Source organism: Lissotriton helveticus, chromosome 12 (assembly GCF_964261635.1).
Source record: "Lissotriton helveticus chromosome 12, aLisHel1.1, whole genome shotgun sequence".
Lineage (NCBI taxonomy): Eukaryota > Metazoa > Chordata > Amphibia > Caudata > Salamandridae > Lissotriton > Lissotriton helveticus.
In genome coordinates this window covers 211681073-212257788 of record NC_136073.1, presented here as the reverse complement: position 1 = coordinate 212257788, position 576716 = coordinate 211681073, and the positions used below count along the sequence as shown (strand labels likewise).

Genomic DNA, 576716 nt, shown 5'->3' with positions numbered 1-576716 from the left:
CGCAAAATACGCAGATGTGTTTTACTTCACCAAATTTCATTTGTATATTTGGCACCATCTCCCTGCCCTCTGGTCCCGTTACTTCCGGTACAACAGATCTTCTGGCCATAATAGGGAGATTATCTAGGTCGTTCCGAAACTGTGCAGCACTGTAGTTGTTAGGATGCCACCTAGTCATATGGCGATGCATTGTGTAGTTTCCGAAACTGTATTTTTTCTCGGTTCCTCTGGACAGTCTATCTTGACATATAAGGCAAGTTACGTATCTTGCATTTACTTTTTTCTGACCTTTGGGAATTTAAAAAAATTGCCAAATGAAGTTTTCTTTCCGGTGAGACGTCCTGGGCTGCTCAGGCAAAAACTGCCTCTCTTCGTGCTCGTCGTCCTGTTCCTCTTCTTCTTCTTCTTGTTGAATTATAACTTGAGCAGGTGGTCCACTCTTCCTTGGATGTGGTGGAGGTGGTGGGGAAGCACCAGCTGAAGCTACTAAAGAAGCCATTGCTCAGTGATCACAAAGGGTCTTTCTCTCACAATGATGAAAGTCAGAGTGAGGAAAGAAGGAGGGATTTTCATCATTTGGGAAAAACAAGAGTTCTCAACCAATCAAAAGTGTTCATTTTAGATTATATGACCTAGTCTTACATCATTAGGAAACCAAAAGTGAAATGAACCAATGAAAAGTGTTATTACCAAGTCACATGACTTGCTGTGTTTACGTTAAGCGCTTTGCAGGGCCTCCCGGTTTGCTTCCAGAAACCTGCGCTTTGCGACTCGCTTCGCGTACCAGTTCGCTAACGTAGCACGTCATATGACGTATCACGCGACAACGTGAAACGTCATGCGGACGGGAGGCGTCACGATGTTGTTTTCTAACGCGGCACTTGCGGTAAAGAAACGTTTACCGGCTCGCGGTCTATTTCGCGGCATCAAGGTCAGCTAACGGGAAGCTTCCCGATTCGCGAAGCGGGAACGAAGAAAAAAAAATATTTAAAAAAAAAAATATTCATAAACATATAAAATATATTTTTGGATTTAAAGAAGAATACATTTTACAGCTACAGATATTAGCTGTTAAAAAACCAATGAAATTCACAGAAAAAACCATAGGTTATAGACCATATATAGTTAGGAATTAGCATTTACAAAACCTTGAAAATTCACTGAAAAAACCATAGGTTATAGACCATATATAGTTAGGAATTAGCATTTAGAAAACCTTATTTTACTCACACAAAACCATTGAAATTCCATATATAGTTAGTTGCACTAACTATATATCGCGCACCCGCAATCCACTGCTGATGATGTCACATATTACATCATTCATGACATGGTCAGTGACATCACTGATGACATCACTGATGACATCTCAAATGACATCACTGATGACATCACTGATGACATCTCATTTGACATCAATGACCACATCACTGATGATATCATTCATGTGACAATACAATGCATCTCCTCACATTTTAATATAACCTCTGTTTCACCCAGTGTTAAAAAGAGAGTATAATTTTTGAAACCATTGACACACCAATACTAGTTACTACATACGCACTCACTGATTGCTACGTCTACACACACCTTCACTCATTCACCCATACAATCATTCATACATACAATCACTCATCTTTACAACACTATCATATGCACTCATACACCTATACAGACACTCACAGTCTGCCACTCATCCATGGAGTTACTCACACACCTAGTCAGTCCTGTAAAGAATCAATGACACTTCCATTTTCTTGTCTATACAGTTAAACATAGAGCACCTTACATTTTCAAACATATACTAACACATACTTACCTTCATATACAATCATTGATACAAGTACAGATTGATCTGCACAGAGTCACACACCTCCCAGCTAGCCACACACACACTCAGTCTCCCATACAAATACTTGGGCAATCAATCAATAACCCATATAGTTACTCATATAGCTACTGATCAACACATGCAGCAGTTTACAGAACAACAGACATAATGATGCACAAATTAAGACAGTTTAGTCACTAACCCATGCAGTCAGTGAGACACATTTAATCACTCACTCATACAGTCAGTCATGCACCTACTAAATCCTTCGTCCAGACACTTACACATCCACTCATTCTTCAATATGTAAGACATATTTAAACTTTATAGAAACAAAAAATCACTGGATGTTGTTATCAGTGATGTCATCAGTGATGTCATTTGAGATGTCATCAGTGATGTCATCAGTGATGTCACTGACCATGTCATGAATGATGTAATATGTGACATCATCAGCAGTGGATTGCGGGTGCGCGATATATAGTTAGTGCAACTAACTATATATGGAATTTCAATGGTTTTGTGTGAGTAAAATAAGGTTTTCTAAATGCTAATTCCTAACTATATATGGTCTATAACCTATGGTTTTTTCAGTGAATATATATATATTACCTACTGGCGGTCGCCAGTAGGTATATATAGTTAGGATTTTTTCTCTATGGGTTTTTTGAAAATTCTATGTCTAATAACTTTGGCGTTTGTGGACGGAATTGGCTGAAATTTTCAGGAAAATGGCACATTTTGTTTCTGAGCAGCCCCTGAAAATTTTGAGGGGGTTCGTCAAGGGGGGGCCGAGAAAAAAGGGGGGTCCCAAAACGCGTTTTTCCCATGTTAATTTCCATAGGGCGGTTGGCCTCACTTTTAGCCCGAACGGCTGAATGGATTTGCACGAAACTTGGCAAAATTGTAGGGACTGGTAGCCCGATGTGCCTTTTGTAGGTCTCAATATATGTGCTGCAGTGGATTTTGAGAAATTAACGTTTAAAAAAAGATATATATCTGTAACAGCGGACTGGGCAGCGGCCCAGGACGCGGACTTTTCGCGTTACGGAGCTTTGCGAAGCGAAGCTGATTGGCTCTCCGGTGTCTGTAAACATTCCAAACAGTACGTAGCGGCCGCCATCTTGTCTCTCGGTAGGATCGAGAGACAAGAGGAGGCCAAAGCGAAGGGGCAAATGACCATAAGGGGGCATAGTAGATCCTCGCTGACCCCCTAGGTTTGATGTGGAGGTTTTAAAAGGGCCCCGCGGGGCAAAAAAAAAAAATAATAATAATAATCGAACGGCTGAATGGATTTGCACGAAACTTGGTAAAATATTAGGGACTGGTAGCCCGATGTGCCTTTGCTATGTCTCAATATATGTGCTTCAGTGCATTTTGAGAAATTAACGTTCAAAAACAAGATATATATCTGTAACAGCGCTCCGCTTCGCGGAGATAAAATTATATCTGTATTACCTAGCTGTTGCTGACACCACTGACGGTTATAGACCATATATAGTTAGGAATTAGCATTTACAAAACCTTGAAAATTCACTGAAAAAACCATAGGTTATAGACCATATATAGTTAGGAATTAGCATTTAGAAAACCTTATTTTACTCACACAAAACCATTGAAATTCCATATATAGTTAGTTGCACTAACTATATATCGCGCACCCGCAATCCACTGCTGATGATGTCACATATTACATCATTCATGACATGGTCAGTGACATCACTGATGACATCACTGATGACATCTCAAATGACATCACTGATGACATCACTGATGACATCTCATTTGACATCAATGACCACATCACTGATGATATCATTCATGTGACAATACAATGCATCTCCTCACATTTTAATATAACCTCTGTTTCACCCAGTGTTAAAAAGAGAGTATAATTTTTGAAACCATTGACACACCAATACTAGTTACTACATACGCACTCACTGATTGCTACGTCTACACACACCTTCACTCATTCACCCATACAATCATTCATACATACAATCACTCATCTTTACAACACTATCATATGCACTCATACACCTATACAGACACTCACAGTCTGCCACTCATCCATGGAGTTACTCACACACCTAGTCAGTCCTGTAAAGAATCAATGACACTTCCATTTTCTTGTCTATACAGTTAAACATAGAGCACCTTACATTTTCAAACATATACTAACACATACTTACCTTCTTATACAATCATTGATACAAGTACAGATTGATCTGCACAGAGTCACACACCTCCCAGCTAGCCACACACACACTCAGTCTCCCATACAAATACTTGGGCAATCAATCAATAACCCATATAGTTACTCATATAGCTACTGATCAACACATGCAGCAGTTTACAGAACAACAGACATAATGATGCACAAATTAAGACAGTTTAGTCACTAACCCATGCAGTCAGTGAGACACATTTAATCACTCACTCATACAGTCAGTCATGCACCTACTAAATCCTTCGTCCAGACACTTACACATCCACTCATTCTTCAATATGTAAGACATATTTAAACTTTATAGAAACAAAAAATCACTGGATGTTGTTATCAGTGATGTCATCAGTGATGTCATTTGAGATGTCATCAGTGATGTCATCAGTGATGTCACTGACCATGTCATGAATGATGTAATATGTGACATCATCAGCAGTGGATTGCGGGTGCGCGATATATAGTTAGTGCAACTAACTATATATAGAATTTCAATGGTTTTGTGTGAGTAAAATAAGGTTTTCTAAATGCTAATTCCTAACTATATATGGTCTATAACCTATGGTTTTTTCAGTGAATATATATATATTACCTACTGGCGGTCGCCAGTAGGTATATATAGTTAGGATTTTTTCTCTATGGGTTTTTTGAAAATTCTATGTCTAATAACTTTGGCGTTTGTGGACGGAATTGGCTGAAATTTTCAGGAAAATGGCACATTTTGTTTCTGAGCAGCCCCTGAAAATTTTGAGGGGGTTCGTCAAGGGGGGGCCGAGAAAAAAGGGGGGTCCCAAAACGCGTTTTTCCCATGTTAATTTCCATAGGGCGGTTGGCCTCACTTTTAGCCCGAACGGCTGAATGGATTTGCACGAAACTTGGCAAAATTGTAGGGACTGGTAGCCCGATGTGCCTTTTGTAGGTCTCAATATATGTGCTGCAGTGGATTTTGAGAAATTAACGTTTAAAAAAAGATATATATCTGTAACAGCGGACTGGGCAGCGGCCCAGGACGCGGACTTTTCGCGTTACGGAGCTTTGCGAAGCGAAGCTGATTGGCTCTCCGGTGTCTGTAAACATTCCAAACAGTACGTAGCGGCCGCCATCTTGTCTCTCGGTAGGATCGAGAGACAAGAGGAGGCCAAAGCGAAGGGGCAAATGACCATAAGGGGGCATAGTAGATCCTCGCTGACCCCCTAGGTTTGATGTGGAGGTTTTAAAAGGGCCCCGCGGGGCAAAAAAAAAAAATAATAATAATAATCGAACGGCTGAATGGATTTGCACGAAACTTGGTAAAATATTAGGGACTGGTAGCCCGATGTGCCTTTGCTATGTCTCAATATATGTGCTTCAGTGCATTTTGAGAAATTAACGTTCAAAAACAAGATATATATCTGTAACAGCGCTCCGCTTCGCGGAGATAAAATTATATCTGTATTACCTAGCTGTTGCTGACACCAGTTAGCGACGGCTAGTAGGAGATAGCGACCATCTTGGGTCCCACTTTGCATGTGAGTGATATTTATCACTAATGACATGCAAAGTGGGCATGCCAAGATGTTAGCGACTGGAAACAGTCGCTAACATCGCTATCTCCTAGGGACTGGTAGCCCGATGTGCCTTTGCTATGTCTCAATATATGTGCTTCAGTGCATTTTGAGAAATTAACGTTCAAAAACAAGATATATATCTGTAACAGCGCTCCGCTTCGCGGAGATAAAATTATATCTGTATTACCTAGCTGTTGCTAACACCAGTTAGCGACGGCTAGTAGGAGATAGCGACCATCTTGGGTCCCACTTTGCATGTGAGTGATATTTATCACTAATGACATGCAAAGTGGGCATGCCAAGATGTTAGCGACTGGAAACAGTCGCTAACATCGCTATCTCCTAGGGACTGGTAGCCCGATGTGCCTTTGCTATGTCTCAATATATGTGCTTCAGTGCATTTTGAGAAATTAACGTTCAAAAACAAGATATATATCTGTAACAGCGCTCCGCTTCGCGGAGATAAAATTATATCTGTATTACCTAGCTGTTGCTAACACCAGTTAGCGACGGCTAGTAGGAGATAGCGACCATCTTGGGTCCCACTTTGCATGTGAGTGATATTTATCACTAATGACATGCAAAGTGGGCATGCCAAGATGTTAGCGACTGGAAACAGTCGCTAACATCGCTATCTCCTATTATCAACTTTTGGAAATATTCGAGATAAGCGCGAATATCTCCAAAAAGTAACAGCTGCCCTGAGCAGTTCTTAGCCATGTTATCCAATGGGAGGTGGATAACATGGCTAAGAGCATTAGCTCGGTAATGCATGAATATCGCTGAGTTTTCAGCGATATTAATGCATTGCGGTCGTTTTTTATCGTATTTGCGATAAACCTTGATAATAGCAAGGTTTATCTGCGATAATTTCTGACGGTAAAAAAATCTTTGCAATGCATCGTTAGGGATAAATATCGCTTAACTTTGGTAATATGCCCCAACGTCTGTTAACGTTCGATTCGAAGGAAATCAGGAATTGTTGAAAAACATTGTGTGCGCCATCTTGTCTTTTTTCAAATGCCACACTTTTGTCGTGCACGGCAGCCATTTTAGATGCCTTGACCAGACCCACTCTGTGCACGCTGTCGATCCTTAGCATGGCTCCCCACCCTCGCAAGCATCTCACCCAGGCAGTGGTCACCCCCGCTCTCTGTCTTATGCATGGGTAATAAACCTCCCCCCATCTGCGCTGCTCTTCCCTGAGAATCACACCCTGTGCCCGCCCGACACCTCCCTTTCGCCCTATTCACTAACGCACCCTCTGACACTCCTTTTCCTCTGTGTCCGATTGTCCAGGCCGGTCCTAGGCTATCAGCTAGCCCTGCAGATGTAGTTTATGGCCACAGCTGTAAAGAATCACCCCTCTTCAAAGGAGTTATAGTAGATCAAGGCCCACACTCGATGAGATCCGTCACAGCAGAAGCGTTGCTATTATCTGAAAACCATCCTGTATTGTGATTGGGGAGGGGACCGAGCGTGAAGCGGAAGATTCCAGGGATGACTCTTTGTACATCAAAGTTTTTACAATTATGTGTCACATTAAAAATATATAGCACTCCGACAAAGTAGTAAGATTATAAAACTTTAATAATTTATAAATATATACAAGAAAACAAAAATAGTAATAACATATAAACATTTTTAGGGAAAAACAACGAAGTAGCGGTCGGCTGTGCGAATAGTCCCAACGCAGCACAACGTCCAGATTTCCGGCGTGGGGCGTCGCGGGGGGTGGGTCATCAGTAGCAAACTGTTGTGCGAATAGTTCCAAGGCAGCAGAACGCGCCGAAATCTAGATGACACGAAAGTGATGTCTAGTAAGTTGCCACCCAGCAAATAACGGCGTGGGGCGTCGCGGGGGGTGGGTCATCAGTAGCAAACTGTTGTGCAAATAGTTCCAAGGCAGCAGAACGATGGCACCAAGGTGATGTCCAGTAAGTTGCCGCACTGGTTTTGGTATCCTACAATGCTGCTCCGAATAACGGCGTGGGGCCTCTCCAGGTGGAGTCTCATCTGTTTTAGTGGGGCGCCCCTTTACCGTTTCAGTTGCCATTCCGTCCGCTTTTGGTCCACTGTGTCAAAATCCGCCATTCAGCTGAGTTGCGCCCACTCTTGCGGTGCAGCGATAGGCGGCTGCCACAGGACTCTCAAAATGGCGGCAGGCTCTTTCCTTTTTGGGCGTGGTCCACTGAAATGGCCCTGGGACACCTTGGAAATCGGACGCTTGTCTGCTAGGTCTTGGACCCCATTCTCGAAAGCGTCCCCTCCGCCTTGAGAATTCATCAAAAGTTTTGGGGGCCCCGACTCCTGCAGGCTTCTGGTGGGGAGCGGCTGCCATGATTGCTCGCGGAATGACCACGACGGAGCTACGAGATGGTGGTGCTCTCATGCTGACGCCAGTTTAGTCTGAAACATCCAGAAACAAGGTGGGGCTTTCATCGTTTGGGGGAAAAAAAGTTTTCATCCAATGAAAAGTGTTGTTTTTAGGTCATATGATCAAGCCTTCCATCATTAGGAAACCAAAAGTAAAATGAACCAATGAAAAGTTTTATAAACAAGTCACATGACCTGTTATGCGGCATAGGGTATAAAATGCGGAGAAAATACGTTGGCACGTGAGGCGGCGTCAGTAGCGGACCGATGTGCGAATAGGCCAAAGGCAATACAACGCGCCAAGATCCGGATGGCACCGAGGTGGTGTCCAGCAAGTTGCAGCACTGGTGTGGCCATCCTACAATGCTGAAAGTCGGCGTGGGGCGCCCCGTTGGCCTGTGAGTTTGCGTCAGTAGCGGACCGATGTGCGAATAGGCCGAAGGCAGCACAACGCGCCAAGATCCGGATGGCACCGAGGTGGTGTCTAGTAAGTTGTCGCACTTCTGTGGCCATCCTACAATGTTGAAAGTCGGCGTGGGGCGCCCCGTTGGCCTGTGAGATGGCGTCAGTAGCGGACCGATGTGCGAATGGGGCCAAAGGCAGCGCAACAATATTTTCTGACTGACACCACAAGGCGCTGAGATGCCAAGATCCGGATGGCACCGAGGTGATGTCTAAGTTGCGGACTGATGTGCGAATGGGGCCAAAGGCAGCGTAACAATATTTTTTGTATGGAAGATACCACTAGGCGTTGAGATGCCAAGATTCGGATGGCACTGAGGTGATGTCTAGCAAGTTGCTGTACTGGTGTGGTCATCCTACAATGCTGAAACTCGGCGTGGGTCGCCCCATTAGCCTGTGAGATGGCGTCAGTAGCGGACCGATGTGCGAATAGGCCGAAGGCAGCACAACGCGCCAAGATCCGGATGTCACCGTGGTGGTTTCATAGTTGAGAGGCACTTCATCTGCAGTGGGGCGCCGAGATCCGGATGGCACCGAGGTGATGTCTAGCAAGTTGCTGTACTGGTGTGGTCATCCTACAATGCTGAAACTCGGCGTGGGTCGCCCCATTAGCCTGTGAGATGGCGTCAGTAGCGGACCGATGTGCGAATAGGCCGAAGGCAGCACAACGCGCCAAGATCCGGATGTCACCGTGGTGGTTTCATAGTTGAGAGGCACTTCATCTGCAGTGGGGCGCCGAGATCCGGATGGCACTGAGGTGATGTCTAGCAAGTTGCTGTACTGGTGTGGTTATTCTACAATGCTGAAACTCGGCGTGGGGCGCCCCATTAGCCTGTGAGATGGCGTCAGTAGCGGACCGATGTGCGAATGGGGCCAAAGGCAGCGCAACAATATTTTCTGAAGAGAAGACACCAAAAGGTGCTGACATTCCAAGATCCGGATGGCACCGAGGTGGTGTCTAGCAAGCTATGCAGTTGAGTTGTGTGCGCACTTGCGGCGAATAGGTCGAAGGCAGCATAACAATGTTTTCTGAATAGGAGACACCACAAGGCGTTGAGATTCGGTTACCACCGAGGTGATGTCTAGCAAGTTGCCGCACTGGTGTGGCCATCCTACAATACTGCTCCGAATAACGGCGTGGGGTGCCCGAAGGGGGGGGGAGCCGGCGTGAATGGGCCTTCCTAGGTGGAGAAGTGTGGCTCACTGGTTAGAGCAGGCAGACCCTGAAGCAGAGGTCAGACCCGGGACCAGGGTTCAATTCCCGACGCGGCAGGGTCTTGAGCTCAAATGTCCATGGACTCGATAATTCTCGCTTCGGTGCCTGACCTAATCATGGGTTTACACTCTGCAACTCTGGGCATTAAGCTTGCTTAATCTCCACAACGGCCCCCCTGCGGCGGGATGCCTGGCTTTCACCTTGGGGATGCCCTGTAGGGGCTATCTCACAGGGAAAAGCCAGGACGGGTTCCCAAGGCAAGCGCGGAGATACCCCTTCGGGGGTCGATTCAGGCGCTATATAAGAAACATAATAATAATAATAATAATAATAGGTGGAGGCTCGTCTGCTGTAGTGGGGCGCCCCTTTACCGTTTCAGTTGCCATTCAGCTGAGTTTCGGCTGCTCTTGATGCTACAGCGACAGGCGGCTGCAAGAGGACTCTCAAAATGGCGGCCTGTTCTTTGGATTTGGGCCTGGTCCACTAAAATGGCCCTGGGACACCTTAGAACTCGGACGCTCGATTTTTTTTTCCTTTCCTGTACATGCAAAAAAAGGTAAATGCCCGGTACGTTACACGCTTCATCTGCCACGATGAACTCTCCAGAGGAACGGAAAAAAAATATAGTTGTGGTAACTATACCATGCATCGTCATATGGAGAGGTGGCACCAATTAATTATAGTGCTGCATAAAAGAGAGATTTGGAGGAGAACCCCTGACCTGCTAGTACATTCATCAAAGAAGTGGCACTGAGAGCTTCAGAGGCAAGGGAAACGGTCCCAAATATTTAGAAGAACTTTGGAAAGATTAAAATGACATGTTTAGATTGTGGCAAATTAATTTCATGTGGACAGATGAGTGTTACTCTAATAAATACAGCATATGAACATCATCATAGTCGATGGTTGGTAGAGACATTTTGACTATATCCTGGACCTGCCCGTCCTCGCCCAAAATGGCGCCGGAATAAATGGGACTCGTAACTCCTTGTTGTGTACTGGTTGCAGAACCTTGAAATCACGAGATACGTATGCAGTTTTGAAGCACATGGCGGGCGGGGACGAGAATTGATTGAATATTTCGACATCCCTATTGATATTAAGTTCTGATGTGTTATTGATTACTGTACTGTTGAAAGTTCGAATTAACGTCACCCATGGTACTTGCCCGCAAATGTATATCTAGATAATTTTATTGTAACTGGCCCTGTCGTATTTTAATTATAAAATGTACGTCCACCGATTCCGTAACTGTTAGACACCTTAGTTCTTGCAACCTAATGGCCCGCCCGTTACGTTCCTCTACAGTGTAAATGTCTATTCATCATATACGATTACAGTTTGCTCTGTGGCAGGCCCACGTGGTTATAGGCTCGTATTTGTATAATGAAATTTTCACAATAAAGGTTTTTAAAAGAAAACATGGTAGTAGTATATACATTGGTAAAGTTTTTAATAATAGTGACTGTTTTAGAATCATTAAAAGGCAAGTGAAATAAAGCAGACCAATTACATGAAGGGTAAAAGGTATAATACGAAGGAACGCAGTAAAGATAAATGGTCAAGGGCTGTTGTGTTTTCTATTCCTGCAACATAAAGTGATCGATAAGAATCTCATATTCAGGCGTATCGGCGACTAAGACAGCAGGTCGACCCTCTTTTGCTCAACGGCTCCGTCATGGGACGAAGAAACGCTCTTTTTCTCGAAAAAAGAATATATTTTACTTGCAGGACAGTTGTAAAATTTCCGGGAAAGTACATTAGCCTGGAACATTATAACATATATTTAAGAAAAAATAATGTTCGGAAGTAATGAAAAGCGTAATTTTTAGGTCATATGACCAAGCCTTTCATCATTACAATACGAAAAGTAAAATGAACCAATGAAAAGTTTTATTAACAAGTCACATGACTTGTTATGCTTACGTTACGCGCTGCGCGCCCCGGATGACTTCCGGATGCGCTAACGCGGCGCGTCATATGACGCATTACGCGACAACGCAGGTACAGAATATAGTCAAAATGTCTCCACCAACCAGCGGTCGGAACACAACCCCTTTCAGCAGGCTAAATAGTTCTGTTAAATGACAACAGAAGGGACAGGCAACAAGAACCATCAGTCAAAGAGGGGAGGGCTAGTTCTTCTCTACCGGGTTACATTGGGGCGCTACCGGAACTGATCGAATTGGTAGTCTACAGTGTTTCTGGATGTTTCAGACTGAAGCTGGGGTTAGCATGAGAGCAGCACCATTTCGTAGCTCCGTCGTGGTCATTCCGCAACCAATCATGGCAGCCGTTCTTTATCGTTATTTTGGGCGGGGTGGGTGGCGGAGCCGAGCTGTTTTGCAGCCATCATTGTGTGGAGTTCAGTTCATCTCACTAGTTTTGTATTTGTCATGAGGGGTTGTTCCTAATGTTTCTATTTTAGCGAGGTCAAAAAGAGATCCCATTAGTGGCCTACTGATTTTGCTCGATTCCTTTTCTTTTTTTTTACACGATTTTTCGTTATCTGCAAAGACTAAACAGAGTATTGCGACTCTGTGTTTGTTTGTAAATAGAGAATGAACCAAAGAGAACTAATTCTAAAACAGTAAATACTTGGATAACAATCAATCAAATGGAGAGAGAAGCAGGCACGACGGATTACAATGGGGGCAAAGGCCTGCGTTAACTACCTTTCACTATCTGCAAAGAGAGAGTACTCCTAATAGAAATGAGGGGGGGGGGGCACCATTCAAAGCAGATCAGTGTGCATAAACACGAAAATGTTTTCACTTACCACGTACTTGACATTCGACAGCTTATGATATTTGCTATTAAAAAACCATTGAAATTCACTGAAAAAACCATAGGTTATAGACCATATATAGTTAGGAATTAGCATTTACAAAACCTTGAAAATTCACTGAAAAAACCATAGGTTATAGACCATATATAGTTAGGAATTAGCATTTAAAAAACCTTATTTTACTCACACAAAACCATTGAAATTCCATATATAGTTAGTTGCACTAACTATATATCGCGCACCCGCAATCCACTGCTGATCATGTCACATATTACATCATTCATGACATGGTCAGTGACATCACTGATGACATCACTGATGACATCTCAAATGACATCACTGATGACATCACTGATGACATCTCATTTGACATCATTCTTGTGCTAATACGATAAACCTGTTCAGACTCTAATATAACCTTAGATACACTCAGTGTATACAGACACTCACACACTGCCACTCATCCATGGAGTTACTCACACACCCAGTCAGTCATGCAAAGAAACAATCTCACCTCCATTTCTTCAACTATACAGTTAAACACACCTTACTTATTGAAACATATACTAACACATATTTACTCTCTTATACAATCCCTGATACAAGTTCACAATGATCGATACAACTACTCACTCATTCAGTGGCTCTCATGCACAGTTATTTATATATGCCAACTCTCACATGTACTGTGTTTTACATATGTACTTACTATGACATGTAGCATTGAGATATCCATTCACTCATCAATACACTCATGCACACAGTCAACTGCCCATGTAGCTGTTTCCACATGCACTCTTGAACTCATACACCTAGTGAATAAACTGCTCACACATCTATGCATAGAGTCACACACCTTCCAGCCACCCCTACACAAACTCAATCTCCCATAGAAATACTTGGGCAACCAATTAATAACACATATAGCCTCTCGTATAGCTAATGATCAACACATGCAGCAGTTTACAGAACAACAGACATAATGATGCACAAATTAAGACAGTTTAGTCACTAACCCATGCATTCAGTGAGACACATTTAATCACTCACTCATACAGTCAGTCACGCACCTACTAAATCCTTCATCCAGACACTTATACATCCACTCATTCTTCAATATGTAAAACATATTTAAACTTTACAAAAACACACAGACACTAGATGATGTCATCAGTGATGTCATTTGAGATGTCATCAGTGATGTCATTTGAGATGTCATCAGTGATGTTGTGGTATATAAATAAATAATACCGGATCTATTTTTGAATGAATGAATGAATAACAGATAGCTCAATAAATAAGAGTCAAGATTCGAGGTAGTAGGAGTTTTGCAGGTTTAATACAGCATAAGGACAGGAACAGGACAACCTGCATAGGAATAGGATGACAGGGCCCAGCAGCTGCTGGGGCTGGGTCTGGGATGAGCGCGCTAACTTTTAATAACAATACACGAGCATATATACATAGCGCGAACACATAGCATTACATTGCAGTAGGCGTAGCAGTGGGTGGAGCAGAAGGCGTGACGCGTAGCAGTCGCGAAAGATAAGAGTAAAAAGAGGTGTAACTGGGCGTATACATAGACATGTGGTGCAGACGTAACAGGATATGTCATGAATGGGGCGGAAACATAGGAGGGGGCTACCTAAGGAGCCGGGACCTCTAACCTGGTGGTGCGCGAAAACTGGCAATGACGTGTTACTAGGAGAAGCTGGGGGCTATGAACTCTGTGCTAGGAGCAGAGACTAAAGTCTGGAGGGTCGGAGCGACATGTACCTAAACCCTATCTGGTATCTAATGTTTAGGGAACATGTTGATATAAACTAGAAGTCATGAGGGGAAAAGCTAATTGACTCTAAGACCAGAGCATGCATTTATTCTACATGTAGTGCGTGATGAAGAATATTAAATGACCATTAAATACAGTATTTCTCTTAACATGGAGCCGCATAGGCTAGACAATGACGGAAACTATTGATGCAGTTCAGTAGCTTAGGAATGCAGAGAAGGAGGACTAAACTGATAGCTGGAATCATAACATAGTCTTGGCAGACTCAGAGGCAGAGCCAAGTTGCACCGGGCACTGCGAGGCAGGAAGTAAGTGAAAGGTCGAGGATACAGGTGGGGGCTGGATCGCTCCTCAGCGAGGCTTCAGGAGACAGGGGCTGAATCTGATGTCCGGGCCCTGTTGAGGCCTAGAAACGGGGACTTTATAATGAAATAACGTGCACACTGAGAAGCGTGGCAACATTACTTTACATAGGCCTGATATTCGTAGTATTCACGAGAACTGGAAACTAGCATACTAGAGGAGGACACAGCTATAATTGCGTCTTGAATCGGACATGGGGAATAACATATGCATATTGGTCATGCACACATAACATATGATGGATGACACGTAGGGACACAGAACATGACAAAATTTACTTTTCCACATTCCCTCCTTGTCACTACGTTTCCATCAGGAAACATCAATATTCATGATACCATCTATCATTTCATACAGTACCATTTGTTCATCTCGAATTGTCTTGGAACGAGATTTAGAACGAGGCTTGGGACTAGGAATACAAGAGGTAGCACACATGCCGCAAATCGCAGGGCCACACTGTATACAGAGGCAGCAGCTGAATATGATCGCTACTGCGATACCTAGAAAGGACAGGACTTTCCATCCCCAGGCGGAAATTATATTCCAGAACCAACCGGACCATGTCCAGGTGCCTGGATCTTGGTGTAACAGATGGGCAATTTTATGGAGTCTGGTTATAGCTGAATAAACAGACGGCGCGTTATTTGGAATGAAAATGCAGCAACTGGATCCGAGGACTCTACAGGCCCCGCCCCTATCGGCCAGTATGACGTCAAGGACGAGACGATTCTGGAGCACGACAATTCTCATAAAGGATTGCTCTTCGGTTAAGTTACCTAGAGCGGAGGCAGTCTCATCTACTACTGCTTCAAGGGTTCTTGTTAACCTACGGATTAGCTTACTATTTACAACTGTACCTAAATAAGGGAACACACCTTTATCAATATCAATGAATTGCTCTGCAGCAGTTTCAGTATAATCGACAATCGGGAGGTTTCTCTTGTGTCTGGTATGTACTAGGAAGGAATTCCTATGGTAGTCAGGTGGGGCTAGAAAAACAGGTGGCAGTAGGAAGGCAATGTAACAGGTTCCCTCCCAATCGAGGGGCAGACGAGCATATGCAGTTTGACCACAAACAAAATAAGAATGACGTGAAGCTTTAAAAATAGATTTCCCACTGTCACTATACTGGATAATAGTAGTACAATCACTATGTCCTACGTGTATAGAACCATAATTACGGACACATAATTCGCCTTTGACTGGTAATACTGAAATAGCAGGTGAGTCTGGAGTAGTATCAGATTGAACATTCAGGACCATGAAATTCGACGAATAGTTACCTAAATTATACACTTCATTTTCTAGGTCTAAACCTGTTCTGTGGGGAAGACCTTGCTTGTCTGGGAAACATGTGCTGTTAAGAAAAGACATATCTGTTAAGGATGACGTTAACGTGGACCATGCTCCACACGAACCATTATGTGAAAAAGGATAAGGAAAGAGTGGCAGAACTCCCTTCGACGTCTGGAAAGGGGGGAGTCGACCACACACCCAACAATTAGTGGCATTGCTGGTCTGGTGTGAATGATGTAACATACGGATGAAGGTATTGTTACGCATAGCGAGGCGGTATGAATATTCGTGAGGAGGCAGATCACTAAACGTGTGCTCTACGGTAACATTAGAATGCTTATTTACATGAGGAACTGGAAAACACAGGAAAAATGCGTAACTAGTGCAGGAAATCATTATGCTGATGAATAATATGAAACTCAGAAAAACGATACATTGGTTTGAGTTTTGACTAACTCTCTCACTATGGGGGTCTATTTTATACATGTCAGAAACAGTCTAACCGTTTCACCTAGGGGAGGACTTATACAATCAAACTGACTGACTTATTTTACTAGACCGGAGTTTTTGCTTATACTCCTGCTGCGGAGTTTTCTCTAACAGGGGGGGTTTTGAATCAATGTCATTTGCGGGACAGTCCTTAGGAACAATGTTTTGACAAGTCTTGATATCCTGGGAAATGTTTTTAGAGACCGGCTTTAATCCGTAGAATTTCTTGACGTGCGAAAGGTGCACCCAGCCGCGGCGTCCTTCCAATTTCACAGCTGTACGGGTGGTGAGGAGGACCTGATGGGGCTCCTTCCAACGTGGCTCCAGCGGACTTGATCTGTCAAAGTTCCGGACGAGCACCATCGAACCTGGAACGATTTCATGCGGTGCCACCTCGGTATTGTCTGGAAATGCGGCGGCAACCTGTGAACGACATGAGTTGAGGGCAGACATCAAGGAAGCTAGGTAATCTGTCAGCATATTACATGAAACATCAGTAATACTTCGGGGTCTAGGAGTACCCCACATGTTAGGGGGGCGGCCGAATACGACCTCATACGGGGACAGACCTGATCTGGAATGTGCGACCATGCGCATATAAAACAAAGCAACTGGCAGAGCTACTAGCCAGTCCACACCCTTATCTTTACACACTTTAGCAATTCGAATTTTCAGAGTCTGGTTATGTCTCTCGACTAGACCGGCTGCTTCAGGATGGCGTACACAATGAAACTTCCACTGGTACCCTAACAACAGGGAAACGTGCTTCATCAGTTCAGATGAGAATGGCTGACCGTTATCAGAATATACGACTCTAGGGAGTCCATATCGAGGGAAAAATTCACGAACCAACTGCTTGGCAGTGGTCGCGGCTGTGTAATCTGGAACTGGATATGCTTCTGTCCATCTGGACAAAGCGCATACAACTACAAGGACATACTTGAAACCTCGACATCGCTCCATCTGAATATAATCCATCTGGAGGACCTCAAAAGGGTGGTCAGGAGGCTGGAAACCACCTTGTTCCACCGGGACACTTTTACCTGGATTAAACTGACAACATATCATACAGGTACGGACTTTCTGCTTGGCTGCAGCTCGTAAATGCTTGTTGAACCAAATGTTCTGGATACTGTCTAACATTGCTTTTTCTCCTAAATGTGCTGGACTATGTGCGGTATTAATAATGACTTGAACCATAGAGTCGGGGAGAAACCATGTGGCTCTACCCTTTGTTAACCATCCTTGATCTGTCTGGACCCCTCCTTGTTCGGACCATTTCTTGATTTCATCGGGAGTAGCATGTAACTGGATATCTATGACATCTTGAGTAGGGTCCTTAACTGTCATACATGTAGTCAGATCTGGAGTATGTGTCTGTGTCGGATTAACTTGAATGGCTGGAGTCTGTGCTGTAAGCTTGGCTGTGCGATCTGCTAGATCATTACCTTGAGAAATAATGTCAGTAACTTTCGTATGTGCTTTGCATTTCATGATAGCGATAGATGTCGGTAAATGTATGGCATCTAACAGAGCTTGGATAAGGATACCATGCTGAATCTTGGTTCCATGAGAAGTCATGAAACCTCTCTCCTGCCAGAGCACTCCAAAGTCGTGTACAACTCCGAATGCATAGCGTGAATCTGTGTAAACATTAACTTTCAAGTTTTTGGCGTGTATACAGGCTTGTGTCAGAGCAACTAGCTCTGCTGCTTGAGCGGACAGAGTATCAATATGGTGTGTTTCAATAACTTCGGTGTCAGTAGTCACTGCATACGCGGCTACTAGTTCTCCTGTACTAGTTCTCATACATGAACCATCCACATAAAGTGTCAGGTCAGGATCTGGTAACGGAATGTCTGTCAGATCTTGTCTTGGCTTTGTCGTAATGTTAACTACTTCCACACAGTCGTGTGTGGCAGAATTTGAATTAACTGATGGTAACAGTGTAGCAGGGTTCAGAACGTTGCAGCGTCTGATTTCTATGTGTGGCTGAAACAGTGTCAATTCATAACCTGTTAAACGTGCAATTGTCAAGTGTTGTGTTTGTGTTCGGTTTAAAAGAACTTCCACGGAGTGTGGGACTTGTACTGTCAAGGTATGTCCTAAAACTATGGAATCACTTTGTCTGATAGCTAGTGCTGTGGCTGCAACTGACTTGAGGCACACAGGCAGAGCTTGGGCGACCGGATCTAATGTGCTCGAAAAATAAGCACAAGGCTTGTATTGTCCTGCTTGGTCTTGTGTGAGAACAGATAATGCTGTACCTTCACGTTCTGTGACGAAAAGTGTAAAAGGCTTACTGTAGTTCGGTGTAGCTAGAACTGGAGCTTGGCATAAAGCTTTCTTTAACTCGTTGAAACTAAGTGTATGTTCAGATGTCCAAGGGAGGACAGTCGATACGGCTGCCTCCTGTGTCGTTAACTGTATCAGTGGCTTGGCTAGAAATGCATACTGAGGAATCCATTGTCTGCAATAAGAAGTAAGGCCAATAAAAGCACGCACCTCCTTCTGGGTCTTGGGCTGTGGAAGACTCGCTATCAACTGGATACGGTCTGGTGTCAACTGCCTACCCCTCTTGGACAGTAAGTGTCCTAAGTAGACCACTTGCTGGACACAGAATTGAAGCTTCGAAGGGGATACCTTGTGCCCCATCTCGGCTAGGAAATACAGAACCGTCAGTGACGCTCGCTCGCAGTCACGTTCAGAACGAGCTGTGATCAGTAGATCATCGACATACTGGAGCAGGGCAGTGTCAGTTGGCATGTGAATATTGTCTAGTTGTCTCTTGAGTGCTTGACTGTAAATACTAGGACTTTCTGTGAAACCTTGAGGAGCTCGTGTAAACATATAGCTCCTTCCATTTAAACAAAATCCGAAAAGAAACTGGCTGTCTGGATGAATAGGAACACTGAAAAATGCATTCTTGAGGTCTATGACAGTGAAGAACGTGGCTTCGGAATCAATGGCTGTCAATAGGGAAGAGATATCTGGGACAACTGGGTACTGAGGAATAATACATTTGTTAAGTTCCCGTAAATCAATCACTAATCGATATACTGGGGGTGCATTTGGATCAGTACGTTTCATGACTGGAATGATCGGAGAGTTACATACATTGGAGTCAGTTTCTACAACTACTCCTTGAGCGATGAGCTCGTCAATAATTTTGGATAAGGCCGCTACAGCCTCAGGTGGCAATCTGTACTGCCTGATTCGTGGTAACACTACACCTGGTTTGAGAGTCACACGATGGGGTGTGATTTGCATGTAACCTACATCAGTTGGACCTTGCGCCCATAAATGCTGCGGAACTTTAGACAGTCTGGGATCAAAATCTCGTAATACATAGTGACCCTTAAAGTCACGTAGGAACAGACGTATTCCCTCCGGGGAACAACATATAACGGCACCTAACTCTTTCAGTGTTTTAATGCCTAATAGATTTTCTGGACATGACTTAGTAAGTAACAGATCAGTAGTGCGGGACAATGGACCTACTTCTAGAGTGACTGGCTTTGAAATCTCATTAACGATAGGCTTTCCTGAAAATCCAAGGGAAACATTTCTTGAGCCTGAGAGCGGAGCCCCTGGAACTTCGGCATGACTAATTGTGGTCCTACTTGCCCCTGTATCAATCAAAAACTTTCTGTCTTTCCCTAATACTTGACTGTGAACATAGGGACCCTCTTGATCTACAGGTATCTCGATGAGAGGCAAGCCTACCTCCCTCTCTAGGCTGTTTCATGAATATGGCTGGTACTCTGGATACTCAGACTGTGCATACTGGTACATCTGCGATGTAACATGCTGTGTTGCAGCAATAGGCTGCGGTGCTGTAACTGTCTGTTGTGCATTCTGTGACTGAGGAGTCTGTGAAACTTGTTCTTGTCTAGGCGGACGTGGTCTTTCTTTAGTCTTACCAGTAGCTATGTTATGTTTCAGAACTGCACACTCATTTATAAAATGACCTGGCTGTTTACAATAATTGCAGTTCCCTTTAACGGGAGCTGCAGGATGACTGGCTTGATTCGGACCCCTCTTCTGACTGTCTTGAGGAACAGATTGTGCAACTAGTACTTTCATCTTCGTGTCTTTCATACGTTTTCTCTCGTGTTCTTGCTCTTCCCTGATTCTATTCTGGTGGTACTGGAGCATCTGGAGCATCTGGGACGGAGTATTTGCTTGCCAGGTGCTTTCGACTTTCAAAACTCGGTTTTTAATTGGTGGACTTGAATTCTCGACTAATTTGGTAACGAAAAGGTGAGGGTATGACTCACTACTTGTCTTGAGGCCACTGTTGATACTAAAGCACTTTTCAAACCTCGAATAAAAATCACTAATATCTTCATCTTGTTTCTGTTTACAGGCTGAGATTGCGTCCCAGTCTTCTTTTCTCGTTGTTAATAATCTGGGTAAAACTTGAATCAATAATTCTGGTAATTCTTTACATTTCTCTCCAAGACCAGTACCTGGTACACGTATCTTATCTTCTGCTTCTAGGACTGCCCAATCGATCTTTTTCTCTCCCACCTCCCATTCTTTTTCCTTTAGCTTTTCATACACCCCTGCGGGTAGCAGAACCTTTAACATTTTAATGATATCTGGGTAAGTGTATTCTCCCATACGGAGCATGTCTTTTAATTCTCTATGGAACCCTGCTGGATCTTTGTCATGACAGGGAATTAATTTCTTCATTTCGAGGAGTTCCATCTTTGTGATCGGAGTGTATACAAACACTCGTTGCATTTCGCCACCCGTTCCTCTGACTGGGTGGACTTCTCGTAACGGATTCTGTCTGTCTATGTAGAATGATTTACTTTCTGGGGGTGAGACATGAACAAAATGCTGGTTCAAGAATGTTCTATATTTGTGGCGCTGTTCTAGAATGACACTAATTAAATCGGTACCTAGACCTCTCCATCTATACTGGAGTAATTCATTCAGGATATCGTGTAACGGACCTGGATCAGAGTGCTGACCCTCATACAGAGTAATGAGGTGCTGGATCATATACATACCCACCAGTCGCTGCTCGGCTGGGGGCATTTTCAGGAACATTTGTGCCACTATTTCGTCTGGAAAAGTGGTAGAATCAGTAATCCATCTGACTGCTGATCGGGCTAGTTCTTGTTCATGCATAGTACTTAACTCACTATAACCGATTCGTGATTTCAGAATGTGATCGGTAGCTTGAAATACTTGTTCTAGGGAACCTTGTTCTGGTGCTGAATGATGGAAAGTAGACTTGGGTTCTAGACGTAAATGGCGATCTGGAAATCTAGGTTTTCCTACATACGCTATTCTGACAGTATTCTCATCGTCTTCCTCTTCAGGATCAGAGGTACTTTCTTTCTCGCTTACTTGTGCTGCTTTACGCTGTTCGTGTATCTTTATTATCTCTCTACGGATTTTCTTGTACATACTTTCCATGGCACCAATGGTATTGTGCTTTCCTTCGGCTATATTATCACTCCATTTTGTTAGAGTTTTCATTTCTTCCGGGTCTTTAGACGGGTAATCCTGTTCTCTTATTAGACAGTTAATTAAGAACTTTAATATCATGCGCTGAATCTCGGCTTTCCTTTGAGACATGGCATTACTGATACTTTCTGGATCATCCCCTGTACGGATGAAACGATATATTCTGTCTAGATCTTCTTTCATATTCGGCAAGGTGACTAGATACTCGGTCACCCTCCTTATGCGTACGGAATATAAAACCATATTAAATTCGCCTGGAACTGGGTCATAGACACATTCGCCAAGGGTTTGCCTGATTTCTGCAACAGACTTATTACTTTTAGGAGTACGCTGTGATGCTTGAGCATGTAATTCGAGTGCTGATAAACGCTTGTATGGCGGCGGGGTTTGAGGAAGACCTCCCCCTGCGGCCCCTAAACTAGAATCATCAACTGATGCTTTTCGTCCTGGCAGGGTCGGTAATTGTAACGTGGGCTGGACTTGTATGGCGGGCTGACCCAGGGGGGCTGTTAAGGGCACCCCGGTGTCTGGAGGAGCAGGAATTACCTGATTTACAGGGACTGGCGGAGCGCGAACAGGATTTGCATATTCGGGGACTGTGTCGTCCAGATAGGATGAAATAAAAATATCAGCTGCGGTCGGTTTGTGACGTAGCTTGGTCGGAACTAATGGTGGCGGGAAATTACTGGATGCCTCCGGGGTCGCTTTTGGCAAGCCCTCAGCAAGAAGAGGATACATACCCTTAATGAGGGCATTCCTCTGTCTGTCTGACTGTTCGGCTTTGACTTGTTCACCTATCTCGATTAATTCTTTTTCTTGGGCTCGTTCTTGGGATTCTCTACTTAGTTCTGACTTTCTGATTTCTTTTTCGGTTCTCTTATGAGCTTCTTTGCGCCATAACTCGATGGCGTCTTTCTGTGATTGTCTGGCTTTCTTTTTCCATAATGCCTCCTCTACTCGCATGATGCATTCGGCATCCCATGTACCCGATACGGGCCATCTATACTTTTCTTCTAACTGTTTGGTATACTCTACCCATAAATCTAGATACAATATGGCGCTTATGCCATGCTTCTGATACATAAAGTGACCTGGACTGTCCCTGGGCGGGACAGGAACTGCTGCTTCCAGCAGACCCTTTCTCGTTTTTAACTGACATAATTTTGAAAAGAGCGGCATGACTGGACTATAATCTGGACATAATACAATACACACTGAAAACACGAAATCACGTCGCACTCATACCACAACATTAAAATACATGAAGAACATTTAAAATAACAGTTCGAACAGAATACTACCTGGAAATACTGAGAACAGAACACATGAATTTTCTCGAGAACAGAACTGACTAGAACAGAAACTAGATGCACTGCTGAAACAGTACGAAACTTACCGGTCTCTTTAAAGAGACACGTCAGGACCCGCATCCACCGAAGTGGACACTTCGTTTGTGGGACTGTGTACCACCAACCCACAGACCAGAGTCAATTAAATTGACCCTGTCTAGATACCACCCCAGTAACGGTACTCACCGGGCAGCAAGAACGGAAGGCCTCGGACTGGACTGGACTGCTACGACGACGAACTTCGGACTTCAGTTACGGGTGGACCTCCGGATACCTCGGACCTTGGACTCTTGGCTTGGGCTCTGGTCGGGACTCGCCGCGTTCCTCCACCGTCTCGTCTGGATGCTGGACCGCCTCCTCCGTCTCCTCCGTGGGCCTGAGGGATACTTGAGCAGAAATATCTGCCACTGCGCAGAAGAGTTCCGTCACGACTGCAGAGGGTCAGGGGGTCGGCGTGGCTTCACCGACGCGTGGGGAAAGGGCAAGTCCCTGTTCGGGCGCCATTATGTGGTATATAAATAAATAATACCGGATCTATTTTTGAATGAATGAATGAATAACAGATAGCTCAATAAATAAGAGTCAAGATTCGAGGTAGTAGGAGTTTTGCAGGTTTAATACAGCATAAGGACAGGAACAGGACAACCTGCATAGGAATAGGATGACAGGGCCCAGCAGCTGCTGGGGCTGGGTCTGGGATGAGCGCGCTAACTTTTAATAACAATACACGAGCATATATACATAGCGCGAACACATAGCATTACATTGCAGTAGGCGTAGCAGTGGGTGGAGCAGAAGGCGTGACGCGTAGCAGTCGCGAAAGATAAGAGTAAAAAGAGGTGTAACTGGGCGTATACATAGACATGTGGTGCAGACGTAACAGGATATGTCATGAATGGGGCGGAAACATAGGAGGGGGCTACCTAAGGAGCCGGGACCTCTAACCTGGTGGTGCGCGAAAACTGGCAATGACGTGTTACTAGGAGAAGCTGGGGGCTATGAACTCTGTGCTAGGAGCAGAGACTAAAGTCTGGAGGGTCGGAGCGACATGTACCTAAACCCTATCTGGTATCTAATGTTTAGGGAACATGTTGATATAAACTAGAAGTCATGAGGGGAAAAGCTAATTGACTCTAAGACCAGAGCATGCATTTATTCTACATGTAGTGCGTGATGAAGAATATTAAATGACCATTAAATACAGTATTTCTCTTAACATGGAGCCGCATAGGCTAGACAATGACGGAAACTATTGATGCAGTTCAGTAGCTTAGGAATGCAGAGAAGGAGGACTAAACTGATAGCTGGAATCATAACATAGTCTTGGCAGACTCAGAGGCAGAGCCAAGTTGCACCGGGCACTGCGAGGCAGGAAGTAAGTGAAAGGTCGAGGATACAGGTGGGGGCTGGATCGCTCCTCAGCGAGGCTTCAGGAGACAGGGGCTGAATCTGATGTCCGGGCCCTGTTGAGGCCTAGAAACGGGGACTTTATAATGAAATAACGTGCACACTGAGAAGCGTGGCAACATTACTTTACATAGGCCTGATATTCGTAGTATTCACGAGAACTGGAAACTAGCATACTAGAGGAGGACACAGCTATAATTGCGTCTTGAATCGGACATGGGGAATAACATATGCATATTGGTCATGCACACATAACATATGATGGATGACACGTAGGGACACAGAACATGACAAAATTTACTTTTCCACAATGTCATCAGTGATGTCACTGACCATGTCATGAATGATGTAATATGTGACATGATCAGCAGTGGATTGCGGGTGCGCGATATATAGTTAGTGCAACTAACTATATATGGAATTTCAATGGTTTTGTGTGAGTAAAATAAGGTTTTTTAAATGCTAATTCCTAACTATATATGGTCTATAACCTATGGTTTTTTCAGTGAATATATATATATATAAAAACATATTATTAAATAAAGATATATAACATTTTTAGCGTAGCATAGAAAATGGTTAAAATTTATTGTAACAACTATAGTGAGTTCAACATTAGCAAAAGTGTTGGATAGCGTAGAGGTAAAATTTACTATTCCCACTCCAGTGGGTGCAACAGTAGGGAAAGCGCTGGATAGCGTAGGGGTTAAAATTACTATTCCCACTCCAGGGATGTATGACGTTACAACGCATACTTTTACAACACCTACCATTACATCAAAACTTTTACAACACAAAAACTTTTACAACTCATACATTTACAACGCAAGATTTTACAACGCATATACCTTTACAACGCATACCATTACAACGTAAGTATTGGTAAGTATATAATATTTTTTTAATATAAATTAATTTAAAATATTATAATATAATTTTATTTTATTTAATTGTATTTAATTAATGTAATTTAAATGTAATTTTACTTTATTTTTGCAAAGTACCCCTGTACCCCAAAAACCCTAAACTGACCCTGAACCCTAAAAATACCCCTTTACCCAAAAACTGAAAACTGACCCTGAACCCTAAAAATACCCCTTTACCCAAAAACTGAAAACTGACCCTGAACCCTAAAAATACCCCTTTACCCCAGAAACTGAAAACTGACCCTGAACCCTAAAAATACCCCTTTACCCAAAAACTGAAAACTGACCCTGAACCCTACAAATACCCCTTTAGCCAAAAACTGAAAACTGACCCTGAACCCTCTTTACCCCAGAAACTAAAAACTGACCCTGAACCCTAAAAATACCCCTTAACCCAAAAACACCCCTTAACCCAAAAACTGAAAACTGACCCTGAACCCTAAAAATACCCCTTTACCCAAAAACTGAAAACTGACCCTGAACCCTAAAAATACCCCTTTACCCTAAAACTGAAAACTGACCCTGAACCCTACAAATACCCATTTAGCCAAAAACTGAAAACTGACCCTGAACCCTAAAAATACCCCTTTACCCCAGAAACTAAAAACTGACCCTGAACTCTAAAAATACCCCTTTACCCAAAAACTGAAAACTGACCCTGAACCCTAAAAATACCCCTTTACCCCAGAAACTGAAAACTGACCCTGAACCCTAAAAATACCCCTTTACCCAAAAACTGAAAACTGACCATGAACTCTAAAAATACCCCTTTACCCAAAAACTGAAAACTGACCCTGAACCCTAAAAATACCCCTTTACCCAAAAACTGAAAACTGACCCTGAACCCTAAAAATACCCCTTTACCCAAAAACCCAAATATATAACAATTTAAAAATAATTATATACTTAGCAATACTTACGTTGTAATGGTATGCGTTGTAAAGGTATCTGCGTTGTAAAAACATGCTTTGTAAATGTATGCGTTGTAAAAGTTTTTGCGTTGTAAAAGTTTCGTTGTAATGGTAGTGCATAGTAAAAGTTGCGTTGTAAACGTTGCATACCCACTCCAGTGGGTGCAACAGTAGGGAAAGTGTTGTATAGCGTAGGGGTTAAAATTACTATTCCAACTTCAGAGAGTGCAATAATAGGGAAAGTAAATACTTCACAAATAGATATAAATAACATAAATAGTAATACCAATTACAAATAAATCAAATATATTGTGTATAAAAAATATTAAATATTTTTTTATAAATACAAAATAAAATTATTTAATTATAAAAATTGCCTACTCATACTAATTAATTACCTATTAACAATAAATTACTTTACAATTTCAAAATTAATAAATTAATTTTAATTACCAATTATATTTTAATTAATTACCTATTAAAAATTAATTAACAATTAATTCAAAATAAATACCAATAATTTAAATGACATATTTAATTAATGAGAATTACATTATTTCCCACCCTATTCCCCTATAAACCCACAACCTGCTACAGAAAATAAATGAATGAAATTAACATATTTATCAATTAATCAATTAAAATTATTTACCAATCATATTTTTATTTATTACCAATTATTATTTAATTAACAATGTATTCCAAATAATTAAGAATAAATAAATTAACATATTTAATTAATTATAATTAAATTACTTCCCACCCTATTCCCCTATAAACCCACAACCCGCTACAGAAAATAATTTAATAAAATTAACATATTTATCAATTAATCAATTATAATTAATTACCAATTATATTTTAATTAATTACCAATTAATACATAATTAACAATTAATTATAAATAAATATCAATAAATAATTTTAAAAATTTAATTAATTATAATTAAATTACTTCCCACCCTATTCCCCTATAAACCCACAACCCGCTACAGAAAATAAATTACTAAAATTAAAATATTTATCAATTAATCAATTATAATTAATTACCAATTATATTTTAATTAATTACCAATTAATAAATAATTCACAATTAATTATAAATAAATATCAATAAATAAATTCACATATTTAATTAATTAGAATTAAATTACTTCCCACCCTATTCCCCTATAAACCCACAACCCGCTACAGACTTATATTACACAAAAAATTAAAATTATTATTAACTTACCTTAAATTCGATATTTTTGTTGGCTATATTATGTCTAGTCGATATTATGTCCATTCTATATTTTTGATTCGATATTATGTCCATTCTATTCGATATTAATTTTCTCTAGTCGATATTTTTGTTGTCTATATTATGTCTAGTCGATATTATGTCCATTCTATATTTTTTACTCGATATTCTGTCCAGTCGAAATAAAAGACTCGATATTATGACTGCACACCATGTTGACTAGGTCTCTGCCGAATATACTAGACTTAATTGTGAGTGCCAGCTAGCTCAGAGGTCACTAGAAACTTTCTCGAATAAACAAGAAGGGATTAGTCTCTGACAACCATATAACATGACAACTTTGTTTCCCCAGAATGAAACGTATCTCTAGAGTCGCGGAAACAATAGACGGCTATTTCACTCAGTCAGATGTACATGCTTCGTTTCACCAGAGTTGCTTAGAAATAGAGAGACGGGCGTTTTCAATAAAAGAATTTATTGAACAGTCTTATTTCTTAAGCATAAGAAATGCACTGCTACAATTGAAATGCTAGTTAAGAAGTACAATGCATATAATACGAATAGTATTATAAAATAGTACTGTAAAAGCATGATATGGTTTCTAAGCCATAAACATAGAATACATAAAATGCATAAAATACATACAATAATAAAAGAGTGGCTAAAAGTACTGAACTGGTGCTTCTAACATACGCCTACCCCGGTGTACCTAACCTAAGCCTTGTACATGGGAAGAAGTAAGTGAGGAGTAGTTTAAGTTTTAGTATTTCTCTGCCAAGAATCTGTTCAAGAATTCTCTAGGGATCTAATCAGCTCTGTACCTTGGTTTTAGGATGATAGAGGTCTTGTATCTCTCTCTCAGGACTCGATCTCCCAGCAACCCGCAAGGGTAGCTTGGAAACCACGGAGCTGGATTTCTCGGCAGGAGAAATGACAGAGTCTCTCAGTGCGTCAGTTGGAGGGTCGGCTTCCTTCAACACTTGCAGCAGCAGGGCGTCGGGCAAGTAGTTAGTCGATCTGCTCCTGAACCACCGTGTGTTTGACTGAGAAAATGTAGGCATATTTATACCCCTGAAGGTGCCGAGTCTGACGTAAGATTGGACATAATATCGTCACTGGTGCCTCAGTTCCTTGAAAACTCCCGGATTTCTTGGATAAATTAGTATTCAAGCAGGGGGAAGTTCCTGACTGCTGAAGGCTGGTTTTACCACGAAATCAACGTGGATTCGCGGAGTTTAGTGGAAGTAGCCATGCCATATTAGGGCTGCACAGGCTATAACCAAATAAGATAAAGGTAGGGAATCTGCTCAACAAAAACCTGTACCAACAACATAATATCTCAAAAATACAAAGGAAAGCTATAGAGTCGCTGTCCAGAGACACCCAAATAATTATAAAACCGGCGGATAAAGGAGGGGGGGTTGTAGTTCTTGATACAGAGGACTATAACCAGAGGGTTCTGTCCCTCTTATCCAATGAGTTACATTACACCAGGGTACCCCTAGCCAGTTTAAAGGCACTGGAAAAGGAAGTAGAAACTTTTCTTTAGCCCACTCTGCCACCCCAGTTCAGACATGGCGATATGCAAATCAGTCTGACCCTGTGCCTCATGGGAACAGTCCAGCCCGAACTGCCAAGCCATGCCTTCCCTGAACCGGAAACAAGCTTGCGAGGACCGGTTTCTGGCATTACAGCCGTCTTCAGCCCGGCTTGCTTGAATCCAGTGGCAAGGTGAGCAAGGGACTCACGTCTGAGCATACCCTGCCACACTTATGGCGGCCAAAGCGGTACAAAAGGGGGTGGTGATGGACGGAGCAACTGAACCAATCAAACACTCACACCTAGTCAAAAGATCTGGGTTTGATCCATCACCGTTCTTTAGCCCACTCTGCCACCCCAGTTCAGACATGGCGATATGCAAATCAGTCTGACCCTGTGCCTCATGGGAACAGTCCAGCCCGAACTGCCAAGCCATGCCTTCCCTGGACCGGAAACAAGCTTCCGAGGACCGGTTTCTGGCATTACAGCCGTCTTCAGCCCGGCTTGCTTGAATCCAGTGGCAAAGTGAGCAAGGGACTCACGTCTGCGCATACCCTGCCACACTTATGGCGGCCAAAGCGGTACAAAAGGGGGTGGTGATGGACGGAGCATCTGAACCAATCAAACACTCACACCCAGTCAAAAGATCTGGGTTTGATCCATCACCGTTCTTTAGCCCACTCTGCCACCCCAGTTCAGACATGGCGATATGCAAATCAGTCTGACCCTGTGCCTCATGGGAACAGTCCAGCCCGAACTGCCAAGCCATGCCTTCCCTGGACCGGAAACAAGCTTCCGAGGACCGGTTTCTGGCATTACAGCCGTCTTCAGCCCGGCTTGCTTGAATCCAGTGGCAAAGTGAGCAAGGGACTCACGTCTGAGCATACCCTGCCACACTTATGGCGGCCAAAGCGGTACAAAAGGGGGTGGTGATGGACGGAGCATCTGAACCAATCAAACACTCACACCCAGTCAAAAGATCTGGGTTTGATCCATCACCGTTCTTTAGCCCACTCTGCCACCCCAGTTCAGACATGGCGATATGCAAATCAGTCTGACCCTGTGCCTCATGGGAACAGTCCAGCCTAAACTGCCAAGCCATGCCTTCCCTGGACCGGAAACAAGCTTCCGAGGACCGGTTTCTGGCATTACAGCCGTCTTCAGCCCGGCTTGCTTGAATCCAGTGGCTAAGTGAGCAAGGGACTCACGTCTGAGCATACCCTGCCACACTTATGGCGGCCAAAGCGGTACAAAAGGGGGTGGTGATGGACGGAGCATCTGAACCAATCAAACACTCACACCCAGTCAAAAGATCTGGGTTTGATCCATCACCGTTCTTTAGCCCACTCTGCCACCCCAGTTCAGACATGGCGATATGCAAATCAGTCTGACCCTGTGCCTCATGGGAACAGTCCAGCCCGAACTGCCAAGCCATGCCTTCCCTGGACCGGAAACAAGCTTCCGAGGACCGGTTTCTGGCATTACAGCCGTCTTCAGCCCGGCTTGCTTGAATCCAGTGGCAAAGTGAGCAAGGGACTCACGTCTGAGCATACTCTGCCACACTTATGGCGGCCAAAGCGGTACAAAAGGGGGTGGTGATGGACGGAGCATCTGAACCAATCAAACACTCACACCCAGTCAAAAGATCTGGGTTTGATCCATCACCGTTCTTTAGCCCACTCTGCCACCCCAGTTCAGACATGGCGATATGCAAATCAGTCTGACCCTGTGCCTCATGGGAACAGTCCAGCCCGAACTGCCAAGCCATGCCTTCCCTGGACCGGAAACAAGCTTCTGAGGACCGGTTTCTGGCATTACAGCCGTCTTCAGCCCGGCTTGCTTGAATCCAGTGGCAAAGTGAGCAAGGGACTCACGTCTGAGCATACCCTGCCACACTTATGGCGGCCAAAGCAATAAGGCACAGGGTCAGACTGATTTGCATATAGCCATGTCTGAACTGGGGTGGCTGAGTGAACTAAAGAATGGTGATGGATTAAACCCAGATCAGTTGACTGGGCGTGAGTGTTTGATTTGTTCAAACGCTCCGTCCATCATCCCCTTTTGTATCGCTTTGTTCGCCCTAAGTGTGGCAGGGTATACTCAGACGTGATTCCCTAGTTCACTTGGCCACTGGATTCAAGATAGCCTTGCTGATGAGGATTATGAATCCGAAACCGGTCCCAGGATGCTTGTTTCCGGTCCAGGGAAGACATGGCTTGGCAGTTCGGGCTGGACTGTTCCCATAAGGCACAGGGTCAGACTGATTTGCATATAGCCATGTCTGAACTGGGGTGGCTGAGTGAACTAAAGAATGGTGATGGATTAAACCCAGATCAGTTGACTGGGGGTGAGTGTTTGATTTGTTCAAACGCTCCGTCCATCATCCCCTTTTGTATCGCTTTGTTCGCCCTAAGTGTGGCAGGGTATACTCAGACGTGAGTCCCTTGTTCACTTGGCCACTGGATTCAAGATAGCCTGGCTGATGAGGATTATGAATCCGAAACCGGTCCCAGGATGCTTGTTTCCGGTCCAGGGAAGACATGGCTTGGCAGTTCGGGCTGGACTGTTCCCATAAGGCACAGGGTCAGACTGATTTGCATATAGCCATGTCTGAACTGGGGTGGCTGAGTGAACTAAAGAATGGTGATGGATTAAACCCAGATCAGTTGACTGGGGGTGAGTGTTTGATTTGTTCAAACGCTCCGTCCATCATCCCCTTTTGTATCGCTTTGTTCGCCCTAAGTGTGGCAGGGTATACTCAGACGTGAGTCCCTTGTTCACTTGGCCACTGGATTCAAGATAGCCTGGCTGATGAGGATTATGAATCCAAAACCGGTCCCAGGATGCTTGTTTCCGGTCCAGGGAAGACATGGCTTGGCAGTTCGGGCTGGACTGTTCCCATAAGGCACAGGGTCAGACTGATTTGCATATAGCCATGTCTGAACTGGGGTGGCTGAGTGAACTAAAGAATGGTGATGGATTAAACCCAGATCAGTTGACTGGGGGTGAGTGTTTGATTTGTTCAAACGCTCCGTCCATCATCCCCTTTTGTATCACCTCATTTTCCATGGCAAGACATTTTCATTTTTTCCCTTTCCTGTCACTCCTATATGCACCTGTGCCTGTCCTGTAATCACTGTCTTAAACGCTACCCAGAGTATTACTTTTGAGTCAACGGAACCCACATTTTCTTCAAAGTTGTGTTCTGCCCCTTTCCTTAGGGCCACCATGAATTTTGGGTCTTTAAGATTCCATTGGTCAGTTTGGAGGGAAGGGTATAATCTTTCTTAGGGCCCTCTAGAGTTACCTCTACTGGGAGTTATCTGACACTCCTCGTGCTATGTGGGTTGCTCTGCAGAAGTCCCTCAGATCCTGGGCCTGAGTACGTTTATAGTCAAGGTTAGAGAGACTCCCGTGGGATGCCAGGACATGCGTATACTGTTTTACCCCAGGGTGCTGACGCCTCCAAATATTGCTGAGTCCCATGTTTCGGAGGAACTCACCCAAAGGGCCTAATTCCTCTCTGCCACTGCGCCTCTCAAGGTGTCTAGATCTCCCGAGACAACATCATTCATATCTCCCCCAATTATTAGTCATTCCTCTGGGAGGGCCAACAGTAAGAGACCCAACGAGTCAAGAGTTGCTACTTGTAGGCCCGGGGGAGTGTTTACCAAACACAGATTAATGGTCCTGCCCTCCCATTGGGCACTTACCGCCACATATCTACCCAGTGGGTCAGACCATTGCTTCACTAAGGTGTATAGAAATGATGCCTTACACAGTATTCCCACCCCCCTGGACCCTGTTGTGTATCCTGCATGTGCCTGAAATGTGTATCCATATCTATTCAGTACCTTGCACTGATTACCAAGGAGGTGGGTCTCCTGAATCAGGACAATGTCCGGTGTGTGTTTTTTAATAAATTGCAGCACCATTGTGTGCTTCAGACCTCCATTCAGTTCATTGACATTCCAGGACCATATTTTTATAAGTTTCAGTTGAGACTTGTTTGTTCTCCCTCCTCCTTCCCCGCCCTTTGGTGGGATGTATGTTAACTGGAATGCCGATCTGTCTAGTTTTGTAACTTCTCTGCGTCATCTCTTGAGCTTTAACCAGAACTGTATTACTACTACAATGGTTTATTCCTAACAAAATACAAACACCCTCCTCCCCCTCCCTGCTAAATAGTTTGAACATTCCCAATTCGTCAACCCGTAGAGTGCCTGTCGCCGAAATACTAAAATATTTCAACACACTGTAGGGAGTGTCCCAGCCGCAAGCACGTACCACTCAGTCTGAGCTGTATTTATAATCCTTGTTTTTACTTTTGATAATCAAAGTCTCTCATTTACATATTTTGTGCATCCCCCGTCTTTCAAATGTTAACTACCTTTAATGCGATGGTCTAACTACTCGCCCCTCTTTGGGGCACCTCAGGGCAGAATTCCCATCTGTTCAACTTGCTGTATCTCCTGCTGCATTAGAATCTCTTACTTCCCCCTCTGTGGCCTCAGGGAGGTGTGTTCGTTCCCTATTATTCTGACCTCGGTCTGGTTCCCTTTGGTCCTGCCATTATCCTCTTGCTTGAGTTCAGCTTCCTGGATAACACCCCTCCAGCCTTTCCCATACCTCTTCTGGATTGATAAAGTACCATGTCTTACTGTCTATTATGATTTTGAGCTTGGCTGAAAAGAGCATCATATACTTGATTCCCCTCTCACGTAGGTTTCTCTTTGCCTCCTTGAATCTCCGGCGCTGTTTCTACACCTGTACGGTGAAGTCTGGGGAAAACGTAATTTGGGTGTTTTAGAGCTGTATTTCTCCTTCAGCTCAGGCTGCTTGGAGGATGGCATCCCGGTTGCGGTAATTTGGGACTCTTTTGATTATTGTCCTTGGAGTGGCCCCCCCGCTGGGGCGGCAGGATCAGGCCCCAATGCGTCCTTTCGGGGAAGAAGAACTTGGACAGTCTCTTAGGTTTCAATTTGATCATGATAAAGTCCTCCATGAAGAGCTCTACACTGGAGCCTTCCATGCCCTCCGGAACCCCCACCACTCTAATGTTGTTTGGCCTGGCTCTGCCCTCCTGGTCTTCGAGTTTGGCCGTCATCATTGTGGTGTGGTGGGTTAGTTTCTGCACTTGCCCCTCTAGCTGCTTTGTCACTGATTGTAGCTGAGCGCTTTGCGTTTCATCATTCGTAACTTTAGCTCTGAGTTCGATCATCACAGTCTTTGGCTCTAAGGTGCATTTCAGATCCTTTATGGTGGCCATTATAGCATTCAAGGAGGGTTCCTCTGCTTCCTCACCTCCCACTTCAAGCGGGGGTTTCGGGATTGTGTAGCTGTCCGTTTTGTTGGACTGCGTTACAGACTGTTGTTTAGGCTTCACCATTACAGGTTTAGAGGCTCAAAGTCTGCTGCGGCCTCTCTCAGCAATATCTCACTAAACCCATCTCTCAGCCCCCGAATTCATACACCGCCCTCCGGGCCCAAGACTTTCAGGATTCGCGTATTAGCACTCTGGCGGTGTGTTCTCACCTTGCTATATTGTATACTTAATTTCTTGAGGGATCCCCCATCGATCGTAAGGAGGGCCTCCCTCCTTGTATCCGGAACCTCGCTCTGTCATATCTTATGCCTGGTGTTGGGGCCTTATTCTATGTGCCCCAGAGTCAATAGATCGAGGCAGACACATGCAGTCTCCCCATTGGCGCCCAACGCCTTCACGCTACTCGCCTCTGCTGGCCAGCCTCCTCTGGCAGCCCTGTGTCACTCGGTCTTCTCAGATCTGCCCAAACTCCTGTGGGCAGGGAGGAAGGACAAACCCCAGCTTCTGACTCCCAATCTGAGGCCCTGGACCGCTATTGTATACGTCGCTGCCAGGTATTTTCAGATAGCCCATCCAGTCAGGGTATGTGCTTTATTTTCCCCCATTTTTAATGGCATCTGTTTCTCCCACGCAACTCAGATCTCTGGGCCGCGGCACCTCCCAGCACCACGCTGTCCCGGCCTATGCAGCAGGAGGGCTTCATGCACTCTTGGGCCCTATGCAGCCTGCCCCCGTACATATCATCTCAACCTCAGGACTCATTTCTCACTGCCCAGCACCTCGCCAGGGAACAAGCGCCGCCGCCACAGACTCCGGGTCCTCGGTACGATTGGCACCTCCTTCCCCACAATCTTTGGTCAGGCTCAGTCATGGGACCCGCCACCGCCCCCGAGGGCTCCCGAGATACCTTTCTCCTCCTATGCAGATCTCCAGGTGGGCACTTTCTTTCGGATTCTAGGGTTGCGGGAGCTCCGGTCCGCGTTAGCACTCAGTCTTGCTGCCTTAGTTTTCGTTTTCCTGGCCCTCACTGTTCTCCTGTCAATCTCCGTTGTCCCTCGGTTCTCTCTGGTCTATAAATATTCCCGACAATCAGGATGGTCGAGAGGTCTTCGGTGTTTGTACAGATGGCAGGATTAATCACTGTTAAGTGCGGAGCTCAGCTAAGAGCGTCCATCTTTGCTCGCGGCCAAGCCATGCCCCCTTTTAAACCACATTTAACAAAAAACTATTTCTATCCACAAAAAAATATCATAGACTTTGAGCGAGTCATGATTCTAACCATTTAAAAAATTCACCTCCACACAGCCATACAAGTCTGTCACTATAATTTCAAGAAGAGCATTTGGAGACACCTTCAACAATCTGAACTAAAGCCCTCATTACGATGGCGGTCGGATGAGCGTCCGACCACCATCGCCTTGGGCAGGTGTCCAACCGACTACATGACGGTGGTCCCACCTGCCCGATTACAATGTGACTGCTATGCAGGCGGTCAGAAAACTGCTCTTTTCCCATTGTGGGTTGTGCTGCGGCCCTAGAAAAGGGCTGCAGCACATGCCACAGTGGAAAAGGTCACCAAGTGGTGCCTGGCAAACAGTGCATGGATGTTTGGGGGTACGGCATGGGCACACAGGCCACATTCCAGTGGCCGACAGGATATGGGGGGTCCTGCTTGGGGCCCCCAAAGTCCCTGTCTGTCAGCCTTTACATGACGGTGGGACCACCATGTAAAGACTGAGGGAAAGGGAAGTCCTAATCCCTAAAGCAGTGCATCCTCAGGCACTGCCCCCATGGTTGAGATAAGGCTCTGACCGCCGTCGTGACTGGCTCGTTATTCTACCTGCCCAAATTGCTCTGACCGCTAGAATTGGCGGTCTGACCAATACACTACATCAAATGAGGCCCGATGTGTAGAATATTCTACAAACAGGTAATTATCCTTTGAAATAACAAATAAATGGTAGCACTTGCCTATGTCCCTGTCACAGTGGTAGTTAACTATTGCAATTTACTAATAAAAAGCCCTTTCTACCAACAAAACAAAGACAAACTAAGCCCCCTACTGTATTATTTCAAAGATTCTTGGGTTTGTTGAATGCACTGCTCCAGACCCAGGCACCAACCCAAATTCCAAATACCATGGTGGAATGTCTATGACAGAACCTTGGCAAAAGGCCTTCCAATTTCCATTAGGGAGAACACAACTTACGCTCTATAAATGTATAGAAGCATTGCAAAATGTGCAAAACAACTGTGAATGGCACAATCTGTTTGTCAAATTGCACCTAAACTTGGCCAACAAACCAAAATTTAGGGTCAAACTCTTCATAAACAGCAACGGAGTATATTACTTAGAAAAAATAGCCAGAAACATATTATAAAATGAATAGTAACCTACTGAAGTCCCGAAAAACTGTCACATAATCTGAACCAAAAATACAAATCATTCTTTATATAAACATAATATTTTATTACATCAGTCTAAAAATGTAATAAAACTCCAATGTTAACTAAGACTAGGATAATAAAATAATACATTAATTACTTAAACAAAAAAATGCAAACCTCACCAACTGAAAAACAAAAAAATGAAACTCAATCCATCACATAAAATAACAAACACAAAATATTTACACAGACAATAAAATATAATATTTCCTAACCAAAACAAATGAAATAAAGAAGACTTAGAGGGTCATTACAATGGCTGTCAGATCTCAGCAGGATTGGGACCACTTGTCAAGTAGTCGGTGGTCCCATCTGCCAAATTATGGTGCGACCGCCATTTAGGCAGTCGGAAACATACCTTTCACTATTGCAGATTGTGCTGCGGCTCTGAAAAGGGCCACAGCTCAAGCAGCAATAGTAAAAGGGATGTTTTTACACATCAATGCACAGTCTGCCAGGCACCATGTGGTTTCAGGCACAGGGTGCATGGATGTTTCGAGGGGTACCACATGTGCCTCCCTGACCACACAGCGGAGGCCTGCCGGGGACGGGAGCCCTGCTAGGAGCCCCCAAAGTCCCTTTACGACAGCCTTTACAAGGCAGTCGGAAAAGGACATGTTAATCCCTATGGCGGTACCCCGCCTCCAATGTAGGGATTAGGCTATGACCGCCGCACCGCCTGTCAGAGGCACAGTCTTTCTCTCCGCCCAAATCGCTCCGCCTTCAGGCATTGTAATCTGGCGGTCGGACCAATACTCTGGATGTCGGGCGGACCGCCACATACGACCTGTGAGTGGTGGTTTGCCCAACTTCGTACTTGGGCCCCCACTGTTCTGTAGCTGCAGATCTTCCTATGTATCCACATAGTCAAAAATAATAATCAGCCAAATAGTGTCTAAAAAGCCCTAAAAAATGCAAAAATAACACAAATCTAATTGAGATCCCTAGAAGCAATCCAAAGTGTGTAGAAACCATGAAAGATCCAAAAAGTGTTTAAAAATGAAATGTTTCAGGAAACCTGATAAAAAGAAATCAAAGTAAAAACAATTGTTTTTTCATAAACAAAAAGTAATTTCCTTTTAAATAAAAGCGGAAATTCCCATTGCCCGTATGATAGGTTTGTAGACAGAAATCTCTAAAGTAAACCATATTACATTCCCAAAAAATAAATATACATCACACTCAATGATCAAACTATAAGTAGCATAACACAATTTAACATAACATAATGATACATTACTAAAAGAGTGCACAAAAATCCCAAACTACAAACTAGCGGAAAATACTACTATTAATACAACAAAATCTACAAAAAACCCACACACAGCACTATAACTAATCTCTAGACCTCCCCCGTGCTCCCCTACGCTCAAAACCCTTACAAAATCCTAATAAATGGACTTACCTGTTCCAATGAACAGCAGCACCTTACCGTGACCTGTGTCCTAGACTATAGACTAAAAATGACGCAATAGATTACAAAATAGAAGGTAGTGGTACAAAATGTTGAAACAATGTAAAAGTGTTGGATAGTAAAGATGGACATTTACTATTCCCAACCCAATCTAAACCAATTTGGGGGAGGTGTAGGACACTAAAAGACATTTTCTATTCCCTCTCCAATATCTACCAATTTGTGGGAGATGTTGGACAGTAAACAGTAATACTTACTATTCCCATTCCAGCCTAACCCAATTTAGATAAGATGTTGGACATTAAAAGGGTTACATTTACTATTCTCACTCCAATTTAAATCAATATGAAGTGCTGGACGATAACAGGGTGACATTTACTATCCCCACTACAATCTAAACCAATTTGTGGAAAGTGTTGGACAGTAAAGTAGTGACATTTACTACCCCCACTCCAATCTATACCAATTTGGGAAGGTGTGACATTTTATATAAGGTAATACAAACTGAACATTTTATATTCACAATCAATACTCCATACTCACACACATTTTTTTATCTATAAAAGACACTAAAATGTAATCTAAAAACACACTAACCAAAACTACAAACCTATATAGTCATATTTAAACATTAACATATAAACATATTTTTATTGCTATTGAATAGTTACTGAAATATTTACTACCAGTCCTAAGCTTCAAACCATAAAATAAAATAACATCATAATCCAGAATTAAAAATCATAAAATTAAAAAATATATAAAACTATTTTTTAAATTAAAAAAATTAAAAATATGTTTTTGCATGAAATTATAATTTTAAACTAATTTCTTTTTTTAAATTATATTATGAAAATTTATTTTTTCACCAAAAATGTTAAACTTTTATACAACAAATTCTAGTTAGTTTACTATATTAAAATTATTTGTATATGGATCTAATTTTAAAACATGTATTATAATTTCATTATTTAAATTTTTTTTTTTAAATGTAATACCATTAACATATATTTTAATTAAATATAAATGATAATTTATTAAAAATCAGAAATATTACAAAGTTAATACAAATATGCTATTAATTTGAATATCAATAAAATAATTAACATAAACTTTACTTTCAAATCTACAATTTTTCAAAATCTCCCCACCCTTGTCCCCTTAAAACCCAATATCCAGCTGCTAAACTAAAACTAGAAATTAAAAATCCATTATTTTTATATATAAATACAACTGAAAATACAAATTTCAACAATTAATTATCTCACAAAAAACCCCGAAAATATATAAATACAAACACAATGCAATAAATGACATACCAATTAACATTTACAAACACTATTACATACGACTATACTTTCTACAACAATATTTTTCCCAACAATTTTAAAGACAACAGTTAAAATTATATTATTCCTGTCGACAATATCTTTGGCATCCCGATATTCTTGACACAATATTGTCTCCTTAAGAGGTTTCCAGGTAGGAGAAACAAACCACAAAAGGTGAAAAACCTCCTTTGCTATCTTGTAAATCTTGATTGAAGATGAAGATTAATATAGACGTTTTTAGGATGGTAAGAAACTCTTTGATATCAGTGAAAAGGAAGAAGCCAAATAAATATGTTCAGAAGCAGACCCAGTAGAATTTTCAACTGCAAGAAGCAACACACAGACAGACATGGAAGAAATGGGGTAAGGAATGCAATGAAAAACATGCATCACTTGTAAATGCCTTATATATAATTGAAATGGGATTGATATAACTGAAAAACAATCTACTTGATCTTGGATTGAGAACCTCGAATAACGTCATATGGACGGACCACCATCTATTGAAGGGCAGCTTATAAAGCCTGGCCAGGCCATTTGTTAAAAATCATGGCATCAGATTAGGAGACAAAGAAGTCCAAATTGGACATCCTTTGCCCAGTGCTGAATTCTGCAGTCCCGCCACCATCCTTCATGTCTGATGCTCTGCGTGACTCGCTGAACACATCCTGAGTGGTTACAAGTGCATAAACACCAGTGTGGTTTTGCAGGCGAGGTTGCGTCACCATACACTTAACATGGCATCCAGCTACATGCGGCATGTCTACGCAAGGAGCACATAATCTTCTCCTGAATGCATGCAATCTCTGTTACACTCTTGGCATATATGCAATGGATTTCTGTTGAAGAAAACTCATTCCAACATGCCATAGATGTGCACCCAAACAGTGTGATGCACATGTGCCATGTGATGTGTGCATCTTGACATGTGCATCATGACACATATGTGTGCACACATCGTGATGTATAGAGGACATTTATAATTTACTGTTCTAATAGGTTAACCAGGCTTGTTAGAACAGTAAATGCAAAAGGGGAAGCAAGTGGCCTGGAAGTATCTTGTTGCTGCCGGGCAATCCACTAAAATAATTATTTTTTTTAAACTAATTTTACAATTAAACACAGAGCGGGGTGAGGAGCAGGACAAGAAGTGGAACAGAGTTTTAGGGAGTGAGTGAGAAGAGAGCACGTGGGGAAGGCAAAGATAAAAGCAAGAGGAGAAAGCGAGGAAGCATGTTCTTTCATGGAGAGCTCAATATTAAAGGAAAAAAGAGTCCTTGAATTAGTAGTAGGATACAACTCACCATGTCAGAAAACCATGAGAGTAAAATGCTCTTGGGCAGAACAAACGCAAGAATAAGGAGGAAAACCATCAAACAAATAATAGATATCTGAGAAAGTGGCTGACCCAAAGCACAGTCCATATGTATGATATGTATTGGTAAGAAGAGGTCCGTCTACACATAGTTAAGCCTCTCTGTAACTGAAGCCTAAAAAATGGGACATTCAGACAGAGCTTTGGCATAAGGACATGGTATCATATATCAGCACACAACTGTCTCATATTAAAGCAGTACATTGTTTTTAAACATTTCAACACCAGGTCAGCCTAGATCGGGTTTACTTATGTGTCATGTTACACCCATATTTATTGTCTTAGTTATTCATTTATTTTGATTACTTATAAAGCTTGTGATTATTGAAAAGGTGTCCTGGTGTTGGTAGACATGGTCAAAGCATAAATTCCAAGTTTTAAGTTGTTTTCTGAAAGCTAAATAGTTGGGTAAATATCTCCAGGTGAGAGGCAGGAAATATCATGCCTTTGCCACCTATAAATCGAAAGTTCTGCACCCTTGTCAAGACTTCCTTATCTTCAGTATCTTTGAGAGACAAGCTGATGAATACCTCAAGGTGGGTGCTGGGGGTGATAGCAGTGCGGCCATAGACAAATGAACTATAGTCCTTTGTCTAAGACAGCAAAACAAATATAGAGAGTTTTAAAATGACTGCATTTATGAATCGTAACCCAATGTAGAGACTGCAAATGTCTGGAGATGAAAGTGAAATTTTAATCAAAAGGCAGGCCGCCACCATTTATACTCACTTAAACTGATGAATAGTACATGAAAGTTGAACCAAGTACAAAGTGTTTGCATAATAGACTCTAGTATCAACGACTGCTTGGAGAAAATTATAATATGGTTTATCTGTCAAGAAAGCTGAGGGTTTTTCTTTAGATCTTAGTTGAAAAAACAGAGGTAAAGAGTTGGGTGACCTGTGCCTTAAATAACAGCGAATCATTGAATTTCACTTCCAGATTTATCACAGTAATAAATTGCGGTGGACATTAACCTAATGTATCAGGTGTCCAGCCATATAACTAGATCAAGGGTGATCCGCACAACACCATGATCTCAGTTTTATTCAAATTAAGTTTCAGACAATTACTAGCCATCCTGTCAGCTACTGCTCTAAAGAATCGAATTCAAATGAGCCTCCTCTCTGTTACCATGTAACTTGAGAATCAGGTAGGTCAATGCATCCCAAACTTTTTAGATTCACACTTAGGGGCCTATTAGGATCACAGGCGGATTGCCACCGTGATCCGACCCCGCCACCACCCATTTTCCCCCACTATATTACTATGGCAGGGGACTGCGGCAGACAGAAAGACCGTCCGCCGCTTTTCCGCCCAGTCATCGAGTTGACCGGGCGGAAAAGGGTTTAATATGGTGGCGGTGTCTGCTAGACACCGCCAGCCATATTACCATGCGTGCGGAAAGATGCCTTTAAAGGCATGCCGGAATGGACTGTGGGGGCCCGTTGCGGGCCTCCAGGTACTCTGGGGGGTTGGGGGCACACATGTGGGGTACCTAATGTATCCCCCAGCAGTTCCATGCACCACATGGCAGGCACCGCGCGGTGCCTGCCATGTTGTGCATGGAAGTGCACAGCATGCCTTCCTGGCATTGTGGCGGGCGGTGCTGAGTGCACCGCCTGCCACAATGACAGGAATGCAAGATGCGCCTGCCACTGTGGCGGGCGCATCCTAATTGCCCCCACTGGACCCCCGCCCTTATGGCGAGCGGTTCGTTTCCTGATAGGGTTGTCCGCCCGCCATCCTAATGACCCCCTTAGTTTTTAGAACAACAAAGTTTCGCAACCCACCTAGCTTTAATGGACAAGGTGGGCGATTTTTTTATGTAACTGAAGCATGGTGAGGCAACACACTGTCATTAACAGACAGATTATCCATTGAAATGGCCCCTAAATTTACACAGATATATAGTTTTACCGATAAAACAATATTGCACAGAAATGATATTGTGTGGAAATCAGGTTTCAGTGAACACTTAGGGCCTCATTCGGAGGCTTTCCGGGCCTCATCGTGGGATTTACGTTAGACCGCCGCATTATGGTGCAGGCGGTGGAAAGTGAAACTGGCCGGTCATTCTTGGTGGATTTTGATGGGCTCAAGGAGCCCGTCGGCCAGTCTGCGACCAGACCGTAATCCCTATGGATGGCATTTCTGCCGTAGAGATTACAATGCTCGGTTTCCAACAGGCTTTCCATGCTGGGCTTTCCGATATGGAAAGCCAATCAGAAAGCATGCTTGGGGGCCCCTACCAGGGTCCCCTTCCGGACCTCATCGTGGGTTTCACTTTAGACCGCTGCATTATGGTGCAGGCGGTGGAAAGTGAAACTGGACGGTCATTCTGAGTGGATTTTGATGGGCTCAAGGAGCCTGTCTCGGCCAGTCTGCGACCAGCCCGTAATCCCTAAGGACGCCATTTCCGCCGTAGGCATTACAATGGTCGGTTCCCAACAGGCTTTCCATGCTGGGCTTTCCGACATGGAAAGCCAGTCAGAAAGCATGTTTGGGGACCCCTACCAGGTCCCCCTTCACCCTGCTGGGTCCAGTTGGAGGGCGAGGGGCACCCATGTTGCCCCCCTGTTAATACCTGCACTGTGTGGCAGGCACCTTGACGCACTTTAGCTTACTGTAGGTACCGGGGGATTATAGGGTGTCTTTCCCTGATTCCCTCTGTTGGACTTGGCCCTGCTTGCAGGGTCATCCCGACATTTTCGCTTTTCCCCCTAGACTTTTTACTGACAAGGTGTGTCGGAACTGAAAATAATAAATGTTGTGCAATGGTGTACGCACCTTTATTTCCACCATTGTAGAAATACACCTTTGTAAAATGTCACTTTTAAAATGGAGTGTTTTGCCATTATGCAACATTCCGTCCATCATCGTGTCTGTTTTGCTGTTCACCCTATGTGGGAAGGGTATGCCCAGATGTGGGTCCCGTGCTCACTATGCCACTGGAGTCAAGCTATCCTGGCTGAAGACAGCTGATAGCCAGAAACCGGTCCAAGGATGCTTGAATCCGGTCCAGGGCAGACATGGCTTGGCAGTTCAGGCTGGACTGTTCCCTTGAGGCACAGGGTCAAGGCTGATTTGCATATGGTCATGTCTGAACTGGGGTGGCTTGGTGAGCAAAATAACGATGGATTAAACCCAGATCTGTGACTGGGGTGAATTTTTTGCCATTGTGCAACATTCCGTTCATCATCGTGTGTGTTTCACCTTTAAAATGGATGCCATTTCTGTCTGCTTGTGCCGCCTGCCTGAGGTGGGTTGGCGATCAAGTGTTTGAAGTGACAAGGTGCTCTACACTTCCCCCACAGTGACAGTTGAGGCTGGAACTGCCAGGGACCTTCTAGAAGCTTCCAGCCCTTTCTGGTTGGTGGGAGGAGGGGTGTATATGTAGAGAAGGAGAGATGCCATATGTTAAAACTGAGAGTTGACTTGATTGAGAGGGGACACTTTGCCAGGCGGTACCGCCGCAAGGACCTGTGTGTTGGCCCCTGAGCCCATCTGGACCCCTCTACTGTCCACAGGGCCAGTGAGAGCCTTTGCTGGAGTGAAGACTGCTATGTCAGGAGGAGTGCCACTTTATGGGAGATGACTGCTTCAAGGAGCTGCTGTCCTGTACTGATGAGTGTCCACTGTCTGCTGATCTTGCCCAGCCTGGCCTGCCTGCTCTGCTGCTCTGCTGCCCTAGCGCCTCGTGAGCGCTAAACGTTGACTGCCTGTATTCCAAGGAGGTGAGGAGCGTGGGCGCTACTCCCAGGGGTGGGACCCCGGGAACTGTGAGTCACCTAGTGCCTGGTGAGCGCCATATTTGAAGTGACTGTGCTGCTCTGCCTGCACTCTAGCGCCTGGTGGGCACTGTTTTCCTGATTACCAGAAGAGGTACACTATCTTCTATCCCTGAAGCTTCTAGTGGGACCTAGTGCCTCGCAAGCGCTATATTCAAGGTGCCAGGGGAAGAGGAGCTGACGCCTGCAGCGCTGTGCTGTCAAATCGCTATATTTCAATTCCCCTGCGTATGGGCTGAATTGGGGTGCTGCCAGGGTGCCATATTCGCATTGACTGTGCTCTGCTTGCTACAAAGGCGCTACAACTGTGCTCAGGAGAAGAGGAGCTGACGTCTGCAGCGCCGGGATTCTAAAGCGCTACGAGGGAATCCCGGTGTGTGGAATTCCCCCCTGCCTGCTTGGTTGACAGCGGGCAGCTGCAACATTGTGGGACACTCTTAATTGCAGAGTCCAGAAGAAGGACTCCAACGTCCCAGTGTTCTTTTGGGGGAAGTTTTGAAGTTAGTAGCACCTGAGGGGGGCTACCAGAACACAGTGGGCCATTTCTCCTGGTACTCAACACAGCTGCGCTGCAGAAGAGAGGGCGGCTGCACAACAGGGGGCATCTTTAATCTTAGAGTCCCGGAAGAGGGGCTCCATTTTCCCCAGGCCTTGTGGCGCCACAGGCTAACCTGCAAGGCTGATGGCACTTATAATGTGTGCCGCTTTCCCTCAATGAGTACATGGCTGTTAATGTTTTATGCCCCCCCCTTAAAGTGACTTACGCTAATGTGGTGATCCTAGTGCATTTATTATGCTAATGTGTCAATCGTAACGCTTTTATGCTTATTGCATTGCTGCTAAGGTTTATGCTGATGTCCAATGCAGTGAGGCTGATCTATGCACATTGTGATTAAAGCCTAGTGACAGTATTGCCCCCATGCTAATTGTGTTTCATGCCTGCATGACTCAAGTAAGATGCTGCATGCCAATGCCCTTCCCTAGTGCTGGCACTGATTGCTAATGTATTCCTAGGCCTAATATATTCATGCCTAATGTCTTCCTTAATGGTTGCAGTACTGATTTGATGCCTGACGGCTTGGTTATGTTTGCAGGTCCACTTTGTTCGCCCTAAGTGTGGCAGGGTATGCTCAGACGTGAGTCCCTTGCTCACTTGGCCACTGGATTCAAGATAGCCTGGCTGATGAGGATTATGAATCCGAAACCAGTCCCAGGATGCTTGTTTCCGGTCCATGGAAGACATGGCTTGGCAGTTCGGGCTGGACTGTTGCCACGAGGCACAGGGTCAGACTGATTTGCGTATAGCCATGTCTGAAATGGGGTGGCTGAGTGGGCTAAAGAATGGTGATGGATTAAACCCATATCAGTTGACTGGGGGTGAGTGTTTGATTTGCTCAAACGCTCCGTCCATCATCCCCTTTTGTACCACTTGGATTCATGCCATGCTGCTTTCCTATCAGACCTAATGCCAATGTGTCCTAATGCTGATGGACTTTACATTTATTCTAGTTGTGATGGCGATGGTTCTGGCAGCGGCCCGATTGGCGCTGGCCTGTATATAATCCCCTGTAAATATTGACCTGGCGCCAGTTGGCGGAGTACAGAGGTTACTGTGATTATCCTGTGTTTTACATAATCCAAAAGTTATTCTTACATAACCTTGTGTAGCGTCTCTTTGTAGTGTGCCTTGTGCGTCGCCTGTGAGTGTGCTGCGCTGATGATTTACACATTTCCTCCGGAGTTTTGCCCACCCGCTCTGCACCACGCTACCCGTTTCTAACACCCTCTTTTCTACTTTCACTTCATGGTCCTGACGAAGCATGCTAGGATCCTTTAGGGCCCCACATGATGCGCGAAACATGTTGACCTAACTCGCACTTTCCCACTCACTTTTTTAGATTGAGAGCAGCAGGAACACACTCATCCCTATGCCATATTTGCTTACAGGAGGGGCTCATATCCACTGTTTTTAAACCTTATCTTCCGGACCCCTGAACTAAACTTATTTCTGGGTACCGTGAGGGTAATTTTAATTCACCAATTCACTTTATTAGGCCCACACACTGACATGCACAACTGCAGCACCTCCTGAAAAAGATCTCCGATTAAGAACCCTCTCGCAGGGCCCGTGGGGGACAGCAGCACCATCCGCACGAGGAGCTAAGCCTGATGATGAAGCATGACACTCGCAAGGGTGTTGGAGGGCACTATGGGTGATCGCATTGTAATTGCGGTGTCGGGACTGCCGACTGGAGGTCGGTCATTCCCAAGACCACAACGGTGTCGGCAGGGGCAACTCTGACTGACATCGTGACCTTAATATTTGTGCATCAACCAAAGTGTCTTGATTTGTTTTGAGCCTATTAAAATCATTGATTCCATCACACTTCAGAATTTTAAAGAATTTGCTTCATTTTTGCTTTCCAAACTGCTGAAATTGTGCAGTTCATTTACACGTATTTACATATTGTTTTGTGTTACACAAAATGACATCGGACAGCCTTTCCATTCACACTTTACCTCAAAAAGGCTGTCACATAAATCACTTTCCTTTTCTTTCTCTGACTGCAAACTGGGAGTAGTTTGTAAACACCAATCTCTGTGTTAAAAACATAAGCAGCAGTTTGTCAGAAGACATAGCCTGATATTTGATCTGTGTCCTTGAAGCGAAGCAAATGTGACAAGATAAAAACCACGTTTTAAAGCATCTTTATTGCTTGGACTGTCATGAAGCACCAAAAATCAGCTCATGACCCATGAGTGGGTCGCGGCTCACAGTTTGGGAAACACATCGCTAGGTTGTTGTCTGCATAACAGATAGATGTCAGATAGAACTCACTGATAATCCCAATGAGATTGGACGACAAAAGGATTAAAGAGTGTAGGGCTTAAAGGAGAGTTTTGAGGATCTCCCTAAAGTATTGAGCTAGGGGCAGTCCTGAAAGGTGGCATGAACAGTGTCCCTTTTTTTCCTGTCAAAAATGAGCTAAGATATTGCACGGATTAGCCCGCCCCTGACCGCCGCCTCCCCACCCTCTGCCCATCCCACCCCCACCTCTCTTGAGCCTTCCAACCACTGTGGCATGACACACTGTACAGAAGGATGTAGAGAGATCTAGGCGCGTAGGATCTATGGCCCCAACCTGGTCTAATATCATTCTGACTTCCTTCTGAAAAGCTACAAGCTAACAGGGGTGTAGGAGACACTAAATTTCTGAGGGGGGACAGGGACAACCTTGTGGACTTTACGGTGACCCTATACAAATCACTTGCTGGGTGAGACCGCACCCAACCCTGTTAAACAAATACAATTGCATAATTTTGAAGTGAAATATTGAGAAAGGTAGGCATGTAGTCACAGTTTGCAAATATGCTTTATTGTTATTTGCATTCAGAAAGTAATTAAAGCAAATGTAGAAAAATCATGTACATTTTGCATAGAGCTACTCATAGATCACTCACGCTCAGTTCTGTGACCTGCATGGTACACGTTCTTTGCAGCAGGCACATTAACCCTCCGTGCTACATTACAATGAGCCAAAACTTCCACTAAACAGAATTGCAAACTCAAACTAGTAGGAATATTAATCAACAGAGTTCTCTTGACATTTTTATTGTTGCCTCAAACCTGCCTGCTGCACAAGGAAGTTCATATGCGTTTAAACCAAAGAATATTTGTAAACTCAGCGCCCCACTACCAAAGTCAAAGTCAGCTGAGGATGCACTGGTCGCACTGCCGTAAAGCCGGTCCTGCTCCCAGCAATGAGGCAAGACCAGAATTTACAGAAATGGGGTCAGAGTTAACTTAATAGCAATTATATGAGGAAAAAGATCTATGCAAATGGTGGGGTGTGATACTTCCCCAAAATTCCAGTAAGCAAAACAATTTAACAGATTTCTTGTAGATGATTTAAGGGAGAGTAGATTTCTCCCCTGAGAATTTTCTGAAATTTTTGGGATCAAATTTCTAAAATGACACAGACCGTTAGTGGGCATTCATGAAATGTTCCAGTATTTTCATGGTGCGCCAGGGAAGCCTGTCTTTTCCTAGGAGTAGGTCTGACTTTTTCAAATGTCTTTGTCAGTAATTACTTTCACCATACCCAGGTCCTCATTTTTTCATGGGTGAGCCCATTATGCCAAGGAGTACATTCAATAAGACAGTGCCAAAAATGTACCATGGGTACTTTCTTTTTGGTGTACAAGGGTCAGCATTTTGCCATTGACACCCACTATAAAATGAACACAGGAAATCTTATGACAAGGGTTGCCTCAAATATTAGTTCCAACATTTTTCTATGGATCCACCCCATATGCTAAGAATTACGTACATCATTTCAGGGCCTTCGGCCAGGTATGGTGGCATGTGTTATGTGTCCCTGCTACTGGGTATGACTGGGTTAGCAGCTTTCTCAGTTAGACAGTTCGAGTCGCAACAGCCAATGATGGTGTCTTTATTCCTCGCTTTCCAGTCACCACAATGAATTTTTTCCGGGACATGTTTTTTTTTTTACATTGCAAGTTGGAGCTCTAAAACCCCAAAATACAAAGTGTTACTGGGTAAAATCAATGGTTGTCGAAGAAGTCAAGCATTTCATAAGATTAGTTGGATGCTGGGATATTACATGTTAGAATGTGGATCAGTTCATGTCCAATACTGCAACTGCTTTATCCACACAATGAACCAAATATAAGCCCCGCACAGCTATTTTAGAGCAGCATACTTTTCATTTACATCATACTTGTAACAAACATTGATAAGGCAATATATTATTCTTTTTTAATAGTGTATAGAGAATATGGTAATGAGGGATGGGGGGTGGAGGAAATAAATAATGTGCTGATCCAGCAACAAACTTTCAGTCTCCTGACTAGGGTCGCCAGCTGATCGTATTTCTACCAGCTCCACCTGTATTTTGAAGTCCTAGCCAGTACAAAAATAAGCAAAATCACCTAAAGCCGGTATTTTTAGCACTTATCTGAGCATACTTCAAACAGCTCATTTAAATAGAAAGCACCTTTAAAAGTGTTGTAGGGTGCATTAATGATCCATGACCAGGGCTTTAAGTGAGCCGGGTCTCACCGGGTCGGAGTACCAGCAGTTTTTTTAAGGGGGCCTCGAAACAGGTTTCTATTGGGCTCTGTTTTGAGCCCTTGCACAGGCAGTCAATTTTTTTTTCCCGGACTGCAGTGACAGCAGGCACATCGATGTGCGCGTGGTGAGCGTTGCAGAGGAAGGGAAATCCTTTACAGAGAGTCATTTTCTCTTTGGATTTCCCTTCTCTTTTTGAAATGTCACCAGGGCTTGAAGTGGAAGTTTTTTCAATATTATATACAAGCCATAGTTGCTACTTATTTATCTTATGCAACTAACAACAATTGACAAAGCCAATAGTCCTGCCTTGTTGTAGGTATGATGTTACTTGTTGTATCATATATCTGGATGCAATGACAGAAACAGCAAAATACAAGTCGGGTAGCTCACTGTGCTAAACACAGATTTTTAGCTTACGTGTTTTAAGCCACGCCGTTGGTTCCATTGACCAAGCCCCTTTGAGCGACCCTCCAGTTTTTTCATCCCACTTAAAGCCCAGTCCATGACTAATAATTACAGTTTAAGTTTAATTACACAAAAGGAAACAAATACAGAAAGTCATGTTACAAATGAATACTTACGATTGTATTTACAGCCCTATTTAGTAGCAAGTTGAGGCCATTGCAGACTCTTTAAACAACAACAAAAAATTGCCATTATTCTTCTTTTCGAAAAGTGATCTCTCGACTCTGAGATGACTTTTCACCAAATGCATTCTCCCACTGAGGCAATAAAATTCAAACTGAAATGTAAGAAATAGCGAATAGGTAGAGTGGGGACCCAGGAGGTACTGGAACCAGTGGGAAAAAAAACAAAGCCGCCTTACCAGTTCCAAAGGGATATAAATGGTCTTTTAAAGACCTGTAAAAAACTTGGGTGTGGTGGAGATATGACTCTAGACACACGCCCAGCCGAGCCCACAGCAGCTGAAGCTGCAGCATCCCAGGCTGAGAGACAGGATGAGGTGTGGGGGGGGGGGGTGTTTAAGCCCTTTTAACCCTATGGGCATTGCACGCCTGATCTGAGGTAAAAGGCGGCAAGCCAAGTGCAGGGCCATTATAAATAGTGCTTTTACGTGCCAATGACCCTCAAATCACAGAAGGGAGAGGGGAAATTCTTTTGTCCCCTCCACCCTTGTCTCCCCCACTCCAAAATCTGGGGCGGGATATATCCCCTGCATCCCCCACACTTCCTACGCCCATGAGTGCTACTTCCTTTACATGATGAGAATGGGTGCTGGCTTGGGAATTAAGCAGGGAGTTGTTCATACTGAATTTCGAGAGCTGTGAGTTAGCTACTCATCCCACTAACTTGGTAAAGCTACGAGATTGGACGATAATTATTTATTTCTGAGGGGTCCAATAGAAGCCCTTTTCCAATCAAAAGGAAGGGTGCCTGACTCAAATGAACAATTCACCAGTGTACACATTATTGGAGCAATGGCTGCGGCAATCAGATGCACATAGGACAAGGATCATTCAGTGAGTCAGATTTGGGAGCATTCATAATCTTGATGAATTGCTATATCCATTCTAAAATACTGGCTTATTCTTTTCCCAGAATAGGCTATGGCCACGTTGACTAGCACCCAGATGCCCTAGAATATTAGGTGCTATATAAATATGGCTATTAAGTATTTATTTATGTATTTATGAATAACAGACTGCAATTGAAATGGCATACAGGCACTAGGAACAGCGAAAGAAGAAGTTAGAGGAAACACTGACTGAGAACATGGGATCCAAAGGCCTCCTGGAACATGTAGTAATCAGAGATTTGGTGAAGCGTGTCAGAAAGGCATTGCGAAATTACAGATCTAGAGTCCACGCACTCTACTTCCACAGTGCACCCTTCTGAAGCCTGGAACCATTAGCAGAATTAAAGAGGCAGAACTCAGTAACCAACTGATTGATAAGGTAAACAAGATAGGGAAGAACTACAAGGCCAGATCTATAGACTGTTGCCTGAACAAAGCAGAGCAACTTAAACTGGATATTCTGCTTTTCCAGCATCTAGTAAAGTGCAGGATAAGCTGCAAGTCAAACTTCTGAAGCTCGTTTGCCAGATGGACTTCCACGTTCTCCGGCCTTTGCAACTTTCCTACTCCCAGCGGTGGCTCCTCTGCAATGGCGGAGGAGAGTCACCCCACCGGCTCAGAGCCAGCAGCTGAAAAAGAAAACAGTATTTTATTATTGTTTTATTTTTTAGCCGCTGGCTGAGCAGGGAGGGGCCGGGCCATGGGAGGGGGAGGAGGAGTGGTTGATGCACTTTTAAGTGTGCATGTCAGTTTGCCAGGCCGTCTTAGAACGGCCAAACTGACATGCACACTTAGGTTTCTCCAAGCCAGCTGATGTGCACAGCCAGGTTGGAGAAACAGGCAAGCATTAATCCAGCCCACTCAGGCTAATACCCATGCTGTTCTCATGCTTAAGAACAGTGCGGTGATTGGATGGGGAGTCGGTGATGCTGTCCTAGGGACTTGTGGGACCAGGAACTGGAGGCAGAGGAGAGCGAGACAGCCGGCAGCACCAAGTAAGTCTAAAAATATTTTGATAATTATTGAACCCCCGCCGCGTGCCCCCCCTGTGCCATCCACCTGTGCCTCCCCATGCCCACTCCACTCACCTAAACTCTCTTTATCTTTGTTGCCAGCCACTGCCCACTCATGAGTCAGACAAATCGAAGCAGACGGCATTGTCATTATCGAGGTCAGAGACTAGTTGCCCTGAAGGTAGATACCCACCTTCTCTCTGAAGAACAAAGGCAGGATTTTATTCAGCACCTTTAGCATCCAAAAACAGGAGGACCAAACATTGGGGACCTTTGCAGCAGTAGCAGTAGCAAGCTGAAGACATGCCAACCTTGAATTAATTCCACACTGGTTATGGTGACCTAAAATGTGCAAAGAGAGTGCAAGGAGAGAGCGGAATATGTAACATTATGTGTTGCTTGTGTGCTCACAAAGTCTTCCACAGAAAAAAACAAATGGGTCACTAATGACATTATCAAACTCAAATAACTTTATCACAAAAAATAATTATATATTTGCTTGTGCCAAAATACAATACTATACCTATATCTTTCATGGAAGTGGATTGCCAGAATTATTATCTATATTGAAATAGGAACATGCGCCTTTAAACGAGGCCTGTTGCTTGCATTGTATTCCCTTTGTGTTAGTAAATGACTAGGGAATTACATTTGCATTATTATTCTGGAGGATGTTGAAAATTATCAGTGGTAGATTTGCATATCCCATCAGTTGGTCCCAGAGAGAGCTAATAAGAATCAATTACAATGTTAAGCCCTTAAAACCATTGAAAAAAAGATCACATTACAAGGTTACCCTACAGGTTATTGAGTTTTATATATCGTGCTACAAAAATAGCTATCACAATACAGTGAATCTAAGTGTGTAGAGGCAAGTATGGATGCATTATTCTTAACGCAACATACATATAATATAAGGTTAGGAATAATACATCTATTCTTACTTACAATCATGATAGTTTGGTAGTCTACGTTTTAGCTACAATATCTGTGTTGCACAGTATTTTTGTACTCCATATTTTGATATACAGCAAGAGATTAATCTCATCAGAAGAGAGGCAACCAACTAGCCCTTCTGCCACAGTCAGAAGATATCCAGTCACCGACATGATAGAGGAGGCTGTGCTGTCAAGGTATGGGGAAAAGGTGGAAGGCATGGCACAAATGAATTTGCAACACTTGACTTGTGGGTGATCTCCGGTACACAACATGTGCTAGCTCCATATCTCTACAGGTATGAAGACCATCCTGTAAAATTTGTTTGTTAAAATTAACGAAGAAAAAGCAATGATTCAGAGATAAGGTTGGATTACAAAAACCATACTATCTATGGGGGCTACTGACTGAACTATCCAGATGTTTGACTTTTCAAGCAGAGCTAGAGAACTGGAGGATGGTAAACTGGCCTTTTATGAGGCATAAAAACTAAATAATGTGGACCAGTAAGAGATATTTCACAGTCTGATTTTTTTATGTAAAACCCCCAAGACTAGAAGCACAAAAATTGATGATTGAGCTCTAAATGGTTCGGATACTAGAAGCAAGGGAGGAATCCAACATTAACCTGCATGATAGATGTTTTGGGCAAAGCCTTTCTAGAAATTCAGTCATGAAACTTTGAAACACAACATTCAGAGGGTCCTTAGAACACCCTTGCAGCCATTAACAAAGAAGCAAGGACATAATCCAAGGTCCATTATTGTCCATCTAGATACCCCTTTGTGTGAGCAGCTATTCAGTTTCGCATGGGCTAGCAAATCAAGTATTTATGAAGGGATGACCCTCTTTCTAAGACTAGCTACCAGTTTAGAAGAAATTTCTCAGTGTCATTCCAGGAAAGGCAGTGGTGCTGTTTATTTGCAGGCCCCGGAAAAGTGGCATCTGAAGGGAAATGCCTCTTCTGTTTGAAATCAAACAAGGATAGAAGCCTGCTCTCAAAACTCTCATCTGAATCTGGAATAAACAAACTCTACACATTCACAGCCCAATTCGTAGATAAACACACAGAGCACACAGTGGGAGAAGAGAGATGTTGTTCCTCAATTAGCTCAAATCATATAACTGAAATAGGCCCAGATTGCTAAACCTGTGTCATTTTATGGCTATTTTGAATTCAGTATACATTTGATATAGCCATTTTGAGTGGGGTGGGGTAGGAAGGAGCGCAGGTCAGCTAGCTTCTAAGGTCATCATCAGCCTAGTTAAGAGTAGGCCTGAGGGGTAGAAGAGAAGTTTGGAAAGGGGGTGGTTATTTGGTAGTGGGCCTGGTTTGGAAAATAAATGTAAGGGTAACGAGAGAGGGAGAGAGTTGTGGGTGTGGGATAAAAAAGCATAATACAAACTAGAGACTTGCTACTATAAAGAATAGTCGATTACCTTTTGTTTGTAGACTCTATCCTGAAATGAGGGGTTGTGTTTTTTTGCAGATGGCTCAAACATTTTTAACAGTTTCCTCAATACTTCAGCCTTGTGGGGGGATTAGAAAAACAACATGGGATGCGATTGGCCTGCATTGTTTCTAGAAACAGATTACACTGCAAATGAAGCTGGAATTCCTACATGAAGATATTGTTTGCTTACATGAGACCCATCGTAATTATAAGGTCTGTTTGATAATGCATGAATATAAGGCATAAATGTTCTGAATCACTTTACAAATTATAGTACTAAAGAAGTAGCCATTTTGGTACTTAGGAAAGGTATGGCACTAAAAGACACAGGGCTTTCTTTAGAGTTTGGTGGACAGGGTACTCCATTACTTAGTACTTAGCGTTGGCTCGCCGTCGTTGTGACTCTTCATCTCAGGCATTAAGGGACCTCCATTGGTTACCGGTCCTTCAGCGGATTGATTTTAAATCTTTATGTATTGTATTCAGGGCCCTCCATGGACAGGGCCCAGTGCCACTACAGAATATGTTTTATTGGTACACTCCGTCCAGATCCCTTCGCTCGGCATCTGCTTACCTTGCCGTGGTACCTAAAGTTTTGAGATCGCGACTGGGCGGACGATCTTTCAGCTTTACGGCAGCCAGGCTATGGAACGCTCTTCCGCTAGGATTGAGAAGCATAAACGATCTCAATTCTTTTAAGAAAAATTTAAAAACACATCTTTTTCCTAAGGCTGGGATTCACTAGCCTTTTAAGTTAGCACGATGTGAAGCAGGCTCCTTTTTTAGTCAAAGCGCCAGGATACCCGTCGGGTGACAGTCATGCGCTATAAAAGTGTACCAATACAATACAATACAATACAATCTCAAACATGGCCGATATCCCTTCCACCACATTATAAGTGGCATTTACTACAGTGCACTTGTAAAACGGCGGACCGATTATCCTCCACATTTGTGATAGAATACCTTGTCTGACAAACTATAAGTAAGACCCACAGTTTCATACTCCTCGGAGAATTGAATTAATATTTATAGAAGGCCCTGATATAAAGATATGCTTTGCAGTTGAACAAAACAACTTTCCACTACCATATATGTGGGATTGGGACTTTATTGTGATACTAAATTCTGAACAATATTAGCTACTTCAAGCCAAACTATACAGGTCAGATACTCCTACTAGAACTTGTTAACAGCTATTAGATTTATAGCCTACTTTTATTTATGTAGCAAGTAGAAAGAGGATAATCCACAATCTAAAATATTTACCTTCTATTCAAATCTTTTTCCCTAATATATATATACCGCAGTTCTAGAATATACTGTTCAATCTTGAGTTCAATAGCAAATCAATGGCATAGTAATATTCTTCCTATAATGTCAGATGATGTGGAGGTTACCTTGCATATATCATATAGGCAAATCTTATTATCAAGAGCAGATGGAAATTTGTTTCCAAGTCCTCGACAAACAAAGTACTGATGCTTCGCATATGAGCAACATGGATTTATACTTATCAGAAATACAACTAATCATACAAACATGGCAGTCAGATTCCTGGTTATTTGCCAGACTGAGGGAAAACTCTTGGTGGTGGCTCCTGTGGACATTGAGGAGGCCTTTTACAAGGTTAATTCAACTCTTTTTTTGGACAGCTATCTGTAAAATTGGGCTTCCTGGTGAGTTTAATCTATCATCGAAGCCTCATATACTGACCACACTGGCAACAATGTGTGTCAATGGGACCATGTCTCTGAATTTTGTGTTCTAGGGCGGGACTTACCAGGGGTCTCCTTTATCATTAGCTCTTTTTGAGTTATATATGGATCTTTTGATAGGGGTAATTCATATGACAATAGACTTTACACCATTTAAGTTAGTAGATCATACCTTTTGTAATATGGGTTTTGCTGAGGATGTCTCAATTGGAACAGAAGATCCCACTCAAACAATGACATACGTCTCCTGACTTGCAATCCAATTTAGCATACATCACAGCAAGCTCACATGGTGAGTATATCATATCAGCAAGGAGAAAGAGAAAGCTGCACACGTTGCAAAAAATGTGATCATTAAGTGCATGGCTCAATACAGAACATTAGAAGTGACAACCACAAGTCACTTATCCACAGCTCCGTCCTGGGATACCTAGAGAGAGTAAGGTATGACATGTCAGTTTAAAAGGAAATATTTTAGATCCTTTTTAAAAGAAGGTAGTGAGGTAATGGTGGAAGTGGTAAGTGGGAGAGTGTTTTATAATTTAGGGGTATACCTGGAGAAAGATTGCCTAGACATACGTGTTTTACCAAAGACTGGTTTTCCTAGTAGTAGAGAGCCAGAGCTGCGGAGTTGTCGAATGCTGCTGGGGAACTTTAGTTCCTTTGCCAGACAGTGTGAGTGTTCAGGGAGGATCAGTTTGTGGACTACGCATGCAATTTTGTAGATGAACCTACAATCAATAGGTAATTGGTTTAGAGAGTTGAGGACTAGGATAAGGTGCCTGAAGCATCTGGCACCAGAGATCAGATGTGCTGCTACAAGGAGGTGCTGGCATAATTGGTGCCAGATTGAACACCAGAGAGGACGTCAATTCCCATAATTTAATCTTGAAAGAATCAAAGCATGAAATACTTCTTTGAGGTCTTGTTCCTTTAAGAAAGACTTGATTCTTTCGATAAATCTCAGCTGATGAGTCGCATCCCTAGTCATGGTGTTGATATGTTTGTGAAGATTAAGTCGTGGTCCACTTTCCAGCTGTGTATGTGGCACTTTTGTTGCTAGATGGACAGCAGTCTAGTATATTTGTTACATATGCTTAGCTTGGCTGGCTTAATGGCACCAATGCAGATTTGCACTAGCTTTATACATATCAAGATTGGTTTTAAAGGTTATTTATCGATGAATGTATAGCTCTATCCTCAGAATGAGAGACTGCACTTCTTTCTTATCTTATCTTCAACTTTCTGATGTTTTTATTACTGTAATACTGCCATGGTTTCAAATTTGCAATATTGCTATGGCTTTAAATAACCAAACAATAAAGAATTCACTCTAGGATAATTGTTAACCTCAGCTATGATTGAACTAGTGTACAATTTTTGTGTGGTAAAACGAGTAAACATTCAGTTTTTTGGTGAATCAGTTTGAGGTATTGAGCAGTCATTCAGGACTGTATATTGCTAAGAGTCTAAGCTAGTAAGGAGATATCTTAATAAGAGGCACTTTCAGATATCCTTGGATGTCATCAGCACATTGGATGGTACGATATGCCAGATGCTCTTGTGATGTCTCACAGGACTGCCAGATAGAATTTCAGTAGTTTCAGACAGAGGCTGAAGATAGCAGGGTCTAGAAAGGAGCCCTCAAGAACATCTTATGATACAGATACTGAGTTGGAGAGTGAGATGTCAATTTTGATCAGCTGTGAGCAATTTGTTAGTTAGGATGCCAGCCAATAGAGAACTTTACCTTCAAACACCATACTTGTCAAGGGCTGAATGTGTAGACATCTCAGGCAGCTTGATCTTCCAGTGTCTGAGGAATTGGTGATGCTCTCTGATAGCCATTTTGCTCCTAGTAGAATGTGGAAGGACAACATGTGTGCCAGAGGTCATTGAGATTCTCAGGAGGAAAAAGCCACAAGGCATAAAAAACCTCCTAGCAAATCTTGGGTGTGGACTCCAAAAGTTGGCAGAAAGAGGATCACGAATGACCAAACCAACAGGACTGAATACAGGATAGCAGTGCAGAACATACAGGAGTCAAGTGTGGAACTGATAAAAAAAAGCGGACTGCTTTGCGACACAGATAGTTGCTCTACTCACAAGTCTTTTAAACCTAAAAAGATAAAAAGTGGAGAGAGATATAGGAAGTAATAACCACCCATCATGATTTGATAAAGTATCTTCTGTCAAAATGGACACTTGGTGAAAGTTGGAAAACTAATAAATCCTGGCATGGGATATTCAGGAAAGAAACAAAGCCTTTTGGCAAATGGCCAAAGCCTTTATGGCATCCCTACATGCCTATTGTCCTGAGGAGCTCCACCTAGCGTGCCACCAATCCCACATCTGCTCCAGACAGCGAGACGTCTGACCCTACTGCCACAAGCAACAGTGAGAGGCACAGAGCGTGTGCTCAGCACACCGAGTGTAAAAACAAGGTCTAGATGTACATGGGGTGGCCAAGGACCCAGAGAATGCCATAAACAGTGGTGAAATAGACCGTGTCCCTTGGGCAGTCTTAGTAAGCTTCACATCAGTGGTGCTGCTGTAACAATGTGCTCTTTAAGTGTGCAATTGAGGATATCATGAGTGGTAGTATAAAAAGCTGCCAAAAGACAGGTAAAACCAACATACGTGAGTCACTGCTATGAAGCATCCTAAAAGCATCATCAATGATTTGCAAGAATCTTTCTCTGTGCAGCAGTCTGTTCAGAAACTGGACTGAACATAGTCAAGAAGTTTGTTAGAATGGATAAACTCTTTTAGCTGATTGTTCATGAACGTTTCAGAACAATTGAAAAAAAGAAATTGAGGGAAGGTTGTTGACATTGTCATTACGTTTTTTTAGAATGGAAGACACTTGTCTCATTATCAGGATGTATTGAATCATCCCTTGTGCAACAAGAATTCTTGCAGTTGCTGCAATATAAGGCAATATCACTCAGCATCCCTATTTTAGCGGGTGAGGGTCTGCAAAGTGATTCCAAGAATTAATTCTGGAGATGGTGCTGCAGAGTTCAATCTGTGAAATTTCTGTGAAAGTTGACCATCTGTTATTTTCTGCATGTGACTGCATTTTCTGTCAAAACGCATATTATCATAGCTGGTGTGAGGGATTACGTTTAAGGTTGTGGAGTCATACTAAACCATGTTTCCTCCAAGATCATAAGATCCTGTTCCATGTTAACTAGTGTCAGCAATTTCTATCAGATGTATGACTCTCAACCTACAACTGTGTATTAGACATCATAACATGGAGGTGATAGTAGACTGATAAAGCAAGGCATCCAATGGGATTTCAGTAAGATTTTTAGCTTTGGGTCTCTTTTTTCTGTGACTATTATTGGGAGGAATCCTCTCGGACCTGGATATTGCAAATGTCTGAAAGGTGACTCATCAAGAGTCAAAAGAACATTATGAGTATTGTGAATTTCAGGGTGCTTCTAATTCACCCGGTATCCAGCAGCGCGGAAATGGTAGTAGACAAGTGGTGCATTGATTTCTCAAAAGAGAACTGGAGGAGCCATTCTGTGAGGGCATGGTAAATGCTTCCGTCTAGGGAGGAAGTCCTGTTTTCAGTATGTTAGGGTTGAGGGACCTAAATGCTCTACCAAGGATTTCTAATATAGCTTGTTAAAACAAGGCATTTTGGACAGTTAGTGGCCTACTCTTATGATAATGGCTTTGTTTTGTCTCCTAAAATACAGAAAGGTTCGGAGAAGGTGTTATCCTTCCGAAGTGCAGCTGCAAATGGATATAGTAAAGGTGGAGAGTTTAGGAGACATAGTATGTGAACAAGGATTTGAGTTGTCTTTCCCATTCCACAAGGACAGGGTATTATGTTGACATCTGTGGGCTAGTAATAGAAATTATATACTTCAAAAGCTTAAGTTTCCCCTAAACCAAATTATAATGGTGCAATCATTTGTTTAAGTTCAGCAAGCCTGCTTACTACAAAAAAGTAAGGTGCAAGACCAAATAAAGTTATATTCTCATTTTGAGCAATCATTGTAGTGAATTTAACATCGCAAATCTAATACATCTCTTGACAACTTTAAACAACAGACTATGCTCAATTGGTCAATATTGTGAAAGAAATAGGATTTTCTTAATCGATCATGTTTCTGAAAGAGACAGCACTGCCTGATTGAGTATATTCAAAGGCAACTCAATACGTCCTTTATTAATGTTCTGGATGACTTCATTTGCACCTCACTAATGGTGCCCAAGGAAGACAGAGCACATGGATTCCTCTTCAAAAGAGATCTGGCCTATCAGTTGGGTGGCCTTGCTTCCTACTGAAACTCAGTTTCCTAGGTATTATTTCTGGTATTTCATAGTTTGGGTTAGCAAAAACCCATCTAATCCAACATACACAAAGGGAGAAAAATTGCTATTCAGGGCAAATTAATAAAGAAAACAATGAAGGTAAGTGGGTGGCTGGACCCCCCAAAATTGACTGCAGAGACCATCAGATTAATTTGTGCCAACACTTATAGTATCCTCAGTACATAACATTACTAAATGGTATTCAAACATTGGAGCCTACTTTCTGAATAGGGAATTCATTTTGAGAAGCCGCTGTTTGTTTTCAAGCAAAATGAAACCATCAGAGATCGCACTGTTCAAACTTTTAGTCATGCATTATCCAATAATTTAATCACATCTTGCAACAGGGTACTAAAAATTAGGAAAATGCAATGATTGTAAGCTCACAACCAACATGAAATCTGTTCACCCTGAAATGAAATACCAACTAAACTACTACAACTGAAAATTAGACTATCAAATGTCTTTGTAACTTTGTGTACCTGGGTCAAATGACACACACAGTGAGGGAAAGGATTAGCCAGTACTACAGCATCCTTTTTTGGCAAGACACAAAATGCCTCTGTTAGGCCTGCAAGCCTTTGGGGCTCATTACGATGGCGGAGAGACTGCCACCGCCAGGCCAGCAGTGGCGGTCTCTTCACCATCTGGCTCCCATTACACCCCCCCCCACATTAGGATGGCGGGGGAATCGTGCCACAAGCGTAGCGGGCACAAAGAGCGCCTGCCACGCTTCTGCAACAGGCAATCGTTGTGATTGCCTGGCAGACCAGATCTGACCGGGGATATGGTGGCGTGCCTAGCAGGCACCATCGCCCGATCACAATGCAGGCATCAGCCAGCCTTTCGTGGCGGTTGAACCGCCATGGAAAGGCTGGCGGAAGCTGGTTTCGGAGACCCGTTTCGGGTCCCCTCGGGAGGGGGGGGGGGCAGTTGTGCACTTGGGGGGTACCCATGGTTTTCGGATAAGGGGAGGGTCAGCAACAAGGAGGAGGCTCCAAGATTTTGGCAATAGGGGTGACTGAGCCTTCCAGCAGCCCCTGGTCCAACCCAGTTATGCTGGTTCCCAAGGCCACCCCACCAGGCCCCACCCCAGAACTTGAGTTCTGTGTAGACTGCAAGGGACTCAATTCACTCACCAAGACTTACGCTCATCCCATCCTGGACAGGCTGAGTGCTGCCAAATTCCTTAGTACCTTTGTTTTCACATCAGGGTACTGACAGACTGCTCTGACTGAGTGGACACCAGAGAGGTCAGGCCACTTCCAGTTCTCGAGGACACTCGGAATAGAGAATGCCCCTGCCACCTTCCAGAGGTTGGTGAACAGGTCCTGATTGGGAAAGAGGCCTTCTGTGCTACCCACCTGAATGACATAGCTGTCTTCAGTTCCAACTGGAAGGAACATGTGCACCACCTCCAGGAGGTACTTCAGGCCCTTCAGCAGGCAGCCCTGATAATCAGGGCCAGGAAGTGTCAGATAGGGCTGTTTACCTTGGTATATCTGGGCCACCTGGTGGGTGAGGTAAAGGTGCAGCCTCTATAGGCCAAGACTGAGTCTATCCTGGCTTGGTAAGCCCCCCAAAACACAGACTGAAGGGAGGGCCTTCCTGGGCCTCACAGGATATCCTGTATAGTTTAAGGCATATGATAACATTGTTGCACCCTTAACACCTTCGCTGCGGCAGCTATTCCGCCGCAATGCTAAGAGGGCCGGGGGCCGCGTGGCGCGCCCATGCTGGTGACGGAACCGCTCCGTCACCAGCCTCGGTTGAGCTGTGCTCATGACGGAGCGGTTCCGTCATGGCCCCGCCCACTCAATAGAATGCGCCACGCAGGCGCGAAATCAGCGCGTTGCAGGCTCGTCGAGCGGGCCATGACGGAGCGGTTCCGTCATCAGCACGGAAGGGGTTAATTACGCTGACTTCAAGGAAGCAGTCAAAAACGTTGATCTGGAGGGAGGCATGTCACAAACCCTTGATACTCTCAAGAAGGACATGAGTACATCACCTGTACTCAAGGCTCCTGACTTCTCCAAGGAGTTCATTGTGCAGATGGATGCTTCAGAGAATGGCGTAGGGGCTGTCTTTGTACAGTTAAATGAGGAAAGCCTAAACCAACCAGTAGCCTTCATTAGCAGGAGGTTACTTCCCCAGGCAGAGAGGTGGAGCCCTATTGAGAGGGAGACCTTTGCAGTGGTGTGGGCAATGAAGAAGCTGAGACCATACCTGTTTGTGACTCAGTTCCAGGTTCAGATAGAGCACAGGCCACTCAGATGGCTCATGCAAATGAGGGGTGAAAATCCCAGGCTGTTGAGACGGACCATCTTACTATAGCAAATGTCCTTCACGATTGAACACTTCCCTAGGTCAGACCACGCCAATGCGGATGGTCTATCCAGGCTCTTCAGCATTAGTGATGAGAACTCCAAGGAGGTTGGGTAGTTCTGTCCACTTTTAGCTGGAGATCAGGGAACACATGTTAGACATGTCAACCTTATGGTGGTCTTTCCCCAAATGTTTTGCCTTACTCCTCCATTTTTGCTGATCTTGTTTCTGTTGGCCTTTGGACTCTGTAAAATGTACCACTGCTGACGAGTGCTAAAGTCCATGTGCTCACCCCCTTAAACATGGTAGAATTGGTTTACATCCGATTGGCACATTTAACTTACCTGTAAGTCCCTAGTGAAGGGGTACTACATGTACCCAGGGTTTCTAAATTAAATGCTACTAGTGAGCCTGCAGCGGTTATTGTGCCACCCACTTAAGTAGCCTTTTAAACATGTCTCAGACCTGTCATTACCGCCTGTGTGTGCAGTTTAAAATTAGCATTTTGGCTTGGCAAAATAAACCTTTTACTAGGTCTGTACCTTCCATTCTAATGCATATGTCACCCATAGGGTAGTCCCTACACACACCTTTGAGCAGTGTGCAGTGTATTTAAAAAAAAATACAAGTACTTTTAACTTCTGGTAGTGAAAAGCCTTACATTTGTTTTTCACTACTTCAAGGTCTACAGCTCCCATATGATAAAATTGGTTTACCTTATTACATTTAATAAGTGATAACTTTCAATTGGGAGCAAGTAGGAATGTCGAGATTGGAGCCTACAGAATTGTGATTTAAAACTCTCTTTAATGGTAAAGTTGGATTTTGAGTCGTAATTCTGAAAATGCCACTTCTAGAAAGTCCTCAATAGTGTAATCAATGGAACATTGATGACATCCCTTGGGCACTCAAACTGGTGAATCCCTCCTCTAATGATAAATTAGAAGGTAAGTATTTTCAATTGTTGTTTATTTGTTTCAGTAAATGGTATTCAATTCATATCCATTTTCGAAATTTTCCAAAAGAATCCAACTTCATATATACACATTGTTATGTTGTGCTCCAATGCATTTCGGGCCTCCGCCCTTCATCGGGGAGCCTCTAAAATAAAGACGAGTATATTTGTAACCATCATATAAACAATGAAAAAAGGGGTGAAAACGGAAAGTTCCTTAACCCAATGAAAATACCCCGATGTGAGTTGGTATAATATGGTCCTTAGTGAAAGATGTAATCGTTAAACAATGACTGGATTTATGGTATATAACTAAATCCACTTTAAATCAAGTGCAAGAGTAACGTAATAGCAAGTGTTAGATAATAGTGGGTTTGCCGTAAATATATAGTGAAGCTAAAACTGATAAGGATCCAAGTGCGATCAGGCTGATAACAAAGTGCTTATATTAAAACGAGGGTGAATAGCGCTTAAGAAGCGGTAGTCGCGATTATTTATAACTTACGAAGTTAGAAGTCGGAACTGGTTCCGGACGCCGACATGAACCGGCGATAGTTTAACCGGAAGCGTGAGTACGCGCTTGATAAACAGAAAACGTAAGGGTACGCGAATCACGTGATAGGGTAGTGTAAAGCTAGAAAAGGGACAACGGTGCACATGAGGATAGGAAAGGAAGTGGGTAAACGGAATGGCTTGAATCTGTGTGCTCAAATGAAGCATAATAATAGTAGAACATAATGTTAAAATTATATCGTGCATTCAGATATATAAGCGAAATAATATTCACAATAAATAACATTACTAAACAAATGTCTATACATGAGATGATATCCACAGGTAGGAGGCAGAGTCAGAACTAAATTGCACCAGAAAAGTGCTGTCATTCAGGGTTTATAAGTAACATGAAAACTCAATGCGTTCTAGAAAGTTGGCATTTTTTGTCCCAACCATTTGGTGCCTGCAGTCTGTATCCTAGGTCACATGTCTAGCTGTAGCTGTCATTTGGTCTTAGTGTATTGCTCCCAGACAGACAGTAAGACAAAGGGGGACTAGGTGTTGGCATGATAGGCCATCTCTGACTTAATAGGAAGAGGAGATGACAGTTGCCACACTTGCACATCACAAAGGCTCTGTCGTAGCACACTCAAAGAGGGTGTGACACTAGTCTTTTGTGCCCCCAGACAAGCTGGGGGCAGGGCAGGGAGGGAGGAAATTCCAAATACCTTGGGATGGAAACGTCCAGACCCCTGTCCTCCCTCAAAACTGGCACCAAGAACAAATATTGGACCCTCAGACTCAACTCTTCAGTACACCTCTGGACCTGTGGAAGACTCAGAAGGACTGCTGTGCCGATCGGTTGCAAGAAGGTTTGTTCTCTCCTAGATAAGAGGAAAGGAAGGTGACCCAAGACTGAGCATCAGGAAAAGATGATGTCCAACACAGCAAATGCAATTGTATTTGGGTCAAGAATATCTGTATCATATTCGGAACTCCCGCAAACCTCTCAGGTGTTGCAAGGGAAATTGACGGAGGTACCATTACAGAAATATTTTGGGGCAATGAGGGCCCTAGAAGACTAGCGCCTCCACTTGGAAGAGGGATGATAGTAGATTCAATTCTGGCTACTTTATTTGCTAATGTTGATATCTCCGCTCTAGTGCCTACCATTTCTTGTTGTAGTGTGTCTAAAGTATTGAGTACATCATCTAAGGAAGCCATTCTGAAGTTTGTGTCACACAGGAGAAGAAAGTGATCATGGGCTTACAATTCTGCCACCTCTTCAGTATACCTCTGAACCTATGAAAGACTCAGAAAGACTGCTGTTCTGCTCTGTTGCAAGACGGATTGCCACACTGCTGCCTTGCTACTCTGCTGCCTGAGTGAAAAGGACTGGATCTGCCTCCTGAACCCAGGACCACCGGAGGGGCTCCAAGGGCTGGTTGGCTGGCCTCCTGATTAGAGACTCAAGGACAGAAAAGGATCAGACCACCATGAACCAGCACCTAGACTCTGTGGGCTGTGAATCATGCCCCCCAAAGTTGTAGCACTCCAGTCATGGACTGCCAGGTCTGTCAGAAAGAATCTGACGCTTTTCAGGAATGGCACAATGCTAAAAGGGACCCCTCCCTCTTTCCAGGTACCACTGAGTTCCTGAAGGATACTTAACACAGGACCCTAAACAGGTGAGAGGAAGGAGGGAAGGGGACTGCTGGGAAGGAGGTCTGAAACAACAAATGTAAGAAAATCAAGATAGTATGTGTATGTCTCATATTCTATAGTCATATATGTGCACTTATTGTATACTATTTGTACCTCCAAGAAATGTCTTGAAAATCTGTATTTCCAGAGTTGTATTGGTTCTCTTAATATGATTCTTATATGTCGTTCAGGAAATGTAGAGAAAAGAAAGCCTTGATACAATTCCTCTTTTTTCCAGATGGTTCTCTCATAAACAAAAATAACACATAGCTTGGATCTTGTAGCTATGATAATCTCTCATGATTGTCTTCTCAAATTGAGTGCACTTTACTTAGCGTTATCAATTACATATGCCCTATGTTCTTCACATGACCACACTTACATCAGCGCTTGTTAATTCTTTGTGTCCTTGAATCTCCAAACAACTGAGCTTTTCCTCAGCTCTGGATGCTTCATTAATATTTTTATAGTTTACCTGATTGGGGCGTTCCTCAGCGCTTGTTATTTTGAAAGCGATGTAAATTATATTTAATCTGTGTTTGTGTTTGCCAAAGAAAAATGTGTTGCTCCCAGAGTTCGCCCTTGCATGCAATTTATACTGACACTTTCCTGGAGCTTCTTGAAAAAACAATGTACGCCTTCTTTTTTCTTGAAAGAGTTAATCATTGATAAAAGTCTTTTAACTTTTGAAACTGAATGCAGTTAACAGCGTTTGCTGCCAAATACAAATGCACCTTCTTTGAAGAGTTAATTGTTCCTAAAAATTGTTTAACTTTTGAAACTGAATGCAGTGAACAGCATTCACTGCCAAGTAAGAGAAATGCACTTTCCTTAGGTTTCTTGATAAACAAAGTGAGTCTTATTTTCCTCTGAAGAGTTAAATGTTGGGAAAAGTCTTTTAACTTTTGAAACCTAAATGCAGATAACAGCATTCCCGGCCAAGAAAGGCAAATGCATTTCTTCCGAACTTAAACAGAAAACAAAATTAGATAAATTAGATATTCTAACTTTGATTTCTCCAAAACAAACGTGCTTCCACAGCGCTGATTAACGCACAGCAAAAGAGTACAACAGAAGCCCCATTCACTTAACTGATGTACGAGGGACTGAGTTGTAGTGTAGTTCCTATATTCCCAATAGGCTCTGCGCATTGGAATAATATATCCTGCAGCTTAGATGTAGGACTTATGTTGACTGGATCACTGACATAATATCGACGTCACAAATATCGAGATACACAAATATCGAGTGAAAAATATCGAGTGACAAAATATCGACTCCCTATCTACAAACAGGTAAGTACCAAAATATCGACTCCAAAATATCGACTTACAAAAATATAGACTGTCAAAATATCGATTTTTTTTAAATGTCTTAAAGTTAAGTTAAAACTAATATAGTAATAAATATATTTAATATAAACTTAGAAATAATTATTTTAAAAACTTTAATTTTAATAAATAATTTCTATAATTAAAAAAATTATATCACCAAAAATAATATATATATATATATATATATATATATATATATACATATTATTAAATAAAAATATATAACATTTTTAGCGTAGCATAGAAAATGGTTAAAATTTATTGTAACAACTATAGTGAGTTCAACATTAGCAAAAGTGTTGGATAGCGTAGAGGTAAAATTTACTATTCCCACTCCAGTGGGTGCAACAGTAGGGAAAGCGCTGGATAGCGTAGGGGTTAAAATTACTATTCCCACTCCAGGGATGTATGACGTTACAACGCATACTTTTACAACACCTACCATTACATCAAAACTTTTACAACACAAAAACTTTTACAACTCATACATTTACAACGCAAGATTTTACAACGCATATACCTTTACAACGCATACCATTACAACGTAAGTATTGGTAAGTTTATAATATTTTTTTAATATAAATTAATTTAAAATATTATAATATAATTTAATTTTATTTAATTGTATTTAATTAATGTAATTTAAATGTAAATTTACTTTATTTTTGCAAAGTACCCCTGTACCCCAAAATCCCTAAACTGACCCTGAACCCTAAAAATACCCCTTTACCCAAAAACTGAAAACTGACCCTGAACCCTAAAAATACCCCTTTACCCAAAAACTGAAAACTGACCCTGAACCCTAAAAATACCCCTTTACCCCAGAAACTGAAAACTGACCCTGAACCCTAAAAATACCCCTTTACCCAAAAACTGAAAACTGACCCTGAACCCTAAATATACCCCTTTACCCCAAAAACTGAAAACTGACCCTGAACCCTACAAATACCCCTTTACCCAAAAACTGAAAACTGACCCTGAACCCTACAAATACCTCTTTAGCCAAAAACTGAAAACTGACCCTGAACCCTAAAAATACCCCTTTACCCCAGAAACTGAAAACTGACCCTGAACCCTAAAAATACCCCTTTACCCAAAAACTGAAAACTGACCCTGAACCCTAAATATACCCCTTTACCCCAAAAACTGAAAACTGACCCTGAACCCTACAAATACCCCTTTACCCAAAAACTGAAAACTGACCCTGAACCCTACAAATACCCCTTTAGCCAAAAACTGAAAACTGACCCTGAACCCTAAAAATACCCCTTTACCCCAGAAACTAAAAACTGACCCTGAACCCTAAAAATACCCCTTAACCCAAAAACTGAAAACTGACCCTGAACCCTAAAAATACCCCTTTACCCAAAAACTGAAAACTGACCCTGAACCCTAAAAATACCCCTTTACCCAAAAACTGAAAACTGACCCTGAACCCTACAATACCCATTTAGCCCAAAACTGAAAACTGACCCTGAACCCTAAAAATACCCCTTTACCCCAGAAACTAAAAACTGACCCTGAACCCTAAAAATACCCCTTAACCCAAAAACTAAAAAACTGACCCTGAACCCTAAAAATACCCCTTTACCCAAAAACTGAAAACTGACCCTGAACCCTAAAAATACCCATTTACCCCGGAAAATGAAAACTGACCCTGAACCCTAAAAATACCCCTTTACCCAAAAACTGAAAACTGACCATGAACTCTAAAAATACCCCTTTACCCAAAAACTGAAAACTGACCCTGAACCCTAAAAATACCCCTTTACCCAAAAACTGAAAACTGACCCTGAACCCTAAAAATACCCCTTTACCCAAAAACCCAAACATATAACATTTTAAAAATAATTATATACTTAGCAATACTTACGTTGTAATGGTATGCGTTGTAAAGGTATCTGCGTTGTAAAAACATGCTTTGTAAATGTATGCGTTGTAAAAGTTTTTGCGTTGTAAAAGTTTAGTTGTAATGGTAGTGCATAGTAAAAGTTGCGTTGTAAACGTTGCATACCCACTCCAGTGGGTGCAACAGTAGGGAAAGTGTTGTATAGCGTAGGGGTTAAAATTACTATTCCAACTTCAGAGAGTGCAATAATAAGAAAAGTAAATACTTCACAAATAGATATAAATAACATAAATAGTAATACCAATTACAAATAAATAAAATATTTTACTTGTGTATAAAAAATATTAAATATTTTTTTATAAATACAAAATAAAATTATTTAATTATAAAAATTGCCTACTCATACTAATTAATTACCTATTAACAATAAATTAATTTACAATTTCAAAATTAATAAATTAATTTTAATTACCAATTATATTTTAATTAATTACCTATTAAAAATTAATTAACAATTAATTCAAAATAAATACCAATAATTTAAATGACATATTTAATTAATGAGAATTACATTATTTCCCACCCTATTCCCCTATAAACCCACAACCCGCTACAGAAAATAAATGAATGAAATTAACATATTTATCAATTAATCAATTAAAATTATTTACCAATCATATTTTTATTAATTACCAATTATTATTTAATTAACAATGTATTCCAAATAATTAAGAATAAATAAATTAACATATTTAATTAATTATAATTAAATTACTTCCCACTCTATTCCCCTATAAACCCACAACCCGCTACAGAAAATAATTTAATAAAATTAACATATTTATCAATTAATCAATTATAATTAATTACCAATTATATTTTAATTAATTACCAATTAATACATAATTAACAATTAATTATAAATAAATATCAATAAATAATTAAAAAAATTTAATTAATTATAATTAAATTACTTCCCACCCTATTCCCCTATAAACCCACAACCGCTACAGAAAATAAATTACTACAATTAAAATTTTATCAATTAATCAATTATAATTTATTACCAATTACATTTTAATTAATTACCAATTAATAAATAATTCACAATTAATTATAAATAAATATCAATAAATAAATTAACATATTTAATTAATTAGAATTAAATTACTTCCCACCCTATTCCCCTATAAACCCACAACCCGCTACAGACTTATATTACACAAAAAATAAAAATTATTATTAACTTACCTTAAATTCGATATTTTTGTTGGCTATATTATGTCTAGTCGATATTATGTCCATTCTATATTTTTGATTCGATATTATGTCCATTCTATTCGATATTAATTTTCTCTAGTCAATATTTTTGTTGTCTATATTATGTCTAGTCGATATTATGTCCATTCTATATTTTTTACTCGATATTCTGTCCAGTCGAAATAAAAGACTCGATATTATGACTGCACACCATGTTGACTAGGTCTCTGCCGAATATATTAGACTTAATTGTGAGTGCCAGCTAGCTCAGAGGTCACTAGAAACTTTCTCGAATAAATAAGAAGGGATTAGTCTCTGACAACCATATAACATGACAACTTTGTTTCCCCAGAATGAAACGTATCTCTAGAGTCGCGGAAACAATAGACGGCTATTTCACTCAGTCAGATGTACATGCTTCGTTTCACCAGAGTTGCTTAGAAATAGAGAGACGGGCGTTTTCAATAAAAGAATTTATTGAACAGTCTTATTTCTTAAGCATAAGAAATGCACTGCTACAATTGAAATGCTAGTTAAGAAGTACAATGCATATAATACGAATAGTATTATAAAATAGTACTGTAAAAGCATGATATGGTTTCTAAGCCATAAACATAGAATACATAAAATGCATAAAATACATACAATATTAAAAGAGTGGCTAAAAGTACTGAACTGGTGCTTCTAACATACGCCTACCCCGGTGTACCTAACCTAAGCCTTGTACATGGGAAGAAGTAAGTGAGGAGTAGTTTAAGTTTTAGTATTTCTCTGCCAAGAATCTGTTCAAGAATTCTCTAGGGATCTAATCAGCTCCGTACCTTGGTTTTAGGATGATAGAGGTCTTGTATCTCTCTCTCAGGACTCGATCTCCCAGCAACCCGCAAGGGTAGCTTGGAAACACCGGAGCTGGATTTCTCGCAGGAGAAATGACAGAGTCTCTCAGTGCGTCAGTTGGAGGGTCGGCTTCCTTCAACACTTGCAGCAGCAGGGCGTCGGGCAAGTAGTTAGTCGATCTGCTCCTGAACCACCGTGTGTTTGACTGAGAAAATGTAGGCATATTTATACCCCTGAAGGTGCCGAGTCTGACGTAAGATTGGACATAATATCGTCACTGGTGCCTCAGTTCCTTGAAAACTCCCGGATTTCTTGGATAAATTAGTATTCAAGCAGGGGGAAGTTCCTGACTGCTGAAGGCTGGTTTTACCACGAAATCAACGTGGATTCTCGGAGTTTAGTGGAAGTAGCCATGCCATATTAGGGCTGCACAGGCTATAACCAAATAAGATAGAGGTAGGGAATCTGCTCAACAAAAACCTGTACCAACAACATAATATCTCAAAAATACAAAGGAAAGCTATAGAGTCGCTGTCCAGAGACACCCAAATAACTATAAAACCGGCGGATAAGGGAGGGGGGGTTGTAGTTCTTGATACAGAGGACTATAACCAGAGGGTTCTGTCCCTCTTATCCAATGAGTTACATTACACCAGGGTACCCCTAGCCAGTTTAAAGGCACTGGAAAAGGAAGTAGAAACTTTTCTCCGGACAGCCAGAAAGAATGGGGAGATCAGTGAGGAAGAGTTTAATTTCCTGTATACAAGTAACCCCAAAACACCTGCGTTCTATGGACTGCCAAAAGTTCATAAGAACCTTGAGAACCCGCCGTTAAGACCAATAGTGGCATCTATTGATTCACTATTAGAACCTCTGAGCAAGTATGCGGATAGACACCTTAAACCATTAGTACAGGAACAGAAGTCCTATATAAAAGCTACATCTGATATGATAGCGAAAATAGAGGGAATAAGGTTTGAAGAAGAGAATGAATTTATGGTGACTCTAGACGTGGAGTCATTGTATACAAATATACCTCAGAGAGATACAATCGAAGTTATAAGGACTCTTCTGGAAAAACAGAAATCATGGGTGCTAGTAAGGATTTTATCCTAAAATGTGTATCTATGGTACTATTGAATAATATATTCCTGTTTAGAAAAGATCTGTACATCCAGCGAAAGGGCACCAGTATGGGTGCAACTTGTGCACCGAGTCTGGCCTGTATCTACGTAAGCATGTTTGAAGAGAAAAACATCTATAATGAAATCAGCCCATTCTATGAGAACATCAGGAATTGGGTGCGATTTATAGACGATGTTTTTTTCATCTGGTCAGGCACAGAAGAAGATTTAAAAGAATTCCTAGCCTGGATTAACCTAGGAGATGAAAACCTGAAATTTACTGCGTCCTATAGCAGCACGAAAGTAAACTTCCTTTACATCAGTTTTAAAAGCGAGGAAAAGCAGCTAAGGGTGGAACTTTATAAGAAGGAAACAGACCGTAATACAGTACTGCATTATAGCAGCTACCACCACAAAAGCCAGAAGGATAACATACCCTTCGGGGAATTCCTACGGTTAAGAAGAAACTGTACATCCATTGATGACTTTTATAAACATGCAGAAGCAACCATACAGAAATTTAGAGAGAGAGGCTATCCTAAAAAACTAATAAATCCCTCGTTAAAAAGAGCACGTTACTACAATAGGGATAGCTTACTCGAAAAGAAACAAGAGAAGAAAAAGGAGGATGATAAAATTGTCACGGTGAGTCAGTTCTCAGGTATTACGAACCAGATAAAGAACATAATAAACCATAATTGGAAAATTTTAAACGAAGGGGCAGAGACAAGTCTTCCACGACCAATGTATGCCTATAGAAAAAATAAGAACTTACGCTCTAGGTTAGTACATACCTATAGAGAAGATATAGTGGAAAACCAAAGAACCATAACAGGGGAAAGAGCGGTCGGCAACCATAAGTGTGGCACATACAGCGCATGTGACCTATGTTTAGTGACTAAAGAAGTGGTTCTTAACTCAGTGACACACAGTATAAACACATTGAACAACTGCAGAAGCAAAAATGTGGTGTATTTGATCCTGTGCCCTTGTGGCAAAGGGTACATCGGGGAAACAGGTAGGGAGGTAAGGCTGAGAATAGGTGAACACAAGTCAGCTATTAAGACAAACAAAGAGAATGCACCATTAGTGAATCACTGAAAGGAACAAAACATATTGAGAAAGATATACGGTGGGTAGCCCTGGAAAAAGTAAAAGAACAGACGAGAATGGAAGACAGTAAAAAAAGACGCAAGCAACAAGAACAGTGGTACATTATTAAATTCAACACCATTAAATGTGAGTTGAATTCGAAGGAGGACTGGGAAACGCTGATCTAACAGGTAATGAGGTGCAAATGTAGAGAATGGGAAGACTAAGAATGTTCATGTTCGCATTTAACAACGAGGGGATTAGATACATTCATCAGGCATTGTTACACTCCAATATGGCGGCCGTAGTCTCAGATACGGAGCGGAGGGAGAAATATCATATGTATAACCAGAGGATGAGGTACCTACACCCCTATATATAAATTGGTAATGATAACAATAACCAAGATAGCAAGTAAGTAAAGTATTTAAATAGATGGAAGGAGATATAAAGATAAGGATAGAGATAAAGATACAGCAACCGCTCCGTTCCAAGATGGCCACCGATAATACTGAGGCTAGAGCGCCGTACACGCATGCGCGTGGTACGAGTAAACAGCTGAAAATAATAATGTTCATCAGACATCTGAATAAAAGGAGGACGTTAGCGAACAGCATTTGTAATTGAAAAAACGAGGCAGAAGCGAAAACCCACGAAACAAGAGGTGAGTGCCCGAACCAGAGAGCAGAAAAACGCGAGTCTTAGCTTAGCCTGGGGGTAGGCTTTATGATAACAGTCCGTACAGAAGCAAGTAACGCGTAGGGGAGGCGAGACTGGGAAAGTGTAGAATACGCCATGAGAGAAGCGGTAAAGCTCCCATGGGGAACGAGCGAGATCAATCCAATAGACGCTACCTGAAGAGGCGGGAATCAGTGCAATGAAATACCCGCATAGATAGAGTGGGCGTACATAGTAAAAATTCAAATATCACATTAGTTTGCTTGCTTGTAAAAAGGAGGGTGGCTTAGCCCTGAAACCAAGGGGTACATTATATAATTTTGAAATAGGATAACATCGAACTTGACGATAACTAATAAATAGGGAGGGTCGAGAATAAATAGGTAGATAATAATGGTGAAAGGATACTGAAAATAAAACAACAATGTAAATATGATTGACCCATAGAACATATCCAGTTCAAACAACAGAGGGACCTTCAAAAGTGGAGCAATTTATAGTCCACCACTATCACTCGTTGAAACAGATGTTTTAATTTGCAAAGGTAAGATCTAAGGCAACATGATAAGAAATGAGAGACGGATAAAGGGAGAGGGAGTAGTAACACCTTATTATTAATACCCCTAGCAGACAGCAGCTCCAGATATCTATAATGGAAAGGACGTAGTGACGAATCGGAAAAGCCACGGAATAAACACTACCCGACCTGTTCTAACACCTGAGAGGTATGTGACTATAATACAATATAATATAATAGTAAGAAGGAGAGGATACAACGAATATAGAAAAAAACCCTCATCTTATTTTTGTATCCAGGTCCACTCTTGATCAGAGAGTAGGCAGGCACGGTAAGAAGGATCATACTAATTTGCTAATATAACGCGCCCGACATTTCGATCTAGAGGTTAGTATAGTTAAATAGTGAAAATGGTGTGTTAAATGAATGACTTATAACCGAGGTGACCACTGAAATGTAACGGAGGGATGGGAAGAACTTCCCCCTGATATAAAGAAGTGTAAGGGTGTATCATAAAACATCACACATATATAATCTCCCTGAAATTTTGTGAAACAGGCTACATGCATGGATAAATATAGTGGTTATACAAAAAATGTAAAGGAGACGTTTCTATAAGCAATGAAGGGAACGCTGTACGAATATCATAAGACAGATACTGAAGATAAAAACTCATTGAAATATTATCTTTCTATACAGACGGATTCCTATTTGGGAAGACGGTGAACCCCTTTAAACAACTGTTTTGTCCTGAAGAAGGTGTTCCCGCATCCAGGGGGCTAACACCGAAACGCGTCGACGCATTTGACTAAATACAGAATCCAAGTGGAGCCTAGGGAAAAACAGATACTCGTGAATTTTTGATACTGTGACTCCCAGTTGAATAGATAAAAGGCAATTGGATCAGGCAATCTTGTAGCACAAATACTGAAAGCTACCACTTTTTCTGGGGGGTTGTTTGCAGATCAGTGTAATGTGTTGTTCGTTAAATGATTAGGATTTTACTAATGTTTTTATTTTATCTGTGTCCATAGTGTAGGAAATGATGTGGATAATCTCGCCCAAATGTCATGAATTAAAATGTACAATGTTTTTTTTAAAGTATTGTTTTATTCAGATATGTTTTCAGGAAAAATCTTTTTTGCTGGAATTTTAAACTGATGTGTATAGGATATTTGTTCATCCTATTTTTTTTAAATAAAAGACTGTATACGTTACATTCTAGTGTGGAAATTTTAACTGAATGTTTCTTCTTGAATAATGTATGTTGGACGAATGGGACATAAATACTAGGTAGTACCTTTAGCCCAATAGCGAAGTAGTTTCTCCAGGGATTCTCCTTTGACTTATTTATTTGACTAAATAAGGCAATGATTCTATATGCCTATATAAGGACTGGGTGAATTATGCCTATATATGGGCATGAATCGGGAGAAATTACACTAGGGTCCTAGATTCCCCCATAACACCCACTCCACGAATATTAAGTTCAATAATACATAAGCACTGAACATATTTCAAAGCAAAGTGTTTACAATCCCACCCCAAAATACAAAAATGCATTTTTTTTTTAAATAGGTTCGTCCGCATGAAATGAGCATACTGTATTCAGAAAGTCATAGGTATCACATGAAATCAAGTATAAACTATGAGCATATATCTTCCCATTATATAAAACGAAAGTACAGTCATTAATCGATACCTAAGATCAGTCCCATAGCATAAGTTTTTAACTGTGTTTGTTTTCTCTTTTTATCTCTATCAAGGTTGAGGCCAAATATTGTCATTTTAAGAAAGTTCAAAACACAAAATCTTGTTCTTTAAGAATAGTTCTACTTCAAGCAGATTATTCCGTGCCAAAAGGTTCTATTTAAGAAAGAGTTCAAATTAGTTGATTGTTTTGAAAAATGAAGGCCGAATTGCAGAGTTCAGGGAACGCTGTGTGAAATAATCAAAAGTTATTCTCAGGAGTGTCAGCAGAGTCGGGAGAAAACATCAGATCATCTAGGCTCGAAAAGAAGTCGTCTACCGTGGTAGGTGAAAGTTGAACCACTTCATCTAGTAGGTCAAATGTGCAGAAGTGGGGAGCATTGCCGTCAGCGTTTGATGCATTAGCAATGTCCGTAGTAGATGTTACCTGTTTGCCTGTAGTTCCTCGTATCTCACCCTCAGCCAAACTTGCCGGTGAGATCTCAATGAATCCCGTCATCAGAATTGGCAGCCGTTTGGGACAACACGATGCATGAGCCGTTACAGGACCTAGCAAAGCGTCAACATCCGCAGGCAGGACTGATGGAATGGAAGACATATGTCCAACTTGCATTCTTCTCCGCAAAGCAGGCATCGAAGAACAGGTAAGATGCAATCTTGCCAGATTGGTCTGAACGATAGAAACCAGATGGTGTTCAGATCTCTTAAGCGAGCCATGCCAAGAATCTGGGAAATTCTCTCACGATATCTAATGGCAAGGAGGCATTGTTCCATGGTTGTCTGATTGTTGTCGGCTGCTGGACTTGCCATAACGGAGCAGAAGGAATAAAAATAGAATTCTCGCTACCAGTCCTAGGATGAGAGGAATGCCGCCGAACACAGAGTGCACGAAATTTGGAAAAATGCAGAGGACTGCTTCAAATGGTGCTAACAGTCCCGAAAAAATCGTCTTAAATACATGTGCAATGCCGCTGGTATCAGACATGTTTAAGATTTGGCTTAACATTTCTGCTAAATGCACTGGGCAGTTTGCTGATAATAATGTATGTATCTCTACAGAAGCCCTTGCTACTTGAAGATCATACGTTTCTCTAGACGAGGTCAGTGGCACTTTTTTCTGTAATAGAATGGTTTTCTTCCTGCTTTAAGTATCAATTCGTATAGAAGAGATATTCAGTGAAGGCCATATAGCCGTCTCCCTTTTTGACTCTGTTTTTGGATACAATACTTGCATACAACAAGTGACCGTGGACGACACAGTTACGAGATAACTTTTTCCTGGCAACATGCCAGAACAGCTGCGATCATTCAACATAACGTAACTGCCATTGGATAGCTGCCTGAAAACCGGTATTATCGTAGGAGAGGGTGAAGCGTTCAGGTGGCATGAAAGGTTATTTGCAGTACCGTCACAGGCCCCATGTAAATTAACTTCATTGCACAGAAGTGTACCACTTAGTGACTTTTTGCAATTATTGCCACTAAGGAAAACTTCATGTCCCCCATTCCAACACTTGTGTGTATATGGTAAAACCCAGGTTGACTTAATATATCCTTTACCCAACCTTTCATACAGGCCCGCTGGTATATGCTCTAGACAATACTGAAACCGGAATGTCGTGACAGGAATTGAAATGGAGCCATGAATTATCCACTCAATCACAGGCTTCTCGGAAACTGTCAATTTTAATCTATCTAGTTTTTCGATGCTCAGCACCATATAGTCTGCTCGTCTTTGTGCCAGAGAGATTTGTTTATCTGTAAGGTAAAATACAGCAAACAATGACGTTGTATTGATTAGATGCCATGGCACATAGCCAGAACGCAGATTTTGCAACGCCCAGCCTAACAGCATGATAGAACGCAAGTCTTGTTCTATGATGTCTATAGCAGATGACACGATGCTGTCCACAGAATATATTCTGGAGGACAGAGTCGTTAACCCATTGTCCACTACAGAGAGTGCTTTCTCCAAATTAATACGATCAATTTCTCGTATTTTTTCTGCAGTTTCTATTTGCGTCACTTTCCAAGCTTCGTTGTATGCCGCATATATACCGGCATATATGAAACATTTTTGCCTTGACTTGTGAGGTCCCATTAAGAAATCTCGCAAATCATTGCTTTCTTTAAGTAAAGATAAGTGTTGTTTTATTTCTGGAAGTGTAGATTTCTGAAGCCATTCAAGGCAAGGCTTCCCTACACTGTAAGTAGTTACCATCCCTGGATGTTGTCTCTGGGAATATCTTGGATCTGGCCTATTCCATCTGAATCCCTGTGATTTGTTCAGGAATCTTTCATGACAGTTATTAGTGTCTGTTTGCCAGATTAACCATTTCTTCCAGTTAGGATCAGTTCTGTTTTGTTTTAATATATAGGTTACGTCAACCTCCTCATCTGAAGCGTTATTACTGTCCGGTGCAGGTTTTGGTATGGACGGTTTATTTAAATCTTTTATCTTAGCTAAGCCAAGACAAGAAGTCTGTTGCACAGTGTCATTTAAAAACAAAATTTGTTATGGTATAATGCAGGCTCTGAAAGGTGCTTCTAAACCTTGTACCTGCCAATCTTTCATGCTCCAGACAGTTTTTGTCTCGATGTTGTCTTTCCATTAGTCAAACCCTAAAGTAGACAGTTGAGCATAAAAGTTTGCAGAATACATTTTTTTAGTATTGGTCAACATTGTTTTCAGGTGAGAGGTGTGGCGCCGCGGCCAGGGCGACTGGCGCTGGAATCTGGGGACCACGGTTCGATCCCCGGCTCCGGAGGCAGGTTAGCCCAGCACCATGTGACTCTGGGCAATAGCTCGCTTAATCTTCCCGACGGCCCCCAGCGCCTAGAGACCCTTACGGGTGATTGTGCGCTTTACAAATGTGGACTTTACATTCCTGTGTTATTTATATTTTTAAAATAAAACATTTCTGGATTTGTAACATTAAACCCTGTAAAGTATGGACATTTTTCAAAGAATTTTCTCGAACTGCCTTTTGGCGGTGTTGGACAATGTTCCCATTGATTGTAATAAAACACATTTCTAGGGCTTGCAGATTTATGCAAATAATGATGACCATAATGATTAAAACAATACATTTGTTCATAATCTGATGACCCTTCTAAGTAGTCATGTTCTGTAAATTTAGCTGACATTTCTAAATCTTTCATCATGTTGTTAATAGTCTCAAAGTCCCAATCATCAGAATTCAATTCACAATTCATTAGTCTTTATTCGGTACTTAAAAAGACACCATAAAAGCACATACACAATATACACTTAATAATAATTTTTCCTTAAATTAAAAACACATATTTCATTAAGTTTAAGAAAAAGAAGTTATCCCTACAGGTAAAAATAGTATTATGGTCAATTTTCTCTTGTATTCCTTAACCGTAATGCAACTCAAATAAAATTCACAATACAAAACAGTGTATGGGCATCTGGGGCTTCCTGTAGAAATTTCAAGGCCTTTTTTGCTTGTCTGATTTTTGTTTCTTTCAGAATCCCTACTAAAAACTTGCGCCTTGGGGCAGAGTAAAAAGGGTATAGCAAAACAAAGTGAAGGGTATCCTGCGGAGACCTAGCGTCGCAGCCGCAGGTACCCTTCGCCTCCACTGTGAGACTGAACCCAGAGGGGACCGAAAATAAATGGTGGAGCATATTCAGTCTAAAACGGGTCATATGATAACGATCCTGGGCATTATACATGACCCTCAGGTTTGGTTCCAGTCCCTGCTTCACTGTTAGTTGGCAGTACGATAAAACAGTGGGCTTTCGTCTTTCCTTCTCCGCCCGAATCATACTTAACCGTTCCGAGAAAAGTTTTTTAACCATTGTTTTGTTCTCAGTGGTTAGGGTTTCTGGATCTGCAAAGAAATTTTTACAATCAATGTCCTCCATCGAGTCCTTAATGTACTTCAGCCAAGGTATATGAGCCCATTTATCCCGTTTGAGGCAATCTTTTATAATTTGCCTTGTGAAGGATGCATCGGGATTGGTCCAGATTTTGACCCAGGCTAAAAGAGGTTTGCTTCTAATCCGATCTTCGATGTACGACTCTCCAACTTCCTCATGTATAATGAAGGCCGGTACACTCTGTGGAACCTTTAAAATTCTTCTGAAAATTTATTTTCTTCCACCTGTATTAGTTGCAGTTTTTTGTCAATAAAGCCCCAAACTTCTGCACCATAGGTGACCTTGGCACAGCATATTGATCTATAAAGATTTAATATTTGCTCTGGGGACCATCTGCCCAGTCTTCTCCCGAACCCCATAATAGCGCCAGTTGACGCCGCCAGTTTGATTGCGTGTTTCTCCACCAGAGGTTTAAAAGTCAGTTGGTTGTCAAACAGTACACCGAGATAAGAAAAAGTCTTAACCTGCCCAATTTTGTGTGAACCAATATGGTAAATAGTTTTCCCTTTTTCCTTGGGTCCTGTTGACATAATATAAGATTTTTCCAGGTTTGTTGATAGATCAAGTTGGGCCATAAAATCAACAAACCCGTCAATCAACTTCTACAGCCCCAGGGGGGTTCTGGCTAGCAATACTGCGTCGTCGGCATATAATAATACCGGCACCGCACGATGGCCAATTTGGGGCGAATCTACCTGTAGCTTAAGAAGTTCTTTTTCCAGGAGGTTTATATATATAGAGAAAAGGAAGGGCGCTAAAGTGCAGCCCTGCCTCACTCCACTGGTACATACAAAAGAATCGGTTTTGCTTCCCTCTTGGTTATATCTCACACTTGCAGACGTATTCCAGTGTAGATTTTTTAGGGCGTCTACAAGGGGTTGATCCACTCCTAGATGTAACAATAATGACCAAAGTTTTTCTCTGTTTACGCGATCAAAGGCCGCGGAAAGGTCCATAAACCCCATATATATATTCCCACTGCCAGCGATGGTATATTTTGCTGCTAGTAGGTACAGATTCAAGCATTGATCAGTGGTGGATCTACCCTCCCTGAAACCATATTGAACATCTGATAGGACCTGGTGCACCTCAGCCCATTCCTGCAGACGGCGTAAGATGACACATCCCAAAACTTTCGCCGTCACGTCTATGAGGGATATGGGGCGATAGCATTGTGGGTCGTCACGATTCCCCTTTTTATAGATCGGCACTATAGTTGCTGTTGACCAAGAGCGAGGCAGACCTGCCACCACTGCCTCGTTCAAAACCCTCGTGAGCAGCGGTGCCCAAAGATCTATATTGCTCAGGTAAAGATCGGGGGGTATTCCATCAGGGCCGGGTGCTTTATTCTTACTAAGCCCAGCTATAGCCGATGTTACTTCTTCCAGGGAAAAGTCCAATTTTGTACGTTTTATTTCCCTTAATCCTTCCCCTTGATTTAGGTATCCTGTATAGTTATAAAGGCTCTGAAAATGAGTCTGCCATTGTTCAGGTAGGATAGTATTCATTACTTTTGGTGCTCCTGGGTCCTGGAAACATGGAGTATTAATGACTTTCCAAAAAGCTGAAATATCTCGCCTTTCTGCAGCCTCCTCCCAGGCTTGATTTTGTAGACTCTTTTTCCGTGTATTCAGTGTTTTTTTGTATTCAATTCTGTTTTGTGCTATTGTCAGCTTGTTTCTGGGTCTAGCGTGAAGGCTAAGTTTCAGTTTTTTGTGCGCCTTGGTGCAAACAGCATCAAACCACCTTGGAGTGGAAGGTACTTTGTTATTTTTTGATGACCTCAGAAGATTATCTACATAGCATGCGATTTCTTCAAATGCGCTAACCACTAGCGCTCCTTCCACTAGGGGATCAAGGCATACATTTATGGCGTTTAGACCCTCTGTTATCAGTTTTTTGTAAAATCTATCTCCATCAATCTTGGCCCATTTAATCCTTCTTCCCTGATCCACTGCCTTTTCCGTAATATCTAATCTCTTAGTAGATTTTTTAAAAACTAGCCCTCTTAACACAATAGTCAGAGGGTTATGGTCACTAAAGATGCTAGTGTCTATGGCCATGTTACTAATGTTTTTCTTTAGTAGGGTTGAAACTAAAATGAAGTCAATATAAGACTCACAACCTCTACCTTTAAAAGTTGGGTTTAGGTCTCCCTTTTCACCCAACTTGACAAGGTCCAGAGTGTGAACCAGATCATACCTTTTCATTAGTTTCTCTAAATCCCATCCCTCCATTACATGAGCAAAATGTGGCCCTTTCAAGATGGTGCATCTTGACCAATCTCTGTTGAACGGTTTTAAATTATCACAGAGATGACAGTTAAAAATCCCCCAGGAATATTATATTTGGGGGGTTTGGTGTCTTATTCGCGAAACTCAACTTTTCTAAACAGGAGTCCAGTTCCTTAACAACGGACCCCTTTCCCGTCGTACCAACGGCATTATACCAATTTAAAAAAATAAAATTGAGACTTTTAGATTGAAATCCTACAACTTGAATATTGTGTGAGTCCCAGTTATAACTAGACCATACACCCTGAATTTGAAGGTTAACATACATTATTAGTCCTCCCCTTGCTCTCCCCCATGGTGAATTTATGGCTGGGACAGCAAAGCATTTATACCCTTCTAAGCTATATGGATTGGAATCAACAGCCCATGTTTCTTGTAGGCATATGATTTGGAATTTAGTAATATAATTATGCCAATCCTGGGAATCAAATTTAGCTGCTAGTCCAGGAATATTCCAGGATAAAATTCGGAAGTGTTCGTGATTTCCCCCCGTGCATTGTTCTATTGGACCCCTTAGAGAATGATCTACCTCTATAGTTGATGTATAAGTACTAGCTTCAGGGCTGATATCACTAGCTTGTCTGTTCGGCACTGGGGTTTTTTCATGAATTAAGTATTCATTTATTTTATTTCTCCCTTTTTTTAACTTAAGACTCTTTTTACTGGGTCCCTTAACATTATTGTATCCTATAGTACTGGGGGTTCCTAGATCTATTGCGCTTGACCCTTCCTCCTCAAATCCTATAGGAGTTTCAAGAGCACAAGATTTATCCTGTATATGTCAATCGACCTCTTCAAGTGCGCTAAACCTATTCCAGTGCGCATACTGCGATAGGGAGTGATCATAGGTTGGGGTTGCTGCTTGGTGGGGCATTTGCCATTGGGCCGGTCTGGGCTGGAAATCCATCTGGTGGGCCCTATTCATCGGAATTGTAATTCTCTGTAAAGGTCTTTGTTGTGAATATGGATAAAAGTATGATAAGTGTACGGGGTGGATTTGGGTTTGAGATGTACTAGTGTGGAAAATGACAATGTATATGTACATAAGCGGCGTTCATTTGTGTTCACCATACCCCTCGCTGTAAGCAGAACGAATACCGCGAAGCATTGCCCGCATCATCTCGCCAGTACAGGCCCATGCACGCACGTATACGACAGCCATTTTAGGCACCAAGGCCTCTCTGCCCACTCCCGATAGCCAGCGTCTCTCTCTCCCCCTCACTCCCCAGCCTCGCAAGCATCCCCGACAGCCCCCGGTCTCTCATGGATAGGCCATAAAACCCTCTCCCTCTGCGCGACCCCGCTCTAAAAGTAACACCCCTGCCTAACCGACACCCCCTGCATTCTTCCCAGGAACACCCTTCCCCTCTTCTGATGACCCCCCCCCCGGCTACACCTGGCCTCCCGACCCGGTCCCAAGTCATAAAACCAAGCCTCATGGATGTACCCCCCTGGCCCCGCATAGCAAAGCGTGATACACCAACCAAAGTGCCCGATCTTATCGCCTGCCCAACCTTAGATCTGACCACCCCCTCTTGCCCTCGTGTCCTGTTGGAATGTCCGGCTGTAAGATTACAATCACATGTTACATTTGGGAGGGGAAACGACATTCGAACGACTGGTATGGGAATAGGCCTGAAGCTGGGATTCCAAACATGCCTTTTCGTACTTCAAAGTGCCTTTATTGCAGTAAGGAATGTTTGTACATCATTTGTGTATAAAAGACGAAGCCTCAAAGAAACTTGTTAGAGCACCTCTTGAAGACATTGTGCGTGTGTCCGAAATGACAGGCTCTCCTCATGAGAAATAAAACTCTGTTCTTGCACTCCCGCTTCCAGCGCCCGTCTCTTTATTTGGTAACTGGTCAAAATGGGAACTAAGAGGCGTCGTGTGCCAGCAGCCTGGGCATCGGTTGTAAATTGGGCTGTTTTTCCTCAATTGGCGTCCCAACGCGGGGCCCATCAGCGACATAAGGTCCGGTAAGAGAGGTCCAGACGATGGGGTGAACATCTAAACGATTGGAGTATACCTGCCTTGAGAGGGCCCTCGTCCGGCTGCCGATTGAATGAACTTCACCGATTCCGAACGGACCTCTCTCAAGTGAGCTACTGTCCTGACTGGGATCCCGCTGCGGTAAAAACATGGAGTAAGAGAACGATCGGGCGCTGGAAAGGGAAGGCGAAGAACTGTCCACACGGTCCGGTCCGGGTAAGGTTAAGTAGGACGTCTTTACGTCTGATTGATTGTTTATATTGGAATCGGTATTTAAATACTGGTATTGTTCATTGATTGGTTCATTTAGCCTTGGTTGCTACTTGAAGTATTGGTTCTCTTTGAGACATTCTCTGTTTGCAAACAGCGACGAATAGGAACGTTCCTCTCTCTTTGCAAATAGTGAAGGATAGGTAATGCGGACTTTTGTCCCCCGTTGTAATCCGTCATGCCTATTTTTCTCCACACTGATTGATTGGTTGCTCTGTTGCTCTTTGAGACATTCGCTGTCTACAAACGGGGAAGAATAGGAATATTCTGTCTCCCTTTGCAGATAGTGAAGGGTAGGTAATGCAGACTTTTGTCCCCATTGTAATCCGGCATGCCTATCTTTCTCCCCACTGATTGTTTGTTATCGATTTTTATCGATTATCGCTCTTTTGAGATATTCCCTGTCTACAAACAGAGAAGAATAGGAATATTCTGTCTCCCTTTGCAGATAGCGAAGGATAGGTAATGCGGACTTTTGTCCCCCGTTGTAATCCGTCATGCCTGTTTTTCTCCCCACTGATTGATTGATTGTCTGGACATTTATTGTTCAAGGAATAGTTCTTTTGAGGTATTCTCTGTCTGCAAATAACGTGGAATAGAAATATTCTGTCTAGTCTTTGCAAGTAGTGAAGGGTAGGTAATGCGGACCTTTGTCCCCCGTTGTAATCTGTCATGCCTATCTACTCCCCACTGATTGGTAAACTAGTTCCACCCGGACCATTTATTAGAGGTAGACCATCTGGCTCAACCGGAGGGCGCCCCTAATAAAAAGGACATATGTAAAATATGAAGTAATCACCGTATCCTGTTAACAGAAACTTTAGCGCAAAAACACACTAGAAAAGGAAGGAAAAAGAAATTGAGCAAAATCAGTAGGCCACTGATGAGTTTTTTTTTACTTCGCTAGAAATAAGAAACGTTAAAAATAGCCCGCAATAAGAAACATGAAAGTGGTGAGAGAAGCCAAGCTTGACATCACGGCAGCCACGAGGTAGCTAGGCTCCGCCGCCCCTCACTGCTCCAAACATGTCTGTCCCACCACCCGCCATGCCCAATAACGGTAACATAAGACAGATACAAGTCAGCAGATACCTACCCCCATTCCGGAAGCTCCCGAAGTGCAACAGGTCCACGGTCACACCCATCCGGAAGACGAGGCCTCGACACGTGCAGGGCGGGGCCCGGCTGGCCGCCCTCGGCCGGAGAGGAGACGGGGTGGATGGCCCGGGATGTACTGGTCTTCCCATCCTCTTCTTCTAGCGCCTTGCAGGCCACGGGGGGGGGGATGTCTTGCTTATGCCTCCGACCCCCCCCCTCTCTCATCATCTGGTCCGGCCACCACGAATGTCAGCGGCCGGAGAGGTCGTGGAGTGGATGGGCCGGAATGTACTGGTATTCCCTTCCTCCTCTTCTGGCGCCTTGCAGGCCACGAGGGGGGGATGTCTTGCTTATGCCTCCGACCCCCCCCCCCCTCTCTTATCGCCTGGTCCGGCCATCACGAAAGTCAGCGCCGGGAGACGGCGTGGGGTGCACTGGGAGGAAGAGGCGGCGCGGACGAGCCTCTCCCACCTCCCCAGGTGGAGGCCCCTCAGCTGCACCCCCAACGCTCCACTCAGCCGACAAGGGTTCATCCACTCTTGCGGTGCAACACCACGCCCGACAGCCTGGAGTCCGTCTGCCCTTGCGATCCAACGACTGCCGGTTGCCGCAGAACTCGTAAAATGACGGTCGACTCTGCAAGATTGGACCTGGCGTGCAAAGATGGCCAGGTCGCTTGCCAGCTAGAAAATGAGCCCCCCCGTCCAGAGGCGTTCTCCTCAGCTTTGAAGATTCTATGAGAGCCGCAGGGGCCCCCGACCCCCGCGGGCCCCCGATGGAGAATGACTGCCATGATTGCCCGCGGAACGACCAAGACGTAGCCACGAGACGTCGGCGCTCTCATGCTGGCGCCAGCCTCAGTTTGAATGACCGAAATCCTGCCGACTACCAATTTGATCAGTTCCGTTGGAACACCAGTATGACCCGGTAGGAAAGATTGTTGCCTCCCTCCCCCCTTTGACTGATGGTTCTTATCGGCGGCCCCTTCTGTGCCCTTTAACGAAACTTTTGGACTGCCGAAAGAGGCTCTGGTCCAACCACGAGTTGGTGGAGACATTTTGACTATACTTGGACCTGCCCGACCTCACCCAAAATGGCGCCGGTACAAATGAAACACGCAACTCCCTGTTGTGTTCCGGTTGCTCAGCCTTGATATCATGAGATATATATGCAATGTTTGAAGCGCATGGTGAGAGGGGATGGGTACTGATCGAACGTTCGGGCAATTAATTGATATCAAGTTCTGACGCGTCACTGTTTACCGTATTATTGAAAGTTCGAATTTTCGACACTTATGGTACTTACCCACAATGAATTTTCGATATGATTTTATTGCACTTGTCGCACCTTTATGAAATCAACGGTCACCGACTCCGTTCAAATAAATTTCCCCTCAGGTACAGTTCCAGTCTGCTCCGTGGCTGGCCCACGTGGTTGTAGACCCGTATTTGTGCGCCAACATTTTTAAATAAAGTTTTTGAAAAGCAAACATAGTTGTAGCGCTTAGATTGGTAAGTTTCGAATAAATGGCCACTGTTTCCGATATAAGTAAAATACAGGTGAAATGAAGCAACTCGATTACTTAAAGGTTAAAAAGCAGAGTACACAGAAATATTGCAAATGTGAATGGTCCAGGTTTGTTGTGTATATGTTTTTATTATATATTTTTATTTTTGTGCAACGTAAAGCAATCGATAAAGGTCCCGGTATTTAGCCTTTACCTTATGTGCCACATGTATCAGGGAAGTTGTTTCAGATGCCCCTAAGCCACTCCAAAGGAATGCCACCTAGCCCCTCTAGTCTCCGTGCCTAGTGAACAAAAACGACCCTGTACCACTGTAGACCATCCCTCCTCCTCGAAGGAGAGCACGAGTTCACCCCCCACTTTACACTGACTGCCCTTTGTTTTGACCCTTCCCTACACACGATCCGTAATACCACACTTGGGCGATCTATGCAATACACAGTCCATCAAAGATTATCTCTCCCGCACTACCGGTCCCTCTGGGCTTAAACGCCGAGATGAAAGGGATTGCATCCCGCGGAGATAGGTCGAGTATGTGGTAAGTAAAAGCATTTTCGGGTTTATGCGCGCTGATGTGTTTTAAAACGCTGCCCCCACCCCCTTCTTTTTCCCTTCTTTATGCAGGACACATCGGAACGTCGACTGAAGTATGGAGAAGGCCTAAACAACACGCCATGGTTCGGCACGGGAAAATTGTATATTGTCTATGGGGAGTTGGGGACTGCCCCTGAGAACGTGACGAATTTGTGTGATGTGAATGTACGCGTGTATGCCCTGATGTGTATAGCTCGACTGAATACGCGTTGCACACGTTTGAATTGATAAGAGAAATGTTTTATGTATGACTTAAGTGATGATCGAACGGCCGATGGAATGGGGAAAAGGGGTCTGAACATGGTGCCTATACACGACGAACAAACAAAGATGTAGCACTCCCTTACTTAGAAACGACTGTCTCTCTCTCTCTGAACCCAGCAACTGGGAGGGTGACCTGAAGCAGAAACTTGACGGGTTATTGCAGTATGATGAAATATGACTCCAACCGGCACCCCAAATAATGCAACCAAGAATGACGTGCACCCATGAGTAAATTCATACGGTGACTAAATAGGGAAAAGTTCAGGAATGTTCCGGGGTAAGGTTTGCCCAAGTACCCTCCTCCTGGAAGACTAGGAAAATTGTAAATGTTTAAGATTTACCACCTCCTTCTTGCACCCTCATAGACATGAAACTCAAAGCTGCCCCATTGTTCTCCCGACTGACACCCTCTGTTGCCTCAGCCTGGATACCCATTCGCTAAAAATGATTCGAAGACCCCACCGTGAGTATTAGCCCGACCAGGTTAGTTCCCGAACAATTGACAAAGGTGTAAGTATTTGCAACAGAGGCCACCAGCAAAGGCAGCCAGATGAATTAAGTAGGATACTAAGGATGCGCAGCATGCAGGAAGAAATCTTTTTGGCCAAGTACTGTTCTATGTTTTGTCTTGGATTCTTGTACGTAATGTATGGATCTACGTCGTCCCTCAGTCTGTGTTTCTATATAACTTGACCCCTGCTGTTCTGTGTTGTGTGCGCATTAAATGGCCTATTATTGTACACGTTTCTCTCTCTCTCTTTCTCTCTCTCCATGTCGGACGTGTACCGAATAGTTCGTTTAAAATGCGGACGACTCTCTCTCTCTCTCTCTGAGGGTCCCCCTGTTCCCTCTTCCTTTGTGTGGTAACGTTGTGCCCCGCCGGCACAAGCCTAATTGGTTTTTTAACACAAAGGTGTTCGGCAAAATTGACAGAAACTAAAACAATTGTAATTTGCCGTATTACTACCTCTCCTTTCTGTAAGATGATGGAACTTGAATTGGCTAAGAAGGAAAGGACAGGTAAGACGACTGATGTCCCCTAATCTGGCTTTTATTTTTTTAGGGGGACTATATGTCAGTGGCCTTCTGTTCTCAGTTTGTTAGAAACGCAATCCCCAATGCCCTGATTGCCCCACCTCTCTGCACCCAAGTACGGATGTCCAAAGCGTCCTCGTTTCTCCCGATTGACCCCAGCTCCATATCCCGAAGTATAACTGATGACCCTGATTAACCGTTGCTCCCCGAGAAAAGAATGTTTAGCCTCTGTCCCTCTCTCATGATGATAGAAGACTGCCAGGGCTTGGGTTAGAAAGACGAGTCTCTACCGAAGGATCCGATTTCGAGTTTGATGGAATACGCAGTTGATAAGAGTCTGACTTCTCTCCATATACGTCATGAATGAACGCCAAATAGACTTAGTACAAGCTCAGTAGAAATGCCCGCATACATACTCCATAGTGATAACTTCTGACCGTGACCGATGAACGCATCCCCAACTACTTAAGATTGGGGGAGGAATTGAAATGTATAAATGTCTTCTCCTGCCAGTTCTCTAAAGCTTGTTTTGTACCCATTCAAAGATACACAATCACCGGAGGAGAGGGGCCGGACGTGACGCACAGCCTAGCTGCAGATCATGAAGCACATGTGACCTCGACCAAAGGTGGAGCTGCAGAGCAATGAGACGCAGGACGAGGCACCACTCTCAAACCCGGAAAATGAAAGGATGAAGGGCTGCCTTGAAGCCCTCTGCTTGCTGACCCACGCGTCCCAGAAGTCCCCGCCCCTTTGAGCCCGATTGACGGGCCTGCCTGCTCGTTACCCTTTGCTCCCTTGGTCTGTCTCAAAGATCTGATCCCACTCCGCCCTCTCTTCCCTCGATTATCCGACAATCCCCCCTTTCTTTCACATGGATTTTGACTCTGAGAAGAAGAACAGCATTTAGGTAGAATAGGGTTTGCCACGAAAGGAGAAAGAAATGCAGGTGCCCAGCATGAGGCACCCTTAAAAAGAATAGTTAGGAAACAGGACTGTGGTCTAACAGCAGAGGACAGATCGCACCCTGCGACGTGTAAGGATGGATCCGAGCTGGACCTATAGCTCCACCGCCGGTGCTCAACAGCGCCAACGGAAGAAAACGAACTATTAGAACCTACCAGTGATGGCTCGCTGCTAAAAAGACACTGTGGCGAAGACCCCCCCTCCCCTTTCTGGACTTTCTACCCCCCCCCCTGGACTAATTGCTTGTATTGAACTGAATTCCTCCCTCAACCACTTTGTATTGCTTACAAAATGTTTCATCGGTCACTTTTAACTGTACATTGATACCGCCGGAGAGAGAGTCAGAACATGGTTCCATAATGTGTACATAACACGACAAATGTAAATTCATCTGTATTGCACCTCGTCTATCGCATCAACTGCACATGGTTATATGCAATCCGCCAGTATTGACAAAACGCTATTTCATTGACCACTCATGGCTATATGTACACCCCGTCAGTTATGATAAACACGGAAATGAACTAACTTATGTTAAAAAGCGGCGACTGTGGAAAATGACAATGTATATGTACATAAGCGGTGTTCATTTGTGTTCACCATACCCCTCGCTGTAAGCAGAACGAATACCGCGAAGCATTGCCCGCATCATCTCGCCAGTACAGGCCCATGCACGCACGTATACGACAGCCATTTTAGGCACCAAGGCCTCTCTGCCCACTCCCGATAGCCAGCGTCTCTCTCTCCCCCTCACTCCCCAGCCTCGCAAGCATCCCCGACAGCCCGCGGTCTCTCATGCATAGGCCATAAAACCCTCTCCCTCTGCGCGACCCCGCTCTAAAAGTGACACCCCTGCCTAACCGACACCCCCTGCATTCTTCCCAGGAACACCCTTCCCCTCTTCTGATGACCCCCCCCCCGGCTACACCTGGCCTCCCGACCCGGTCCCAAGTCATAAAACCAAGCCTCATGGATGTACCCCCTTGGCCCCGCATAGCAAAGCGTGATACACCAACCGAAGTGCCCGATCTTATCGCCTGCCCAACCTTAGATCTGACCACCCCCTCTTGCCCTCGTGTCCTGTTGGAATGTCCGGCTGTAAGATTACAATCACATGTTACATTTGGGAGGGGAAACGACATCCGAACGACTGGTATGGGAATAGGCCTGAAGCTGGGATTCCAAACATGCCTTTTCGTACTTCAAAGTGCCTTTATTGCAGTAAGGAATGTTTGTACATCATAAACCTGTGTATAAAAGACGAAGCCTCAAAGAAACTTGTTAGAGCACCTCTTGAAGACATTGTGCGTGTGTCCGAAATGACAGGCTCTCCTCATGAGAAATAAAACTCTGTTCTTGCACTCCCGCTTCCAGCGCCCGTCTCTTTATTTGGTAACTGGTCAAAATGGGAACTAAGAGGCGTCGTGTGCCAGCAGCCTGGGCATCGGTTGTAAATTGGGCTGTTTTTCCTCACTAGGGGGTGCATTACATATGTAATTAACTGCTGCAATGTCTCTAAAGTTATCTGTTATTATATCCCCTCCTATTGTTTTAGTTCCTTTCCCAATCCAATCCCCCCTCCTTACTGTGAGGATTTCGCCACAGATATTATGGGGTAGGGGTCGATTTAACTGCAACCACTGTACACATTTATTCTTTAGTTCAAAATGTGTTTCCCTTTTGCCCTCTCTTAGTGGTGGAACTCCTGTCAACACAACTACAAAGGGCAAAGCTTCAGGGGGAAGCTTAAATGTCCTAAAACGGGTCGATGTAAATTTGTTTTCCGAGGCGTTCGCTATCGTGATAGAATTAGATTTAGGATTATCATTTGAAGTTTGAACTTTGTTTCCATTTGATACTTGAGCGATACCTTGGCATTGTTGTTTAGTTTGGGCCTTTGCTGTCTCATTAGTGCTGGCAGGATTCAGAGGTTTTGATAATTTTTGTACATCTTGAGCGTTCATTTGTTTTTCTCTCGTTGGTTTGCTTGATGCCAGTTTAGTAGTTGATGTTACATTATCTTTTAATTGTGTTTTGGATAAACCCCATCCTGTGTCGGTTTTGCCGTGGTGCCGTCCTGTATTAATTGTCTTGCTGTACTAGCTCCCTTATTATTTACCAAAGAGGTTAGTCTATCTATTTTTGACATAAGGGGTTTAATTAGCGCTGTAATGGTATCTTCTAGATCAGCTTTCAGGTCAGCCACCATATTTGTGATCCAGCAAGGTCTTCCCGATGTGGGCGGGTTTATAGGTGCCACCAAATTGTGGTTTGCAGTCTTACTTTGACCTTTTTTCCCCTCCTGATTTGAGTAGTCTTTGGGCCCTTTTCCCTTTATGTTATTTGATTTAGCTTTTTTTGTGTTTGTATTCGATGTCTCCTTTTTCTGCTCGGTAACAGCCTGAGCGCACGGGAGGTCCACAAAAGAGGAAGAGGTAACACCAAAACTGATATCTGGTCCGTCTAAAGCCTCCAAAGTAGCTACAGAAATATCCGTGACCCCCTCCTGTGTGTCTGGAACGATAATAGTCGGCGGTAGGGACATCCTTCTCTCCGTATTTGCTATAGCATCAGCTACAACCCCTATTGTCTGCTGTAGCATTTTGTCAATGGCAGTTAAGGTAGTACAGATTGAGGGGTGTCCTTTTTTAGTTGTTTAGTGTTCGACCTTAGTGTAGGCATCCTTGTGCCTTTAACCTGCTTCCTCATAATAGGTTACTCCCCCACTAGTGACAACACAGAGTAATTAATTTGGTCTACTCGTTCTAGTATACTAAATGCACAAATACCTTTTCTCTCAATGGCTTAAAGAGGGGTGCCCCAGCCCAGCCTCCTTTGGCCGCTGAGGGCCGTAGAGGGCCCGCCCTTTGCCCGGGCTTAGCCCCGGGCGTCCCGCGACTCTGGGGGTTCTGGTTCTTATTGGCCCCTCTTGGCGCTCTGTTCGCATCAGGGAACGCGCCGCCGCGAAGGCTGCCGGGATATGTAGTCCCGGAGCGGCGGCGCGGCTGGTGGCGGTATGACGATATGGCCTGTTGCGCTCCTGCGCTCAACTGTCCTGGTGCTGGTACTTGAACCGAGTTGAAACGGCTCTGTTCCCACGTCAATGCAGGTTTGTAGGACTCCCAACCGCTCCACTGAGGGCTCTGGTTCTTATTGGCTCCTCCTGGCGCTCTGTTCGCGTCAGGGAACGCGCCGCCGCGAAGGCTGCCGGGATATGTAGTCCCAGAGCGGCGGCGCGGCTGGTGGCGGTATGACGATATGGCCTGTTGCGCTCCTGCGCTCAACTGTCCTGGTGCTGGTACTCGAACCGAGTTGAAACGGCTCTGTTCCCACGTCAATGCAGGTTTGTAGGACTCCCAACCGCTCCACCGAGGGCTCTGGTTCTTATTGGCCCCTCCTGGTGCTCTGTTCACGTCAGGGAACGCGCCGCCGCGAAGGCTGCCGGGATATGTAGTCCCGGAGCGGCGGCGCGGCTGGTGGCGGTATGACGATATGGCCTGTTGCGCTCCTGCGCTCCTGCGCTCAACTGTCCTGGTGCTGGTACTCGAACCGAGTTGAAACGGCTCTGTTCCCATGTCAATGCAGGTTTGTAGGACTCCCAACCGCTCCACCGAGGGCTCTGGTTCTTATTTGCCCCTCCTGGCGCTCTGTTCGTGTCAGGGAACGCGCCGCCGCGAAGGCTGCTGGGATACGTAGTCCCGGAGCGGCGGCGCGGCTGGTGGTGGTATGACGATATGGCCTGTTGCGCTCCTGCGCTCCTGCGCTCCTGCGCTCAACTGTCCTGGTGCTGGTACTCGAACCGAGTTGAAACGGCTCTGTTCCCACGTCAATGCAGGTTTGTAGGACTCCCAGTCAATCATCAGAAAATTTACTGGGTGCAACAAAGTCACTCAAAGAAACCTTAAATTGGTGCGGAAGCTTCAGAAGCTCCACCGGACCATAGATGTCATAATCAGTTCTGTCCCATGCTATACCACCAGGCATAGGAGCGGCTGTGATGTTCACTGCTGACAGTCCTCTTTTTTCACGATAAGATGATTTGTAAGGTTTCAGGACCGAGTTGATTTTCTTACTTGCTGTGTCCATAGTACTGTATTTTCCATCAATCATCCTTCCCAAGCTCAATACTAGCACGAGCCAGAGCAGGAGGAAAAGTACACCCAATCCAATCCAAAATTCCACCCATGGTGAAAACAGATATGTTTTTTTTCAATAGATGAAGGAGTTTTGTTACTTTTACTTTGAGAGTTTTGTTTGCTGGCTCATCTTCAGGTTCACTGGGATCCTCAGAAAAGTTATCGAAGTTGATAAAGTAGCCAGAGGCAGTTCTGTCAATTGTTGGTATTGCATCAGGATTACTTGAAATCACTGGCGCTGTCTCTTCCCTTGTCATATTTGTATACTCAGACGGTACATCATTGTAGACAGGTGTTTCTTGACGAACTGTTATTTGGGTCTCACAAGGCATGAGTTCCATTGTTTTGTTACATAGTCCTTCTTTTCTTACTGTTCGTTTATCAAAGGTGATAAGTCTTTCAGTTTGAACCTCTTGAATAGTAGCTAGGTTTGGTCTTCTGCTACTTCTTGGGAGTCCACTGGGCCTACTACTTATTATTGGCCACATGATTGTGGTTTGACCAGGTCGATAGATACAACTCTGTTCTCCCTTTTACCAGCAAGGGGCGGTAGTACTACTGATCTCGTTCCTTGAATGGCCAAGACAGGTACTGCTTTTCTGTAAGAAGGCCCAAATTCCTTCTTCAACGCAATTTTCTTCCTTACCAGATCCTCAATCTTTGGAATCCAGACAGGCCTTGCTGGGACAGGTGTTTTTTCTTCAGTGGGCGTTTGCTTCTGTATAGTATTACTCAGACTTCTTCCTGTTTCATTTAAGTCCTGTAAAACAGTCAAACGATCTTTGACATCAAAGGGATTTTGTTCCAACTATCGAGGTCATCGATTATCATTCTAGTACCAAACATTCATTCATACGGAGTGACTCCACCCGGAGAATTTCTTGGCAGATTGTTAAGACTACGTTGGACACTTGTTAAATGTTTGACCCACCCATCACCCGAACCTAATACCTTAGCTGTTGTGGATTGCTTTATGTCACGTTTTTTTCTTTCCACTACCACATTACCCTCAGGATGGAAGGGACTAGAATACCGCAATGCAACGCCCAAGCTAGCCATGGCCTCCTTGTAAGCTCGAGAGCTAAACGCAGGACCCTGGTCAGAATGTAGCGTGCCAATTGCGTATGTGCCGATAAAGACTCGCAAATCCTTTATAACAGTACTGGTGTCAGCCGAGCGCTGTGGCCACATCCAAATAAATCTTGTGCATGAATCCACTGCGACCATGATATATTTATAGTTGCCATCCCTTGTTAAGGGACCACAATGGTCCAGGTAAACACACGCTAGTGGTTTATCTGAAATAAGAAAGGGCGTCTGTGCAGGGCGCTTCACTGTAGAAACTTTCATTTTTTGGCAGATTTCACATTCCAGAACATAGTTCCTAGTTTGTTTTCTCATGCGAGCCCACCAATATCTCTGTTTTAATAAAGATACTGTGGCGGAAATGCCTGCGTGTGCAGATGCCAGTCCTTCATGTGCTGCTAAGATCAGTCCTAACCTATGTTCCATGTTTGGAATTGCCCTATCCCCCACTCCAGGGATTTGAGCAAAAGGAACATTATTCGCATCAGTTATATATGAGTACTTTATGGGAAAACCCTTTGGGAGTGTCTTACCACTGTCTTTGACTGAAGCAGTGACAGCTTGCATTATTTCGCTGTCTATTTTTGTTTTTGACCGAGTAATTGCAGCTACGGAAGCCGTTTGCACAGCTGTCTTCGCGGCTTCATCAGCCAATGAATACCCTGCAACGTGAACGCCATCACGTTGATGACTCAGTATATGAATAACGTGAGTCTTTTGTAGTTCTTTTCGTAAAAGAACTACTTGTTCCCAAAGTGTTTTATGCTTAATTGTGCCCCCTTTTGCATCTTTGAAACCGTTTTGAACCCAGTTCTGCAGATACTCTTTGTAAGATTGTATGCAGTAATACGAATCGCACACTATTAGTGTGGGGAATTCGCGATCGGTATTTTCAAGCGCCATCTTGAAAGCCTGTAGTTCAGCTCGCTGAGCTGTACAGTCTCCGAGTGATTGAGTTTTAGTGATCATAGGTCTGAATTTACCTTCGCGCCAACGACCTTTAACGATCGCGCACGCAGCACTATAGGCTTGTTTACCCCCAATTGCGGGTTGTGCTGATCCGTCTGTATAGATTATACATCCGTAATGTTCCAGAGGCAGAATTTCGGGCGGCATTGGATATTCATACTCGTATTGCAGGAATTCTTGTGTTTTTAAATAAGGGTCAAACACGTATTCAACGTCTGTTGCAGCAAGAGAATTAACCCATTGTATCCATCTCAGATGTAAAGCTTTAGCATTTGGAATGCTCGCTTTCGTCACTGCCTCTAAGGCAGGTACAGGTGTAACGATCATTATGCGTTTACCCTGCGCGAGAGCTCTCTCTTTTGCTACTGCAGTTTGAACCGCTGTCAGAATTTTTTCTGTTGAAGTGAATTTCATTTCAGCTTGTGTGTACAAGTGTGATTTGTATGCAATTGGTACCTTTTCTCCTTCATTAAAGGTCAGGTATGTGAATCCGCATTTCCCTGGGATGATACGGATCACGAGATTGCGCGCATTGTTGCTTGTATCTAATTGTGTTTTTGCTAACATGTCTGTTTGTTCTGAACGCAAAGTTTCTGTATGTTTCTGAGTTCAATTTGCTTGTTTGAAATCAGGTTTGATTAGTTCGTAGAGAGGTTGAACCCTTTAATTTAGAACATAAGTTCTTCCAAAATTCAGGAAACCTAGAATTGACTGTAAGTTTTTCAGCGTCTTTGGAGGTTGGAGCAGCGCACATTTCTCAAGAAAGTTTGCTGCCAGGCTTTTGCCTTCACTTGACAACTTGTATCCTAAGAATAGGACATTGAGGTGGGCATTCCTGATTTCTTAAAATTGAATTTGTACCCTTCAGAAGCGAACCCAAGTATTATGGTGTTCACTCTTTTCAAGTGCACGTCCAAATCATCATCTGTAAGATAGATGTCATCGACATAGGATAATGCCTCATCGTCGTACATTTGTAGTATTTCTGTTACTCTGGCTGAAAATAACCCTGGACTATTCTTGAATCCCTGGGGGAGACGGCAAAATTGTCCCAGTGTCCCCGAGATTGAGAAAGTGGTCAAGTGCCTACTTTACGGTGCAATATTTTGACAGAAAACCCCATTTGAAATGTCTAATGTGGTTTTATATTTTTTGCGCACAATGTTATTCATCAGTGCTGCACTATGTGAATTTTGTACTGCAAAAGTTTTGCAACAAGAGTTCAGGTGTCTGTAACCCAAAACGAGACGATATGTATTGTCTGGCTTGGAGACAGGAAACAAAGGATTGTTCATAGATGAGGTGCATGTTTCAATCACCCCTTGATATTCAAGTTGATCTAAGATCTCCCTGACTTGTTTTTTAGCTTCTTGCTTGACTGGATACTGCCTCTGAGCAGTAGGTTGATTTTTTAACTGGATTTTGTGGTGAGTAGAGTCCTCATCCCATCCTACGTGATTTTTATATAATGCTGGAGCTTGAGCTACTGCCCATTTCCTGGCATATGTATATTTTTTATGAATTGGAATGTGATTTGAGAAGGCTGGCATAATTATCTCTTCGCCGTGTGGGCACTCCCTAACAACTGCAGGTGGCCAGTCTTTTTCAGCTAGAAGTATGTCATAACCCTTGGGAAGCTTGTCCCAGAAGAGAGCTTTTATTTTTCTAGTTATGTCCCCCTCCATCCGGAGTGCCACTTCATATAACTTGTGGGGTACACTAACTCTGGTGTCGACAGTTTCAACCTGAATGTTTTCATTCAAATCCACTGTCTCCAGATGATCCTTCAGGATCTTGCAAACTATGGTTACTTCTGCTGCGCTGTCTAGCATTGTCTGGGCCCATTCCCCGTTCTTGAGTTGTGTCCTCAGAATCCTCGGCATGTCTGATCTTTATGCTTGCTACCTTCATTTTGGAAAATTGAGCTTTTTTACTTTGGTGAACGGGTTCTTTGTCTTTGGACTTGATGCGTTCTTCTTTGTGTTCTGACCGTCCTCTTCTTTCCGATTTCTGCGAGGAAGTCTGAAAAGATCGAGAGAGACGTGTGTCATTATCTTGATATCTATCAGGTTTTTTTAAAGTATCCCTATTTCCAAGGTTATACCTTTTTTCAGAGGGCTCTCGTTGGGGAGACCTTCCTCTGGACTGAGAGTGTTTGTCACATTCTAGCTCTAAGTGTGGGTATTCCGCTGTATGATTGTGATGGGGGGTAAACTACATGTCCCAGAACTCCAGGGACGGTGAGTCTCCTTTTCTATGTCTCCTACCCTGCTCTGCCTATTTCACCATTTCCTGTCTCTGACTCAGGTGCTTGTCACCTGATACCGTAGTGATGCCTTGTTCATAGTAACTTCGCTACAGTGGAGCCTGTTACCATGTTTCCCGAGAATCTATGGCGGTAGCGTATGTACGCGCTGGAGTCCTGTAAACCGCGAAGACCCGTTGCATTCGTCAGCGCATTGCCGCGCTGACACCTTGAAGGATGGAGACGCGCTGAACTGTGAAGCGCGAGGAATCGCTTGTTCGTCAGCGCATTGCCGCGCTGACTCTCTGCAGTACGAGACGCGCAGTTCTGGAAAAGCAAGGATTGTTTTGTGTTTGGTCAGTGCATTGCCATGCTGCATCACAGAACCGTTTAGAGATATAGTTAAGCGCGTGCCGCGCTGGATTAGAGAGGTTGGGTCGAGACTCTTGTTGGAGTATTCTGGGTTGTACGGCACATTTGGAAAAGCTCAGAAGACTCATCTAAGCCTCAGTGACCAGTATATATGCTCAGAGGCTTCTCTGGTTGCAGATAAGTACTACTGTTGGGTGTGAAGCAACATCCATGCAAGTACAGTGAACTACCATTGTTTTTCTCCTATCTGGAGTTACGTTGAAGTACCTTTCTGTTATTTTTCTTGCTTTATTTTTATCTTTTGTGCCTTTTCTGTGGAGATTCTTGCGGCAGTTTAAAGCGTAAGTTATATACACACATAGTCAGATTGATCTACTCCGCAAGGTGTGTATGGTCTGTATGACGTGTTCTATCTCCCCTGCAGGGTTCATGGCTATTGAGGAGTGACTCCCAGCAGCTTCCAACCAGCCCGGAATTGCTGATTTAGACTGCTGCAACTTTATTGTTTCTTTATCCATTTTTCCCCTTCCCCTGGGGTGGTGCCCTCTGTTGGAGTTTCACAAATACTCACAGGAGGTTCCACGTAGGGGAGGACGGAAACTAGCATCGGTCATCGCTCCTGCTGTATCCGGATTTGGAGGTTAGTTAACCTGGGTTCACATCGTGACAGAGTTTCTCTTTAGGAGGTGTCTGTTTAGTATTTTCCCACTTCTTTTTAGGAGTAGTGAGATTATTTTTATAAAAGTTCTTTCAGGATTCTCTGTTAATTGTGGTTTTAGTGCTTTCCCACCCAAACTATCTCTACCTAGTTCTTCATAGGATTTTTCAATAATTCTGGCAAGCTCATAAGGTTGCTCAGTAATGTCTGTTTCTTTTAATTTCTGGCGGATTGCCACTGATGCTGCTTCACCTTTAATGTTGGCTAATAGTATAGCCGAGACCTGTTTAAAATCTTTCAGTAATTTCATACCTAGATTTAAAGCCGGTTCTGGACCGTATTCATTTTGAATCTGTCTTAGAGCGTCTGGTATTACCGCCATGGACGGAACAGCGTGTGTTTTAGTGTAGATTGAAGCAAAGACTGTACCCCAAGTGTCACAGTCCTCTATGTGTGGTGCAATCCCCATAGGTAAACAGATTGTCAGACTCCTGTGTTTCTCATGAGGCGTACTATCAGGAAATACCGCCTCTATTTGAGTAATTTTTTGTGCTAACCAGAACGGGATTTGTTCTCGTTTTGCTGGTAGTTTACCAATGACTGACTGTATAGTCTGTGCTGTGATTTTGTTTGTGTTCCCCTGGTGAGGGGTGTGCTGTGGAATTCTTACAGCTGGTTGGACTGTTAATGTCCACATGACATATTGAACCAATTGTCTATGTATTTTAATTAACTGTTTTAGCTGAGCTAATAATTCTGTATCTGACATCCTTTCAATGTCTGGATGTGGTGTATAGCTGGCTAGTACCGGCCATGTTGCTCCTGGTCTACCTAGTGGACCGAGCCTGGTAATGTGATTTTGATGTTTTAGGGCGCCTTTAAACCAGAGCTGATGCTCTTGGTAAGTTAATGGAATTTCAATGTCCTCGAAAGAAACTTATTCCGCTGGAGGTTCCTCTGCTTTGTAGTAGTGGAACTCTCGTGTTCCCGCATTTGCTGCTGGAAACTGAATCCATGAATAGAATACCTCCGTCTGACGATATTCATGTGCCTCTATGACAAAGATTACTCTGCCACCTCTTGCTGATACTCCATTATTTATCAGTTTGTAAGTTATACTTTTCTTTACATTTACCGGGAGCAGTCTAGCTAGGATTTCAGCGTCATCTAAGATCGATTGAGCTGCTGCTGCAGCTCTATCCAATTCGGTATCACTATCCGGCATTTTAGTCGGCTGAGAGTTTGCAGAACAAGTTTCAAGGAAACAGAGATTAGGTGCATAATATTTTGGAACACTGTATCCTTCAACGTTGTATAAACCGAAAACTAATACATAGGATTTTTCGCCCTACTCAGTTTTGGCGGATATTATCCTTTCACCCACTCCAGACGTCTTTTGGAGTTTTTACGGGAAAAAGGGGTCTGTGTGAAAAGCACGACTGAGTTACTCTAGTATCTAGTGTTAAATTATCGCCTTACCAAACGGCTCTGCGCATTGGAATAATGTATCCTGCAGCTTAACCGTAGGACTTATGTCGACTAGGTCTCTGCCGAATATATTAGACTTAATTGTGAGTGCCAGCTAGCTCAGAGGTCACTAGAAACTTTCTCGAATAAACAAGAAGGGATTAGTCTCTGAGAACCATATAACATGACAACTTTGTTTCCCCAGAATGAAACGTATCTATAGAGAGGGAAACAATAGACGGCTATTTCACTCAGTCAGATGTGCATGCTTCGTTTCACCAAAGTTGCTTAGAAATAGAGAGACGGGCGTTTTCAATAAAAGTATTTATTGAACAGTCTTATTTCTTAAGCATAAGAAATGCACTGCTACAATTGAAATGCTAGTTAAGAAGTACAATGCATATAATACGAATAGTATTATAAAATAGTACTGTAAAAGCATGATATGGTTTCTAAGCCATAAACATAGAATACATAAAATGCATAAAATACATACAATAATAAAAGAGTGGCTAAAAGTACTCAACTGGTGCTTCTAACATACGCCTACCCCGGTGTACCTAACCTAAGCCTAGTACAAGGGAAGAAGTAAGTGAGGAGTAGTTTAAGTTTTAGTATTTCTCTGCCAAGAATCTGTTCAAGAATTCTCTAGGGATCTAATCAGCACCGTACCTTGGTTTTAGGATGATAGAGGTCTTGTATCTCTCTCTCTCAGGACTCGATCTCCCAGCAACCCGCAAGGGTAGCTTGGAAAAACCGGAGCTGGATTTCTCGGCAGGAGAAATGACAAAGTCTCTCAGCGCGTCAGTTGGAGGGTCGGCTTCCTTCAGCGCTTGCAGCAGCAGGGCGTCGGGCAAGTAGTTAGTCGATCTGCTCCTGAACCACTGTGTGTTTGACTGAGCAAATGTAGGCATATTTATACCCCTGAAGGTGCCGAGTCCGACGTAAGATTGGACATAATATCGTCACTAGTGCCTCAGTTCCTTGAAAACTCCCGGATTTCTTGGATAAATTAGTATTCAAGCAGGGGGAAGTTCCTGACTGCTGAAGGCTGGTTTTACACGAAATCAATGTGGATTCTGGGAGTTTAGTGGAAGTAGCCATGCCAAATTAGGGCTGCACAGGCTATAACTAAATAAGGCAATGATTCTTTATGCCTATATAAGGACTGGGTGAATTATACCTATATATGGGCATGAATCGGGAGAAATTACACTAGGGCCCTAGATTCCCACATAACAGAGTCTCACGAGGATTATGATTGCTCAGAGCATACAAACTCTACTTTCAAGGTTCTACGGGTCTGTCAAGGGAAAGCCAAGAAGAGCACTCCTTCTCTCTTTCCAGTGAGAGATTTTTTCTAATACTAAGCATTGGTAACTCGGTGTGTCCACCTTATAAACAGGAGATACCGAGCCAGATCAGGGTAAAGGATCCTGGTACTAGTAGTCCTTTAAAATGAAGGATTATTTTCTTGTTTTATCATCTTTGTCTATGGGGATACACATGAAACGGTCATAAACATTCCTGATCATGACTGTATTCTCCTCTCAAGACCGTTTCAAGGGGCCAGGTTTTTGCGGATGGTGAGAATAGAAACGTGTGGTATTGATTTGAAGTACTGAATACCAGGACTGCCAGACTTTAGAGGTGAATTGTGACACTTGAGTGGAAATTATTTTTGGTGGAAGTCCATGAAGACACACTTTGTGGACCATTAATATAAATGCTCGTTCCTTGGAGGTAGGATCCTGTTTTCGAGGAATGTAATAAGCCATTTTTTGTGAGACTGTCGACTACTACCAGTATGGTGTCTTTTCCTTGATCTTTGGGTACACCAGTGATGAAATCAAGAGAAATATGTACCCACGGTTCACTAGGAGTTGGAGGAGAAAGCAACAATCCTCAAGGTTTTGAATGATCTACTTTGGTTCAAGCATACACATCGCAATATTGGACGGCTTTATCAATGTCTTTTCATAACATAGGTCATCAAAATGGTATCTGAACATGATCCATCCTCTTTGTTATACTTGGATGACCTGCTGTGGAAATCATGTGATGCCAGGTAAATACAATTTTTCTGAGTTCTTTTGTAGGAAGCAACAGTTTTTGTTCTTGGAAGGGTTCATTATTGATGATCTTTTGATTGCTGTGTTGTTTTACCCATGCTTGCAGTTTGGTTCATGGAAACTTGCGACAAACTTCAACCAGAAAGGTTTCATGACTGGAAACACCGATTACCTGTTGAGGTATTTGTTCATCTTTAAATGAAGTATCCCCAGTTTCTTGTCTTGTCAATTAATATGCATTTTAATTCGCATTCCTGGTTGAAAAGTGACAATAAAATCAAACTCTGAAAGGAAAAGCATCTATCATAAATTGTGAGGTGTGAGAAATCTGTCTGATCGTATAAATTTCAAATTACAATGATCAGTTAAGACAGGGAAGGTGTGTTTTGCTCCCAATAGATAATGACGGCAATCTCTGAAAGCTTCCTTAATGGCTAATAGTTCCTGGACTGTCAGGTCTGTCAGAAAAGAATCTGACGCTTCTCAGAAATGGCCCAAAGCTAAAAGTGACCCGCTTCCAGACACTACTGGGGTCCTGAACGAAACCTACGCAGGACCCCTGAGATTCCAGGTTAGAGGAAGGAGGAGGGAAAGAGACTGCTGGGAAGGAGGTCTGAAACAAGAAATTTAAGAAAATTAGAATAGTATGTGTATGTCTCAAATTCTATAACCATATATAAGCATATATGCACTTATTATACAATTGGTACCTTCAAGGAATGTCTTGAAGATATATATTACCCAAGGTGGATTGGCTTTCCTAATATAATCCTTATTTGTGTTTCAGGAGATGTAGAAAGAAGAAAGCCTTGTTATGATTGGTCTAAACAAAAATAATACATAGCTTGCATCTTCTAGCTATGATAATGTCTCATGGTTGTCTTCTCAAATTGAGTGCGCTTTACCCAGCATTATCAATTAGTTATGCCTTAAATTCTTCACAAGCCCGCACTTACATAAGCCCTTGTTAATTCTTTGTGCCTTTGAATCTCCAAACAACTGCGTGTTTCCTCAGCACTTGATGCTTCAATACTATTGTTATAATTTACCTGAATTGTACTTTCCTAAGCACTTGTAAATTTGTGAACAAAGTCAATTATACTTTGATCTGAATTCGTATTTACCAAAAGAAAAATGTGTTGCTCACAGAGTTCACCCTTTTAAACAATTAATACTTGCACTTTCCTGGAGCTTCTTGAAAAAATGTGAGCCTTTTTTTTCTCGGTAGAGTTAATTGTTTATAAAAGACATTTTGAAACTGAATGCAGTTAACAGCGTTTACTGGCTAACAAGACAAATGCACCTTGCTCAAGTTTCAGTAGAGTTAATTGTTGATGAAAGTCTTTTAACTTTTGAAAATGAATGCAGTTAACAGTGTTCACTGTCAAACAAGACATGCACTTTCCTCAAGTTTCTTGAGAAAGAAAGTGAGCTTTATTTTTCTTAGAAGAGTTAATTGTTGGTAAAAGTCTTTTGAATTCAGATAGCAGCGTCCACTGCCAAGAAAGACACATGCATTTCTTCAGAACCTAAAGATGTAACTTTGGTTTCTCCAAACAAACGCACTTCCACAGTGCTGATTACCACACATCTAAAAAGTAGAGCAGAGACCCCATTCACTCGACTGATTTACGAGCTACTAAGTCCCATGGGGATTCTGATTGCTGGGAGCTTGTAAATTCTCCTTTCAATGTTCCACAAGTTCGTCAACTGAAAGCCAGAGACAGCACTACTCCTCTCCGTTCAGTGGAGTGATTTCTTTCTAAGAGTAAGAGTTGGTAACTGGGTATCTCTACCTTATAAACAGGAGATGCCAGCCGGATCAGGGCAAAGGATTATGGTACTAGTAGTCCTGCAAACTAAAGGTTTTTGTTATTGTTTTATCAGTCGTGTCCATAGGAATACGCAATAAATGGTCATAACCATTCCAGACCATAACATGGACGCTTGGAAGTGGCTCTGAAGGTGCTTTACCATCCCAGCTGTGGGTAGATCCGTTGGATTGTGATTCATCTCCTTGCATTAACTGACCTCTGCCTTGCAGTTAGAGTGGCCGAAGCTCCATTTTTAGTGGTAAAATTGGGTTAGAACACTTAACTGTGTGATGTAGCAGGGCTTGGTGTTCTCCTCTATTAGTGCCATGCTCTCTATTGCTGTTGCAATCAAGGCATGAAGACTGTAATTGAAGATGCATGTTTTTAACAGCAGATGATGGTGCATTTGGAAGATGTGTGTGAAGGCAGCAAGCATATATAGAACTGCTTAATCTTTAGATGGATCTGGAGAGCAAGTTAGATACTAGTGGTGCCTAGACAGAGGTACTAAATCTAGACTTGGCAGTGCCCGCGCAAATCCCTTTTGCAAGACAGGAGTTATAGAATACCCACCAATGAAAAAGCTAGTGGTTGAAAACCTAGGAATTTACTTCTAACAAAAGTTCTTAATTAGTACTCAAGTGGATGAAGTAGTGAGATGCTGCAACTCCCCGATAAACCTTTCTAAAATCTTCTTGCTATTTCTTAATTTTTCAAAGAAGGCGGGTCTGATTAAGGCACATATTTTTGCCAGGCTATAGTATGCTAATGCAGTTTACACAAGGCTTCCACTATATCAACTACATGGACTGCATAAAGGGGCTGCCAGTCGCATATTAAACTTATAAAAGATATGTCATATGAATTTATGTGAGAATTCGTTTGTAGTGAACCTAGCCATGGCAGCTGGTAAGATTATGATGCAAGATTGTTTACTCAGTGGAGAGGTAGCACTCAAGTCATAATGGGAGATAAAGTTTATAAGGCGTTGAATTGGAGTGTTCTTTCGAGAGGTGTCCAAAGAACTGGTGGAAGCATTCGGTCTGATGATAAAAATAAAGTGAATAAAAAGTACCCCAGCTGAATCTGGTCAGGTACTTCATTTCAAAATAGACTCTTCTGTATAATAACCTACCTTAGAGCCTTCTTGTCATCGATGATCATCTCTTCTATAGAATACACAAGATGGTGTATTTTAAAGTCAATATTTTCCTAGTTTACTTTAATCTGTGGTTTGAAGTCAGTAAAGACAGGTTGGGCATTTTGCGATCTAGCCTAATTTCTCCAAGCAGCCTTCAGGAAGCATCTGTATGGCAAAAATACTGTTCTGAAAACATACTGTAAGAAATTGGAAAGTTAGTTGAAGGGGGTGAGAACCTACCTCTAATAATAATAAAAATCCTTGTTAGAGTGAACCACTACATAAACCTGTGCGTAACCTTCTGATAGGTTGGCACAAAGCACTCAGGTTTAACTTGGAGGCATCATGTAAAGTACTATACAATACTCAAACAGTAATAAAGTGAAAACACAATGCAAGGATAACCAAAGCCAATTTAGAAAAATAGAGAACATTTTAATAAAAAATGAATGACAACAAACATCCAATAAATACAAACTGAGATATGAATTTTAAATGTTTGAAGTAAAAACAGCACTGAAAAGCCTAAAGCACCAGCCACAGTCATCAGGTCACTCTTGACCAGGTCAAAGTCAAAAGTTAAGACCAACTGTGGTGGAGAGCGGGTCAGATACCAGGACCACATTCGTCCGGGTGGAAAGTTTACTTTCTGACTTAGCAATTTTTACGCAGTAAAAGTGGTCATTGACGAGTCGCCGGCAGGGCCCCCAGGATCCGGAGTTGAGCTCGATTTATGATGGCAGGTTGCTGCAAAGAGTGTGGTTGTCAACGAAGTCCAGGAAGACTCCAAGTGGGCGAAATCCGAAGTCTGTGTGTCACGGCCTTTCCACCTCAGGATCAAAGCAATGCTATATATGGTCCAATTCCTGATAGCTTCAAGTCTGATTCGCAAAAAGCACAGACTATTAAAGTGATCGGGCGAGGGAAGGAAAGGTAGCGAACAGAGGGGAAGGAGACCTGTAAAACACAAGGAAAAGGCAGTAGAAATGGTGGATCACTATAACCTCTTATCCTATTCTTTCTACGGATAACTAGAGGTATGAGTATGAGGATACCTGTAATACAATGAAAGCATGCCCTGGCGTCATGTCATGAATCACTGACCAATGAAACTATTCATATTTCTAATATACTAAAGAAAGAAAGAAAAGAGAAAGAATGGATTCAAACATACCAATCATATCTATTTGAACAGAGTTCCCCCGCCCTAATTCTGGCAGCCATAACGATAACCAAGAGGATGCCAATCTTCACACACCTACCCTCAATTTACTGATGCCAGGGATCACAGGGGAGGGGAGCCACTAACTCTTGATGCGCTAGACCAACCCCTGTTAGCAGGCACAAAAAAAATAACTGAAGTCAGTCATTGCGTATTTGTTGCATAGCACCTAAGTCCTTAATTTAATATTAAAATAAATGCCAAGATCTTGTGAAACATCCAATATCGACTCTCAGCTTTCCAAAAGATAACCCAAGATAGAAATGCTGCCCCCACCAATTGACATTGTTCAAGCATAATTAGAAACGAAATACGCTCCAAATGAGTTAATATTAAAAGAATCCCAAGCACATACTTATTTTCATCACCGAATTAACAATATTTTTACCGCATAGATCGTCTATGAGCGGCCTCACACGGAGACTAATTAGCCAGTACAAGATACCGGCTCACTCTGTATGAGCCGTGTGCATGCAGCTCTCCAACAGAGTCGGACGGCAACTCCAGAGTTCCTCCACCTTCTCCTGGGAGGAGGACCAATGTGCTAGAAGGTACGAACTAGAAAACATTTTAAAGTACTTTCACGTAGGAGAAAGCAAAGGAATTGGTGCACTCTGCACCCTTACTGGACCATGTCTTCAGACCGGAACTTTCCTCGCAGGTCCAAAATAATCGGCAGCGAGAAAGAATCCAGAAGTTCTTTTGTTTTTGCTGCCGACTCATGTATACGCATGTGCGTCAGGAACTTGCAAGTGCTCATGGAACTTGCAGTGTTCTTGGTTATGTATTCCTTTTCGATAACTTTGAATCAGTACTATCGTTCGGTGACCATCTTCTCTACTGAGCTACCTTACATCTTGCAGTGTTAAGGTTTTTGCACTAAGAACTGATGTGCTGTGACACTGTGCACAAGAAGAGCTCTATGTCGATCGGATGCTGCTCAGCATCGGTCTTGATGAAGCCCTCTACGTTCAGACTTAGAAACTTTTCTAGAAGTTGGATCTCCTTCAACGGAGCACAACGGGAAGTTGAGGCTGATCTGTGACTCCCCATCGACAGCTGCAGGTTGAACGGCAATCCTGGTCTACGTCGGTTCTCCAATTAAAAAGTTGGCAAAAAATTCTATGTCTCACTACATGGGGACAAGAGGAGTACACACTAACACCAGCAAGTGTCCAGGACTGCGGGAGCTATGACTCTGGGGGGATGGGACTCACTCACACAGAGTCCATGTTAAGTGCGCATTCCTCGAGTGTGCTCGTGACTGCACAGGAATTCGTCCCATTCACCCACAGCATCTCTAACACCGGATGCAGGTACCACAACTCCCATGAGGCCTGATGCGTCACGCACAACGGTGCAAGAGACTTCCCATAAGGAGGAAGTGGAAACCGACCAGGCGTCGGAAATTCTTTGTTTCTGCTGTGAATGCTTCTTCCCGAGGTTCCCGGGAGAGGTCTGGTAAGGGTGCTCTGCACCAACGCTCTCTCTCTGTCTTTGCTGGATTACAGTTATGTTGCCTACCGTCCTCCGTTGTTGAGCCTTTCCGCTCGTGTGGAGGAAGGTCCTTGGGTCCTTGTTTTTGAATAGCGTTTGTCTGCCAGTTGGAATGATTTTGACTACGGCACAAGTAGTTCCTGACAACTGGTGGCAATTGTTATGCAACTGTACTTGGTGGTGCAGTTTCAGCCCTTGTTGTTTATTTCTACTTCGAGTGGATCATATCAATATTGGTGAAGTAACCTTACATGCGGATTGAGATACTAAAGACTGTGTAAATTGCTGGATCATATAAATATTGGTGAAGTAACCTTACATGCAAATTGAGACACTAAAGACTGTGTAAATTGCCTGGATATATTTCTGGTGTAAGGTCTATATTCAATTGTTTTTCTAGTTCTATTTTAACAGTGGTAATAGGAGTGGTATAGGACTACGCTCTATCCTTGTGATGTAATGTGGAGGTTAGAAAGGGTAGGTTGCTGGTAAAGTCTACTCATGTGTATCCTTACTGTTGTGCCCACCCTGAACATTATGTGGTATGTTCAATGAATGGTTTTTACTATGTTTCCCTCAAATACAGCCCTGACAAAGCAAGTGGTATTACCACACGAAAGTCGCACTCTTTATTGAAGTATCTCATCCTACCGGTGTCATTCGTTTTTGTTATAGGTATAAGAGGTGGCACTATCCATGTATAGTATTTATATGTATGCGTTATGGAAACCATGAAAGGAAGGTATTTATGATTGTGGTTGTCTTTTCAGGTCTCCCTCCCTACTGTTCCCTTCCTTTCCTTCCCTCACTTGATCCTCCTACTGACCTGTGCCATTACGGGTGTTTAGGCTTGGGTAGATCAAGAGGTGGACCATTCCGAGCGAAAAAACGATCCTGAGGACAGAACGATCTAACAGGCCAGCTGCAGGGTTTATGGTAGGTCTAGTTGGAACTGGTCCGCTGAGCAGTTTCAGGGAGCGATGCCTCTGGAAGCTTGTGTCTCTGTACCTCAAACAAGTCATCTAGTTGGTCCTTTGAGTCACTTCTGGGATCCTGGCTTCAAGTCAAGCAGGTCCACTCTTCCTTCAGGTTCTTCAGACAGCAGGGCAATCCGTCTTCTAATTCTTTATAGGTCCATGAGTGTTCTGAGGAACAGTCTGTGATGGTCACTTTTATGGTCAGTGCCAGCCTATGGGTAGAGTTCAAGCATTTATCCACTCCTTAAACCAATTCTGGTATGTTCCTCCTCTCTCTTGGTTTGGTGCTAGCCAGACTAAAGAGACAAAAGGGGACAGTCCTCGGTAAGAGCTTAATTTGCCAGTGGCAATGTAGGCATCCTTTGAAGCCCAGTGAAGGACTTAGCACAACCCTTAGCACAACCCCCAGGCCATCCTGTCAAGGAGCGAGTCCTCCTTCCCACACCTTTGTCCCCTGTTTAGGATAAATACACATCACACCACAGAGGAGACATTAAGGATCAGGGAGCAGCTAGACACTGGCAGGAAAGCCTTATTGTTTTGGGCAGGAAAATTACAACTTTCTAAAAGTGCCTATTACAAAATAGTAATAAGAATTCCAACTTGACCATTAAACTGGATTTTAAATAAATAAGTCATTGAAGCATTTTCTAACTATCCCCAAACAGAATGTAATGCTTATTTAAGGTACTAGTGTAAACTAGTGTTAACCTATGGGAGAACCAGCTTTTAAGGTTTTTCACTGCCAAGATATGTAAAACATTAAATATACTTTAGTAATACCTAACACCATGCCCTTTGGGCTTTTAAGGCCTACCTAATGGGTGACTTATAAATATTGAAATGGGAATTTTAGGCTTTGGCAAAGATTCGCTTTGCCAAGTCGATATGGCAGTTTAAAACTAAACACACACATTGGAGTGGCAGGCCTGTTGAAATGTTTTATAGTCCTACTTTAGTGGGACTATACTTCACCATAGGGAATATCTCCATAGTCGGGGGAACCTCTACATGAGAAAGTATAGGGAAAAGTAAAAAAGATTTTCCACTTTTTCAACTTTGTCTCATTTTCTGATTAAATATTAATGTAAATTAATTGTATTTATTAATTCTAAATGTAGAATTAAAGAAAAAAGACACAGCCATTTTTACTAAATTTTGAATGAAATATTAAATTATGTGAATGTAATAAATTATATTTGGATATTTTATCAAGTCTAATAAAAAAGTGTCCACATAAAGTAAAATAATTATTATTTTATTATCTATTAGCAATTATTAAAAGTGACGTATGGGGTTGATTAAAAATGATTTACTTATAATTAAATAACATTTATTGTTACATTAAATTTTAAAGTCAAACAGTTATTAAAATATTTTTGAATTAAATGATAAATATGTACTCTTTTTATATATTTTTAACATGTTATTTTTTAACTATTTGACATAATTCAATTTAAATTAACATTATTTCCTATGGGGTTTACATTTAAGTCCCTGCCTCCAATATTTTCTATGGGAGAGTGCTGCAGTACAAGGGGTTGGCCTTGTGTGGTGCTAGGCTTAATACTGTTTTTTTAGTTGTTAAAAACACTTGTAAGATAGGCTGAAGCCCGTTTTCTATGGAGTTGAGATGTGTACGTCTACACTTTTAAATACCTTTACACAAGGATTTTGTGAATAGACAAAAATAGTAAAATTTGTCAAAAGTATGAGTAAATTTACATGTGTAAATTACTCACAAGAGTAACTTCCCTTTGCGATCAGCCCTAGGTGTGTCTACATTGCTTGAGCAGGTCTAGACCTACCCTTGTCATGTGTCATGCAAATCTGTGACCACCTGTCTCTTTCTGGCAAGGGTTCAGTGCCTCAACACTGATGCTGTAAAGCATGCCAGGTCTGAAATCTGTACCTCGGTTCCCTGGCTGTTCTCCCACTGGAAAATACATAACCGCATTCCCTTCACTCATCCGGGCCATGAAAGATGAAGGGGAAGGCCTCGCTTGCAGGACTGCTGTCCCTCACCCACAGCACATGACTGGGGTTTGTAGCTGCCACCACCCTTGCAGAATGACTGAATCTTCCACACCGGCAGAAAAGTCCACTCAAACACATGGTTCTCTCCTGACTGAGAAGCATACTCGGACTCTTGGCTGGGTTCCCTGCAGGAACACCAAAGTTCAGCCCTGTGACCTCAGCAAACAAGCTTAAGTCACTCAGCACCACATCAGCAGTATCAGGAGGTCTGAGGACTCCCATCTGGAAAACCTGCAGCATATTACCTTCAGAAAGCTCAATCTTTGGGGGCTAGCCCAGAAACTCTGAAACCACTCAGGGTCAAAGGAAGACTGATGTATCCCTCAGGAAGAACCAGGAGCATCCTCCTCTTGGCTCCTCCACCCATAGGAACCAATACGGGAACATAGAGCTCCCTCTCTTCGGAAAGAACAGGGTCCGTTTCCCCAATACAAGGATTCTCAAGCCCCATAGGGTCAACTAGGAGCACACATAGGCCTTGGGTCAGCCTCAACTGGCACCCACCAACTTTAAGTAACTCCCTAGCCTCCAAGCAGTGGAGCTGGAGACCAAGTAGGGACCCTAAAGATTCAATTTTTCAAATTTGACATGTCACCCAGTAGTCACAGAGTGCCCTTCCACCACACTCACCTCAAGGGTTGTCCTAGCCAGCTGACCTCATGCATGGAAAACCAAGTCTTCTTAGGGGCCTTAGGGATTTTCGCCTTAAGGCTGCCACACCCACAGTGCAACAGGCAGGAGTCTGCTATGGCAGAGTCCTCTGCAGCCTGTCTTTCCGACAGCTTAGAGTACCAATACCTAATAGAATCGTTCAGCACCTACCCAGACTGATGCTCAAGACCCACTCCTGATGGAGCAGATTACAACTGGCCATCTGGTTGTACCACTGTAGGGCTACCTAATGCCTAAACCACCTCCTTCAACGGGGACTACACCTTAGGGTCTAGACTTGTCTATAGGGTCTGATACCACAAGACTTACCTGAGTGGACACAAGGCAATGCATCGCTACAGGCGCCACTTCAGGATTTAGCAAAACAGTCTTTAGGATGCTATCCTCCACTGCACTCAGGACGTCACCTATCATGCCCTCAGTCTCAGGGTACAAACCCACCTCTCATATCTCCTCGGGGTCATTTACTAGCACACTTGGGGAAACTAGGGAATTTACTACCCAAACTCCCTTTACTCAGGGGCTACCACTCCACCTACTATCACAGCAACCATCCCCTTCTAGGGTGACCCACCTTTATAGGCACTCTTGGGCAGCTCTCCACGCCATCAGATAACCTACGGGGAACTCAGGAACCACAATTTTTTCTCATAACCTCACTGAGGGAAAAATTCTTGTGAACCACCCACCCTACTGACAGGAACTCCTAAGTGTACCACTACTTCCTGGCACTCCCCCACCCCACTTTGTCAGTGGTTTTGGTCTGCACCAGCGGCAGGAAGCCCTCTGGAAATAGAATGATTTAATGCAGGTTCATTCATGTGAAATGTGCATTGCCAGTAACAGCTGAAAGAATTTTCTGAAGCCCTTCAATCATATCCTTCGACCCAAAAAAACAGGTCCCATCCATTCTTCCCAATCTATTATGTGGGTACTTCCTGCAGCATCTAAACCTATAAAGAAACACCCTTCTCATACAGGCCTAGTGTGTGTAGAGCCAAGGTTCATAGAACACTATTGCCTGAGAACAATCTAACGCATTGACCATCAAACTTTTTAATGCCGTGGGAAAAAAATCACTGGGCCCCCCTCAAACAATTTCACTAATATTCTATTAAACTGGCAATGTTTAAATATGTCTAGATTATTTTTTAACATTGCAGTTAAGTTCTGTAACATTTTTGAAAATGCAAATACATGATTGCCAAACATACTATTCTAGTCAGACAGCAATTCCTAACGTGTAAATGTATCCACAGTGTGATATTAAAAATGTGGGTGGGGGGTTTCAAGAATATTTGGAGTCCCTTCCCTTTTGATACCTTCTCCCAGCAAAGATATAAATGACAAAAGAAGTCAGTTATGGCCCATTACAGAGCGGCTTTTTCTGCTGAAACAAAAGCACTGTTATCAGCATAATGCTTCTTTTGGCCAGAGAAGCATGTGTGTCCTTCACCAGTAATAAGATCACAACTTCCCTTTTATGGGAACCTGGTTCCCCACTGTAGCATTTGACTCTCTCAGTATAGATAAGTAGAGGAGTCAAGGGCCTACTGAGGGGATGTGGTCTCTTTCTGTCACAGAATATGTATATTCCCATAATGTGAACTAAACACACAATGTGTGCCCCTCAGGACAGATAAGAAAGGGCTCGACCTCTGGTTTGTCTTTTGTGAAGGCGTAAGACGCGTGCTAGTAAGAATTCAGCGTAGTGGAGGTGCCTGGAAGGTTAATGGAAGTGAATGCAGTTGTTCAGAAAGGGTGGGACTGTGCTCTCTAGTGCTTAGTATGCGTGGATGAGGAATCTGAACAATACACGCTTGTGTATCTGGAGCCACTGGAGCTACCTTACGTGAGGTGTGATGTGAGACTGGCATGGCAGGTTGAGGACACGTCTGGCTGCTATTTTCTGGATGGTCTTCAGTCTCTTCATGAGATGATTGGTGATCCCTACGTAGAGAGAGTTCCCATAGTCCAGCTGCTGGTGATTAGGGGCTGGGTGACAGTTGTTTGATGTAGTTCAGTAGGAACGTCTAGCTCTACTTGAAGGGCTCCTGTGTGTCAGCGGAGCCATGGACCAGTCAACAGAAGTCTCACTGGAATCAATCAGGGTCCCCCACCAGGTCCATTCTCCCACCTGTTCCTCAGTGGGGTATTATCGTACCAGCACCCTTGGCCCTGGAGAGATCATAGTCCTGGGGGCTAGCTAGAGATTTGAGGCCATATGTACAAAATTTCCATTTTGCATTTCCTAAATAGTGAATCACAAGAAATCGCTATTTAGGAAATACAAAATGGAATGTACAAAAATAGAGAGTTCCTAATAGCAATTCCTACACTGTAGGAATCACTATTAGGAAATTGCTATTTAGGAAACGCGAAACCATTCATGCCTATGGGTATGAAAGTGATTGCATTTCCAAATTTGCGATTTCCTAATAGGAAATTGCAAATTTGGAACTGCAAAACCAAAGGTGCCTTTGTACCCCCCCCCCCAAACAAAAGTGGTGCACAAATGCTGTGGGGCATGCATTTTGGGTGCTTTTTAGGTCTCGGCCTAGAGACGCGCGAAGCACGTTCTCGGCAGAGAACTATTGTGATCATGTCAGCCGCCAAAGCCGACAAAAGGAGACAAGAGCTGGGCACGCGCCCAGCAATCCTAATGGGAGAGGGAGCGACAAGTGCTGGCCACGCCCGGATTCAGTCGCGCGCACGCTCACGGCGCCAGCGTCCCCGCCGCTCGCCGATCACTGCTCTCTTTCTGGCCCGCATCCAGAAGTTTCGCAACACAGTGAGGGCACTGAGAGGTAGGTGCTTGTGATATTTGTACTTTTCCTGAATTAATAGAATTGAGCGATCCCTGTATTAGTTTGGTTGTTTATTGTACCCTTAAAGTTCCATACCTATCCGATGCCACCGTTCTTTTTGTACAGGCTTTTACTGCTTTGAATCTTGTTTTAAACGACGGCTTAGCTCGCACAGTAACTATCGTTGGGACACTTTGTAACCTGTCTATAGAGCACTATTTAGTAGATCATTGCTTGGATTCTGCTTGACCACTGACAAACTAATGCAGTGAATAGTGTTGCCAACATGTATTACTGTTTTCACCTCCAGGTGATGCTCACTACATCTGCCAATAGACATATATTCTTTAAAAATAAAAAATAAAGGAGGCTTGTTCCACTTGCAGGATGCACAAGCTACATTCAGAGTGTGAGTGTGTGTGTGAGAGTGTGTGTGTTTTTCCTTCGTACAGAGCATGCTGCAGAACCATGCATATAGCTACACCGAAGTGGGAGAAAGACAAAGCTTCACAAGCAATACTGGAATAGGGCAGAAACCAAGCAGCTGCATTCCGGTTCTAGCAGCCATAACCGAACCAGAACCTTGTCCAAGGCCGGTGCTGGCACACCTCCTGACTGCTCCACTGCAGTCTGCCAGCATAGAGACACATGCCTCTAGCACACTTAAGAGTGTGGAACAGCAGGCCGCAGGGGGCTGCGGCAGGGCTACTGTATTCCCTTCTCGTTTGCTTGGCACAATGCCTGACAAAGGACAATTAACCCCTCAAGATGTCTTCTGGCAGTTGGAGGTCAAAGGGCCACAATAGTACCCTAGCAGCAGGCTGTCAGTTTCAGTTGTTCTCTCAGCAGAATAGGGAGTGGGCATCTGTCTGAGATGCGAAGGCAATTTTTATGAATTTTTTCAAGTATGTCTTTATGGGGAGTGAGTCTGAGCACGCTCTGTAAGAATGTCAGGTACATGTGTCAAAGTGTATGTACCGTACGATTTTAATTTTTCTAGCATTTTCTACGAAGTGTTCATTACTAACCAAAAAAAACAGTTTTACCACCCTTAAAACAAGCATTTGTAATGCAATAGGTCTTGCATTATTTAAGTATGAGCTTTTGGCATTGCTAAATAATGCAACACCAATAGCTCAAACTTTAATAATGCGAGAGCTATTGCATTGAAAATGCTTGTGTTTACCTGTATTCGTCTTAACAATAAATATGACAGCAGGGCCGTGCACCGCATAGGAATGTTTCTGAGTGGAACATTAGGGCGAAGATCCAAGATGACCGACTGCTGCAGGTGTTTACATCTGACAAGGTGTTTTACTGCTGGGAACCAAGCGTTTCAGGGACTCACCTACCCTGAACCCAAGAAGCAGGCAGGGAGCGAGGCTGTGGACAGCAACAGAGTCGGGTTCTGCTCACGACAGAGAAGGCGACCAGGTGCTGTGTTTTCGCCTCGCCAGCCTAAACCCTGTTCGTGTTGGAACGTAGTTCTTTCAACCGGTAGGAGTGGGCTTTATATGTTACTAACATTCTTGTTATCACCTGATTGGTCGGTGTTATTTCACAAGCCTCAGTGGGTTGGCAACCTGCAATTTACATCCATGACGTCATATCGGCGAATTATGGATGTGAGTCACAAACATGACATCATTTTGATCAGCTGCAGATTTCCAGCCAAGTAGAATCTTAAACATGTTCTCGTCAGTCGTCACACGTAATGATTTCTTATTGCCCTTTGATGCTTAGTTGCTCCGTGGTCCTTCACAACACGTTCGGGCTCGGATTTCTCATCTATTGTGGATGTATGCCACTGGAGCCCTCGAGACACTGCAAGGCCATGTACAGTGGTAAAGTGTCGGACTTGCTTTGTGCACAGAGCGGGCACACACCAAATATCTGTATTGCGCATTCGTACCATATATTGCCCCAGAGGCACGCCTGGAACACTGCCAAATTTTATTAAATGCAGCTCTAAATTAACGGGACCCTGACGCATTCACGTGTATCTGCTTTATAAATATAAGTAGTAAACAACCCATTTAAAGCAAAATATGGATTAGCAGAGATGCCAATTTTTGTATTGGAATGGCATATGGAATATTCTTCGAATTACAGTTAACTGACCCACCTGTCCTTGGTTTGCCTTCACTGCTCGAGATCTACGTAAAAACAAAACCAGCATATGTGAGCAACAGTGCCATTAATTTAACGATTAAGCTATTGGCAATGTAAGACCATTGCATTGTAAATGCTTGTTTTTAAATTGCTATTGACGTGGAGTCAATGGTAATAGTATTTCCTTAATGCCCATTGCGCATTTAGGAAATGCTTTGTACACAAGCTTAGGAAATCACAAATAGGAAATCCCTATTTGCGATTTCTTATTTATGGAATCACAAAATGCCATTTCTATTGGGTAGAAATCACATTTTGCGATTCCTATCTGCCTTTGTACATATGGAAAGGCAATTTAGCATTTCTTAACAGAACAAAATTGTGATTTGGTCCGTTAAGAAATGCTAAATCATTTCGTACATATGGCCCAAAGTCCTTCAGTCCATCCTTGCAGTGGCATCAGGTGTCTTCTCCTTCCAGCAGACCATTCTTTCACTTTTGTCATTCCTAGGCCCAGTAGCTTCTAAAGAGTCTTTCAATCATTCAGTGTCTTTTAAATGGGGGTGGAAAGTTATAGAAACCAGGCATCCCTGGCCAATCAAAGGGTACCACATCATCACATCACCCCAGTCATAAACCTCCTGCACAGGGTTTTAGGACATTTTAAGATGATGACTTCAAGTGGTCTATGTAAGTAACTTCCCTAGGAGTCTCAGCTCTGGCACAAATGCCTGACCCCTTCCTACTAAATCTTGAAAGGGGAGTTTCTCTTGTGTTTGGCGCCAGAGGTCTCGCCTTTTTCCTTTGTTTCTGTTGGCTTGGACTTTTCCATCCCAGGTGCAGTGTGAAGTTAATTAGCAGATGCAGATTTCTTCCCAATCCCTTCCTTGCGTAAGAACTGGGTCAACCACTGTTAAACACCTCTATTGCGTGGTGAGACTTTTGATTCTCCGGCTTGCCTGCAGAGTATGTCATTTATCACAGTAGAGGGGATAAAAGCCTGGAATTTGATTATGGCTAAGTCAAGGAATTATGAAAATTCTCATAGTGCCATAAGGAGTATGATTATGTTAAAAGGGACTGTGGATCTGCACGTGGGATGCATGTTTACCCTGAGATTGATATCTCACTGGACCCTCTACGCCTAAGTGGGGCGAAGCTGTACTTTGGTGCAGATTTCACCTATAATGTTTAAATCAGTTAAGTACCAAATACTGTCAGGAAGAACTACAGACCTACACTATGAGCGCCCACTCACATTATAAGGCCTATCCCAGGTCAGCACCAATCCTTGAAGGGCCGCTAATGCAATAGGCTGCCTTTGTGCTGATATCAGGCTGTGCAAGACTGTAGTCTCTCTCACATGTGTAGCCTGCAAGCGTGGCCATACACCTGTGCTCACATGTTTGCATGTTGCTAGCCAAGAGGTACTTACTCCAGCTGACCAGAACTAGCCTTACCTAAAAGGTAGACACTGGGACTTAGCACTCTCATTCCATTTCCATAGAACTTACTATCGGTGGGGCTCTGGTGGTGAGACTCATTGACAGTAAAGGTCCAAAAAAGGACAGTCAAAAGGGAAACATCTAGGGGGCCAAATGGGCGGAACTCATTTTGCTACACCAGGGAATTCATTTTTCTCTACTTCTTGGAAATTGTGCTGTAACAAATTCATAGTATTATACTTAGCATAACTTCAACTAGAGACTACCAAACTGAGTTTTCTGTAACTGTCCAAGTTTTCTGCTGTCAGGCGAAGTTACACTGGCTGTGAAGAAACAGTATAGTTTGAATTATTTACAGCTCAAGTACTGTATCCAGTATGAACACTCACAGATTGTTTGTAGCCTTCAGCTCAAAAGCCTATGTATGGATGTTCCTTAGAACGGCGCTACCACAAATGCCTTTGTTAAACACACACAAAAACTTCTCCAGGTACAGAGAGAGCCTGCACTCCACGACTAGGGATAATCCAATTGTTTAATTGTATCAGACAGCAAGAAAATGAATCCATCAATGCCTCAAACGACACAGCAAGAATCCATTTCTCTGGCAATTTTAGTGAAAAACGAGTTTTGGCTAATCACAGCCTTTCTCATTTTAAAAAAAATTGGCATTTTAAAACGCTAAAGCGTGATCTTCAAATATACTTGTCTTTTGCTAAACCTAGAAGACATACTTTCAGATTTTCCTTGCATTTACAATCATAAAAAGGATTATTAAACATGAAATGCCCATGAGCACTTCTAATTATATCCAATGTTTCATAATATCCACCTTCATAGACAATTTCACAATGTTTATTGCATACGTGGTTAATGTTACAATCTGTCAATCGTTAGCTGTGAAAATGTCAGTTTTTCAGCCTTGCAATCATAAAGACAGCATACGTCTGCAGCTGTTATTCCTACCGCTGTATTCCAAATATCATTCAACTTGAAACTTCTTGCAGTCCGATTTCCCAACAATATGTATATCCTCAGCAGGGGCACAACTAAACCCGAACTTTGTGGGGGGGGGGGGGTTTAAGACTCCCAGCCGGGGCTGCCCTATCACTGGTTGCGCACGGTGTAACAGTCTTTTTTGCCGCCCCTCCCCCATTTCCTGCTTCTCCATGAATTCCCTCACTACCACTCACCAACGTTGCACCTCATCTCTCAATAGCCCCTTTCTGACAAATATTTCATTTTCTTTTATAGGGCTACTCGTAGTTTACTCACACTCAGTTCTATGATCTGCATGGTATACATTCTTTGTAGCAGACACATTAACCCTCTGTGCTGTACAGGGGACAGGAGTACCCATGTGAGTGCACGGTGAGTGATGCAACAGTGTGAGAGTAGATTGAGAGGCGTGACTGCAGGGTGAGTGAGATGTCCGTATAAATTTGGGTGCAGATGTAAGTGCAGAGTGGGATAAATGTATTTATGGTTAGTGATGGGCTTGTCTGAGTGAGATTGCAGAGTGAGCGCTGAGGGGGACAGGTGAGGGAAGTGCCCCATTAGTGCAGGGTGAGTAGAGTGCTCATGTGACTGCAGGGTGAGGTACAGGGTGAACAGCGCAAGTGCATTGTGAGTGCAGAGTGAGCGGTGTGCTCATGTGACTGCAGGGTAACTAGAGGGATGAACGGTGTGAGTTCATGCTGAGTAGCATAAGTGCTGTGTGGTCATTGTGTGTGCAAGGTGAATGGCGTGAGTGCATGGTGATCAGTGTGAGTGCATTGTGATCGCTGTTAGTGCAGGTTGAGTTTGAAAGTGAAGGGCGAGAATGAGGAGTGAATTGTCTGAATGCAAGGTGCATTCCCAGACACTTGAAGTAACTCAGTATGTTATTGAGGGCTGGCGTAGAGTTTCAGATATCACTTTAACTATTGCTATTATGGCATTATTCAGGTGCAGGACTGGACTGGCTATAGTGAGCACCGGGCGTTTTCTCTGTTGGCCGGAAAGGTGGGGGCTGGTTTTGGTACAGGGGACAGGTTTTGCAGCAGTGCTGCAATAGTGGCCCCATGTACCAAAAGCAGCTGCAGTGTTTTCCACGCCCCGCGCTCCCAGCCCCCACACCCCTCCTCCGCGGCCGGTCCGACTCAATTGCCAAGGCTGGTTTGCATTCCCAGTTCAGCCCTGCTCAGGGATCGATGGTGGATGAAATAAATATTGTGCTCATCCAGCAACAAACTTCCAGTCTTGCGATTAGGGTTGCCAGCTCATCATATTGATGTCCCAGGTGGTACAAAAACAAGCAGTCACCTAAAGCCTATTTTCAGCACTAAACTGTGCATACTTGGAACAGCAAATATACATAGAAAGCATTTTTCATTGTGTTCTAGGACTGCCTGAATGATCCATGACTGATAATTAAAGGGAACAAAGACAGAAAAGTCACATTACAAATGAATACATACCTTTTTATTTATAACCCTATTTTGTGTCAAGACGAGGCCTTTGGAGGCTCTTTAAACAACAAATGGCTGGCATTTTTCTTTTGGCAGCCCTACTTTATATTTCTTTTCATGATCTGCATTGTCCCAGTAAGGCAGTAGAAGTAAAATCAAAATGTAAGGAATAGGCAGAGTAGGGGTCCAGGAGCTACTGGGACAAGAAAAAAAACTAAGCCTTGTTAAACAGTTTACAATAGTATGTAAATATGCAAATGGTTTTTCAAAGACCAGTGAAAAAATCAGGCGTGTCGGAGATAAGACTCCAGACACTGCCCAGCCGAGCCCACAGCAGCCTGGGCTGAGACACACGGCTGGGGGGGGGCACTGTTACATTAAGATTTTTATATTTCTCTCAACTGTTGGGCTGTCTTCTATTTTTATTTTGAATTTTCTACTTATATTCACAATGTGTAAATATTAATAATACCTTTTTGATTAGGGTTTATCCCTGCTATATATTTCTGTTGTCATTCACCGACATTGCTGACTTCAGTCCCTTCTTAGTGCCCCCACTGCTCTTGTAAAACTTTTCTTTCTCCGCAACCAAATATGCGATCTTTAGTAAGGTCACCTTAATCAGTTATATGGATTTCCTTCCCTTTGCATTTATTCATTTTTAATGTAACATAAGCTGTAAAATGTATATATTCATAGAGCTTTTGTTAATTAGGGATTATCCCTTATATATCATTCTGTTGCAAATTCACCTGAATGGCTCCATTTAGCTTGTTTACTGCTTCCTTGGCGTCTGTATTGTTTTGCATGCTCTTTTTTTCTGCAACCAAATATGTGGTTTTTGGTAATAGTTCCCTAATAATATATATGTATTTACTTTCCACTATATTAATTCCTTATCACCAGGCCTGCTAGCAACTGTTATTCCGGTTACCCTGCATTTTATGACTTGGTGATGTTCATTGTTAATTTGCAAGACCGTGATACTGATGCTGAAGTTTGCATGGCTGTGCCTTGTACTCTTTGTTACTAGCATGTATCTTTCATCGGTTTTGTGCCAATTTTCCAATGTGCTTCATCTTGACAAAGTTTATTAAATATGCCACAGCAGGCATACCCACGGCTACATTTTTTATTGTTTACACTTGCACTTTGCAGCGCTTTGTAACCAGGTTGGTGATTTCTGTGATAAATAATACAAGTTGATAAACAAGCACCTGCAAAGCTAATAGGCTGGCTTGCATTTTGAGTCCTCACTAAAATATTTTGAAGAAGTCTGCCGTAGTGAAAAAATAAATGTTTTTTGCCTGCACAGCATTTACGATATAAAGAATTTGATGCAGGTTTATTCAGTGTACCTTTGAGATGTAAATAATATCTTATGTATTTTAATACGTACACTCCACCGGAGGCAGAATGAGACACCACACAGCCAAAAGTATGAAGTGACTGTATAACTCCCTGTGGGGCTGAGCCACAGAACATTCTATGTACAATATAAATAAACAAACTTATCTGGCTTCAGTTTCTTCTTTTAGGATTACATCTTGAATGTTTGGTAAAGGGCAGAAACAAAGGCGACAGTAACCAGGGGACTGGCGATCCTCTGTACCCCACCTCCCGAAGTGCATCAAAAGCCCACCTCCAGAGTCGACAGCAGCTCCAGGCTGAAGTCTACCAACTTTACAAGAATACCTAACTTTACTACAATGGGAAAGCACTACAAGAGAAAAAACAAGAACCCGAACCTCAGAAATCAGGATGGGAAAGAGTGGAGAAAGTGTACAGGAAAACGGTAAGCAAAAAGGGGAAGGCTGCAAGAAAAGAAGAAAAGAACACCTATAACTAGGCCACAAGTGTCAACCAGTTCACACAATGTCCCATCATTCCCACACCACATCTGTGGCTCAAAGTGTCATATGGGGCTCTGTATTGTCCAATTATATTCCAGTTGAAGAGCTGCAGCTTTAAGTTACAGTTTAATCCCATGCAAACAGGAGAGATCTGCTTCCACACCTGCAAGAACGGGTACTTATGTATTATACTACACTTTTGAGTTCTGCAGGGATAGATGCTGCGGCCATTACACCATAACTAATTTATTCTCTGCATAGGACATGCAATTGCTGCTGCTTTTGCCTAGTCAAAGCACAAGAGACGTATCCTTTGCCATCCTCCTGGAGGGATTCTTTCAGTAACTCTATCCCCAGTACCACTGGATCCCTCAGATACCAATTTGATCAAGATCACCAAGATGGTTCCGTCGCTTTGCAGCCCTCGATTAGGGCCTATATACTTTCGGCACCAGGTCTCGCCTATCTCTGTCCGCAGTGCCATGAAGGTGGGGACTTAGTTTGTTGTTAATGAAGGAGCACATCACCCCCAAAACTGATGTCTAAAGAAAAATAAGAGGGAATCTGTTAACAGTGGCAACTCTCTTTTCCCTCGCAACAACCACTTCCATCTTTTGTTTGATGCAGCGGAAGCATTGGGGGATTTTTGTCTGCTCACTTATCCACACCAACCATTATACAAAAATCAGAAGCGTAACAATAATGACGGGCCCATAAGTAATTTATCACTCAATTAGCAATATCAAAGGTCCACCGATGAATCTTTGGTAGAGCGGAAAGGGACTAAATAATGAAAAATGAAATGCTATTTCCCCATGAGGACCTACAATGAAGAAATATGCTAAAGATTGGTCTTTACAATCATTATCCCAATAACTCAGTAACTCAATAATAAGGACAAACACTATTCTTTTCTATTAGCTTTCTTGTTATTTCATAAAATGAATGGTCAAGTACAATATACATGTTACAATGTCATTATTCAGTTATAAAGTACAAAATAGAGCCACAATAATCAACTCAATTAATTCATGAAACATCAGAACGTCAGGTAAAGAGGAGTGAGAGAGAGAGAAAGAGAAAACATCAGTGAAACAATTCTTCACTTTACGAAAATAAAAATACTAATGCACAACGTGCAATTAGTCTGAAAAGTTAACCCAAAGGCCGTTAGGGATTAGAGAGAGCAACACCATCAGCCGACAATGTGCAAAGTCTCTAAAAAGTTTCTTAGGATCAGCAGATATTGCCAGCCAGAGGAATCAGGAATCAGCACGACATGCAGCAACACAAACGAAGGACAGGTCACCATTCATGTGAACGAGCCGAGGAACTCTCCCCCACAGGAATCTTTATAGTATGCTACTTCCTTTCTTCTGCTAAAATGTTGCATTATCTGCTCTCTACAAACGTTTTTATTGCCTAAACACGATGGTGTGGCTGTCTACTGACAATAACCTAACTAATATTTTCTGTACATTTCTTTGTCTAAATCACTACACAACTTCCTTCAGAGGAAGAGGAAATAATATAGCTACTAATGAATTTAAATTCTGGTACAGTTATATCAATGTATTATACACACCTCGCCTAGACAGGAAAGAAAACTTAAATTGTATTCAGAAATAGGCTAATAATCTGCACTCTAAGGAAGTATTTGAAACATTTTGGAGGACAGAAACTCTAAGGAAACACTTGATACATTTTGAGGAATGGGAGCACAGGAGCACGGAAGCACACCCCCTAACATTTCTTAAGGTCTACGTTTATTTTAGCAAAAGAGAGAATTATTTTTTAAAAACCTACACTACTTTCACAAGAATAAAGCGGTAACCTTTGTCGTTTATTTTTCTGCAGTTTGGGAAAACCGAATAACATTGTTAGCAATATTTACATTATTTTAGCCAAGAAAAATAAACTATTGTGCCTTGTGCACATTTCTCATGTTATACACTCTGTTATATTAGTAGTTTTGCGTATGTTATAAAAATACATGCACTTGAGTGGATTTTATCAAGCAGTTTTTATTGTCAGAAATCGTGCTCCATCATGTTCTAAATGGCACACCTGCTGCCGTGCCCCTGAAGTTTTTCTACTCTTTAGCCATCTCCTCTCTTCCTCCAATTTTATTTTCTAGGTAGCATACTTTAGCTTCCATTGCTTTCCCCAATTTTTTTTTCTCCAGATTTATATAGCACAAACTCGACCCAAAGGTATTGGAGCACTATACATGAGCACCAGTTAGGTGTTACACAAGGACACATTCTTTTTTTTTTTAGGTCTCGCCTACGCAGCGTGCATGCATTGCTCTAGGAGATGACCTTTAGAAACTGGTCTGCTCTTTTCCACACACTCGTGCATGTGGCGACATCCACCTTGCGGGAGCGAGCAGCGGCCGCGCAGGGGCCATCTGTTTTCTATTGATTTTTCACTTAAGCACTTGTTTGAGCAGCGGCGTGTGCAGGGGCTATCTGTTTTTTTTTCTAATGACGCGCAGGGGCCATCTGTTTACAATTAGCGTGGCAGCTCGCGCTTGTTTTCATTCTTTCCGGCTCGACATCCTGTCGCTTTCACTTTTGTTCAGGGCCATGCTTGTTTTTTCTTCTTATCAGAGTTGTCCTTGCCTACGCGGTTACATCGGCAGATATTACCATATGAATCCACGGACCTAAACAGATGACGGCATGCCGCTGGAGTTTTGGTTTCTTCTGTTCCTTTTGAAATTCATTTTATTGCCGGTTGCTGTCACGCAATGTCCCTCTCCCCTGATCGTTTTTGTTTTATTTTGCGGCCTGTGTGCAGCTGGGCCTGCTGTTTTGTAAAGCAACCATCCGGCTTGCCCCCCCTACGGTTTCTGACGGTCACGCGCCTGCATGCCCCCCCCCCCGTGCAGTCATTCCTATATTAAGAATGCCCAGGCCAGAGCCAGCGCGTCTGCTCTCGACTCATGGTGAAATGCACGGAAGGTTTCATATATCAATGGACATAACTCTGGCTTATGTGTAATTTCAGTCACATATGCAAAATCTTGTGAAACTCATCAAAGTTCCTGAAATTTTGCTTCGCATGATTTTTTATGTGTTTCAGGTGGACATAAAACGCATTCTTGCCGTGTTAAGCCCCCTCCGTCCCCACATCTAGAAGGGTCCGTACATGTCTGTTACCAGGGACCTATCTGCGCGAACAGACTTTGATATCACTGTGGTGTATGCTGCTCCGTCAGGTGCATCAAATCAAACAATTCGCTCGGACAGTCACTTGGCATGTCATAGTAACCAAACATTTGTTTTATCGGCAGCTTCCAGTGGTACTGCGGACACCCTTGGCACCTCTCTGCTATCGCTTCCGTTCCCGTGACCACGACATCGCTTCGAAGCTTCCACCTGGGAGTTCAAGCGTTGTAAAGAATGTAGTTTAAAAGATTAAACTTCATAATTTTGTGCGATCACGGCTGAAAACAGTGAGGTCAACTGACAGGTGTTCAGTTCCCTACTTCCCTGAAAAAGATTTCACGTGAACTGCAAATGTGTTTAGTACCCCGGTAGACACCGACATCCCGCTGATGTCTGCGATGGATAAATGAATCAATGGGAGGGTAGATGGATGCATTCATTGAATGAATTGCAAGCGGCATAGTCGTGGGTGTAATTCCGTACACAACTTGCTGGAGAGAAGCAAAATTACCAGTCTTTCACTTGGATATAATTAACTTTACTGCTGAAAGCAGTTAGTTTTACACTTAAGCAACAGAAAACAGGATATATGGGTGTAGGGGAAGTGAAAAGGTATAAAACAAGGGAAAACAAGCATTGGCACGGCCAATAGGTCTCGCCTTTGGGACCTTATAAGTATTTAGTTATGCAGCACAATATCTTTGGTGCAACAACATCAACTGTAGCATGGCTAAACACTTATAAGGTCCCAAAGGCGAGACCGATTGGCTATGCCAATACTTGTTTTTGGTAGGCACAGGGAGATTACGTGATTTGCCCAGAATCACGGGATGTGGAGTCGACTCCGGGGCTGGAACCTTGGTTTCCCAGCTCCAAAGTCGGTAGTATAGCCATGAGACCACATCCTCCCCAATGATTCTACTCCTTTCATGTGAAGCTCCATAGCCTCCAGCTTCACCTCCATTCTAGTAGTGGACTTTTTCATCTTCTCCAACTTTTTCAAAAGGGGACTCAAGGCTCCCATCATCTTTCTGGTCCCTGCCTAGATTCCAAACCAGTATCTTCATCAGCTGCCAGATTCCTAGTAAACGGTGTAAAGAGATGCGCCGCCTTCTTCTGTGGTTTGCCTGCCAAACGTTGTTCTCACCACTCTGACAAAATACATCTGAACCCCAGAAGTGCAGTCGATGACAAATCCGAGACCCATGCAAGAAGGGTGCCTATTACAATAAAGTGAAGCGCTTTCGGTCCAAAGAAGTAGCAGGAAGGCGCAGAATAGATGCACTTACAATCACCAATATATAACTTTAAAGACGAGAGCAATAAGCTCTGTTGTAATTAGAGCTTATTTCATTAATTGCCGGAATCTGTTAAGAAGACCTTAAAGATTTTCTGCAGTACTTCCGAACGCTGTTCTCCCTATTAAATGTGCTATACGCTCCGTTCGTCCTAAAAACACATTACAATACCGATAAGGTCATCGGTTGAACTGACATGTTCTGAGTTCTCGCGCGACTCCGTAGCGTCTAAAAGAAAACCATAGTACGCGTGCGCAACTCGCACAACTAACATTTCAGTTTGGGGCTGACAGGCTCATCCATGTTAGAGTCTGGCAAAATGTCAGAAGGCATTACTGTAGTTCTAACTTGTGCCTGAAATGGAAATATGGAACTATTTAAGACGTGCCGGTACTCCAATTAAATCTATTACATTTTTCTTAAGAAATGCCAGTACTCTCCCTTTCAAAATAAAAAAGCGCCGATACTCACTCAGTACCGACCCATTAAAAGAAAACACTGATCGTAACCTGGGAGGAGAAGGTTAGCCAGGCCCCTTCAGGCCTCTTAGTGACAGCACCACGCCTATGGAAGCGTCATCTCGTTGTCAAGCGTTTGCGCCTGCGTTCCACGGGGAGCCTGAACCTTGCGCATGCGCTTTGCCCCTCCTGGCCTCCCACCCACTTCTCGCGCAATCGCAAATGTATCTACGCGAGTGTCAGTGTGTGCGGGAGAAGATGGCGGCGGCAGGAGAAGCAGCGTGAGATTCATAGAGTGGACCTTCGGGAGTCCAAGCAATATGGCTTCCGACAGCGCCCAGGTGAGTTTGAGTCCGCTCTCTGTTCTAAGAGTCACCAGACCATTTGACTGTCCCAGATTGGGTGCTTCCCTCTGCTGCGCGCCCGTCAGGCCTGGGACTTTGCCATCTCATTGATTGGAAGCTGGCTGGTGCAGGTTTTGGATCACTCGCCCAACTCACGTTTATGACTCACGGGTACCCCTGTTGTATCCCTTTCTCCTGCCCCCTTACTGGTGGTTTATATGCCAGTCTGAACTCTATCCCTGCTTGCCAGGGCCTGGAGCGGCGCAAATGGGCCTGCTGCCAGAGATGGTGTAAGGTAGCTGCCAGGCGCTCGTGAGCGCCTGCTGCCAAATGGAATTTGAGTATTGCCTGCTTATACGATTGGGGTACCTTGTGTTATCTGGGGGGGGAGCGTGAAGCGGAATGTTTGTGAGGCACCTGTTGCCAAGGGATTGGGATGTATGCAAGCCTGGTGATGCCTAGCAAACGTAGGCACACTGTTTTCGGGACCCTTGGTTGCTTTGAAATGGTAATGTGTGTTAGTCCGTGGCAAACACATGCCTTGTCAGTCCTGCATATGTTATTACAGACGCACCTTAATGGTTAATATCCCGTACCTTAATTGAGGATAACTTCATGAGTGTGGTTATGTTTTGCCTATGGCTTGTTTTGAAGTTATCTAGTTGAGTAAACCGACAAAAAGTAAGCCGTTGTCTACTGCTCCTTTGTCATAATTCGGAAGAATCATTTCAAGTATGCGTACACTTTGATATTTTTAAGCGTGGCTCCTACGAATTGCGAAACATTTTTTTGCAGGCAGTCTGTTGCAGACAAGTCGCCGATTTTGTGTTTTTGCTCTGCTAAGGGTGGGCCCAGTGTCAGGTTTTGCTGTCGACCAAGGTGCTAGTTTTTCGCGGTTCGGCCGCCTAGAATAATTTAAACGTGACCAGTCTGTTACAGATCAGGTTCGACAGACCATTCCCTGTCACATTATGCAGTCTTGCTGCTTGCCTGTTGATTCTGTGTTTTGTTGTGAAAAGCCAGCTTGACTCATTCATATAGTTTAGAAACTAATTTCGTATAGACCGACCTCTACAAGAGCTACAGTGAGATTTGTTAACGGATAGTTTGATCAACGCTGCATCACATTTAGTTCAACTTTTCCCATGCTCTTGCCCAATTCTTTATATGTTTAATAACTTCTAACTTTTCTGAATCATGTCTTTCATCTTCTTAGCTTTTCCACGCTGCACTTTATTGCTTTATAGTACCCCGATACTGGTAGGACTCCATATATTTAACACGCATTTGCAATGCCATGCAGCACATTGCCCTGGATGCTGCAGCATGGAAGTTTAAACACTAATAGGAACACCAATAAAACATTGCATGCTTTCAACACAGTACAGATCAAGCAGGAACAACACTAACTCTACTTTTTAAACTAACTACTGATGACACCAATGTTGGCATACTTCAAAGTATGGAGTAAATGAGAGCTAACTCGGAAGCATTTGTTAGTGTATTAAAAAAACTACGGTAGATTTAGCTACATTTTGAAAGTCTGTCAAGACATGTATTTAAAGCCTTGTCAACAGTTTGAACACACTCCAAAATATGCAGTGCCACTTAATTCCCTCCATACAGAATTATGTAGCGTGACCAGATGCTCAAACTAAATTGTACTTAATTAGCAGTAAGGGATTTTTTGATGGGGTGGTGGTTACAATTTCAGAACTACAATGGGAAGGAGAGTCATCACCTCTAAAGCACAGTGGGCTTATTAGTGGTGCAGCACCTATACGCAACAAGCCCTCTCATTCAGACATATGATAGATTTTAATGTACATGGACTTCTCATCAAATTAATAGGCCTCACAATGCAGTCCTTAACAAAGCAATGCTTCGTGGGTGTCCCAGCACACTGTTATTATGGGACATGCAGTTTTGTTTTGACGTTATAAAGTTCAAAAAAACATGTTGCGTGATCCCATGCAACAAACTTTCATGCACTACAATACACCAGTTCCCAGTGTTTTTTATGTTTTCCTCACCAAACTGCCGTGACCAGCATCATGTTCACACCCGACAACCGGTTGCTGCTTCCCGCCGCTATAACTGTGCTGAGACCCCAAGCCTTCCACAAGTCCACCACTTCCGGGCTCTCAAACCACCGCCCGTAACAAGTCCTCATAATCCCCATCACAAAACTAATAAGAAAATGAACTCTGCTGGTAGCTGCAAATAATAATAGGACAGCTTAAGAAAAGTAAAATGCAAACCCACCAGGGGGACTGTTTATGCTCGGAGGGTGAGGAAGAGTTATAACGCGACATACCCTGTATGTGACCTCTGCAACAATCAACAATGTCACATTTGTAAAATCCCCTGGTCATAGGGAACCACTGTGGAGAAGCAGCAAGCCAGGGGGGTTGCTTACCGTAAACTGGGAGCACTAGTTCAGCATGCCAGTGCACAGTTAATAGAAAAGCCTCCATGGTGCCAGGACTGGATGATTAAAAAACCAAAACACTGGGGTTTCTGCACGTCCTGCGAGACCCTTGGGGCAGTAGCTGCATATCTCTGTGCACGCAGCTGCTATCTTGTCACAAACTCCGGCCCTGCTGGCAACCAATGGAGGTGGTGCTGCCTCAGTCCTGGTGCCAGGAGGGGCATCTACATATCGCCAAAGGGAGCGAGTGCCATAACTTTTTGATGTGTGTCCTACAGCAACTACAAATCAGGGCGGGTTGCAGAAGCTGGACAGCATCTCATGCCTGCTACATCAACTGCAGTAAAGAGCTTAAGTAACAATAGTGCTCACTATCTGTTACTAAAACATACAGAGTAAGGACACATGTAAAAGGGGCTGTCCTCGCAGGAGGTTACAACAGTAGAGAAAAAAATACTAAGAAGGAACTACTAAACAAATTTACCAATGAAATGAAAACAATTCCAAAAGACACTCAAAGGAGTCAGTAAATAAAGCCTATGTTCTGAATACAGCATGTCTCGAAGAAACATGGCAAGTGCTGCCTAGGTGAGACACTGCTCCCTTGTGTTGTTGGAAAGTCATCAAGTCAATACCTCTGCAGTCTGGCTTTTTCATATGTACCACCCATGTTTGCCGTGTGAGACACTCCAAATGAGTAATGTTTTGGGCACCCAAGTCTAGTTTTTGAATGTGCAGACAAAGCACTTGCTGTTTGACCATACTGTATTGCAGCTTGGCTTCAGCCAAAACGAGGAGGATTCCATTTGTCCAAAGGCACCCAATACAGGTTGGGCTGATTAGGTTTGGGCACTCTCCCTACATGATAAATATATTCACCCCAGCTTGAGGTATTTACCTTCAGTGCTAAATACCTTTTATATTCTGGGGTTTCAGTTTCAGAATAAGGCATAAGTTGTGGAACCTGTTTATAATGCATTTCATAATTCATGCTTTGACTTTCACGCTTATAAATTTCGGCAAGTTTGACCTGCTGAAATTTACCATGTATAAAATTGCCGGAGTTCTGTATCATCTGCTAAACTCCTAATTGCGGTATGGGCAACGGGAATAATAGTTACCACACATCAGAAATACCCCAGCGTCACATCAGTCTCCAAAGACCATATTTGTAACAAAATCCATGTATGTGTCCCACATGAAAAGTTTGTGTTCAAAACTCCTTTTTTTATTCTGCTTCATACTCTCCACTGTAAATGGTTTTTCAATCCTCCATGTGACCTACTGAAAAAGTTTTGTACCTGTCCTCCATCTTTCTTGCATACCCCCAAATCTGTTTCCTGAAAACTTTCCCTTCTGCTTTTCCTCAGATCTGTTTCTTCTCTTGTCAGTCTTTGTTAGGATATTGCAGTACCTATTTATTTTAAGGAGTGTGGTGAAGCGAATACCAAGCTCAAAAGAGTAGCACAGCACATTACAGAGAACATCTGTATTGTAGCAGGAGCATCTGAAATATTCAGTGCTGTACATTCACAATACATCTGTCCTGTGTTTGGTTTGCAGAAACAAGGGGCATGGAGATGGGTGCTTATGTACATTGTATAGTACTATGCAAAACACGCTGCAGTTTTTACTTGTACGATACATGCCTGCACAATTTGTAAATGTTATGTTTAAATATTGTTACTTAACACACATTTATAATTTTTGTTCTTACGGAGATGTGATTTTGTTCATAATCACTTAGAATTTAGTTAAGTTCATATGCTAACTTTAGGAGCTAGATTGCCTAGTTCCAAAGTCATTAATTTGGCACTTAACTACATTTTCCTGTTTTTTTTTTTTGTAGTAGTAGTAGATCATCCATACATTCACTCGAACATCATGCCAGTTGTTAATCAATATGATTACCTCCAAATTCCAATTGTTCCTGCATGCCATTGTGGCCTACAGCAAAAGATTCAAAGTTACGTTTTAGCGTTGCACATGTTGAATTGATGCACTAGCTAGGGCCACTGGAATTATGTGAAGGGTAGACTAAATTATGTGGCAAGAAAAGTCAAATTACACGGCATAATATGGCGCATTGTTTTATAGTTTCACTTAATTTGTGATTTTTAAACACAGTAGTACTGCGTGGGCTGCAATTTCACTGACGAGTACAAGTTTAACAACCAAAACTGGATTTAAGCAACTGAAAGATCACAATTTACTCTTTGGGAAGGACCTTCCACAGCGTGCCAACACATGCAACCATGTTCGGAGTATTTTTTAATTAGTTTGAGCTAGAGACATTTCTTTGTTAAAATTACAATGACATATGTGGCAAATGCTGCAACACCAGATTTGTCCGTAAAAAAAGCAGTGAAACAGAATCACCTCATTGTAGAGGCCCTGATCATAGCCTTTTTAGAGTTAGTTACCTATGTATCTGATTGCGTTGTGTGGTTGCATAGAACCAGTTATATACAGGTACATAAGGCAGCATCTCCATAGTTTATAGCTCATGTAAACTGTCTCCATGGGGTCATCAGTTGGGTAGTGGGCGCTCTGTCGTGTGTACGTGGTGTATTTAATTGGTTGGCAAAATACATGTTCGATTGACAAAGTTGAGAGAACACTGCATACTAAGGAGACCTGCGAGAAAAGTCACCTCTGGCTAGAGCATTCGCTTTTTGCAACTTTTTTTTTCAGTGTTAACCTCCTTTTCATTCATCCGGTTGTTATTGCTAACCATATTATTTAGTGTTTTCTCCACTGTTTGTTATACAACTGTTCCTGATTTGAATTGCATCTTAATAGCAGTATTTTATTCTTATCAGTGTCGATATTGGAGATAAAACATTGAAAAGTCATGTCTTCATTATATGCTTCATAGATAAACTTTCCTTTCATTAATCTTTTGCCTTTTTCCCAAATTGTATCTTTGAAAGATTTTCCATAAAGTTGAAGAACTTGGCTTAAGCATTAAATTAGAATACTATCTCTCCATTAGACTTTCTACCCTGTAATTTTATAGTCCACATTTTCTCCCTAGATTGCAACTGACTCCTTCCTCAAAGCACCCTGCCCATTTGGAGCCTTTTTTTGTCCTATAATTTGTCCCACCCTGCCACATAATCTGGTCTTCTCTCGCCACATACTTCTAGTGGCCCTGCTTGTGACTATAGACACCTTTGAACATTCCTTCTCAAATGTCCTCATTCTCCTGTGTAGTAAAGAGTAGCAACTCTCCCCACTTTCAAAAGACAGTTTATTTGTAGGATTAACAATGCTTTGAGCTCATGACATCAGTCATTATCATCAGTTAAGCTTTTTTTTTAAAATCTTGTAGGCATAACCAATTAAATATGTGAATAATTGGACATTTTGGGGTGGGGTGCAATGTCTACATCCAAATATAACAAGCACTACCTACTGGGGTAAGTGAAGAGACATCGCACTAAAATGGACGAGCCCCATTTTCAGTGATTGGCTCGGATGAGCGCCACCCCACTTCCTTGAAGCCGTAAAGGAAAACATATAATGATAATAATGTAATGTTATCATTTTATTTTGTCCTGCTGCGGCAGGTTAGCGTGACGGGTTGGGGCTGCAGAGGATTGGTAGCACCTTCCTAAGTGTGTGAAAAACAGTCATACACACTTTCCCTATTCTCTACAGCCTGCATGGAGAACATGCCCAGACCCCCAGTCCCTGGCTGAGCGCCGAACCACGGTGCTCAGACCAATCACAACGCTGCATTGCAGCGTTGTGATTGCTGAGGGAAGCCTAGCTTGCCTACCTGCTTCCTGTTTCATTCCCGATGCGAGGAGAGACGACTGCAGCGAAATGCGGTGGTATGGATTTTTTCCTTTATTTTGTATTAAAAAAAATATACCCTAAAACCTCCGCCCGCCAAGCCGGATTCATGCCGGCCACTACTGCCCACTTTGTACCAATGAATAGAAGAAATCTGGCTGCAGGTAAGCACTGGTACACAGCTGCAACAGAATGGTATTTAACAGGTGAGACTGCCAGTCTAAATCCCTGGTAGCAGAGTATAATTATAATCCCCCACAACATCTACTTCTTCGACCAGGTTTTCTCCTTTAGTCAAAGAATCTTGAGTTCCCGCTAAGTGATGGGGAAGGCCCTCTCCTATTGTCTGTAGTAGCCATATAAGCCTGTTAACTTTACAGAGAAACTTACTGTCTTTCCTAATCGCGAATATGTGAAGTTTTCTACCTTCACATTATACCACAATTTCCTATACAACATATCCATTATTGGGCTTTCTTCATTGTTCAGCCAATGCTAGGGGGCTAATTGAAGTAGCCCACTAGCTGCATTATCGGTCTTAACACTTATGTTTTTTCAGTGTGTCTTAATCAACCAGAGTCCCATTATTACAAAACTGAGATAATGTAGTATGGGTTGTCACAGAATTAATCTAATGACCACCAGTACATCTTTCCAGTAACTCTTAATTTGGGTCTTGTTTACTACGTGCTGCCACTGTTACACATTTGACTGTCCCTGCTTCGTTGGATATAATGTATCAAGAGTCTCACCCGGCTGTTGCAACTTTACAGCATGGAGCATGAGTCATGAGTCAACATGGCTCCCTAGTGTTTTCGTTTCTTTGTCTCATTTTTCTTTGCTTGTTCCCTTTGAGGTAATCAATGGTTCATTTTTGCAACCCAGTAATCTGTTGCAGGTGCCAGTAGTTGACTTAAATTGAACAAACACTTTTATAATTTCTTCATTCTCTTAAACAGTAGCCCCTGTCCACTTGTTGCCAAAACAAGATTGGCATTTTAGGTGCATTGATCTAGCCTGAAATACTATGTCCATGACTCTATATTTTATTCCACTTTTGGGGGCATTCTCCCCTGTTAAATACCACTCTGTTGCAGCTGTGTACCAGTGTTTGCCTGCGCCCAGATTTCTGGCATTCATTGGTACAAAGTGGAACTCCTCCATTTTAGTGTGTTTCTCCTAATTTACCCCATTAGGTAGTGTTTGTTATATTTGGATGTAGACATTGCACTCCACCCCAAAACTCCCCATTTTTCGCTGTACCTACAACATTTTGAAAAAAAGACTAACTGATATCATGAGCTCAATACATTGTTAATCCTAGAAATCAACTTTTATACTGATAGATCGTAGGCTTCACAGTTGATCAGAACCATTCTTAATATTTAATCTACACATATTCTAAACTATGTTTCACTTACACGTCTATAGGCTATTATATCTGTGATTTTTGTCCATATGTCCCTAGAAATGCAAGTGGCAGTGTTTTTTTTGTTTTGTTTTTTAGTTGTTGTAATTTTATTTACCAGATAATCTGCTACTCATTGCTCTTTGAGTACCCAGGAATCATTTGCGCACTGAAACTTGTATTTTGAATTACGATTTGTATAGTGTGTAGAAATTTGTATGTGGTCTGAAAGTAGGGAGAGTGGCTACTCCTTCACTACATAGGAGACTGATGACATTCGAAAAGGGGTGTTCAAAGGTGTTCATACTGACAGGAGTATATGCCTGCCAAGCCACTAGAAGTATGTGGAAAGGGAAGACCAAATTATGTGGCAGGGTGGACTAAATTATAGGGCAAGAAAAGGCCAATTATTTGGCATAATGGGTCACATTCCGTAGCAATACTTCACATTTTTGTCATTTTAAAGCACACATATACTGCCTGGGCAATGGTTTGACCTAATTGGCACCAGTTTAACTCGTGATTACAGATGTTCTCACCTAAAAGACGAGCAGTTAACTTGCAAATGTTATCTGCTAATGCGGGACCCCAGGTGTTGTTCTTTAGGTAACATTTGATCCGTTTGAACTAGAAACCCAAAAAAGTTGACATTTGCCTAATACATGCAGAGATGGTGCACCATGTGGCAAACTCAGTGTATCGTGAGTGTGCAGGAAACACAGCTATAGCAGAATCACATAATTCCAGTGGCCCCGCTTTTAAGATTGGAAAATACCTTTTGTTTAAGCATGCACACTAAAGTTCGTCCATCACTTGTTTAGGTATCAACAGATAAGTTGTATTAAAGATTTAAAAAATAAAATGTTATTGGGAAATTATAAATTATGTATTTTATCTTTTGTTAAAATGTTTTGAAGTGGACAAAAGGTATTGCTGAATTCACCATGCATACCTTTATGGTGCACTGAAACAAATTTGTATAACACCACAAGAAGGCCTTTTCATGCCCTTTCATATTTGGATACCACCCAAAATTAGGAGCGATCTTGTCACTAAATGGTAGTCCCATTTAGTGTGCACATTCACACCATTCGAGCACAAATACCTTAGATGGTAATACAAATATATTTGACCATTACAAAAATAAACAATTTGCTTCACTTTTAAATCTGTAAGGCTATTGTTAATGCAACAGATTGCTCATTCATGTTTCTTGCCCTGAGCTGCGCCGTCATTGGGTGTGGCGGACACTGGACGGTCAAATTTTACTATTCTACTTCCAGTCTAGAATATTCGGTGAAGAGCGATTTTTTTTTTTTTTTTTTTTTTTTTTTTTTTTTTTTCTTCTCCTCCCAAATATTCTAGGAGGTATATTTACTATCCTAGTACCAGTCCTGGAGTATTTTTGGGAAAGTTATACATTCTATAAGTATTTTTAAGAAGGTATTAATTTTGAGTGCCTGAAAGTGCTTCCCTGAGGGGCAGCTCAGCGCAAAAAACTCTGAATACGCAATGGATCTCCAGAAAAGTATAACGAGCCCTAAATTTGTTATTTAGTTTACAAAAACCCAACTACTTTGTTTGTTCGCCCCCGTGATGCGTGTTGGGTGCTGGAAATAAGGCATGTTGCTTTAGCCACACCATTTGAGCTACGCAATTAAGCATGTATAACTTCCTTTCTCCGATTTAAGTAATTATTTCTCTTTGAGGCAGTGTCAAAATTGCAATGTCAGCTGAATGTAAACTGTTGCCATAATGTTCTATCCAGTATCGAACAAGACACTTCTCTTTGACTGTTGCTCATTGCTATCCAGCACTCTTCCTTCGTCTGTACCTGTCAGTCTTTGGCGTTGATACAATCTGAGACCACTCAATAGATATCCCCTCCCTTTCTCTATAAAGCTGCTGATCGTTACTTTTGCTTTGAGTACTACTTAACATCTGTACTAATCACTATTTTGAATATAATGTTGAATGGTCTTGGTGGTTCGGAACGTTGATAAGTGCATGCTGAGCTGCTCGAGCATCTCTGAATCTGCCTTCCACTATTTGCAAACTATTTCTGAATACACCCCCTAGCAATTTAAATCGGCCAACACACACTTGTGCAAGTCCTCGGGGCTTATCGTGGTGATCATTTTCTTTTAGGCTCATAATGTCAATGGTTTGCTAATTTTGCCTCTTGGAGTGCTGTGTTTTTCGGACAGCTCATAATCCTTGCATAAATTACCTTAGTTTATGCCTTTCGTAGTCTGACACTGAGTGAGCACCTTGATGGTCACCCATTTGTTTTTAGGGCTTGGGACCTATAAGCTGCGAAGCAGCTTCCGGTCCGGAGATTTAATGTGACTTAGTAGGGCTTCAGAACCCGCCTCCCTGCCCTGTCTCTCCACCATTGGCTGGCTTCCTAAACGGAGGCCAACCATTGGAGGAGAGAGCCGTCCCTCCAAAGAAGCTCCGTCTTTTTCGGATTCGGGGGCGTGATTTTTTGCGTTCTTTAGCCCTGTGATGTTGTCTGTCACTCAGGGCGCAAAAAACACGCCCCCGAATCTGAAAATGGTGGCGCTTTTCTTTAGGCCATTTCACAACTACCGCCGCCCCAAGAAGTCGCAGCCTCCTCCACCTAGCAGTCTCTGTGTGCCCAAGAGTACACATCGCGCCGTCTCGTTTTCTGTGGGCAGACAGGCGTTTAGAAGCTTGACCGTAGCACACAGCGCTGGATGCTCGGTCCGATTCCTGATCTCCATGGACTCCGACCCTCGCTGCCCCGGACCTGCACGTCCTTCAGCCTCAGGAGCACACATCGCGCTGCAGCAGTCTCGTTGGGCACCCTGGCACCCAGCCTTCTCCACCTAGCAGTCTCTGTGTGCCCAGGAGCACACTTCGAGCAGTCCCGCTCTCTGTGGGCAGAGCAGTAGCAGGCAAAACAAAACCACCCAAATCTACAGCATCTTTGCATCTTTATCTAACCAACGGGAATGTTTTCCGTTTACTGCATCGTGCACACGCACAAAACACTAATGTCTGAACTCTGCCGTCTCAGGCACATTAAAGAGACAGACCTCATGCGCGGGGTAATGCAATTACTGCTACTACCGCTCATTTAGCACTTTTTAGGAAAAGCCATGTTAAAGGTGTACGTGCAATGCAGAGCACTTCAAGCCCAAGTCTTTCAAGGTCTCTGTTTTTTTTATTCTTTAAACGCTGAAATTCCATAAGATTTGCTTCACCGCTCCATAAAGGGTACAAGCTGTGCGTGGCATTTTCGGAAAGCGTGTTCAAGGTTTCCTAACCATGAAGAAATCTCCCGTAGTTAATTCTTCCGGCTAGATTTATATCCGCTATCCTACTCGGAAACGCGGAGATGGACACACAAATTGCGCCTCATAAAACGGGAGCGGAAGTGCGGCACCCGCCAGGAGCCTGACGCAACACACGCCACCCCAAAGTTGCAGTGCTTCTCCTTAAACAATTTGTGGTTCGCCTGGCACACACTACAAACTGAGGCTTCCGAGGTCTCCCCCTGGCGGTGCCCCCTCTCCTGGCAGCGGAGGTTACCCGGGCTGGGTGATCATGAGGGTGGGTAGAGCCTTCGGTGGCTGTCGGAGCTGTGAGACTCCGGCTCAGGAGGGAGGGAAACTTTCCGCCTCATACAAAACTTTCCCCGTCCTCCCCTCTCTCAGGGTGATGTGTGCCCCGCACAAGACAGGCGTCTCTGCACCGAAGGAGTGCTCCAAGGCGCTATATCGCGGCGGGTACAGCCGTGGGTAGGGTGATTGCGTGCCGGTCGCCTGCCAGGCTGGCACGGGTCCCGATCTGAGAATGGATTAAAGATGAGCAGGGCTGCTCCGGCGAGCCAGGGAAGCCGATCCAAGAGTGACAGCGGAGATGCGACGCCTCTCTCTCCCCCCTCTGGCCCCACAAGTCTGTAGAGCAGGTTCCGCTCAGAAGTCACCCTAGGCGCTATTGTGTTGCAACTTGCCCTGCTGCGGGTGCGGGCGATTCCCACGGGCGGAGCGTAGGCGAGACACTGCTTGCAATGTACAAGGGGAGAGACAGGCAAGGGGCTGTCTCCTACAAGTGACCCTACCACAGACTCATCAGAGCCCCACCAACCTGTCTTTCGCCCTGGCATCCGTCTCTCTAATAAAATGCGTTCTCTGTCTATGGTTTGAGTGAGGCCTTTCTAGGCTGTCTCTTCCTACAGTCTTTGTCTTTCTACAGAGTACCTGTGTGGAGGCAGCTGCATAGGCCGTCCCTTCCACTCAAGCCCGTCTCTGAGTATGAGAAGTGGCTCTCGGGTGTCTCTTAGACCCCGACACCGCCTCTGAGCGGGAGAAGTGGCCCTGGGCGGTCTCTTATAGTCTCGAGTTCACCCCTGTCAGAAGGAAGCGCACTGCGCTGCCTGTGCCACAGTCTGTGGGTGTGAGGTGCTATGTGCATTGGACCGTCTCCCACACCCATCCCGTGATGGGCTGTCTTTTACAACCCGGAACAGTCATTTGAAGAGAGAAGAAGCACCGAGTGGGCTGTCTCTTACCCCTCTCTTACACCCATGCCCCGACACTCGCACTCCCCTCTCCCCCCAGGGGCGCAGGGGCACCCCGAGTGAACCTACGAGGAGCAGTTCAAGCAGGTCATGCATTTGCGAGCGATTACGCTATTGGCATTGTAAATAAAAATGCAATTTATTTATGATTAAAAAAAAAAAGTCATGAGCAATGCCAATAGCTCTACCTTTAATAATGCCGAGACCATTGCATTGTAAATGCTTGTTGCTTTTCCTGTCCCTGTTGACTTTTGTTGTGTGTGACCCTGACGTCGAAGAAGTGCTGACCCCCTCCACACCCCACTACTCACAGCAGTACAGCAACCACTTTCTAAATTTAACAGATTTTCTTCTAGTTTCTGCCAATTAATCTAGGGCTGTACTGAGAAATTTGTGCCCTGGAATATAGGGATGTTCTGTTGGCATCTTGTGACTATTGTTTCCCACCATGTGTCTCTTGTCCCAACTGCTGCTGGACAGTATCATGACGAAGTCCCTCATCTTGAATACATGACACTAAGCGTCCCAGTTTTATTTGCATCCACATGCCTGCTAGGTGCACACATTTCCAGCTAAAAGCAGGCCTGGAAACATAGCTGCCATCTAGTACTACATTGTTAATGGGAGGTTGGGGGACCACTTACTACACAGGTTTACTCTTTTCATGAAGCTGTCCCCCATAGTGCATTGAAGTTTTGTGCACTCATGCCGGTTACAGCTGCTCTTTGGTGAAGCAAAACCTGAAATATAGCCTATGCTGATACCCTGGGAAAACAGTTGTATCCCACAGTTTGACTTGCTCTGCTTCTCTCCACACGTGTGAAGTTAAATCTGTTTTTGTTACACATCCATATTGTCAATGAATAAGCTCCTCAAGATCCAGTTAGTCTCGCCTAGGACCCAGCCCAGAGTAAACACTAAGTTGCTTTTTACTTGTAGAAAACGTTAGGAGGTTACTTTTTTAGGAGCCGTTCAAATCGTATTATACCAATAAATCTGTCTACTTCCTTTAAGGTAAAACCTTGGAAAGAGACTTTGGCTAAATCTGTATTAGATTGGTTTCTTTGATGTGCTGAGAATGTTATCCCTTTCTCACCTTTTGAGATTCTGCTGTCCAAATGTCAGAATACTTGAACATCTTTGTTGCTTTACGGCATAATATATATTTGCCTCTTTTTGGCAGAACATTTTAGTTTAAAGCTTTGTTTCGATTAATATTCGTTATTTGGTTGTGTGCCCTTTCATTCAGAATATGATGCACAGAAATGCATGAAGAGGGTATTTTTTTCTTAAGTGTTTTGCGTTTAACCTCTAATTGGGTTCACTCCGGTACTACTTTTAACGTGCATCTTTTGATATCCGCTGCCTCTAGGCATACATACGCATTTATTTACACCCCTCATTTTTAGTGGCATGCTAATCTCAGTTTATGGCTTTCAGTCCCACTATGCACTCTGTTTTTGTCCACTGTTCTAAAGACCAAATATTAAATCTTGAGTTCCACTATAATAACAAAGTCCGCTTTTGTAATTAGTGTTAATATTTTACTATTTCTGTAACCTGCACCTGAATACTTGAGTACAATTATTGCTGCTTATGTATATTTTTGGTCTTTGGTTGTGAACTCACACCCATTCCCCACGTGTTTCAACGACTAAAGACATATTTGGGCAGGACAGATTGTATTTTCTGATTGGTTGTAATTAAAACAATATTTTGAAATGGAGTCTACATATTACTCCATGCTTTATTTTGGTAAAATACTTGCATAGGTTTCCAATGGCTGGTTTATATTTTTCTCGAAACGGTATTGCATATACCTTTTCGCTGTTTGGCATCTGGACACTGTTTTGTAATGTTTGAAGAGCTTTCTTTGTGTGATCTTATAGGTGCCTGCTGTTTGGGACAGTGTTGTCTTTGAACAGAACAAGCAAGATATTTTAGAGTTGGGGGAGAGACCTCTTGTAAACAGAAAAGGACCATTCCTAACACATGAGCTGGTATGTTTTGTCCATGTTCACATCGCGTTCTCCTTCAAGGTTGCTCTACTGCTGTCGTCAGCTGGTTTGCGTCTGTGTTCATTAGATTGCAACCCTTTCTGCTCATGTAGATGTGTTTTTTCCCCCCTCTATTATTGTAGCTTTATAAACAATACAAAGCTATGACTCATGAGGGTATTCAAAGAACAGTTAAATCAGACTTGCAGAAGCAATATTCCAAGTATGCTAGCATCCGTGGCATGGGTTTGTGCTCGACTATTTTGGTTTCTATATTTGGTTAATCTTATAAATCTTTCTTTTAAACTCGGGAGGTGGGAATGGTCAACTATTGATTCCTAAAGCACACTGTTCAGTGTCATGATTTGCTGACTCCTATACAGCATACTGAGCAATACAAAAAGTCAGAAATGCTGGTGTAGTAGTTTTCTGGCACTAGGCCATAGGATTAGTCATTTGTTACCGTAGTGCTATTTCAGCAGCATAGATGAATTTCCAAACACTCGTGCTAGAACTGCAGTTTCTTTTTCTTTTTGTGGACATTCTTTGTCTGACTTTTAAACATACAATCGTGGATTAAGGAATATTGCGCTGAACAAAAGTTGTTGGTAGAACAGTCTCGTGGAGCACTTTCACAGTCCATGCAGATCTGCTCATAAAATATAAAGTTATCTTCTTTTATAGAATAAATTTGTTAAGGACAACGTTATTCAATTTATGCATCTGGCGTAATATATAACAATTTAGCGATAATACAACTAAGAGGCTAATGCATGATTAACAGAATAGAAACGTTTTCAAAGGATTGCTGAAAGATAGGAAATAATGGATTTAATCTCCAAGAGAGGATCAGTCCAAAATTGGGGATCAACCAGAAAAATAGCCTGACCACCAGCCTTAGCTCTTTTAACACATGTAATGGTTAAAAAGTAAGTTACAGAATATAGCCTTCACCGGATTATGAAGTGTAGAACGAAATGCAAGTGGAACTTCTCTGTGCCTTAAATAAAAAATATGTTTTGGCGTCAGACACAGGGCCCTAAAATGATTTTGTGGTTTGACAAAAGATAATGTAAACCAGTCCGAGCTTGAGTCACTTGATAAGATTATTTTGTGACCCACACATTACTCAAATAGCGAGACTATTGATTCTTGGTAACTGATTAAATTTTTTTTATGAAACCCACAATAAAGAACGTTTAAATAATCAGTCTTGAATAGTATGCAAACAGAGACCACTTGTGCGTGAAACTCTGAAGGATGGAAAGGAAGAATTTTTCATAACGCTTTGAGGCAGAAGCATCAAGCTGATTAAACTGCATTCAATGGGGAAGCAGTACCTGAGTCTGCGGGCCACTAGACTTTCTTGTCAAGGGAAGACCAATTTATGTGGCCGGTTGACTAAATTATAGTGCACACCGAGATCTGCTGGCCGGCTATTACCCACCCTACAACAGAGGGGCGATTACCACCACCTGAGGCTGGAACTGCTTGGGGGGAGAGCCCTCCAAGAACGAGAAGCCCCGCAGGGGGGGTCGAGGACGCAGGTGAGGGTCGCTCCGGGGGCCACGGAGGGAGAGTGCCCAGCAACATCCGACTGACCCACGAAGACCTGTTTCACACGCCAAAGTAACCCGTGGGTGAGAGCCCCCTTGGTGGCGAGGTGGTCCTCCACCGTGTGACCGCCTGCCCTTGCTCCTGCCTGGCCCGGATGCGGGGCCCTATCACCGTGATCCAAGGGACTACTGGAGGCGAGCAACTGACGACAGCGGAGACGGTCAGTCCTTCCTGCCGCCGTCGGCCGGGGATCCAGCTGGCTGGACAAACGAGAAGGAGACCCCGCGTTCCGTGGGCACAGCGAGCTGAGGCTTCTTCACCTGACACCCTTGGGAAGACGCGGAACCGGCGAAACATCCTCCAGATTGCGAGTGGAACCCGGGGCGTGGGGTGCCTCGCGATCCGCCCAAGATATTCGACGACCTGACCTAGCGAACCATGGGGAAAAGAGATATCCCGCCGAAAGTGCCCAAACAGGGGACCATGGACAACTTCACTGCCCCGCGCACGGCCACGGTGGGCCCCAACGACACGGCTGGTACGCGCTTGGACACCGCGCTGCTGATGGAGGCCATCCAGGCGTCACGGACAGATATCCAGGAGTCCAGGGCTGCCCTGGAAGTAAAAATAGGAGAAGTATGTTCGGAGGTGACACTTCTGCGACAGGACTTTCGGAACCTATCCGACAGGGTTAACTCTGCAGAGACGCGAGTGGGTGAGGCGGAAGACTCGATCACTACCCTGCGCAAGGACATGGCAGAACTGCAGGCATCTCACGCCAACTTCTATGGAAGGTCGACGACGCTGAAAATAGAGCGCGACGGAACAACCTCCGCTTTGTTGGCTTAAGGGGGGGAATTGAGAAAACTGATATGGTATCCTTCCTGCACACGTGGCTCACAGAGACCTTCCCTGCGGTGCAATTCTCCCCTTGCTTCATCATAGAGAGGGCACATAGGGCCCTCCTGGCGAAACCTCCGGAGGGAGCAAGACCACGACCAGTCATAGCACGCTTTCTTAATTTCGCCGACAGGGACCTCATCCTGAGAGAGGCAAGGAAACTGGGCGAAATACGTCTGGAAAATGCTCATATCATGGTCTTTCCAGACTACAGTCAGGAGGTACAAAAACCACGCCGCGCCTTCGACTCCGTGAAGGCGAAACTCGGAGACTTAAAGATCACATATATGCTCCTCTTCCCAGCAAAACTCAAGGTGATATATAAGGACCAGTCACTTTTCTTCACTCCCCCGGAGGACGCTTGGCAATGGCTGGAGGAACGCCCGGTCCTAAACAGCAGGGAAAGAGCCAGTAGAGATACGTCAGAAAGATCCCTACATAGTGCAACCCACTGGGAATTTCCGAAAGCACAAAGGCTGAGACTTTCGAGGAGGTCAAGGAGGCAATTCCAGACGACACCCTACCGCGGCCGTGCTATGGGAACCTCGCGGAAAGGGCGTTCGGCCTCGCCGACTGGGACTGCCGGGACAGGCTCACGATTTGCTGGACTACGGTCGAATGCTCGCTCGGAGGACGGAGATGAAGATGAACTGGCGGGCCACACGTCTGGAGAGGAGGAAGTAGGTGAAGGAAGTCAATCCGCACACCCGCTGGTGGAAGAGATCCGAGTGCTGGAGCAGGACTTCTCTGGACAACTAAGTGCGCCTGAATCCGAGACGCAGGACTCCAAATCATGAACTGCTGAGATATGGACCACTGAATGTACTTAGTGGAGCGCAGATGTCCCCACGATGACCCGCTCTTTGAACGGTGGTGTGCATGGGCCATGGGAATGGCAGCCAGACAGAGGAGAGGTGAGCACGCAAGTTGACACGCTTCCTTGTTTCACAAGTTTTATTGTTTTTTGATTCTTTGTTACCTGGGTTCTTGATAGGGAGGGTGTTTGTGGGTGGGCGAAAGGCCTACTCCTGCGGAAAGTTATGTCCTATCCAAGGATAATACTCGAAGGGGGGGGAGAGAGGGAGTTCTCACGTTTGTTCGGACGACGGTCCGGGGGGGGGGGCTGGAAGGTTGGGGGGGGGGTTACGATTTCACTGAACTCACGCTTCACCTACACATGCCGGGGCCAGGCCGCATGCAGATACCATGTTTCCCAATGGCAAGTACCGTAGTCACTCCACGAAGGGGAGATAGGAGATTGAGCATCCTGACATGGAATGTCAATGGTCTGGGTTCTAAGATCAAAAGAGGCCTGGTGAATGCCTACATTAAGAGGGTGGACCCAGACTTTACCTTCTTGCAAGAAACACACCTCAAGGGTACTCTGTGCGCCTTTATCGCTCGGGGGAGACACAGGGTTTTAGCACATGCGGGGTACACCTCTGACTCTAGAGGGGTGGCAGTCATCGTTAAAAAGACCTCCCCATTCTGCATCACCCGCACCTGGCTGGACCCACAAGGAACCTACGCCGGAGTGCAGGGCACCTGGAAAAGACGCACTTACACGCTTGTCTCGGTCTATGCACCGCCCAAACTGCAGTCCCGTACACTCACAGCACTTAACCATATACTATTAGAGACCTCTGATACGATAGAAGTGGTGGGAGGGGACTTTAATGATGTCATGCACACCGGCCACGACAGATCTGGAGACATGGCTAGAAGCGAGCACCAGACCACACTCTAGTCAGATGTCCGCCATAGGACTTACAGACATCTGGAGGTGGCTTCACCCGATACAACAGGCATACTCATACTACTCCGGGGCGCACAAGGTGTTCTCGTGACTCGACTATATTTTTATGTCCCGCCAATACCTGAGGGCAGATGATATTGCAGAATACAGGGCCAGGGGCATATCGGACCACTCGCCATTGTATGTTAGGGTAGGACAGGACCAGAGTAGACACCCGGAATCCTGGCGTCTGGCGGCCTGGGATTTACAAAACGCGACCATACTTAGAGGCATACGGGCTGACATTAAGGTGTATCAGGCAAAAAATGAGGGTACGGTTAAATCCAGTGTTACTCTGTGGGAAGCCCTGAAGCCGGTACTTAGGGACAGGATAAATTCTAGGTTGGGTGAAGAAAGACGGAGACTCCAGGCTGAAGTGGCTGCCCTGGAACAGGATATCCTGGAGAGGGAAAGGGACTATTTGGCCCAAGCAAACGCCGAGACCCTTAGACGGCTTCTAGATACTCAGAAACAATACAGGGAACTGGTGACTGACGAAGCGAAGACCCAGTCCCTTGCCACCCTTCACAGGCTCTACGATGTAGGGGACAAGTCGGGGAAGCTCCTGGCGTGGCTCAGCAGGAAAGAACGGGCGGCGAGGTGGATTGACCGTGTTAAAGCCAACGGTGGCGATACTGTCAACACTGATACGGAGATAGCCGAAACTTTCGCCAGGATCACTGGAGTCCCTCTGTCTAATGTCATCCTGATAGTATCCGTCACATCTAACAGTGCGGCCTCCGTGCAATGTGATGCATGGAATCCAGATTGCGAGGGATTCAAGAGGGGATTTTGTTCTAGATAGCGGGACAGCTGTTGGTTCACCAGAGTTTCCAGAACCTTCGCACAACAGGGGAGGAGCGAAATAGTCCTGTAGTTCTGCAACTCAAACGGATCCGCTGTCGCCTTCTTTAAGAGTGGCTTAACCCGGGCACTTTTCCACTTATTTGGAAATGTAGCCGTCTCCAACGAGATGTTGTTGTATATTTTAGAAAGCGCATCTGCTAAGACCGGGCTGAGTATTGACATAACCGCCGGTTGTACAGGATCAGATGGCGAGCCCGATTTTACACGGCTTAGTAGAGCGCCTACTTGCTCTCTAGTTATATCGGTGAAGGAATCCAGCCCACAGGAAGAACACTCTTCCTGCGGGGGATCTCTAGGTACTTCTCACTCCACCTGTTCCTCTATGGCCGTATCAAAGGACTGATCGAACAGGTCGATCTTGTTGGTGAAATACCTGGATACATCTTCACATAGTTCCTGTGTAGGAGGGGGTGCCGCATTGTCAGCCTTAGGATTTGTAAATTCCTTCAGTATCCTATATAGTACCCTGGAAGAATTTTTGGCCTCTATAATGCGTACACCCAGATGTGTCCTTCTTGCTGTATTACAGCTATTCAAAATGTGCAACTAGCTGGGTGTATATAAGATGACTGTACACTAATGTCCAAGTATGCTCCTTTGAGGTCAACATAGCTGATCATGTGAGAAATTACTTGGGTGTTTCACAAGGATGTCATGGTCCACAGAATGAAAAGCCTTGATAGGTGGAGCAGCAGGGTAGCAAAGTCTCACTGATCCACAGTAGATCTTAATTCATCTTAGGCAATCATGCTTTATGTACTTCTACCTGGCAGAAAACCCAAATGCCAAGAATCAAGATAATCTGACTCCTCCAAATGAAACAATTGCCTGGGTACTACCTGCTTATTCATTTTACTAAGGACTAGGTAGGGGGTGATCTATTTATAATTAGTATCTTTTTGAGAGTAACAGCCACACCCGCTTCTTTCGAGCATGTTCCCTACAAGCGCAAATATTTGCGATGAGGAAAAGGAGGGATTCATTAACCAATCCGGGTTGTGTAGTGGGACCTCCCATTGGCTCACACTCGACTTAGCCTACAACAAAACGAGCAAAGAGTGGGCTATTTTCTCAAATCTGGTAGGCTTGTATTGTTGATGCTCTTGTCCGATAGTGCATGGGTTCCCAGACAAGGTGTTGAACTAAACTCTCCTGACTTCTTTAAATTTTTCAAGCTCTGTAAAGGTTAAAGGAGTGAAAGTGTACAAAAATGTGTTGTAGATTCTGTTGCCTCGTGCAAAATTTGTGATCTTGTCTTGAAAGCAGAGACATCACTCCTTTTTAGGTCTCGCCTAGGGAGCGCTTTTGCAGTCTTTGAGACATGCTGTTTTCAGGATATGGGCATAACACTCTGTCCACTTTCCACCCATCTTTTTAATTGGCTCCTGTCCTTTGTAAATGGTGACTTTTCATTCATCAATTGGCTTAGTAGTCCCCCCTTAGTACTGCCTTGTCTCTTCTTGTAACCCCCCACGAGGACACCCCCTGTTACATGTGGTGTTACTCCTAGGTTTTAAATGCAGCCTCAGAACATTAGTTTCTCAAAGAGCTTCAGACCGAAGACACGCTTAATCCAAGGCAAGGTTGGCATTTATATGAGACCTTTTATAAAATTCCCGTTCATCAGCTATACACAGAGTACAATGTGGTAAATGAATGACGCACAGTCCACTGTGTAAGTTAAGATCCTTTATTGCAAGTTCCTTCCAAGTCAGGTAGACAGGTCAAGATCAGAAGTAACCCCACCAGGAGCCAGCTATTAGCAGCTCAGCCTGAGATGACCAACTGCCACAGTAAGTTAGAGAGAGGCACTGTGAGCCAGAGGGACACCCAGGCATTTTATGATGTCACAGATATCATAGTACAGTCTATCCAGAGAAGAACAGTGGAGAGGACATTTACTACACATCCTCTTCCCTTATGGAATAAGAACAGAATAAAGAAACGATAGGCAAAATACCTCAAATGCAACATCAGCAGGAAAGTACAAAATTGAGATGAACCAAAAGTAATAATGTACGACATGAGATGACGTTAGCATGAGGTATCATTAGCAGAGAAATGAACAAAGAAAACTACATTATGTCACTATATGCCTCATCCCCCTCCCTTAACGAAACGGAATGGTTTCGAAAAAAACAAGGCAAACAGCTAAGTTAGCTGGCAACACTCATAACCTCCCCACACATGGGTACACCAGAGGGTAAACACCCTAGAAACAAAAAATGAGTGTAGTCTGGGAGACAAGGGGGTTGGCGCGGCGCACTGCGTATGTTTGAAAAAAAGTTCAATTCAAAATGGTTGGATTTTGTTGAAGATAAAGGTGCTCCTACAGGTGACGCAACTGTCCGAATGCGTCTAAATAGTTGAATGTGTTAAGTGCGCTACTAAAGCGTAGGCGCATCCCTGTTGGTTGGGCACACTTGTAAGGTTCAGTACGAGGCGTAACTGACTCCAGGAAAGTTCAATAAAGAAGTTTCAAAATCTCGAGTTTGCTGTGTTTTATTTTGAAAGTCTCATTCTCATATTTATCATGTGTAACATCAAACAGTTCATTTGGATCAGTGTAATCCAGGTTAATCGAAAATGCTCCAATGCATTTCGGACTCGAAGAGTCCTTTCTCAAGGAGCGCTGCAAAGAGGAACAAAAAAATACAACTCAAATCAATGGTTTATGCCATGGGTATAGTTAACGTTAAACATTCAAGTTGCCGTTAGTGCATAAAAAATTCAACCGCATGCATTCATAAAGGAGTGTATGAGTTACCGTGATTAAACAATCACAAAACAATGTCCGTGGTTGGTGTGATAAACGGGGGTACCAATGGGAGGTGAAGGTTGGAGTGGTCCGCCGATGCGTTCCAACAGTGAAAGTGGAGGGAATTTAAAAAAGATTTAAAGGTGGGTTAACTATACCCATGGCATAAACCATTGATTTGAGTTGTATTTTTTTGTTCCTCTTTGCAGCGCTCCTTGAGAAAGGACTCTTCGAGTCCGAAATGCATTGGAGCATTTTCGATTAACCTGGATTACACTGATCCAAATGAACTGTTTGATGTTACACATGATAAATATGAGAATGAGACTTTCAAAATAAAACACAGCAAACTCGAGATTTTGAAACTTCTTTATTGAACTTTCCTGGAGTCAGTTACGCCTCGTACTGAACCTTACAAGTGTAGTCTGGGAGAGACACGATAGGGGTAAGATTCACTTAAGATAATCCAAGAGAGCAAACCCCTTTCACAAGAATTCACCAAAGAAAAACAAACAAAAAACTACCCCTGATAAAGATATGCTGACACTAAACGTATGACAAATTCACAGCTCAAAATCTTACCAATAAGAAACCCTGGCCAGGGGTTGCAAGAAGGTAGACTTCGACCAGAACATAGTGCACAAACAATCTCCACCAAAAGCAGGGAACAGCGCAGAGTATGGAGAATGGACTACTCGCGAACACTCAACCTCCCCTGAAAAGGGTACACCGCAGGACAGTAATCCTGGGAATAAAAATGGGCGTTGACTTCCCGGAAAGACTCGACCTCCCCTGAAAAGGGTACACCGCAGGGAAAGGAAAATAACCCTGGAACGAAAGATGGGCATGGACTACCCGCAAACACCCAACCTCCCCTAGAAAGGGTACACCGCAGGACAGAAATCTTGGGAACAAAAGTGGGGCATGGACTACCCGCAAATAATCAACCTCCCCTGAAAAGGGTACACCGCAGGACAGTAATCCTGGGAACAAAAGTGGGGCATGGACTACCCGCAAATAATCAACCTCTCCTGAAAAGCGTACACCGCAGGGTTAGGACAATAACCCTGGGACAAAAGATGTGCCTGGACTACCCGCAAACACCCAACCTCCCCTGAAAAAAGGGGACGCCGCAGGACAGTAAACCCGGGAATAAAAATTGGGGCATGGACTACCCGCAAACAGACAACCTGCAAAGACTACAGACATGCACACAACAATGGGGCATGGACGAACCAAAATGGGGCATGGACTACCCACATACACACCACCACTCCTATATAGAGTACACAACAGAATACCAACACTGAGAACATAAATGGGCATTGACTGGCCGCAGAACCTCCCCAAAGAAGGGTAATTATGTGTTATCAAGGAAACCAAACCACAAGAGAATGGCCCAAGGAGCTGACAAAACAGTTTCCACCCACTCGACCATAAAATAGGATGCAAATAGCTACAAATATAAATGAATTAATTGAGCAAGCCACGCAGATGTACAGTATAACCAAGATACATAAATAACTTGTGCTCTGGTGAGCGACTTCTCACCCGGGTTCTCCCCGCAGACACCATTCCTATCTGTACTTAATGAATACAAAATTTCTATACTCAGAGCTAAGACCGAGTATTTCTCCGGACGCATTCTAGCGGCGGAATGCAAATCGCGTGAGATCTTAATGAATACAAAATTTCTATACTCAGAGCTAAGACCGAGTATTTCTCCGGACGCATTCTAGCGGCGGAATGCAAATCGCGTGAGATCTTTTCTACGGTACATGAATTAGCTTCATCGGATAGAGCCTCACCTAGAATTCCCCCTTCCCAGGCCTTATGCGAATCACTCAATGATTTCTTCATTGATAAAATTGCTCTGATTAAAGCGAACATCCCTCTCCCTTCCCCCACTTTCTTTCCCCCTCAACCTCCTGAAAATCACTACTCCTTGACCTCTATTCCTCCACTTGCCAGAGAATCGCTGCTCTCCCTACTCAATCGAGTTAAGTCGGGCTCTCCGACCGACATTGCCCCGGCACGTATCCTCAGCCAATTTTTTGCGGCTTGCCCTTCACCAGTCCTGGCCTTCTTGAATAGCTGTTTCACGTCCGGACAGGTTCCGGCCCCCCTCAAGACCGCCATAATTCTCCCAATATTAAAAAAACCCGGAGTGGACCCCTCCTCCCCTGCAAATTACCGCCCCATATCTCTCCTCCCTTATTTGGGTAAAATAGCAGAATCCCATGTTTCCCAGGTGCTTAGCTCCTTTATTGAAAGTAGCAGCTATCTTGCACCTTGCCAGGCGGGCTTTCGCCCCCGGCACTCTACTGAGAAGGTGGTTATCTCAGTCATGGACCAACTTAGGGAGGGCCTAGACATCAACATTCCCCAAGCCTTGGTCCTTCTGGACCTCTCCGCCGCCTTTGACACGGTAGATCACTCCATCCTCCTGTCCCGTGTCAAGGCGGCGGGCATAGGGGACCAGGCCCTCTCCTGGGTAGGCTCTTTCCTGAAGGGACGAACCCAGGCGGTTCATCTGGCCGAATTCTCAGCTTCTCCCAGCAAGGTGAATTGTGGCGTCCCCCAGGGCTCCTCCCTTTCCCCTCTTTTGTTTAATCTTTATATTTTCCCCCTTATTTTTGCACTTCAACAAATGGAGGTCACAGTCTATAATTACGCTGACGACCTCCAGCTTATATTTAATTTTTCCTCTGCTTCATCTGCTGCCACTAACTTCCAGTCGGTCCTTCTGTTTATCCGAGGTTGGATGAACGCTAACCATCTAAAGCTCAACCCGGATAAGACAGAACTGATCTTGACTGGGGGGAGTGGCAATCTTTGGTCACCATCCTTTTGGCCTGTCTCTTTTGGTCCCTCTCCCACTCCTTCTCACTCTGTCAAAACTCTGGGCATTATGCTCAATAATCAGTTGACACTCCACACCCACATTAGTTCCGTTGTTTCCTCTTCCTTTTTTGCTTTACGTACTATTAGGAAAGTAGCCCGTTTTTTTTCTCCCTCTGCACTAAAAATGATTGTTATGGCCATGATTCTATCAAAACTCGATTATGGCAACATCATTTATAACGGAGCCCCGGCCTATGCACTCCAACGCCTTCAGCTGGTGCAGAACCAGGCAGCTCGCCTGGTACATGGCCTCTCAAAATTCCACCACTCCTCCCCTCTTCTTTTCGCCCTTCACTGGCTCCCTATTAAGCAAAGAGCCCTCTTTAAACTTGGCTGTCTTACCTTTCAGGCTCGAGCCGGCACGGCCCCTACTTTCATCAATGCGGCTATAACTAACTACATTCCCGCAAGAGAGTTGCGTTCTTCCTCCGAATCTCTGCTAGTCACTCCTCGGTTTAAGAAGAGCCGCTCTGGCGGCCAGAAATTCTCGGTGCAGGCCCCCATTTTCTGGAACTCTCTTCCTTTTTCCCTAAGATCCCTGTCATCCTATACCGAATTCCGAAAAAACCTTAAGACTCTGCTGTTCCAGCAAGCGTTCAGCTCATAAATCTCCCCCCTCCCTTCCTCAGATTGAAATCCTATAGCGCCATGAAACTGCTAGTGAACGTGCGCTTTAAAAATAACTCAAAATTCAAATACACCATTGAGCTCCCTGCAGTCGCTGTTTAATTTCGCCAGAACAGTATGTCACCCAGTCTATGATTAAAGTCCGTTTTGCTCCGTTGCTGCGCACTCTCTTCAAACGATACATCTTGTTTGCCAATATGAAGAAAGTCCGATAAACAAACGTATACCACCAATTACAAAATGGCAGCACGCTGCCCCACGCCGTGCCGAGAGGCTCACGGCACGTTCGAGCAGTAGGGGTTTGGACAGCAGAGCGTGAAGAACGACGACGTGTCCCAGTCGATGTCACGAAGAGAGCATGACAGAGGTAAGCGCGCGCGCTATGAGGATGTTTGAAAAATACAGCTCGCGCTGAATGTAAAGTTCCAAACAGCTACGCCGCATTTAGAATTTCCAAATGCGCAATGCGCAACATGAAAGTTACCTTGATGTCACTTTCCAGGCTACGCAGACACAGCCACAGTGTCTATTGCTCGACCACAAGTGTTCAGGTTGTTCCGACTCGTTGCACAACACCACAAACAACCTTGAATGCACTCACCCACGATAGTGCAGCGCCCGCTTGAATCCGCTGGCCAAGAACAGAGAACGGCGCCAGACCCTGAATGCTCTGTGCTGCCAATAAGCACTGATCAATACCTCAGATGCTTTCCTCCAAAGCGTAAGGCACCGCTGCAAGACTCCCTGTGAGCGCTGCCAAGCCAGTGAAGTAGATGCGACGTCTCTCACTAGACCGATGCCTTTCCCCGATGTGTAGGGCACAACAGTGATACCGAAACACGCGCTCCTCAACACAAAGCAGATAGAGTTTCCAGATTACAACAGAGACAGCCAAGATGACGAACGCCAGGTTGTAGGTTGTCCATACAGAAGCAGATAACAAATAAAGACACACACCCAGGGTAAAGGCTGTCCGGGTGGAACAGGACACTGGTGAGGTCAGCTGGGCGTTACTTTTAAGCTTAAGTATAATTTCCAAATGTATTTAGTTCATTTTCTTGTAGTAGCTTCCTCGTTACTTTTTAGCGGAAGTATAATTTCCAAATGTCTTTAGTTACTTTTCTTATAGTAGCCTCCTCAGTTCACACGTAGGTTCATCCTCTTCAAAACGTCGCCAAGTTGTGGTAAATGAATGACGCACAGTCCACTGTGTAAGTTAAGATCCTTTATTGCAAGTTCCTTCCAAGTCAGGTAGACAGGTCAAGATCAGAAGTAAACCCCACCAGGAGCCAGCTATTAGCAGCTCAGCCTGAGATGACCAACTGCCACAGTAAGTTAGAGAGAGGCACTGTGAGCCAGAGGGACACCCAGGCATTCTATGATGTCACAGATATCATAGTACAGTCTATCCAGAGAAGAACAGTGGAGAGGACATTTACTACATACAACTTAATCCGGAATTAATATAATAATTCTTTTGCCACATTTCAAAGCTACTAATTTTATGAATGGGCTTGCTATTTGAATGGACTTGTAGTACTGTCTTGCATGCAATGCATTATGGGTAGGGTGGATTTGCCATACCTACTGCAGGGTGCAGTACCATATATGACCAAAAGAGGTCCCATGGACCTCTTTTGGCCACATACGGTACTGCACCCTGCAACATAGCTAGGTAATAAACATTGGCATTTATGCCAATAACTCCAACAAATGCGAGACCAATTGCATTTCAAATGCAATAGGTCTCCCATTTGTTAAAGTTAGAGATGGTGGTGTTGAAAATGACAATGTTTTTTACTTTTGCATTTTCTTTATACTATTGGCAGTAGTGCTACAGAAATAAAAACTCCACTGCAAATAAAAAAAAGTAAAAAACATTATTTTCAATGCCCTATATCTTTGGAATGAACTGCCATTGCAACTATGCACCTGTGACAACGCTTGCATTTCAGAAAATCGCGCAAGAGCTACCTTTTTAGTTTGAGGCTGGGCAGCCCATGGTTGCTCTGCGAGATATGCTGTATTCGAAGCATGGAGGTGAAGATCCGCCCATATTTTTCATTGGCTTGTCATTGGTAAATGTTATCTTCTGATTTGTTAATAGGCTTTGTAGTCCCTCCTTAGTACCGCCTTGTCTTCATTTGTAACCCCCCCTTGGCGACACCCCCATTACTTGTGTTGTTGCTCAGCAGGCTTTAATTACAGCCCGAGCACTCTTTGTTTAATGCTTTTCCCTGCCTGCGGGACACGTTCTTTCGTTGGACTTCATTTATTTTTTCCATAGCACAGCACACCACAGTGGCGGCCGCGGCTTTGGTTTATTTGCGGCGTTGAATGCGGGCGCATGTCCCCCCCCCACCCCATTTTGTAACTTTAATTTGTGAAACCGCCCCATGCTGCACTTTTACGTTAATGGCGGCCACTCCCCTTTTGTTAGACGAGCCGCGTCCTGGAAAGGGGCACAGTCGCCATTACAAGTGAAAGCGCTGCATGGGCGCTTTTGCAAATAACCATTTGCAGTGCACTAGGTCTCTCATTTTCGAGGTTTTAGTAAATGCAAGACCTATTCCATTGCAAAGGCTTGTGTTTGTTTCTGGCTGCCTCGGAGTCTGAGCTCCCACTCAAGATCACTCAGCCAATAGGAGGGCTTGTCTCACAAACCTCTGCAACCCGTGGTATCTGAGGAGCCATTGGTCCACGCACTCAGGCGTGCCCCCTCCTTCATAGCTAGCTGATTTCACTTTCAGTGACGTCCAGGGTGAGAGTCACTCTGGTAAATCCTTGAGTCCTGCCAATGCGCCAGTTCCGGGAGGTCTGAGATCAGCAAATATTGAAGAGACGCAAGTGGTGGCAACAAAGTCAGTGAGTAGTTGAACATACAGGACGTGATTTTAGCCTGCTTTTTTTAAAATTACATTTTTAACTGCAACACGCTGGCAATAAGTGCTGTTTACGAGTAGATAGCAGATCTGCCACTTCTCAGTCAACATCTGACTGATCCTCACAATACTTCAGCACGCCGATTTTAAGCTGCCTCGCTGTCATAAATGCAGTGGGCCCTCAACCCATTTTGTCTCATCGATAAAATGTCGTAAACGCATGGAGTCCGATGTTCATTCAGAAGTTACTTTTTTTTTTTTTTTTTTTAGGAAGCATGAAGTAAGAAGAGAATATGCTGCAGCACTCGGGATAATGTGCTGCATGGCTAAATACTTATAAGGTCCCATAGGCGAGACTGATTGCATTAAAATGCTTGTTTGAATGCCTTTTCTTTTGCCTGTTGCCCATCGTCTTAGTCCTGCACTGAGATACTCCTTTGGGGGTGATTCTAGTGTGTAATATTTTAAAATAACATAGCACAATACTGCAAATGCTTATTTGTTGTAAGAAAGAAATATATGATCAAAACTAAAGTATGACATTAACATCACTATCAGTAGTGATTGAAACACAGCAAATGTATACAAGCATTTCTTGCAATAAAAATGTATGTAAATTGTGTAATGTGAGATGTACGTTTTAATATCTGTGATCGAAATAAAGTTTTATGATGGCAATAAAAACAAGCATTTGCAATGCAATAGGGCTCGCATTAGTAAAGTTAGAGGTATTAGTATTGTAAATGACAAATTTTTTATTCATGTTTTGGTTTTGAAAATAGCTAAATTAATAACTTTGTCATTTACAATGCCAATAGTGTTAACTTTTGCAAACGTGACACCTATAGCATTTGTAATGCACTATGTGTTGTATTTACATGACTTAGATGTATTAATATTAAAAATAACAATGGGTTGTATTTTTTTCAATATTTAATACTTAAATAAAAGTTATTGTAATTTATAATGGCATTAGCTTAAACTTTCGCAAATAACTTTTTGGAAGATTATGTTTAGTTTATTTTATTGTGATGAAAATACAAGAACAGAAGTGAAATATTAAAAAATGTTTGTGAAATTTGTAATAAAGTTTGAAACATTGAGAGAACATATTTGAATCAGTTGTTGTTGAATGGTTGCACAGATTGATGCTGTGGTGGCTCTGAGTGATGCTGTGGCGTTCAGTGATGCTCTGGTAGCGCATAGTGATATTGTGGTGCCCCTGAGTGATGCTGTGGTGATGCGATGGATAGTGAGGGCGATAGATAGATAGAGAGAGGGCGAAATATAGATAGAGGGAGGGCGAAAGATAGAGGGAGGGCGAAAGATAGATAGATAGAGGGAGGGCGAAAGATAGATAGATAGAGGCAGGGCAAAAGGGCGAGGGATGGAGTGTGGGCGAGGGATGGCGTGTGGGGCGGGGAGGGATGGAGTGTAGGGCGGGGAGGGATGGAGTGTAGGGCGGGGAGGGATGGAGTGTAGGGCGGGGAGGGATGGAGTGTAGGGCGGGGAGGGATGGAGTGTAGGGCGGGGAGGGATGGAGTGTAGGGCGGGGAGGGATGGAGTGTAGGGCGGGGAGGGATGGAGTGTAGGGCGGGGAGGGATGGAGTGTAGGGCGGGGAGGGATGGAGTGTAGGGCGGGGAGGGATGGAGTGTAGGGCGGGGAGGGATGGATGGATGGAGCGGGGGTGTGGAGTTGAGCGGGGGTGTGGAGTTGAGCGGGGGTGTGGAGTTGAGCGGTGGTGTGGAGTTGAGCGGTGGTGTGGAGCCATAAAAGCACTTCTTCTATAGCAATAGGCGCAGGCTAACTATTATTGTGCGTGACGTGTTACCACGAAGGTAACAAATTTGAAATGTGGCTCAGCGTCAGGGCTGGATTAGTATATCATTGCGTCATATTGGGTATACAAATAAGCAGTACGACATTTATTTTCATAGTTTTATAATGCACTAGTACCGGCAAATGAACTGTGTGCACATTACACACGTGTTTTTTAATATGGTGTGATAACGGCAAATGAACTGCGTGCACATTACGCACATGTGTTTTTTAATACCAGACGTATGCTGTGCTAGCAATTTAGCACAACATGCTCCTAACATATAGAGCAAAAGGGTTAAAGGCAACTTTATATACAAATGTTACTGAAGCGCTAGTAAAGGGAAATAAATCACCAATATGGCGCTAGCTGGACGCGCCACATTGACTGTCTCGATGTATTTAAAAAGAGCGAAAACTGAAGGGTGAGGCAACTTTATAGTCAAAATGCTATTAACAAAGCAAACTATAGGGCTCACCACAGAAAAGCTACATATAAAATGCTAAGAAACGGATAACTAGTAGATTATTGCAGCATAATGGGCATACAAATAAGCATTACAGCATTAATGTTATGGTTGATAAGGTGGGCACAAGGAAGGCCCTGATTACAACTAAAGGTTTAAAAATCGCCTTGTTCCTAAGCGAAAGGGAGTGCCAAAATAGCAAAATACAATTTATCTGAGTTTCTGAAAACACTTCTACAAGATCTATAAACACCATGGGGCTTATTTACAAGCCCCTAGCGCTAAAAAGTGATGGAAAAGTGGCGCAAGGGGCTTGTAAATCTGCCCCCATGTTCCGTTTAGCGCACCTTAGATTTGTGATGTTTATGCAGTAAGATTATTCTCTGACAGCCTCTCTGCTGCCTCTTGAGGCAGGTATGTACTAATTCAAATACCTAAAAGTAAAATGAATTAATTGACCTTCTATGCAGGAGTGAGCCCAGAAGTTGCATGTGTCTAACAGATTGCCTAACTTATGCCTGAGATACCGATAGGGGAAGTTTGACTGACTGATTATTTGGGATTTTTCTAATAGAATGTATGATGCGTTCTCCTCAAAAAGGGTTCCACAGTTCCCCTTCCAAACGCAGTAGCAGGTCGAAGAGTCAGTTTTTAAGAACATGAGCAAAGCGTAGCCCACAAACAGGGATCCCCGAAACTGGCTACCAAGCATGTAGTGCGTGTAAACTCTGTTTTAGTGGGTAGGGAGAACTGAAAGTGCAGCTTTCTATTGCCTACGGATCCATGACAGAAAATACAAGCCAGGATGCTGTTCACAAGTGGAGCGTGTTCTTCTGATAGTGGTGTCAGAAAAACCACTAAAGGGCTTCTGTGCCTGGATCTGAGGAAGTGTAGTTTAAAATAGTGCAGAAAGCTATTTCTGTGCCCGAGGACTCCTGCCGATAATGCTCCATCACCAGCAGGGGGTGCCTTTTCACCCGCAGTTACGTGCCTTGATCTTGGTTTGAATGGTTTTATATGTTTGCTCTTTCAAGTGCTTGCGTGCAAGGCTAACGCCCTTTTAAATAACCACGCAAGCAGTATTAATCACTGGCTGATGCAAAGATCAGCAGACAGTCTGAAGGAAGAAAACAGGTTCCGATTGCGGCAGGGCCTACTTGGGATTTCATCATTCTAAAACAGATGAAATCTGGAGCAGTCTTTTTCTACACTAGACGTTCTTAAAGCTTTTGAAAAGTAGGTGACACTGACTGACTTTAGGGTTTCCATGTTCAGCAGACTGACTGCTCAAGCGAACTTCAGAGGGCGCATTCATTATTGGGAGGATGCTCATGCGGCAGAAAGTGCAGTCGGTGTGAGGAGGGTGCAAACTCTTCCTGAAGAGTGTACTCACTCTGGGACGATGCACGTGCTCTGTGGAGACGGCGCATACATACATTTGCTAGAGCCAGCCAGCTGTCTCGGAAGGTTGGCAGTGCGCGCAGTCTGGGCCAAGGGCACATGGTTGGTGCCGGTTGGTTATGGGCTGTGGTGAAGATGAATGGATGTTGAAATACTAAACGTCCCTCCCCCGGTCTACTAGGCGTTTTCCCCCTCCGCTTGGACCACAGAGCACGCAAGTTCAGATTAGTGCTGCTTCTGTTATGTGGCTACATGAAAGTCGGGAGCAGTCGGACCCCACTGAAAAAGTATAGGTGGTGAGACCCGTACTAGGGGATGGCAAATGCGTTTGCGCCCTCTTTAAGCATCATGTGCAACGTGCTGCAATGGTCACGCATTTTGTTATTAATTGTAATATTCATAGAAACAATAATAAAAAAACAAAAAATAATGGCATTATTAATAACCGCAGCGAAAATAAGTAAGTGTGTTGAAAGAAAATATAGTAGTCCAATGGCATGGCAACACTAACATCAAATCGCTAGATAAATACAGAAAGTGACATTTTCCGTGGCTAAGATCTTAACCTTGAGGACACTGATTTAAGGCAATGTATTCTGTTTTTGTTAACTCTTTCTTGCCATCAGATTTCAACCAATAATTATCGTCCAACCCTGATACAATTCACCTTACACCATGGGGCAATTTATACCGAATCCGCAACGTATATTTAACTTGTTCAGAAAGCGAAAACATAATGATAGTAATGTTATTATAAAGCGCTTCGCAAGAGGGGTTCAAAGTACTGTACATGGCAATGGGGGTAGAGTGAGCTCCAACTTCAAATGAAAATCCGCGTGCGCCTTTCTTACCGATTAGAAGCATTTCGGGAACCCGATTAGTGGGTGAAATCCATTCTCGCCCCTTACTCGGCAGAGTAAGGAGAAACTCTCAGATCCAATTAATGAAAGCACGAGCCGCGGGTTTACCCAATGTGCATGTCTGGCTGTGAGGCTATCGCATGCGTGTCTCCTTCCCAGGAGACAGCCCCTGGCCGCAGCGCTCGTGCGCGTGTCAGTTTGGAATCGCCTCCAAGGCGATGCGCGCGGCCAGGATTGTCTCCTGGGAAGGAGACACGGCCACAATAAGTTCTCGGCGGAGACGCGCTTCCGCGCGTTTCAGCCGAGCCCTAAAAAGTGGTCTCCATTTCTGTTAAAAAGGGTTAGCACACATTTTCCATATTCCATTGCTTGTTCGGAATAGAACCCAGAGAACAATTCATGCCATTATTGAGCCCTTGAAGGAGCAGCCAGTGAACTAGCGAGCATGAACAGAGCAACGGCATAGATATTAGAACATTGGAATGTTGGGAGCTCCATTGCAGGCAATGGAGTGCTCCCTGCTTCTACGGGCCGGTAAACGCCCGCAGAGCAACATTCCAATGTTCTACAAAGCCTTCTAGAGGGGATTTATATCCCCTCGCGCTTCGAGAACCCTTTGTTTAATTTGTTAGAACATTCTTCCCTCTAGTGGCAGAATGTTCTAATAGCCTTATAGCCCTTCGTAGCAGGGCTATACCGGCTATTAAGTCCCGCTGTCTCGTTAAAGTCCCTCGCCTTCGGCTCGGGCCTTTAACGATTCAGCGGGCCTTTAATAGCCGGTATAGCCCGCTACGGCGGGCTATAAGGCTATATTAAAAAACTTCACTCCAGTTATCACCGCTAACAAATAACTTGGGGGGGGGGGGGGGGGTACAGTTCATTCGAGTGAAGATCCGCTCCCAAAAGTTCAAACATTCCTTTAAATGAAGAAGTCTCATAGTAGTAATCCTTATTTGAGCAATGTAGATCTAAAATGTCTGAATACAAAGTTGTGCGGGTAGCAAGTGCTTAGAGACCACAGGTGCCGCAAGGGCTGCGTAGTTGACACTTTAAGCTGATCATATCGAAAATAATAGCTCTGCAGAATTCAAATCTGCCCGTTATTATTCCCTCATGGTTAAGTATTGTTTATCTGCTATGTTGGATTAAGGTGAGACTTTAACTGGATGGAGAAAAGGGACAAATGGGTAAGCGGTTGTTTAATTTAGTTGTGGAGCCGCCAGATAAATGCTGTATCCTCTGCCTGCTTGAAATCCCTCCGCATACTCCAAAAAAACATCATATGGAGCCCATCAGAATCTAGAACAAGCATTTGCAATGCAATAGGTCTCGCATTAGGAAAGTTTGAGCTATTGGTATTGTAAATGATTTTTTTTTTATTTATGTGTTGGTTTTGAAAATAGCGAAATTAATAGCTTTGTCATTTACAATCGCAATAGTTTTAACTTTCGCAAATGTGACACCTATAGCATTTGTAATGCAATTTGTGTTGTATTTACGTGACTTAGATGTATTGATATTAAAAATAATGGCTTTTTTTTAATAATACTTAAAAGTTATTGTAATTTATAATGGCAATAGCTTAAACTTTTGAAAACAACTTTTGTGAAGATTATGTTTAGTGTATTTTATTATGACGAAAATCCAAGAACAGAAGTGAAATATTAACATCTTTTTGTGACATTTTTAATAAAGCTTGAAACATCGAAAGAACATATTTGAACCATTTGTTGAATGGTTGCACAGATTGATGTTGTGGTGGCGCTGAGTGATGTTGTGGTGCCCCTGAGTGATGTTGTGGTGCCCCTGAGTGATGTTGTGGTGCCCCTGAGTGATGTTGTGGTGCCCCTGAGTGATGTTGTGGTGCCCCTGAGTGATGTTGTGGTGCCCCTGAGTGATGTTGTGGTGCCCCTGAGTGATGTTGTGGTGCCCCTGAGTGATGTTGTGGTGCCCCTGAGTGATGTTGTGGTGCCCCTGAGTGATGTTGTGGTGCCCCTGAGTGATGCTGTGGTGCCCCTGAGTGATGCTGTGGTGCCCCTGAGTGATGCTGTGGTGCCCCTGAGTGATGCTGTGGTGCCCCTGAGTGATGCTGTGGTGCCCCTGAGTGATGCTGTGGTGCCCCTGAGTGATGCTGTGGTGCCCCTGAGTGATGCTGTGGTGCCCCTGAGTGATGCTGTGGTGCCCCTGAGTGATGCTGTGGTGCCCCTGAGTGATGCTGTGGTGCCCCTGAATGATGCTGTGGTGGTGCTGAGTGATGCTGTGGTGCCCCTGAATGATGCTGTGGTGGTGCTGAGTGATCCTGTGGTGATGCGATAGATAGAGGAAGGGCGATCGATAGATGGCTAGATAGTGATGGCGATAGAGGGAGGGCGATAGAGTGAGGGCGATAGATAGATCACACTCAGACACATGCGAGACCAATAGCACACATCTTTAATAAGCACAGTGACACTGGAACATGCCAGACAGTAGTAACTGCCTCCAATAATTAACAACGTGACACTATAACAATCCAGAGACCAATAACTACCGCCAATAAAAAGCATTGTGGAACTAAAAAACACCAGAGACCAACCACTGCCAGCAACAGGCGCCATGACACTAAACCTAAACTCAATAACTGCCACCAATAACAGTGACTCAAACACACTCGAGACCAATAACTGACAGCAATAACAAGCAACCCGGCAATGGATCGCACACAACAATAACTGCCACCAATTACAAGCACCGTGACACTAAAACACACCCGAGACCAACAACTGCCACCAATAACACACAAAGGGAAGCTAATACACACGGACAATAGCTGCCACCAAGAACAAGCATTTGGTGGCCACATTTAGATGGTGGTCTGTTTTTCCTCTGTTTCTGTGAGATATTGTAGTATCTGTATTTTAATAATGATTCTTACATGGGCAGAGATGCATCTTGGTTTACTCTGTGCTACATATTGTGTTGGACTCCGTAAGTGGTCTAGGACAATGCATGAAGTAAATGTGTAAAGGTCACTGGCCTGGACTGTGTTGGAGAAACACCTTCCACATTTAGGTTGCTGCAGTAAAGTAGACACTGGGATATTCACTTAAGTAAAGTTACGACAGCTGCCTGTTCATATATGATCACGGTCAGCCATTGTGAGTGACTTCTATGAGCATTGCTTGGGAGTGTGCTCTCGTGAATAATTCACTTCCTGTTCTTTTTAGAAGATACCATTAGTATTTCATTACACAGGCATAAGCCCTTTGCGGATTGTTTGGGTACAAAAATCAACCATGTTGCTTGCAAAAATCGCTCACAACCAAGAAAACTGAAAAACACACTTGCACACATGAACCACAATATGATGAGATTGTATCTGTGAGCCGCGCACACACAGTTCGCTAACTCTCATGGGTTAAGGCAGGCTCACTGCAGACAATCTCATGCCATTATTTCAAGGGGAATAATGAAATTTCATTTAATTTGTCAAGAAGAAAGTGCTACTGTTAAAAGCTATTTAATAAACAAGCATTTGCAATGCCATAGGTCTCGCATTCACGCAAGTTTGAGCTATTGGCATTGTAAATGACAATGCCTTTTATTTATGTTTTGGTTTTTAAAACATAAATAAAAGGCATTGTCATTTACAATGCCAATAGTTTAAACTCTTGCAAATGCAAGACCTATTGCATTGCAGATTGTTTAAAGGTGTGTGTGTTTCATACAGAAGGTAGCAGAAGGAACACAGACTGGGAGGGTGTGGGGAAGCAAAAATGATGGCGTGGTGTGGTGAGGGAAAGGGCATGGAGGGCTAGGGAAGCAAACAATAGAGCAATGTGGCGGCAGGGGGAGAAAAGCAAATGAGCGAGAGCAACATTAAACTGGGGGTGAAAGCACACCCTTTACAGGTAATCGGAGCTGAGGAGCAAAGCGCAGCGAGCTGCCACTTTGGAACTGCTCAGTAAAACGCTCCAATACCTTCTGGTCAGGTTTGCAGGTGCGGGAGAGTGTGTCCAAAGAGACATCTCAGAGCGGAACAAACTGAAACAAGCTCCCAGAGTTCGACAGTGTTTTGATACTAAAGGTAAGAACACAGACAGTGTTTGGTGAAAGGTCCGAAGACTAGACCCACCCAGTGATACACTCTTCACTTGTACAACTATGAACATGCGTGTCTCTGAGGCCAAACTGTCCAAGAAGTTGTGGAAAGATGTACACGGTGCTAACAGAACCCCAGTGTTGTATGCCTCCGTATGACCACCACGAGATTGAAACTTCGAGGAAAAAGTACAGTCTAATGACTTACAATCGACTATTCTTCCACACCCTCACTTTCATACACACTTGGGTCTCATATTCCGAGAAACACAAGAAGCTGACCATCACACCGGAAAGGACACATCACGTGCAGCGTCCCCCATGTCTGGTTTAAACGCAGGAAATTAGGGAGTACCACTGCTGCATTGGTATTAAATGGACCCCAAGGCAAGCATCTTTCTAAAATATAATTGTGTGATACATGCTTATGTAATGTCTCTTGGTACATGCAGAGCCTGTGCACATCACACACCAAATTGTTCTCAGGCAGAAGATGAACACTCATAAAGGGTGGACGTGCAATATGTAACCCCCTGAAAGAGAATCTTTGTGTGAGTGAGACAAGCCGACCCGGGAGTGGAGCAGACCCACTTAATTAAAATAGTGACATAAATCAACACTTCACAAGATCTCTTTGTACCCAACAGGCACCTACTAGATTGACAGGGTGCCTGAACGGGGTGATCCAGAATCAGGGGTATTATGTTTTTTTAGGAATGACCATCTTGGGATAAACAAAGAAGTTGCCGCTATAAAATGCCTTAATCGTACTGAAATGTCACATACAAAAGAATAAACTCCCAGGCAAGGCCTTCATGTACTCTGTTCTTGCTCCTTTGCATAATGTACTAAATTTATAGTGGCACCGTTTGTACCTGATTCGCACACGCAGAGGACGGGGGGACGTCCAACTAAAGAAGCACATCTGGAAAGAAGGGCACTATAAAAATATGAAATGAAATTACACCCGCAAACACTCCACGATAGCATGTGCAGTGCACAGGGTTCTGCAGTTCGGCCCTCTCACCACAAAGTAAAATAGCAAAGACTGAATTTGCTTTCTTGAAGAGAGGTAACACATTGAAATCGATCTAGAATAGCTGTGTGATGTTAAAGCCAGAGTTATTTTAAATTTTACATCAGTAACAAAGTGACGTTCAGCGTCAACAGAACCGTGAATTGTAATGCAGCTTATCGCTGTCTGTGGCATAAAAAAGGTGCACATTTTGAAGGCTCAATAACCACAATCAAATCAAACTTGAGCTACAGGTTTATTCAACAGAGATAATAGCTAAGATCAGCTGAACAAACTAGAGGCCTGAGCACACCAAACAAGAAGTCAGGAAAAATGTATTTTAGACTCTGCATTTTTATAAATCTGAAAACTGGCGCTCTTTCCATAACTCGTGAACACATTCTAAAATACAGCACAGTTAAATTACCACAAAAGGAATACTATACACCGAACATGCACGAGACTTCATGGGGAAATAATGGCCTTTGATGCAATAATAATAACAAGCCCCATTCCCCCCCCCCTCCAGCTCAGAGAAGCAGCCCCTGATGGAGACCCGATGGCTGAGATCACTTACCCTGCGCCGGCAGGACTGCGTCTGCGGCCTCCTCCGCCGTGGCGAGCTGGGGCATCATATACTGAATATGTGGGTGCACCCCCAAATCCACCTGCTCTGAGACCGTGGGACAGGCGGATGCAATTCAGGCACGACGTCATCCTCAAACAAGTCGGCCTGGAGCGGAGAACAGCCTAAGAGACGCGGGAGGGCATGAGCGTGACGCCGTGAGCGTGCACGTTGACGTTCTCTGCTGCTCCTGCCAGTGGCGGCCCTGCAAAGCTAGAAGCGCGTTCACAGACCTGAATCGGCTCGAGCCCATACTACAATCGGCTCGGGCACAGGTCTGTCTCCAGGTCTGTCTCCCTTGGAGGCAAACATGGCGACTAGAAGTCTCGTTGGCGGCAGCGCTTCGCACTGCAACGCCAGCGAGACCTAAAAAGCACCTGCAGAGTTCCTTGTGTTTCCAACAGGTTTCATGTAGCAATAAAAATGTCAAGATAACTCTGATTAATATTCCTGCTGTACAGAAATCTTTTGTCTAGTGGCAGTTTACACTCATGATAAAGTAGCGCAGAAGGCTAATTTGCCTGCTGCAAAGTACGTGTGCCATGCATATCATTGAACTGTATTTTATGTGGGTAGCTTTGTGAGTTACTGTTTTTGACCGATTCTTTTGATACTTGCAGTTCATAAGTTACAACCATAATATAGCACAGTCTATTACGAACGGGCATCGAAGCGCTGCATGCAGACTGCATGGGATAGTTTGGAATGTTATGTTTTCCCCTAGTCTCTCATTATCTTAATGTTGCTAAAAAGAGTTCGTTCGAGTAGAAATACAACCTTATTAGTAAAGTAAACACCAGCCACCGTAGTAAATTTTAAATCCTGAGTTTGAATCCCCAGACCAAACATTATTATAATACACTGCCTACTAGTATTAATGACATGTAATCCTCATGGTTTTATGCACAATTTCCTATATACTGATTCACGCGTGCATGATTCATTGGCTCTGTATAATGTGTGTGAAGTAAAGTGCTCTTACACTACACTGGTAGTAGCGCTATAAAACATAATTAATGCCTTTTAGAGAGACAACGGGACCTGGTGGAGCGTGGTGGTGAGGGAGTCCATTTTCGGAGGGGAAGGCAACAAAAATTATTTCACTGGGCGCTACCAGCACTATGGCCGCCCTAATAATACATAGGAGATACGGATACATGTGAAGTTATTGGGGGGAGGTTAATTGTATGAAACTTCATTTTTAACGTTTTAATTTCCCAAGAAAGACAATAATAGCGTGTACCGGATTTACTTTTTTTAACCGACCTTCCATATAGCTCAAACCTCGTTTGTTCCACGCAAAGCAAAAAACTCACCCAAAGACACACATTTACCTAGCAGCTCTGACATCACGCGGCAAACAAAGCAAATAACACATGCCCTCATGAGGATTAATTCTCACCTGCCTCCATGGGTTTGTTTTAACTAGGCAACAGGTGTTCCTACATTTTGAAACATGTTAAACTTTCCATTCCGGACAACGCAGGGCACATGAGTGAAAGTCAAGACCCACCCGCCCTTCCCCGCACCTTCCGTCCACAGTCTTTTTTTGTGACATCACTTTTAGATCCAATCACTATGTAAGACAACCGGTCGAAACCCAACTGGTTTGTAGGAAGTCTATAGGTGGAGTTAGCCAGGTGCCGCTCAGCAGGCGCACTCGTGCTGCGAGCTGCATGGTACCGGGTGCAGGCAGAGGTCTTCGAAGCTCGAACAAACACACATGCGAAGAAGGGCACATCGTTTCTAGAAGGGAGCAGAAACAAACCTCCAAAGCGCAACACAAATATGCTAAAACAAACAAGCCTCACCTCTTAGTTTCTCAGCCATCTTGCAGAGTCCGTTACTACTATTGCATCACACGCTCCGCCCACTGAAGGAGGTGCCCAGCCTGCGTCCCATTATAGTTTGCACCCTCACGCACTGCATCGAGTCATTTGTATGTCTGTGACTCGTTGTCCGCATCTTCAATCGGAGACGAGAGGAGTTTACCGTGATAGGCGAAAAGAAATAGGTTTATCCTCAAACAAGTCGGCCTGGAGCGGAGAACAGCCTAAGAGACGCGGGAGGGCATGAGCGTGACGCCGTGAGCGTGCACGTTGACGTTCCCTGCGGCTCCTGCCAGTGGCGGCCCTGCAAAGCGCGTTCACAGACCTGAATCGGCTCGTGCCCATACTACAATCGGCTTGGGCACAGGTCTGTCTCCAGGTCGGTCTCCCTTGGAGGCAAACACGGTGACTAGAAGTCTCGCCAGCGAGACCTAAAAAGGGGCAACACATTGAAAGGAAGCCTTTAAGTAGTTGCTTCAAGTGTCTTATAGGCCACTCACCAGAATATTTACATTACCGTTTTGGGGTGCAAGGAGGCTTGCACTGATTCCATCACTTCGGCTAGGACAGCAGCATGGCAACAATTTAGTAGTTCTCAATATCTTCATTCTTAGCCCAGCCCCTCTGACCTGTGCGCCTTGCCTTTTTTACAGCAGTGTAGAGTAAATATAAATGTTATTATTACACAATGTAATAGTACCCAGCGTACCTACTTGGGAAGTTTCTAAGGATCCGTTAGCATGTCAGGCATACGAATTACTGCACGTCTCAGCAGCGAGCGTTTAACTCAATTAGACAGGCTGCCAGCTACAAGGGTGAGGGGACGAGGAGCGGGCTGAGGCTTACAGGGGGTAGGGGGAGCAGTCTGGGGAGTTTAAAGCTGGCTGTGCGAAGAAGGGAGGGAAACATTCAAGGGTGTTCCTAGTTAGAGACCAACCACGAGCACAGCTGTGGAATCACGTCACCGGGTGAAGCAGGCACGTGTGGTGAATGCCTTTTCAAGCTGTGTGAAGGTGACCTTGTGGAAATGCCACGTCCTTTGATGCTTTTCATTCCTGCTGGGCCATCTCCGCTGCGAACACGGTGTACTTTAATATTTCTCGTGCATAGAAATCAGCAGCAGAGCGCAGGCGACTGGCGCGTGCCCTTGATGCTGAAATCAAACAAGGAACATCAGCACTGGAACCTATCAGCAAGTACAATGAAACCAGTATAAATAAACATCGTATAAGTTTTTTCCCAAACCAGTTCCTAATCACCTTGACGCACCATTTTAACTGTGGTGAATTAGTCCCCTGGGCACCGGCCCGAAGTGCTCTTCAGTGCTTAAAGTAACCTTGTCCAGCGTACTGTTTAGGGCTTCTTTGCAGATGATAAGGAGCACATTTTTGGTCAACATCAAACAAACCCATGAAAGGGAAGTGCCATTCATTGTGGCGTTCGAGTTGGAAACAAGTTGGTGAGGAAAGGCAACGGACATTAATTTGTTGGCAAATGACTCCCTCTTCTGGAAAACATTCACACAAATATTTAGAGTAGAAAATAAGCCTATCTGTCTGGCTTTAAAAAAACTTACAGAACCCCAAGAGACACAGCTCGAGTTTACATGAGACCCTGAAACAGCGGAGGCACGTGCAAGTGAAACAAGTCGGATGGGGATGCGGGGCAGAAGGGGAGTGAGCGAGTGGGAGGGAAGTGCTGGCGAAGCGTCGCGCTTCAAGAGCCTGGTGGGGGGGCGGGGGAGCCAGCGAGTGGGAGGAAGGGAAGGAGCATATGGGGATGGGGTGTGAGTGAGGGGGAGCAGAAGCCTTTGATGTGGTGTGCGAGGCAGATGGAATGACTGAGGCCAAGCGCGCGCTGGCGAAGCGTCATGCTCCAAGAGTTAACATGCATTGTGAGAAATCCGTGGAGAAATCCGCTTGTTCAAGAGTTTGTTCCCCTGCTATAGGTTCGAGCTATTAATCCCTGCAGGATTTAATATCTCAACCTAAAACTTGTCACGCACACTCAGTAGTAGACTGGACTACAGCAACGCTCTCTACGCCGGAATCAACAAAAAACTTCACAAACTCCAGACCATCTAGAATGCCGGAGCCAGAGTGATCATAGACGTCCCCGATCGCAGCCACTTCACCCAACACCTCCGCAATCTCCACTGGCTCCCTGTCAAAAGAAAAATAACCTTCAAACTCCTCCCTCACGCATACAAGTCCCTCCACAAAACTTGACTCCTTCCACGCACCCAAAAGACACCTACGATGAGCTGACCTCTCTCTGGCCACCATTACACGTATCTACAAGACTGGAACGGGAGGAAAGTCCTTCTCCTACCTCACAGCCAAGGCATGGAACGACTTCCCCTTCCGGCAAGCCCCCACACTGCTCCAGTTCAGGAAGGACCTCAAGACCTGGCTCTTAGGATGACCCCCACACTCAACGGAGCGCGCCCCCCCTTCCCTGCCACCACACCTCGAGACCCTCCTGTGTGAGCAGTTGTGTTTTACCAACCCTGATTGATTGGCTTAATTCTGCTCACTTTTAGATAAGTTCAACCTTACGTTAGTTGATTATGGATGTATAAATGGACTTAAGTCCATTAATATGGCTCTCTAAGCACCATTACTTCTTAATTTCTTTATTTGGACCATTGTGCCGTAAATTAGATAAACATGCTATTATAATTTGCTTACATCTGATGCCACTAGGTCTCCCAATGCCTTGTAATGCCTTACTGGAGGTCCTGGCTGGCTTTCCTTTCTATTGCTGCTGCCCTGAAGAGATGAAGGGGAAATAAGGAGAAATTAAGTGGGGTGAATCTCTGAACTGTGTAAAAGCTGATGCCAGGCGTGATGCATCGGAAGAGAACCTACCTCTAGGCCTACTCTTCTGCCTGGGACCCTCTTCTGCCTTGCACACATGTTCCAGAACTCCAGTACACCGGTCTCGATCACAGTCAAGACCTAATGTGTTCTGAAATGCTTGTGCACAGTCTACCTTTGAGATATACTTCTAGTCAACTCAGTTTAAAGTTGCTACTCATCGAAGCCGTAGGACGCTTCACATCCAATTCTCGCCTAATTTGAAGTAGAGCTTTTTTTTTACTAGCTAATGTTGATAGATCGAGGTTAGGAAAGACAACTATCTGTTTTCCCCCAGAATCCACGGTTTGTACTTAATTTGGCCCACGGCTTGTCTTGGATGCCTGCACCAATGACATAGATCACCCTAATAGTTTAGAGACCTCTGCTCCCGCAGGCACAGGACTTGCCGCGTCTTCCCCCACCAACTGTGCAGGTTACATCAATTACACTCACACTCTTCACCATTTGGAGAGTAAAATTGACTCTTTTGATACTGATCTAGCACATCTTAGACACTGACTATCAATTCAGGCCATCCGTTCCTGCTCTCCCACCAATGAGTCTGCAATGGCCTCCTCACGCAGGCATAATGACGGCCTTACAAGAGCCATACGCCTGTCGTTCTCACTGCCCCATATCTGTACCGGAAGCTATTGCTCTCAGCGAATCTTACACCTCCAAGCCCCAAACCAATGTTCTCACCCCTCCCTCCTCATTCCAGTAATAATGTGCATTGATAGAACCCCTGTTATTACAGACTCACCTAGACCCCCTACCCAACTGATCACCATCCATCCCTTACAATCTGCAATAGACGATCCCTGCCTGCTATCTTGCAAGTTCGCAAATTGCAGTTCGACAGCCACGACCCAGACCATGGAACACAATCCCGCCACTATCCCAACACTAGTAGGCTTGAATAAATCCCATGTAACTACTGACTCGCCCAGACCTCCTGCGCAACTCACCACCATTCAGAATCTTCAACCTGCTAAAGACATTCCCGCCCCTTTATCCTACATGCTCGCCAACTGCAGATTGGCAGCTCAACACGCTGCAGATATCGCTGAAACCTTACCCAGTGAGGGAATTGATATTGCTTTCCTCACGGAATCCTAGCTCAATGACCACTCAAATGCTATACTTGACCTGCTAACCTCTCCTGGTTACTCTATAAGACAAGATAGACTGGAAAGAACTGGTGGAGGCCTAGCCATTATCCACAAAGCTGAAATCCTTCTATCCTTACTAAATAAGGCAGAATACTTGACATTCGAGTACCCCTGCGTCTAAGTTAAAGGCAATGGATCCCCACCTATCAAAGTACACAGCATCTGCCAACCTTCTGGAAAGCGTGCCCTTTTCGGCGAAGAGTTATCGGACCTACTAACTCGATACTCCCTAACTGACATGAAGGATGTGTTTCTGGGAGACTTTAACTTGCACTGAAACAACCCCGAAGACCCCACAATCTGGCACCTCATGAACCTTCTAGAAATAAACGACCTAAAGGAACTCTGCAATAAATCATCACATATCAAAGGCTTGATGTGAATACCAACAATTAACTGATCTCCCTTAACGCCATCCTACCTATGGACTTGTCAGAGCACCATCTCATACTGTTCAACATTGACACCTCCATCAAACCACACTTTGACTCATCAAATAAACCCAAGCATTGGGGAAGAAAGCACAAACTAGTCCCTTTCACGGACCTTGAAGCCAAGATCTGTGAGCAAATACGTCTCCCTTCCTCGCATAAAGTAAATGACCTGATCACCCACTTCAACACTGCTACAACGGAAGCTCTCAACCTTGTTGCACCTTTCAAACTAAAACCACTAAGATCAATTCAATCAAAATCTTGGTTTACCTCGGATCTCAACAACGACGGAAGACTTCTTAGGCAAGCTGAAACGACCTGGAGACAAAACCCATCGTTGGTACATCTTACTCTCCTCAGAACGTCAAGGATGAATTATAAGAAGCACATCTTCAGAGAAAAAGCCACCTTCTTCCGCAATCAACTTGACTGTGCAAAGAACAGGCCCAGAGAACTCTTAACATCGTCAAACAACAAACCACTTCCTTCTCAGCACATGAAATTATAGACTCTAAAGAACAGTGTGAAGAAATTGCCAGTTTCTTCAAAGACAAAATAATGAAAATGTATCTATCTTTCCTTCAAGTCACAACCCCACCCCCCATTCAAGTCACAACCCCACCCCCCCCTTACAACCAATCTGTTTGGACACTCCCTGTATACCTCAATCACTCTTCAGGACCTCACCATAGACAAAATAGCTCCTAATGGAACTAGCAGCAACCTCTCAAACATCCAATTGTAACAACCCAATTGGTCAATCTTCAAATTCATGACATAACTTGAGGTTTTCAATATTATTGTGAAACTAAAGCCCACTTCTCACACCAAAGATCCCCTCCCTGACAAAATGGTACATAACCTTAATTATATTATTGCCCCGTATTGGACAAAAATCATCAATTCCTCTTGTCTCCTGGTTGTGTACCAGAGTCCCTCCAACTAGGTCAAATCGCACCCATTCCCATGAATCCCAGGGCTGACCCTAATGACCGCAGCAACAGCAGCCCTATCTCCAACCTCCCATTCCTAGCCAAAGCCATGGAAAAATGCATATTACAACAACTCGACTGACACATTAAGGATTCCAACTTACTTGACTCCTTCCAATCTGTGTTCAGAAATGGCTGTAGCACAGAAACTGCCATGCTTAATATCACAGATGACGTCCATAGATCCTTAGATGATGGTGATGCATGCATACTTATCCTCCTTGACTTTTCAGCGGCCTTCGACACTGTAAACCACACAGCCTTACTGGAATCCTTGTAGATCTGTTCCGGTATTGATGGCACTGATTTTAAAATGGTTCACTTCTTACCTTTAACACCGATCACAACAAATCAAAATCAAGTCTTTGCTCTCGAAACCCACACCAGTTTCTTTTGGCGTACCCCAGGGCTCAATCCTCTTCCAGTCACTGTTCAATCTCTTCATGGAATGCCTTTTGATCATCCTGAAGCAAACGTGAATCCAATTCCACCTATATGCAGATGACACGCAACTCCACTACAAAATTAAAGCTCCTAGAGACATTCAGCACCTCAATGTCACACTGTGTATTATTCAATTGTGGTTTAACTCTAACGATCTAAAATTAAAGCCCACCAAAACAGAAATTATCCTGTTCTCCCCCAAAAGTAACCACCTTCCTATTAAAGACTGGGTCACTGACCTGAAGGCTCTAAAATGTACTCTAGCTCTCTCAAATTCGGCTAAATCCCTTGGATTCACCGTGGATAAAGACTTGTTAATGAAGGAGCACATCAAAAACTCAGCCAAAGGAGCGATGTCAACACTAAAACACTTAAAAAAAATTCGACCCATTCATTCCCTCGGATGATTTCCAAGGCGTCGTCGAATCTCTGGTTCTCTCCAAACTTGACTGAGAATTTTATCCTCACAGGGACTCTGAAATCACACCTTGCTCCCCTCAGATCAGTACTAAACATGGCAGCCAGGCTCATAACTGATATGATCACATCATGCCTGCACTTAAAACCCTCAAACTGCTTCCTATAGAAGTAAATTGCAATGTCAAGACTGCCTGTATCACCCACAAAGCCATTCACTCGCTCACTCCTGAATATTTAGATAACAAACTCATTAAAGCAGGAAGAACCAGATCACTGAGAAGCTCCAACATCCTTTTTCTTGTCTCTCCCAAATTAATAAAGAAATCTACCCAGGTTTGCTTGTTCTCGGGTAGCGCTACCAGCATATTGAACTCTCCCCCGAGGGACTACAAATGCACCCCCCCTTCACGGACTTCAAAAGAGACCTAAAACGCCATCTCCTCAACGAACACTGGAAACACTTGAGCAATTCTTGACCTCAGTTCTAACAGTCTCTCGTTTTAACCAGTTAATCAATTGGCAGTTTTTCTGTTTTCCCTCCGTATACCATGATGGTCGTTCTCTCACTGGACTCAAAACTGCTGACTTGCCTGTTAACAGTAACCGCCCTCAGGGCCTAGCTGCTGTCTATGTACAAATTGTATTCCACCCGCTTTGCCAAATATTTCCATGTGTATTTACTGTTTGTTTGTACATGAGCCTTTGTTTGTTGTGTGTCATTTATAAAGTGACTGACTTATGGCCTGGCTTTTGATTCTGTAAAGCGCTCTGATATCCCCGGGTCTAGCTAGCGCTATATAACACTTGTAAATAAATGACTCCGTATGGAATCTCTTCATGTTATTGTTGCCACCATCACGGTTAGACCAGTACCTGCCATTTGCTTTATGGGGTTTGGAGTAAGCCTAAATGATTCCTTCACGATCGCAAGTAACTCCTTAGGCAAAATGTCCCAAAAGTCCTCCACCTCAGATAGTATCTCAGCAGAAACACACCGAATTTGCAGGTTGTCTAGTATTTTCATCTAGCTGTACCATAGCTGTCAAAGCGTTCTCTCTGAAACATTGGGCCTCTTGTGTCTCCATCTGTGATTCTCCCTCCAACACTTTGACCCTGTCCTCTGTTGATGCAAATGGGTGCCCCTGCTCTCTCCATCCACACACCAGGACTTCCATTTCTCCTCTCTTACACACTACAGAGCCCGCCGTAGATGTTTAATCCCCCAGGACTGTTTGTGCGTCCTGAATTGAGTGCTGGAGGGTCTGCTCATCTCTCAACAGTTGATTTTCACTGGTGGTTTCCGCAAAACGATCCTGCTGGAGCATCTTGAGGCTGTCCCTTAGAATTTAAAACAATTCCACTCTCTTCTTCACGGCAGTGTTCGTCACCTCCAGATGGCAGCGTTGAATTGAATGATACGCTTTGCATCCTCTAGAGTGTGTAATAAGCGCTGCTTGCAGGGGGGCCTCCCCCTGGAGGAATGATTAAAAGCAGGCTGCTGGCCTCGGATAATTGAAAAGCTGCCTCCAACTGCTCAAGGCAAAAAAGTTACTCTGGCTGCGGTTAGTGCTGCGTTTGGTGTCAGCAGTTATAGGAGCCCGTTGTCCTCTACATACCAAGCTCAGGCGACACCCCTACTGACACTTCCACAATCACACTCCTTCTCACTCGGTTACGGCCTTAGGTGGGATAACACCATTAGCGTACTCTAGCTCTCATCAGTGCACATCTCGCAGTTCTGGGATCAGTGATAGCGCCACCAACCTCAGGATATCTGACATAGATGAGGCGTCCTCTAAGCACCTTGGTGTCCGCAGTCTTGTCAAACAAGGGGCCTGGTCCGGGACTGCAGCGAATCGCAACTGAACCCACTACTATTTTTACAATTCTTAGTTTAAACCTTGCTGACCATGAAACGGAGAAAAGCAACCCAAGCATGGTGGTTGCCATTTTTGCCAGGCCCAGTTTCTGTAAAGTACTATTGATTAGGAAAACATGCCCAATCCTCTTTGTAACAAACTCTTCTTCCTGAATCCAATTCCGGTAACTTGTGCACACATGGGTCCACCACATAAATGATCACGCATTGCCCTGCCACCCATTACGCTTTCTCCAAATTGATTAGAAGCTAAAGTTAATTAAAAATGTTGACATTATTTGAGAGAATTGGTCATAACCTCAGTCTTGCCTACCCTTCTTACTAATTTGGACCCCCCAAATCTCCTTTTAGAACTCTTCCCCACTTCATCCGATTCATCCAATTAGTCGTATATTTCCACCGCACCTAAAACCATTGAACATCAAGTAGCACAAGAGCACAATTACCACAACTAATCCACAATAAAAAAGAGAGCACGTATTACTAATATGCTACCTATTTTAACTCCAACCTGGATTCTGGGGTAGCATGATACTTACTGCAGTTCCCTTTTCAGGGTAAGTAAGTGATATTTAACATTTACAATGTTACTTCTGGGTAAGCACCATAGGCATCACACTTTGCATGCAGCTTTTTAGGTTTTGACTAGCGAGCTGCGCACTGCGCAGCTGCAGGGAAAACATTATGAGAAGAGTAGAGTGGCTTTGGTCCCGCCTCTGTTTCCATTGGCTAGCTCCATAAATGGAGGCTAGCCATTGGAACAGACATCTGCTCGTCATCCTGAGAGCAGATTTGGGGGCGTTCCGGCCATTTTTACTCATCCTGCCCCTTTCGAAATAGTCATGCGGCGGTAGGCGTGTGCAATTTTTTTTTTGGTCTCGCCATGTTTTCTTCATTTACACCGTGTCTTTCGCAGGGGTGGGCTGTGCACTGAGGCCGCTGATCAGGTAAGCAGCATTTTTTATTAATACTTTTGTTTTTATCCCGTTCCCGACCCCCTCTCCCGCTCTCCGTGTGCCCGTTCCCGCCCCTGCCCCCCCTCCCGCTCTGTGTGCCCGTTCCCGCACCACTTGTAAATGCTTGTTTACAGTGTGCGCAGCCACTAAGTCTCCAGTTCCGGGACTAAGACAAGGGAGGCCGTGGGACTGACCGGGAGTATGGCAGTGCGAGATGCAAGAGGTACCCGGAGAGAGGGGGGCGATGGTAACACACATTCAGAGTCACACTTTGATTTCCGCCGCAGCCCGGAGCCCATTACCTTATAGCAGGAGATGGGAAAGAACTGGGGACGGAGACCCCTAGAATGTGACAGCAGACAAGAAAACACAGGTCCCGTGTCATTGACCCGCCGGCCGCTTACTCTCAACCCAGCCCAGCCTCCAGTTTTACACATACCCGATACCCCACACTCCTACCCCTTCCTCCCAGCCTCCCTTTCAGACTGGGAAAGCCCAGCACACATGTAGCCCACTCTTTGAAGGGTGCTGCTGTCTTTGGCAGTCAAGAGCTGGCCCTGGGCGCTGCGGGTCCCCATGGCACATGTACCCCACTCTTCATTGCAGCCCCTTTCACACTTGTTTGTTGCCTGTACAATCCCTTGTACACCGGATGTTACACAAAGAGCTTCTCCCACCCAAACCTACCCATTATCTACACACTCCCTCTCAGACTTCTTGCTGTGTACAACCCTTTTCACACTCCTCTTGTATCTGCACAATCCCTCTCTCACTCCTACATCATCATCTCTCTCCCCAGTCTGTCACCTTTGAAGTCCTTTTTACACCTGTTGGTTACCTATGCGGTCGGTTCATCTCTAACAACAGTGTATAACTTGCACAGGGGGGCTCTCAGTGTGTGGGGGGCTCTGTGTGGGGGGCGCTCTGTGTGGGGGGCGCTCTGTGTGGGGGGCGCTCTGTGTGGGGGGCGCTCTGTGTGGGGGGCTCTGTGTGGGGGGCTCTGTGGGGGGGGCTCTGTGTGGGTGTGTGGGGGGCTCTGTGTGGGTGTGTGGGGCTCTGTGTGGGTGTGTGGGGGGCTCTGTGTGGGGGGGCTTTGTGTGGGTGTGGGGGGGGGCTTTGTGTGGGTGTGTGGGGGGCTCTGTGGGGGTGTGTGGGGGGGCTCTGTGGGTGTGTGGAGGGCTCTGTGGGTGTGTGGGGGGGCTCTGTGTGGGTGTGTGGAGGGCTCTGTCTGGGTGTGTGGGGGGGGCTTGCAGTGTGTGTGGGGGGGCTCGCAGTGTGTGTGATGGCTCTGTGTGGGTGTGTGGGGGGCTCTGTGTGGGTGTGTGTGTGTGGGGGGGCCTGTGTGTGTGGGGGGGGGGGCTCTGTGTGGGGGGGCTCTCTGTGGGTGTGTGGCATTTGCGAGAGATTAAGCTATTGGCATTGTAAATGACAATGCCATTTATTTATCGGTTTTCAAAAAGAAAACCTAAATAAAAAAATTGTCATTTACAATGCCAATAGCTCTAACTTTTCCAAAGGCAAAACCGTTGCATTGTAAATGCTTGTTTAAGAACTGGATTGATTTGTGTTGAAATCATTAGACGGCAGTACATAGAGACAATTTTTATTTCATTATTTGCATCTGCTGCAGAATCCCAACATTTTATTGCCCCTATAATATCTGTTATATATTGGTTCTCTACAGCTCTGTCTTCAGTGGAATGTTCATATTTCTGTATATCAATGTCCTCTGTACATTTTAAACAATTCATGGTAAATGCTTCTTTTTCTCTTTGTAGTACATCTTTGGGGAGTTCAGCCCAGATGAGTTCAATCAGTTCTTTGTGACTCCACGTTGCACAGTTGAGGTAAGAAATACTTTAATGCAACTGTGATGTTAATCCTGTCCGGGTTCAGATACTGAAAAATGATTAGAGTTTAGAAATCTGATCCCATTGTAGTATGTGAGTGGGACAGATTTGTGCTTCTTTATTTTTATATGTTTGCGTAGTGGCACTAAAGTGCCCCTAGGCTGAGCTAGTTTTATTTCAAGAAATAGACTTGTTGGCGGGAAGTTGCTGGATCCATCACATATCCTTCCTTTGCGGAAAAAGTGCATTGCCTAAGTAAGGTGGACTCGGCAAGAGCTATGCAATTGTAAGGTATATGGTACTAATGCAGAGGCCAGGTTGTTGAAGCTGCTTTGTCGCTATGGTGGTATGTAGTGGTGGAAGGGGTTCATGACCCTTGCTGGGGCCAATGCCTCCTCTCTCCTGACAAATGTTGTGTATACCATTAGACATGTACTACCAGAATCTTTCCCTGAATGTAATCTGCCTTCCATAGGGTTGCTTGGTTCTAGGCCGTCACCCCTCGTCCTGCTTCTGACCTGTTAAACACTCTTATACTTTTGTCCAGTTGTGTATTGGGGAACTGCATAAGTGCTCGTTCCCATACGTCCTTTTCCAAGTGCCTCCTTCATCTACTGTTGTCAGGCTGATTAACCTGGCTTCTGATGACTCCGTGCAGTAGCATAGCAATGATGCAAGCTTAGTTACCTCAATGCACCAACATGTAGCTACAAGTGTAGCTTTCCTGTGAGACAAAGTATTGTAATTACATTTATTTAGAACTCATGACGAGACATTTAACCATTTTACTACGGGTCGCATCCAACTCCAAAACCCAAGGTTAATAGTTAGTAGAGTGGTTATTAGATCTTGGGATTAGTCTCCTGCGCTGAAGAAAACCCTTTGATGGAGTTGTGTGGTCATTAGTGTGATTTCAATCACTTTGTTGGTTGTATGAATAGTTAGGCAAGAGGAGATTAAGTATTGTTAGGTTGCAGGGATATGGTTTCAAACTGAGGATGCAGGGTAAGGAAATTATGGGTATGAAGGAGAGAGAACAATCAACAGTTTTGCTTTTCGGTCAGTTTTTCATGCAGGAGTTTGGGAATACGGTGTTTTGAAGGTTCTTGAGATCATATTAAATCTAAGGATGCAAAACTGTAGAAGTAAAAAACCTTTTGGCCTATTCACAAACTGCATTTTGAAATGCAAAAAGTAGTACTAAAGTAGTACAATTCGTGACCTGCAAAATGCTACTCAGTAACTTACTTGTGTACCAATGCCTTCTCTATCTTTTCTGTGCACATAACCATGCCTCAGTGGCAGATCTCTTCACTCACTGGTGTCTATCAATTATAAATGTGGAAGGGGCTGGGAAATTGAGAATAATCCTAAATGGGGGAGGTTTTCAGGAAAAATTAAGGAGGGATTTAGGGAGCGATATCCACAATAGTAAGCCCACTGCTATTCACAAACTCTACTCCTAAAGTTTCTCCAGCCCTAAAGGTGTAAAAAAAGACGTAGATGTACTATAGCTCGGCCTTGGAATAAGTCAAGTGACATTATGGCCAACCACTGGTACTGCCCCACACTTGCTTAGAAAACAGTAGAGACCAGGAAATTAAACAAAACCCCATAAGAACTAGTATAAGATTAGTTCAATGAATTTCACACTTAAAAATATATATACAATTTTGATGAATTGTAATGAAATTATTAGTTCATTTTAAAAGGTAAGCTTACTTAAAAAAAAAAAAATTACACTTAGATTGCTTACACGCATAATTCAATTTTTTATTCTATCATTTTTATTGGGTGTGGTTTTATTAATGGTTTAAACAATTAACATATTTAAGTGAATTAGTTAATAATCGTAATTTGAATTATTGTGCTCTAACATAGGTTTTTATTAGTTCTTTGCTAAATAAAAAACAAAAAACATTCAATCTTATTATTTTGTTTAATTGATACACTATATTAATGTTCCCTATGCTTTCCCGTAGGCAGATCACCACCCCTGTGGCAGGGATTTCCACTATTGTGTGCAAAGTTACTAGTAGTAATGTTACATTTATAAATACTGTTTTCGAAGGTTCTACCCCCTCATTTGAAGGAGTGGAGACATGCAAGTCCACATATAGGTGAAAATCTACTTTTAGAAATAGTGAATCACATTTACCTTTGCAAATGGCTCCCATTTTTTTCGTGTAAGCTAGCATATTGTATTGTACAATGCACGTGCCACTATACCTCTCGTGTGGGGCTCTGGTGCCTAATCACACAGATGGCACACTACATAGTTACGTAAAATGATGCAGATTACCTCCTACTCTGCAACAATAAATTGTATGTCTGAGCAAGTGCTTTTTGCAAGTTTACATTAAAGGTAAGGAATTATTACTATTACTGAATAAATATTTCTGATTGATACTTACAACCGCATATTCCTTGGCTCAAGAACACACTCAGACGCCAGACCGGACCCAGAGACTCTCTGCGCAGGCCTAAAAAAATAATAAAAATGATACCAGTCCTGCTTACCAAATGACTTGGTTTATTCGACTTAACTAAAACGCTCTGGGCCAGTGATCCAATCTCAAATCGTGTGATACTAGGCAAATATTTTATTCCACCCACCCTTCTTTTTCTACACTATCAAATATGAGAGCACCTTCAAATATGTGAAGATCAGCATGGCTGCTGCACAAAAACGTGTACGTTTCATTTAAATAGACTAAACCTTTGTTCGGTGTAGAATAAGGATCTAGCCCACATAGATGGGTACATGTGACCTCTGATTTGTCTCTTAGTTCACTATTGGCATTGTCAGGAATGTTGCTCAGTTCATTTTGAACAACCCTCACTTTAAATAAATATTTTAAAGCTCAAAGTTGTAATACTTTGTCAATTATAGACCACATATCTTTTATTTGAAATTGACACACAATTTCTCAATGACATACATTTTTACTGTTAATTGTATAGCCTACAGACTTTATGTGGAAATTGTTTTTTTTAGCAGATATTTATCATTTTTGCATCAAGTAAAGTTAACTGATTTTAGTACTATTACAATCTTTGTTTCCATCACACTTCAGATTTACAAAAAGTGCTATTCTGACGGACATAATTTAAATTAATTCAGAATCTTTTCAAACTTTTTAAATGTTAGAAAACTAACTGATCTCCTACAGCCTTACATTTCACACTCCCTATACCCCAGCACGATTGTCAGACAGCTCACTTTATAGACTCTAACTGTGCAGTCGGAGAAATAAAAGTGAACGCCAATCACCAATCTCCAAGATGAAATAAGCAGCATTTTGTAATAATACATAATTTGTCCTTTTTCTTCGAATGCACCACAAATGTGCCCAGATAAAAACAAGTTTTTAAAGGCATCTTTATTGTGCATTCACTCTCTGAATGACCAGAACACCTGTTCTTTGTGAGCTCTCCAGAATGGGCCAGTAGGCTCTAAAAATAACTCCAAGATAAAAACGGACTTTCCATAGTAATTGGGCAAATTAATTTTTTGAGGTTTCTTTCTCTGCAGTGCCCTCGCATGTTAGTAGACCATTCCACACTACCCCACAAGTGATGGAGCAGAGCCGCACATATGCGACTCAACTGTCTGCGGACACCAGCTTTTTCTCTCTGTTGCACTTACTGGGCTCAGAGCTGTGATCCCAACTTTGTGGTGGGTTTTCCAAGGGCTTTCACATTCCTAACTATAGATGTCCCCAGCGAAAACAGGATTTAAGCTTGGCAGAGACTGCATGAAGCAGGTGTTTGTCACAAATCTGTTCAATGTGCATTTGTTGTACTTGGGCTGTGGCCACAGTGCTAAATTGTGCATGATGTGTGCTGTCCTGCCTCTAAAAGTCTTCTGTAATTTGAAGTAAAGCTGTACTTTGCCGAACATGAGACTCGGTCGAATCATAGTTTGCCCCATACTTGCGATCCAAGCTCCTGATCCGGCGCCGACTGGTACCTTTATGCCCCTGTTTCTTTTAGTAAAGCTGTACTTTGCCGAACATGAGACTCGGTCAAATCATAGTTTGCCCCATACTTGCGATCCAAGCTCCTGATCCGGCGCCGACTGGTACCTTTTTGCCCCTGTTTCTTTTAGGCCAGATTGGCAATAAGAGGAGGGTGAGGAGGACTGGAAGGGGTCTGGAGACCCTTTAACTGACCAGTTGGATTATGATCCGGACTGTAGAGATGAGGGGGGGTGATGCCAGTGGTTTGGATACCTCCCCAAACCTAGGCATGTTATCTCCTCTTACCGTGGCTACAGAGGAGGGAGCGTTTTACACAGTGGTGTTGCGTAGCGCGGCCGAGGCTCTCAAGCTGCCTGTGTTGACAGTCAGGACTAACCTCTGGACAGATGCTTAAGCAGACAGCGAGCTCTTTGGAGCCCCTGCTGCCGTTCAACGAAACCCTCACTGACGTCCTTTTGGGCACTTGGTCTAGGCCCAACACTGGGGCTCCAGTGAATAGGATGATTGCTTGATGCCACTGCCCAGCACAGGGCCACCCCATTTTCCTCTCCCAACACCCCACCCAAGAGAGCTTGGCGGTCCAAGCCTCCATGTGCAAAGAAAGCAACTTCCCTACTGCACCACCTGATGGGGAAATCCAAAAAGCTGGACCATCTTGGGAAGATTGTTTTCTTCCTCCAGCTTGGGACTGCGGTCCGTAAACACTATGTCTGTTGGGCCATTACACCCACCCCGTGTGGGATACGGTGGCGCAGGTGCTGCCTCAGTGCCCGGAAGAGGCCATGGCAGTTCTCTCCCATGCTGTCGCAGAGGGGAGAGATGCAGCCAAGTTTACAATTTGTTGAGGACTGCATCTAGCCGACTCACTAGCGATACAAAAGGGGATGATGGACGGAGCGTTTGAGCAAATCAAACACTCACCCCCAGTCAACTGATCTGGGTTTAATCCATCACCATTCTTTAGCTCACTCTGCCACCCCAGTTCAGACATGGCCCTATGCAAATCAGTCTGACCCTGTGCCTCATGAGAAGCTTGTTTCCGGTCCAGGGAAGACATGGCTTGGCAGTTCGGGCTGGACTGTTCCCATGAGGCACAGGGTCAGACTGATTTGCATATAACCATGTCTGAACTGGGGTGGCAGAGTGAGCTAAAGAATGGTGATGGATTAAACCCAGATCAGTTTTGACTGGGGGTGAGTGTTTGATTCAGATGCTCCGTCCATCACCACCCCCTTTTGTACCGCTTCTAGCCGACTCACTAGGCAGAGCAATTTCACCGTCGGTTGCCCACCAACGCCACGCATGGCTAGGGTGGACTGGTTTACCCGGGGATGTCCAAATTACCCTGATTGACATGCCCTTAATGGCTGTCACCTATTCGGCGATAAGGCAGACAGTGCACTAGAGCGCTACAAGGACACCTTGGCTATAGCCAAATCCTTGGCCTCTCCACCACCCGTCCTGCACAGTCTGCCTTTCGCTCCTTACTTGGCTACGGAAGGGGTGCCCGCCACGTTCCAGCCAGAGCCACAGGCTGGTGCACGCTTCTCTGCCCCTGCTCGGCTGGGGAAGTGGGACACACCTTCGTGAGTCGGGGGGCAGTGAGCAGGCCAGTCCACCACCGCACCCTCTGCAGCAGTCTCCAGACCCTCCTAGTCACACTTTTCAGGGCTACCAATCGCCAGAGGGTAGCAGAATGCGCCCTCACTTCCCCCCCACTGGTGCACCATCACGTCGGACAGGTGGGTTTTGCAGATGGTCCGAAGGGGCTACCCCCTCCCCTTTGAGACTACCCCTCCATCTATGCCACCTCAGTACCATCGCATGTCGGAGGATCATCTGGCCATTCTCCAACAGGCAGTTTCGGCTCTCTTGGCCAAGGGAGCCATCGAGCGAGATCCTGCCCCAGAAGATGGTTGTGGTTGCTATTCCCACTACTTTCTGTTGCCCAAGTAGGACAAAGGCCTGTGTCCCATCTTGGATCTCAGGAACGTCATCCACTTCCTCCGAAAGGAGAAGTTCAAAACCTTAACGCTAGCTTAGGTCCTGTCTGCTCTTGACCCAGGAGACTGGATGGTAGTATTAGACTTGCAGGACGCTTATTTTCACATCCCAGTCTTGCCAGGCCATGGTTTTACCTGCGGTTCACTGTAGGCCACAAGCATTTTCCGTTTACCATGCCCCCTTTGGCCTTACCAGCACCCCTTGGGTGTTCACCAAAGTGATGGCGCTGGTTGCAGCTCATCTGCGCAGATCAGGGGTTCCAGTCTTCCCCTCTCTCGACGACTGGTTGTTTAAGGCAGGGTCGCCCCAGGCAGTCGTCTCCCACATCCAGACTACGGCTGACCTGCATTCGATGGAGTTCACTATCAACTTGCCGAAGTCACACCTGACTCTCTCTCAGAAGCTCCTTTTCATCGGAGCGGTTCTGGAAACAACGCTCCTTTTCATCGAAGCGGTTCTGGACACGACGCAGTTTCGGGCCTATCCTCCGAGTCCGGGGTATTCGGGCTATGATTCCCATCTTTCAGCCTCTATCCCGGGTTTTGGTCAGAATGAGCCTGAGGCTGCTGGGCCTCATGGCCTCCTGCATCCTGCTGGTAGATGATGCCGTATGACATACCGCTATCAATATCTTTGATCTGCATATACTTACCTTCTATAGGTATATATACTTTCAATGTACTTATGGATCTATATATTTATCACTTTCTTCTAATTTAGCATTTCCAATGCACTACCCTATTTCTCAGCCTATATTTCTCTCAATCTATCTTGTAGCCCAACTTTGACTCCTCTAAAACTGCTTTCTACTAGTTTTTCCAATGCACTACCCTATCTCTCACCCTATACATCTATCATTATATCCTCTACACCTACGCTCTCATTTATCCCAAACCCCCTGCGACTACTATGTTCCCCCCCAAAAAAACTTTCTTGACTCTCTCCTACTCTACCCCTCCTTGCATCATCTGACACCTCATTTACTATTCTGTTCCCCTAAAACAAACCTTTCTTGACTCTTCCCCTCAAAATACCCTTTTTACTCATCCAAAAGCCTCCTCCTCCTCCTACTACTAAGAAAATAAATCCTTCATTCTTCTATCCCTCCACTATCCTTTCCAATCAAAATAAGACTAGCATGTTCACTTCTCCTATTCATATTTCACTATACTAATTCACCATTAATCCTTTATGGGTTCCAGAGTAGCGTGCTACTCGCCAACAAAGCGTTTCAACACATCAGGGTTACAAGCGCTATATAAATGCAAATCTTTTTTCCTTTTTTACCCCTCCCCAACCCTTCTCAATCCAAATAACTGACTAACATATCCACCACTCAAATTACTTCATATTTCACTATACTAATTTTCAACACTAATTCTTTATGGGTTCCGAAGTAGCCTGCTACTCGCCAGAAAAGCACTTCAACACTCGATCAGGGGTACCAGGCGCTATAAGACTGCAAACCTTTCTTTCCCTTCTATCCCTCCGCTATCCTTCTCACTCCAGATAACTGACTAACACCCACCACTCTAATTACTTTTATATTTCACCATACTAATTCACCACTAATCCTTTATGGGTTTCCGGAGTAGCGTGCTACTCGCCAAAAAAAAGCGCTTCAACTCCCCATCAGGGGTTAGACGCGCTATATAAATACAAACCTTCTTTCCTCTTCTATCCTTCGGCTATCCTTTCGAATCTAAATAACTAACATATCCACCACTTAAAATGTACTTGCATGTTTCACTATACTAATTCAACACTAATCATTTATGGGTCCCGGAGTAGTGTGCTTCTCGCCGAAAAAAACGCTTTGACGCCTCGTCAGGGGTAGTAAGCGCTATACAAATGCAATTACAATACAATATGTGGCCTCTGCAGTGGAACCTGAAGTTCAGGTAGGCGCAGCATTGGCGGAACCTGTCAGATTGCGTCCAGATCTTGGAGGGCACTGCACGACACTTGCAGTGGTGGCTAAGGCACCGGGATTGGGTCAACAGCAGATCCCTCTCCATTCCCCAACCAGAATACACAGTGGTGACGGACGCATCACTTCTGGGATGGGGCGGCCACATGGGAGAGGCGGAGATCAGAGGGCTCTGGTATCTGGCGGAGTCTGGGCTCCACATCAATCTTCTGGAGCTCTGGGGTATCCGTCTTGCACTAAAGGCATTCCTTCCCTCAGTTCGAGGAAGTGTGGTGCAGGTGTTCACGGACATCACCACCGCCATGTGGTATTGCAACAAACAGGTTGGAGTTGGGTCGTGGACCCTATGTCAAAGAGGCTCTCTGTCTCTGGACATGACTGAAACATCAGGGCATATCCCTGGTGGTTCAACACCTAGCAGGTTCTCTGAACGCTAGGGTGGACAAACTCAGCCGTAGGTGCATGATGGATCATGAATGGCGTCTTCACTCGGAGGTGGCGCAAGGTCTCTTTCAGCAGTTGCGAGAGCCTTGGGTTTGATCTATTCGCCACCGAAGAGAACGTACAATGTCTGTAATTCTGTATGTTGTAATTACCGAGGCGGCATTTGCTTGTGGACGCTTTTGGCTGCGAGTGGAGTTGCGGTCTTCTGTACGCCTTTCCGCCTATACCAATTCTGCCCAGACTGCTGAAGATCAAGCGCGACCGGGCCCAAGTCATTCTTGTGGCTCTGGATTGGGCATGAAGTCTGGTATCTTAAAGTGGTTTCCAAAAAACCTTTAGTTCAATCTCCTGCCCTCATAGGATACAGGACTTCTGTCTGCCGCTTCCAACGCTTTGTCGACCCATTTTGGATCAAACAGTTCTTCCTTGATCATGGTCATACATGCCCCAGAATCCACCAACAGCTGAAGAGATTTTCCATCCACAACTACATCGAGCAAAGAATCCACACATTTGTCTTACTCATCCTTAACCAAAAGAATTAAAATCATTCATAGAGCTCACCACATCTGCAGACACATCTTATCGTCATCAGTGTAAACCAAGTTGACTTTATCTCATGATACATATACCTTTGCAAAAGGCCCCGGTTTAGAACACTTTTGACAAGAAGAGTTCCTTGCTGGGCAAAATTGGCTATTGACATAATGTGAAGGAAACCCACATGTTGTACAGACATTTTTTTTTTGAGCCGAGAACTTCTTTTCTGTTCTAACTGCAGGTTTCTTATTGCACCTCTGTTTACTCAGTTGCTTTTCCCTCTGATCTCATTTCTTTTATAGCTCCTACAACATGCTCTTGACGATGCTTATGGTCTCCTGTAATGACTGATCTGATTTTTTAATGTCAGAAGTTTTTCCTGTACTTTCTTGTCTCTACATCGTACCACAATTTGGTCTCTTATCTGTTGTGGTGTAATGTTCAAACTCCCACTCGGACGCCAGCATACACAGCGCCGCTACATATGACACTGTGCTCTCATCAGCTTCTTGTTCCCTCATGAAGAACTTGTGTCTAGCTACAGCTAAACTACCTAACAGATGGGTCTCCTGGAAGCTGAAGAAAAGGTGGAGGAGCTTGTACGTTCTGCATGTTGTCCATTAAAATGAGTCCGTTATACTAACCACCTTTATACAAGAAAAGAATTGAGAAAAAAAATGTTTCTTCGAAGTCAAGAGGGATGACCGTTGCCACTTGGAATTCGTCTAAATCAGTCCAATACCATCATCTCTGTCAAGGAAATGGCAGTTGGCACTTAGACATTGTTTAAATTATGCAAATACCATCAAGAATTAAATCAGCAGGCTTCCGTGTGCCAGTGGTCGAAGTTGTAATTCTAGTTGCTCCTCCTAAGATAGGTGTGAGCACGTCACAGACCAGCCGTCCTGCACCCATATATTCCAACTAAATTAAGGAACGCAGGTGCGTCACAGATCAGCTGACCGGTATGCGAAGATTTGCCTGCGTCATCACACTGGAGCGATGCCTCGGACTGTGTGGACCTCCCTGATCCAACAACACTGTCCCCCTCTTTGCTCACCGCTGACAGGCAGCCACCTGCTGCGCAGCTCCTCAGCTTCAACGCAACCCCAGTAACTAACTCATTGTGCAGATGGAGAAACAGCAACCCTAGATTCCTGGACCGACCGACCTAACCATTCATGGCGTCCAGCTGCCGCTATCCACACAGGAAATCTCCACCGCAGTAGAGTTCACTACCTGCTCTCCTGTTTCCAATCGGACAGTCGTTGGATCATGTCGCTGACAGGGCACTGCACACACGTTGCTCATAAGACTACGGCCTGAGCCCTGTAGCCAAACACATCAATGGTATTCTCCCGTGAGAATTAAGCGGGATAGGTCAGAAGAGATCGGACTACACACGTGGGTGGAGAAGGAGAAATTTCTATCTAAGGTTGCAATAAGCACCATGGTAAGGGAAACAAATGCAACCTTAAGTGGCAGTGTGCTGCGGCGAGTTACGGCGCTGTAGCTGGATTTTTAATCTTCTCTAACAGCTGACTACTAGCTGTACTGTTTTAATTTATGAAATTGTTATTTAGCGCTAACGCGCATTTGTGTCTTGCTAACTATTGGGCTGGGGCTTATCTTACCTGTTTCCTCTGCTCTGGACCCCGTTCCGCCCCGGCATTGTGCCGTTTGCGCGGAGGGTCGCAACATCGAGCACCACTTCCTGCCCTACCCCACTTCCGCCCGGCCTCTCCATCGTGCAGGTCAGCAGTATAGTGGCTCACTTCCCTCTTGGATATAATGGCGACCTGGCGGAAGCGCAGCGGACGAGCGCAGCGGGAGCGCCGACTTCGCGCCAAAGTTGCGCCAAAGTCGTGCCCGTCTGCGCTCGTCCGCGGCCGGTCGGGGCCTGGGGCTATCCCTAATGCCCAATTTACAAAATTTTCCTCTTCAGACCTTTTATTGCTCCGGCGTCCTTACTCCTTACCAGCTCACACAGTACAGACCATATTAAACTGTGGTATTTCTGCCCCCCTCCCCCAGTGCTTTCAACCCTGTGACTGTGACTCCATGCTCCGTGCCTAAGTCCCCTCGTCGTAATCCATTCTCGCTGAGGGGTTTGCCACTGTCCGTGATATACCTCAATACGCGGTCCTTGGTGAAAGACCAGCTGGAAATTTTCCAATTGTTGGATGACAGGTCGGTGGATATTCTCCTTCTGTCAGAAACTTGGCTGACTGAAGACTCCGTCCCTGACATTCTCGCCGCCATCCCTGTCGGCTATTACATCCTGCAGGCCAATCGACTCGCAGGACAAGCCGGAGGGGGTGTGGCTGCTATCATCCGTTCTCAATATGTTTTTACCACTTTGGACTGTGCAGTGATTCCCAGAACTGAGAGCCTTACTGTCAAATTTGTGTCTCCTAGGTCCTCTTTTGTAGTCGTTCTTGTTTATCGACCCCCTGACCATATGTGTTCTTTTCCCCGGCGGTTTGGTGATCTCTTTTCTCAACTCACTATTAATAATGCAAGGGCCATGATCGTAGGTGACTTTAATTATTGGCCCTCTGACCCCCGGGAAAGCCATCTCTCAGAGGAATTTTCTAATCTTCTCTTAGGCCTGAACTTCCGCCAACATATCACAAGTCCCACTCACTACAAAGGTCACACCTTAGATCAGGTGTGGACAATTAACCTTGATATCTCACTTCCTGTTGTGGCCCCATGCACTTGGTCAGATCACTATTTCATTACTTTTGCTCTTAATTTAGCTACCCCCTCCCGCCCTCCTCTCGACTAATTTTACTGCCCGTAATTGGAAAAATGCCAACTTAGTGGAATTTCATTCCATATTGGCCTCTACAATCACTCCGCTCTCCACCCAGGTCTCTCACCAGGCTACCCTCCTGGACCAATGGCTACTATCTGCCTGTAACACCACTGCCCCTTTGAAAACTATCAAGACTAGGCGCCCCCATGACGCTCAGCGTTGGTTTACTGACCAGCTGAAGGCGGATAAATTAGCCCTGCGCCAGGCGGAGTGCCGTTGGAGGCGTAACTATGACCCCCAGCTGAAAATTGATTATGTTGATGGTCTGAAAGCTTATAAAAAATCAATCTTATTGGCCAAAACGTCCTATTTCTCTCAAAAAATCTTGGAATCTGCCTCTAAGACAAAAGACATTTTTGCCATTTTGAATGAGCTCTCCCTACCAGACCGAGTTACCCTCCAACCTCAACTCTCTCAACCTTTGTGTGACTCACTAAATGTTTTTTTTAAGGACAAAATTACTATCATCAAAAGTAATATTCCTCTGCCTTCTTCTCCCCACCCTCCCCCCTTGCCTCCCAGTAACCTTTGCTGCCTGGATGTTTTTCCTCCTATCTCCTTAGCTGAATTCTGTTCGCTCCTGTGTAAAGTGAACTCTGGCTCCCCTACCGATCATTGCCCTTCTCAGATCCTCAGGGAAGTCTTTCTGGCCTGCCCTGGTCCCCCCTGGCCCTACTCAATAACTCATTGGCCACTGGGGTGGTCCCAGATTCCTTCAAAAGAGCGGTGGTGACACCCATCTTAAAGAAGACCAATGCCGATCCAACGGTCTTGAGTAATTATAGACCTATCTCTCTCCTCCCTTACCTGGGAAAATTTTTGGAGACTTATGTCACCCGCTGTCTCAGCGCTTTCATTGAGTCTTCATCCTTTTTGGAGGCCCAGCAAGCTGGATTCCGCCCTCTCCACTCCACCGAGTCTGTCATCGTGGCGGTCATGGACACCCTCAGAAGGGGTGCCGACAACAACATCTCCCAGGCTCTTGTCCTGTTGGACCTGTCAGCAGCTTTTGACACGGTCGATCATGTTATTTTGATCGACCGTGTCAGGAACGCTGGCATTCGGGGCACTGCCCTGGAATGGATTCGGTCCTTTCTGGAAGGCTGTTTCCAGGCAGTGCATCTGTCCACCTTTTCTGCCGCTTTCCTTCCTTTGTCCTGCGGTGTACCTCAGGGCTCCGCTTTATCCCCTTTATTATTTAATTTATACATGCAACCTTTGATTTTCTCCCTGCATAAATCTACTGTCACCACCTTTAATTATGCAGACGACTTACAGTTAATTTTTCCCATTGATACTTCCCTTCCCTCTCGAGTCACTTTTCAGTCTACCATGTTCAAGAACTCGGAATGGATGTGTCATAGCCAACTTAAGTTGAATCCCTCCAAGACGGAGATTGTTCTGGTGGGTGGAGTAGCCAACCCCTGGAACGACAGTTTTTGGCCCCCTTCACTTGGGCCTCCTCCTTGCCCTGTTAAATCTGTGAAGAGTCTCAGTGTGGTCATCTCCAGTGACCTTTCCATGGGGCCCCAGATCTGTGCAGTCACGTCATCCTGCTTTTTCCATCTACGCAGGATACGTAAAATCTGTAGATTTCTTACCAGAGACGCGCTGATCCTTGTCATCATGGCCCTGGTCACGTCGAGACTTGACTACGCCAACACTCTGTATGCGGGTATTCCTGCATACCTTCTTCACAGATTGCAACTTGTGCAAAACCAGGCAGCCCGACTGGTTTATCATCAATCTCGACACCAGCATGTATCGCCACTACTGCGAAGCCTTCATTGGCTCCCTGTAGCTCAGCGCTGTATTTTTAAACTGGGCTGCACTATTTTCAAAGCCCTTTCTGATCTTGCCCCTATTTTTATTTCTTCCAGATTGATATGTTATGTTCCCTCCAGAGACCTTCGCTCGTCCGCCCACAATCTATTGGTTGTCCCAAAAATCAAACGGAAAAAACATGGCGGCTCTTGTTTTTCCTTCTGTCCCCCTAAGACCTGGAATTCCTTCCCGCCTGCCCTTCGTCTTTGCTCTACCTATGAAGGAGTCCGTAAAATATTAAAAACCTTCCTTTTCCAGTCTGCTTTTGAATAACACTCGTCCCCCTCACCCTGCATTAGTTATGAGCGCCATGAAACCGTTTGGTGATCGAGCGCGGTATAAAACTTTTTAACATAACAGTGCTCCCACAAGAGAATATATAATGAAGCCCAGGGGACCAAAATGCTAACATTAGCAAGGTGACCAATTAGTCAAGAGAAGCGTTTACAATGTTACATGGACTAAATAATCCAGCAGGGCTCAGAGAAGCCCCAAACACCACCTCGAAATAGTGTGAAATGCTTTTTTTCCAACCGTAAAACAGCAAAAATGCAAAATATCATCAAAAACCACCCACAGACCTACCATTCTCTCCAAGTTTACTGGCTTTTTGTGTGTCCTTTAAGCCCAGCCAATTCCAAGATAGAGAAACAAATACAAGCTTAAAAGTTACCAATGAATCGTTACTAGGTTTGTGCATCGGAATGTCTGAACACTTTATTTTAAATTAGTCTCTCAGTGGTTTCCTTGGACGTTCTGAAATAACCTATTCTCCCATTCCTTAAGTAATCTGCAGTGGATCCTGAAGCCCTGTCACCTAATGTGCTGATTTGAATTCTGTCCCACTCCAGTAACATCAGGCAGCTGCCCAAATTGGTCAGCGTGGAGCTTTTCTCCTACTTCTGTGAGAGTGCACAAACTGCAACCAAGCTCCTTCTGGGCATTTGCACTAGTCTCATCTTCAGGGAAGTCAGATGTGGCGGTCTTTCAAGCAAGAGCACCAGTCGTGATAGTAGTGAGAACAAACCAGGTGTGCTGGTGTTTTGTGGTCTAAGGGGCCTCTCACATGTCAATGTTTTATCAATGCACAGGCCAACTTGAGGGTCAACAAGACTTCTCATAGGCCCCCTCCTTCTGCTAGAGGTGACTCGAACTTGACAGGGCACTCTGTCACAGCGGCGCAAGTGCTGTTTTTGTGTCACTGCGGCACAGGTCAAGCCTTAGTTGTCCTTGTCATAGCGGCATTTGTCTGGCGCAATTATGTTCTGGTCACTGTGACACAAACATGCTGGAAACCGGCTAGATATGCCCCAATTCCATCCCATTTCTTGGTTGGTAAACTGCCTGCCGTTCCTGCTTCCCAAGTGGTAATTCCACTCTAGAGACTGCCTATTTTCATCATAGTCCAACCCTTTCCCTTGACAGCTGAGACCTAGCCATTTTGACTGATTTCCGGTGGAGCAACCTCGCGAGCTAAAGGGGAGATGGGCTATGGATTTCCTCCTTGACCATCACCTACCCAGCTAGTTGTTGGGCAAACCCTCGTGCGTCTCTCCTGACCTCATCTCCCTCCTCTGCCTTCCCCCTGCCCGCTCTACTCCTCTCCTCTTTCCAGCTACTGACCTTTGCCGTCACCTGTCCTTAGCCCCCACCCTGTTTATCTGTGAACTTTCCCTCGTCAATTGAGACCTAGCTATTTTGACTGATGCCCGATGGAGCTACCTTGTTTAACTAAAGGGGAGACGGGCCGTGGACTCCTCCTTGGATGTCACCTACCCAGTTGGTCTTTAGACAGACTTCCTTTCGTCTCTCCTGTCGTCTCTGCCATCATCCTCCCTCTTCACAATTCCCCTTTCCCCCTTCACTATTTATATCTCTCCTCTCTCAATGTATTGCTTATTCTTTGACATAATGTGTAATTGTTATCATTTTCTGTTACATTGTGGAACCTAATGTAAAGCGCTCTGATCCCTTCGGGTCTAGCCAGCGCTATATAAAACTCTTTAAATTAATAAATCTCCATTACCCTGATTAAGGTTATCCTCCTCCCAGTCCTTACAAAGTGAAGTAGTCTTGCCTCACGAATGGCTAGTTCAAAACGCTAGTGTTTCTTTAAATTGTTATTATATAAGCCCCTCCTACCCACCACCATGCCTGTTATCAAGAAGTCCAGACACAAACACAGCGGAAGGGAGGGAGAGAAAAGGACTGGAACAAGGAGAAGCTTAAGCGGGGTAATGAAGATTACTGGTAAGTAACGAAACTTGACCCCCCTCATATATTTCATAGTCCTTACAAAGTGAGTACCTCACAAGCAGACACCAGGGATCCATGCAAAAGTACAAAACGTTTAATCAAAGAAATGATTCAGACACAACAGCATTCAAGACGCCAAAAGCAACATTGTCCACAGAGGCATACCAGACATAAAGCAGATAATTCCGAACAAACATATGATAGAACTGCCCGGTAGCCGCCCTACAAATCTCACTGGATTGAAACCTCAGCCCAGGAAGTGGATACAGAATGTGTTGAACGCCCCTGAGCCAGAAGCGGCAAACCCACAGACTTATAGGATTGGCAAACCGCCAAACGCACCCATCGACTGATGGTGGAAGTAGACCCCTTCTTCCCCTTGGCCACACCCCCACAGGAAACAAACTGGGCAGGAAAAAAATTAAACCTCAGGTTACTTTGGAGGTAAACCTGAAGGGCTCTGCAAACATCCAATGTAGAAGAAAAAAGCATGTGTCCTTGCCCAGGAAAATCAGGAAGAACCACCTCCTGCTGTGAATGGAACTTGGGGGAAACTTTAGGGAGAAAAGCTGGGTCAAGCCTCAAAACCACCCTGTCTTGCATGAACTGCAAATCAGGAAAGGAAACCAGCGAAGCACCCAATTTGCCCAACCGCATCGCAGTCTACACAGTTTAGTAGACAACCACTACAATTCAGACTCCAACAAAGGATAAAAAGGGGGATACTGCAGACCCCTCCGAACAGTCGGCAAATCCCAAGAAGGCACAATCAAAGAAGCGATCGGATGACAGCCAGAAACCCAGCAGAAGCTGACTTGCCAAAGAAGCAATACCCTCCAAGGAGGCCCCCTGACCCCTACATGCCTGAACCACAGCCCACTGAGCAGACAAAGTAGAAGTGGGAAAGCACTTTAAAAAACCCATCTTGAAGAAAATCAAGAATAGAGGCCGGACCGACACCATGAGATGAGCACCAAGAGACAAAAGAACCCCAATGCTTACCGTTGCTCTTAAGGGTAGAAGGCCTACATGACTGCTGCATATCACAGGCCGCCAAAGAACAACCCGAAGCCTCCAACATCAAACGTTCAAGAACAAGGCCGTCCATTTTAACCGACGAAGACGAGGCAAAGACAGAAGAGGAAACTGAAGGGGAGAACGGATCATGTGAAGCTGGACAAACCTGCCTCGGGCCAGCTGCATCAACAACGGAAACCAAAGGCGGCAAGGCCTAAAAGTAGCAACCAAGAGCACATACACCTTCTCCCCCTGAATCTTCCACAGCACCCGCGGGAGGAGGGGAATCGGGGGGGGGGGTAGGTGTACAGAAAGCCCAACAGGCAAGGAATAAAGAGGGCATCCACTGCTTAAGCCTGAGGCCAAACTATCTCGGAACAGGACCGATGGAGAAGAGTTGTGAGGGGGAGCAAAAAGATTGACCCAGGGCGTCCCCTACCGAATACAAAGGTCACGTAATAGAGAGAAGGAACTGGACCGATGATGGAAGGTGGAGGCTCAAGCGGTCTACATGAAAGTTTAGGTGACCCTGAATGTAAACCACCCTCGATGCCAACAGGTGAGACTCCGCCCAGGTGCAAATCATGGAAGCCAGCAGATTCAGAGACTGATACCCCCCTTCCCCTGGCAGTTTAAGTAACAAACAGCAAGCCACCTGCTTGACGGTACGAACAAACAGGTTTGCCCCTTGAAGGGAAACCTGAAAGAACTGCATTGCGTGCAAAACGACCGCCAACTCCCTCCAATTTGAGGAACAGGCGAGTTCTACTTGAGACTACTAACCCTTGACCTCCAAGGACCCCAGCTTTGCCCCCAACCCCAAAGACTGGCGTCTGTAGTCAACAAGAGGAGGAGGAAGCTGAAAACACACCCCTTCTCCAGATTGGGATTGCATAGCCACCAGCTCCAGTCCCGAAGCACAACAGGGGAGAGATGAACCAGAGAATCGTAACCTGCATGGGAAGGGTCCAAATGAGACCAAATGATTCACCAAAGGCTTGAGGTGCTTGCAAGCTCGGGGAACCACAGCTGTGGTTGAAGCCATCAACCCCTGGCCCCGCATCCAAACCTGAACCGGAGCAGATGGGCGACTCAACAGGTCCCGCAGAAGAAGCTGTAGGGATGATATCTGAGCAGGAGGGAGAAACACCGACCCTAACACAGTGTTAAAGCACCCAGATAAGCTGAAGTCTCGGAACCGGGTCCAGATTAGATTTAGCCTGATTTAGCTTGAACCCCAGACCCTGGAACATGGCCATCATCTCCACTTCCAGAAGAGCCTTAGGAAGGGAGGAAGAGGAGATCAAACAATCAATATAGTGAAGCAAATAGAAACCCTGCGCTGCAAACACCCCACAGCAGGAGCCAATACCTTGGTAAGTTTGGAGAGCAGTAGAGAGTCTGAAAGGCAATACCCAAAACTGGTAACAGCCCCGTTCACCATAAACCGCAGGAACCACTGGCTTCCCGGATGGACAGGAACGTGAAATTAGGCATCTTCTATGTCCAGAGAAGCCAAAATATCGACCTTTTGGATGAGGGGAATGACTAACTGCAAAGTGACCATCCGAAAATGATCCAACCGAACCAATTTGTTCAGAGCCATGCGATTCAGAATCAGGCGGTAGGAATGATCGGGTTTTGTGACCAAGAGAGTGGAATAGAAACCTAGGCCCCATTCTGCCTCCGGAACCTGGAGAACAGCGCTCTTTGACAGCAGCATGTTCACACCTGACAACATAGCACACCTCCTCAGGAGATCTTGACAATGGGGTAACCCAAAACAGTCCAGAGGAGGAAGGCCATGGAACGGAATCTGCTAACCCTGATCGATGACAGACTGGACCCAGGGTCGGAAATCCGAGTAGACCGTTGATCCAGGAACAAATGGAGCAGAGCCCCCACATTGGCATAGTCCCTGCTGCCCAGAACCCTGGAGCTGCTGCTGTTGCTGAGGCCGGGATTTATAATGGGACGCCGACCCCTGACCACGGGCCTGACCACAAAAGGGCTGAGAAGAAGAAAAAGCACCTTGAAAGCCTTGCTTATGGAAAAGGGACTTCTGCGCACTCTGCAAAGGCTTCAACAACTATTTCTCCTCCCTAGACCACTGCATCATAGCGTTCAAATAGTCTCCAAAAAGCTGGGGACCATCGAAAAGTAGTTCATGAATCAAAGCCTTCTGAGCAGCGTCAAGACGCCAAGTCTTTGTCCAAAGAGACCTCCGACCAGCCACCGCTGCCCTGGCAGCCAAGGAGAAGCCCCACAGTGCATCAAAAGTCACAATGGACAAAAACTGCGCCAAGACCTCCATCGGCGCCAAGATAGGAGTGGGATCCCCCTGATCTTGAAGACAGTCAAACAACTTCTCAAAATCCTTGATAAGAACCTGCTAGGCATAGGCAGAGTAAGTGCTAGCCCAAACCACAAAATGAGAAGCAGCATAAGAACGTTTCAAAGCTGACTCTACCTTTTGCTCAACCGGATCAGCAAGGGAAGCCTCCGAAGACAAAGAAGATGATGAACACATTGAGAACAAAATAGAATTGATTTGACCTACTTGAGGAAACTGGGAATCAAACTCCGCCAAGCGATACCTCTTCCCCCGAAAAGTGAGGAATCCCCTGCTTGTCGACCTCAAGCCGTTCCTTAGCCATTATGTCCTTAATGACATCATGAAAGGACAAGTCATCCAACACCGAGGTCCATACAGGGAACAAAAACCATCATCCGCTAAGGATTTAGGATCAAACCCCAGTACCTTTTTGAATATGGACCTGCATGTCTCGAGAAGCCTTCCCCTGGATATACTTCCCCTTAAGGGAATTGTCAATGTCCTCATCCTCTTCCACCTTAGATTTTTTGGCAGAAGGCTCAAGCATTGCAGCCTGAACAGCAGAATTAATTCCTGCAAATCGGACCTGGAAATTTGCAACAGGTCATCCTCCTGCAGATCCTGTACATTATTTCTTAGAGATTTCATAGGCACCGGAGAGGAATCCTCATTCCCCCCTCCCCCCCCCCCCTCCCCCATGGCCAAAGCAGGAAGTACAAAAACCACACAGGAACCCACAGAGCAAACCAGGAAGTGCCCAGCAACTCCCCCTAAATACCGCCTCCCAGATTAAGTCTTCACACTCACGAGACCTGAACCTGCCTCCCCACGGCCACATATACAGCGAACATGGCTGCGAGAGCTGGTTGCCGCTGGACACCCCCAGCACCGGAACGACCCTCAAACTGAACGCACAGGAAAGGTCAGCGCCCCAGCCAAACACAAACACTGGGAGGGCGTTCGGTAAATGGAGCAGGGACACGTCCGGCCAGAGCACCGGTAAGGTCCGCGTCAAACACAAAAAAAAGTCAGTACAAAAACTACCCCCCTGCCTGAAACGGCAACAACCTACATGGAACAGCAAACACCAACGCTCCGACCGCCGTGTCGGACAGGAAGAAAAACTGGCATGGCGGTGAGTGGGAGGGGCTTATTTAAAAAAGCTAGCATTTTCAACTAGCCTGTCGTGCGGCTGGACTCCTCACTTTGTAAGGACTGGGACGAGGAGTACATAGGGGGTAATGATAATTGTACCCTCTGTTGAATGAGACAGCCATTTAGTCAAGTTGTGCTATGAAGGACACAGTAGTATATAGAGTACAAAAAGAAAGGCTAGAGAATCTTTGGTGGCATGGAGTTGACAGAATGATTGATCACTGGTGTTATGTATAGTAGGAATAATTAGCCAGGAAAGGCTTGCAATGGACATTCTGTGCTTGACCTTAGACCTTCCGAGTGACCAGAAGGCTAGTACTGGAAATTGGCAACTGACATGATGGGAACTCTTTATATACTTATAAAGTTGTATATTGTCGATTTTATTCTTTCCAGTAGCTGCTGCCTGGATGGTTGGAAATGTAGTCACTAATGTCTTAACGGGATTTTTAGAGGATTTAGTTTTCTGTAGGGCAGAGTTAAGACCAGAAATAGTTTCTAACAATGTTGGTAAAGAAGTGTGGTGTTGAATATTTTATTATAGCATTGTATGACATATAGGCAAGTGGTCAGGTAGAGCAATTTAAAATAGTAAGTCAATTCAATTAGCTCTTAAATCGGGGATATATTGGAAGAAATACTTACAGGTAACCTTTTACATACGACTCTAAATTCTGTAACCGTTAAGACACCTTTTGAATTATTGAAGCGGGGGGCATAAATCAGTGGGCAAATTGGTTATGTGCAGGCTCATTAATAGACCGAAGCAGAAACGTTAGGGGTTATCAAATTAAGATTGGAAATGAGTAAGAAGGTAAAAAGAATACGAGGAGAGGAGGTCTTTATGAATTGTAAAAATTATGGTGTTCTAAAAAGCCTGATGTTATTGGTCATGATATGAGAGTGAGCAAGCCAGCTTTTGTTGAGAAAATAGTTCCCAGTTTGTCTTAACCACAGAGAATAGTGTTAACGTCTGACTGGTAGGCAGGCATAAAATTTACACCAACTATCATTTTTTAATATGTTTTTATAAGCGATATGATGGGAGATGGATTCGAAGTTCAACAAGAGGATGGAGGTCTTTTGTGGACAGTAATCAATCGGAGGGTTCTTGTAAAGCGTGGCTTGTAACCCCTAACGTCCTTGATCAGAGAAGCATGTCTTGAACCTTTTTCTGAATTCCATAAGCAAAGGGCAGGTGCGGAAGCGGAGGTCGTTCCAGGACTTGGCAATGTAGAGAAGGAGTAACCTCCGCAACAGTTCTGGTTGATGCAGGGGGTGTGTGGGCTAGGTCAAGGGAGGAGGAGCAGAGCTCCCTGCTGGGACGATGGAACATCAGGCAGTAGTTGAGGTAGGCAAGTCCGATGTGAGCGAGGAGCTTGAAGAGACATTTTTTATGTACGGGAGCTAGTGGAGGGTTCTGAGGTGGTGTGAGGTGCTGGTACTTCTAGGGAGGTTGAGGAGAAGTATTGTTGCGGTGTTCTGGATTGTCTGGAGGCGGTTGAGTAGTTGCTTGGTGGTACCAGCTTGATGGTACCAGCATAGAGTGCGTTGCCAGAGTCTAGGTGCCTAGTGATGAGGCCGTGGTCACTTTTACTGGTGGGGATGGGGATTCATCTGAAGATTTTGCGAAACATGCGGAGGGTGTGAAAGCAGGAGGAGACTACTTCGTTGTCTTGGTTCTTCATGGTTAGTTGGCTGTCCAGGACACTTCGCAGGTTGTGTGTGTGTGTGGTTGGAGGGCACAGTTGCAGGGCCGAGAGCGGTAAGCCACCAGCAGTCGTTCCAAGGGGATGGGCTGCTGCCAAAGAAGAGTACCTCTGTCTTATCCGAGTTGAGTTTTAGGCAGTTGGCCCTCATTCAGTTGCCAACGTCTGACATGGTGTTCTGGAAGGGAGAGTATGAACTGTGTTGGTAGCATATGAAATTATGTTGAGTCCTTGGGTGCGGGTGATGTCTGCAAGAGGCGTTGTACACATGTTAGGGGGTGGGGCTGAAGGAAGAGCTCTGGGGTGCGGTGCAGATAATCTTGTGTTCGGAGAAGAAATGAGATGGATGGATCCTCTGGGTTCGGACGGAGAGGAAGAAGGCCATCCAGTTCAGTGTTGTGTTTGATGCCGAGGTGGCGGAGTCTTGTGATGAGGGTGAGATAGGTGTCGAAGGCTTCTGAAAGGTCAAGGTGGATGAAGCCAGCCGTTTTCCCCCGGTTGAGGAAGTGGATAATAGGCATGGATTGAACTACAGAGGTGTCCCCAGTCTGTGGTGGATGCTCAAGTAGAGTTTTGAAGTAGAAGAGTAAATGCGCCATTAACTTTGACTTGTGTGGGCAATTGTCGGGGTGATATCCATGTTGCAGGTTTTCTGTGTTTTTTGTTTTTGTTTTTTTGCAACTGGATGTGAGTGCGCGAGAACATAAATTAGCTATCAATTATTTTGTTTTATGTTAGTCTTGTGATTTAGGACTGCTTAATTGTTTGGGTGTTCTGTTCATTGGTATTGTGTTGTAAGGGAGTTGTGTGGTAATATGGATATAGTATGTGGTTGTTTGTGGAATTATGGATGTGTTGAGTGGATAGGATGATGGAATGGAATATAGAATGTGTGTATGGTGAAGAAGTAAATGAGATGGCTTGAGCGGTTGGTGCAGATGGTTGGAGAGGTTCTATGTGTTCGAGGCATGTGGGCTGCTGAATTCATATCTGTGCATAGATCGCCGCCTAGTGTTGGGTCCGGATGATTGCCCATTGTTGTCCTGGAAGAGTCTTCGAAGTATCACGAGATAGGTGGCTCCTCCCCTGGACTACAGTGCGCATGGGCATCCTGTCCATCCTCAGATTGTTTTTTTTTCCGCCTTTGGGTTCGGATGTACTTTCCTTTACTCGAAGTTCGGAATCTTAAATACACTTTCTAAAGGCCTTTGGTCTCGTCGGTATTGTTTCGAATCGGTGCCGACAGCTTTATCTACAATCTATTCAACTCTGGACGTCGTATCGGGCCGCGGGCCCTTCTCGACGCCTAAGGGACCAGTCGTCGATGGAACGAAGTCCATTTAAAAGATGCCCTCTTTGTAATTCGAAATACCCACATATAGATAAACACCCTGTATGTAATAAGTGTTTATCTCCAGAACATAATGAATCCGACTGCCTAGCCTGTGCCCCATTTCGATCTAAAAAGACACTTCGGACTTGACGGGCCGCTAGGCTAACCATGCAGAAACCAGCACCAGAGCCAGAAAACATCTTCGACGATGAAGACGATCTCGTCGAAGCTGAAGAATCGGATCAACAGTCGGATCAAGATTCGGAGCATGACTACAACTAGTATATCGACGAAGAAGACATCGTCTAGGTAGGAGACGACGAACAAGGGATCGGAACTCCAGTGATGAAACGGGGCCAGCCGTGAGTACGACACCCCGAACATATACTTCTATGGTTCCACAGGCTCAGGTCGAGGCATCGTCTGATGGCCTTAGCCAAGAGCTCGAAACACATTCTATAGCCCCGCGACACAGCTCGGCTAAGAATATTGAAAAAGAGCCATCGGATCAACGTACTCACAAATTCATGATGTCGAAACCGAAAGTGATTGAACCAAAAACAAAACCGAAACTCATCGACTACACGGTCTTCGGACCAAACCACGTCGATCCATCGGAGTCCAACACAAGGGTCGTCGAGCCGAGGCCCAGCGCACCCATATCCACTCCAAAACAAAGGGCCGTCGAACCGACAAGATCGGCGCCGAAGAAGGTTGTCGAACCCAAACCGAGTCGATAAACCAGTGGCTGTGCAACCAAAGACAATCGAGCCGAAGAAAATCGACCCGAAGAAAGTCATCGAGCCGAGGCAAAAAACCATCGGTTCGAAACAACAGGTTACCAAGACGCAACAAGGTCAAAAAGGGACTATCGACTCGACAAAAAACGTCGAAACGATAAAAACTTCGGCTCTGAAGAAACAAGCACAACCTAAAAAGACTGTTGGAACACCGAGGGATCTCGGACCAATCCAGTTTGGCCTACCAACTTCCTCGAAAACAAAGGCGGTCGACCCAAAAAGTGTCGCACCAAAACAAGCTAAACCAAGAAAATTGGCAAAAACGCCCAGAACTGCTGAGCAGGAGATCTTACATCCAGACCCCTCATCAGAAGAACAGCCAAAACTTTACATTGACCCTAATTCTGGGAAACTCACACTCTACAAAAGAAAGATCAGACCAGAAACTGATAAACAGTCTTATGTCATCCCACTCAAAAGGAAAGGGGACTGTTCAACTTTACCTATTCTATTTGAGCCTATTAGGCCAACTAGGCCTGAGCCATACACATATACAGCCACACACTCGGATGAAGAAGTGGATGATGAATATAATGAAGAATACAATTACCCAGTAGACACTGACCAAGACACTCAAGGTCAACCATGGGTTGATCCAGTACATCCTGGTGACTCTCAACCCATTCCAGATACACCTGCATATCCTGCTAGGCCTTCTCCTACAGAGGATACAGCTGCTTTTAATGCACTAATAGAAAGGGCAGCCCTCCATCACAACGTGGAAATGCATGCAGACCCCATCGAGGAAGATTTCCTCTTTGACACCTTTGTCACATCAGAAAGATCTGTAAAAACACTGCCTATGTTAAAAGGGGTGATTAAACATGCAGGTGACATATTTAAGGACACAATTAGGGCACGGGTCATTAACCCTAGAATAGAGAGAAAATACAGGCCAGCACCGGTAGACTCCACATATATTAAGGGACAACTGCCTTTGGATTCTTTGGTGGTATCCAATGCATGAAAACGTGCAAACTCCCAAACAACTGGAGAAGCACCACCTCCTGACAAAGAATCAAAGATCTTTGAGGCATCAGGGAACAGGGTAGCTACTCAAGCTGCTAACATATGGCGAATATCTAACACGCAAGCCCTGTTAGCTAGGTACGACAGGGCACACTATGACACCTTAGAGACACTTCTCCAGTATTTACCTGAACCTTACAAAGAACAGGCTGAAGACCTAGTACAAGAGGGAAAGTTGATAACTAACGCCTCTATTAAATGTGCCCTAGACGTGGCAGATACAGCGGCCAGATCTGTTAACACCAGTGTTATACTCGGGAGACATGCGTGGCTTCGCATTTCAGGTTTCAAAAATGAAGTCCAGTCTACTTTATTAAACCAGCCAATAAATCCGGACTACTTATTTGGTCCAGCAGTAGATGCAATACTGGACAAAATAAAAAAAGACACGGAGACGGCTAAGTCTATGGGAGCCTTACAGTCCCAACAACATAAAGGCTCCTTTCGTCGCTCCAATTACAGAGGTGCTGCAAGGGGTAACTCATCACAGCAGACCACAAACTACTAAGGGAATACGCAAACCACCTACAATAAAATCAGGAAAGGCTGCAGCACTGAAACCGCCATGCTTAACATTATAGATGACATTCACCACTCCCTTGACAATGGCGAATCTAGCCTACTGATCCTCCTTGATCTCTCCGCAGCGTTCGATACCGTTAACCACTCTGTTCTTCTCAAAGTCCTTAAAGAACGATTCGGCCTTAATGGCATGACTCATAATTGGTTTGTCTCATACCTGCAGCACCGCGCTCAGCAAATTAAAATCCACAATTGCCTTTCGAACCCCTCCCCCATCTCTCTAGGAGTTCCACAAGGATCCATACTATCTCCCTCTCTCTTTAACCTCTTCATGGAACCTCTCACCCTCATTCTCAAACAAGCAGGGATTAACTATCACCTCTACGCTGACGATACACAACTCTACCATAAGATAAAAACCCATGCTGACATCCTCCACCTCAACAACACCCTCATCAAAATTCAAGCCTGGTTCCACTCGAACCATCTCAAACTTAACCCAAAAAAAACTGAAATTATTCTTTTCTCCCCAAAAAACAACCAGCTCCCCATTCAAAAGTGGATCACAGACCTTAACGCCCTCAACTGCTCCCTGTCCCTAGCCACCTCAGTCAAATCCTTGGGCATCTCCCTTGACAACCGACTAACTCTCAACGTTCACATCAACAACTCTGCCAAAGGAGCCCTCCTTACCCTCCGTAACCTTAAGAAAATTAAGCCCTTCATCCCAATTGATGACTTTAAACTGGCAGTCCAATCGCTTGCTCTATCGCGCATTGATTACGGCAATGCCATCCTCACCGGAATTCCCAAAACCCACCTGGCACCTCTTAAATCTGTGCTCAACCTCGCGGCTAGGCTTATCACGGACTGCAAACGATTTGACCACATCTCTCCCGCCCTTAAATCCCTTAAATGGCTCCCCATTGAAGGTAGATCCACATATAAAACCGCCTGCATTACGCACAAAATCCTCCACCAAAACACACCGGCATACCTCTCCAATAAACTGACCAAAGCAGGCTGCACGCGATCACTGAGAAGCTCCAACACCCTCCTACTTATTCCCCCCATTCAGAAAAAGAATTCCACTCAGTCACGCTCATTTTCAGGCAATGCCCCACTTATTTGGAATGCCCTCCCTAAAGACCTCCGCTGTAACCAGTCCTACCCCAGCTTCAAAAAAGAACTCAAACTTCTTCTCCTTAATAAATACTGGGGTTTCTAATCCCTCCCTGGTAACCTCGCCCCTCTGCATCACCCCACCTATCTGCTCTGCATATGACTTGTGACCACCCGCCTGGCCAACTCCCTTTCCTTCTATCTGATCACCTTACCTCCCCTCCTCATGACGGTCAGTTCTCTTGCATGTTTTTGTATACCTAAGTGAGGCTTCCCGCCAAACTGTGACCGCTATTTTGTATGACTCATAGTGTCTAGCAATTGTTTTTACTTTTTTTATCTAGATGTCATGTATCCTATGTGGACTTGTTCTTTTATTATTCCGTTGTCTGTGCTTATACACACTGTACCTGTATGGAAACACCTTGTAAAGCGCTCTGATACTCCTGGGTCCAGCCAGCGCTATATAAAACCTCTTAAATAAAATAAAATAAATAAATAAAATAAAAAACAATAGAGGTGGATACCGCGGCAATAACAAAGCAGAGGGCGAGGGAATAATACCACCAGATCCTCTACCAACACAAAACCGTGACTCCTTACCGCTACCCCCAGACCATACAACACCGGTCGGGGGACGATTACAGTAGTTCCTACCAGTCAGGCAAAACATCACTACAGACAAATGGGTAAGGCAAATTATCCAGAATGGCTATTGCTTAGAGCTAACCTCCACACCACCCAACATACCACCAAGACACCGTCCTATGTCGGTAGAACACCTAAACTTATTGCAGCATGAAGTCATCAGCATGCTGCAAAAAGGGGCCATAGAGCTGGTACCACTAGAACATCAAGGTACAGGGGTATACTCACTATATTTCCTCATCCCCAAAAAGCACGGGTCTCTCAGACCAAATTTAGACCTCAGGCCCCTAAATCAATACATTTTACCAGAGCATTTTCATATGCTCACTCTACAACAAGTCTTACCACTGCTGCAACAAGGAGACTTCCTTCCAACTTTGGACCTCATAGACGCATACTTCCATATACCGATACATCCTGCTCACAGGAAGTATCTCAGGTTCACAATACTAAATCAACATTACCAATTCAAAGTCCTTCCATTTGGTGTAACAACAGCCCCGAGAGTGTTCACCAAATGCCTAGCGACAGTTGCTGCACATTTAAGAAGACAACATATTCACGTCTATCCGTACCTGGGCGACTGGCTAATACAAGCAAAGTCGGCCCAGCAATGTGCCAGCCACATGTCCCACACTATTCACCTATTGCACAGCCTAGGCTTCACGTTAAACTACCAAAAATCTCACCTTCAGCCATCCCATGTACAGCAGTACCAGCGAGCAACAATAAATACTCTGACAGCAAAAGCATACCCAAACGCTGCAAGAATAAACAGTATGCAGCTACTAATCCAAAAGTTCAAGCCACAACACTCGCTCTCTGCCCGAGTGTTTATGCAACTCATAGGCATGATGGCTTTGTGCATCTTCATAGTCCCTCACACCAGACTACACATGCGTCCGCTACAGAAGTACTTAGCACGGCAGTGGAACCAGGCTCAAAGACAATTGAAAGACCTAGTGTTGGTGAACAGTCGTGCATACAACTCTCTGCATTGGTGGAATCCACAAAACCTTTGCAAGGGACGACTGTTCCAAGAGCCTGTACCACAAATAGTGTCGACAACTGACGCATCCCTGATAGGATGGGGAGCCCATGTCCTTCAGTACACAGTGCAGGGCCTATGGACAACACAACAAAAGAAAATGCACATCAACTTGCTAGAGATGATGGCAATTTTTCTGTCAATGAAAGCGTTCAAAGTACATTTATGCAACAAAACTGTGTTGATCCGGACGGACAACATGACAGTAATGTACTACATACAAAAACAGGGAGGAACCCACTCTCCACAGCTATCACATCTAGCCCAAAGCATGTGGAAGTGGGCCATCCAAAGAAACATTTTTCTCATGGCGGAACACCTCGCAGGCAAGGACAACCAAATAGCGGATCTGCTCAGCAGACACAGCCAACAGATGCACGAGTGGAAGATTCATCCCACAGTGCTACAACCATACTTTCAACAGTGGGGACAACCAGAGATAGACCTGTTCGCCACAAGGGAAAACTCAAAATGCCAGTACTTTGCTGTCAGGTTTCCACATCTGCAGTCGCAGGGCAATGCAATATGGATGAACTGGTTAGGCAGATTTGCGTACGCTTTTCCCCCAGCACCGTTAATACCGCTAGTGGCACGCAAACTACGCCAGCATTCACGGACACTAATCCTGGTTGCTCCAACATGGGTGAGGCAACCATGGTACACAACATTCCTAGAACTTTCCGTGGTGCCTCATCAAAGACTGCGGCTAACACCCACTCTCCTCACTCAGAGCCATGGAGACATACAGCACCCAGATCCGCAACAACTGAACCTTGCATTCTGGCTCCTGAAGTCTTAGAGTTTGGGTACCTAAACTTACCTCCTGACTGTATGAACATTATCAAGGAGGCAAGAAAACCTACGACCAGAGCTTGTTACGCTGCAAAGTGGAAGCGTTTTGTCATTTACTGTAATAACAATGACATAAACCCACTAGATGCTTCAACGCAAAATATCATTTGCTATCTTTTGCACCTACATCGTTGCAATCTAGCTTATTCATCTATAAGAATACACTTAGCTGCCATTGCAGCTTATCTTCAGAACAGACAGCATCTTTCGCTATTCAGAGTACCTGCAATTAAAGCATTCATGGAGTGACTCAAAAGAATAATCCCCCCCCCCAAAAAAACACCCACCTTCACCTGTCTGGAACCTAAACGTCGATTTAACCAGACTAATGGGACCACCATTTGAGCCATTGCATTCATGTGAATTACAATTTTTAACATGGAAGGTGGCTTTTCTAGTAGCAATTACTTCACTTAGAAGAGTTAGCGAGCTACAAGCCCTAACTATTCAAGAGCCATTCATCCAAATACATGCAAATAGGGTAGTTCTTAGAACAAACCCTAAATTCATGCCCAAAGTGGTATCCCATTTTCATATCAATCAGACTATAGAACTGCCAGTGTTCTTTCCAAATCCAGTCAGTACCTGAAAGGGCTCTACACACACTAGATGTCAAAAGAGCACTTCTATACTACATTGATAGAACTAAGGATTTTCGAAAGACTAAACAGTTGTTTGTTGCCTTTTCACCACAACACAAAGGCAACCCCATTTCAAAATCTGGGTTAGCCAGATGGATAGTTAAGTGCATTCAAATATGTTATCTAAAAGCAAAACGCACTTTAACAGTTCCCCCAAGAGCGCATTCTACACGCAAACTAGGGGTATCCATGGCTTTCCTAGGAAACATTCCTCTAGAGGAAATATGTAGAGCAGCCACATGGTCTACCATACATACTTTCACAAAACACTATTGTGTAGATGTACATTCCAAACAGCAAGCGGCTGTAGGACAGGCTGTTCTAAAAACTCGGTTTCAAACTGCTGCAGCTGGCACAGGTAGCCACCGCTAAGGGAGAGACTGCTATACATTCTATGCACAGATATGAATTCAGCAGCCCACATGCCTCGAACGGAATATGCTACTTACCAGTATGCATCTGTTCTTGGCATGTAGGGCTGCTGACATTCATATCGCCCACCCTCCTCCCCGGTGCCTGTCGCAGCTGTAGCATTCTTTCTTACTTTCTTACTTTCTTGCATGGACATCTCTTACTGTACCATACTCCATCTCTGCCACAATGGCGAAAAACAATCGGAGGATGGAGAGGATGCCCATGCTCACTGTAGTCCGGGGGAGGAGCCACCTATCTCGTGATACTTCGAAGACTCTTCCAGGACAACAATGTGCAATCATCCGGACCCAACACTAGGCGGCGATCTATGCACAGATATGAATGTCAGCAGCCCTACATGCCAAGAACAGATGCATACTGGTAAGTAGCATATTCCTTCTCCAGCACTATCCTTGCCTGCTTACTTGAATAAATGCCTGATATATCCACGTTGACCAGCCTTGCAGGTTCTTGAAGGTCTTTCAACCATGGCCATCCATGACTCTGACTCACTAATGCACACAATGCAAGTACCACACATGCATCTTATACAAACCTGCACAATACGCGCTTGGGAGGTTAGCGCTAGGGTCCAGGTTAATGCATAGAAGTGAAATTTAAAAAATGCAAAAAGAACAATTGATGGACAGAATGCTGTTCAGTATGCTGTTCTACATTCACCCCAGTAGATAAATATGGGTCTAAATCCATCATTTTGTTTGCTCCTGACCGGATGTAAGATTTAGGACATAACCTAAATAGATGAGAAGCAACCAGGCAATTGTCAGGTGGAATGTGCGTGGTCTTAAGAAGGACGGTCTTACTTGGGCAGTGGGCACACCAGCCTGTAAGCGCAGAAGAGGCGATATGGCGATGGGGCACAGTTAGTATGTCAGATTAGAGCAGCAGCTTGTTATTTTTTAATTCGCTTGTTTTTTAAAGACGGCAAAGAAAACCTGAAACAATATTATACACTCTATCAGTATAGAGCTGTGTACAGCTGAGACTGAGTTTAGCCACTTCCCACTCCTGCCCCCCACCATGTAGGGACAGCACCAAATCCAGTAAGGTGGGTCTCGGGCTTGGTCGCTGTAATGCTGTTCAGCTTTTCCTCAACCACCTCTAATTTAAATATTAAAAAAAAAAGCATTGCCCTGAGCACAAAGTGAGGATTGTTGGAAAATAGTTTTTAAAAACGAGCAGTGGTAATTTAAAGATAAGAGATTGGGGTTCAGGGGTGGGGGTTTAAACACCATTGATAGTGAGAGGGCAGGGATGAAGACTGCCCAAAAAAGGATTTTACTATAACTGGGGTGGTTGTGTGTTTAATAACAACTGAGTGGAAGGATGGCGGTGAGGAAAACAGCCCTAAAACTAGTAAAATATCCGCATCTGGGGTGGCTGCTGTAGCCAATGATCTTGCTGTGACACAAGACAAACAAGTGGCAAGAAAGAGAAATACCTGCTGACCCATACTGCTGCAGACGTAATCAGTTTTCGGAAGGAAGATGCAGCAGAGTTCATCCGGAGCCGTGCACACACTCAAGGCAGTTTGCGGCGACACAGGGTCCTCTGTTGTCATTTGTTTGCTAATGCTTTGGTAAAGGCTCAGTTGTGCCAGTTTGGCGCCCAAAATCTTTTAACTTGCTGCACATTTTTTAGGCTGGTAATTTGGGGGGTTCCTTTTTATTTTCTACGAGTGTTATGTTCTTGCTGGAAAAGTTTTAATAATTGAATTTGGGGGGAATGCTTCTTTACTGGTGAAATCTCTGCTGCTTATGTAATTGGAGTGTGTTATACTCCTTTCTTTTCCGCATTTTTGCACTTTCGAGGCTAGTCCCGGCTAGCGGCCATCTTGGCGTGCCGGCAGCACTCTAGTTGCTGCACGTAGCACGCCCCATCAGCCTCCTCTACTTAATGGCCTCCCCTCGGATGTACGCAGCGGACTTGCCAAAGGCGCACCTAAGGCAAGCTTGTCTGCGCCTTTCCGTGCCAAGTCAGGGCCCAGGGCCAGAAATGCTGTCCATGGGGGGGCTGCAAGTAGAAAGAAAGTCCATTTCAATAGTGAGTTCCTTATAAATTGTAGACCCTCTCCCTGTCCCTCACATTGTTGCTACTCACCACTGTCTAATATGACGTTTGTCTGTTCGGATTGCGGGTTTAGGCCTACATGTGTTTCTTCTCTGAGCACTTTGCCTAAAAAATCATCTAGGCCACCGCTCATTAAGGCTGCCCTGATCGATGCCAGATCAATGAAGAAGCATTATGTGGATATTTTTGATCTGGTCTCGGATCATTCATTGAGTTTTCTTTTTATTACTGAAACGTGGCTGGACGTTTCATCAAACCCTATTGTCACACTGGCTACTCCTCCGGGCTATAAAGTACATCGGGCTGATCGCGGAAAGGGAGGTGGCCTTGCCATTATGTATAGAGCAAATTGGGCTCTTCATAGTGAAACCTCTAGCCTTTGGGGTGTGTGTGAAGCTCTAGATTTTAGTGTAAAGCTTTCAGCCCACTTCACATTGGGGGGGCACTTATTTATCGGCCCCCTGGTACGTCGAATGGTTTTCTTAAATCATGTGGAGAAGCTATGCAGAACTAGCTTTGCGCTTCTCTCAGTATGTGATCCTGGGGGATGTTAATCTCCATTTGGATCATCAGGAGGCCTCGGAATTGGCGGCTTTCCTTGATGCACTTCAATCGGTCCAATTAAGTCAATGGGTCACATACTGTAATCATGAAGTGGGTCACACTCTTGACCCCATCGGTTCAAATTTTGCGATCCAGGTGGATAAACCTTTGCCTGTTTCTTGGTCGGACCACTCCTGATCTTTTTGCCTTGGGAAGTGGCGCGGCCAGCTCAGTTGACTGGCTGCCACCGTCCTCCGGCCTATAGCAGAATTGATCTTCATCAGGTTATCAGCTCCTTGGCTGCCTCCAGACCTCTCCCCCAAGATAACTTGGAGGGATATGTTAATGGGTTTACAACTTGGATCTCGGATTCAGTGTCCGCTTTGGCTGCTCCCTGCCGATCCAAGTTGGCAAGAGACTCTACCTCTAAACCATGGTTTTCCCAGGAGTTGAGGGACCTCAAACATGAATGCTAAGTTTTGGAGCTGGCTTAAAGTTATTACACGTCTATCGTTGCCGCAAAAAGACTCTATGCCTCACGAATTGCCTTGGCTAATATGAATTCGAAGGAGATCTTTGCCATTGTTAAAAATGTCATGGCACCTAGCGCACTAGTATGAGCAATGCCAGTCTCAATCTTCTGGTGCAACACGCTTTCTCCGTTTTTTTGTGGACAAAATATGTAGCATTCAAGTTTCTTTCTCCGCCCCGGCGGGAGGGCTCACAGCTTCCGCACCTGTCCATTTGACAGCTGGAATGTCTAATATGCTGTCAACCTTTGCGCCGGTTGAACCATCTGATACGTTAAAACTTCTTAAAGCCTTGAAGTCGGGATCTCCTAATGACCCTTGTGCCGCCAGACTCCTGGCCGCTGCTGCGGACATTATTAATCCGGAAGTTAACCAAATTATTAATATGTCCCTCAGTGACGTCACGGTTCCCACGTCATGGAAGCAGGCATTGATTCTCTCTCTCTCCTCAAGAAGCCTTCTCTCGACCCTTCAATACCTAGGAATTACAGGCCAATCTCGCTCCTGCCCAGTTTAGCTAAGGTTTGCGAGAAAGTAGTCACTAATCAGCTTACTAACTTTGAGGCATTCGGCCTGCTGCACCCAGCTCAATCTGGCTTCCGGGCGGCCTACAGTACGGAATCAGCCTTGGTAGAGGTGGCGGAGGCAATCCGAGAGTGTTTGGATGCCGGCGGGAGTGCAGCATTGGTTATGCTAGACCTCTCAGCGGCATTTGACACAGTGCCTCATTCACTGCTCCTTCACCGCCTCTTGGAAATTGGCATCACTGGTTCCGTCTGGGGTTTGATTAGGTCCTTCCTCGAAGCCTGAACTCAGCAGGTCTGGCTCCCTCCGTGTGCCTCGGAGCCTCAGCAGTTGGCTACAGGTGTCCTGCAGGGGTCATCCCTTACTCCCATTTATTTAACATTTGTTACTCCGCTGGTTTCTCTAGCGGAATCACTGGGGGCTAAGGTGATGGCCTATGCCGACGACACCCAGCTTTTTTCTTGGGGAAGAGACGATGAATCTGTCCAGTCAGCACACAATTGTCTTGCCTCTGTTTTCCATTGGCTGGCCCAGGCCCAGCTGAAGTGTAACAAAGGGAAGTCCGAGGTTCTCTTCTATGGGACCTTTCTGGTCGACTTCAGAGCTAAGTTGTGGCCTCCTGGTTTTCCCCTGCCTAGTGCAGGGAATAATACTGCACAAAATCTAGGGCTATGGGTTTCTGAGAACCTGAATTTCTCTACACAAGTTAAGAAACTTGTCGGGACGTGTTTCGGCACCTTGAAAACCCTGAGAAAATTCCTTCCCTTTCTTCTAGGACCTGCCAAAGAAACCGTGGTCAGCGATTACATTTTATTTCGCTTGGACTACGCGAATGCCCTGTATGTGGGCATTCCTGGGTACCATTTAAGCAAATTGCATGTTGTTCGAAACTCTGCCGCTAGACTCCTGCTTGACTTGTCTAAAAGGTGTAGTGTGCGTGCGCGTTTGCGCTATTTGCACTGGCCTCTTTTGGAGGCTCGAAATCAATTCAAAATGCTTTCCATTGCCCATAGGGCCCTTTATGGTGAGGGACCTAGCTATCTTCAGAAAAGATGTCTTTTACACTCCAGCTCGACAGCTGCGATCCTCTTTGCAACTTTTGCTGCAGCAGTGGCGTCACTAGGGTTGGTGTCACCCGGTGCGGGTAACTCATGGTGTCACCCCCTCCTGACTTACCGCATGGGCTCGTGTCTCGGCAATGACGCTGAACATCCTGTGATTCTACGCAAATAACTTAATCTCCCCGTGCCTAACAAAAAATGAATGTGTCTTCATGTAATGCAACTGGTGCTATGTAAAGCACTCGGATGCCCGATTCGGGTCAAGTTCGCGCTATATAAAACTCTGTATGATATCCGATTCGGGTCAAGTTTGCACTATATAAAACTCTGTAAAATAAAACCATAAGATGTAATATTACTTCTGTCGGCTTCCACCACCACGCCCCCCTGCTCATACCTGTGCAAGCCGGTACTGGGTCTAACTCGTGACTGCACAGTACGTCCACATCTGGCAAACTGCTGCAGGAGTCCTACTACTCTTGTACATTGAGCCTGTGAATAATTCTTATTTTGTCCTGAGTTCCCTTTCTTTTGGATTTCCAGGAAAAGTTAAATTTTTGCTAGAGCAGTACCGATGGTGTCCTCGACGAGCGGCCTCATCTATCAGACTTTGCTCCTTCATCTTGGACAAGTATATTTATAAGATTTGGGTAGTTGCTTCCAGAACATGTTCTTTGTTTTGTCCCACCTAAAATCACCACTTGCCGCTGACGTATGCACATAGCAAGAAAAACACAAGAAGCTTGTGAACCTCACATCGACTGTGCTTAGGTCATGCACAGAATAGTAAACAGTCTGTCCCTACCACAAAGGTGACCCCGACGGACATTACAAACATTGAGCACTGGCAAGGGGAGCAGTCACCAGCGTCCATTTGAAAAACTGATTACAATCATTGATATGCGGAGGTACGTCATTTTAGCGTGATGTTATGTAGATTAGCTCAGAGCAGGAACTTTTCCAATGTGGCAACTCAGGCATACTTTGGAAAACAGTTAAGGACGCATTAACTTTTTCTTTACGCAACGTTGCGCAGCAACAGAACTTGCTGTGCTGTTCTGCCTGAAAGGAAGGAATCAAAATGTCTCCATATTTACAAAGATATGCAGCATTTATGCTCTCTTCTTGCTCTGGCTCACTGTGAGCTGCCTAACTCCACTGCAGGCACCTTTGCCCATAGAACAGGATTGTCCTTGCGTAGGAAAGGAAACCATCCTACACAAAAACAATCTATACATGGAAAGAGCAATTAACAAGGAGAAAAAGATATTTCTGCTCGTTACGTCTGTTGGGTAGGCAAACCATTTTGCCGCAAAGTCTTTGTAAATCTGGGTTTGTGTCAAAATACACGGGTGGATGCAAGCGAACACCCATGCTGCACCCATATAATGCCTACAAGACATAAAGTAGGGCAAGGCAGCACTTTGCGCTGCCTTGCGTTACTTTTTGTATTTACTAAAGTACTCAACCACGAATCTGATGTAAATTCGGGGCTAGATGCAGTTAACTGTTGTGATTCACACACAACACTATCCAGAAAAATAGTAATCGAGGGGACATTTGAAAGTCAGGATGCTCTCTGTTTTGCACAGCAGTTATTCTGATCTCAGATGGTCAACAAAGGGATCTGCCAGACAAGGAGAGGCAGATTGGCAGGGTGGGCGATGCATGCCAGACAGAGCCTTGTGTGGTGGACACATTGTGTGGTGGTCAAGAGTTCAAATAAAGCTGGCATCTGCTGTAATTGCTTCGAAATGCGCCCAGCGCTGATGATCTGAATGCGTTGTCCTTGTATTTTGGCACACAATGATGCTGTCTAATAAAGATAATTAAGAAAACTGTTTTTCTACATCAATCACTTTGGAAAAGGCATTATTTAATCCAGACCAACCACTGTATCGTCGGTCCTTTTGTTATTAAATTAAAAACGGCACCTTAGGATATGTTTTTAATGTTGTGTAATTGTAGAATCAGGTCATGCATTGTTACCTTTTCAATTTACATGTGCTTTTATTTTTGTATTGTTGACGAAGAATTGAAAACTTTTATGCCGTGTATGCCGTAATAAATGTATTTACTACTAAACAAAAACAAAAATGTGCACTGTTGACCAGCTATGTCCTGCACCAGGAAAAAGCAAGGATTATTAACTCTGTGCAGTCCAGGACAAACGTCATGAATGTAAAAAAGACGGGCCTATTGTTATAACAGGTTACAGATGCGATGCTTAAACTAATGGCAGTAAAGTGCCTGTGCAGAGAGGTTAGCAATGATGACAATTATGTCTAAAAAGGCTGTCAAACATAATGAACACATGTTGTATTCGCAGGTTTACAAATGATAAAATCACAGTCAATTCAAGGGAGACTCACAAATATATACATCGCTATAAAGATGGGCAGCAGTCGATCTTGATATTAAAATGTAGTTTATTTAATTCATAAACTATGGACCCACCGGAGCAGCAGGGCAAACATCCCAACTCTCCAGAAACCAACCGCCTTCTCCCCACAGCTCACAAAACACTAACATTCTAAGTTACATCATGTAATTCCACAAATGACATAAGCAAGTTCTACAAATGATAAGGCATAACACACTGTAATAGACATAGAGAAAAGATACGACCTACTACCACATGTCTCTTTTTACAAAAACAACAAAATAAAATAAATCAAACATCCAAGATATAATCGTCAAATTTCTTTGGAATTCTAGAAATCCTTTTGTGAGACAAAGGACTAACCTGAGGAGAAGATTCAATAGACTCCTGTGGGTTGGAAGCAGGAACAAAAGAAGCTTCAGAACCACTCTCACCAACAATAGGACACTCAGAAGAAACAACATTTTCAGTACCAACATCGTGTGCAGTGCCATCAGTGAACACATCAGTTGCATGAAACTTTTTTTCTTGAACAAGATCATTCCAAGTGCAACCACCATCCTCATCTTCAGCAAAGAAACGTTCTTGCCCAGGTTTAAGAAGAATAACTGAACCCTTGCTCCACCAACCCTTCTCAGCAAGCAGAACAGCAGAATCAGTTACTCTTTCAACCTGAAAAGGATTGGAAAACTTGGAAGAACCTTTGCTAGATAAAGTGGGTTTCAACACACGTACCCAATCGCCAACCTTGATGAACTTATCTTTGGACTTGCGAGAGGCATCATGATAACTTTTGCCAGCAATGCGAGACTCTTGAATGTTTTGTTTGACTTCATCAATAATAACTTTCATGTTGACCTCAAGCCCAACACCTTTAACAAAGTTAGGTCTTAAGACAGATTTTGCCTGTCTGCCTCTCATCAGTAGATAGGGTGAAAAACCAGTGGAAGAATTCGGAGTAATGTGGTAACTCCACAATTTCTCCTTCAAGAATTGTAAAACATCCAACTTGCTCTCTAAGGCAGCTTGAATGCCCTCCTTAATAAATCTATTGGCCCTTTCGACTTGGCCATTGGCCCTGGGACAATACAAAGGGGTGGTTTCAGACTTGACTCCAAACTTTTCCAAAAATCCTTTCATTTTCCTGGAAACAAATTGCACCCCATTATCGGAAAAAATGAGATTAGGAGCACCTTCCAAACTGAAAACAAAATCCAAAAAATCAACAACAGCATCCGTATTGGGATGTTCCACAAAGGTATAATAGATCCATTTAGAAAAATTATCAATTAGCACAATAGAAAATCTCTTCTCCCTACCAAGACACTCAAAAGGACCAGAAAAATCAATAGAAACTTTATCCCATGGACCAACAGCTCCTTCTCTGAGAGACAAAGGTTGAGTCGAAACCTTCCAGTGTTTATCAGCTCTGACACAAACAGGACAATTATCAATCACTCTCTCAATACCTGCATCCATTCCAGGCCACCAATAGTGGTCCTTCAGAATTCTTTTTGTACCAGAGATGCCAGGATGACCAGCGTGAGCAAGTTTAATGAGTTTATCCCTTAAGCCATTAGGAGGAATAAACAAATTTTGACACAATAAAATATTCCCTTCAATGCTAAGCTCATCAGCAATCTGAGCAAAACTCCTTAAACAATCTTCCACATTCCTAATAGGAGGCCAACCAACACTAACTAAATTTTTGACTTTATTAAGTAACAAATCCCTGTCCATAGTCTCAATCCAATCTTCCTCAGAAATGTTCAACTCAAAAGAACTCACAGCATCGACCAAAGCCACAGCACATTCATGTTCATCCAAAATATCATTATTATCTTCCTCAAAAGGAGGAAGTCTGGACAAACAATCAGCAGTGAAATTTTTCCCACCGGGGATATGCTGTGTCTCAAAATTATACTCTTGTAGTCTGGCAATCAACCTGACAAGCCTCGACGACGCCTTGCCACTCCTGACACCATCCATCATGAATACAAGCGGTTTATGGTCAGTGACAAGAACAAAAGACCTTCCCCACAAGAAACCTTTGAATTTTTCCACAGCCCAAACGCAAGCTAAGGCCTCCTTCTCAATGGTACTATAGTGCTTTTCAGCACCCCGAATCGCCCTAGAAATGAAAGATATGACTCTTTCCCTACCATCAACAATTTGAGAAAAAACAGCACCGAGGCCAATGGTACTAGCATCCACAGTGACAAAGGATTTACCCTCAGGATCGAAGGTCTTAAGACCAGGTGCTTTTGCAATAAGCTTCTTTACATTGACAAAAGCTTCATCATGGATCTTGCTCCAAATAAACTGAACACCCTTTCTAAGAAGCTGTCTGAGAGGTTCTACTACTAACTCATACCCTTTCACAAACCTTGAATAGTACTCTCCCAAACCTAAGAAAGAGCGCAAAGAATCTTTGTCCTTGGGTGTACTAATATTATCCAAAGTGTTGACTAAATCTTCTTTGGGAAAAATGCCATCATCCGTGATTTTGTGACCCAAATAATTTAACTCTTCAACAAGAAATTTGCACTTTTCCTTGCTGACAGTCATGCCTTTAGTACCAAGAATGTTAAGAACCTTATTGAGAATAACATTGTGTTGTTCAAAAGTTTCAGCGAAAATTAATATATCATCCTGGAATGACTGAACACCAGTGATACCCTGAAACAAATTCTCAATAAGCTTCTGAAAAACACTGGCCGCTGATGCGAGACCAAATGGCATCCTTTTAAATCTATACAACCCAAAGGGAGTAGTAAAAGTGGTAAGATCCTTAGAAGAATCATCCAGGAGCACCTGATGGTATGCAGATTTGAGGTCTATGATAGAAAAATATTTGGCACCATTGACCGCTGACAACATATCTTGAATGCGGGGTAAAGGATGCGTGTCAACGACAATGTTCTTATTAAGGGACCTCAAATCTACACACAGCCTCAAATCTTGATTCTTTTTGAGTGCCAAAACAATAGCCGACACCCATTCAGAACTATCAGTTGGTTCAATTATACCTTCTGAGCATAAAGTGTCAAGATGGACCTTCAATTTCTCCCTCATACCAAGTGGAACCATGCGCACTTTATGTTGAATGGGAATTGCATTCTTTTTTAACTTAATTTTATGCATATAGCCTTTGACTTGACCCACAACATTTTTAAAGACATTTGAATGTTTCTTAAGAATCATTTCTAAGCTATATTTGTCCATGTAAACATTGTTAACATCAAATTCTCTAAGTTGCAGAGGACGTTCAGAACCAGGACATAAAATTACACCAAGCCTACCTAAATCAAACCACCCAACTATATTCTTCCCATCAATGGCAACATAAATTTTAGTAAAAATTTTCCTAGATTCAAATTCTAACGAATCTTCGAAGTAGCCTAACATGGTTATATCAAAGTTACCAAAAGCTTTTGGATTAATATCAGATTTATGGAGAATGACGTTCTTCCAATTTTCCTTGAAAAACACATCAGACAAAATAGAGATCGGTGAACCAGAATCAGCCATGGCTTGAAAAGAAACATCACCAACCAACACAGTGCCTAATGGTGCTTTAAAAGGCAAATTGATGTTGTTCACAGAATAATCAATTGTCGTAGATGGTTAACAACATGTTCTGTAAATCTTCTTCAACAACATCAAGATTATTAACACTTGAATTTGAAGAATTAGAAATTTTTTTAGGGGCATGGCAAACAGAAGAAAAATGGCCAACTTTACCACAATTAACACATTTTCTCTTAATGGCAGGACAGTTGACATTATTAGCTAAATGTGTTTTGGAACCACATCTATAACAGGATGATTTGTTAATAGGAATTTGTTTAAAACTAGACCTTCCTTTGTTAGAAGATTGCACTACACAGACAGATGAATCAGAAGGTGAGTTGAATGATTTAGAACTTTCAGCAGAAATGACTCTTGAAGATAAAATGGATCTCTCAATCCCTTTGGCTAAATCAACAGCTTCACTTAATGTGGGATTGCGACAAGCTAAGAGTATTTCCTGAACTTTTTTAGATTCACATTCAAAAATTAGTTGATCCCTAATGCAGTAATCAACAGTTGCTCCATAGTCACAATTAGCGGCTAATACTCTTAAAGCAGCAACATATTCTTCAATGGTCTCATCAGGAAACTGTTTCCTTTTATGGAATGCATGCCTTTCAATAAGAACATTAGGCTCTTCTTGAAATTGTTTCTCAAGTCTGGTAACAGCTTCCTTATAGCAGTTCCATCCATCACCACCCCCACTAGGTGGTGGAATAGGAATTACGTTTTTGAAAATTTCAATAGCAGCAGAACCCAAAAAACTGAATAAGATGGCCTTTAATCTTTCAGAAGAAAATTTGGATCCATCAATAGCCACAATGTAAATACTAACATTCTAAGTTACATCATGTAATTCCACAAATGACGTAAGCAAGTTCTACAAATGATAAGGCATAACACACTGTAATAGACATAGAGAAAAGATACGACCTACTACCACAATCGCAATTAATTTTGCTAGGTCTGAAATACAGCAAATTGTTGGTGCTAGAGTCCAATTTATCTGAAATGAAGAAAAAAAAGGTTGTGCAGTGTGTTATAGATACGTAAAATTCACTTATGGCAGTCATCCAGCCATACTGCATAATACTTAAGAAACAATCACAGGTGCTAAAGACTCACTGTGTGTCCAAACACAGATTGCATGTGGAATCCTGGCAGGTGGCAACATTGCTAAATGCCTGTACTAGTGTGGTAAGGTGCTTGTGCAAGTAGTTATGTATAAAAAATACCTGTCGACCGTGTTATATAATATTGAACTCTCCCACATGAGAAGCGCACATTATTTTCAAATAGGTTAAGGAGTAGTGAAGTCTCAAATCAGTTCATTGTGCATTCACTGGAAGATTCATCACAGTGAACTTGATTGACATTTCGTTGTGAAAGTGTAAGAGCCCAAATGATCTAGTATGAAAAAGTGCTTGTGCGATTCTTAAAAGGTACCGGTAACTGGCTAGAGGGAACTGTCCACCTTTATTGCCTGACACTGAGGTCACCAGCACATATTGAAGGACACCCCGAAATTCTCAGGTCTCGCTATTTTTCAAATATCAGAGCAAATGCAGAGAGCATTACCGGGTGAAAACCTAGGCTGTGCTGACATTTTAGTGTAATAAAGTGTTCTTATCCAAAAAGGGCTGGTGCAATTGCTCCGAGCAGCAGATGCGATCTGATTGTTGTGTGCCACATTTCTGAAAGTAGAGTTCATAATATAAATATTTCTCACCTCGGCCTCCAGACCCAATACCGGATGAAGGGGAGACGACGGCCAGCGTGCGATATCAAACACCGACCGACAGAGGTGACAATTTATAGCAGCGGTGCTGCGCACGCACTCCCTGCCTAGACTGTCTCTCCACGACGACGTGGTGCTGGTGCGCTACCGCCGCGACGCGTCAGAGAGGGGAGCACAGCGAGCTGGGGCTATCCCAGGGCCGTCATTGGACTAGCGCTAAAGATTGACGGCCCCACGGCCCACAAACTGGGTACGCCGGGCACATCACCACTTTTATAGTAGGAGGTGCGTGTGTGCGTGGCGACGTGCACTGTCTACACTGACTGCAGTATTTTAATTTGCAACTAGAAGGTGCGTGCACTGCACACCGTGTGCTTGCACTATTATAAAGCAGAAGAACCGAACAGATTTGAGGCTGCACTGCAGTGCAGAGCTGTGTTTTTGTTACACAGCGAGCCAGCAGTGTAACCAGATTGGTGGCACCCCATGATGGGGTGATACCCGGTGCGGTCAGCAAGCCCCGCACCCCTCTAGTGACGTCGCTGTGCTGCAGACCCACAGATTCAATCGTCACAGGTTGGGTGGCTGTTCACTTGTCAGAAAAGCTAGTCTGGCCTGGAATGCTTTACCTTTGGCGCTACGGAGCATTCAGGACCATGCGATGTTTTAAAAAAAAAAAAAAAGCTTAAAACTTTCCACTTTTAGATGACCCTCTGGTTTCTTTTGCCTTTCCCTTTGCACCCGCTGTGACACTGTCGAGTAGCTGAGTGCGATATAAATTTATTTAACATAACAATGTTGCTGACACAATTTCTTGGAATATAATTTCAAAACAAAGCTACGCCATAGTCTTACCTTTTCCTACAAAATGGTGTGGTTTCTTCCATTTTTATTAAATGGGTGTAAGGTCTTTTCTGACGCTTTTTGCACGTTTCTTTCTTTTTCTTGATGTGAGAAATGTACAAGTTCAGATGGCGTCTCCCAGCCTATGCCAAGAGTATTTGAAGAGAAACCACTTGTGCTGTATTTAGGTAATTGTCGGTTCTGGACAATTCTTTGCACAACTAGAATAACCATAAAAAAGAGCCTTTGGGGGCGCGGCAAATGAAGCAGCCGCACGGCTTTCTTAAATGAACATGGCTCCCATAGTGAACTGAAAACAAAACACAAATACAGCTCCCAAAGTAAACAAGAGAGCACGGCTGCCTTGAAGAAAAAGCTAGCACGCAAATGAAGTCATGGACCTTTAATGAAGCCAGTGTACAAAGTATACCAAACACAAACACTTGTCACTACAATCCAAAAGCCCGAGCAGAGCAGCAAACATAAGAGTGCTCACAGAGTATCATAAATGAAAAAAAGAGTAAGGGCACATGTAACAGGAGCAGTCCTCTGGGAGGTTACAAAAGTCCAAACTAGGGACTATTCAGCGTATTCACCAAACAAAAGCCGGCCTTTACAAAGGACAGTAAGAGGATCCAATGAAAAAGATTGGCAGTGCTTGAAGCCCATATTGTAGGTACAGCATGTCTCGAAGAGGCTAGGCTTTAGTCCAGGTTGCCGCAAGCTGGCAGAGCTAGAACGCTCTGCTTGTGAGCACTCTAAGTACGGTGTACATTTTTTTTTCTCACAAACAGTAAAAAGTGCATTTTCCTAAACTGTCTTTTAAATTCCGTATGGTGACATTTGCCTAACTCTGTACCAAAACACACTGTTCCTAGGCCTTGGACCGAGAATCAATTCTCTCCAAGCAAAAAGCGCAGACCCAACCATGTAGAAGTTCAGGGTCAAATACCGAACATCGCTCTGCCTCCAAAGAGATAGTCCCTCTTGTCTTCCCCTTTTGATTTCTGAGACCTTGACCATAGACAGTTGTATGTTCCAATTGTAGAACTTTTAATAGGCAGGCGTAGCGGTGCCATCGCACAATCACTGAGAGCATGGGTGAGTTATGATTGGCTGCAGTGTTTGTCAACTGGCTACATTTCTTCCCACAAAATAGCCTTGGAGATACATACACATGGGCCACTTGCAACATTATTTGACCTCTCTTCAGGCACAGGATTGTGCTAAAAGCAGAATTTCAGTAATTTTTTAAGAAAAGTATAGTCTTTTACTTTACGGCCAACAAAATTATGATTTCGCACCAGAACAATTCATACCATCAACCCCTAGTTAAAACTAGTCAGTCCCACAAGGATAACACATAAGCACTCAATTATATATTCGAACAAATGTAAGCACCAACCTGCACAACCTACGATTTTTCGAATCGCTATTGCAAATTTTATTTTTTGGGACCAGTAGACACCTAAAGATTTGTAATGTGTTCTGCACCTCTGTATAGCACGTTCTTTACACAGTACAAGGAAACTATAAATGCATTAGCTGGAGAGTACCAACCCTTGCCCTATAATATTGGTAAGGTTAATAAAAATCAAAACATTTTAAAACAAAATTCACTAAGAGGAAGTCTGTTACATTTATATCCTTGTTCACAATTTTAGTTGTTAGTGTTTCCAAAGTCACATTTCCAAACAGGATGGGTGTACTTCTCAAGTTTTTTGGGTGACCGCATTCTCCTGCAAAAGAAAATGCACCATTTTATGGCTGAACCTAGTGTGCCTCCGGCCTATGTGTATGCATGTGATTGTTACACAATAAAATCCCATTTTAACTATAATTTGATCAATTGTATTTGTTTCTTCAAGTACTTTTTTTTGGCATGATCTTTTTTGGATTTTAACATCTCTTAATTTTTTATACAGCTCCCGCCATTCAATGAAAGCACTTTGTGCAGTAGTCAGCCTTCAGATGATCTCAGTGATGGTAAGTAATTGCGGTTTAAATTCCAGTTCTTTCTGATCTGCCCAGGTTTCTGTTTTCTGTATGTTGAGTGATGAAATCCATTCCTAATTTTTTTGGTTTCATTCAGTGCTTAGAAACCATGTCATTTAACGTCAAATCAAGGTGTTGAATAGTTTAGCAATTTAACTGAGAATGTAATCTCTAGTTGTTTTGGCTAGTACAAGATTTCAGCACTTTTGGGTTGAAGCTCTCCGGAACCATGCCATGCTGTATTTTGCTTTGCAAGTTTTATGACTTTTTTTTTATCATTTTTCGATTTTGCTCAAATTCATGGTTGTCTGCATTTCTCCAGGTTTGTTTATTGCTTAGCTGCATGCTGTTTAATAACTTTTACATTTCAAGAACTGTTTATGAATATTAATTTTCCTCACACAGCATACCTAAGGGTTGACGGAAGCTTGATTCTTTCTTAATATACTGAATCTCTGGTCCCTACCTCCTGCAGCCAGTTCATATTTCCCTGTCTCAGAATTACTACTTTTTTTTATTGTCTCCTGAAAAAAGTTGACAAACTTCCTCAAGCATGAGCTTAATTCACAAAAGATTAGTGTAAACTGCACTTGTCAATGCATAACATCTGCGAGCGTGATGTTACTGCTGGATTTCCGAGGTTAGTGGTTGGGTAGTGGATGTTTCTGGGAATTGGAGGAGGAAGTGTTGAGGTTTGAAGAGCTGAGTAAAAGCACACAGACTTCGAGGTTTCTTGGTATTGGTCATTTTCCACATATCTCCCACTCGGGTAGAGTGCAAATGTATTTCCTCAATGCTATCGGTTGGAATCCCTCCCAAATTCAATTGGGATGTAGGGCAGTGGGTTTCTTCATTGGAAAATATTTTCCCTTCAAATGTCCTTTTTGAATGTTCTAGAAACCGGACTCCTATATTTGTATGGTATTGAAAGATTCTTTCCTCCCATGAAAGTTGCAAAATCTCACAGAAATTCATATCCCCTTTACACCTTTAGTTTCAGGCACCTCTCATGTTGATTTGGGGGGTGGTGGGAGATGCTCCAGATCAGAGATCAAAGGTAATGAAGACTTGTTTTTTTTGCTTAATCTTGTTTTTCAGTGTTTGTTTCCATGCGTTTTGGCTTCTGGTATGGTGTAGTCCACCTGAAGTCGTTAATTTATCTGCCAGGTATGAAGGGGTGCTGTTTAATGTGGCCTTTTATGTAATGCAGGTTGGTTACTCTCACTGAAGAAATATAAGATATATTAAGTGAGATATCTGAATAGATTACTCACAGTTCTGACCTCTTGCAGGAAAGAACTGTTTACACAGTACTACTAATTCTATAGTAACTTTCAGGTGAAGGTTTTGAGTGTGATACACATTGGGAAATAAATGATCTTGAATGTAAGCACCATCATGTGTTTTTGACACACCAGTGCTTAACACTCAAGTTTAAGAGAAAAATAAACTTGCTTCATCCAGTAGATGGTGAAAATCTTACATACCTTTAATACTCAACCGAATTTATGTAATATTTTAAGATTTTTTTTATATACTTTCTCGATCTCAATTTCTCTCACCACCCCCGTGGAATGCCCTTCTTTGGTGGCATTGGGGAGTGGTTTTACCAGCTTTGTGGGATGAGTTTTGTCCTGTCTTTTAGGGCACTTTCTCGGATATCTTTTCCAAATATTTGTGTAAAGTTTTTTTCCTACAGGTGTTTTTTTATCCTACAGACACTCTTTCAAGGTGGGGAGTGGGATGGCCGGTGGGATGGTGGCAGCCATACATCTTTCTGAATGTTGGTGGTGTAGTTTCTTTTTTCTGTTTTTGTGTTGCTGCCCATGATTTTAGCAGCACCTAGTACTAGTCCCTTTTTAATCCAGTGGATATTTAGCCATGCGCTTGCAACAGACTTTTGATGCCACTCGCATGGCATGCTTCACTTCATACTTTAAAATTAAAAAAAAAAGGATAAATGTTGCTGCCCATGATTTTAGCAGCACCTAGTACTAGTCCTTTTTTAATCCAGTGGATATTTAGCCATGCGCTTGCAACAGACTTTTGATGCCACTCGCATGGCATGCTTCACTTCATACTTTTAAAATTTAAAAAAAAAGGATAAATGTTACCAACGGAATGCAGTTAGATCATGGGGTTCTGTTTGAATGATCATGTACACATGTTTGGTAAATAAGCTAAATGAATGTCTGTTTTGGTTCATTGATAGAGATGCTATTTTGCAGTGTATGCATCTATGGAGTGAGTTTCCAGTAAGTGATTGCAGTATACATTTGAAAAATAACACAGCTACCCATGTTAAATGTTCTGTGCCTACTTCCCAAACGACAACTTTTCTTTCTGCAGTAATTCTCTACCTTTGTTTAAATGTATTTTATTCTTGAAAATACAAAGGATTCTAATCTTTTTCTTTTTTCCCCCCTTTAGGGGATGACGATTACCAGAGAATTGAGTTTGGTGTGACTGAATTCATTAATGCTGATATTTCTTTGCTGAACAACACAGACTACAGTATTTCAAGTACTCTAAACCCCCAGGCGCCAGAATTCATTCTTGGTTGTACACCAGCACAGAAAAATCATGACGACGACCTTCTTGATGAAAATAACTACGAGTCTATTGACTGCCAGTTCACAGAGCATGCCCTTTCTTTGGATAGTAGTTCAAATCCTGATGAAGGGATAGGTAGTCTAGGACAGAGGGAGCGAAAAAAGAAGAAAAAAAGACCTCCTGGATACTACAGTTACTTGGAAGGTGCCACTGATGGTGGGCCTCCAGAGGCCCTTGTTAATGGTCATGTCGGTTTGTCAGGACTAAACAGTATAAGCACAGAGGATTTGGAATTTACATCTGATGTCCTAGCATCTTCAGTCTCTCCTAGGACTTGTAATACACCAGAAAACTCTCTGGACTTCAATGAAGCTCTATCTGACGATGCTTCAGTTTCTAATGCACTAGACAATACCAGGACTGCTGAGCAGCCCGACTTAGACAGTGTTATAAATTCCGAACAATCTTACATCCCTGCAGAGAGTGGAAGGGAATGTATAGAAAGGACGAATGTACAGCCTTATGCTGTTATTGATACTACTGAAAATCAAGACGTTACCTATGGTCAGACACTTGAATGTCCCGAGGAAGGGACCACTGCCAATGGATTTGAATCAAACACTGCAGAGAGCACTTGCTCAGAGTTAGCCAATCAAGAGGAGACATCTGTTGCTGAGGCAGCAGGAGCTGCTCCTGGATCGGCCTACAGTAATCAGCCTGCTAAGTCGTGGGCTAGTCTTTTTCATAATTCAAAGTCATCTGCATCCACTACTGCAACCTATGTTGAAACTAAGTATGCCCCACCTGTCACCACATCTCATCTAGTCCCTGAAAAACAGGTTGAAGTTAAAGAGGGGCCTGTTCCAGTTTCAGAGGATCCCGTAGCCATAACAATTGCAGGTATAGTTTACTCAGACAAGAGTAAATTGAAACACGAAAGTCAACACAAGCCTTGGAGCAAGGTTCATTCTGATTTCAAGTAGTGTTCATCATTGTTTGAGATGGGGCAAACTTGTTTGCCTATTATATTTGAATACCAAAGTAGTATAAGAGTGGGGGTGGAAACTGAGTTTGATTTAGAGAGGTTTCTTTAGAGAATTCAGACCACTTGAATCAGTCTTTTTTTTAAATTTGTATTTACGTTTAAATGTGTCTAATAACATTGAACTAATAGAATTTGAACAAGTGTTGAACCCTGGAATATCCCTTCTTGCAGTTTTTTGTGCTCATGTTATAAAGAAGCCAATTGCTCAAATCATTATGGCACAAGAGCCGTACTCCGGCAGTCTGTATAACAACTGTGCTGTTAGTTAATTGTTTTCATATTTTTTTTTTGTTTGTTTTTTTGTTAAAGAAATATTGAGGTCGCAACTGTTCATATTTGTTTGTGGTACATCACTGTCCAGAAACTTTATATTCTGTTACGTTAAGAAAATCATTGATGCAGTTCAATTATTTTTTGCACTGCTTTCTTTTATACATACTTTAGTTTTCCATTGGAAGCAGAATTCTTGTTGTCTGATTAATGTGGCACTGTACTTCCACCATGTGTATAGACCACTTTCAACAAGAGTGGAGGTCTGCAAGCCGCCTACGAAGTGTTATTAATGATGTCCTTTATCACTGGTAGTGATGCAGAAAGACATCTTTTCTTCACAGGTTAAATGCTTATCCTTGTGGTTTGTGTCCTCCCCCTCTCCTGCTGGCTTGAAAATCTTAATATTTCCATTTCCTAGGCAACATTTCCTTGCACGTTGCAGATTCTTCGAAGTGCTTTATTGCAGATTGCTGCCATCAGTCTGTACAACCCATTTTTGTATTTAATGTGGTTGCAAACTAATATGTGTGCATATTGGATACTATTTCTTAAACTCAACTCCGAGATGTGTTGTGGCTTTTCTCAGCTTGTGATTCCCTAGAGCATCTTCGCTTTACTCCTCCACTTTAGCCTAAAACAGGGGTTCTAAGTATGAATCATACTTCTATTTTTTTTTAATGCGCTGGCCAGTGCAAGAGAACCAGGAAGCCAGTTTTCTCTGCTCTTTCAAGATGGTGATAGTAAGGTAATGCTTTAAAGTAAATTGCCCTGTAATAGATTGCTGCATTGACTGAGAAGGGAAACATTTTCTTGTCACAGAATGGCTTGGTGCCTGGTTGGATGTGTCAGACTATTTTTGCTTGAAGGCTTACTTGTCCCTGCATCAATTGGTTTACATGTTCTTCTAGCCATAGTTGCTTCTACCCTTTGGATGAAAGTGTTATGCATTCCACTGAAAGTGACTGTTCAGTAGATCATTGGCAAGACTGATTTAATGCTAAGATTATGCCGCATAGTGATTTGAAGCATAGAGAAAGTTAACTAAAGAAAAAATATACATAATATTTTGCATATCCCCTCTTCAAAGTTTATAGCACCTAACTCAAAGTAGCCATAGGGGTACAATGCATAGAAGTAATATAATCGAACTAGTAGTATTGGCCAATCCATGTTTTTAGCTTACTTTTAAAAAAAATATATATTTTTTGGTTGCTGTGTTTTCGGTCCACCTTTTGTGTGCTTTTATTTATTTGAAATAATTCAACTAGAATACTGTACTGCTTTCTTTTATTAATCTTTACATTACTTAGTTATATTTAAACCTTTTTCGATATATCTCCTGCTAGGAGATGGTAGTTAATTAAGTGCTGACACGCCTCTGATTTGAGAGACAAAGTTAGCCTCTTTCGCTACTACAACTTAGAGCTGAGTGCTATCTATTTGTTTACTTTTAGCTTTCCAAAACATTGGCAGTCTCCTGATCACCTCGGAGTACATCTTTTTTATGATTTTATGGGAAATTCAGTGATTGATTTTAAACTGATGTCGCATACTTTTAGTATCTGCCTTCCACACTGGATTGGAAGGATTCTTGTGAGTTGTATGAGCTTTCTGAAACAGCTACTAGGAGAACCAGACCTATCTCTGCCATGTGTTTAATCCCTCTCAATACCAACTAAAAGCTGAAATACTTTATAGAAAATGATGCTGATTCGAGTTCACATTTATTTGTGTAGGATTGCTGTGTTACTATACAAATTTGGTACTTTTCAAAAGAGGGATGTAGTTTTATTTTACCATGAAATCACTTCAGCTTGGTTAGATTGAGTTGCTGTTCCCTGACTTGTTTAGCTGACAAGCTATAGCCCCTCTTTCCTATTGCACCAAATAACAGCCGTTGATTACTACATAGTTGTTTGAAGTATGTACTGTAATGCAAAAGCACATCTAATTTACAGATCTGTTCAAAGTACTGCTATAATATGTAGTGGCTGTTTAATAGTTATATAAAAACGTTATTAAAACTCATAATTGTTGTGTGATCTTTGCTCTTGCATGAATTGCTAATTCATTTACTAGATTCACGTACATGTATGCAAGTTTGAAAACATATCTGATCACATTGTCAGATTGTGCAGGGATGGAGGGGTATTGAAGCTGTTAAACAACCCAGGGAGATAGCGAATAATTTTGTTGTAAAACATTTTTTTATTCATTGTGGACGGGTGAGGGTATGTTTTTTTGCCTGGAACACTCTATTTTCAGTAAACACATTGTGAAAATCCAAATAAGAGTAATCTAGAAATAGCAGAACATGTACTGTATATTTATTGATGTGTTTTTAGAAGGTGGGTTCAGGTTTTGTAGAGCTTCCTTAAGACATTGTGCATACCACATAAGGTTCAGCACCTGTTCAGCAGCATGCACTAGCATTGGAAACGCCTTTAAATGTTTGTAAGATGTGGCATGTCATCTTTGCTTTGGTTACCACCCCAGCCCTCACACTCAAGCTTTTCTTTTACCTAAATTCCCATGTGGGGATTTGTGTAGTGGATTAAACTTATTCATTCACTTCCTCCTTTTATTTACAAAGAAATGGGTCTCGCAATGTGCACATTTATAATGTTCTCTTTCAACCAGTATAACCTCTTTCTACAGCATCTTGAGTACTTCCAACCACTACAATAGTTTTAAACTGTACCTGGCTGCAGTAGAAACGTCTTTTTAGTTGAGCTGAATTGCTTACACTCGCTACAACTACACTTCCTTGCATCTTCATTTTGCACTGATGTTGTACTCCAAGCTGCTTTTCTGTCTCTTCTTTGTTGCACAATGAATGTAATGAAAAGGTACAACCAGGAGGAAACGTAACTTCATCTTCAACTGCTATGGAGCAGTTCTAGGTAAGCGGGACATGTACCGGGTAGTATGCTATAGTCAATCTGAGGTTCACAGATTTCTTTGGAACAGAGCTATTTCTCTGGTCATAGCGGAGCATCAGTTGTCCCTATCGGGATGAAATCTTTAACATTCCTTAACTATTCTGTTGATATACGATCTGGCTTCTCTAGTGCTTATGAATTTATTTCTATGCAAAGCACTGTTTCTTTTGTAGCAAAGTTTCTAACCACCTTGGAACTGATTAGGCATCAGTCAAATCAGTCACAATAATAATGTAACCGAGCAAGTGTCCTTTCACTGGGAAGTATAAATCTTCTCTTTCCGTAGGCAGCCATTTGCCCTATTTCTTTTTATCCCATATTATTTGCACAAAGTTCTGATTAAGTAAAGGTTTTACCTCAAAATGATTTATTAGCTTGAATCAGATGCAATAAAGATAAAAGTGAATAGCATGGAGAAAACACATTGCTTCTTTGCACAGTCCTTTCCATCGTTTTAGGGTCAAATTAGCTATACAGCTTTATTACATAAGGTTAACTTCCTTCTCTCTTAGATGATCAACCTCTTTCAACGAGTACAACTGTAATGCTCAACATATTCTTCTAAGCCTCCCTGTATCTGTTATGGCCAGCGCCTACAGAGCTTCTGAGACCCTTTCCCTTATGTGGGACATTTGCTTCTGTGGTAAAATAATACCTGTAAAGACATGTCATGAGGGGCTAAAAGTCTTAGGAGACTAGTGCATGATTAAAAGATTTCACTCCAGTCCTTTCAGGAAGGCCAAAAATATATTGGCGGCTTGCATTTTGAAGGTAAAACGTCTTTTCACTTGAGAAGCAACCCTCATCCCTTATTATTTAACTTGTGGACCCCGCAGCAGCCACCCATCTTCCCTCCCCATAGCCTCCAGATCTGGGAAGGAGATTTAGTTTCAGTATGGCAATGTCATAGAATCTGATGGTTCCATTACCTAAAGTAACACTACTATGTATTGATTAAATTTAAGAGGACACTGATCACTTATTTTGAAGGAATTAATTTAAGAACCGGTGGGGAGGATATCAATTGCAATGGGATTATTCATTGCTATGTAGTGAGTAGAATTAACCTTGCCTGTTAAGGCTGTAAATAAGCAGTCAGCCTGCCGTCTTCACAACAGCAGATTGTTTTTTCTCTAACTTTCAACTGCAACCCACCCCCGTAATCCAAGATTTTATTTTTTAACTAAATGCATGGTACTTGGTGTTTATGCAGCTTATTCATTGCCTAATATTCAACCTTCTGCATACAGTGCAGTCTGGCTCATGCAAATTCAACTGTATTGAAATGGCATGCTACTGTCACTTCTTTTCAATCTCGTTGATGTCTCCAGTGTGTTTATCACAGTTGGACACATCTCCGTGGTTGGTGTGTGCCTGCCTATGTGTGGCAGGCAAGCCACTCTGTTCTTTTTCCTTTCCGATTGCTCTTTCTCCTTCACCTCACATTTCTCACTCTTGACATCTATGCCGTACCAGTTGGTGTACCCCAAGCCTTGGTCCTGAGAAATCTTCTGGTAGATCTAAAAGACACCTTCCTTGGTACTAATTTTATTTGGCTTCTCTTTTCATCTCTAAGTTGATGGCAACCAGTTCTTTCTTCTCACTTGTACCTCCAATCCCATAATCTCAACAATGGTTGACTCCTTTTGCTGTGGGGGAACGCCTACAAATCTGAAATCTGTCCCCCTACCTCTTGGTGAGCCCAGCACACACTTTCAACACCTCCGTTCTATCCTGGAACATATCAGGCCAACTTGAGTCTACTGCACACCTTAATTTTAATTTTTTTTCTCATCATTCATATTCATGACCACTGAAGCTATGCTGTAGTTAAATACTAGGAAATGTTGCTAGTGATTCCACTTCAAAATGATAAAGGCCCTAATAAGTGCATATGTTAAAAGCAGGCTGAACTTTCGAGTCGGCTTAATTTTGGGCTCTAAATAGATTCACGCTTACCCTATGAAAAGATAATCAATGTTGCCATCAAGACATTTTACATTACATGAATATCACCGCCCTGACTTTACTGTCAAGGTGGTTCTTTCTCCCAACTAGCTACTCCCAATAATGAATATTAATCTCCTTGTTGTCCCTAGACCGGCTTGAGCCCCCGATAGATTCAGAATAATGAGGCTATTGCGTTCCCTTCTACTGAATGTCCTACTCTGCCATTCCACCTACATAATGACTTGTTGAGATCAAAGATGACATCAAGTGCAGCCTGCTTATTTGTAATAGTGTATTCATTTTAAAATACATTATTAGTGTGGTCTCACTCTCACATCAGGTTATTCATAAAAACTCTAAAACCAATCATAACACATATATAATAGAGCCCCCTCTACTCCCTTTCACTTTCTTTATCGTCCTCTTCCACCAAATCAATGTTGGCACGTTCAATGCGTCTTCCATCTCAAAAGTGTTTCTTTACAACTCACAATATAGTCTTCAGTATGTGATAGTTCCAAACTTTTCTATTAGTCTGTTCGAAGTTGCTCTGCTGGTTTGCATGTACACCATGTTCAGGTTAATTTATCTTCATATTGTTTGAGTAGTCCCCGCAATAACGGCTTGCTGATCAGTCCAACACCCTTGTGTGGAACGTATTTTAAGATTTTGCTGTTGTCCTATTTCAAACATCTTCCTACTATCTCTTGAGTCCCTGATGGTCTCTTGATAGACTTTCATAACATTGAGATACATGTGTTTGCCAATGCTAGACCCTCTCTAAGCAGTGTACACAGAATGGATATTGGTACGTTTCTCTCATTCTTTTTTTTTTTTTGTCTGGCTGAATCCTATGGATTACTTCCGTTTCATTGCATGAACATGAAGCACTGCTCTACTTACACATTCTGCACACTAATGAATCCTCACTCTTTTGTCCCATTCGGTCCCTTGGCACACATGTATTTGAAGGCGTATTACTGCTTTTACTGTATAACATGCAATGTAGAAATCTAAAATAAGCCTTGTCAAAGTCAGTAGTCTGGCTTGAATACAATAATGCATGCATAGGCACATTAAAGTTGGACCTCTTGACTTTGCCAGTACTAATTTTGTGTGAAAACAGGCCTGTCGAGATTCTTTCTCCTGAATATTTATGCTAGAATTGCAATTATCTGCTCCAAAAATAATTGATGATCTCTCCATCCTCTCCTTAAACCATTGAATGAAAGTCTGCGTGGGCCAGCTCTCTGGTGTGCCATAGATTTTCTGGAGATCCGTCCCAGTCAGAGATGTGATCTAATTCATTGAACGTTGTGCTTGCCACCACTGTTGTACTGCACTGTATTATGTTACACTATTACTCTTTACTTATTCAAGAATTCTGCGTCCATAATGCTGTTCATTTGTTTTGTATGGTTAAGCCCACCTCTGTGGCAATTGAAGTGATTTACAACGATAGAGATCACCTCACTTCAGTTAAATGTTCTTGTGAAGGCCTGTTCAAGTTGAGAGAATATAAGAGGAGGAAAATGTCAAGTGGATGATATTAGGAGTTGCCAGAGAGGTTCTTGTGACCGAGCATATAGGTGACACTTATAGGAAGGCACGTGGTACCCTGGCTCATCCCTGGGGTGGCTTCACACCCTTTCTAGTTTGGCTAAGTAGTGTGAGCTGGTGCCTATTTATGCATATTTTGCATTGTTTTCTGGCTAGAACAGTCTCTGATTCACCCAGTGCAGGCAGCGTATAACCACACCAATGTTTAGCACGTGGACAACACAGGTATTGCATGACAACAATTTGTTGTGCTCTACAGTCTGGTATCACGCCTCTACGTTTTTTTAAAGCTTTTTACTGTACATGCTATGTAAAGGTCCTGTCACTCAGGAAGCCTTTACATTTTTTTGCCTCCGCTAGAAGGTACAAGAAACAAAGATAGATGACTTCATCAGGCGAGGCGTAGTGTCCTTGAATGTCAAGTGGCATTTTCAGGCACCATGACCATCAGTTATCTTGCCACAAAGCAGGCCTTTCTGCAGATGTCTACCTTCAAGCTGCAGCCTCAAGAGAGAGACAATAATTTACTATTAGATCATAGAAACTCTACAGCTGCATGCTTGAGGTCTCGTAGCAAAACAAGGACGTCTTCTCTACTCTAGCTAATGAGTGCTTTCCAAATTATGATCAATGAATCTTTGAAATGAGCTAGCCTTTTCATACAAAATAGCAATGTTGAGATCTCTGACTTTGCTGATGAGAGGCTTCCTCTTCTTGTGGTCTGCAATCTTTACATGGATATCGTGAAGCAGTATGTAGTCCATGGCAATGTGGGTCGCACACCTCATTGCAGATGTATGCCTTTATTCATTAAACCAATGAGGTTACTTGGCCCTCCTTTACCTCGCTGTATGAATGGAAGGGCTGAAGTGAAAATCACCATTACTTGGTGGAAATGTTAATTCTACCTCAAAACACCTTCACTCCCACTCATTAATTGTGAGTTGAGATTGTTTCAAATGTCATCACCCATGCAAATTGTTCATCAATGTTTAAAAGTTGATCACTTACATCACACTTCGTCCAGTGTGGTTGCCAGGCTTCCATCAAGTTTCAGCAAATCGCCTGAGAGCGACCAAAGAGCACTTAATCTGGGCAAACACCCTTGTGCAGCCTTCTTAGTGGCTAAAGTTCACTTGTTTGGTATAAGTGACATGGTGGTTTTTAAAGACGGTCCATGAAAATTTGAACTGGGAATGAACTTCCAAAAGCTGAAGTTCTAGTGCGAAATAGAGGAACGGAAAAAAGCAGCGTCTCAGGGCTGACTGCTAAAGAGTGAATGGGTGCAGTGAGCCACATGCTCAGACCTGACTTCTATTAGTGAATTACCGCAATTTAAATGGACAGATATTGCCAGGTATCGGACACTTGCACTTTAAATTTGAAAAGAAGTAAACGAGCGCTTCTCAGCAGGGCAATAGCACTTTTTAGGTGAAAACACTTGGTGTTTCTTTGTAGCAACTAGGTATTCTAAAATACTTCTACTGTCTCTAACTCCAAAGTCACGAATCATTGCAGGGAAGTAGGAAAGGTTCAAAGGCTTCGACAGAGGAAGACCAAGTCAGAGTAATCAGACTACTAGTAAGTAATTGCTTCATTACTGTCGCTGATTCTGAGTGGTTGCTGCTCGCATTAATGTGAACTTAAGTGCCCGTCTGGGGTTGGACTACGTCCCCCAGACAGCAGAGCTGCCAGTCTGGGCTCAGTGAGGAAGGAGGCGACGTGCTAAAAGTGTGCCAAATGAGTACCGTAACTTGGGCTGGTTCTGAGCGTTTTCCTACCTGCATTACTGTGAACGTTGGTATCGATCTAGGGTGGGGCTTTGTACCCCAGACAGCAGAGTGGACAGGCGGGGCTCAGTGAGCAAGGAGGTGACATGCTACAAAAGTGCCAAAGGAGTACCACAGTGCGGGCAGACAAAGAGCAGACCCATCAGCGCCTGTCCGTGGCTGGGCCCACTCTTTGGCCCATATATTGTTTGGGCCTTGGGGGAGTAACAACCTATACAGTGTCTGCAGAACGTGGGCGTTCCTTTTTTATTAAACATAGGCAAATGTTAAACTGTTGGGGTAGCTTCTGGGCCAACTGCCATCCAACGTACAACAGTGACAATTGGAAGCATGCTTGAAAGAGCTATGGGGATAATTGCAAATGAGATCACACTCTCTGAGCCTAGGCTATCATTGGAGTATCGTGCCATGTTAACTGAACCTGGTGGTTGTTCCCCTACCAATGGCAACATATCGAGGCCTTCTGATTCTGGGACCCAGGCATGAATGCATACTGCAGATAGCATACACGACGACGTGAATGGCAATTAAGGATCGGACCCAAAGCCTTTCTAACACTTTACCACAGCTGGGGCCTGTTGTCAAGAGGAAAAAACGCATAGGAATGTAATGTCCACGATGGCAACCAGTAAACCTAATGCCCAGCATCGGGAGACAACTGTCTTTTTAGCTTCAAGTACAGAACTGGTCACAGTTAACTCAGACATCAGACTCTAACCCTTGACTCCTTGAATTTTGATTCTGTATTGGCTCCAGAATTTGCTCACTCCCTTTGGGTTATTTTTATAAACCAAAAATGATGACTTTCCTGCAGGGCCCACTCGACCAACCTAATCCTGGGTTTTCATTGGTACATTAGAACAGGTTTTTCGCCTTATGTGAGCTGGATGGGATTGACTGACTGGAATCTACATCCATTCCCAGGGAAAAAGCAATGGCCACCCTGACAGTAACCGTTCCCAAAATGGATACTCAATCATTTTTAGGCGACCTCAATGGTCTCTTTGGTACGTGTCGAAGATATTAAATTGGATTGTGCCAGTATTTCAATCTAAGATGCTTTTATCAGAATGGCAAATGTTTATAAGACAGCATGATAATATTGTGCTTCAAGAAACTTGGGCAACTCAAATCTGATAATTGATGTTTTTTAGTGTTATAGTATTGCGGCAACTGTCTCTCGATCTGGTTGTGCATCAGGGGGCTTAGCCACCCGGGTGAATTTATCTGCTGGGGGTTGTGCTAGGTCGATTGAGACTTCTAATAATAGTTTTCAGGTTGTGAAATATAATAGGGGTTTGACTTTATATTTAATCAATTTCTATAATGGTGATTTATCTATTCTAAATTTCCAAATCTATTAGACTATATCACTTTACTGTTGAGCAATATTGTAAATAATGGGTTCTTGGCTGGCCTTTGCTTGGCGGTGATTTTAATGTAAGACTTACTCCCCAAATTAATCCCTTGTACTGCCAAAGGAGTTGTGACAAATAATCTGACAAAGCATTGGTGAGCCCTGACACTAGAGGCTTGGAGCTGATTTCATAACTGGCCTCCCATTATTTGAATAATGTAATGGACACGGCAGGTTTAATTATCTATTGATACCCACATATAGGGGAAGAGGCTGTTCCCCTACAAATTGATTACTTTTTTATATTGACTAATGTGATAGAGCCTTTGCTGTGTGGGAAAGTAGTTCCCCAAATTTTGAAGGGTCATAATCCTATTGAGGTAGCATTCTCGATGTCTCCAAATTCACAAGATCGAGTGGATCGTGGAGCCTCAGGTGCCAACCAATTTTTTTTTCATTGAAGTGAACAAGGAGTTTATGGAACTGGTTGAGGTTTGCCTAATGGAATATGCCATCAGATGGTAAGTTCTTAAAATAATCTCTGCACCAATAAAAGGAAAACCTTACTAAAACCATCCCGGCCCATAAACAATGAACCTAGGTGGTTTGACCGCAATTGTTCTGTGGTAAATCGGTTACAATGTAAGGCCCTCATGGTGAAACCTAGGTACTTCACATTGGTGGCTTCCTTACCAACACAATATTAGGCAAATAAGAAGAATCGTAAACTTCTGGTCTGCAGTATCAGATATGCATCGTAGTAATCAAATTGTGTCCACAATCAGTTGTCATGTTACCAGCGAGACATGGAAGGATTATTTTACATGGTTTTGCTGCTAAAGCTGTTGCGATTCAAATGTGAAAGGGGCCTAAGAATCCCATGGCTAGCTGACGTGGAAATAAGTAGTATTGGCTTGCAACATGTTTTTCCAGATCCCTAGCTTCATATTAATATAAACAAACACGTAGAGCAAGCCTTGTATAATCTTGATCTCGCCTCAAGAATGAATGTATAAATGGAGAAAACTAGCGTGGTCTATACGAATATGGTTGCAGAAGCCCAACCCATTAGATACCTTATTAGAGCAATACGACGCTGGGAACGCACAGCTAAATAGCTATTGTGCTTTGCACTGGGCTTCCCGAAGAATCTTGACTTAAGTCCCTACCCTTGTGATGGGAGATCTGCGCAGTCCATGCATCACTTTACATTTTTTTTGTAATTTTTATATTAAGTACATGAAGCATTCCTTCCATTTATTAAAAGACTTCACATTACTTAAGGGCAGCGTTTAGCCTTCTGTTACAACTCCTTGATAAGTTTTCATGTTGGTGCTTTTTTGAAAATGGCGGTCTAGGCTGAGCTCCGTGTACACCGAATAGGTCTGCACTATTGATTTGAATGTAGTGTATTAACTAATGCTGCTATGAGCTGGATTGTATTTTGTTAATGTTTTTATTATGTATTTACGTTTTTATTGTATGTACTAGGCTTTTAAGGATACTTTGTGCATCCGAATAGTTTTTATGACTGACGGACAATCAGTATGTGGTGAAGTCTGTTTGCGCCTTTATAGCCACGGCTGCAGTGTAGCATGCTAATTAGATGACCTTGGTGAACCCACACTTCATATTCTCATGTCTTCATCCGGCTTGTCAACGGGCAGTAGCTAATGGTTGTGGTAGAATGTTCACTTAAAATAAACCCTCTTTGACCTTTTGGTTCGTTATTGGTTGTCTGTAACATACTATCTCCAGGTGTGCTTTTGTCCCCACCACTAACAAGTATTCATCTAATAATGGTGTATAGTTAGGTGGTGAGTGCCATTTCGACACTTAGCTTTCACGGAAGTGTCCTTTCAAGCCCTTTGTTTTCTGTGCTCCTATTGACTCGAGTAGTAATGCCTTATGCTTGCTAAAACCCAGATCTGAAAGAAACAGGTAGTATTAGATTCCTTACATTATAATATACCCAGGTGTCCGACTGGATCCAGAAAATTTTGCGTAGCAGTGCCCCTGCGCATCGGTAGGCGTCATCTGCGGCTCCGTCGTTGGCGCCGGGATGACGTCGTCGGAGTACTTAGATGCCGCTCTCGTGCGCTGACGTCCGTTCTTCTTTTTTCTGCACCAGCAAGCGCAGGTCCGGAGAAAGTGGTACCCTTTAGTCATTTCTTGACTAAGCTTTTTCGATCCTTTTTGAGTCTATAATGCAACCGACTGATGTCGGTTACCGACCCCTATCGCCGATGCCTACATTGCCTGGGGCCCGACCACAATGACAAGTCGTGCCCCGACTGCCGGGCCTTGACGTCGAAGGCTAGGCGGGAGCAGTCCCGTAAGTGCCTCGAGCTCCGGCAGTCGACCCCGTGCCGCTCGAGGTCCCGGTCCGGAAGGAGGTTGAGGCACCGCTCGTGGGGCCGGAGTCATCACAGCTCTGCGAGTCGACACCACTCGTCTGGCTCCAAGTCCTCAGGTAAGAGGCACACTAAGTCGAAGAGGCGACATCGCTCTTCTGACTCCCCGCCCCCGACGCTCGCGCGATGCGGCCGGGGGTTCGGGCTGACACCGCCCACGCGGCTCCACTGGAGCCACAGGTGTCGCGCCCTGCTTCATACCCGCCGACCCCTGGGCAGAACGCGACGCCGCAGGAGTTCGATGCCTTCATGGCCATGAGGTCGCTCACTCCGTCTGGTTCCGCGGCGCCTTCGGGCCAAGCGGCCACGACTGGATGCCCAAGCGGGCCGGGTGCTTAGGCCCCGGGGGCCATCGAGTGTTTCGGCCCCGGCGCCGTCTGCAACTTCGGTCCCGACGCCGCAAGGCCCCACTGGATCCGGTTCCGGGTCGCCGCTGGTCGGCCTTACGACCCCGCCGGCGTCGACCCCTAGGGTGTCACCCCCAGCGTCGTCCCCGCACGATACCGTGCCTGGTCCAACCCTCGGTCTGGCGCCGGAGCGGCGTCGCTCGACGCCGCATTCGGCATCGGCCGAAGAGGAATTCTTTGAGGATCTGGGTCCATCCTTTATCCCTGAATTTCAGGACATGGACGACGAGGGAGACTGGGGGTTCTGAGGACCCCCTGGCACGTGAGTGCCAGTCATTTCAGGACTGGACACAGGAACTAGGGGAAGCCAGTGGCCTGGATACCTCCCCAGACACTGGTTTTGTCTCCCCTCCTACCGTGGCTACAGATGAGGGGCCTGCTTATAATGTGGTGCTGATGAGGGCAGCCAAGGCCTTGGCTCTTGAGCTCCCCGTCGCAACAGTGATATCTAACATCCTCACAGAAGTCCTTAAACCGCAGGTAAGCTCCCCAGAGCCTCTACTGCCGTTTAATGAGGCTCTCCCGGACGTCCTGTTGGGCACTTGGTCCAGGCCCACTGCAGGTTCCCCTGTAGATAGGAACGTCGCTAGGCGCCACCGCCCTACCCCGGGCGACCCTAGTTTCTTTTCAACCCACCCCACCCCCCAAGAGCCTGGTTATCCAGGCCTCTACTTCCCTGTCCGCATTCCCAACTGCGCCACCAGATCGGGAATCCAAGAGGTATGAACAATTCGGCAAGAAGATGTTCTCCTCCCTTAGTTTGGGATTGCCGTTGGTTAACACCGCGTGCCTCTTGGGCCGTTACACACACACTCTGTGGGATATGGTCGCGGAAGTGCTGCCTGAGTGCCCGGAGGGGGCCCGGGTGAAACTCGCTCAAGCCCTCGCGGAGGGAAGAGACGCAGCGCGCTATTCAATACGATATGGACTGGATACCACTGTCTCGCTAGGAAGAGAGATTTCCACGTCTGTGGCGGTTCACCACCACGCCTGGCTGAGGTCCGCCAACTATTCGGCCGATGTCCCGAAGACCCTTATGGACATGCCGTTCGATGGCAGCCACATCTTCGGTGGCAAGGCAGATAGTGTGCTGGAACGCTTTAAGGACTCCAGGGTTACGGCCAAATCCTTGGGCCTCTCGGCCCCGCGCCAGCAATCTTCTGCCCAGAGCTCCTTTCGTGGCCACGGAAGGGGTGCCCCCACACTTCCTGCCAGCCACGGGTCGCAGATTAACATCCAGCGCGGCGGCGGACATGGTTACCGTCACGGCGGTAACAGGGGACAACGGCGCGGCCAGTTCACATCCACCCCCGCAGCATCTGCCTCAAAGCCTTCCTAGTCTGACCTTTCAGGCCCATTTGACGCCAGTGGGGGGCAGGGTTCGCCATCACCACCTCAACTGTCGCTCCATCACATCGGACAGGTGGGTGCTGCAAATCGTCCGAAGGGGCTACTCCCTCTCCTTCGAGGCTACCCCTCCAGCCATGCCACCACAGAATCACCTCGTGTCGGGGGATCACTTGAAACTTCTGCAAGAGGAAGTTGCGGCCCTCTTGGCCAAGGGGCCCATCGAGCGTGTTCCTGGGCCAGAAGTAGAGTGTGGTTGTTACTCCCACTACTTTCTGGTTCCCAAGAATGGCAAAGGGGGCCTACGCCCTATCTTGGACCTGCGGAACGTCAACGGCTTTCTCCGGAAGGAGAAGTTCAATATGCTGACTCTCGCTCAGGTCTTAGATGCCCTGGACCCGGGAGACTGGATGGTAGCGTTGAACTTGCAGGATGCTTATTTTCACATCCCTGTCCTGCCGGCCCACCGGCATTCCCTGCGGTTCACGGTAGGCCACGAGCACTTTCAGTTTACCGTGCTCCCCTTCGGCCTTACCAGCGCCCCACGGGTGTTCACGAAAGTGATGGCGGTGGTCGCAGCTCATCTGCGCAGGTTAGGGGTTTCAGTCTTCCCCTACCTCGACGACTGGTTGTTGAAGGCGGGCTCGCCCCAAACAGTCGTCAGCCACCTCCAGACTACGGCCAACCTCCTGCACCTGCTGGGGTTCTCCATCAATGTGCCGAAGTCGCACCTGTCTTTTCCTCACAGAAGCTCCTTTTCATCGGAGCGATTCTAGACTCTGCGCAGTTTCGGGTTTATCCTCCCGAACAGCGGGTTTGGGATATTCGCCGTCTTTCAGCCGTTATCCCGAGTCTCGGTCAGGTTGACGCTGCGGCTTCTGGGGCTGATGGCCTCTTGCATCCTTCTGGTGCATCACGCCCGGTGGCGGATGTGGGACCTGAAGTTTCAGTGGGCCCAGCATCAGAGCAACTTGTCCGACCACGTCTTGATCTCGGAGGGCACTGCAAGACAGTTGCAGTGGTGGCTTACGGACCGCGATTGGGCAGATCCCTCTCCCTACCCCAACCAAAGCACGCAGTTGTGACGGACGCTTCCCTCCATGGCTGGGGGGGCCACATGGGAGAGGCGGAGATCAGAGGACTCTGGTCTCCGGTGGAGTCCCGGCTCCATATCAACCTTCTGGAGCTGCGGGCGATCCGGCTTGCACTGAAGGCATTCCTCCCCTCTGTCCGAGGGAGTGTAGTGCAGGTGTTCACGGACAACACCTCCGCCATGTGGTACTCCCAACAAACAGGGCGGGGTTGGGGTCATGGACCCTATGCCAGTAGGCTCTGCGCCTCTGGCAGTGGCTGGAACATCAGGGCGTGACCCTGGTGGTTCAACACCTGGCAGGTTCCCTGAACGCCAGGGTGGATGAACTCAGCCGTCAGTGCATGATGGATCACGAATGGCATCTGAACTCGGACGTGGCGCAAGGTCTCTTTCAGCAGTGGGGAGATCCTTGGTTAGATCTATTCGCCACAGAAGAGATCGCGCAATGTCATCAGTTCTGCGCGTTGGAATTTCGAAGACGGCACTCGCTTGGCGACGCCTTTCGTTGCGAGTGAAGTTGCGGTCTGTTGTACGCCTTTCCGCCTATACCACTTCTGCCCAGAGTGCTGAAGATCAGGCGCGACCGGGCCCAATTCATCCTTGTGGCTCTGGACTGGGCACGAAGATACTGGTATCCCGAGCTACTCAGCATGTCAGTCGATCCCCCGATTCGTCTGCCTCTTTAGGAGGACCTTCTGTCGCAGCAGCAGGGGACGATCCTCCACCTCCATGCGTGGAGATTGTGCGGCGACAGTTGAGGCCATTTGACTTGCCTCTTGAAGTCTGTGATGTTATTCTGACAGGCGTCCCTCCAAATAATCGGTATACGCCTGCAGGTGGAACAAATTTGTGGCATGGTGCACAGCAAAGGCTGTGGAACCTCTCTGCCCCTCTTTCCGAGGTTCTCCTCTTTCTTATTTCTCTTGCCCAGCAGGGCTCTGCTCTGGGCACTATCAAGGGCAACCTCTCTGCCGTTTCCGCCTTCTTAAGGCTACCTGATCATCCCTCTTTGTTCAAGTCCCCAGTTGTAAATAGGTTTTTTAAGGGCATCACTCATATGTTCCCTCCTGTTCTTTTCGTGATGCCTCAGTGGGACTTGAACCTTGTTCTGACTTATCTGATGTGCGCTCCCTTCGAGCCACTTCATAACTGTCCTCTTCGTCTTCTTACCCTTAAGACTGCATTCCTGGTTGCCATCAACTCTGCCAGGAGAGTGAGTGAGCTCCTGGCCCTTCCTTCTAAACCTCCTTTCCTTTCTGTCCATCCAGACAAAGTTGTGTTGCGGACGCGACCCTCTTTCCTTCCCAAGGTAGTCACAGCCTTTCACATCGGGCAGTCCATCCCCTTGCCCACCTTCTTTCTGCCTCCGCATCCCTCGTAAGAGGAAGAGAGGCTCCACCGTCTGGTCCCAAAACGTGCGCTCTCCTTCTATCTGGATCGCACACGCCAGTTCCGGGTGGATGACCAACTCTTGGTTGGTTACGTGGGCGCTCAGAAGGGACGGGCGGTGCACAAACGAACCATTTCCTGATGGGCCGTCTTGTGCATCAAGGCTTGTTATTCTCTGGCAAAAAAGGAGCCTCTGTGGGGCTGCGTGCCCATTCCACTCGGGCCACGGCGGCGACCACTGCCCTGGGTCGTGGAGTCCCCTTGCAGGACATCTGTGAGGCAGCTACGTGGGCCTCACTGCACACGTTCGCAAGACACTACTGCCTAGACAGCCAAGTCCAGAGAGATGGCTTTTTCGGCTGTTCCGTTCTCCAGGACTTTCTGGTGTGATCATTGGTTCGCAGACCCACCACCGGGGTTGGTATTGCTGGGGTATCTATTCTAAGGTAAGGAATCTAATACTAACCTGTTTCTTTCTGATGCACAAGTTACTTGCAATCGGTAACAATATAGCTGTAAGAAACAGTAGTTAGTATTAGATTCCTTACCGCCCCACCCATCCTCCCCGTTCTGCGAACCGATATCTAGGGTTAAGGTCATCCCCTTTCAGGGCCCTAGTTTCATGGCACCAGTGTTGGTTTTTATCATGGCACTGCGTTTCTGGCGCGGAAAAGCTGTGTATAAGAACTGACGTTAGCGCGCGAGGGCGGCGTCTAAGTACTCCGGCGTCATCCCGACGCCGACAACAGACACGGAGCCGCAGACGACGCCTACCAACCCGCAGGGGTATTGCTACGCAAAATATTCCGGATCCAGTCTGACGCCTGGGGATATTCTAAGGTAAGTAATCTAATACGAACTACTGTTTCTTACAGATATATCGTTACCGAAGGTAAGTAACTTGTGAGTTAGGCAGCTACAGGTACCTAGACCGCTAATTATTCCAAGATCTCTTTAGTTGTTTGCCCCTGTGTTGTTGTGGTGGTAGTTGTAATGGAAGAGGGGATCCGCTTTATTTAAAAGCTGTGTAGTCGCAGTGGTGCACTGGATGCATTTAAACTAACTGACAAAATGCCAACATGACAAGAAGTTCTCTCGCTGGGCAAACAGTCTGGGGACTTGAGTCCTCACTGGTGGCCTGAAATGTTAGGTAGTCCCCCAGAACCCAAATGTGAAGTAAAACATTTAGGAATCTGGGTGGATAATACTGTCCTCTAAGGACAATTTAAAGCACTGTTATCTTGCTGTTATGGGATGTTGCAGAGTGTGAAGAAACTCCTAGTCCCCCACACGCCAATCGTTTTAAAAGAGGATTGAGGCCATGATTATTTCCCAAATAGATTACTGCAGTGTTCTATATCTGAGTCCAACCAAATATGCTAAAAAAAACAATAATTCAGAATGCAGTGAGTAAGCTTTTTTGCCATGTGCCACAAACTCTATCCATGGCTCAGCAATTCCATATTTTAACCTTGGCTTCATACTACCTGTTCATGTTGTTAAGACCTGTGGAGCTTAACATAGTAGTAGTCGTAATCCCACTCTTTAAGAGGGCAAGGCGGAAGGTCTTTCTGCTTATTGGCGCCTTTCCTGGGGAATAAACTCCCAAATCACTTAAGGAGAGTGTCTAATTACTTCAATTTCCGGAAGCAATTTAAGACCTTGCTGTTCCAGCTGTTCCAGATGTAAGTGTTGCACTCTATTTCTTTTTTGCCCTGGGAAACCCTGTGGATGGGTAGACATGCGACAATGATGTCAACTACTTTACGATTACATGACTGTATGACTGCCCTGAGCAGCTGTATGAGCAGACATTCCCTAAAGTTGAACTCCAGTAAAACGGAGGTTATACTATTTGGCAATCTCTGTCCAGCATGGTTTCTGCCTGATGACCTGAAAGCCTTGACAAGCCTTCCCTGCTGGTGACCAAAGCTCAAAACCTAGGCTTTATTGTGGATGATAAGCTCAGATAAGAGGCCCATGTGTCTATGGTAGTGTCCTTTTCATTCTATACCTTCAAAACCTTAAGGAAAATGTTCCCTCTTATCCCCAGAAACACCAGGAAGTCTGTGGTCTCTGCACTAGTAATGTCAAAGCTAGACTATTGTAATGGCTTGTATGTGAACCTCCAGGAAAAACGACTTAGGAAGTGCCAGGCGGTGCCAAATGCAGCAGCCAGACTTATTCTGGACATTCCCAAATAGCAGTCTGTATCTTCAGGCGTCCGGGCACTACACTGGATCACGATGCGACAGCTAACTCAATTTAAGGCACTCTGTGTGGCCCATAAGGCCTTTCATAGAGAAGGTCTGGAATTTTTATGGAAGGCTTTTAATTGGCATACTCCAAACAGACTTCTTCGGTCAGCTAGTGCTAGATTGCTTACCACCACAAGAGTCAGAAAAGAAAGTGAACTGGGTTAGAAGGAGCTTCACTAACTGCACAGCCAGGCTGTGGAACTCTTGCACTACATCTTGGGGCCATACCCACCCTCCTTGCCTTCAGACAAGAACTTAAGACATGGCTATTTAACAACTAGTAATCTCCAGGCTCAGTATGCTTATGTTCAGCAAGCGCCAAGACACCTATGGGTAGACTTGCGATATATAAGTCTGGATAACATAACATGTCTCAATCCCTTTTAGCATCCCTCCCTGGTGATCAGGGAGAGGATAGTTTATTTTAGTATAAACATTTATACTTGAAGGTGGTCCTTGTGACCATTCTGTGCACTAAATGGTGGTCTATAGTGAGGGTTTTACCACGCCGGTTTTCTCTACATCTCCTCTGAATGAAATTTTGGCTAGAAAAGAGTACTTAAAATTGTGTACATTGGTAGTTACTTGGGTGTGTCAGGTGATGCAGTTTTACTGTCCAACACTTGCTCTTTACCAGTGTCTCTGTGGCCCTGAGGATATTGAGCTTTTCACTGTTTGTGGTGTAAATAGTTAAGGAGTCTATCACTAAGTTCATGACCGTAGTTTCTTTAATAGAAAATGATCATTAAACCTTTTTGTCGTAAAGTAATTGTAGTGGCAAACAATTGCAGACGTGCAGTTTAGGCCTGTGTCTTTATTTTGGACATGCTGTAGTTGAATGTGTGCAAGTGGATTTTCTCTGATGCATGCCACAGTTACAGGTGAGATGATGAAGACAGACTGGCTTGTGAGCATTGCCTGCCTAATGTATATATCCGAGTTTGTTAAAAGGAGCAAGTGTGTGAAATCTGGTTTAGAATGGATAATACATAAGCATACTCCTAGGCAACTACTGTGCAAGCCCATTGAATGCAACCAGAAGTCCAGATTCTATTTAGTAGTCCCATTTCAAAATGTTAATAGTAATTTGACCTAACCTAGTACACAAATGTCTTCAGTCCCATCCTCCCCCCTCCAGGCAGTTCCTTGTTCTCGCTGCAAATGAGGCCTTTCTCCCTATCTAGGCATTTTATTGTATTCTTAGAAAACAAAATTGCATCTCATTCTCTGGATAGGACTTTCCTTTTTCAACTCCATCACCAAGACGGAAAAGTCATGAGTCCCTGCAATACCTTAAAGATGCGCATTGCGATCTTCTCTCAAGACCTATTCAGCACACCATTAAATTGGATATGTCCAGTATTTGTTTGTACGGCCAATATTCTTTATAGGGAGCCAGCCCCAGATTACCCAGTTTACAATAGTCTTTACCTATCATTAGAACATGGAAAAACCCCAAGGTAGAAATATGTCAGCTGCAGTTGGATTTCGCAGTCACGCCAAGGTAAAAAATAAGTCACCCTGAATTTTTCATTGACATGTAGTTGACTGATTGATATATGGTCTTGTAATACAGCCTTAATATATACAGTCCTTTGTATTTATGTATTGTAAAGTGTGTGCGACTGATATCCTGGTTCACATGAATGGCGTATTCCTCTTAGTATAATCCCTGGCATCTAGTGACGGTAGTTAAATCAGTTGGAAGGCAAGAGCAAGGTTTTCTTCAGACTTACTTTAGCCAGCTTTTCATAGAGACAATAGTTCTCATAATCCACCCTTCTATTTTGGTTACCCGCCCATTAAAATGTTTGAGAATGATTTTCCATCCTGCATTCTTTAACGTTACTAAACGTTTAGGTTGCTTAACAATCTAACTTCAAATTGCCATCAGTTTGTCTTAATTGGGCACCATGCAGCCAGTGTAGTCACTTGTAATAGTTTTCATCTGGATAAATAACTAGGCATCAACAAGTCCTTCACTCACTGGGTCAGCTAGGATGTCGCTTTACCATTTCACTGTGCACTGTTAGGTATGCATTTGTATCCTCACTTCTTCCAATAAGGTGTCCTCCTGCCTTTAAGTGTGGCTGTTGGATCAGTATTAATTCTTCGCACTATCTTTCTGTGTTCTAGTCGAGTCCAAAACAAATACAGGTGGTTACTTAAAGGCCCTGTACTGTCTGAACCTGACTTTCCTTGCTGATATTCATGCAACCAGAAAGCTTTCAGTTTAGGGTTTCATAGGGCTAGTGTCACAGGGTTTAGAATCATAGAATATAGTACAGTGAACAAGACCAGTCGTTATTTGATAGCATACATTAGAATCATAAATTGATAGTATTATCTTTTAGTAAAAAAAAAGTACACAATGGGCAGTGGGTTCATAATGCAAGCAAAACTATTCTTGACATGAATAGTTTTTAGGTGTGCCATCTGTTGGGGAACACTTGACATATTCCCTTCGATGGTTGATATGAATGTGGTAACCTACAGTTAGAATCTCAAGCCACCTGGTGCAGTTGAACTATCTGCCAAGTTAAAATTGATTTCATAGTCATTGTCAAACCAATGCATTAACTCTGTGCCTACACGTTGTGCATATTCCTGATGGTCTTGTCTCAAATGAGGCCCATTAAATTGTGTGGGTGGAGTGATTCCTTCATTAACTGTTTTGAATAGGATTCTTCCTTTGTTGCTAAGGTACTTCTAAACCGGTAAAGACAGCCTTCACAGAGATTGAACCAAGAGTATGACTTTCTGACTGGTTGACATAATTGGTCCCTGTGCAGTAGAGTTTGTAGGATGAAAGTTTTAATTGTTCCATTGGTTTTTTTTATGCAGGTTTTGCATTTTCACAATACAAATAAGTAATGTTTATTTTTTGTAATTGTTTTTGTGACATGAGCAAAATACAAGAGGGGGGACGATGAAAGGGTGCAAAAAAAATACAAACAAATTCCAAGTCTGAAGTTACATGTTTGGTAAGGTTAACAAGCGAAAAAAGTGTAAGATAAGTCATAAATATCTGGGTGGAGAAGAGCAATATTGAAATACTAATAGAATACTGACTGGCTATGAGGAGCAGCTAACTCCGCTAACCACCACTGACTGGCTCCCATATCCGGCCTAATCGTTTCCTCAAAGGGCCATTCTCAATTACAACCTTTTCTAGCCGACTTATATTCAAGAGTTCCTGCCACCAAATCCAGGGATCAGGAGCCCCGCTGGAGAACCAAAATCTTGCCAGAACCAGTTTAGCTAAAGTAATTGTGAAAAAATATAACCCAAATAGACGGACCGGGATAGCTGGTGAATGTCCCAGCATGATAAGCTTTGGATCAGCAATGATCCTTATTTGAGAAAACCCCTAATTAGCCAAGGACAAATTCCCCGAAGAGATTTAATGCTGGGCAACATGCACAAACATGAAGGGCGTCCACCCCAGTGCATCCAGTGAAAGCAGTGATTATCCGGCCAGAACTTCATAATATTAAGACCATGGGGAGAATAATAGCAGTCGTTACTACATTTGAAATGGTGAACCTTAATACGAGAAACATTCAAAGCTGAGTGGAATAACCTATTGCTATACCTAAGATCTGCACAACTAACTTTCCTGTTGAGCCGAACACTACACTTATGAGCCTTCTCCTGAAACGCGTCATCCCTTTGGTGATAAGATGAAAGATAAACTAGTTTCTAGACCAGCCGTATATTTCTCATTAGTGGAGGATTCCTAAGAAGATCCAAACAGGGACTGTCCACACAACTCAAATCGGCTTCCTTAAGACTAAAATGAAAAGACGTGTCTGAAAAAGGCTGTTGCCGGAAGAGGGACCCTTTTCTGTAAATTAGCAAATGGAGAGGACTAAACCAACAAATAGTTTACCTAATGTCAGGAGTTTGACTTTTCCAAGGTATTCATCAACTCCTCCTAAATACACTCCGGAAAAATTCTAGTTACTAAAATATGTAAACTTATTAAAATTGTGACGTCATAAAATATTCTCATGAAGGAATCCCAAATAAAATTATAGACTTTTAGCGTCTTTATCTGTGCATATTTAAAATATATATAGTACTAACCGTAGTTGTGAGAAGGATGCCAAATGATAGAACCTAAGAACTGGAAGTGAAAGCCCTCCCTCTTCCTTTCGACTGCTGCAGGAATTGAATCTTACAGCGGGGCTTCCGGTATGACCAGATAAACTACTGCCATAATGACTCAATTTTCATTAAAAAAGCAAATTGTAAAAAAAGGCTGCTTTGCTTGTGGCAGAACCACGCCGTCATAAGACACGGGCGACGTGATGTCATGACGGCGTGGTTCCGTCATGCGCACGCAAGGGGTTAAGCAATACCTCCACTGAGTGTTGAAACAGTTTACTGTAGTTGTTTTATATGATCTCCAGATTGTAGAGAGTTAAGGTAACCCCAGTTATACCAAAGACTTCACCCATCTCCTGTCCTGATTTGGAGGGACCACATTAGCTGAAAAATGGGTCTTCACGTGGTTCAACTTTTAGCCTGCGACTGCTACAAATGACTGAGCCGCCTCTACCTATGCCTGAAAACCAATAGGGGTGGACAAAGTCCAGAAAGGCTATGTCACCTGTGTAAGCTAAAATCTTCACTTCAAAATTAAGTCTAAGGGGTTGTTACTCAAATGATTGTTTGAGAGAATGAATAAATAGTTCAATGCAGAAAGTGAATAACTGAGGGGAGAGTGGAGACCCCTGCCCGGTCCCAATGAGATTAGAAATACGATCTAATTGGTCTCCCCCACTATGTAGCCTAGCATTGAGACCAGAGTAGAGATGTTTAACTCTTGAGATAAACACTGGTCGGTATCCATGCCCCCTCCGCCCCCCACCCCCAAAGGAAGGGCCTAGAGACATTATCAAAGGCCTTCTCTGCGTCCATATATATACCGATTGACTCACCCCCAACTGAGGCTACCTCCAAATCCGTAAAAAAGTATTAACGTGAGATGATGTGTCCCGTCCTGGGATAAAACCATGCTGGTTTGGATCTACCAGATCAACAATGAAACCCAACAGCCGATTAGAGATGATCTTTGAATCCCCATTAATTGTAGAGAGAGAACTGCAAAGTATGGGATCTTTTCCCCTAGGGATGATAGCAATATGTGTCTCCCTCCATGACCCAGGAACCCTATCCAACAAATCAAAATAATTTAACAAATCCTTCAAAACTGATGCTAAGTGCTGCAAAAAAGTTACCTTCGGGTAGGATGAGCAGTCCTCTTTGTACAAGTCTTGACAGAACCTGTGAAAGACTTCGCAAATTCCTTAAAGGTAAGTAACTAGGGACCCTGTCTCATCCATCATCTGCCGAATACTAATAGAGCTGTATCTTATCACTCACCCTAAATAATAAAATGCGACCCATTTCCTATATTCTTAAAATAGGTCCTCTGTCGAGCCCTCCCATTTTTAACTGCTCAATTCCAAATTTGTTTGCCCAGAGCGGCTATATGAATAGTAACCTGCTCCCAGAGGCTATCAGCCTGTGGCCCATCATTGACTTTTAAACAATATCACATGTCAGTTTCTAAAATACTAAGAGTGCCTTTTAAGATAAGTGAATATTATTGAAGTTGCTACCCCCTCTCCTACATTGATCCGAACCTAAGCTGGAACACAGTAAGACATGCAAGTATCTTACTCCCTCAATAGTTGTATCTGCATTCCTGGATCTCTAAAAGTAGAAGACAGCAGGTGCAATTAGGCGAGAACTATCTGTTCTGTATTGATTCAAAAATATGAGGTAACAACTTAGTGAACCGTGTACTAGCCCTTTGAGTGATTGTGCAACTCTTTGGATCCAAGTCAGTGTTTTGGGTAAATGCAGTATGTGGAGTGGAGTGGAGTGGAGTGGAGTGTGCTGTACTGGCCCTTATTATCCATGGGTGAAATTCCAGAAGCCTGGTGTGGGCAATTGCTAGCGCTGCAGAGATGCAACTAGACCTTGTTCCTGCAGTGTGCAAGCTTCATGGTGATCCCAATGCCGTTGTCGTACCTCACCACTGGTTTGGCAATCTGGGTCATCTCCCCAGTGGTCTTCCCTACAGTTCTCCCGCCAGCGTGCCAACCACTGTAGTTGTCTTGCTAGGTAGTCTAGTTCAAAGTCTGACCCCAGTGTCTGCACCGCCTCCCCCATCGTTGGCAGTTGCAACTTCGTCAGTGCTGTCCTTTTCCTGTCAGTGCCCTATATTAACTACAGGATCATAGCATCAATATCTCGGAACACCACCTTAGGGCTCACAATTGGAAGGGCGTAAAAATAACATAGTCTAGGAGAATGATTCTTTGATAGGGCTATTCTGCCCCTAACAGAGCAGGAGTGTCAGCCAAAAACGGACAGCCAGGTGTAGTGCTGCCACTACAGCCTACATATTACCATCTAGAAGTTGGTCCACTCAGTGATAGATCCGGACTCCTAAATATTTGATCACGATAGGTTCCCCATAGTTATTTATCCCCCAGTGCTTCTGCCGCCCCCCACCAAAAAAAGCAGGCACCAGCAGGAATGCAGTGTTTTTACCAACTGACCTTTAACCTGGAGAGTATTCCATATTTCTCCAGTGTACCAGGGGCTCCTTGGATATATGCTGCAGAGATTTGTGTATACAGTAGTGTGAGAAGTTAGCCTGGCATATGGTGTCCACTAGTTCTAGTGGGTACCTTGCACCAGTCTAATCCACCCTTATTGATGGTGGTTGTAAAGTCAACCTTATAGAAAGCTATCCTAGTTGTAACATGGACCAGCAGTCATCAGGCTAAGAGTTCAGAGAGCGCATTAGGCAAGTTGTTTTACCAATTGTAATCCCTTGAGTACCAAATGAAAGCACACCACACAAGGTATATATCAAATATATATGTATTTATTCTAAACACAACCCCTCTGCACTCTTTGAGGTCCGAGGTGAAGGTACAATACAAGAATCTCAATTAGCATACGATAAGTTGCACAGTATATGTTTTGCCCTAGGGGCCTCACAAACCATATACTCAAATAGTGATATAAGAACCACGTGAGAATTATTAGAGAGCAGGCCTGGGGCTACTCTAAACAACCAAAGGTTAGGAAGTAGGAGGCCCACGGGAGACGCGTGCAGTGTCTAAACACAGCAGCGGGTTACCATTGACTTTCTATGGGAAACTAACCAGTAACAGTTTTGCAATTTAAGGATACTTCCGAATGGACTACGATGGGACCCTTTTAAACTTACACTAGGAGGGCCAATGCCCTAGAGACTACCAGAGTACTCGTGTTACCTCACCCACGGAAGCTGGGTGCATAGGTGTCTTTTGGTGTCTGGTTTCGTCGTCTATTTCAATGGAGAGCTGCAAAGAAGTGCTGCAGGAGACCAGAGGAAAAGTGTCCAGGTGGATCCAAAGGTGGATCGAAGATCTGAAGAACCTAAAAGCAGAAGGGACAGAGTCAGGGTCACTTTCCACTGTCCAGGATTGCGATGGAAAGCTGCCACCCAATGTCGGGTGATTTCAAGTGAAAAGGTGGAGTTTGTCTCTTCAGCTACGAGGTCCAGGAGGCGCCGACGACGACCAGGAGCTGGATTCAAGCTGTCCCACGAAGGATCTAGTTGACTGCGGTGTCGGTATCTGGATTGGACCCAACAAGCCTTGGCAAATGCAACCCATGCAGGATGTAGAGATTGGCTTAGGTGCAGACCAGCAAGGTCTGTGGTGCTTTTCCTTTGTAGGGATGCTGGAGCAAGCCTGGAGCAACCAGGAAAGCAAGTTAGATTCAAAAAGAAGTCTTCGGGGCGGACGAGGTACCGCGAAGACGCGTCGAGCTGAAACGCAAAAGCGGGGCCCACGGGACACTCGTGGAGTGGTGGCCTCTGAGCTTCGGTGCAAATGGTGCTCGGGTCTTCAAGCACCCCAATGCACGACTTCGAGATACCTCGTGAAGTAGGTGCAGCTTGCAAAATGCAGGATGTCCAGGAGTTCCAGTCCCACGTCTCTCGTGTCCACCACGGGTCTCAGCTTTGCTGTGAGCGAAGGTCTGGGTCGGAGATGTCTGGAAGTCCGTGTCCTGTGTCGCAGATTCTTCCGGATCAGGCTCGAGTCTCGAAAATGCAGACCGGCAAAGTTGCTGTTGGTGCCTGTTTGAACAGGGTGGTCACTCTTTGACCACAAGGGAAATGTCTTCCGTCTTCCAGTCGAAATGAAATGTCGAAGGTCCAGGATTTATGTTTCAGAGTTTCGTCCAGGGTAATCTAAAGTCCTAGGGACTGGGTTCCTATACTTATACTAAGTTTAGGGGCTGGACTACCTTTAAGGTCCCTCCTATGGGAGGACCTGGGAAGGAGGTGGTTACACCCCTATCCCTTTGTCCAGTTTCGCGCCAGAGCTGGGGCAGAGTGCCCCAGCAACCTGTTTGAACTGAGAAATGCATGGAGCACCTAGTGTGCCCCAGGCAGTGTCTGGAAAGCGTTCACTGAATGCAGCCCTCCCTGCCTCAATACACTAAAGCCTGTCTGGGATAGGTGCTAGCACCTCCCTGGACAGGAAACCTATTGTCCAGGCCTCCCCTACCGGAGTTTTGTCCAGCAGCAGGAGGGCAGACTCGTGTCTGTGGCAGCAGCATCCATTTTATGATGCTGAGGCTGTTTAACTTTAACTGGGTTTACCAGTAACTACATGTCTTCTCCCTCTAGAAGGGTGGAATGCTACCCCCGCCGCCAGGACTGGCGGGTCGGGGTGGGGGGGGGGGGTAGTATTCCAAAGTGTTTGACACCTTACACGACATGTTTTGATAAAGCCAAACCAAAGTTAGGATTAACCGTGAGGATTATAATGCACTTAAGAGTATAATGTAAGGTTTTATCATAGAACAGCTATAAGGAGATGGTTCTGAAAGCTGCAGAGGGGCTCAGCTCATGCTAGGGCACCCTCTCACATAAAACCAAGCACTCTACCTCCAGGATTGTCGAGGTCTGCCTTAGGAGTGACTTATAAGTGCCTATGTGGCTATATAGGTATACTATATCTAAGTAAGGGGTGATTACACCACCTTACCCAGGCTGTGTGAACAGACCTGTGGTATCAGTTTGGAAGGCAAACCAGGGGTGGCACAATAGATGCTGCAGCCCCTGGTAGGCCTAGGGTGCACCTATGCCCTGGGTACCTAGGGTACACTATACAGGGGCTCACAAGGGTGACCCAGTAACAAATTTGGAAGGGTCCACTGACATCAGGGGTTCTGCCAGGCCTGAGTGCCTCTGGGGCAGTTCCTTCACAAGGGGTAGGGTCAGTCCCGTGAGGAGGCTGACCCTCACCTAAAGTCTGGTGGGAGGGAGACTTTTCTTCTTCCCCAATGCTCTCTGTCTGAGTGGAGTGATCCATAGTTTCAGGCTTCACAACACTAAAATCTGTCTGGGTTTGGGCTGTGGCCATCACAGCCCTACCAACCTTTTCAGGGAGGCCTACCATTTTGGAATGGGTTTCTTTTTCTATCTCAGCCCAGGCTGAGATCTCAAGATCATTGCCCAGTAAACAATCTACAGGCAAGTTTGTAGACACTGCCACTCTCTTTGGGCCAGTGACACCTCCACAGCTGTGATTTATTACTGCCATGGCATGATCTGACCTGACTCCATCAATATTGATCACCTGGTATGTGAACCCAGGTAAAAGCTGTTCTGGGGGCACTAGTTTCTCTGTCACCATGGTGATACTAGCCCCTGTGTCCCTATAGGCTCAGCTGTCTGACCATTGATGTGGGGCTCCTGTCTGTACTTGCCCAAGGTATTGGGACAAGCAGTGAAGTTGGCAAACCCCATGCCAGCATCACAGACTAGAGTGGCTGTAGTAGGGGACCTGGTTAGGCCAGAGTCCACCTGAGTTCCCCAAGAATACCCAACCAAAGTTTTGGGGGCACTCCCACCACCTGGGGGATTACTACTAGTAGTAACAGGAGGTGTTCGAGTATTACTTAGAGGAATATTTTCCTTATTGCTGGCTTTTGTGCAACTGCTGTCAGTTTTCAGTGGCCAGGTTGCTTACATACATGGCAATAAGGTTTCTTAACAGTAGAGAAAGGAGTTTGGGACCCACCCCCTCAGAGGAATTTTGGGGCCCTGTTGTGGATTTATCTTTAGATGTATCCCCACCTTTCTCTTGTGGTTTGGTAGAATCTTTCTTCTGGTCACCACCCTGATTTGTAGGCCTAAACCTGGTTCTGACCCATTTAGCAACCTTCTTACCCAATTCTTGGGAAGAGGTCAGATCAGAGTCCACCAGGGGCTGGTGTAGAAGCTGGTTTTGACAATTATTAAGGATCTGCTCCCTCATAATCAAATTATACAATCCTGTAAAGTCTTGTACTTTGTTGCCCAGAAATCAGCCCTCCAGAGCCTTAGTAGCACAATCTACAAAATCAGTTCAGTCCCGAGTCTGTCTCTTCTGGGTGTCTCTGAACAGCAACGTATACTGCTCAGTGGTTAAGCCAAACCCATCTATCAGAGCACTCTTCAGAACTTTGTAATTATCAGCTTCCTCTTCTCTGACAGTGAGGAGCTTATCTCTACCTTTGTCTGCAAAGTAGAGCCACAAGATTGCTGCCCACTGCTCCTGGGGTACCTTCTGTACTTTGCAGATCCTCTCCGGTGCAGTAATCCATTTATGGATGTCATCCCTAATCTGATAAGGAGGGACAATCTTGTTTAGGTTTCTATGGTCATAAGACCTTTCCCTACCACTAGGTTGTTGCTGCCACCAGTGGGCTCTAGCCCACACAATTTTATCTCTTTCAAGAGCCAGGGTCTCTTTGGCAAGGGCAATCTTTTGCCTCTTAATCCTAAGCTTGACTTCTTTCATTCTAGCTTTGTGCTCTCTTCTCTGAGGGGAAGTCATTCTCCTTTGAGCAGAGGCAGAGGACCCTACTGATGAATCAGAATGTTCAGATTCATCTGAAAGAGATCTGTGTCTTCTGATCACATCATTAGGCATACATGGAGGGATAGAGGGAGGCCTTCCTAGGCCCTCTCTACCCTCAGGTAGTCCTGCGCTTCCCAGGTTAGGTTAATCAACCTCAACCTGGTCTGCATCCTCCTCATCATCATCATCCTGGTTGGGAATCCCACTAGGATCTTCTGATGAGGGATGGCCTCCTCCTTGCCCCCTCCTTGCTACCATGTTAACCACCTTCCTACAAATAGCATGTCACCTGCGTACAATGAGAGGTAAAGTGGGGTCCATTGATACGTAGCCCTTGTATTGTGTTCCCTGGTGGATTACATTGGTCAGATGTTCGAGTGCCAGGCCGAACAACATGGCAGGGTTTCCCTGCTCACTCTGTAACGGTCTGATATAATAATGTCAGTCTTCACTAGGGCAGTTGCGTTCGTGAGGTTATTCCATTGTTGAGGAGTCTGGCCATTTAGATACCTTCTATGTCCTGCCTGAGGAAGCATGGACTGGTACATAAGCTGTTGCTTGCAAGGATATTGTGTTGAACAATGGGCTTGGAGCCCACCCATTGCTTATTGCTTACCGTTTGTGGGCTTCATTGTCACTCATTTGCTGCCTTCTAATTGGACAGCGTGAGGCGGTTCCAATTCCTCTTCTTTTGGGTGGAGCACAGACCAAATACTGATTGTTTCATCTTGATTGGGATCCTTTCATTGCTGGCACTGTGATTGAGGGACACTTTTTAAAAACTTATTTTCTTTCCTTTTGCCCTGCTGTCTTTATTACTTCTTCTCTTCCCACCCGATCCTGCTGCTTCATCCTCTCCCACCCCTGCCAGTGTTGCTTATTCCCGTTCCACCACCCACTGTCTGTGTTGCTTATTTCCATTCCACCCAATCTCTGTTGCTTATAAGTGCTTATTCGCCTCCTAACCCCCTCCTATGCCAACACCCCTCGGCCCTATTGCGTATACCCCTTACCACTGTTAATTATTCCATTTTCAACGTCCTTATTCTCTTGCTCATCATCTTCCACCCCCCTCCCCCGCAGCACCCATAAGTGGATAAAATGCTATGACACAGCCTTTGCTGGCTGCTTCATAGTGTTTATTTTATACAGACCTGTTAGCCCTTCCTCTCGCCTGCATATTGTCTACCCCCACCTTATTGCCAAAGCCGACAGCTGGTTGTACTCTGCTTTATCTGGGTATTTTTCTAGTACGCCTCACCTAATGTGAACTGGACTATCTGAAAGAGACACGTTAGTGATAGATTCCTTACCTTAGAATATCCCCGGGCGTCAGACTGGATCCGGAAAGTTTTTCGTCAGCCGTGCCCCCGCGTGTCTGTAGCAAAACACACAAGATGATGGACGGGATGTTGCACAATGGCACAACATTCACCCCCAGTCACAGATCTGGGTTTAATCTATCGTTATTTTGCTCACCAAGCCACCCCAGTTCAGACATGGCCATATGCAAATCAGTCTTGACCCTGTGCCCATGGGAACAGTCCAGCCCAAGCTGCCAAGCCATGTCTTTCCTGGACTGGAATCAAGCATCCTAGGACTGGTTTCTGGCTATCAGCCGTCTTCAGCCAGGATAGCTTGACTCCAGTGGCTTAGTGAGCAAGGGACCCACGTCTGGGCATACCCTTCCCACATAGGGTGAACAGCAAAACACACAAGATGATGGATGGAATGTTGCACAATGGCAAAACATTCACCCCCAGTCACAGATCTGCGCGTCGGTAGGCGTCGTCATACGGCTCTGCATACGTCGTTGGCGTCGTAGTCGCCGAGATGTCGCTGGAGCTACTTAGACGCGCCCATGCGCACTGACGTCCGTTTCTTTTTCCGTGCCAGTAAGTGCAGATCCGGAGAGAGCTGTACCCCAGTCACTTTTTGAGTTATTTTAGGGACTTTTTGTCTGTTTTTTGAGTTTTTGACTCCTGGTGTATAGGGATGCCCGGTTTTAAGTCTTGCGTGGCTTGTCCCCGCACGATGTCTGTGATGGACCCGCACGTGAGTGACCACGACTCCGAGTCGTGCCCCCCACTGTCTGCTATGGTTCCGAAAACTTTACGGGAGCGGTCCCGAAAGTGGCTAGAGGCCCGGGAGCCGGCTCCGCGCCGTTCCAGGTCCTGGCCCCGTAGGAGGTCGAGGGACCGGCCGTGGAGCCATCACCACAATTCGAAGTCTTCGTACTTGGAGGCGGGTAAGGCGAAGCACAAGAAGTCGAAGAAGCATCATTGCTCTTCGCCTTATCCTGGCCAGTCACGCGACGCGGCTGAGGGTGCAGGCGACTCCGGCCCAGCTGCAGGAGTTCCTGTCAGCCATGGCCTGTGTCTTTGGACCGTCTGGCCCTGCTAAGTGCCTTCGGACCTGACTGGGGGTCCTCGTTCTTCGACGTCGCCGGCTCTGGCCCGATGTCATAGACTACTTCGGTCTCGACGCTGAGAGACCCCATAGATCCACGCATGGAACCCCATCCATGTCAGTTGGCCCGGTACGACCTCCACCGACCGTGCCGCCACCGCAGTCAGCCACGATACCGGCCAACGCCGTCCCTGGTCTCCTCCCAGACTTGGAGACGGTGTCGGAAGGGTTTCGACTGATGCAGATCCCGGCAGCGTTTGGGAATTTCTTTCCCTTTGTTCACCAACCTCCTTATGTTCCACCTGTTCGGCAGGCTGTGGAGGACTGGGAGGGGTCTGAGGACCATCCTACAGCACAATGTAAGTTCGACCTGGACAGGGAGGAGGATCTGGGGGATGCAGGTGACCAGGATTATACTCCTGAACCTAGCTTGCGGTCTCCTGCAGCTACGGAGGAGGGTGGTTTCTACTCTATGGTGTTGCATAGGGCGGCCGAGGCTCTCCACCTCGAGCTCCCTACCGTGGCCGTCAGGTCTATCCTCCTGACCGAGGTGCTGAGGCCGGCATCTTCTTCTACGGAGCTGCTGCTGCCCGTTAATGATGCACTCTTGGACGTTCTTTTGGGCACCTGGTCCAGGTCCAACACTGGGGCTCCTGTCGATGAGAACGTGGCCCGACGCCATCGCCTGGCCCGGGCGACCCTGTTTTCCTCTTTCAACACCCTACCCCTGAAAGCTTGGTTGTCCAAGCCTCTGCGTCCCCAAGCGCGTTCCCTTCTGCACCTCCGGACAGGGAATCCAAGAAACTGGAGCAGTTTGGGAAGATTTTTTCTTCCTCCAGTTCAGAACTGCGGTCTGTGAACACTGCATGTCTCTTGGGCTGTTATTCCCATTCTGTGTGGGATACAGTTGCGTTGGTGCTGCCTCAGTATCCGGTGGAGGCTCGGACAATACTCTCCCAAGCTATTGCTGAGGGGAGAGACGCAGCCAAGTTCACCATCCGTTGTGGTCTCGACACTGCAGACTCGCTGGGCATGGCGATTTCCACGACAGTGGCGCTACACCGCCACGCCTGGCTGAGAGCGCCCGGCTTTTCTGGGGATATCCAGAACATATTGATGGACATGCCCTTTGATGGCACTCGCCTGTTTGGCGATAAGGCTTATTGCGCGTTGGAGCGTTTTAAGGACTCGCAGGCTTTTCCATCAACGTGCCGAAGTCGCACCGGATTCCTTCTCAGAAGCTCCTCTTCATTTGAGCAGTTCTGGATACTTTGCAATTTCAGGCTTATCCTTCTGAACAGCTAGTCCAAGATATTTGGGCTATGATTACGATCTTTCAGCCCTGGTCCTGGGTTTCAGTCAAGACAACCTTGAGGCTGCTGGGCTCATGGCCTCCTGCTGACCAACCATGCCAGATGCCATATGCAGGCTCTGCAGTGGGACCGGAAGTTCAAGTGGGCCCAGCATCAGGGGAACCTGTCTGACTATGTCCAGATCTCGGAGGGCACTGAACAATTGCAGTGGTGGCTTACGAATCCGCATTGAGTCAGCGCCAGATCCCTCTCCCTTCCCCAGCAGGAGCACACCGTGGTGATGGATGCGTTTCTCCTGGGATGGGGTGGCCACATGGGAGAGGCGGAGATCAGAGGCCTCTGGTCTCTGGCGGAGTCCCGGCTCCATATCAGCCTTCTGGAGCTTCGGGCGATCCTCCTTGCACTGAAATGATTCCTTCCCTCTGTCAAGGGGAGGGTGGTGCAAGTGTTCAGACAACACCACCACCATGTGGTATTGCAACAAACAGCGCGGGGTGAGGTCATGGGCACTGTATCAAGAGGCTCTGCACCTCTGGATATGGCTGTAACATCAAGGCATTTCTTTGATGGTTCAACACCTGGCGGGTTCTTTGAACGTCAGGGCGGACAAACTCAGCCGCAGGTGCATGATGGATCACGAATGGCGTCTTCACTCGGAGGTGGCGCAAGGTCTCTTTCAACAGAGGGGAGGGCCTTGGTTAGATCTTTTCACCACCTTAGAGAACGCGCAATGTCATCACTTCTGCACGTTGGAGTTTCCAAGGTGGCACTCGCTCGGCGACGCTTTCCGTCACCCGTGGAGCTGCGGTCTATTGTATGCTTTTCCACATCTACCCAGAGGGCTGAAGGTCAGGCGCGACCGGGCCCAAGTCATTCTTGTGGCTCCGGACTGGGCTCGAATAGTTTGGTTTCCCGAGCTACTCAGTATGAGCATGGATCCCCCGATCAGACTGCCTCTTCGGGAGGATCTTCTGTCGCAGCAACAGGGGACGGTCCTCCACCAGAACGTGTCCAGCCTCCACCTACATGCGTGGAGATTGAGCGGCGGCACTTGATTCCTTTTGACTTGCCTCCTGAAGTCTGTGATATCATTCTGGCAGCCAGGCGTCCCTTCACAAAATCGGTATATGCCTGCAGGGTTGAACAAATTTGTGGCATGGTGCACGCAAAGGCTGTGGATCTCCTTTCTGCCCCTCTTTCAGAAGTCCTTTTGTTCCTTCTTTTTCTGGCCCAGCAGGGCTCTACTCTGGGCTATCTTTCTGCAATTTCGGCCTTTCTCAGGCTCCCTGATAAGCCCTCTCTTTGAAGTCCCCTGTTGTAAATAGATTTCTCAAGAGTGTTACTCACCTTTTCCCTCCTATTCAGTTTGTAATGCCACAGTGGGACTTGAATCTAGTTCTTACCTATTTGATGTGCGCTCCGTTTGAGCCGCTTCGCAACTGTCCTCTTCGTTTATTAACTTTGAAAACTGCTTTACTGGTTGCCATCACCTCCGCTGGGCGTGTGAGTGAGCTTCAGGCTCTTTCCTGTGAGCCTTCTTTTCTGTGGATTTATCTGGACAAGGTTGTGCTTCGCACTTGTCCTTCCTTCTTGTCAAAGGTTGTCACTGCCTTCCACATCGGGCAGACTATCACCTTGCTCGCTTTCTTTCCGCCTCCGCACCCTTCCAGAAAGGAAGCGAGGCTCCACCGTGTGGACCCAAAACTTGCACTCTCATTTTACCTGAATCGCATAAAACAGTTCCAGGTGGATGACCAGCTCTTTGTTGGCTACGTAGGCGCCAAGAAAGGCGGGGCTGTACACAAGAGGACTATAGTGTGCTGGGTTGTCTTGTGTATCCAGACCTGTTATTCTCTGGCTAAAAAGGAACCTCTGGTGCAGTTGCGTACCTATTCTACCAGGGCGACAGCAGCTACTACTGCATTGGGACGTGGTGTCCTCCTGCTACACATCTGTCAGGCAGCCACGTGGGCCTCGCTGCACACTTTTACCAAGCATTCTTGCTTTGACAGTCCAGTCCCGAGAGACTGCTTCTTTGGCCGTTCTGTTCTCTGACTTTTTGGTGTGATCTTGGTTCGCAGACCCACCAACGGGGTTGGTATAGCTGGAGTATGTATTCTAAGGTAAGGAATCTCCTCACTATCGTGTCTCTTTCAGATACACAAGTTACTTACTTGTGTAACAATGTATCTGTAAGAGACATTAGTTAGTGATGGATTCCTTACCGCCCCACCCATCCTCGTTCTGCAAACTGATTTCTAGGGTTAAGGTCATCCTTTTAGGGCCCTAGTTTCAATGAACCAATGGTCAGTATTTTGCATGGCTCTGCATTCCTGGTGAGGAAAGTTGTGTACAGAACTGACGTCAGCGCGTCTAAGTAGCTCTAGCGACGCCATCTCTGCGACTACGACACCAACGACGAGCCTTATGACGCCTAACGACGTGCAAGGGTACTGCTGACGAAAAACTTTACAGATCTAGTCTGACGCCTGGGGATATTCTAAGGTAAGGAATCTATCACTAACTAATGTCTCTTACAGATAGATCTTTACACAAGTAAGTAACTTGTGCGTTCGATGCTGTAGCAATATCGCCTGGATGGTACACGTCCTACGAAGCCAACACCGATGGATCTGTGACTAGAGCTGCACTGTTTAGATGTCTCAAAGTACTTCCTAAAATTTGATTGGTAAGTTAGATTTTACTGAAAGCTGCTAAACCTCTAAAGTCAGTCTGACATTGCTCTCTATTCTGAGTGCCAAAAGGATATGCACCTTAAGTATCCGTTCTGCACTTGATGATAGTCTAGTTGTTAATAGCTAAACTGCAGCTGTCTTGCCAGTCTCCTTAGCTCTGGAACGGTTATACACCTGAACTTCATAATCTCGTCGGACCTATTTAGCATCCACTTCTGTATCTTTGGTGTAAAGAATTTGTCTCATGTCTCTCACTTCAGTCTTGGTTTTCATGATCCTAGAGACGACCCCAGCTGCAAGTCAAATCCATGACCTACTTTGCCCTTCCAACTTGGTTAATCCTCAAAGGAATGAAGTGGTCCAATGTGAGCACCTTCTCGGTGCTTGGCTCCATTTCAGTCACAGCAAAACTTCCAGCCACAGACCCATTGTGCAATTTCCATTGCCCAGAATTGCAATGTACATATCTCGTGGCTGACAAGCACATAAAATGTATTCTCAACTGTTTGTCAACTTTGCTTGTTCATTAGCCTCTCATCGTGCCAAATGTTGTGTATCCCTTTTTGGGTTGGGGTTGTTTCACATGTGGATTAAGGTGGAGACATGGCTTTGGAGCTTAATTACCAATCACACACTAAATTTCACTTTCTTATTCAGCTTCTTCCCTCGATAGTCTCTCCCTCTTTTAGAGGGCTAATCTTTATCTGCCAGAAATGTGCAGTATGCTAGTTCATGTAGATTTGTGCCCTTCACTGAGTTTAGAGTGATGCAGTAACTCTGCATTGATGCTGTAGTATTTCCATATCATATCAAGAAATAGCTAGGAATGAATAGTCAGTGTAAGGCTGGTGGAAGTTGCCTACAAAGAAACATGTAGAAAAAAGCCATCACACTGTTCCAAAAATGAATTGCCCTCAAATTTCCACAAATGACTAGCTTTGGGAGCAATGCTGACCAGTAGCATCATTACCATTCTTGCCTACCTCCAAGTTTTGCACTGATCGCTAAATAAGGTTAAGTTGTGGGAACTAAGGCAAATCAATACCTCTGTGGTCTTTCCTTGAAAACAAACCAAAGCATGTGTAAAACCTGTATATGAACATATGTTGATATTATGTATGTATTTGAGCTTGTAAAGCGCACTGCTACCCGTCCGTAGGTTTCCTGGCGCTGTATAACTTTGGGGGAACCCGTCCTGGCTTTCCCTGTGGGATGGTCCCTGCTGGGAGTCCCCAAGGTGGAGCCAGGCATGCCCGGAATTAATGGGGCCGTTGTGGAGATTAGGCAAGCTAATGCCCAGAGTTGCCGAGTGGAACCCCTGATTAGAATAAGCACCGAAGCGAGAATTATCGAGTCCGCTGACCCAAGTCCACGACCCTGCCGCGTCGGGAATTGAACCCTGGTCCCGAGCCGACTTCTGCTCCCGGGTCTGCCGCCTCTAACCAGTGAGCCACACTACTCCACTACTCCATATTATGTATCCCTACTGTCATTTCTGGAGGACTCGAGCTAAGATTTTTAAACCTGCTTGCTGCTATGGGGAAATTAGCAGGATTACAAGGCAGTTTTAGTCCACCCTACATGGGAACTTTTGGGGTTCCTCAAAAAGGTGATGTATTCATGCATTGGTTCTCAAGTGCGTGGTTGATCCACCTGTGATTAACTCTTAAGACAACATTCCATATGTTCTAAAAAACTGACTGTAGACTGTACCATACCCAGGTTGTACAAAAGTATTGCAATGATTACATGCTTACATTGTATTGCCTACATTACTATGTTATTTACTGTCTGCATCCCATGTTGGACGCAGATAAAGAATCTTAGAAGAAAACCCCATCAAGACTGCTTTCCTGTTGTACTCTTAGGTTCAAAACAATTGCCTGTTGCACTGTACGAAGTCTTGAGCTTGGTGTCAAGGCTGTGTTCAAAGGATTTCTTTGTGTTCCAAACAATGGCTTAAACTTGTGGTGTCTAGAGGGAAGAAAAATAGTTGATTTTAATTCGACTGTCCAATGTTCCATGAAGCTACTTGGGGATTCTTTCAGGTTAATTTCCTTGAGGGTCAGAAGCAGAATGTTAAAGATTGTAGGTACTTTTTTTCTGGTTTAGCAGATAATGTTTTGTACCACCCTACCTATTTAGTTTGGTTCAAATGCTTGCAAATCATTTTGATCGCAGATGTTTAAGCAAGATGTGTGTTGTACTCCTGCTTAAGATGTTGGTTAACAACTCGTACTGGCTGGTAGCCCTTCAAATATTTACAGGAGCAGCCATTTTTTGGATCAAAAGTGCATTATCTTGTGTCGCTAACTCTTTTTTGGAAGTTCATGTGAAAAGGTAAGTCCAGCTCTCCATTTCTTTCCTTTCTTACAGTACAGACCTGTACAGGCAGTCGTCGGCTCCCACCAAAGCCGTTTTCCAATAAAGATTTGTCGTGCATTCTGTTGATAGTTTGCTCATTGGAGGACTGCTTTGTATGTTGTTGCTATCCGTATACATTCCCATATCAGAGTATCTCTTTCCCTTTTGTTAATCAACCAACACTGGATATTTCAAAGATTTACAGTGTCTAGAAAAATCAGCAGTCCCTAGACAAAGCTGTTGAACGTTCTTTATAAATATTAGCTTCTTTACAACATTGCTGCATTGCTTCTGCATTTAGAGTAATTTGTTTGTGCTAACTTGAACACTTATTTTTGCTTTGGGGTCTAGCTGGTAAGGTCCATCTAGCTGTATTTAGTACCAGTAACATTTTGTTTTGCAAATGCTTCTCTCAAGACTGCTGATTCGTTTGTGGAGTTTTTCAAGCTCTTGAGTTGTTAATTTTTATAATTTGATTTGATGATACAAATATATTCTTAATTCAACAGAATTGTTGGAAAATATACAATTAATACACAAGCCTGTGTCTTTACAACCACGGGGGCTGATCAACAAAGGAAACTGGTGCTATATCAACGCTGTATCCTTGTCTGTGGGCCAGTGAAAAGAAACTGAAACAAGTTGTTGTTTTTAGTCTGTATACTGTTTCTGAGATGCACAATGCGACATTGTATGGTTTTCAGATATGAGCTGCCTCAAATATAGACAGTTGTGGTGCTCTCTGAAATTAATGTTTTGCGTAACTTAAGGCATGTAATTGTGTGCTGCCTTGAGTGCAAATAGAAAAGAGCCAGACTCATCCTAATTGTTTCCCATTTTTGTAGTGTCACCAGACATTGCTGCAAATATTCACTCTTTAAATCATTGTAGGAATGTCTTCTGTTTTGTTTGGTTTTCACGTGCAGGTTTCATGTCGTCTTGCTGCCTAACGCTTTTTATTCATCGTGTGGTTGTAGAAGTTCACACTTAATAAATAATATGAACAGGCCTCATTAGTTCAATGGATATGTCACTATGCATTTCTTACAAACCCACTTAAAACCTGAGATGATGCATCTCTCAGTATCTGCCTTCTTGGTTAGCTGATGGAAAGCCTACAATTTGCGTTCTAAATAATACGATGAAGTGGGCAATTATTAGAGAAACAAAAATTCAGCTCATATAAATAGAATAAACAGGAACAAACTAAATAAGCAATTGGTGCTATGGCTTTTGGCATTTCAATTTCTAAAGAAGTTCTTTCCCTACTGGGCTTCAATATTTTACAATTAAACTCTTGACTTTTGAATATTGACGTCAAATTCTCCAATAACATTGTGGCCGAATACTTAATTAGTATACAAGTGTATTTTTAGAATCCCAGGTTAAATTCTGAAAATGATGAATGAAACACAAACTTACCCTGGTCTTCTGTTGACAATGGTTATTTTAGCAACCTCTCTCCAGCTATGACCTACATGAATGCAGGAGATTGCTTGGGTGCTCAGTCTCTCCAATTTGTATTCTTTACCTTCACAGCCGTAATCAAAATTGCCATATTTATAGATGTTACTGTGGTAGATGTTCTCTGCTCCTATTACAACTTGAAAGCAATTTGAAGTTGCTTCATCTTAATGTTCTTCATACAGTGTTTTAGGTTATAGAAACAAATAGCAGCTTATCTATGCAACTGTTCTGAGTACGTATTCTTCCTTCATTAAAAAGACCTTGAAAAACCGGTGTACATCTGGGCTCCAATTATGGCAATATGATTGAATATCAAAAAGATATCACAGTTTGCCACCAGTCCTTAAGGAGAATAGTTTGATAGAATACAGCATATTTCTCAAGTTAACATCTTTTGACTTTTGCATTTGTTTGTCTAAAATGCAATTTTTTAAAAGCTACACACATGTATGCTGACTCTTATTACAAGATCAAATAACTAGTGGAGCCTTCAAGTTGAAAAAGCTGCTTCAGCATGTTTACTAGTGTAATCAACCTTGAGAATTATCTGGATTGTTACATTCATGGACATATTGCTGGTGATAAACTAGTGTGAAACTAGTTTCTCACATATGATAAAGTTCTTACACAAGAATCAATACAACATAAGAAGGATGAGTTTTTCCACCCTGGAATTCTCTCCCATTCCCTGATGGACTCTTTCATGACCCGACTTGATCACGCATGTCAACACCGCCACACTCACACAGGTACGTGGTCACAGTTGGTATCATTATAGAGGGATGCAGAAGTCAGTTTATGGTCTGTTCTAAAGCACTCCTTAAGATTCCTCCTCCCTCCTTCCATCAGAGGAAAATGTGTCAAGAGGAAGTGACAAACTCCCATGAAAAGGAACGGCCTGTGGAACCCTTTATACATTGAGGTTCCAAAGGTGACACATTTTTTTAGTCTAACTTGCAGGTCCAGCTTCAGTGGTACAGCATTATTGCAGTTGAGGAGGTTTACAGTATATAATGTAATTAGAGGAGTTAATGCACTTTGTTAGGAATGCAGGGTGAAGCCAAAATAGAATTTTGAGAGCAGTAACTAAATTGTGCTCATTGCTTTGTAGTGTGACAGCAGGCTTGCTTGTTACTGAGGTAATTGCCCATTTACTCTGTTCTGTATTATTCTAAGTATTTACTAGGCAAGATCTTGCAGATGTTCCCAGTGCACCTTTTAACATTGTTGAAAGCTTTGGCAATTGTTTTTTTCACAGTGAGACATTTAATGATTATGGAATAGTTCCTTAATACTGTTTTCTAGACATTACAGGCTCTGGTTGCTTGTCCTCCGATGTATCACCTTATGAAGTCCATTCCAATGTACACGAAATTGCAACGGCCATGCACGTCGACACCAATGATAGACAGTTTGTAAGTAACCAATTGCCAAATCTTGCAGTAGTATAATTTTCTTTTATGATTCTATATTACGTACTTTGAAAACAAACCTATTGCTTAATGTATGATTGTTTCACTGTTTCATACCCTTTTTGTATCTTACTTGATTTTTTTGTAAGGGAATCGATTTGATAAAAACAATGATCGACCACTCCATAGGTCTAGTGTACTCTCTTTGATTGAAGATTTTGGGCCTTATTGTGAATGGATGCAATTTATTATCTCAAATTGCAACAGTTGGGAGGTTATAGAAGTTTTGGTCTCTTGACCTTGTGCATGAAAGAGGTTTATTGTTTGCCAGACTGAAGATGTGGACGGTTTGGCATTTGGCTCTGTCAAAAATTACCTTTTTGCATCTATAGAGCTGGGATCTGGAGCACATTCCCTGTATCTATAAGGAGTGGCGCCACACTGCTCCAGTTTAAGAGTTGAACACTCACCTCTTTGATGAACAATACATCACAGTGCATTAACCTGCTACCTCTCCCAACTCATTGACTTTATGCTGGACTTTGTTCATATACAGTGCTCCACTGTTGTTCATATACAGTGCTCCACTGGCTTCTGGCTAGGTTCACACTATAGCAATATCATATAAATACATACTTAATACACTTGCAATACTAATTAACACCCTCCTCGTCTCTCCTCATCCAGCAGTACTCTAACTTCATCACTACTTCAGCTGTCGAACTCTGCACATCCTCACCCAATTTCATCTTTGTCCCTTCTGATACTAACTCTCTTCCTCAGCTAAAATTCGTAGAATTATTTTTCATCTCTTAAATGTGCGTAGGCTCCTTTTTCACAGCCATTTACTCCTCTTCTTGATTTCAAGTTAACATGATTAACATACCTTCATCTTTTTCACTCCAAACTTCTGAAGTTTAGTCTAGTTGCTTATATTATGTAAATTAGATTATGCAATACTTTCTAGGAAACAAGTTATTAATTTCATAAGTTTTGAAAAAAACATTTTCTTCAGAAGCACATGCACAGTTCTAATAAAGCTTGATCGCCGTCAGCGAAAATACAGTACTCCACAAAATATTGACACTGGTTGTCAGTGCAGTGGTCTGTATAGCCAATGGGTGACGTTGATTCTATTTTTAGCAACGAAAGAAACTTGCTCTGCCTATTTGCACTGAAATCTCCTAATACTACATTTAGATTCCACTCTGTTTCCTGGTCTCCATCACTAGAACCTCTTGACATCTTAGTTTGCCCATGATATTACTGATTGATTGACCTAACTTTTTAGGTCTCGACTATTATATCCCGCAAGGGATAAATAGACGAGAGTATAGTGGGCAAACCAAGGTCTTAAACCATTGCGGACTTCGGACAGTTCGTGTGGTGCACTCGTGCGGAAAGCGCGTCCACATCAAAGCCATCAGCCTCCCTCCCACAGGCATCTGTTGCTTCCCCAGCGTGCGCAGTGCACGCTCGGCCTCACTTCTCCCCCTAATTACATCCCGCTTTCACGGTCGCGAGGGCGTGAGCTTCACTTCAAAGGGATCCGCTCCCCCGCCCCCTGCTTCACAGTACAAAGGAATGCGCATTTCCAGGCCGCATTTCATTATTTCTTTCGGCGATGTTCTTGTTTTCTTTCGGCAATGTTCTTGTTCTCCTTGCATCTGGATAAGCATGTATTTCGGGCCCTTTTACTACAACTAACAGTCACTGTAAACATTTGCACGGAGTTCAGAGCTCTCAATCGTGGCCATCCACAACTTTTCGCACGACACACTGACACACTATACGTTAGCAACGGGGCACTGCAGTGGATTCCAACCTCAGTAATGCTTTGTAACAAACCTATATTTTTTTTTTGCATGGGATGGCATCAGTAAATGGAGCGTCTCATTTCCGACCAGCTAGATTGTGCAGTTTTATGAATAATGCACCTCGGCACAAGTCATTTAATCTCACATGTAAGTAAGCAAGTCATGTATTTATAGAGCGCATGAATGCCGAGGCTTCTATGCGCTGAAAGTAACATGTCACAGGAACTGTTATTGAACGGGCTGACATGTGGCACCTGGATATAAATGCAGCACTGACCGTGACATTCATGTCATGAGTATGTTGTACGAGTTATATGCACTTTCTGAGGCCTTTTCACTCTACACAGCACGTCCGTGTAGTATTGCTTTACGTGCCAACATGCATTCTTAACCATGCACGATGAGATGAGGCTGGTCTGCGTGAAAGGCTTTATTTCCTGCCCATATTTGGACGTGGCAGTTTTTAATAACGGATGAGAGTAAGCTGTTACTGCACCTCTGTGAATGTTTTCTGGCAATAAGACACCACCACATTATCACTCAGAACCACCACAGCACCACTCAGCACCACCACATTATCACTCCGCACCACCACAGCACCACTCCGCACCACCACAGCACCACTCAGCACCACCACAGCATCCCTCAGCACCACCACAGCATCCCTCAGCACCACCACAGCATCCCTCAGCACCACCACAGCATCCCTCAGCACCACCACAGCATCACTCAGCACCACCACAGCATCACTCAGCACCACCACATTATCACTCAGCACCACCACATTATCACTCAGCACCACCACATTATCACTCCGCACCACCACAGCACCGCTCAGCACCACCACAGCACCGCTCAGCACCACCACAGCATCGCTCAGCACCACCACAGCATCCCTCAGCACCACCACAGCATCCCTCGGCACCACCACAGCATCCCTCGGCACCACCACAGCATCCCTCGGCACCACCACATTATCACTCGGCACCACCACATTATCACTCAGCACCACCACATTATCACTCAGCACCACCACATTATCACTCAGCACCACCACATTATCACTCAGCACCACCACATTATCACTCAGCACCACCACAGCACCGCTCAGCACCACCACAGCACCGCTCAGCACCACCACAGCACCGCTCAGCACCACCACAGCACCGCTCAGCACCACCACAGCACCGCTCAGCACCACCACAGCACCGCTCAGCACCACCACAGCACCGCTCGGCAGCACCACTCGGCACCACCACAGCATCCCTCGGCACCACCACAGCATCCCTCGGCACCACCACATTATCACTCGGCACCACCACATTATCACTCGGCACCACCACATTATCACTCGGCACCACCACATTATCACTCGGCACCACCACATTATCACTCGGCAGCACCGCTCAGCACCACCACAGCACCGCTCAGCACCACCACAGCACCGCTCAGCACCACCACAGCACCGCTCAGCACCACCACAGCACCGCTCGGCACCACCACAGCACCGCTCGGCACCACCACAGCACCGCTCGGCACCACCACAGCACCGCTCGGCACCACCACAGCATCCCTCGGCACCACCACAGCATCACTCGGCACCACCACAGCATCACTCGGCACCACCACATTATCACTCGGCACCACCACATTATCACTCGGCACCACCACATTATCACTCGGCACCACCACATTATCACTCGGCACCACCACATTATCACTCAGCACCACCACATTATCACTCAGCACCACCACATTATCACTCAGCACCACCACAGCACCGCTCAGCACCACCACAGCACCGCTCAGCACCACCACAGCACCGCTCGGCACCACCACAGCACCGCTCGGCACCACCACAGCACCGCTCGGCACCACCACAGCACCGCTCGGCACCACCACAGCACCGCTCGGCACCACCACAGCACCGCTCGGCACCACCACAGCATCACTCATCACCACCACAGCATCACTCATCACCACCACAGCATCACTCAGTACCACCACAGCATCACTCAGCACCACCACAGCATCACTCAGCACCACCACAGCACCACTCAGCACCACCACATTATCACTCAGCAGCACCACCGCAGCACCACCACAGCACTCTGATTGGAGACCATGGTCAAGTCTGCTACAGGCACACACTATGAAACAAAGTAAAACTGTTATAAAACTGTCACACTGGGAATTGGGCACGCAGATCGAAGGATGGCGTTATCACGCTCGCGGTGCCAACATTTTGAAAAAAATGTATTATTGAAAGTACAAATGTCATAATACAGAGAAATTAAGCAGTTTCGAACTAGAACCGCCCAACCTCCCTCCCACCCACCTACCCACCCCCACTCCTGTAGGCTCATGGTGGTGAGAAATCTAATGCATCTATACAGTGTCTAATATTTCAAAGGGTAATAAAACAGTGATTAAAGGGGAAAGAGAAGGGACAATAAAAATAGCATCATACCAACATTTGTACTCGTAGTTGCTAGACTTAAGTACCATCTATATTTCTAGATTCATCGGAATTATATATCCTACCTAGAGTACAGATTGTGGGTTATTGTTTTTTTGTTTCAAAAACCCTATTGGGTCAATCTATCTAAGCCAAGCAAATAAAGGTTGCCAGATATCAAGACCCTTCTTCTTTCCTCGGTTTCCCTTTCTGGAAAAAATTGCCTTTTCCATATGACTGGTAGAAATCAGTCGTGCTAACCAATGAGAAAATAATGACGGTTTAGGGTCCTTCCAAAAAGAAGCTATATATAACCGTAATATCGTCATAGCAACAAAAATAAGTGCACCTCCATTTTTTCTACTCTATCTTATCTTGTATACCTAATAGAATAATCGTGAAAGTTAGCTAGAATTCCTCAGACAAAACTTTATTGCAGAAGTCTTGTATCTGACCCAGTAATGGCGTAAGTTGGGGACAAGTAGCAAACATATGTATCGAATCTGCGCTATACTCTGAGCATCTGGGACATAGTGTTCTGGCCCCCGTCCCCCAATTGGCAACTCTGCTAGGTGTGATATATAAAAAGAATGCAGTTTTATAAAAATTGTGCCTGTAGTTTAGTGGAGAGTAAATCGCTCTTGGTGGATTGCGCAGCCTGGTTGCCATTTGTTAGCGGTGGCGAGCATATCATCAGGCATTAAGATGACTAATATATCATATAAGAATCCAATCCTGGGTAAGGTGGGACTTCTTAGTTTGTCGTTAAGAGCTACCTTGGAAAAACCGGCAGTCCCCCCGGTGTTACAGGTCAGGAAGTCTCTAAAGCCATATATTTAAATGACTCCTGATCGCTCAGATGAAATTCAGTTTTAAGTGCACAGTATGATTTTCTGCCTCCAATAGTTATTAGGTCACCCATTTTTAATATTCCTGCTTGATGCCATTCGCGTAAGTAAGAAGCCCCGAAGATTGCTGGTAGGTTAGGGTTATTATTGGGAGGAGAATAGTAATTCAGACTACCTAGCCCAAGAGTTTTACAAACGTTAAAAAAAAACCTTATAGGCGCTCATTAAGGTCTTAAATCTTACCCATTTAAAGTAACCAAAGGAGAGCTGCCTCCAGAGGCATCCGGGGGTCTCTACTCCTAAAAGCAAATAAGGCGACGGTAAGCCTTCCATGGGAATATGTGAATAATCTTGGAGCAGCTCTGCGCTATATTGCATGACAGAGGCCCAGTAGTAACATTTTAAGTTTGGTAACGACCACCCGCCTCTGTCCCGAGGAAGGGAGAGTAGTTTAAAAGAACGCCTTGGTTCAGAATATGCCCGGATAAATTTGGAGAAAATTTTATTGAATTTCCGTAGTATTGTTTTACCCATTTCTAAAGGATTGACCCTAAAGAAATATAGGAGTTTGGAAAAATAGGACATTTTAATAACATTGCATCTTCCTACTATCGTAAGATGTAAGTTATTAATACGTTTAAGCGCCAGTTTGATCTCTATGTCCCACGGGATTTCATTTCCCTCTACTATCAGGTCGGTGTTGGCATTTAAGGTGATCCCCAGATATTTTGCGGTCTGAACCCACCCGACAGTCTGACCAGTCAATTTCATTGTTTATAATGATCTGGGTTTTGCCTTGATTGAGGGCATGTATCACAAAAAAGATGCCAATGCTGCTGCATTGGCATCTTTTTTGTGATACATTGAAGGCAGGGTTTGGCCTTGCTGCTTGGGAGCCCATACCCAGTAGTGATTATTGATTGAGGGCATAGCCTGAGATTTTCCCAAACTTCCTGGCCTCTTCTTCCAGAGCATTTATGGCGTTTCGGGGGGCAGGAGTCATTACCGTCATTACCACCAGGTCGTCGGCATAGCCATAATTTTAGTATCTAGCCCAAACCTGCTCATCGCTCGAGTAGATTGATTCTTCTCAATCGCTTTAATAAAAGGATCTATATAAAGAGCGAAGAGCACGGGTGAACATGGACAACCTTGGCGGGTCCCCGTGAAATTTTTATCTGCTCCGTCAGGATCCCATTAATTGTTACATTAGCTGTGGGATTGCTGTAGAGCTTGTATGGCTAGTATTGCCTTCGGCCCAAAGCACATTTTCCTCCTGACAGGCCAGAGAAATGACCAGGAAACCCGATCAAACGCTTTCTCAGTGTTGAGTAAGATTAATGAGATCGGGTCTCCTACTACCTGGACTACATCCAAGAGGGTAATGGCCCTGCGGATATGTTCCGTCGTGCTTTTTTTAGGGAAAAACCTGTGTTGCCACTGAGAATCCAGGGACTCTATTCTCAGAGATAGTCTCAATGCGAATTATTTGGCATATATCTTAGTCACAATTAAAGTTTTTGGCCGGTACGATCCCATCTCGAGAGGAGATTTATCGTTTTTTGGGAATACTACTATCTTGGCGTTATACCAAGAATCTGGTGGAGGAGCGCTGTTAAAAATAGAAGCTACCAATAAAGTGAAGAGGGTATTTATCTGGGGAGAGAATATTTTATAAAACTCCACCAGTATGAGATCTGGACCAGCCACTTTCCCGTCCGGAAGGCTTGCCAGAGCTTAAGATATCTCGGCCCATCCTGGAGTTTCCTCAAGCTGATCATGGTCGTCTGAGCTAGAGTAATTTGGTCCAAATATTCCAGACTTTCATTCTCTCTTGATTTTAAAGACCCTACCTTGTCTTCAGAATACAGATTTTGGTAAAACTCACAAAATGCCTTGCGAATCTTATTTGCATCTTTTGTCATCTCGCTGGAGCTGAGTTGAATTGATAACATTTCACTGGCAGACACCTGTTGTCTAATTCTGAGGGCAAGTTGGTGGCCAATGTTATCCCCACCTTCATATAATTTATCCCTAGTAGAAGCCCATTTCATGAAGTTTTTCTCTGCAAAGATGGATCCTATTTCTGCCTTGCTTGCTATTACTTCTAGTTGAGCATTCTCAATTTTACCCCCCGATTGGACTGCAAAAAGTAGTCTTTCCTCTGCCCTTTTCATCTTGTCTTGTGCCCTCACTAGTAGTTCTTTCATTTTTTTGTTCTTCCTTATTGAGTACCGTAGGGTCTTCCCTCGGATACCTGCCTTCATGGCGTCCCATACGGTTCTGACTGTTGCGGACCCTATATTGATTTCCAAAAACTCTTTGATCCACCCCTGCATCTGTAGTCGGTAACCTTCATCATACAGTAAGGTTTTTTCAAAGCTCCAGCTCGGAATTTCTCCCCTAAGTCCCAGCCCCCGAATGTTAAGGATGAAGGGATTGTGATCCGGCATTAAACGTGGGGCGATTTCGATAGAACCGTTTTGGAGAAGTGACGAGGAGACCAAAAAATGATCTAGTCTAGCAAGGGTAAGTGCAGAGCCGAGAAGTAAGTATAACCCGGTTGAGTCGGTTTTAAAGTGACCCAGACGTCGCTGAGCCCATGAGTTTGTATTAAATTAAGTAGGGCCTAATAGACTTTAGGCTTTCTACCTGTATAAGACCATTGATCAGTTGCTTCCCAATTACTAGGTAGATTGATGTATAGATCCCCAGAAATTCCCCCGGGGTCGTCAGAGTTGCTCCCATACAAAGAACAGAGTATAAAACTCGAGTTAGGGGGAAGATGGCATTCTGCAAGGCCCCACCTACCAAGAGGACCGTTTTTCACCCTACTAGAGGTCAGTGGGTGTCTATTTTGAGCCCGGGGTGCCAACCTCTTAATGTAAACAATTAAAATAACTGGTTAAATACCATCGAATAAATATTCACAACTGTAGTGGTAAATAAGCAGATCAGGAAACACTTCTCAAGTCTGCTGAAGCAGCCAAGAAAGAGGAAGGACAATGGGGCAACATGTCTTATAGGCCTTACCCGGCCATGTTTGGTGGAAAGGGTGCCAATGTCATAGGGAAAATCAAGGGAAAGGAATTTGTAATTGATTGACTGCTGTTTTGCAGTAAAGTAAGAGACGCATAATCTGCAGCCTGTGGTCCTGACTTAGATTTGAGACTTACTGCTGCTGCAGAGGTAGAGCTGCTTGGCACCCTCCCTGTCTCCCCTCATGACTGCTATTGCATTCTTGATGCCGTGGCAGAGGTTCACAGATGTCAGAATGAGCTGGTGAGGGCTAGGGAGTGGCAGCTGAAACAGTAACCATCTTGAAGCCCTCTGCAGCCTCTTTCTATTGCAGTAGCTCTTTCCTGATTATTGGGGTGAACACGAGCTTGCTGACCAGCTGTAGGGATGTTGCACAAGAGCAGGAGTTCTGCCATCACTGTAGTTTGAGCTCCTGTTCGAAAGTTGAGCGACTGCAGCAGTAGATCATTGTATTGCTATGTCTGGAAGCAAGCATCTTGTTGCTGGCAGGATAAATCCACGACTTGCACTAGCGATATAATGACTGACCAGCCCTGGGAGCTTGTCGACCCAGCTGAATTGGAGTGACGACCATTACTGTGAGGAGTGAAATTAATTCAGATCGCTGATTCCGCCCCAGACCCTCTGTGTGCATTACAGTTGTGTGCGGAGCTCTTGCAATAATAAAACAATATTTCATTTTTGACAAAAAAATCCATTTCAACACAAAGGTACTCCGGCCAGTGACAGTTATTAGGCTTCACAGCACAGATGTGTTCTTTAATGCCTATCTGTTCTGCGCAGACTATGTCCTAAAGACCCCTTGTAAAAAGGAGATATAGCACCATTGTAAATTTTCACCACATTCATCTGTCTGAATCAAGCAATTTAAGCCCCCTGCCCCTGGTGTCTGAAATATTCTGAGACTCATTCATGGTTTCTAGAAGTATTCAGAGTTTAGGAACTAAACTTCTAACTTTCCTTAACGGTCAGCTCTTGTATCGTGTAACTTTGAGTTGAGCTTTGGTTGTAGTGCGCAAACGGATTTTCGAATGCACTTGTTAAGCATTTGAGGCATCCCAAGTTCTTGTTCTTGCCAGAGCCTCTCACTTCCCTCCCACAACATTCACCCCATTCACCTCCGATGACCATGCCCCCTGTTCCACTGCTGTGAACATACTGTTTCCCAGTGAGCCATCAGCCACTATTGAAAATCACAGCAGATGTCGAAAGTGGACTATCAAAGGGTGTGAATCCATCCGGGCATGTGTGTCTTGGGCTAGTCAGAAGCACGCTAAAGCTATGGGCAACACAATAATGAATTTCTATTTTATCATCTATTGAGCTGCTTTCCCAATTCCTTTAGTCTTCCATTTGTTCTCTCTTTGGGTTGAGCACGAAGAATGTGGAAGCCGAGACTGACAATTTCATGGTGCATACAAATGGGAGATCAATTGCAAAATCATTCACATACTCATCCCTGTGATGTTTGGATATGTTTTTAACAAACATTGCTTCTCTAGGAAATGCTTTACTGCTCGTTAGTGAGGGAAATTATGCTTCCTTCAATTCCTTTTATCTAGAGAAATTCCTCATCCGTGAAATACAAGTGCTCCAAATGACGCTGAGAGGCTGCTTGATTCAGCACAAAAAATGGGTGGTTTCTGAGATGGGGAATCCTTCATCACTAAATTATACAGCGCTGATCTAACGTGCAAACATCTTTTGGCATCTGATAGCATAGCTGTGTGCATAGTTGGAAAACGTGTACTCCAGGTAGCAAATACTAAGGTTTTTTACATGGTCTCTTGAGAAACCATAAACTCATTTGAATGCATTAAATAATGCCCTGCCTTTCATCTGTTTGGTCAGTACTCATTAGGCCTAGATCTTTCCCATGTTCAGGTTTTCGATGTCCCTGCCGCCTCCATTTCGTTACATGAATGTTTGCAAAGATTGTTATCCATCGCAGTTTAACTCAATAGTGTGGATATTGCCCTGTCCTGGAAAAAGGGATTACTACTCCTTATTTGACTGCGTGATTCACCAACATTCTACCATTTAGGTTTTCAGCAAAGTGCTGGAGTTTTGCTTCCAGCGTGGGGTAAGCTTTCTGTCCCATTGTTCTTCAAATTTGACTTTTTGGTAGCTATCTTGCCAATTGGGATTGATAGTAGGCTGCAGGCTTAAGTCATTCAAGGAGCTACACATATCTCCCTTTAACATGACAAGTGGCTTTTGACATGCGTTTATCTTTTGCATGTAAAGTTCTAGCAGTTCAATCTAATTCATATGATTGTCATATAAAAATGTTGAACAAATTAGTCATAATACATCAAAGAATGTTTATACCATATAAATCGCCTAGTAAAGATAACTTTTTGCTGATAATTACCAGAGGTTCCCAAATGCTTTATCCATGTGGCACATTTCTAAGAGACTAACTGGTCTTGGCAGCCATAAACCTCATTTTACCAAAGTTTTTAAATCAAATGCTGCAAAAAGTAAAACCAAAAAAGTCCACCTAAATGTGACCATGTATGTTGAAATTTAAAGTGCAAAAACATTTCCCTCAATTTGATGTAATTTGAGCCTCTATACTGTGGCTGATAAGATGTAATATCGCCCAATAAATTTACTGTTAGCAATCGAAGGTTTCAACTCTAAATTCCCATCTTTTAATTGAAATTGACTGCTTCAATAAGTGCTATGGCTTCCGGCAAAATTTCTTTCAGCCAAGAAATTATTCTATCTGCTCTGCACCAAAAGCCTCTTGTGTCTTCAACTGAATCTCTATACAACCTGCTTGTTTTAAATTTTCTGAATTTCATTTGACTAGAATTTGTTTAGCTGTGGTCACTTATCGCGTACGGTGGACTTGCCTTTGGAAATGGAGCAGTGAAAGCCACCATTTGCAGATGTTTCATCATTTATCATCTTGCTCATTTCCAAGTATTTTAAAATAAGAGCATTTCAGTTCCTCGGATTAGTCATTCTTTTCATTCAGCTGGTAAAAGTACAGCGTCATCTGTCCTGCTGAAACTGGTACAATCTATTCTGAAGGTTTCGAGACAGCAACATGAGCCAACCCTTCTTGTAAACTTCAGTCACTAAATTAATTCTCGATAAAATAAATACTCTCCGGCCAGGAATAACTATGCAATTTGTTTGCTTGATGCTTGGAGAGCATATGTTTCCCACATCCAAGTGATATTTGGCTTTAAAATGAGGCTCTCAACCAGCCGAGGAAGAGGAGGATGACAGAAGGAAGTTACATTGAAGGTGATTAATGTCCTCAATTCTGGTTCTCCTTCCTTCACAATGCCAACTCAGCAATCCTCTTAGGCTGTGTAAGATATTGGTTGTCACTGGTGAGGAAGTGAATGGGATTTTCCTGGGTGCATTAAGGGCTGCTTGCCTTAAGGGTCCCCTGAGAGTTCTTTTAAGTTGGCAGCATTCTTTTGAAATTGGATTTCCAGAATAAGTCTATAGATTAAAGCATTCGTAGCACGCTGGACTATGACTGAAAGTACTTAAATCTCATGAACATAACTTTTTGGTTGGTAAGTAAAGTTACTCCTACCCAGTGTTTGAACCTTGCTAATAAAATGTTGACTTTTAATTTAGCCATAGGACAACAATAGTTAAGGGTGAAGCTTTTAGACTAAGGTCTTACATTTTCCAAGAAAAAGAAGAAAACTCTCACAAATTTTAAGTTAGGTTGGACCGGGAATGCTGATATTTTTTTAATTAAATTCTTTAAGAAAATAGAACAGTGCTTACTTTTGCAGCTGTAGGGTAAAATGGAGCAAAACCCAGACATGTCAGTCAATTACTTGACAAACCCACAAAGAATTTAACGTTGGGTGAACACCCAAATACCTATTAGTGATTGTTTTTAATGTCGGAGTATTTAATTTGAATATAAAAAGAAATAAGTTAACATTGATGTAAAATTCTAAAATATCAACTAATAAATTGTTCAGAAATATGTATTTTCATCAAAAACTGTGTGACAAGCTTCATTAATGTAATTCACTATTAGGTATTTGGGTGTTCACCTAACATTACATTCTTTGTGGGTTTGTCAAGTAATTGACTGACTTAGCTATAGATCTTTTCTCAAAAATATTTGATCTCCCTATGTATAGCAAAGTCAATTAGGTATATAGGGGTCCCCATTTTCTAAAACTAAGCAAAACCCAGACACCCTGCAATCCAGCCAATTTGGTTTGTTCTTGTTTTGGTGCATGTTTGCAGGGGCAGTGTGACGATGTCCAGCAATTGGGTTAGTTTGGTTACTAGGTATCTGAACCCTTTCTTCATGAAAGTGACGTTTTCAATGTGCATGGCATTGTATCTCATGGATATTTTTCAAGTTAGAATGTCACCCTATTCTAATTTTTTGTAAGATGTACACCTCATTTGTTAGTGAAACTCAAATTATTTTCTCCTTTTTTTGCTTCAGTGTACGGCTAATGAACGAGTTTACAAACATGCCAATACCACCTAAACCTAAGCAAGGTAAGTGAATAACGAGCCAATACAGTACTGGTCTGTGTGGTAGAAAGAAATTAAACATCATTTTGTGTATAAGTAAACAAACTTCCTATAGGAATTCTGTGGTAAATTGCTTGGTTAACGTAATATTGATTAGTAAAGTGTTGACCAATCCGTCTACATCAGCTGTTTAATGTGAAACTGGCATATTCACCGGAATAACTGAACCACTGAATGCCATCTTCTTTGATCTTGAGAAGCTTTCTTTGCAAAATGGCTAAGCTGTGCCCTGGAATCTGGTGTTAGGCCCTTGGTCAAGGATCGTCACATTGTGCCTCAAGGAACAATGTATAGTTGTCAATGCAGTGATGGGACCATTGCTGGCCTCCCTTGGTTTGATTTTATGAGTAATTGGAAGCAATGGTCCCACGTCTAAATTGGGTAGTACAAGAGCTCATGCCTGAGCTAAGGTCAAAGCTCCCATTCTACTTGATTCCTCCCCTTCCTAGCCCAACAAGGCCTATTCTGATGGTGATATTCTCCTAAGGGTTGAAGGGCGATGCACTCCAAGGTGCCTTGCCGTGTACTTTATCACAGTGTATTGATGCACAAGGAACATTCTGCAGTGCTACAACCTGTGAGGCCCCTCCAGAAACAATTGTCTCTTTGACTTGGTGTGATCATTCTTTTACCCACATTGCTACAACAAGGCTTTGCACCTGGTCTGCATTCTGAAGCCTTCATTCGTTAGGAGTCCATGGACAGTTTTTTTCCAGAACTGCCTAGCTGAACTGGAGCAGTCAGTGAAAGGTTCCCAAACAAGGTGGAGTGTGCTTCCAAATAGAAGTCTTCTAGATCTGCATAAATAATGAATAACTGCATATGCATAAGTTATCTGGCCACTTTATTTCAACGGAAAAATGTAGATTTGTGAAAAGCGACCGAATGGAAACTGTTTTTTATGAAAAATATCAAAAGCTCAGTAAGCCACATGAGGCTGCCTTGGAGTTCCAGCTTATTTTCACACTAAATGGCCTCTTTGATCACTTTAACTCCCTTTATTCCAAACTCTATTGTAGTGCAGCAGTTTGGGAACCTTCTGGACCCTCGTCGTGGGGAAGAGCCCAAATGTAAAATCTATTTTTTTCTTTCCCCCCATTTTGCCAAGAAGCATAACTGCTGAACACTGACATGGCAGCCACCTCTGTATCGTAGCAGCAAAGTCCTTCAGCGACACTAGGTGACCCTTCCAGTCCACCTGCAGAGCAACTGCAGCAGCTATTGACTGCACAGGACCTTGCTAATTCTCACATCCTCGCTGTGATGAATGCCATGAGTGACCGGATTTCTACACAGATTCTTTTTTTGTTGAGTTTTTTTTTTATTTAGCCCGGACTTGACCCAAAGGTATCAGAGCGCTTTACATGAGCACCAGTTGCGTTAGACACAAAGTCAATCTTGTGTGCTTGTGTGTCGTACTAAAATTGATGCAGACACACTAGACTTGCTCTTAGGCAGAACATCAATGATAAGTGAGTGGCCCATTGATGTCCAGGATGAATCTTCAGTGACTGCGAAGGCTACTTTGAAGACTGATGTGGAGCACCTTAAGGACCAAGATGTATGCATATGAGTCCATGTTCGGATACTTGGGGCCACATTAGGAAGTTACTCCCTTAAGCTAAATTGTCTGCAGTTTTCTTAGTTAAGAGGGCAAACGCTTTACTTCATTTTCAGTTGTACCCTCTGTAGCATCTTGAGGTTGGAAGAATCCTACTACAAGTACAAAACTGGAAGAACTTATTGGAAGGAGGTTAGCAGAATAAAAATGTTTTATAAGATTGTCTAAAGATAATCTTCGATGCAAGATTTCTTTAGCAGGATGTGTGCTTTTCACAAAGATGTTAAACTGCATCTTCTGCTTGACAGTAAGCCGGTGAAGCTTTCTCCTGGCTTTTGAGACCTTGTTGAATTTTCTTCACCCTTTGCCTTTCTGGACTGCAAAATTTTGCATTTTTTGTAGACTGGTAGTGGCAGTCTGTAGGAGACCCAAGTACGATCTGTTCAAGCAGTGATGGTTTAATATACGGTTCTTTTGAGGTGAAGAAGCTGATCTTCACCAACATCTTGAAGATATAGAAAATGGTTTAACTGACAGCTGTGACCTGTTTCTAAGTTTCTAACCTGGAATGAGCCCTGATGCGGAACAAACGGAATCTTGCTATCTGAACTTATCTTGCACCCCACACTAGGAGCAGCTTGGTTTTCCTGATTTCTGTTTTAGAAAATTCCCTTCTTAAATTTGGATGTAAACCGAAAAGACACATTGTCCAAGTGTGCCTGGCCATTCACGCAAACTAGGTGAGTATCCACTGCATATATTAGTACAAGTCCTTGTATAATCGGTAGTAAAGGTTAGGGTGGAGCCTTGCGGCACCCCAGAAGAAATGGAAGCTTGAGATAGTAATGGTGGTAGAAACAGGGTCCGTTTACGATCAGAAAAGAACAAGGATGAGAACCAGCTGGCCTTTTTAGCTGTAATTGACTCCCCTTGACTTTGCATGAGAATCACATGACCAACCGTATCCAATGTGGTTAAAGGGTTGAGTAAAATGAAACCTACATCCGACCCATCAATTATAGGGAAGCAGGAGAGAGGACGTGGTCTCCTCCGCCCTTGGGGAACCTAGTTACCAAGAGACAAAGTATCCCGAACTTTCCAGCTAAGCTGAAAGTTGCCTAGATACCATTTTTCCAAACTTTTCCCTAAAGTTGGCCATACGGTAATTGTCAATGAGGGAGACACCAGCATACATTTTTTTAAGCACAAGGAAGACTCTAACTTTACATTTGGCAGGTTCTTTACTGGTAGAGTGTAGGAGATTGCATCTGCAGCTGTCAGGGACCTGAATATTACAGCCAGACCAAAATCATCAGGGGAATCCCATTTAAGAAACCGCTTGAAGGCCAAACCTGTTTGTAGGAAGCCACAGAGTAGCACTGAATATTGGTCGGGTAGATAACGATGCCTTGGTATTGGATGGTTGTTTACTTCTGTAGCAACAATTTTAAATATTTAAGATGAAACGCTGTGAGCCACAAGGTTGACTGGATGTCAAAAAACAGGTTCTTGGAAGGGAAACAATTTCTTTTTTTGAGGAACTAGTTTATTAAATTGCAGAAGTAAAGTATTCTGTATGTCCATGATATTGATCTGACCGCAAATGTCTAATGAACAAACTTGTATGTGTGATGTAATGTCTCATCAATATGGTGTGTTTTGAAATGTCTAAGGCAAGTTAGCTTTTTTTAGATAATCGGGCCTCCCTTGTTTTTATTGATCTGGAATCCTGCAATTTGCTTTTCTCAATATTGCATTCCATACTACACTTTTACTGATCTCAAACCTTTGGGATGCAGAGTTGCCGGACCGTAATTTAAACTCATGGACTTAATGAATGATGACATTTATAACGCACAGCTTTCACTCCGAGGAGCATCTTGGTGCTGATGCAGAGGGGCAGTGGTACAAAGGTCATAAGAACGTTACGGAGATGATCAGATAAGTGAAAACACTATATTATCGAGGGCAGCAAAAATCCTGGTTTTCAAAAGTTTCTTGAACATGGATTCTGACTGTAAGAGTCTGAGATGAGTGGGTAATCTATTCCAAGCTTTTGTTCCCAGGACTGCCATTGACTTCCCCCTCTGGACGTCAGATGAAAGCTGGGAGGTTTTGATTTACGTCCTGAGGTATTTAGGTCCTGTTGACTTAAAAAGTTCTTAAGGTAGTTACTAAGATCTTAAAAATAATCGTTTTGTGTATGGGCAGCCAGTGGAGGGTTTTGAGTGCTGCTGATGCAGATGCCCCCCTTGGCTGCTGCGTTTTGGACTCTCTCTAATTTTTTCAGCACTGCCTTCTTTGCTCCCATTTATAGGCTGTTACAGTAGTCTAGACGAGACTGGATTAAGGCAACTGTGACTGTCTTTCTAGCTGTGATGAAGTAGATCAAAACAATTTTCAAAGCTTTTTTTTCATGTAGAAGCAAGTGCCAGCTGCAGAGAGAGCTTGTTGGTGGAAGGACAATGAGGTATCAAATCTTATCTAAAGACTGCAGATGACTGAATTTGCATTGGCGAATATCCAACTCACTGGGTCATTCTGTCAGCTATTGATGCACTCAGTTATTTGTTCATCCATTGCAAATATTAATATAGCCTGGATCCAGCCACTTGGGCATTTTTCCATAAAACAAGACTCAGTACAAAATAATCATAGAAGAACAAAAGGAGAGAGAGATATGGGATAGCACTTCTTGTTCTTTGTGTAGTTTGAAGAGTGATTTTTTTTTAAAGACACCTATGATGGTGCACATCGAAGTAAGTGACTGTTTATTCTCGGTTGATCTCCATTTGGTAAATTAAGGTGACCTCAGACAACTGATCAAGTGTGACTCAACTCCCAATCTGTGTGGTCCTTCTGAGTCCAAGCAGGTTATCTCTGCTGTTTCAGTCCTCATATGTATTTTCTCTTTTACCCTAAGATGATGGTAAGCAGTTATTGACAGCAGCACCTCAAGATTCATTCCTCCAGCATGAGTCTCTGTATTCATGTTAGTTTGTGCTTTGATGCTTTTTTCTCTCACAGATTAGATTTAACCTCCACGTCTTTGTGATAGTCTAGTCTTCATGAGGTACTCTTGTTTTCTTAGATTTTCTTTGCTGTTATCCATGTGCTGTTAGGTTTCCTTTCTCAGTGTGCTTTATTAGATCCAGTCCTAGACCTTCAGGCCTAGGGGAAAGTAGGTCTGTTTCTCAAATTCCATACAGCCTGTATTGATGAGCAAGAGAATATTTTATTCTTTCTTTTTTACCCTAACAATCGCAAGGTTAGACTGGCATTTCTTGAGAACTGCTTCAAAATATGAGGGTGTGGAATGCCCTGTTCCTTTTTAAATAGTGGCTATTTGGCAGATCTGTTTCGTGTGGTATGTGAAGATGGTGATGAAGCCCTGAAGAATGCTGTCAGGTGAGATGTTTTGCTGTCGGTAGCATATTGCAGATTGTCTTCCCCAAATCCCAACTACTAGGACCTGAATTATTTCAGTAATAATTTAGATTTCATTCGATATAGAGGGACTTAGTAAATATAGTTAGTGATCCCTCATAGTCTTTTCAGAAATAGAAGGGATTTTCCAGTTGGGGATTTCTACTTAATTTTGCATGTATTTTGGCAATGGATATCTTTAGTTAAAGAGAAAACAGAAAGGGGGGCACTTGCGTCTTTGTAACTATAGGTATGTCATCTGCCCTTGCAGTAAGTTGCTGATGGGGGAGTTCTTTTGTTTTTATGAAAGTAATTTCACTAAGATTCACATCTGTATTTTCCTTTCAGTTCCAGGTGACAAGATTGTGAAAGACATCCGCCCGGGTGTAGCTTTTGAACCCACTTATATGTACAAACTACTGATGGTTATCAAGTCCAGTCTTTCAGAGAAGGTAAGTTCCATGGACAACTAAAGGTTTTAAGTGTTTTTTCTGAACTGCAGTGGGAATGTCTTTTAAAACATGGTACTACCACATAGAGCGTCAAAAGAATGTTTCAACTTTATTCATTTATTTATGTTTGCAATATTTTGGGGGGTGTTATTCAGTAGGATGAGGGTTTTGTAACATGGTATTTTAAAAGTGCATCTTTGCACCACATCAATATGTGATAGCACTGAGTAGTATAATGGCGGGCAATGCACAGTTGATGGTTAAAAAGCACTAATTCCTGGGACTTTCAAGCCAGTTTCTCTCCAAGCAGGCTTCTCGCCACTTGTGTAACTGGGAACAAGCTCAGCTGCCTTTGGCAGTAGGTCTGGTAGTCTTGTGAATCTGTGGAGAATACCCTCCGGAGAAACATTGTTACTGGTAATTGCATGTCCTTACTCTGGCATATCTAGCAACTATTCAAGTAGACCGGATGTGTTTAACAGTAAACCAACATTATTAGTACTAATTTCTTCCCTTCTTCTTTATGTAACTCGAAGGTTATTTAAATTATTCTTGGTAACAGCAGATTCGCACCATCCTCTGGTATGCAGCAATAGCAGAATGATTGCCTAAGACCTTCTTTCATGGTGTAGATCATGGGCAGCCTCCAACTAGTCCTATGTAATCACTTCAGTTTTTTTATGAAGTAGTAAAAATCTATGTTGTAGCCTTTACTGAACCTAAAGTTAACCAGTCATCAAGAGAAAAATGTATCTGCATGCTCATCCCTCGTCTCAGAATCTATGGGCCCGGGTAACACTTAAATAGGAATGGAGATAGCTTTACCTTGAGGGTTCTTAATCTGATTATCTCCTGCACTCCATTGCTCTGTCTGGATACTTTCATGTTCGAAGCGTATATAAAGGTGTCTCATGTCACCAAGAGGCGGCTTTTCAATCCACAGGATTCTTAACTCCACTCCTCTTAGTTCTAGGTTTGTGGGCTCTCGATCCAAACCTCATGAAAGTAGACCATCAGACATGCATCTCTGCACATTTGCTGGAACTTGGATGAGTTGAGCATGGTGGAATTTCTATAGTTTCGACTCTGGGGAAGAGCAGTCTCTCCATTTAAATATTCTGTAGCTGGCATAATTTCTTATCCTTAAAAGATTTCTCCTGCATGGGAAAGGAGTTCTAGTGTACATTAGCAACACCGCAGACTTTAGAGTTGGGCTCTTGACTACCACATCTTCTACCTACTCTCCAACCTGTGAATGGCTCGCAAGTGAGAAATAAAAACAGCAAAATATATTCGTGGTTTTACAAGTCAAGATCATTATTATAACTCATGTTAGGTAAGTAGAAGGCTTATCTAAAATAAATCCATGTTGGTGCTTTCTTGATAACCTATTTTTCCCACTGCGTGTACTAGGTAATTAGATTGCTCGAGTAAAAATAGACCTTCAGTATATTCTTGAGTCTTCTGTCAACTTAATAAAGGCTACAATTCCTGGCCTAACATTTTGTTTTTATTATGATTTTACGTTTCGCACTGTTCAATATTCTAGTGCTGTAGAGGTCTAGGAGAACAATACATTAAATCACAATATGTAAAGTGGTTGTTTGCTTTCAATTTGTCTCTTACCAAAGAGAGGAAAACTAAAAATGCCTTTTCCAAATGAGCATGCAGGGAGAGTTGAGCAATAAAACATTACTTTCCTGTAACACTATTTCTGTCATGAGTATGTTATTTACATATATACTTCCTGAATCTCCCCAACCCCCGCACTGGATCCCGTGAGCATTGTTATAACGGAGACAAAACAACTGTCCAAATAGAAAATCTTACATCAAAATTAAATGTTTCCATTACTCACAAATGTAGAAGATAAAAAAACAGAAGAAAATTAGAATGGGTTTAAGACCGATAGCAACCTTGCTGTCGGAAACCTTATTCTTTTTCCACCTTTTAAAACTGAAACATGTAGGACAATAGCTTTGGTGTATGCATCCTTACCTAGAAGACAACATCATTCTAAGCCTGATGGGCCCTCTTCATTGGCAGCCTGTCGATTCTTTTTGCGTTAGTTGTTACTAACATAGTATTGGACTTGGCCCTTTCTGCAGGGTCATCTCCCAACTTTGTCATCACCCTCCTGTTTTATAAATCATTTTTATGTTGGCTTTTAGGGCTCTACTTACTTTACCCCTGCTAACCAGTGCCTGAAGTGCTTTCTCCTTAAAACAAGGTAGCACTGGCTTATATGAGGAGTAGGAGACCGGGAGCCAATTATTTAAACAGGTCCTGCAAACATGGCCCCAATGGAGTATGATCAACAAGAGGAGTGCAGTTCCTAAGGAATGGAAGGGGAAGGGAAAGACAAATCCTTTGTCATGTTGCCCTCACACACCCCGAGGGGTGTCATGCTTCATCATTGAGCCTTGCTCCTCGTCGGGCATTGCAACGCCGTCCCGACGAGGAGCAAGGCCCAATGATGAAGCATGATACCCCTCGGGGTGTGTGAGGGCAACATGACAAAGGATTTGTCTTTCCTTTCCCCTTCCATTCCTTAGGAACTGCACTCCTCTTGTTTCTCAGCATTGGCTTATAGCCATTTATCATATTCGATTTACTTGTAAGTGGCACTACCTGTGTCGAGGACCTGTAAATTAAATGCTATTAGTGGACTTGCAGCACTGATTGTACCACCTATTTAAGTAGCCCTTTAAATGTGCATCAGGCCTGCCACTGCAGCCTGTGTTCAGTGTGTAAACTGCCTTGTCGACCTTGCCAAATGAACATTTTGCCAGGCCCAACCCTTCCTTTCTAATGCATGTCATCCCAAGGGGTAGGTCTTGACAGCCCAGAGGGTAGGGTGTAGTATATTAAAAAGTGTGACGTATAAGTTTTAGTTTTGCATGTTCTGGCAGTGAAAATATCTTGAACGTTTTTCACTGCTGCAAGGCCAACATTGGAGTTACCTTATTACATTTAATAAGCTGTAATTTCCAAATGGAAATGGGTAACCGGTTCATGTTTGGTGTGTTTTGAATTGTAATGAAAAATCAAAACTTACAGTAAAGTCGGATTTTAATTTACAATTTTGAAAATGCCTCTTAGAAATTTGCCATTTTCCTGCCTTATCCCTTTAGAGCTTGCAGCTTGTCTCGGGGTCACATGCCAGGGTGTAGATGACAGTTGGGCTTTGTGTATTTCTCGTAGACTGACCCACACAATAGAGCTTGATGGGCCATCTCTGGGAGGATGGGAGGGAGGAGCTGGGCCCACTTAGACTTTAATAGGCTGTGTCCTGCCTCCACACAAAGGCGCAGCAAAAAACCCCTGTAGTTAGTCTGGAGCCAGGACAGGGAAGGCTGGATGCAAGTGGATTGTAAATGGAAACCTCTAGAAGCTTCTCCCACCTTCCAGAGTAGGGGCACCAGGTATAAATATTGGAACTCAGGCACCACCTCCTTAGTACACTTATCAACCTGTGGATACTCTACCAGGAATGTCTTCTGTGCTACTATGCTAAACTGCTGCCCTGCAGGACTGATGCCCTTCTGTGCTGACTTGCTGCCCTCTTGCATGGGTGAATAGGTATGGGCCTGCATCTCTTTAGCCCAGAACCCCATGGTGACTCCAAGGGCTTGTTGGCTGGCCTCCTGATCTGAAGCCTCAGGGACACATGCTTCCAACAGCCTTGCACCTGGACCCTGCAATCTGTGAGTCTACCCTGTTAAATGGTGCCACCCCAGTCCTATAACCTTGGTAGTAGGCTTAATGTACTCTTCCAGTCTTCCAGGTTGATCCAGCCGAATGGACGTCCAAATGGACGCATCTCCTCCACTGCGTGGTGCACACCCGAGCAGAACTGATGCATTGCTGCTGCTGTGTGGATTTGACTTCTTAAAAAGATCTGCATTGCCTTGCAACTGCCCCTGCCTGACACATCCTTTGTGCAGGCCCTAACATCCCTCATCGGCAGCCTCGATGAGGACACTTGACTCCGCATTGCAGCCTTTCAGCCCCTCAGAACGGCGGTGAGGATGTGTGCCACATCCTCACCGCCTGACTTCACATCGCAAGCCTTGTTGACTAGTTCCTGGGCAACGACGCAACCCCTCTCATCGCAACCTCACCACATTTCTGAACCAACACATCGCTTTGTCTACACAACACCTCTTCGCTGTAGGAAACTGGGTTTTTGTTGAAATACACCCTCTCCCCCCCGCGACGCACACACTTTTTGCCTGGTATTTTTTGCAACTTTGACTGAAGTATACTGGGTTCCTGCTAACCAGGTCCCTAGTACCAGTGTTTTTTCTCTAAAAAAAGTGCAATTGTTTCCCTCTATTGGCAACACCTTTAGTACTCTAAGTCCCTAGTAAATTGTACCCCTGGTACCTCGAGTATGAGGTACTAAAGAGGGTCCCTAAGGGTTTCAGCAGGAATTGTTCCACCCTATGGAACCCCTCCCTAAACGCATGCAAGACTGCCATTGCAGGCTGCGTGTGCTGGTACAGACAAAAGTGAAAACACAACATGACACACATCCCTGTGTGCCACATCCCCTAACACTGCATGTAATATTTTTAAGTCACTCCTACAGCAGGACTGACAGCCCTAAGGCAGGATGCCTAATATTACATGTATGGACATGCATTCATGAACAGATATGCCCATGTGCTGGTCAGTTCCATTACTACCAGTACAAGTGACAAGGGAAGCCATTTTAAGAAATGTGCTGGGCACTGGTGAAAAGGAGTTCCCCAGAGACATGATCACTCCACTGAAGATAGGGATGTCTGGTATCAAACCTCTCGTATTAATAAACCCACACTGATTCAAGTGTTGGATTTATTATAATATGCACCCAGAGGGCATCTTAGATGTGCCCACCTAAAACCTACCAGGCCCTGGTGTGTTGGCTGACTCGTTTCTGCCAGCCTGCCACCAGAGAAAAGGGTCTTACTCCCAATGGTGAGAGCCTTTGCTCTCAGGAGGTTAGGATCAAAGCCTGCTCAGGAAAGGGTATTTACACCCCCTCCCACAGGATGACCTGATTAGCACCCCAAGGCAGGGGAGCTTCAGAGAAGCTACTGCCTTTGAAATGAGAGTCCGGCTCCCCTCATAGGAGAGGAAGCTAACCACTTTTTTCCCAGAGCCCATTGGCACATGGCAGGTGGGAAAATTAGCCAATCAGGTGGCGTACCACCCCTACGGGGGCCTAATCTGAGGTAGATATAACTTTTCAAAAGTAGCCATCTTTGGGATGGCAAGCTTAGGAATTCTGGGACAGAGCTATGTCCACTTCCCACAAGAAATGGTCATATAGGGGGTGTAGTGACCCCAAGGGTCAGTAGCCAGTTGCCTACTACCCAACACTCCCCTAAAACCCCTAAATTCAGTATTTAGGGAGCCCAAGACGCCGGAAAAGCTGATCCTGCCAACCTGAAAAAATAAGACTGACAGAGTCGCACAGTAAGAACAGAAGACCCAGTAACTGACTTGGTGCCAACCCTGCCGGCCTGCCTGCTGATTTCGCCAATTGCGTCAAAAGTAGATTTTTCCTGCAGGTGCTGAGTCCCCAAAACATGGAAGACCTGCTAGCACTTTGCCCAAGAACTGAGACCTACAGAGGAACAGCAAAACTGTCCCCTGCATGCTGTAGAAAGCAAAAGAAGAACCTTGAGGACTCCGGAACCGCCAAAACCAGACGCCACCAAGCACCACTGAACTTCAAACCCTCCCCCCCCCCTTCTCCGGCCCATGTCGAAGTGGGCCAATGGCATTAGCATAACAAGCCCTGCAGGTACTGGGCCCACAGTGGAGTGCCTCCATGAACTCCCCAACGTCGCCTGCAGCCTCTGAGTGCAGGGCCCCTCAACTGTAAGTATTGCTGGATGGAGAAGCCAACACGCCAAAGACCCTCTGTTCGAGGCATATGGGCTGCAGACCACACACTGTTGCATTAGATCACCATCTGGTGGTGGGCCCGGATGATTACACTTTGTTGTTGTCTTGGAAGAGTCTTTGTCTGCTGGATGACTCCTCCCTTAGACCGTAGTGCGCATGGTCATCGACTCCATCGTCTGATTGGTTTTTTCCGCCATCGGGCTCTTGTGTTCATCGTTCGGTCTCGTTACCGATCTCCTTTCAAATCCATAAATCAATCTACAACATCAATATCGTCTTCGACACTGATTCCGGTTGCCCGCGTCGAAGAAAGGATCCACTTCTCAATTCCAGTGCTCGTCGGGGCCGTCGGGCCCAACTGCGCCATTGGGCCTTTGGCTCATGGAAAGAACACCGTTCAAGAAGTGCCCTCAGTTGTGACTCAAGTTCCCCACACTGACCTTCATGAGGTTTGCAACCTGTGCTTGTCTACAGAGCACGAGAGTCGAGACTGTGAGGCCTGCGCTTCATTCCGGTCCAAGAAAACAATCGGGGACCGTCGAGCTCGAAGAGCTATGGAGCAGTCCTCATCGTCCACACCAGACCCCATTATCGACGAGGCGCCGATCGAGGTAGACGTTGAAGAACAGCAAGAAGACGTCGCTCCCGGAGCAGAGGATCGATCCGAAGATTATCATCTTCCAGCTGGTCAACAGGTCGCGAGTAAGAGCATTGACCCTGTTCACCCCCCCCCATATCGGGACAGGCTTCGGTTCCACCCCCACCTTCGGGTCCGGGTATACACCGATAGAAACCTTCCGACAACCCGCCTTCAGGCTCGGCAGCGAAGAGTATTAAAAAGCCTCCAGTCGACTCGGGCTCGAGTCAGTCTGTCGGTCCCGAAAAGCAAAAAGTGCTTAAGCCGAAGTCAACACCGGCACCCTAACATCCATCGGTACCGAAAGTTACCAAATCGAAACCAAGTTCGATGTCGAAAGACGTTCTTCAGGTTAACGAAAACGACCATGGTAACGAAAAAAGCAGACCCGAAAGCAGTTTCCATACCGAAACACACTTCGCCCCCAAAGGCAGACGAGTTTAAACACTCGGGATCAAAAGCATAGATCCAAAGTAAAGGCTTCGGAACCGAAACCAAGACCCGTTCCAAAGGCACTAGACACTGTAAAGCATAAACCTGTCGGCCCCAAACAATATAAATCGGTGCCGAAAAAGGATTTACCAATAGAAGAGCTTTTCCAACCAAAAGACTAAAAATTAATCCAAAGACTGGACATGTGTACTCAGTGCCTGAAAAGAGGAAAACGGACTGTCCTAAACCATCGCCTGTTCCTCCAAAGAAGCATGTTCAGACCTCCCTTATAAGACTGACTTCACCAGAAGTAGAAATACTACCAGATATTTCTCCTGTACATTCACCGGCTAGCACACATAGCCTTATACCACAAGATGAGGATTATGGAGATACATACTCACAAGACAGTTATCATCAAATAGATGAGGTTAATGACCCAGATGATATTGCTGGGCCATCAGGTGACCAATGGGAAGATTACAATGCACCAGATGCACCAGATCTACCACAAGACGAGGCATACCTGTCTAGACTATCTCCACCAGATGACACCATTGGGTCCACACAGCTCATTCATAGAGCAGCTACTTTCCATGGAGTAGACTTGCATACAGATCCAATAGAAGAAGACTTCCTTATGGACACACTATTAACGTCACGTAAGACCACAACCACACTTCCAATACTTAATGGAGTGGTAAGACATGCACCAGAAATATTTAAAGACCCAGTAAGAGCCAAGGTAATTAACCCCAGATTGGAAAAGAAATACAAAGCGGCTCCCTCTGATCCAGCATATATTAAGGGACAGTTGCCACTAGATTAACTGGTAGTGTCAAATGCGGGAAAACGAGCCAACTTGCAGACAACAGGGGATGCTCCACCCCCTGACAAAGAATCTAAGCTTTTGGATGCTTCAGGGAAATGCACCCTATCACAAGCTGCAAATGTATGTAGGATTGCTAACACTCCAGCTCTGTTACAAAGATATGACAGGGCGCATTATGATGAGTTCGAGTCTATCATGCCACAACAATATAAGGCCAGGGCTGCTGACTTAATACAAGAGGGCAAAGTAATAACAAATACCTCCATAAAATGCGCACTAGACACTGCAGACACAGCATCTAGAGCAGTAAATACAGGGGTTCTGTTGCGCAGACATGCATGGCTACGAATCTCTGGGTTTAAACCAGAAGTACAGGCCAGTGTACTAAAGCAGCCATTTGACCAACAACATCTTTTCGGTCCAAATGTAGACAGTGCATTGGAAAAAATAAAAAAACATACAGATACGGCAAAATCAATGGGAGCATTACAAACGCAAGCCCATAGACCTTCCTTTTGTCGCTCCTCATATAGGGGCGCCTCTAAAAGTTTCCAAACTGACAACACCTCCTCTACTTACAAAGTGCCCAACTAATTCTCGCCTAATAAGGGATATTATAGAGGAGGGTATAGAGGGAACAATAATAGAGGCAGAGGCAATAACAATCCCCTCTACTCCCAAACCGTGACTTTCCTTCCATCCCCCCAGACCATTCCACTCCGGTCGGGGGAAGATTACAACAGTTCCTACCTGTCTGGAACTCCATCACCACAGACAGGTGGGTAATACCAATAATCCAGTCAGGTTATTGCCTGGAGCTCACTTCCACTCCTACAACAATACCACCAAGACAACGTTCTATGTCACAGGAACACCTCTCACTACTAAGACAAGAGGTAGAATCACTACTGCAAAAGAACGCAATAGAACTAGTACCAAAAGAACATCAGAACACAGGGGTTAACTCCCTCTATTTTCTCATAACCAAAAAGGACGGGTCTCTCAGACCGATTCTAGATCTAAGACCCCTAAACATATACATACATTCAGACCATTTTCATATGGTCACATTACAACAGGTTCTACCGTTACTAGAGGAAGGCGACTTCCTTGCCACATTAGACATCAAGGACGCCTACTTTCACATTCCCATTCATCAATCTCACAGAAAGTACCTAAGGTTTCTACTAGAAGATCAGCACTACCAATTCAAAGTGCTCCCCTTCGGAGTAACAACAGCACCTTGAGTGTTCACAAAGTGTCTAGCAGTAGTAGCAGCACACTTAAAAAGGGACAACATTCATGTCTTCCCATATCTCGACGACTGGCTAATAAAATCCAAGTCATACAACCAATGTGTACAGCACACGAGTCAGACAATCTGCCTGTTGCACAAGTTAGGGTTTACAAGAAATCGCATCTACAACCTTCCCTATCTCAGCAGTATCTAGGTGCCACAATAGATACTTCCAGGGCAATAGCGTACCCCAACTTAATAAGAATACAAGCTATACAAACTCTCATCAAAAGATTTCAGCCACAACACACTACAAGCTCGAGTGTTCATGCAGCTAATAGGAATGATGGCATCTTGCATTTTCATAGTACCATACGCAAGACTGCAAATGCTTCCCATACAAGAATGCTGGGCAAGTCAGTGGAATCGGGCTCAACAAGATATAACAGATCTGGTGGTGGTAGACGACCGGGCACATCGCTCTCTGCAATGGTGGAACACCAAAAACCTTTCCAAGGGCCGGCCGTTTATAGAACCTGTTCCACAAATGATATTAACAGACGCATCTCTCACTGGATGGGGAGCGAATTTAAAAAATCACACAGTACAGGGTACGTGGACAATGAAACAAAAAGTACTCCACATAAATTATCTGGAATTACTAGCAATTTTTCAAGCTCTAAAATCGTTCCAACATTACCTGTCACAAAGCTGTACTAGACCGGACGGACAATATTACAGCAATGTATTACATTCAAAAGCAAGGAGGGACACACTCCCTACAGCTCTCTTGGCTGGTGCAGAGCATTTGGAGATGGGCCATCCCTCAAAAAAAAATTCTGTTAGCAGAGCATCTGCCAGGAGTTCACAATCAATTAGCAGACCTGTTAAGTCGTCAAAGACAACAGATACACAAATGGGAACTTCATCCTCAAGTTCTTCAGCCATTTTTTCAGAGGTGGGGACAACCAGAGATAGATCTGTTTGCCACACACTACAACTACAAATGCCCCAGCTTCGCCGCCAGATATCCACACCCATTATCCAGAGGCAATGCGGTATGGATGAACTGGTCGAACACATTTGCATACTCTTTTCCGCCTCTCCCACTAATTCAATTAGTGGTACGCAAGCCACGACAACATTCTCTCACATTAAGTCTCATAGCACCAACATGGGCGAGAAAACCATGGTACACCACGCTACTACAGCTCTCCGTAGTACCACATCACAAACTAAAACTCTCCCCACATCTACTAACACAGAACCATGGAGAGATTATGCATTCAGATCCAATGCAGCTCAATCTAGCGATCTGGCTCCTGAAGTCTTAGAGTTTGGATATCTAAATTTACCTCCTGAATGCATGAATATCATTAAGGAGGCAAGACGTCCTACCACTAGAGCATGTTATGCAGCAAAATGGAAAAGGTCTGTTGTATATTGCATAAATAAGGTCAACCCCTTGGATGTTTCTATACAAAGCATCATATGCTACCTATTACATTTGCAAAGATCTAATTTAGCGTATTCCTCAATCAGATTACGTCTTGCTGCTAATGCAGCATATCTCCAAAACAGACAACATTTGTAATTGTTTAGAGTACCTGCAATCAAAGCGTTTATGGAAGGGCTTAATTGCATAATTCCTCCCAGAATACCACCCTCTCCAGTATGGAATTTAAATATTCTCACAAGACTTATGGGTCCACCTTTTGAACCATTGCATAAGTGTGAGTTACAGTTTCTTACATGGAAAGTTGCCTTTTTAGTAGCAGTTACCTCACTAAGAAGAGTGAGTAAGATCCAGGCATTAACATTTCAAGAACCATTTATACAACTTCATCATAATTAAGTGGTTCTCAAAACAAATCCAAAGTTTCTGCCAAAGGTAATTTCACCGTTCCATCACAATCAATCAATTGAGTTGCCAATATTTTTTCCACAACCGCAAACGGTTGCAGAAAGAGCTCTACACACACTAGATGTAAAAAGAGCACTTCTATACTACATTGATAGGACAAAACCTTTTCGTAAAACTAAACCACTGTTTATGTCCTTTTCACCTCCACATAAAGGCAATCCTATTTCTAAATCCGGCATCGCTAGATGGATTGTTAAGTGTATTCAAATTTGCTACCAAAAAGCAAAACGCGCACTATCCATTCCTCCTAGGGCTCATTCTACCGGTAAGTTAGGAGCATCTGTGGCATTATTAGGGAATATACCATTAGATGATATTTGTAAAGCAGCTACATGGTCTACTACACACACATTTACAAAACACTATTGTGTGGATGTGCAGGCAAAATAACAAGCAAGTGTGGGCCAGGCTGTACTAAAAACATGTTCGAGGCATATGAGCTGCAGATTGCACACTGTGCATAGATCGCCACCTAGTGTTGGGCCAAAAGTCTTTGGAAGTCACAGGATAGGTGACTCCTCCTTTGGATGATACTGCGCATTGTCATCGGCTCCATCCCCAGATAGTTTTTTCCGCCACCAGGCTCGGATGTGTTTCCAGCGCTCCGTGTTGGAACCGATTTCCTTCGGCACGCAATCCTTAACAACTTACAGAAATTAAGTTTTGAACACTTTTCCAGTCGATGCTTCTGTTCAAAACCAAAAACTTCGATTCCGGTCGTCGTAGACTGCCTCCGGGCCTAACTAGGCCTAGACTCTAGCTCATGGAAAGGACACCATTTAAAAAGTGTCCTCAATGTGGGTCGAAGTTTCCCCACACAGACCTTCATGAAGTGTGTAACCTTTGCCTCTCCCCGGAGCACGAGGCCAGAGACTGTTCCGCTTGTACCTCTTTCCGCTCCAAGAAGACTATCCAGGACCGAAGAGCGAGGTGAACAATAGCTCGATCTTCCGCTTCCATCCTGGACGACATCTTCGAGGAAGGCGTCAACGTTCCAGAACAACACGAAGTCGACAGCAATTCAGAGGCAGAAGACTCTGATGTCGAGGACATCATTCCGGCACAGTGGGTCATAAGTAAGACCGTCGACCCGACCCTACCTCGACACACCCAAAGAAGGCCCTGGTCACACCCTCGCCCTCCGGTGCACACCGACACACTGCTTCTACTGCCCCACCTTCGGGCCCGGCTAAGAAGCTAATGAAGCCTTCAGGCGACTCTGGCTCGAGTCGGCCTTCGCACGGTGCCGGCGCACACTTACCGGCACCGAAAAAGACAACTTCACCGGCCAAGCCGACATCCAAACCATCGGCGCCGAAACATACCACTACTCCTTCGGCACCGAAACCAAGGTCGGACCCAAGCAAACCCGCTTCGGATTTGATAAAACCACCGGAACGGAAAAAACCATTGGATCCCAAAAAAATACCGGAACCGAAAAAAACATCGGAACCGAAAAAAGTTTCGGAGACTAAAAAGACTCCTGCTTCTCCGTTTAAAGACATTGCCAAAAAGCCAAAACAAACTGCTTCGGTGCCAAAACCTTCCTCCGCACCAAAAGATCGGCCTCCTGCAGAGGACTTACCTTATCCAGGCCCTGCTCAATAGACTCTAGCTAAAGATCCAATCACTGGACAGCTGATTTAGGCTTAAAAAAAGCGACCACTGGACACACCAGCTCCAGCTCCGCATTAAAAGAAGGACATGGCTACCTCTCCCTTAAGACTGCCTTCCCCTTCTCTTTCTCCTGTACCATCACCACATCCTCCCATACCACAACATTCCCCAGCATCCTCTATTATACCAGACAATGCCAACAGGGATGATCGCTCTGATGACATGGGGGGGTAACATGCCTGATCCAGCTACTCCTACAGGATCACCTGGCCCGTGGGATGATTATAACACCCTAGATGTCCCAAATGTCCCTCAGGATGACATATACCCCTCAAGGCCTTCCCCACCAGAAGACACTATGGCTTTCAATCAGTTAATTCACAGGGCTGCTCAATATCATGGGGTAGACATGCATACAGACCCTGTAGATGAAGATTTCTTAATGGATACCTTTGATAGTGCACAAAGATCCTCATCCATTTTACCAATGCTTAAAGGAGTGATTAAGCATGCTCCTGAAGTCTTCAAAGACCCAGTCAGAACTCTGGTCATTAACCCTCGCATAGAGAAAAAATATAAAGCTGCTCCCTCAGACCCAGCATATATTAAAGGTCCTGTGCCACTAGACTCACTTGTACTTTCCAATGCACGCAAGAGAGCAAACTCACAAACATCAGGTGAAGCTCCACCACCAGATAAAAGAGTCTAAGCTACTTGACTCATCAGGGAAAAGAACAGCGTCTCAAGCAGCAAACATGTGGCATATCGCCAATACACAGGCATTATTAGCCAGATATGACCGGGCACATTATGACCAATTAGAATCATTAATGAGGCACCTCCCGTATAAGTACAAAGATAGAGCAAATTAACTTATCCAAGAGGGGAAAAACATCACAAACACCTCTATTCGGTGTGCACTGGATGCAGCAGATACTGCCTCTAGGGCAGTTAACACCAGCGTCCTATTTCGTAGACATGCCTGGCTACGCATATCAGTGTTCAAACCTGAAGTACAAAGTGCCATTCTTAATCAACCGTTTGATGAGCTACACCTATTCGGACCTAACGTAGATGTATCACTTGAAAAAATTAAAAAGTATACAGATACCGCCAAATCTATGGGAGCCCTGCAGTCGCAGGCTCCCAGACGTTCATTTCGTCGCTCATCCTATCGAGGGGCCACCAGGGGATACTCTTCGGACACAGCTTCTACCTCGTACAAATCCCCTACACAGTCCACTTACAGCAAGGGCTACCAAAGTGGTGGTTACAGGGGTAACAATAACAAAGGCAGAGGTAAAATAACAACTCCCGCTCTGCCTCTACCCCTGCCCAATGACTCCCTTCCCCCGTCCCATTCCACTCCTGTCGGGGGAAGACTTCAACAATACCTGCCAGCTTGGGAAAACATCACATCAGACAGGTGGGTGCTCCAAATAATTCAGTCAGGTTACTGTCTAGAACTAACATCCACCCCCCCAAACATACCACCCAAGCAACGTCCAATGTCACAAGAACATTTAACACTACTCAGACAGGAGGTAATATCCCTCCTGCAGAAAAAAGCAATAGAAATAGTTCCAGAGCATCAGAAAAACCAAGGAGTATACTCACTATATTTCCTAATACCAAAGAAGGACGGCTCTTTAGGACCCATCCTAGACGTCAGGCCTCTAAACATTTACATACAGTCGACCATTTTCACATAGTCACACTGCAACAAGTCCTTCCACTAATGGTACTAAACAACTTCCTGGTCACCCTAGATCTCAAGGACGCCTACTGCCATATTCCCATCCACACAGCGCACAGAAAATATCTCAGATTTGTGCTAGACGGGCATCACTACCAGTTCAAAGTGCTCCCATTCGGAGTCACAACAGCGCCAAGGGTGTTTACCAAATGCCTAGCAGTAGTAGCAGCATTCTTAAGAAGACAACATATTTGTCTCCCATATCTAGACGGTTGGCTCATAAAAGCCAGCTCATACAGCCAGTGTGTACAGCACACTCACGCTACTATTCAACTGCTTCACGACTTGGGATTCACAGTAAATCACACCAAATCGCATCTGCCACCCTCGCACATACAACAGTATCTCGGCGCTACAATAAACACCCAACTAAAACTAGCTTATCCCTCTCCAGCCAGGATAACAAGTGTACAAACTCTCCTAACAAAATTCAAACCGCAACACTCGCTACCAGCTCGAGTGTTCATGCAGCTCATAGGAATGATGGCATCTTGCATATTTGTAGTACCTCATGCAAGACTGCAAATGTGTCCACTTCAAGAGTGCCTAGCACTCCAAAGGAACAAGGCTCAAGGTCAACTATAAGACCTAGTGTTGGGAGACGGTCGGACTCATTGTTCTCTGCAATGGTGGAACACCAAAAACCTTTCCAAAGGGAGACCGTTTCTAGAGCCAGTTCCTCAAATAGTCATGACAGCGGACACATCGCTCTCCGACTGGGGAGCGCACCTACTGCATCACACCATGCAAGGCCGGTGTACACCGCAACAGAAGTTACTCCTTATCAATCATTTGGAGTTGCTAGCTGTGTTTCTAGCCCTAAAAGCCTTTCAAATGCAAGAGTCCAGTAAAGCTGTCTTAGTCCGCACAGACAATATGACAGCGATGTACTACATAAACAAACACGGGGGAACACACTCTCTGCAGCTCTCTGTTAGCACAGCAGATATGGAGATGGGCTATAGCACTAAAGATCTTCTTCTTAGCCCAACACGTCCCAGGAGTACAAAACACTATGGCAGATCTGCTAAGTCGACAAACACAGCAGATCCACGAGTGGGAACTTCATCCGCAAGTTCTTCATCGGTTCTTTTAAATGTGGGGACAACCTCAGATACATCTCTTTGCCACCCACGAAAGCGCAAAATGCCCAAGCTTTGCCGCCAGATACCCACACCCATTGTCCAAAGGTAATGCGATATGGATGAACTGGTCAAAACTATTTGCGTACGCTTTTCCTCCTCTCCCACTACTTCCGTTAGTGGTACGCAAACTACAAAACATTCCCTGACGCTCATTCTAGTCGCTCCAACTTGGGTCAGACAACCGTGGTACACCACGCTGTTGCAGATGTCTGTAGTACCACACCAAAAAATAAACCTATCTCCACGCCTATTAACACAGAACCATGGAGAGATCAGGCACCCGGACCCAGCTCAGCTCAACCTAGCGATCTGGCTCCTGAGGTCATAGTTTGGTTACCTCAACCTTCCTCCAGAATGCATGAACATTATTAAAGAAGCTAGACGTCCCACTACTAGGGTATGTTATGCTGCCAAGTGGAAACGCTTTGTCATATACTGCCAAAACAACCAAATAAATCCCTTAGACGTGTCGATTCAACACATCATAGGATATCTATTACACCTTCAAAAGTGTAATTTAGCCTATACGTCTATCATACTACACATTGCTGCCATTGCAGCATACTTACAAAATAGACAACATCTATCTCTTTTTAGAGTACCAGCTATAAAAGCTTTCATGGAAGGACTCAAAAGAATAATTCTTCCCAGAACGCCACCGGCACCAGTGTGGAACTTGAACATTGTTCTTACAAGATTAATGGGTCCTCCCTTAGAACCATTACATAAATGTGAATTGCAATTCCTAACCTGGAAAGTAGCTTTCCTAGTAGCAATTACTTCTTTCAGAAGGGTTAGTGAACTACAAGCATTTACCATTCAAGAACCTTTTTGCAAATGCATCATAACAAAGTAGTTCTTCGTACTAATCCTAAATTCCTTCCTAAAGTCATTTCACCATTCTATCTAAATCAATCAGTTGAGCTGCCCGTATTTTTCTCGTAGCCTCAAACAGTCGCAGAAAGAGCTCTACACAACTTAGATGTCAAAAGAGCATTACTGTACTATATCGAAAGGACACAAACTTTTCGTAAAACAAAACAACTATTTGTGTCTTTTTCACCGCCACATAAAGGCAACCCTGTATCAGAATCAGGGATCACCAGATGGATTGTTAAATGCATACAAATATCTTACCAAAAAGCAAAACTTACGTTAACAATTCCTCTTAAAGCCCACTTAACAAGAAAGATAGGGGCTTCAATGGCATTCTTGGGGAACATTCCCCTAGATGACATATTCAGAGCAGCTACATGGCTTACACCGCACACATTCACAAAGCATTACTGTGTAGATGTGCAAACTAAACAACAAGCCACTGTGGGCCAGGCTGTACTAAAAACACTGTTTCAAACAACTGCAGCGGATACTGGTGGTCGCCGCTAGGTGTGGGTACTGCTATACAATCTATGCATAGTGTAATCTGCAGCTCATATGCCTCGAACAGAAAATGCTACTTACCAGTATGTATCTGTTCTTGGCATGTAGAGCTGCAGAATTACACACGCCCACCCGCCTCCCCGGCTACCTTTATCTGTTCCAGTATTATCTTAATTAGATACAAATCACATGGACATCACTACCTCTTGTACAGCTCCACCATTTCCCTAATGGCGAAAAACAATCTGGGGATGGAGCCGATGCCCATGTGCAGTATCATCCAAAGGAGGAGTCACCTATCCCGTGACTTCCAAAGACTTTTGGCCCAACACTAGGTGGCGATCTATGCACAGTGTACAACTCTGCAGATCTACATGCCAAGAACAGATGCACACTGGTAAGTAGCATTTTCCTTCAAACTACTGCAACAGATGTGGGTGGCCGCCGCTAAGGGAGAAACTGCTGTGCAATCTATGCAACAGTGTGTGGTCTGCAGCCCATATGCCTCGAACGGAAAATGCTGCTTACCAGTATGCCTCTGTTCTTGGCATGTAGGGCTGCAGAACCACACACGCCCACCCGGCTATATCTGTTCCAGTATTATCTTATTTAGATACACAACACATGGTCATTTTTATCTGTAATTATACAACTCCATCCTTTGTCCAATGGCGAAAACAATCTGACGATGGAGTCGATGACCATGCGCACTACGGTCTAAGGGAGGAGTCATCCAGCAGACAAAGACTCTTCCAAGACAACAACAAAGTATAATCATCCGGGCCCACCACCAGATTGTGATCTAATGCAACAGTGTGTGGTTCTGCAGCCCTACATGCCAAGAACAGATGCATCCTGGCACCCCGTCTGTGGAACACCTTCCCCCTTGAGATCCGATCTTGTCCGGATCTCATGCCATGCTGTTCAGGAAAGCACTGAAAACCTGGCTCTTCAGACAAGCATATCACTAATCCCAGCATATTCCAGGTCCTCAGGCTCCACTTTCTGTCTTTTATCAGCGACAGGAAACCAATCGGTGGCAGTGCGCTCAATAAATCTTTTTTAACATAACATAACATACTGGTAAGTAGCATATTCCTCACCCGGATGCCCAGTCCAGAGGAGAAGAGGACCAAAGATGTCACCACCTACCCCAGCATTGCAAGAACCAGAGCCTCTAGTGGGTTTCTACTGAACTGACCACCCGATCAGACCCCTAGCCCCGCCCCCCCAAGCCTCTTTGTGACCGATCTCCATTGGCTTGCATTAGGAGCCCAACACTGTTAGCACCACTGCACCCAGCTGCCCTAGTGCCGCTGGAGGTGACCTGTTGGTGCTGCTTAGGGCCTTGCTCTGTGCTCACCTTTGACCAAAGACCCTGGTCCTCTAAGTCGCTGATAAGAACTGGTAAACCGCATATGATCTTAAAAATTGTCGACTTTTTGAACTCAAACTTATTTTTCTTTTAAAAAGTACTTACCTGAACAAATTGTTCCTGATGCCTAAATATGTATAAAGATACTTGCAGTGGCGTGTATCATTTATTGGCTGTTGTAGATATTTGCAGATGCCTTGCACTCCTCTAAGATAAGCCTAAGCCTGCTCGACCACACTACCCCCTAGAAAAGCACCTTCAGTTTGCTAGAGCAAGCTCTTGTTCACTCATAAGGGAACCCCTGGATTCTGCACAATATATACTTTTTAGATACGATATGAAGAGCCAGCTTCCTACATTCACGGATCCTTACACCACTCTGCAAACCAGGATTTAAGGTTCTTAGTTCGTCTGGCCTAACTGGTTCCCTGTTGCTGGCCAACATTCTATCTAGGTTGGTTTGTGACTTTGTTCCGTGCCGGATCGACCAGATATGCACATTTGGCACTATGCGATTTTTGGCGCTATTTTAAAATTGCATATCTCCAGTTCTACTGATTGGAGTTTTGTTGTTTTGGTCTTGTTTCATTTATTAAAGACTGTTCAATTTTTCTAACTTGGTGTAGGAACCTTTTTGTGTGGCGCTTTTGATATATGATATATGATATGATGATATGATAGTTATATATTGAGTGCACATTCACCAGCGGTTTCTTGGCGCTTAAACGTAGATGCTTAGACAGATGCAGTGAGAGTTAATTAATTATAGGCCTGGGAAAAAAGCCACGTCTTAGGGGGTTTCCTAAACTGAGGATAGGAGGGAACTTGGCACAATTCGGGGGGGGAAGGGTATTCCAGAATTGAGGCGCCAAGGTCGAGAATCTTAGACCACCATGTTTTTTACGTTAGAATGAGCAAGGGGTCAGTAGATTCAGGCTAGAAGAGCGTAGCTCACGAGAGGGGACATATTGCTGGATTCTGGTGGCAATACAAACAGGGCCACAGGATGACCAGGCTCTGTGGATCAGGCAGCCAAGTTTGAAGAGACTGCGCTGGATCACTGGCAGCCAATGGAGACTCTTAAGCAGGGGTTTCGCGTAGTGGGATTTTGGCCGGCCGTAAACAAGCCTGGCGGCTTGATTCTTTACCATTTGTAACCGGTGTGATTGGTATGCAGGGATTCCGGCGTACAGTGAGTTGGCGTAGTCGGTATGCGACATTACTAAGGCCAGGGTAACTTGGATAAGAGCCTCAAAGGATAGGAATCTGCTAATTGTCTGAATTCTTCTCAAGTGGAAGAAGCAAGAGGAGACCCAAATTAATCTTGGCCTCCATGGTGAGGTCACTACTAATTGTGACACCTAGGCTTTTGACTGAGCTGACTGGGGAGAGTGGGCATCCCAGAGAATGGGGCCAAAAGTTAGAGTTCCACGGGTTGGCTGAGGGCCCAGTGAGAACCAGCTCCGTCTTATCAGGATTGAGCTTGAACTGGTTTAAGTTCATCCAGTTGCTGATGAAATTCATGGTCGATTGAAAATTCTCCATAGAGGAGGGTGATGAGTTAATGGTGAAGGCAAGCTGGAGGTCATCAGCCTAATTGAAAGTAACTACTTCTCTCTTCCGAAGGTCGAAAATCAGGGGAAAAATATATAGTTAAAAAGAAGAGGGGAGAGGGAAGAGCCATGGGGTACCCCGCAGGTCAAACATATTTTCGAATACTCTTGGAAGATAATTTTCCATATATAAAATATCTAACTTAACGGCGATCCTCACCTATAACGGGGTTAAAGCTATTTCTTCCCCCGGCCCTAACCTCTTGTTGGAGTGATACTATGGATATTGTGTCCCTCAGCACGTTGTACATCTACGCCCTGATGAAAGTGCAGCCCCAGCTGGGGCCTTACACCAAAACGCGCGTCTGCGTTTTCTGTATGGGGGCAACTGTATTGTTTCCATTTATATCTCTTCCCCCCCCCCCATTGATGATTGATTATCACCTTGTCATTTTATGTACGTACTATTGAGTCTATCTATGCGTGTGATGTTTGAGTTGTGTTTCATTGTGGAATGTGTGATGGTTTAATTGGTGGGTATGAATTGTGTGTGTGGGACTTGATTATATGAGATATATGTACTTGTTTTTAAGTAAAAGAATCATGAAATGATTTTGAAAATATAATATTACATGGATTCTTGGACTTGAAGTGTTTATCTTGCTCCTATGTTCATGTATATATTTTAGGATCCTCTCCTAGGGCTTTACCTCTGTCTTCCTGGCAGGTACTCCCTCTTTCTTGGTTGCCCGCTTGATGTGAGTCTAAATAGTGGGAGTGTTCCACAAATGTGCTCAGGCAGTTTGCTACATGGGCCTCCAAAATTTTGCCCATGAAGGGCAGCAGCGATATTGGGCGTAAGTTGCGAAGTACAAGAGGGTCAGAGCCTACTTTTTTTAGGATAGGTGCAACTTCCGCGTTCTTGAAGAGGTTAGGGACAATGCCCGTGGTGAGGGCGTTATTGAGGAGCGATAGGAGGGGTTCGGGGAGGTGGAAAAAGGCCTCCCGAGCAATGTGAGGGGGCAGCTGTCCATCGGGGAGCCTGAACTAACCCTTTTGAGGAGTGAGAAGAAGACCTCCTGAGTGAATGGTGGAATAAGATCAAGATGGAGTGGATTACGGTGAGAACATCCGGTATCAGGGAGTAGGGTGGCCTTGGGGATGATGCTAGCTTTGATGCTGGTGATTTTATCAATAAAGTATGTGTTGAGAGAGTCACAGAGGGATTGTGAAGGGGTGGGTTTAACAGTGATGTGGTCAGGTTTGATGAGTTCGTCCACAATGGAGAAGATGTCTTTAGCTTTGTTGGTGTATTCCAGGATTTTCAGAGAGAAATAATCTGATTTGGCTCTGAGGATGGCGCTTTTATAGTCTTTAAGGGCCGATGTGAAGATAGATTTTTTTTTTATGGGACAATAATCCTGTTTCGACTTGCGCTCGGTTTGGCGCAAGGCAACTTTCTTTTCCTTGAGATTGTTGGTGAACCATCGCTGGGCGTCATGGGGACTCTTATTTTTTTAGCTTTCTCAGGGGAGCCAGGCTATCTCTCGCTGAGGCCAGCCAGGCATTGATGTTTTCAGCCTGAGTGTGCAGGTAAACCGGGTGGCCAGTGGGCAGAGCGGTAAAGGGCATATAGGTGGCTAGAAGGGTGCAGAGTGTTGTAGTATCTACCCGGCTCCAGTTCCTGGCCATAGAGGAATCATGGGAAGGGGTTTCGGTGGTGGGGATATTATGGATAGAAAATGAGATACAGTTGTGATCAGACCATGTGCAGGGGGTGATTTGTAGGTCAGTGATCTCGAGATTGGATGTCCCGACCTGGTCCAGGATATGTCCTTTTATGTGGGTGGCTACCTTGATGTGCTGGGTGAAGTTAATTCCTTTTAACAAGTCAGTGAAATCTGCCGAGCACGGGCTTTCTCGTGCATCATGTGGCCAATAATGAAAATCGCAGATAATCGGCGCTCTGGCATGGTTTATAGCCAACTCCGCAATCGCGTTGCCAAATGTTTGCGAGAAATTGGGCATGTGGAGGGGTGGCCTGTAAAATAACGCACAGGTAAAGGAGGAGCAGTTAGATTCGAATAAAGTAGAAAGAGACTCACCAGGAGCAGCCTTCCTGCTGCTCAGCCCATACACCAATTGCCAATCTCACTCATCCAACATTCCACAGCATCACGCGCCAACATTCTACGCCACACTCACACTGGCTGAGCAGCAAGTATAACAAATTGCTGCTAGTGTAAAATATATAGCTACAATTGTATACATCATAAAATGTTTTTTTTTTGTTTTTTTGTTTTTTTAAATGAATCGGTAGCTGTCATGTTTCTATTGTCCGCCAAATAGACATGAACACATAAGGCACAGTTTCTAAATTTAAATGTAAATAACTAATACCTTTTTAGGTCTTTTTGAAAATCATGTGCACATCCATTCATTATTTGTAGAGACTTAAATTCAAGTTGAACCTTGCCACACTGTTGAGCTGGAATCTGGATTTGCTTGTTCACAAAGTAGTGTTAAAAAGGTAGGGCCGATGTCGACCAAGAACCCTTCAGTATTTGCCCGGCGTTAGCCGCCTCTCATACCATTCGAGATTTACCAAACAAAGAGGCAGGCGCTGGAGACAGAAGGCAGGAAACAGGAGTTTATTCCGACGGAGCAGAACACGTCAAATCAGACAACAGGGTATCTTCTCGAGGTGCTCTAAACGCATCCTTGAGGCCTGGCCTCTTATACACAGGTTTATTGCTTTATTACATGAAACACATTCTTGTCAATACTTTGATGTACGGAAAGACATCCTCGGAATCCTCACTTTGGGCCTGTTCCCACACACATTTACAGTAGAAGTCCCCACCCCGGTCACAGTAGGTGATGACTATCGCACACTAGGACATTCCGTCGATTCCCGGAATGTGTGTCTGATCGGATCTCATGGGGTGGGGGGGCTTTGATCAGTCAGAGATCCTTTGAATCGAGGCAGCTGCTTACTGTAAGGGGGCCAATAAATGGTGTCCGCAGGGCCAGGTGGCGCCCTGGGAACGGGCAGGATGATTGGGCACAGAGGAAAGGGGGTTCATCAAAGGATGGGGAGGTGTTGGCCGGGAGCGGAATGCATTTCCGAGGCAGAGTCGCGCTGGAGGGGAGTTTTATGGTTCAGGTATGAGAGAGCGGGGGCTATCAGCGCGCGGGGGATGCTTGCGAGGTCAGAGGGAGAGACGCGCTGGCTAGCGGCGCTGGGCAGGGAGACAATGGTTTTCAAAATGGCTGCCACTTACGCGCACGAAGGGGCCTAAAAAGGGACAAGATGGTGTGGCCAATGTTTCATGATTTTCACTTTACGCTTAACAGTGGCTATGGTGAACATAAATGAACGCCGCTTATGTATACCGATTTTAGTCATTTTCCACAGTCCCCAGTTTTTATCATAAGTTAGTTCATTTCTGTTCATGTCTGAGGTAAGGACGTACAAGCTGACATTTAGTTATACTAATAAGGGAAGGATGTGGCTGGGCTGTCTATTGAGGTCTTTGGTAGCCCATATGCATTATGGGCAGATAGAAATAATCCTGCTATCAATGTTGACAGAATCGTACATAACCACATGTAGTCAATGCGATAGGCGAGGAGGCAGTGCATACAAAATTACATTAGCTGTGTCATACGTTAGACCTTGGAGACGGGGACATTATTTAGACGATGTAGGAAATTCGTTCGAATACAAACATGATGTCATACAAAAATGTTCTGCCAGAATAAGGGCTATTATCACTTGAGGTCTGGACTCCATGGGGATCAAAACTAGACAGTATGCTCATGTGCATAACTGGTGTTCTGCAATCATCATAATACAGAGTTAACGCTTTCTTAGTTATCCATGTACAGTTGAAAGTGACCGATGTAAGGTTTCGAAAGCTCAATTGGGTGATAATCAATACAAGTGGTTGGGAGAGGAATTCAAATTAATACAAGTGTCAGTCAAGGGGTGGCAATGTTCAAAAAGGGTTCGTCTTTCCAGTATCTTATTACAGCGAGCCATCCCTGGTAGGCTCTCATTGTTCTTCTTTCGTTGGCACTGTTGAGCACCGGCGGTGGAGCTATGCGTCCAGCTCTAATTCAGATTTCGCGTTGCAGGGTGTGGCCACTCTTTGCTCTCGGACCACAGTCCTGGTTGTCCTGTTCCCTAACTAATCTATCATAGGTACCTTAGGCGGGGTACCCGCATTCCGTTCCTCTTTCGTGACAAACCCTACTCTATCTTTGTGCTGTACTTCTTCTTCAAGTCAAGTTAAAAGAAAAACTCCGTATGGAAAAAAGGGGCGATGGGGGCGTGCTTTGGGAGGCCGAGGGTGGAGTGGGATCAGATCTGAAACGGACCAAGGAGGGCAGAAATTTCAAGCAAGTGGGCCCATCGATCGGGCACAATGAGCTGGGACTTTCGGCACGAGCTCATCAACGATGCAGGGGCTTCCGGACAGCCATTCTTTCCTTCACTTTCCACGTTGAGAATGGTGCCTTGTCCCGCAACTCTTTGCTCTGTGGCTCCACCTTGGTCGAGGTCATAGATATTCCCCGATCTGCAGCCAGGCTGTGCGTCACATCCGGCCCCTCTCCTCCGACGACCGCACGTTATCTTTAAATGAGTACAAAAAACAAGCCTTAAAGAACTGGCAGGGGAAAATGTTTACACACTTTAATTTCTCTCCCAACCCCAAGTAGTCGGGGAAACGTTTATTGGTCACGGTAGGGTGGATGCTTAGTAACCCTTACATCGGTGTATGCTGTTAACTCATGCATCGTGGCTGTGGTGCAGGTCTGCAAGTAACTCTTTATTTTCAAACATCATGTCTGTCTGGTGTCTATTCCTGTCATATTCGCATCGGATTCAAACCGGCTCCTCCAGTAGAGACTTGTGTTTTTCTAAAACTAATCCTGTTGAGCTATATCTTTCTTCAAGGTCTGCTGGTTCATAAAAAGTGTGAAGTGCTTATTATCATGGGCTTACAGCTACCTTTTCCAGGGAAGGACATACGTTAAGCATTTTTTTTTCTTTCAGCAACGGCTAACTTTTATCAGTTTTTGGACTATTTATCTTTAAAAACAAGGTCATCAGCTACAGTCTTTAAGATTTTCTGGGACGGCTAGTTACAGAACTGGGACCATTCTGGAAAACGGGGACGTTTCGGACATTCTACTTAAGTGCAATGGGCGGTGGTAATACGAATGAATGAGGGTGGAGTTTTTAGAGCACTAAAACAAAAGCCACTGACCTATAGTTCCCTTTTAAGGGTCAGATTAGGGGACATTAGTCGTCTTGCCTGTCCTTTCTTTCTCAGCCAATTAAGTTCCATCATTTTACAGAAAGGAGAGGTAGTAACATGGCAAAATACGATCGTTTTGTTTCTGTCAATTTGTTCAAACACTGCCGTGTCTAAAGCCAATTATACCTGTGCCGGCGAGGCACAGTGTCGTCGTTTATTCAAAAGGGAGCAAGGGAGCCCTCAGAGAGAGAGAGAGCATCGTGTGCACCAAATAGGCTATTAGTACACGTACAACATAAAGAGAGAGAGAAACGTGTATAATAATGTTATTCAGTGCACACACATATAGAACAGTACGGGTCGGTTTCACGTATAAAAACACAAACTGAGAGAAAACATAAATTCATAGTTTACGTACACACACATACCAGACAGGGTGCGACAGTACATACATCAAGTACGGAAACCTAAGACAGAACACAGAGCTATTTTGGGCAAAAGGACGTTTGTCATGCAAGTTGCGTATTCTCAGTATTCCTTTTAATTCATTTTGGGGGTCGAGCTCTTTGTTCTCCTTCCTTCCTAATAGTGGACAATTTTTGTTGGTAACCTCGTTTTTAGGTCTCGCCTAGACGAAAGCAAAGCGAAGCTTTGCTGTCTAGGGCGAGACGACTTATGTTGTTACTTCTGGGGGAATGAGGACAGCAATCTTCCACGCGCTTTTTCTTCGAGATTGTACCTCGTGAGCACGCACGTCGTCACTCACGCATGCGCACAAAGAAAGCCATACACACACTGCATATACACACACGCACCCCCCCCTTAAACAGACACACGCGCACACAGACAGACACAAACACACTCAAACAGACACACACACACGCGTACACCCCACCCCCACTCACCCCTCCTCTCACTCAACACACTCACCTGTTCTGGCGGTGCTCGGCGGCGGATCTGCATCTCGGGCGGCGGTAGCGCTTTGCGGGGCTCTCTCACCACATGAGAGCCCCGCCTTCCCCATGCGCCCGCCCGCTCTTCACCCGGTCCCCCATCTCGGGACCGGGACTCAATGCGGAGCCTTCGTGGCTCCTCGGGCAGCTCTGTCTCCCTCTCGCCGCGATGGGGCGGGACTTCCGGTTGGGGCTGTGATTGGCCGGCTTCCCAACCGCTTCCGGGTCGTCGCAGGCAGCCCGGCGGGTATTTGTTTTATCTGCCTCCTGCTTTTTTTTGTATATAGTTACGGTTAGACCATATAGCAATCTGCCATCAGTATAGCACGGCAGCGCATGTAAACAAGGGTGCAACTTTTCAAATGTGCACTCATTCCCCAAAAAAGGCATCACCAGCTGCTCTCTGGGGCCGGATTGGCACGTCACAAAATAAATACCCACAGGGAAATACACGTCCTAAAAAACTATACATTTGACTCGCATCACTTTCATTGCTCAATCCTTAAAAAACAAGCATTGAAAATGCAATAGGTCTTGCCTTTTATTTAGTTAAAGCCATTTGCTTTGCTAATGGTATTGTATAGCAAAGCAAATGGCTTTAACTTAATTAAGGGCGAGACCTATTGCATTTTTAATGCTTGTTGAAAATACTTACTCCCTCTTAGTTGGTCGGACACTAGTCCAGTCGTGTTTATACTCACGGTGGGGCCTTCCAACATCTAGCAAATGATGATCCAAGCTGAGGTAAAGGAGGGGTGTCAGTCGGACGTGTAATGGTACAATTCTGATTTTCCTACGAGGATGGAAGAAGGGGTAAATCTAAAACATAACAATATCCCTAATTTCTGAGCTGAGGGGGATTTGGGATGAACCCCAACCCGGGGTACTCTTGACTTCTCTTATTTAGTCAGCACGTAAATTGACTCACCGGTGCGCATTATTTTGGGTGTACATTTGGGGTATCGGTTCGGGTCCGAGGTATTACAATAACCCTTCAAGTTTCTGGTGTAGGCCACTCTCCCATTCACTAGCTCCAGAGAGGGAGAGAGTCGTTCCTAGGTAAGGTAAGTGCTATATTCCTTTTCGCCCTTCACATGCAGGTACCATGTTCGGGCTTATTTTTCTTATTCCATTAACCGCTCGATCAACACCTCCGTCATACAAAAAGCATTCTTTTATCGACCCAGACGTGCGCCACACATACGCATTCATACCGTACAAATCAGGGCCCATGCGCACATTCATACCATACAATTTTCATGCTCTGAGATAGCTCCTGCATATAATGTACCATCTCACAGAGCTGGCCTATTTTCCTCGCGTGGAGCATGGTGCGTTTTAGGTCCTCTCCATACTTCAACTGAATTTCCGATGTAACCTGCAGAAAAAGAAAAGAGGGGGAGGGGGCAGTGTTCAAAGCACATCAGCGCGCATAAACATAAAAAAAATGTTTTTACCTACCACGTACCTGACTTATCTCTGTGGGATGCAGTCCCTTTTATCTCGGCATTGAAGCCCAAAGGAACCGGTAGTGCGGAAAAGATAACCAATGACAGGCTGTTCATTACATAGGTCGCCCGAGGGCGGTAGTACAGACCGCGTGTAGGGAGGGGTCAAAAGCCAGGGCCATTCGGTATAAGGGGGGGGGGGGATTTTGACGGATTCACGTTTTCATTTGAGGAAAAGAAATGGCCTACGGTGGTAATGGGTCGTTCCTATTCGCAGAGCGTGGTATTTAAAAAACCCTTACCAATCAAAGTGACTGTTATGATGCTAGTTTCATATATTTTAAAAAACCTTTATTGTGGAAATGTCAGCATTCAAATAAGGGCCTCCAACCATATAGGTCGGTTACGGAACAGACGGGAAACGCATGAGGTAAGGAGAGATTACACTGTAGTATAGAAGCAAGTGAGTCATTTAATTGAAAAAAAAAAACAAACATGACAAACGGTTGCAGGATCAGTGAAGGTTGATTTTATAATTGAAAGTATAAAAGGATCAGTTACAATAAAATCGTTCATACGCACACCATGGGCGAGTATCATGAGTAACATTACTTCGAAGCTATAATACAATAATCAATAGTGAATAAAAACCAATATCAGTAGGGTTGTCCGCATGCCCAGTCAGTACCCTTCCCCGCCCGCCACGTGCTCAAGGACCGCATACATATCCCATAACATCAAGGCTACGTAACTAAAACGTCATAACGAGTTGCAAGCCCCGCCTATACTGGCGCCATTTTGGGGCGAGGCCGGGTGGGTCCAGAGTATAGTCCAAATACCTCCAACAACTAGCGGCCGGACCAGAATCCCTTTACGAAGTTCAAAAAAGTTTGTTAGCGCCAACAGAAAGAACAGGCTGCATGAACCGTGACTCAAAGGGGGGGGGGAGGCAAAAATCTTCCCTACCGGGTCACGCTGAGGTCCCACCGGAGCTGATCGAGTGTCTCTTGGTAATTCAGACAAAAGCTGGCGTCATCATGAGAGCACCATCCTCTCGCGGCAACGTCGCGGCCACTCCGGGGAGCGGGACAGCAGGCGTATCCCTCCACCGATGTGCTGAATCAGCCTCTCTCACGGCACCAGATGGGGATAAGGCGGTGGTCACCCGGGGCAGTGGCATATCCATGGGGGATAGTCGAGCAACAGTGGCGGTTGCCCCCACCGGAAGCCCGCGGGAGTCGAGGGCCAACGACTCTCGTAGAATCTTTAAGGCTTGGACAATGTCTTCAAGAGTGTGGCTCATGCCCAAGCAGGCAAGCATTCGAGTTCCAGAGTAGTCCAGAGCCGTTCTAGTGGACCAGGCCCAAATCCAGGGAGCCGGCCGCCATTTTAAGCGTTCCGCAGCAGCAACCGCTCTTCAACCCCGGCCATCCGGAGCGGGTCCCCCGGCCATCCAACCGAGTGGAACGCCAATGGCAGTCCTGGTGCAGCCGTCCGGCAGGTGAAACGCTAATGGTTGTCCTGCTGCAGCTGACCGGCGAGTGAAACACTAAGGGTCGCCCTGCTGCAGCTGAGGAACCTCCTCCTGTGGAGGTGGGGGAGGCCCGTTCGCGTCGCCTCCCCCCAGGGCACCCCACGCCATCTCTTGGCGCAGCATTATAGGATGGCCGGACCAGGCAAAAAAAAAAGGGGGGGGGCCATCAGCAAAGCATCCCCCGCACACAACTTGCTGGACATCACCTCTGGATGGTCCGGGGACAGGTCTTGGCGCGTTGGGTAGCCTCCGGCCTATTCGCATAGCGGGCCGCCACCGACGCTACCTCGCCGGCTGACGGCTTTTGTAGACTTTTTTATAGCCCAAAGCCTACTAAAAAGTAGCTCAAAGTAGCCCAATCAGGAACAGCGTCAAGCAGACGGCAAATGCATTTGGGTTTGTTGTTGCAGCCGGCTGCCATGTAAATAGTTGTTTAATAAAAAGTTGTAACATGTTACTTTGCTGGAGTGTTGTATATATTTATAATATTTGCATAGGGTTTGTCGCTATTTGGGCGGGGCGGGCGATGGATCTGAGCTGTCTTGCAGCCATCATGGCGTCGAGTTCGGTTCTTCTCACTAGTTTCATATTTCTCATGAGGGGTTGTTCCTAATGTTTCTATTTTAGCGGGGTCAAAAAGATCCCATCAGTGGCCTACTGATTTTGCTCGATTCCTTTTGTTTTCCCTAACGATTTTTATGTTATAGTTTGCTAGCATGATACAACGGCTAATCCGTATTTTTATATACATGTCCTTTTTATTAGGGGTGTCCTCCGGTGGAGCCGGATGATCTACCTCTAATAAACGGTCCGGGCTGAAACAACTACTGAACAATGGGGAGAAGATAGGCATGACGGGTAACAAAGGGGACAAAAGTCTGCACTACCTATCCTTCACTATCCGCAAAGACTAAACAGAGTATTGCGACCCTGTGCTTATTTGTGAATAGAGAATAACCCAAAGAGAGCCAATTCCGAACGATCAATGTTCGGATAAACAATCAATCAAATGAGGGATAAAAATAGGCACGACGGATTACAATGGGGGCAAAAGCCTGCGTTACCTATCCTTCACTATCTGCAAAGACTAAACAGAGTATTGCGACTCTGTGCTTGTTTGCAAGTAGAGAATGATCCAAAGAGAACCAATTCCAAAACAGTAAATGCTTGGATAACAATCAATCAAATGGAGAGGGAAGCAGGCACGACGGATTACAATGGGGGAAAAGGCCTGCGTTACCTACCCTTCACTATCTGCAAAGACTAAACGGAGTATGGCGACTCTGTGCTTGTTTGCAGATAGAGAATCTCTCAGAAACAATCAAATGAGTAATACTAGTATTTTCAAAAAATCAAACAATCAATTCGCAATTCGCTGCGATGCACGACCTTACCCGGACCGTATGGACAGTTTCTCGTCTTCCGCTTCCAGCGCCTGATCGTCCTCTATTCTCCGTAATTGCTGTGGCACTCCTGATGGTTCCCAGTCAGGACCGTAGATCACTCGAGAGAGGTCTGCTCAGAACCAGTGAAGTTCAGATGATCGGCTGCCAGACGAGGGTCTATCGGGCAGGTGCACTTCCCGATCGTTGCAGTCGTTCACTCTGTCGTTGGGACCTCTCCCACTGGATCCACGTGTCGCTGATGGGCCCCACGTTTGGGACGCCAATTGTTAAAAAGGTAGGGCCGATGTCGACCAAGAACCCTTCAGTATTTGCCCGGCGTTAGCCGCCTCTCATACCATTCGAGATTTACCAAAGAAAGAGGCAGGCGCTGGAGACAGAAGGCAGGAAACAGGAGTTTATTCCGACGGAGCAGAACACGTCAAATCAGACAACAGGGTATCTTCTCGAGGTGCTCTAAACGCATCCTTGAGGCCTGGCCTCTTATACACAGGTTTATTGCTTTATTACATGAAACACATTCTTGTCAATACTTTGATGTACGGAAAGACATCCTCGGAATCCTCACTTTGGGCCTGTTCCCACACACATTTACAGTAGAAGTCCCCACCCCGGTCACAGTAGGTGATGACTATCGCACCCCAGGACATTCCGTCGATTCCCGGAATGTGTGTCTGATCGGATCTCATGGGGTGGGGGGCTTTGATCAGTCAGAGATCCTTTGAATCGAGGCAGCTGCTTACTGTAAGGGGGGCCAATAAATGGTGTCCGCAGGGCCAGGTGGCGCCCTGGGAACGGGCAGGATGATTGGGCACAGAGGAAAGGGGGTTCATCAAAGGATGGGGAGGTGTTGGCCGGGAGCGGAATGCATTTCCGAGGCAGAGTCGCGCTGGAGGGGAGTTTTATGGTTCAGGTATGAGAGACCGGGGGCTATCAGCGCGCGGGGGATGCTTGCGAGGTCAGAGGGAGAGACGCGCTGGCTAGCGGCGCTGGGGGCAGGGAGACCATGGTTTTCAAAATGGCTGCCACTTACACGCACGAAGGGGCCTAAAAAGGGACAAAATGGTGTGGCCAATGTTTCATGATTTTCACTTTACGCTCAACAGTGGCTATGGTGAACATAAATGAACGCCGCTTATGTATACCAATTTTAGTCATTTTCCACAGTAGCACATGGATAGAAAGCTTACAATTTTCACTGTCCATTCACATTTGAGGGCAAAGTGAAATGAATGTATATAATAAACATGTTGTCTTCCCTCCTAGTCTTAAGCAGAATCAGGCAGGAGCTACAGAATATCCTCTCTAGGACATGCTGTTACCTAGAGTTAGCATAAGTGTTTATGGCTCTTAAAATACCACATTTGCCAGATTGTTTAGCCCCATCTTGAAAAGTGAATGTTCTCAGGCCATGAAGGTTGAAATAGGTATTTATTTAAGGAATCAACGACTATGGATTGTGCTCCTTCTCCAGCCAGCAAACAATTGACCACAGAGAGCACCCATCCAAGAGACAGTACATAAGAAGACAGAACACGTATGACCCAACACTCCAGGTTTAAAGATGCATATCAACTTAGGTAAGCAAAATATAGACCTAACACAGGTACAACACCTCTTCTCCCCTTTATAAAATGAAAACCATAGAACATATCACATGACAGTAACCTATATACTAAAACAAAACTTTACACTTTTGTATATACATAATCCTCCAAGTACCTTGGTGGTAGTCCGAGTCTAGGCACTTTCTGTGCACTATCCACCTTTACGTCATCTAAACCGTTTTGACCACACATTTTGTTCACCAATTCCTTGGCTTCTCGCTCTCAATACTTTATCTCTGATCAACATGAAGCTACTGCCCCTCTCCTGTGCTGGTACTATCCACTACATTTTTCATGGCATGTAACCCTTTCTCATACAAGGCCACTCTCCACATGTTCCAACGCTCCCCGTTCTCCAGACTACAAATAAATCATACACTTCGATCACTTTGAATGGTGCACGAAATTTCATCAAACCACCTTCAACCCGTCCTGATCTCACGTACACCAAATCACCCACATTTTTCTGTTCACTCCTCCTTCCTCTGGATTTGTCACTCTGCTAATCTTCCCCTTGCTGCCTCATTACCATGTTCATCCATGCCGGTGACATTTTGGTGGTTGCCTTGCTCCCCGACATCACATTGAAATGAATTTATTTTGTGATGTTACTTTGTCGTGCAATACACCCACACCAAATCGCCCACCATACTCCTGATATCACTCTGTAGAGTAAAAGTGTTTTAATCTTTATTAGTTGAAGCACCGGTTACAAAGTAGCAATCTTCCATGATCTTCCGTCCACTCCAGCTGTCTTCAATCAACTGTCATAACGATCCAGAACACACACACACACACATATATATGTATAGATGTGTGTGTGTGTGTGTGTGTGTATACACATATACACATACACAGGTGGAATGGAAGCAGGGTTTACAAAAGTAAACCTATGCTCATGCAAATCGTATGCGCAAAATACGATCTGGAATATTAGAACACCACACCTCTTTCCCCTAATAAAATGGGAAAAGAAATACTTAACAATCACAAGGTTTATAAAATTTGTATACAAAATCGGTCATACATTTGGGTTTAGACCAGACCCTACAATGTTCGTTGGTAGACTCTAGGTTTTTCTTTTCAGCAAGATCTGTTCTCATTGTGAACATAACTGTCCCTTTGATCAAAGTCATTTCTGGTAACACAATTAGGTCCAACCTCACGTAAGTCGGATATCACCTCATTGTCACCATCATTAACTTTATCGTTCACCACACTACCATTCTCTACCTTTGCAGGTTGACCATCCACCTTTGAAATTTTTTGAATAACCCCCATTCTTTCTTCATCCAAACCCAAATCTTAACCTCTTGGGCGTGCAGAGGAAAAATCACCGTCTCTAAACTGCTCAAGATCTCCGAGTTACACCCCATGTCCTCCTTGAAGGATCACAATACTTTTGAGGTTCCAAACTTTGCCATTACTAAGGCAAATACCATTATGCAGAATTTCAGCTACCTGTTGAGGCTCAGAAAGTTGACTTTATCCTTTTATAATTTTCCATGGTACCTTCACCTTTACCCAAATCCCGTCACAGATTCTAACTTGCTTGTAGCCTCTCTTGTCATCCACCAAACTTTTATAATCACAATGTTTTACTAATCAACATGCTCCTCACATCTTTCATGGTTACTTTAGAATTAGTGCTATGTATCAACCACTCTGGATTACACTTAGTTTTTGCATGCCTACCTCGCTTCGCTTCAAATAGTGTTACACCCAAAGCGTCATGGATAGTTGTCCTGTAGGTCCACACAGACTTTTGGACTTAATTATCCCAATTTATTCCACTCTTGCTTGCTAATTGTATGGCACCCTTCAGCACTCTGTTGAACCTCTCGATCAATCCATTCCCGCTAGGATTGTAAAGAGAAGTTGTCCTATGTTTTATACCCAACTTCCCAAAATAATTCCTAGTCTTATTGGATTTGAACTGCACTCCATTGTCACTGACTACTTATATTGGTATTCCTTCATGCATAAAAAATGCTGTCCACAAATTTGCGTCAACAAAGAAAGGGTCTGGCTCCTTTGCAGTAAGGCCAAGCCTGAAACTTTAAGAAACAACCACAATTGCCAATACTGCAATTTTACTTCTTACTACAAATGCAACAAGAACAAAAATAAAACTAGTTCTTCAGGCCAATTACTTAGCGATTTAATCTATTTATTTCCAATCCAAAGTCACTCAACATTATTTAAGCGGCAACTTTCCTTCATTATCAAAAAGATTAAGAAATTCAATACACAGGAGAAAGAAAAGGAAAAGAATCATTTTTAACAATATTTACACTCACTTAAGGTTCACATTCAAACAGGCATTCACTCATAAACCTCAGTCAAACTCATACATGCTTTGTGGAAAAAAGTGTTAAGGAAGAAGGAAGGGTGAGAGGAGGGGGAAAGAACACATCCAACAAATACAAAACTGTGTTATACACAACTGTCAAATGTTACACTTAAAGTGTATTTACAATGAAACACTTGCTAATGTATACAATAGGCCATCTGAATAACAAAGTAATTTTCAAAAACTGTTATCAGGTTTTTTAACAAAGATTGGCCTAACACGGTGATGGTCGACGCGTTTCGAGTTCCTTAGGGGAGGAACTCTCTTCAGGACCGCAATTTGGTTCTCAAAAACATAATAGAAGGGCTTGTCTTAATGTGTTGTAAAGAAAATTAGTAACCCTTCTGTCTTCAGGGCGGGGGCATGGCCCTCTTACCTTAAGGTTCACATCTTTTCTTATCTTTCTTTATAATGACATTCGTACTCTGTAAAATCATAAAGAAAGGATAAATAAATCAAAACCTGTCTATCTAAAATCGTGTGTGCAGTGTATCACTAAGAAGTGGGCTTTATCCTTACTTTGGGGTTGTGGGAGCTGTTTTCCGGTGTGTAACTTCAATGTTTCGAACACTTGGAGCTTGGACCCGGGGGTGCCTAAAAATGTAAAAGAACACTGCTTGGTGGTGTCTGTTACTACGGTGCATTCGTAATCTGCCAAATTTGCATGAACAAAACGTTTGCCCATCCTACCTTAGTTGCCTTGTTGTTGTGGTAACTTGATCTACTTGAAGCGAGTACGTCTTGTATAAATCTGGAAGATAAACGGGAGCAAAGTCATGCTACTTAGCCAGTTGGTGTGGGGATCGTGTGCCAATACATTCTATTTTAAATGGACGTTTGTACAAGGGCTCAGATGGTAGGCTTGTTCCTAATAGCCTTCCTTCGTATTGCGTTGATAGATTTTATTTAAACCGGACTGTTCTGCTGTCTGTTACTCGAGTTGCGGTATTATATTATTGTTCGTCACTCGCATAGAACCTCGACATTATTCGAATTATGTCTATTTACCTTGCGGCTCACTCAGCTCACTTGACGTTCGTCTCTCTCCATGCAATCCGTTTTTGGGAAGCCGTTGTATCAGCCGCTTTTGGTCTCGCGTTATTTGTTAGTCCAAGAATTCTGGGACATGTAGTCCATAAATTTGAGCACTTCCATAGTCTGTTCTCCACTATTTTAATCACAGGCCACCTTGATAAAACATCCATCATGGCGATAATGTATTTTGAAGGTGATCCAACAGGTCCCATGATATCTGCAGCCACTGTATGCCAAGGTGTCTCAGGAATACACGTCTCACACATGTTGGGCCTTAATGTTTTAAGGGATTTTTCCGCATTCGCACACAACATGCAATTCCGTACAAGCTTTTCCATGTCCAAGTCCATTCCAGTCCACCAGTACCAACTTTTCACTCTTTGGTTGGTTTTCACAACACCAAAATGGCCTTCATGACACGTTAAGCATAAAACCTCTAAAAGAAGTAGGGAGAGCTGCTCTCTTGCCCCTAAAAATGTACCATTGTTTACAGATAATGAAAAATGTCCTAGCTGTTGTACCGTAAAGTTTCAATTCTATTAAGGACGCAGAGGCGAGGATTATGCTCCTCTTTCTTCACTTCTAATGGATAGCAGCCATTTTAAGAACAACTTTAACAAACTACAATTCCCATGAAACCTTCGGAATTTCAACAACAAAGAAAATAGAGTTCAACATGACGATAGTCTCCTCCTTCAATCAGGGTTATAGCCCATCAGCGCTGTCCAACCCTCCTCCTACCGTCACGCGAGATCAGCCACAGCTATCCATTCACGCATCATGTTTATTCGCATCCATCCCTGCATAAAAAGGACAAATTAGATTAATTTCAAGGCTAAGGTTTAAAGCCTGAAAATGAAGGGGAAGGAACACAGCAGTTGCTTAGAAACAACTTCCTCAATAATGCAAATAGGCAAAGCACGAGAAACCCCAAAACATGTTACTTACTAGGAGTAGGGAGGGTTGCAGCCACCTGTACCGTGGAATTCCTGGGTGGGATAATCCTTGCTGCCTCCTCTTTAATAGAATTTAAACTTTCTGTTACAATAGCTAGGAAAGTTTTCATTCTTTATCAGGACTGGAGGCGAGGGTTATGCTAGTTTAAAGCTTACTTACCACCAATTGGGCCATGTGTAGTACAGGTTTGAAGCAAAACCGCTTAAAGGTAGAGGCTGAGGACCAATCTGCAGCATTAAGGATATCCTCCAATCGAGCCCCCAGCGTGAAAGCCTTTAAAGCCATTGCCCCATGTGTGGAGTGGGTTCCGAACAAACGCAGATCAATGCCTGCCCCTCGCATCACCCACCTCACCCAGTGGGCGATTGTGGGGGAGGATACCACCATGTTTGGTTTGTTCAGGGTGGTAAGAAGTTGCCGCTCCCCAGGGGGCTGAAATTCCTCTGACATTGCCTCATATGCTCTAAGGCAAGAGACCACGCACAACTTTAGAGATTCCGGAAAAGCCGGGTAGGAGATTAACCATGTGCCGCACTTGGTCCGTCTCCGGACTGTGAATGTCGATTCTGAAAGAGTAAAAATCTGATCAGTGATGTCCAGATCTCTGAAATCGGAAACTCTCCTGCAAGATACCAGACAGAGGAGCATGGCTAACTTCGCTGAAAGTTCTTTCCTGGAAAGAAATCTATTAGTTTGCCAGGAGAGAAAAAGATTCAACTCCTGGTTCATGCCCCAGAGTGCTGAGTACCTGGGCGTCGGGGGAAGGGAAAGCCGAATCCAGCGCAAAAGACGACACACAAAGGGGTGTTCCCCCACCGGGGAGCCATCCACAACTGATTGTCCCTCCCAGATAGCGCAGCGGAAGGTATTTATAGATGTATAAGCCAAGCCTTATTCGGCTAGGGAGGCCAGAAAATTCAAAACATGGGTCGCATCTGCTGCCATGGGATGAAGGCTCCGTTGCAGACGCCAATGGGACCATCTTTTCCTAGTCGATTTGTAGTGTTTAACAGTACTGTCAGATCAGGCCTTGGATACAAATTTTTCAGCCGCATCCGAAAGGCCTGGGACCGCCCATCGACCTCGGTAATCTGCCACGCCATGACAGCCAGGGACCCTTGCAATACAAGGGGGTGTGGTTACTGTGCTGGATTGAGAAGCAACACTAGAAACAGAGGGAGAGGATTGGAAAATCCTAAGAAAGTTCCAGAAGAACTGGAAACCAGACTTGCGATTTCCAAATCAGCGTGATCATTACCACCTCTGCCTCCTGCTGGCGGACTTGTGCTGAGGCTCTCATGATCATGTGGAATGGGGGAAAGGCATAGCCTCTCTCTTCCCTCCTGTCTTGGAGAAACACATCTGTGGCCACCGCCGGGGGATCCGGCCTCCAACTGAATAACCTGGGATTTTGATGATCCAGACGAGAGGCAAATAGATCCACCCAGAAAGGACCACATTTGGCTTGGAGGTCCAAAAACACTCCTTCATGCAGATTCCATGAGACCCCCATCCCGGAAGTTGCGGGATTGAAAATCTGCTATCTGATTGTCCTGATCCGGAAGGTATTCTGCTGTAAGAGATCTGGCGATCCAGGCAATATTGCCAAAGCTTGGAGGCGAGGTCGAAGAGAGCCTTCCACCGAGTGCCCCCCAGGTGGTTGATGTAACGAACCATTGACATGTTGTTCATTTTGAGGAGAATATAAGAATGGATTGTGTCCTTGGTACAACACCGGCTCATGAAGGAGCCCGCAAGAAGCTTCAAGCAACTGATATGTAAACGTTGCTTATGTGGAGACCACAATCCTCCTGGAGCGAGATCGCCACAACTGGCGCCCCATCCTAACCTGTTGGCGTCTGACTTTGACGAAGCCTGGGGCGGTGCCAAAAATCAACCGGCCGTTCCATGCTTTCATGTTGGCCAGCCACCAATTGATTTCCTCTCTGGCGCTCCTTGAGAGGGTCACCTGTTGGGGAGTACGAGAGTCCTTTGCATAAGTGTGCTGCCTTCAAGCACTGAAGAGCCCGATAGAGGAGGTGCCCTGAGAAGATGGCCTGGATAGAGGAGGAGAGGAGGCCTCCCAGGCAGACCAATTGTCTCAGAGATCCGGGGCCTTAGTCAAAGCATGTCGCAATTTGTGCTGGATCTTCGTTACCTCACAGGAAGGAACACTGAGAGTAGTCCTGAAGGAGGCAATCGAGAAACTCAGAAAAATCACTACCTGGGTGGTAACTAGAAGGGATTTTGACTAGTTGATTTCAAAGCCCAAACTATGTAAGAGGTCGACCACTCGCCAAAGCTGCTCAGTCAGTTTGTTGGAGCACTGTACTATTATCAAGATGTCGTTGAGATAGACAATAAGTCTCATCGCTTGTGACCTTAGGTGTTCCTCAAACGGTCTGAGGACCTTCGTGAAGCACGGGGGGGGGGGCAGAAGAGAGGCTAAAGGGGAGTGTGGTGAACTCATAGGTTTCTCCTCTCTTCCCCCCTAGAAAAAAACTGAGAGGAATCTCCTGTGTGGGGGGAATAGAATTCGAGAGAGAATTCTTTGAGGTTCAAACGCATCATCCAATCCCGAGGGCGGATCCCATCCATTTTGAAATGGCAGTAGACAATCCACTCAAACTCTCATAAGTTGATGACCGGCTGCTGATAAAACCTCTGGGGTGTGAAGAGGATGGGGATAATAGTGCATTTGGCGCCACTAGCACTGACTCTGCTACTGAAAAGCGTATGCGACGCGGGGAGCGCCCTGAAAAGGAGTACCATAGAACTCTATCCGGAATCCTTGGATTGTCTGTAGGACCCAGGCGTCCGCCGTGATGGAAGTCCAAGAAAAAACTAGCCAGTCGGCGCCCTATTCTTACTTGGGAAGAAGGGAAAACACTCTCAGGTGTTGGAGGCCCCTGCGCTTCTGGCTCCTCTGCCGTGTCACGCTCTGGTGAGGCAGAAGCTACTAAATCAGGCCTGGTCTTTGTACAGGCCTTGGTGGGAGCCTTGTCCCCTGGAATGATACTGGTTAGTCGGTCGAGCGTCACTACCTCGACGAGCCCTACCCGGAAAACCCAGGAGTGAAAAACCTTTCTGATGGAGGACTGTGCTTTATCGAGGGAGGTGAAAGTGTTAACAAAGTTCCCCAGCTCCTTGATAAAGGGTTCCCCAAACCGGCCACCTTGTGCGACTGGCCTGCCTCCGAATCGGCCAAGTCTCCCAGCTTGGGGGCTACCTTAATAAGCAACAAGCGTAGATAAGGCACAATTTGCTTTTCCCAAAAAGGTGATTGCACGCTGTGCCCAGGAGGAAAGGATATCGGGAAATCAGGGAGCCTGATGTCTTGGCCTCTTCCGCCATGTCCAGGATCTTCGTTAGAGGGCCCAAGGTATCCAGCAGCTTGTTCTGGCAAGCTCGCCAGGATCTGTCTATCCCTTTTTTAGTGTCTTTAATAAACTTTTGCGAGAAAGTGGCCATTCAGGGATCTATATCTGACGTCATCGCCACCTTGCCCTCTAGGGAGGGTCAGGAACACTCCGCTCTCAGGCAATTTGGGAGTGCTTATCCAAAAGCTTCTGATTGTGGCCCGTTACGTATTGCGCGGCTTTCTCTGACGGAGCCCATTCAGAAGAGATCTCATGAACGATCATGTTTCTGTGGGCAAACTTTTGCTGCCTTAGCTGGCGGGTGGGGGGGGGGGGGGGGGGCGGGGAATTGGTCGGTCGGGGGCTGAGAGGAAAGATGCCAGAGGCTGGAGGGCCCTGTCTCCTCATCTGTGTCCCTATGGTCATTCATCGTCTGGATGGGGGGGATGGGATACTGGGGGGATGCCTCTTTCAGCTTGGCAAATGCGTTGAGATTCACTCCCTCCTCACGGGGTCACTTCGCAGGTAGGGGGTGTGATTCCATGGGCTGGTCCCAGCAGGCGGAAGGGGGAATGCGGGGGCTGTTGGGGTTCCCCGGTATTCTTTCACAGGTCTCCGCTACTTGGTGCGAGACGCGTTTCTCCAGGTGGCCTATGGCCTCGGACATTGCCCTATAAATTGATTCATCTACCGCATCATAAGTCATCATTCCCAGGGAAGCCCACCCACAGGGTCCTCCTCTCCCTGGGTGTTATCAAAGGGCTCCATATGTGGGAGATAGCCCCAGCGGTCTCTTATTTTGCACAGAGATATGGCAAAGTGGCACTCGGAGTACTATATATTGGGGTGGGCTGGATGTCCGCCTAAACTTCAGCGTGAAGGGGACTCACTCATGGATGGTCAGGCCCCAGGGACAGTTCACCCCAAGTGCAAGATCTTCTATGGGGTAACACGTCTGGGAGGTTCCCTGCAGGACAGCGTTCTGTTATCCATACCGACGCCTTGGTGAGGAGCGTGACCCCCCCCCCTCTCAAAATGCCGACCCCTATGTAGGTGCGCAAAACTTTTCACTCCACCGAGCAGCAGTACAGCCCCTTTTACTAAAGGGAGTCTCTCTTCCAAACGGATAAAGGCTCCCGACAGAGGCGTGCTGCTCCGATGTCTCTGGAATGCGCGTCTCGGCCAGAGGCGCCAGTCAGGCACCCTCAAGCTGTGGGAGGATCACACCGCAGAGCCGCACCTCAGGTCACAGTGTGGATCAACAAGCACACATTAAACAATACCATGTTGGTGCTGAAATCAACTCCGATCGCAAAAGAATTAAGTACAGATGTCGAAATAGCTATGGAAAACAAACAGCACAGTCACTACGAAAATGACTTTAATTGATACCGCGTGAGCACTGTAAGCAATTCAGACACAAATTTAAGTACAGAGGTCACGCTGGCATAAGTAATAAACAACACCACTCATCTCTGGCAGCCAGCAGTGAAGAAAGAGGGAGGGTGGGCAGTGCTGATGGACTATAACCCCGATTGGAGACACCTGATTGGCTGAAGGAGGAGACTATCATCTTTTTGAACCCTATTGGGTTTTTGTTGTTGAAATTCCCTAGGTTTCATGGGAGTTGTAGTTAAAGTTCTCAAATTGGGTGGTAGTCATTAAAAGTGAAGAAAGATGAGCATAATCCTCACCTCCGGTCCTGACCTGGATTTCTCTCCTTGCTTCCCACATGCTCCTCATATGTTTACCCAAACAGGCTTTCTTAGGCCAGCCATGCTTACTCCATTCAATTATTCGTTGCAACTCATTATCCTCCAAGTTTTCCTTTTTTCAAATATCTTCAGATACTCTTGGAGCTCATTGGTCATGGATAAGTGCTATACTCCGGTCATCCCACTCGTTCTTTTTGCATTCTTGCGTATGAGCGGGCATGCGAGAAATGAAGTCAGCTAAAACATTTCTTTTCACAAGAACATATTCCATACTATATATAAAATCCTGAAGGCGCATTGACATCCTTCCTATTCTAGCTGATGTAATCAAAAGTTTCACAAGGGGTTTGTGATCAGTGCGAACTGTGTACTGTTTACACTAGATAAACTAGCGATAGTGTTCCATGCTAGAGTCTCCTTTTTGATGACCGAAAACATCTCCCCAGGTGACAGTGCACGTGAAGCATATGCTATAATAATATTATTTTCCATCATTATTCGTCTGGGATAGGACACCTCCCAGACCCTTATTGCTTGCATCAACAGTAATGACATTCCTCTATTCTGGATCAAATCCTTTAATGGCTTTTTTGACATCCACAAACTCCATTGTTTTTTAATAGCTGTCTTATAGCATAGACCCTGCTTGAAAATCCCTTAACAAACTTATTGTAAACTTCAGTGAGACCCAAAAAGAACCAGAGTTCATCCTTAATTGTAGGGTGGAGCGCATTGAGAATTGCCTCTACTAGCGCAGGTTTGGTTGCTACCTCATCGCCACAAAGCCCATGGCCCAAATAAGTAACTGAACGAACAGCAGATTTACATTTAAAATGCTCCTTAGTTAATCTATTATTCACCAGTACCTCCAGAGCATTCTCCAAAGCTTTGTCATGTTCTAATCTGTCCTTGCCAAATACTAATATATAATCCTCAAAACATTTTACTGTAGGATGTTTCCCAACCAGATGATACATGACCTCTATTAAATAGCCGCGGCTGAAGCCAGTCCAAAAGGTAACCTTTTAGACTAAAAAATACCAATTGGAGTAATGCAAGCCATTATGTCTGCTTTCGTCCTTTAATCAAATTTGGTGGTAAGCAGATGAGAGATCTGTAGTCGAAAATCAATGGGCACCTTCACTAAAGCCAGCATCTCTGAAATATTTGGTGAAGGGAATTTGTCTATAACTATGTTATTGACATAGCGCAAGTCAATGCAGTTACTGTTTTTTCCATTACTACGCCTTGCCCCAACAACTGGAAAAATCCATTTTGAAGATTCAATGCATTCTATCACGTCTGCTTCCACTAACTTTTCCAATTCAATTTCTACCTCATTTCTGAGGAGAATTGGTATATTTGTCACTTTGTGTCTTAGGACAAGCACCATTTTTTAGCACAATGCATTGTCCGAAATCTTTTAATTTGCCAATTTCCCCCATAAACACTAGTGGAAATTTCTTAAACTTAGTTGCTCCAACACTCTCCCCTTCATCAATTACCATCACCGGCTCAGGACAATGGGATTTAAAATTATATGTACTCTTTGATCCCTCCAACCCTAAGCTAAGGGACCTTTTTTTGCAGTGTACAATTTTCCTATGGACTCTGTTTTTAAATCTAAAAACCAAAGTTTTGAACCCTATTAAATCTATCTTCTTTCCAGAAAATTCCTGAGGATTTATGTCCTGTTCTAACACCTTACAGCCAAATTTCTCTATGAACTTAGAGTTCCACACATCTTCATTAACTATTCTGAATGGAGAACCTGAGTCTGCATACTTCTGTACTTCCACGCCTATCAACATCATACATACAGGTTTCGTTTTCTCTTCAGCGTTGGCATAATGAAAGTTCTAAACAGAAGACTCCTGTTGAGCCGTGTCATTAATATCAAGGTGCATAGCCCTCATGATAATATCCTCATCTTCGCGGGAGGTTCATTCTTCTACATACTTAAATCTTAAAACTTTTCTTTTTTCCTACAAACCCTTGCAAAATGTCAGGTCACCTTACATACAGAACACTTTTGTTTAGGTGCCGGCAAGATTTGCTTGCAGCTAAATGCGAAGCACTGTAACACATTAAACAATCCTTTTTTGTATTATCAAATGTTTTACTCTGATCTCTTTGAGAACGAACAAATAGCCTCAATCTCCATGAAATCCCACAAGAGATCGTATTCCTGAGGTATTCCAGTAACAGCGAACCTCTGATAATTATCAGTATGGCAGCATGCACAAAAGTGTTTTGGCATAGACGTCACTGTTGCAAGGGATGAGGGGAGGGCAAGCAAGGATGTCTGAAGAGAGAATCCCAGCATTGACTAACGCAGCCTGAACGTTCCGATCATCCTGAATTCTATGAAGCAGCCACGTTACTGCGTGTGCGCGCGCCTACAATTTTAAAAGATGCAGGCTCCAAGGAATGGTGCGAGCAGCGTTAAGGTAAGAACCTGTACGTCGTGTTCAGTGGCGAATTAAATCCGGAAGAAAACACAATCCGTAAGGCTGCAACTCGTTTCCAATTATCCAAACCAATAAAATCCAAATGAGGGCCCTTCTGCACTGAGTTCCCGGGGTTCCAACAAATTGTTGCCAAAACTGTGGAGTAAAAGCCTTTTGAAGTTTAATCTTTATTAGTTGAAACATCGGTTACAAAGTAGCAATCTTCTATGGCCTTCCTTCCACTCCAGCCGCCTTCAGTGAACTTATTGGCTTGAGGATCATAAAAGGAGGTACCAGAGTGTAAAATTCCTCAAAAACTCCAATCTTGTAATTTCCTCTGACTTAAATTGTGTTCCATTATCAGTAATCAATTTTAGTGGATATCCTTCTTCCCTAAAAATCTCTTCCAACACTTTGATGGTACTCTTAGTTGCGATTTCATGCACACATTTTACAACAAGCCACTTGGAATGCATGTCCACCATTCCTAAGGCAAACTTCAAATCAGTGGAGACTCCTGCAAATGAAATCCAAGGACACTGTGTGCCATGGCTGTACTGAATCCATTCTCTCGCCCATTACTAACTGTTCTCCCAATTTCAATCTCTTTTCAGCATCCTTACTTACACTTAACACATCTTTCCGCCTATTCCACAATCTCTTGATCCATTCCTGGCCACTAAAATTTGCACATAGTCTCTTCCATGTTGAAGCTTAGTCCAAGTGGCTCTCATGTGTCAATTTAATGAGTTCAAACCTTACATTTTGTAGCGGAACAAACTTGTCTCCCCTGCTGATAAGATCACCCTTGCACACTGACACTTCATCTATTATTTTCACATATGGTCTTACAGTCAGTCACTAGTACAGTACTTTCGTCTTCCACCCTTCAAAATCATATTCACCACTTGTTGCAAAACACCACCATCCACCTTCATGCTTTCCAACCACCGCTCTTTTCCAATGGCACCCTGACTCTATTCCACCCAATGATGTACACTTTCCATTGCACCCTCCTTTTCAAAAGCTCCAACTCTTGCTCTGTCCCCATCTTACCATGTTAGTGGTAACAAGGACAATCCATCAGCTTGTGCATTCCTCCACCATAGAATGTATTCTAATTTATGCGGAAATTCTTGTAGGCGTGCCGCTAGTTGAGGCAAGCTCTCAGACCCTTTTCCAGCACCACCACTCATTAAAATCTTCAACAAAAGTTTGTGATCCATTTGCAATATCATAGGAAACCCCCACAGGTGCTTTCTCAAGTATTCTGCTGCCCATACAGCAGTAATGCCTCCCGCACTGGTAACAAGGACAATCCATCAGCTTGTGCATTCCTCCACCATAGAATGTATTCTAATTTATGCTGAAATTCTTGTAGGCGTGCCGCTAGTTGAGGCAAGCTCTCAGACCCTTTTCCAGCACCACCACTCATTAAAATCTTCAACAAAAGTTTGTGATCCATTTGCAATATCATAGGAAACCCCCACAGGTGCTTTCTCAAGTATTCTGCTGCCCATACAGCAGTAATGCCTCCCGCACTATAACTGAATAAGTTCTCTCCGAGTCTGTCAAAGTACGGGACGCATAAGCCACTGTCCTTTCACCCTCATTATACACCTGTGAAAGTACCGCCCCTACTCCTGCTGCACTGGCATCCACTGTGAGTGACACCCGTTTAGTGTCAAATGGTTTCAGAGTATCTACAGAACAAATTTCTCTCAATATACCTTCAAATGCCCTTTGTTTTTCCTCCAAACAAATATACTTATAACCCTTCCTCAGCAATTTTTGGATATGCTCAAATTTCTCTGCAAAATTCTTGACAAATTTCGCAAAGTATTCTACTAGACCAAAGAAGGACCTCACTTGGTCTTTGTCTACTAGAACTGGTGCCTCCAAGAGATCCCTCTTTGGTCTTTCCCCTGACAATGTATAGCCTAATCACTCAACCTCCTCAACACAAAATTTGAATTTTATTTTTTAGTGTCAATCCGGCTTCAGCAATTTTATCCAATACCCTTTTTTTTTTTTTAGTTCCATGGCGTGGCTCTCCACTGTTCCTCCACATATTAAGATGTCCTTCTTTGGTCTAGTAGAATACTTTGCGAAATGTGTCAAGAATTTTGCTGAGAAATTTGAGCATATCCCAAAACGGGTGTCAACACTCACAGTGGATGCCAGTGCAGCAGGAGTAGGGGTGGTGCTTTCACAGGTGTATGAGGGTGAAAGGACAGTGGCTTACGCGTCCCGTACTTTGACAGACTCGATGAGAACTTATTCAGTTATAGTGCAGGAGGCATTAACTGCTGTATGGGCAGCAAAATACTTAAGAATGCACCTGTGGGGGGAGAGCTTTTTCGTATCTTTCCCCGTGGTACTGGAATCTGCTTCCCATTGGCCTGCAAGAATGTTCCTCATACGTCGTTTTTAGAAAACAACTGAAAACCTTCTTGTTTTAATCTATTCACTTAATGTAACCAGTTACTACCCTCTTGTTTCGCTAGGGCAGCGCTGAGATGCCTCCTGATGAGTGGCGCGCTTTAGAAATGTATTACCATACCATAGTTACTTCAACCCTATTGCAAATACTGTAAACGTACCGTACTCCCACCGTTGCTAAACAGGCAGGTGGGCCTGTCGCCAACCTTTAGTTTTAGGCACGAAGAACAAGATACTGCTACAAGGATGTAGGCACCGTCTTGAACTGATGTGCCGATCACCATAATGTGCTCATTCTAAATAGAAAGAATTTCCAATGCGTCAGATGATAGGTGTGCCTCTGACTACAACAGGCACTTTTACCAATGACTAGATAAATGCATAGAAATACGATGTCAGTCTGATTCCCTCATAGCATTGCTACCACCAACCAAACTCATCGTATGCCATAGGATTCAATGCAGGCTTTCCCAAACTTTCAAAATGGCTGCTGTTGACACGCCGCTTTGCGTCTGTTTTGAAAGGCAATAGCGCTTGTTTCACTAACTTGCACAATTTTCGCTTTACGTCATTTTTCCACAGCCAATGTCCCTTGTTGTTAATCACCGATGCACACTTGTGCTTGAGAATGTAGGTAGAAATCCACGCGCAGGACACGCGCGCCAAAGCCGTTGGTGCAGCTTGAGCTCAATTAACACACACACGGTGAGAAATTTGCTTGATCAGCCCTTGCCACCGACTTTACACACCCTTTCCGATTGTTGTAACACTCGTGATGTCCTCCACACGGGTACAAATAAACTTGCTTTTCCTTGCACACACAAACAGTCTTACTCCCATCAGACTGGGTTCTTACACCATACCACAGTTAGTCATTCTTAGGTGTCTTAATGGCTGGAAATAATCTTCGCCTATCTTGAAAAGTAAATGTCATCAGGCAATTGAAGGTTGAAATAGGAATTTAAGACATAGACTACAGATGGTGCTCCCTCGCCAACCAGCAAACAACTGACCACAGAGAGAACCCATCTAAGTTACAGAACATAAGAACACAGAACACTTATGACACAACTCTACAGGTTTAAAGATGTTAGCTTACTCAGGTAAGCACAATATAGACCAAACACAGGTACAACACCCCCAATAAGAACTTCTAGAAATACTCATAAACGCTTTGCTGTGTTTAATACTGACACAGGGAGACCTTTTAATGCATTTTTCACAGCACTGAAACTGCCCTGATTGCAATCACAAATGACATCAGATACCTCCTTGTCCAAGGAAAAAACGCAGCCCTGCTCCTCCTCGACCTCTCAGTAGTGTTCGACACAGTATCGCACCACACCCTGATCAAAAGGCCTCACAACAATTGAATCAAAGGAGACGCCCTCAAGTAGATCGCCTCCTTTGTCACTGAAATAATATTGAGAATCTGCCTTCCTCCTATCACCTCAGAACCCAAGAACACCATTGGTGGTGTCCCTCAAGGTTCATCCCTCAGCCCTACCCTGTTCAACTCCTGCATGACTCCCCTGGCCAACATCTTTAGATCGCTTGGACTGAACATTATATCCTACGCTGACGATACCAAGCTCATCCTCTCGCTATCAGAAGACTCCTTCGACACGAAAGACCATCTTCCTCAGGTGCATGTCGAGTGTAGCCGACTGGATGGGATACATCTGCCTAAAACTCAACACAGAAAAAAACGAAGTGCTGATCTACTGGAACAACACTTCCCCATGGAACGATGCCTGGTGGCCTTTCGAACTATGACCCTCACCCTCTCCGACCAACCTTGGCATCATCCTAGACAACTAACTCACCATGAAAAGACAGATCAACGCAGTCTCATCACCCTCCGCAAGCCACTCAAGATCTTCAAGTGGCTGCCCATCAACACCAGATGGACAGTCACACAAGCCCATGCCACAAGCAGCATGGACTACGGTAACTCCTTTTTCATAGGAATCCTCCCACACCTCATTAGGAGACTGCAAACAATTCAGAGGCCAGACTCATCCTAGACCTCTCTAAATGGATCCACATCACCACCCCACCTCAAGAAGCTCAACTAGTTCCCCATTCAGAAGAGGTGCCAGTTCAAGATGTTGATCCACACCTTCAAAGCCCTCCACATCCAGGGACCTGCTTACATCACCCACCGTCCACCTCAAGAAGCTCAACTAGTTCCCCATTCAGAAGAGGTGCCAGTTCAAGATGTTGATCCACACCTTCAAAGCCCTCCACATCCAGGGACCTGCTTACATCACCCACCGTCCACCTTCCCTATAGAAACCTGCGCTCAGCTTCCCTCTCTGGCCCACACCCCCACACCCACCGCAGCAATCTGGAGGACGTGCCTTCTGTTACCTCGCGGCCGAATCCTGGAAAGACCTCCCACTTCACCTCATTCTCTGTGCTGGAAATCGGGAAAGGACTCAAGACCTGGCTGTTCAGCCCACTCGGCGCCTAGATACCCTCACGGGTGATTACCCGTGCATGCAAATCCAGATTGATTGATTTTTGTTAACAACATCCTTGATAAGACAGATGTTCCTGCTGTGTTGGCAAAGATTCATTGAAAATTATATTGGGTTCCTCCCACGGAATGTCATCTCCTTGAAGGCCATTGTTTTATGCCTAGGTTCTTTAGCCTGACTCGAATTCCATAATTGTTGAAAGCGGAAATTGGCCTTGGGGCCAAGTGTATGGAGTTAATAGGTCTGTATATTTTCTCATCTGGAATATTGATGCTATCCTTCCTCTTTGTGTCCATTGCTTCTGCCACAGGCATGGGAAATATTCTGCTCAAGGACCTGTATGTAAAAGGTCTAAAATAATAATGGAAGTGAAATCCCTGTATTTGATTTGGTCCACTTTAAAGTTTGTAATTGTTGATCCTTGTTCTCATGTAACATACCTTTCCATGTGCGTTCTTGTTCTCTGCAGTAAAGAAATGGACACTTTGCTCACACATTAAGAAAACATGGGAGTTGCGAATAATTCCACCTGATCTTTTGTTTAGAATCGTCAAGAAGATGCTGAGGAGTACTTGGGGTTTATCCTAAATGGACTTCATGAAGAAATGGTAGAGTTGAAGAAATTTCTCTGCCCGCAGAATGAAAGTAAGTGTCACTTGAGGAGCCCTCTAACCACTCAGGAGTTGCTCGGAGCATACTGAAAAGAAATTTGAATAAATAAATGTTGGAAAATCCGCAACCATTCTGAAGCGATGTTAAAGCATACACACCCACATATTTTCTCTAGAGTTAAATTGAAAGGCGTGTCAGAAATGGAGGACTTTTTCCACCTCCCCCGGTTATTATAATGTTTTGTCAATTTTGTTCTGCTGGAGCGGTTGGGCTACAGATCTTAGTGGTTCGCTAGTTGTCTCATAGCATTCTTTTCTCTGTAAGGCTCTCAAACTGCCTTTCCTGCGTGAATAATGAATGTTTTTTGGTTGGAATGTCGTGTCCCAAAATGTCTAATCCCTCTTCATTTATCAGTTTAAAAATGTGAAGCAAAGGGACAAAGGTCATTTTGGAAACACTTTTCACTTTGATTGATTTCTGTGCCCATTTCAAACGTAGATTTCTGCTGATGGCGGGCTCAACATAAAATAAATGAAAAATCCACAGATTGTTTATTCCTGCTGAGTTTCTTGTCCGTTTTCCTTCGTCAGCAACAGATTTTGGTGCAGTTGAGCTATTGTATACTTTCATTCAACCAGAGTATCTTATTGTACCTGGGTCTGATCATTTGTTTCAGTGTATGTAGCATTTAAATTTTAAGTCTCTTACGCCATTCAAATAGTGTTATGTTTTGCTTCATATCCAGCAGACAGACACCCTTAGATTTGAGGATTGAGTAATACAAATTAATTGATATATTCTCTTCTGAAGTTAGTTTTGGCATGTTTAGATACAGCGGTGAATCGAACAATGAACTTAACACAAGTTCATTCGAAAAAATCAATCACGGCAGCACTGTGGCCTCTCAGTTTTTCACTTCCCATCATACACAGTGCAGGTCAAACATTAGACTCTGTATGCCTCACCGACAGCCATCCCACCCCGGACCTCTCTGACATTGCTCAGGCATTTTCTGCCCCGGACAGATAACTCCTTAATTTTCACCATGCCTCTCCTCCAAAAACCAAGCCTGTGTACAAAGCGATTTACTAAAAATAGACCATATACAAGGTCATTGAGCTAGCCCAGAAGCCCTCTGTGTGCCTTTTTCTAACCCCATCTTCAGTAGAATGAATCTTGAAACCTGACCAATCTCTTGTATACAAGCAAGCTATTACATCAGCATGTACAAAATTCCGTTTCAACTGTTTAAAAGATCAAATCTTACTTTCCCAAAATCTTAGTAATAATCTCGCTACCTATTGCTTAGTGAAAACTGACCAGATTAGGCCCACTGCACCCACTCCCTTTTGCCATATGATTCAAAGAGGATTCCTCCTTACATCTCATCCCCACATGCCCTGCTTTGGGTAACATTGCCGAAATCTCCACCTTTTTACCTTTGTCAATAAGAGACATGGATCTTTTGATAACCAAATCTACATTGGGCTCTCCATTCGACCCAGTTCCCATCACGAATCTGCATCTAAAAATTCCAGGCTTTACACAGACAATTGCCAATCTTATCCGCCTTTACCTAACCGCTGGCATTGCTCCTATGGAATTAAAGCAAGGTATTGTGAAGCCTTCCTTTTAAAAAAAAAAAAAAAAAAGCTGTACATCTTTAGACTCCATATTGAACAATGATGCTTTTGCCTTCAATCTCAAACATTGTAGAGTGATAAATTGAATCCCAGTTATCTAGACATTTATAAATAAACTCATTTTCAATGATGCACAAATGGGACTCCGCCACATAGATGTAGAGATATGATTGCAGTGGTTGACAACTATGTGCATCTTGACACCAAAATATCACTAGCACACTGATTTTATTAGACCGGTCTGCTGCATTTGATATAGTAGCTCATTACATTCTAGTTGACTGCATTGCCATCACCAGATAGTTCGGCAAGGTTCATGACTGCTTTACATCCTTACTGAAGGATGGTTTACATCCTTCCTGAAGGAAACCCCAAAATGGTCCGGGGTCTTTGCACCTCCACTCCTCAGATCGTTATAGCAGGGTGTCCAACAAAGTTCTATCCTTTCACCCTACTTAATTTTTATGTACAATCTGTAGCTGTTCTAATAAGGGTCTATGTTTTTACACCTATGCAGAAAGTGCTACTCAAGTCTTTAGACATGACCCCCTGTCGATTTATTCTGACAACACAAACTGGATGGATAACAACTAACTTAAAATAAACCTTTTCAAAATTAAAGTATTTTTTGTTAACTTAATCCTTTGCACATGGCTTTCAAAGTGCTGGATCACTGCATGGGGCATTTTCCCACCCTAGTAGAAATATTAAAGGTCTGGGAATAAAAATAGACTCAAATCGTGCATTGATTCCTAAGTCATTATGGTGGTATGCTCCTTCCGTGTGTAAGTGTAATTTAAAGGCCACTAGAGGAAACCAAATCTGGCATCTCTGTAGCAATCACTTCCAGACTACAGCTCTACCATGCTCTTTACCCAAGTATAAATACATTTTTAGTCCAATGTCTTCATGATATTCAAAGTTGCAGCAAGATCACCTGCTCTGTGCCTTGCATTACCATTACAAAGCCTGTCCATGGATGTCTACATTGGTTGTCACTATGAAAGACAATTCATTTTTAGTTTATTTGCCTTATCCATAAATGTTTGTGAACCATTTCAGCCTTATAGCCTCTCAAAAATCAGCTACAAACCACAGTGAAACCTCTGATCTTCTAAATGCTTGCTTTATATTGCATCCTTCTGGCAAACTTGATTTCGCATTCTTGCTCTGAATTCAGGAGCTCTCTCCCCGCCTAAAAGTATTCATTCTCGTGAACGATTTGAAAGACTTAAGACTGCCTTTTATCAGATTGATAGTTCTCCTTTGTTTGTCCCCCGAGTATTGGGGTGCCAAGAGAGTTTTTGGTCAGAGAGCTATGCAAATTCACTTTTCCATAATACTAAATGTTTACTGATATTCACTTCCCCTTATGATTCCCTCTTCACTGTCCGTGAGAGGTGGAATGCCACTTGCAGATAACAGTCCAGAAAGTCATGTTAAAAAGGATTGAAAGTCACACCCATATGCTAACGTTTTAGCTGCAATTAAAAACAAAATAGTGAAATTATTTATTACTTTAGCATTGGGGTCGCAGCATCTACTCATGGTCAACATGTTGCAGCGTATCGTGTTTGCCAGATGTCCTAATAACAATGGTGTTTTTTGGAAGAGATGCACTGTGCAAGCATCTATTTTCTATTGGAGAGGAGGATTAAGTGGTTCTCCTATTGTTTTTCCTTTGTGTGGCTGCTCTCCTGATAACTTTTCCCAAGGCCCTTGTCAGCAGAAGCACAGGCTTTCCAGCAGCCCAGGTTCTGAGGCACTGAGATTGGATCTCTTGAAGGGTGATGCATGTTTTTTTCTGAAGTCCTCATTAGAGTATAGAGCGGGAGCAGTCAACTGACAGGTCTCATCAACTGGTTGCAAACATCTGAGGAGGCTGTCAGCTAGAGTAAGGCAGACTTCTCTTTCCGCAAAATTGCTCTTGTATCTACATGGCTACCACTGTTGTGCCAGTACTAATGCCTTCTGCTTTCAAGGTAGACCAGGCACTGGAATGACAATCTGACCCATTAGTCTGTTTATCCTGAAAGGAATTAGCAGATGTGCACCCTTAGGACTGTAGAGTCTTGTACAGTTACTTGGGATTTTTGTTTTTTTAATGTTTTATAGCAATGAGTACCTAGGAGAACATTCGAGAGTTATGAGCTCCCGGTTTGTATGGTTGTCTTGACACCTGGCTACAGTGTCCAAACTAGGCAAAACTGTTCCAGCACGCTTGCTCCTCACGGAGTCTGGGGATGTACTTACAGGGTGCAGAGCTGTCTCGCTTTCTATTTGGTGGACCTCAATAGTGGGGCTAGGTGACTTTATGGTGCTCAGTTTGCCCTGTTTACTATAATAAATAGAGATTTTTTTTGTGTTCTTGGTTGGAAACTCCTTCCTGTTAGCTAACATGGATTCCACCTCTTCAATTAGATCGTCGATTGCAGGTAGGGTACAGTTATCTGCTGTGGACTTAACTGATTTGCTAGTCTTTGCTATCTTCTTCTTTCCTGCTGCAGCCTCTATTGCCTTCCTCTTTCCCATTATCTCTAAGGCTATTATGCTAAGTCACTAGATATTGTTATTATTATTAGTTTTGTGGTTTGGGGCTATCAGCAGCAACTTTAGGGCAATTATGGGTATACAATAGTATGAGCAGATAATATATTAGATATAAAAGCCTACTATACACAGATTGTAAACTCTAAGTCCCAATTGATGAAACCAACACATTTTAACAGCTCGGACACTTAGAGGGAGTGTTAGCCTCAGTTGTTTAAGGTCTTCTAAATATTCTCTATGCATAGTGAAAATCACTTTTTTGGGGGCTTTGCCTAAGGCCTACCAACATAGTTAGGTCGCTTCCAGGAGCAACTTCCAGCGAAAATTGTTCAGTTCAAAATCAAAGAGTCTGTCGTTGAATCGACATTGTTTTCAATTGGGCCAAGAGTTTAAAATAGGGATCGAGTCCAGTCCAATTCCCCGAGAATAAAAAAATTAAACTGGAGGTTCTTACCAATAGCAGCACTCTGCATTAACAGGGCCAATGGGGGTAGGCCCTGTCCTGCCTCTTCCTGGCTCCAACACGCTACAGGAGCCCCAAGGTCACTTTATGCGCCTCCGGGCGTGAGCAGATGACAGGCAGCGCCTCCTGGCCCAGGTGTTGCTGGGTAATGGAGTCCCAAGGTCAGGTCCGGTCCAGGTAGGTAATGAGCGTCCTGCGCTGCGGGAACCCCTAGGTCACTTTATGCAGGCATGAGCAGATGACCGGCGGCGACTGCTGGCGCAGGTAATGAGCGTCCAGGGATTTATGAAGATTGCTATTTTCCAAAATGCCACAGGCATCCCATTGCTAAGCGTGCTATGACAGTGGTAGCAAAAACTGCAAAATGTGTTACCCAGAGAATTATGAAAATTTACAAAACCCTGTTTGTATTTCCATTTAAACAGGTGTGCCAGTGTTATTGTCCTTCATACTGCGAGATTCGATCAATAAAAATTGCAAACCTATATTGATAGAGCTGACCCCTTCCTTGTAAAGAACTCATCCCATCCACTTTTGAGCAGAGTTTGAGATCTAGTATTGTAACATTCACCATTTGACATGCTTAAAAAATTCATTGAGAGGAACCCATGCCCGTTGTAAATTGGTCTTTAAATCAAATTTTGATCACTGTTAGTGCGCTACATAAAACTTCAAGATTTAGCTTGCTGCTAAATTGTAAAACAAAGTATGCCTAATTACTGATATGTATTGGTTATTGATATTATGTTTAAATAGCGATGTGTTTAAAACTAAATGCCTGTTAAACCAATATGTAATTGTCAATTTTTTTCCATTGAATTGTACATTTCTCATCTTTGCAAGTAATGCACACATATTGCTCATTGCATGGAAATGGTTGGGGAGCCTTCTGTAGCACCTTATTTCTGCTTGTGCCCTTCCTATATCTTGCATTATGATCTAACGGACCACGGTTCAGTTTACCATCCCTAGTCCTGATCTAGCACGCATACACATCTTTTACTGCATGGTCATGATGTGCTTAATTTGAGCCAGTAGTTGCCAGTGGGGGTCTCCAGCACTCATTTTTGGGGACTGTCACTAATTTTCCTCAACCAACATTTTTTGAAAGCAAGAGAGGGAAAACGCACAACAAAGACGGAAAAACCATCACTAAGGGAGAAAGGAGGAACCTGCAGGAGTGACAAAGGAGCAGGGACTGTCTAGAAAATTTCCAATTGTGCAGCCTTGACATTTGCCACGCTGTGCTGGCAGTGAGTTTCTGTGGAAAGCTTTGGGCACCGGCACATATTCTTAAACAAAATAAGCACTTGAAATGTTATATTGCCTTCAGAATGACTGGATTGTACACAGTTCCCTAAACGGTGTGTGAAAATGGTTTGCCCCAGTATTGGAACTTTCATAGATTTCCATGTTTTGTATCATTGACCTGTGGTCAGCCTGGGATCCTTGGTAAATAGAAAATACCATAACAGTATGTACAAAAGAGAAAGTAAGACCTAGGCCTCATCTAATTTTGTAGCATATCTACCTCTTTTTGTAAAAGAGACCAACATTTGCAACAACCAATCAGATTAGCCTCACCCCATAGAACCCTCCTGAGAGAGCCTCAGATTTTCTACTGCACGTTGTGCTAAGGGAGTCTCCACTGAGCTCTGCTCAGTTTTCTCTTCAACTTTGGATTTCTACACCTTTTTCTCTTCAGGATGTCTGAAAAGAAAGCTTTATTCAAAGCCTGTGCTACTTGCTCAAAGAAGAGACTACATGTCGAAGATAAGCGTAAAGATTGCATTTATTGCTTACACCCAGATCACAAGGCCACTGAGTGCAAGATCTGTAGGACCTTCTCGACCAAGACACTGAGAGACCGAGAAGGAAGACTTCTGACTTGGCTACAGAAGATGAAGTCTCGGAAGGAGGTTCTGTCTAGTGATAGTGAAGATTCCTCCTCAGCAACATCTTCGAGGAGGTCTCCAAAAGGTGTAGGTCTTCCCTTCTACATCTGCCGAACCTCCTGCTAAAGCCTCTCAAAAGACCTCTGAAAGGTCTAAAAGGCTTAGTCCCAACAAATCTCACCATTCAAAGGAGAGAAAAACTTCTTCCTGAGGTGTCATCTAGAAAAAAGGCAAGCCAAGGCCTTCCTGTTGCCTCTTCACCATCGGAAAAGGAAAAGATCTTTAAGAAACCTTCAAGTACACCTCAGGAAGCGAAAGGAGAGAAGAAAATCCGTCCGACCATCTCCTCCGGTACGTCGACGACGATGTAAAAAACCCAATTGATTTAAATTTCTGCTCCTTCGACGGGCCCGTCAAGTGCTTCGTCGACGAGACTTACAACGATACAATGACGCCGATGATGGTGGCGGCGAGGACGACTGCGACGATGTAGATGACTACGGCGAAAATGATCCTGATGTCGACGGTACCGTCGGCGATCAGCCCACCGTCGACGGCTACTCTACCGTCGACGACAGTTCTTTCTCCAACGAGAATGATTCCCTCGTCGACGACAGTCAACGATCCAAAAAGTGAACATTTCTATGAGGAAAAAACTAATTATCTCCGGAAATGACATCACCCCGTAGAGTAACACCATTGCCTCCACCTCTTCTCCTGGAGGAGGAATATTCTAACGAGGATGATAGTCCATATGGAGATGCTTATAGTCCTTCACAACTTCAGGTGAAGTACCAGGATTCAGATGAATATTACCTGGGTCAACATCATCCAGAAACTAAATTCACTCCTCGTGACACGCATCAGGAACCATCAGGACAAGGTATGGTTGCCATGTCGTCTTCATAAATAAATGACCTACAGCTGATGTTGTTGGATTACAAGAAAAGGTTCCTGTGAAGAAGTTGAAGTATCCTGGTATCCTTCTCTTCAATATTATAGTTGTAGTAGAATGTTAAGTGGTAGAATGTTATGTTGCATGCTTGTGAATGTTCTGATACAATCCTGTACTGAGACAGTTGATGCCTATGTCTGCTGTGGATGAGATCTTTTCCAAATCTGCAAAAAATATGATGGTCTTGAAACTTGAATATATGATGAATCTTCATCCCATCCTCGTCGCCAGTGTGAAGAAGTTGAAGACCATGTAGTGCAGGATAAGTTGTTTATTAAGATGCAGGTAATGAAAGATCTCATCCACAGCAGACATAGGCATCAACTGTCTCAGTACAGGATTGTATCAGAACATTCACAAGCATGCATCAAAACATTCTACCACTTAACATTCTACTACAACTATAATATTGAAGAGAAGGATACCACAGTTCCCATCTCAAACTCTGAAACCATGCAACCTCCCTCGTCACCACCTCCGCAACCTCCTTCTACTTCTGTGGTATCAGCCTCTCAGAGGCAGGGAGAACAGTCTTTGACAGAAGGGCATGATGTGGTTACAGTGCCTGATGATGATGAGTCATCAGATGAGGACCGGAATGTGGAACATATCCAAAATCCTGACGCAGAATGGGACGATTATGTTATCCCAGATCCGCCTTCACCATCTCCGGACCCGGTGGATTCGCCTCCAGCGGACATAGGGGGGTTCCATAACCTTATGGAAAGGGCATCTAAAAGAATTGGCCTTCCTGTTCTTGTGTTACAATCAGACTGTTTCCTTTATGATTTTAAAGAGCCCTACAAAAATACTATCGGTTCCATACCCATAGTAGAACATGTTTGGAATGAGGGCAAGAAGGTGATGCAGTCTCCAGCTACTGTAACTCCGGTTCTACCGCGGCTGGGGAAAAAATATAAGGCTCCGTAGGACAGTCTTGCCTGTCTTATTGGTCAACCTAAACCGGACTCGGTTATTTCTCAAGCGGCCTAAAGAAAATCAAGAAACCTGACGGCACCCCTGACTGCACCGCCAGACAGAGAGGGCAGGTGCCTGGACAATGTAGGCAAGAGGTTTTCCTCTGTCTAGCCTCCTTGTTAGGGCCTCGAACGCACTAGGGCTTTCGGGATGATATGATCGCCAAATGTGGTGCGATCTTTCTCTGTTCATTGATCAGCTTCCAGAGAGTGCCAAAGCTGAAGCGAGATAACTTCCTGGAAGAAGGTGAACGATCTTCATCTAAAATTATAGATTGTGCAATGGACATTGCTACAATGGCTTTTCGCGCTTTAGCAAGCTCAGCGGTCCTGAGGCGTCAAGGTTGGCAGAGATGTACCTGGTTTCGCGTGGAGGTGCAGAATAAGATTCTGGATCTGCCCTTCGATGGAGATATGCTGTTTGGCAAGCATGTAGATGATGTTTACAGGACATTAAAAAAGATATCGAAACGGCAAGATCTTTGGGCACACTTCAATATCGAAAAGTACCTTACCGGGGTGCAAGAGGTAAAGGATTCTCTACGTATAGGGGAGGTTATCAACAACGCTACTCCTCCTATTCACAATCCTCTCAATCATTCAAGCCTCAGTACTCAGCGGCAAAGTCAATCGGCGTCTTTCTCTTGCCAATCTTCCAGAGGTAGACAGGGACGTCAGGGGAGAGATACCTCTAAACGCCAATAGCTGCTTCCTGGCTCTGCCTACTGGTCCTTCACCCTTTGTAACATCGATGGGGGGGCAGGATTACACATTTTGTCGATTGCTGGAAGATCATAACAGATCGATGGGTCTTCCAAAACCTCCCACCTCCCAGAGCCCCTCACGCCACAGAATCAAAACATCTGCATCTTCTCAGTCTCGAGTTTGTCAACTGCTCACCAAGGGAGCGATAGAACCAGTAGCACTCTCTCAAAAAGGAAAAGGGTTATATTCCAGATTTTTCCTCATTCACAAGACTGAGGAAAAGTGGCGCCCAATCTTAGATCTGAGGCAGCTCAACACCTATCTCATAGAAATCTTTTCGAATGGTCTCTCTTCAAGACGGCTTACGTCTTCTAAATCCAGGGGATTACATGGCGACTCTGGATCTCCAGGACCCATATTTCCACATTCCGATCCACCCAGCTCACAGAAAATATTTACGCTTCACAGTATCCAAGAGCCACTTTCAGTTCAAAGTACTGCTGTTTGAGCGTAGATCCGCTCCGCGGATATTCACAAAGATGTTGGCCCCTGTAGCAGCATTCCTAAGGAAACAATCGCTAGAAGTTTTCCCTTATCTAGACGATTGGTTGATAAAAGCTCCATCTTCTCAAGCAACGAGAAAGGCAGTCGAAAGTTGCATCCAACTTTTCAATCACCTGGGTCTGTATCTCAACAAGGAAAAATCAGTCTTTGTTCCATCCAGAAGGGTCAAGTTCCTGGGCTCCATTCTGGATACAAGAAGCTGCACGGCTTTACCTTCGGAGGAAAGACCGAAAAAGCTCATCTTCTCGAACAACCATTTACAAAAGAGACGATCCCTGTCAATTTGTCTATATCAGTCTTTTCTAGGATCGATCTCATCTTGCATACCATTAGTTCCTCATTGCAGACTGCGAATGCGTCCCATGCAAGAACAGCTGAACATGCAATGGCCTCAGGTGGAAGGTTCTTTCGAGGACAAGATAAGGGTCACTCCTCTCATGAGAAAAGCAGCTGGTTGGTGGGCTATCAAGGAGAACATCTCGAGAGGTCTCTCTTTCAGGATGGCTCCATCCCCTCTGATTCTAACCACAGACTCCTCCATGGGAGGGTGGGGCGCTGTCTTGCAGGACCTCCAAGTGAGGAGTCACTGGAACGCAGAAGAGCGTTTTCTTCATATCAATCTCTTGGAACTCAGAGCGATTCGCCTAGCCTTGCAGGCTTTCAGGCCGAAGGTTCAAGATGCAACAGTGCTAGTCAGGACGGACAACACAACGGCCATGCATTACATAAACAAGCAGGGAGGTACAAGGTCTCATCTGCTCTCGAAAGAAGCCCAGGAGATATGGGAATGGGCGATTCTCCACAATGTCGTTCTTTCAGCAGAGCATCTACCAGGCACTCAACACAACAGCAGACACATTAAGTCGTCTGAAATCGGCTTGTCATGAGTGGGAATTGGATCAAGACATTCTGGAGGAAGTGTTTCAACGCTGGGGAACTCCAACAATAGACCTGTTTGCGACTCCAGAAAACAGGAAATGCCGACTCTATGCAAGCGGGGATCACCATCGAGGGTCACTGGGGAATGCTCCTTCGATGTCTTGGTTAGGCGCTGCACATTTGTTTACGCCTTTACTCCAATTCCCCATATCCCACGGCTTCTCAGGAAAATAAAGATGGAACCTTACAGGATGATCTTAATAGCACCAGAGTGGCCTCACCAGTTCTGGTTCACAGAGCTTTTCCTACTTTCTCAGGACCATCCATTTCACCTATGTGATCCCGCAATTAGGTGAAACCAAGGCTCAGAGTTGCATCTACACTAATGGGGAGAGTGACTTGCCTGTAACATCCTCTTCTTGAGATGCATTTCACAAGAGACATAGGCAAGCGATACTAAACTAAGATGATGTCCTATGCTTTTGACTGGTGTGACAAAAATAAATCTATATCTGTTTGAGAGATTCTCTCATGGGTACTTTAGTGACCCTCTTCATTCTCACCTTGAATATATTCATCAGTTGGGCACACTATCAGGATCTCCTAGAGAGTTAGTCAGCTGTTGTGGCTTAGTTGGTGCATTCTAAGAGTGCCACCGCCCATTTCCTACTCAGTAGGAACACACTTTGAGTCGTTTGCCACTCTTAATGAAGTCCCAACCTTGGTCAGTAGCCATTTCTCTGGAAGAAGGCTCCAATTATTGCTCCTGTGCTTGTAATACCTGTACGATTGCGCATGTTCCTATGGATATCAAGAATAGTGATCATTGGCATATTGAACCGTTTCAAGTTCTTGTGGGCCCTCACCTCATATCCCCTCCCACCCTCCTCTCTTCATTCTTCACTCACCCTCGCGCCCTGCAGTCTCCACTGATAGTAAGACCTGAGCCTCCAACTTGGTGATTCAGTCTGGGATTCAAACTGCTTCTTAGTATCTTGTCGCTTCTCAAACCTGAAGGTTTGAAGGGTATGTACCAAGCATGGGCGTAGCTTGGTCAATAAGACTGGAGGTGCGTGAGCTTCAGATTTTCCAACAATCTGGCTGGCATATAATGTTTAAATCCCTTCTACGACAGAGTACATGGGGGCCCTAAGGGGGAAGTGGAAAGGGAGAGGCATGAAAATTAGTAGGAGTACTAAGAGAGAAAACACAATATTTTGTAAAATAACCAATATTTGTGAGGACTTTCAAAACAGAGGAGAGCATGTGTTTTTTTCTGTATGTATGTAAACATTACTGGTGAAATCACAGAGCAATACCCGGTACCAAGGGTATCACAACCCATTGAAGTATGGATTGTTGACGGTATTTTGGTATTTTAGTTTTGTTCTGGTCTTGTTACACAGTAGCAAGAATCTGGCATATGTCCAAAGGAACCGCTTCATACTTTGTTACTCAAATATCTCAAACGCCCTGCTTTACAAACTCTGTAGTACTGTGGTTGGCAGATGCACTTCCCAGGTGCCAGCTTATATAGACATTATTCACTGCTTTTGTTTGGGTGTGGAATGGGTATACTGCATCCAAAGTAATGAGTCCTGCAAGCTGACCAGAACAGTATCACCTCCTGTTTAGCTGGACAAATTCCCAGTCGCCAGTGATGGGGTCAAGGAGTAATGTGTACCCTTTTCCCATTATCTGTGTCATGTGTACCCTAAGCTACTTCTATTATGTTTGGTGATCTCTTAAAGCATGGCCCTATTTTGTTGCATATCTGAGTATTGGGTTTATTATGCCGAAATAGGTCAGGTCTGCCTTTAACATGAACTGTCCCATTCCAGTTGTTCCTATTACATATGCTGAAACCATGGGATATGTTCTGGCTATGTTAAGTCTCTGGCTTTTCATTTAGGGTGTAACTCCCTGGGACATTCATAGATTTGTATTGCTCATAGTGCCCTGATTTAACTACTACAGCATCATATTATACCCATGAGTAAGGTTTCTCTTGTGTAAGCTGGCGAGGGGAAAATAAGGGAGGTTTATTTCCTACTTTGATACCCACGAGTAAGGTTTCTCTTGTGTAAGCTGGCGAGGGGAAAATAAGGGAGGTTTATTTCTTACTTGAGGTTGGGAATTTTGGCAGTATTATTCACACATGTTGGTACTGCACAGCTATTTTTAGTTTAAAAGTACGTAAAGGGTTTCACTTGCTGAGAAAACAGACCCGTCCCTCAGACTGTAGCATTCAATCAATCCTACCAGATAGGAGCGGATTATTAGTGTATTTGCCTTCAGCTAACCGCTTTTGTTAGCACACACCAAGACGTATAGGTTCCTATACTGTAGGTCATTATTATGAGTACTCTACAACAGAATAAATACCATGGGGAATAGCTAACATGAACAAAGTATATAAGAAATATAACCCATACATAATTAAATTATATTACCCAGTGGCTATCAATACTGGGTAGTTATGTTAGGATTGTGTTTTCATAGGAAATGCCTTTTTTGTGTTGCTCATACCTTTGGCACGATTTGACGAATCTCCACAAAACTTTCGAAAAGAGTCCCTTTTTCAGGTCTCGTCCTTTTCCATTGCGAAGCAATGGAAAATGGGGGAGAATTATAGTGCTTGATCGGCTAGTGAAACCACTGGCGTTTCTTCTAAGTGCATGTGAGGTCACGTGGCCACAAAGTGGGTCACGTGGCCACACAAGCACGAGCATCTCCCTAATCCGCCTGCCCCCACCAGGCTCGCATTCCCGCCCCCTCACCAGGCCGCACATCTGCCTGCCACACTTCTCCTCACCTCGCACGCATTCCGCTGCCCCTCCTTTCTCCCCCCGCCCCCCCCCCCGCCAGAAGCCTCGCAAAATCACCCCTCCTTTCTCCCCCTGCCCTGCTGCTCCCTTGATCCATTTTGGCTCTCTTTAGGGCTCGCCTGCTGATGCGCTTCAGGCCCCTTCGCTGCTAACCTCGCCATTGGTATGCACAGCGCACTCTCTCCCCCCTCCCTCCTCCTCACAGCGCTACACGAAGGTTGGCACCCCGGCTTGTCTTTATCTCTCTGCCCTCTCCTGCTTCACCCCATCATGCTCTCTCACAGCTGTTCTTTCCTCCCTCTCCCTGCCCTGTAGCCCCGCTGCAACCCCCCCCCCGCACGCAGCATTTTTAGTTTCACTTTCCGACTTGGCTATTCTTCTTTTCCTTCCGTCCACACTCTTTGCCTTGCGCTCCTCTCCCTCCCTCGCAATCCGTTGGCACCAAGGCCCTTTCCCCTCATGCTCCTCCTTCCTGTTTCTTTATCTCTCTGCCCTCTCCTGCTTCACCCCATCATGCTCTCTCACAGCTGTTCTTTCCTCCCTCTCCCTGCCCTGTAGCCCCGCTGCAACCCCCCCCCCCCCCCGCACGCAGCATTTTTAGTTTCACTTTCCGACTTGGCTATTCTTCTTTTCCTTCCGTCCTCACTCTCTGCCTTGCGCTCCTCTCCCTCCCTCGCAATCCGTTGGCACCAAGGCCCTTTCCCCTCATGCTCCTCCTTCCTGTTTCTTCCTGCTGCTCTCCTCTGGCTCGCGCCCCTGCCTTATTTATCAGCATTCCACTGTTCCTCTGCCACACTTCCCTTTTCTTCCGTGCTTCTAGATCATTGTTTGTCCTGTTCGTGTCTTACTCCCTTCTCCTGTAGTTTCCCTGTTCTCTTTACTCAGTGCTGCTCTACCTCCAAATAACGCCTCTCAGTCGTCTTCTCTCTTGCTTCCCTCCCTCTTCCACCCTATCCCATTGCCAGGGCTCCCGCTGTCTTTTTTGTCTCCTCTCTCTCGCTGTATGTCCCCTCTCCCTCTTCTTGCCTTCTTGCCTTGTGACCGGAGCCTCAACCACGCCTTATCAGTGTCATCAATCATGATAGATACCAGGGCAATGGCGGATGACTCACTCATCTACTCTGATTCCGATATGTGTGCACTGTCAGGAAACATCGGGTTTGAAGAGGAAGCGCAATTGAAGAGAGACTGCTTGCCGGCTGCAGCAGAGAGCTAGAACGGAGCACTTTAAAACGATGCTGCTGCACCAGACAAAGAGAAGATATTGTTTTAAAGTGGTGGTGCTGTAAGTACAGCTCACCGATTACAGTGGTGCAGTGCTAATCTGGGCGGACCAAATCACAACCCAGCGGTAGTACATATGTGCATACCCCTCCTCAATCATCAATAATGTCCAGGCTAGGGTAATGGCAGATGACTCACTTATCCACTCTGCCTCAGCGATCGGGGGAGTGTTGTAAATAGCGCTTCACACCACATAGGCGCTATTCTGAGCACAGAAGCAAAAAATATTTTTCCACAAACATTTGGAATTAGAAGTGGGCAGTTTAAACGTCATGCCTCTCACTCTAAGACCTCAGCTGAGGGAGTCCAAGGGTTTGCAAAGCTGCCTTTGGATTCTTTCTGAAGAGGAAGCCGAACCACTACAAACAAGAAGTGCATGTCGTCTCGTGAACGCTCCGCCTGCCTGCGGAGAGCTTCACACACTTCAAAGGCTCCGCTCCCGCCTGCACGTCGCACTCTCCGACTTCCCCTCCCACCTCCCACGGCCGCTATTCCCATTCACGCGCCATCGTTACCATTTGCTCCCGAGCTGCATTTCCCCTCCCCCTCCAATGCCAGGAGCTTGTTTTGTAAATACGCGTTGACAGCTGGGGTGGACAGATAGACAACCAGAATATATCCTGCTGGCTGGAACCCTTTGAACCCAGGGGGGGGGCTCTACCCTGCATATATATTACACTATCGCTGTATTCTCCGAGCCCTGTCTTGCCTGCATGTTTACAGTGTCTCAAAGCGCTTTGAAACGGCAGACAGGCAGCATACGAGCGCTACATGACAATTTTTCAACACACAAAACAGTTCAAACACTCTTTGTCACTGCTGTTCTTTACAATGCTGCCCTTATGTGTTTGAAACCAGACCCCTGACCCCCAACCGCACACTAGCGCCCACAAATCTTAAGAGGCGCTCAGACCACCAGTCCGGTAATAGCGCCAGAGGTACTTGAGGCTGGGGTTGAGTTTGCATGACATTTTATTTATTTCCCTATGCGCTTTGTTAGCATTAAGTGCAAACTTCTAGTTTCACAGAGCACTGTATAGACTGGATCGCTTCTGGGTGCTATATTTAAATGTAATGCTCTGAAGAATGTCCCAATGACAACACAGGAAATGAAATTGATATAAAGTAATTGCAGATCACACGCTTTTCAGGTTGGGCAGGTCCACCCCCTTTAGATTCATTTGCATCAAGGTATTCGTAGTCTCTCAATTGTCATTCATTCATGCTCAGCACTGTAACTTTTCACAAACATATGTTGATTTTTCTTTAACTTTTGTAAAAAAAAGCATCTACTCACAATGTAGACAAGGGCACAGATCAAAGGGCAAGGGATAGAATTGCCTCTCGAGGGGCGCACGCACCCCCGCACAGGAAGCAAGGCTCCGACGGACCATGTTAATATGCCTGAAAGCGTAAGAGCTACCCCGACAAATCAGCTCGTTCAACATTTAAAAGTGCTCGGCCCCCGTTGAGGGATTCATTTCACGCGAGGTATTATGGTACTTGTGGTTTTTATAATTTCAATTCATTCATCCATGTTTTTTCACCATTGTAATTCACGACATGTACGTACTTTGCTTTATGCTATACTAATCAGTTAAAAAACCCACACACTTCCTGCAGCAGATGAGCCAAGAAGTGAGGGGAGGCAGAGCCTCGCAGCATCCCTCCCTGCTCCAGGCACCAGGGCCCCCTCCTGGAATTGGAGCCTCCCATATCCTCTGCTGCGTCAGCCCCCAGGGACGCTAAACTCCCATTGCTGCACCCCCCACATCCATACTCCTTCTTTCACCTCTGCTGAGATTTCATACAGGGGTTAGAACTCCTGCTATAGGCTCCTGCTATTGCTTTGCCCACAAGTATGTATTTACTCTACCCTTTCCCTGTGAAGTCATGACTCTCTTGCCCTTCCATTGCAAAATGCTGATTTTAGCCCCAAATACAATTTGTTCCATATGCCTTCCTTTAAACTGCTGTATTTCCAGATCGTGCTGCTACATTTAACTAGACTTAACCGCACAACAGTTCATGTAACTTTAATATTTTTATAACTTTACAAACTTGTTTTTTAAGTGACATCGCACTGGAAATGTCCAATGTCAACCTTGCGCTTGTCTTTCTTTTTTGCGATGTCACTCAAAGTTCATGTTAAGATAGAAAAGTTTGAGTGACATTGCACTGAAAATGTCAAAACATAGCATAGCATAGCATAACAAAACACAACAAAGCATAACAAAACACAGCAAGCATAGCATAGCTTAACAAAACACAACAAAGCATAACAAAACACAGCAAAGCATAGCATAGCATAACAAAACATAGCATAACATAACAAAACATAGCATAACAAAATACAACAACACATAGCATAGCAAAACACAACAAAACATAGCATGGCTTAACAAAACATAACAAAACATATAGCATAGCAAAACACAGCATAGCATACCAAACACAGCAAAACATAGCATAGCATAACAAAACATAGCATAACAAAACATAGCATAGCATAATAAAACACAACATAGTATAGCATAAAACAACATAGCATAACAAAGCATAGCAGAGCAAAACATAGCATAGCATAACAAAACATAGCATAGCATAACAAAGCATAGCCTAGCAAAACACAACAAAACATAGCATAGCATAACAAAACACAACAAAACATAGCATAACAAAACAAAGCATAGGATAGCAAAACTAAACATAGCATAGCATAGCATAACAAAACAAAGCATAGGATAGCAAAACAAAACAAAGCATAGCATAACAAAACATAGCATAACATAACAAAACATAGCATAACATAACAAAACATAGCATAACAAAACACAACAAAACAGCATAGCTTAACAAAACAAAACATAGCATGGCTGAACAAAACATAACAAAACATAATAACATAGCAAAACACAGCATAGCATACCAACACAACAAACCATAGCATAGCATAGCAAAACAAAGCATAGCATAACATAGCATAGCATAGCAAAACATAGCATAGCATAGCATAGCATAGCATAACAAAACAACATAGCATAGCATAACAAAACAAAACATAGGATAGCAAAACAAAACATAGAATAGCATACAGCATCACTCAGCACCACCACAGCATCACTCAGTGGCACCACAACATCACTGAGCTCCACCACAGCATCAATCTGTGCAACCATTCAACAACTGGTTCAAATATGTTATATCAATGTTTCAAGCTTTATTACAAATGTCACAAAAAGATGTTAATATTTGACATATGTTCTTGGATTTTCGTCACAATAAAATACACTGAACATAATCTTCACAAATGTTATTTACAAAAGTTTAAGCTATTGCCATTATAAATTACAATAACTTTTATTTAAGTATTAATTATTTAAAAAAATTATAAACCATTGTTATTTGTAATATCAATACATGTAAGTCACGTAAATACAACACATATTGCATTACAAATGCTATAGGTGTCACATTTGCGAGAGTTATAACTGTTGGCATTGTAAATGACAAAGCTATTAATTTCGCAATTTTCAAAAACAAAACCAAAATAAAAAATGTCATTTACAATACCAATAGCTCTAACTTTCCTAATACGAGACCTATTGCATTGCAAATGCTTGTTTTTTTTTTGCTTTAATTTGTGCATGGAAAGTTTCAGGGTGATCTGTGAAGAGGGGCCGAGAATGGGGGTCGGTCCCAACTGCATTTTCTCCATTAATTGTTCTATTGGAATTTTAGAGACAGCTACAGCCCAAACGGCAGAACGGGCGTGCACCAATTTGGCAGACGGCTGGATCCTTGTTCACAAAGAGAGATATTTGTGATTTGGTGTGAATTAGTTTAGTAGGTTTTGCGCAATTAAGACTTTAGATTTCACACCGCAGGGGATCTGTGGTGCCGACAGATCTTATGGCGAGTTCTGATTTGCTGCCACCACATCAACATCCATCTTAGGACTCTGGGCTCGGTCACCCTGACCCCCCCCCCCCTCCCCGGTAGTGGGGCCCCAGAGGGACCCTGCCTGTGGCCAAAAAGGTTTTAATTTATTTGTTACACTTTGGAGCCATATGATGAAAAAATGTTTTACAAAAGAAAAAATGAAAAAGCCTGCGAACTCCTGCGCTATCAAGTAAAAGAACAAAGCATGGAGTACGCGGTACGCGAAGGCCTGTGGGTGTCGCAAAATGGTCCTTTTGATCAGGAGTGCTTCGAGTCCCAGGGACCACATGTCTAAGGGCCGTTCTGTCAAGGGGAGCGAGGCGCGTGCCTCCACCTCCCGGAGCATTAACACACCCCAGGGACCCCATCCACCATGACCAGGTATCAATAAGGGGAGTGGTAGTGCAGCCCCCACTTCCTGAGCCTTAATCAGCCCCGGGGTGAATGCTATTGAAAAGGAGAGGGTTTGCTGCATGGCTGACCTCACTTTCTGAGCTATAATAGGCCTCAGGGACCGCATTCCCTGTGGCCAAATGAAATTGATACTTGTATAGCACACTACTCACCCGCAAGAGTCTCAAGGCGCTTGTACGAATACCGCTGTGGAACCCATCCTGGCTTTCCCTGTGAGGTGTCCACTCCTGGGCACCCCCAAGGTGGAGGCCAGGCATCCTTAGCGTTGTGGGGGCTGTTTTGGAGATTGAGCAAGCTATTGCCCAGAGTTGCAGAGTGGGACTCCATGATTGGAATAGGCACCGAGGCGAGAATTATCAGGTCCGTGGAATTTTGAGCCCAAGACCCGCAGAGGCGGGGAATTGAACCCTGGTCCCGGGCTAGACCTCTGCATCAGGGTCTGCCGCTCTAACCATTGAGCCACACTTCTCCAAATGCTGTAACAAAGAGGTAAGGGGCCAGCTCAATTACATTAGCATGAGCAGGGAAACATGTGTTTGCTCTCACCTAGTGGGAGCATTTTTAAAGCTCACGCGGAGTGTTAGCAGACATGCCTTCAAGAACGTGAGCAGTGAAGGCAAGTCTTCTCCCACTTGGCGGGAACTTTACAAATGTTCCTGCCAGGTGGAAGCAGGCTTCTTTTCAATTCAATTCAATTCAAATGATCTTTATTCGGGATTAAATACATCCATAAAAGTACATACAGAGTGAAACATTTAAAAGCATTTAAAAGACATATAAAAATAGAAACAAGTTACATTTGGGTTTTAGCAGCATATATACATAAGACACATAATACATAGTAAAGGGGAACATTTGTCCTATTAATATAAATAGATTTCAATTAGTCCACTCCCAAAATAGTCGTACATATACAGACACACATATTGGTAAGACTTTGTGCCAATTTGTGCCAAAACAATAAAGTGCAATGTGCGTTCAGGTAAGTAAAGTGCGGTGAACATTTACTAGCACAATACTGTTGTTCATTATGCGGGTTCCATACTTGCCCTTGATCTCACACAGACTTTTATAAAGCAGCTTACAGTGTATATAACTTCGTCTGTTGACAGTGTTTGAAGAAATCTCATTGCCAGATTTAAAGTCCCTTAGATTATATTTACGGAGAATCGGCATTAAATATTGGCGAATATACAGTTTATAATAGCCACAGAAAAAGAAAAAATGCAGCAAACTTTGTTTCCCACCTTCAGAGCAGGGGCAATTCATCTCTCCTAAGTTTTTGTTAAAACCCAGGGGGAAGCTTAATAAATTAACAATGCTTCCATCCCGAAACCTGAACAGAAGACTCCGGTTCCATCTTCCTATGGGAATTGACAAATATCTGCAAAGTTTGTTTGATTCCTCATTGCCTGAGTCGATAAGGGGCCGGTATTTACTTACAACTGGTTTGGAGAATTCGGCTCTCATTCTTTCTTCCTTATATAAGTCAAGCAAAGCCCGTTTTACACTATTCTTATGAGCAGGAACAATAGTGTTAGGAGAACTAAACAAAACGGCATGTCCCACGCTCACCAGGCTATTTTTAACAGCTTGTAATGTTATGTTATGTTATGTTAAACAATTTATACCGCGCACGTACACCGAGACGGTTTCTTGGCGCTCATAACAGACCTGGCGAGCCGGGGCGGGAGACATTACTCAAGAGCCAACTTAAAGAGGTGAGTTTTCAGGGTTTTTCGAAACAGTTCGTAGGTGGGACAATGGCGAAAGGAAGAAGGGAGGGAATTCCAGAAAGTGGGGCCTAAAAAAGAGAAGCGAAGGCCGCCGTGTTTTTTGCGGCGGATCAGTGGAATGCAAAGAAGATTATCGGCAGAGGATCGAAGTTTACGAGATGGGAGGTAGCGCTTGAGTTTAGAGGAGATGAACTCAGGAGCGAGTTTGTGAAGGGACTTGAATAGGGTGCAGCCGAGTTTGAAGAGACACCGTTTAGCCACCGGGAGCCAGTGGAGGCTCCTCAGGAGGGGGGAAACATGCTGGTGTTTGGGTTGGTGAGACACCAGGCGGGCAGCCTGGTTCTGAATCAGCTGAAGTTTTTGAAGCTGGTAGGCAGGGATCCCCACATACAGGACGTTAGCGAAGTCAACCCTGGAGATGACCAAAGCCAATATAGCTAGTATGAGTGCCTCTCTGGTAAGGAATCTACAGATCTTGCGGATCCTGCGCAGCTGGAAAAAGCAGGAAGATGTTACTGCTGAGATCTGAGGTTTCATAGATAGATCCTCAGAGATGATCACTCCTAGACTTTTCACGGTGCTGGCCGGGCGAGGGGGAGAGCCAAGGGAAGAGGGCCAGAAGTTGTCATCCCAGGGATTGGAAGGGCCGCCCACCAGAACAAGTTCCGTTTTGGACGGATTCAGCTTGAGTTGGCTATGAGCCATCCAATCAGAGATGAGTAGCATTGTAGTTTGGAAGTTAAGACGGGAAGAGGGTGAGGTATCCAGAGGAAAGATCAGTTGCAAGTCGTCTGCGTAGTTATATATAGTAGCTGAGGAGTGACGAAGGGATGCCAAGAGCGGTTGCATATATAAGTTGAAGAGGAGAGGGGAAAGAGCTGAGCCCTGGGGAACACCACAAGTGAGGGGGATAAAAGGGGCAGAGAAGGAGGAGAGGTGGACTGCCTGGGAACGGCCTTGCAAGAAGGATCGAACCCAGTCCAGGGCGGCGCCGCGAATGCCGGCGTTGCTGACACGGTCGATCAAAATAGTATGATCGACCGTGTCAAACGCCGCCGACAGATCTAGTAATACGAGGGCTTGAGGAATATTATTGTCGGCACCAGTTCTCAATGTGTCCATTACTGCTGCAATCACCATCTCTGTGGAATGAAGAGGGCGAAAACCAGCCTGATGAGGGTCAAGGAAAGAGGAAGTTTCCATAAAGGTACTCAGACACTTGGTGACATATGTCTCCAAAATCTTTCCTAAGAAAGGGAGGAGAGAGATGGGTCTGTAATTATTCATCACAAGAGGGTCTGCGCTAGGCTTTTTCAAAATAGGTAACACTATTGTAACCAGGGTATACATTGGGATCTATCGCATGATAAACAATCAGATATTATGCTACGTGTTAAAGATGCCGCTGGGTTTAACCATATTTTTATCCAAAAGAGCGCGGGCCTCGACCTAATAAAATCAGTAATATAAGGCAACCTAAGTTCATTATGACAAATAAGTGTGGGGGCACTGGGAACACCCCCCAGCACCCTCCTACAAAACCTATTTTCCTCCAGCTGAAGAGACATGCTGTTACAGTAACCCCACACTTCTGCTCCATATGTCCCCGTTGGTTGACATTGGGTACGATAAATATTGAGCAGGGGGGTAATGACATCAGCCAGTTTAGGTTGTCAGAGAGATAAAATTGAATTGATTGATTTGCCAATTTTATTCCTCTCATAGGCAGCATGTTGCTGCCATGAGCTTGTATTTGAAAATAATAACCCTAAATAGGGAAAAGTGCTGGTGCATTTTAAAATGTTGTCACCTGATTTAATTGAGGTAATATTGTATTTTTTAGGTCCGCAGTTCATAATAAAAGATTTTTTAAAATTGGTATTTAGACCCAGATCAGACATAAAAGCGACAAACCCAGTAATTAAAATACGTAAAGCATTCGGAGTGCGCCCCATTAATACTGCGTCATCCGCATAGAGTAATGTAGTAATGGGGGAACCTTTTATAATTGGTACATCCTTAGTAATCTTACTCAATGTGCTGCTCAACCCATTAATATATAAAATAAAAAGCAGTGGGGCGAGTACGCAGCCCTGTCTAACTCCTCTGCTAATAAAAATATCATTGGATAGATCACCATCGTTATTTATACGTACTCTTGCCTTTAAATCCCTGTGCAGATAAGAAAGAAAATATACCAGTGAGTCATCCAAACCATATTCAAGCAAAAGTGACCACAACCTAGAACGATTAACAAAATCAAAAGCGGAACTCAGATCCATGAAACCCAAATAAAGCGGGGACTTTTTAACAATAATGTATTTGGTCATAATCAAATTCAAATTAAGACATTGTTCGACTGTACCCACATGGCTTCTGAATCCCAATTGACTGCAATGTAAAACGTTGTTGTCCTCAGCCCAATTCCTTATCCTTTTAAAAATTACCCTTCCGAGGACTTTTAGTGTATTATCAATCAGTGAAATCGGACGGTAACAGGCAGGGTCCATCCTGTCACCTTTTTTAAATATCGGTACGATTACATTGTTTGACCAGGACTCGGGAATAGAGCTGTCAGTCAAATTATTAAATAAATTGCAAAGTAAAGGGGCCCAAAAGTTGATTTCAGATTTAATCTGGTAAATAGAAAGACCATCCGGGCCGGGGGCTTTATTGCTAGCACTCTGTTATTGCATCCTCGACCTCGGATAATAGAATGTTCAGTGGTTCAGCAGTATTAGATGGGGTGGTAGTAACTAGAGAAATGGCTGATATAGCATAAATTGTTGAAAAATGCTCTACCCATGCCTCGCCAGTTATATTACAATTGATTGGTTTGATATTGGAACCAAAGGATCTAAGGGACTTGACTTCTCTCCAGAAACCTGCCGTGTCCTTTAGTGTGGCAGTGCGCGTGAGAGATTCCCAATGATTAATCACTAGGGCCTCAGATCTAATGCGTAGCGTAATTTTGTATTTTGATCTTAATTCTCTCACGAGTGAGGCGTCCCTTGGATTGGTTTTTAAGGCAGCCCTCAGGTCCCTATTGGCCTTAGAGCAAGAAGAGTCAAACCAACGGGGGCCATGATCAATATTGGGCCTAACTGGTTTAGAGGATTCTCTCTTAATAACCCCACAAAGATTACCAAAGGACACAACCACATTGTCGCCGAAACTAGTAAGCGACAAACAGGTCTCTACTATCTTGGGGTATTTTCGAATTACTCTGGCTAAAATATCTTTATTATCCACCCCTTTCCATATTAATCTTAATCTATCAGTAGATAACTCCAAGTTTTGAGCCCCACTCTCTACTCTCAAAGCAGCTTTTGTATTCTGCAAATTATGTAGAGATATTCTAAGCGGGTAGTGGTCACTATAAGCGGAGCAGATGACTTCTGCTTTTGAAATTATGTCACTTATTGTCGGGCAGATAAATATATAATCTATCGTGGAAACACAGCCCTGACCTATGTATGTAGGCGTTAAAATATTGTTTGCGCTGGTACCAGCAATTTCCATAGCATTTATTAAATCATGGGAGGCTAGATGGTTTTTTAACTCCTCTCCATTTCTACATAGTGGGCTATTGCGGTACATGTGGGCATTAAAGTCTCCTCCGATACAGATGCCATCAAAGGGCCCATACTTCAGCCCTTCCATAATTTCATCAATAAAGTTAAACAATGACATAAAATTTCCATTCGGTCGGGTAACAAAATCATTATTATAAAAGTTAATAAAACATAATTTCATTCTGTTAATGTACTTCATAGCCATAAAACATTTACCCGGTGTAGGAATCAATTTAGTTTGTACTCCGGGTTTAATTTTAGTCCAGATAGATAGACCTCCACTGGCGCGACCCATAGGTGAGGGGGAAGCCATTAAATTATAGCAGCAGAATCCCTCCAGTGTGGGTATAGTGGTGCACCAAGTCTCTTGTAGCATCAATATGTCACAGTTATTATTAACCCACTCTGACCATTCTTTGATTTTCAATTTGGAATTGAGACCCGCAATGTTCCAGCTTACAAGAGATAGATCTGAACCCTGGCGCAACAGTCTGTGGTTTGGGGATTTTTGGCTCACAACAATCCATGGTGATGTTTGTGGTACTTCATGGGATTCAGTGTTTGATGGTAATGTTGATTCACCCGAATCAGGCAAAGACGGTCAATCCAACATATCAAGATCCGACAAAGGTGCAAATCTATTAAACACCCTAAATGGGAATGAAGCTGGCTGGCATTGCATGGGGGGCGGCTGAAAATGCATTGGTGGTGGTTGAAATTGCGTTAAGGGTGGTCGAAATTGCATTGGAGGTTGTCTGTAAAAGTAACTCAGAGGTAACATGGTTACAACAGTAGGAATAGCAGAGCAATTGCCATTTCTACTGAGTAGATATCTCACAGTACCAGGGTTTTTGAAATTGAGAACTATACAGTCACCTTCCTTGTCTTTAGATAAGGGCCCTACCCATGACACCCTACGAGTCGATAAGATCTCACTTGAGATGTCATATCCAACACCTTTATGCTTGGATAACCAGTCTATGCTTTTATTTCGCAGTTGCACCCATGATTCACCCTGTTCCGCCCTCAGCGATGGTACTCCTGCAAGGACAAAAGGACAAGCATCCGGTGGTAAATGTAAAGGAGGCCCTTGATGTTTAGAAGGCCTGCTTGATTCTGCTTGCCCCGTACTTTTATTGTTAATAGCAGCGGTGGATTTTGTTGCTATTGTGGGTTGGGTCAAGCCGTGATTACGATTGGTATCATTTTTATTAGTAATAACGGCGGGGGCAGTCTTTCTGGGTGCAGGCGTTGGAATGGATTTAAGAGGTAGAGTAGATTTTGCCAAGTTCATCCCACCATTGACGGATCGAGGTTGGATTGTGGGTAATACAGTAGAAGGTGGTAATATTCTGGTGTTGCTTGTGCCCTCATCTGGTGAGGTGGAGGCCTCCTGTTTCTTTTGTGACATAATGTTGCTCACAGATTCAAATTCCTTTAAGAGACGATCGATTCTGATTTGATCTAAAATGGCAGACCCCTTTCTTTTCGCCTCTTCATTTTTTAACAGGTTATCTAATCTATCAAGTCTTTTAAAAACATTATTAAATTTAGTGATCATTTGCTTCTCTAAACGATAAAAAATAGTATCCACTATCGTTTCTATGAGATTCCCATTTTGTTTAGAAAGGTTATAATTATCTCCCATAGTTGATGTTTGGGTCCATATCGTATTAGTAGTCCCACTTGAGTCAATAGTGATAGTGGTCGGGATATCATTCGCATCCATTAAATCTTTATCCACCTCATGAACTGTTTGTACCCCAGTAGGTTTTGATTTATTCCACATACTCTGAGGCGTGGGCTGATTCTTATTAGGTAGAGGTTGTTTCCTTTTATTGGCACTCGGTTTGGCGGTGCCTCTTTTGCGTTTTTCCCCTCCCTGTTTATTACTTGATTCCATAGTTCCCACGATAATATCATCATCCTGGGAGGTAATTGTAATAATGGCAACAGTTTCAGTCTCAGTCATCTGGGGTACGGGCAGTATTGGTGTCAATGCCGGTTTTGTAATGACAACAGCTGGTGATAGTGGGAGACCAGGGCTGTTTGGCAATGATAGTGATAGTGGCTGTGTGATATTACTAGTGCAGCTCATGGACATTCTTCTTTCCGTATCAGCTATCTCGTTTGATACCAAAGACAAAGCATTTTCAAGTAGGGACTTAAAAGTGGGAGGGGGGAACGGAAAGTCTTCCTGTGTATTAGCTATATCAGCGGATTCCATAGTGAGAAACTAAGAAGTAGACTCACCAGTAGCAGGGTGACTATAAGGCAATATTAGAGGGGTTGCCCGCCCGACCGCTGCTGACCACAGACGGCCACAGACGGCCCGCCCTCTGCCCGGGCTCCGCCCGGCGCCGCCCGCGCGCTTCCGCTCAGCTCCGGGAGCCGTCTCCTTTTGTGCGCCTCCTGGCGCTGTTCACAGGAAGTGGGCGGTGCAGTGGCCCGGGCAAGCTGGGAGTTGTGGTCCACTCTGAGGGCGACCACAACGTCAGAGACCCAGCGGCGCGGTGAGCTCGGCGTCTGGTCACTGGTGGCAGCGTGACCCCTCCTGCAGCCGGTCAAGATCCAAGCAGGCTTCTGTTTCCCTGCCCACACTCTTGCAGCACGCACCCCCTCCCCTTCGTTAAAAAGGCCAAGGGGTTAGGGTACCCAGTGCCCAAGGTAGCTTGGATAGAGGAGCCACACACTTCCCTCCCCTTAATTAAAAAGAAAGGCCCCGGGGGATACAGTAGTTTCCCGGTGCCATAAAGGCTTGCAGATATGGAGCCGTGCACAAATTGTCGCCCCCCCCCCCCCCCCCCATAAATTATTTTATTAAATGGTTTCCTGTGGGCACTTGGACACCTACTAAAGTGAATAATAAATGAGCAGCAGGAGCCGCCCAGTATTCACTGCTCCAGCATGGAGCATCACATAATACCCTGCGAGGGCATTTGTTGCGGTTCTAAGCTTGTTGGTGCCCCTTGAATAGCATTTTTAATGTTGTCAGGCTGCATTAAGTTAAGCAGTGCCCCAGCAGCATTAAAAAAAGAAAAACATATGTATCCTGGGTCACTAAAACCTAATTGTGGTTACTATTGTGATTGCATTTTGTGGGCTAAAAAACTTTGAGACTGACCCATGTTGCTTTAATTTTCATTCAGCTCACAAATTGAAATAATAAAAACTGTTAAAAGAAAGTCAGATATGTTTCATTTTATTGTATGTTTATTAAACAGTTTTTATACTAACTATTGAACGTTGCATTGTGTGAATTACTAAAATATGTGCTAGGTTAAAATATTGTGATATTTGGGGAAAGATGATAATAGGGTCACTTTTTATATTGTGGTGGTATGACTCTTTGGCAGAGTCTGTAAGTCTAGCTGAGTGCAGCTAGGACCTGCAAGACGAACCACACTTTGCATCCCTGAAGGCCATGCCAGCTGTGGTGTTGACTGCTTGCAAGTGACTGGATGCAGGGCCTGGCCACAGGCCTGGCTCTCTGACCAACCCCACGCTGCGCACAAAAAAAGGCCTTGTGCACAGGGCAGTTGGATGCAGGACCTGGTTGCAGGTTGGTGTTATAATCTTCCTTTCTGTATTAATGATTTGTTCCGTTCCCCCCCTTCCCGTCCTCTCCTTGGTTTCTCCCACCTGGAGTTGACAGTAGAATGTTGGTATCTTACTGCAGTTGTGGAGAGTGGATGGCCAATAAAGCAGTACTGTTACTTACTCTGGTTGCTGTCATCAATACCTCTAACACTGGTGACGAAAACTGCGAAGGGGGCAGTCCAAGCCATCTCCCCTCTGTGTACTATCTCCAGTTACCATACACATAAGAAACTAGAAATGGGTTACTGGTGGGTGGTTATCATACCAGAGAAGAAGAGAAAAGGAATGAAGACTTACAAGTAATAGAGCAAGCGGACTCAAGTGGAACTCACCGCTGATTACCACGCTATTCCAGCATCTCAACAGCTACCTTACCTGTGGTCTAGGAACTTCATAGTATGCAATCGCCGGCTGTGCCTCAGCGTATCTGTGGGTATTCTTTGTGGGCACGAAGTGCAGAGGAAAACATCAGACTTGTGGGACATGGGTTACCGTGAAGGAAGAAGGTAATGTGTACTCCCGTTGACTGGACTTTCCGTGCGTTTCCAGTAGTATCCTGTCACCTATACCTCTCTCTAGCTACGGGTGCGAGGCGATACTCCTGGAGGCTGTTGCGGTAGGGCACAAGGCTGTGCGTTCGATGTTCCTGTCTCGGCTCTCTCCAACAGCGTCCCTTTTGCAGCGGGATGGCGACTTTGATGATCATGTGGCAGTAGTATATCCTCCCTGAGGAACCGCGGTGAGGAGCGGTCTGCTTCCGGCTTCCTCAGCATTCCATCCCATCCTTCCCCGTCCTGTCAGCTGTCTGTCACCAGCTCGGGTGAGCTCTTCCTGCCTCTCGTGCTCTGCGGCTATCGTTTCCCGTTTCTGTCAGCGAGGTGAGGTGGGGAGTCCAAGTATATCCCTGTGGGAGTGGCGCTACCCTGGCGAACTATTCCCGCTTCATCAAAGCAGCGCTCTTCACTTTCCCCGTCCTGTCAGCGTGTTTGTGGGTGTATACAGCTGAGGCGCTACTCCCCTGAATGTGCGCGGTCTTCCTGTCAGCGCTGGTGTAATACCGCCTCCTACCATCAGCGTATCAGTTTCTGGCTTAGATATTCGACTAATGAAATGCAGCTTTTCGACCTTCACAAAGTTCGCTCTACGTTGTACTGTAAGTTTTTTTATTTATTTTTATTTATTTTATTTTATTTAAGAGGTTTTATATAGCGCTGGCTGGACCCAGGAGTATCAGAGCGCTTTACAAGGTGTTTCCATACAGGTACAGTGTGTATAAGCACAGACAACGGAATAATAAAAGAACAAGTCCACATAGGATACATGACATCTAGATAAAAAAGTAAAAACAATTGCTAGACACTATGAGTCATACAAAATAGCGGTCACAGTTTGGCGGGAAGCCTCACTTAGGTATACAAAAACATGCAAGAGAACTGACTGTCATGAGGAGGGGAGGTAAGGTGGTCAGATAGAAGGAAAGGGAGTTGGCCAGGCGGGATGGTCACAAGTCATATGCAGAGCAGATAGGTGGGGTGATGCAGAGGGGCGAGGCTACCAGGGAGGGATTAGAAACCCCAGTATTTATTAAGGAGAAGAAGTTTGAGTTCTTTTTTGAAGCTGGGGTAGGACTGGTTACAGCGGAGGTCTTTAGGGAGGGCATTCCAAATAAGTGGGGCATTGCCTGAAAATGAGCGTGACTGAGTGGAATTCTTTTTCTGAATGGGGGGAATAAGTAGGAGGGTGTTGGAGCTTCTCAGTGATCGCGTGCAGCCTGCTTTGGTCAGTTTATTGGAGAGGTATGCCGGTGTGTTTTGGTGGAGGATTTTGTGCGTAATGCAGGCGGTTTTATATGTGGATCTACCTTCAATGGGGAGCCATTTAAGGGATTTAAGGGCGGGAGAGATGTGGTCAAATCGTTTGCAGTCCGTGATAAGCCTAGCTGCGAGGTTGAGCACAGATTTAAGAGGTGCCAGGTGGGTTTTGGGAATTCCGGTGAGGATGGCATTGCCGTAATCAATGCGCGATAGAGCAAGCGATTGGACTGCCAGTTTAAAGTCATCAATTGGGATGAAGGGCTTAATTTTCTTAAGGTTACGGAGGGTAAGGAGGGCTCCTTTGGCAGAGTTGTTGATGTGAACGTTGAGAGTTAGTCGGTTGTCAAGAGAGATGCCCAAGGATTTGACTGAGGTGGCTAGGGACAGGGAGCAGTTGAGGGCGTTAAGGTCTGTGATCCACTTTTGAATGGGGAGCTGGTTGTTTTTTGGGGAGAAAAGAATAATTTCAGTTTTTTTTGGGTTAAGTTTGAGATGGTTCGAGTGGAACCAGGCTTGAATTTTGATGAGGGTGTTGTTGAGGTGGAGGATGTCAGCATGGGTTTTTATCTTATGGTAGAGTTGTGTATCGTCAGCGTAGAGGTGATAGTTAATCCCTGCTTGTTTGAGAATGAGGGTGAGAGGTTCCATGAAGAGGTTAAAGAGAGAGGGAGATAGTATGGATCCTTGTGGAACTCCTAGAGAGATGGGGGAGGGGTTCGAAAGGCAATTGTGGATTTTAATTTGCTGAGCGCGGTGCTGCAGGTATGAGACAAACCAATTATGAGTCATGCCATTAAGGCCGAATCGTTCTTTAAGGACTTTGAGAAGAACAGAGTGGTTAACAGTATCGAACGCTGCGGAGAGATCAAGGAGGATCAGTAGGCTAGATTCGCCATTGTCAAGGGAGTGGTGAATGTCATCTATAATGTTAAGCATGGCGGTTTCGGTGCTGCAGCCTTTCCTGAAGCCAGATTGAAGAGGGTCAAGTAAGTTAAAAAGTTCAATGTGTCTGTCAAGCTGAAGAAGGACACATTTTTCAAGGGCTTTCGAGAGGAGGGGCAAGTTGGAGATAGGACGGAGGTTGTTGAGGTCATTAGGGTCAGCCGTTGGGTTTTTAAGAATGGGGGTGATTTGTCCCAGTTGAAGGGAGGTGGGGACACAGCCGGTGGCTAGGGAGGTGTTAATGATCGAGGTCCAGGCAGGTGTGATGATATGTTTGAGGTTTTGGACAAGTTTAGAAGGGAGGGGGTCTTTAGTGTGGGAGGAGGGTTTAAGTTTTGCAATGATGTCAAAGACATCTCTTTCAGTGACTGGCTGGAAATTATGCCAAGCGGCGTTATTTTTAGGGTGAGTGTTGGGGGGATTAGAATCTTGGAGGGTGGAGGGAAAGGGGGGGGGAATGAGATCAGAATTATGGAGGGTCGTGGAGGGGGCGGGGGGGAGTGGGCAGGAAGCAGGTGCGGTAGGGGGGATGTGTAGTATGGAGGTAGGGGTCAGAGTCTGCAGGAAGGATTGCTCTATTTTTGTAATTTTTTCAGAGAAAAAGAGGGCTATTTCTTCGCATCTGGACGTCGAGGCCATAAGTACAGGCGGAGCGGCTGAGGTTTGATTGCGAACAATGTTGAACAGTTCTCTGGGTCTGTTTTTGGCTTGGTCAAGTTGTGTTCTGAAAAAGGATGCTTTTTGTTTAAGGATGTGTTTTTTGTAAGAGGATCTTGCAAGTCTGAGGCGAGCTAGGTGCAAGGGGGATGGGTGCAGTCTCCATGTTCTTTCCGTCTGTCTCAGTGAGCGTCTTTCATTGTTAAGCTCCGTATTAAACCATGATTTGGAAGGGACGGTTCTTTGGTTTTTGAGCTTAAGCGGGGCCAGGAGGTCTAGAGTTTCAATAACTGCTTTGTTGTAGTGTTCAGTAAGTTCATTTGCGTTAAGTGAGGGCGGAATGGCGAGAAGTTGGGCATGGAGTTTGGATTCCAGTACATCCGGGGGGATATTATTCAAATTTCTGGTCAGTTTCGAGGGCTTAGTGGTTTTCGTGGGCGGGGGAGTGGCAGAGACCGCTATAGAGAACAGTATGAGATGGTGGTCGGACCAGTCGATGGGAACAATGTTGGATAGGAGGGCTAGATCTTTGCTAGTAATTATTGCATCTAGGATAGCTCCTTTGGAATGGGTCGGGGAGTGACAGAGTTGCTCTAGGTCATTGATCTCGAGAAGGTTGGAAAGGAGGGTGATAGAGGGATCGCTGCGCTCATTCCAGTGGAGGTTAAAGTCTCCCAGGAAAATGTTGAGGGAATTCGAAAGTGAGGATTGTGTAAGAATGTTGGATAGTTCATCAACGAAGGGATGAGTATTGCCGGGAGGGTTATATATGTTGTGAAGGCGAATGGGTTGGGAGCCGTGAATTTTGAGTTCAGCTTTAAGGTATTCAAGGGTGGAGTAATTAGTATTATTGACAAGGAAAATTTGGAGTTCCTCTTTGAAGATGATGGCAACACCACCGCCAATTCGGATGGGCCGGTCTTTCCTGAGAATAGAATAGCCCGGAGGAGCTAGGAGGTCCAGGATGCTTGTCGAGTGGTCTTTGAGCCAGGTTTCCGTTAGGAACGCAATGTCGATGGATTCACTAAGGATAGTTTCTGATATTTCAGTGGCATGTCGCACAGCGGACCGACAATTAACAAGCATGCAGTGAAGAGGTTTTGGGGGAGTTTTAGGGAGTGGAAGGGAGTAGATGGCTGTGAGTTGGGGAGGAGGTCTAGGTGAGCAAGGTGAGCGGGGAGTTCGGCTAGTCCCCAGTATGACAGGGATGCTGGAGGCTGGGGGAGGCTGGAAATTAGTGGGTGAGCAGTGAGGGTAGGATTTGCAGAGGTCGAGCATCTCCATGGGGGAGAGGGGGCAGGAGGTGCGGAGAGGTCTGTGTGTGCGGCAGTGTAGAGGAGTCGTGCGAAACTGTTTGGGGGTAGCGGGATTCATATGTCTAGTACGAGCGCAGTTTAACCGAAGTGGGAGGGCTCTGTTTTTGAGGGAATAGAAATCAGATCTAAGATGAGCGAGATCTCTGGTGAGAGTGGCAAGAGTGAGTTCAATGTTGCAAAGAGAGTTAGATATAAGACTAAGGTGGGATATTGGAGAAGGGGGAGGGAGCGGAACGGGATGAGCGATGTTCTTCATTGGGGGTGGTTTGTTGTTGGGAGGGAGGGTGGGGTTCCTAGAAAGGGAGATGGGAGGACTGTGGTAGTAGGGCAAGAGGAGGGGCATGGAGGGGGAAGATGGGTATGTGGTCATCGAGAGTGAAGAAGGAGGAAATGGAGGGGCAGGAGTGTTCGGAGGAACCGTGAGGGACTGGTCGGGAGGGGGGGAGCCATGATAATCAAAGGGAGAGAGGATGGGACTGGGGGGGGGGTGAAGGGGCGGTTCTGGATTAGAGTGAGAGACGGTTCGGGTTGATGGGTGCATTGAGTTTCGGGGGGACAGAGTATGGGTTTAGGTGAGGAGGAATAGGGTGGAGTAAGAGTGGGAGGGGAAGGGGAAGGGCAGGGAGAGTCAGAAAGGGGGTGGGGGATAGCACTTGTGGTGTGGGAAATGAGGGGAGAGTGAGGGCAGGTCGTATGAGTGGGCGATTGGGAGCTTTGGGGAGTAGGGAGGATCAGGGGAAGAGGAGGGTCCATCGAAGAAGGCCGGGCCAGGGGGGTATGCGGGGGGGGGGGGTCAACAATTGTGTGGCATTGTTGGACGTGTACATGGTCAGCAGTTGTAGGGCATTGTTGATCGTGGACAAATCTGCAGAGGGGAGTAAAGGATAAGGGAGAGGGGTTAAAGTGGAGGGCAAGGGGAGAGAGGGGGGAATGTTGTTGGGGGAATTATGAAGTTGGATGGTCAGCAATTGTAAGGCATTGTTGACTGTGGGCACGTCAGCAGAGGGGAGTATAGGATGAGAGAGAGGGGTAATCGAGGAGGGCAAAGGATGTGTGGGGGGAAGGTCATTAGCGGCATTGTGAAGCTGGATGGTCGGCAATTGTAAGGTATTGCTGGACATGGGCGTATCAGCGGAGGGGAGTATAGGATGAGGGAGAGGGGTTAAGGGGGAGGGCAAAGGATGAGAGGGGGGTAGGTTATTAGCAGAGTTTTGAAGTTGGATGGTCAGTGATCTGAAATGTAATTCAAAGGAGTTAAGGTGGGGAACGGCCGCTTGGATGAGGATGTTACCGGTTTTAAAAATGGAGATATTGATTTCCCCAGGAAAGGTAGAAGAGGGAGAAGTGGATAGTTTATGGCCATGGGGGATTTTGAGGGACTTCGTGACTGGGAGATATTGTAGGAAAACGCTTTTCCATTTAGAGGGGCGTTTGGAATAGAAGATGTAGTTGGTAGTAATAGGGGCGGTCAGGCTGTAATAGTTGTCCACAATGAGAGTTTCAGGGTTAAGGACGAGAAGGTTGTGTTTGAATTTTTTTCTTGCGTATTTCGAGAGGTTGTGGGGGTAGAGAATGGACCAGGAGTTTGGGCCATGTTGGGATAGCTGAAGAGGAGGCATAGTAGGGGATAGTGGTAGGTTATGAACATAGGTGCATGTAATAGGACATCGGGTGAAAGAGGCCTATCGGGGTCATGAAAAGGAAATAACAAAGCTGGTCATATAAATAAACAAATTGAGGGGCGAAATTCAGGATAAGGCCACTAGGTGGCGATCAAGGCAAGCAGGTCTGAAAGGAATAAGACTATAGCTGGTCATATAAAATAAGCATTGAAGGGCGAGGTTCAGGATAGGACCTAGTATGACTTAATAAAATAAGCAATTCAGGGGCGAAGTTCAGGAAAGAACCACTAGGTGGCGCTCACGGCTAGCAGGTCTGAAAGGAATAGGACTATAGCTGGTCATGTAAGATAAGCATTAAGGGGCGAAGTTCAGGATAGGACCACTAGGTGGCGCTCAAGGCTAGCAGGTCTAGATAGGTCAGTATAGGGTCATTGTGGTTCAGGAGAAAAAAGATAAGTGGTCAGGACGTTTGTTGTTGTTTGCTAAGCGTCCATCTTAAGGGGTCAGGAAGTAAATAAAGATCATGGATTCCACGCCATTTTGTCTCTCATGAGGGATGTGGTATAGAAATGTCCCAATCAGTTAATATCGTTACTCAGCGCTACCGGATCATGTCGGTCCAACTGGGATCCCAAAGTTAGATTCCCACATCGGCAAAGACAGGGCAAATAGACCAGTGAGGGGGTCGAACGCTGTCCCCCAGCCAACGGTAGTTCCGCAATAATCCACTCTGTGCCCTAGCCAGGAAGACCCGTGGGCAGCGCGGCTGGTACCGGGCCGAATGTCTGGGCAGGGGCGTCGCTCCTCACCAGGATGCAAGGCAGCCAAAGCATGAAGACCGGAGCGCGTCGCTCCTCTGCAGCCGGCGCGGAGGCATCAGGGGCACCACTCGAAGTGCACAGCATACAGGGCAACCATCCGCCACAGACCCCCAAGAGGAAGTCCAGACCCTCATCAAAACGGGGCCGTGGCACATGCAGCCGTCCACACAGGCAGGGTCCCCAGCCGGGCTCCCCACGCTCAAGTCCGGAGGGAAGCACCCGGGACCAGTCAGCCGGCAAGAGCAGGGCGGAGGGGACTTGAGAAGTCCGGAGTTCACTCCTCGCCTCGAGGAGACCCACAGCCGGTCAGTGCAGCGGCCGGTTCTCTGCAGGGGCACCGCGAGGAATCATATCAGGCAGCCAAAAGGCCGAAGGCGGGCTCAACACAAGGCCGATCTCCGCCAGAGGGCCTGGGCTCCACCAGGATCGTGGGCTGCGCAGCAAATCAGCACAAACAGGCCCCAACTCCTAAAGCCGGGGTCAGCACAAGAAAGAGGATTTCAGCAAACAGGGACCTGGGCAAAAACTTACTGGGCGCTGTGCAGTCCTGAAGCAGTGCGCGAGCTGAACGGTCCGCTCCAGCATGCAGTCCAGAAACCCCGATACACTGATTGGCTCAAGTCGGGATATTTGAAGACTGAGCCATAGAATCCAGCCAGGCCGCCGGGGCTCCGAGACGGTCGCAGGAACCTGGGAGAACAAAGTCCCAGAAGTCAATGTCTCATCTGGCCAAAGGCTCAAGCAGCGGGCGCAAACAGCACCACGGCCCTGCCTACATCAAGGGTCTGAGCATTCGAGGAGCTGCCACCGATCCCACGAGGGAAAGTCGACGCTGTCCCCGAGCCAGGACCCAGGGCGTGGAGTGGATTGGGCACAACGACCACGGGGCCCCGGAGAACCAGTTCCATCAATCAGCCCCAGCAGATTCAGGCAGCAAGAGCCAACAGCACGGCAGACAGTTCAGTCTCGAGATCACAGGAGGCGATGTCGGTCCGGTCCGAGAGCCAGGACAAAGGCCAGGATGCGAGGAAGTCCGAGCCAGTCATCGACGAGTCCTGTGGTAAGTTGATGCAATAATTTTTCTTTTGTTCCAGTTACACTCAGGTAATTGTAGTTAAGCAAAATTTCAGTTGGTTATGCTCGGCGGGTCAGATGGGTAGGCAAAACAGGGGATAAACACTGATTCAGTATTCCCCAACCCAGGAGCTCGACGAAGGAGCTCCTACTCGGCGGCCATCTTAGGTTGTAATCTAGAGAGAGCATTCAACATTTAGCTGCCAAGCATTCATTTCTGACTTTTCTGGGACTGGTTTCCACACGCGCTCTGTTCCAGTGTCATTTGGTACCCTTCTGCTCAGAACTACCTGGTGTGTTTCTGCTTCTTCGCTTTTGCCACCATTTTAGCGCCTATCTGCTCTACACTATATTTGGAGTTACTTCATATAAAAATATAATGGAATAAAACCTAACTTACTTTCCACGTTCGATTAGCCCAGTGAAACCTCATCTTACCGTTATTGTGTCCTGCAGGCAACCCCACTTTTCCCACTGAGCTGGCCACCTTCTTTTTTAAATGAGATAGGAGAGCCAGAGATAAGCTGGAAAGAGTGGGTCAAACTGTTTGATTCATACCTTATTGCCATTGGTTGGGAGCACTTCACATCCATGCGGAAACAGCATATTCTTCTCCACCATTTGGGAGTGTATGGGCACAAGATTTACGAAATGTTACCTGAACCACAAAATGAGGGAGGTCCAGCTATTGAGGGTATGGATATCTTCGAAAGCACCATGGTCAAACTAAGGACATACTTTGGGGACAGAGTAAATGAAGAGCGCAAGGTAAACAGGAATCCATAACCAATTATATTGCAGCGTTGAGAGGCTGCACCCAATTGTGTGAATTTGGCAACCTAACAGATTCATTGATAAGAGACTAGTTAGTGCGGTGCACCAACAATGTACGTATTCAGGAGAAACTGTTAGCCAAGAACCCCAATCTAAGAGAGGCTATTGCCATCGCACAATCAGTGGAACACACGGCCAAATGCATTAAAGAAATTAAGAGCACACCCGAGGTAAAAAGAAAGGAGTTGCAACAAGGCTCCTAGTAGCGAGAAGAACCTCAGGTGTTTTAGGTGTGCTAGTAGCAACCACTTTGCCAATAACATTCATTGCCTCGCAAGACATGTTACCTGCAAGAAGTGTAATAGAAGGACATTTTGCAAGGGTGGGCAAGGAAGGTGACCCCCATGTCAAGAAGGGTGGGGGAGTACAAGGATCTTGGGGTAAAGAAGTGAAATGTGTAATGCCTGTTGGAAATAAGTATGTATTTAAAGTTAAAGAAGGCTAAGGAAGTGTCAATATGGTTTATCCCAAATGTGATGTATCCTTGAATCGCATATCTGTCACCATGTTTGCTGATTCATGTTCCCCATTTACGTTGTTAAACAAAAATGATTGAGTGTTTTGAGGGCCATGGGAGGAGCATGTTACAGAAAGCAGATAACAAAGACCCTATAGCGCTTCTAGGGATGGAGATACGTATTGGGTTCAAAGGCAGGGATACTTATGGTAAAGTCTACATTGTAGAGTCGGGATCCAACCTGTTAGGATTGCAACAACAGAAGGAACTGGGCATCATCCTGGATCCCAACAAGGAAAAACAGGTTCTACTGACTACAGGTAACTTGGGCAGGGGCACTATCTGTGACTAATTTCCTATATTTTTTTGGGAAGAGCTTGGCCTTTTACACGACTTTCAGCACAAAATAAAACTTGAAACTAACACCAAACCGGTGGTACACAAACTGCGTCCTGTACTCCAACAAATGAAGGAGCGCCAGAGAAAGAGCTTAACAATTTGTGTGACATGGGAATCCTACAACCTGTGGAATGTTCAGAGTGGTTGGGGCCAGTCGTGATCGCAGCCAAGGCCATTGGAGATGGGATTTGCCTGTGTGTAGACCTAAGGAGCCTCAATGAGAGCATATGGATAGAAAGACACCCACTGCCGAACAGAAATGAGATGCTCAGCACCATCTCCCAGGCAAAGTATTTCAGTGTCATTAACCTATCAATGGCTTGCCACCAGGTTAACCTGCACACAGAAGCAAGACTTCTCACCGTATTCATAACCCCTCAAGGTACGTACATGTTCAGGAGAATACTGTTTGGGTTGGTGTCCGCTGCGGCGGTTTTCCAGAGGGTAATGCAACAAGTTTTGAAGGAGGTTGACTGCTCCATGTGCTTTCAAGATGATATCTTGGTGTACCGATGCGATCTGTATGAGAATAATACCCTCGGACTCGTATCTAAGAGACACCTGGGGAATAACAATTGCACCCTACATAAAACCAAAATATCCTGATTTATTGATTCCAACAGTAACAGACGGAAAACAAAACTCCTTCAATAGGACTGGTCTAACAGTACTCAGAGGGGCAATAGGGGTAGATGGGGCAAGTAGCATGGAAGATCCATACGTTAGGGGCCGCACCTTAGATTACGTAACACAAGATTTAAGATGGATTGCGAGAACAATTAATAATCAGTCACATTGACCAACAAAAAACCCCCCTAATATAAGCACTCAAAACCACTTCAGAATATGTTCATGGAATATCAACGGTTTGGCCTCCAAAATATCTGATATAAAATTTATCAACTATCTAAGATCTTTTGATATTGTGTCCCTGCAAGAAACATGGCAAACATGGCAACTAGAACCCCCTCACCTGCATGGATTTTTACGTTTCTTTACTAGTGCGGTAAGAACAGCAAAATATGGTCCTCCCCAAGGGGGCTTAGTAACATATGTTTCAGCTGCAAGTGCCTATGAGATCAGGGAATCAGGACCAACATCCCCTGATTTAAAGATAATAAATTTATCCACCTTGAAAGCGGGAAAAAAGGGCATAAATCTTATATTGATCAATGTTTATATACATCCAGAAAGGAAAGGTAACTAAAGAACTATATAAATGCCTGGAGGAAATCACTAACGATACACCGACAACGGACCTTATGATCACCGGGGATTTCAATCTCAATTTGATGGGAAACACGACAACTGATGAGAATCATTATCAAAACACAGCCTGGAAAATACCGCAACAAGAGCCTCCACTGTCATCCAAATACTCCAAATTAGGAGAGGAGGTGCTAGAGAATCTTGAGTGCTATAACATGAGAGCATTAAATGGGAGATTTACTGAAGACATCCCACCAGCATGTACATTTTATACAACAAGACTCAGCAAAATATTGGACTACACTTTCATGTCACTATCCTTATTCCCCCACATTGTTTCATTCCACATAGGGGGAAAAGCTGACAGCGACCATTGTCCTCAGGATTTTATACTTAACATCGGTAAACCCAAATTTGAGCAATCGTTGGTATCGAAAGATCTAATTTACACCATTAACTACAAAAGGATTAAGTATTCTGTAGTAAAAGATGGAGACCTCCAAAAAATGACAAAGCTACATTTTGATGGGAGAATTGGAGAGAGTGAGGTTGATAAATGGGAGAACTTCACAACAACCATGGCAAATTACACTACAACTCCAAAGCTTCAATATGCACAGAAGGACAATAACATGACTTCTTTTTCAAAAAGTCATAAAGAAAAGATAAAATGCATAAAAAAATGTATCTCTCAAACAATGCGCCAACTTAGGTATTCCCCAAAAGAAACGGCGAAGCACAAACAGTTGCGAGAACTAAAGGCATCCTTGAAAACAAAATGGGAAGCAAACAGGGCAATGGAGGACAGTTTGTGGGCCAAGTTAAATGCAGACATCAAGCAGAACGATGCAGCGAGATTCTGGAAAACCATCAACTCATTTTTAAACCCTAGGCACGATGGAGTTTCCTCTCACATCTCCGAAGAAACATGGGTAAACCATCTTAAAGATCATTTTACACAACATACAACCTATGGTACAGCGACGGAAAATGATGAAAAGAATTTAAAACCATTGGGCGTCACTCTAAACAAACAAATAGCTCTATCTACAACCACAGGAGAGACAAATCTACAAAAGACTATGAGGCGTTACATCAAAAAAGGTAGAAGAGAGGGGGCTCCAGGTCCGAATGGAATCCCTCCTATCCTCTATAAACTGAAGAAAAGGATTGGGCTGAAGCTCTTGAGCCTTTGTTTTTGGAAATCATACACTTCAACAAACTACCTGTCTCCTGGAAGGGCTCAATTATCTCCTCAATTTTCAAGTCAGGGGATAAATCTCTACCCTGCAATTACAGATTGATTGCCCTTATGGATAATGAGGCAAAGTACTTTGCTGGGATTCTTTTGGAGGAACTACAGGCCTGGGCTTCAGGAAACTCCCTAATCCCCGTCAATCAGACCGGCTTTTCCAAATCGGTAGGGACCACAACGAACATTTTGACTGAGTCTGCTAATCGATAAAGCAAAATCGACTAAAATGCCAATCCACTTGTGCTTCATAGATTACAAGGCGGCTTTCGACCATGTCAACCGGAACCTTTTATGGTCCAAATTGGAAAGGTGAGGAATACCAAAGCCGTTATTAGACCTGCTGATCAATTTGCACAGCGAAACATGGGTACAGGTGAAGTTGGGTGATGGCTCCTATCTATCAAGACGCATCCCAACAAATAAAGGTCTCAAACAAGGATGCGTCCTGGCCCCAACTCTCTTTAACCTGTTTTTAGGAGATCTCATCCCGGTTCTTAATAACTGCAATTCTCATGCACCTAAATCAGGAAGTCAAATACTTCCAACACTATTATATGCAGATGACCTGATCCTAATTAGTCATACTAAAATAGGGATGCAAAATCTTGTGGATGCAACAAAAAATTACTCTGATGAGAATCAACTGACGATAAATTTGGAGAAGTCCAAAACCATGTCAATTAACAAGAAAGGAAAAACCCCTCATAGCTGGTTTTGGAATAACATCCGCATACAAGACACGTCAGTCTACAAGTACTTAGGGGTCCAAATTCACAGCAGCGATCAGTTCATCATCCAAAAAGAAAGCATCAGAGGAAAAGGTATTACGATAGCAATCTCCTTAAAAAAACTAAATGGAAGACTCACCAGTCCATCTCTCCTTCCAATGACGCAAGTTATACGGGCTAAACTCTTGCCTACAATTACCTATGGCAGCGAAGCACAAAGAGGAAGAGACGCAGTGACTCTGGACAAAACTGTGGCAGCAGCATATAGGATTATCTTCGGTCTGCCAAAACATACCTCCCCGGCACTACTTAGGTTAGAGTTTGGTGGCCAAAAACAGTCTCTGGCAAGACAAGGGGCCTACATAACTACTTGGGACAAAATTAGGAAGGCCAAAAAGGGAACTTTAAACATCTTTTTATGGGCAGAAATACAGAGAAATCCGGCCTCGCCAGCTGCCAAATACTTGGAAAAAAGCTTGGCGACCTTAGGTATACAGGAGCTGTGGAATACCCCTACTAATCACTCCACGGTCAAAAGATTAGTTACGAAAACAACAAAATATCTCTCGTGGATAGAGGACAAGGCGACTGTTGCAAAGAGGTCACACGGATGGATTATCCTAAACTCTTATTCTGAACAAGGTCAACAGAGCTACCTCGACCAGGGGTATTCGAGAATTACAAAATTGAAATTTTCTAAAGCTCAGATTGGGCCTGTTACCCTGTATATGCCATCTTCCCCACTGGCTGAGGGATAAAGGGGGCTCCCTCTGTCGTTAATGTGGCAAGGAAATTGAGGACATGACACATCTGTTGTGTTCCTGTGACAAACTGCTGGAGGAAAGAAAACGTCTGCTGAAATTCCAGTTTAACCTACGAGGAATACGTACTCGCAGACATGCAGTTCTTGCCTGTTTCACACCAGACGATCCGCAGCTGAACTGCAGCCTGGTAAAGTTTATGAAGGTGGTGGAGAAAAAGATGCAGGAATTTAACCTTCAACTAAGTTCATAGTTATTTAATTAAACTGAACTATGACTAAAGTGTTGCCTAATAATATCAACTCTAAGGAGCAGCAGAAATGAGTATGCTTTAAGTTTTCAGAGAACAATGAAACTAAGATGAATTTTATATAATAATGTTTGGTAAATTGAATTTAATCATCATGATTTTAAAAATTGCAAATTGTTTTATACGTTATATTATTGATATGGTGAAAATGCACAGTACATACTATTTTTTTAATGGACGAACTGCAATGGTTTTATTCGAATTGTAATGGTTTTTATTAACTATGCAAATAAATTACTACCACTAAGAGACACCTGGATGCAGGTTTAACAGTACAGAAATCCAAGTGCAAAATTAGGACGACATCGGTTGATTAACTGGGACATTCCATTTCAGAAGAAGGATTTAGGCCTAAAGGCAACCTGCTCAGTGCTGTGAGAGACGCTCCATATCAAAAAAAAAAACAAGGATGAGCTCAAGTCAGTCCTAGGGTTAATGGAGTACATGGCCTAATACATTAAAAACTTTGCATCCAAATGTGAACCGGTGCGAGAATTACTAAAAGAAAACAAGGAGTTTGAATGGAATGAACAACATAGGTCAGTGGTGGTTCCACTCAAAGAAATGGAAAGGAGGAAAGAATTATTGCTTTTGCATCGCGTTGCCTGACAACAACTGAGAAAAATTACTTTGTAGTTGAAAAGGAGGCCCTGATGTATTTCTGGGCGGTGAAGCATTTTAAATTCTTCCTGTGGGGGCTTAACTTCACCATTCGTACAGTCCATAAGCCTCTTACCTCCATTTTCGCTGTGAAGGGTATAGAAAATTGTACTCCTCGAATTGGAAAATGGATCCTGGGATTAGAGAATTTTAACCACAAAGTTGAGTATGTCCCTGGTGAAGACAACCAAATTGCTGACTTCTTGTCTAGGACACCTTTGGAAATGGAGCCACCTGGGGAGATGCTGGACAGACATTATGGCTTTAGAAGACCCTGCCATTACAGAAGAAGAGTGGAAGAAAAGCATGGAAGAGGACAAGGTTTTGGGAAGGCTGAAGTGTATTGAGAGAAGGGGGGCCTAATCGATACAGTGACCTGGAAGAGGAACTCCGAGACTTCTGAGATTACTGAAGAAGAGTGGAAGAAAAGCATGGTAGAGGACAAGGTTTTGGGAAGGCTGAAGTGTATTGAGAGAAGGGGGGCCTAATTGATGCAGTGACCTGGAAGAGGAACTCAGAGACTTCTGAGAAGTCAGGTATGAATTGAGTATCAGAAAGAATCTACTGTCAAACCAAAGTTGTAGCACCTTTGAGTCTCAGAAGAAGAATATTGGATCTGGCGCACGAAGGTCATCTGGGATGCCGCATTACCAAGAGTAGAGTTCGGGCCAACTTCTGGTTCCTCAGGATGGATGCCATGACAGAACACCTAGCGAAGGACTGTCAGCTGTGCCACTAGTGACAAGTCCAAATCTGTATGTAAGGCCCCTTTGTCCCCTGTTACAGGGCCCACTAAACCTTGGAGTAAACTAGCCATGGACATTATGGGTCCCATGGACAACCTGGGTGTCCAAAAGAGGTTCATGTTGGTTTTAGTCGACTATACCTCCCATTGGGTGTCTCAGAAATGTGTTTATCGAATAACCACCAGTACAGTCCTGGATTTCCTCAAAAATATATTCTCCAAAGAGGGCATACCTTCCACCCTGGTCACTGACAACGGTGTACAGTTTACGTCTCAACTTATGAAGGAATTCTTAAACAACTTAAACATCAAACACAAATTGACGGCATTATATTGTCCTAATAACAACGGCCTGGTTGAGAGGACTAACAGATTGATAAAAGAACATATCGAACTAGCCACTGCCAACGGTCTTGACCTTGAATCATCCTTACGGGACTGTTTGGGGGCATATAACACCATGCCTAACCTGGTAACTGGGGTTTCCCCATTTGTTTCCCTTAAGGGGAGAGAATCATGCACCAAACTCAACCCTAGTTGGCTGTGTGGAGATAGGGCTCTACATCCGAGCACATGGGTAGGAAGGTTGACCAGCACCAAGCTAAATACAAAGAATGATATGACAAAAGGAACAGGGTCAAAGCCCCTAAGTGGAGAGTAGGGGATGTGGTGCAGGTCAAGAGAAGCGTGAAGGAACCTCACAGCCAGAGCAAATTCTATCATCCTTGCCACGTTGTGAAAGCTTTCAACAATGTTGTTCGCCTTGAGAATGGGCAATGGTGGAGTTGCAACAAAGTTGTCAAGTCCCAAATGATTTCGTAAGTTTAATTCCTTCTGTGTATAGTGCCTCTTTGTATAGGGAGGTTGGTGTGTTATAATCTTCCTTTCTATATTAATGGTTTGTTCCGTTCCCCCATCCCTGTCCCCTCACCTTGGTTTCTCCCACCTGGAGTTGACAGTAGAATGTTGGTATCGTACTGCAGTTGTGGAGAGTGGATGGCCAATAAAGCAGTACTTTTACTTACTTTGGTTCCTGTCATCAATACCTCTAACAGTTAGCTTTGCGTATGGTTATAAAATATTACTTTGTTAAAAGAACTAGAAATTCACTGAAAAATCGAAAGGTTAAAGTGATAGGTGAAAATTTCAGATAAAACATGCCATTTTAAACGTACAAAACTGCTGAAATTCAACTGTTTTAGTTATTTCAAGTAACTTGAACTTGTGCCATACAGTAACTATAATGCACACTGTTGCATGCACTTCTAATTACCCCACATATTACACCTCTCATGACCTCATTAAAAATATCACTGCAACAATAGCCATGAGGTTATTGAAGAGAAAACTGCATTGCAGGGTCCATGGGCAATGTGTGTGTATGTATATAAATTCAGTGAACAAAGCAGTTAAAGGGAATTTGTTGCAAAACCAAACCTAAAAAGCACTGAAATTCGTTAGTAATGTTTAGGTAAAGTATTCATTTGTGTCCCAATTTGGTATATATACCAATGTCACCCATGTCATGGTAAATTATTCACATTACTGCTCAACTCTCGCACAGACCTTGGGCCCGACCCGGTCACAGTAGTTCAAGCTGTGCTGTGCACAGTTTTGTCATGCACAGCAGCCTGGGCCTTCGATAAGGCTAGGCCCTGTACACAAGTCATCTCAGGCAGCCAGCTATGTCTGTGCACAGCATTGTACAGTAATCTACAGAAATGACAGGTGAGCAGTCGTACAGCCCCTAGGGGACCATGTTATGTTATGTTATTTAATAAGCGCTTGGCTACTCCATGGAGTGTCCCGGCGCTGAGGCAACAAGACCCGCCTGTACCAAGAGACCCACCGAGCTAAGTTTAAGGCAGTTGTTGGAATAGCCAGGTTTTAACTTTCCGTCTAAAAGTGATTAGGTCCTGGGATTTCCTCACGGGCGGGGGGAAAAGCTATTCAATAGGCGGGAGGCCAGTACTTGGAAAGATCTACCACCCCTCCGGGAGAGCTGAATACGAGGGGTGATGATCAATGACTGAGGTGATGACCGCAAAGTTCGACACGGGATGTAGGGTTGCAGTCTGACCCCAAGGTATGGGGCGCCAATTTTATGGAAGGCCTTAAAAACCAGCACCAATGATTTAAAGGCGATCTGGTTCTTAATCAGTAGCCAGTGCAAGGAGGCTAAGAGAGGGGTAGAGAGTTCTAGGCACAGATGAAAAGAGAGCTCGGGCCGCCACATTTTGGACCACTTGAAGACGCCCAAGTAAGGATTCCGGCAGGCCAAGATACAAAGCGTTAGCATAATCCAGTCTCGACACCACCAAGGCTTGGACAATCGTCTTCCGGTGGGGGACCGGAAGAAGGGGCAAAAGGTTCCTCAACATCTTCAACATCCCGAAATAGGTCCCCGCCACTGATTGAATTTGGGCCTTCATAGAGCGAGAGTTTGACTCCCTAATTTTTGTCATGACAGCTGAAGTGGGAGCAGACATATCCTGCGGCCACCGGTGATGCCAGAGTTCACAAGACTAAGAGCCCAAAAGCAAATTTAAGTGCAATCTCAGGATTGCACTTAAATTTGTTTTTCCTGAGCCAGGAAAGCACCTCGGATAGGCAAGTGTTTATTTCATTGCCGTTGAATTCTGAGCCCTTTCCACAAGTGAACAGTAGTTGTGTGTCGTCAGCGTACGACACTATCTTAGCCCCATGCTTCTCAGCCAACTGTGCCAGAGGCGCCATGTAAAGATTAAACATGGTTGGGCTAAGAATTGAGCCCTGAGGGACCCCCACATTCATCCGGGGCATAGGGGCCAAAAAAGGCGGGCACCAAATGGTTTGTTGGCGAATTTTCAAAAAGAATTCGAACCATTTTAACACCGTGCCTCCGATCCCACCCTCTTGGAACCTTCATAGAAGTCCATTAGGGGGCACGGTATTGAAGGCTGCGGAAAGATCAAGTAGCACCAAAGCCGCCCTGCCCCCCCTTATCCAAGGTGATTTTAATAGTTTCCACGACTTCCAGGAGGGCAGTCTCGGTGCTAAAATTTGCTCTAAAACCCGATTGGCTTGGGTGGAAGAGGGAGTTAGACTCAGATAAAAATCAGTTATTACTGAATTAATATAATTCTCCAGGACCTTAGAGAAGTATGGTAATAAGGAAATAGGTCTGTAATTACTGGCCACCGATGGATCGGCCGCGTTTTTTTTTAAAAGGGGGAGGATTTTGGCCTCTTTCCAACTCTCAGGCATTACTCCCGCCTGAAGGGCAGTATTCAAAATTGAATTAACGGTTGGGTTAATTACCTCGGCAATAGCTGCCAGCGTCTTGGCCGGACATGGGTCAAAAGGAGACCCAGATTTGAGGGTTTTCATCAGTGTCAAAGACTTATTCAAGGGTAGGGGAGGGAACTGGGTGAGAGCAGCACCTGTCGCACAGCGGATAGGACAGGCAGGAGCACTATTGAGTCATGGGTGTGTGCCATGACTCGTGTATATGTAATATAAATATCGTCTGTACAGGCCTGGTCTCACTGCTATCCTGAGTAGGTTCCTCATGTTCCTTTATTGTGTAAAGTATTTGCAAAGTCATGCTCGTGCTTACTTTAAATAATATACACCAAATACTTGTAAAGAAACGGATGGACAGCTTAATCTTCCTCTTCATTTGCTCAGTTTCTCTCCCCATTTGCATTAATAATGGGTGGATCAGAAATGTGATAATTCCCTTTGTTTGTTGCCTCTGTTCACTCGAGGTTTCAGTATTCTACTAGTGCTGACATGTTTTAAAGGAGATGTTCTCTGAAATATACAATGTTTGTTACCAATCAAACTAGCTTGGTCACTTTTTATGGACTGTCTTAACAGCAAACCTGTGACCAACCTATTATGTCCACCAGGAGTGGGGCTTTCGCTCCGCCCACTTGTTGGGAGGCAGGAGCACATCTTTCGATTGGGTAGTAGTTGTGTGCTTCCGCAAAATATTGCTTGCCCCCACATAGCTGTGATAGTTTTTTTGTATCCAGCTGCCTGAGCTTGAACGTTCAGGTGCCACACACCTGCCAGTATAATGCTATACACGTTTCTTAGATACACAGATGCTTTGTCTTTTTCTCCGGCAGCACCACAGCTGGGAGGAGGGCAGACATTAACGTACTTGAATTTTTAGGTCTGGCTTGACAATGCATTGATAGGTTTTGCATATATGCATTGCCAATGCCCGTTCTGCCCTGAGCCGACTTCTCACACTTTATCATAGCTTCTGTGTTTGCGAATGAGAACATTATTTCGGGAGCGTAGATGTGTAAAAGGATGCGTTGAATCTTTTCTTATCTGCTCAGTATTCCTGAAGAGCTTTGTTCTCACACTTAATTGCTTCTCTCCTTCAGACGTCTCGGTTTCTAACGGCCCCGACTCCCAGCCAGGGAACGAGTACCTCCACCTGCTGGATGAGCTCGGGGAAGGGAGCGAGGATGAGTGGGAGCAGGTTGGGCCCCGCAACAAATCGTCAGTCACTCGACAGGCGGATTTTGTCAAGACACTAATTACGGACATATTTGGTGGCCACATAAGGTATAGTAGTTTTCCCTGCATTACTTTGTTTTGTTTTGCGTTTTTGACCTGTACATTGGCACATAATCTTAACTGGCCTTTTACCACTTTACATAAAATTACAAAATAGCATATTTATTTATTTATGCATTTTTATATAGCGCGGACTTTACCCGAAGGTGTCAGAGCGCTTCACAATAGGAACAGAACTGATACATGAGAACATTACAAGTGAACAAAATACAAAAGCAAACGTTACATTAAATGAAGCAAAATGACAATTGTGCACCAACAAAATATAAGAGGTAGCAAACGGTGCATTACAAAAGTGACAATCGTGAATCAACAAAATACAAGAGGTAGCAAACGGTGCATTGCAGGAGGAAAAAAGTGACGTGTGCAGGTTACAAAAAGCGTACAAAATAAATATAGAGGTATAATACTGCAATATATGGAGGACACTCCAGCACAAGAACAAACGTTACGAAGGCACTGGTGGCACTTGTGCAGGTGTCGACACAAACAAATGTAGGAGTGTAAACAGTGTGTTACAGGAGAAGGTGACGGATGCAAGTCACCCACGAGTCCCCGCCACAGGAAGAAGGACAATACTGCCATAAGAGGCAGACTCTCAAACCACAAGAACACACTGGGAAGACACTTCCATAGTCAAGTAAAATAGATTTTTCAGTAGTTGAAGGGCTTCCTTCAGATAGCAGAGAGGGCATGAATTACATTTGGAAATGTCTTTGAAGAAGGAGAGCTTTGAGGTCAGATTTGAAGGCTTGGGAGGAGGAGGTGGTCCGGAGCTGAGGCGGAAGTGAGTTCCAGATTCTCACTGCGCCGCCTGAAAAGGATTGAAAGTGGGAGGTTCAAGTAGTAGATTTTCCGCATTTCTTGATGGTCTAGAGCCTCCAGAGAGTTTCAATTTATTCGCCAGGTAGCGCGGAGAGGAGGGGAGTGCAAGGCTTTATGGGTGATGCAGGCAGTCTTGTAGATAGCTCTAGCCTCGATGGGGAGCCAGCGGAGGGAGGATAACATGGGAGTGATGTGGTCGCTTCTTTTGGCCCCATAAATGAAACGAGCTGCTAAATGTAGAACAGACTTACATAGCCTTTTGTTTAATAATCTTGAACTATAACCCGGTTTTGGAATCGATTGTTGAAGGAAAATGACCACTGGCAGACTCGACAACCCACAGTCTTTAAATGATCTCCGACTAAGCTCTCTCATTGCCAAAAGATGGATGGATTCCTCGAGAGTAAACTGGTTTCATCAAGAGACACCTTCGACAGCCAAGCCACAAGGCAATCTCCGGAACTGGTTAAGGTGTTTACATGACAAATCTACTAGACAGTTGTTTAATGGGACAAAATAACTTTCAGTGCCAACAATATGGGAGGCATAAATTTATGTTTCATAACAAAACTGGCCGAATAATAAAAAATCAGATAAGACATTCAACAGTTAAAAAGTAGAGTTTAACCTCCCAAAAAAACCGGTTCTTAAAAAGTTACTAATAAGTCATATAAAAAAAGGCCACTAGAGGGCGTCAGAACACCAGAAATGCCCATCACATTGGCACACTCCTAACCCTTTATACATTGCTGCCAGATTCTCTATGCGAATGTTGCACTAATGCTCGTTCTCCATCATATGATTATTTCTGAAATCTATTAGCAGTTGGGCGTCTGTAGGTGCCTGCGGTTTCCTCGAAACACCTTACATAAAAATGTTTTATTTTCTTTGAAATATATACACATTAACAGGAAATGCGTATTCTTAGTGGTAGGTATTCTTTATCTTTTCTCTTGGATTTAAGAAATGCATTCCCTAAATTAATTCGGGCATAAATTACTTTTGACTGGAAACACACTGCTTTTTACATCTTTTGAGCTGGAAAACAAAAATGAAATTGTAGTCTCCAGCATAGACTGCAAAGAGTGCTAAAGTGAGACAGCACCTTTAAGAATTTCTGAAGTTCTGTCACATCGTGCCCTGCAGGATCAGCCAAGCAGTTTGTTTTTTCTACCTTACCGAAAACAAACTGAAAAGGGGGGGCCCTCGGCCCCCCCGCACGCATGGCGGCGCGGCGACCGCCTCACCCCCCTCCCCTCGGGTCTTTCGACGGTGGGGGCGTGCCCTGGGGGCGCGGCCCACCGCCGATTGGCCGGCGCCCCTCCTGACCCGGAATCAATGGACTGGTTCCGGGTCGGGGGGGGCGGGCGTGAGGAGGGGCCACCCGGCCCCTCGGGAATAAGAGGTAGGGAGCGCCCAGGAGACTTCCTTGTCCCTGGACGCTCCCTCGCTGAACGTTGTGCCCCGCGTTCGGGGCTTCTTTGTTTCTTTAATTTTTTCCCGCTTTATATTTCAGATTGCGGAGCGGTTTCCTGAGGCTGTCTGTCGGAGGATCTTCCGCGTGGAGCGATCGCTAGCACCGGCCAGGGGCGTGAGCCGTCATAGTACAGTGTGCTCTTATGTTCCAGGTCTTATTCGCGGGAGTGCAGCGTGGAGCGGGCCGCCTGTTTCAGTGAGAGAAGCCGGGGGACTGCCGTTCGTTAGGAGACGCGAAGCAACTGCAGGAGGCGGAATCAAGGGCGGCGGTAACAGAGGACAAAGCGTGGTGCGGGCCGTTGAGAAGGCTGCGGAGGTACCGTGTGGGGGCAGGGGTTAGCGAGAAAGTACTCGCATCAAAAGTGTTGGGCACGCATTCAGGCTGAGGAGTTGGCGCGCATTCAGGCTGAGGAGGTACCGAGTGGGGACGGGGGTTTGGCGAGAAAGTGCTCGCATTCACAGCGTTTGGCGCGCATTTCACGCACATTCGGTGGCCGTGTAACGAGAGCCTGGGGGGTATTGTGATTTGTTGATGGTTTGAGCGCGCATTTTTTCATTCGCGCCTAAAAGAAAGTGAAGCAGGGAACACCAGGGCAGCGCCTGGATGGGAGACCATATATAATCATTGGCACAATCATTGAAAAGAGGACAATTACCACGGCTGTGTTATTTATGAGTAAAGGAAGTGCATGATTGCAAACGAAGTACAATTGTACAAGGAGAGGGGGAGGGTAGTTATTGAGTGATCTGTTGTTTTATTGTTTTATCATTAAAGCGAAGTGTACGGGGCAGTTACAGGTGCAGTATCGGTGGGATCTTGTTGGGAGGGATATTGTGGATTCTGCTGATATTAATTGCTTGTGCGAAGCATAGCAACAGGGAGGTTGGAGGTTAACAGGGGTGTTCAATCTTTGTATTCAAACTTGGTTGCCCAAAGTCTGCCACTGTTTCATTTCACGGCGAATTTCTAGCAGACGGGACCTAAGGGCAGTCAGCACGCAAGGTGGTGGGGATCTGAGCCACAGTCGGTTTTCTCAAAGACGTTTTTCCTGCTTTATTACACGGTATTAATACCCGTTTTCAATTCCAGGCAACTTTAACTACATTTTGGCACGTTTCAATCGCAGACAAGGCGCACGACGTGTTGAGGGCTGTGACCACGGAGCATCACCGCCGGCGAGTGCACGGGACTGGTCGGTAAGAGGGGTACGGGGGGCTAGCATTCATTGCTCCAGGTGGCCGCCGGGGGAGTTTACGTTAGGTTTACTCACCCCCTTACATAAGCGGACAAGCCGCTAGTGTTGCGGTCGCCGTTGCATGGTGCTGAAAGCCCCCTGGTGACCCTCCATCTGAAAGGTACACACAGCTGACCTGTTGGGAACTAAGTAGGCAGCGGGTGTTTTTGGGGTTAGCGTCATGCCAGGTCCAAGGGGTGGAAAAAGGGGGTCCAACATGGAGGCTATGATGCGGGCTATGATGCGGGAGATGAGCGATATTAAGCAACAGCTAGGACAAATTAAGGAGCGGGAAGCTCGGTTGGAGGATAGAGAGGGCGAGGCACCGGGCCCGTCCGGGAGACCGATCCGCAAGAGGGTGGCACCAGTGCCAAGAGGGGAATTTGTCACCCCGCAAGGGAAACCTAGGTCCAAACGGCCCAGGGAGGCGGTCCCCACCCCAGGCCCAGTGGATCCGTTACCCGCCGCACCGCCCGCGGCGGTCCCACCCCCGCATGTGCCTACACCCATTGCCCCTGTGGTGCCGGTGCCGACAGGTCAACCAGTAGACGCTGGGTCTGCTCCTGCACCGGTGCCCACTATCCCGGGGGCAGGCGGGCCACACCCGGCGCCCGCCCCGCCAGCTGTGCCAGGACCATTGGGCATAACCCCAGTGGTACCTGTTGTCCCAGGGGGTAACGTAGACTCAATGCCGCCCGAATTGGTAGCTCAGTTAACGGCCATGATGCCATGGCTCCAAAAAGGGGGAGCCTTCCCGAATTCTGCAGACCATGCGGCAGAGGCGGCAAGGTTCGTGGAAAAAATCAGATCGGCACCGAGAGCCGACAGTGTTGCATTGCCAATTTCTTCTCCCCTTGCAGGTCCAAGTGTTCCCCAGCTGGACGGAGTACAAGGGCAGCCGCCCATGGTGCCCGCACTTGGTAAGGAAGTGGCATTGCCACTCTTGGGGGACGGTGTAGTACCTTCTAGGAGCGAAAATCTAGCACAACATGTGTCTTTAGCTGTTAAAGAAATGATTTGGGCTGATAAATACGTGTATATTTATTCTTTATTATTGGATAATAGGGAAATGGAGCAGGCAAAAGCACTGAAAGAGTGGATGCTCCCAAGTGAATGGAGGGCGCAGTGTACTAGATTCAGGGTTGAGGAAAATCTCAATAATTGGATGCAAGCACGAAATTTAGGGCAGGTGGGCCAGAAAAGAAAGGGGTGTGCTGGGATTTTAATAAGCGTACCTGCACAAGGGCCGCGTGTAAGTTTAGGCATGCATGTGCCTCCTGTGGGCACCCCTCTCACCCAGAATCTACCTGTAGATCCAAGCAAGGTAACACGGGGCAGAGGGGTAGGGGAAGGCCACTATAAGTCAGACACGGCACGCCCCCCCACTCCTGTGGATGTGGTGGCAATGATTCCATTCTTGAACAGATACCCTGACCACAAAGCAGCCACCCTACTCCAGGAAGGTTTTTCCAAAGGTTTTAGGATCCCGGCCGGGGGATACACAGGCAGTGCCCACTGTAGGAATCAATTATCAGTCACACACAATCCGGCTGTTGTGGCCACAAAAATTGACAAGGAGCTTTCCTTAGGCAGGATATCTGGCCCTTTTTCTGCAGTGCCAGTACACAATTTTGTGTGTTCCCCACTGGGAGTTGTCCCCAAGAAAGAGAAGGGGCAATTCAGATTGATTCATAACCTATCAGCGCCAAAGGGGGCCTCACTGAATGATGCCATTGACGAAGGGATCTGTAGTGTTAAGTACGCCTCTTTTGATCAGGCTGTGACCTTATTACAGGCCACTGGACCCGGGGCGCTGATGGCGAAATCAGACATAGAGTCCGCCTTCCGCCTCCTCCCAGTCCACCCGGCGGACCAACATCTTTTGGGTTTCACCTTTAGGGATAGGTTCTACATGGACAAATGCATGCCTATGGGTTGTTCTATTTCTTGCGCCTACTTTGAGATGTTTAGTTCGTTTCTTGAATGGGCCATGAGACAGGTGACAGGCCATCAAAGAGTCATGCATTACTTAGATGATTTCCTCTTCCTCGGTACAGCGGGTTCTCAGGAGTGCGCACTGGCATTGCAGGAGTTTTGCGTGCTCATGCGGGCTTTTGGGGTCCCGCTTGCGCCTGGGAAGACGGTGGGCCCGACCACCTGCTTGGAATTTCTGGGCATCGAGATTGACTCAATGGAGAAATGTTTTAGACTACCTAAGGACAAGGTGCGCAAATTCAAGACGTCGCTACAGTTATGCCTCCGGAAGGAGAAGGTTACTTTGCAGCAATTACAGGAGGTGGTAGGGCAACTGAATTTCGCACTAAGAATCATCCCAATGGCTCGCCCCTTCTCTCGCTCCATCGCGCACGCGATGCAGGGGCTGAGGGAAAAGCACCACCGCACGCGCCTATCGGCTGAAATTCGCCAGGATATGCTTATTTGGATGGCATTCCTGGAGGATTTTAACGGTAGGGTGGTCTGGCCCGACCCGCTCACTACATCAGCGGAGTTAGGACTATGGACCGATGCGGCCGGTAGTGTGGGCTTTGGTGCCATCCTAGGGAATAGGTGGGTCGCTCAACAATGGCCAGGGGAATGGAACACATGGGGTTTGCTCGGCAACATTGGCTTCCTGGAGCTTTTTCCAATATGGGTGGCACTGATGGTTTGGCCAGAACACCTATGTAACCGATCAGTGGTGTTTTGGTCAGATAACATGACAGTGGTGGAATGTATCAATCAGCAGGGGGCGCGGTGTCCTTTCATACTTCGTTTGATCAAAGAAATTGTTCTGCGTTGCCTTAAACTGAATGCCAATTTTAGAGCCAAACATGTCCCTGGTGTTTTAAACAATGCTGCTGACGCCCTTTCTCGCTTCAAAATGCAGGTTTTCAGGGAACATCTCCCCACAGCAGACCCCTCGCCAGCACACTTCCCAGCAGTACTTTGGCAGATTGGTGCCCCAGATTACAAGACCTCGTGGTCGCTAGCCTAGCCCCCAGGACCAAGACGGCTTACGAAGGGGCTTTTCTGTCTTATTGTTCCTTTTTGGGGCCACAGTGGGAAGTGCTTTGGGCAAAGGAGGATGGGTTTGCAGCCTACTTAGAATGGATGCACAAAGAGGGGCGCTCAGTAGCAGCGGCAACCAGACATAGGGCAGCAGTGTCATTCTTCGCTCAAGCTAGGGGCTTTCGGGATCCCACCAATACCTTTATGATACGCAAGGCTTTAAGGGGATGGCGCCGTATTCAAGGACACCAGAAGGACAAAAGGAAGCCCATGGGGTTGGCCCGGCTAACAGCCTTACTGGGCACGCTGGAGAGTGTTTGTAACTCAGAGTGGGAAGTGCTTCTTTTTAGGGCGGCATTCTCCCTGGCATTTTATGGGGCACTGAGAATTAGTGAACTTGTTGCAGGATCTAAGGCTGACATACTAGGTGGCTTGCAGAAGGCTGGGGTGACGATAAGGGGTGACACCATGTGGGTGATTATCCAGAAATCTAAGACCGATCAAGAAGCTAGGGGTCACACCATAGTTCTACAACGGGCCCCCGCCAACCCGTGCTGCCCGGTGAGGCACGTGGAAACACTCATGGGATTATTGATCGGTTCAGTAGGCAGGGCGTTGCTCTGTCACGCCGACGGGAGCCCCTTGACCAGGTATCAATTCAGGAGAGTGTTCGAAATCGGGGTTACAAAAGCGGGTCTTGACCCTAGAGATTTTGGATCTCATTCTTTCAGGATTGGGGCAGCAACTGAGGCGGTGGCGGGGGGCCTCCCAGTGGACAGAGTAAAGACAATTGGGAGGTGGTCGTCAGACTGCTATAAACGTTATGTTCGGATTGACATGCTATGATTACCTGTCATTCACGCTTGGTCTCTTTTCCGCTCTCTTACAGTTTCTCAGACCTGTTACGCAGGGGAGGAATTTGTCGTCGGGCACCGCCAATATTCATCGGCACGGAGCAGCGACCAGGAAACAACGAAGAACGATGTCTGGATTGTTGGTCATTCATATGTTAGGCGAGCGGAATGTGTTTTCCTGTCAGGTGACAAGAAGGAAAGGGCGGCACAACTAGGGCTGAATATCACGTTCTTTGGCAGAGGAGGGTTGTGTCTTCACGAGTTTAGGGGATTCTTCCAAGGGCTGTTGGCACGCCAGCGGGCTCCACCGTCAGTGGTGATACTTCACCTTGGGGAGAACGATTTGGCGACACTGGGCAGGCGCACCTTGATTGAGGAGATTATCTCAACAGCGGGTTGGATAGCTAGGACCTGCCCCGGGTGCACACTAGTGTGGTCACAACTAATACCTCGACTTCAGTGGCGGGGGGGCGATTCAGTCAGGGCTTTGAATCACTCGGTAAAGAGGATCAACACACGGCTGGATAGGTTGTTCCGAACCCCCGTGTTACAGTCAATACCTCATGGGTGCATCTGGGGTCAAAAGTATTACTTGAGAGACGGGGTTCATCTGACAGAAGAGGGTAATGTCCTATGGGCTGACAATATCTGGGCTTGGCTGGAGGGCTGGGGTAGGAGGATGTGTCCTTAGATAGGGGCTAGAGGGGGAGGCCAGATCGTCGGTTAACAATACTGGCCTGTGGCGGTAAGGTCATTATCGGTGAGCACATATTTGAGGTCTGAGGGGGCGGGCATCATCCTATGGAGGTTCCCGCCCAGGGGGAGGAGCCTGCGGGCCACTCCCAGTACTCCAGGGGCAAGGTAATATGCAAAGGAGCGCGGGTAGGAGTAGTTCACGCTTTCCTTAGGCTGGTAGCCACCCCGCGCGCGTGGACTCATGACGCCATCGGCGCAGAGTAAGGGCCCTCCTTTAGTGGGTAAATGGAGTTTGGGGCGTAGACCGGGCAATTCCCGGGGTAACACTGCGCATGCGCACTTCTAAGGGGAAGGCGCCGCTTGTAGGACCTGACACCGGTAGTGACCCTGCCATATGGCCAGAAATGTACAAAAATCAAGATAGGATGTTTAGTTAAGCTAGGAAAAACTTGTATTAGAGTTTTGTTAAGGTCAGGCTCTCAAACCTGTTGATAACGATTGTATAACTGAATGTCCTGCTGATTTTTGTATTTCATTGTTGATTATGCAATTAAAACCCTTTTTTAATTTCATACTTTAATAAATACGGCCGGGCGACTAGCGCCCGCCTTCCAAAGAGTAAACACGTCTCGTGTCCACGTTCCTTGGTGTTGGGTGCCGGATCGGGGGGGGGGCGGCAGCTAGTCGCTGACCATGTGAAAAGGGGGGGCCCTCGGCCCCCCCGCACGCATGGCGGCGCGGCGACCGCCTCACCCCCCTCCCCTCGGGTCTTTCGACGGTGGGGGCGTGCCCTGGGGGCGCGGCCCACCGCCGATTGGCCGGCGCCCCTCCTGACCCGGAATCAATGGACTGGTTCCGGGTCGGGGGGGGCGGGCGTGAGGAGGGGCCACCCGGCCCCTCGGGAATAAGAGGTAGGGAGCGCCCAGGAGACTTCCTTGTCCCTGGACGCTCCCTCGCTGAACGTTGTGCCCCGCGTTCGGGGCTTCTTTGTTTCCCACCCACCATCCCTTGGTACAAAGTTTAAGCAGCGTATGTCCGGTCTAATGGTAAGTTTCATAGGTATAGACTGCGGGAGAGAGTAAGTTGTTGTGGTAATTTTTGATCTGTTGTCAGGCCTTTTTTCCCTTTGTAGAAAAATGAGGTGTGAAGTGAACTATATTTGAAGATAGGTGTCTTTAGGCCTTTTTTCCCTTTGTAGATATACGTAGTTATGGTGATTATGAGCAACATGCGTGAACCGAATTGTAATTTATGCCATGTATCGTTAGGCCTTTTTTCCCCTTTAGCTATGCGTGGATACTGTTATTTATTAGCCAGTGTAGTTGTCCTTTAGACTTTTTCCATAGGTCGTCGTATTTATTAGGTATGGGGCATGCGGTAAGGTCATTATCGGTGAGCACATATTTGAGGTCTGAGGGGGCGGGCATCATCCTATGGAGGTTCCCGCCCAGGGGGAGGAGCCTGCGGGCCACTCCCAGTACTCCAGGGGCAAGGTAATATGCAAAGGAGCGCGGGTAGGAGTAGTTCACGCTTTCCTTAGGCTGGTAGCCACCCCGCGCGCGTGGACTCATGACGCCATCGGCGCAGAGTAAGGGCCCTCCTTTAGTGGGTAAATGGAGTTTGGGGCGTAGACCGGGCAATTCCCGGGGTAACACTGCGCATGCGCACTTCTAAGGGGAAGGCGCCGCTTGTAGGACCTGACACCGGTAGTGACCCTGCCATATGGCCAGAAATGTACAAAAATCAAGATAGGATGTTTAGTTAAGCTAGGAAAAACTTGTATTAGAGTTTTGTTAAGGTCAGGCTCTCAAACCTGTTGATAACGATTGTATAACTGAATGTCCTGCTGATTTTTGTATTTCATTGTTGATTATGCAATTAAAACCCTTTTTTAATTTCATACTTTAATAAATACGGCCGGGCGACTAGCGCCCGCCTTCCAAAGAGTAAACACGTCTCGTGTCCACGTTCCTTGGTGTTGGGTGCCGGATCGGGGGGGGGGCGGCAGCTAGTCGCTGACCATGTTCCGAAAGGCTATTTTTGCTTGAAACCTCAATGTTTTGTGGCTGATTTTATCGCTTTGTCTTGACAAATGCAGTTTTTTTTTTGTGCTCTTTCTTTTTTTTCTTCCTTTTTTTCTTACTTACCTCCACGCAGTCTGTTAACTCGGTGGCCCTGGTGATTCTGTTTCATAAGTGCTTTTAAAGTGGGGAAAGTTGTCCTGGAATAAGAAGCGTGGCATCTGTGGATTCTGACTGTACCGAGAAGCATGTTCGTCTGTCATACAGAAGGCTGGAGGGAGTGAGAGCGAGTGCATCTCACTGGGGACTGCAGTGATTCTTTCTTGGTCATCAGCTCCAGCAGGGGAAAAGAGCAAGTGCCTTCCTGAATCTCAAATGTACTTGACCAGGTTAGACACTCCCCATACCCCTGGGATGCCCAGACATTCTCTCGCTTCACTGGTTGACGGGCAAGCATTCACCATTGAATGTTAAACATTACCTGCCTGATTGTATACTATCGTGGTGGATATGCCTAAATGTCTGCGCAGCTATAAATCAGTTTTCAATGTTCTCATTTCCAATCTGATGAATCTCCTATTAGATGGTGCTATAATACCCACCCACCTTAGGTATAAATCAACTAAGTTGCACAAAATGCAGTCTAGTACAATAAATCCAACAATGCACCGAAGTGCACAAAGTACGGTTACTCTTATCCAAACAAAATAGTCTCTTTGATCAGCAATAGTTTTTTATGCAATCGTTGATTGAAGTTCCACAGATGATGGAATGCAAAGTGGTTTTTTATTCCATCAATAAACACAAGCGCAGGAGCAGACATGTTTCGTCCTCCTGGACTTTTTCAAGACTGATAAAAGTGATACGGAAAAAGTTTCCTCCCTGAAGTGCTGTAGGTCTGCAAGGAATAAGGCTTGCAAGCCACTTGTTTCAAACTGTCTTGTTACGCCCATGAAGGTCCACTAGTTGTCATGTGAAGTATATGTCACATGTTCCAGTAAAAACCATTCCAGTAAAATTTTTGGATGTCTCTCCCAGTAAATATCAATCAATATTTATGTTTCTAGACCATGATAAGTCCGCGTCTGCCTGTTCAGGAATAGAACACCACGGACTGCAAACGTCTTGTGTACTCTGCCAAAAGAGTACACAGGACGTTTCTCTTCTGGAACTGTGCTCCCCATAATCCACACACACTTCATGTACAGAGGCCAAGCCCTCCATGTGTGTACCCTGCAACGTTCCAGACATCCTAATTTTGGCTGTTGACAAGCAGCTGGAATTATACTAAAGAGCAAACCTTAGTTGTTGCAGCTCATTATCCAAATTAAACAGAGCTTCGAATGTGTAATTTAAATGGAGGCTCATCATACAGCAGAGGTCCAAATACTATAGGTAGGTCAAAAAGCAAAAAAAAAGAGCATTTTCCTCACAAACAGGTGCCATAATCTGATGTCCTCGTCAGACCCACGTGATATCTGAATGTGAAGAACATTCCCACTCAACCGTTGCACTCGAAGGCCATCAGAGACCTCGGGGCCAATAGTTGTTGTTTTTTTTGGATAGTGGTTACAGAGATGGAGTGTTTACATTCTCTTTCTAATAAGTTTAATAACAGAGGTCCCAAGATAAAGTTCCCACAAAATTCACAAATTATCAATAGAAGTAGAAATCCTCTTCCTTGAAGAATTAGTTCGCTCCGGGGACTGTTGGGAAACCATTGTCGGTGCCAGATTCTTCCTCCTCATCTGGGCTGATTTAGGTATTGAAAAAGATTAACCTGGTCTCCATCTGCCAACCCCCCAACATGTCAAGACTTTCCAGCAGGCCCTGCTAGATCTCTTCTGGACAGCCCCATTAGCCCTGGTCAAGTGCACAAGGGTGGACCCAGTCCTGAGGGTGAGGTTATTTTGCCGGTGCTGACTCAGACTGACTCCATGCTGCTACTGAAGAAGTTTACGCCTTCCAACACTCTGACTTTGTTTTCCGCACTGCCTGTGGCACAGACCCTGCTGCCTCCTAGAAGCTATTTTCAGCGCCCCTTTCAAAACCCTCAACGTTTATAGACATAATCAGAGTAGCAAAAAAATGTAGTTCAGGCCTCTTTTTATATTATAATCTCTTGCTGTTGTCCAGAGATTTCCTGTATGGAAGAACTTCTCAGTTCCGACCTCCAGTGCTGTTATCATGCCCATAAAATGTATGGCTGTATAGAGGGTGATTGCTTACAGGTAGACAGAACCTCCTCTTGCAATATAAATGCTACCCCTTTTTCTGGACCTGAAAAATGTAAGTGGTCTGGATTCATTTCAAGAAGGTGCTTTGGCTTGGGCCTCTAGATTGTCCTCAGAGGAAGTCTTTGTTCACTTTGGTGGCATGAAAAACAGTAGTAGCTGAGGACAAAAGTAACATTTTGACAGTAGTAGTGTAGCCTTATTCTGCAATGTCACTTACTAAGCCCTTTTGGAGTCTGTACCGGCTGCCTGGGAGAAACCTTTCTAGGGTCAGGCACTCTAAACAGGCTGATCGTTTGACAACACAAACACCCTTCTCCGTGATCCAAAATGGATTACATCCTTTTCTGGTGAGTGCAACCTGCTTACTGGGCCATTATGTCCTCGCCCTGTCTGCGCCCATGAAAAACCCCTTTCTGTAGTAGGGGATCTCTGTGTATAGTCATAATCTAGTGAATAGTCCCGCCCATGTGCGTGGACCCCGGAGCAATCAAAAATAATCTCTTACAGTGTCAAAAAATGCAGAAAAGCATAGACACTTAAGAGAGAATTTAAAGACAGATAATGCAGCCTAAAAAGCTACACTGTCCAGTACTTCCACTAGAAATTCCACCATAAAATCCACAAAACAGCAAAAAGCCTGTACAGATTTCCCTTGCTTTAACAGCAAACTCCCTCAGGAATGATAGAGAGAAGAACCTGGACAGACAAGCCCCATAGGCTGCCATTATGTGGCTCAGAACAGGATACTGTGCCTTTAAGAGAATCTTCCAGAACCTTCTCCCAGTATCCCAGAATGCATAGCAGGTCCAACTTACTTTCAGTTCTTTTTTCCGGCTCCTGCAAGCAGGACCCTGGAGCATTGAGCTCTCCCTTTTCAAGGGTTTTGTTGGTGTTTTTTCACTAAATTCGATTTTGTGTACTTTTAAAGTACTTTGGTGACTTTCTTCTTGGTTTTCTGCACTCTTTTGTTGTCCATAATGCCTGCATTATTTGACAAATGCCCGGAGTGCTCCAGGAAGAAGGCCAAGTCAGACCCCCATGAGGTGTGTATCCTCTGCCTTCCCTCTTCCCACATCCCAGAGGAGTGTGTGATCTGTAGAGGCTTCTCTGGCAGGACCCTGAAGGACAGGAGGAAGATCAGACTTCAGGGACTTGAAGAAAGAAGACTGAAGGCTCGAGGTGGGTCTGGAGGGGCTTCTACTGCCCATGCTGAGGCCTCTGGGGGGCTTCCCAGGGGCAGGAAGTCCAGCAAACGTCCAAGGTCTCCGTCTGGGTCGGTTGCGCTGACCACGACGTCGAGAGGAAGGTCCACGGCCAGTTCCCAGTCTCCCCAGGGCTCTGGGTTGAGAAAACGTCGCCCGTCGACGTCGAGGGACTTACACAGGCCGCCGTCGAACCCGGTGTCGATTTCGGCGTCGAGTGGACGACATCGGAGGACCCGGCGTCGGCGCTCGCCTTCGAGGCGACACCGCCGTTCGCCGTCGAGGGCGAGGTCATTGTCGTCGTCGGGATCCTCGTCGTCGAGGCCGCCGTCGAGGAAGGCGAGGTCGCCGTCGAGGCGGAAGAGGTCTCCGGCGCTGAAGAAGTCGACGTCGAGGCGATCGAAGAGGTCGACGTCGAGACGATCGAAGAGGTCGACGTCGAGGCGGTCGAGGTCGCCGTCGATGAGTCAACGCCCGTCGTCGAGGTTTCGTGGATCGTCCATCTGGTCGGGGTCGACGTCGAGGCATAGAAGCCGGTCGACGCCGAAGCGTGTGGAACGGTCGACGCCGAAGGGTCGCTCGACATCGAAGGAACCACGGTCGACGTCTGAACACCGGTCGTCGACGTCAGGGGGTCGTAAGGACAGGCCGAGGACTGTGGGGGGCTCCCCTCAGTCAGGTCAGGATGGTGGCTCGCCGGGAACGGCGTACTCAGAGGTGTATACCCCGAGGAAGACTGTTAAGCCGCCTCCTACTACTCCTTTGCCTGGAGGTCCTCCTCCGAGGACTTCGACTCCTCCTCCATTACCTCCTCTACCTGCTCTTCCGTCAGGACCGCAGGCCCCGGTACCGGGTGCTCCTCCTCCGGTTCCGCTGAGATCGGTGTCGATGCCCAGACTTCCGACACCTCCGAAGAAGACTCCTAAGTCGAAGGTTCCTCCTCAACCCAAGACGTCCGGCCAGGGGAAGCCGGCGGAGCGTCCCAGACCCAGGAGATCGAGGTCACGCTCCGGGAGGAGAGATAGATCTAGGAGTGGACACGGTTCCTCCTCGAGATCCAGACATCGTCATAGGAGGCATAGGTCCAGGTCCCGTTCGGCCTCTGGGACCCGTTCATATTCGCCTACATTGTCGGATTCACCGGAGACGAGGGTGTCTCAGATAGATGACATTGGCACGTTCCAGGAGGTTCTCCTGAGAGGGGCTGCGAAGTTGGGGATCAAGGTGACGGCCCCTACGCCCACAACTTCTGTGATCTTCGAGACTTTGCACACGAAGCACCTGTCTCGCCCCCTACTGCCATTGGTGCCAGGACTGGTTGAGCCTGCTGAACAGCTCTTCCTTACGCCGGCGGTGGTGAAAGCTGCTCCCTCCAGGCTCGTCAAGAAGTACAGGGCTCCAGAGTCTGACCCGGCCTTCTTGCGGAAGGACCCAGTGCCTGATTCGGCGATTGTGACGGCGGCTCGGAAACTACATGCTACCTCCCCGTCCTCCACTGTGCCTCCGGATAAGGAGAGCCGCTGGATTGACTCAGCTGGACGGAAGGCGTGTGGGACGTCTTCCACGACGATGAAGGCCTCCAGTGACTCGGCGTTGTTGGGACGATATGACCGTGCACTGTGGGATTCCATGGAACAGTTTGCGGACCTTGTCCCGTGCGACAGGAAAGAGGACTTCATGGAGATCGTCCAGGAAGGGATGCTGGTTTCGAACCAGGCCATCAGCGCCGCGGCGGATATCTCCCTGCTGGCCACGCATGGATACTGCCACGGTATCAATCAGAGACGCCATGCTTGGCTCCGGCTGACGTCGCTCAAGCCTGAAGCGCAACAGCGAGTGGCAAATCTGCCGTTTTCCGGCGACACCCTCTTCGGGAAACACGCAGATGACGAAATGGCCAGGATGAAGGCCGAGGCTGAAACCCTGACGGCTGTGGGCTTGGAGAAGCCCAAAGAAAAGAAACCCTACCGCCAGTTCCAACGACGGTTCGGGTCGCAGGGTAGAGGAAGGGGACAGTCTTCTGGGCAACAACAGCAGCAGCAATACAGAAGACCCTTCCAGAAACATCAGAGGGGTAGAGGTGGACAGCAGTCCTCTACCGCGAACAAGGGCCCAGCTGGGCCTTGACCCTGAGCGGTTACTTCCTCTTCGTCCGTTACCCGCTCCGGTGGGGGGAAGCGTTTAATTTTTTCTGGCAGAGTGGAAAAAAATTACTCAGGACAAGTGGGTGCTGAATATTGTTTGCAATGGATACAGTCTTCGGTTCATCAGCCCTCCTCCATCGATTCCTCCGGTCAGCTCGCAGTATCAACTGCGCGAGCTCCAGGCGGAGGCCGACATCCTTCTAAGGAAAAGGGCGATAGAAGACGTACCTCTGTCTCAAACAGGAAGAGGTCTGTACTCCCGGTTCTTTCTGGTCCGCAAGAAGGACAAGAACGAGTTCAGGCCCATTCTGGACTTGCGACAGGCGAACAAATGGATTCGCAGAGAAAAGTTTTGCATGCTGTCGTTGCATCAGATTTATCCTCAGCTGCAGCGGGGAGACTGGCTTTGCGCCATAGACCTACAGGATGCGTACTTCCATGTGCCCATTGCACACAAACACAGGAAGTTCCTGCGATTTCAAGTCGGCACCAATCACTATCAATACACAGTACTTCCGTTCGGGCTGAAGTCTGCGCCCCGGACGTTCTCGAAGTGCATGGCAGTGGTAGCGGCACACCTGAGGAAGAACAAGGTGTTTGTCTACCCGTACCTGGACGATTGGTTGATCAAGGCCTCCTTCTCGGAAGCTCATGCACACTTCCAGAAGACGTGCGTTCTCTTGAACAAGCTGGAGTTGCACATCAACATGTCCAAGTCTGTCCCGACTCCGGTCCAGTGCATCCAGTACTTGGGCGCCTCCATCGATACGCTGTCAGCAAGCGTGTCTCCTTCGGAAGAGCGACGTTTATCACTCCTTCGGAAGGCTCAGGCTCTCATGTCCACTCCATCCACGACAGTGAGGACGGTGTCTTCTCTGCTGGGATCGATGGCCTCTTGTATCTTCCTGACACCGCATGCGCGGCTGCACATGAGACCGCTGCAGGAGTGCTTGGAAGATCAGTGGGACCAGAGGAGAGGATCTTGGGACGACAAGATACGACTGTCTCTACATGCTCTTCAGTCTGTGAAGTGGTGGTGTTCGGCGGAGAATCTCCTCAGAGGAGTTCCCTTCCACAAGGACATTCCCACTCAGACTATCGTGACGGATGCTTCTCTCCTGGGTTGGGGAGCGCACTCCGGAGACCTGCAGATTCAAGGGAAGTGGTCCTCGTCGGAATCCACGTACCACATCAATTTCCTGGAACTCAGGGCTGTTCACTTGGCGCTGAAGGCTTTTCAACCGTCCTTCCGGTCCAACTCTCTGCTTGTACAGACGGACAATACGACCACGATGTATTACCTCAACAAGCAGGGGGGCTCGAGATCACGCACTCTGTCTCAGGAGGCGCAGGCGATCTGGCATTGGCTTCTGGCTCGAGGACTCTCGATAACGGCCACTCATCTGCCAGATGTGCAGAATGTTCAGGCAGACGAGCTGAGCAGACTGATTCAGGAAAACCACGAGTGGGTCCTAAAAGATGAAGTACTAGGAGAAGTCTTCGCACGGTGGGGCACTCCAGACATCGATCTGTTCGCCACCGCCGAAAACAGCAAATGCCGAGACTTCGCCTCCAGGTACTACCAGCCAGGGACGCTGGGGAACGCGTTATGGATCAACTGGTCGAACAGCTTTCTGTACGCTTTTCCACCCATTCCCCTGATTCCAGCGGTTCACATCAAGCTCTCCCAATCCAGGGCAAAGATGATTCTGATTGCCCCGGAATGGCCCAGGCAGTGGTGGTTCACGGACCTGCTTCACCGGTCTCTCCTTCCTCACATGAAGCTGCCGTGCAGGCCGGACCTTCTCGCGAAGTTCGGGGGGCGGATGGTGCACCCCAACCTCTCGTCTTTGAGTTTGGCGGCATGGCTCCTGAAATAGTGCAATATGGCCATTTGAATCCCCCAGAGGATTGTATGGACATACTGAAGGAGGCTAAGCGACCTTCCACTCGCACTTCTTATGCTTACAAGTGGAAGAGGTTTTGCATCTGGTGCAAGTCTAAGAACTATGACCCTACGACATGCAAGGAAGATGTCATCCTTCCATATCTGCTACATCTGGCGCAGTCTGGCCATAATGTCCATTCCATTAAGGTTCATCTGGCTGCTTTGACTGCCTACAGGAAATGCCCTTCAAAGACTTCCTTCTTTGAGATCCCTGTGATCAAGGATTTTTTGGAAGGCTTGAAGAAAGTGTTCCCTCCTGTCAGGCTTCCTTCGCCTTCATGGGACTTGAATGTGGTGCTGTCCAGATTGATGAAGGAGCCTTTTGAACCTATTCATAAGGCTTCGTTGCAGCACCTGTCCTGGAAGGCGGCGTTCCTCGTGGCCATTACATCGGCCCGCAGGGTGAGTGAAATTCAGGCGTTGTGTTGCCAAGAACCTTATACTGTATTTCATGCTGCTAAGGTTATGCGTACTCACCCTAAGTTTCTTCCCAAGGTTGTTTCTGATTTTCATATCAACCAGACTATAACTTTACCTACGTTCTTTCAGAATACTTCCTCTCCAGCGGAAAGGTCTTTGCATTCCCTGGATGTTAGGAGGGTGTTGCAATTTTATCTGGATAAAACCAAGGATATTCGTAGGTCAGACCAATTGTTCATTAATTATGGATCAGTCAGGACGGGTCTTGCTACCTCTAAACAGTCCATCTCGCGGTGGATTGTGTCCTGCATACAATTGTGTTACCAAAAAGCTAATAAGACCTTAGGAGGTAAGCCTAAGGCTCATTCCACCAGGGGCAAGGCTGCCACGACAGCATTGCTCCGTAATGTTCCGATTGCAGAAATCTGCAAGGCGGCCACTTGGAAGTCGGTTCATACCTTTGCTAAGCATTACTGCCTGGACTCTGATGCTAGGGCGGATGCTCAGGTTGGACAGGCTTCGCTGCGAAATCTATTCGCACAATAGTGGTGTTGATTCTCTTTTCTCCACCGCCGCTTTGGTGTGGGGATGGGCTTGCCATTCTATTCACTAGATTATGACTATACACAGAGATCCCCTACTACAGAAGGAGTAGTTTCTGTCCTGTAACTCCAGTTCTGAAGTAGGGGTATCTCTGTTATAGTCATAAGCGCCCGCCCTCCTCCCCGGTGGAGAGAGACATATTCCTTTAAGGAATGCTACAGGTCTGGCGTGTTACGCCTTCAAAAAGAACTGAAAGTAAGTTGGACCTGCTATGCATTCTGGGATACTGGGAGAAGGTTCTGGAAGATTCTCTTAAAGGCACAGTATCCTGTTCTGAGCCACATAATGGCAGCCTATGGGGCGTGTCTGTCCAGGTTCTTCTCTCTATCATTCCTGAGGGAGTTTGCTGTTAAAGCAAGGGAAATCTGTACAGGCTTTTTGCTGTTTTGTGGATTTTATGGTGGAATTTCTGGTTGAAGTACTGGACAGTGTAGCTTTTTAGGCTGCATTATCTGTCTTTAAATTCTCTCTTAAGTGTCTATGCTTTTCTGCATTTTTTGACACTGTAAGAGATTATTTTTGATTGCTCCGGGGTCCATGCACATGGGCGGGACTATTCACTAGATTATGACTATAACAGAGATACCCCTACTACAGAACTGGAGTTACAGGACAGAAACTACTCCTTATCAATCTGGTCCATGATGGTTTGAACCCTTTGAAATCCTTTAGAGTGCCTTGGATTCTGTTGACACTGTGGCTCAATTCACGAGGACGTCTGACAAACCTAATACCCTTGTTTGGATACATTCCACTGAATTCTTGGTTAGTGCTCCGGCAATCTTCATGTATGAGTAGCTGTTCGAAGAGAAAGGCTCATGTCCCATTGGAATGCCTCTGAAACAGACACTGCACACTTTCTAGGTCTAGATTCACTACTAAAACAATTCCACCATGAGTACAGAAAGTTTCAAGGCTACTTTAGGCTTAATTGCCCTGGCAGCAACCACTTTCTCCGCACCAATAGCAACAGCTCCATTCTCCAACATCTGCTGCTTTAAAATCTCTTTGACCATTGCCACCCTGAACCCATTGAAGCACAAACGTTAGTCTCCCATTTCTTCGATGTGATAAACTGCACAGGATACGCCCATCCACTTCATTAGTCTACAAGAAAATGTTGTCTGGCACACACCTCAACTTTGGAGGCAGAAATTCTGGATCATAGGTCCATAGAAGTTTTCTCCCATGATGGAAAGGGGCACACAGGGTTTAATCTTTACATCTTGGTCCCAAGAAAGAAAGAAGGCAGTCTCGGACCCATTCTGATGGATACCTCTAATTGCAGATTGCTAAACTTTATAATATTCCTCCAGGAGCCAGTCTGGTCTGGAAATTGTCACAGCAGTGTTTCCGGGCACCTCTTGGGGGCACTGTGCGAGTCTAAATTGTCCTCGTTCCACCCTGAAGTGGCTGAACAGAGTCACATATAAGCACCACCTCTGTTCGTCGGTCTGTGCCTTTTTCTGTGGAGCAAATAATCACATTCCATATCGCTATAGCCACTACTAAAAGAGAAGATAAGAAACATCAAAATAAGAAAAAATGAAATAAATCTCTCTTCAATGAAGAGATTGTTCATTTAATGTCTCCAAAACCATACACAATACAAAATCCATAAACAAAATATGCCTAGTATGCAGTTCAGGTCCAAAAGAACCCATCTACACAATTGCCATGGTAACAATCCTACTTTCACAATTTGGAACTGGAATAGATGAACCTAGCCCAATTTCAACTGGGCTATCCGTAAATAAGCTGGCGCAATGACTATACCCAGTATTTCTTTTATGGAAATTTCAAAAAGTAGGCTAAGCCAACACTTATTTTGCTGCATTCTGCCGCTTCATCAGGGCTCTGTCCTTAACTACGGTTTAAAATGGAACAGAAAGGAAGAAACCAAAAACAAAAAATAAAAAATGAGTTACATCAAATATATAAACAGCAAGACAAATATTTTTGTATATACCAATTATACTAATAAGCACAGCGGGTCTTCCTCTGGACAGGGCGATAAAAGGGACAGCCAGAATAAATCTCCGGTGCTGCTCGGGAAATGTCCTGAGGAAGACCCGCCGTGCTTATTAGTCGATCACGCACCCATTTGGGTCGAAACGTCTACGTGCTTGGGACAATCCTGACCCTACTCTCTCCGCCCGCGTACAATGGAAATTTCAAATCCCAAGCGCCGCGGAGCTTTATGTACCTAGGGATGGATGTCCTCTGAATGACCAGTTTCAACAATTCATACAGCGCTGTATATATCTTGTTCACATTTAGCACTTTTTTCTCATTTTTTTTTGCACTTTTTTCACCACAGCACTTGCGCTGGTGTAACAAATTGTATGTTCATGAACTTTGACACCATAAAATGTAAAAGAACATATTGATTTATCCTTGAATGCAGACTTTGATTCAAATTTGGTGCTTTTTGATTTATGTTTATTGTCTTTTCTTCTTTCTTTTTCCTTGATTATTACTGAAAGGTTTAAGTACTGTTTTTATTGGTTATTATTCAGTATACCAAGAATCAATCCTGTACCCGACAGAACTAATTATGAGATCAACATACAAGTATTCTATACTAACAGTCTCGAACCCATGACTCACCAGCGTCAAAGGTTATTTCCTAACCAATTACCCTATATAGTAGCCCTTCAAATTGTACAAGACTAAACAAACATTTCTCCTTTCCAAATTATCCACTGGAAAACCAAAATTCACACAATCCATTCCTGGTTCCTAGTGGTCTCGAACCATGATCTTCTATATCAAAGGATATGTTACTCCCCATTACGCTAGATCTGTCTCCAAGCAATTTTCAGACATACATAGTTACTGGTAGCATGGTTATCCATATATATATGAGAAAATTCATGTAAAACCACATTCAGCGTACCAAGCGTGGATTCTCAGTTAAGTCTTACATTTGTTTTTTATTTATTAGAAGGAAGGGTAAAGGAGTTGCATCAAAACCCAATCATCCATCTATCACAAGTAGATTACCAGTCCTAGTACTCTTGAACTATAATTGAGCTGTTCCCTGGAATGCGCTGCCCCTTGCACTCCGTAACATTCAAGACCGAGCAGTATTCAAGAAAAACTTGAACACATCTTTTTGCTTAAATAGACACACTCACCCTTCTTGTAGGCTTCGCGCCGGGACACTCGTGAGTATCCGTGTGCGCTACAAATTAAAATAATATATTGTTTGTATATCAAAAGCTCTGTCCCTCCCTATTCCGTTATATCTTTAATAATAAACTCTGCAATATAGTCCAGCTATATGGCCAAATGAGTAGAAAAACAAAAAATATTCCAAAAGGCCACTTTTGGCTAATCTATCAACCATATTAGAGCACACTATTGCTGTCACGTTTCCAGTCTACAGCAGACTCTAACCCTTTCGCTCCTCTTCAAAGGCTGTATCTTACCTGCTATGCTCTAAACACATCCAAATATAAAAGAATGATGTAATCACATTAAGTGCATCTGTAAGAATAGATAAAAAGAGAACAGTGACAAGAAAACGTGTATTGTAATTCTAGATTTGAATCACTTATCAGGGAATGTTTACTGATAGTAATTCCCACTTGTAAATAAACTTTTCTATTATCTTCAGGTCGGATGAAATTCCTCATCATTACTAAGTCCCATTTTTACAGTTTGCATGGTATCTATCCACCAAGTTTCTCTGAACCGTGACTTATGTTCACGATATTGGGGACAATAAAGCATTTTATTTGAAGAGAGGTTTTTTCTGGTCTTCTCTTTAAGTAGTGGTAATAGCAATATTGAATGTGATTTGCTCTCCTTTTTGTTACGAATTTGTGAATATGCAAGTCAAGGCTACAGACCTCAAAGGGTTTTTGAAGCTATGTGCGGGGCCAGACAATTGATTTATCCTTGATTTATATTATAATTCAGCATGCAGCCATGCCTACCTAAAAAAAAAAAGTTACAATTAATACCCAGGAGATGTTCATTAAAGCATTCTCATCGAGAGATGTCTTCTAACATATTCCATTAATGTTTTTCTCTTCATATAATAGGTAATTGTCCAGTTGTTTGATTCAATAATCACTGCGCATTGTGCTTATAGTAATCTTGATCTCAAGGTTGTTCAGTATGTCTATGATTCTATCCGCTGTAAAACTAAAGCTTGGTCTCCAAACACCGGCCACCCCACACTTCCATTACCCCTAGAAGTATCTGTTGCCCATTCCTGTTTCTGTCCAGTAATAAACTGTTATTTAGAATAATCCAGTATCTTGTTTATATGATACTCTTGGGGGAGAGTAGTACTGCTTCTGTACTGCCTCCTTGTCTTAGTTACATCTAGCTCTTGCCATCACTATGATTAGTTCTTATTAAGTAGTGTGTCTTTTTCTGGTAGAGGACAGCTGGACGATTAGCTTGCTGTTAAATGCCCCTTTTCCCATTTTAAGAAACAGTGTGACTCAGTATGTTCCCTTTGTGTAGCCAACAAGATGTCTCCCCAACCTCAATAGGCTCATTAATGCTAGGATAGAAATGATAAAAGGCTAGGTAGCATCCAGTTTGTCAAATGTCTAAAATATCCACCATGTCACATACAGTTTTGCTCAATTACTATTTATCCATCTCTCCTTCTGCTGAGGGCCTAGTTAAAGTCTCTTCGCTCATTACATGTGTTTTCCTTCACTTCTGTTGATTCATTTGGATCGAATCGGCTTTGTGCTAGGCCCCCAGACAGTGTCTCAGACTCTACTTTAGGGGATGTGATCTTTGGTCTTTATGGGCCCATTGACCACTTTGCAGAGGACTGCGGAGCCCACTCCTCCACCCAGGCCAATGCAGCTTTTGGGTTATCAAAAAAGAAAGATTTAACTTGGAAATTTAGCTGGGTATAAAAGTGTATCACTCATTTTCTGCTTTACCATTTGAAAGAGCTTGCGTCGTTCTTACACCAGTCTTGTATGCTATATAAAGAGCATAATTTAATGCGAGATTTCATGCTGTTTTGATACGCCTATCAAAGATATTAGCCTACAATTTTGTTTTGATTTCCCTTTTTTAAAGATGATTACTAAACTGGGATGCTCTATGCCGATAAATTATAATTACTCTGGACTGGGGTTCTCAGTATCGCACTCAGTTAACATTTTTTCCCATCCGCTGTGGAAGTGCCTACTTAACATTTGGTCGGACATAGGATAATGTGAATTTACATGCATAATGGTGATGGAAAATTACTTGAATTCTACTTTTTTCATCCTGAACTTTGGTAGTGTACAGCCATGCTTCAATTATCTTTGAAGACACACGAGGCTTTCATGCAGACTGGACCTTCTGACCTGAAGCTCTGGCAAGATCCTCCACTGCAGTCTACCATTGCTGATCTGGTCTCCCTGCTCGAGAGTTGCATGAATACGGCCACTTGAATCTGCCAGATGACTGTAGGGTTGTCTTGAAAGACTCCATGTTCTTCCTGTAGATCTTTGTACCTTCTTGAGTAGAAGAGATTCTGTGTCTTGCCTCTGTAGGAGCATAGGGACCAGAGAACTAGCAGAAAGACAGCATACTGGCTTAACTTCGTTTTGCTACCCCATAACTAGTAATTTCTTTTGGTAATGTACATATGGTTACCATTACTGATTACAGATAGTGTCCTTCACAGAAATCTTTATTGGTGTCCATGATCAATTATTTTTTGGGAGGATAAGAAGGGGTTTTTCCTGAGTGAGCCCTTTTGCCCTCATGGGTTTAGATTTGTCCTTTCTAAATAAATGTGACTTCCCTTTGAGCTGTTACAAACACGAGTGACAAATTGCTCCCATTTAATCCATTTTTTTGGTCGCTTTTTAATTCAATCATTTTGCGTGCAGCCCAAGTGATAGTGGTTATTGCCCTTCAACCACTGGCATGACGTATCAATCAAGGGTGGAGCGACATGACGCTCCTTTCATGGACGCACAGCTGAAATCCTTTAACAAAAGGTAACTTCGCTTATCCATTTTCCTTTATCTTTTTATTGCCAAATTAATCAATTTCTTTGCACAGTTGAAGTTCGTTTTAACAATCACGTGCGACGGTAAATGTATTTCCAACATTTCAAATGTTGCAGTTTGCCAATACAGGCCTTTCATCCTGCAACACGGACGGGTACTTTTAAAATATCCTCAATCCAATGCATTTCGGGCATCTTTGCCCTTCATCAGGGATACACTGCAAATTTTAAAAAGACAACGTTACATCATGAAACTCGATACCTCAATTCAATATGCCGCAATTCAATATACATCCAGGTTACTTCACAATGCCTTGATTTTCACTTGCCCCTATTTAACGTTTTCCCTCTAATCACAAAACATCAGAAACTCTGTCTCAACGTACTTCTCCCACGTAGCGGAACGTTTATCCATATAAAACCACCACTAGAATATTCCTGTCGTGCTTTACTACAACGCAGACCCTTACTCAAAAAAAAAATTCCGTACTTACATGGTCAGCGACTGGCTGCCGCCTCCCCCCCAATCCGGCACCCAATACCCAGGAACGTGGACACGAGACGTCTTTACTTTTTGGAAGGCGGGCGCTAGTCGCCCGGCCGTATTTATTAAAGTATGAAATTAAAAAAGGTTTTAATTGCATAATCAACAATGTATACAAAAATTCAGCAGGACATTTAGGTACATAATTCTTAGCAACAAGTTTGAGAGCCTGACTTTAACAAAACTCTAATACATGTTGTTTCCTAACTTAGACTAAACATCCTCATCTAGAATTTTTGTACATTTCTGGCCATATGGCAGGGTCACTACCGGTGTCAGGTCCTACAAGCTGCGCCTCCCCTCTGGATGTGCGCATGCGCAGTGTTACCCCGGGAATTGCCCGGTCTACGCCCTGAACTCCATTTACCCACTAAAGGAGGGCCCTTACTCTGCGCCGGTGGCGTCATGAGTCCACGCGCGCGGGGTGGCTACCAGCCTAAGGAAAGCGTGAACTACTCCTACCCGCGCTCCTTTGCTTTGCAGCATCTATTACCTTGCCCCTGGAGTTCTGGGAGTGGCCCGCAGGCCCCTCCCCCTGGGCGGGAACCTCCATAGGATGATGCCCGCCCCCTCAGACCTCAAATATGTGCTCACCGATAATGACCTTACCGCATGCCCCATACCTAATAAATACGACGACCTATGGGAAAAAATTCTAAAGGACAGCTACACTGGCTAATAAATAACAGTATCAACGTATAGCAACAAAGGGAAAAAAGGCCTAAAGACACTTAGCATCACATACAATTCACTTCACACATGACTTGCTAAAAGGGGAAAAATTCCTAGACAAAAGCATCAACAGAATATACCAACAATTCCATCTCTATTACCCTGTGAGACCCGCGTATAGCTACAAAGGGAAAAAAGGCCTAAAGACACTTAGCATCACATACAATTCACTTCACACATGACTTGCTAAAAGGGGAAAAATTCCTAGACAAAAGCATCAACAAAATATACCAATAATTCCATCTCTATTACCCTGTGAGACCCGTGGACCGTACCTTCAAAACTTACTATTCAACCAGACATAAGAACTGCTACAAAACTTTTGATTCAAGGGATGGTGGGTGGGAAAACAAAGAAGCCCCGAGTGCGGGGCACACCGTTTCGGCGAGGGAGCGTCCAGGGACAAGAGGGTCTCCTGGGCGCTCCCTATCTCTTTATTCCCGAGGGGCCAGGTGGCCCCTCCTATAGCCCGCCCCCCCTGACCCGGACCCACTTCCCAGGATCCGGGTCAAGGAGGCCGCCAGCCAATCGGCGGTGGGCCGCGCCCCCCAGGGCACACCCCCACCGCCGAATGGCGACCAAGGAGACAGTGGGGGTGACGGTCGCCGCGCCGCCATGCGTGCGGGGGGGCCGAGGGCCCCCCCTTTTCACATGGTCAGCGACTGGCTGCCGCCTCCCCCCCAATCCGGCACCCAATACCCAGGAACGTGGACACGAGACGTCTTTACTTTTTGGAAGGCGGGCGCTAGTCGCCCGGCCGTATTTATTAAAGTATGAAATTAAAAAAGGTTTTAATTGCATAATCAACAATGTATACAAAAATTCAGCAGGACATTTAGGTACATAATTCTTAGCAACAAGTTTGAGAGCCTGACTTTAACAAAACTCTAATACATGTTGTTTCCTAACTTAGACTAAACATCCTCATCTAGAATTTTTGTACATTTCTGGCCATATGGCAGGGTCACTACCGGTGTCAGGTCCTACAAGCTGCGCCTCCCCTCTGGATGTGCGCATGCGCAGTGTTACCCCGGGAATTGCCCGGTCTACGCCCTGAACTCCATTTACCCACTAAAGGAGGGCCCTTACTCTGCGCCGGTGGCGTCATGAGTCCACGCGCGCGGGGTGGCTACCAGCCTAAGGAAAGCGTGAACTACTCCTACCCGCGCTCCTTTGCTTTGCAGCATCTATTACCTTGCCCCTGGAGTTCTGGGAGTGGCCCGCAGGCCCCTCCCCCTGGGCGGGAACCTCCATAGGATGATGCCCGCCCCCTCAGACCTCAAATATGTGCTCACCGATAATGACCTTACCGCCACAGGCCAGCATTGTTAACCGACGATCTGGCCCCCCCCTGCCTAGACCTATCCTAGCAAGTTCTCACTCTATCAAAACCTTTCAACTAGGCCCTGATATTATCAGATCACAGGACCCTTCCTCCCTCCGACAAATGGACTCCCCTCACCAGGTAGAATTATGCACCTCAAATACACCCATAGTGGATCGTCTGCATCCGAGGGGGGGCTTGAACTAATTTTTATTTTTACTGTGTGTTGATCCTCTCTATCGAGTGATCCAACGCCCTGACCGAGTCTGCCCCTCGCCCCTGCCACCACGGGATAGGTTGAGACCCTACTACTGTGCCACCCGAGCAAGTCCTGAAGACCCACCCACAGTGGAGATGAACCCATCAATGAGTATTAACCTCCCAAGTTTGGCCAAGTCAGTTCCCCCTAGGTGAAGTATCACCACTGGCGGGGGGTCGGGCTGCTGAGCTAAGAGTCCCTGAAAGAAGTTACTGAACTGACCAAGGCACAGTCCCCCAAACCAATTCTTCAACTCTTCCCTGTCCCGCGTCCAGCCTGTTGCTTGCGCTGGCACATTGTAGCACCTCCCCTTCAGGTGATGAGTTCCTCCCCTGCGTCACAGGTTGGAGAAACTGCCGGAACCAGAAAAAGATCAAGAAAACCTGGGTGACAATTCCCACTTCCACCTTAGGGAATGGGTAGCACTTACACCTGCCAGCAACACTTGGGCCCTTGGTGTCCTCTTTCTCGACGTATGCTTTCCTTTCGACGTCCACCAGCTGCTGATGTTGCGATGTGGAGCACCCCTCCAGTATCCGCCCTGGACCCGGCCGTGACTGACGCCAGCATCCCCTGAGCTGTCCACCTGTTGCAGCTGTTGTGATGTGGAGCACTCCAGATGTCCCCCATGGACCCGGCCATACATAAGTGGAAAAGATAAACACAAACCATTAGTGTTTCTGGCGATAACTGCTGTACACGCGCTAATCTTACATTAGCATCACTTACTTGCTAAGTAAGTTTTTAGATAACCTTCGCGCCAGATGACTACTTAATCGTATTTAGTAAAGTGACAGCTTGTGCCACTTGCGAACATCCACGTTATGGCTGCCTACGGGTGCCTGGTGGAAAGCCCTTCATGTAAGCTTAGACCTGTGGTCCTTAATGAATGCGATAGCCCAACCATTGTTACTTCAGGACCATACACGGTGTGGAATGCCATGAATCGTACTGTATCTTTAGGTAATGTTCCTGACTTCACCCCCCACGTTGATCCACACATGATTGCATTCCACGTACTCAGATGTTAGGCTTTATGCCACTTGCTGACATTTACATTTAGGGCTATCTAAGGGTGTCTGGTAATATGACCTACATGAAAGCGTCGACCTGTGGTCCCCCGTGAATGTAATGGCTCGTCTATTGTTACCTTAGGACAATCCACATTGTGAAATGCCGTGCCACCTATTGTATATTTCGGTAATGTTTCTGGCTTCTTAACGAAAGCTGACCCAACCGTCTGTATTCAATGCCCTCCGATACCCAGCTTTAGCTGAGATGAACCCCAGGTACACTCCCCACCTTACTCTCCGTTGCGAGTGGTCAGCAGCATCAGCCTGTGACACCCGTAGCGCATTTAACTCCATGCTTCCGTGTGGTGCCTATTAGTATAACCCTGGCTAAGAATAAGCCTGTATGCTCCAGTAAATGCCATAGCTCCCCCCCTCCCCCATGGGTACCTACTGTCAATACCAAACACACTACCAGCACAGTGAGGGAACTAATCCTATCATTGCTAAAAACAAAAACAAGAAAACACTCAGGGCCCCTACGAAGTTACCCACTGTCCAAACTTCACCTGACGTTATTCAAACCACCCCTGGCCTGTGTTCCCTGCCATTACCCACCTCGGTGAGGTACAGCTCTGTCCTAGCCCCAGGGAGCATCCATCCCCTTGCTTAAACACTTGTTCCAGTTCCTTATTAGGCAGAGGGTCAGGTTCCAGGATCTGTGCATTGCGCATAGAGCCTAATTTGGAATGGCACTCGAAGTCCTATGTGCCTAGACGGCACCCCCAATCTGCCCGTGTTTCAATAGAATCACCATGGGAGGACGGTCTCTCTCAGTCGTGGTCCCCCAACCCCAAACTTACCGCCATCCTGTTATGGGGACACAGGCAGGCATGCAATGGAGGAATGGACATGCCTAAAGCTCGCCATATGAGGCTGCGGACGGCCCAGTGCCATGCTCATGTGAATTTAAATTAATTGAGGCCGTGGCTGTTTGTCTGACCCGCTTGCAAAGGTGAGTCTATATTGCTCATCATTGTCAGTTCATGCATTTGTTTCAGGCATTGACAATGCTGTGGCTAACCAAGTTTAACACTACTGCCTATTGCAGAAATGAGACACTATCATGTAACATTTCAATTATCTTCACCTAAACGAACATACAGCACTGAGGCGCACTCATCTCTAGGATGTTAGGGGTTAATATCACAAACCCATGCTAGCGACTAACCATAACACCCCTAATAAAAGATGTGCTTGCCCAAATTGCTATCCGGGAAGCCTAGCACCAAATGAGCAACGGACAGGAGAGGCCTATCAGCGTGGTGATACCATCTTCTTAACTGCCTTCAAGCCCCTATTTAGGTGTGACCTTCCCTAACAAACAACCCATGGACCATAGTGCCATGATGACGCACCTTGCACGTGGTATTACCACCCGTGGTATCGCATCATAGTCCCATCCTCGCTCCCACGGACTGGGCTTTAGGTGGGATGTCATGGTCACTCCCTTGGAGTCGGAACTTTGGCTTTGCCAAAGCTTGTACCTCTCGCATTCTGATTGCCTTTGATACGTGCCTAAATGCCCCATTGCCTACGTAAGAATTTTCTAGTGCCATGGGCAATTCTCACGGTCTGCACTACAGTACTGTGCGCTAGAATGGGCATAAAGGACCGAAATCCGACAGTATAAGGCCCCCAGTAGACCAGTGTGTGTTTATTCAACACTCTGTAGTGGGATCAATGACTTGTGCCGTCTTATGTTACTTGTTTACCCGACTGTACATTGATACGTTTTATGTATGTTATTATTATCCTTTCATGTTAGTGACTACTACATTGCTCCCATTACCCCTGTTCTTTCCTACTGCCCCTTCCCTGTCATTGTGAAGCGCTCTGATATCTGTAAGGATCATGTTCGCGCTATATAAAACTTTGAATAAATAAATGAATAATACTTTTGCATTAATTGGCCTCTATTTATTTGGGTAGCCATGGTGCGTGAAACTGAAGTATTGCTAGCTGAAACCGTATTGCCTGAAGGGACATGTGCCTATTTGGGGAAACACGCGACAGACTACCACCCTACGGGGGTTGAAATGCAACCCTCCTAGCAACCAAATATCTAGCTTTAACACGCAGTTGCGTGCAATCGTCTCCTGGCATGTGTGCTTCTGCTAGGATCACTGCTGTAAAGGCAGAACTGTTGGCTTTGCTACGGCTTGACCTCTCACACTATTGTCGGCTTTGATACCTGCATAAGTGCCACCATTGCCTACGTGGCTTTTGTTCCTGCGTCTGTGTGTCAAGCCTATATTGCAGTATTATACCTCTAATTGTCCCGTGTTCTCTCTTGTAACCTCTAAACCTGTCACTGTTTACCCCTGCGCCCTTTATGCTACCTGACGAGCTTGGATTGGAAATTAGAAAAGACAAACGCACTTCCAGATCGATACCCTAAGAGCGGCAGCAAAGCACGAAGCAAGATGAAAGTGAAGACCCCAGGCCACAAACGCAGTTTTGTCGCTTTTTGATTCACAAATGAAAGGGCGCACAGAGGCGTTTCTACTCACAGTCAGCGCCGTTTTACCCCTCGTGACAGTTTCTGCTACCTTTTCTGATTTAATTCATATCGCCTACAACTGCTCAGGTAAATATGAAAAACGAATTGTTAAGTAATCGTCAATACAGGGCAGATGGTACCCTCGCTTCTAGAGAATATTGAATATAAAGTGACCGCTACGCTCACTGTCAATTGTCCGTGTGGAAAAACTGCATGTGTTACCATTCCGCCTCGGACAATAGGCACGGTAAACGCCGTGAAGCACATTTTAAAAGAAAAGAAAATCAGGGGCAAGAGTTTTAAATGACAAAGTGGATTTCACGGCGCGCCTACCCTGAGGCTCGAACCCGGATCCTCCGGACCAAAGGCAACCGCCCTACTGGATGCGCCACAGCTAGTCTCCCCAACAGCCCAGATGTGAAGACCTCAGATAGGAGCTTCTCCTTTTCTGTGCTAAGCCTGTTTCTGCGGTCACTTGGGGCGTGTGAAATAATGCTTTACGACTGGCAGCAATATGTGTTCCTAAATATTGCCCACAAAATTATACTCCCATTGCGGGTCATAACATAAGCATTGCGTCGGGCCACACGTTTCGCCCTCTTTTCGAAAGAAAGTAAACAGTGCTCTGGCGATGCCGGGTATTGAACCCTGAGCCCTATACTTGCACTTCATACGCTCTACCATCTAGCAAACAACTTCTGCCACGGCGGATGTAGCAACCCACTAAACCCCATACCCAGTGCAGTAAGTGCGCGGCGCCAAGCCATGTATAGGCGTGCCCCACAATGCTTCGAGGGGCATCTTGTACACTCACCCTTCTGGTGTCGAGCACGAGAGACTGCAGCATTCGGCGTTGGTCCAATACCCCTGGCTGGCCCTCATGACGACAGCAGGATTCCTGGTTTGCACGACCTTGTGAATAAACTGTTGCTGCCCCGAGCATTGCGACTCCCACGTGAACCGCCCATGCACATCCGCAGTTCTTTGCCGATCCAGACCCACAGTCCGACGGACCACCCATCCGCCGCGCTGTTTGCTACGTCGGTCATGGCTGCTCCCTCTGCCGCTTGCAGGTCCTTCACCACCAACTGTTCCCGGTTCGGCCTGCAAAAGTAATAACAAAATTGAAAGACAGCCTCCTAGCGAGGCTGACGGGTCCTAAATAGACTGCTTGCACTGCTCCCCCGAAGACCGGCGCCCGCACTGATCACTCCAACACCGCAGATCCGGTGCCGCGCTCTACGATCCTCAGGCTGGCCCGCACTCGCCAACGGCGCTCAGTTCCAGCAATACTTCCCGATGCGTTGGCGCTGATCCTCCGCGCCATGTACAGATGTCTGTAACCTGCAGTGCGAAAAGAAGAAAATTTAATACAGCCTCCTAGAGGCTGGACGAGGCAGGCCGTAGCGCACAGGAGCCCGGCGAGTCACAGTCCAGCCCAAGCGGTCCTCGGATGGGGGCAATCTCGCTGCAGTGCCCGGCGCATCTCGCTCCCGCAACAGCTGACTCAGAGGCTGCCTCAGTTTGCAGTCAATCGCCAATTCCGCCACCGGTTGACTCTCCGCACAACTCCGATCACTAATTCCGGACCTGAAGTAAAAATGAAAAGGAGAAAATTGAAAACAAAGAAGCCCCGAGTGCGGGGCACACCGTTTCGGCGAGGGAGCGTCCAGGGACAAGAGGGTCTCCTGGGCGCTCCCTATCTCTTTATTCCCGAGGGGCCAGGTGGCCCCTCCTATAGCCCGCCCCCCCTGACCCGGACCCACTTCCCAGGATCCGGGTCAAGGAGGCCGCCAGCCAATCGGCGGTGGGCCGCGCCCCCCAGGGCACACCCCCACCGCCGAATGGCGACCAAGGAGACAGTGGGGGTGACGGTCGCCGCGCCGCCATGCGTGCGGGGGGGCCGAGGGCCCCCCCTTTTCACTTTTACAAATCTTTCCGCTACATTTCCTTCCGTTCTTTCTTCAATATTTAACCTCTCACTCCTTAAACTACATGTGCCTTCTCTCCAACGCCTTATTCCGCCAATCATCTAACTTCCTGCTTCTTTCGAACTGCTTAGTCCAGTATGCCTCTTTATGATGCATTAATGTAAATATGCTAAATCATGCTTTAGTAGATGGAAATAAACATGACTCTTATATGTATATTACCCCACCCTCCCTCAGATGTTTCCCATCACGTTAAATAAGACATTCAGCACGTTACGTTTATCAACGTCCAAGAATGTACAAATTCATAGCATTAATGCTCCCAGGCACGATTAACGATTGTTTTGAGCTGTAGCATAAATCAAATCTTCATCATTTACATTTGAAGGTAGTGTCACTGTTAGCCGTTATTTGTACCAGAATGATTCTTATCTTCAAGCTCTTTACACTGAAGAATCCTATTTCGTGTTTACTCACAGCACTTTATCGTGGATCTCACCCTTCCATCTTCCCTATTGTTTTCTTAGAAATCATTTGACCTGAATCGGATGGTTTCCCTCCCAGCTTTCTTTCCTGCCCCCCTTCCCCCCAAAAGAGAGGGTTCTTCATACATTAGCTGTTAACATTACTTGGACAAGATCACTTATAATTCATGGTTTTTTGTTTGTATGGATCTGGCTTCCAGGAAGCAGGCAGATGTTGGTTAGTATCTGGTTTCACAACTTGCTAGTTAAAAACTGTACAGACCTTAACTGACAATGCTCATTCTGCCTTAGGTTGAGCTGCCTCAGATACTTTCATGATGAAAGTCTCTATTTTAGACATGTGTTAGTCCGCTAATATTAGTTTACCTTTGCTTACTATGTCTGTATTGTTGCTGACTCCAGGACAGGTACACTGGTGTGTTAATCTTCCTTTTAAAACATTTTTGTATAAACCTGATTGTTTCCTCATCTGTATTTCGTCCCAGTCTCTTAATCGTGGTTATCTTCAGCTTGCCCCTTTATTTTGCTGTTTATGTATATTAGAGAGGATACCAAAGTGGATAGCAAAATGTTACTTGTAATTTTAAGTGTAAAGTATGCTTACCTTACCCATAATCCTATGCCATTGGTGTTCTCTCTGACTCAATAAATAATCTATCCACCTCCCCTGGACAAAAAAAACTTTCTTGAGAATTTTTACTTACTTCAGATGATCTGTTTTTAGAAATTTAAAGCTACACCTACCAGGCAGGCCATCATGAGGCGGTGGCCATTCAATTTTTTTTAAAGGCGCTATGTTTTCTTTTTTGTTTTTTAGTGTTAAAAATGGGGGAAAAAGTTGGTGTTTTGGACAAATGTTCTGTAACTGGTTTGGTATATTGACTATATTTTTAGAAACTAAAAATGAATGAAGAAATTGAATATATATTTCACATATTTTTCAAAGATTTTTTTTATAGATGTTACAATGATTTGCTGTGCACAGTTGTTTTCAAATACAACAGCTTAGTTGTATAAAGTGTAAGAAGCTTATCCTTGGAACCAGCACATAGATGTTTTCAGCACATCTGTTGGTTGAGACTCAGCAGCTGGCTACCTGATTGCTCTGAAACAGGCTCTACCTGTCTTATGGATAGGTCAGAGGCAAATTCCACACCAGACTCCACAGGATACAGACCTCTACATGCAACTGTGACCACTATTCTTGACCACCTCTAGTCAACTTTGAGTCACTATTCAGGTCAGCTATTCCCTCAAGTTGTAAAATCTTCTCAGGCCTTACAGCTCTTCTGCGAGTTTAGATTATGTTCCCTCTTCTGTGTCCTTCTCCTCCAACCATTCCCTTTTCTGCTTTCTGAAAATTCCCAACCCTGGCAGGATAGAAACTTTCATCAGGGTTGTAGATGTGAAGTGTATTGGTGAATTTGACCTAGAAACTGGCTTGACTTGGAGGTAGAGAGGTTTCAGGGGAGACTGATGAGGAAGCTGGCAGTATGAATGAGACTTTTTATGGCTCCGAGTTCTCCATTGTTGACAACCTGGGAACAGAGAAACCTGATCAGGGTATGTTCCCTGAAGTGTACTTGTGTTGGTGGGATAGTTGCAGCTTAAAGATAACTATCTCCACCTACTGATTGCCTGGAGACCTGTGCCACCTCATCAGGACCATATGTCAAGATGCCCTAGTAATTAAAGTGTGACTTAGAATGGGTGGTGCCATGCTATACCTGCATGACTTTGAGTAGAAATGCATGATGTAGTTGAACTACCCTGCTCTAAAGTACTCAATTCCAGTCGCTCTGACAAAAAAGGTAGGACAGTGTCCCTGAGATGGTCCACTTTAAGGAGGGTGCTAGCAATGCGATCGTTATAATGAAGAAATTATCCTTCCAGACTCCCGTAGTGCAGGTGGTATGACCGATATCCACTTCATAGTTTGGTTTCCTGTGTACATTTGGGTTAGCACACGAAAAAGCAGTTATACATTCAAATCCCTGGGAAGGCTTAATCTGAATAGCATTGTTGTACCACATAACATGAAAATTCCCATTGAAAGTTGCCTTTTTATTGGCTGTGGTGTCACATTTGGGAAATTACATCTTTCTTGGCGAGTCCAGAGGTTCCCTTTTTTTATACCCTCTACTATTGACCTTTGCTGCAGGTTAAGGCTGGCGGCCAATACCTCTAACCTGCAGTACATGTAAAGTTTTTCCCAAGGTTTAGTGCATTTCTTCTACATCTTCACATGACGGTCAGACACCAGGCCGACATGGAGGTGTAAAACAACCAGTCAAATCTGACAATAGGGGTAAGGATCTTTTGTTCAATGTGTACCAGGCCGAAGCAATGATACAGAAATGTATTTCTTCATTAGCTGCAAAAGTATGAGGAAACAAAGCTTAAATCTGGAATTGATGTATCACAAAATTGAGAAACTGGACAGATACCTTTGTCTGGAGAGACCCAACTTGTACTTGGATTGGCATTAACTGTTTTAGGTCTGATACATGTAGCCTGCTAATGCAGTGCACAGTAATAAACATATTTTCCAAGAATTTGTAATGGGGTGGACAAACCTGAGTCTGTCATTTGAAAGAATCTAGCGCTATCATTCTGATACTTTCTAAGCTGCAATGAATAGCCAGGGAATGACCACTTTGGACATGTACCCTTCTGGGTATAGAATGTTTTTGAAATTAGAGACACATGAGTTTGTGGTGGGTGGATCCACGAAATTAGAGATGGCTGTCTCAGTAGGGCTCAACCATATCTTTTTGTGGAGTTCAAGTTTTGGAAGGTGAAAGAGGAAATACCTCACTGAAGTTCAGGATGTGACTGCAACGAAGATGTACAGAAGTAGTCACAGCAGTATTTGCATATTACTATGTAAGAAATTCAGAGCTGATAAGGCTAATGACAGCTGTTGTCTTCTCAGTGGATGAATCTGCCGGTATACAACCTTTATAACGCAACTTTTACAACGCACTACCATTACAACGAAACTTTTACAACGCAAAAACTATTACAACGCATGTATTTACAACGCATGTTTTTACAACGTAGGTACCTTTACAACGCATACCATTACAACGTAAGTATTGGTAAGTATATAATTATAATTAAAATGTTATATGTTTGGGTTTTTGGGTAAAGGGGTATTTTTAGGGTTCAGGGTAAGTTTTGGGTTTTTGGGTAAAGGGGTATTTTTAGGGTTCAGGGTCAGTTTTGGGTTTTTGGGTAAAGGGGTATTTTTAGGGTTCAGGGTCAGTTTGGGGTTTTTGGGTAAAGGGGTATTTTTAGGGTTCAGGGTCAGTTTTGGGTTTTTGGGTAAAGGGGTATTTTTAGGGTTCAGGGTCAGTTTTGGGTTTTTGGGTAAAGGGGTATTTTTAGGGTTCAGGGTCAGTTAAGTTTTTGGGTAAAGGGGTATTTTTAGGGTTCAGGGTCAGTTTTGGGTTTTTGGGTAAAGGGGTATTTTTAGGGTTCAGGGTCAGTTTTGGGTTTTGGGTTTTTGGGTAAAGGGGTATTTTTAGGGTTCAGGGTCAGTTTTGGGTTTTTGGGTAAAGGGGTATTTTTAGGGTTCAGGGTCAGTTTTGGGTTTTTGGGTAAAGGGGTATTTTTAGGGTTCAGGGTCAGTTTTGGGTTTTTGGGTAAAGGGGTATTTTTAGGGTACTGCTCGAACAGCCAGGTCTTGAGCTTCTTCCTGAAGGAGAGGTGGTCTTGGGTCAGGCGGAGGTCGGTAGGGAGGGTGTTCCAGGTCTTGGCGGCCAGGTAAGAGAAGGACCTTCCTCCTGTTGTCGCTCTTCGGATGCGGGGGACGGCGGCGAGGGCGTGGTTGGTCGATCGGAGGTGGCGTTTAGGAGCGTAGAAGTTGAGGCGGTTGTTGAGGTAGCTCGGGCCTTGGTCGTGTAGGGCTTTGTGTGCGTGGGTGAGGAGACGGAAGGTGATTCTCTTGTTGACGGGGAGCCAGTGCAGGTCTCTCAGATGTCCGGAGATGTGGCTGCGTCGGGGGATGTCGAGGATGAGTCTGGCTGAGGCGTTCTGGATCCATTGGAGTCTCTTCTGGAGCTTGGCGGTGGTTCCGGCGTAGAGGGCGTTGCCGTAGTCTAGTCGGCTGGTGACGAGGGCCAGGGTGACCGTCTTCCTGGTCTCGGTGGGGATCCACCGGAAGATCTTCCGTAGCATGCGCAGGATGTTGAAACAGGACGCGGAGACGGCGTTGACTTGTCTGGTCATGGAGAGGGAGGAGTCCAGGATGAAGCCCAGGTTGCGTGCGTGGTCTGTCGGTTTGGGTGCGGTGCCCAGGGCGGGGGGCCACCAGGAGTACCTGCGTTGTAAAAACATGCGTTGTAAATACATGCGTTGTAATAGCATTTGCGTTGTAAAAATTTCGTTGTAAAGGTATGCGTTGTAAAAGTATGCGTTATAACGTCATATATCCGAATCTGCCCCCCATGGGAAGCTAGAAATACTTGCAGGGATAGGGAGTGGCAGCGGAAGTCTTAACACCCACTGAAGTTCACTGACTTGTGCAATTTTGATTTTATTGAAGGTGCTCGGTGTACTTGGCACACAGGTGCAGTACTGCTTCTAAATAGTCTGTAAGCAGAGAAGAGCTTATTGATGGAGGGAAAACTGGTTGTCCGCTAAGAGGCCTAGTGAGCTGGTATGCTGATGCCAAGGAGAAAATACTTGTTGCAGCCAAGCTGATATCTTGGGAACTTGTTCTAAATTGATGAAAATTGCAAGTATCAATTATACTGAATGTTTCACTGAGAAGCCGTTGGCAGCGGCAGAGGTGACTTATTGTCCTTGGCAAGACCAGCCCATGTAAAGGGTACGACTATTTAGTCTATCCCTGCTCTCTGCTGCTCTTTTGAAGCTATGATGTTGCCCTGTATTACTTTTAAATAAGACTAAATTGACTTCTACACTACATTTTACATATTTAAAGTGTCTTAAACATTGTTGGTCAATTTTTTTCCCCGGAATTTTATATAGCGCAAACTTGACCCTAATCGGATATCAGAGCGCTTTACATAGCACCAGTTGCATTACATGAGGACACATACATGTTTTGTTGGGCAACGGGGAGATTAACCCCTTCGCTGCGGGGCTTATTCCCCCACTGTGCAGGGGGGGAGGGGGGCACGCACAGCGCCCCCATGCTCATGACGAGCTCAGCTCGTCATGAGCTACGGCGCTCCGGTGCTCATGACGTGCTGGGCTCGTCACAGGTGTATTGACTCCCGTGGAACGCTCAGCACAGCAGGGGAATTCTCCCCGCACCTGAGCGTTCCACGGGCCATGGCGAGCTCAGCTCGTCATGAGCACCGGAGCGCCGTGGCTCATGACGAGCTCAGCTCGTCATGAGCGTCGAAGGAGTTAAGTGATTTGCCCAGAATAACAGGATGTTCAGGGTTCGTTGCCAAGACTCAAACCCAGTTCCCCAGATTCGAGGACGACCGCCCTAGCCGTTAAGGCAACTCCTCTACCCTACCATTGCACTTTTCATTAAGCTTTGTGCAGTACCTTTAATGCTCTGGGTAGATATGACTGGAAGAATAATACAGTACGCAATACAGTAGTTTCATGGTCCACGTGCAGATCTGATTAGTCTGTAGGTTTGGTTGCTTTCCCCTTTGCATTCATTTGGAAAAAGGTTCGCTTTAAGCTGAGCATTTTTTCCAGGTTCTCTAGTGTATGGTCCGAGCAAAGGATGACATTGGGTATGCCATATGTAGAAATGCTGTAAGTTTATGCCTGATACTATTCAACTGAATTATTCCAGCTTTTGTACTATTAACATCCTTTAGTAGTGTGGTTCAAACGTTTGTGATGTATGCCTTGCTTCTTGGTTCCTTTTCTAGAAGAATGTGAATCCAAGTGTCATTGGCATGAATTTGGAATTAAAGTAGTAATTGATAACATTTGTGACTGAATGTCTGTGCATGGTGAACTGATGGTAAGATGGATGAACCCTGGGACTGCCAGATGCAACCTACATTTGGATTATTCTATAGAGCAGGTTATGGCAACTTGGCTGCTTTAATGGTGGGAGGACTAAATTGGTAATAAGGGACAGTCAGACGTTTTCATACGATGTCTTCTAAGCAAAATACCAGTACCCACAGTATGAGACTATTGACCAACGCAAACATTTTCATGGTGCCTCCTGCTCTTTGTCTATATTGGTCAATAGATGATCTCTGGTATTTGCCACTGTGATATTTGACCTTTTCTTGGGTTTAATCACCGAACTGTACTCGTGGGTTAGCTGGTGATACTCCACTGACTAGCCCTTCGAAGACTCTGCTTGGGCACAGAATAGATTGCATTATGGAATAATCAAGAGGGCGCTGAGGTTTTCTTCATAAGCAGAATTTGGAGCGATCCCCCTATTGAAGTACTTTTATAGGATTAGTGATGCCTAGGGTAATGTGACCAGAAGCATCTTGATAGATGTGCTGGGCAAGGCCTGGAGAGTTTTGCTCTTTTTTGGGTCAGCTTTCTAAAGATCACCCTATTTAATATGAACATGTTTACCTGTTTAGTTTTAAGTCCTGCATAGACTATCGCAACACTGTGCTCATACACAAAATCAGTCTTAACTCTGCAAGATCATTTTCAAGGTATTGATCGATTACCTTTCCAATTTGAGAGTTCCTAAATTGCCTCACAAACCAACTTGCCCCTCACTCCTTAAGTCCTGATATCTGGTATTCTTCCTAGCAGTTTCTTACGTGTCATTACAATTCGACATCCTTGAGCTTTGCAGTGATGGTCACTTCATGCAACCAATGATACTTTTTCTTGCCAGTGTTGCTACTGCTATTGATTTGCTGCTGTTGACATCATCCACAAAACTGAACCAATAGGCACATTTTTACATAATGACTTCAATTTCCTAAAGTGTGTTATTAAAACCTGTGATCCTTTTAGGTTTTGGAAAGTAATTTGGGATCATTGAGATGTGACTTGATCGCAAAAGATTCTCTCACCTATTTCTAAACCTACATTCATGCTGTCTTGGACATACAAGTTTACAGAGTTAGAGAATCTTTCTGCTGGTTGTGGTGGGTCTCAAACAAGTGTTAAACACCATCTTTAAAGACCTGTTCCTATCTATAAAAGCATATCAATTATTGCTGTCAAATTGTTCAGAGATCTTACGGCTGGGGTTATACTTCTTAAAAGTATACAGTCTGTATTGTCTTGCATTGAGCACAACTGAAGGCAGGGAACCTGAAGGATCTTTGTGTTGACATCAGCCCCTCTCCTGCCCCCTGTGAGAATTTTTGTCTAACAATCCGTGTCATTTGTATGTTGATCAGAGCAAGGTACAAATGTGAAGTCTTCATAACAAACAACCGTGTTTTGCATTTCAAAGTCGACCGCTTTCAGACAGCCTACCCTTTGAGCGGTTTCATTCTTAGAATTCACTTTGTGGGGACGTGTCTCTGTATTATGAAATCGTAGCACAGACTAATGATACCTCTGCAGGTGAAAATAATATTATGATTAAAGACGTAGAACACTGGTAAGATTTTTACTCCTGATTTCACAATATTCTTGGTATATCGTTGTATTGCATGCCTATTGGAGGAAGATCCATCTAATCAATCGCTATCCACATACACTGAGCATAGGGAGGTCAGTTTTGTCTGACTTTACATTTCATCTTGCATTTACCCGTGCTGTCCATTCCCGGAGTGCCCTCTATTCTCAGCAGGATAACCTCTCGTTTAAAAACCCTTTTTAAAAACTCAGATGCTGTCGAATCTGTATTGAGTCGTGGATTGATGCAAATAAGATTTAATTACAGACACCAGTCTTGGAGCGCAAATGAACATTACAACGTGAGTTCATTTCACGTAACACCATTTAACTACAAACGCACAGTAAATACTTTTTAATTGTTTATGATTTGACAACCTACATAATTGACCGTCTGTTATTTATTTGTAGCCCCTGATAGAAAAGTGAATCAAATAATTCATTCATTGTGTATCAGTCAATTTGATTTATAGATTTTCCCCACTTTTAACATAATTGAAGCCCCCTATTGTCTTAAGAGCAGATTTAAGTAATCTGGCCCATACATTTCTGCTGCTACCGAGACTGCGTTTTCATATAATGGAGGCGTTTGTGTTCTTAAACTGATCTTCGTGTTTTTTTTATAAAGTCGGTTCTCATATCAGTTTGGTGTGGTGGGATAAAATAATATGCCTAATATTTGAAGCTTTGTTGTAGTGTGGTCTACAGCGTCTGGACCACAGTGTAGCTATTCCCATTACCTTTTGCTCGTTAACAAGAAAAGTAGAATTATATGTACTGACATCCAAATCACTTCATTGATGGTGCCGGTATATGGCAAATGCTTTTACCAATTCTGACACCACGCTGGGTCATGTTATTTTTTATGATTATGCAAAAACTAACTGGTAACGCCCTCCATGAAAAGTGGACCGTGTGCAAGCTTGGCTATACAGACAGTTCCTTTAGCATATAGTACTTGCAAATTTACTTAGTCTAAATATTGGAGAACCCATTCATTTCCAGTATCTATTCGGCGTGAATTCAAAGGCACAGTGGCAGGTTGGAGGGTGTCCAAGACCACAGACTAGACGAGCTCAAGTTAGTCACCAGTGCTGAACATGAGATTTGCTCATCTTTTCCCCGTGTCTGAGCCTTTTCCACAGATTGTGCTTTTGCAGCATGAAATCTCTTCTAGAGTCACATGCTTTCCAAGTGCACTGCTTATGGTTATTGTTTCTAGGACCTATTCCTAGCTTCCTGGACCACACTTCACTTATCTCACTGTCCGCAACTAGACCTATTTGTGATTAGGAAATAGTTACGAATCACCAATCTAAGCTGTAACTTAAAACCTGCACTCATAGAGATGTTGGCAACTATCTTTAAGGCCTCTGTAGATCGCTACCTTATGGTACCACCACCTATATCCTTTCTGGGTGGCGGATTGCAATAAATAGTTTCCAAATAGGTCTTGTTGACAGATTAAAGGGTGCATCTCCAAACAGCGGATTATTATTTTACCTGGAACTTCCAAAGTCCTTATGCAAGTGCTGTTAACCTTGTCTGATGCTGAAAATGTCAGAAGAAATTGTACTGACCTCGAATCATACTGAACTTGCTAAACAGGAAACCAATCTAAACTCTGACCACACAATTACAGTGTTCTCCGCAAGAGAAATATTCCTGTTGCTTTTTAAAGGGCCATTCCTAGCCACTCCCTATCATTACTGACAGATCAAACGTTGCGCTGCGAACTTTACTCCAAATCTTTGCTGGTCTTCATTTATACAGTGTAAATCCGAAGACTGCTTGAAACACCTGACATCATGGAGAGGGAAAGTTTGAGAGTGGGCAGTGTGTTTAGAAATGTTATTACTGGGTCCCCCCACATTCATGTAGTCTTTGTTGCTAAACAAATGGGATTCAGAGATGAGGACCACATGTTTGCTGTTTTAAGCCATAGGAAATTGTGCCCATTTTTGAGAATCCCCTGTTGTTGCTTTACGGACCGAAACAAGAAGGAAGCTGTGGAACATAACTGTATTTTTAAGTAAAGTTAGTGGATTTTCATAGCAGTTTCTAAGCAGGTAAAATATATTCTCTTATAAAAGAAATATGAAGCGTTGATATTTACCGTAAGGACGTAAGTCTTGTGATCCTAACCTGTTTCCTAGAATGGAACATATTACCTTCATTGTGATCTCACCATCCCACTATCACCTGCATCCCTTTCTCATGAGATTTGATCTCAAGTCGGGGGATTAAGCATGGTCTATCTGTCCCCATGTATGTAGCAATGTTTGTTTGTTCATCAACAAACCGACTCGGTGTCATCTAGCGAAGGTTTATTGAATATGATTGAGTAAAACTGAAGTTATAATGTTAGCCCCCATGATGAACTAGATTGTAACAGCAGCTCAGTCAGGTCACAGTGGACCAAGTGCCAGTGAAATAAAACATAGTCCATGGTAACCTTGTATTACTGCGGACTGCGGGAGAGCTACAGTAAGGAGTCTCAAAGAGCTCACCCATCTCTAGAAATGCTCAAGGCACGTTTGTGTTACATCACTACGGGGTTAGCTTGCTGTAAAAGCAATAAATATTGAATTCTTAACAAGTTAATATAAGTGTTAAGTCGTGCAGATGGAAAGCTATGTTCCTGAAGAAAAGCATTTGCCCACACAGAACACAGTAATTCAATATGGCTCAAGATGCAAAGTTGAATATTATTTTTAAACTTCATCCTAAAAAGTTCATGTTAAGGTTTTTTGGTCTCCTGCATTCTGCAGGTCAGCCATGCTCCAACATACATTATTAAAGACTTCAGGCTCATGGCTTGTTGATTAAACTGCGTACCACATTCTACCACATTGTTACCCCGTTTCTCAACGACCTACAACCTGTCCTACTGTCTTAAGATGTGGCTTCAGAACTGGACACCATATTCAAAATGAAATCTCCCCTGGCATGTTTAGTAGTAACTAAATTCCTTTTTTCTGCAAGTCAAACTTTTCCTAATGCACATAAATGATATATGTATGTGTGTATATAAATATGTGTGTATATGTGTATATATATATATATATATATATATATATATATATATATTTATTTATTACCTACTGGCGGTCGCCAGTAGGTAGTTATAGTTAGGATTGATTTCCATAGGGAAATCGCAACATTCTATTTGGAATAACTTTGGCGCCGGTTGAGGAATCGGCCTGAATTTTTCAGCAACTTTGCCTCGCGGCGCTCCGCTCCTTCTCTGAAAATTTGGGGGGGATTCGTCAAGTGGGGGCCGAGATAAAAGGGGGGTCCCAAAACGTGTTTTCCCCATGTTAATTTCCATAGGGCGGTCGGTCGCACTTTTAGCTCGAACGGCTGAATGGATTTTCACCAAACTTGGCAAAATTGTAGGGACTGGTAGCCCGATGTGCCTTTGCTATGTCTCAAGATATGTGCTCCAGAGGATTTTGAGTAATTTAGGTTAAAAAAAAATTATATATCTATAGCAGCGCCCCGCTACGCGCACCGGGGAGCACCACGGGCGCACCACGCGACTTGCGCACGGGAAGCTGATTGGCTCTCGGGTGTCTGTAAACATTCCAAACAGTCCGGAGCGGCCGCCATCTTGTGTCTCGGTAGGACCGAGACACAAGAGGTGGCTAAAAACAAAAGGGGGAAATGACCAAAAGGGGGCAGGGTACACCCCCCCTGACCCCCTAGGTTTGATGTGGGGGGCCATAAAAGGGTCCCGCGGGACAAAAAAAGTTTTTAATTTTTTTCGATTTTCACGGGGGGAGCGCCCGGTACCCGCACCGGGGAGTGTACCGGGGAGCGTACCATGGAGAAAAAAGAATGACAGAGTTTTTAAAAAATGTAGCATTTTTTTATAAATTGGAGGTAGTTCTGAAAAGAACTTTTTTTTAAATATTTTTTTATACTTTTTTAAAACGATTATATATATTTTTTTATTTTTTTCAGGGGAAAAACAAAAACAGGGATTCCAAAACTGCTCAACAGGAGTAAAAAATTGTGAAAAATTAGGGACGGGGAGGGCAGCGGTGTTCCTGTCTCTTTATAGCAATGAGTTCAACGCTCTGCTCCCCATAACAGAGCAGTTCATCACAGTCCACGCATAGAAATTTTATGCCTGCAAACACCGGCTGCACGTTAGGGACCATTCTTCCACGTGGTGTTCCTGAAGGTGTTGCTCCACCAGTGGAGGTGCTGCTGCCATCTCTTGGTAAATTCCGTGCCAGGTCCCTCATACTCTCCCTGGCATAGTTATTTGGGTGTCTTCTCTGGACATGCCTAATTAAATTGGCATTTCCAAAGCTATATTTTTTATTAGGATTGCCTCTGGATAAAATACTGCCACATATCTTGCAGGTTACCTTAGCAGCATTAACCTTTTTTTTCCTTCAGGGATGTCAAAAAATTTCCAAATGAAGTGGTCCTTTGTTTTGTGGTGAGGAGGGTCCTCAGGCTAAAAACCATCAGAATCACTGCTGGATGACTCCCTTGCAGCCATTGCTGTAGATCAGGAAACTTTGAGAAGCAGATAATGCAAAGAACACCTCTTGCTCTCTCCAAGTACAAAGCAATAGTGAGAGAAATGGGTGGGTTTCTCAATATTTGAAAAAAAAAAATTCTGAACCAATGAAAAGTGTTATTTTAAAGTCACATGGCTTGACGCGCTTACGCTACGCACCCTGGGGCGCGTCCCGGGGCGCGTAGCGTAAGCACGTCGGGGTGCTTACGTTGCGCGATCGTATGCGATCGCGTGCTTCCGGGTGCGCTTACGCAGTGCGTCATATGACGCATCACGCGGCTACGCGATACGTCACGATGTTGTTTTAGTTCGCGGGAATAGCGCTAACGGGACGCTCACCGGTACGCGCCCGGGGCGCGCCGTAACATTGCGCTTAGCCGTGCGTTCACCGGTACGCGCCCCGGGAGCGCTCCGGGCAAAAAATATTTTTAAAAAATTACATATTTATACAATATAAAATTCATTATAAAAAATATTATTTCATACCTATAGAGATTTGCTATTAAAAAAAACGATGAAATTCACTGAAAAAACCATAGGTTTTACACCAGTCATAGTTAGCTGGGAATTTTACTCGCATAAAACCATTGAAATTCCCACGTTATAGTTAGTTGGACTCACTATAACTTGAGCGTGCAATGCACTGCTGATGACGTCACATATTACATCACTCATGACATGGTCAGTGACATCACTCATGACATCACTGATGACACCATCCTTGTGACAGAGTGACAGACCTCCTTTCACTGTAATGTAACCCTTGAAACACATATTCAAAAATAGAAACTAAAATTTTCAAAAAAATGGAGATACCCATACCAGTTACAACAACCAATTCAGTAATTCCACCATCTATATACACATCCACTCATTCACCAACAGTTCTATGTAGTCAGTCATACATATACTCACTCATCATATGTAGTGATACACCTATACATCCTGTTACACACCGACAGTCATCCAAAAGATACTGTCACAAGTACTCACACATGCAAATAAACTATTAAACATCCATTTATTTGCATATACAGTTATACACACACTACCACTTTACTTTTAAGGAAACTTACACATACTTACTCTCTTAAACAATCACTTATAGAAACACATACTAATTTAAAAAGGAACTCTTACAATCCCTCACTCTCACATATACTCACTTATATACATCAATATTCACATATACTACATTAAAACATATGTAGTTACTGATAAAGACAGTAGTGAGACAGTCATTCACTCACTAACATACACATATACACACTCATCCACCCATACAGTCCTGCACATGTGCTGTATTGAAAACACATACAAACAGAGAGTCAGTCATTCATGCATCTATGTGCTAAGTAATACTCCCACCAAACCATACAAACACTTATACTGATACTAAGAAAAACATCTAATAACCCATATACCTACACACCAACCCATGCAGCCACTTATACACAAAGTGTTACATTAATACATATATTTAAATATTTAAACATTACTCACTATTTATTTTTCAGAAAGACACACATTCACTGGATGGTGTCATCAGTGATGTCATGAGTGATGTCACTGACCATGTCATGAGTGATGTAATATGTGACGTCATCAGCAGTGCATTGCACGCGCAAGTTTTAGTGAGTCCAACTAACTATAACGTGGGAATTTCAATGGTTTTATGCGAGTAAAATTCCCAGCTAACTATAACTGGTGTAAAACCTATGGTGTTTTCAGTGAATTTAATAGTTTTTTTAAAATGCGAATTCCTAACTATAACTGGTGTGAAACCTATGGTTTTTTCAGTGAATATATATATATATATATATATATATATATATATATATATATATATATATATATATATATATATATATATATATATATATATATATATATATAATTTTTTTAAGTGGTCTCGCCATGTTAAGGTCTTCATTCAATACAATAATTCTACTAGCCTTTTCTATTCTGTGGACTTTAAAGACACCTCCTCGCACCTTACCCTGTTCTCTGCATCCCAGTTGCCCAACTTTGCACTTCTTAGCTTTGTACCGTAAGTAAGTGTCACCTCACATATACCCCCACACACTTTTCTTCAACAGGGCTGTTTTATGTACACCCTCTGCCACAATTTCAGAAAACTTAAGACATTGAATGGACAGTAAAAACTTTGTAGAGGCAGAGCAGAACCACAGCCCTGTCGTCCACATCTGCTACCGGCTTCCACCACATCCATCTTATTCAGCAGACATTGGAGGTTGCAGACAGGGCTCTGCAGAAACAGGATCTCTTGTGGCAGAGATGTAAGGCTCTTCCTTCAGGGTGGAGATCGGAAACAGTGGAATGAAATATTTCCAGAAGTAGGCGACCAAAGAAAACACCACAAAGTAGAACCTAGCAGGAAAATGGTTAACACATTGGTGGATTCGTACTCCTACAAGGAGGATGTGCTTGAGCTGCTCCAACTAACAGACGGTGGATATTTTGGTAGTTTTGTTTCAAGTTATGTTTTTGTGACTGACAGCAAACAGAGAAGCATAAAACAATTCTGCACTTGTAAGGTTGAGCATTTTAAAGTGCAGCTTAGTGCTCTGGCAAATTTCTGATAGTTATGGCTGGCATTTATTTACTCGAGGAATTTTCCTCGCCTTTATCATACAACTTGTGATTCCATTACCTCCTAAATGTGCTGTTGCATTTTGAAAGAAAATTGTATTCAGTAGGCACAAAGTAGGAAGCGATTCTAGGAGAGTTCCTAAAGTAAGTCTCCAAACTCTTACCTAAGGGCCTACATCTCACTAGCTTTTGGTTTGGTAATTGGTGGTGATACTGGAATGTGGCTGTTCACCATCTTAAATTAAAGAAGCATTTTAAGAAATATAGGACTGGAAAAAGCATTTGAGTTTTCATGCTTATCTGTCCCTCCGTCCTAGACTTATGTACGTATTTATTTGAAATGCTAACATGGGAAGTGTTTTAAGTTGTGCCTGAGGTATGGTATTCATTGCCAATTAAAATAATGTTTACCTGGTCATGAAGCAGGTTGCTGACTCTAGGCGTCTCTTGTATCTGTAGGTAGGCTGTGCATTGTTAAAGTTTCTTAGTTGCGCCCAATGGAGCATCCATGAATTGTGCACCTCCACGGATCCCTTGCTTCCCTCGTGGCTGCTTCGCGCGCGCACACCGGTACCCCTGCCTCAGCAGATATTATCCGTGCAGCAGGGATAATCTGCTTGTTATTTCTTTGACACCTGGGAAAGCGCTATTTCTTCTCTAAATCCTGGCGCGGCCATTGTAATAGTATGGTTCCATGATCTTGTCAGGCTAAGCATGCCTCCCGCTCCCTGTGCTGATCTCAGCCTAATATAACCCATCAGTTCGTTTTTGTTTGGCTTGTAACGCTTTTTATAATTGCCAAAAATAAAAACTTTTTTTGAAAAGCAGTATGAAAACAGAAAAGGGAGAAATGGGCTCTTAGCAAAAAACACAAGCATTTGGACTTTACAGGTCACGTTTATTGGTTCTAAATAGGTCTTAATTATCATGATTGATCATCATGGGTGGCACATCCTTCTCTGTTCAAGCAGCCAAAATATGGAACTATTTACCCCAACATAAGATCCACGAATAACCACCTTATCTTCAGAAAACTACTTGAGCATTGGCTCTTCTCCACATAATCACCATACGCAAACAGAAATATACAGCATATCTCTCTGTATATAAACATTTATTTTGTACTATAGACATGCATCTATATATGTGTATTGCTTTGCATAAACATGTAGAATTATTGTTTTAAGAAAAATATATATAAATATAGATATTCATTAGTTTTGCGAAACAAATGTACATATTACGTATAGTTACATTATTCTATATTATGTATATAAGTGATTGCATAAATAAGTACATCTTTTATGATCACTATCTACAATTGCTTCACTATTGTATTACAAATGTGTGTATATATAATATATATATATACAAATAAAAAATAATTTTAAGTACAACAACACTTGAAAGCCGAAGTTTATTTAATGCATCTTTAATCTACATATACTTACTTCCTATATGCATCTATATACCTTGCATGTACTTATGGATCTATATATTCATTTCATTCTTCGAATTCAGCATATCCAATGCACTACCTTATTTTTCACCCTACTATACTTCGCTCAATACATCCTCTACGTCAACTCTCTCATCTCAAACCCGATACCACTACTATAATCCCCAAAATAACCCTTTCTAAACTCTTTCCTACTCTACCCCCTTGCATCATCTCATACCTTTTACTATTCCAACCCCCATAAAAAACCTTTCTAAACCATTCTCTAACTCTTCCCCTCCACACCCCTTATGCTCATACGAAGAGGCCTCCTACTGCTATGACCGCCCAAAAAATAAAATAAAGGCTAAATCCTTCTCTTATATCCCTCCACTATCCTTCTGAATCTAAATAACTGACTAATATATCCACACCTCAAATTACTTTCATATTTCTCTATACTCAATTACCACTAATTCTTTATGGTTTCTGGAGTAGTGTGCTTCTAGACGAAAAAGCACTTTGCTGCCTCGTCAAGGGTAATAAGCGCTATACAAATTCAATTACAATGCACTACAATCTGTATGGCAATATCTAACTCCATGCAGTTTTAAAAGATAAACCTTTTGCTCCGTTCTGATCCCCTTCCTGTAACCGTCATCTTAGAAAGGGGCAGTAGTGACATTACAATTTAGGGGTTTTGTAATAGTTAGAAAGTCTTTCAAAGCTTATTTAAAAAGGCACAATTTCTGAAAGTTATCTCTGTGCATACACTTAAGTGCTTGGTTTTATTCGGAGGAAAAGATTTCACTCTTAAGTGTCACATGTTTGGCAGTTGAATGTCACTCATAAATACATTAAAAGCATGGAAATGTCATGTGTGCAATCTGAGAACTTGGCAGCTATGCCTGACCACACTTCCTATTGTCTCCCTCCTTCCCACCCAATTTAGAAACATTGTTTATTGTGTATGCATTCCCACCACCATCTTAAAGATAGAGCATGCAGAACTAACCACATCTGATCCGCAAGTTGTTTCATGTATGTGCCTATTTGAAACGCAAATTATCATAACATGATCTAAAGCTTTGAAGTACATAAGCATTGAGATCCAGTACAACTCAAAGTACATTCTGAGGTAGGAGTTTGAGTAGTTGCAGTGCTAGTAAATATGTAGTGTACTTCATGTAGATGTATAGGTATTGATGAACGCATAGGTGTGGGATTATTGATGTAAGACCGCTACTCATCTATGCATTTATTCAAATCGACGTCTTGGTGAAGATAGGCCAGATCTGTACTATCAAGTAGTGACTGCTGGATTTGTAGTCTATAATGGAGTGATTCTATTTTATGCACATTTGTAGAACGCATGGCTACCCTAGTTCATCCCAGCGCTAGCAATGCAACATAGACTACCCCAGATGCTCTAGAGCGGTTAGTTGTCAACAACTAGGTTTTTCTGGAAGATCATTTAGTGGTCTGTGAAACGTGTTTTATGAGGGGGGCATTCCACAGTTTAGCCACATTGTAGCTAAAAGAGAGCCCTCCACTTTTCGCTCTCAGGATGAAGGGAACCATGGCCAAGCAAGCCTTATTGGCTCTCACGGTTCTGCTCGGGTGTAGGGGGAGAGCAGAGGTTGAAGTATAATGAGGGGGAGGGGGGCTTTCGTTAGATGTGCCGTCTGTGCTATGCATTGGGTTGTGAATGTCTCCCTCATCTCCCTCATCTAATAATCAGATGAAAGCATCAGTATTTGTTGGTAATAGTTGTGTTCCTTGGATTTATACTGACTCATTTAAGACTATATAGAATTAAACATGTTTGGATTCCTTTGAACAAGTGTAGATGGATCCAATTGTAATATGTTAAATATTTATATTTACATGGATGTAAGATACCCAAGTCCTTTGATCATGAAAGTCTTAAGGATGTCTTTGACCGGTCAAACCATCCTTTGACAAGCTCGACCATTCTTTCTCAAGGAAAAGTCCGTCTGTTTATAGTATTGTGTACAGGTTTGTGTAAGTTTGGTCATTGCACACATTAAACATTGTCTCAATCAGACCAAAGTTATAGAGGTCCAGGACTAGCAGCAGGGAAGCTCAAAATCATAATAGCGATCTTGCATATCGGATTTCTGAGGCATTCACCAGCTTTTCAATTGGGCACTGTTAAATTACAGTGTTCAGTGCAGTAGGTTTGGGTAATGCACTGGTTACTTACTTGTATCACCCCTGCAGAAGAGCTGGCATGCACCGCTCTTCACATTACTTTGTTGCATGTGTTGAAAATATTGGAGATAGGCCGATTTATTTACCAAAATGTTTTATTTATAAAGGTTTATATAGCGCGAACATGACCCTTGGGGAATCAGAGCACTTTACAGTGTATAGTTGGGTAGGGAATATAAAGAATAACATTATTATCAAGGGGAGAACAAATGATGATAGAAACCTCCAAGAGACAATACCACGGGGCCCAAGGTGTACAAACACAGAAACATGCGTGTGCGACTAGATAGATGCATAGTGTTCAGGAGTGGAAATCGTGGATTCTCTGGCGGAAATGTGTTCATCAGTGAGATGGGAGAGAGATGTAGTCACATATGCTGGGAAGTCATTTCAAAATAGGCTTCGAGGATAGTACATTTTGAGATGCTTTAAAGTTAAAAAGATGTGGGTATAATTATTGTACATTTGCACTCATGGGAGACTTTCCTTCAAATCTTCTAGCCACTTTCCTTCAAATCTCCTTGCCACTTTCTTCATCTGCACATTACAGTAACACCTGTTGACCTGTTGGTTAAATCACAGTTCACAAAGGGCAACCAGACCTTAAATTTAACACAAAAAAATCCTCATCTTCTCATAGTTTTGAAGAGATTGAAATGAAAGGAGTACTCTAGGATTCCTGAGCAAAATCCATTGACCGCTCTCATGCACGAGTTGAAATCCTTATCACACTTACGCCTTGTTGACAATTAAAAATGTTGGTTCGAACTCTCGACATTGTGATCCATTGCCATGTACAGTGGAGAAAGACATGTTCATGGCGGATACCCAGTTCAGATCAAAACATGTTAAAGGTCCTTCTACAAACGTATCCGTGCTCAAGATTGCACTTACAAGATCACAATAGTGGTGAAAACAGTTTGTTTTAAAAAAAAAATCTTGGCTTTATAGCTCCGACATGTGACTAGGATCCAATTCAGTAGATATACCTAAAAGTTTGCTTGTGATCCCCATTCTTCCCTGCCCCATAAAGAGTTGTGATGACTCTGGTCGAAAAGGTTCAAGATGATCCAAACCCAGTCCTTTCTGTAGGTGGGCTGCACCTCTGGGTTTTTTTCCTTAGTGGCTGAGAGTGGTCTTTGTTGCGAGTGGTAGAATAACGCTTTAGGATGCAGAGAGGACTGTTCATTATACTCTAATACAGTGAGTACATTTTCCTTTGTTTAAGTCTTATACATCTATTTTATTGGATGCTAACCTTTACATCCATAACTTGTTCGCTCTCGTTTGAGGCAACACAAGTGGCTCCATGGATCAAGAGGGGCACTATTAGCTTCTCCAGGTTTTAGCTATAGCTTACTACGACCTTCCATTAAATGTCACTACTAATCATTCACTTTCCTTTCCATTTTCTGGCCCTTCACGCTCCCCCACCTGCTTCCACAACCTCGAAAGGCTTCTCCGTCCTGCTAGTGGAGGGAGAAAAGTCCTTTGAACTTGGATGCCATGCAGACAGTGAGGGTACAGCTGGTGTTTAAACCTACAGAGAAAAGGCTTAAAACAGCAATCTACAATGATTCGCATTTCATACCATCAAAGTCTTCCTTTCACTAGCCTTTCAGAAAGCTTCCTGTCCTTTTGAAGTTTATGGTGCAGTTCAATGATTTTCCCACAAGTCGTTTGTAGTTGTACGTACAGTGCATACAGCACATATGTCCCTCCGGCTATGGATACTTTCATCTCCATGATTAATTTAACCTCATTATTGTAGCGTAAAAGAAAAACATTAGTCTGTAAAAATATTAAGGCACTGGAAAAGCTCAATCAAAGCCAATCTGATTGTTGAATGGCTCTTTTGAATGCGTAATTATGCATATTAGTGAGTGGCTGACTGTGAAAAGGAATCAAAGAGCAGGAAGATGAGTGAGCAGATTCAGGAATGAATGAGCCACTCAATCCATGGATATATAAGTAAATAGAAGAATGGATGACTAACAGCAGGGATGTCTACATGAATACATGGATGAAAAGGTGAGCTCTTGGATGGAATAATAGTTGAATGAATGCAAGTAGGAATAATATGAATAGATGTGTGTATGACTGGATGTAAAAATAAAAAAGTGATCAGCCCCATAGATGGATGGATGGATGGGTGGGTAAGATAAGTGAGAGTATGTATTGCAGAGGGAAGGTGCTGGGGTGCCCAGGGTCCCGTGAGTGCAGGAACCTGCACTCCCCACCCACTTACACAATCAACCATCCACTCCTCGGGCAGTTGAATCACACACCAGGTAAACAGCCCTGCTGAACTCTGAACTAAGTCCAATTGGTCCCCTACAAAGAGCAACTTTTCCTAATCACAGCCTCACTAAAGTTGTAAAGCATGTGCCCTATTTTCCCTGCTCCTGCAGTCACCAAGACTAACAATTCGTACTCACTAACCCACTGGCCTCATTCTTGGGGTGGTCTGTTCTACACTCCTGCTGCTCCATTCCTGCGTGCTCCCTCTTTCGCTCTAGAGTATGATGCAAGACTGCTCTGACCCGTATAACCAGTACCTCAACTTGCGGGTACGTTAAAAAAAGCTTTTGCCAGCTATTTCACAAGGAGGCAATCAATAGATGTGGACTTTCACCAATATAATTTGGATAGCATCATTTTCTCCAGAAGACCGATATGAATCCTCCTCGTATGGCCGACCCAATTGAATTCTCTTGATAGGTATGTTGCATCTTGAGGGCTTGGTGTGTTCCAGGAGGAAGTGGGTGACAATCTGAGGAAATGGATACGAATCCTCCTCATATGGCAGACCCTCCTGAAATGAGATTGTCTTGAGAGGTTGGTTGTATCTTGAGGGCTTGGTCTTCCAGGAGGGAAGTGGATCACACAGCCTGGGGAGATTGCTATGAATCCTTCTCGTATGGCGGACCCTCTTTAAATTAGATTCTCTAGAGAGGTAGGTTGTATCTTGATGGCTTGGTGTGTTCCAGGAAGAAGTGGATGACAAAGTCTGTGGAGATGGATATGAATGTTACTCGTATGGTAGACTCTCTTGAAATGAGATTCTCTTGAGAGGTGTGTTGTATCTTGAGGGCTTGGTTTTCAAGGAGGAAGTGGATGTCACAGCCTGAGGAGATGGATACGAATCGTCCTCATATGGTAGACCCTCTTGAAATGAGATTGTCTTGAGAGGTAGGTTGTATCTTGAGGGTTTGGTGTGTTCCAGGAAGGAGTAGATGACACAGCCTGAGTAGATGAATATGAATCCCCCTCTTATGGCGTCTACATAGAATACGCTGTAAGGCGACCTACATGTGGTACGTATATTACTGAAAACACATACTCCAATCTGTACAAGTGATCAGATGAATACGAACAAATGATATGCCCTCAAGAGAGAAAGCTTAAATATCCTCATTTTTGCTGTCGTCACAAATGGGGAGCTTCCGGCCTATGTCTTGAGTGTTGGCTCACATGCCCGTATCCTGACAGTGCCCATGTCCCCCGTAATGAGCTACAGTCCGAGGTGAGGTTACAGTGCATAGCTGCAGGTTGTAGACCGTGCAGTCCACCTGCAGCTTTTCCCGTCCTCCGATCAGCCTTCTGGCACCAGGAAGGTGCTTCTCTATTCCTTTATTGCCCCCACTCTCCAAGTGCTGCTGCACAGGCGGCCTGACAGCTCCCCTGGGCATGAGATGGAGAAAGCGCTGGGAGCTTACTGTTTGCCACTGTCTGAGTGCTTGGAGTTGGTGAGGGCCATGCAGGGTGTTCTGCAGCAGTTTCTACCTAGCTTTCGGCCTGTTCTTATGTGTTCGAGGCATGTGGGCTGCTAAATTCATATCTTAGCATTAGATCGCCGCCTAGTGTTGGGCTCGGATGATTGCACATTGTTGTCCTGGAAGAGTCTTCGAAGTATCCTGAGATAGGTGGCTCCTCCCCTGGACTACAGTGCGCATGGGCATCGGCTCCATCCCCAGATTGTTTTTTTCCGCCATTGGGTTCGGATGTGGTTTCGACGTCTTACTGTCGGAACCAAGTAAAACTATCTTTTACCGGCCAAAAGGCCTCGATTTTCTTGCGTCGGTATTGTCTGCGCTCGGTCTCGAGTCTTCCGTCTCTTGAAGCCGGAATAAGCGGAGTTTTCTTCGCTTTCTAAACTTTGAGGCCTTCTCATCGCGACACGACAGCAAGCCTTTCAAACATGGAGCGGAGCCCGTTCAAGTACTGCCCGCTCTGTGGGTCTAAGTACCCACACATCGATCTACACCCTGTGTGTAACAAGTGCCTTTCACCGGACCACGACGACGGCAAGTGCAAGGCCTGTGCACAGTTCCGCTCCAAGAAAACTCTCAAGCTTCGGCGCGCGGTGCGCTTGGAAGCTAGGCAAGCGGCCCCGGATCCGGAGAACATCTTCGGCGACCCGGAAGAAGAGGTCCAGGGTCACCTTCTACAAATCTCCCCCTCACAGTCGGAGGTCGAGGCGGATCCGGGTGACGACGACGGAGTCGCGGGTCCGGTCCTCGAGTACGTCGAAGAGGTAGGAGACGACGATGAAATTTATGGGGCCGCGGCGGACAGCTCTGCGGACGAGCTCTGCCCCGAAAGTTTCGAGGACGACCGGGACACGGGATCGCCTGTCGGCCTTACCCTGGACCCGTTGCCGCAAGCCACAGCCCCGCCTTCAGGCCCGGCTTCGGACTCACTTGCTGGGCACGATGTTTCGAAACCGAAACTGAAACCGTCGGGGTCGTCAACACCTAAAATGGCCGACCCGAAATCGAAACTGAAACCAAAGGACTCGAGTGTTCCTAAGATGGCTGCCGTGCCTGTGAAGAAGTCGGTGCCCGTCACCCCGTCGGCTCCGTCGACCTCCGGTCCGCAGAAGCCGAGGAAGTCGGTCGATTCCGACGCTCTGAAATCGAAGCCGACGCCCGATGAAGGGGCCCCCAAGAAAGATAGTCGGCTCGGATCAACGGCTCCGGCGCCGTCCAAGCCCGCCAAGGTCGGCTCCAAAGAGGCTACGCCCAAGAAGTCGGCGCCCCGGCCTCAAGATTCGGAGGACCCGAAGAAGGTTTCCGCGCCCAAACCGCACAAGGCCCGCGAGGGCGTCGGATCCGAGGGACCGCTCAAAGCATCCTTGTCGGCGACAAAACCAACTGGCAGTGTACCGTCCCCTATTGCGGAGTCACTGCAGAGAATCAGGGAGAAGGCCCTTGCTCCATCGGCTCCGATGCCATCACCGCAGCCGCAAAAGGACGCTCCGGCTAAGCCTTCGGGGAAACTCCTTTTTCTCTTGCCACCTAAGGAGGCGCCGAAAGCGTTTTCGACGAAATCGGCTCCGAAGCAGGTTTCCTCCCTGCCAGACCCTCTTCCACGTCGTGTACTCGAATCGGTGGACGATTCAGAGCATTTCATCGATGCTGCCACCGGCAAGCTGACCCTCTATAAACGGAAGATCACTTCGGAGCCGGTGGACCCCTACGTCATCCCGTTGAAGAAGAAGAGGGTGCCCCTTGACGCCGTAGGCCTCACGGAGCCGATTCAGCCTCCTCCAAGACGGAGCCCTACTCCCTCCCCAGAACACTCTGTGGGTGAGGAAGATGATGAGGATGAACAGTACAATTTCCCCATCGATGACCCTGATGTACAACCAGATTCATACGACGACTCTGGTGACCAAAACACCCAGGGGGCGGGCCAAGACCCGCAGACCTTTAATGCACGTGCATCCCCGACTGAGGACTCAGCAGGATTTCATGCACTAATTGAACGGGCGGCGGCCAATCATGATGTGGACATGCATGCCGACCCGGTTGAGGAAGACTTCCTTTTTGACACCTTTGCCATATCTGAGAGGACAGTAAAAACACTTCCTATGCTGAAAGGTGTTCTCAAACATGCTGGAGACATTTTTAAGGAGCCTACGAGGGCTAGAGTGGTCAACCCTCGCATTGAAAAGAAGTACAGGCCTGCTCCTGCGGACCCCGTCTACATCCGGGGACAGTTGCCACTGGACTCTCTTGTGGTTGCCAATGCCAGGAAACGTGCCAACTCCCAGACAACGGGTGAAGCTCCTCCCCCGGACAAGGAGTCCAAAGTGCTTGAGGCAGGAGGCAAAAGAGTGGCTGCACAGGCGGCAAACTTTTGGCGCATCGCAAATACACAGGCGCTCCTGGCGCGTTATGATAGGGCGCACTACGACACCCTAGAACAAATTATACAACACCTGCCCCCACAGTTCCAAGAAGGCACCAAGATGCTTATTGAGGAAGGGAAGCTAATATCAAACGCAGCCATCAAGTGTGCACTTGACGCTGCGGACACAGCTGCTAGGGCTATCAACACTAGCGTTATGCTGAGAAGACAAGCCTGGCTCCGCATCTCAGGGTTCAAGCAGGATATTCAGACGACAATTCTGAATCAGCCGGTCAATCCTGATAGTCTGTTTGGTCCGGATGTTGACACCACCTTAGAGAAGATAAAGAAGGACACGGAAACTGCTAAATCTATGGGGGCTCTGCAGTCCCAACAGTTTCGTGGCGGCAATTTTCGTCGCTCAGGTGCACGTGGAGTCACCAGAGGACAGATGGGTCAACAATCCCAGTTCTCCAAAGGTGGGGCGCAAGCCTCGTTCACTAAGCAGACCAAGGGAGGTTATAGGAACAACAGCAACAGAGGTCGCGGCAGAGGAAACAACAGCTCCCGCACCTCTACTCCGAGCAAACAGTGACTCTCTGTCACTGCCCCCCGACCACCTAACACCTGTCGGGGGGAGACTGCAGCAGTTCCTGCCCGTCTGGAGAAACATCACCACAGACAGGTGGGTGCGACAATTAGTTCAGTATGGTTATTGCCTAGAGTTGAAGTCCACTCCACCCAACATCCCACCAAGGCAAAGGCCTATGTCCGCAGAGCACTTGCACTTATTGCAGCAGGAAGTAGTGGCGATGCTGCAAAAAGGCGCAATCGAGCTCGTGCCGGTGGGGGAGGAAGGCACAGGGGTATATTCCCTGTACTTCCTTATTCCAAAGAAGGACGGTTCTCTCAGGCCCATTCTCGATCTACGTCCCCTCAACCTGTACATACTATCGGAACATTTCCACATGCTTACACTGCAGCAGATTCTTCCCTTGCTAAACCAGGGAGACTTCTTAGCAACCTTAGATCTCAAGGATGCTTATTTCCATATTCCACTACACCCGTCACACAGGAAATATCTCAGGTTCACTATTCAAGGCAGGCACTACCAGTTCAAAGTCCTACCCTTCGGAGTCACAACAGCCCCGAGGGTGTTCACCAAGTGTCTAGCGACAGTGGCGGCGCACCTCAGGAGGCAGAATATCCATGTCTACCCCTACCTAGACGACTGGCTCGTACAAGCCAAGTCGGAGCAACAGTGCGCCGCAGACATGTCGACTACAATTCGCCTGCTTCACGATCTGGGTTTCTCCCTGAACTACCCAAAATCGCATCTCCAGCCGGCACATGTCCGGCAGTTCCTGGGTGCTACGATCAACACCCTGACAGCCATGGCTCAGCCAAACCAAGTCAGAATCGACAGCATTCAGTCGCTGATCCAACGATTCAGACCACAACACTCCCTGCCAGCGAGAGTGTTCATGCAGTTGATAGGCATGATGGCCTCCTGCATCTTCATAGTCCCTCACGCACGGTTGCATATGCGCCCGCTCCAGGAGTGCTTAGCGAATCAGTGGACACAGGCTCGTGGGCAATTGACAGACCTAGTGTTGGTTACCAGTCGGGCATACGACTCTCTGCATTGGTGGACTCCACACAACCTTTGCAAGGGCCGACTGTTCCAAGAGCCTGTGCCGCAGATTATCCTGACAACGGACGCATCTCTCCAGGGATGGGGAGCTCATGTGCTCACTTACACAGTGCAGGGACTATGGACGACGCAGCAACAGAAGATGCACATCAACTATCTGGAACTGATGGCAATCTTCATGGCGCTCAAGTCCTTCATTGTACATCTGAGCAACAAGGTCGTGCTAGTCCGGACGGACAACATGACCGCGATGTACTACATTCAAAAGCAGGGAGGCACCCACTCGCCACAGCTGTCTCATCTGGCTCAGAGCATGTGGAAGTGGGCCATTCAGAGGAACATCTTCCTCATGGCAGAACACCTCCCGGGCAAGGACAATCAGATGGCGGATCTGCTCAGCAGATACAGCCATCAGATGCACGAGTGGGAGATACACCCTTCTGTTCTCCACCCGTTCTTCCAAAAGTGGGGTCATCCGGAGATAGACCTGTTCGCAACAAAGGAGAACGCAAAATGCCGACTCTTTGCCGCCAGGTTCCCTCACCCACAGTCGCAGGGGAATGCGATATGGATGAACTGGTCAGGCAAATTTGCATACGCTTTTCCGCCAGCCCCTCTAATACCGCTGGTCGCAAGAAAGCTAAGGCAGCACTCCATGACTCTCGTCCTGGTTGCTCCAACGTGGGCGCGCCAAGCTTGGTACACCACGTTCCTCGAACTCTCGGTGGTGCCGCATCAAAGACTGCGCCTCACACCCAGTCTTTTGACGCAGAACCATGGAGACATTCAGCATCCAGATCCACGACAGCTCAACCTGGCGATCTGGCTCCTGAAGTCCTAGAGTTTGGATACCTTAACCTACCTCCAGAATGCATGAGTATCATCAAGGAGGCGAGGAAACCTACTACTAGAGCATGCTATGCTGCTAAGTGGAAGCGTTTTGTCATCTACTGTACGTCCAATGACATCAACCCGCTAGATGCATCTATTCCCAACATCATCTGTTATCTGTTACATCTCTACAAGTGCAACCTGGCGTACACTTCCATTAGGATACATCTCTCAGCCATAGCGGCTTATCTTCAGAACAGGCAGCACCTCTCTGTCTTCAGGGTGCCCGCCATTAAAGCCTTCCTTGAAGGTCTGAAGAGAGTCATTCCCCCAAGAACTCCACCAGCTCCGGTGTGGAACCTCAACGTCGTTCTCACCAGACTGATGGGGCCACCATTTGAGCCACTGCACTCGTGTGAGCTCCAATTCCTTACGTGGAAAGTGGCCTTTCTGATAGCTATTACGTCTCTGAGGCGTGTCAGTGAGCTGCAAGCGCTCACCATACAAGAGCCGTTCATTCAAATTCACCCAAATAGGGTGGTGCTACGCACTAACCCTAAATTCCTTCCTAAGGTGGTGTCACAGTTTCATCTTAATCAAACTATTGACTTGCCAGCATTCTTTCAAAACCCGCAAACGGTGGCGGAAAGAATGCTCCATACCTTAGATGTACGGAGGGCGTTGATGTACTACATAGACAGAACACAACCCTTTAGAAAGACAAAACAACTCTTTGTTGCCTTCGCACCACAACACAAAGGCAACCCAATTTCTAAAGCAGGGATAGCCAGGTGGATTGTTAAGTGCATCCAGATATGTTATCAGAAAGCCAAGCGCACTTTAACAATACCCCCCAGAGCGCACTCCACACGCAAACTGGGGGCATCCATGGCTTTCCTAGGGAACATTCCTTTAGAGGATATTTGCAGAGCAGCCACGTGGGTCACACCACATACCTTCACAAAACACTACTGTGTTGATGTGCATTCCAAGCAGCAAGCAGCTGTAGGACAGGCTGTTCTCAAGACACTTTTTCAGGTTTCTGCAGCTGGCACGGGCAACCGCCGCTGATGGAGGGACTGCTATGTATTCTATGCTAAGATATGAATTTAGCAGCCCACATGCCTCGAACTGAATATGCTACTTACCAGTATGCATCTGTTCTTGGCATGTAGGGCTGCTAACATTCATATCGCCCGCCCTCCTCCCCGGTGCCTGTCGCAGCTGCAGATATACTATTGTATTTATTCATTAGCATGGACATCCTTTACACTTTCACTCCATCTCCTGCCACAATGGCGAAAAACAATCTGGGGATGGAGCCGATGCCCATGCGCACTGTAGTCCAGGGGAGGAGCCACCTATCTCAGGATACTTCGAAGACTCTTCCAGGACAACAATGTGCAATCATCCGAGCCCAACACTAGGCGGCGATCTAATGCTAAGATATGAATGTTAGCAGCCCTACATGCCAAGAACAGATGCATACTGGTAAGTAGCATATTCATTACATAGCTGTTCATAATGAGGATCAGTGAGAGGCTGTTTCTTTAATTGGCACGGAAAGCTTGCAAGCTATTTGAAATACTTGCTAGAGACAGTTAATCAAAATGAGTTGGCATATTCAGTAAAACGTGCAGAATCCCTTGGCTGCATGGTTGTGCTGCTGCCAAGTATGTTGGTCTTTTTTTTTTGGGGGGGGGGGGGGTTGGAGGGGTTTTAGTTTCCTTGGCTTGCGTGCACTGTTTTCAGCATGCCCTGCAGGTGAGTTTGTGTCTGATATTCAAGAATGGTGGCCACTCAAGTCGTAGAAGTCAGTGCTGCAGAAAACAACGAGCTCTTAAAGTTAGTCTTCCAGTACTATCCCTTTGCACGTCTTTTGCCATGAAATCCACTTTTGAGGACTTATGCTACATACATCTTTTTGGCCCTCACTTTTCTTTCAGTTGCTCTTGTTAGCACAGTTAGATGATGGGAAATATGCTTTTATTGGTCATAGTGCTGCCGATACTTCTGGCACTGTATTTTTCTGCTGCTGTTAGTCATCTTGCGCTTGTGAGTCGCTTGCACCAATGGCCCATCTGAGCCCTCCTAGCTCTCTGTGCCTGTGGCAGCAACTAGACATGCTCCATAGCTGAGTGGACACCTGGTACTGGTGTGTAAGGGACAAAGAGACATGCCACGTTCATATCTGCAGAATCACCTATATAGTGGTGGTTGGTAGTGGCAATGTAGGGGGTAGGGCCTCCTGTGTCAGGCTTTCCGCCATGGAAAGCTGCCAGACACATGCCCACTATACTTTAACATCTACGCTATGCACTAGCATCACCATCTGACCACCGCAACCACCCCCCAGTCAGGCTTAGGACATGGAACTGTATGGGAGATCCCGCAGTGAATGAAAAATGTAAGCTCCAACCGTCCAGTTCATCACATTACTCCACTACTACGTTTCCCCCTCTTGCTTGCGAACATACCAGTGCCAAAGCGCTGCCACTGCTTGTTCTAATTGAGATAAATGGGTCTTGTTCATGGACTAATAAAAACACACAAATAACAATTTCCCCTGGAAATTTGTACTGGTGTTCACCCTTCTCTAATCGACTATGGCGAAAAAGCAATGTGCTCCCCCTTAGATGTACAATGCAATCTGCCAGTCAGTTAATTGCTAATCTGTTGTAAACAGGCTATACACAACTAACACTTCAACGCTGAATGTATGAAAGAGGAGGGCCAAACGCCATGAATGTGATCTGGGATCGCAGCTGTGACCCCTGGCTTGCCCCTTGCGACCCATGGTACTGCATTTGTGACCCCTGGCCTCAGAGGTGTCAAAATGAATATATGATTATACCACGATTTCAGTTACCACGCATGGCTTTACCACGCGAATTTTACCTCGCAAGTGGCTTTACCACGCTGGTATTTACAACGTAGCATTTTACTACGCGTTGCAACGTCTTACCTTCACGTCTTTCTCCACGAGCCCTTACTTCCATCCTCCTTTGAAACAAGCGTCAAAACACGTATACCAAAATAAAAAAAGGACTGCTTTTTTGACGTACACGGCACGTCTTTGGGGGAGGCTCTTTCCTCTTTCTTTTAAATTTATGTTCGTTTTTTTGTTAAAGTAACCTGCTTGTTATTTTTGGGGGGGGAGACCCCCCCCAGCCCCCCTCCGAGCCCCCCCCTCCCTCTGCCCCCCCATGCCCACGCAGATCGACTTGAAGGAATACCACGTCTCCCCCCTAGCCCGTGGTAAAGACGTCGTGGAAGGTACCCTGCGTGGAAGGCACCCTGCGTGGTAAGTGTCACGTGGTAAACGTGAGTAGTGGTAATGCCTTCGTGGTAAATGATGTTTCCCGTCAAAATATGTGCCTAGAGCACAGGAGTAGGTTGTCCTTATGGACGTTAGTGTGGGCGCCACAGATTTTTTTCTGCCATTATTACACTGATAGTGAATACAGTTCACTATTTGTGTATTTGAAATTAAGTACAATTAACTGGAGTGGGACCTTCCTGGCGGCTGAGGTAAGTTAATGAAAAACTACTTTTAAATGTATGATGTGTGTGTTTGCGAGAGTGTATTGATGTGAAAGCAAGTGTATGTATTTGGGACTGTATGTATTAGTGTGTGTTAGTGAGGCAGTAACAGATAATGATTGTCTGACATTGAAGGTCAGTAAAAATTAATTAGGAAGAGTAACTGCAAGCGAGTGTGAGCATGAATGAGCGAGTGTTACAGGTTGTGAGAATCAGTGAGTGAGAATGAATGACTGCTAGTGAGCAAGAAAAGTTTGAGCGAGAGTGCAAGTGAGTGAGAAACATGATTCAATCAGAATAAGTGAATTTGACTAACACGGAGTATGAATGAGTGGGACTTAGTCAATGCTTGATAATAAGTAAGTGGAAGTTAGGGAGGTCAGATTAAGATCCGGTGCAAGAGTGAGTGGCAATGATGGAAAGTTGGTAAAAATTAATTAGTGTGAGTGACAAAGTGTTTTAGTGAATGTCAGTGAAAATGTTGTATTAGGCTTATGAGCCTGCTGATTGCCCTGGCATAGTGAAGGTAATTCTTGTCTTATGGAGGCATCCACTGGCATACTTGAGGAAATTCTTGGCATCTTGAATAGGATGATATCCCTCAGCCCTGCCCCGAACGACACACGCTTCCTCACTACCCACCGAACCCTGAAGAGCATGATAGTCCAAGCTTCTACATCCCATGGCATGTTCCCTTCCACTTCCCCAGACAAGGAATCCACTTGGCTGGATAGTTGGGGTAAGAAAAGTTTTTCTTCCACCAGCCTTGCATTGTGGTTGGTGAACACTGCATGCTTATTGGGCCGTTATTCCCACACTCTGTGGGAAACAGTTGCGCAAGGGCTGCCAAAGGTTCCGGAGGAGTCCTGGGATGTCCTTTCCCAATCAGTATCAGATGGGAGAGACACAGCAAAGTTCTCCATTAGGTGTGGTTTGGACACGACTGACTCTCTGGGCAGATCAAGTTCATCGACCGTGACTATTAGGCGCTACGCCTGACTGTGAACATCTAGCTTTTCAATATCCAGACCTCTCTCATGGACACTTGCCCTTTGATGGCACTTGTCTCTTCGGAGACTAGGCAGACACCACCCTGGAGTGCTTTAAAGACTCATGGGCTGCAGCCAAGTCCCTGGGCCTCTCAGATGCAGCACATCCCCAGTCTGCCTTTCACCCCTTTCGTGGCTAAAGGAGTTTTCAGCAGCTCCACCCATATCCCAGCCACTCAGCAGCGCATGTTCCACAATCCGTGCGCACCAGAGGGCGCGGTTTCGGTCTGATTTACATGGATTGGGCTTCCAGAGGTTCGGTCAAGCCACCACCCCCTCCTGGCAGCTTTAGCCCCCAAACCCTCCTAGTCTTGCCCTTCCAGACCATGGGTGTCCAGTTGGTGGCAGGATCAGCCGTCACCTCGACCACTGGCAATCTGTCACATTGGACAGATGGGTTCTCCAGATAATCCAAAGGGGCTACTCGCTCCCCTTCGGGACCACTCCTCCCTTCATGCCGCCATCCTACGACTGGCTGACATAGGATCATTTGTTTTTGCTCCAGGAGGAATTCATGACTCTTGGCCAAGGGAGCCATAGAGGGGGTTTCCAGCTCCAGAAGTGGGCTATTTTTGTTCCTGCTACTTTCTTGTTCCAAAAGAGGACAAGGGCCTTCATCCTGTCCTAGACCTACAAGACCTCTATCACTTCCTCAAAAAGGAAAAATTCAAGATTATCTCATTTAGCACAGGCCCTGTCTGCCCTGGACCCTGGAGACTGGATGGTAGTGTTGGACTTGCAGGACACCTATTTTCACATTCCTGTTCTGCACACTACCGGCTGTACCAGCAATTTACAGTAGGCCATAAGCATTTTCAGTCAACGTGCTTCCTTTTGGCCTTACTAGCGCCCCTCGGGTGTTCACAAAGGTGATGCCGGTGGTCGCAGCTCATCTGTGCAGACCAGGGGTGCCAGTCTTCCCATGTCTCAATGACTGGCTGCTCAAAGAAAGCTCACCCCAGGCTATCATCTCCCACCTCCAGACTGAGAACCTTCTGCATTTGTTGGGGTTTGAGGTTCACTATCAACATGCCGGATTCACACTGGACTCCCTCTCAGACACTCCCTTTCATTGGAGCCGTTCTGGACGCAGTGCAGTTTTGGGCTTATCCTCCTGAGCGGCAAGTCTAGGATATTCAGGCTGTGAATCTGATGTTTCAGCCTCTATCCTTGTTTTTGGTGAAGATGATTGAGTCTCCTGGGCCTCTTGGCCTCCTTCATCTTGCTAGTGTCACGTGCCAGATGGCATATGCAGGCTCTGCAGTGAGGCCTGAGTACCCGTGAGCGCAGCATCAGTGGAATTTATCCGGCATGGTCCAGATCTGAGGGAACTGCCTGAGACCTTCAGTGGTGGCTAACTAACCGAGATTGGGTCAGTGGCAGACCCCTCTCCCTTCCCAGATCTCACAGTAGTGACAGTTGCTTCTCTTCTGGGATGGGGCGGCCATCTGGTAGAGGTGGAGATCAGAGGACTGGTCTTTGGTGGAATCCGGACTGGACATCAACATGCATGAGCTCCAAGCGATCTGACAGGCATTGAAAGCCTTCCTACCCTCCATCAAAGGAAGACTAGTTCAAGTGAGAACAGACCACACGGCCACCATGTGGAACTATAACTAACAATGTGGAGTGGGGTTGTCGACTCTTTGTCAAGAGGCTGTGCATCTCTGTGCATTGCTGGAGCAGCAGGGCATATCCCTAGAGGTTCGACACCAGGCAGGTTCCCTGAATGCCAGGGCGGACAAACTCAGTCGTTGATGCCTAGTGAATCATGAGTGGCAATTCCATCCGGAGGTGGTCCAAGGTATATTTCAGCAATGGGGAGAGCCTTGGTTGGATCTGTTCACCTCTGCAGTGAACGCACAATGTCAGCAGTTTTGCACGCTGGAGTTTCCAAGGCGACTCTCGCACAGAGACTCTTTTTACCTCCTACCCAGAGTTCCCAAGAAGAACTGGGCCCAAGTCATCCTTGTGGATCTGGACTGCGCACAGTCTGATATCACAAGCTTCTGTAAATGAGCATCGATCCTCCAATCAGGCTGTCGCTTTGGGCCGAGCTCCTGTCGCTACAGCAAGGGAGGGTCCGCCATCTGAACCTGTCAACTCTGCGCCTTCTTGTGTGGAGATTGGTCGGCATCAGTTGATCGCTTTCGACCTGCCCGAAGTCTCCAGTGTTATTCTGGCAGCCAGATGTCCCTCCACTAAGACGGTATACGCCAGCCGGTGGAAGAAATTTGTAATACATTCTGCAGAAAAGTCTATTGACACACGTTCTGCTTCCCTTTCTGATATTTTGCTTTTTATTTTGACCCTTGTTCAGTAGGGCTCTGCTCTGGGCACCTTGAAAGGGTATATTTCGTCTTTGTATGCCTTCGTGAGGTCACCAGAGCAACCCTTCTTATTTAGATTGCCCATTGTACATAGCTTCCCAAAAGGGCTCTGTACATATGTTCCCACCTGCCCCTTTCATTATGCCTTAGTGGACCTTAATTTTGTTCACACTTTGCTAATGTGCGCTCCTTTCCAGCCCCTGCATAATTGGCCCCCCACCGGCTTCTCACCATCACAACAGCATTGTTAGTGCCAATTACATCTGCTTGGAGGGTGAGGGAGCTTGCATTCTTTATCGTTCAAGCCCCCCTTTCTGACAATATTCCCTGTCAAGTTGGTGCTTTGTACTAGGGCCTCTTTCATTCCATTTGTGGTTAACACCATTCCATGTGGGGCAATCTGTCACATTGCCCACTTTCTATGCTCCTCCGTATCCCTCTAAAGAAGTGGAGCGGCTCCACTGTCTGGACCCCAAAAGAGCATTGTCGTTCTAACTTGCCTGCATTAGAGAGTTAAGGGAGGATGACCAACTCTTCGTAGGGTACGTTGAATCAAAGAAGGATTGGACGGTGCAGAAGAGAACCATCCCACGATGTGTCGTCCTCTGCATCAAGATATACTACGCTCTGGCAAAGAAGCCGCCTCCTGAAGACTTACAGGCTCATTCCACTAGAGCTAAGGCTGCTTCCAATGCACTGAAAGGTGGAGTCCCAGTCCTTGAAATCTGTCAGGCGACAAAGTGGCCATCCCTGCACACGTTTACCAAGCTTAACTCCTTAAACAGTTTAGCCAGCAGGAACAGCCTGTTTGGCCATTCAGTCCTGCAGGACTTAGTCTGAAAATTGTCTGCAGTCCCATCTTCAGGGACGGTATTGCTTAAGTATCTTTTCAAAGGTAAGGAACCTGAGGCTAGATGCCTTGATCAGATGGACATGTTACTGACCTTCGGTTATGCCTTATGTGGTAGGCATGATCTAGCTGCAAATTCCTTACAGGCCCACCCATCCTCCCTGTTCTGTGGACAAGTTTCTAGGGTCAGTGCTGTTTCCGTTCAGTGCCCTAGTTTCTTGAAAACACACCAATGTCTTCTCTTCATGGCTCCGATTTTCTGACCTGGAAAGTTGTGAAAAGTAACTGACGTCCATGTGCCGAGTTGCCGCCTATATAGGTGATGCGGACATCACTTCCGATGCAGTCGAGGTCAATGACTTCACACAGTCGACTGATGCCACCTACCTTCACGCAGGGGTATTGCTCGAAGAAAAATCATCCAGATTCAGTCTGACATCTTGGAAATCCACAGGTAAAAAATCTGCAGCTAGATCATGTCTCTACCAGAGAAGACGTTACCGAAGGTAAGTAACTTGTCCGACGCTCTGGCTGCAAGTTTGTAGGGGTTCTCAGAAGTTCACAGTCAGATCTGAAGAGGGTTGGGAGGGTCTAGAACCAGTGTTCTGGGCACATTGAGTATGCAAGAGTGTGGCCCCCGATCTGTGTTCATGTGTGCTTCACAATATTATTGCTTTTTTCATGTATCACAATATTATTGCTTTTTTCATGTATATATGGTCTTATTGATCTCTCATTGTGCATCGACTTCTCATCAATAATAATCTCGCTCATTTGGTTCTTCTATATGTTGATATGTTAAGATTGTGTTTCAAGAGTTAGGACATTTTATTTCCTTGTTTTTTTAGGCTACATGCAACTACAAATATTAAAGATCAGTCACAGTAGATTGTGAACACTGATTTATGGGCCAGTGTTGCCATAGCAGATGTTAATGTCAGATGTTTTTCAATCTTCTAGTTGGAAATGGTCCCAAAGAATGGCTATGGATCAGACGGGCTTGTCATTTTGGAAGCAGTATATGAGTGTTTTCTCTCACAGTTTGTTCTTCCCACAGGTCTGTGGTCTACCAACAGAGCTCAAAGGAGTCTGCCACTCTGCAGCCTTTCTTCACCCTGCAGCTGGATATCCAGTCCGACAAGATCCGAACAGTGCAGGATGCCCTGGAAAGCTTAGTGGCAAGAGAGTCTGTTCAAGGATATACCACAAAAGCCAAGCAAGAGGTATGTCCTACGCACTCAAACTGTTTCCTGTCCTGAAAGTGCTTGCGGGAAGTTATTCTTTTGCATTTTTAGACTGTGTCAGTAACCTGGCTGCAGCAATAAGTGTTGCTTTTTGAAATCGCATGACATCAATCTGATTTTAATGATTTAACCCGTTTACTGCTTCAAACGTTCAGCACCAGTGCTGAACGTGCGAAGAAACGGGTGCGGCCGCGTCGACCAACGGACGTGCGCAGCAGTGGCAAGGTAGTGCTCGCGACGACCGTTGGCCGACGGCAGCACTAAAGGGGTTAAGAATGGAGTGTGTGATCACTGGATCGAAAATTAACCTGCAAATCACTTACAGGAAATAGGATATGCCAATTTTTGGCCTTTTGTTTCAACAGTAGAGTAAGCACTGCAAAAAAGAAGGCAGAGAGTGTTTTACGGTTTACTGTTGTCATACACTCGAGATGGACAGGAAGTGGGTGTATTTCTAGAGGCAGGTGGAAAGTGTGGTTGAAGGACGTCCACCCATCACATATCTGCAAAAGTTTGTGATTTGTAGACCATGTTTACTTGTAAAATAATAAGAGCCAGGGCTCTCGTCAGGAGACCACTGCAGCTTGTTACACACACAGCCCCTGCTATGCTGCCAGCGATAGAAACAACACAAGTGCTAACCATCACACTCCTACAAGTGTGACTATTCGGACTATTTCAGGCCCCCAAAGCTATAAGAATTGCTAGAAATGCAGGTAATAGTCATTTTAATGTTTATTGAATGAATAATTACCTGTTGTTGTGGTCATCTCCAAATTAGCCAGACAGCTCCACCTTGTGGCAGCTGTCACAAGTGCTGGAGTTGAGAATTAAGACCCGGTTCGGGCACCTGAAAACACAGCTCAAATTAAGCACTGGTTGCAAATCACCCCTCCCGCTGATGAGGGAGTGACAACTTGCAGCTTATTTCACCAATTGAAGTTGATGACCTCAACTGAATCATACTATATCAGGAGTTTTCTGTACAAGTAATTCACTGTGCAACATAACTGTGCAGTTTATATTTCATTTAAAAGCTGCACTCACAAGCAAGGCTGGTGTGTAGGAATTCAGCCTCACAGCATAGAAGGAAGCATGGTATACGGTCAAAACCAGAGTCTTGTCCCTAGTTTCTCTGAGACAGGTCAGGTCCTTCCTCCAATACTCACTCAGAATAATCTATGGCTGTACATGTGAAGTTAATGGATAGATGTGAAACCTACTCAGATTGCCAAATATATTATCTCACATGAGTTCCTGGTTTTAAATTCCCTTGAAATATATGCCCCTCCCTTCAAACACCTCAAGAAATTGAGGGATAAAGTGGTATGCTTACAGAAATCCTACCAATGTAATTAAAAATGATAGGTTACAGTCAGCCCACAAAAGGGCAGCCTATTTCAGTGGTGCAATAGATTACTGGGGAGCAGGGTTTGAGGGCTGCAGGAGCAGTTGTTTGTTTGCCGGTCGGTGCCTAAGATACCACTTCCCCCAAAGTGCATCAACAAGTTAAATATGTGCTGTGGTTATTACCGCACTTTCATTTCCTAGTCTGCCACTTATGTGGCATGGCAGTGCTTTTCGGTTGTCCGGGGGATATCTGTCCGGTGGTTTCTAAGCTTCTGCCATTGACCAGAGTCAGATTTAGTTTGTGGAGCTTTGCATTGAGATGAGTGAATGATTATTTGTCTCTAAATGTTCAAGTTTTGGCTTTACAATAACCCATTGTTTTTACCTTTCAGTACCAAGTACTTACCCTCTAAAATTAGCATGGGGTGTGTTGTGGATGAATTACTGACCATGAAACCCTAAGTCCATGGAGGACCTGGCCTGGCATTTTGGGCTGGACTGCTCCCATGAGGAGCAGGGTCAAGACTAATTTGCATATAGCTGAATCCAAACTTGGGTGGCATAGTGAGCAAAAGAACGATGGATTAAACCCAGATCTCTTGACTGGGGGTGAGTGGTTAAAAAGTTTCAGCACTCCATCCATCATCTTGTTTTGCTTGCCCAAGCTTAGCAAGGCTTTAAAAATTATTTACGTGCCACTATGCCTAACTACCAAGTAAGGTGACAGAGACATAGATGCTGGTGCCTCCTGTGCCCTGGGACCTCTCTAGTGATGTGTAGATGCATGGCCCGAACACTGCATTTTTCTAGATGGAAGCATTGTTTTATCTCAAAATGAGTATGAGGTGCCATTTTGTAAGTTTCCCTCAAACTTGCAGCAGCCCTAGGGTCCTGCACCTCCTACAATCCGTAGCTGTGTTGGAAAGATGTCATTCACACCTTCTAAATGTGTCATGCCAATTAACTGCTCCTGAACACACCTCTTAACTTATCCAGTATTGGGGTATCTTTCATAGATTCAAATGCCTGAATCATTCCCCGTCGCCGAGGCGGGAGTCCCACGGTATATAAAAAAGCAGTGCCAAAGGTAAATTATAGTAGTAGGCCTAAGAGAAAAGCCCGAGGCCTAAACTGTAGTAGCCTATCTACCTCATTATGCCAAAAGGACCACAGATTTTGTCCCAACCAATCAGCTTACAACACCCTCTAGAACCCTCTCTGCAGAGCCAGTTCTCCTCAGATTTTCACCGCATGTCCTTTGTGAAGGAAGTCTCCCTGAGCTCTGCTCAGTTTCTTCAGCTTTTACTTCTTTTTGGTTCAACCTGGATCATACTTCATTTCTCTGACCCTATTAAGGTAGTAATATATTGGCAGAAAACTAGGTAATAGACTACGAAATATGTCTAACCTTTTCCTCAATCACTCTCACGTTCTGAGAGATGAGGCTATTATTGGGACTACAGAGACTTTTATCTGCCAATTCTGATGAAGAAAACGACGATTCCTTCACCTCATAGGAGAGGTCAAAGGGAAAAGTCGCGCCAGGAGCCTCCAGAGGGCGCGCGCATAAAGCCATAAAGACTCACCTCGAGTCTTTATAAGGCATTTCTCACAGAAAAAGACAATTGGAGAAAACTTCCTCAGAGGCTGATCCTACAACTCATCAGGGAAATCCTCTTAACCTGACATTAGGAGTCTAAAAACTCCATGTCTACTATTACTGCCTCTTCAATATTGACCTCATCTACGATGGTCTCATCTACAATGGCCTCATCTACGATGGTCGTCGACGACGGCCTCATCTACGACGGTCGTCGACAACGGCCTCATCTACGACGGTCGTCGACAACGTCCTCATCTACGACGGTCGTTGACAACGTCCTCATCTACGACGGTCGTCGACAACGGCCTCATCTACGACGGTCGTCGACAACGGCCTCATCTACGACGGTTGTCGTCGACAACGGCCTCATCTACGACGGTCGTCGTCGACAACGGCCTCATCTACGACGGTCGTGGACAACGGCCTCATCTACGACGGTCGTCGTCGACAACGGCCTCATCTACGACGGTCGTCGTCGACAACGGCCTCATCTACGACGGTGGTCGTCGACAACGGCCTCATCTACGACGGTCGTCGTCGACAACGGCCTCATCTACGACGGTCGTCGTCGACAACGGCCTCATCTACGACGGTCGTCGACAACGGCCTCATCTATGACGGTCGTCGTCGACGACGGCCTCATCTACGACGGTCGTCGACAACGGCCTCATCTACGACGGTCGTCGTCGACGACGGCTCATCTACGACGGTCGTCGACGACGACGGCCTCATCTACGACGGTCGTCGTCGTCGACGGCCTCATCTACGACGGTCGTCGTCGACGACGGCCTCATCTACGACGGTCGTCGATGGCGGTCTCGTCTATGATGGTCTCTTTTACAATGGCATTGCCTAGGACAGCCTCAGCTCGATCTATTATGGTCATCTACGACAATGGCCTCATCTATGTATGGCACCATGTACGAATGGCCTCAACTACATATGGCCCCATCTATGAATGGCCTCATCCACGGATGGCCATCTTACGATTCCCTCATCTATGATTGCCTCAACTACTGATGGCATCACCTATGATTGTCTCATCTATGATGGTATTGTCTGTCGTCTGACAGCCTCATCATCTATGTATGGCCTCATCTACCAATGGCCTCATCCAACAATGACCTCATCCAAGAATGGCTTCATCCACGAATGGCCTCATCCACTGATGGTCATCATAGGACTGCCTCATCTTTGATTCCCTCATCTACGGATGGCCTCACATATGATTGCCTCATCTATGATGGCATTGTCTGTGACTGTCATCTACGACAGCCTCATCTATGATGGTTGTTCATGACAGTTATCTATGACGGCGTTCCCGTCTGCAATAATCTCGCCTACATAACCATGTATACGACTGTAAAGTCTACGATGAGATAGTCTACGATGGCCTCTCTATGGCAGCATCCTGTACATAATTTAATGGAGGGGGCAGCAGCTAGATTTCAACTGCCAGTTACAGTCGAACAGACAGGATATTTCCTTCATGATTTCAAGGAAGAATCCAGGAAGATCACGAGAGTGGTACCTATAATAGACAATGTCTATTCCAGCAGGTCTTCCGCGCATAGAGAAGAAATACTGCGCACCTGCTAACAGCCCATCCTGTCTGACAGGCCACCCTTCAGCCAGATTCAGTAATTTTACAGGCTGCCCAACAACAATCTTAAAATCCCGCAACGCCTATCACCACACCGCCTAACAAGGAAGAACGTTGTCTTGACCTAATAGGCAAAAAACAAACAAAATAAATAAATAAATTCTCTACGTTGGCAGTGGCCTCTATAAGAGCTGCCAATCTTCTAACCATAATCGGCTGTTATGACCGTCAAATGTGGTCAGACATGGCGCGTTTCATTGACCTCATTCCTGAGGACCGAAGGCTGGAAGGAACGTGCCGCATCGGAAGCTATAGATTGCGTCTTGCACATCGTGAACACCAACTTCCGTCAGCTAGCAGGAGCTGCAGTGCTTAGACGTCAGGGATGGCTTAAAGCCACTACTTTCAGACCTGAGAGGCAAACCAAGATTCTAGACATGGCCTATGATGAAGAGTTTTTAGTTTGGTAAACATATTGATGAAGCCCGCTGAGCTATAAAACTGACACGGATACTGCACGATCACTAGGTACCCTTCAATACGGGCGCGGATCTTTCAGAGGAGCTAAAGGACGTGGTTTTTCATCAAGAGGAGGATACCAAAACCGACAGAATAAGCAGTATCAATCCCAGTACAGCCTTACAGCCAGACATCATACCGTCAATAGTCTACGACTAGTATCTCCCGTCAGGGTGGTCGAAAGAGATCGCAGTATCAAGGCCGAGACACTAACCGGAAGCAGTGATTTCCGTAGGGCGCCAACCATTTTACCTTCCTCACCCGTGGGCCCAAAGATTTCAGCTTTTGTTCACAAGTGGCAGGAAATTACATCAGACCAATGGGTTCTAGACCTAGTAACCAATGGCCACACCCTGGAATTCATCAAACAGCCATCTCCTACTCTGCCCAGGGTTTCCCCTCCCCCTCGTCTTCACAAGATTTTGAGTTGTTTAAACTATGGAGATTTTATGGCTTCTCTGGATATGGATGATGCGTATTTCCACATACCTATCCACCCCAAAAAGCGTAAATATCTTCGCTTTCAAGTGGCTGGCGCCCATTATAAGTTCAAAGTGCTCCCCATTTGGGCTCAAATCGGCACCAAGAACCTTCACGAAGTGCTTGGCACCAGTGGCAGCAGCATTGAGATCTTGAGCAATACAAGTATTCCCTTATCTAGATGATTGGCTGCGCAAAGGTCCTTTAGAACACGAAGCCAAGATTGCCACAGCAGAATGTACCCATCTCTTCTCTTCTCTGGGGCTGGTTCTCAACGACAGCAAATCATAATAGTAATAATAATAATCCACATTTGTAAAGCGCACAATCACCCGTGAGGGTCTCTAGGCGCTGGGGGCCGTCGGGAAGATTAAGCAAGCTATTGCCCAGAGTCACATGGTGCTGGGCTAATCTGCCGCCGGTGCCGGGGATCGAACCGTGATCCCCAGATTCCGGAGTCAGTCACCCTAGCCGCGGCGCCACACCTCTTCCCTGTTACACAGTTACCTAGTTCACAGTTAATTCTCTCCAAGTCATGTTTTTTCTCGGAGCAAGGTGAGACACGGTCCAGTGCAACGCATTCTGGTCACACGGCCGCCAGCTACGTCTTCAAAAATTGGCAAGGTTAATTTCAAAAAGGTCAGTCTCAGTCCGAATGTTTGCTTCGTTCCTGAGGATGTGCTATTCAGCGATACATCTCATACTCTTGGCACGGCTCAAAATGAGACCTCTTCAGGAGGAACTGCAACTTCAATGGCAACAAGCCATGGGTTCGTTGGACGATACCATCAAGGTCACGCTGTGTATGATAAATTCTCTGCATTTGTTTTAACGACTGATGCCTCCATGGAAGGATGGGGAGGTCATCTGCAGGTTTTGCAGATTCAAGTAAGATGGTCTTGAAGACAAAAATAACAGCAGATCAACAGGCTGGAGCTCCGCGCCATTTTTCTGTCTTTCCAAGCATTCCTCCCGAGGATTGCGGGTTCCTCTGTGCTAGTCCGGACCGACAATACCATCAGCATGTATTATATCAACAAACAAACAGGACCTAATTCAGCTCTCGCAAGAGGATCAGGAATTGTGGGCAGTGGTCACATTCCACAAGATGCCCGGAGAGACAAACACGTCAGGGGTCTCCACAATACGGCGGGCACGCTAAGCACGTCTGTCGGACTGTCACGAGTGGAAGCTGGAAAAGGAACAGGCGAACCCAGTTTTCAAGCTTGGGTCTATTCGCAACGAGAGAGAACAAGGAATGCCGATATTACGCCAGCAGGTTCCCTCAACAGGCTCAAGAGGGATGCGATGGTCAGGGATTTGCACGTACGCTTTTTCCCCAATACCATTGATTCCGAGGTGCTCCGCAAGATGAAGCTCGAAGGTTGTCATCTTATTCTGATTGCACCCCGTTGGCCAAGACAATAATGGTTCCAGGAACTTCTACTATTGTCTCAAGACAAGCCCATTCGCCTACTGCTGATGCCTACGATGTTGTCAAGAGACGGAGGCCAAGTGGTTCATCCGGACCCACAGTTTTACACTTGCACGCATGGCTCCTCATTTCTTACAGTTCAAAGACCTCAACATTTCACAGGACTGTTGTGAAATATTGGCCAAATCTCGTGCCCAAAGCACATACAAGTCTTATCGCTTCAAATGGAAGCGATTTTGCTGTTGGTGTGAGGCGAATACTATTCACTCAATTCAAGCTCCTGCAGAAAAAGTTCTCCATTATCTGCTTTCTCTAGCCATATCTGGGCTTACTTTTTCATCGGTCAAAGTACATCTTGCTGCTCTTTCCAGATTCAGGAAATGCTCAAAATGTACTTTTCTCTGCTCTTCTTCACTTGTCAAACAATTTATGAAAGGACGTTTTCGAGCCTTCCCTCCAGTGCGAGCACCCTCTCCAGACTGGGAACTCAACACAGTGCTAGCGCAGTTAATGAACCGTCCATTTGAGCCGATACATAAAACTGATCTCATATTCCTCACTTTGAAGTTTGCCCATTTGCCCACTGGCTCTTACCTCAGAAAAAAAGGGTTAGTGATATCCAAGATTTCACTATAAAGGAACCTTTTTTACATTTTGCCTGGGTCTACGTAACCCTTTGAACAAATCCCAGGTTCATTCCGAACGTACCAACACAATTTCACTTGAACGAACCGGTAAGATTAAAAACATTCTTTCCAGATCCATCCCCTCCAGATGAAAGAGCATTACACTCGCTGGATGTTAAACACTGTTTAAAATTCTACCTACAGAAAACTAAGGATACCGGACGATCTAACCAGCTGTTCGTGGCTTATGGTCAAGCAACTCTCAGAAATCAATCAATCAATCATGCCATTTGTATAGCGCACTACTCACCCGGGAGGGTCTCAAGGCGCTTGGGGGGAGGGGTATGCTACTGCTCGAACAGCCAGGTCTTGAGTTGTTTCCTGAAGGCGAGATGGTCCTGGGTCAGCCGAAGGTGGATGGGGGAGGGAGTTCCAAGTCTTGGCAGCCAGGTAAGAGAAGGATCTTCCTCCGGCGGTGGCTCTTCGGATGCGTGGTACGGATGCGAGGGCGAGGCTGGTGGACCGTAGCTGGCGGGTGGGCGTGTAGAAGGTCAGGCGGTCGTTGAGGTAGTTGGGGCCCAGGTCGTGGAGAGACTTGTGTGCGTGGGTGAGGAGCCGGAACGTGATCCTCTTGTCGACGGGGAGCCAGTGCAGGTTCCTCAGGTGGCTGGAGATGTGGCTGCGTCGGGGGACATCCAGGATGAGTCGGGCGGAGGCGTTCTGGATGCGCTGGAGTCTTTTCTGTAGCTTGGCTGTGGTTCCGGCGTAGAGGGCGTTTCCGTAGTCCAGTCGGCTGGTGACGAGTGCCTGGGTGACAGTCTTCCTGGTCTCGGTCGGGATCCAGCGGAAGATCTTGCGAAGCATACGCAGGGTGTTGAAGCACGATGAGGAGACGGCGTTGACTTGTCTGGTCATCGAGAGGGAGGGGTCCAGGATGAAGCCCAGGTTGCGTGCGTGGTCGGTTGGCTTGGGTGCGGTGCCCAGGGCTGGGGGCCACCAGGAGTCGTCCCAGGCGGAGGGCGAAGATCCCAGGCGGAGGGCGAAGATCCCAGGATGAGGACTTCCGTCTTGTCCGAGTTCAGTTTCAGGCGGCTGTCCTTCATCCACATCAAATGCTGTAGCAAAGGCAACAATAGCCAGATGGATGGCATCTACTATTAATTTCTGCCATGGCAAGGCTAACAAACCTTTGCAGAGGGAAGTCCAAGCTCATTCGACAAGAACAGTACCAACGTCGACAGCTTTGTTTGCTGGAGTATCTCCGGAAAATATATGTTGTGCTGCGACATGAAAAAATATCCACATGTTCACTAAGTATTACTGTCTTCAATCTTCGCATCAAGAAGATGCAGCGGTTGGACAGGCAGTACTACGCCATCTCTTTCATTAAGATCAGACTAGAGTGCTTTTGACCCTTTATGGGTTATTCCATTCTCTAATATCCATGCAAATATACAGATTTGTATGTCTGCAAGATTTTAAATATTTGTGTATATATATAATACTTGGATATAGCTTTGCTTTCTTCAAGACTGCATTTAAAAAAAAAAAAGATGTTTTTTCAAACTCTGAGGATGCTATTTGGGAGTATATGAACCAGTGTCTCCCACCATCCGCAAACGACAGTATATGGTTATTCTGCTTGCTACTCTGATTCAGGCATGTGAATCTATGAAAGATACCCCAATACTGGATAAGAAAACAAGTTACTTACCTGTAACTTCAGTTATCCAGTATTGGTATCTTTCATAGATTCACATGCACCCACCCTCCTCCCCGGAGAGTCAGTTCTCTAATTTTGGGATACTCATTTCCCACTTGTGCTAACGAAAATCTGAGGAGAACTGGCTCTGCAGAGAGGGTTCTAGAGGGTGCTGTAAGCTGATTGGTTGGGAAAAATCTTTGGTCCTTTTGGCATAATGAGGTAGATAGGCTACTACAGTTTAGGCCTCAGGCCTTTCTCTTAGGCCTACTACTATAATTTATCTTTGGCACTGCTTTTTTATATACCGTGGGACTCCAGCCTCGGCGACGGGGAATGATTCAGGCATGTGAATCTATGAAAGATACCAATACTGGATAACTGAAGTTACAGGTAAGTAACTTGTTTTCTTCACCGCTCCACTCTGTGTACAGAGCCCTGATCTGGCACAATACTTACCTTGAGGGATCTGGGGGGGGAGGAGGCATTCAAAACACACTCGCCATACACACCTTGGTGGTTGTGCATAGTGCGCATCTGTGACCCAGTAGGGGATAGGAATGCTGTCTGGTAAGGTTGCATGAACACACTTTGAAGTTCTACGTGGCATGTACCAGCCATTTATGGTGCTTTTCATGCCCCAAGCTTTTCAGGTCATGCCTAACTCTAGACTGGCTGAAACATTGGCCTGTGGCATACTGTTCATGCATTTTCAGTTTTGATTTTGGTGCCATCTTATTCCATGTTCCCCTAAGGCCTTGCAAAAAGTTTGCTATGACCCGATTTTGAGATACAGGCCTTGATGGTTGCAGACTCAGTATACCTCCAACTGTTTTTTGTCTTTTCAGTGGCGACGAAGATGGGATTTATTGTATTCCTTAATTTAGTTTTCCACCTTCATTTTATAATGTATTTTGTTGTTTCGTTATTATATGTTATTTGGGACAATATATAATATATAAACTTCTTTATTCGGCTTGTTCACAAAGAAAAACCATAAAAGACACAGTGCATTTTACATACATATACATTTAAAAAAGAACAATCTCAGGAAGATTCATAATAAGAGCAAGTTTAAAAGAGGAAAATTATTTAGAACTATTTCATTTCATAAGGTTAGAAGATAATGAATTATAAATGTTGTCTATGCTTCATAATACATTTTAAAAAGTGGAGATCGAAGTAGCAAACAGTTTCAGATTCAAGCATTTGGAGTCTGAGAAGTGCCGGCCTACATGGTCTGAGGCCCCAACTCCTCAATATAGGTAGTAACCAGATTTTTCTATCTAAGTGATAGAATTTGCAAAACATAATCACGTGTAAATTAGACTGATGAGATTTTCCATCACACGGGCAGGGGGGAAAAATTATATCCCATCCATTTTTCAGAGGGAAGGCAACTGATCTAAAAAATGTGTTCAGCCTAAATATTGTCATCAGCATTCTCTCGTAAGTTGTTATCTGAAGTGTTAAGTAAGGGTGAATGCCATACGTGATTTGTACCATGTTCGCCTGGACTACCGCGGTTTTTGATGATTCAGATGCCAGTCTTAAAGTCTCCAGATGTCTTAGAGCTAGTTGTTTGAGCGCTCTCTTCGGGATATCAATTATAGACTCTGGTTCAAGATAGTGTTTCTCCAGCCCAAGATCTTTAAAAAAAATTCTAACATAGGAAAGCCATATTACTTTAGAGGACTTGTCAAGGGCCACTGTGTCAGCGACAATAGACTGGGTCAGCGTATTCTTGTCAGATGTCCAAATGCGCCGCCACAGCATCAATGGTTCAATCTTGAGCAAGTCCTCTAGGAAGGGGATTCCTAGTTCCAGATGTAAGGCATAGATTGAAGTGCCTTTCGGAGTGGCTAGGAGAAATCTGAGGAAAACATTTTCTGCTATCTGTATGGAGCTGGTATCCGTGTGTCCCCAGACTCCAGCACCATACAATGCAATGGCCTGACATTTGGCGTTATAGATTTTCAATAGTTCCACTGGGGCCCTTTTCCCTAACCTCTGGGAGAAGCTCGTTAAGCAGCTATTGATCTTTTAAATAGATGCCATCTTGTTTCTACTGCTGGTTTCCATGTCAAGCGTTCGTCTATCATGACGCCGAGGTACGGGTACTGGGGAGTAACCTCGAGCTTTTGATTATCGAGGTAGATCTCTTTTACTCCTTTTTTTCCTGTTACCTGGTATCATGACAAAAGTTTTCTTGACATTTACCCGTAGGTCCAGACCACCCATAAAGGTTGTGTATCTGTTCAGGGAGTTCTGAAGCTCGCGTGGAGTACGCGCGAGGATGACAGCGTCATCCGCGTAGAGCAGAGTGGGAATCAGGCGCTGTTTTATACGCGGGAGGTCCTGAGCCCCCCTCAACATCTCCCCCTGCAGACCATTGGTGTAGAGTGAGAAAAGGAAGGGGGCCAGGACACATCCCTGCCTGACTCCGCGCTCTACTCCAAACGGAGCTGTCAGCTCACCATTTAGGCCAAAGCGCACTCTGGCCGAGGCTCCTGAATAGAGTTCCCTCAGAAAATCTAGGAGAGGTGGCTCCACTCCCATCTGGCATAAGACCGTCCACAGTTTTGAGTGCGATACGCAGTCAAACGCTGCGGACAGGTCAACAAAGACCAGGTATATCTTATTTTCCTTGGCCTGTATGTATTTGCCCACTATTAGGCTAAGATTGAGGGCCTGTTCTATCGTTCCGAACCCCTCTCGGAAGCCGAATTGAAGGTCAGAGATGATACCTCGCTCCTCACCCCACTGCTGGAGTCGCTCTAGGATTACTCTCCCCACAACTTTCCCGAGCGAGTCCAGCAATGAGATGGGGCGATAGCATTTCGCATCTTGACGGTCCCCTTTTTTAAATATGGGGACCATTATAGACTTGGTCCATGAATTCAAAACTCCCTCATTTGCGGCCGCTGTGCATACTCTTGTAATTATGGGTGCCCAAAGGTCCAGGTTGTATTTGAAGAAGTCCACTGGGACCCCATCAGGGCCTGGGGCTTTCCCCGTTTTACTTGACTGCAAAGCTGCTAGTAGGTCGGGCATATCGAAGGAGAGCGGAATTAGATATTGTACTTTTGAGGGAAATTTATCTGTGGGTGAGCTATTTTTAAAGATCTTAGAAAAATGAGAAACCCAAGTATCTTCATCTATCGCTACTTCTATCCTGGGGGTGTTATTATCAGTGAGATAAGGGGCTCTGACCGTTCGCCAGAAAAGCTCGCTATTTTTTGAAACAGCACTCTTATGCAGGTCGTCCCAGAGTTTCTGTTTCAGTTCTTTAGTTCTCAACTTTCTTTCCCCCATGTATTGTCGTCTTAGCAATTGAATTTGACCCACATCCCTAGGCTTATTATGTAGAGCCAATTTTAGTTTAGTAAGGGCTATAGTGCAATTGTGGTTAAACCATCCTTTCTTTGCTGATTGTTTGGACATAGGTCTAGACGTAAGTAGTTCCTTAATTTTCTCTAAAATTTGTTTAAAATTATTTAAGACTTCCTCGTGGCTTGACGAAAGGTCAAGGCGTTTTGATATATTTGGGTAAGCCAGCTGGACTACTTTTTTTGTTATTTCAGTAGGGTTAATTTTTCCCCATTTAATTGTGTAGCCATTCTGTTTCCCTATCTCTAAATTATTCTGGGCAAAAGCGTTTGCTATTACCGAATTTTGAGACTTGTAATCAGGTAAATAGAGGTGGATTCACAACGCTGAGTGGTCACTTAATAAATTACCGATAACCTGGAAATCTTTGGCTATAGCTAACAGGCCTGGGGACAGGAGAATAAAGTCGACTGTCGTTTGATGGCCTCTTCCCACGTAAGTCGGCTTAAGTAAGTTTAAATCCGCGCTTGGGCGATTAGCAATTTGAAGATCCAGGTCCGAGAGCACATCATTTAGAGCATTTCCCGTTTTACTATGCGTAAAGTGTACTATTGGGGCTTCGAATTCATCCACTATCCCGCAACAGTGTGAATTCGCCTTTGGGCATGGATGAAGATTGAAGTCCCCTCCCCATATTAAATGGATTTCCCCATGTCTCCCTCTCCTTTGATAGAGTTGTTTTAATCTCTCCTGTGCACTTCTAAGGAGAATCATGAATTGCTCATCCTCTAGATTATTGTAGAGGTTGGTCAGAAGGATAGTCTCCTTGTTTGCAAAGGAGAGTGAGAGAATTTGGTAATTAGGATCCTGGTAGACCATAACCACTTTTAGATGGTTCAAGGTATTAGCACTGTAGGTTACTAGCCCACCTTTAGGTCTACCGGTTATACTACTCGCTGCTGGGATAAAGAAGGTTGTGTAGCCTTGTAGATGAAGCTCTGCTATCGACCATGTCTCCTGAAGACAAATTATTTTATAGGGTGCTAAAAAGTTTTGTTCTGTCCCATCCTCAATTTTGGGGCGCAGACCCGTTACGTTCCAAAAAAGGATGGGTATAAAAGGTATAAAAGGTATATCATCTTTTAAAGGTGCTACCTCTACTCCTGCTTCTACTTCTAATTCTAATTCTATGGATGGCAAGGAAGTATTCAATTTCAAAATGCTTTGGAGTAAATTAGAGTTATAGATTCACTTTCGATTGATGGTCAATCAACCATTTCAAGACCTCTGAATCTATTAGTCAGCGGGATGTTATACCATGGCTCCCACCGAGGCGGCTCTCTAAGTGCCGGCCTCTGTAAGTAGGGCCTCCTTTCTTCCCAACCTCCACCCTGATAGCGTGGTCCCACTGTGTGCCAGGAATAATCATGCTCATAGTGTCTGGGGGCCCCGTAATATCTAGTGTTAGGGAAATCGGCCTGTCGGGGAACTGATACTGCCCATGGGGGGTCTTGTTCCTGGGGGAAACCATTTAGTTGTCTAAAAGGATAAAAGAACGAAAGTGGTTTAATTCTTATACCTCCGTTTGCAATCGTGTCTTCCCAGGAGCAGATATGGTCTGCTATTCGGGGCTCCTCGAAGGTGATCACAATACAGTCCCCTGGGATCGTTTTTCTGGTATTGCCCACCCATGGTACCCTGCATACTGACCGAATCCTTCCATGCCAAGTTGAAGGGATGGGACGATTGGTCTGTAGCCAGTGTTGTGCCTTGTTTTTTAGAGACCAGCCGGGTTCCGTGTTGTGGTCCGCTAGCTCAGGCACGCCTGCCAAGACCACTACATATGGAGAGGCCTCAGGTGGTAAATCGTCTGGAACTCTGGGCGCCCCAGAACTTTTGAAAGTATTTCTTCTCGCCTTTACGGCCGAGGGATTAGGGGCTGAGGGTTGAGGCACCGAGATTTTAGTTGATGCTTTATTTATTGTTTTATTAGATGCTACTAAGTTTGGGGCAGGTGTAATTATTGTTTGTGGATTTACCTGTGGCCGAGTATTAGTTGGCGTGATGGTTGGATTCGGTGTATTCTTAGTGGTTAGCGGAGTGGGGATTACGGTCTGAGGTGTCTTCTTTTGAGCATTTGTTAAATTCAAAGTTGGGTTTGCGGGCTTTCTTGGGAGTGGATTTTTGTTATTAATGCCACCTATTTTTTGTGCCCCTGCTGTATGATTGTGATTGTGTTGTTGAGTTTTAACAAGCTTTGACAACTGTAACTCCAACTGTGCTAACCTTTGTTCCACCGGTAGCAAGGATTGTTTGAATATATTAGCTATCTTATTTAAGAGCTGGGAGTCATCCCTGTTATATGGGGACTTATTAGACTGTGGAGAGGTCGGAGAATCCAGGATGACGGGTATAGATGTTTCGTGCTCAGAAAGGTGGACTAACACAGGCGCTAATATTTGTTCTACTCTGTCAGGTCGATCTTGTGGAGCACTTGGTATAAGGTCCGAGGTATTAGAGGTGGGATTTTTGTGTTTGTTCTTTCTCTTACTTATCTTACTTATCGCCCCCTCCCTCCTTCCCCTTGCTAGGATTCTTTCTAATGAGGTCGTTTGTGGAGGGGTTTGCGGTGCTAGATCAGGTGTTCTTTCTAGGTCGGTACTTAATTGAATCTGCAAACTGGGAAACAGATAGATCCACAGTATTAGGCAAACTACGTCTGTCACGGCTCGGCATTACCCCTTCGTTAATGTTTCCTACAACTGGGGATCTGGCCTCCGCCAGGTTACCCAAGGACGACCTTTTGGCAAATGCTAAGTCTAGGGACACCCTTTCTTCAATCAATGATATGCTTTGGTCTATGAATGTGTTCGCCTTCGTTATGAACTCATCCATAGGACCAAGCAGTTTGCCCACGCTACCCGGGGCCTTGGTTTTATTTCCCCTAGTCTGCACCATTTCAACTGTGTGGTAGCGGGGGGAAACGGAGATGAGAGAGATGATGGGGGAACGGCCCAGTCCAGTCTCTCACGTCCTCGAACGGCCTCAAACGGCCCGCCCTTTGCCCGGGCTTCGCCCCGTGCTCCGTCCCGCGCGCTTCCCGCCTTCGCGGAACGGATGGGGTTCTAGTACTCGAAAGCTATGACGTCAGGGGGCGGAATCGGGCGGGAAGAGACGCAGGTGCGCTGATGCCTGTAGCGTGATTCCTGCTGGGACTCGCAGTCCCGCCCCGACAATCCAAGTTGTTTCAGACGCTCTCCCCAGAGTCCTCGGTGTGGATTTCAATCTCCTTCCAAGGCGGAATTAGGCAGCAACCAAAAGTCAAACACTAAGGCTGCGAGCGGCACATTGGGACAAATCAATGCTATCTTTTTTTATTGTATAAGGAATGGGGGCGGGGGGGGTGTTGGGTTGTACCTGGTTCTTAGCGGACGTGAAGACTCCCTGATTGGTGAAAACAAAAGTTTGTTAAACGCAGCCGGAGACTGTCGTGGCTTCTATAGCGAGACATTCCCAAGTATTGAATCGGCCTCATAAATAGAAGTTGGACAACATAATTACGTGGTATTTACATTTAGTTTGATTCTTCAATAAAAGGACAATTAATAGCACCGTGTCACCATCTGGCTCACCAATCAGTGGGTCTCTAATTTTCACACAGCTCTGAAGATGGTCTCACAGATGCATAACAATCGAGACCGAAACGCCGATGTCTAACCCAACTTTCTTTTTATTCACTGTTTAATTGAGGTTTCAAATCTAGTCCCTTCGTGACAGACAGGCCTTTGTACTATATTTTTGAAGTGGGTTTTAACATCCATAGGCATATAACCTAGGAACATAAAGAAGGATTGCAGTGTTCATTGATAATGTATGTGGAGATTGCTTTGTGAAACTCTATTTATTTTTTATTTCAAATCATTTTTATTGAATTTCAAGAAAAGAACAAAAGTATTGGCACAGTAATAATGCATTATTAGATGAAAAAATTAGTTTTTCTGGAAGTTACATTGCTATCAAGTCATGTGAAGTACGAAGTAAGTCGAAGGGACATCAAACAACAATAGAGAGAAATTATAATAATAGTAATAATAACAATACTTATTTAATTGTAATTTATTGGTTTCACAATATACATTTGAGAATAACACCGTACACCTATGTTTTGAAATGTATTCTCTTTTGAAAAAATTGAATACACAACTCTGTTCTGTTCATGTGTGAAAAAATAAAATCTTTGAATGAATCACTTGTTGGCACTGTTAGATAAAGACCTAACTCTACAAGGGAATATTGGGTTGCCCTTGTATGTCAGTCATTAAAATGATGCTGCCAGTGGGCCCCTTTTGTGCTCACTGGTCGGTCCCTGGCTGGGCAGTGAATGGCCCCTGAACACAAACATCTCTGGACCTCCCCCAGCTCGCCTATATCACCCATAGCTCAGCTGCCTCACTCTAATAGAGTGTAAGCAGGGTGAGAGGGTGACGGGTGGGCAAGGAAGGGGGATAATGGGGTGTTAATGACATCCCCCTACGGTCTGATAATGACGGACCACTTTAAACTGAAATCGGACAGAGAAGCGAGAACGCAGGGACATGGACAAGGCTGGAGCTCGGTGGGAGGGGTGCTGCTGTTTCCATAACCTTAATACACGCAGCTTCGTGCGCCCCTCACTCAGAAGATTGGCGCCCTGGGCCAGGGCCCTGCTCGCACATCCCAAAATGGACTGTATATCGAAGCTTTGGCATCCTGAGGATTGTTACGTGGTCCTGTTTGTTTCCATTAGCTTTAGATGGTGGGACATAAGTAGTTTTTTTTTATATCATTATTAGACAAACGTCAATATGTGCACTTTGCATTAACGTTAGGACACGGTGACGTAATTGTATTTTTTTTTAGTTTAGGAAGTGCTTTGTGCCTTTAACTGTTATAAAAAAAAGGTACTATTCACTTGTCGCCTTTGCACGCTTATTTATTTCACTTATCTTTCACGATAACGTTTTTGGAATTGCGGTTTTTTTTGGGGCACAAATTAAAGACCAGTTCCCTGAAAAAGTGTCTTAAAGATGCAAGGAAAATATTAACTATTGGTCAAAATATTGTTCATCCAGTATTTCGCAGTGCATTCCTTTAGCTTTACCGGCTACAGTGCAGACATAATTTTGCTGGTTTTTAAGAACACGGTTCTTTGGCGGTAGAACTACTCTGCTCATGCAGTCTGTTCAACAAAGGGCCCTGCTCCCAGCGTCCTTATGGTCCCAGCCCAACATATTGCTTTACTATGGGATTTTCTTTCTAGGCCAGCTGCCTCAATGCACACTGTCACCCAACTATTACTAAGCACTTCCCCCAACAAAAAGCCAGACCTGTTGGCTTTGCCAGTGCGTTTTAATACTTATTCAAAGTAATTCTAGGGTCCTGCATTTGGGGGGACATGCTCAGTATTCAAACCTTAGAGTGTGGAAGTGCTGCTCCTATTGAGTGCTAGTATACATCATCTGCTACTTGTATTCTGGCACACCGCCTCTCTGAACCAGGGTAACTTTTCAGGTGTAGGGTTTCCTCCCCCTCCCGGCTTTGCCTCGGTCGTTCTTTGACAGCAAAGTGCGTTAATGTCAAATGAATGCTTTGGGAACTCTTGGCAGCACATGTAGTAAACCTATATAGTCGGCCTGTCCGAGACTTGTAGTTATGTATGTGTAGCTTGATTCATTTAGTCCTACTACAAGGAGCGCCTTGTGTCGAAGCGCTGAATCATTTCATCAGGTGAGCCAGCAGCGAGGGTTGCGCACTGAAGCCAGAGGAGAAGTAATATGAATGTTGGAATTAAATTACAGCCTTTGGCCACGCAAAGTATTAATTTTCTGCCTGAATGTGGTTGAAAAGTTCAATACAGTCTCGATGCGCGAGGCTTTATTTGTAGGTTAAGGTTTTGGTCCAGTCTGAGACAATGCAGTGATTTGTGCTCTATCTCCGAAGAAAAATCTTAAATATCCCCTGAAATGAGACTCGATAAGTCCAGTCCGCCCCCAACGAGCTCCATGAACAGGAGTGGATACAGGCTTTCCTAGTTCATTCCTTTGGAGCGCATCGCTTGAATAGGATCACACTTTGAACTGCATGTTCGTCATGAATTACCACAAGGCTTCTGGTTTGCTGGTCTGTCATTCTTGGTACACGCCGACAGCCCTCTGCTCAATTAGAGGTTTCGAAGAAATGGCGGCTTGCATGTAGGTGTGAGTGACCGCATCTGGTTTGGATCTGACCGACTGTCTCGTCTGGAAATAAATGCACCCACAAACATTGCTGAGGACGGGACACATTTTGTCTTTTTGGCTTGTCTTGTAGAACATGCAGGTAGTTTGAAGACAGACGCTGCTGTGTACGTGAGCCAAGCCCAGTTTGGACACATAGTTGCATCTCTGCCAAACCAGCTCTTCCTATACGAACAAGAAATTTACCATAGTCAAATGGAGTGCCCTGGATTCAACAGTACTGAACTGCAGCACCACCACATACCCAGATATCGTGGTCGGCGTACATGTTCAAGGTTGCATGTGCCACCATTTTGATGCTCTTGAGTCCATGTTTGAAGTATTGGTGTTTGGGTTGAGCCCAATGAAAGAGGCAGAGGGACTTCCAGTTTATTTACAATAAGAAAAGGTTCCCTCTCAATTTTGTTGACAGTGTATTTTAGGAATATGCAGAAGTTGCCATGGTTTTGTATGGGAAATTCACGAAGCGCGACTGAAGAAATGCTGAGTCCCTCTGGTGAATGGTGCAGTGACACTTGCAGAGGAATTAAATATTCTTGTTGATCCTGCAAGCCAGTGGTGAGGTGTGGCTCAGTGGTTAGAGACTTGAGCTATACACGCCATGCTGAGTAAGCTTGGCCACCGCATTTTGAAATATTGAGTCTACAGAATTTGGCATGGCTTAGCCTCTCCTAGGCAGAGAGCAGTGCAGGAGAACGTATACTGCTGATTCGAGGGATGCACCTGCTCAGTGACAGACAGTGCATGAGTGGTTTACTGCCAGTTTTTAACCTTGACTGTGAAAGTTGTCAGGCAGCCTTTCTTCTTTGTCTGCTAAATCCTTTTTCTGAATGCCCTGCATGTATGTACTCCATAGCAGTTGTTTTCTACTAGCTTTTCTAAGAGCAAAATATCGCCCCATGAATTGAAACAAGCATTTACAATGCAACGGTTTTGCCTTTGCAAAAGTTAGAGCTATTGGTATTGTAAATGACAACTTTTTTATTTATGTGTTGGTTTTGAAAACAGATAAATAAATGGCATTGTCATTTTCAATGCCAATAGCTTAATCTCTCGCAAATGCCACACACACACACCCATAGAGAGCCCCCCCCACACGCACACAGAGCCCCCCACACACACCCACACAGAGCCCCCCACACACACCCACACAGAGCCCCCCACACACACCCACACAGAGCCCCCACACACACAACCACACAGAGCCCCCCCACACTCCCACACAGAGCCCCCCCAACACAGAGCCCCCCCACACACATCCACACAGAGGACCCCCACACACCCACACAGAGGCCCCCCCACACGCCCACACAGAGCCCCCCACACTGCGAGCCCCCCCACACACCCACACAGAGCCCCCCACGCACTGCGAGCCCCACAAAGCACATATTACTGTAACTATTTGAGGAGATAATAGGTGCAGTAACAGCAAATTTCACAGCGCCTTATGCTGGGACAATCTTACCAACAATTGAAAGACCTGAGGGGCATTTTTTATTGCTTTCTTAACGGCCCATCATTACAATTACTGAGCACTTTACTAACCTGGGTCATCAAAACTAGTAGCAGAGCTCAATTTATCCCGGTTATTGCAGTCGATGGGGCAGCTGGATACCACCGCTTGTGTTTTTGATGGCTGCCGCTTTTTTTTTTTTTATCTCAGACCAGGACTGAAGCATCAAGACAGTCATGAAAGATTGAGATAAAGAGACAAAAATGTAAAAGTGGAGGAAAGCAAAGCTATGAGCGGGGCCCCTAGAATTAAGTGACGATTAGGACCAAGTTATGTGGCAGGCTTAACTAAATTATGTGGCATGAAAAGGCGAAGTACGTGGCATAATTTGTGGCAGCATTACTTCAATAGGTTGAATTTTTTTGCAAGTTTGCACTATCTGGGAACGTTCACTCCTCATTAGTATGGGTTCAACACCATAATAGAGACATCAGTGACCGAAAGATGGCCAGGTAACTTTTCGCATGCGCTGTAGCAGCAACACGTGAGACAGAGCATAGTAATTTGCGATCCGTATGCGCTAGAAGCACTTTGTGTAATTTACCCCGCAGATGATGGATTACAGTGAGAAAAATCACAATTATGCGGAAAACACCCTGGCGGAAAAATCACCCAGACCATCTGGGTATGAGGTGTAATCATGTTTATGCAGCATTGATATTTGGAAATTCCGACATTCTGCAGCGCTTGCTACTGCCTCATGGGGAAAACGGAAGAGCCCTTGCACTTTTTTTTAACCAATCAAGCACTGAAGGTGTGCAGTATTGCCCAAGGAACTAGTCTGGGGCACTGAAAGCAAACGCAGTGCTGGACGGGGAAAACAGACTGCACTGCTGGCGCAGACAGACCTGAGCAGGCTAGACTGGGACCAGTCAGCCTGCATCTCATCTGCCACTGATGCGTCTGTAGAGCTAAATTAATGGCTCGGGGAAAGGGGGTTGGGGAAGCCAGAGGTGGAATTAGTTAGATGAGATGCATCAGCTCGGGGAAAGGGGGTTGGGGAAGCCAGAGGTGGAATTAGTTAGATGAGATGCATCGCCAGAGACAAACCCAGGACTGAAAATATTTGCGCTTTTATGCTAAACAAAAAATCCACCACATGCTGCGAATGCCACATGTGCAGGCGGGAGGGGGTGGGGGGGTGGGGGGGTGGACAGTGAAAGGAACCCACGTTTTACAAAGTAAGCAAAAATAAGACATTCTCCAGGTGACAAACTTTTCCATCACAAAGGCACCACAGTCAATCAGGGCACATTGTCTGGGCAAATACAATGCTTCGCTCTGCTGAAACTGCTTTTGTTTTTTAGACCACACGGTGCCCGCTGCCCACCCACCAAGGGTGCCAACCCGCCACTGGCAATGACTGACGTTTTATCCTTCTACGTCGAGCGGATGCAGGGATAAAACAAGCCGCCTAGATCAGGAAGTTTTACACGCAGGGCATGATTCGCTCTCCAAGGCATGCTTTGCTCTCCATGAAGCACAGAGTCCAGGCTCGGCAGAGTTGTTCTGTTATTTTATTCTCGTGTGTGTTTTCTCGCTCTGAACTTTTCTCCTCCTGCAGCATTTCCCTTCACCGCCTCTCGCTCCCCCTCCGGCCCCCTTTAGTTTAGTGCAGACCACACATCCTCTCCTTGTCCCAGACGCACATGCAAAGAGGGAGTCCGCACCTGACCCCCCGTGCAATGCCGGCCCAGATTCGGGGGCGTTGACGAGAACAGGCTTTCGGCTGACGTAGCCAAAAGCGAAAAATTCTCGGGAACGCCCCCGAATCTGGTCCGGGATTGACGGACAGAGCCCTCTCCCAATGGCTAGCCTCCATTTATGGAGCTAGCCAATGGGAGGAGGGGGCGGATACCCGACCCCACAGAGAAAAACATAAGGTTTTCCTAGCGCATGCGTACTTCGTACGCATTTGCTAGGCAAAACCTAAAAAGCACAATGCATCCATTATGGTACTTAAAACGTATGCAAAGAGCATAAAGATTTGACGTTATTGTAAAACTGCAGAGTAGAAGGCCGCTTCCTCCTTAGAGGCTTCATCAGTTCTCAAGCATCATCCTTCTAAAAGAGGTATATTTGCCATCCGCCATGAGATTTAACACTGCTGGAAGTAGTAAGCAGTGTGCACGCCCATCTTTCAAATTCCTTCTGTAGGGACCAGAGTTCTCATCTCTTTCTTAACCTAGGCGAGTCTGGGAATACGTGTACAGGGTGCACTAAACACAAATTAGCCCTTTAGGGCTGATCCAATAACTGAATCCCTCCCCTCTCCATCAATTTACCCATGAGGCCCACTTCTCCATCCCAATGTTACTGGTGTTGACTCATTTAAGTGAAAACATTTATGATCAATCTTCAGTAAGGATCGTAGATGACTGTGACCTTTATCATTCATTTGTTAGATAGCTTCTTGGCTCTTAGCCCTTTCCCTGTTCTGGAATCCTTGGAATTCTCGCCTTTTTAGCTCAACCCTTTATTTTGTTTTCCCAATCTCCCCTAAGCTTGACACGAATATCTTATGGCTGTCACAAATTTAAAAAACCAAATGCAATAGATCATAGGTCTGTGGTCCCCAGTGCAACAACAGCTCTAAATCATCCCGCTGGAACTTCATGCTATTCTTCCACCAATCAAATGGAGGTCAATGCAGGTTTTGACAGACCACACAACTGTTGTGTCACTGTAACAAGCAGGGTGATGGGTGGTATTCAAGTCAAGTCAAGTCAAAAAGGCTTTATTTCGATAAAAAAGGTTATCATAAAAGCAGCACATAAACACAATACACAGTAATTTATAAAATCAATAGAGCATATATAGAACATTTTTGCAAATTTATAAGCAGTTCATTTAAACAGTAAAAAGGAATTAAACAGTTAATTTTAGCCTCTTGATACGGATGGACCAAGCCCATGATAAAAATTTAGCTAGAACACAAGCATAGGTGGGACGGCTATCAGACATTAAGATCCTGATTGCAGTCACATGACTCTTAGTACCTAACTGCCGACATAAATTTTTGAGCCAAACCCTCCTTGGAATTGCATACTCTGTGCATTCAAACATAAAATGCGCCAATGACTCTGGTTTAAATGAGCACGCTGGACAAAGCTCTGTGGTTTGAACGTGTGATTTCCAACTCGAAGTAAAAGAATAAAGGGGAAGGGTTCCTGCTCTAAATTTAAAATATAGAGCCCTATCAAAGGGTTTTTCAATAGTGTCAAGATTCAGTTCCCGTTTAGGTTGGTCTTTAAACTTCAGGAAATCCTCAGTAAGTCTGCCCATGGTAGTACTAGTATTTCTTTTTGTGGAGATCCAGTCCCAATAAAGTTTCTTGAGCATTAACTTCGGTGGAGAAGTTCTATTTATCCACGCCTCATTTAGGCCCAGATTGGCTAGCAGCAACTTCATGTCTCTTAACCATTTAATTTTGTGCCACCCAGGTAGTGACATGATTTCTGCAAGGCCTTGGGCGTATTTGCTGAGTTCCTCCACACGCCACAGCCGCGCCCATAACAAGAGTGGTCGAAATTTTGCGAGATCATCAATTGGGCGACATCCTAGGTCCAACATTAGCGGGACCGTGGGTGTTCCCTGCGGTAGAGACATAATCGCTCGGCAAAATTTCGTCTCAGATCTTGGTAGAGCATCGGAAATGGCTGACCCCCAGAGTTCGGCCCCATAAAGGGCAGAGCTGACACCCTTGGCCGAGTAGATCTCTAGGACAGTAGCTATAGGTCTTGTTTTACAGGAGCGTTGTTCTTTCAGAAGAGCTCCTGTTATTCTCTTATGAGTTAAAAGCATTTTGTCCATATGTGGTAACCAATCCATTTTATGTGAGATGCGTATCCCAAGATAGTTCAACCTTGTGCCAAGAGGAACTGAACCTTTGGAGTTGGGTGGACTGACAAGGGGTCTTGCTCGTGGCCAGTCATCTGGTGGCGTCACTAAATGCCAGGGTAGATGATCTCAGCAGGTGCCAGTTTGCAGACCACGAATAGTGTGTTTATCCCCGGGAGGATCAAGAGATCTTCAATAAGTGTGGCAAGCCCTGGCTTGATCTCTTTTCCACCGCTGAGAACTCCCAGTGTCTAGACTATTGTGCGCTGGAGTTCCACCAAGAGGGTAATTGGAGGCACACATTCAGCTTTGGGTGAAGGTCTGGCTTTTCCTACAGGTTCCCTTAATTTCGTCCCCTACCTAGAGTTCTGACGTAGGTCAGGATGGACTTGGGCGGACACACCTTAATAGCCCAGAGTGGGCAAGAAGGGCGTGGTGTCCTGGCATTTTGAGGCTGAAGCATTTGTCCGCTGATGTGTTTGTCTCCCTTGGAGAGTCTTTTGCCATTGCCACAGGGAGTGTCCTACGCGCAAATATCGACAATATACACCTCCATGCATAGAAATGGAGCAGCAAAAACAAAGCATTTTATTTGCCTGTTGAAATAGTGGATGTGAACCTCGTGGGAGAAATGTGTGGCCTGGCGTAGCCATTACCAGCTTGATTCTCCATTGAAGCCAGTCATCTGTGGCTCAGTAGGTACATGTTCTCAGAAGCTCTGTTTATCTTTGGCCTCGCAAGGCTTTCTGATGGGCAGAGGTAAAATTTGTCACCCTCCTTGACCTTTTCTTGTTTGCGTGACCAACCCTTTTATTAAAGTTTCTGGTCGTGATGAGGTTCTTAAATGATATGATGCATGTTTTCCCCACTGCCATTCATTATGCTGTGATGAGACCTTAACTAGGTCCTCATGTTTCTGATATGCTTGCCGATCAAGCCCATGCACACTTAACTACAGCTCCTTACCATCTAGATGTTTTTTCTTCCACACACACTTCTGAGTTCGTCTGTTGGAACCGGGACCACCGGCCCACTTAGGGTAGCATGGCACAGAGTGGGAAGGCTAATCTGGAAGGCAATTGTGACGTTCTTGCGCAGCACACACTACAACACCCCAGCGCAAACCCACCAAAAATGACACCACACCGTCTTAGTTAAATAGAAAATAGAGTCTTTATCCTTTGGCATTAAAAAAAAAAGAGGTGAAGTTTCCAATAGTTAATAAATTAGGACTTTGGGCATTCCATTTTTGGATTAACTGCATTAATTAGACAGTACATTGCATTGCATTTCCTCATAGTAGTCAAAGAACCAGGTATTTAAATACATTCAACTAGGCAATCAGCAGTTAAGTATATTACACATAAATCAATAGGTATATGCAGCAGGTTAAACCAAGCAGGTAGGTACATTAAATATTGAATTAGCAGATGTGTATCAATTTGGAACAAGCAGGTAAATTCATTAAGTTTTGAATTAGCAGGTATTTGCATCAATTTAAATCAAGCAGGTAAATACATTAAGGTCAGAACATCAGTGTGTCTATATTCAGGGTGCACTGTCTCCTCCCAGCTCCTGCGCAAGAAAGTGCTTACAGTTGCTTAACTTCAGAGGGGGGGTCTAGTACTCCCCCTCTCTCTATATGAGCCAGTCACGCTGTCACGAGGGAGAGAGGTTCAGCTCAGGGGCTTAGTTCTTGGCAGCCCCATCCATCGCAGTTCCCCCTATCTCTGATACTCTGCTTCTTCAACACCACCCTCAATTAGGCCTTTCCCCGATACCTCTGCGCCCGTCCGGCGCCTTTGTCACGCTCCACGGAGCGAGTCTGCAGGGCCGATCTTCCCCTGACCACCCGCTCAGGCCTTACAGCACTTCGCCTGAGCCGGGGGTAGGGGCCGCAGCGGAGCCGCAACGCAGACCCCACAGAGACCCCACAGCGTGCGGGCCTCCTCGCGCTTTCTCTCCTGCCCTCCGGAGAGACGGGCTGGCAGTTGGTTCGGCCTCCCGAAGGACTTCCCCTCCTCTGAGGAAGCTCCGGCTCGGCAGAGAGGTGACGCGCTAGGCGGGAGTCCGGTTGCTAAGCGACCCCGCCCAGCGTCTCTCTCAGAGCCTCGCATCGCTCCTCTTCTCCTCACAGCTTAGCCCTTCTCAGCACCCATGCCAGCGACGGTGTCATTTTGGCAGCCTCTGCACCTCAGCGCTTCAGTGAAGAGAGGGGCGGGGGACCTGATCAGTGCCGCGCTGGGGGAGATGGGCGGCAGATGCGCAGGCAATGTCAACGCGCTTCTGACAAGGGCCAGACAGGAAGTAAGAACAAAGGTTTGGTCCCAGCCTCACTTCAGGAGTCATAGAAAGAGTCCCCTTGCTCAGCGTTTGTCCTCTCAGCCAGCCTAAAGCGCCCACCCTCCTAGGCTCCCGGGGCTGGGTCAAGGTCACTCTCATGAGCTGTCTAAATGGAGCAGTCGTCTTAATGTGGGGACACTCTGGGGCGTTGTGCTCTCTGATCTTCTCTCAGACAGGGCCAGATCAACAGGTAGGAGGGCAGCACCCCCAGACCAACCTGCTGCCCCTAGGAACAGTCAAGTTAGCCTGTGACACAATCCCCCTGACGCTATAGTCTGCACTCCAGCCAGCCCAGCAGTGTGACAAAATGACCGCCTAGTATCCTCCCTTATATAGCCTGGGCCCAGGTCACTGCAGTGGACTGGAAGGTTCTGGAACCCCCTAATGCTATCCTATGGGCCAGAGCTTTGAGGTAATTTCTAGCAGGCGTCCATTTTATGACGCTCACCCATCCCACCATTTTAGGAAGGCGCACCTACGCCTCAGCACTGATTGGCAGTGGTGAGGCGCCCGGGGACCTAAGGCCACACGAAAAAGAATTGGTGAGAAAAAATGTGAGGCAGAAAGAGAAAAAATTGGGGGAGATCACCCAAAAGCTGACAGGTCTAACAGTCATCTGCAGGTGTAGTCAGTGCAATCTTTGATTACACCACTTCTTTTTTACTGACAAATTGGTTCTCAGTATCTGGGCTTCTTTTAGGCTTACATCTTTCTAGCCCGCTCATGCTGGTTACTCATCGCCCTTCTTGATTTTTTTTTTCCTCCCTGACACATCCCTCGAAAGAGTAGGAGAGTCTGTACAGGTTTGATTCGAAGTGGGGCACTCCGTTTTTATATTGTGTGCACGAAGGAATATGATGTAGATGTCCAGTTCTATGTGGGCTCTGCTGGTGCAAAGAAGGGGAATTGCAGAAACATACCCTGTCTAAGTGGATTTTTTAGTGTGTAAAGACCTGCAGTTCCCTGGCCAAGAGTCAACTCTCTAAGAGCCAACAAGCTCAGTCTACCCAAGACAAAATCGCCTCTACAGCATTGGCAAGAGCTCTTCCTGTCCTAGACATCTCCCAGGAGGCTACATGCATGCCCCTGCATATCGTTACCAGGCCTTAGTGTACTGACATCCCAGTCTGGAGATTCTACAATAATTTTTGGTATGAGTCCACTCCTAGGTCCCTCTAACGTTTGAGAGGTACTGCATGGTATGTATTCTTAAGGTGACGAATGTGGTTAGAACTATCGACCAGAACACCTCCGGTACCCACTCTCCCTCCTCTCCATTCTGTGTAGTGGACTCCTGTAACTGTTAAAAAGGTCACAAGTTAGTTTCGGGAGAACTGTCACCTCTAGTTTATCATGATTGATCTTAGTCTTAGGTTATGGAAGAGTGCAAGACTGATGTCGATACGCAGAGTTTGGCTATATACGGCACCATGTCCACACTTCTGGGGTGACACGTGGCAGAGTCCAGCAGTGCCACCTACTGTCGTGCGAGAGCAATTGCTGTTGAAAATCCGGATCCAGTCTGCCACATGGGATTATTTTAAAGGTGAGGAATTGCGATTCTCCTATTACCATGACCAGAGAATCTGGATTTCATTAAAGACACGGAGGCTAACATTATGCATTAATCCTTTTAATGCAGCTCTCACACAGCCGCTTACGTCACAAAGAAAGAACAAGAACTAGGTGACATCACAGTGTCCATAAAGGCCAGGTGCCAAGGGAGATCAGCCTCTTTTAAATGCCTCGAGTGACAGGAGAAGTTGAAACGGAGGAACGAAGCTTGAACTTGAAAGAGGAACTGGAGACCATCTTGAATTCCAAGTGGATTCATCAGTTAGAATTGTCTGAAATGGAAAGACGAGGTAAATCAAGGAGAAGGAAGGAAAGTGACTTCATGAGAAGCATGAGCAAAACATCACAACAAGAAAGCATTGCAAGACTTAAATGACTGTAAACCAGATTAAATAACATTCCCAATTGCCCTCAGGGAGGGACGGGAGGGATAATGTTAGCCTCCGTGTCTTTAATGAAATCCAGATTCTCTGGTCATGGTAATAGGAGAATCGCAATTTCATTACAAGACAGGAGGCTACATTATGCATGTTGGTAGCCTTGAATAACTGCATCAGAAACGTGTTCAATTGGTTTGCAGTAGTGATGTGCGAAGGTATAGGCGTTAGACCAATCAGCGGATTTAAGGATAGCATCCAACTTACCACCAGACCAGAAAGATTTGCTGGCCATAGCGCTCCTAAGAGAGTGAGCCTGGAACTTAGACAGGTCAATACCAGCAAGGTTCATAGCAATTTTAACCCACCTAGCGATAGAGCAGGATGAGATGGGTTTAAAGGGGCTAACGTAAGAGACTAAAAGTTGATTTGCACCAGGAGGACGAAGGTCGGACATTCTGGAATCGTATTCCTTCATGCAATCAACGACACATAGTTTTGGGTGAGAATCAAAACGAGGGTAGAAGATAAAGTCAGACATGGTTTTAGTCCTTCTAGATATTTCGAATTTAACACCAAACATGTCATAACAACTATTAGAGATGTCGAGAGCCTTTACATCGGAAACTCTGCGACAAGAGACTAGGCATAAGAGGGAGGCAAGCTTAATAGAGAGACATTTCCTGTTAAGGAGAGAATTATTAGGCCATGAACAAAAAAGATCAAGCAGTAATTTAACATCCCAAACTGATTGATATCTAGGGCGAGGGGGTCTCTTGAGACGAATGCTTTTAAGGACTCTGCAGATAATAACGTTTTTACCTACCGTTTTACCATTGACAAGGGCATGGCCGGCTGAAATTGCGGATCTAAAGCAATTAATTGATCTATAGGAGAGGCCATTATCATAGATTTCAACGAGGAAATTAACAACGGAGACTATAGGAGCCTCCACGGGATCCAGGTTCCTTTCCAGGCACCAACTAGACCATTTCTTCCAGATGTTATTGTATCTGTAATGGGTTCCTGGTGCCCATGACTCTCCGAGGAGAGTGAGAGCAGACGACGAAAGTCCAGACAGTTGGTGAGATTGCCTGACACTTTCCAGGCAAGAAGGTTCAAACTCCCCGAAGCGACCAGGTGATGGTCTTCTCCGTCTGCGTTTAGGAGGAGGCCCCGAGTCGCGGGAATCAAGAGGGGAACGTCGCAAGAAAGTTCCAGAGCAGTGGGGAACCAGGCTTGAGACGGCCAAAAGGGGGTTATCAGGACAAGGGAGCATTGTTCTTGTCTCACCTTCTGAAGAACCCTCTGAATCATCGCAAAGGGGGGAAAGGCATAAGGGCAAAGGGGAGCCCAAGGCTGGAGGAAGGCGTTCACAGCTAGAGCACCCGGGTCTGGCATCCAGCTGAAGTACTGGGGAAGTTGGAAGGTCAACCTGCTCGCGAAGAGGTCCACGTCGAAGGGACCCCAGAGAGTGTTCAGGGAATTGAAGATTGCCACATCGAGTTTCCAGTCGCTGAAATCTAGGAGGAACCTCGAGTTCCAGTCCGCTGAGATATTGGATTTCCCCGGGAGGTATTCTGCTCTCAGAGAAATTTTGTGTTCTAGGCAGAACATCCATAGTTTCTTGGCCAGATCCGATAGGTCTGCGGACCTCGTGCCACCGAGACGGTTGATGTAGGAGACCGCAGACACGTTGTCCATTTTCAGGAGGACAGACCTGCCCTGGAGTGAGTGTCTGAAACTCATCAAGGCATAAAGTCCAGCGGTCAGTTCTAAAAAATTTATGTGGTGGGAGGACTCGGAAGGGGTCCAAACTCCGCCGGTGTCCTGGTCGAGGAGGCGAGCGCCCCAGCCATGGAGACTGGCATCTGATTCCAAGACGAAGTCTGGGGTGGAGCCAAAGATAGCCCTTCCATTCCACGCGTCCAAATTGTCCAGCCACCAGGCGAGTTCCAGTCTCGCTAGCTGATCCAGGGAGACCTTGTCCCCATACCAGAGACCGGACCGGAGGGCTTGGGCTTTCACCCTCTGGAGGGCACGGTAGTTTAGAGGGCCCGGGAAGATGGCTTGGATCGAAGAGGAAAGAAGACCCAAGAGTCTGGCTAACTCTCGTAGGGAGAGGGATTGGTGTTTTAGGACAAACCTGATTTCCTTTCTGATTTTCGCGATCTTCTTCTTCGGGAGTGAGAGAAGGCAGCTTGAGGTGTTCACGGTGAAGCCTAGGAACTCCAGGCATTTTGAGGGAGTCAGGATCGACTTCTCTCTGTTTATAATGAAGCCGAGGTCCTCTATCAACTCCATGGAGACCCTGAGGTCTTCTAGGATTTGTTCCTGGGTTTGAGACATGATAAGGATGTCGTCCAGGTAGATAATTAGGCGAACCCCTCTTGCTCTGAGGATCGAGACGATGGCTCTCATGACCTTGGTGAAGCACCAAGGGGCGGAAGAGAGGCCGAAGGGGAGGGCTCGAAATTGGTAGAGGTGTCCGTCCCAAATAAATTGGAGGAAGGATTGGTGTTCCTTGGCCATAGGGATGGAAAAGTAGGCATCCTTCAGATCTAGCTTGACTAGCCAATCTCCTTGGAGAAGAAGGTCCCTGAGGAGATGGATGCCCTCCATCTTGAAGTGGCGATAGACCAGGTATTTGTTCACTTCTCGTAGATTTATGACAGGCCTCCAGCCTTTGTCCTTTTTCTCTACCAAGAAGAGGGTACTCACAAAGTTCTTTTGTGACCAAGGAACCTCGATAATGGCTCCCTTTTTGAGCATAGAGGAGACCTCCTCCCTGGCGATAGCTAGGTGATCCGGGGGGAGGTCCAAGGGTCTCGGAGTCGTGGATTGGTAAGGGATGTCCACGAAATCTATCATGAACCCGCGGACGGTTTGTAGGACCCACGGGTCCTGGGTATAGCTTTCCCAGACATGGTAAAACAATTTGAGCCTTCCCCCGACCTTTGGAGGGGAGGGGGAAGGGAGGGCACTTACTTGAGGTGTTGGTATTAGGTGCTCCACGGGAGGGGAAGCCTCTGCCTCGGGAACCACGAGCTCCTCGTTGGGGGTAGAACTGCTTGTTCGAGGGGTAGTATCCTCTTCCTGCACCACCTCTTCCTCTGCCGGGGTTATAGGGCCGGAAGTTGGCACGGCCGGAAGAACGGCCCCTTCTTCCGGCCTGGTCAAAAACATTAGATGGGAATACTTTCTTCAGGTTGCTCTGGGCCCTGTCGAGCGCCGTAAAGGTCGCGACGTATCTACCAATTGACTTGATCATATCTTGCCCAAAGAGTAGGCCATGGGGTTCGGAAGAGGGTTCTTTATCAGCCATGTCCCCGAGTTTGGGGTTAATTCTGTTTAAGACAGTTTTCCTCCTTTCCATGTTGAGGCTTGAATTGGCGTTCCCTAGGAGAACGATGGCCCTCTGGCTCCATCCCCTGATGAGCGCAGTATCGAGGGGAGCATCTGAGATGTAGGACTCCTCAGCGAGATCAAGGATTTTGGTGAGGGGGCCTAGGATGTCTAGTAGACGGTCCTGGCAGGATTTGAATGCTCTTTCGAGCCCTTTTCTAGGGTCCTTACCCAGTTTAAAGAGAAATTTGATGAGGTCGGGGTCAAGGTTGGGGGTCTGGCAGACCTTATCCCCAATCCATGGTCTCGGGCATTCAGCACGCATAATGTTCCTAGTATCAAACTCCAAGGAGTTTCTCAGCCATTTGGTTATAAATTTGCCAACGTGTTCCTGGGGGGACCACTTAGAGCTATTGGGGCGTGAGATGTTGACTGGAGAAAACATTTCTCCCCCTAGGGGGTCGGGGATGGCATCCTTGGAGGAGGAAGGACCTAGGTCTAGATCTGGGAAGGAGTTGGGGTCCGAGTCAGAGAGGTGGTCATTAGGGTCGAAAACGAACTCGTCGTAGGGTTCCTCAAAGGCCTCCTCCAGGTCAGAATAGGTATCGGAAGGAGCACTAGCACCGTGACCAGTCGTGCCGCTTAGGGCACCTTCCAGAGTTGTACCGCCAAGGGTACCCAACCTAGGTGTGCCGCGAGGGGCACCAATGCCTCTTGGAGCGCTAAGGCTTCCCAAATCCAGAGAGGTGCTTGGACCTCCAAAGTTCCCCGCACGACTATCTATAGTGTGCTTTGTTTTCCTAGGTGCTTTGAGGCTTGGAGGGTCATTGGGGTGTTGTCCAAGGTCGCTGAGGGTCCTTTTACGCGACAATACCTCACTGAAGGTATCGAGCATGCATGCTCTCATTTCCTTCTTCAGAAAGTTTTTGAAGGAGTCGCTATTGTGAGAGGGAGAGGAGGCAGTGGCATCCTCGCTCTCCATATCAGACATTTTGATTGGTAGGGGGCAACAGAGGGCTTAACCTGCCTGTTATCTTGCTCCTTTTTTTTTTTTTTTTTTATATACTGGGTAAATGCCACGTTTTTTTTTTTTTTTTAATGAGATAATGGCACGTTTATGTGCCTGCGGGAGTGTATTTGGGGGCCGTTGTGGGGTATTGCCGAAGCAGCAGCAGTTTGTCAGACGCGGGAGCAACTGACGTGCTCGAGAGTGCTTAGAGGAGAGGAATGACCCTTGAGAGGCAGGGGGCGTCGCGCCGCCGCTGCCGAGGGTCATTCCTCTAACGCGGAAGGCGCGAGGCGGCGGAAGACACCGGGACGGTGTCGGGAGGCAGCGCGAGGAAAAAACGGGCAGCTAGGGCGGATTCGAAAGGTAATCCATGTTAGGGTTGAGGCATGATTGAGGGCCGACTCCGTCACGGGTAGTAGACGGGGGCCGAGTTTCAGCGGTCGGCAAGGCGGGTGTGAGCGTGTGTACTGGGGGGTACAGGGAGGACACACAGCGCGGGGGAGACGACCGAAAATTGGAGGTCTCGAGGGTACACAATGAAAGAGGGGTAACAACAAGAGATGGGAACACACAAGTCCCTATGGGGTCAGCGCGAGCATGTAGGCAAAAGCGCAAGCAGTATACAGTATACAGTAAGCATACATATGTATGGGCAATAACAGCGATAAAGGTTAATAAACAGCATCAACAATTATCAATAAAATACACAGTGCTAGCATTAAGAAAGCAAGGAGTGGTAAAGGCAACTTATCTGTCTGAGAGCCGCATTTAAAAGAGGCTGATCTCCCTTGGCACCTGGCCTTTATGGACACTGTGATGTCACCTAGTTCTTGTTCTTTCTTTGTGACGTAAGCGGCTGTGTGAGAGCTGCATTAAAAGGATTAATGCATAATGTAGCCTCCTGTCTTGTAATGAAATTTGTGGTTAGAGTATCCACCAGAATGAATGTTACTTAAGGTAAGTACTTATTTATCTGAAAGACACAATATTTAATTAGATAGTGTAATTGCATTTATATAGCGCTTACTACCCCTGACGAGGCGTAAAAGTGATTTTTCGGCAAGTAGCATGCTACTGCGGAACCCATAAAGGATTAGTGGCGAATTAGATATATATCTGAAAGACCATTAGTTATAGATTTCTTACCTTAGATATTCCCCCAGGCATCAGACTGGATCTGGATAATTTTTTCTTTAGCATTACCCCTGCATGTCTGTAGATGGCGATGTCAACTCCGCATATGGCGCCAAGGTTGCTGGGATGGCCCTCTGCACGCTGGTGTCAGTTATTTATTTTTCCATGCCAGCCAGGGCAGATCCAGAGAGAGCTTGCCCTGCCCTTAGTTATTTTTGACTAAACTTTTTTTGACTTTTTGTCAACGTCTTTTCTTTTTAGGTCGAGGACCGTAAGGCTGCACTTGCACAGTCTCCGGTAGGATATTTAATGATTTCTAGTATGGGGGCTTGAACCCGCCTCTCTCCTCCATTGGCTGGCTTCCTAAACCGAGGCCAGCCATTGGAGGAGAGGGGCGTCACTCCTTTCAAGCCCCGTCTCTTTCGGATTTGGGGCGTGTTTTTTTGCGTTCTTTCGACCTGTGACGTCATCAGTCACTCAGAACGCCAAAAACACGGCCCCGAATCCGAAATTTTCAGAGCTTTGAGGCAGCCATTTCTGCCCGAAGCTCACCATGATGGTGGACGCGACTCCCTAGCGCCGGGAGAAACTCTGCAGCAACACAGACAGCAGAACAACTCATAGCATTCACAGCACTCTTCAAGATCCAAAGCTCGCAACTTGAGAGGAAGGCACCGCGACGAGGGACTTCGCCTCGACCTGTATTGTCCGCCCAGGACCCCCCCCCCCCCACGAAACCTAAGGTACTTTGTAAAGGCGTGCTCTGTGCGTCGCGCTCCGGACTGCGGTGTCTACGAGGCACGCACCCCCCTGTGATAGCTTTTGTTCTGCTTAGTTGTTCGCATCGTACGAGGGAGACGTCCCCCTGACCTCCCTCCTCGCTGTACGGGTCTTCCAGCCGCCGTACGCCCCGTATTCCTTGCTGCCTTAGACGCGCGCTGGTTACGCGAGACGCGTGAGGTTTGGCGAGGCCCAGCTGGCGTTCCCAGTGCGAGTCGCAATTGAGTTAGGCTCTCACCGCCCTTTGTGCCTCAGGAGCCCCGGGTACGCTCCGCATCTGTGATTGTGGCCGTGGTACGAGTCGCACACCAGCAGTACTTCGACAATATTGGAGAGAAGTGACAGAGGTAGGGGGGTAGATAGAGAGGTGAGCATCGGGCACAGTCCTATGAAGCACCTCCTTTGTCGGCCCCCGTCCCGCGCTCCCATGGCTACCTCCTTGGCAGGTCATCGTACTATACATCCCCCCCACGCCCCCGCATTGCCGCCAGCCTTCAAGCCTCTGGTCCCTGAGCAGCGCAAGACATTTACATGCTCCTAATGTGATTTCACACACCGCGCAGAGCCGCAGACGGGCCCCCGCCCAGGGCGCTCTCCTTCGCTGCCTTTGTACTGTCAGACTCTGTAAATGTTGATAAAGCAATCCAGGCAAAAATCCATTGTGTCATTCAGAGCTGCCCCTCCGCCCCCTCACCTAATCCACCGCCCCCCACAGCCCCCACCCCAGAGTCTGCCATGGCTCACCTTCCCTGCCAGGCTCCCCTCATCCCTGCTCCGTCAGTCCTCACAGACCCCCCCACCGCCTCCGCGTCACCTCTCTTCCCCCCCCCCCCCTATGCCCCCTCTCGCCCTCGGTACTGTGGCCTGCGGGTGTTAGCCAATGTACTTTTAGTGTCTTTCCCTCTCCGGTGCCGCCTGTGGGTGAGCGGTTGTGTGTGTGGCTCTGGGTGTGTGTGTGTGTGGCTCTGGGTGTGTGTGTGTGTGGCTCTGGGTGTGTGGCGCTCTGGGTGGCTCTGGGTGTGTGTGCAAGCAGAAACGTGTGTGTGTGTGTGTGTGTGTGTGTGTGTGTGTGTGTGTGTGTGTGTGTGTGTGTGTGTGTGTGTGTGTGTGTGTGTGTGTGTGTGTGTGTGTGTGTGTGTGTGTGTGTGTGTGTGTGTGTGTGTGTGTGTGTGTGTGTGTGTGTGTGTGTGTGTGTGTGTGCGCGCCCCCCGCTGTGTGTGCGCGCGCATGGGTGCATGCTTTCTTACCATGACGTGAGTCTGCATAAACGGCTGTGTGTGTGAATGCGTGTTTTCTAACTATGGGGTGTGTTTGTGTGTGTGAATGCATGCATGCTTTCTTACCATGGTGTGAAGTATGCATAAATGCTTGTTTACTGTCACGCCATGTTTTTCTGTGGTTTTGCAGTACAAGGTACTGGTAGATGCAGTGACTGTCCTTACTGATACATTGCAGGACTCCGTTTTATGTATTACAGCATACTCTGCTTCCTGTCTCTTTGTAGAATCTCAGTACATTAATAAACGTGATTGAGGGTTTGCAGGACTGATAATTTTGGGTGGATGTGGTGTGGGTCAGCAACCTTTCCCGGGCCTGAAGAAGTAAATAATGTGGTAGTCCTCTTCTGTTGTGCTGCTAGGAGTGGTGCAGTGTAGATTGAGTGGGATAAATGGTCAGATGTTGCAAACTTACTGGTCATCTCAACTGAGTGCAAGCTGCATTATCTGTTACCAATTCTGGTTGCTACACTGGGGGAGATATAGGGCCTTTTTGTTTTCATCCAAAACGTTTGAGTTGTACCTGCTTTTTTTGTCTTTTTGGAATTCTGATGGATCGCTTAATAGGTGACTGGACTTGAGTTTTTGCGCATGGCATATGTCAAATTCAATCTAATCTGTGTTAGAGACTTGTCTGTTTTTTTATTTTGAGTTTTTTGGTTCCTGAGCCAAATTGTGATCCGGTGATTGTGCCCGGCGTTTTCGTGCCTCTGTTTCCTTGCTCGTGATCTGGTGATTGTGCCTGCCGTTTTCGTGCCTCTGTTTCCCTGCTTGTTGTATGTTGAGCTCTTATTTTTTATTTATTTTTGGAGTTTTCTATAGCGCTGGCCAGACCCGAGGGTATCGGAGCGCTTTACAGTCGAGCTGGAGAGAGCAGTTGCAAAATAATATATCAAGGAGAGGAGATACACGTGTCTTCCACTGAATAGCTGCAGATTCAGCATCTGTTATGTGCTTGCTCCCCTGGCTGTGCTTGCTCCCCTGCCCCCTGGCTGTGCTTGTTCCCCTGCCCCCTGGCTGTGCTTGCGGGCGAGCGATTAAGCTATTGGCAATGTAAATGACTGCCATTTATTTATGATAAAAAAAAAAAGTCATGAGCAATGCCAAAAGCTCTACCTTTAATAATGCCGAGACCATTGCATTGTAAATGCTTGTTTAGTCTTTGACTCTTGGTAGCACGAGGGATGTCCCTTCGTCAGACCAGCTTCACACATTGTGGCTCCTGTCACAAATTGATGTCCATCACGGATCCGCACCTCGTTTGTTTTTTGTGCCTGGAGCGCGACCACTACCCAAAGTCGTGCTCCGACTGCCAGGCTATGATTCCCAAGTCTTTCCCGGAGCGGTCCTGAACGCTCTTGGAGGCCCGGCAGTTCGTTCCGCATCGTTTGAAGTCCTGGTCGAGAGGAAGGTCTTGGGACCAGTAACGTAGCCACCACCACTCGTCATCGAAGTCTTCGCACTCCTCAGGTAAGTTGAAGCACAAGAAGAAGGCAAAGAAGCATCGTCATTCTTCGCCTTCTCCCTGGCCGACGTGGCACCCGGAACGTCGTCACTCTGCCTACTGAGTCCACTTCTGGAACTGCTGCGCGCTTCCCTCCCTTTCCCGGAGCGTCCCCTGCCCAGCTTCCTGTATTTTAAGAAGTGCTTCATAGCATCTTTGGGCAGTCTGACTCCGCTGGTGCGCCTTCGGGCCCCGCGGACTCGGCGGGGGGCCCTGGGCCTTCGATGCTGGCAGCTCCGGAGGGCCCCCGAAGATCCAGGCCTGGATCCGGATTGACACCGGTCGACCTCACGCACCGATTCCAGTGTTGAGACCCACGGCGCCGGTTGTGCCACCAACCGACGTCGACCCCAGCCTCACCCCCGAGTTCAACAGGGTGCCGGACCAACATCGGTACCAGCGCCAGAAGGTACATTTGTGCCTCTGTTCATTCCTAGGTTCCCGAACGCCCCGAGTGGCAGACAGAGGAGGGTGAGGAGGACTGGGAGGGGTCTGTAGAGCCTTTAGCTTACCAGCTTTAGCCGGACTGGCGAGAGGAACTGGGTGATGCCAGTGGTTTGGATCTAAAATGTTAGATTGTGAGTGAAGGCATCTCACTAAAACTGAAAGACTGGTCTCACACACACCACCTGGTGTTTATGCTTCATCATTGACCAGTCCTTGCCCTCTAAAACCTTGGTTTGATAGAGAGCGGCCATACACCTGACGACAGGGATGCACTTCAATGCTAAGTGGGGGACCTTATAAGAAAACGTGAGATTAAAAAGCCATTATAGATGTCACATCAATTTTCATGTAACTGGCATCTACATGGTGAATAAAATCAGTGATCGGTGTGTTGGGGATTCTATTGTCCCCTAACTGTGTTGAATGCGGTCGACGTGTTTCTGCCAGTTGGCCCAGTAGGGTCCATGGCATTCATCAGGACCTAAAGAAAAAAAGTTATGGGCTCCACTCTTACCAGACTATAGCGAGAGGGTTCCACTGCATGGGGGACCTGTGTCACACTCCACTGGTATACGGCTTGTATGTTTCAAGCCTGAAAAACAAATTTTGTAGGCAAGATAAAATTAACAGTAGAAGCAAAAAGGACATTAATTACATCGCTCTTCATTCAGCCACATGCACGGACATTATAGGAGAAGTGTGGTTTAATGGTTAGAGCGGCAGACCCTGATGCAGAGGTCTAGCCCGGGACCAGGGTTCAATTCCCCGCCTCGGTGGGTCTTGGGCTCAAAATTCCACGGACCTGATCATTCTCGCCTCGGTGCCTATTCCAATCATGGAGTCCCACTCTGCAACTCTGGGCAATAGCTTGCTTAATCTCAACAACGGCCCCCACAACGCTAAGGATGCCTGGCCTCCACCTTGGGGGTGCCCAGGAGTGGACACCTCACAGGGAAAGCCTGGATGGGTTCCACAGCGGTATTCGTACAAGCGCCTTGAGACCCTTGCGGGTGAGTAGTGCGCTATACAAGTATCAATTTACATTACATTTACATATAGTGAGTGGCTATGTGCGAAAAAATCGTGGCAGTCATCTGTGCACGCGTTTACTTGTGTTAACCTTAGCCCACAAATCTTACCCTAGACAAGGGACCAAATTTCCCCATAGGAGAGTGAGGGAGGTAGTAGACCCCTGCAGTCAGACTCTGGGTATTTTGGAGGTAGACAAAAAAGGAAGAGAAGAAAACTTATTAAAAGGCACCATTCAAACCATGAAAATCTAAGAACTCTAGGGTATGGGAACCTAAAGTACCCACTTCAGAAACTAACAGTATGTCATACACGCATTCACATGCTCACTCTACTGCCTCAAGGTACGTCTCCCGTGTCTGCACCTATGCGTGTCCTCATCACCTCCTCGTCGGTAAATGCGAGGAGCGAGTACACGCTATTTGTAGTGTAAGCGTGAAGATGTGGTTGTTAGCGTCGTATTTGAGTGAGAGTGGCTACCGTATATGGGGATCCGGTGTCTCCCAGTGTGCCGCTCGAAAATACCATGGCGTTGTCCGACCTGCCGGGAGTGCGGTCATCTGATTATAAGGCCTTTATGGACATCCGGTGTCTGAATTAGGGCCGTCGACTAAGAGCCAGGCATCCGCCTGTCTGATTCGGAGTTCTGTTTGTCCATAGTGAATAGCCGAATGTTGATGGGAAAGGCGAGGATGGAGGAAAAAATTCTCCGGATCCAGTCTGACGCCTGGGGATAATTCTAAGGTAAGGAATCTATAACTAATGTATGTTTCTTTCAGATACATAGTTACCGAAGGTAAGTAACTTGTTCGTTAAGCTACTTTTTTCAATTGATACTCTTGTAGTGGAATACTTGTTTTTACATGTGTTTTAGTTTGTGTATTTAGTTTGATTTGATTAACATCAAATCATAAACATACTAGCCCAATCCTCCAATAATCTAAGGGCCCCTCCCTATTTTTTATTAACACCCATAAATCAATACACCTCTTAGTCTGAATGTCTTTCACACAGCTTATCCCTTGCGGAAGCTACTTTTCTCGGTCTAGCTGTGGTTTCAAGTTGGTCAAGAGGCATAGCCTTGGTCCTCCAAGCTCTGCTTTGCTCGCAACATGATTCATAAAGGGGGTGGTGAAGGACGTTTTTTAGCTCACTGCACCATCCCAGCTCAGAACCTGGCTACATGCAAATTAGTCTGACCCTGGCCCAGTGCATCATGGGAACAGGGCAGACCAAACTACCAAGCCAATTCTTCACTTGAAAGGAAACAAGCTTCCGGGGACCGGTTTCTGGCATTACAGCCGTCTTCGGCCCGGCTTGCTTGAATCCTGATGGTGCAGTGAGCAAGACTCATGTCTGAGCATACCCTTCCACTGCTATAGTGGCCAAAACGATTCATAAAGGGGGTGGTGATGGACAGAGTGTCTGAATTAAGCAGAACACTCCTACCCAGTCAAAAGATCAGGACTTGATCCATCACCGTTTTTTAGCTCACTGCACCATCCCAGCTCAGAAGGATGGTGCAGTGAGCTAAAAAACGGTGATGGATCAAGCCCTGATCTTTTGACTGGGTAGGAGTGTTCTGCTTAATTCAGATACTCTGTCCATCATCACCCCCTTTTTGACTCGCAACATCAGGCACCAGTTAAGCGGTGGGCGCTGCTGAGGTTTCCTATTTTGTTAAATTGAAATGGATAGTTCATCAGAGACCAGGTAGATGTGAAAATATGAATTCCTCCAATGTTCATAATTTACATGGGTGTTTCTGATAGGAATTTTTGGCTACCAAAAGTGGCTTGTGGATCCTCAATTAGATGATCTGACTACGCAGTGGATATTTCTTTATTTAAAAAAATAAATAAAAAGTTTTCGGAATGTTGTAGCAATGGACAATGGTTGCGTTTGCTGCATTTTTTCTGAGGGAAATATGGGTGTTAATTGGCTCGCCGGAGCCTGATGAGGTTTGTTGATTTGTCTTGTGGCCAGCAACTGGAGCTGACGTCTTAGGAATGATCACACTGTTTGTTGCACAAGGCAAAACGTGCGGAACTGTGCAATCTCGGAAGAGCCAGTTCCGCGCTGTAACGTCTTTTGTGAAGAAATTGTTGTGGTTCAGCGTAGCGTGCAGCGGGGATTACTCCTCGTCACATGAGTGCGCAGCGTGGCTAATGAGAAGGGATCGGGGTGGCTTCTGTTTTGAAAACAAAGCCAGCACAAGGCATGCGGAATGGCACGGCCGGTGCGTCCTTGTCTGCTTTGAAAGTACAAATGAGTTCACGCTTGCGTTGGAATGCGATAAGAGTGGGTTTTGTTTGGCCAGACAGTAATGGAGCTGATATCGGGAGCTCCGGGGCTGGATGGCAAGAGCTTGGCCCAAAAGATGCCCGGCACCAGTGGAGAGAGGGCTGGTGGACGCCTCCCAGGGCCGCCCGGCGCTCCCTTGTGACCGTGGTATGGAATGCCTCTCAGAGTCGGATGTGTGACGTGGCTTTAACGAGTATCAATGGTTTGTGTAAACTTGAGTTTTACAAATCATTTTCTTGCCACCCTCGTTCATCACTCAGGCCCTCCACTGAGAACGCGCTGAACATGTATGCCAGGCAGTATTCACTCTCTGTTCTGGAGTGTGCGTTCACGAGGAAGCTTTTGAGCTGATTTGAAAAGTTCTGGGATTTTTGTACTTGCAATTTCACATGGATTATTATTTACAGTGAACCCAAAGAGGTCAAGCATTACCTTTTGTTTTGATGCCACTAAATAGGTTATTCTTATTGACGTCACTGCCCTTCTTCCCATTTCTTTTTTTGATAATCAATTTTTATTGCGTTTTGAAAGTAACAAGGAAAACAGCACCATTCAGAATTGCATCTTAAATGGCCTTCCTCGCATTTTATGGTGAACGTTTCTCCCACAGTTTAGCTTTTCAAACGAGGGGGATTATTTTGGCTCCTGGTCAAGACTACATTTTTTTGGCGATAGGGGGTGAGTTTCCCGAAAGTGTCACAAACTATTAATTTATATTCCAAAAGATCCTTCATCAGAGAACAAATTACATTCTTCAAAATATCTTGGAAGAGAGACTGTTGAAAAACTACCAATGAGACTTTTAAAAGATTCTGAAATGGCTCCCGTTACCCTTTTTTGATGGTTTATTGCAGTGGTCGAAGTGGGGAAAAAAAAGTAGGGGAACTGTGGGTGGAGAATCAGGGGGCGGGAATAACTGAAGATTGAATCAGTGGGCGGAGTCAGGCGTGTGGCTAGAAATAGCAAAGCATACCAATTTTTTGTATGTTTAGCATGTCACTGACCAGTCACAGCTTATAATGTTATTTAATTAAAACAATGGATAAACATGTTTGAGGTTTAATTCACGAAAAAGCAAACACTCATAGGGAATAAAGGTTTATGTAAAGCGTGTGAAATATAAGCAGGAACAACATGTTACCTTAATGCTTTTACTCATTGTTCAGAAATCCATGATTATTTTTTGTCTCAAACATTGAGGTCATGAATACAGGGCTCCTCCTGTACACATGTGTTAAGCAGGGCTCAGAAGAGAAAGGGACTCTTCAGCAGAATCTAGACTCACGGAAACCCACAAAGGCTCCTTCATATTCATGTCAGCCAGCTAGCTGCTCAATCATAATATAGCAAAAAGAACAACTGGTGGACAGAATGCAGAACAATGTCATACATTCACCCCGGTACAGATATCTGGGCCTAAATCCATTGTTTCTTTGCTCACCATCCCATTCCAGTTTGGACCCAGCCATATGCAAATCATTCTTGATCCTGCACCCAATGGGAACAGTCCAGCCTGAACTGACAGGCCAGGTCCTCCCTGGACTGGAAACCAGCATCCTAGGACCGGTTTCGGGCTTTCAGCCCTCATCAGCCAGGATAGCTTGATTCCAGTGGCATGGATAGCACGGAACTCGTGTCTGAGCATACCTGTCCCACTCGGGTGACAAATGCAAAAAAGAACAATTGATGGACAGAATGCAGAACAATGTCATACATTCATCCCAGTTCAGAGATCTGGGCTTAAATCCATCGTTTTTTGCTCACCATGCCATTCCAGTTTGGACCCAGCCATATGCAAATCAGTCTAGATTCTGCGCCCAATGGGAAGAGTCCAGCCCGAACTGCCAGGCCATATGTATTAAAGTGTCCTTTCATTCGGGAAGTGAACACAAAGCAGTACCCACTGAACTATGCACATAACATATTGCTCTTTGATATGCATGGTACATGTTGTTTGCAGCAGGCATATTACCCCTCTGCGCTACCTTAGATGAGTAAAACAGCCACTAGACAAAACATGCTCCCATCTCTCTCCAGCAGGTACATTGATCACCAAAGTTATCTTGGCTCTTGTATTGTTGACCGAAACCTGCTGAATATACAAAGAACTTTGCAGTGTTTTTAAAACTCCTGCACTTCTACAAAACCGGTCCCCCCAAACTAAACTGGCCCCCTACCCTTCAAGTCACCCTGGGAAACGCCTGTTCCTTCCCTTTCCCTACTCCTGTACAATCAGTACTCCTGCTCATGCTCGATCAACACTACTGCTTCATCAATTCCCCTGCCCCCTCCCTTTTCCTGCCCCCTCCCTACTCCTGCCCCCTCCCATCTCCTGCCCCCGTCACCGCTCCTGCCCCCGTCACCACTCCTGCCCCCGTCACCGCTCCTGCCCCCGTCACCGCTCCTGCCCCCGTCACCGCTCCTGCCCCCGTCACCGCTCTTGCCCCCGTCACCGCTCTTGCCCCCGTCACCGCTCTTGCCCCCGTCACCGCTCTTGCCCCCGTCACCGCTCTTGCCCCCGTCACCGCTCCTGCCCCCGTCACCGCTCCTGCCCCCGTCACCGCTCCTGCCCCCGTCACCGCTCCTGCCCCCGTCACCGCTCCTGCCCCCGTCACCGCTCCTGCCCCCGTCACCGCTCCTGCCCCCGTCACCGCTCCTGCCCCCGTCACTTCTCCTGCCCCGTCACTTCTCCTGCCCCGTCACTTCTCCTGCCCCGTCACTTCTCCTGCCCCGTCACTTCTCCTGCCCCCGTCACTTCTCCTGCCCCCGTCACTTCTCCTGCCCCCGTCACTTCTCCTGCCCCGTCACTTCTCCTGCCCCGTTACTTCTCCTGTCCCGTCACTTCTCCTGCCCCCGTCACTTCTCCTGCCCCCGTCACTTCTCCTGCCCCCGTCACTTCTCCTGCCCCCGTCACTTCTCCTGCCCCCGTCACTTCTCCTGCCCCCGTCACTTCTCCTGCCCCGTCACTTCTCCTGCCCCCGTCACTTCTCCTGCCCCCGTCACTTCTCCTGCCCCCGTCACTTCTCCTGCCCCGTCACTTCTCCTGCCCCGTCACTTCTCCTGCCCCCGTCACTTCTCCTGCCCCCGTCACTTCTCCTGCCCCCGTCACTTCTCCTGCCCCCGTCACTTCTCCTGCCCCCGTCACTTCTCCTGCCCCCGTCACTTCTCCTGCCCCCGTCACTTCTCCTGCCCCCGTCACTTCTCCTGCCCCCGTCACTTCTCCTGCCCCGTCACTTCTCCTGCCCCCGTCACTTCTCCTGCCCCCGTCACTTCTCCTGCCCCCGTCACTTCTCCTGCCCCCGTCACTTCTCCTGCCCCCGTCACTTCTCCTGCCCCCGTCACTTCTCCTGCCCCCGTCACTTCTCCTGCCCCCGTCACTTCTCCTGCCCCCGTCACTTCTCCTGCCCCCGTCACTTCTCCTGCCCCCGTCACTTCTCCTGCCCCCGTCACTTCTCCTGCCCCCGTCACTTCTCCTGCCCCGTCACTTCTCCTGCCCCCGTCACTTCTCCTGCCCCGTCACTTCTCCTGCCCCGTCACTTCTCCTGCCCCCGTCACTTCTCCTGCCCGTCACTTCTCCTGCCCCGTCACTTCTCCTGCCCCGTCACTTCTCCTGCCCCGTCACTTCTCCTGCCCCGTCACTTCTCCTGCCCCGTCACTTCTCCTTCTCCTGTCCCGTCACTTCTCCTGTCACGTCACTTCTCCTTCTCCTGTCCCGTCACTTCTCCTTCTCCTGTCCCGTCACTTCTCCTTCTCCTGTCCCGTCACTTCTCCTTCTCCTTCTCCTGTCCCGTCACTTCTCCTGTCCCGTCACTTCTCCTGTCCCGTCACTTCTCCTTCTGCCCCTGTCACTTCTCCTGCCCCCGTCACTTCTCCTGCCCCCGTCACTTCTCCTGCCCCCGTCACTTCTCCTGCCCCCGTCACTTCTCCTGCCCCCGTCACTTCTCCTGCCCCCGTCACTTCTCCTGCCCCGTCACTTCTCCTGCCCCCGTCACTTCTCCTGCCCCGTCACTTCTCCTGCCCCGTCACTTCTCCTGCCCCCGTCACTTCTCCTGCCCCCGTCACTTCTCCTGCCCCGTCACTTCTCCTTCTCCTGTCCCGTCACTTCTCCTTCTCCTGTCCCGTCACTTCTCCTTCTCCTGTCCCGTCACTTCTCCTTCTCCTGTCCCGTCACTTCTCCTTCTCCTTCTCCTGTCCCGTCTCCTTCTCCTGTCCCGTCACTTCTCCTGTCCCGTCACTTCTCCTGTCCCGTCACCTCTCCTGTCCCGTCACCTCTCCTGTCCCGTCACCTCTCCTGTCCCGTCACCTCTCCTGTCCCGTCACTTCTCCTGTCCCGTCACTTCTCCTGCCCCGTCACTTCTCCTGCCCCCGTCACTTCTCCTGCCCCCGTCACTTCTCCTGCCCCCGTCACTTCTCCTGCCCCCGTCACTTCTCCTGCCCCCGTCACTTCTCCTGCCCCCGTCACTTCTCCTGCCCCCGTCACTTCTCCTGCCCCCGTCACTTCTCCTGCCCCCGTCACTTCTCCTGCCCCGTCACTTCTCCTGCCCCGTCACTTCTCCTGCCCCGTCACTTCTCCTGCTCCGTCACTTCTCCTGCCCCGTCACTTCTCCTGCCCCGTCACTTCTCCTGCCCCCGTCACTTCTCCTGCCCCCGTCACTTCTCCTGCCCCCGTCACTTCTCCTGCCCCCGTCACTTCTCCTGCCCCCGTCACTTCTCCTGCCCCCGTCACTTCTCCTGCCCCCGTCACTTCTCCTGCCCCCGTCACTTCTCCTGCCCCCGTCACTTCTCCTGCCCCCGTCACTTCTCCTGCCCCGTCACTTCTCCTGCCCCGTCACTTCTCCTGCCCCGTCACTTCTCCTGCCCGTCACTTCTCCTGCCCCCGTCACTTCTCCTGCCCCCGTCACTTCTCCTGCCCCCGTCACTTCTCCTGCCCCCGTCACTTCTCCTGCCCCCGTCACTTCTCCTGCCCCCGTCACTTCTCCTGCCCCCGTCACTTCTCCTGCCCCCGTCACTTCTCCTGCCCCGTCACTTCTCCTGCCCCGTCACTTCTCCTGCCCCGTCACTTCTCCTGCCCCCGTCACTTCTCCTGCCCCCGTCACTTCTCCTGCCCCCGTCACTTCTCCTGCCCCCGTCACTTCTCCTGCCCCGTCACTTCTCCTGCCCCGTCACTTCTCCTGCCCCGTCACTTCTCCTGCCCCGTCACTTCTCCTGCCCCGTCACTTCTCCTGCCCCCGTCACTTCTCCTGCCCCCGTCACTTCTCCTGCCCCCGTCACTTCTCCTGCCCCGTCACTTCTCCTGCCCCGTCACTTCTCCTGCCCCGTCACTTCTCCTGCCCCGTCACTTCTCCTGCCCCGTCACTTCTCCTGCCCCCGTCACTTCTCCTGCCCCCGTCACTTCTCCTGCCCCGTCACTTCTCCTTCTCCTGTCCCGTCACTTCTCCTTCTCCTGTCCCGTCACTTCTCCTGTCCCGTCACTTCTCCTTCTCCTGTCCCGTCACTTCTCCTTCTCCTTCTCCTGTCCCGTCTCCTTCTCCTGTCCCGTCACTTCTCCTGTCCCGTCACTTCTCCTGTCCCGTCACCTCTCCTGTCCCGTCACCTCTCCTGTCCCGTCACTTCTCCTGCCCCCGTCACTTCTCCTGCCCCCGTCACTTCTCCTGCCCCCGTCACTTCTCCTGCCCCGTCACTTCTCCTTCTCCTGTCCCGTCACCTCTCCTTCTCCTGTCCCGTCACTTCTCCTTCTCCTGTCCCGTCACTTCTCCTTCTCCTGTCCCGTCACTTCTCCTTCTCCTTCTCCTGTCCCGTCTCCTTCTCCTGTCCCGTCACTTCTCCTGTCCCGTCACTTCTCCTGTCCCGTCACCTCTCCTGTCCCGTCACCTCTCCTGTCCCGTCACCTCTCCTGTCCCGTCACCTCTCCTGTCCCGTCACCTCTCCTGTCCCGTCACCTCTCCTGTCCCGTCACCTCTCCTGTCCCGTCACCTCTCCTGTCCCGTCACCTCTCCTGTCCCGTCACCTCTCCTGTCCCGTCACCTCTCCTGTCCCGTCACCTCTCCTGTCCCGTCACTTCTCCCATCACCTCTCCTGTCCCGTCACTTCTCCCATCACCTCTCCTGTCCCGTCACTTCTCCGTCTCCTGTCCCGTCACTTCTCCTTCTCCTGTCCCTTCACTTCTCCTTCTCCTGTCCCTTCACTTCTCCTTCTCCTGTCCCTTCACTTCCCCTTCTCCTGTCCCTTCACTTCTCCTTCTCCTGTCCCTTCACTTCTCCTTCTCTTGTCCCTTCACTTCTCCTTCTCTTGTCCCTTCACTTCTCCTTCTCCTGCCCCCGTCACTTTTCCTGTCCCCGTCACTTTTCCTGTCCCCGTCACTTTTCCTGTCCCCGTCACTTTTCCTGTCCCCGTCACTGCTCCTGCCCCCGTCACTGCTCCTGCCCCCGTCACTGCTCCTGCCCCCGTCACTGCTCCTGCCCGGTCAGCACTCGTTCTACACTCTCCGGCGTCATCTGCGCTCTGCCGGTAAACACCTGGTTTCTATATCACGCGTGCAGAGGGCCTGTGCTGTTGGTCGCTCGTTTCGCGCACTGGCTTCCAAGCTCTGGAATGACCTTCCGTCTCATATACGGAGCATGGATAATTATTTGACCTTCCGGAGAGCGATAAAAACCCATTTGTTCTCGCAGTAAGCTTTCCTTTTCTACTCTTTTGTCATCTCTGCCCCCTTGTTTCTCGTATCTGTGTGGGATTCTTTTGCAGTATTTTTTGTTATTGTTGCTCAGCGCCGGGATGACCCGTTGCTGGGGCAGCTGTGCGCTTTACAAACTATCTTAACATAACATATTGAATGGAAGGAAGGGTGACAGGATGGATGAGAGGATAGATGGATGTGTGGGTAAGAGGATGAGTGAATGGATAGGTGGATGGGAAGGTGAAAGCATGGCAAAGTAAAAGGATTGATAGATGAGTGGGTAAAAAGACAAATGAATGGATGGCAGTGGAAGAATGTATGATGGATGGATGGCAGAGTGAATGGATGGGTTGCAGAGTTGGTGAACGTTTGGGATAGGAATAGATTGAATGATGAATAAATGAATTAATGGATGACAGAATGTAAAGGTGAGATAGTGGGTGAATTGATGGATGGATATATGCTTGGATGAAAGAGACCAGGGAGGTCTTCGAGTGGAGGATGGGCACATTTACTTATTTTGCTTGGTGTGCATCAGAGGTTTACTGCAAAATGGGGGGCATTCTAATTTTCTGACTACTCCCTTGGTTGGATGGAGCAGTGAAGGCTGCTGTTTTAGGGCGTGCAAAGCACATTCTCGTCACGTGCTGCTTGCCATTATAAGTGTAGTTCAAAGTTCGGGGCATTTTGATGTTCTGGCTTTTCCCCTGAACAGAGCCTCACACCTTAAAGGCCACAGGATCGCAGAGGAGGGCTTAAGATCACGTTGTCCTCCAGTTAAAGTGGTCTGGCAGTTTAATGGAAAACCACGTTCTCTTTATCAAGACCTGTATTTCGAACAATACCCAACAATAGGCATCCCACGATGTTCCCTTGTTCAATTACGTCTCCTGGGTGTTGAGACTAATGTAATATTCGCCGGATTTCCCCTTTAATACTTCACGTACCGAGCAGCAAACCACACACTTATAAAAACACAGCTTAGAGCACTCAGCAAAACAAATATTCAATAAAACGCATTAGAAGAAGCAAGTACCCTCGGGCACGCCTTTGACAGCCACAAGTGTTTTTACAAGTATACTGTCTATAAAAAATAGCTTGATCGAATGTAACGCTTTTCCTCGCCTCCTCCACGTCGTCGACGTCAGAGTTGTGTTTTCCAAACAGCAGATTACACTGCCCACAGCGCACCTCTCAAGCTAGCCCCGCCCTAGCGGGATTGTTTTAAAGTATTGATTAAACATTTGCGGACCCATCTCGTATATTTGTTGCACAAAGAGCCATGGCCTGCACCCAGATACCAGAGACACCTCATGCAGATTTCACTGGCATATGCTAACGGCAGGCAGAGGGCGGGCGCATTGTCATTGGAAAGGGAATAATCACCCTCAATCTGAGTGACAATGGGCCTGCCCCCAGTCTGTGAGAGTTCAGGGAGGGGCTGCTGCTGCCTCTAGAGTTCACAGAGAAGTGCCAGCAGCCCCTGGAAGATGGAAAAAAAAGGGGAAACATCCTTTACCACGCAACTTTTACCACGCAGTGCTTTTACAACGCAGGTTTTACAACGAAAACCATTACAACGCATTGCACTGGGGGGCGCTCTAGGATAGGGAATAGTTTTAATTTACTATCCAACACCTTCCCTACTATCCACGGGGACTGGAGTTGGAATAGTAAATTAAACTATTCACTATCCATCACCCCCCCAAAGCAATGCGTTGTAATGGTTTTCGTTGTAAAACCTGCGTTGTAACAGCATGCGTGATAAAAGCATGCGTTGGAACAAAGTACATCCCCAAAAAAGTTATCGTTTTAAGTAGGACTATTCTTGCCGTCCCGGGATGCATTTTTAAAAGTAAGTAGCAGGGGAACGGACTGAAATAATTTTTAGAAGTAGGGGCACGCCGTGCCCTTCCGTCCCCGCCCACTTCTTCCGCTGGTTTCATGGCAAGGGAATGCCTAGTGCCGTCCTCCAGCTTCGGGGTGCACGTCCGAGAGCAGGAAGGGGGTGTTAGGTGCACATCTGTGGATAAGAAGGATGTTGGATTAGTATGCTGCCATTTTCAACCCGGGAAAGCTTTAGCTTGGCTAGACATATTTATTAAATGCAGTTGTATATCTCCGTCTTTTTACTGAAACGTTTTACATATTGTACATTGTAGTTTAAATTGCATTATGAAACATTCCATAAGAGAATCAAATTCCTTGCTCCATTTTAAAATTATACACAGCAATGTTTCCTTTTGCCCTCTTAGGCGCACCAGGGTCGGACAGTAACAGAAATGGTCCCGGGCACCAAAATAAGTGGGCCCCATTATTGGATTAGAAAATTAACTGTCCCATGTTTACGAATCGGGGCAGTTTTGAACTTGTAAAGACACGCGGTATGTACAAGTGTTTTTGCATGGAATGGAAGACTTCATGGATTGGAGCTTAGTGCAAGCAATGCTAGTTTTAATATTTGGGATATCGACGATAGAAACTGGCCCAGCAAAACCATAAAACAGGGCCACGGGAAGACAAAAAAGCGACCCACAAACTGACCTATCAGATCCCCCTGCCAGCCACTGCCTGATTGCTTTCTAGAACCCTGAGGCGAGCTAGGGTTGAGCAACAATGCAAGGAGGAGGACTGAACACATTCTGGGAGTTATACTCCAGCCGTACAACTAACGAGTCCTTAACTGGCATTCTTCAGTCAACTCCGCTTAATAGGTTCTCAGGCAGAGGCCACCTAAAATAGCATGGTTTTCAGGGCTCTTGAGGTGGGGATTGTTGGGGTTCACCCTGAGGCTTGTGCTCAGTGCGAACCCTAGATTGGCATCTTGACCATCAGAGGTCTGGCCCTGGGACTGTTCAGCTTGAAGGGCTGATGAGTGATCAGATTCTGCCGGAAGGTTTCTGGCATGGATGTAAACTTTCTGAAAGTACCTGTGGTTTTTGTTCGAGGGTGTCTTTTGCTTTATGCACAGTGTTCGAAGTTAGATCACTGATGTCACCTCAAGTCAGTAGTGTGAAGAGATTCGTCGTGGAAGTGGCTTGAAGGTTAACCCTTTATGGCTGTGTGGTTTTGAAGATTGTTGTGGGCTTTTTGATGGAGTCGGCTGTAGCTATTGCAGTAATCCAAGCACACTGTGGCTACAGCTCATGTCGGCTCCAGTCATTGGTCGGTTTTGAGGTGTGGGAAGAATTTGCATTGCATGAACAGCTGCATATTGAGCCCCACTTCCAACCAGAGCATTGATATATATTTATTTTTTTGGGCCCATCCGTGAGATCGGATTCAGATTTAGTTCCCACCTTTTTAGGTTTTGCTTGGCAATGCGTACGAAGTACGCATGCGCTAGCAAAATCTAATGTTTTCCTCTGTGGAGTCGGGTACCCGCCCCTCCTCCCATTGGCTAGCTCCATAAATGGAGGCTAGCCATTGGGAGCCGGATCTGTCCGTCAAGGCCGGACCAGATTCGGGGGCGTTCCCGAGATTTTTTCCCTTCTCCGCCTCTGCGATGTCGTCATCGCGGCGGTGGGCGGAGTTACGGTTTTAAAAAAAATTTGTTTGTTTTCCCCATTACGCGGCCGACCGCCGCCGGAGGAAGTCGAGGTGAGTGCCTATCTTGCCGTTCTTTCCCCCCTCCCGCTGACCGTGTGCCTCCCCGTAACACCCTCCCGCTGTCCGTGTGTCTGCCCGCCCCCCTCCCGCTGTCCCCGTGCCCGCTCCCCCTCCCCCCCCCCTCCCGCTGTCCGTGCTTTTCAAGCGTCAAGTCGACAAACGGGGTCTGAAACGTTAGTGGGGTGTGAGAGAAATCCTTTATTAGGCAACTGAACTACAGTTTTCCCTCTGACATTTAGCACGATTGTTATGCCGAATTAGCAACAATGATCCAATTGCGTGACGCCAGCACCTAAAACACGATGACTTGTGTAGGAAAACGAGACAATCCGTTTGCGGTAACTTGACGAGCTTACTGTGCCTCCGGGATTTTCTTTTCACGCACATTAAACTCGCACCGTTTCCATGTGCCTGTTACATAAACTCTTATCTGTCAGTATCCTCTGCTGAAGGCTTAAGACTTCAGTTTATGGCAGGTGATAGAATTGAGGTATTCACGGCTTACCTCCTGAATTGTTTGCAAATCACACGTTGAGTCAAAGTAAACTCTTTTTTTGGTTAATCAACAGAGTAAATGCCCTTCGTCGTGCTTAGCTGCTCTGCCACCCTCACCCAAGCAGAGGTCCGATTCCTGCAGTGTCTAGCGCACCTAAGGTCACTTTAAGTGTACAGGAAACCAATCAGCTGATTTTGTTCCTCAGATCGAAGCAGCAAGAGATGTGACTCGAGCTCCAGGAATCACAAGCGTGGATAGATGGTGGGAACACAGCTATCGTCATCAGCCCACCGGATTCATGAGACTGAAGCGAACACTCAGAAATACTTCACTTCTGCGTCAGTCTGTCCTTTGGAAATTAAAGAGCACGGCGACCTCTGCGGGCGCCCAGAGTATATGTAGAAAGCGAAAGTAGGTGAGCGAAAACCAGTGGGTAAGGGACGTCCAGATATCAGCCTGGCAGGGGCTGGGCCATGTCTTCACGTGCTCTTAAGAGCTCTGCCGGACCAGCGCCACCAGGGGAGGGTTGGCATTGGTGCACATGGACTGCCCTGCGACCTTCTGCACCGTGGGGCGGTCGGTGTTTCTTGGCCGGCTGTGGGAAGCAGCTGCAGTGAAGGCGGACAGACCCCTACCTCTGCTCTCTTGCCTCACTCCTGCAGAATCTGAGACGACGGAAGCCTGAGCCCGCACTTACAATATGCTTAACACACATGGCTCTGCTGCTGTTTGATGCATACTTCTGACCCCTCTCTAATATGTATCGGATAGATGTGAACATTTGGCATCATCTACTTTATCATATAATGTATCTGCGGAGAAGCTAAAATATACCCGCCGGGAAAGCGCTGGTAACACTGTCTCAAGCTCCTGATCTGGGCCGGGCCTCTGCGGTCTGATAGCAGCAGGGCAGCCGCCGCCTCCCGCTGTCCGTGCCTTTCCTGCCTTCCCTCCCGCTGTCTCAGGACAGCTCTTGTTCATTAAAGTCGTATGACATGCATGAAAGCTCCAATTGGCAGCCCACTCTGGATTAATTACCATTCAGGCTGTGGCTAGTTGTTACTAGGCCTACTTTAATTTTTGGGCCTGTCTATTCCTCCTTTTGTGTCGATCTCGGGGTCACAGTAGCCCCCGGGCCGGTGGAGCTGTGCCCCTCACCTGCAGAATCAGCGGGTCACCGGTGTGGACGGAGTGCCCTTTTTTTCTGCAACCCATCTCTCTGTTCAGGGCCCAGTCCCACGCGCCCCCCCCCCGCCTCCTCCCCGTACATGCTTCTCCTCTGTCATTTCAAACTCCTCCTTCCCTATTCCGCCCCTCTTCTTCTGGACCGTCTCCCGATTTAAGACTGCATCCCTCTCTGCTCTCTTCCCCTCCCTCATATATTCTCGATCGCGGTGGTAACCTGTCTTTCACTGGGACCACGCTTAAACTATTGTCTGTCAATGCTTGATTTTTTTTTTCTGTATATGGAATGTTTCCGGATGGCATAATTTGAATGTTTCCGGCAAACATCTTGGGCTTTATCCACTTTACTGAGTCACTTGAGGCTTCCTTCAAAACATGCATACTCCACCCACTGCCCCAGGGAAAATGGTGGTAATTATTTGGTTTACTAAATGACACTGACGTATTTCCCAAGAAAAAGGCTCACATCAGTTAGACGCTGCCGAAAAGAATTATTATGAAATAAGACGGGTATGAAGCCTTCTGTACTTAAATTTAAAATAAATGAATAATGTGAGTTGGATGTATCCATGCAGCGACTGTAAAATGAACACTTCATTTCCCTCTCCCTATTAGAGCTCTAACTGTGGTTGGATTAATGTGGGCGATTTATATTTAAGGCTCCAGCTTCAACACTGAAGCCATGGGAGAACTTAATGGCCGTAAACACTTAATGTTTGTGCAATATATGGCCACACTGTTGCCTTTTCTTACAAGAAGGCGAATAGAGACATTTAAACACAGTGATGTCAAGAACGTTGTTCCATAGCCCAGCAGGAAATTAGCTTGTCTCAAAGTTGAGCGTGCAACCTTTAAGGTCACAGGTTAAAATCCTTTTGAAGTCAATTCATGTTTGCAAAGTATAAGAAGTGAGTGCATGTAATGGGGTAGTAGAAGTTGTGTGTTTTTTCGGCATGAGGGGTTGATCGGATAATTGATTAATGTCCCCTCTCCCCCCTACCCCCCCCCCCCCCGCTCCTATGACTATATGAAAGGAATCGGTAACCAGAGCAATTAATAAATAGAAATCAGTAGCTCTCTCGGCCTATTGGGTTTGACTAAAGTTTTCATAATCAATACGCCACTTACTTTAGGCTTTCACAATGTGCTTCAACAGGATTTTCAAAAAACAGTCCCTGCCTTCAGACTCTGAAATAGAGGATTTCACAAGCAATAAGCTTCTGCCTACTGGGTTTATCAAGGTGTTCTCCACTGGCTATGTGCATTGACAACAGTTGTTTATATGACAGCAGGCAATTACAGAGTTAGTATTTACAATTCTTAAACGCTACTCACGCACAAGGGCTAGAAGCACAGGTCTTAGTTACTAGACAGCTGGGCTAGTATGCATAAGGACAAGGGTGCACAAATGGTGACTTGTGCAAGACAACAGACAATTTTAGGGCACAGTTTTTAAAAAGTTTTGGAAAAAGGCATAGTACCCAGTGTGTCGTGGGCCCTAGTGCAAGGAAGGAATGGACCCCGCTGGCAGCAGCTTCAACTGTGAAAGATGGGGTTAATCAGGGTTGAATGCACCCTTTCCCCCCACCCACCCCCCAGTCCAGGTGCCACTGCACCTGGTACACAATTGGAAGCTACGTCCTTGGCTTTGGATAAAGGCCACCTTTTTTCCCACCGTGTCTGGAGACAAACTTTCTGTGGCCGCAGGATCTGGCACCGTCCAATGCATCGCAAAATATTTGCACTTATAAGAACATTGGGTGCTGCTCGCTGTCAGCTGGAGAGTCACACAAACAAGACCCCAGGGGTTCATCTTTTATTTCCCTGCACACTAAACTCACTAAGGAGCTGTTTGCTTCCCTGCCCCCTGGCTGTGCTTGCTTCCCTGCCCCCTGGCTGTGCTTGCTTCCCTGCCCCCTCGCTGTGCTTGCTCTCCTGAGTGTGTGTGTGGCTTTGGGTGGGTGTGTGTGGCTTTGGGTGGGTGTGTGTGGCTCTGGGTGGGTGGGTGTGTATGTGGCTCTGGGTGGGTGTGTATGTGGCTCTGGGTGGGTGTGTGTGTGTGGGGCTCTGGGTGGGTGGGTGTGTGGGGCTCTGGGTGGGTGGGTGTGTGGGGCTCTGGGTGGGTGTGTGTGTGGGGCTCTGGGTGGGTGTGTGTGTGGGGCTCTGGGTGGGTGTGTGTGTGGGGCTCTGGGTGGGTGTGTGTGTGGGGCTCTGGGTGGGTGTGTGTGTGGCTCTGGGTGTGTGTGTGTGTGGGGCTCTGGGTGTGTGTGTGTGTGTGGGGCTCTGGGTGTGTGGCTCTGGGTGTGTGTGTGTGTGTGTGGCTCTGGGTGTGTGTGTGTGGCTCTGGGTGTGTGTGTGGCTCGGGGTGTGTGGCTGTGTGTGTGTGGGTGGGGCTCTGTTGGTGTGTGTGGCTGTGTGTGTGTGGGTGGGGCTCTGTTGGTGTGTGTGGGTCTGTGTGTATGTGGGGGTCTGTGTGTTTTTGTGTGGCATTTGCCAGAGATTAAACTATTGGCATTGTAAATGACAATGCCATTTATTTATCTGTTTTCAAAACCAACACATAAATAAAAAATTTGTCATTTACAATGCCAATAGCTTAAACGTTTCAAAAGGCAAAACCATTGCATTGTAAATGCTTGTTTTATTTGAAGGTGATCCCAAGGGCCGTATTGTAATGCCACTTTCTGTGCTGTACTAGAGCAGAAGGGGTGGTTCTTTTTTGCCGTCCTGATTGTTTATATTAACTCAAAATTTGTACGAATTAATGCATGGTTTGCTGGCAGCAGAGCTTGGAAACTTAGGACAATAATTGCTGTTTGTGTTTCTGGGCTCTTGTAAGAACAACTTGCGTTAATGCAGATATTTCAGTGAATGTATGGCTCAAGACTATAAAGAGTTCAAAACCCCTTGTGTGCCGGCGCATGCTGGAAACGGTGGGATGATACGACCCCAGGTGAGTAGCCTGCAATACCCATCATGACTGGTGTGGGTGGTTTCGGAACTACTTTGGAGACGTTTCTACCCACTGAACTTTGAATTTTATGTTTGTTATTAAATAGAGTAAAGAACATCATCTTTGATTTATTGAGAAACGTGATCCAGACATTTGGTAAAACGTGAAAGCCCACAGCATAGGTGCATGAGTGTCTTTGGTATTCATCTGGAATGCAGTTAATGCAGAGCTGGTACCAGTGTCCGCATGTAGATACAGCACATGCGATAAATAGCCAAGATCTTCTAAACATGTTAAAACCTAGCAATAGCACGATCTTGACTCATCTACTGACCAAGCCCGTTTCTTTCAATTGTCTGACAGAGGCTGTTGCCTTTACTTCGTTTCCAGTTTGCCTCCCACCTCCGTTCCCTTTTCGCGAATGGTGTTGCATGTTACAATCTTCTACACATGGCTTTCAATTTTGTTCATGCTTGAATTTCTGACCTGAATAGATGTAGTCTGGTGGTTGTAAGCAGAATAAGCCATTGTAGCTGTTCCTTTGTACCAAAGTTTTTCTTGGGCCAGATACAGGGCACGCCCACACATCAGACTACACGGGAAGTAACTGTTAAATGGTCTGTGCTTTGTGGCCATTGGCGATTGAACGAGGTTGTAGCTGAGCTAATTTTCTAACATGCAAAGGTTTGCCCAGAAATGTACCTGTCACATTGTGAAATTAATCTGGTCTTTCACATTTAACAAGGGTTGTATAAAGAGCTGCCTTACCAATGTGAAGATTGTTTTATCCTTTCCCCTCACAATTTTATTTTTAAAAGCTTTCAGAGAATCAAGCTCCACTAGCACAATTTGCCACATCATGATGATTACTCCAAGAGTACAGTTTTGGTAGCAAAGTGTACTGGAAAATGTGTCGCGGTTCCATTTTTTGTTGATCAGTTATGAGAAGAAAGCTTCTTTTTTGCATCCGCGGTTGCTGCTTTCTTCATTTTGCATAAAGTACTATTGATAAAAGCCCATAGACCATGAAATCAAAGTTGACTACTCTTTGTGGTGCCTATCAGGGAAAGGAAATTCTAGGATGGAAAGTTTAAAATTAAAGTTAGGATGCAAGGCCCTTCTCTTGAGTAATTTTCACTTGAACTGTAAAACGTTTAAAATTGTGAATTGTCTTAAACAACAATGTGCAGTATGCAATTATTTTGCCATAAATGTCATTAGGTGTCCACCTTATAAGTGTTAGGGAATGTATCTGTCAATTGTAGTTACTTGTACTGCTCTAAGCTTTTGCTGGAGATCATATCATATATTATCTGCTTGGTGTAAAATTGTTTGTCGGATTTCAGAGAGGTGTACAAAGAAATGACTAATCTAGAGATTGTAATGTAATAGTTTGAGAAAATGACAATGTTAATGTACATTGGTCCCATCTGCCCATTTCCTAGGTTGAGATTAGCCGAAGAGTGACCCTGGAAGAGCTTCCTCCTGTTCTCGTTTTACATCTCAAGCGATTTGTATATGAAAAGACAGGTGGATGTCAGAAGCTCATCAAGAATATTGAGTATCCTGTGGACTTGGAAATTTGCAAAGGTAATAATGGTCAGTGCCTCAACATGGGAGTTCCACACTCCTCTGTCGTCTGATTCCATGACTTGCACTAAATAGTCACGGTCCTCCTAAAGTTAAATAAAGTGGTATATTTCAAACTGCAGACGCGATGTAAAAGGTGGGTTGATACTTGTGTTTCTTCATGCTGTTCTATTATCAGGGACTTGACCATCTAAGAACAATCATTTGATTAAGGTTTGGTTCAGCATGTGGCCAGCAGTGCAGCTTTACCACTTAGAAACTTAATTCAGAATGAGCAATGAAGCGGAGTGTTGTCACAGCTGGCAAGCCGTTGTACAGTAGAAACAATGGGTGGTTATCACCGTGAGACTGGTGTACCCAAGAAGCATGACGTGGGATCATCCACATTGTTTCTCATCCTCAAACATTTCCGTGACATGGGAAAATCCCCTACACACCCACAAGCAAAATGTTCATTGCCATATTGCAGTTATCTATTTCTTACACTACTACTTAGAGTAGAAAGCGTACAATGAAATGAAACACACTTTTCAAATTGATGCTGGATATAAAAAGATATGTATCCAGAGCTGTTAAGAAGTCCTTTATCATTTTAGTTTGACATATAATAAGTAAGCACTTTTCCTTTTATCCTGATACTGGTCTCCTGCATTTCATTGGCCATCATTGTAGTTCAATGTATAAAAATAAGCTTTCTGATGTGTTTAGCATATTAGCTCTTGTAGATTGTTGTGGTTATATTGATTAGATTTACTTGTGAAATTTAAATATTACTAAGTTAACTTTTTTTGTGTCTCAGATCTCCTCTCTCCTGGTGTGAAAAGTAAGATTGTGAAAACTCAGAGGACTTACCGGCTCTTTGCAGGTTTGTTTATTTGTTCTCTTTCCCATGTTTTATATTTAGATGTACACCCTCTCTCCCTGATTGCATATGAAGACATGCATACATTTTCTTAAACATCGCAAAAATTGTACCAAGCCTGAAAGCACATGTTGGTATTGTAATCTTTGACAGGTTCAGGTGCATTATGAGGGTTATCATGAATGCTCTAACTAAATATGCTTGTGACCACCTTAGGAATCATACATAAACTTGATTAACCATTGAAAGTTAATGTTACCATTCATTATTTTTCACTTCGGTGTGTGAACCCTACATACCCTCAAAAATGTAGAATATTGCCCAGTACACAGGATGTTTTCAGAGCACATTTTCAATGCACATTTAATTCAGACTTCAGTAACTCTCACCTCCTTTAAGAATGTAACTCTTCTCAGGTCATCTGTGTTGGGCTTACCTGTGATCAGTGTTGGACTCTTGTGCTATGGTTAAAAGTGTACAGTTGTGCATTGTGTACATTATAAGTCATCCCCACTGCAGATCTAGTGTTTCAGGTAAGTAACTTTACATTACCCACTGCTGGATTTTTCTCACTCATAAGCCTAACATATGATACAAGGCTGTACCCAAACAGAGAGAAGAGACTTTGAGGATTTCTCACGGGTAGGCAGCATGGTCTTCAGGATTTCAGAAATAATGCTTAAAGGTCTGCGTGTTTCATGTTGCTCACCTCTATATTTGTGAAAATAAATTCTTTCTTGTGCCTGTTTCCCTGGATACCAGAGTAAATGAGTGTTCAGTGGCATGAGTGGCTGTAGATGCACATGCTGTGCATGCTCCTGCCATCTAGTGTTGGGTCCAGAGTTGTGCAAGTTGTTTTTCTTCGAAGAAGCCTTTCGAGTCAGGAGATCAAGTAACGCCTACTTACGCATGGGCATTGACTCCTTTGTTAGATTTTCTCTCCACCGTCTGGTTCTGACGTGTGCCTCTGCTCCGTGTTTCAACTCCTATTGCTACGATTCCTCGGTTACTTTACTGTCTTCTACAGTATTTTCGATTGCGCTTTTCTACTTCTGTGCTGCAAAGTAATGTAACAGGTTCTGACTTCGACCAACCGCCCTTCAGGGCTTCGCCTGTCTCTGGTGTGTCACCGCCTCAATTGAAGATGTGGTTTTGATGGAACGGACATAGTTTAAATTTTGCCTGCATGCCATGCAAAATACCAGCACACCGATCAACACCTTGTGTGCAACCTGTGCCTTTCGTCCAACCATTAAGAAGCCGACTGTGACACGTGTAAGTCGTTCCGGTCCAAGAAAAGCCTTTGGGATCGAAAGGCCCATTGGCTGAAGATGTCTCGAAGGAGTTGGGATGTATCTCCTGACAAAAAACACTCCCAGGGAGAGGCAACCGCCAAAGGACAAAGATAGTCTGTCTAAGCAAAGTGTTTGCTGTATTGGGAAATGTGCAGTATTACTCTACCCCCCCCCCCCCCCCGCCCGTTTTCTAAAACTTTTTCAGCAGTGTATAATGTTTTAGATCAACAGTGGCAGCAGCGGATTGACAACAAGCTTAGTCAAGTCAAACCACTTTATTCGATTAATTAAAATCATAAAAGTATGCTATACATATACAAAACATTAAAAATATTTTTTTTAAATATATATATTATACAATTTAAAACACAGTACAAAGGACATTAAAAAATCGTTAACAAACATTTCCATTTTTAAAGCCAATAATCAATATACCTAGACTTATATTAAAAGGATTAACTTTCCTGTGCAGCATCCTGTCTAACCCTCCTGCTTCTAACAGACGCTGCAAGGAAGCTGGCAACACTAAACATGGTTTCGGGGGATTCCAACAGTTGTAAAAACAGTAAAGCAGGTTTACACTGAATAAAATTCATTTTTTTCAATAATTGGAAAATAAACCTTTTCCTAGCCTCATGGTACAAAGGACAAAAGAACATAAAATGCAAGGTGTCTTGGGGAGAGAAATCATCACATTTGCACGGAGCAGCGTCCTCTAGCCTACTCCAGCCCTGCAAATCCCATAATACCATATGTATTTGGTTGAACCGAAATTTTGTCAATAGCCATCTATGTAAAGAGTTAGTCACAATGGACAAATAAGGAGGCATCGCTAATGACAAAATAACCAGGAGGTGGCCCCTGACCGATGGTTTACATAATTCTACTGCTTCCCGCTCTACCTCGCTTAGCTTAGTAAAATTAGTTTTTACCCACGCTAAATCAGCCTTACATAAAGATTCTGGATTGGAAAAAATCTTAGGGCGCCCCATATTCACCGCTGACGTTTTTATATAGGACAACCACTGGATTTCCTTCATGTTATCTAAATTAATACAGTCCTTTAGGATCTTGTGATTTAGGGAAAGATTCGAATTCAACCAAATTTTGATCCATAACAGGATAGCGGCTATTTTAATTATATCTGATATATATCCTATCCCCAACTCAAGATGGACAGAGTGGGTAGCTGTGGATTGTGGAAGGCCTAGAAGGGACCGTAAGAATTTGTTTTCTTCTGTTTGACTGGGGTCGGGTTTGGTAAACCCCCATATTGCTGCCCCATACCTTGCAATTGAGATGGTCTTGGCTTTATAAATTGCCAGGATCGCCTCATCGGGTTCCCCCCCCAATCTTTTAGCGAATCCTAACACTGCAGCAGAAGAACTTCTCACTGCGTTTACCTTTATTGAAAGCTGTGGGGACCATGTTCCCCTATCATCAAAAACTACTCCCAAATAGGTAAATACTTTCACTCTGGTGATTTCTTCACTACCACAGTAAAAGGTCTTGACATTGTTTTTTGAGACACCTAACGACATGATATGCGATTTGCCATTATTTACCACCAGATCCAGGCTTTTCATAAAACCCCCAAAAGAGTCCAACAATCTTTGTAGGCCCAGCGGAGTCCTTGCTAATAAGACAGCATCGTCTGCATAGAGGAGCACCGGGATCGGTGTTCCTCCCATGCGCGGGTTGTCAAGGGTGGCTGTTAACAAATTTGCCTCCAACGAGTTCACATACAGCGTAAACAACATGGGGGCCAGGATACATCCCTGACGCACCCCTCTACCGGACTTAAAACTTGACGTACATTTCCCCTCATTCGTCATCCTAATTGAGGCATTTAGGTCTTTATGCAGCTCAGCCAAAAAATACACAAGGGGCCGATCAAGGCCCATCTCCAGGAGCATTGTCCACAGCCTTGATCTGTTGACCAGATCAAAGGCCGTGGACAGGTCCATAAAGCCCAGGAAAATAGAGCCCCTTGCCGCCTTCGTGTATTTAGTTATAATTAGGTGTAAGTTCAGACATTGGTCCTCCGTGCTCCTCCCAGCTCTAAAGCCATACTGGGCGTCGGACAATATATTATTCTCCGAAGCCCAACCTGTTATCTTTGCTAGAATGACCTTCCCCAAAATTTTAATGGAGGAGTCTAGCAAAGATATAGGCCTATAGCATCTAGGGTCTCCCCTTTGACCCTTCTTAAACACAGGAATTATTATCGAACAAGACCATGACTTAGGGAATCCTACACTGACCGAGGTATTGAAGACATTGGTCAAAATATTTGCCCAGTACATAGGGTTTGCCTTGTACATATCTGAGGGTACCCCATCCGGGCCTGGTGCCTTTCGCCCTGCTGTGCCTTCAATTGCTTTGACAACTTCAGCTATGTTAAACCTTACTGGTATAACTGGAGGTTCAGAGGCTGGGGCCACAAAAGTTTCCAGCTCTAGATGACTTCCATAGATTTTTTCAAAGTGGCTCAACCAGTCCTCCTCTGCAATATTTAGTTCTAAGACGGTATTTTGATTACAGGAAAACAAGGGGGTATTAATAATAGACCAAAACTTGGCACTATCTTTTAGGGTTGCTTTATCCATAAGCTCAGCCCATGCATCGGGTTTAATTTCGTTTTTCCGTGCCTGAACTACTCTTGAGTACTCTCTCCTAAGCTGGGCAACCAGAACTTTATTCCTGTGTTGATCGTGAAGAGCCTTTTTAAGAAGGTTATGGGCTTTAGTACATTTATGGTCAAACCAGCCCATTACCAGTTTATTTTTAGACAACAAGCTTAACTTTCATCATTTAGATATTAGGCAAATGTCCACACTTTCTTCTTTAAAAATAAAAAAACATGTCCTAACAGCAGTAGTTCTAATGTGAGCTACTGCTGTTACATTGATGTTTGTGAATCTCCTAATTCCTGAAAACTAAGACTTCTGCTTTTTTCTTATTGAATTGCAAGATTTGTGTCTAGCATGTGGCTGAAAATACTGATCTTTATCTAGAATTGTATTTAAGAAAGTCATTTTTTTTTTTTTTTTTTTTTTTTTTTGCTTTTCTCACTGTTACCCGATTTGTGCATGGCTCTAAATGCATGTTTCCTACGCGGTGGAAGTGGCAATTCATTCTCAACTCCACCCCCCAATTTTTTTTTATCAAGGTTTGAGGTTTCATTTTAAGTAAAAAATTTTATTAAAACTAGTTTGATGGCGGCTTGAGAAGCTTCGAAGTGTACTTGAAACCTCATTTAAGTTGCATAAAAAACGTAACTTTTACAGCCATGAGCTGGAATGGAATACTTTATTATATTAATTTACAGTTTTTCCTAACTTTAGAATGTATTGTAGACAACAGTTTCATCTGAAGTGTTTTTAAGTATAGAGGAAGGAGATGGTATACGTGGAGTCCCTTATTTTGAGCATGACCCCACTTGTTAGCCATGCTGGTTAGTCCTTCCCTGGTTGCATGCATGCTGTCCAGTCCTGCTGTATACCTAATTATAATGGTGTGCAGCACATTCTCATGTCAACAATGTTTATCATCTGCCACATGTCGAGGCATTTTAAGTAGGCAATACTTAAAACTAGCAGAACTCTTGTGCTTACTGATTTTATGATCCAGGAAGTACCTCATTTTCTCTCTGGAATTTGTTTGGCTTGTGGAACTCAGGTTTGTTAGGTCACACTAGTCTGTGGTTGACTTGACAAGCAGCTCAACACAACTTTGAGCTTGCACAATAACCAACAGTTGTTGGTGAGGTTGTTCAACAGCAACAGTAGCAAGAAATCTTTTCTTCATACCCCATGTTAAGGAAGAAGGGATTTCTATATTGTTTTTGAGTGGAAACCTTGTTGTTGTCTTTTTATCGTGATGAGAGTTTGACAAAAATGGTATACATTTGATGAATCCCCATTTGTAACCCAAGCATTACTTGACTACCATGTATTGAACCTAACCATCTTGTTGCAGGCATCTGAGTAGCTTGTCAGCTACCAGTAGCTCCCCAGTTCCCTGTTAGTAGCTCTCCTGGGTGCAGCCCAGCCTACTAACATAGGAGCATCTGCATGATTGAATTATATGTATACTAAAATAAAAACACGTTTCTTCGGGATGAGTGTGTGCACTTTCATATCTCATAAGCTGATATTTAGAGACAAATTATTGCATTTTCAAAATTTATTTAAAGCTATTATTTGAGTTCAAGAGATTTATCACTCACATACTTTATTACCTTGGTGCCAATCTGGTTGCAGCTACGGCTGTCACCTATGTATAGGCATTCCAAATTGCTAGCACCTTTTAGGTTTCGCCTGGCCGTAGCACGCAGTGCTCCGACCAGGCGAAAACTTTTGTTAACAGTATGGATGTTCGTCCCGCCTCGGTTTCCCATTGGCTAGCTTCATAAATGGACGCTAGCCATTGGCAAACAGAGGCGTCCGTCATCCTGCGAGGCGACTCGTGGGAGTTTCTGAGAATTTTTCTCATCCGGCCCCTTTGGACACGTCAGTACGGCGGTGGGCGGGGTTTATAATTTTTTTTCTTTCCGTGTTTTCGTATTTTCAGGAGAGCCTTCAGCCGGATTGGTGTTGTTTATGTCCAGGTGAGTGCGCCCCCCTCCCGCTGTCCGTTTCCGCCCCCCCTTCCCGCTGTCCTTTTGCCGCCCCCCTTCCTCCCCCTGTCCGTTTGCTCCCACCCCCTCCTTTTTTTACGTCCCCTGGGGTGCCCAGAAGCATGCGCTTGGTGAAAGAAAGGGAGGGGGGAGATGGACGTGTCAGATCCAATCAAGTTTCCAAAAGTAAAGTGTCTTAAGCGGCATTAACATTGCACACGGTAAACGTGAATCGTCTTTCCAACAGGACTTGTTTTGGGGGAAGCGCATATGCCGTCGTTCAATTTAATTCTGTATTGTGAGGATTAGGGAAACATAGGCTCGTACTCCGCGTTAGCCTTTCGGGGGCTATTGGCACCTTGCTGTGACCATCTGGAAAACTATGGATTTATTTCCCGCGGGTATGTTGATGGGCTATTAGGGCGCCGGCACGGGCCGGGGGATTTGCAGTGTGCAGTAATCCACACAATGGTTATTGACTTCAAAGGGCATCGCCCGTCGGAGCCGTGCCCTCTGTAAACAGATGCAGCTGCCTCTCGGGTACAGCCTACTGCCCGCTCCCAGGGAATGCTAAACTTTTGGCGCGCAAGACTTTTCCAGAGGTTTATGTACATGTAAAATGTGCATGTATTACAAATTAAGGAGTGGAGACGTTACCCAGGACTGCTCACTTTTCCATGGTATATACATAATACCATGGAAGCAAGAGGTACGCGTGCAATTAATTGCATACATGATGATGACTACAAATCCCATAATGCAGTTTGCTGTTGGCTAAAACGTCGTTATCTGTGGTTTCTAATATATGCTGCTTAACCCAGTGCACTGGGGCCACGTTATAGTGTCCCTCTTGGAGGCTATGCGGGTGAGTCCGTGCTCTTCACCCAGGAGCGTATTTAGTATTCCTCTCATGTGCTTAGAAGCCCTGTTGATCACACACATGCCGAGTTATGGGCACACACCTGTAGGAGACTGCATGGAGGTAGCAGATCGTGGGCAAAGGCCCTTCCCCGTGTTGACTAAACACAAAGGGTACGACTGTTTCATTGCTTATAATTGACACTTTTCTAAAGCATTGTTTTTAGGGTGCAAATGTTGTAACTTCACATGTCCTAAAGCGAGACCACTGAATTGCACGGGGCATGCGGCTCTAAGAATGAAGGGACTGGCTAGCAAAATGTAAACATTTTAGGAACAAGGAGGGGTGGGCCCTGAGCAGTCAGGATGGGTGGCATCCTGATCTGGCCTTGCCACCCCACCGCCCCGAGGCCAGCCTGGCCCGCCCCTCATCTCGTTTGAGGACCTTCTTCCCAGAAGTACAGCGCGTCTTCTCACAACACAACATCAAAGTTCACAGGGAGTACTACAGACGAGCATGTGAAAAGGCCCAGCACACTCCTTGGCTAGCCACACGTGCTTCGCTGCAGACCGCTAATGCAGTGCCCTGTGACACTCTTGCTGCCACAATGCACCCAAGCAGTAATCCTGTCACAAGCAGTAATCCTGTCTCCCAGTACAGAGCTCCGAATTGTGCATTGTCACCTCACCTCTGCCCTCAGCAGCCAGGGTCGTATGGCGCAACCCGTGCACTGGTAAGAATACAGGAAAATTCATTCTGCACTATTGTGCTGCTTGTGCACCTTGAAATGGAGCAAATCTTTATATCCTTCTGGCTCCATATGAACCAAAACTACCACTCCCAGAATGCAGTGGTGTAAAAGTATAGTACAGGAACGGAGAAGTGGTGTCCTGGAGCCATTTTGTCAGTATATGTCTAAGGCCTGGACACTCAAGAGGGATGGGGGGGCGGTCTAGTGCTGTTTTTTTTAAAGTTTACATTCTGGCACATGACTTCTTTTTACGACTGTTTGAGTGAACAGTGCTACAAGCGGACGCTATCGGCTCCCAACCACGTGGCGGCTCTCAAGTTTCACGCATCCACGGTTTAATTGCCCACCTACTCCAGATGTTAACTCTGCATTCTGGGACTTGTAGTTGTTTTTGGACCATTCTAGAACTAGAGGTTAAAAAAAAAAACGTATAGGCGATTTATACATAGTCATGCAAATCTCAGAGGTCTGCCCTGCACCCCTATTTACATATTTCGAACCCCCTTTGGTCCTGTTCATTGGGTGGTGTTTATCTACCCGCAGTAGGCATCACGTCACTAAGCGGGACGCTTGCAACGAGTGTCTTGGGGTGCTGTTTTTCCGCGGGCCTCTGCTAACGTTTAAGAGTTTGTAACACATGCCGCACATCTGGAAGGCGTCCCACCCACAGCAATCGCGGTGGCAATTGCCAGCCTGCTGCGCACACGCCTGGCCCTCGCTGGCGCACGCTACCGGAAGGAAGGTTCTCGAAGGCCTGGAACGCTACTGCTACCAGAGATGGGTGCTCCTGTTGCAGAATGAGCGCACCCACCCAATGCATGCCCGGTGCCCAGGGAGACCCCCCCCACCCCCAAGAAGGCAGCCAGAGTGTCACCAGGACATGGTCTGAAAAAGATGATCAAACTACGGAGGGGCACGCGGGGTCTTATCGGGGCCACGAGTACTGGGTCTGGATGCCGGCAGACAGTGGGGGGGGTATCCTGCCCGCTACCTGCCCCCCCCCCCCCCGTGGCCCAGGGCCCTGCATACCCACACTTCGCCTCTATAATTAAACCTCTTTTAATTATCAGCTCGGACACGTCACTTCAGGGACTTTCCAAGAGTTGCCGGAGCCAGGCCCGTCCTGTTTAACCCGTGCAGCGCTGCAGGCATGGCTGAGCAGGGAGGACCCGGGCAGGCAGCAGCACAAGCCGGGGACGGCGCTCCTCCACTATCTCCACCCTGCCCTCCACCAAGCTCGGCCCTTTCTCTTCATCCACAGGGTTGCTTCCCACTTGCCTTTACAGGGTTGCTCTCCCTTTCCTACCGCAGCGTTGCTCCACCGCAGCCCAGCCCAGCACCTCGCCTCTCCCTTCTTTTCCAACCCCCGTTCCCTCCACCCCCTCTCCAACCCAGCACAGCTTCTCAGCTCCTCTTACCTGCCTAACCGAGCTCCGAAGATTAGATTCCTCCTCAGCCCTTCGCTCCGCCTCACAGCCATTGTAAGGAATTATGGGGTATGGACACACAACTATTCTAGGAGTGCTAATTACAATATTTAGCCTTCAGAATTGTTTATAAATTACATAAACATAGAAGACAGACTGAATTGTAGCCCACACATGTAGAAGAAGAAAGACTAAAATTGCAGCTAAATCTTCGTTGTATTAAATCTGACTGTAACAGTATGTCGGGTGTGTTTAAGCTCTCGCAGGAACATTGGATGTTAATGATATATTTTATAGACATAGGAAGAGCGGCACTTTAAACTTTATTTTTCTTGTAGAGTTGTTTATGTTTTACGTATCTAGGCGTGCTAAATTGTATTGTAGGGACGGGACCCTTGGAACGTTCCAATTTGTTTTCTTTAACTTTGTGAAGTTTGCAAACTTGCTACACGTTTTGATAAAACTGGGCAGCCCGTTCTGGTGTCAGCAAACTGTTAGGGCAAAGTTTTCTGTCTGCTCCGCACAGTGTAAAGTTACACCAATGCCCCCCTTCCCCCTAGCGATACCCCATGCCTGTGCCAAAAGGCCAAAGGCAGGGCAATTGCAATTATGCATGGGAGGGCCAAACTAAGTATGCCTCATGGTTCAGTAAATTATGCAGCAAGAAAAGACAAATTATGCTACTCATTTTGTGATAGTATTACTTCTTTATCTTTTCCTTTTTAGGTTTCGCCTGTCCGTAGCATGCAGTGCTCCGCCCAGGCGAAAACTTTTGTTAACAGTATGGATGTTCGTCCCGCCTCTGTTTCCCATTGGCTAGCTCCATAAATGGACGCTAGCCATTGGCAAACAGAGGCGTCCGTCATCCTGCGAGGTGACTCGTGGGCGTTTCTGAGAATTTTTCTCATCCGGCCCCTTTGGACACGTCAGTGCGGCGGTGGGCGGGGTTTATTTTTTTTTCTTTCCGTGTTGTTTTCGTATTTTCAGGAGTGCCTTCAGCCGGATTGGTGTTGTTTATGTCCAGGAGAGTGCGCCCCCCTCCCGCTGTCCGTTTCCGCCCCCCTCCCGCTGTCCATTTGCCCCCCCTTCCCCCCCTGTCCGTTTGCTCGTTCCCGCCCCCCCCTCCCGCTGTTCGTCTTCAGCCGGATTGGTGGTGTTTATGTCCAGGTGAGTGTGCCCCCCTCCCGCTGTCTGTTTCCGCCCCCCCTCCCACTGTCCATTTGCCCCCCCTGTCCGTTTGCTCGTTCCCGCCCCCCCTCCCGCTGTTCGTGTGCCGCCCGCGCCGGAGAGCTGAATCCCGGCAGCCCCATCAACCCCGCGTCAAATTGAATATTTCACTGTGGCATACAAAGACACTGTGCGCACCATAAGGCACCCCATCTAGGACTCAGACCTGCCTGTGTATAGGGATAACCGTTTTGCGTTCAGTGTTGTAGGACTGTGTGATGAATCAGAGCTGTCAACTTGCAAACTAGCAGGGCCGTTTCTACCATTAGGCTAGACTAGGCAGCCGCCTAGGGCGGCAAAAGGGGGAGGGCGGCAAAAAACATGAGTTCTTCCCACGCCCCAACAGTAAGCATGCCCTGCTGTCCTCTCTCTTCTGGGTCTTAGTAGTTCAAGAAGCCAATAGAACTAGACCGTTCAAGAGTTTTGAATTTTAGTTTCTCCAGTACATTTTTCTAGGGCCTGTGGGTCCTCGCACCCTCTTGCTTTCCTATCTCCTTTACCTGTCCCTCTGTATCTCTCACATCTCTCCTTCCCTTACTATTCATTCTTTTAACATTTTGTGTCTCACCAGTGCCATGAGCGGTTTTGAACGACACACAGCGAAACATAAATACACTGACAATTCCAGGAGCCTTGGTTTTAGTGAGAAAACGCAAGCGTAGTTGTTCAATAGGCCATAAGCGCTACTATTTATTGTTAATAGTTTTAATATCCTGTAAAATAACCGAGATAGAGAAAAGGGTCGTGTTTTGTGCTACACTCCAAGCGAGGGATAAAAGTACTGACCGGCAGAAATGCATTTAGATCGAAGGAAGATTTAATGAAATGCGCTCATCTCTGCCATCGGAGCCAAACGTGTGCACACCAACTCGGATCACGCAGAGGCAGGAATGGAAGGAATTTTGAGATATGACCAAAAAGTTGTCGTGATTTTGGAAACAGTTCCCTCGGATGAGCGTGAAAAGTCAGGAGTGATTTCCGTTATTTAGAAGTACTAGATTTTTACAGCATCATGTTATTTAAATGCAGGCTCTAATCAGTGTTCCTTTGAATATTACTTACCCCTTTTGTAGTGCCCATGCTAAACTGAGCTGCTTCTTTGTGCTTAATGTATATTTAACTGTGATTGTCAGCAAAAATCATTTTATTTCTTCGAGAGGCGCTCTCTGCTACTTAGAACCCACTGCATCAACTCGTAATCACCTCAGAGGCGCTACATTAATGTTATTTACTGAAACTCAGAACACCAAAAAATAGTTTTGGTGGTTCTGAGTCTTTCAGTAAATAAGAGAGCAGAGAGGGCCACGTCTTTGAGCACTATGATGCCATGGGTATTCGATATCCAATTATTAAATGCCTTTGCATTTAGCGATAACATTAACAGAGTAAAACAAGATACCTATGCCCGACGCCTTAGTAAAGCTATCTCGGTTCGTTTTAGCCCATGAGCGGGTTAGAGACAGAGGAATAGTATTTTTAAATGTATTTTGAGTGATAAGGGTGTTAAAAGACAGGGACAGCTGCGTGATGTGACAATAAAGGAGGAAAAGGCCTTTCAACACTAATCAAATTATGCTTGGTAGCGATGGGCTTGAGAGTGTGTGCAGCCGATCTGTGGCATCTTTAAAAAGTTGTGGGAAGCCTGTTGGAGCCTAGAAGGTTAGTAGCTTCTGGGAGCTTTCCAGGTGAGAATTGAAATCGTCATGAATAGTAAAACTGGGACTTTGAATGATAAAAGGTGCCAGCAAGGAGCACATGATAAAACTGGGACTTTGAATGATAAACCTTTTCTGAGGCCTGGGGAAGGCAGATGAGCCTGAAATGGCATTTATTTCACATTTATAGCACAACTCTACCCAGCTAAGGTGTTGGTGCTCTTACACAACAGCAGAGTTTTAAATGCCAGGACTTAAGAACTAAATTAAACCAGTTACCTGCGGTAAGAGATACGTGAAAATATCCAAACTGGCAGAAAGCGAGAGGGAGAAAAGGCGAGAAAGAAGTGAAGTCTAAAAAAGGTAAATAAACAGGGGGCAGGTTTGGGCAGTGGGGAGAATAAGCTGGAACTAATGAGAGCAAGGGAGGGGGCGGCATTTTTCAATTCTCGCCTAGGGTGGCGAAACATCTAGAAACGGCCCTGCAAACTAGTGAAGTATATTCATTAGGCAGCACATTGATTGTGCAAAACCAAGGGTAGTGGCAATATCCGCAGGCAGCCTCCAATTGATGTATATCTGAGGACAGAGTATGGACGCCTCAGGAATCTGAGCCGTGCTACGGAACACAGCAGCATCCGAGCACTGGTGATAGAGAGGCAAGGGGGTCTTACAACAATGTGCTGCGGGTGGAGTTAAAAAGGGACAGAGGTCGCTTTCACCTGCTGTCGGTGCTGATAGGTTAGCAGGGCACCTAACCTTTGCTGGTTTGCTCATTTCTTCCAAGTAGCCTGGCAAGGCTGCTGGAGAGAATCTGTGGACATAGCAGCAGTGTGAACCTCCACAGTGGCTTGCAGTGTTCCAGTCAATGGCTCATGACTTGTGATCAGTAGCAGAGCAGAGAGTCTAACGGGGATCAGCACTCGGCGCTGGAGTGTGCAATAGCACAGAATCAGCACTGGAGGGTTGATGTATGGAAGAGTTATCACTCGGCTGGTATTCTGTTGCTCATTCGATAGGGGCATACCCGCAGCCTGCCATGCGTAAGTACCTATTTTATAAGAATGATCGGGATATCGTGCACCCCCAGTAGTAACCCGGTTAATTCACATAAACGGCTTTGCTGTCTAGTGAAATTGTATGGACCTCTATCCCCGTCTCCATTTAAAGCTGTCTACTCTTTATTGGATTATTGCACATTTGTCATGTTCTGCTTATTTAGTGTAAATAAGTGACCTGCTGTATATACGACATCCACACATGACCACCTGCTGAATTCATTTTGCTTGGCCAAATAGGGACAGGTTAACGGTCCAGATTTGTACAATGAGTGTGCTCCAAACTGAAAGGCATCCGATTAATCTGTACAGGCCTGTGCTACTTCGTATTTCCTTCCTAGTTGAAAAGTTAACAACGCCACATGCACCAGATACAAGTAGTAGTCAACTGCATTAAAATGGTATTTGTTTCGAAATATGCCTGTTAGATTTAGAATATCTGTATTACGTGATGTAGAGCCGTATGTTGGGTTTTCTGCAGCTAGTTTGGCCTCCCAGGAAAAATCGGGTTTTACACCTCATCTCCCTGGTTTACAAGATCCTATCATTCTTTTTGTATTATGGTAAGTAAAAGAAGTGTAAGGATAGTTGGTGTTTTGTTGCTGATAATGATGTTTTATAAGTTTGTTGGTTATGGCTGTATAAGGTTATGCCTTTCTCAAAATTGTGACACTGGTGATCATGTCTTTGGGATACAAGGCATTTTTGCAGGAGACTAACAAAATAAACTAAGTGTTTTCTACATGCTCCTATTACATACAAAACAGCTGTTAACATGTAGATGGCAGGGCCCTCTTTTTTGTAGCCAAAACGTAAAATAGCTTAATTGTCCATGGTGTCGTTTGCAGGGGTGGGTTGTGTGATGTCCCGCTCTGCACAAAAATAATCGCTCTGCCCGATTCATGCTTCCCGTCGACACTAACTCAATCACAGTTTGTCCAGTACTTTAAGTGCCATGATTATGCACTCTGGCCATACCATCTCCACCCCCCCTCCTTACAGTTTTCTGTAGCCAACAATTAACTGCGCAAGCAGACCTATCAGATCGCTACATCTGCTCCCTATCTAGAAGTAACCAGTTCCTATAGCTACAGGCTATCAACTCACACTATCCAGCACAAAGCAGTGTGAGTCTTCTAGGGAAAGCATGGTGTGTGGGAGAGCATGGTGTGTGAGAGGCAGCAGTGTGAGTCTTCTAGGGAGAGCATGGTGTGTGGGAGAGCATGGTGTGTGAGAGGCAGCAGTGTGTGAGCGACAGCAGTGTGAGAGACCTTTTATTTATGTTTTGGTTTTTCAAACATAAATAAAACGCATTGTTATCTGCAATATCATTAGCTCAAACTCGCGTAAATACCCGACCTATTGCATTGCAAATGCTATACGTCTCGCATTTGCGAGAGATTAAGCTATTGGCATTGTAAATGACAATGCCATTTATTTATTTATTTTCAAAACCAACACATAAATAAAAATTGTTATTTACAATGCCAATAGCTCAAACTTTTCAAAAGGCGAAACCATTGCATTGTAAATGCTTGTTTACTTTTCCTGTTGGCAACCCTGCCAGATGCACTGATGTGAACACTGGTGACCATCTTGGATGGGGTGATCACTACTGCTACACTACTATTTGTAGTTTGGGATGATATTAATTGAACATATTAAGCTCTTGTTACAGAACAGATTGTAGACTCATGTCCTATTAAATCTTGTTTACAAGGACACAAGTGCCTTGTTTGCTCAACTGGAGTTAAAATGGTAAATTTTCCATGTCACTATAACGGCAAATCTGATGATGCTCAAAGCCAAACATTATAGAGGGTGGTAGAGGCAAAGGTGGCGAGAAACTAAAATTACTGTAGCAGTAATGAAAAAGTGAGCCAGAAGCAATTCACTTAAAAAGAAAATTAGAGGAACCATTTGTTGTTACTGTTTAGCAGTTTACAGGGGAACAAGTAAGTGTTTTGGTCTTGTTTTGGCTAGCCGTTACCAAGATCAATCATGAAATTCAAGTTTGACCTTGATGCAAGTTCCTTCACCACCTTCATGCCAAAGAGTTTTCTGATATGTTTGCGTTCTGCACCCGCAAACGGTAAGCTGAGGTGTGTGTGCATCATTTTATACCTTTTGTTGATGAAGTAACGATCCGAGTACCACATGAGTTTGCATTCTGTAACGCACGCCCTACGTGGCATATTTGGTCTCATTGCCTTAGTGTCATCTGTAACACCTGTGATGTGTTATCTGGTCATCAGATGTTAAGAAGGCTTTGCATACATCAGCTCTTATACCCTCAAGGTCAGCTTTCATTTTTAATAAATACTAGAGACCTGTCATTTTCATTAAATACTCCCATATATGCATTAAAGTGTATTCAAAGAGATAGATGGATTGCTGCAGAGGCTTTTTTCATGAAAGGATTGACCAGTAATAACTGCTCCTGGAATGGAAGTTGCTGGGGGCTTCTGCTGGAGTGAGTCCTCTCCCTTAAGTGCTGCCCCAGAGGTTCTGTGGGCCTGAGAAGTGGCCCAGAGGAGTTGCTCCAGAAACACTGAACTTTTTTTTTGGGACCACTGGAGCCATCAGTTGGACCCGGCAGCAAAGATGTCAGATTTGTATGAATCTTTTTCTGATACAGCTTCACACTTTTCCTGCAGGAGAATTTTTAGCCCCCTAAAAAATATGGAAGGTAAAATCTTTGAGGGTAAAAATGCTTGCTGTATCCCACCCTTGCACCATCGTGGTAGGCCTAAGATTGCAGCTAGATCCTAAACTACCACTTCCATTGTTTATGTTTTATATAGCGCGAACTAGACCCGTTGTTGGTGCTCAGTGCTTTTTGTATTACTTTTACTTAAAAATTCATAGCTCTGGTTCACTCTATTGGATTTTTGTTGTTTTGGGGTCATTTTGTTTATTACATTATACCCTTTTATTGTGTCACTGCAGTTTAAATTCTGTACATTCCTTTGCTCCAGTGGACCCTGTCACTTTATGCACATCTAAAGAAGGTTATCCCAGGATTTCTAATTGTAGCCTGCTTTTACTCCTCAGGCACCAGATTCCTTTATCTTTGTGGGACTTAATCCACTGCTGTTCTCTGTGGGTATTAATCCACATAACATAAATCTAATTGTTCTGTAGTTTTAGTTTGTATTTATTCCATAGAAGAAGACAAATATGTTCTATCTTTGTGTATAGTTTATGTATGGTTTGTCCTAACACTGTATGTTCCATTGTCCAGTCTAAACTGCTTGAGCTATCTGTGATCTGGAAATTCATTTAATGAGTAGTGTGTGCATTAGCGCCATAATTAGTTTGTCCCCTCTTTATGGTTTGAGTTGTGTTGGATTTCTGAAGTGCTTATGTGCAAAGTAGAAATATGTTGCCCGTCAAATCTTATTTCTCTAGGCTGTATTTATATTGTTAATTTGCTCCAATTAATCACACGTTTTCCTTTAGTAGGACCACAAAGCATGTTTTGATAGTATTGAAGATTACTCTACAACTGTGCATCACAGCCCAGAGTCTGATTACGTTTTATGGATGTGCATGGTCAATATTATGCATATGCCAATATTAGTAAGGTGTGGCACTGGTTATGAGATTGGGGGAGCAGTACCAAATTGCTTAACTATTTCATTTGTTGGTAAAGTCCATGTGAGTACTCTGAGATGCTTAACACATGTTCCTCTAGTAAAGCCTGACTGCCACTCTACCAGGACTGAGCTAAGGATTTATTAGTGTGACTCCAAGGACCATCTTTGGGGTATTGTTATATTACATGGTAAAGCTACCCAGACATACCACATAATATTCCACTTTCCTACACTCTGTAAAGCATTTGTTTCCCTTTATTACGGCTCTCCTAGACCCTTTGGGGGCTGCATGAGAGAAACCCTTTTTCAGCCTGGCAGTCCAGAGGCATATTGCCAGATGATAGACCCACAGCAACTATGTCTTTCATTTTGATTCCAGAGTGGATACCAGGGGCAGTGTCAGCAGCAGCCTATCCAGTCCCTACTGTCCTTATGAGCTCAACAGCATATGAATCCTTTTGACTCCTCCACCCCAAGAAATCACCTTCTATGGGGGAAACAAGCTCTCATTTTGTCAGTCAGTGGGAGGTGATCATGATTGACTTCTTTGTGTTGAGCTGATCTGCTGGGGCTAAGCCCATCCCTTCCCCCCCAGAATCGACCCTTTTACCTTGGAGTATACCCGACAGCACATGCCTGAATCCTGAGGCAGAACTCCTTGCCATGCTGAACAAATGGGTGATGCCTCTGGAAGAGATGGAAACAGATCCCCACAAGGTGTATGGGTTCAGGCCTCAGCTCAAAGTCATGTTAGGAGTGTGACCTTATTCATGGAAATGTGATCTGGGATTGCAAAGCCATGGTGTACATCACAGACCATTGCAGGAATTCGCAAAAGCCCTATTCCTGCTGGAAATCTAGAGTGGAGTAGTTTCCTCTCTCAGGGATGTTCCTGAGCAAGGTCTGCACTGCACTCTGTTTTTGGATAAGTAGAAGTCTAGGAAGAAGAATAAGAAAGCCACGTGGGCCTGGTCCCATCTTACTGCTCTTCCTCTGAGAAGTCAGTCTGCCGCTCGCCCCTCAGATCCACTCCTGGTCTTTTGCCGAGAACCAGTTCTGCATATGATCCTAATGCAGCATTAATGTTCAGGGCCGTCACCAAAGTCCCAACCGATTGAGGCTTTCAATAAAACCATTTTGCAAATCTTTGGAACCCTACGGCTCCCTCTGGAGCTCATCAGGGACTACGTATCGTCAGAAGCCTCCAGTCGGGTTACTGTGGGGGAATCTGTCCTTTGCCCCCTTTTGTTGTGCCTCCTGAACCTTTTTCTGGTCAATCTCAAGCTCCGTGTCCTGCAACACAAACATGCCGGGTCCTGCCACATTGATCCTGGAGGAGGAAGCTGATCCTATTGTCTTGACATAGGTTTCATCCTGAAATAGTTCTGACATACCGGACTGCAGTGCGTTTTGACAAAACAGCACCTTTATCTGGGAGCCGAATTCCAGCAACTTTTTTGGATCAGATTCTGACCAAAGGCAACCAGCTTTTGGTGATGTAGATGATAGGTTTTAATTTTCCCACACTGACTACTACTTTTATTTGAACCTACCAGAGGGCAATAGATTGGACACTTCCCCTTACGCGGAGCTGGGTTCTCGATCTGTCCCTTCAGTGGAAGAGACAGCCTCATTTGCAGTGGTCATCAGGTGAGCAGCTGAATTCCTGGAGTTACAGTTGCTGTCAGGTAGAAGAGAGAACCAAGGTCCTGACTGAGGTTTTGCAGTTGAGGCAGATCTCGTCCCACCCTTGCTGCCATTCAGAAAGCCGTAGCTAACACACTCATGGGTACCTGGTCTAAACTATTTTCCGGCCGACCGCAAATAGGCAGGTAGCGCAAAGTCCTAGATCTGCCCTAGAGGAATTTCGTGCCAACCTGGTCTGAGCTATTTAAGATGACCAGGACGTGGCCAAATACTTCATAAGGTCAGGACTGGACAGTATTGATTGCGTAAGCAGATCCAACTGGACTTGCACAGTGCACTGGCACCATGCATAGAGGAGATCCATTGGTTTCTTTGGTGCCTTTCAGGCATCACTCATGAATAAGCCTCTTGATTGGTCTCACCTATTTAATGAGAACGCAGAGACTGCATTAAAGTGCTTCTGAGAAAGAGCCACAGTGCCCTACCTCTCTCTATCCATGCATGCAAGGCAGTGTCCCCAACAGTTTGACAGCTTTGAAGGCATCAGGGGTTTTCTCAAGGCGCACATCCCCAGCAAGAGGCACCTCAGTCCTGCCTGGGGATCCAGCAGACAAAGCCCAGGCCTCAGGAACAGTGAACCGTAAACCCCCTCCCATCCTGCAGCAGCCTTCAAGCCACTTTAATTTGACCTTAGCAGCACATGACAACCCTTGTGGAGGCAGAATGGGTAATTTTCTCCAGGGGTGACAGGCTATAACATCCAAGAGGTGGGTCCTGCAAATAGTTTCCTTTCTGACCTGCCGTATTTCCCATCTACATTAAACCAACTTTTGGAGGAGCACTTGTCCATTTTTCTGCAGGAGGCTCAGGCTCTTTTGGCGATTGGAGCTATAGAGAGAGTTCCAGTCTCTGAAATCGGGACGGGATGCTATTTCCTAATGCTGAACAATGGTGTATGCCTTTGTCAAATTTTAGATGTCTGATCTCTCAATTCCTTCCTGTGAAAGGACCCATTAAAGATGCTCATGCTGACCTTGATCTCTCTGCTCTGGATCTAGGAGACTGGACGGCATTGTTGGACATTCAGGGCAGCTATGTCCATGTTCCCATCCTGCAGACCCAACATGCGCTACTTGTGGATCAAGGTAGGACAGGTGCATTTCAGTTTGTCTTGTTCCTCTTCTCCCTCACCAGTGACACTCTGGTGTTGACAAAGTCGATGGCAGTGGTCGCCACACATTTGGAGGTCAGGTATATCAGTCTTACACTACCTCAATGGCTGTTGAAGCGGAGCTTGCCGCATTCAGTCGGGGACCACTTCAAGATGATGGCAAACTTCCTTATCAGATGGATTCACTATCAACGTGCTGAAGTCACAACTGACTCCTTTGCAGAGGCTCCCTGTCATCTGAGACCCCCAGTTTATGAAGCGTTATTGAGCCTTCCCTTCGGATCTGCGGGTGAAAGACAGTTGTGCTAAAATCCAGATGTTTCAGCCTTCATCTTGGATCTCAGTGAGGGAAACTGAGGCTTCTGGTCTTCAGCATCCTGTTTGTTGACCATTCTGATAGCATATGCTGGCTCTGCTGTGTGATCTGAAGTCTTACTGGGTTGAGCTCCAAGGGATCTTGTAGAATTCCATCTCTGGTTTTGAGGAGACTGCAAAATATCCGCAGTGGTGGCTGCTCAAGCTCAATTGGACCAGTGGCAAACCCCTCTCCCTACCTCACCCAAGGCTGACAGTAAAGGCTGATGCATCACTGCTGAGTTGGGAAAGGTCATCGGGAGAAGTGGAGATCAGAGGATTGATTCTAGGCTCCAGCGGAGACCCATCTCAACATTAAACTGTTGGAGTTGCGGACCATTTACTTTGCTTTGAAACCAGTCCTTCCATCCATCAAGGGAAGACTGGTTCAGGTCCTAACAGACCACACCACTGCCATGTGGTATTGCAAAAAATGGCTGTGTGTGGTTTTGAGCCCTGTTCCAGGAGCCTCTTGAACAGGTGACTCATAAGGGTAAATTTCTTAATTATGCACTACCTGGCGGGATATTTGAACACTAGGGTGGATGAACTCAGCCGGGGGATTACGAATGGCGGTTTACATGTAGAACTGGCACAAGGCATTCTCCAGCAACGGGAACCCATTCTTGATCTCTTTGCCATTGCAGAGAATGCACAATGTCAGCACTTTTAAGCGTTGACGTTACCAAGAACTCTCTCTCTGAGACACGTTCCACATCGATGGAAGGATTGGATTGCTGTTGGTCTTCCTGATGCTTTCTTTCCTGCCTCAACGACCAGGCCCAATGTACCTGGAACTTGTGGTCAAGAGCTCCAGTCCTTCGAGCACGCTACCGCTTTGAGAGGACCTTCTTTTACATCTATAGGGCAGGGTTTTACATTGGGCTTGTGCAGTCTAGATCTCCATGCTTTGAGATTAAGCGGCAGCAGTCAACTGATTTCAACCTCCCTCCGGAAGTAGTGGATGTCATCCTTGCGGCCAGGCATCTTTCAGCAAAGTCTGGGTTTTGTTTGCTTTATTTTTCCCCCAGGAAAACTACCATTGGGCATTGCTAAAGGTTTTTTGTGTGCCCTTTCTGCATTTTTGCTTTTACTGGACCAGCCGCCTTTGTTAAAATTACCTTTGATGTAATTTCTTAAAGGCTTGATTCATGTGTTTCCTCATACCCCCTTTGTGATGCAACAGTAAAATCTTAATTATGTGCACCCATTTTGAGCTGATGCACAGCTGCCCTCTACACCTTCGCACACTGTGGACAGTTTTTCTCATTGTGATAACTTCAGCTCATCACCTGAATGATACTCAGGCTTTTTCAGGCCAGCCCCCCTACCACACAACCTTTCAGGGTAAACTGGTGCTGAGGACAAGAGAGAGTGACCTTTCTACCAAAGGTTGCCTCCCTTTCATGTTGAACAGTCGATCATGCGACCGCTATTCTTTGCTCCACCTAACCCCACGAAGGAGGAGGAGAGATTGTGTTGTTTGGACCACAAGAGCTGTGATCTTTTTTTATCTTGATTGCACTTGTGACCATTGGGTAGATTGGGTTCTCTGGGGTGCAGAAAGGCAAGGCAGTGCAGGAAAGGACTTCTTCCAAGTGGATAATCCTCTGCATTAAGATCTGCCATGCTCTGACCAAGAAGCATCGTAAAAAAGCACTGAGGGCACACGGAGGGCATGTCCTGATATGCCAGGCCACAATGTGTGCATTAGTGCACAGGTCCACGAAACACTACTACTTTGACAGCCAAGTCCAATGGGAAGGGCATTTTGACCTTTTGCTTCTGCAGGAATTCTTGGTCTCAGCCGTCGCACAGACTCACCACCTCGACAGGTAATTGTTTGGCATCTATTCTAAGGATGAAGAATCTGCAGTTAGAAGTATCTGTCTGGACGTTGCACAACACTGCGATATTAAGTGCATGCCGACATTCCATTTCTACAAGAACGGCCAGAAGGTTGACGACTTTTCAGGAGCAAATCAAGCAACTCTGGAAGAAAAAGTGAAAAATTTAAAGTGATTTGAGATTTGTGTTTTTACATTATTTCTTCAGGGTCTTGATCAAAGACTTTGCAAGTGATGCGTGGAAATACAGGAGCATCAGGTGGAACTACCCATGTAGGAAACTTATGTAGCTCTCAGGATGCATGTATTGGCCTGATCCCAGAATATTACTGCTTCATGTAAATTATCATTTTTTTTTACAGTAGGAGCTAGCATCTGCCCAGTGTTGTCTTGTGTTCAGGGGTCTTTCACTGTCTCCTCTGTACTGCCCCAGAATATGGTGCGTGCTTCGCTTTGTAATTTTCTTTGCTGGAGCCTTTTTCATCATGATACCTTATTGGCACCGAGCAACAAAGTGCAACTTACTCTTTGATACCTGATATCCATACTAATATTATAAAGAGAGAGCCTTTGAGGCGGGTAATCTCAGTAACCACAGCACCAATCACAACACCCAATACAGCGTTGGAAAGGGCAGTTGCAGCAGAAGGACATAGACTATGCAGACGGCCACCATATAACATATTTTTTTTAATTGTTTTTATTAACTTTTCAAGAAACAGTGGTGTTCATCACAATCATACAGTGCAAGACATACAATTGTACCGTAGGACACCATATACATTTAAAAGGTAAAAGAACCGTGCCAGCAAAGTAGTCCCTTGTGGGCGTGTCTGCGTTGTGCTGTGGGCGTGACTAACGCTGGGGGCGTGTGGTACGGCCATCACATCGTGGGCTGTGGGCGTGTGCTGGGGGCGTGTGTCCGCCCTTCTTGCCATGTGAGTCGTACATAAAAGCGCCAATTACGTTGCTGCGCAGCATCAAGGGGCACGCTGGGGGCGTGAGACGCTGGGGGGCGTGTGTCCGGCCTTCATGCCATGTGAACGCAATTGCGCCACATCAAGGGGCACGCTGGGGGCGTGTGCTACGTTACGCCCTTCATGCCATGTGGGTCGTACATTAATCAGACGATCATCTGCTGTGGCCGTGTGCTGGAGGCATGACAAACGCGTTCAGCTGGAGGCCTGGTAAGTAACATTACTGCAGACTCTCCTGCGCGCTGTTACTGAACTCTCTCATTCAACGAAATTAGACGCGCCTGCTACCACCAACCAGGGCTCTAGCCGGGCTCAGGCGGCGGATCAGTACACTAATTACACGCGCCTGATAACATCAACCAGGGCTGCAGCTGGGCCTCAAGCGGGGGAACATGCGCCTGCTAACATCAAACAGGCCTGCATCTGGGCCTCAAGCGGGGGAACACGCAATTAGCATGTCTGCGGGGACAATTACTGCAGCCTCTCCTACTCGCTGTCACTGAACTCTCTCATTAAACGGATTTACCCGAGGCTGATAACTCTCTCATTCAACGACATTACATGCGCCTGCTAACCTCAACCAGGGCTATAGCCGGGCTCAGGCGGCGGCTCACTACACCGATTACACGCGCCTGCTAACATCAACCAGGGCTGCAGCTGGCCCTTCTCCGTCCCTATTCTAATGAAACAAAAAATTTTGTCTACCGCGAGATTTTAAAATAAATTGCCCTTGCCAAATACACACATTCTTTTTCATACCCGGACAACGTCGGGACGGGCTGCTAGTTCAGATAATAAAGGGGGAAAAAAAAGTATCTATCAGGAGAATAAGTTACTTACCTTTGCTAACACTCTTTCTGGTGGATACTCTAACCAATTATTCCTCACTGCTCTATCACCTCTCCATTCTGTGGAATGGCCTCTTTCCAATTAGACGGTCCCAAAATAGAAATCAGCATACTGGCACAGATAATTGGCTTCCGGGCTTCATTTCCCTGGGTGTGGACAGAGCCTAGAAAGAAACTGATGACATCGCACTTGGGTGGCATGCGCCTGTGGACATGGGTGCAGTGACAGCCAGTCTTACCGTTAGCATCCCATCTCTCAGACTTCCTCAGTGCTACAACAGATGACTTTGGTCATCTCTCACTGGGAGACTAGGAGGTGACTAGCTCAATCGTCTCCAGATTGTGATTTTCATTCTCTTTGCCACGGCCAGGAACAGGAATTGTCCTCCATTTGTGCCATGCACTTTGTCGGGTGCATTCAGTTCCACCGGGTGTCAGGGCCTGCTGTACACATTGCAGCCACTCCTGCTTATCTTCACATTAATGAGGATCAGGTGCAGCTGATTCTCGTCACTCCAGATTTGGCAAGGAGGATCTGACCTGCTGATATAGATACACTCAGCTGCCTAATCCCCTCCAAAGGGGAGCACACCTGCTCTAGCAGCAGGATGGTCAGGTTCTGCACCCCAGTCCCTTCACACTGCTGCTACCAAGGTGATGATAAAGCAGATCAAACCCCGCAGTAGAGAAAAGAGGTATACATTTAAGTATGTCGTCCTTCTATTTATACATTTATCGCACAAGATTATTGAGAACTCCAGTTCAGGTCAAAAAGACTAAGTAGTTGACTGATTCTATATGGTCAGATGAATCATTGCACCTCATCTTATTACCATACCTTTTGTTGTAATCGTAATCTGGAGTACTAAAAAAAAAAAGTAATTATCGTGAGTCTACCCCTAGGTACTTTTAATTTTTTTTTTACCTCAACTGGACGATTGAATTTGTTCTGAAATAAGATAAATAAGAACTCCCAGGTCCACAGACCTCGGTTGATGATGAAGCATGCCACGTAACATTGTGGGTAAAATGGCCTCTTAAATGTCTTTTTATGAACCCATTGAACTTCTTAGTTGTGAAAAGATAAAAGTGACCATAGATTGGAGTACTCCAGTGTCTTGTGTGATGAATATTGATTAAGCAGTGCCTACTAGAATTTGTTTGCTTACCCAATTAAGTCATGGATGCTATCTTGATGGCCAGGAAGCCTGCCACCGCACCCATCTACGCAAGCCACTTGAACATGTTTGTGTGGTGGAATGAGTTAAAAGCCATTAATCCTTCTACATCTTACATGTTGGATGCCTTACAGTTTGTATCGCTGCTTGCACAGCAGGGGTCTGGTGGTGGCTGCAGTTAAAACCTATCTAGCTGTGCTGACTGCATTCTTTACTTGACCAGCCTTCCCTGTTAAAATCAGCATTAATGATGTGTTTTCGGAAAGACTTGCTTTATTTGTTTCTTCAGCCGGATTTGAACCTTGTTTTGACTTTCTTCAATTGAGCTTTTGCACAGTTGTTTTGTACCTGTTCTTACTCTAAAAACAGTTTTTAGTGTCGATTTACTGCTTCTTGCAAGGTCAGAGAAATTCAGACCCTCTTTGTTCATCTGTCCTTAACAATTTCTTCCCAAAGTCTGTTCTTTGCACCTGTCCAACCTGCTTACCAAAAGTAGGTGACTTATTTCACATGGGCTTCAACTTTCTTTCCTCCCACCCCATGCAACCAAGGTGGAAGAACATCTGCATAGGCTGGGTGCCAGGCATGCAGTGTTGTACTGCCTCGACGGCACGTGCCTGTACAAACCAGCTTTTCTGGGCTTCCCTGGCGCTAAGAAGGAAAGTATTCTATGTGTCAAGATCTACTATGTCCTATCAAAGAAAGATCCTCTGTAGGGTATTCACTTTGGATGCAACCAGGGCCATGATTGCTTCCAACGCTCTTTTCCTGTGGTAAGGTGGTTGCTGACGTCTGTCAGGCAGCTACGAGTTTGTACTTCCATGCTTTTACATAGCACAGTGTCTCGCCTCAGTAATGCAGAGATGAGTCCTTGGGTAACTGTCGCTAGTAATGCCCTCTTTCCAGGAAGGCATTAGTTTGGGACTTCATGAGGTTAGTAATATACAGGAACATGTGTCCAGCAGAAGGAAATGTTACCTGTCATGTGTAATTATATTTCTAGTGGATACATGTTCTTGCTGCAGAATCTCATTGCCCTCCCCCTCATGAGCTAGTTCTGTGAATAATATCCCATGGTATGTGAACATGTTATGTGCCGTATTTGCCTCTGTCGTGGCTCTCTTGGTTCCTCTCTGCATGCCGTGATGGAACACAGCAAAAAGAATTGACGAAGGTTTGATGGTTAGCATCTAAAATACATCCGTAACATCACGTCTAGAGGCGGAGTTGCAAAAGGCGCTGCATTGCACCATCTGGCAGTGTTGGAGAATAATAGATTGGGTTAATAGTTTTCCATGTCTGTACGAAGTCTTGAAGGAGTATTCATAAAACAAGGAATATACAAGATTATTATGTAGCTGCACGAAAAAGCATTAGTGGAGGGAAGTACATTTATCTTTTAAAGCAGAACTTTGCCACCAAGTGACTGCACTTCCACTAGTTGGTAATGAGAACCTTACAAAGAAGCACATAATATACTTGTAAATCGTGCATTTTCTTTGAACTTCTCCATTGTATTAGGCATTGATGGGGAACAAACACTTAAATCTTTGAAACTTGTTGTTTGGGATCTTAAACTTTAAAAGTGCATTCAACTGCAGACATTAATGTAAACTTCCAGTAATGCTTTAACAGACTTCTTTTGTTTTAACATCCTTTATCAATTAGCTACAAATAACTCATGGTTCAGTCGTTAAAACAATTCATGTATTTTTATACTTTTATGCCACTGCTCAGTTCGAGCAGTGGCATAAACGTTTTACCATTCTATTTTTATTTCTTTAGACCCAATAGGTTTTTAGAAAATAAAGTCATGAAAAAGCTTAATTACCGTTTTTTGTTTGTGTAGATTTTATATCATCACTGAAACAGTATTAAAGCATTCCAGGTGGAAAAGAACCAAGCAAGCCTTAATTGTATACTTTATGTATAATATTTATAAATGTCTTCTGCCCTGTTTCTCCGTAGTTGTCTATCACCATGGGAACAGCGCAACCGGCGGACACTACACTACAGATGTCTTCCAGATTGGTCTTAATGGCTGGTTGCGCATAGATGATCAGTCAGTCAAAGTTATAAACCAGTACCAGGTGGTAAAATCGTCTGCTGACCGAACAGCCTACCTCCTGTACTATCGCCGAGTGGACCTGCTGTGAAATTTTCTTCTCTACACTGTGTGCACGCCTGATAACTGCTTCGTAGGCCGCAAGCTCTCACTATTGTTCTTTCTCTCGTCCCACCCCGCACCCCTCCCCCTCCCCCTCCAACAGCTCCTTTTGAGTGCTTCTTATTTTTTTTTTTTTAAATGTCCTCCAAGTCAACAGATGCAATTTTGGAATAGCCTTTAGCTTATAGTTTGTTAAAGACTATTCTTAGCCGTACCTTTTAGGTCTAAACTAACGGGGTGAGGGGAAGAGTTAAAGCTTGGTAAAAAAAAAAAGAAATCAAAGTAATAAAAAAAAGGAAAAAAAATACATTTTATATTTCCAGAGTTACTGCAAAGGTCTAACCTAAGATGTGTGGGGATTTGAAAGAGGTTCCCATGTTCTAATTTTCTAGTAGAACAAACCCTTTACCAGCAACGCCATTTTTAGATTCGTGTGAAAAGAATAACGTTTTATCTTAAAACAAAGTTGCTTTCTTTCCCTTAAAGTGTTGGATCAATGACAACAAAATACATATATATATATATATATATGCACATATGTATGTTGAACTATATGTGAACAAGTGTGTCAGAAGGAAGTTATCTAACATACTTCTGGAAAAAAGAATTAAATGAGTTTACAAAGTGCAATGTGGATAGGTTCCTACCATGAGATATAACAATTGTGTGATAGGGAAACTGCTTTAAGGACTCTGACTCATTGCCGATCAAATATTTCGAGTTGAGATGTTAGTCTATCTTTAGATGGGTGATTGTAACTTTATTCAAACTGCAATTATGCTTCTGTGTACACAAGATTTTAAACAAATAGGCATAACAATGAAGATTGATATTCCTTTTAAGTCTGCTTTGTTTAACTTTGCTGTCGGCTCCTATATTGTTGAGTTCCTACATGTACACAGTTTAGTGATATATAGGGGTAAAAAGTTGTCGCCCATCAATAAAATCAGAAAAAAATCACAACACTTGTATGTTATCTTTCATGCTCCTGACCGTCCCAGATGTGTTACAACACGATCATTGTATTGAGTGGGACACATACTTGATCTTTTAAAGATGCATATGCTATTAGATGCTGTGTGCTGGAAGAGGGTCATGTTTTTCATACACATCATTTAGCTTGTATTTTTGTTTTCTATTGTACATAATCCTAAAAAAAAAAAATCTCCAGTTTCTAAAATAGCCATTGTAGCAAGGTTTGACAATTTATACTTGTCTGTGAAATGGGTTAATAGTTTGTGGAGGTACAAACCAAAGCCTCTGGTGTTTAAGTTTGTATTTTTGAGGGGAAAGTGAGACGTTTATACTACTGAATTTGTTTTGTACTGTTTACACCTTTGTTCATTTTTTTCCTGACGTTTTATTTTAGCAAAGCCCAATAAAAATTGAACACAAAATGCTATTACTTTTCAAATCGACACCATTGGATCAGAGATGAATCGCAAGTTAGTAAAGCTATGATGTTGTATTGCTCTTTCGGAAGCTACTGTATTTTCCTGTGTCTCACTTAATTCAGCTTTCATTGGTTCATAGGTTCTACATATGCATACTTGGAACACTTATTCGTGAGTAAGGGTACCTTCGAAGATTCAACAGCATTAGAAATCTTTTTCACTACCACCGAATCTTCTAGAACAGTTTTAAAAATGGTTTAGTATTTAATTGTTTTGTTATTCTTCAGCAGCGGCAGATTAACCCTTTTATAAGAATTCCAAGTCCCCTTACAACCGTGTCCCACTGTGCAAATGCCTTTTAGATTTTTGTTTGCCACTATAAAACTGCTTGGAAGGACAGATGGTACTGTTGGAACAAAAAAAGGTCAATGCTGGAAACAGGTGTTGGACCGGTCGTCCTTGGCGCCGTCTTCCCCCAAACCTTTTGCCTCACTCCTCCATATTACATACCACCTGCACTTCAAAGGGAAATCTCTAGAAGCTTCCCCCACTTCAAAGAAGGCTCAAGGTATAAATATTGAACCTCAGACACCAACTCTTTAGTACACTGCTGGACCTCTGGAAGACAATGCCAGGAAGTGACTGCTGTGCTGAGGAAGGGACTGTGACTGCCGGACTACTGCCCTGAAGGACTGCTGGCCTGCTGTGCTGACCTGCTGCTCTCTGGCCTGGGTGAGGACTGGACCTGTAACCTGAACCCAGGGCCACCAGTGTTGACTCCAAGGGCTACACTCTTACAACCACCGCCTGGACTTTTGAACTGTGTGTCCTAACCTGCCAAGTGGTACCACCCCATTCCTGGACCCTTGGAAGTGGGCCTGAAGGTACTCTGCTAGCCCATCTGTGCACCCAGTCGAATCGATGCACCCCCTCTGCTATGCGGCACAACCCCAGGCAGAACCAAAGCATTGCCTCTGCTACAAGGATTCTTCAAGTGTAAGGTCTTTGCATCGACCTTGCAGCCTCATCGGAACTACCAATGCATGACACATTCCTGACACAGGCCCACGTATCGCAAGCCTCTTATCAATGGCAGCCTTGACGACATGCCTGACTTCGTATCGCAAGCCCCACAGTCACTTCAGAACCAGCCGGTGTGCAATACATCCTCGACGCAGGACTCTCGTGGTTGGCCTCCTCGACTACCTTGCATCGCAGCCTCTGAGCTCTCTATAACCGACGTGGCGCAACGTATATTCGGCCCAAACATGGCATCACCTCGGCTGCGCAAGGCATCCTCAACACGGAACTTAGCAATTCTCCACAACCAGAATTTAAGGTACTGTTGTTCAGCGGTTCTAATTGGGACCCTGTAACTGGCCTGCACTCCATCGTGGTTGACCTGACCATTTGACCTTGTCCCGGTTTGGCACAACCAGATATCCACGATTGGCGCTTTGTTGCACTATTTTCACTGAAATCTTAAACTTTCATATCTCCAGTTCTACTAATTAAATCGCTGTTCTGATCTTGTGTTATTTGATATAAATTACTCTATTTTCCTAATCTGTTTTGGAATCCTTTTGTGGGTTGTTTACACTGTTACTCTTTGAAATGTTGCACACATTCTTTTCACATTGCATCTGAGTTAATTCTATTGCTCTGTGCCAAGCTACCCGAGGGTTGAGCACAGGTTAATTTACTCAACCAGCAACCCAGTTTCTTACAACAGGATTAAAGGCAAGTGTTTTTTTGTTTTTTTTAAAGAGTGAAATCCTCAATTCATTAATTACACTGAGTCATACCAAGCAGTACGGATCTGACAAATTTCTTTTAAAATACAACAAGCAGTAAAATTGATTTCTCAAGAGGAACTTTGCCCACTCAGTCATCTCGAGTGTCTGGTTCAAGGCTTTGCTGCCTTTAGAATTTGTGAACAGAATTTGTGTATATCCTGCTGATATGTGCTGCTGTTTCAGGCTTGCATCCTGTGCAATTAGCTTGGAGAGGCTATAGTAGAGTTTTCAGAAGCATACGCAAGCGAGAGTTCTGTCAGAAATTCTCTTCTTAGATGGCCTGTCCCAGAACGCTCACTTAAAGACATTAGACACACTCATCAGGGTCATTGCTGTTTTAATAGAGTAGGGCAGGCACGTTGGACTTTAGGGTGGCAAAGATGGAAAGAAAGGGTGGAAAACAAATATGTATATCTACAGAAAAATGTGAAAGGATCCCTTAACAGATATGGTGTGATTCACAACCTCTTTCTTGAAAAACTGTAAATAACCTACCTGACGCAGCACAAATTTCACAACTTCATATTTAAACAGTAGTTCAAGTCTTGTTTATATTTAGCAGATAGCATCACATGTTACCAAGCAACTCACACTATCAAGCATTATTTCAGAACATACTATATATATATTTCTAGCTGCCCATAAGTAATGTGCCAAGGCACACACCTCAATATTAAAGGCCCTGCCAAAAAGAATAAAAGTTGTATTTAATTATACCTCCCAACCACAAATCCTTCCAAACATTTCTATAATCAAATGTGTAATCTCCCCTTAATCGAATAAACAGCACTATTATACTTGGGGCTTGACTTAAATCCATACTTGGCAAGCAATAACTCTAAATTCTTCTATATTGCATTTCTATAATAACCTCTCCATAGCAATTCAATCTCTTCCTTTCTGTACATAAATTGGATAAAGCTGCATACCTTTTAATATTGCCGATCCTTCTGGCATAAGCTTCTTCAAAGGCACTGGTCCTTTTCAATTAATCTATCCAGATCTTCACCGTTTAGACATTATTTGACAGTCAATATTGTAAAATCGGAGATCGAGCTGCTGCTAGTGATGCAATGTTAAATTATTGGAAGTATTTGTTTCATTTTAAATTTGTTCTAGATGCTCCAAACAAAACTACCATTGCTTCTGGTTGAATTGGACCTTATTCACAATCACTCACAACTTGAAAAAACATCTTCCCAAAACTGTAGCAATTTGTGGCATAGAAACAAATTATGTAACCAATCCCCTTTATCATTTTGTGCACTTCTAAAGCACTGATTCGGGATTCTTGGTACATTTGATGTAGGGCCAATGGGGTATAATATGCCATCCACCTTGCGAGTAATCCCTTTCTTTTAAAATTTGCCGCTCTAAGGGATTTATGCCATAACCTAGAGATATGCTCCCATTCTCCATTAGTCATCCAGCATCCAGTGGCGGGTTTCCTATTTAAGTAATCACCAACCAGGGAAGAGTCTGAATATTTCCTAAAATCCATATACCAGTCACTAACCCCAGTCAGTTCTGTTTTAATGACTAGCTTCATCAGAGCTTGGGTTGGTTAGCTCATTTTTATAAGACTGTTTTACAAAAACCCAACAATCTGTTAGAAGCTATGCCAAAACCTATGGCACTCCATCCCCGGGTGCATTTGTATATCCTCCCAAATTAAAATCCTATTGCCAACATAAGTCACCCAACACTTGATATCTTTGGGAATTCCATAAACTGTATGCTGATTTCTGACAAAATAAACCCTGGGCTTGACAATCCTGCGGCCGTACCAGTCTATGAAAAGAAAGTACTTGTCTTGCTTTAAAGAAGCACTTAATACCCTGTTCTATTTCTTCTAGCACCTTGTCCCTTTTGGCAATCTATGCATCTTCTTTTTTGTTTAACATTTTTTTTTATTAAAAACCGCTTCCACTGTATCGAGTACAAAAGGCATGTACATACACTTTTGGCTCAGATAGGCAGAGTACAATTTGTGATATCCATAGATCATATTTTGGTTACAGACCGTCTCACCATCACATGAGCGTACTATTTATCCATTATATCAGTGCAACTGCTGTTTATAGTTTTATGTTCGTAAAACCTATACTCTTCATAACAACTAAGCAACACTAATAATCCTCCCAACTAGGGAATAAATACTGCCCCCCCCCTCCTCCAATTCCCATCCCCCTGATCTATGCATTTTCAAAAGCACTGGAAGGTTACTTTCGGCTACTTACACCATTTTTATGAAAAAAGAAATGATCAAACCCACCCCGAGTCGTAGACCTGAACACCATAATATCCAGCAATGTAGCTGGATGGTAAGCAATTATGTCGGGTTAGGACAGCCCACCCAGTCCATGTCTAACTGAATACCTTACCCTCCATTTTTTTGTTTTGATTTCTCCCCCACTCCCCATTCCTTAAAAACGTGACTGTTAGAGTAACTCCTTAAAAAAAAAAAACACAAACAAAACCTTGGTAATTTGATGGGGAGATTAGAGAACAAAAATAATACTAAGGGCAGCAAAATAGACATTTTAATTCAAGAAACTCTATCAGTTATTGAAAGAGTAAGAAGCACCACCTCGTCAGCACAACTTTAACCGTCCGTATCATAGTTTTATAATTCAACTGAAACATATTGGAGTACTTATTAAGGGTGGGCGTAATTTGCGTAATCGCGTTACACAAATCTCCGCGAAATGGTAAAAAATCTCTGCGAACACACAAATTCCGCGAACACGTGGAATTGCTTGTTCGCGATGCTTTTTCAATGTTCGCAATTGCTGTTTGCATGCTCGGGGGGGAAATATCTCGCGAAAGTACATTTTGAGAACGCAAACGAAAAATTTTGCGAACTCGCGGAACGCAGTTTTTTGGACAATTTCACCATCTCCGCAGAACGCAAAATTCCGCAAGCGGAACGGAATTTACTGCCCATGCCTAGTACTTATTTGAAACGTAGACCCCAAGATAACGAATTGGGCGACTATTATTATATTGACCCTGTTGATTGATCAGCAAAACTGAAGACTGGACATTAAAAAGTAGTCTCGATTTTGCCCTGATCAATCTTATAGCCCACTACTCTTGTATACTCTTGGATAATATTTATAGCCCGTCGATATTTGGAGAGGTGTGGCGCCGCGGCTAGGGCGACTGACGCTGGAATCTGGGGACCACGGTTCGATCCCCGGCTCCGGCGGCAGGTTAGCCCAGCGCCATGTGACTCTGGGCAATAGCTCGCTTAATCTCCCCGACGGCCCCCCAGCGCCTAGAGACCCTTACGGGTGATTGTGCGCTTTACAAATGTGGACTTTACTTTTACTGTCAACTTTCAAATAGAGAATCATATCGTCTGAGAACAGTTTGACCTTAGACATTCCTTCAATCGATGGAAGAATAGATAATGAGCTGCGAATTCTAGCTGCCAGTGGCTCGACGAATAAAGCAAAAAAGTATATGTGACATCAGGCATTCCGTACGAGTTACCCATTTGATTTGAACAATTCCAACTTCTTTTGCCTTGATGACCATTCCGGAGCATTGTAGTCAAGCCATCTGGAAATCCAAATTTGCCTAATGAAAAAAACAAAGCATCCCAATTGACAAGATCGAATGCCTTCTCGGTGTCCAACATTACTCTTGCAGCTTCTTCTTGGTGGCTAAAAATAAAGTTGCCTCTATCAAATAACGAGTGTTCTTAACCATCAATCTTTTTGGCACAGAAACATTCTGGTCACCATGGACCAGGGTTTGCCCTACTATAACTATACATGACAGCCAGACCCTTGCAAACAACTTGTAGTGTGCATTAAGTAGACTTACTGGACGGTACGAGTTTGCACTCAGAGGTGTTTTATCCTTTTTAAGAAACTTACTACCACTAACTCTTTAAAGGTATATGAAATATCTTCCCTTTCCTTGATTACGTTAGATAATTCTAACAGATTTGGGATCAATTCTTTTGGAAATGCTTTAAATAACTCCGATGGTATCTCATTCGCTGCCGCTAGCTTTGGCTTTGGGCTTCTTTTACAGAGCGAGTGCACCCTCTTGTGCTGAGATGTCCTACAATACTAGTCATTAGACAGGTGCTTAATCTTAATTAACCTAAACAAACTCTTCAAGACTTGATGCCAAAATTGCATTAGCCCTCTCAATGAATTTCAAGTCTTTTTTTCTTGATGAAAACCTAAAGTCACAGTTCTGTATTAGTTAAAAGAACAACATGGCAGCCATTACATTTATGTCCGAAGCTAAAGCAGTAAACCTGACTGAAGTAAAACTTCACTTCTTCCAGTAATTTTCAGATAAACAGTTTAAGATGGCGCAAAGGGACAAAGGTGCTCATACAAAAAAATGCTAGGAACACTACTTATTCCAACACAATGCATAGGTTGTCCCACCTTCCCGGTGCTAATAATTTGGATTCAAGTATCTTGTGAGACAAAAAAATATAGATCATTCAAAAGTTTAGCTGATTATGACGGATGACCTCTATTTTCTCCAAGTCTTGACGCCTTTTCACCTGTGCTGAGTGAAGACCAGATGCAGCCAGATGGCCATATTCATTGTCAGCCCCCTTGTCAACTTAGTAGCTTAAGTAGCTTACTATGGTTTCCTTAGCAGACTGAACCATCTACATGCTTGCGGAGGGGCAGAAATGGGATTTGTTCATGTGTATACTCATTGACCAAATTATATTGCCAGTGGTCAAAAGGATTGCCTTTAAAATGATGTCTGATCTAACATTTTAGCGACATTTCCCCGAAACATTTGCAAGGCAAACTGATAAAGTATTGCCCTGTTTGAATTCTTAGGCTGGTCAGTTAGGTATGACTGTCAGTACCTAATACCCACAGTTATCCGAAAGGTTAACACAGATTCATAGTAGTCGAATTAAGGGTCTAGGAATGCTGTAGATAGAAAACTGACCCACATTAATGAGGTGCAATTAAAACCTTTCTATTAATATATAATTTACTTTGTTATAAGGACACAGTAGGGCATCAAGGAGTAAGTATCGGGAAGAACTGGAGGATTAAGGTCATTCAGGAGTTGACACTTTGAAGAAGAACTAGATGTTTGTTGGGGTTTTTACCACAGTGAGAGTGGAGGTATAAGCCATGATTGTGGAGATATTCTCCAAACTCTTTCAGTCTGGAAAGGTGCAGCACAAGAGGGTTTAAGGAGGCCGACCCTTAGACATCCGGACTGGTATTATGAAGAAAATAATTTCGTAATGTCACAATGTTCAGCCTGGCTCACCAGATGTTAAGTCCTCTGAATTGACTGATTAAGACTGAGTAACAATTGCCATATACTTTGGCTACACCAGAAAAACCTGTTCCCCTTTAATACTGCAGCAAACAAACCTAGTCCGTTTACATATGCAGGGCTTATGCTGTGCAGTTGTTTTTGGGAAGATAGCCATAGACCTTCATTTAGATCCTGCTATTGCACATACTTTAAACTGCATTCATAGGAGTACACAATATTATTTAAAACTCTGTGCTTTGCAAGTTATTTTGGAACCGTAAGCACAGTTGGACACACAAGAAGTGATATTTTACCAGATGAGCTATCCTTGGTAGTCGGAATATGCCGCTACATGGTTCTGCTCTGCCTCGAGACATAAATGTTGGGCATAAATTGTCACTTTGTATGCCTTTTAATCATCGAAGGGTAGCCCTTGGCACTAAGGGCACGGCTCCTATAGACCGCTTGAACTTGCCAATTTCTGCTAATCATTTTCCTGCCACCTGATTTGCTTCCGTTTCTATGTTTTGGCTGGTTGTTCTTATATGTATGAATTTGTGGGTCCCCTGCTCACTGCACTACTGGATTCAAGCTAGCTTGGCTGGTGAGGGGGTGATACCCTGAAACCTGTCCCATGATGCTGGTTTCCAATCCAGGGAGGATCTGACCTGGCAGTTCGGGCTGAACCGTTCCGAAGGGTAGCAGGGTCAAGACTGATTTGTATATGGCAGGGTCCAAACTAGGGTGGCGTGGCAAGCAAAATAATAATTGATTAAACCCAGATCTGTGACTGGGGATGAGTGGAAAGTTTCAACACTCAGTCCATTTTATTTTGTGATGTTGCTATGTGTGCCCTAAGTGGCAAAGGGTATGCCCAGATGTGGGTCCCATGCTCAATGCGCCACCGGATTCAAGCTAGCCTGGCTTATGAGGAGTGAAACCCCGAAACCGGTCCTAGGATGCTTGTTTCTGGTACATGGAGGACCTGGCCTGGCACTTTGAGCTAGACTGTTCCTGATTTGCATATGGCTGGATCCAAAAGGGGGTGATGTGGCGAGTGAATAACAATTGAATAAACCCAGATATGTGACTAGGGTTGAGTGTTTGAAAAGTTTAAATACTTCGTCCATTTTATTTTTTGATGTTGCATTTGTGGTGCCCCTGCCCACAGCTAGTGTGAATCAGTGGGTAGTCGTGCTGCAGCTGTGTTTCAAAGCGTGCATGCTTTCAGTGGCTGAATATCATTTTACAAATGGTCCATCTGTTGGGAATGAGTCTTTTGTTGGGATGATCTGCATGTGCAGTAGAGGTGTTGCCAGTCAATTTTCTATAGTTTTTAAACTTCATATTTAATATAGATCACTTATTCAAGTAGAGGGAGCTGTAGCATCTACTATGCATAACAGTCCACAAAGTCATGTATTATAAATTCTCACATCATTGAAATATTGTCAGTAACACCAGTACCCCTGTAACCTAACATCAGTCACAATTCCATCATCCAAAGTTAGATTAAATCTTAGACTATGGCCATTCCTGAACCTGAATATGTGCTTAATACCCTAGTTCATTTCAGGGCTTTCCATGGTCAGAAAGTCTATGTCAATGGGCATATGATATAATGTTTTCCCATTTTTTATATCAATTTTGCTTTGATGGGTGCTCATGGGATATGCAAATTGTTCTATTGTGAGATATTTTCCACAATGGTTTTGTTTGGGGTAGGGGGCTACATCTCTCATCCAACACATTAATTACTCCTGCTGCCGTTAATTGGTAAGAGACAGCAAACCCAGTGTGGAGCTCTATGAAAATGTGGCTGTCAGTGCCACAAAGAAGGCAGATGAAAGGGCCAGCAGAGCCGAGACCTGTGATAACTCTCCTTTGGGATAAAATCTAAAATATTTGGAGGACTCTGTAGGTCCACCACGCATGATTCTCAGTGCTGGTTTGACTTTAATTTCTCCAACACAATGCAGAAGTACCCAAAAAATATCTGGTAGGAAGTCTGGGTTATAATCAAACTTGAAATAATTTGTTTTTATCATGTGTGGCTATAGATAAACGTGATCTGCATACTCCAGCCATCTAGAGTTGGGCTCAGATATTGCAAGTTGTTTTTCTTCGAAGAAGTCATTCAGTCATGGAGTCTGTGATTCCTTCTCCGGATGTGGAGGCACGTGGTCATCGACAAAAGGGATGGGTGCCTTACAGGTATCTTCTGTCAATGGCTGCTTTTGGAGACAACAGCTTTGTAGAGTTTCAAAAGCCACTTCCCCAGAACCTTCCCAGTCCTACCAAAGGCAGCAATAGGGCTGCCACCAGCAGGATGGCAGAGCGTTTGAGGTGCTCTTTTAGAGACAACAGCTCTAAGGACAGTGACGGAGGTACCCCAGTAAGGGAGCCTCTACCTCCAAAACTGACTTACAACGCATCCCTTGATTACACAACATCTGTTGGGAGGAGACTTCAGGGATTTCTTCCTGTTTGGAGGAAATCACCTCTGACCGTTTGGGCTTGTTCATAGTAGAGCACGGCTATTGCGTGCTCTCGCCTAAACAGCTCATGCTGCTCCACAAGAAGGTTCAGGTGCTTTTGTCAACTGGAGCCCCCGCAACACCAGGGCAGGGGTGCCTATTCCCTATACTTTCTCATCCCCGAGAAGGATGGATACCACAGACCAATATTAGACCTCCATCCTCTAAACAGATATATCCTGTCTGAGCATTGCCACGTGTTCTGCCTTCAGTACGTTCTACTCTTGAGAAGTTCCCAAACAAGAAGCCCCCCAACAAGCTGGGCCTTCTCTCTCAAGATCATGGCAAGGTTAGGTACTCATACCCCAGGCCGCTCTATCTAGCAATTTGGCTCCTAAAGTAATTGAGTTTGGCTACCTTGGGTTGCCGCAGCAGTGCATAGACATAATCTAAGAAGCCTAAAGACCGATCACAGGCACATGCTGCTATACTGAGTAGAACTATTTTGTGTATTACTGTACCCTAAACCACATTAATCCACTCACCCCAACAGTTCAGGACATGTTACCTCCTACAAGCTCAAAGGTCAGTCTTGGTTTATACATCAGTCAGGTTGCAATTCCCTGTTATTGTTACATACTTGCAGAACAGGAACACTCTTCTCTCTTCAAAATCAGAGCCTTTATGGAGGACCTTGAGGGGTTAATCCCACCTAGGGTACTTCCTCCCCCAGTGTGGAACCTTAACGTTGTTCTTACCAGACTAATTGGACGACAATGTGAGCCTATGCATTCATGCCCCTGAAGTTCCTCTCTTAGAAGGTTGCTTCCTCATCGCAGTCAATTTACTCAGGAACATATTCATTTGTAACTTGGGGATTTGAACATCTCTGTCCAAACATGTTTATCCTCTCCTTTTTAGTTTGCAGCACATCTTGGGGACTTTCAGAAAGTTGAGCTAGGAATGCATTTAACCCATTGCTTGCCATTGGCTTTGTGGTTTGTAACTCACAGTTTCTAGCTTTCTTTTTGCTGAATTTATTTGCTTTAGGCTGTCAAGCTTGAGTTTGTGCCTCCTGTTGCCTAAACCAGTTTACTGTATTCTTCCATGTACTCACTTTCTGGAAACAGACCTTTCCATCTTGTTCTTGTTACATTTGCTGTGCTTTCAAAGACAGGGGTCAAATGGCAGGCTCTCTCTACCAGGCAGCTTGGTGTTTATATTTCTTTCTTTGTCTTCAAATTGAGAGAATTTATGGGACATCGTTCTTCATACCCATGTAAGAGGAGATGGTGTAGTATGTTTTGTTTGTAGCATACATAAAAAAAATTAACTTTGTTGATGTTTCAGAATTTTTCAGAATTAGTACAAACTAAGCACTTGTTTTGTAATTCCAAAGTGTGGTGGAAATAAATATTTGAATACAATCAAAACATATCAATAAATAGGTGACAAGACTTGTACACTATCATTTGTGTGCAGAAAAAACATATTTTTCAATTGTAAATGTGTTGTCTATAATGGCAGAGCATTACCACACCATGCATACTCCATACCACACCACTCCACTCTATGCCCCTCCACTCTAAACCCCTCCGTGACACGCCACATGACTCCATGCCATTCTAATCTACGCTACTCACTCCATGACACTCCACTTTACCCCAATTCACTCTATCCCACTCCACTTCAATTTACCCCAATTTACCCCACCCAACTTTGGTATAATCTATCCCAGTCTAACCCAACCTACTCCAATCTACCCCACTCCAATGTACCCCAATCTACCCCACTCCTCTTTGCTATAATCTACCCCACTCCACTGCTATAATCTACCCCACTCCACTGCTATAATCTACCCCACTCCACTCTTACCCCACTCCAATCTACGCCACTCTATCTACTCAGCTCTATCTACCCCTCTCTAACCCAACCTACCCTAATCCACTCTGCCCCACTCCACTATGATCCAGCCTACTTCACTCGATCCCAGTCTACCTCACTGTAACCCAATCTACTCCACATCTGTTTTATTCCTCTCAAATCTACCCAAATCTAATCTACCCCACTCCACTCCAGCCTGTGCGACTTCAATCTTCCCCACTCTAATGTACCCCGCTCCATTCCAGTCCAATTTACCTCACTCTATTCCAGATTATCCCACTCCAAACTCCAGTGCAATTTATCCAACTCTTCTACACTCTAATCTACCCCACTCCACCACAATGTACCCTATTCCATCACAATCTACAGCACTCCAGTCTACCACAATCTTCCCTACTCCACTCCAATCTCTCTCACTCAAATTCACCCTGTTTACCCCACCCCACTCTACCCCCCTGCACTCAAATCTACCCCACTGCACTCAAATCTACCACACTCAAACATAATCTACCCAATTCCTCCCACTATAATCTACCCCACTTCACTCTAATATAACCTACCTATCCCACCCCAACCTACCCTTTTCCAAAACCCCACATACTCCCCTCAAATCTACTCCAATTTACCACATCAACTCAATCTACTCCAATCCAATCTAACCCTATCCAATGTACCCTAATCAACCCACTCCAATCTACCCACCCCAATTTACTCCATTCCAAGCTCCATTGTCCAATCTACCACACTCAATCTACCCCACTCCAATCTACCTCACTTCCGTCTACCACACTGCACTCACATGTAACCTACTCAACTTCACTCAATCATACCCCACTTAAATCTACCCCACTCCAATTGACCCTACTATAATCTACCCCGATCTACTCCAATCTAACCCACTTCACTCTACCCTACTCCAGTCTACCCCTCTTCACTCCATACTGCCCCACTCCAATCATCTCTTCAATCTACCCCACTCTAATGCACCCAACCTGTCCCACTCCACCCTAATCTACCCATTACCCTCTTCCCCAATTACTCGCTCCTCTCCAATATTGACTTCACGCTACCACACTCCATTCTACTCTACCCAATCTACCCTACTCCACACTACCACATGCCACTCCTGTCTACCCCTATCTATTCCACTCCAATCTACCCCACTTCACTGCAAGCTACCCCACCCTAATCTACCCCGCTCCATTCCAATCTACCCCACTCCACTCAATCTACACCACTCCACCCTAATCTACCCCATCCCACTTTTCCCCAATCAATTTCCCTTCACTCCAATCTCAACTCCACTCTACCCTTTCTAATCCACCCAGTCTACCCCAATCTACCACACTCCATTCCACCCTATCCTTCTCTACTTCACTCCATACTACCTAATGCCACTCAATTCTACCCCACTCCTCCCTACCCAACCCCAAAGTACCCTACTTCAGTCTACCCCATCAAATTCACACACTTGTCTATCTCAATCTACTCCTCTCTGATCCACCCCAGACACCTCTAACTCCACTTTAACCTACTACACTCCAAACGGCCCCACTCCTAATAATCTCACTCTAATCTACTCCCACTTCACTCTAGTCTACCCAACCACAATCCACAGTATCTCCACTCAAATCTACCTAATTCCACTCCTATCTACTGCACTCCTCTTCCCCCACCTACCCCACTCTACTCTTCTCCACGCAATTCTGCCCCTCTCTACCACAATATATCCCACTCCGCTCTACCCCAATATATCCCACTCCACTCAGCCCCACTCCAATCTGCCCCACACCAATCTGCTCCACACCACTGCAATCTAGTACACTCCACTTTTCGCCAATCTACCCCACTCCAATCTACCCTATCCCAATAAATCCAACTCCGCCCCACTCCAATTTACCCAATATATCCCACTCTGCTCTTCCCCCACCCCCCTCTGCCCCACTCCAATCTACTCCACTCTACCCCAGTATATCCCACTCTACCCCAATATATCCCACTCTACCCCAATATATCCCACTCTACCCCAATATATCCCACTCTACCCCAATATATCCCACTTTACCCCAATATATCCCACTCCATTCTGTCCCACTCAATCTACCCCACTGCAATCTACTCCACCTCACTTTTCACCAATCTACCCCACTTCACCCCAATGTATCCCACTCCACCACAATATATCCCACTCCACTCTGCCCCACTCCATCCCTATCTACTCCACTCCATCCCAATCTACCAACACTACTCCAATCTACCCCACTCCAAACTACCCCAATCGAACCCACTTCATTTTATTATATAATAATCCACCCAATCTACCCACTACAGTCTACCCCACTCTCTCCAATCAACTACAATATATCCCGCTCCACTCCGCTCTAATCTACCCCACCCCACTCCACCTCAATCTACAACACTCACCTCAATCTTCCCCAATTCAGTCTACCCACTCCAGTCTACCATGCTAATCTACCCCACTCCCCTACACCAATCAACCCCACTCCATTCTACTGTAATCCACCCTACTCCATCCTACCCCACCTTACTCCCCCCTCCATGCCAATCTACCCCACTCCAGTCCACGCAAATCAACCCCATTTCACCCTACCCCATACCCCTCCAACTTTTAGCAGTACTGAACAGCAGCCACACATGTACGACAAGGCTAAAGCACATTGCCAAAGCCAATAGCTCTCGCATAGGCCAGAGCTATTGGCGTTGCCAATGCTTTTTAAAAAATAGATTCTCTGTATGTGACGGATATCTGCTCAAACTGATTTTTTGTGGGTATGACATATAAGGTGGATAGTGTAAAGGGTTATAGAGCAGGCTATCCCGATTAGACCAGTGTGCTGGTTATCTAGTAGCACATCTGGCAATAGGTAGGTTATTTAATGTGTAAAATTACTTTTATCCTATTACAGATATGTGGCATGTTAGACTGATACAGGCCATCACCTAAAGGATAGTCTGTATTCAGCGGCCTTCCTTCCTTTCAAAAGGGAATTTGGAAGCAAGTAATCAAGCCAGGAGGAAGTCTATGCAGCGGCGGCTCCTCACTTGGAGCTTAGGAGCATGGCCCCACTGAAATGGCCGAAGATAAAAACTAAAACAGTAATTACTATTTTATGTTTCAGCCTCCCGTCCTCAACAGTCAGGACAGGGTGTGGCTTAGTGAGAGCAGAAGCAGAGAGGCGGGTTGGCTGTACGTGCACTTTTCAAAGTGAGCTTGTCCCTTTGGTGGCCACCTTGTGACAGTCAGCCAGATATGGACACTTTGAAACCTCTAACCCAGATGTCTTAAAACAGCTGGTTTAGAGCAAGTGTAGGCCTCTAGAGCAATGTGGGTGCCGAGAGCGGCCTCTCCCTCCAATCAGAGCTGGTCTCATGATGGCAAGCGTTACAAATAATGGGGTAACCCAAAAATCAACAGACCTGGGTATAAAGCGGGAATGAAAGAGAATTGGTCTGTGATTTCTTTTGATGCAAAATAAATTCCGAATTTATCTAGTGTGTGTTGCATACATAATCAACACTGGTATGTTAACCTAGGGGGAGATACTATGTTTCAAAATTATATTCAATCATATACATGAATGTAAAACAAGAGCGCCAAAACAGTTATCAAATAAGGTATGGTTCTTCTATATATACAATCCAAATCACAATTTAAGTACTCAACATAAGGTTGCAAACGGGGAAAGAAACTGGATTGGGCGTCCTCGTGATAGGTCATTGCAAGTGAGAGTGACTGGTTCGAGGAATACACAATTCAATTATTTTCAAAAGTAAACTGGTAAGACAGACCAGTGCAAGGAGACCTGTCCAATAAGAAACATTTATACAATACTTTTTGCCATCGCGGCATGAGGATTAGGTTAGTAATGCCACTATGTTCCCCTCAGACTCCCTTGAGTCTCTCAGCGCCTTAGTAATTTAGCACTTTCTATCGTTAGGTTGCCTTACCCCGTCCTGAAGAAGACTCGCAGCTGAGGTACAAATCACCCTCCTTGCGTTAGTCGAGTCAAAACGTTGACGCTCTACTCCCACACAAGACTTGTACCACCTCCCCCAGCCCATCTTACGACGTTTCATTACTGTATAAAAATTGTAAACAAAAAAGTATTGTATAAATGTTTCTTATTGGACAGGTCTCCTTGCACTGGTCTGTCTTACCAGTTCACTTTTGAAAATAATTGAATTGTGTAATCCTCTAACCAGTCACTCGCACTGACCTATCACGAGCACGCCCAATCCCATTTCTTTCCCCGTTTGCAACCTTATATTGAGTACTTAAATTGTGATTTGGATTCTATATATAGGATAAACAGACCTTATTTGATTATAACTGTTGTGGTGTGTTTCTGGGCCTAGAGGAAACACATAGACTTCCAACTGGTATCCCACCGGCGGTTCTGCCCTTGGCTCCACCTGGTACCACTGAACCCACACATGTTCACTTCTGCACCAGCTTTGGTGCCACCTTCAGTCCTTACTCCATGGCCCGGGCTGGACCTGTGAGAAGCGACGTAGGATGAAGAGGTGCAATGATCATGTTTTACACTGAACCCACCTACTCTTGACCGAGGCTGTGCCCTGATCACACTGGGCTGCAGCCTTCTGGCAACTCATCAGACTCAAATAAGCAGGTGCGTACAATATAGCACAATACGGATTTGTGATCCTCATTGTGCTATGTTGTATGCACATGTTCTTTGTGCAACTTGACCTAGGAACCCGGGACGATTTTATTGTTTTTTTTAATATATATTTTTATGTTTACTCGCACTCTTGAGCACTAAGTCATCTGCACTGTGCACGAGTCACAGTATTATTCGCATTTATATTGGAGGAGAATACACAACAGCAAGAGGGGCCTTTCTAGTCTCAGTTTTATGTAACCTGAATGAGAATATTCCATTAGGCTGCCTAAATAATATATTTAATGGGGGTTTTATATAATTTATTGGAAGAAGTTTCCATTTTATTTCAAAGAGCCCCAAGATGGTCTCTGTGCATCTAACATATTATGTTTGTTAGGGGACATTCCTGTCGAATTATTAATGGTTTCTCTAGTGCAAGGGTTACCATCGTTACTTATGAAACATGACTCATTGAAAGCAGAAAACAGAAGCTTTCTAAGGCATGAAAACTGATGTGATTGGGTATTTTGTAGCTTCTGTCTCCTTTAGAAGTATATGTATCATGGGTAAAATGTAGGTGCCATTTAGAGGGAAAACTATTTTAGGTTGAATGCATCAGGGTCAACTAGATATGGTGTTGCTGCCCAGAAGAGGCAGCCAGTCATGTCCTTTGAGGAGTGCACAAGTTTTGGGCTCAAAATAATGTGTGCGTGCCAGAAAAGTGTAATGCCACAGTTTTGAGTTCTCCCAAAAATTGGAAGATTATGCATGTCTGATTAAAAATAAAATGAGGGCAGTTTCAGTAGTAGACAGGAGCTCAGCGTGCTATTGAGGAAGTTGCAGGATAAGAACATGATTGTCACCTAATTTGTTGACCATAGGAAAAGCAATGAGTTGCGAGTGTTTGTAGATTTGAGGTTTCGTAAAGGTGAAGTGTGCACATCAGTGTGGATTTCCATTCTTTACCTAGAATTGATTTGTTGGCATGTATGGAGAGAGTTATGTTTTTCAGAACAATATTTGCATTTTTCGGTTTAAGAGATGCAGTTCAGCTGGCATCTGTTACCGCGGTTTTCCAGCATCTTATTGGTCAGTTTCTTCAGCGTAGGTGTAATCGATTTTCAAAGCAACCTATTAATTTTCGGTTAAGGTATACTGTTGTACTGCAACACAACCGTAAGGTATGGCCTTTTTGCATATTCTGCAAACAAATGGTTTGTATTTGATAGTTGATAAATGCATGTCTGTCAAAGGGAATTGCAGTATTTAAGACACATAATTAGAGAAAAAGGGATTGGCCCCCCACCTAAGCTTAGTCAAGACTATTAATGAAATCCCAGCCACTGAAACTTAGACCAAGCACTTTCTTTGATGGGGCTATGTGAATGTCAGTTCCATTTTGCCACAGTCGCAGAACCTCTCGCCAGGCTTTTAAAAAAGGAAGCAGAGTTGGTCTAAGGCTTAGAACAAAGTCCAATTTAATTAGCACAGCTTTGTAGCAACCTTTTGCGCTTGTGGTACCAGTCTGTATTGCAGTTGATGCCAGTGATCAGTTTGTGAGTGTGTTTCAACCCAAAAGGGTAGAAATGGGGAAGCAAAATGTTTATTATAGGTAAGCCTAACACATTCTAGTTGGTTCATAGCAGGATTAGCTAGGCTTGGGACAAAATTGCTCGAGTAAAATTTTATGGTGAAATACAGTTGTGGCAGGTGCAATAGCAGAGCTGATTTTCAGTCTTGGCTACACAATGTCAGGACGATATACAGTATATCTGAAAGAGACACGTTAGTATTAAATTCCTTACCTTAGAATATCCCCAGGCGTCAGACTGGATCTGGAAATTTTTGCGTAGCAGTACCCTTGCGCGTCGGCAGGCGTCGTCTGCGGCTCCGCGTCCGTCGTGGGCGCCGTGATGACGTCGTCGGAGTACTTAGACGCCGCCTCCGCGTGCTGACGTCAGTTCTTTTTTCCGCGCCAGCAAGCGCAGATCTGGAAAAAGCAGTAACCCTAGTCATTTTTTGACTAACTTTTTGATCACTTTTGATTGTTCTCGAAGTCTATCGACTCCGACGGTGCCGTAGGGATGCCTGGATTTAAGCACTGCGATGATTGCGACCGCCTGATGTCGGTCACGGATCCTCACCGCGTGTGTTTATCTTGTCTCGGCGTCGACCACGACGACAAGGCCTGCTCCGACTGCCGTGCCCTCTCTTCGAAGGCCAGACGGGAGCGGTCCCGCAGGCGGCTCGAACTCCGGCAGTCGGTCCCGCGCCGCGAGAGGTCCCGATCCCATGGGAGGTCGAGGGACAGGTCGCGGGCTCGGAGCCACCACAGTTCCGAGGGTAGGCCGCACTCCTCCGGGTCGAAGTCGTCGTCAGGTAAGCGGCACAAGAAGTCCAAGCGGCATCATCGCTCCTCGGACTTCCCCCCCCTCCCCCCCCCCCCCCCCCCAACGCTCGCGCGATGCGGCCGGGGGTTCGGGTGACACCACCCACGCGGCTCCGCTTGAGTCGCAGGCGCCGCGTCCAGCCCCATACCCTACGGTCCCTGGGCTCAACGCGACGCCGGAGGAGGTTGAGCGCTTCCTCATGGCCATGAGGAAACTCTCTCCTCTGACGGGCTCCGCGGCGCCTTCGGGCCCAGCGGACCCGTCTGGGACCCCTAGCGGGTCGGGGGGATCTGCCCCGACGCCGTCGGGTGCTTCGGCCCCGGCGACGCCTTGGGGCCCGGTGCCGCAGGTTCCCGTTATCCCGACGCCGCTGGCGCCTTCGGGCCCGGCGCCGAGGGGTTCAGTTGTTCCGGCGCCGCCGGCGCCTTCGGGCCCGGCGCCGCAGGACGCCGCTGGACATCTGTGAAAAGGTAGGGCCGAATTCGACCAAGAACCCTTCAGTATTTGCCCGGCGTTAGCCGCCTCTCATACCATTCGAGATTACCAAACAAAGAGGCAGCCGCTGGAGACAGGAAGGCAGGAAACAGAAGTTTATTCCGACGGAGCAGAACACGTAAAATCAGAGTATCTTCTCGAGGTGCTCTACCCGCATCTCTGAGGCCTGGCCTCTTATACACAGGTTTATGGCTTTATTACATACACTGCATCCGTAATGTTTCTTTGAAGGACAGAAAAGACATCCTCGGAATCCCCGGTCCAGGCCCGTTCCCACACATATCTACAGCAGAGTTCCCACCCCGATCTCAGCATGTGGTGGTTATCGCGCAGCTGGACATTCCGCTGGGAACGGGTGTGTGTGTGATCAGTCGGGTCTTCGGGGTGCGAAAGCGTTGATTAATCCCTGCTCCTTTGTTGGGGTGAGTTCCTACTGTAGGAGGCAATAAACTGCATCTGTTGGGCTAGGTGATGGCCTGGGATCAGGCCGGACAATCGGGCAGGGAGGAAGAGGTTATCAAAAAGGAGTGAGATGAAACGAGTGTGGGGGTTCAGCACGGGATGTGGCTCTGAGGCAGGGTCGCGCTGGAGGTGAAGTTATGGCCCAGGCAGGAGAGATCGGGGGCTGGCAGGGCGCGGGGGAAGCTTGCGAGGCCGGGGAGTGGGGGGAGAGACGTGCAGGCTATTGGCAGTGGGCAGAGAGGCCAAGGCATACAAAATGGCTGCTACTTTCGTACATGAAGGGGCATAAAAGGGACAAGATGGCGTGGCCACTGTTTCCCGATGTTCACTTCACTTTCAACAGTGGCTGTGGTGAACATAAATGAACGCCGCTTATATGTACCTAATTTTAGTCATTTTCCACAGTACCCAGTTTTTATCATAAGTTAGTTCATTTCTGTTCATGTCATAGGTGAGGATGTACAAGCTGACATTAGTTATACAATTCGCTTTGGTAGCCCATATGCATTACAGGTAAATGGAACTAATTCTGATATCAATGCAGACAGAATCGCACATAACCGTATGTAGTCAATGTGATGGGCGGGGAGACAGTGCATACAAAATTACATTAGCTGTGTCATACGTTAGACCTTGGAGGCGGGACATTACTTTAGACGATGTAGGAGATGCGTTTGAATACAAACATGATGTCATACAAAAATGTTCTGGCAGAATAAAAAGCTACTAAGTGCATTACTTGAGGTTTGGACTTCGTGGGGATCAAAACTCGACAGCATGTTCATGTGTATGACTGGTGTTCTACAATCTTCATGATACAGAGTTAACGCTTTCTTAGTTACTCAAGCACAGTTTAAAGTGACCGATGTAAGGTTTCGAAAGCTCAATTGGGTGATTAATCAATACAAAGTGGTTGGGAGAGAATTCAAATTAATACAAGTGACAGTCAAGGGGTGGTAATGTTCAAAAAAAGTGTTCGTCTTTCCAGTGTCTTATTTACAGCGAGCCATCACTGGTAGGCTCTCATTATTCTTCTTCTTTCGTTGGCACTGTTGAGCACCGGCGGTGGAGCTATGCGTCCAGCTCGGATTCAAATTTCGGGTTGCAGGGTGTGGCCACTCTTTGCTCTCGTACCAGAGTCCTGTTTGTCCTGTTACCTAACTAATCTACCATAGGTACTTTAGTCGGGGTACCCGTATTCCGTTCTTCTTCCGGGACAAACCCTATTCTATCTTTTGTGCTATGTTTCTTCTTTAAGTCAAGTTCAAAAACTCCATTATGGAAAAAGGGGTGATGGGGGCGTGCTTTGGGAGGCCGAGGGAAAAGAGGGTGGAGTGGGATCAGGGCTGAAACGGACCAAGGAGGGAGGAAATTTCAAGCAAGTGGCCCCATCAATCGGGCGCAATGGGCTGGGACTTTCGGCACGAGCTCATCAACATGCAGAAGTTTATTCCGACGGAGCAGAACACATAAAATCAGAGTATCTTCTCGAGGTGCTCTACCCGCATCTCTGAGGCCTGGCCTCTTATACACAGGTTTATGGCTTTATTACATACACTGCATCCGTAATGTTTCTTTGAAGGACAGAAAAGACATCCTCGGAATCCCCGGTCCAGGCCCGTTCCCACACATATCTACAGCAGAGTTCCCACCCCGATCTCAGCATGTGGTGGTTATCGCGCAGCTGGACATTCCGCTGGGAACGGGTGTGTGCGTGATCAGTCGGGTCTTCGGGGTGCGAAAGCGTTGATTAATCCCCGCTCCTTTGTTGGGGTGAGTTCCTACTGTAGGGGGCAATAAACTGCATCTGTTGGGCTAGGTGATGGCCTGGGATCAGGCCGGACAATCGGGCAGGGAGGAAGAGGGAAAAAGGGGTGATGGGGGTGTGCTTTGGGAGGCCGAGGGAAAAGAGGGTGGAGTGGGATCAGGGCTGAAACGGACCAAGGAGGGAGGAAATTTCAAGCAAGTGGCCCCATCAATCGGGCGCAATGGGCTGGGACTTTCGGCACGAGCTCATCAACATGTAGGGGCTTCTGGACAGCCCTTCTTTCCTTCACTTTCCACGTTAAGAATGGTGCCTTGTCCCACAACTCTTTGCTCTGTGGCTCCACCTTGGTCGAGGTCATGGATATTCCCCGATCTGCAGCCAGGCTGTGCGTCACATCCGGCCCCTCTCCTCCGACGACCGCACGTTATCTTTAAATGAGTACAAGAAAACAAGTCTTAGAGAACTGGCAGGGGAAGATGTTTACACACTTTAATTTATCTCCCATCCCCAAGTGGTTGGGGAAACGATTATTGGTCACGACAGGGTGGATGCTTAGTGATCCTTACATCGGTGTATGCTGTTAACTCATGCATCATTGCTGTGGTGCAGGTCTGCAAGTATCTTTCTATTTTTAAACATCATGTCTGTCTGGTGTTTATTCCTGTTATATTCGCGAGCGTGGCAAGAAGTCTGATATATAACAATTACATGGTTCATCGAATTCAAACCGGCTCCTCCAGTAGAAACTTGTGTTTTTCTAAAACAAATCCTGTTGAGCTATATTTTTCTTCAACGTCTGCTAATTCATAAAAAGCGTGAAGAGCATATTATCATGGGCTTACAGCTACTTTTTCCAGGGAAGGACATACGTTAAGCATTTTTTCTTTCTTTTCTGACAGCAACGGCTAACTTTTATCACTTTTAGACTATTTATCTTTAAAAACAAGGTCATCAGCTACAGTCTTTAAGATTTTCTGGGACGGCTGGTTACAGAACTGGGACCTATTCTGGAAAAACGGGGGCGTTTCGGACATTCTACTTTTGTGCAATGGGCGGTGGTAATCCGAATGATGGGGTGGTGTTACTAAAGCACTAAAACAAAAGCCACTGACATATAGTTCCCCTTTAAGGGTCAGATTAGGGGACATTTAGTCGTCTTACCTGTCCTTTCTTTCTCAGCCAATTAAGTTCCATCATTTTACAGAAAGGAGAGGTAGTAATATGGCAAAATACGATCGTTTTGTTTCGGTCAATTTGTTCAAACACTGTCGTGTCTAAAGCCAATTATCTGTGCCGGCGAGGTACAGTGTCGTCATTTATTCAAAAGGGAGCAAGGGAGCCCTCAGAGGGAGAGAGCGTCGTGTGCACCAAATAGGCTATTAGTACACGTACAACATAAAGAGAGAGACAGAGAGAGAGAAAAACGTGTATAATAATAGGCTATTCAGTGCACACACACATAGAACAGTACGGGTCAGTTTTAATTATAAAACACAAGCTGAGGGAAAACATAAATTCATAGTTTACGTACACACAAATACCAGATAGGGTGCGACAGTACATACATCAAGTACGGAAACCTAAGACAGAACACAGAGCTATTTTGGGCAAAAGGACTTTGTCATGCATGTTGCGTATTCTCAGTATTCCCTTTAATTCATTTTGGGGGTTGAGCTCTTTGTTCTCCTTCCTTCCTAATAGTAGACAATCTTTGTTGGTAACCTCGCTTCAGAAATACTTACTCCTTTTTAATTGGTCGGACACTAGTCCAGTCGCGCTTATACTCACGGTGGGGTCTTCCAACATCTAGCAAATGATGATCCAAGCTGAGGTAAAGGAGGGGTGTCAGTCGGACGTGCGATGGTACAATTCTGACTCTTCTATGAGGGTGGAAGAAGAAGGGGTAAAATCTAAAAAATAACAATATCCCTAATATCTGGGCTGAGGGGGATTTTGGATGAACCCCAACCCGGGGTACTCTTAACTTTTCTTATTTAGTCAGCACATAAATTGACTCACTGGTGTGCATTATTTTGGGTGTACATTTGGGATATCGGTTGGGGTCGGGTTCGTCGTACTGAAATAAGCCTTCAAGTTTCTGGTGTAGGCGACTCTCTCATTCGCTAGCTCCAGAGAGAGTTGTTCCTAAGTAAGGAAAGTGCTATATTTTTATTCGTCTTTCACATGCAGGTACCATGTTCGGGCTTAATTTTCCTATCCCGTTAACCGTTCGATCAACGCCTCAATCATACAAAAAGCATTGTTTTATTGACCCAGACGTACGCCACACATACGCATTCATACCGTACAAATCAGGGCCTATGCGCACATTCATACCATACAACCTTTCACGCTCCCAGCGATAGCTCCTACATATAATGGGCCGTCTCACAGAGCTAGCCTATTTTCCTCGCGTGGAACACGGTGCGGTTTTTAGGTCTTCTCCATACTTCAACTGAAATTTCGATGTAACCTGCAAAAAAGAAAAAGAGAGGGGGGGCAGCGTTCAAAGCACATCAGCGCACATAAACACGAAAATGTTTTTACCTACCACGTACTTGACTTATCTCTCTGGGATGCAGTCTCATATGTCTCGGCATTGAAGCCCAGAGGAACTGGTAGTGCGGCAAAGATAACCTATGGTAGTCTGTTCATTACGTAGATCGCCCGAGGGCGGTAGTACAGACCGCGTGTAGGAGAGGGTCAAAGGTCAGGGGTATTCAGTATAAGGTGGGGGGGGGGTGACGGATTCATGCGTTCATTCGAGGAAAAAGGAATGGTATACAGTGGTATAGGGTCGTTCCTGTTCGCAGAGCATGGTATTTAAAAACCTATCAATCTCAATGACTGTTATGATGCTAGTTCCATATATATTTTTCTTTTAAAACCTTGATTGTAAAAATGTCAGTATTCAAATACGGGCCTCCGACCATACAGGCCGGCCACGGGGCAGACGGGAAACGCATGAGGTAAGGAGAGATTACACTGTAGTATAGGAGTACGTAACGAGCGAGCCATTTAATTAAAAACTAAACGTGACAAACGGTTGCAGGATCAGTGAAGGTTGATTTTATAATTGAAAGTATAACAGGATCAGTTACAATAAAATAGTCCACACGCACACCATGGGCGAGTATCATGAGTAACATTACTTCGGAGCTTTAATAATACAATAATCAATAGTAAAAACTCGACATCAATAGGGTTGTCCGCATGCCCAGTCAGTATCCTTCCCCGCCCGCCATGAGCACAAAGACCGCATACATCCCCCATAACATCAAGGATAATATTTGCATAGGGTTTGTCGTTATTTGGGCGGGGTGGGCGGCGGAGCCGAGCTGTCTTGCGGCCATCATGGCGTCGAGCTCAGCTCTTCTCACTAGTTTCATATTTCTCATGAGGGGTCGTTCCTAATGTTTCTATTTTAGCGGGGTCAAAAAGATCCCATCAGTGGCCTACTGATTTTGCTCGATTCCTTTTGTTTTTCCTAACGATTTTTATGTTATAGTTTGCTAGCACGATACAGCGGCTAATCCGCATTTTTGTATACATGTCCTTTTTATTAGGGGTGTCCTCCGGTGGAGCCGGATGGTCTACCTCTAATAACGGTCCGGGCTTGAACCAACTACTGAACAATGGGGAGAAGATAGGCATGACGGGTTACAATGGGGACAAAAGTCTGCACTACCTATCCTTCACTATCCGCAAAGACTAAACAGAGTATTGCGACTCTGTGCTTATTTGTGAATAGAGAATAACCCGAAGAGAACCAATTCCGAACGATCAATGTTCGGATAAACAATCAATCAAATGAGGGATAAAAATAGGCACGACGGATTACAATGGGGGCAAAAGCCTGCGTTACCTTTCCTTCACTATTTGCAAAGACTAAACAGAGTATTGCGACTCTGTGCTTGTTTGCAAATAGAGACTGATCCAAAGAGAACCAATTCCAAAACAGTCAATGTTTGGATAAACAATCAATTCCAAAAATACTTGGATAAACAATCAATTCCAAAAATACTTGGATAAACAATCAATTCCAAAAATACTTGGATAAACAATCAATTCCAAAAATACTTGGATAAACAATCAATTCCAAAAATACTTGGATAAACAATCAATCAAATGAGTAATAGTAGTATTTTCAAACAATCAATTCGCAATTCGCTGCGATGCACGACCTTACCCGGACCGTATGGACAGTTTCTCGTCTTCCGCTTCCAGCGCCTGATCGTCCTCTATTCTCCGTAATTGCTGTGGCACTCCTGATGGTTCCCAGTCAGGACCGTAGATCACTCGAGAGAGGTCTGCTCGGAACCAGTGAAGTTTGGATGATCGGCTGCCAGACGAGGGTCTATCGGGCAGGTGCACTTCCCGATCGTTGCAGTCGTTCACTCTGTCGTTGGGACCTCTCCCACTGGATCCACGTGTCGCTGATGGGCCTCACGTTTGGGACGCCAATTGTGAAAAGGTAGGGCCGAATTCGACCAAGAACCCTTCAGTATTTGCCCGGCGTTAGCTGCCTCTCATACCATTCGAGATTACCAAACAAAGAGGCAGGCGCTGGAGACAGGAAGGCAGGAAACAGAAGTTTATTCCGACGGAGCAGAACACGTCAAATCAGACAACAGGGTATCTTCTCGAGGTGCTCTACCCGCATCTCTGAGGCCTGGCCTCTTATACACAGGTTTATGGCTTTATTACATACACTGCATCCATAATGTTTCTTTGAAGGACAGAAAAGACATCCTCGGAATCCCCGTTCCCACACATATCTACAGCAGAGTTCCCACCCCGATCTCAGCATGTGGTGGTTATCGCGCAGCTGGACATTCCGCTGGGAACGGGGGTGTGTGTGATCAGTCGGGTCTTCGGGGTGCGAAAGCGTTGATTAATCCCCGCTCCTTTGATGTGGTGAGTTCCTACTGTAGGGGGCAATAAACTGCATCTGTTGGGCTAGGTGATGGCCTGGGATCAGGCCGGACAATCGGGCAGGGAGGAAGAGGTTATCAAAAAGGAGTGAGATGAAAGGAGTGTGGGGGTTCAGCACGGGATGTGGCTCTGAGGCAGGGTCGCGCTGGAGGTGCAGTTATGGCCCAGGCAGGAGAGATCGGGGGCTGGCAGGGCGCGGGGGAAGCTTGCGAAGCCGGGGAGTGGGGGGAGAGACGTGCAGGCTATTGGCAGTGGGCAGAGAGGCCAAGGCACACAAAATGGCTGCTACTTTCGTACATGAAGGGGCATAAAAGGGACAAGATGGCGTGGCCACTGTTTCACGATGTTCACTTCACTTTCAACAGTGGCTGTGGTGAACATAAATGAACGCCGCTTATATATACCTAATTTTAGTCATTTTCCACACCTCCTTCGGGATCTGGTTCGTCACTGGTGGACCTTACGACCTCCCGGGCGTCGGACCCTCAGGTGTCGCCTCCGGCGCCGTCCTTGGGCGGCGCCGTCCCCGGTTCCACCTTCGTTCCTGTTCCGGCGTCGGGACGGCCCCGATGGGCGCCGCTCCAGACGTCGTTTGGGGAGTTTCACTTCTATGAACAGGCCCCATTAGCTGAGAACCCTGAGTTTCAGGAGATGGGTGATGAAGAGGACTGGGAGGGGTCTGAGGACCCTCTGACCAGGGAGTGTCAGTCTCATGAGGACTGGACAGGAGACCTTGGGGAGGCCAGTGGCCGGGCACCTCTCCAGACACTGGGGTTGTCTCCCCTCCTACCGTGGCTTCGGAGGAGGGGGCAACATATAGTGTGGTGCTGATGAGGGCTGCCAAGGCTTTGGGCCGTGAGCTCCCCGTCGCGGCCGTGAGGACTAACCTCCTCACTGAGGTCCTTAAACCGCAGTCAAGCTCGGCCGAGCCTCTGCTGCCCTTTAATGAGCCCTTGACCGACGTTCTTCTGGGCACTTGGTCCAAGCCCACTACGGGTTCGCCCGTAGATAGGAACGTGGCCAGACGCCACTGCCCAGCCCCGGGCGACCCATGTTTCCTGTCCTCCCACCCTACCCCCGAGAGCCTGGTCATCCAGGCCTCCAATTCCCAGACCGCATTCCCGTCGGCCCCGCCGGACAGGGAATCCAAGAGGTATGACCAGTATGGGAAGAAGATCTTCTCATCCCTTAGTCTAGGCCTGCGGTCTTCCAACACCGCCTGCCTCTTGGGACGTTACACCCACTCTGTGTGGGATAAGGTCACGGAAGTGCTGCCAGAGTGTCCGTTGGAGGTACGGGCCAAACTCGACCAAGCCCTTGTGGAGGGCCGGGATGCAGCCAAGTATTCCATCAGGTGTGGGCTGGATACCACCGACTCGCTAGGTAGAGCGATGGCAACGACGGTGGCGGTCAGACGCCACGCCTGGCTGAGATCCGCCAACTACTCGGCAGATGTCCAGAGCACGCTCATGGACATGCCGTTCGATGGCCGTCGCCTCTTTGGCGACAAGGCAGACCATGCGCTTGAGCGCTTTAAGGACTCCAGGGCTACGGCCAAGTCCTTGGGCCTCTCGGGCCAGCGCCGGCAATCGGCTGCCTTTCACTCCTTTCGTGGCCACGGAAGGGGTGCGCCCACACGCGCCACCAGCCACGCACCGCAGGGCAATACCCAACGTGGTGGCGGCCGTGGGAACCGCCTTCCGGCGGTCGGGGGCAGCGGCGAGGTCAGTCCACACCTTCCCCCGCAGCATCCGCCTCAAAACCCTCCTAGTCCGTGCTTTCAGGCCCATGTGACGCCACTGGGGGGCAGGGTTCGCCATCAACACCTCCACTGGCGCACTGTCACATCGGACAGGTGGGTGCTGCAAATCGTCCAAAGGGGCTACTCCCTCCCCTTCGAGGCGACTCCTCCAGCCATGCCACCCCAGAACCACCGTGTATCGGGAGATCATTTGCGACTTCTGCAGGAGGAAGTTACGGCCCTCTTGGCCAAGGGGGCCATCGAGCGCGTTCCTGGGCCAGAAGTAGGGTGTGGTTGCTACTCCCACTACTTTCTGGTACCCAAGAAGGGCAAAGGGGGCCTACGCCCTATCTTGGACCTAAGGAACGTCAACGGCTTCCTCCGGAAGGAGAAGTTCAAGATGCTGACACTGGCTCAGGTTCTGGCTGCCCTGGACCCAGGAGACTGGATGGTAGCGTTGGACATGCAGGACGCTTACTTTCATATCCCCGTCCTGCCTGCCCACCGGCGCTACCTGCGGTTCATGGTGGGCCACGAGCACTTTCAATTTACTGTGCTCCCCTTCGGCCTTACCAGCACCCCACGGGTGTTCACAAAGGTGATGGCGGTGGTCGCAGCTCATCTGCGCAGGTTAGGGGTTTCAGTCTTCCCCTACCTCGACGACTGGCTGTTGAAGGCGGGCTCGCCCCAGACAGTCGTCAGCCACCTCCAGACGACGGCGGACCTCCTGCACCAGCTGGGGTTCTCCATCAATGTGCCGAAGTCACACCTGTGCCCCTCTCAGAAGCTCCTCTTCATCGGAGCGGTTCTGGACTCGGCGCGGTTTCGGGTTTATCCGCCCAAACAGCGGGTCCGGGATATTCAGGCTCTGATTCCCATCTTTCAGCCGTTATCCCAGGTTTCGGTCAGGTTGACCCTGCGGCTTCTGGGGCTGATGGCCTCCTGCATCCTACTGGTGCATCACGCCAGGTGGCGGATGCGGGCTCTGCAGTGGGACCTGAAGTTTGTGGGCCCAGCATCAGGGCAACCTATCCGACCACGTCCTGATCTCGGAGGGCACTGCGAGACAGCTGCTGTGGTGGCTTACGGACCGCGATTGGGTCAGCGGCAGATCCCTCTCCCTTCCCCAACCGGAGCACGTAGTTGTGACGGACGCGTCCCTCCAGGGCTGGGGAGGCCACTTGGGAGAGGCGGAGATCAGAGGCCTCTGGTCTCCGGCGGAGGCCCGGCTCCACATCAACCTGGTGGAGCTCCGGGCGATTCGTCTGGCACTGAAGGCATTCCTCCCCTCTGTCCGGGGGAGTGTAGTGCAGGTATTCACGGACAACACCACCGCCATGTGGTACTGCAACAAACAAGGCGGGGTGGGGTCGTGGATCCTTTGTCAAGAGGCTCTTCACCTTTGGCAATGGCTGAAACGCCAGGGCGTGACCCTGGTGGCTCAACACCTGGCAGGTTCTCTGAACGCCAGGGCGGAGGAGCTCAGTCGTCGGTGCATGATGGATCACGAATGGCGTCTGAACTCGGACGTGGCGCAAGGCCTCTTTCAGCGATGGGGAGAGCCTTGGTTAGATCTATTTGCCACCGAAGAGAACGCGCAATGTCATCAGTTCTGCGCGTTGGAATTTCCAAGGCGGCGCTCGCTCGGAGACGCTTTTCGTCGCGAGTGGAGTTGCGGTCTGTTGTACGCCTTTCTGCCTATACCACTTCTGCCCAGAGTGCTGAAGAAGATCAAGCGCGACCGGGCCCAAGTCATCCTTGTGGCTCCGGACTGGGCTCGAAGGTACTGGTATCCAGAGCTACTCAGTCTGTCAGTTGATCCCCCGGTTCGTCTGCCTCTTCAGGAGGACCTTCTGTCGCAGCAGCAGGGGACGGTCCTCCACCCAAACCTGTCCAGTCTCCACCTCCATGCTTGGAGATTGAGCGGCGACAGTTGAGGCCATTTGACTTGCCTCCTGAAGTTTGTAACATCATTCTGGCAGCCAGGCGTCCCTCCACAAAGTCGGTATACGCCTGCAGGTGGAACAGATTTGTGGCATGGTGCACAGCAAAGGCTGTGGATCCCCTCAATGCCCCTCTTTCTGAGGTTCTCCTCTTCCTTCTTTCTCTTGCCCAGCAGGGCTCTGCTCTGGGCACTATCAAGGGCTACCTTTCTGCCCTTTCAGCCTTTCTCAGGCTGCCTGATCAACCTTCTTTGTTCAAGTCCCCTATTGTTAATAGATTTCTTAAGGGCCTCACACACACGTTTCCTCCTGTTCCGTTTGTGATGCCTCAGTGGGACTTGAACCTGGTTCTTACTTTTCTGATGTGCGCTCCCTTTGAGCCACTTCACAACTGTCCTCTCCGCCTTCTGACTCTGAAGACTGCTTTCCTGGTTGCCATCACCTCTGCCAGGAGAGTGAGTGAGCTCCAGGCCCTTTCTTGTACTCCACCTTTCCTTTCTGTCCATCCGGACAAAGTGGTGCTGCGTACCAAACCTTCTTTCCTGCCCAAGGTTGTCACGGCCTTCCACATCGGGCAGTCTATCACCTTGCCAACCTTCTTCCCGCCACCGCATCCCTCTAAAGAGGAAGAGCGGCTCCATCGTCTGGACCCAAAACGTGCGCTCTCATTCTACTTGGATCGCACACGCCAGTTCCGGGTGGATGACCAACTCTTTGTTGGTTACGTGGGCACGAAGAAGGGGAAAGCGGTGCACAAGAGGACCATCTCCCGGTGGATCATCCTGTGTATCCAGGCATGCTACTCCTTGGCTAGGAAGGAGCCTCCTGCTGGATTGCGGGCTCATTCTACCTGAGCCACGGCGACTACCACTGCCCTGGGCAGGGGAGTGCCTTTACAAGACATCTGTCAGGCAGCTACGTGGGCGTCGCTGCACACGTTTGCAAGACGCTACTGCCTGGACAGTCAAGTCCAGAGGGATGGCTTCTTTGGCCGTTCCGTCCTCCGGGACTTTCTGGTGTGATTTTGGTTCGCAGACCCACCACCGGGGTTGGTATTGCTGGGGTATCTATTTTAAGGTAAGGAATCTAATACTAACGTGTCTCTTTCAGATGCACAAGTTACTACTTGTGTAACGATATATCTGTAAGAGACATTAGTTAGTATTAGATTCCTTACCGACTCACCCATCCTCCCCGTTCTGCGAACCAATATCTAGGGTTAGGGTTGTCCCCTTTCAGGGCCCTAGTTTCAATGGCACCAGTGTTGGTTTTTAACATGGCTCTGCGTTTCTGGCGCGGAAAAGCTGTGTCTAAGAACTGACGTCAGCATGCGGAGGCGGAGTCTAAGTACTCCGACGACGTCATCACGGCGCCCACGACGCCGACGACGGACGCGGAGCCGCAGACGACGCCTGCCGACGCGCAAGGGTACTGCTACGCAAAAATTTCCGGATCCAGTCTGACGCCTGGGGATATTCTAAGGTAAGGAATCTAATACTAACTAATGTCTCTTACAATATATCGTTACACAAGTAGTAACTTGTGCTTTTAGTATCTCATCTCTGTGGAATAAAGAGTTTAATGTGTTTCTGCAGTTTAGTGATGTTAGGCCATGGAAAGGGATCTTCTGATTCATGAAATTTAGAAATTGACCAGACAAATGGCCGAAAGATAGGTGGTTGTCAGGGGATCATCAACATTTTGCTAAAATAGTGTCTGAGTTAGCTACTGAAGGAGGGATTTTGAATGAAATTGTAACATAAGTTCCTCTTTCCATCCATGGGTGCAAGTTGGTAGAACTGACACAAGGGACAGTAGCGGCCCGTGGAGGGAGTTCCGTGGGGTGGTGAGGCAGGGTGGGGGAAGGGCAGGGTGGGGTTGGTAAACACCGACAATATGGATGGTCGGAGGTAAGTAAACAAATAAATAAAACAAATGTATTTGCGCACACTGCATCACAAAATGCGATGCAGCGCACTCAACGAAATTCATTTTATTTATTTCATTGTTTACTTACCTCCGATCATCCATATTCCTGTGTTTACTACCCCGCACCCTGCCCCTCCCCAACCCGCCTCACTGCCCCACGGAACTCCCTCCACGGGCCGCTTCTGACAAGGGGACACCTTGGAATAATTAGAATATGAATAGACTGCATGAAATGCATTGGTGGCCGTGGGTGTACATGGATCTGGCACAGGTTTGTGGTTGTATCAGTCTTCCAACAACTACTTGTTGACCAAGACGTCACCTGTGGTGGCTGGAGAGTTATCCAAATGTGTCTGGCAGAAAAATGACAGATTACCTAGGCCCTTTTCATAGTGGCCAGATCGGTTACATTTGTGGACTGATGTTAATTGATTAGAGGTCAAAAAAATGACAGCGGTGAAGTTTGTTGAACTGGTAGGCACACATTGTGATAGAGGGTTCACAAGGGAGGGTCTTCTCAATGCATTGTTGACATTCATTTAAGTGCAGTTCACTGTGTATGAAATGCAAAGGTTTGTAGGAAATCGGTATTCAACACTGTAAAACGGGTTTGTACCACTCACAAGGGGAAGGGATAAGCAGAAAGAGCTAACAGACCAGTTGGAGGGTGTGTTAAAGTTGCCTTGGCAGAAGAGTTGCTAGTGGAGCAAGTACTGTATGAGATATAGTCTTAGCAATCCAATCCACGCCAAGGATTTCTACATTTGAAGCCTTGTTGGACTGAAAGCATGCACTTTGGTTGAACCGCAGTGGCTCGAACTTCATACAAGCAACTTGGGTTGTGACGTGTGCAAAAGAAGTAGAGCAGATGCCCGAGTGGAAAATAAACACAAATGGTTGTGAATGATACAATAATTTAAATTTTGTGAACATTTGGGATTTCCATGTGTGCGACTGCGTTTGAATTAAATTGACCAGAGGAATTACGTGTTAAATAGATAGGGCTGCATTATTCTTTATAGTGCACTACGCTCCTTTAGTTTCTCCAGTATTGTATCTTTCGTAGACTCACATGCTTGAATCATTCCCTGTAGTCGAAGTGGGAGTCCCACTGAACTATAGTAAAGCAATGTGTATTAATATAATAGATAGAATGGCAATGAACCATTGGTACTTTTTTTTAAAAAAAGGACCAAACTACAAACTTTAGTCAATCAGGTGACAACACCTTCTAAAACACTCCCAAGAGTAAGAATCCCTCTGATTTTTCACTGCACGTTCTGTGATTGTAGTCTCCTTGAGCTCTGCTCAATCTGCTAATTTTCGCTCAGATCTAGAAAAGAATTTTGTTCCAGAATGTTACTTAATTCTACCACCTACATATTCTGACTGGACAGTATGTCCCAACTCACCAAAACAGGATTATTCAGATCCTGTGACACTTGTGGGGAAATGAGGCCCCATTT

General features: G+C 45.2%; 1 protein-coding gene across 1 annotated transcript; it reads left to right on the top strand.

Annotated features, from left to right (window-relative positions):
• The first annotated feature begins 128984 nt into the window (after positions 1 to 128984).
• Positions 128985 to 543085, top strand: USP10 (ubiquitin specific peptidase 10). The gene is made up of 14 exons (XM_078669861.1): positions 128985 to 129149; positions 180661 to 180729; positions 226372 to 226432; positions 228872 to 229894; positions 269042 to 269133; positions 271305 to 271414; positions 284021 to 284076; positions 289448 to 289551; positions 338892 to 338991; positions 386955 to 387138; positions 456484 to 456649; positions 514435 to 514579; positions 515379 to 515444; positions 541924 to 543085. The coding sequence occupies exons 1-14, from the start codon at positions 129129 to 129131 to the stop codon at positions 542109 to 542111; spliced, it is 2385 nt and encodes a 794-aa protein (XP_078525987.1). The 5' UTR covers positions 128985 to 129128; the 3' UTR covers positions 542112 to 543085.
• The last annotated feature ends 33631 nt before the right edge of the window (positions 543086 to 576716 follow it).

What these genes read in the sequence shown, in the direction of transcription:
- USP10 (XM_078669861.1), top strand. Translation starts at nt 129,129, where the DNA reads ATGGCTTCCGACAGCGCCCAG. An exon ending in CTCCACGTTGCACAGTTGAG is followed by an intron (nt 180,730 to 226,371) that starts GTAAGAAATACT and finishes TTTTTTATACAG; the next exon opens with CTCCCGCCATTCAATGAAAG. An exon ending in TTCAGATGATCTCAGTGATG is followed by an intron (nt 226,433 to 228,871) that starts GTAAGTAATTGC and finishes TCCCCCCTTTAG; the next exon opens with GGGATGACGATTACCAGAGA.